Source organism: Anser brachyrhynchus, assembly GCF_964034855.1.
Source record: "Anser brachyrhynchus genome assembly, chromosome: 13".
In the NCBI taxonomy this organism is placed as follows: domain Eukaryota; kingdom Metazoa; phylum Chordata; class Aves; order Anseriformes; family Anatidae; genus Anser; species Anser brachyrhynchus.
The window spans coordinates 3,081,808-3,605,658 of NC_137708.1; the positions used below are offsets into that span (position 1 = coordinate 3,081,808).

At 37.7% G+C, this 523,851-nt stretch overlaps 2 protein-coding genes and 2 long non-coding RNA genes across 11 annotated transcripts; 2 read left to right on the forward strand and 2 right to left on the reverse strand.

The window, feature by feature from the left end:
- Nucleotides 1-24,165: 24,165 nt before the first annotated feature.
- CHM (CHM Rab escort protein) lies at nucleotides 24,166-87,491 on the reverse strand. The gene is made up of 15 exons (XM_080554406.1): nucleotides 87,337-87,491; nucleotides 75,136-75,202; nucleotides 67,392-67,464; nucleotides 66,136-66,260; nucleotides 62,345-62,720; nucleotides 61,032-61,148; nucleotides 60,245-60,365; nucleotides 58,469-58,694; nucleotides 45,825-45,902; nucleotides 40,816-40,920; nucleotides 39,890-39,953; nucleotides 38,674-38,770; nucleotides 34,761-34,859; nucleotides 31,277-31,443; nucleotides 24,166-26,288 (listed from the first exon to the last, which is right to left on the reverse strand). The coding sequence occupies exons 1-15, from the start codon at nucleotides 87,383-87,385 to the stop codon at nucleotides 26,085-26,087; spliced, it is 1,968 nt and encodes a 655-aa protein (XP_080410532.1). The 5' UTR covers nucleotides 87,386-87,491; the 3' UTR covers nucleotides 24,166-26,084.
- Nucleotides 87,492-90,968: 3,477 nt separating this feature from the next.
- LOC308177336 lies at nucleotides 90,969-105,487 on the reverse strand. The gene is made up of 3 exons (XR_013939016.1): nucleotides 105,168-105,487; nucleotides 100,027-100,117; nucleotides 90,969-93,751 (listed from the first exon to the last, which is right to left on the reverse strand). It is a non-coding gene; the product is annotated as an uncharacterized lncRNA (long non-coding RNA).
- A 283-nt stretch (nucleotides 105,488-105,770) lies between these two features.
- On the forward strand, nucleotides 105,771-395,341 carry DACH2 (dachshund family transcription factor 2). Of its 8 annotated transcripts, none has more exons than XM_080554408.1 (13): nucleotides 105,779-106,385; nucleotides 254,941-255,056; nucleotides 270,676-270,747; nucleotides 301,595-301,726; nucleotides 330,065-330,220; nucleotides 333,020-333,192; nucleotides 344,371-344,506; nucleotides 346,346-346,426; nucleotides 378,369-378,514; nucleotides 379,044-379,191; nucleotides 381,071-381,190; nucleotides 384,249-384,314; nucleotides 394,311-395,341. In XM_080554408.1, exons 1-13 carry the CDS (start codon nucleotides 105,868-105,870, stop codon nucleotides 394,346-394,348), a joined length of 1,902 nt encoding a protein of 633 aa, XP_080410534.1. In that variant the 5' UTR covers nucleotides 105,779-105,867; the 3' UTR covers nucleotides 394,349-395,341. The 8 variants fall into 8 exon arrangements, with proteins under 8 accessions (XP_080410537.1, XP_080410534.1, XP_080410533.1 ...); XM_080554407.1 differs by having other exon boundaries at nucleotides 105,780-106,385; nucleotides 381,071-381,214; XM_080554412.1 differs by lacking the exon at nucleotides 105,779-106,385 and adding an exon at nucleotides 137,765-142,247 and having other exon boundaries at nucleotides 381,071-381,214.
- Nucleotides 273,476-290,600, forward strand: LOC308177340. Its single transcript, XR_013939022.1, has 2 exons — nucleotides 273,476-273,786; nucleotides 275,834-290,600. It is a non-coding gene; the product is annotated as an uncharacterized lncRNA (long non-coding RNA).
- Nucleotides 395,342-523,851: the final 128,510 nt, after the last annotated feature.

Genomic DNA, 523,851 nt, shown 5'->3' on the forward strand with positions numbered 1-523,851 from the left:
GTGTCAAAGGAAGTTCTTCATCCTCTACCTACTGAAATACATCAAACTTATCGCTTGCAGGTCACACTTAATTATCATCACTAGTACACAATATTTAATAAAGCAAACACAGAAAATAATGTTATAATGTTATTATAATATTATATATTATATATATAATTATATATATATTACATATATATAATTATATATTATAACATAATATTATAATACCACTGAGTGGTATAGAACAGTGATAAACGTCACACGCTGTTTAATCTTATTTTACAAGGAGCTAAATGTTCTGCTGCTACATTTGTAGCTTACGTCACTGGCATTTGTGCCTTTTCTCATAATTCCTCCAAAAGCACCAGAGACCAAATCCCACTCGCAGGCATGGCAACATTTCAGTGTAGTGCTCTTAATGTAAAGAGTAGAAATCGTTCAAAGAAGAAACATAAGCAGCAGAATAATGCTGTGCCAGCAACCTTAATTTGACTTTCTTGCTTGTAGACACCATCAGTCCATGGTTAATTACGCAACCACGTAATTTACCCCTTATTTAGTGTGGAAGATTAAGAGTGCTCAGCACATGCAAATACTCGGTATTTCTCTTAATCTTTGTAGCTCTGTGTGCTACAATCTACTTTATTTACTCCGTCCAAAAACTGAGTATAGAACCATCCATTTTATTTGGAACTTATCGCTAAGTTTTCTTGCAAGTACTAACTACCTTACACATGCAGTTCTCCCAGAACATAAAATTACATTATAAATCCCGTTTTGACAAACTGAGACAGTGACGCACCCCAAAACACAATGAATTGCTGGAAAAGTGGAACTGGGAGCCATGTTTATGTTTGTCTCTTTACCAAGAGGAGCAAGTTTTCACAGCTCATACTAAGTTCACTGGCAGCCCTAAAAATCTAGGACCTCGACTTGGACTGCTCTTTTTCTAGGTGACAACGTGCCAAAATTTCATTTGAAATGTTTGCTGGGTACCCTTAGAGAAGTCCTTGACAAGGAGAGGACATGACTGACTTCTTTTACAGTCCTCCGGTTTGTTATTTTTATTTGGTTTGTTTAGTGCACTGGCCACTTCCAGTGTAAATAGAGAGCTGCCCTGACATGCAACAAGCTCACAGCATAAACCTCAGTCGGGCTCTGAAAGCTGGTTACCTGCACACAGACCGAAGAGGCCCTGTGCTACACGATTACTATAATCTTTACGTATCATGTATTAACAGAAGAAAAAATCCTTATGCAAACAGTTCCCAAGTAACCAACACTGAACTCTTTGACTCAGCTTTCTAATACATTGGATTACCTTTACTATTGTTTTTTAATTTAATAAAAAACCAAAAGTACAATTAAAGTCCTTTGAATAAAGCACCCTCATCAGGATTTGAATCTGAAAACACCAAGCTGAAGCCACCACCAATGCACATCACTGGCTCTGCTACACTGGAAGCAACAAAAGCTAACTTCAACGTATTTGTTCAGGTGCTAAAGGGGGATGCCTGAACAACCTCACGTTAAAGCACAGCCAAAGCCCAAGTTGTGGCATATTTTCTGCTACACGTAGGGTGTTCTGTGGATGGGGCATGTCCCATCCTCTTAAACATTACCAAGTTCACACAATGGACATGAGGCACTGATTAACAACTGCCTAACGAGTTCTGCACACTGCGGAACACAAACATTGCTTGATATATACAGCATTAACACGCTTAGTCGCATGTTACCATTTGCACTTGCCCCTGCTTTAGGTGTTTTAATCTTACTTTTGAGAAATGAGGACAGCCACAGCCAGGACAGTCCAGATCCATCTAGCACGTAGGGAGCCAGGAGACCGGCTGCTGGGGCCGTGCGAGAGGGCTCCCTCTGGGCAGCACTGCTGCTGCTGCTGCTGCTTCGCGCTCTCTCCTAGCTCCAGGGGTTAAAGTCAACAACTGGATTCTCTCTTTCTCCAAGAGGTGCTTGGAGAGGTGCTTTACCGCATGCTGCTATGCTGCCTGGCAGACCAACCGTGTGGAGAATGGCTGAGGAATTTTGCTATGCTATCAGGAGTACACTGAACAATGTGGGAGTGGCAGAAATTGTCTTTTAACAAAAAAGCAAGATGCATCTCCCTACATTTTTCTCACCAGAATGGCCTTCAGGTTAGGGCACAAAGGTAGATAAGAATAGCTCTTTCACATCGGAAAGCCCTGAAGATTACTATCAGCTTCCCTTATCTGCCAATAAATGCCTAATGGCATATTATCTCTCCCTGATACTGGAGATTCCTCTTCTTTGAAAAGCAACTATATCCACTCTTCCCTTACTTTACCTTTCTTTTGTACCTGGGCTAGTTTTTGAAAAACTACTTTTAGAACTGCCAGGCCAAGGAAAATATCTCAAAAATAATAAAGGGAAATCCAATGGCAGATAGTTTCTGTCATTTTTTAACATTTCCAAGACACAATTTATAAGCTCTCACTTAATGCCAGATGGGAAAGCACAGAAGATACTGTACCTCACTATTTGAAATGCTAAAAACAATGCCAAAACTTTTGTAAATTAAATGAATTCTGAATAGTAAAAAAAAAAAACAAAACAAACAAACAAAACCATTATAGATATTCAGGAAGTTTTTCCGTGATAACAGCTTAATCTACAGAGCCTGGTATGATATTTTCAAATAAAAATACAGTTCCCTGTTTCTTCGAATCAAAACCTTAAAAATTTATGCCAATAAATACGACTACAAAACAAAGAAACTCACTTTCAAAGAGTCTCTAGTTCAGGCATACAATCAAATGGGTAAAAATTACATCAAACAGAATTTTGATGTTTTTATTTTTCCTAAAGGACTTTCACGCTTATATTAACTAAATACAGTGCTTAATACATCCTCTTTTAATATGAATCCAGGACAATGTTTTGAACATCCTTTGTATGCAAGCGTTCATAATAATGTAGTATTTTCTAGCATTATATGTAGCGTATAAGGAACAGAAATGGTGAAACTTTGGGACCTTATTTCCACTCAAGGCAAGCTGAGTTTTCAGTTGTCATTTAATTTATGGAATGAGAGCTCACATTGCCTACAGGTAGGATGCAGAGAAATGTTTGCTTTGTGAAATCTAATAAAAAGAGTTTGGAATTATTTCTAAATGCTAATATTATGTAAAATTTGCATTTCTGCATATAAAACTCACTTTTTAATGTTATATTGCAATAAAATCAAGACACACATTGTGAACAAGACTTTCAGACCAATTAGGCATACAATTACATGTGCAGAAGGCATGCACAATTGTGCAGCTAATTTGCGCATGAAATTACTTTGATTGCACATACTAATTGGATAAATGTGTGTGCAAATGCCAGTAGTCATTTGTGCTAGCAATTATCCAGTGTGCATACATAGTCATGGCAACTGCATGCATAAATTAGATGCGCTCTTGCATACCTAACTGGCCTTGGTTTATAATCAGAAATCCTTTCTTCTTTTTTTTTTTTTCCCTTCTGTCAGGTCATTTGGATACAATATTTATGGGAATTTTATATTTATTTCTTATCCAGTTGAGACAAAACTATGAATATAGACAAGAAGATGAACAGAACAGAGTTCTTTTATAGAGACACAGCATCTGAAGTTTTCTCTTGATAAAAGAGAAGATGAGAAATATATAGCAGTATAAAACACAACAGGAACATGTTCAAATATATTTTCATGACACTAACCTGAGTAAGAATTAAAAAAAAAATATTTGTAGGTAATGATTTAAAAAATTAGTGTGAAAAATTTTCTGTACTCACATGGAGGTTTTAGGTAATTCTTCTAGACACAACTACCATGCTTGCACACTTAACAATTCAGTGTTCACAATCTTTAATGTGCAAAATTAAAAATATAATTATGCAAATTAGGAAGAAATTCTTCCATTTATAAGTGGTGGTTTGGAGTTAAAATACATATCCAGACATACATATACGTAGGAGCTCAAATCCCAAATGAATCCTTAAAAGAATCAGTTGTTCACATTATTTCTTTCAAATCTAAAGAGCTCTTTAAACATACATAGATAAATAGGAAAATGTATTTCAATAATAATCGACTTTACAAAAGAATCTAGTGGAGTTTTGAAATTCCATACGAAAAAGGTCCTATGTCCTTTAAATGTCCACAGTCCTTTAAATCCTTGGAAAATCCTAATCCAAATGGATAGTGAGCAGGATGAAGAAAAGTGTAAGGATGAAGTTGGGGTAAACCAAATATTATAAATCTGTAACAGCTTCCTCCCTCAGTAATTGTCTTCAGTTCTGGTCCCACTCTTTTCAAAACAAAACAAACAAAAAACATCCAAAACAAAACAAACAAAAAACATCCAAAACCAAACCAAACCAAAAGTATACAGAACAGACCAAAGGGCTCCAGAGAAGAGCAATAAAAATGATCAAAGATATGAAAAAAATCTAACAGGAGACTGAAAAACAGGATTTTTTCTTTAAAGTTGATATGAATAAGAGAAGGTAAAGAGATAAGATAGTAAATGTTTAAAGAAGGCAAGTTAACAGTTTCTATTTACTCTCCTAATAAAAGAACAAAGAGGCATAAAATTGCAGTTTGTATTCCTGTTTTTTTGTTTGTTTGTTTGTTTTTTAATAGTGGCTTTATCATTGCATATTTTCCCCTCCCTACTTCTAGCCAGTCTTCATTCTGTTTTCCAATTTTCACTGAAAATGCTCTGCCTAATACAAAATTATTTATTTATTTAACCTTCAAGGTAACCAGAAAACACCCTCTTTTGGAGTTGTCTTTAAGGTCAAAGAAGTTAGGGTCAGCTAGGCTAGTTTATAACCTGATATAACACATTTCCATCAAGACCTGTCAACAGTCCTTATGCCTGATACATGGCAGTTTCAAGACACAGATTGTGAGTTGACATACTCCATCTTTTTATAAACCACAGCTTTCAGCATCCCTTCATCCACTCACATGTACTTTAAAAAAGATGGAGATCTGAACCAAAACAAAGTTTTAATCTTCTGTAAAGATGTCACTAAATCTAAAGTTACGCTAAAAAATCACTCTAATGCTATAGTGACTAAAAAGCTTAAGAATCCCAAGAACACACACTGAGTTTTTGCTTACGTGGAAGACCACATACCTCTCATGAGAGAAAAGGCAACTTCAGAACAAATCCTTTCATTGCTTAGTTTAATACAGCAATAGTGGCAGTGTGCTTGAATCTACTGGAAAAGCATTGATCATAAGCAATTTGCCCAAAAATCATGTGGTCATAATCAGCACATCCACACAAAACATACTGTATTACTGTATACTAGTACAGATTGATAGTTAACAGATACTTACCATAATTATATATTGTGGTCTGTTTTTTTTCTTCCTTTTCCTGAATTAGTAGTTAAGAACACTGTAGCTGTCAAAAATTTGATAATAGAAAAAAACATACTGATTAGCTAGCTATCATTCTTAAAACTAAATATATTACTTATTACTACATCCTAAGAGCTTTGATCTAACACAGAAGGCTTAGCAAATGCCATTTGTAAACTAAGTGAAAACGTCTGAAAAAAAACAAAACAGAAAACTGTTAAGAAATGTAGAATCTGGGTCTACAATCAACATTCAAAGCAATAACATTCTTAGCACTCACCGATGAATGGAAAAAATGTATCTACACTGCTAAAAATTTTTTAAATTCTATTGTGAGCTTCAAAACGAAATGAAAGAACCAGAAAGAGCTTCAAACTGATCGTCTGTGTGCATCCTCCTGAGCAGACCCTCAAAATTGTTCCATTTCTCTGACCAATTAATAACCACTTCTCTTAAAAATCAATTGGAAAGAAAAGACAATAAATAATAATAATAAAAAAGAGACCCTCCGCGCCTAGAGATATTAACCTCTTTCACGCCTGATAATCCCTTGGCACATTGTTACGTTTTGTGCAATGAAGAATAACTAGAAATTGTTCTCTAAACATCTGTTCTGAACTGCTCATGATGTTACAGGTCTGCATTTCTTCTGCAAGTGCAGAATTCTGACCTATTCAGTCCACCCTTGTGAGGAACCTGCCCCATATTGCTGAGGATTTCACTGCCTTCTTGTGGCTTTCCCAATTTTTCAAAATGCTTTTGGAAGTAAGGGTATTTCTGAGCTGAGATGTATGTGAACTTCTTAACTAATAAGACCTTTCACTGAAAGGTGTCTGCCTTGCAGACAGTAACTGCCTTAAAAAAGGCAGAAGGGTGTTTTCCTTTTGTGTTTTCCATTTTCTCCTTATGAGTGACCCCTGGGCATGCATAGCAGCAGCACTGAAGTGACATTTTCAAAGAAATATCATAACCTTTGTCTTGACTGTTTAGAACTGAGTTACAATTGCCACCCTGAGCATTTTTTGAAGTTATTTTCACTCCCACATACAGTTTTACTTCGTTTTTTTTCCCTTAAGTTAAAAACTCTTTAATTTTATGGGATATGCATCTGTAGACAAAACTAGCTTCTTAAGATATCTAAATATCATGCGATTCTGTGGAGGTTACAACCTCCTTCTCGAGTTTTCTGGTCTGTAAAATGGGGATGATATCAGCCGTATTTATGAGGTTTGCAAGTGTGAATCATCCCACAGACGTGTGCTAACAACCATATTACAAAAATGCTACCAAAACTAACAAATTATGCTATGTATTAAGCTCCATAATGTTGAAAGGAGGTGGGAGAGGAGGTATTTGGATTTTGATAGCTTTTATATCATAATAGAGACGGAGGGATTGCAGTTTCAGAACTTGTTGATATGCATGGAACTTCCAGAAGCTCCTCTTCTTTCACTGCATTACATCTGTCATGGCTGCTCTCTTCTAGGACACAGAAAAATGATTCAGCAGAAATTGGAGTTCCTCATTTCTATGCTGCAAGGGCTCATATTCATTTTCAGGGCAGTTCACAGCTTCAGAAAGATAGTTATTGTTAGCATGGACCATTCCTGAAAACTGAGCTGCCCTGCTGAGGACACTCCATCACCAAAATCACAGTTGTCCTGCTCCTGTGTAAGTGATGCCCTGCTGGCCTCGCAGCCTATTAGATTGCTCCGACAAAATGTGTCCCACGTCACTTCGTGCTCCTGAACCCTGAATTTTGAGTTGTCTGCTGCCATCAAGTGTGAGACAATTCTCATCGTTTTCTCTCCAGATGGCAGTGTTCTCTACATACAGCGGAGACGTGGCTCTAAAATAGTCTGTTAAATTTCTACTCATAGAAAGTGTCTTTAAAAATGTTTAAAATTCTTATACTTTCACTTAACATATGTATTACAACTACCCAGGTTCTGCAGAAGTATGAAGGAAAAATTCAACTCTGACACTGATTAAGAAAACTAGTTTTGTTTGTTTGTTTTTGCAACAGATTTAATTTTAACGTTCCTTCCATAGCAATAACGTGAACTGGCACATGTAGTTAAAATAAATATCACAGATAGATCTTACGACTATTTACAGCTGGAGCTGCAGCAGTTTTACTGGAATTCTGAACTTTGAAGTGGTTGCACAGAAGAGGCAGACAAAGAGTCTTGGGTTCTTGCATTATATTTTGTTTTCGGTGAGAAAGACCAAAAGAGAGTATGGAGAGTTTGAACGCAAAATGGAGGAACTGTGACAGTGGCCAACTGCAATCTCTATCCCCCGTTGTTTCATATTCAGTGAACTTTTTATTTATTTCTCAGTTTTAGCCCTGAGCCATAATTTTGTATGTATCCAGCTTGAAGTCTGACTACATTTCTGCATTTGTATTTTTTTTCCTCTGGAAATATTACATTAAGTAAGTGGTATAAAATGACACAGTAGCCCTCAGAGCCAAAAGTCATAAAGTCATCTTCAGCAGTAGATATAAAAATTCTGAAAGTATTACAAGGCTTTTTTTTTCTTTTACATTGCAGTTTAGGCACAGCTTACTTCTTTAGGCAGCCTCAATGGAAAGAATAAAAGGAGAGACGAGAGCGATGTTTCAGTTTAGTTTCACTTCAGTGACCACTGTTTTTTTATCTAACAGAAAATCTCCTTCAATTCCATTCAGTTTCTTGCGCTCTTCTGTCCATATGCTATTTCCCACCAAGCAAAACAGTTTTGTAGATTGTTGTATAAGTTATATCATCACAGCAAACAGTTTGGGCATTTGCATTTCTACTCCTCAAATTTCTCTTGAGAGACTGCTCTCTTGAGGCACTGGTTTTGACCACTCATTTTCCAGGATATGTTTTCAATAATTTCATACATCAAAACACATTTCTGTAACCAGGACAATAATATTCAGAAGTTACCACATATTTTAAACTTCAAGGGCGGAAATTATCATTAAATGAGATATTTTGATTTTCCGTGTCATAGTCACAGAATTTCAGCCATTTATTCCAGCCATGTGTTAGGTACCTTTTATGTTCACATTGATGGAGACTGAATTGCCTTACTGGAGACTTTTTGAGAAAGAAAAGCCATCAGTTTCTCAGGTTGCTTCTTTAACAGTTTTGAATTATAAGTTTACTTTGCTACAAGTTCTAGCCCTTGCTATGTTTGCATTAAAGACAATTTAGTAAATAAATCTTGATCCAATGAAGCTACTTCTATACCAACAGTTATCCTGCTAAATTCTTTTGGAATAGCTTAGCAAGCCAGCCTCAAAGGCTCTAATTTGCAAGTGCATCTCTAGCCTGACTCATGTTTTAAGCTTCTCTCTACATTCTGTAAGTTCTTCAACACTGTTTACAATTTAAATACTGGAATATAATGAGAACGTACTACAGAATCAAAAATAAAAACATAATACCCTCGGCAGCACACAGTCATTTTTATGCAATTAGTTAAGATTTGGTATATCCTATTTTACATAGCATTTGCTGGGAATTTCTACTGAGCCACTTACCACTATTATCTTTAAAGCCTTTTCAAAGTCACTTCCTTCGTGGACATAGGTTATAACTACAGAATGGACACTATTTTCCCTGCTCTACAAGAATTCATTTGACTATGGCAGCATTACCATGTGTTTTATTATAATGGCTGATGCTTACCATTACAAGCTATATTACTATGCATAATGGCTCTGTCCTTGTCAATGCTTATTAAGTCATAATCATTTTGTCAGTGGCAAATGTTCTGAGTGGTAGTATAATATTTATGTTACATTATTGATAAGAATATTGAAGAGCATAATACTCTTCTACCCTGCCAGAAATGCTGCCTTTCAAAGACTATTTCCCATTGTTATCTTGTTTTTGAGGTCTCTTAACTGTTTTATATCCACGAGCACTGCTTATAATACTCTCATAATCCATGTGTACTATCCATAATACTCTGGTAATTTATTGTGTTCTAGCAAGGACAACAATTTTCCTCTAAAATCTGTATTTATTACATCTGTTCAAATACCTATTCAACATTAATCCCGAAGAATTATATAAATTTTAATCTAAAGATACTTGTCATCCATAAAATATTGCTGACTGTCAAAAGGAATGGAATGGAATTCCATATAAACTTTTGCTTTTCCATTTTTTGCCTGGGATTACTTGGGTTAAGCAACCTCAAAGTAGCTCCAAATCAATCATGAACTCTAGTATCAAACAAAAACTAGAAATTCAGTGTGGTAGAAAAAGATCAAATGAGCACTTGAAAAATATCTAATTTACAACAGATGGAACTGATAAAAATTGGAAGTAAAATGACTAACATTTATTTCTAATGTATATATATATTGAATTTCAAACAAGATTCAATAATGATGTATCATATTGAAGCTAAATTAGTATGTAAATAGCACTTAAGAGACGAGAAAGGCAACAATTAAAAAACTTGTCAGAAACTGCTGACAGGCCATATTATTTAAAATTAAGTATAAATAATTTTGCAAAAAAAATAGCAGAGTAAGATTTATAAGCATTTTAAGAGTAGAACAGGCTTCTTCAAAAAAAATCTACACATTTCAAGAAAAGCTCATTGGAAGCAAACGCTAAGCTTGTTCTAAACATAGAATTACATATAGACAAAATAGGTACTATAGATAAAATATAAATCGAATGACTGCAGCATTTGTATATGCTATTCAAATTAATATTAACAATCAAAAAAACTAAAAGAATTCTTCACTTTTAAAAATGTATCTTTCTTTTGACCAGCTTTCCTTTTTATATTAATCCTACTAAAATATTGCCACTTAAATGGCTGTGTGCGATGAAACAAACCCAGTGCACAGGCTGAGATATAGTATTTTCAGATAGATAAAAATAAGTAACGTATGAAATTTTGAGGATTTTGTGGTATTTTTCTTAAACATCTAAGTGTTCCTTTTCATTATCTGAATACTTACAAAATTGCTGCTGAAAACAGAGTTAGCTAAATTCTACCCAGATGACACTACGCATCCATGTATTTTCTCATTCTCTTTGATGAACACCGAGCAGACAACGCAGCCATCTGGTCAGGGAGAAAGAAATTGTGTAAAAATGAGATATGCGTGTGTAAATAAAAGATTGATGAATGAAGCCCTGAAAGCTGAGATGAAAGTAAAGCAGAACAGACAGGTAAATCATTCTGATACTTATGTTAGTGCTGAAATTATGTTCCTCCACCTTTTTTTTTTTTTTTTTCCCCTGCTGGCAGCAATGCAGGTGACAAAAACTACTTTCAATTTTGCTGCTGACAAGCGCTGGAGGTTAGCAAACTGTTTTAGTTCTACTGCTGAGAAAGCATGCTTTCATCACGAAGAAGTAAGGTAAAGTTTTGGTGTTTTAATTACTTGAGATGTATCCATATACTAGAGTGCTGATAGTTATTTAGCTATGAATCTCCAACTTCGTCACTACCAGAGGAATCTAGGATGGCTTACTGAAACTGAAGAAAGGTTTAAAAAAACATACTGTTTCCAAAGCTGTTCACTTTAACTCAGACACAAAGGGCTAAATACTTCTTTTTGCACAGTTTCAGAAATGTTTTTAAGCTAGATTCCTTCCTGGACAAGTCCATGAATTCCCTGTTTTTTAAGTATGTTTAAAATAATAATTTTAGCTGAAATACAATTGAAATAAATATCAAGCAACTCTTTACAGGAAAGGTCTACTTTTCTCATGACAATCAAATGATACACCAACCAACCTGGAAAACCCTACCTGATGTGACTCCTGTTCAATTTAGCAGGAGATAAACTAGACTCTAAAAAACACGGAACTAGACTCTAAAAAACATTGCCATCACGGAACTCAGTGTTTCCCAACCTTCCTTTTCATTATAATTACCCTGCAAGGTTGCTTCTAAATGGTAGATTTACATCTTGGCAATGAACAACAGTAGTATGCAATAAACCCACTATGGATCCCTTTTCACATAAATAAGCATTATCTGACCTTACTGAAAGTTTATTGAGTACATCTAGAACTACATCACTGTAAGGAGAAATAAATATTAACTACTCATCTAACATCTGAAATATCCGCTGCTTGCTTATTGGCGTATTGGGCATTATACAAATTTGAAGCCAACAGCTGTCTCAGTTCAGTAATCTCTGGCATAACTTTTATGAAACAGACTCGTTTTTATAGATCAGCAGTATCAGTCTTATTTCTTAGTTTATTAAATAACTCATACATCAGTTGATTTTTAGTTAAATTACGTGACCATGCAAATCAATATGTTCAGGAAGTTAGGCCTCTTTGATCAGCATGTTCAAGTTCTGTGGATATTGGCTCCCATATTGTTCAAGTTATGACAAATATATTTTAAATAATGACCTCAGCCAATCTTGTATCACCTACAAATTTAAAGACATAAATGTCTGCAAAAATGAAGGTACTCAGAACTTCAGAGCAGTAAAGTGACAGAATTCAGCCCTTCTGGCTCAAAAATCACAGGCCTCTGCCATTAGATCTGAAAGACGATTTCCAATAACTGTCAGCAGCAGCGCATCTGCTGCAACTGAACAGCTGAGTCATTCCAAAAAAGCAAGAATATATACTATGCATATCACTTCGTTTACCAGAATAGTTTTAGGGCTAAGTTTTCAAAGGCAGAAGTGAGCATTTGACATCAGCGTCTCCTCTGATTTAAGTCAGGCACCTATTTCTAAATTAGAACTTGGAAAAAATCTCGTATGTGTTTACATATTATATTACTGAGCCTAATATTGCTTAATATAGCTATACCAGCTATAAAAAACCAATAAAGCCTATTACTGACAATTGCATAGTATCGCTGTAAAATACACTATTACAGCAATGTCTTATGAAGAGATTTCAGTAAGGAGTACATGATTTTGCCATATTTCCTGACACAAAATTAATAAATGTTATTTTGCTAAAATCAGTCAGATATGCAAGTAGTCACATGTAAGAAGAGGTCTTAGCTAAAAACTCAGTTTCATCTATGCTCGTTATACATGCTCCAAACTATACACCACCAGTTAAAAAGGTGAACTTCAGAACAGGAAAACAGCATTTCTATCCATGTATCTATTCTAAATCTATTATGTACCGAATACAGTGTTACCCATTAACAACAAAAAAAGTTCTAAAAATTATATGTAATGTTGGCGAGAAGAATAAGCAATGTCCAGAACGACAGTGCTTACATGCTGAAGCCTGCATAATGCGATAGTGTTGAGAAGGCACTACGTGCATTCATGTATTGAATGCACACATTCAATAACACCACACCAAGAAGAGGGAGAAGACCTATCGCTGGTAATTTATTTAGTCCATAGGGCTGCTTAGTCATGACCTTGGCACTGAGGAGAATTCAGTGTCGATTGTAATCACTATGTATTTTCATTTTAAAGTTATTTTGAACAGTGAAGAAAGAGACAACAGAGAAAACATGTGGAAGCTTATTACTGAGTGAACTGATGCTATGTAACGCTGAAGAGCAGCTGTCATACGGTATCTTTTACTGACACATACAGCAGATAGCTGTGGATGACATTTAGCAGTGCATAAAATGCCAGAATCACAACAGAAAAATGACTTCCACAGATGTCAATCAGTTACTGCCTCTTCAAGTTTCTATTTTCGAGTTTTTAATGTACATTTTCATCTTACATTAGATATTTAGTGTAAGTATTGCTCTATAGCTGCAACATGCATGCTCCTTTCATGCTGCAAAGTGTCGACAGGAGACAAAAGCTCCCAAACAGTGACAAAAACATGTCTCTTCATGAGTAATTCTTTAAGCATTTAAGCACCAAAAAAAAAAAGATACCTTGAGAGTTCATTCAGATCTATGACAGAAAAAGAAATACCTGAGTATATACATGCAAGCCCTTGCTTATGATCGACAACAGGACCACTAACAGGCTTTACCTCATTTTTTCAGTAATTCACACTCCTATCACATGCTGCTTAAAGAACAGAACTGAAATTCCCAGAACCTTACTGCAGAAGAACGGTGTCCTTGTTCATACACTTGCCACACAACTTGGAGGAGTGGCTGTATTTCTCTCCTTGCCGCAGCTTTTCTGAAGTGTGAGAACAGCTTAGTATTTCCCCCCTAAAAATAATTAAACATTTGTGTAGAAGTAAACACTACAGCTGGTCATATTAAAAAAAATCACCAAACTTTCTACCTTGGAGAACGTTTACCATACTAGCTTCACACATGCTTCCATCTAGGCATTAACATCAATGGTAACAGAAAGCACTTGAATAAAACATACTAAAGACTTCTCCTTAACAGAGAAATGCTAGACCACCACACAAATTACTCTAGAAATAAAGGTATAGAGTAACTCATCTCTAATCTTAGCTTGAAGGAAAAAATGGGAGTGATGCTTTAATCTGGGGTCTGCCACATGAACCTTTCATGGCCTTAGGGAAATCAATTAACTTCAACTTGTTTTTGCCAGTTCTAAAACAGATAATAAAAATCACCCATTATATCAAGAGAAAGATCAGAAAAATGCTAAAGAGAGATAAGTAGTATAATTATCATTATTAATCTCACAGAATGAAAAGGGAATACTTCATGAACAAAAATGAAAGGAGTTATTTCCTTTGAGAAAAGAAGTCAAAGCACACCAGCAACAACGTGCAACACAGAATGCAACACAGGAGTATTTTTTTCCCATTAGACAGCACAATAAAAGTTACATTTAGTTTAGTTAATATATTGTATGCAGTCACATAATTGTGCTAAAACAGTTTAGTAATCTTGTAAGTCAGTTTTAGAAGGGTATTCAAAGCTCAGAATAACGCATGAAAGAAAAACAGAAAAAAGACAAATTGGATTACAGTGCTGTAATTACAGTAGAAAGAATGAAAACACCCAGAGCATGTAGGAATGGAAGGGTGTTGAAAGGAAGTTGTACAAAGCCTAAAAGAATTAAGTAGCTAACAGGGGTAAGAGGAGGAAAGCAATGCAAAACTACCCAGTCACTGTTGTTGACATTAATGAAGCACTCAAAAAGTGTGCCCAAAGAGCCAAACAAGACCCCACCTCCCTCCCAGTTGCCAGCACAACCCACCACCATCTGTATGGGCTAGAGTCTGTAAAACAGACAGCCACATGTAGACATGAAAGGCTATGGGTGGAAAATGAATAGCTGTAGTAAAAGGAATTCTACTTTGACTGTATTAAGTCTCAGTCGATGGTAGGACCTCCAAGACACCAGTTCTCTAATTCAATCTTTTGTGTCCCTCAGTCTCCCAGTTTGAGATCTCTTCATACAATTAGAGGTCATCCATACAACTAGAGGTCCTTGAAGTATATCCAAGGCTGGGAGGGGACATTTCTAAGAAGTGTGTAGGAATAGGGCAAGAAAAAGGCAAAGTAAAGATGTTTAAAGGAAGAGTGAATATATCAAGCTAAATTACACTGAAAAGATTGTAGCTAGACAATGCTTGAGCAAGAACAGAGGCTAATGGGATTAATTAATCCAGTATGTTGCCTTTCCTATTGGGATCTAGGATGGGAGTGCCTAAAGGCTGGAAGTGGTAGTATGGCTCAGCACTCTCTTTGCTCTTGGTCTGAATTCTGTGTTCAAACATACATTAAAAGCATACATGAATAATAAACTAAGGTGTCCTCTTCCCTTATTGGGATTTCTTTCCCTTTTGAATCAAAGAAAAGTAAAAAAAAAACCACAGCCAATATACATGAAAACACAGCAGCTTGTCAAGCCTTTTGCTTTTTTTTTTTTCCTCCCCCCCTCTTCCAGCAAAGGACTTCTCCCATCCTTTCTTTTGCTCACAGGCATATGAAAAATCTAACATGGCCACTATTAATAAGGCTTAGTTTTTGTTGAGTATATAGCAAGTTGTGAAGTGGTCAAGAAGCAAATGCAGTCTGGTTAGAACATGTAGAGAAAATAAACATTTTAATCCAATACTATGCATTAGTTCCAGATAAATGTGTTTTGATGATTTTGAGTTATTGCTTTCAAAACAAAACATGTTGTTGAAAAGACGCTGTAGAAAACACGCTTTACATTGAAAGGCTTTGCAAAACCATATAATCAGCAAAAACTGAGAAATTTGGCCTCTGTTTGCTTTCCTTCCGTTCCTCATAGTTATTACTGCCTCATTATACAGTCATTTGTACAATGTTTTGGCAGACATTTACTATTGCATAAATTAAAGTCACTGAATCTAGTTCTGCCTACAGGTCTTTATGAAAATACCAGCAACATTTTTATTTGAATGTCAAAGTTTGTCAACCATTAAACTGATTGATTTTTCATTATGCAATTCAATAGAAGAAGCAATCTCCAGTCTGTATGCAACATTACTCTGAGAAAAATATGCATCTTTGAAAAATCCTTCCTGCTTATTCTTTAAAAAAAAAAGTCTCTTCACAAAGGAACTACACTTTAAGGCTGGCTTCATACATTTTATTAATATACTAGCAACAGATATGATGCTGTAATTCAATTCGGTGAAAAAGAATGAATTCATCTGTAGTAATCCAAAAGTTCCAGTAAGCCTTCAGAAACCTTTCCATGTGGCTTTATAAGAGAAATATCTATCGATTTCAATAAGTTTAAGCCTTGCAGTGTGAGGCTACCGTAGCCTCCATAACAGCACCTAGACTCAATGCTGTAAAGAAAGCTCCTTCACAGAACGGTGCAGTATGAACTTTCCTGGAGGAATAGCACAACACTGAGGAGACTTAGTTTAGAAGTCTCTAGAAGTTTAGCCAACATCTTTCTCAGCTATTTAGTTTAGAGTTGCCTTTTCAAAATAACCAAGGACGACAGCCACAGAAGATTCTAGAAGAAACTCAAAACTTACCTCAGGTTCCTCCGAAACTCCACAAAATGCCTAGATTTTGTCCGGAGTTGCATTCAGTTTTCCCTGTGCAGATCTGGTCAGGGCTGGTTCACCACTCCCGCTCCCGAGGAGCTGAAAGCAGCAAGCACAGGCCGAACGCTGAGGCCTAACGGCTTGGTCCGCATGGCAGCCCGGCCCGCTACCCGTGGTCAGAGGAGAGGCCGCTGCGTAGCAACCGCAAAGCTCCGAGAGGTTCAGAAGAGCCACACAACCAAAAAGAGGCCTCCTCTAGCGCCATCCTGTGCTGCACTTCCCCACAGATTTTGTTTACGTTATATTCTCTCAAGATGGAAGCGACACGGTGAAGTGTAATCACGTAGGAAGAAGAGGGATTATCTCTCCCTTGGGAGTAACCGAGTATGTACAGGAGAGAGAGTATCCCTCACAAGGGCTACCCTCTGCCTCGCTGCCGAGCTGTGCCAGTCCAGGCCTCCTGCTGCTGGCACCACAACCCAGGCCAGTGAGGTGACAGGCCCCCGGCAGTGCTGGCCTCCACCTCCATCTGGTGAGCACCTGCCGTCAGCCTCACTGGGGACACACCGCAGCCTCCCCGCAAGTCCTCCATGCCCTTAAAGGATGAGCTATTTTACCACCTCCCACCAAGAACACCCTATGTATATGTAATGGAGGTAGGGAACCAGCAGTAGCAGCAGAACGTGCAGAAATGTATTTTCCCTAACTTCTATTGCTTCCGATTTATTACTCAAGTATTATTCATTGGCCTGGCATCATTAAACAACCTCCTTGATCATCTGTTTGACTCAAAGATTAAAGAGTGTAGAGCACACAATGAAAAGTTTAATTAAAACCGAGATGTTACAGAGTGTAGAAATAGAGTCCAACAGGAAAGCATAATTCAAGCTGTAAAATGGTGAATTAAATCCGAATGCACACGGTATGATCACTGTATGTATACACTGTATTTACAGGTTAAGCACGAAAGAACATCAGGTGAAAGACTATGCAAAATAGGGCCATAACATAATTTTTTTTAGGAGTTCCTTGAAGTATAATTTATTCAGAAATTTGTGCTTACTGATTTTTGTTAGTGGTATCCCATTGCTTTTATTTAAAAACCTTCCTAGAACAGGAGATCATTTACTCCAATTAGATACTATAAATGCGTAGAAATAGGCTGGATAAGAAGAAATCCATAGAATTCATTGTCCATACTAAAGAGATGACACGGGGTACAAAATTCAGCAAATATTTTGCACTTTGTAACCACATCCATATATGTGGTAAGAAACCGAAAAATGCTGTGTAATTATCTGGGTTATAAGCAGTACCATAGAATAAAATCAAGATAAAAAATTCTGATTCCTTAAAGTCAGTGTTTTAACACCAAATAGTCTTCAAGCAGGACAGTATTTCAAACTTCAGATCTCAGTTTGCTGAGATTACTGCTCAATTCAGACTATTTCTTTTCCTTTTTCAAAGGAAAGAATGAGTTAGGCTATACACAAAAATAAAAAAAAAATAAAATATATATGTTTAGCGTGTATAGCGGCATTTTTCAGATCCACTGGACTACTGACAACCAAACAAAGCTAATGTCAGGTTAGAGTAAATTTAATATTATTTCTCATTTAATAGCACAGTCAAAAGCACTTTAGTTCAAACAAATTATGGCTTTCATTATGTCTATAAATAGGCAACCTACTGAATTATCACATAGAATGTTAATGACATTAGCATTAAGTCCTAATTAAACAAAGAAACAATATGCATTACAATCTGCCAGCAAAATATGGGCAAGCAAAAGTATTTCAAAAAAGTATCACTTTACATTATTAATAGTAAATAAAGTTTGTGCTAATTGGTGAAATCTTATTTGTGAAACACAGATAATGTCACGCTGATGGCTAACAAAAAAAATCTGCTATTCCATCATTTAATAGTTATATTTTTCTATTGGAAAATCATTGCGTCTCTACTCAGTATTACTGATATCCATTTTTACAGTTACCATTAACACTGTTCCTTTTCCTTCTAAAAGGCATATATTACTTTTATATTTTACTGACCTCTCAAAAAGCTTCAGAAAATATCTGTCACCATTTTACATCTTTTTACTATGACATTAAAGGGAAATTACTCAACCAAGTTCATTCAAGAAACCAGTGCCAGAGCCAAGAAAAGAACCCATTTCCCTTGAATCCCAAGTTGGTACATTATTCACTGCTTGGTCCTACTCTTATTTGAGTATTGCTTTGTGCCCACTTTTACTTGTGCATGTGCATGAACTTTCTGACATCACTTTAGGGATGACACCGGAATAGACCATCTGAAGAGATCTGATGTCAATCAAGATTTTACATGTATACTCTATGCAGTGTGCATTTCAAGTGGTATCTTGGAAGAGCCAAAAATGTACTTAAAATATAAGTGAGAGGGCTATTAGCTTTTATTGGGCTTACATCTTCATTTTAGATTCAGACTGGGAGGCTGGAAAATAATCTAATGTCTCCTGATTTAAAACTTCTACAGAAAGAAAATGCAGGCATAAATGTACAAGTGTCACCAAAGCAAGTAATTTTACAAAGACTGCTTTAATAGTAGATTTTATTTTGTTTTTCATAATAGCATTTTATATCTTAAAAATATATGAAAGAAAATGAATATGCCATTTTTTAAATTAAGTTTTGTGTATTATTTCAGCATCCAAATATGGAGCAGGAAAAATACTTGCAACTTAAGCTGGAGTAATAATCATGTAGTAGATTATCTCTGAATAATCTAAAGATTAAAAATTATTCACTGAACGTACTTAGCTAGGGCTTACGCAAGTTTCTGAATAGGAAAAAAGACTGAATTTACTGGCTAATTTATTCACAACAAAGAACTCAACCATGACTAGCAGTGATTTTCACGCTACTGAGAAGTTCCCAGAGCAGAGAAATGTTTCGTTACATTGGTCTGACAGCTGGTCTCTCATCATGATTAAATGGCTTTCCCTTGGGTGAGCTCCAAAAATATGCTTGGGTTTGAAACAGAGCAGATTCAAAATTCCACACTGGCCATTAAAAAGTTTCTTACCAGCGTGGTCTAAAACATAGCACAGGGATGTTTTAATTAATTAATTAAGAGAGAAGAATCCTTTAAGCTATACTTTCCTAGATCTCAAGTTTCTAGGATGATGTTAGCCAGTAACAAAACACTTGCTCCTCAGCCTGGCCATTCAACTCAGAATACCAGCTTATCAGCAACCACCACATTGGTTTTGTGGCTTCTAACCTAGGCTTTGAAATATCAAAAAATTGCAGACAAGGATGTTATTATCCTGATGTTTTATCATTGTGCTGCTTTAGACTTGTTAACGTAACAGCCTCAGGATCAATACAACAATCACTTTCAATGGAGAACCATTTCTTGGTCCAGCTCTGTGCTTGAAGCAAAAAAAAAGGAATGAGATAAAGCTACCAATATTCAAATAGAGAATGATCTTCCTGAAGTTGGAGCAGCTAAAAAACAGCCATACAAGCTGAAGCCACATTTGTTAGCCACAAATGGTGATTGCTATCATGCAGTAACACCTCAGAAAAGAAGCAACTCTGTTTAAAAAGACAGATGGAGTGTCCACAGCCTTTGGCATGCCCCACTTACTGAAGTGTTAACTGTAAAGAATAGTGGAACAGCACTAAAGCTGCCTCCAGAGACCCAGATGTACTATCAGCTAGAGGGTATCGCTTCAGAAGGAAGTAGGAGATCCTGAAAATTTGTACCCAGAAACATGGATGTTCTGAGATTTCCTAAAAATCAGCATTATCCGTGCTAACAGCACAACTTGTTTGCAACACACCTCTTGTGGTAATCAAAAGATTAGACTGCCACTAAAAGTATTTAAAAATGTTTAAACATTTTAGAGTAAAAAACAAAAACAATCCAAAATCCCGACAGTTAATAGGAAAAACTAAATTCAGGTGAAGACAGTATACTACTGAATTCAATATATTTGCCAGATTAAAAAACAAACAAACAAACTTGCAACACTCTCAAAGAAGCTTTTCCCCAAAACTGAGAAGTTTTATGTAGATAAAACTGCCACTTGAGCAGCATTATATACATGGGGAGTCAGCCATTGTCTACCCAACCATTGTTTACTCAAATACATCTGGGGCTTGATATACATTCAGGTTGATACCTTTCATCTTTTTTGTCAATGTATGCAAGTAGTGTAAAATATATTGTCTGTTAGAATTGTGACAGGAGGAGTATTTTCTATTAAAGTCTCCTCTGATCAGAACTCCCATGCAGTCAACAAATGCATCTTCCTGATACTTCACTGTCAACTTTCTAAATCTCAAATGTCATTGAGATTTACAACATTCCTGCCTGGCTCCCCATCCAGACTTTGAAGAACCAGTCACTGCTATGAACAGAAACTGGCAGCCTGTAAATAAAAATAATGGTGGAATTGCTAATAAGCTCTATTTACACCAAAAGTAATTTTTTTGGTTGGCAAGTGGCTGACATGATGGATTCCACGTGGTTGACCACTTCCTACTACTTACCTCTGCAGCTCCGAGTATCCACCTACAGTAACTTTTGTCACATTAAAAAAGTTACACTTGAAATCATACACAACTAAGTTAAGGTTTCCGTCTGAGTATTGAAATAATCTTACTACTAAAGTGGGCTGCAATAAATGAACATTTAAGATAGGTGTCTCAAACTTGCAGTGTTACTTTTAAATCTTACCAAAGATGCTTCATGGTCCTACTTACCGGAGGAATGCAAGCAACTCCACCTCCGCTACCACTCTTCCAGATTTTTGACAGTTTGCGTAATAGCAAGTAATTCTAACTTTTGAACATTGCATAGCGGTTGATTTCTGCAAAGGTTTAAATGATAAGCTTTATGAGTTACTCACTTTGTCATAGTAGTGCTATATGTATATATACACACAAACACACAGTGATTATACTATTTGAAAAAAATCTGCTAAGAATTGTATGTACACACAAAAAAAATCAATTAAGTTTTAAGATGTGACTTCAGTAACTTGCTCCCTTACTTAGAAATTTAGCAACTGCTCTTATCATATAAGAATAGTATTCATAAATTCAAAACACGTATATTTTATGAACTTCAGCTGCCAGAACAGCCGATCTGGAATTAAACAAATAAACAGAAAGCCACAGAATCCTAAGGAAAAATAAAAAAGACCATCAACAGCAGATAGCCCACCAGAATCTGCAGAGTTTATTGATAATTAATGAGTGAATAGAACATTCATTATGGCAGAAAAGCCAGGAGAGATGTCTGAATTAATATTCAAAGCAATGGAGCAGTAGAGGGTAGTTCCGACATCAGAATTTGCTTTATAAGGTGATGAGCTGGAACTTTTCCTTAAGGGAGGTTTTATTCATTTTTCAAGGAAGTTGCTTTATGGTTACCACTGAGCAAAGTCTAATTTCCCTGTCACGCAAATTGATAAGACCTATTGTAAAGAAAGTAGATCCAAACGATCACAATATTGTGAAAAAGTTAACAAGGCTTTCATAGCGAAAAGCTATGCCTCAAAAATCCCCAACAGTTTTTGAGGAGTCTAATTTGATGGCTGAAGAATAGGCAGGCTATGGTGATGCTAGCCCTCCCTGGAACTTCCAACGTGATCCCTCAGAAACTCTTGAAAAACATCAAACCTAACCATCAGAGAAAAATGTAGCTACTATTGATTGACAGCTAGTAAAAAAAGATAGGATTTGTCTCAAATCTGTGTTGCTGAATATATTCAAGAATGATTTTAAGAAAAGGGATGAGAAAGTTTGCTGTTGCTAAAAAATTATGTCAGAGCGAAAACCTAAAATGTACTGCAGAGGCTTATACAGAAGACCTACAACAGTGACTGATCAACAAGATGCACAATAAAGGATAGACAAATATAACCACAAGTAGACAAAACATAATACTCTCAGTTGTACTGTAAACTCCTCAGTGCATGAGCTGGTATTACTCCATTTATACGGTATTCATGGCTACTTGTTGCCTCATTCCCAAAAGCACATGCAGTGCCACCCCCACCCACCCTTACACCCCCGGGGTACATCAACAGCAAATGGTGTAGAAATCTCAGAAATTGTGCAGAAATCTCAAACAGCAGAAAGGGAAAGTAAAAGTGCAAGACAGGTGATCTCAGAGCACAAAGGGTATGACAGTGCCCCCATGTTATCCTCCCCCTTCCACTACAACAATCCTCTTTTAGCTATTTCCATCTGTTCACCTCTCTCTTCTTTCTACCATGCGTGGAAAATGGGCAGTTCACATTTTCCCACTCGCAGCCTGGAAAAGTGTTGAGGACAGTCATTTTATCCTTTCATCAGCTGTGATTATAGATTTTAAGTGATCCAGTCTCTTATTGTGTGAAAACAGTATTTTAATACTGCCTACTTGTCATTAATCAATAGATTACTAGCAAATTGAACTTGAAATTAAGCTGTTGCAACTCACATTGCTGATGTACACAGATTTGGAGGGGAAAGAGAGGGGTGTAAAACAGAATGAAGGACAAAGCAAGAGGAACCATGCAACCTCCTGAGTACAAAAAAATGAAACCAGATGACACCAGACACCAATGATACCAGAGCTACATAAAGTGCTATAGGATTGTTACAGGAACGTGGACAAGATTAGCAAGTGTATGGAAAATATTAAATCACAATATTAAAATAAATAAATAAATAAATTCCAGAAGTCCTCTTCAGAGCATTTCAGTGAGCCATCAAAAGGCAAGCTGGCATGTGCCCCACTCTTCGCATTTCCACACAAGAGCTGATAGTGCCTCATTTCTGAATCAGCAAGTCTCACACGAAGATTTTTTTTTCCAGGGGTCAATTTTCCCATTGATGCAAGGAGGATTTACACATGCAAGTCCCATTAACATTAATAGGAGTTACCTACATAAATCCCCCTGCAATGATAGGAGAAAAGACCCCATAGCCTGCAAGGATCTAAGTTCTAATGATTACCTGTCAAATGGCCCTAAGCATCATCATCACTAGAAAAAGCAGACGTAGCAGCTTCATGGCTGAAAATACTTCCAAAGGAAGGGTAACTAATTGCAGTCATACAGATAAGGCAATGCAATACCAGAAGGGAAAGTGGCATAAAACTGTTTGAATATTAAGGGTTAATTCAATTAACCAAGTTAAAAAGAAAATACTCATTAAAAAAGGAATTCAAACATATCAAAGCACTCCTTCAAAAAAAAAGGTGTGAATATTGTATGAGCTCCAAGGTGCTTGAAGGATAATACAGCTACTTGTTTAAAAATTCAATTAACCTTATCTTTCTTTAACTTGATTTATTAATAATCCTACAGATAAATTGCCAGTTTTTAAAAAGTCATGTTATCTTTTGAATACATCCTGTATGACAAGCCTTAAAAACTACTTCAAATAAGCCTAACCCTCACTTTGTATGCTTAAATCATTTAAAGCAGGAACAAAATGCAGTTCAATGCATGATTTCCGTAAAATAAAAGATCAACAGTCTTATCTACTGCTATTGCAAGTAAGCTATTGGGTACTCAAGTACCATAGGAAAAGCATTTTATGTTTCCATTTGCCATATGAACAAGACATGAAAAACATTTTTTAAGCAATCAATGTAGTGTGAAGTCGTAGCCTACAACTTGTAGATTATTCTGTTTTATCTAAAATCACATTTGCAGGATTATCAAACGTTGCTTCATATGGACACGAAGCTTTACACAAACTACTTGCTATCTTATGTAAACATAATGTCACACATATTAAACTTCAATCCTATTACAGATGTCAGCATGCTGAAGGTGAAGAACAGAATTATCAGAAAGTCTCCGCTAACAAATGAACTGCTTTTCTTGATTAATTGAAAGAAAACACACAAAAATGCACTTGCAAGCAAACCTTTAATTTTCATTGATGATTTCCTTGTAAACATAGAAGATGAAAAATTCAACTATGATCCCCATTACTGAAAGACGAACAGGTACTATGTCCTCCGCTTAGTTCTTTTACAGATTTGCAGATGGTTAAATACAATTACCAGATACTCATGCTTTCCAATAGGCACGAAATTACTGCTAAATAAAGTCTGCTTAATACTATAAATATATGTAACTGCCCAACCACAAGCATCCACAAGTAACTGTTGTTTAATATTGGAAACATTTCAACGACATTTTTCTAAGGACTTTGGGATTATACACACAACGGTGCCTATCCAACAGACAAAGAATGTAAGCACCAATAAATTCATTTCTGAATTGCAAACTGGACAATGTATTATGATGCAAGACGAAATGAAGTTAACCGTATCGGTCATGCTGTAAAAAAATAAATAAATTAACCTTTATGGCACGAAGCCATTTTAAAGGCAGGAACATGCACTGCAAAACTGTACAGAAGTTTGGTTGTGTCAAGTCCAGACAGTGCTGAATATTCATAATTTTATGGCATTTTTATTTACATACAGTATTTAAGTACTGCTAGAACTGTAACTAAGTTCATGTACAAGTTTAAACTGGCTCATAAAAATTCACTGATCTCTATACTTAGACACACTGTTGATATGTTGGGTGTACATTTTAAGGTAAATCCTAAAGTAAATGCTAAATACTTTTCATCATCTAATTTGAAGAATTGTTCAGAAGAAATGCAAGTCTATCCTGGTCATTTACAACAGCGTTCTCATTTTGTAATTCTTCATACAAACTAAACTTATAAATAGTTCAATAAATTTTACTGTATAAATGTTTTATGATTACCATTACAAAACACATCATGTACACCTATCACTCTAGTTTTAATCCTATTAACTGGGATCAATATAAACCTTTGGAATTCTAAATTGAACCTTCTTCTCAGCATGGAAAACCTCAATCATCATCTAAACTTCTCAGACACCATACTTGCAAAAAAAATAATTATTGGCTTATTAGAGGTCCAATGTTGCAAAAAATCCAAGGAAATGTGACAACAGTTATGTTTAGTATATGATTTTTGGTTTTGTTAGGAAGTCTAGCATTAAGCTTAAACTGTGCTATTTTCCTGACTACAGTAAATTAAGCCACTGGTAAAAAATGTCTGATCACGCAACTGCTAAATCTTTCAAAAAAAAAAACAAAACAAAACCATAAAACATTCTGAATGTAAAACAGTTTCCTGTGAAGAACACCCATTGGATTATACTTCCTTCTAAATTATGGCATCAGCTTCAAAACCATACAAGATTTTTTTCACGATACAAATTAAATGATGTCTTTTGTATTCTAAAGCCATCCCAGAGCTGTTAATACTATTGCCTTTAGGTTACATTCCTAAAAAGCACTCTGAAGGACAGATGATGAAGTTTACATACAACTGTTTAATTAGCATAGACACAATGACTTTCAGTAGAAATGTCATACTTTGAAATAGGTGATGGTCTTCTGACTGGTAAGCAAAATTGCATGTTATTTACATTAGTTTTGACTTGCCTGTTTAAAAGATGTCATTCCAAGATGTAAACCAAAACCAAACTCTCTCACAAATGAGTCAATTTTAACATTTTAAATTCAAATGTTTTGTTCTATTATATTTATTTATTTTTAAGCTATAAATACCCCTGGATCTGGTGGACCTATGACTTTATTTAGAAATATCTTAGCTATGAATGAAACTATTTGAATAAGAAACATTATTCAAGCTAAGGAAATAAGGCAATCACAAATAGTAGTTATGGGCTTTTTAAATCTCTTTTTCTTATCCTTCCTCTCTAAAATTTTCGTTTCTTTCAACTGCCTTGTCTACAAAGAGAAGAGAGCCAATTCATTCTTCACTATGTTCTTTAACAGCAGTACTACCTCTGCTACTGCTTTCCTCAGGTGAGGGTTCAGGTTTTGTCTCTGGTGAATTACCGAGTCCAGACTCTTCTGATGCAATCTCATCTTCATCATAAATAATATCTTCTGGATTTGGCGGTGGTGGGCAAAATTCCTCTGTAGGAAACATTTCTTGGAAAATAGTTTCAGCCTATTAAGAAAAATAAACACAAAATAAACTTCACTTTGAAACGTAATACCTTACAGCAGTATTTCGTAGATATTTAAGATTAACATCTGTTCTTTCAGATCAATATTGATTTAATACTTTGGCCTTTTGTAAAAACATAGGAATTGCCATACCTTCTTGCAGTTCTCCAAAAAAATCTTTTCCACTACAAAAATATCTCTAGCTCCAGTCAAACATGAAGAGCTGTATGGGAAGGACCTTGCCATGTCAGGTAAGAGCCAGCTCCAGGTACCACACAAAGCGACCCGCTGCTGCCCAGAGCTGAGCCACTCAGCGTCACTGGTTGTGCCCCTGAGAGCAGATTTAGGAAAGGAAAAAAGCAGCTGTGTGCAGCAGCTGGAAGAGAGGAGCGAGAAGCAGCCCTGCAGCCCCCAGGGGCAGTGCAGCAGGAGGGCAGGAGGTGCTCCAGGCACGGAGCAGCAGTTCCCGAGGCCCGTGGTGGAGCTGGCTGTCCCCTGGGACCCCACACTGGAGCAGGGGCAGAGAGTGACCATGAAGGAGCAGCGGGGATGAAGCCTTATGGACCGACTGCAGACCCCAGGGGAGGTAGAAGAGGGTGGATGGGATAAAGGTGTTTTTAGTTTTGCTTTTAGTTCTCATAGCTTTAGTCTATTAGTGGTAGATTACATTACCTTCCCTTACACTGACTCTGTTTTGCCCATGACAGCAACTGGCGAGTGGTCTCCCCATCCTTATTTCAACCTATGAGCTTTTTTCATCAACTTTTCTCTCCCTGGTGCTGAGCTCCCTACTGGTGTTAAACCACCACAACATCCATAAAGGTTTTCTTTTCCAAGCCCCTAAGCTTCCACGGCAAATGGAGACACAGATCCTGGTTATGTTTTGGGTTTCTTCAGAGTGAGAGGAATATTGCCTCTCAATTTTGTCTATTTAGGAAACTTACGCCCTGAGGATGACCCATGATAAGAGCTCCCACGTAGGAAAGAATACAGTTCATCTTTATATTGATATTTTTACCAGACACTACACTGAAAAAGCTGACAGTAGGGTCAGTTAATGCCAACTGCAAAGGCTGATTACATGATGCGGATTCCTGGACAAGGGGGAATTGTTTTCAGATTAATACATCATTGAGCATGTACCAAACAGCTTTCTGTGATAAACCTCACTGCGCACCAGCAGTGGATTTGTATCACCTGCACATGGATGTAGGGCTCCATTATTAACTGCTCAAATGACCTTGTCTACTCTCGGTTCAATTTAATTTTTCACTCTGCTTCCTAAATTTCACTTTTCCTTACCCATTTAAAATCATTTTAAAACTATTTATATTAGTATATGAAGAAATATATATATATAAATCTATTATCTACTGCAAAAAGATGAGTCTGTAATTTCAAAACCCTGACTAATAAGTAAGTCTGGAGGACAAGGGGATGCAAATATCCTACAAAAGGTTTACAAGCTAAGTTTTTGAAGGTAAGAAAAAGACTTTTGATTTCAAGTTTGCGCTTGCCCTTGACATTCCAAAAACATACTTGAATTACTACATGTAATAGAATACGGATGAAGAAAAGTACCATATTTTGCACTAAACATATGAAAAAATAGAACAAACACTCCATGCTGCATTTCTGAACAATTTTTCAGCCTCCAATTAGGCAGTGACCAAAAACAGTCAAGTAATTATGAGGTTGAACGTGGAAAGAAATTCTCAGTATCTTATCTATGTAGGACATCATGACATTAATTATAATTGAACAATTTAATGGTATAGCATGCTTTCAGGCCTAACAATTTTTTAAGTTAACCTTACCCAGCTGAAGTCATGCAGAATAACCAATAATAATTTAACATCTCCTTCATTACAGCACATTGATATTTATTGTAATTAAGTTAGTAACTACTAAATATTGAAGCAACAATTTAAGTGTACCAGAGCTGTACCAAGTGTGTATGTTTGAATTAAGCATTAAGACATAAGCATGCAAAGCATTTGCAGTTAGATATTCTAATTTATAACTGTTAAACTACTTAAAGTTGAACAAAACTATGTTTTGTTGTTACTATGTTTTGATGGCACATAGAGTAATTGTATGGGCTTTTGTAGCAACATTTACAGAGAACACTACCAAACTAACAGAGCTTGGAAATACAGCATGCTTTAAAAAGTATGAAATCCTTCCAGATAAAGAAAAAAAAAAAAAGGAAACAGGTTAAAGCACAAATATTGGCATGACATCATAATGCTTTCTTATAAACATGAAGATGCCTCAAATCTGAAATAACTCAGGGAACATTGCATACTAATTCAGTACATGACAATTCATGTCAGGTTGTAGAGAGCAAAAAACAGAAAACTGGAAGCAATCTGGAAGAAATCTGTACGTACAGAATTTGAAGGAATCATAAACAGGACTTTACACTTGATTAAGCCTATCCTCAGGGCAAATAAATACAGACATTAAAATTTTAATCAATATTATACTAGAATTTAGAAAACTAAATTAAAATAAAACAAGAATTAAGTCATCTGTATACTGAGATAATCAGTTGTTAGGTTGTGATACCTCACCTTCTAAGTAACGTATCACCAATACAATCAAAGAGCATAACAGAGGAATTAGAAATACTAATGGTAATGAAAACATAAATCATAGGAATTATCACTAAAACAGTAAGCAGAATTGATTAGAGAACTTATATTCAATTTTCCAAGCAATCCCAAGAGTAATACACAGTTTTTTGTTTGTTTTTTTTTTTAGTTATTAATAGCTTTCTCATCCATGAATTTGTAATTATCTCACGTTTAGAGATTTTCACCCGTTGCTAGGAAGATAAAAGGGATTTGGGGGTAGAGGGCACACCAACTTACATTTGTTTTCTCCAATTGTCTGGAGAGTACCTGTACACTAATTGGGAAGGGTGTGTCCTAACTTTGAGTTCTGCTTTATTTTCAGCCCAGTCCTTATTTGGTCCTCACATACACTTCATGTTGGTTTTTTTCTTCATGACTTTTAATTATAAACATGTTTATACTAAATATTTTTCACTCTAAATAGTGACCATGTATTTCAAAATTTAAAACAGGTTAAAAAAAATGTAACTCCTACTCTTTCTGAAAACCACTGTCAGGCTCTTTCAATTGCTTCTCCTCTGAGATATGTCCAGTTAACATCTACCTCACTGACTGCCAACAGATTTCACATGAAGGCAAACTACAGTACTTAGATTGTGTACATACAGCTTGATCTATAATACCACTACTCACCCATTGGTAATAATAGGAGCTCTTAATGCAGAAAAAACAAAGCTGAATACTAGAAATGGTGGCTGTCTGAATTAGAAATAGGCTGTTTTAAAACAAATTTAAACAGCTTTTAACTTGCAGTGTTTCAAGTAACTGTTGAAAAAATCTCTTTAAAAAAAGAATTCATTTACAATTTAAAACTGCTACCATAATAATTGTCTTGCATTATTTTTTGTCTTGACAATCCTTTTGTCCTATCAGGAGGCAAATGGTTTCCTAGTAAAGGAAAACGAAGGGTACTATTAGCCCTTAATTACACTGTTCTGACCCTACAGTTCAGGCTATGTCAGCCTTTACATTTTAAACTCTTATTTTAAGAGGTTTATGACTTACTCATAAAAAATCTTGCAACTAGTTAGAAGATGGCATGCACATTCTCTGAAGAGGGCCATTAAAAAAACAGCTTTAAAAATGAGTAGTGCCAGTTAATCCTACAAAGGTGTAAAATTGTTCTCATACATTAGGTTTGAAAGTACCTTGACATCGCAGTGACTGCTGTGGTACATTTGCCTAAGAATTTATACCTTCCTTATCAAAGCACACCTTTGAATGGAAGAGCAAAGGAGAAGCATTCCTGTACTCTTCTTGTGTTGAACAAGTCATAAACTGCATATTCTCAAGATCTTGTTGTCTTCTGCTCAATAGTAGCGGGGAAGGCACAAACAGATATTTAATGTGCAGTTCCTTGACAATTTCTATGTAACTACCCTTGATGATCTGGTGTTCCTGAGTACTCTGTCTATTGCCAAGAGAGAAGGCAGCTACTTCAGCACTTCTCCATTTACTCTTTGACTAGGGAGCTTCTTCACTTGCTCTTTCAGAGCACTAGTACTGTGTCTCAAAGTGAGTACTGGTCTGTTATGCCTACTACCAGGCAAGTTGCAAGTAGGTCTCAGTTCAGGATTCCACTTAGCTGGAACTACATACATAGACACTGAGAACTTAAAGTCAAAACTGAATGTGATTTGGTGCCAAATACTACCTCAAGATGATGAGTTGAGTGAAATTCCCCTCAATGACATCAGAGACACAATTACGCCATAAATTTTTAATGCAGTGGTACTAAAGCAAAGGGAAGGTAAGCTTAACAGGTAGCTTAACAAGCGAGACTAGTAATTATGTTGTTTTTTTCCCCCCCTTTTTTTTTCTTCCAATACGTTTTGGGTTTGTGGCTGTCTCCTGCAGGTATTGCACTACTTTGACAATTTTTCCAAGATGAACTGTAGATGGGCTTTTCTGATCGACCTTTAATTTATACTGTTTCTCTACTAATTTATCTCTTCTTTAACCTTACAGACAAAAGACTACACATTTTGGGGAGTTATCTTCTGTACTTCTGAACTGACAGTTTTTCCTTTCTACAGTGTTAAAGGAACCATCCTCCCAACATCATCATTTTCAGGTACTGCTGCCTTATAAATGCCCTTTACCTTTTCAGACTAACCATCTACTACTCCTAATGTTACTACACTAACTGTCCTTTTCTGAAGTTTCTTCCATTCTCAATTCCACTGACATTCACTTTGCTTGTTAAGTAAGAATTTTGTGTGTCCAGCTGCGAAGCTTTATAGCTGTATTTGTATTGATTACCTACCATAAAGCAGAATAACCCAGAACAAAAGCATGGACTGTATTTAAAGCTGAAATTCTGCAACCAAAAAAAATTGGTCTGACTAACCTGTTTGACAGCACAGTCATTTCCTAAAGCAGAGTCTGGGCCAGAACAGACATACACATTTGAGGGTAAGCTGCTGTATGAATTTCTGTCGATTCCTGAAGAATCTCTCATGTTGAAGTATACTGCCCAGAGGACTCTGGGTTTTTCCAATTCTTCATTTTCAGTCTCTAGAAAGATTAAAAAAAAAAAGTGTTTCCCATAATCAATGTTTATATGTAATAAAATAAAAACATAATCTAGCATACTAGAAGTCAGTTTATTAACAGGAAATTACATTAATAAACATGTATTTTCAAATTATTTAATTAATTTTACTTTCCATTCTTTTCTGAGGCACTCTTTCATCATAATTCTGTTTTCCATAATTATGCAAACTCTACTTATTCTGTACATGGTATGCCACAGAAGAATGCCTTATCACATAAAGGAAGAGTACCAAGAAGCCTGGGTCTAAATTTAACCACTTTTCACTTTGTGTTATCTAGTTTACTCAGGAAAGACTCCATGTGTGTATGATGGGTTAAATAAGTCCTCCATGGGTTGAACCAACTCAGAACTGCATTCCATATGCAAAGACTTTTTTTTTCATGCGTACTTTTTCCTCCTCATTTAATAGTTTATCTTTGTATGGGAACTCCTTCCACAATGGACCTTTGTATGATTCAAAGGTTGGGCATCTTCAAGCCGATATAAGGAGACTCGACAAGGCTCATGCCTTAAATCAAAGGCATTGTTTAAGGAAAAAAAAAGTAATATCACCCCACTCTCCCTTACTAACTGTAGATAAAGAATTAGCTAAAATCAGAGGCATGCTATTTGAAGTAAGTAGTATGTAAAATCCCTATACTTTGGAAACACTTCTGAATGAAAATAATTGGTTAATTTACCTACACTTGTTGAGGTGTATTGTAACACAGTACAAGTCATTACAAACACAAAATGACCATTAGCTACACTGTGCTTGTTCATCATTTATATATTCTTGTAGTTACTTTGCACATTGATATAATCCCTCTCATATAGGCAAAGAAAAGCTCGGAAGACGAAGGTCACTTTTTAACAGTGCAGAATGCAATGGAAGAATACACAACATAGATTCTGAGCTTAATAGATACTATTTGTTTGGCATATTTGCCATCCCCTTTTTGGTATTTTAGCTCCTCTAAAATAAATGAAGCCTGTAAAAGACCTTGTGAGATTTACTTCTTTCCAAGGAAGAAACTACTAGGTAACGACATTCAAAACAGTATTTTAAAACAGTTGAATTAGAAAAAAAGAGATAAATCTATGCTATTTCTTCAGTATCTGTTTATAACTGTCAAATACTTTAAAAAAATAGGTGCTAACCATCTTGAACAATTTGAAATATAAATTAAATTCATCAGCCTGTGAAAGTCTGAGCCTTAATACAGGGCAAGATGCTCTTTAATATATTTAAAAGTTCACATTGCTCATAAAAGTTACTTCTTCCTCATTTAGGCAGGAAAATGAATGGAGTCCTCTTCTCCAGGTGACTTTGCCTCTTTGACCTGCCATGGCCCAGTGCTCACTTTATCTGGTGATTCATTTTCAATAACTCCAACAGTATTTGTTCTGACATTTTAATTAAAATACGACCACTACCTCATCCTGATGATAAAAAGGCCTATGTGTCAGGGAAAACTAGCTTTTCAGTGCCTCAGTGCACCTGAGGACCCCTATGATCACGGAGTTTCTACAGAAGAATTTCAGTCAGGTTCTAAACAATATATCATTTCAGAACTGGATCACTTTAAACATTAAGATTAATGCCATCTCCCCTCCCCCAATGACTAGAAGACGCTAAACTGCAAGCTAATCTTTTCTTCACCAACTGAGTCTTCAAAACACTTGGCACTGTGTTGAAAATTTAAGATATACTTTAAAGGTTAATGTTTGGAAATTAGCAGGCTTTAAATTAACAAATACAAGCATGAAAAGTGTTTGCAGCATTCCAATCTAATAATGTTTTCATTTGCAAAATGTTTTCTATTTTCTACTTGTAAACAACATATTCGTTTTGTAAAGACAAACTAATTAAAAAAATACTTTTTTAGGACATCAAAATAAAGCTTCCCTTTCCTGTAAGAAGAGAAGTTAAGAAAATGCATTTTATTTAATCTTTTACTTTCTATTTAAAGCAGTTTGCTGTCTAATAAAACAATAAGGTATTTGCTTTTTCATTAAAGGGTAGAAGAAAAAAATTAAAAAATGGGAAAAAACATAGGAAAACAAAATTGCGAGAAGCAGAAACCATCCTTTTATGAAACATTTTCTTGGTTACAGAGCCCTGAGAGGAAAAACAAAGACTGTGTACATAAAAGACTGCCTTTTTTTTTTTTTAACATGAGAAAATTCTACCTGAATACACAAAGTTAGGAGTGAAACTTAAGAGCAACTACTATAAGCAAACCGATTATGTTTTAAAATATATCCAAAACTTACTACTTTGTGTATATACAAACACTTCCACCAACAGCTGAGCATTGATTTCTCATAGTAGAACTACTGTTTACTGCATTTAAGTATAAGCACACTATTTAAAAAAATGCTTTGCCAGAGTTAGAATATAGCAGCAGCTTCAGTGTGCACATTATCTGTTATATGAGCATCTATCAAAAATACAATTAAATTCAAGATCTTGTGATTTAATTTCAAGTGTTTCTGTGAAACTAGCTCAAAGGAACTAGCTCAGGGACAACTGCTTTGTCAACAACAACTCTGTGAAACTGTCCATCTTGAGGTCCATGAAAGTAGCTGGCAAAGTTTCTTAAATGTAGGATCAAATAATTAATTACTGGAAACAACTGGAAATCTGTCTTCCCAGTAACACCACAGTGAACAAAGTCTTTACACTTCCACTGCTTAAAGCAGAATCCAGAGAATTTCAAAGCAGCAAGCAAGGAAGCACTTGAAGACAGAAAGGATGAGTAACAGCTTTAGAACAGGAGAAGGCAAATAAATTCTGCCTAATCTGGCAGCTGGAGGAAAAAAGCAGACCCCTAACTTTTGGGGTTTTGTGATTTAATTAACCCCTAACTTTTGTGGGTTTTTGTGAAGAAACCAGGATAATGTAAAAAAAAAAAAAAAAAAAAAGGGAAGGAAACAAGTGCACAAATACTTCATTTCTCTACTGAAAAACATGCCGAGGAGCAAATATGTTGCCATGTGCTAAAAAAGAGCTAAAATTTAAAAAGGTTCTAGACACTTAAATCTACAGTCCCTGTACACTGAAGTTAAACTACTGAAGAACACTTGAAGCATTAGATCATGAAATATAAGAAACCTGACATTTGCCTAATTGTGATCCCCCTCTGAACACAGATTCTTTCACTCTGAAAAGCTGTCTTCTAAGTAGCAGCTTACCCCATACATTCATCCAGGTGACGGATTCAGACGTTCAGTAACAGATACTTTAGATAAAATGGCAAGCTCTATTTTTTATATAAAATATATTTATTTTTACCTTTTCCTGTTTCAGTATTTAGATGGAATAACTTCTGTACAACAGGCTCTAAATCTTCCCTAGCAGTTTTAGTCGATGGACACGTTAAATGGACTAAATCTGTAAAAGAGAACACAAATTAACTACAATCACCAGTACGCAGATATACAGATGTCACTTAAAATTTTTTAAAAGGCACAGCAGGCTTTTAGAAGTCACTGCTCTTCATATAAATCACTTCCTTTAAAACAGATTAGGGCTGTATTATGGAAATACAGATATACACCATACATATATAGTTGTTAAGAACTTTATTGGTGAACCTTTGCACAAACTTAAAAAGGAACGAAATCTACAGGATTACACATTTTAAAACAGATACTACATTTCAGCTCTTGTCCACATATTTAAAATACTAACTCCTGTTCCAAAGAAATGTTGCCAAATTACTTCAAAACAAACAAAAAGCCAACAAAACACGAATCCCGTATGCTCTCATCCTCCACAAAACACACGAATTATATTAATTCCAACGGAATCTACTCATTCTTCTTCTGAGTTCTTGAGTACACGAGGGATCCATGTCCCAATAACTGTCTTTCACACATGAATCTCACAATTATCTCTCTCCTCCATATAAACTGGTAAGATGAAAGTATAATTTAACATCAGCAGTGCAGACAAAGAGAATATCATTCTATGAATAGATGCCTACTGATAGCAGGAAAAGCAGGAGCAGGAGTCTGGATGAACAAACATCAGTTAAGGATCTCTAGAAACCCCAAGAATATTCTTGAGTACATTCCATAATCCTTGACAGTCCAATAGTTCAACAACATAGTACACCCACAAATACCAGTTCTTTCATCAACACCCTCCAACAACAACTGAATTGGGACTGAGCAGAAATTTGGAATTTTGATTCCGTGCCTGCTTAGGCTACTCAAGCTTACTTCTCGGTGCACTATCTTTCTTCACTGAAGGAAAAAGTCTGAGCAAGACTTCCATTTCTTGTATTGTACTAAACAGTAAATAGGAGATGAAGTGAATAAACGCATATTTTAATTTACTTTTCAAGTGGGCTGGCACTTCGCTATTTCTCTCCAGCCATAAGGACAACAAAAAACATTGGGAACAGAGTCGTGTTTTGGTAAGCCAGACTGAATTTAAAGATAAGCACTGCTGAGCATCAGAGAACTGCTCTGTGATGGAAATTGTAACACACACAATCCCTTGCTACAACATAACAAAGAAGCTCTACAACGTTTTATTTCTCTACCTTTTTACAGGATAGCAGAAGAGTTTTGTGTTTAGGTAAGGGTGAATTTATGCTAGGTGGACAAGTAATAACTTGTAACTTGCAAAACTGATATTACATACTTGATTTCAAGTGGTGCTCTGTATACATAAAAAATCACAAGGCTCAGCAATCCCATATTGGAAAAGATGACATGAAAAGGTTTTGGACTGTAAGATACTTGTGGAACTGTGTAACTGATCAAAAATCAACTTACAGCATGGATTAATCAGTGTCACTAAAGTGAATTTTGTATTTGTGACGATTCACAATTTTGGTTAAATAACACAGATTTGATATTTGGATTTCTTGCTCATGTCTGAGTTTTCATGAAAATAAACTGCTGAACAGCTTCTTCATGGAGCACACTATTCCTTTATTTGTTCTGTTTTGCAAACTAGTGAAGTTGCTGACTCTTAGATAAGATGATCACTCAGTGTAGTTTGACCTCTTCTGTCCCGTTGGTCTCTCACAAGATAGAGCTCTGCTACATTATCCCACCTGAATTTACATCCGTTAATTCAGATATTCAAAAGACACATTTTAAAGTTTATAAACCCACCTAATTGTACTCATTTGCTACTGAACAATTACCTGGAAACTCATCAGTAGTGAAGTATCTGTCAGAGCATCATGATGTCGAGCCTATCTTTGTACAAATTCACGGACTCATTTGTTTTCATCACAATATATTTTTGATCAATTTCATAGCGAAGTACAGCTATGATGTTATTTCAAATGAATATGACATTTTCCTTTTCACTCTGAAACCCAGCTGCATTTGTTTCATTATTTCATTCACAAGTACACCAGAAATGTCTTGAATGATTTTTTTGGCCCCAGTTATGCTACAAAGTTTGACAAGGACTCCAAGAGGGTCAGAATTTTAACCCTTCCTGCTCTTCCTTTGGATTGTATGCTAACACACACAAAATCACCTTCAAACACTAATACTCATTTTTGAATTTAACCAAAATCAAACTTTGTATCTAAAAGGCGCATGTGCTAAAAAAAAACACAACAAAGGCAAATGAAAACAGGTGGCGATAATGAAACTCTCCCTGTATTGTTAACTAAATGTTTACAACTCCAAACACTGTAATACAACCTATTCTTTCCTCAAAAAAAAAAAAAAGAATCGCTATAAATCACTAAAGTTCACATGATTTACTTCCTATAAAATCTTTTTTATTACCTTTAAGGTTATGGCTATGAGTTACAGTCATCAGTATATATTTTGATTATATTTGATTTACTCAGGTATAACTGCATTAGTTACAGTGGTTGCCAACATTTGTCTTCAAGTAATTCTTCTAGCAAGAAGAACGATGAGTTTAGTTCATGATTTCATCATTACAGTCTCAATTTTTAGGGCAAGTGAAGGAGTTTGGTTCCACTCAACTGGCAATACAGATTATGTGCCTGTCATTTATGCAGTGTGATCAAAGCGCAGATGTATTTGTATACTTATCTTAAATAATTGTTTGAAAGAGAAATCAGTCAGGTTAAAACCTATTCACAGATAATGATGTAAAAATTTAAAAAATATATTTATATAAATTTATGAAATAGTGCCCTTTACTAAATAACAACTATTTCATTTATATACATGAAGACAAATTTCATTAAAGAATGTAATACATTTTTTATGAAACTGAAGGAAAATGGAGAAAATTAAGTAACACAAACTTAATTTTTCAGCATTACAAAAATTCTCATGAAACTAATAATTACATCTGTTTAGCATGAATCCTTTAGTTTCACATCCTGGCATATGCATTGTATAAACCCTTAAAAAAAGTAAACCTGCTATTTAAAGGACTAAATATTAACATTATGCTTTACGGCACTGAATTTCTTAATTGCAGATTTATCACTTTATCACAAGTAAGAAATATAACTTTGAGTGACTTAATCATTTAGTTCACTCTTCTTTCATATGCAAATACCTGAGTTCAGGCCTGGGTACCAGTAAAATAAATTGGTCATTATTACAATTTATTACTCTGTTGTTGTTGTTAAAAAGTGTTAGTCAGATGATGTCTAATTCTACTTATATTCCAGAGTGCCCCAGTCTTGTAATCTGAGTAACGGAAAGCAAAAAAAAAAATAGTTTGGAAAGAAAAATAAGTACCCCATATGACTATTTTGTTGCTTATCTCATCTATTTGAAGTTCACACAAAATACCAACAAAAGTCATAAAGCTCTGTACTTATAAAACTCTTAATGGAAATACTGGGAATGTCCCTTCAAAAAGGTCATTTCTTAGACAGAATTAGAAAATCCAATGCAGAATTAAACAATAATAAAGTTCTTAAGTGCATTTTTGTATCTTTTCCTCAAACAAATCATGATGCACTCCTTAGAGTACAAGACAGAGAGTGTAAGCTTAGACATAATCTTACCTCTGCCAAACCTTTCAGAAATTAAAAAGCCCCAAAACGTAGTGTACTTCAGGTACTTCAGCTAAGGTAATCCATTTTCAAACAAACTCTAAGGACATGTCATCAGTAAGATTCACGTGCTTTAAATTATTACTATTTTTAATGGAAAGATTTATTATTGTATAAGTGAAAATAAATATACTAGTCTAGTAGGAAGTAATACAGTTAAGAGAACATATATCCCATACTTACAAGTGTCCTTCATGCATGTCATAGTTGAGGAACACAACTCAATGACACAGACTGCTGGTTGTCCTAGATCCACTGGAGGCACTGTCAAAATGGAAACCTGCCAAGCAGAAAGAGAAGAGAAAATTCTGAATATCACACTAATTTTAAATGTAATGTCATCTATGCTGTATTAACGTACACTGAAATGTTACAAACTGCAACTCTAATATCCTATGAACTGCTTAATTAAAAATGGCTATGCACTGTACTGCAAGTAAAACACAGTATTAAGAATACCATAGGTAATTATTAGACCAATAGCCATATAGCACAGTTTGGAATATAAAAGATTTAGGATACCCAGACATATGTATACAAACATACACATTGATTTGTGGAAAGCTATTGAAAGATAAACCTATTAAGTTTAAAAATCTTTATGTTTTTGCAAAAATAAAAAGATTACCTAAGCCTCACACATATTTACCAATAAATTCATACCTAGGTATATGTATGGTCACAGAAACCTGTGTATGTGCTCAGTCACCTGCAAAAGTTTATCAATCCCATAAATATGTATTTCTGCAACATATATAAAAAGCTCTCGAGGAGCAGTTGTTATTCCCATATATACAACCCATGATGCATGTGTTTCTTTTACGAAACAGAAAACCCTGTTGGCAAGAGCATTGGTATGTGAGAATGAGAGTACTTTAATGCAAGACTACTAGTAACAAGATTTAGGAAGGACAGGCTTCTCGTCTGTATTCTTATTCTGTAGATAGTATTTAACCTGTAAAAATTAATGGAAGCACACAGGCAGTGTACTGAAAAAAAAACACAACACAGACCGCAGGCCTTAATTCTAAAGGGTATTAAAGATTGACAAAGCAGAAACATTTGAAGAAGGATCTGAATATGTATGAAAGGAATGTCAAGCTATAAAAGTGAATGTTATAAAACAAAAATGTTCGAACAAAGCTTAGACAAGAAACTGCGTTAATTACCATAGCATCAAACAACAGAGAAATCCAAGTCATTGAACTACAATAGAGTAAAATCACGAGCAGTTTTAGAGAAACTAATGAATTAAACAATTATCAGTAGAGATTGCTGACCAAAAAGCTTGATTCAAGCAGAAACCAATCCATAAACTAATTCATAACACTTAAACAACAGTTTAAATATCAATACATACAATTCATAAAGAAGTAAATGATACAAAATTGGTATATACCTGCTGCTCTGAATCTGTCTTTAGTACAGATTGATCTGTAATGAGCACTGCTCTGGAGATCTGCCTACAATTAAAAAATAAATAAAATTGTGGTATTGAAACATAAAAAATTGCAATTTGGATTCAGAGTTTTGGCAATTCCAAATTATGCATAATACTGTGGGAATGTTATTTAAGCATACAATCTTTATTAGTATGATTACTGGTGAGACATTTTGCCTGTTGATAAAGTAGGACCACATCTGGAACATTAATATACTATTTTAATTGACAAAAATAGATGAATTAATGAGTCAGTGCCATTATATAAAGCAGCATGAATATCCTTCCGATTTAAAAAATTATTTTATTTTATGAAGATTAGTAGCAGCATGTTAGAAGACTTTTTACGTTCCAAACAGCACAGGACATTTTGAACTAATGGGAAATATACTACAGTGGGGTTCGTGAATTCAAATCTCTACTCTTCCATGGCCTATAATTATTTCTGCATTGCACCTTTTACTATAGTTTTATTTTCATATCTGCAGTATTTTGAGGACAAAGGCACCATATGTCCAATGCTTTTGGCAACAACAACAAAAAACAGAGAAAACAAGGACTTTTTATTTTTCTCTATACCTGAACAAATTTAAAGAAAGAAGAGCAAAAGCACCTGCACCCTCTAAGCACTTTTTAACAAACGTGAAACCCCTAATGCACCTACTAGATTTTTTAAAAGGAAAAGGAAAATATGATTTAGACGAGCCTTTAAGGAAACATAAACATAGAAAATACATTATGCTCTCAAGTATATGCAAGGAAGACGAAAAACTATGCACAGAACTAAGCTATGCTGCAAAGATTAAGCAGGAAACAATCTCTTTAATTTGCACTGTGCTCTTTTGTTTTAAGAGACATAGTACGTTTACTGTTTTGCTACATACCTGTAACATACATTTCTGCATACGCTCTCTGAAAGGTAACTGTCTTCCACAATAAAATAGTTGGCACTTATTCTTTGTCCAAAATGATCAATAATTGCTTTGCATCTGTTAAAAAATTTGAACCAAACTAATAAACTCAGATATAAAGTAACAAAAGTATACACATTTTTCAATTTTGAGTTACACAGAACATCATTTATGCGGGTCAAATGATCTGTACACATTTATCATGTGAACCTCTAAATACACATCTGAAATTGATAAAGAAATCATATATTTATACATTCTACATGGTATATATGACATTTTTTACATACAATTTCACTAAACAATAATATTAGAACATTAATAAAGTAGCCGCTTTTTAAGGAAAACAAAACATGAGCTAGTAACACTGCTATTTGCTTGTATGTGAAAATGGCGTCAAGTTTCACAGTTCACAAAGCGTGGAAAAGTCATACTCATAATGATTTTGTAGGTGTTACCCTAACACGGTGTTATTCCTGCCCCCCACCCCAGCAACCTTTACCAAAGGCAAGTTTATTTTCCTAATAATTGACAAATAAAATGGTAAATTAATTTAAGAGATGTAAGAAAAGATCTGTGAGAAATGTTTGCATCAGACTTTCCCGGAGAACTTTTCTAAGCTTCTAAGATTGTATTATTTGTGGTTAAATATAACATTTATCTCTAAGTTACAAACAAAAAGGGTAACTGCTTTAAGAGCAGCACAAATGTTCTTAATAGATACTGTTTGATTGCATTGCAAATGTATTCAGTCATTTGCCTCAGACAACACTTGAAAAGTCAAAAACAACCACCCACCAAAAAAAGCCTCTCTGAATGTATGCAAGTCAAAATGATACGAGAATAATTATATGTTGTGACATTAGTATATAAATTTTCAAGAGACAAGTGTACATAAAACAGATTAACATTAATAAATGGTAGAGAAATGCCAACCATAGGAAACAAATTATTCAGAGAGCTTAAATTGAGAACAGGATACAAATTCCCCATTTTAATGGGGAATTGCATAGAGGTACTAACTAAAACCAGCCTCTACTGCTGATTCCTCTACGGATAACTGTATTCTTGTTATATTCATTACTCAAGGTTACACTGTGATTTGTAATCTGTTTAATTGTAGCTGTTTTACTCAAACCGAGAGTTGCAAACATTTTGAGAAAGCCCTGCAGGTTTAAATAGCACCTATTTTAATGAAAGTGTTTTACTATCTGAAGTGTAAGTAAAATATGTTCACTACAATTTCTTTCTTTATAACTTGTATCCATCTTCTAAGGGTCTTTAAGGCTTAATACTGATTTCTGAGACAATATTTTAAGATTTTTCTGTAACTTCTTCAGAAAATTTACTGTAAAAATCGAGTGAATTAGCTTTACCTAACATATGCTTGATATGTGAGTTACTGTGGTGTTTTTTTTAATTAAATACTTCTGAACCAGCATCTCAATTTTTTTTACACACATGCATACACATGCATGAGCAACATGTAAAACATCAGCAGGATGCCTAACGGAGATCCCTTAAAAGATTTAAATGTTTTATTGCAGCACAATTCCTGTATAAGTAATTATGTGACATGCAAGTTATGCCTTACAAATAAACAAGACTTTTGTAGCTTCAAGTTACTCATTAGCTTCTGTGCTCAGAAGGGTCTATACAACTACAGAAGATGAGAACGAAACGTAAGTAAGTAACAGCAGCCAGTCGTCACTAGCCTTAGCAGCGTTAGGATTTCACTGTTGCTTCTTCTAGTCAAAAATGAGAACTGAAGAAGGGTGCAGGCTATGCTTATGCAAAAATGTGAGAAGTTAATAACAAGTAAGGAGAGTTGTATAAAACTTCTAATGCCTGTTTCGTAGGAACCTGGATGCTACATAATACACCGACATTCAAATGCAGCAGGTAACTTGCAAAGCAGTAATTAAAAGTCTAATGGTACAAGTATTGTTTAACTGGAAACATGCCGTACTTTTTGCACACTTCAAATCGCATTCTGTTCAACATGTGTTTGTGTTTCTCTTGCAACTTTAAGAAGTTTTTTCTGAACGTTAACCTGATTTCTTTCTCAAGCACTCATTTGAATACTGCAAATAAACAAGGAAGTCAAGCCGCTACAGTTCATATCTAATTATAACCTTTCTTATTGTTTATGAAACAATTTCCCCTGCCACCCCCCTAAACATTATCGAAGGGGAAAGGTTGATTAAATGTCATGTTATATCACTCAAAGCCAGCAAAAGCAACTACACGCTTTTTATTTTCCTGCTAAGTGTTGTTTCCTCTCCTTTGTTCAGGAATAGCTATCGGGTCATACACTTGATAAGATTTTAAACAGAAAAAGAGATAATGCTTTTAATATCAGTCTCCACTTTACTTCAAAGGATGATGCTGAGAAAATTTCTTTCAAGTACTGCTTCCAAATATGGAAGACACTTATGCACTGACATTATCAGGTCTCTGTCATCTGATATGTGTTGGGACAATGAATCATACAGAACCCTCCATTGACCTTCTTTCAATGTGTCTAGATAAAAGGATGAAAATTAGAATCCATCTCCTTGCAGTGCCACGAGTTATAAATGTACTTTATAGGGCTCATTATCCAAACTAATGGACTAAGGGCGACATCCTTGAAATGGACTTACCAGCACTGACAAAGCCAGTATGCAATATTTCAAGACAGATATGTAAATGACTATGTGTTTGCTATATCTTTTTATTACAGACATATAAATTTCCATTTATCATACCTTTTCCATTTTTGAGACAGAATTATTTAATTGGAAATGTATTTAAAAAGTGATCAATATAAAATGTCTACCATTAGTATTAATGCAACCCATGTAATTTAAAATAATCTAAAATTTATCAGATAAAGTCAGATAAATGATGTACAATAAAAATGAGAAAATAACAAAAAAGAAAACAATAACCATGAATACATTCAATTTGCTTTTTCCTCAATCTAATCAATGTGATGTATTTTTTTATTTTCTAATGAAGCATCAGAGTTCTATCAAGAGTACAGGATGTTCTGCTTATGTATTAGAACACCAGACCTAATCTGATACGATACCTAAAAAAACAGAAATTTTCGAGTGACTTAATGAAACTTTAAAACAAGTATGTCTAAAAGTTTGCATACTTTCATGTTGAATTCCCTGAATATTACTTTCATGAACTTTAAAAACGGCTATGGCAACGTGATTAAAATAATTGGGTGGTTCAGGACAAAAAAATCTACTGCTCTCTCTATATACAATTACGTGTAGTAAAAAAAATAAAAAAGCAGTTCAACTAGTTATTGAATTGGTTCTTACTTCTCTTGAGCTGGACATAATGTCAGCCAAGTCTGGAAAAGAGCTGAAATGACCTATGGTAATATTTAGGGTTAAACCAAAACTCTAAATGAACAAGAAGAAGTTTGAGAAAAAAATCAAGACTGTATTTATATTTTTTCCCTACTTGTATTAAAGCACATATATTAAAGATACTAAAAAACTAACTGCATGAAGATACTGATGAAATTTGGAAGCCTATGGGAGATCTTTATAAAATAGTGATGAACATTGCATAATTTAACTATGTCTATTGTTCTGAGTTTAACCTTCTTGCGGTCAAGATAAGCTGTCTCAAACTACAGGGACAGCTGTGGTAACAACGAGATATGAATTTGCCTATTAACAACTACTATTAATGGCCTGTTGACTCAAAAGCTCAGTAACTCATGAATACCCTCATTAACAATCTGACAGATGATTTCTAGTAGGCAAAACACTGCAGCCTGAAGAGGAAACAGAGCTGGCACGAGAAGGGAATGCACAGTAAGGAAAGAGAGAACATGAAGAAAGAGAAAGAAGGGAAAGGAAATAGTGATGATCTTAGCAAGAGAAATGGTTAGTTTACTACGTAACACTAAGGAAGAGACTTTTCACAAGTAAACAGCAGTACTGCATTCTGGTGAGAGAAAATAGAAAATAAAGAGAAAATATCCCTTATGAATATCTGGATAAGAAAATACACTTAATTCAAAGAAACTTGGCTTTTGAGTGACATTTTTACTATGGTGAAAAGGATGTTTAAGACTTTTTTGAATGATTAGGAAAAAAAAAAGTTATATGATCCTGTTGCTGAAAATACTTTGTTTTAGCTACTAGTACCATGCTCTCAAAGAAACAAATATGCAGTGAAACTGGAAAGCAAACTAGTACACTGATCATTTAATTACTAATATTCCTAATAAAATGTTCCTACATATCTTATAGCTTATTTTCCAATATTTGCTGATGAATTTTTTCAATTACAGCTGGAAAAAAAAAAAGACTCCTAAGAGCTAAAGTCTGCAGGTAGAGTAAGTAGTAACTGATAAAATGTATGCAACAGAAACCATGACAAACTACAGAGGTATGAAAAAATTGCCACTATGGAAAAAACTATGGGTTGCCTTTTCCAACTTTACACCTGCCTACAGGCCTGATATTGTAAAAGAATTTATCCTAGGATAAGAGGGCAGCATAGTTTATGACAACAATCTACCTAAAAACTCATTAAAGTCTTTTCTCTTGGAGTGACATGCATTATCAGCAAAGATTAATCTGATGAGTCTTTAGGTGAGCTCCATTTTTAAAAATGCAATAACAGAGGGCTTTGTTGTCATCTGATGAAAATCAATTAGAGTAGGTAAGGCCACAAGGAAAACTAACATCACTCATCACCAGCCCCCCGGCAGCTGAAATGATTTGTCTTCCAAGCTTGGGTGATCAGGAGCTGTAGTAATATCACAGGGAAATTAATTTAGTTTCTATATTCTAGACCCACTTTCCTTGTTCTGGAGGACCTATACACAAATTACTTTTAATCAAGGTTGATGTGTTATTAATACTGAGGAGGATCTTTGAAGAATCATTTTTTTTTAAATTGACTTAACGCATTTTTCATCTGTATTTTGTATATAAACAGAAGGTTACTTATATTGCCCTTACCGTCCAGATTCTTTGTCCACTACAAGGCACTGCACAGAATGGCGAAGACAATAGATACCACCAAATACTGCACACATCCTAGAAACATAAAAAATAAAGGTTACACGTATCATGACTAATTGTAAGCAATGTGAGCACTTATGTTAAGGAAGGCAAAGTATTGTGCATACTGTACTACAACATTTTTAATGAAAAGCCTTAATCTCTGAATCAGACAATCAAAAAATAACCAAAATAAAGCATGTCTGTCATATAGTTTTGTAAAAGATTTGTTAACTTTTTTTTAATTAGCATTTATCATAGTCCTCTTAATTGTTACATTAGCTTGAACACGCCTGTTACCATCCTCAGTCATTCAGGATGGAAAAGCACTTATTGACTTAAGACAGGATATCTACTGAGCGTGCTACACTGCAGATGGTATAGAGTGAGAACGTAAGACCACACAACAACCAAACCAAACTTCTACTAGAATTTCAAGTGTGATCCAGAACTTATTTCTCTACTTCTATGAACTGTAGCGTGGGAACTTTACTGGCTATGAGCAGCTTAAATTTTAAGGGCGTTGAGAAGTACCCCAACAGAATAGGGTACCTCTGGTTGTCTTAGGGTGGCCTCTTGCAAGTAGCGATTCCTCTAAGTTCCACCTATATTAAGATACAGTTGCTTAAGATACTCTTTGTATGGAATAATGATAAAAAATATTCTAAAGAGAAAAAGAAACCTAAGAAAATTCAAAAGGTAAAATATACTAAGTTGTTTTCCACTTACAAAGAAGTCTCAACACTCAAAATAAAATAAATTACCAAAACATTAGACCAAAATTACAACTTATCTGTTTTTATACTATAAGGAGACACAGTTTAAATGAACTAAATTATGACAGCTAAATATGAGGAAGTTACTTTTGGATGTGTTTGTAACTTTTACAGAAAACAGCTTTTGTTAAGAGATTCTGTAACAATCTGGTCGTGCTTCTCTACTTTGCTCTGATGCATACATACAGTTGAGAATGACACTGCTGCAGCAAGGGTCAACAAATCAAACTCAGTATTGAACAGTGAACGGAAGAAATCTCTGTGGGATGAGTACGTTTTACGACACCACGTACCATGGCTGATCATAAGAAGCAATCTACTGCTCCACCGTACACGCACTCCTGCCTAAAACGCGGCATCTCCTCCGAGACAGCTGCCTTCAGCTCCCCTCCGCGTTTCACTGCTGACTGCCTGTAACTAAGCCAGTCTCTGTGCCAGAGACTGCCCCGCTAAATCGTACTTAGATTTCCCACTTTTTAAATGGTCAGCGAACCATTTTCTTCTTTCCATTTGCAGACAGTCTAGTTTGAGGGCACCTGCCTGAATCCTGGGCCCCCGTGTGAAGTCAGCCCCCTGCAAGAGTTAGTCACTTGCCAGGCTGTGCCCCCCCAGCCCCTGGGGCATCTCTGAACAAAACTCTTCACCAGAGGAACATCCCACAAACAAAGTGCAAAACCTCTCTCCTGTAAAACAGCACAGTTAAAGTTGGTCTGGTGAAGAGAAATCCCCTTATCCTAACTTCCTAAATCTGCTATAAACCAGGCTTAACCTCTGGGGATTACCTTTCTGTAGATTTTGTGACATAAATTAATTAACAACAAATAAAAGTTTTGTTTCCTCAAGTGATACCTACTATTTTTACTGAGCTCACTTAACATTAAAATGGCTGCAATATTACTAGCTTGAAAATGTTTTAATCCCAGCTCTTAAAAACTTTTAATATAAACTGACATTCTTGAAAATAGCACCAAGCAAGTATCAACAACCAAACTGCCTTTTGAAATGTATCTAAAAAGAAACTCTATGAACTTTTTGTAAGAGCACAATAATGCAGAGAAATTTGTGACCTTACAGAAACAGGATATATGTTAGGGATTCGCAAAGATAAAGCTTCATGATTAATTGTGAATTCAAGTTTGATGAATCAGGATAAACTTCCATCCTTTTTGTTCACGGTGCACTGTTTTCAGGGCATTGTTACTACAGAAATAAGACAAAACTCAGAGAATGAAGTTCTCTAGAACTCAGTATGGCAAAAGGTAAAACAGTAAGAACACTTAAAAACATTTTTCCAATTATTTTAAAAGAGAAATAATCTTTAACGTTTCCAGCCAGCATGAAAATTATCTAGTGGAACAAAGTAAAGAAAAAAAAAGGGGAGATCTACCCGATCCCTTACAATACAGTTTCAGGTTTGGACGGTCTGCACTGTCTGATTCATCTCGGGAATCTTGACCTGCTTTTTTCCCCCCAGTAGTTCATTCAGATCAATCAGCTATCACTGACCTCTTATATGCGGAACATAATCTGCATATTGTCATAAGCTGCACATCCTTTTCTCAGAGAGAACTGATGGGACAACCGTCAAATGCTATCAAGTGACATTTGACAATTATTCCTTTGCCCTACAAGTTAAACACAACCGTGCGCTTTTTGTGATACCTATTATTCAAAAGTAAACAGCCACTTAAAAGAAATCATGAACCAGTGCGTAGCACATTCAATGCAGTGACACGCTGTTCCATTTTGCCATACTGGAGAAGGATACCGTGAGTTTTCCAAGTTCCTGTTACTCAGCTAAGCTTTGGTGTGACCCAGCCATTTGATATTCAGCTCACAAGTGAATAGACAGAGCCCAAACTGGCAGGGAATAAAATTAGAAATGATACCTGCCATTTCATTAACAGAGTCTGCCTAGGTGTTGTATTTAAAAAAAGATTGTGTCCATAACACCCACAATACTGTAGTGCTGAAGAACATTTGTGCCTTCTTCACCCCTGACACCACATACAAGAACAGGAGGCAATAATATCACATGTGCAGCCTTCACAGATGATGCACTTGAAAGAAACGAAAATTTGCATGTTGCAAATCTGACTGCCTACAATGGAAGCCATACCGGCATTCAAAACTCACGTTAGATAGCTCAGAGACAGTTAATACCACAACACCTTTCAAACTGCATGAATGACGTGGCACGGCGAACAGCTGATGTGTTACCAACTCACAGCTCTTCTCAATTGTACTCTAAAGCACAGCAGCCTAAGGAAACGCCAACAGCATTACTAACTACGGGCCAAAGCAGAAGAGCCGGTACCCCAGACCACTTCTGCCCATGCAAAAGCAGGGAGAAGACGCCCCACATTGAATCATCCCACCTTTGGTTGTCTCAAGATTGCTGAACATGACACAAAGGTTAAACATCCACTGAATAATTATAACAGAGCCTTGAGAAACTGGCTTACTATCTCCAATGCTGCAATCAATGACTTTTAGGCTGATAAAGCATGTGTAAGGATCTTTCAAACCAACTCAGATGAATGTACTTCATGTGGCATGACATAAAAAATAGTAGTTAATACATCCGCAGTCAAGTTTTTCTTATTTATTTCTTATTTGTTGTTTGTTTTTTGATAAATGCACTTCATTTTTCCAGCAGCTTTGAAAGAATTTTGCTGCTTGGCTGCACAAAAATGTGACTTACTTATTTTCAAGAGTAGTCTGCTATCTGGTGGAGGAGGGCATGACCTGTTTTCACAGTAGGCCAGAAGAAAACTTTTATGTTTAAATGAAAATAGGAAGCAATTTTGATTGCATTGTGTTAAACAACTGTAAAGAGCCAAAATACCTACTAAAACAGACCAGCTTGAAAAATGACATGATTAGGAAGAACTTACCGAAATTATTTAAATACAGAAATTGAAATATTAAACTACAAAGCATCCCAATAATTTATGACAAAAGTAAAATCACTGTGCTAACATCACTTTCATACAACAGGCTATTCCATATAATGTGACTGCACTTCAAGTACAAGGCAACTCTTTGATACCATTAACCCTAAATGACAGACATTTAAACTGATATTACTAATTAACTGGCTACTGCCTACACCAATAATTCAAGTTTTGCTGAAAGATAGCAACAACACTGTACTCTACTTCAACTTTGCCCTGGTGACATCAAATCATATTACAACTAAATTAACAGTTGTGAAAATTTTTGGCCCGGTAGCCCTCCATCATGCGCAGCCTTTAAATGCCATTTCAGTTTCCATCAAGGCAGGAATCAGCAGTTGTAATTTTTAATACAGCTGTGAAACAATTGGACATATTAAAAGCGGATTTTTTGACAGCATATTCATGATGATTTATGAGTTTGTATATAATTTGATTATTCTATTAATTTTTCTGATTACTGATTCAGCTAATACAGTGAAGGTCACTTACAAAATAAATCTTCATTACATTTCACAGAAAGTAACTGCCTCCAACTAGTTGTTTTCTTTAATTAAACACTAATGTAACAAGAGAGAAAAATAGGCTTCAGGGCTGCTGCATCTGTTGCTACAGGAGGAGTTTACCACTTTGATGTAATGCTCTCCGATATTAATTGAACAAAAATAGAATGCCTCTCCACCTGACATCTTGATTTTCAACACAGATATCAAACACCCTTAACTTACAGACCACCATTAATTCATTCTGAAATTGCACAAAAGAACTGGAAAACCGTATCCCAAAGTATAGTTTCACACACGCAAAAATAGCTCTTAGTTCTAGTATATATCCTGCCTTCTGTTTTATAAAGGCATGGAGGGATTAATTGAGAAATAGTTGTGCCAACTGTGTAGACTTCTATATGAAAAAATATTTTCTTAATGATGAATACTGCATGAACAGTTTTGGAGAAAAATCAAAGAAAAACATGTGAAAGGCTGAATTAATAAATTGTCCTCTTTCAATTTATTTATTTGCATACACAGAGCAAGCAGTATCCTGGTTCTTAGGTGAAATTCTGTTTCCTGAAGGTCCCTAGAGAACTTCAGCATTTCCTACAATAATGTTTTATGTTCTAAAAACATTAATAGGTAGAATACAGACAAATCAAATAATTATAGTGACTGTAGTTCAAAAAACAGAATTCATTTTCCCAAAACAGAGTTCCCATAGAAAAAACAAGTCTCAGTATGTGCAGTGACCACCTGGCTTAAGATTTAAAAAAAAAAAAAACATGTAAAAAACATGTAAAAACCAGCACCAACGGAATACTGATGACAATCTCTGTCACCTAGAACTGTCCTGGCATTTAGAAAACTATTGGAAAATACATTAAAATAAATTTTTAGGCAAGCAAATGAAGGAAGTGTCAACTACTTAGATCTTTTCCTGGAGACTGTGTTCAGCATTCCTGTAAAGTTTTAAAAATGTCCAGATAGATTTTATAATTATCCTAGTTTATAATTGCAATTAACAAGATGACAGTTTTAAAACCATCAGAAAGTTTCTGCAGGAACCAGAATGCTACAGAGAAATATGTATTCAATAGTGTGAAGAGTTGTAGCATAACGTACAGTATTTGACAGTAAAATGGGTAACGATAAAAGCTGGTTTACTTGATTCTGCTTTAGAGCAGAAAACTCAAGGATGTGAGTAACTTATCCAATTATCACTTACCGAAAAGTACATCAAAACCTCTATGCACTTTTTCCATAGCTACACAATAGGTATAATTTAAGTTTATCTCACTGCCTGGCAAGGATTAGTGTTTATAGTTCATGATGTCTGAGTGGTCAAATCTGCACTGAAATGCAACTATTTCAAAAGTTTTAAAATTTGACTTCCTATTGTGTGATGCACAATTTTAGGGTTTGGCAAACCAACGTTGTTGCCAAAGCAAGATTCTCTTATAGAATCAAGCTCTCAATTCTGTTTACCCAAACATTCAACTATTTAACTAGCAAGTATCCTAGAAATTAAGTCCAAAGCACTGCAGCAATTTCTCAGAAATTAAAAGGAGAAAAAACAGGGGAAAAAAAAAGTTCAGTATTTTTTGTGCTTCTGTGATAGCAGTTAACTACAAATGCACCCTGAAGACCAATCTCTATGGCATGTAGAAGCGTGAGACCTGCCTGCCTGTAAGTTCTATCAAGCTTGTAAAAGAAGCCGTTCCTCACACAAAGTCCTTCATCTGCAATTATACAACAGTTCTGCCCTCCAAGAGGAGCTTGTGAGATCAGGACCAGAGGGCACAGACACAAAAATGAGCAACTGCAGAAACCAGTCACTGAGCATTAGGTCATCTATAAAATGCATTTATGTGCTCTCTGCCTCCAGAAAAGACATAAAAATTCTAGATATCTTAACCCGCAATGAAATTCAAAGAGTATTTTACTAATTCAGTAATGTTTTGGAGGTTACCTTTTCTCTGTCTTTTAGTTTAATGAAACTAATGCTAAACTACATTTACATTTACTACAGATTTGCAATAGAGAAAACATTCATGTTTTTTCCACAGCTCTGCTCGTAACTCTGTAATGCATGCAGATGTCTGAGTCCATATTCTTTAACATGAGCCATAATCTGCACTTACCCACATAAGCAGAGAGTAATTGGCTTGTTAGGAGACTACTGAGAGATAGTATCAAATAATGTATTAGATACACTTCCTTCATATCATTCTCTTTGTCTTAATTATCAAAGAAAATCAATACCAAAATAGCATCTCCATTAAAGCATTTGTATTTTGCACTTTGTGTTCCAAATAGGTTTGTAAAATGAAGAAAGACTTATCTGAGAGTGGACAACGTGAGTTATTTTTTATATATATATATAAAGTTACATTTGCTTTTCCCATACCACAGGGTATATTCCAACCCCCGTAATACAAACAATTTCTTGACTGAAAACTTTTCCATGCCTACTTAAGGATCTAAGACCCATACACTCCGTCAGCATTCTTATGGTTCAGAGTATTCCATGTAATACATCCTAATATTGGCTGGAGGTTTTTAGGAGGCATAAACTTTTGAAGACCACTATACTCCTAGTCAGTGGAACAGTAAGGATCAGAAAAAGGTTCATATTTGTAAATAATTTGCAACCAAACGTCTCACTGAGAAGATAAAATCTAAAATGGCAAGGTATTTTCCAAGTCTCATACACTTAGAACACATTTCCCAGCAAAGGTTATTTCCAAATTAGAAGTCTTTTCCTGTCAAATCCCGAGAAATAATGTGGGCAAGGACACAAAAGCATTCTATAGCTTTATTAACGACAATGCTCACTGATCTGTGAATAACCTGAAAAAAATGAAGATTATTGAGTTACTTTACCAATCCATCCATCCATCACTAGAGAACAGGTTTCAGTATGATGGATTATTGCACTTCCCTGATGTTTATCCCAAGAGTTTCTCCTTAGGGGGAAAAACAAACAACTGATCCTACAAACAATCATGCTAAACACACTTGTCCATTTTGCATTCAGCTACCAAGAAACTGAAGAGAAATATATCAAGTTTGCCTTTAAAAGACAAACCGCACAGAAAGTTTTATCATTTCATTGAAATGCATATAAAAACAATTAAGGAGAAAGCAGCACAGCAGCTACTCTTACTAGTTGTCATTTTAATCAAGACCAAATACTACTGGCAAGTTGTCAGTAATTTCAAAACAAATGTTCTGGTCCAAAGTAAGCGAATTATCTTAAGTGATAAGAGATACATAAATATGAAAATGATTTGTTTTAAAATTAAAAACTTCTCTCTCAGATACAGCTTGTATTTTTAAAATCAGCTGTGATTCTTTCATACTTCCATAGAATTGCAGTTTTCCTAAGACTCAAATATGTCACATCTCATTGTCAAAAGAAATAAACATTGTTTGATTTTTTCTTTAAGATGCCACATCATTTAATCAAAATACAGAAAAGTTACGCATATTGCTTACATGTAGAGACTTAATACCTATTTGTAGATTCGAATGTAAAGGATGTTATGCTGAACTTTTTATATATCAATTCTAAATGCATATTACATTCAGGTTTCTTAAGGTCTAGTCTTGATTCTAGAACACTAAAAGCTTCCTAGAGAATTTAACATGGACATAATTGGAAATATTAAGTACCTGGGACAACCTTCTAAACTTCAACATTTGTAGTAGTTAATAGCCCAAATATATGGGTAAAAACTGATCGCTCATTTTTGAAATACATACAGGAACCTTCCAAATCAATCACAGAATCCATCATATCTCAGCCTGGACTCTTAATCTTCTTGTAAATACAGGGATTGAAAGGGATGACCCATCTTAATCAGATATTTCCTCTATCACAAAATTACCACTGCCACTGGCTCTGACACAAAATGACTAATTTCAGCCAGAACCTGTTAACAACTACTTAAGGGTTGTATCACCCACCAAATGCATACACAATGTAAAAGTTCAAAGCCTATTTATAGGAAACGCAAGCCGTTAATTGAATACCCATACAAGCCAGTGAATCGCTGTAGCTCCTATGGCAAAGCAGCAGCAGACCACCTTTTACCATGACCACATCTGTCAATTCTTGGATGACTTCTAACAAAGAAAAATAAATACAGGATGCGTAACCCCTCCGAGCCTTTACGAGATGACAGATGGTGTACAAACAGACTCTAATTCCCTCTAAAACTTCAACTAGGTAAATAACTGAACTACTGCTTAGACAGTATTTCCATTTGGATGCTTGTATTTGCAAGTGTCCAGAAAAAAAGAATCTGAAAACAAATTGAAGAGAAATTAGACACCGACTTGCCCAGAATTTGGAGTGTTCACAAAGCAAGCCCTGATAAAAATAACAGAAGGGAGGTCACAGCCTGCAACTGACTTCTCAGCTAGCATTCACCCTATTCAAACAGCACTGGCCATGGATCAAGAGAATCACCACTGAAAACTTCCAGGAAAACTTCTTCTCAAACAACAACTGAAAATAAGATGCATATTTCACTGACAAGAAAAACAGAAGTCAACTATTTACAATATTTCTAAAGCAGCACTTCCAAACACTCCTCAAAACCGTTAAAATAAAATGCTTGCTTCTGAAAAACAGAAAAGTAGATAACCTAGTATTTGGCAAACTAACAAACAAAAATCTACAGTAAACTAAGCTGTCTTATTTCAGCCCTAGTTACAAGGGAAAAATTGTAAGTTGACAATTCTAAGATTTACCTCCTGTATCAGGAAATACTTGGGGCATTTCCTAATGTTTTCTAAAAGCAGGAAAAAAATACTAAAATTACTTTAAACAATCCAAATGTTGCATCAGTGAGGCTTTAGAGCTTACAATGATGCCTAACTCTAATTTTTCTTCAGAGACATTTTTCAGGAAAATGAAAGTTGTATTGCAGATTTGCAACAAACACGTTAGCAGTGAACTGCACAACACACTGATTTCTATAGCTGCCTTTCCTGTATTTCAGTGAAGCTTTGGTGTCCTATGCTTAGTGTACCAAATGGAAAGGTTTTTCCCCAAGAATAAGATGTTGTTTTATTTATTTTTACTAAGCATAACACTATTACCTCATTAGAAAAGAAAGAAGCTAAGTGTTTCACATCCGTAAGTTTGAACCAAAGGATGCTGCTCATATACAGGCTAAAAAAAGTTCTGCTGCTTATCAGCTTAGAATAACACGAGGCTTCCAACGACCTTCCTTGTACCACGAATCCAATTTATGGAGACAGAAATCTCACATCTGTACCTCGACATATTGGGAGGTACATTACAGTGATATAAAAGTTTAATTTTCTCTCCTAAACCATACCTGTTTAAACCAATAAAGAACTAACACCGCTTTTCCTCACTCAAGTGTCATCAGTAGTTATAAAATGTTGTACTGTTTATGCAGAATTCATTTGGAATGCAAGGATGTGACTTACAAATGTCTTTGACTCATTCACATAAATATGCATGTATGCCATTTATAACAGTAGCCTTGATGAGAACACACAGTGTAACTGGCTGCAAGAAACGCTTAAGAGGTTTACATTAAAACAGAATATAGAACGGTGGTTAGAAATCACAGAACAGGTGACACCTTACTCTGATAACCTGGTGATAAAAACTGTAGGGTATGATGTATAGGTTGTTGCATTACCACTTTACTATACAGTCTGAACAGGATTCCTCAGTTGTATCAAGACATAATGCCCAAGGCAGACCAGATAAAGTAATTGCAATTAATCTACAAAAATTGTGACTGCCTCTTAAACTGTTTGTTCGTTTACAGAAAAGACACTTTAAACTTCTCTATTTTTTACTGGAATGTTATGTAATACTTTTTTTTTTTTAAAAAAAAAACATAATTACTTCTTGTTTTGACAGAGTGGTTTGCTTCAACAATTTAAACACTCTCCTTATCGTACTCATAAGACTTAGTATTCAACAAAACCAACCAACTAAAACAAACCTAAAATGCACTTAGCAATGGGTATAACTAGGAAGTTCAATTCATATTCCTGTGATCACGGAAGCCTTCTGGTAAGAAAATTTTAAAAAATTCTAGACGCCATTATTGCTAACTCTTGAAATATATTGCTGTTATAGACAAGAAAATTGACAGTGCTGGCTATCAGACAAAATGAAGCCAAAGAGCTTTCCAGAATGCAAGAAAAACTATTTTGAAAAGAATCTACCTAGGAAGAAATGTAACTGAAATTCTAAAATTGTAGTTACTAAATTTAATTATTTTTTCAGGTATATGAAGGTCTAGTGAGACAGACTGCAAAACCTGTGCTTCTGTAGTATCTCTGATTATCTTTTGATTTATCAATCTGTTGGTCAGGTACTGGTATCTAGTGATGCATGAAGTCCTAAAAAACAGAAAAACATCCATAATGTCCATAAACACTAGTTCTGTTGCATGGCTATGTTCAGAGTCCTTACATGAGGAAAAAAATAAAAGATCTTTTTCACAAAATCTGAGTGCTTAATTACATAATCCCGCTTTAAAAAAAATCGCTATACAAATACAGTTTAAGTTACAGATGAAAGTCTATTGAAAAAAGCTACCAAATAACATTTCTATTCATTACAGTACAGAAGAATCCCTAATTACTCAGTGAACTAAAGGAACCATTAGGTAATTATACAGATAAATACTGAAACATCATATCGGACAGTTCTGCATGGCCTTCACTAGTTGCCGAGGCCAAGTAAAACCTTCCAAGATATGGCCAGCTGCTGGTGCCAACCACCTACTTTACAGACACCCTCCATGAAGTACAGTAACTATTCTAGAATACTTCTATCAACATAGAAATGCATCCATCCTATATACTGCAACATAGGCTCAAACCACTGAGGCCATTCTTCTAGCAGTAGCTTAAGTACTGTTATAAAGCAAGACACAATCTATCATGCAGACAAGTCAGGAAGATAACGTCCAACGGCATGCTATAAAACAGAATTTCTTAATTGCAGCACACATAGAAAAAGCAGAATTTGTCCATCAAAGAACAAAGTAGGGACTTTGCACTGATATTTAACTGAATGATATATGAATGCATCACTCACAGACAACAAAACGGCCTCACAGTGCAATACCAGTTTTTAAATAGAGCTAATGTTTACTTCAGACCTACAGGTTACTACATTAAAAACCCACATAGAGCAGATGGAAAGGCTGCTTGCCAGCAAATGAAAAGAAAAAAAAAAAGAACTCAGCCTTTTAAAAGCCAGCTGAACTGTTGGAAACAACGGAAAATTAGAACTACCCACTCTCTGCACATGTATTCTCGATGGCCCCCCAGAGCACCAGTCAACAACTCCCCTACAAGACCTATGACCCCCGCACACCTCTGGAGTCACACTGAAGAATACACATCATGCCCACAGTTCAAGTGAAGGGGCTGAAGTGGATGCTGTAGTAGAGAACATATGGCTGCTGTTTAAGATGTTGGAATGTAAAACTGCAGTATGGCGCAGTACGGCTCAGATGGCTCAGGGCTTTAGGATGTCTTATATGCTGTTCAAGTCACAGATGGAAGCTTGTGGTCTATAGGCACAGATCTATAAAATGATGCCAAGAGTAAGTGTATGATTTCACATCAGTTGACCTGAGTGGTTAAGTCTGTGATACGACAAGGGTGTCAGCATTGCATAGTTTTTTGCTTAGTAATAAACCGGACACATGGCACTACTTTGCTTCTTTCAGAAAAATCCAGTTCACTATTAAATACAAACCTATGAAAGGACAAAACACTTTCTAACATTAAATGCACTCTCAGCAGGAACTAGCAACACAAACTGGTAACATACCTCCCCTTTTAACTTCAGGAAGACTGAAAGACACATTTTCTCAACCTACCAATACGCACAGTCATCCTTTTGGACAGACACTGCTCCAAGTCTCCTCTGCCAGTTTTAAAAAGGGATAGCAATGTTTTAAATTATCCCATCCACTTCCTAGCACTTATTACCAAATGCAGCCATCACAACCACCACCCATTGCTACTTCTATTTGTAACAGAATGAAAATTGTTCCAAAGTATTAACATAGAATAAATTACAACACTTCTGCTTTTCTGAATGAAACTCTTCAAAATCTCGTTTCCTGGTCTCATCAGCTTGGTGCTCCACCATCCTATAAAAGATTTCTTTTTCTCCTAAAATGTGCACCTTTTTTTGAGAATTTTGTAGCCAATGAAAATATAAGGCAAATAAATAAAGCAAATAAAACCAACAAGAAATTGCTACTAGAATGATTTCTATTGAATGACCTCCATCAGCATTAGGTTACTGAGTACTTCCTGTTTTGAAGAAACGTACTAAAAACAGTAGTGCCTACCTGCAAAAGCACTGTGGAATCTCGCCTTGACCATATAGAGGAAACAAAAATGGTGTATTGCCATAGCGGCCAAGGCACTGAAGAAATTTTCTTGTTGCCTGAAGGCCTTCAAGAGTGCTGCAATCAGTCTCCGAAACCATTGCAATAGAATGAAGAATGAAGTGCTGCAAGCTAGGTGTTAACTTTCGTGTTCTTAAGAACTGAGCAAACGTACTGTTCTTGTAGTCTGAGAAAAAAAGTAAAATCAAGTAAAGGATATAGCATGCCACCTGCATTTTCTCATGTACTTATACTTAAAGAAAAAACTTTTTTATTTAAATACACAAAGATAAATCTCAAAAGCAAATGTGTTTTTCAACAAACATTGCTCAAAATGGATTATCAAAATTAATGGAATTTTAATTACTTCCATAAATGTAGTTTTCTCAGAAGACAGAAATACCACTCCATTCAAATATTTCAGAATAACACAAACCAACTGCATGAGACTCAAACCTTCTAGACAGCAACATCTAAATACGGCTTCCTCTGTTTATTACGTTACAATGATCTAAATCCAATTCTCATTTTTGAGATATACGAGAAGCTATGGACAAAACCCCACTGGTTTCCAAGAGCCTGAGGATGTTAAATTACTCAGATCTCCTGCAGTACACCCATTCAAGAAGAGTAGTGCTGAATCTATGCTGAGGTAGATATTATAGTGTACAGAGAAGTCATTCACATTTTTTTTTAATGAGAAAGGGCAATGTTTATTTCAAATATTTGAAATTGCCAATTTGCTCACAACAAACAAGTATAGATGACACACACAGCAGCCAGGGATGAGGAAGCACGTTTCCCCTTCAAATTAATACTATTGCTGACACATTTTTAAATTCAAAGAAATGCAGGTCCTTCAGGGAATATATAATACAAACATTGCATGTTACTTATACATCTCTGAAAACCTTCAGTAACTTTAATAAAACTTGATTTTTTTTTCAGTAAAAGACTCGCATTTAGGCAATAGCATTCTTCAATACCATTCAGAGTTCTGTTCTTAAGCTCTTTTCAATTATGTGAAAATTCACATGAGTCAGAAGCACTTCCATCAATGCTGTGCCTAGTGTTTATTATCAGGCCATGTATTGTGTTTAAGATTCAACCAGTTTTATTATAAATGTATTTTACTACCTATTGTACAGCAATGCAAAGCATAAAATGACAAGGTTTTTTTTAACTTTCTAAAAACGTTCTCAAGTTTTTATCATATTAATCTTCTTACATAACTCCAAATTATATCAAAAAAAGCTTTAAAAATATTATTTAACTATCATGAACTCTTCCTATTAAAAGTGTGCCTTTCAACGTATGTAATGATCTCAGCAGGAGCAATTTTAAAATTCTGAAGTCTTTACATTAGACTAACCTGACTCAAAATACTCCAAGTTACTTCTCAGGTTACTTTAAAGTGTAGGAACAAAATGTGTTTAACTATCTCTGGAAGTAAAATAAATTTAATGTCATTTAGGTACATGAGGTTGAAGAGGAAAATTGACTAACGGAAGGAAGGTGATAGACGCCCCCCTCTCTGCTTTGGATGAGGCTTAAATAGAAGAATTCAAATTGAATTGGTCTGGAATTTAACATTGATGGTCTGGAAAAGGTCAGAGTATACTCTGAAAATGAATCCATAAAAATAAACAAAGTGAAAATACAGGAGAGCTATCAATATCGTGCACAACCGAGTGAACTCAGAAGACAAGGGTGTTACAGCGTTCAGTGAAACCCTACCTTGAAATTCATCAGGGTGTTGTTCATAGTCCAAACAAAATGTCAAAAACTTCATCAGCATTCGCTTTTCCACCATAGTGAGCTGTCTGCTGTTGAAGACATCTGCTCTAGAACAGGGTACCTGGAAAACATTTTATTATTTCAGATATTGTCCATATTCTGGGTATGAAAAGCATGAAACAACACTGTAGCTAATTACCTTACAGATATTTTAAAGTCCTATCTTCTATTATAGTTATTTTCTTATATATTTATTTCCATTTTCTATTGTAACAACAAGAAAAGTTATCTGTTTTCCATAAAGATATTCTAAAATCTTTTTCCTCCTCTTTTCCTTTTAATTTCTCTTCAATTTCACTTGCATCTCCTCTTACTGCAGTTTTAATGAAAACAGCTTCCATTAATGAACTATGCCATATATCTCCTGTTGCCATTATCAGACCAATGATTTCTCTCCTCAGTAACAGAGAGACAAATCAAGTCTATGCCAGGTATTTGAAAATCTACTACCTGTGAATCTTTAAGAATTAACTGCTGAGTCAGACCATGGTTTAAGTATTTGATTAGACAACGATTCATGAGAATACTTTACTGAACAGCACATTTAAATTATTTTTTTTTAGTATTTAGATATAACATTTACAAACCCTTCTCATTCCAGGAATGAAATAAATATCAGACGATTTTTAATTAGTAGCTTGTTACGAAACTCTCATGAAAACAATTTCAAGCTTTTTGACTTTAAAAAGATGAGATTAAACACACACAGTATATTATTCTACGATACCTGTTCTACTTTTCCTTCTCGAAAAGCAAGAATTCTTGTAGCATTTTTAAACTCTGCGTATCTGCTAACGTTCGACTTAATCAGAAGGTCAATTAACAGACCTCGGGAGTAAAGCAGCTGCACAATGAACAAAAAAAAATATGGTGAGTAAAGAGAAAATGCTTACATCAAAAGAAAATAGTGACATCAACAGTACTCATTTGTAAGATATTTTCTGTAACTCTTCATAAGTACACACAGTAAAGTGAAATCTCAATAAAAGCATATAAAGATGTAATAGGTGCAAAAAAATATTAAATAAATTGAAGTGATCACACAAAGGCAGGCAGGAAAGCAGTCCATAGGAGAGAAGGGGAGAAGGTTTCAGCTTACTGCTCATTCGGTTTTAAGTCTGGGGATCGTAGCTTAAGAGAATCATCTTGGATGATTTTCTGAATTGTACACTATATATCCTTGATCACTGTACTTTACAACCATCACTTCCAAGTATCAGTAATGCACGTGGCCCTGCCTAAGTAAATCATCCCTGTCTGTTCCTTAAATTACCTGAAACAATCATGTTGCATTTTCTAAATGCAAATCACTCAAACCCTCAGTTAAGGTTTAATTTTATTCTATTGCTTCATAATATGTCTACCTTTACTTTCTATAAACTACAAATATATTATGAAAATACTGAAAGGACAGAAGTGTAACTATTAACAGAAGACATATGTCTGAATTTAAAAGCACTCTCAATCCATTGGAGATTAGTTTAAACACACTGCAAGTCTTGTGGCCCTGAATAACTGATCACACAGATCTGCAAGATCACACAGGAATTTAAGATAAAGTTTTACAGGAACACTCCCTAGGACACTAGCAGAAGGTCTGTGTCCAAGTGCCAGAGAGAGACCAATGCAAATTTTGCCAGAGAGCCAGGGGGGTGGGAAGAACTATTTTTCATTTTTAAAATATCAAACACCCCCATTTAGATTGATTTTCCTTTTTTTATTTTTTAATGGTAGCATTTAAAAAGAGCAGCTTTGTAGATACTACCTAAATGCTAAATTTCAGGAAATAGCTGCTTTTATGGATAGTTTTCTGACCTATGCTTTATAGTCTCTTTGGTCATAAACAAACACTGAAGAGCAACATATGAAATTGCTTCTCTTTGTTATCATAGTATACTAATGCTTGTTTACTTCTCCAGAGAATGTATTTTTTGCTTCAAATGTACTGTATCAGACCTCTTAAAAAAGTTGTGGTTTGTTTGTTTGTTTTAATTTCATCACATCAAGCAAAGCAAATGTACTCTGTCAGTAACTTCCTACCTTGGAAACTAAATCAATATTAAACCTTCTGCCTTCCCTAACAATTTGGGAATACATAATTTTCTTTGGTTCTTGGGCAGAAACTTCTGATGGCGCAGCTTCAGCTTTTCCCAAATCCGGAGCGGACTCGCCTGAAGACAGACTGTGAGAACTTTCATTCTCACAGTTTACTTCTGTGTCATTCCCTTCCGCTGTACTTGCTGGATCCACACTTGCAGCCTTTTCTGGTTCGCAGCTCTCAGCCCTTGCTACGGCACTCTCCAGCGGTGGGCACTCTTTGTCTGGGTCCTGAGCAACCCCCTCAGCACCAGAGGCTCCAAATACAGGCAGCTTTGGCAACGCACCGGCTTCTTCAACATCTTTGGCTGAATCCTGACTGATTAAAAACACAAGGGGAAAAAGGAGGGGGAAAAAAAAGTCTTTAAGAGTCTTTAAATCTTGTTTAAAGTTTTGAGTCTGTGCCAGGAATGGAAAGCTCAAGCCCTTCTTAAAAAGCATTAGTTGCTTTATCCTGGCCAAATGGGGTGTATCACACCCACTAAAGAATTCTGTTTCTTTGACTGAAAATCATTCAAGAGGAGTACTTTTACTGGGGAAAAACGCAAGAAAACACTTTTGTGTTCTTATTTAGCGAACTCAAAAGATTGAACGAGCTTAACATGAAAATCAAAAGCTCCACTGGTGATACACAGTACACATCTACATGAACAAAATAAATATATTTTTAAAAACAGAGTAATGCAACCTAAGTTCTTCCTAAGGATAAAAACCCTCTAAAATCAAAATGCAAAAAAGGCATTAAAGTCATTAAGCTTGGATATGTTAAAAATGAAACTCGCAGAAGAAAATACAAGTGCTTTATATAACTAAGACTACTTTCCATCTATTATTATAACAAGTCCTTAAGAGCAGCACGGAATTTTGAACTGAAGTTTACATTGAAATTTTGATTACTTTTTTCTGCTCTTATCTTGCATTCAGTTTAGCTGCTCAAATAACGGCCATATAGAACAAAGTTCCCTCACATGGCTATGTTATTATTTTGCATGTTACAAATTTGTTCATTGTTCTGATGAATTTGTAATATGCGTATGATGCAGGCAGGCAGTTAAAAGGAGGGAAATGACCACACAAGTGCTATCTAGTCCATTTCCTTTTCACAACACAATTCTTTAAAATTCCTCTTACAAAGCAGACCTGCACTTTTAATCATATCTACTCGTTTTATCTTGAACTTCAATGACATCTACCTTAGAAACTGGTACTTTTGAACTTAGAAGTTTAGTTTATACTACCAGCTGAGATGAATCAAATCAATGTCATTGTAAGTGAAAGGAGTTCAGCAATAATTTTACACTATCTTTTTATCTTTATACCACAAGCCATTAATGCACTGAATAAACAATTTAATCTTGGCTGAAAACTAATGAACTACGATTTTAAAGGTGACCTGCAAACGTACAGTACAAAATTTCAGTTACTATCAGGATGGTTAAAATTCACCAAACACCAAGGAATTATTCAGTACACATAAAAATGCTCCTTCACGTATCTGTAGACTTAGAGATGGAAGGAAGAGGCACAATTTCTGTTCAAGTCAAAAATAAAAATGGGAAGACAAATCCTCTCCTTTAGAAGTTCTTCCTTGCTTATCTCCTTTTGAACTCAGGGAGCTTGTATGGGCTGATGAAAGTAAGAGTCTGGTGCATCTCAGCTTGTGCAGAGCCACCAGGAAGTACGTATCTGTGAATGGGGTAAAATATTGCCCTGGGAAATACAGGAATGGATACAAGGAAGCACTAATGAAAGAAGTTTGTTTCTGTACATTGATTTTTTGTCTCCTTGCTTTATACTGCAAGCATTACATAACTATAAAATATAAAAGACAAATTACTTTGTCAAGTGTTTTTAAAAAGTAATCTCTATTAGAACTATAAATGAAGGTCAATTCAATTTTGGGGTTCTGTTTGGTTTTATTTACTTAATGTACTTATTTTTAAGAATTTTGGAATATGGTGTTAATAAAGATGTGTTAATGCAATAAGGAAGGATAGTATTTTTTATTCAACCCATCCTACAGTTTTCTATAACACAAAAATTCAGAGAAAATTCTATCTTCTCCCAAGTTCAATGTAACAGCATGTTTAAAATGTGACTAAACTGCATTGTTATTAAAAAAAAATCAAATTTGGATTCACAATATGTTGTCTTTTTAGTATTACTGAAAAGCAGTTTAACAAATGTTGTATTTACATATTTTAACTCTATTCAATTCCATCTTAATGAATACGTACATTTGTATGATTTGCATCTCTACGCATTTCATAATGAACGAGTAAAACCTGTATATAATCTAAATTCATGACATTCTTCCTATAGGAAGAAATAGCCCTGAATAATGTAAAAACTGTCTATAAAAATCACTCAAATTGAACTTTTGTACCAACAATTATTCTCCTAATTCAGAAAAAAATAATACATCTGCAGACAAATTGTTGTGTAAATTTAGAATATTATCTTCTACCATTCATCAATTAATGGTACTAACAAAGGAATATCTTAAAATGAATGTGTCTTATTAATGCCTTGTAACAGCAACCCCTTCAGATAGGTCAAATGAAAAATTGCCAACCAGCTGGTTAATTTATTCAGCACAGGTGTTCACTATTTATTTTTCAGCCATTTGCCTTTTTTCAATACAGCTTGTTGTAGACACAGTATTCTTTTCCTTTGATGGATGCACTTTGTTCTAAGGCCATTCATTTCAGATTTGCACTGTGTATATTATACTGCTACCCAGCTGTTTATACTTTCAAAATAAATGTTTAATGGTTACTTCATAGGAGTTATAAAAGTTAAGCAAAAACAACAGAATCTAGCCAGAATGTGTAGATTGTCAGAAACACAATAATTGACTCTCTTGGAAAGTTTTGTGTTATTTTGAAAACCTTTTTCTTTGTTAGGTTTATCTATCTACCCCCTGTGTCTTGGGGGGAGAGAGAGGGGGGTGTTTTCTTTTTGGTTTTGGTGATGATGAAGACAGACAGCATGGTACTGCCAGATTAAGTTAAAGGCTTAAAAGTAGATCCAGGACAAAATGGAAGACTTGAGTATAACGCTCAGTTCAACAAGCTGTGAAGTCTTAGGGCTAGGGAACTTACTTTTGAGCCAGCTATCAATCAATAGCACATCTTCTTAGAAAAATCATACGTAAAGTTAAGAGACTATGAAACGTAATCTAATATTGGCTCTGAACAGTATTTAATATATCAATATGATTACAATTACAATATTCAATTGATACAGCTTTAAAACAAGCATAACATTTTACCTGCTGTAAGGTTTAACAGCCATTACTGTGCAATAAAGAAGTCTGGAATATTCTGTACCTGTGACCTTCAGATTGCAAAACACTCATTTTTTGTTTGTTTATTTTAAACTGTGATGAATACAGAAATAAATATGTGTTTCTATATGAGTATGCGTCAGTGTTTCCTCCAGCTACCTATGATGTTAGCTAGAGGATTCAAGGTTAAACTTAAATATTTCTCCTAAAGAACCTTTGAGGAATTCTGCATAGCGTTGAGTTCAGTGCAAAACTCCAAAGATAAAAATAATGAATACGAAGTTCAGTTTTCAGTTGAGGCCCCCCCCCCGCAATTTCCCTTTACTATTACTATGGCTATGCACTACTCAACTACTCAAGGTGAAATGCTTAAAACCAAAAGCACAATATAATCATTTACTGGGGGTATACAAAATAATTTGTAGATTTTCTTATTTATACTTACTCGCCAAAACAGAAAGCTTCTACATGTTCAATAGTTTTATCCTTCTTGTTAAGAGAGAGAACTTCTTCATTCTCAAGGATCAGTTTTCTCCAGTCTTCACATTCATCACTGACATCTGACTTTTCCTTAGGAAAAACAATTATAAAATTACTTTTTGTACTGTCTGTCTGCTATTAATCTATATAAATCTTTGTATTCTCAAACAATCTGCTGTACCTTCGTATATGTTAAAAAAAATACATGAAGAATTGTTTTTACTGTTTTAATGCCCTTTCCTTACAGATTTTTGGAATTAAAATAGAGCTGGTTACTTTTATTATAGCACGCTAACATTTGTATTACATTACTAGCCCTAGTGATCTGAAAATAATGGTAAATGAAATGCAACTTTTAGTAGAGATTTGAACGTAAGTTTGAATACAATCTTATAAAAGACAGATCTGTTGCACCCAGGTTATTTCCAAATTTTGATACAAAACTCTTCGAATGGACACCATGTAAAAAAATTAATTTGCCTAAACAGGAATCTCTAAATCATATAACAGAAAACTGAGAATATTAAAGTTCTGAGACTGAGCAACTCCCCTGATTACGCCAGAAGGTAGCACCATGTAATCAGGCATGAGACTGAACTGAAAAAGCCCCTTCTTGTACAGACCAACAAGCTCATAATGCTTCAGTAAATAACGCAACTGGCCACTTGCTAATACAGTCTAAGTGCTCACTGCCTAAATAAATATCATCTTCAAAAGATTTCTAGTAGACTATATAATGAATTAGACAAACTTTGGTGATTGAAAAATACACTATCAAGATTCATCTCTTTGTCCTGCTTACAGAACATTTCAATGGAAGGATCCAGTAACTACCTTTCTTACAGTTAAGAAGAATCAGCTGAAAGCACAAAAGAAAAACAAGAGATGTTGAAACATCAGTGTAGGAAATTTGCAGAAGGTGCTCAGAAATGAATCAAAACTACAGTATAGTTGCTTCTACATAAATTCAAGAACCCCAAAAGTACAACTCAGCACTAGACTGTTTGGTCTCAGATGGCAATTTACCAGGTGTATCAGTCTTAGTGTACTAGGCCATATGGATGAGTTTTAACCAGGGAAGCTGGTAAGTAGAAACTTACTGGATTTGTAAAATTACCAAAGAGAAAGAACACTGTGATAATCTGTTTTATAATAAATTATGCAAACAACTGGGATTGAACATTAAAAAACATTAAAAGAAGTAATCTGAAAATTTTTTACCTGATTTTCTTTGATCCAGGACAATAATCCTGAAAAGCTAAAACTGGCCCAGTTTCCACCATAGTAATTTCTCCTGCAAAGAAAAAACAACAGTGAAAATTGACAGACAGAAAACACAGCTTTTTCAGATTTAAAGTAAACCAACCAAGTTTTGAGACATACAAAATATTTATGATGACAGATTTTACAGGTGCAGTGTACACAAGTTGGTATAATATCTCAAAATCCTTGATCAGATGTAAAATTTCCATTTTCATTCATTTCTGTTCATCTCTGACCAAATAAACTGTAGTCCAGTATCAGATTATTCAGATGGTAAATTAAATAATGCTGAGAAAAGCACACAGGATGCTGCAAGTAAAGAAAAATATAGATAATACTGCTTTTTTGGCCAACACTAACTCAAATATGTACATCGCTATAGTTATCTTTACTTACTGTGGAGTGAAACTAACTAGTCCGCCAGTTTCAATTTTGCCCTCAGAAAAGCCAGTTAAGGTTTTATACTCAACAGTTTCAAGCTCTTGTGGAACTTACCAGCTTTGACACAGGAACCCAGCCATACAGCTTCTGACTGAAGCTGATTTGAAAGCTAACACAATAGCACGGCATGCCACCTCTAAACTAGCAGTCGTCCCTGAGGTGGATAGGCAAAAAGGTTAAGTAAATTCATCTTGGGTGCAGACAGTAGAACCCACATCTCCCTTACCCATTATGTCAAGTAACAGAAAGTTCACTCTATTGTTTATCTACTATTTACAGAACAGATTACAATAGACTGTTAAGATTCCCTGGCAAAATCATCATTAAGCTGCATATACTGTAGGTGGAGCCAAAGGAACTGATTTGTAGAAAATGAACCTATCTCCTTGACTATTTTCAGTTTATATATATCACCTTCTGCCTTGAAAATATTGGTTTACCTGCTTTAAATCAAAGGAAATCAATAGTTCTGCTGTTAATCTGATAGTTTCTGCACTCCCTTTTAATTTTTTTTCTACCAGTATTTCTCTAAACATTGGCCGTCTGGATGAATTAACTTTTGTTACCACGCATATCAGATCTTAAATATTTAACAACTTAGGAAAAATTGCAATCGGAGCAACTGCATTTGATAAAATCAATAGTGTACCAAAACTGCCCTCCTGAATGGCCATCTAGTGTTACTGCATACGCTAAAAAGAAACATTTAGGAAGGAAGGTAGTTTTGTGTTTTACAGAATAACGCAGACTGGTAAACCCAACAAACTTAAAATCTTATCACAACCACCTCCATTTCTGGATTGTAGAAATACATACGATAAAAATGCAAACTTAAATTTGGGGTTGATTCTACTGTTTTTGACAAGGCTTATCTGTACCGACAAAGACTTCATTAGGAGCGTCAGCCCCTTTACAGCACCAGAGGGTGATGCTCTATACTATGTTGCTTACTTAGCATATGAAAGACAGATGTCTGCTAAACAATGCCTAATTGTTCCTGACTAGAAACTGACCTAAAAAAGTCTTTCAGCCACTGCAAGGCAATAGTGAAGAACATAAATAGGGCATCTTTTGAAAAGACAACAAAATGCAGCATTCACTGAATAAGGATGGCTTCAACTGTTTAAGGCCATGAACGGGGAGGACTCAGGGAGGACTCAGTCTGTACTTTATGGATACCCAAGTTGTTCATCCTGCGATTTGGTTATTCCAAGAACAACAGCTTCATCTGCAGATCTGTTACCAACCAGAAACTCTAATCATCTACAGAAATGAGTCCGTACTTACCTCTTTATGTGAATGATGTGGGCAAGGCTTAAGAAGTAGTTTTGTTTGGTATCATTTTGATTACAAAGTGACAAAGATTAAATGTATTACAAAATGCCTGATTCCGCCAGATTTCAGTCTGTGTAACAGCAACTTGCTGTTGCTTGCCCTGATAATCATCAGCTTTGTTTTAACTGTCAATAGCACAGGTCAATTTCTTCCTCCTTCTCAAAATTCCACTGAATAAGAAGTTCAATACCCATGTATTATCTGTCGCTTCCGGGACTTCCAAAAAACCCACAGCCACAAAGATTTACTTTTCAGGGAATCTGCTGCTTTAGTTCCAAGTTTCCTTGAATATGGAATACAATCTGGCTGTCAGAACAAGCAAGGCCATTGATCACAGAAACCGCACAAAACACCTGCCTAAAATTAGGACTGCGTTTCTTGAAACTATACCAATAAAAATTCAAGCATATTTAGAATTAAAACTTCCAGTAAGAGAAATTGATATGTTACTTTCATAGAAAGTTATGAAAGTTTGTTTGTGAGCTGCCAGACATCTTTGATGTAAACATTCCTCTGTTCATCAGGTGGATTTTCCTTTGAAACTGCTTTCCTTTTTAACCACCACTGATGTGAATCAATCTTTTCAACAAAGCACCACATAATTCTGTTCTGAAGCTCAATCAGTTCTGAGAAGATGGTATGGTCTTTCTCAAACGAAAAATGAATCACAGCTGTCCTTCCTCTCTTCTGGCATCTGAGCACCATTCCCAAGTTACGGTAACAACCTCCAATATTAATCTTCTCTGGAAGCATCAACTTTCAGATTTTTTTGCGTCAGAATTTTAATTATCTCACCCTACATTACATGATGAATCAGGATTGCTTAATTTTCCCATCTGAAAACACCACAGTAAGAAGGTAGACAAGGCATAATTATTGTGATAATGAGGAAAGTTTTTTTTGGAAAAGTTTTGAAGTAGAAAGAAAATAATTGACTTAGGGTTTTACAATTTGGACTCATTTGTAAACCGGCATTTTTGTTATAATTACCCAAAGATGGGCTAAAACAAGGAATTCTTTAAAGTAATAGTCACGATCAAAGCCTAATTAAAGCTAAAATATTGTCCCAACATCACTAAATATCTTCCTTCTCTTGCTACATTAGCTAACTACAAAGACAGATTTTCCTTTTCTTAGGGTTATAATTCAATTATCCTCTAGATAAGAACATGAAACATTGCAAGCACAATTCTGTGAAAACACATTTTGAAGAAATAACAATACAGTTAGAAAATATTTTCTTCTGTCAAGTTAGAGAATGCAAGTTTTCTTTATGTAGCATAAATCATTTCCTCAATGCTAGTTGTTCAAATCTCCTGTATCATATGGATTGCTCATATGGATTAAAATACTCGCCTTTTAGTTCAGATTTTTCAAATCAGGAATCTGTATTTTAGAGGTGATGTCAAAATTGCTTATGCTATTTTGCTAAGTTTTGGAAATGTAGCTGCAGTACCACTACAAAAAGCTTAATTCTCACTTCTCCTACATTAGTTTGTGATTTTTTTTTTCCTCAGTTATTAAGACCATTTTTTCTACAAATACTTTGAAAGCATTAGTAAATCCCTGCCTGGAACAGTGAAACTAAAAATTATTTCCATCTACTTAACATTCTTGGAATCTGAACCAAGAGAATACCTAACAGTACTTTTTGAAGACAGACTGCAATTTCAGAAACCCAGGACTTTCAAAAGCATGAATTACACAAGTAAAACATGAGTAAGAGCAGAAAAGGTATTTCATGGACTACTCCTGTAACGAAGACTGCCCCTCTGAATGCCATGTCCCTACAGCCATGGTGTAACAGTCAAAACTGGTGATGTCTGAAAAAAAGCTGCTGATGCCTCATGATTGCTCCCAAGAGCTGCCTCTATTTGTCTGTCCTGCATTCGATCTTTCAGAAAGGAGTCTCCTGCCATCAGAGTAGCTGTCTTTTGCACAGGAAGTTACTGCCACATCGATTTTAAGGATCTGAAAACAAAATGACCTCTGCTTCAAACCCATAAAGTTTCATGTGCTACCTATTAAGAACACAGATACTTACTTGAAATTTCCATTCCGCCATAGTAACTGCGTTTTGGAGCATGAAAAGTTTCCATGCATTTCAAGAGAAACAGTTAACCTAAACACAGCTTGAGATCCTCCAGCTCAACAAAAGGGGGATGATGGTAGCCACCGGTACTACGTTAATTACGTTACATCCTAAGGTAATGAAAATAGCAAGGGTAATCATCACAGACCACTTGAGACAATTTTACACTGTAGCACCTCTGCTATAATTTCACATCCTAAACAAATTTAACAACAGCTTTTCCAAAAAAAGGGTTAACCTGAATTAAGATTTTTTTTTTTTTACCTAGGTTTCCTTTTGGAAGTTAAATAATTCATCTTTTTTTCTTGGAAAAAAATGACTTGCTTTGAGAAGCAACCTTTTCCCTCTCTGCTTGCTGTGCTTATACAGCTATCTCACATTACAGAAGCTAAAGATCAAAAAGAAGGCTATATGAAGGCATGAGTTGTATTACATTATGTACTTTACAAGTTGTGAAAAAATGAGACAGCCATAGCATGAAGTGGAACATACTACACAGATGTAGTGATGTTTTTCAATGCTCAGATAAAACAATTTTGGACTCCAGGAACTTTTCAGTACTCCATATGCAAAGAGAGGTCAAAAGACAAGAGGTCACAAGATGCAGAAAGACAGGAGAAGTAGACAGAGCAAACTGAGCACAAGAGAGAAGTTAAAATCCTGCACCTTGACAGTCCTCCTTTGTCTTCCAGTTAAATTCTACATGGAAAGATAAGTCAGCAAAGAATGCCATACAGAGCAAGTTTACCATCTACAAATGTTACATTCTAGATGCTGAAAATCAAATACAAAATGTAGCTAAACGTGCTTCACCTCTAATCCCCCATCCTCCATAACCAAACCACTACACAGTTATATACGTATAGAAGAAAATAGGCAAAGGACCAAAATTAGAAAAGATAGCAAACCACGAGGAGAAAATCCTATGCATAGGAACAATTACTGTGGGAGGTACATTCACTTGAAATAACCAACTTTTAGTCTTGATCTGCCTTCCTTCAGCAACTTTGAGTTTAAAATAGGTGCCAATCTCCGCATTTTAAATTGCAAATTACTTCTCTAAATCACTTAATATCTATCCTTGAAATTTCACATGTCAACAGCTCATTAATATCTACGGTAAATGTAGCTCTCTAAAAAGAACCACAGATTTTACGTTTATTGAGACAGATAGCTGGCACAGAGAAATAGAGCTCCTTCAATTACTATTTGGCAGAAGCTAACTTTAGTTTAAAATCCGTCTACAGGAATTTATGGCAACACTGCAGTGAAGTGACTATTTTGAATAAGATTAGCTACTGTTGATGGCAATGCTTGGACACTGTTTATAAATCAAACTTAGAACTTAGTATTTTATAATAGGCCACTTCAAAACTATCTACCATAATCACCTATGCAGTATATTATGATAAACGCAAACAAGGCTGGAGATTAAAAGTAATAAAATGATCTATACAAGGTAACGAATGCAAGCAAACTGTAAACAAAGACTTTATTCATATATGTTTTCTAAACCTTGTACTTAACCTAACTCAGACCTTTGTAGAGAACATGAGATAGAAATTAATCCAAGTAGTATACCTAACACAAACAAGTATTTCAGTAACCCCAAATCTTATTTTCTTACAGTTTGAGAACAATTTAACCTGATGATCCTGCAAGACGGGAACAATGTAGTCTGCAATATTATAGAAAGTGATATTCTGAATATAAACAAGCTTTTTTTTGTTCATCAACTTTCAATTATACTGTTATCTCAGTTAAATGAAACCTGAAAATTTACCTAGAAATGATTTATTAAACTAGATATATAGTAGATAAAATTAAAATGTTGTAATTCAGATGAAGTCTTAGAAAGCTTGCCAGAGGTCCAGTTTTTCACTTGAAATTCAAATGGCATCAGTTGTGTTTTTTTTGTCTTTTTTTATTTTTCCAAGAGCACTAGCTTACTCAAACATGAAAAGCAAATGGCTCAAAATGCTTCCCTATTTATGGGAGGTTGTACAGTACAAAACTGTGCATTTTTTTGCCAAGATGTGGATTCTTGACCGTCATTAAGTGAGCAGATGCACCAACTACAGTGGCAACTACTCCTATGAGTGAAAACCACCTTTGTTAAGAACACCTTCTTCCGACCTAAAAAGCTCACGGCCTGCGTAAGAGTTGGACAATAACTCCACGGGAGAAAGGAATCAAATGTAGAAGCCTTCACTCCCATCATAAAAAGAAGAACATGTGTGAATATAAATGAACGTGTTTAAGTAATAAACAAACAGTAATAAACTAAATCTGTATTCCGCAGTTCTAATTGCCTGCTTCTGTGAGTTTTTTTGAAAGACTCTTCATCCTGGCTAAAAACATTCAGAGATAAAATAAGAAGTTCCAGTGGCTGACTATTACTACAGACTTCGATAAACAATTAATATGAAAATTGAAATAAAAGAACTGATTCATTTAACAAAAACAAAGTAGTCTACTGTTAATATATGCATTAAGCTTAACGTCCAAACAACCTTTGACATCTGCTTACTCTAAGCTAAGGTTTTTAACATTTTGATAAGTAATCTTAGAGCTAATTTCAAGAATTACAGTACCAAAATGTTCAAAACTAACATACGCTTATGTTGCATGTGATGTGTTTAGAATTACTTCTGTAAGATCTTCTTGACTTGCATCTAAGCATTCTTTTTGTTACTATGGCAGAACAGTGAAATGCTAGAAAATGCAACAGCTATGAGGTAGATGCATATTTTCCTTAAAATTATTACAATCCTGAGAGCTTTCTTTCAACTGAATCATTAATTACATTAAATATGGAGCATCGAGTACTGCCTTGCTGTGCATTATCCCATCGTGATGTAAAATACTAGCCCATTTCATAACTTTTTTCTTTACAGTTTTGGAGATTTTTCCCTACGATCTGAGTGTTTAGTCCAGGGATCCTGAAGACTCATTGTGCTGAGCTCTTAACCCAAACTCCTTCCTTTGGGTAAAAACTACTGACCCTGAAGTGCATCACCTGTCCTCACTCCAGTCCAAGACAGGAAGCCAGAGACTGTGGACAGATTAACAGCCAAGTGAGCAATTGCAAATTGGCATTTTATGCAACCAATATAGTGAGCTAACCTTACAAATTTTGAGCTTATGTATGAGTTGAAATCAGAAATAAATGTACAATAAATTCCTAGGTCCTTTCAAGGGCTGTAGGCAAAAGAGATTACAGAAGTTTAATCTTGAACCAATACGGTTTAGAGAAAATGGAGAGGAGAAGCTCTTGGTGTGAAACACAAGGAAAACTGAAAACATGTATACCATCCATAGGAAAAATCTCTAAACCTGGATGCTGGGTACGGAGGTGCATATTACAGGAAGTTTAGTGGAAAGTCTTGAGTTCTTTCAAGAATGACATAAAAATGGAACACTATGACAACCTTGTCATTTTTGGCTAACAACTAACAGTGAGAGCATCTGAGCTCACTTGCTGCTACCACCACCTCAAAGCTACCTGTCACTCTCTCTGCTGAAATCCAGCAGGAAGCTGCTAGAGAAGAAGTAACAGGCTTTTACTGGTTATTAATAGAGTTATGATTTTACAGTTAAATGTGTAAGACTTTTTTTCCACTTCAGGTCAAACTTTACCAGATTATCCACTTTGGTCGCATGCACAAATATTTACCACAGCTTATCTGAAGTTTAACATTATTATTTTATTTTTTAATAATTTTAACACCAAGTGAACACAAAATACAAGTCCTGAAGGACACACTGACCTAGACACAGATATACTTCTAACCAGTTTAACTCTTAAAAAGGGAAACTATTGGAGTAACTTACGAATCAACATGAAGAACTCTCTGGCCACTTCTGGCACATGCTGCTGCAATAATAGACTCAGGCAAACCTGAAACGACACATGCAATTTTTAGATCTTACTATGTTAAGATACATTAAAAAATGAGATAAAAGTATAAATTAGTCAGCAACAGGCAATTCAAAAATAATTTAGTGAGTCACTGAATTTGTTAATACTCTTATGCAACTAAAATAATGAACACTTGTGTGTTCATTAACATCTTGCCTATTAACATCACCCTACTGAATGCAAATTTTAATTTTTACTTTTTATTTTTAATAATAGTAGGCACATATCACTTACAAACACTACTACCTCGGAGTTAAAGCTTGTTACCAGTTTCATCTCTAGATGTCTCGTTGCCATAAGCAGATTGAGCACCTGCCAGCATAACGATACCTAAATTTTAATGTAATTGTGTCCCCTCTGATATGGACTTGTATTATCTGAGGGCATTTTGTGTACTTTTGTTCACTTCAAAGTGCATGACAACGCGATGACTATGTCATAACCCGTTAAAATAGTGTTTTTAAATTACTAAGCTTATGGTAGACGTTGCATGCCCCGGTTTGTTCCCCACTGGAGGGTGTGAGGGTATAAAGCTGCTATGAAGGCATTAAACAACTGTTTAATGTTTAAAGGTAGCTGGCATCCTGCACGGTGTTTTCTCCTCCGTACTGCCTGTTGGCAAACATACCTAGTGTGAACAGGTCTCAGAATTATACTTGCACTTTGTCCGAGATGGAACTGATTGGTTTGCTCCCTAAGAGAGAGCGCCAAGGAGCACACCCAAAATTCTGCATGCAGACCAAGACTTGAGTGTAAACAGAAAAGCTCAACTGACAGAGCAGGTGTATTTTCACTTCACATTTCAAAGGGGTAATGTTAGGGACAGAGTGTCAGATGGACATCCTTCAAGGGCTATTTCTATCTCTATCAAAGTCTCCCATGTCACGCAGTTATGCTCTAGAAAATCTGTTTTCACTATATTTAGAAAAGTAGTAAAATAAAGAAAATATCTAATGATATTTTTCCACTAGCAATGCCCACCTGGAATGACATGGTGTCGTGGTTAAACTGGGCATTTAATAAATACATGAGACTGTTTTCTAACTTCTATTCCCCTTCACTAGATATTTAGATGCAGTTAGATAACTTGGACTTATAACTAGATTCAAAGAAGTATAGCTCCCTATCTAAAACCTCTTTTTAAATGATCTATTGGCTGTTTAAACAGGTAATTCAGTAAAAGTGATTAACATTCTACAGGACTAGTGTTAGGAGACACTTACGGTACGTATTCAATTAAGGGAATGAGATTAAAAATAAGTGGAAGAAATGATCTGATTTACAGGGCAGCCCCCGAAGCAGCTGCACTAGTACAAGTGATGCGAGGCAGAACTGCAAGTGGGAACAGCAGGTGTGGCAGGGCACAAACAACTTTGGCTAGCTGCGTGCCGAACAACGTCTTGGCGAGAATTTCAGGCCTGCAGTCGTCTCTCTCTCCAGAAAAAAAAGACTAGTGCCTTCACCGAAGAATGAATGGTCAGCATGCTGCCAATCTGATGATTCATTTAAAATACACAATGCAGTGTGTTAACGGACCATTCTTACGGCTCTCTGGAGTAAGAAGCTGTTAGACTTAAGTGCAATGTACAATTTAACACCCTCACAGACAGGTTTAAACCACTGTAAATGGTTGAGCTAGTCTTTATTGATTCTAGAACCTGAAAAGTGGACTTAGACAGACGAGACCACAGTGTCACAAACTCTTCAAGCCAGCAAAGGCAATCAAGACCATCCAAATAAAAAGGTTCACGTCCCTACCCCTGATCTTTGGCCACTCCTGGCCCTCCTGCCATGTAAAGTAAATGGCTGGATTTCAACAGACCTGTGCCATGATGGCACTCTGTGCAGAAGTACCAATGCTTGCACCAACACCAAGAAGGAGGTTTAAGACAGGCAAGGCAAAGTTACCAGGAAAATGGCTATAATTTCCCTAAAATTTTCTATTTTTAACACTATTCTGATGGATTAAAAACAACAGAAAAAAAAACACTCTTTCTGAACTGATAAAACTGAAATAACAACAGTTTGCATTGCTGATCTTCCACACAAGTCTTCTCATGGAATTAAGCTCTGGAGGAAGAAAGAGGAACAAACAGGTGAGCTGCATCGGTTCCTGGGACATTCACTTTACAACGTAAAAGTCTGACAGGTAACAGCCACTTCAAAATGGTGGGATGCGGTTTTGCTACTTTGAACCAAGGCACTTGCAGTGACACATCACGAGCTGTTCCGACGGCCTCGTCTCAGAAGCAATACCTGCAGCATACGCTATTTCATACCTACGCCACTTTAGGAAGCCTGAAGCGCTAAACGCAACACCAAGATTTCGAAATCAGCACATTCAGATTACCACCTGTATCTTATATTTTGAACACGACATCCTTTGACAACACAGATTCACTTTACAAACTGAATATACAGATTAACCACGGAACTGAAGACACTTCCAGCATTACAAGCTACTCCCAATATAACCTGCATGGCACCAGGTGCTTATGCTACACTCTACTTAAACTGCACACGTCATTTCTGACAGGAGTACGAACAATAAGCCTACCTAACGTTTGGGTGAAGAGAACCTACATCAATAATTGAAGATACCTATGAAATGCCTTGATAACGAGTTTTTTAAATTAAGAATTCAGTATACAGACTATTCTGAACAAACAGACAAGAAGAAAACATTTAACTGTAGCACACGCTTCAGGACTGTCACAAGCCCCTTCATGCACAAAGCCGTACTACGGAAAAGCACCTCTACATTCAGCTGCCCTCCCAAAGCATTTCTACATAGATATAGATTACACGTTTCATTTCTCCCATCTATTAACTACCTGGAACAGAATCCACCACTAGTGTTTTGTTTGTAGCTTCTGAAAAGGTTTTCCTCCCCTCATTTGGGCACAGAGAATATTACTCAATGGAACTGAAAAACTTGTTTCTCCTTCCTTATTGATAAAAGCCACTGAGAAAGTGTTGTAAAACATCACCAAGTGCTGCCTGGCTGACCAGGACTGGAGTTATAGCTACTAGGGCATAACTGATTGCTTTAAGCTTGATCCAATTGATACTGTGTTGGAGGTCTGTTCTTCCATTAACCTTGGATGAAATTGTTCCCTGAATTAGCTTCCTTGCTCTTGAAAGCTGGCATCAATTTTCTTCACCAACACTTTGCTTCTAAGATACTGGGGCCTCCTGAGTACCCACTGGCAACAGAATGAGAAAGTATAGGAAAGGCAAAGCCCATGCATTTTAGCTTTTGGAGAGGCTCTTAGAACAATGTGATGGAGCAAGACACCATTTATTCTTAAGTGACAAAACCTCAGTAAACCAAAGAAGTTCAGACTGTGCCCTGGGCACCAGTTTCTGAATCCTATTCTCTAACAGAAATAAAGCTCCACAGAAATCAGGGAGCTCTGTCAAACGCAAGTTCCCACTACACGCGGTCAGGACTGTATGATGGTTACTTCACAAAAGCTCTTTCCCAGGAAGAAGGCTCTGGTAAACAGACCACTACAGCACAGTTACACGCAGCCCCTCTCTACTTAAGAAAAAATAACTACTCTTGGGAAAGCCCTCTCAGAGAAACGGCAGAGATTTGTTTCTTTACGGCACATGAAGCCGAACTGTCTTCGACAGGATGCTCATGGCTGAGCAAAATAGGCTCCGTTCAGATTATTCAGTAACGGAAAAAGAATTTTCTCATCTGGAAATGGTTTCCTGTTCTGCACTTTGATTCTCCAAGAACTTCAAGCTGAATTACATTCAAATTTTGAAATGCCCAAGCTACAGGGCAGAGCAAACTCCAAATTTCTTGTTCCCAGCTCGGTTTTAATGTAACAGTTTACTACAAGATTCAAGTGACTGCAGGAAGAAGGCTATATCCCTAGCAACAATTCTCAAGTTTCACTTATGCTTAGTGAGTAAGTAAAGCTGGGTATCTCTGAGCTGGTTTTCCTCATAGAAGACTACTTTTAACACCTCCTGCCATTCATCCCTCTTGGGGAACAGTCAGCTTCTGGTTTTGCTAGCTTAAGGGATGAAGGACATGGTGTTAAAACCTGTGTTGCTCATGATGTCTAATGTTTTTGAACAGATAGCTGAGTAATGATTTGCATCCAACAATTTGCATCAAAACGCAGCAAGATCTAAATGAGAACCTACATTTCCTTTTAGATTAAAAAAAAAAAAAGAAGATTGTACTGCATTCAAATCAGTAATCAAATTACTGGGTCAGAGAACTCTGCCCTCAGGTATAATTAATAGTAACCAGTACTTTCCTACCACGCTACTAGGCGTATTAGTTACTGTGAAACACAGCACACATTTCATTTTATTTTACCTGAAATGAAAAGGGCTACCACAAAACAATACTTTCTCAAATAAGGTTCCAAATCCCAGTAATTTTTAGCTTTCTGGTGGTATTAGCATGAAATAAGAAGTCTGAAGAGTAACTGCATGATCCAACGACAAGCAAGCAGCAACAGATCCAGACCTCAGTATTTGATACATAAACATCTGGCAGCATAAGAGGGACTTACCTGGAGGAATAAGGAGTCCACACAATTCTTCAGAGTATAAATGTTATATGCTGACTCAGATATTCTTCGTATTTCAGGCAGAATCAATACAGAAATAGCAGTGCTTGTTATCAAGATGCATAAAGACATTCTGTGCTTCCTGGCCGTTTCATATTTTAGAATGATTACACTTGAAATATTTGCATAAACAGTCCTGTGACTCATTTAATATTTGTTAAACAGTCCTGTGCTGCATTTTTCTCACCAGGAAAAACAGAGTTTTCCTTCCTGAAGGACAACTGCTTAGTATCAGTTGAAATCTAGATCATCATTTCTTAATGTCGTTGCCTTCCCTCTCCACTTACTCCCCCCCATTTCTCAGCTGCAGCACTAGGGAAGTTAGCCTCTCCAGCTTTCTCGAGGAAACAATATTTTAAGATTTCACGAAAAGCAGAACATTACATCTGCAGACAGATACAAAAATAAGTAAAAAATTAGGGATTTTACTCATCAGTGATCTCTGTGTCACTAGTGCGTTCTGACAGGTAGAACTCCATAGGTACCTCTCAACACCTATCCAGACAGCGATACCTTCACATGGGTCAGTGATGCTGCCTCACTGAAATACAGATGCAAAATCAAACCAAACCAACTTCTAAGCCTTCCTTGCACTGGTCTGAGCTGACTGCTGACTACACACTTGCCCTTCTGTGCTTGGACTTCTTCCATCTTTTTGGAAGGACACTGGGAAAAAAATGCAAGCAGCCAGAACTGCAACAAGCTGGCTCTGATTAACTGACAAGCACAGTAACACAGCTCACTTCGGCACGCATAACTGAAGTTGGTCCTACAAATTTTTCTGGTTCTCCAGGTATCTGCATGATGCACTGACAACTGCTGCATGAGATTGCAGGACTCTGTCAGAAGCAGTTGCAGCACCAGAATAAAGTAATCCAGAAAGCAGACAGTATAAACAGTAGGCTCATGACAAGCTTATGATGAAGAATAAAGTCCACTTTTCACAGCACTAGTTTTCACTGCCAGCTGTCTAACCACGATGTCAAGTATAACCTTTTTGGATACCTCAGAGGCAGATTAATCTCAATAAATCTTACAGATGTGGCTGTTGCAAGCTGACCTTGAAGCCTACATCCACTTGATTCCTGCAACCTCTGATCAAGATAGTCTCTATTACAAGTTTTTGGACCTTGTCTATGGAACAAACTCAGCTATACCTTCATTTTCATGAATGATATGTTTTGTAAGTAAATACAAAATAGAGAACTAGCTGCACATACAGTTATGGTATCAATTCTGTTTTTGACTTTGACACAGCAACATAAAAATTAGAAATGACTGCTGAACTAGAAAGCTCCTTTCTTCAGTTTTAAGAGCCAGTTGATTTTAAAAACTCTACAAAATAAACTGGAAGTAATAATTCACCTCTGTGTAATCAAAATCTAATTTTCAGGATTACACATTTGTCTCTTAGGATTAGCAGCTCTACATAACACTGCAGAGAAGCACTGTGTCTTCAAGTGACTTCAAATGGATAAATTCACTGCCCCAAGCAGTTTATAAACGGAACAGCTGCATATACGTGGAAGCATCTCAGTTCCGGAGTTTTTTATTGAAAACTTTTTTCCAGTCATCCAGCTGGTAAGCTTTTACAGAATTACACAAGCTTCCTTTTGAAAAGGTTTAAATGTTTAATTTGCTTCACTGTATCTACTAAATAAATCACAAGTGGCTTTTTCATAATATCAAACGTTGAAGGGAAATATATTCAAAATGCTGGGACAGAGACAATTTCAAAACAATCTTCTGGAGTCAGACAGCTGACCAACCGCAATAAATTCTGTTTGTATGTGAACTGCTAAGAGACAAGCGGCTGATTGTGAAGAAGCTCACTGAATTTTCATGCAATGTTTTAAATGGAACTTTTAAATTTTCTGGCAGAGTTAAGTTACTTACTGCATGTAACATTTTTTAAAGTTAAAGCTAGCCAACTGAAATTAATAATAGTTTTGATTAATTTTATTGTATGTCCATATTGCAGAATATCAGAAAATGGTTTTCCATCACAGCATATAGTAATGTCACAGAAATGACAGCCCACTAAGACAAATAAGCAATGATAACTGGTCAAGTAAGGAGCCTCAAGTAAAAAGTTTCTTATTCTACACCGTATCATGGGATGTCTAAGAAACACAATCAAGGTAATAGATTAAAAAACTACTATGCAATTTGGCAGACCAGTTTTTGAACTACAGGTGAAAACAGATTACTGCAAGGTGACAAACTGTCTACTTGAACGGAACAGCAGCTTTGTTTTTCACAATTAGAGGTTTACTTCCAATAGAAGGATAATTTTTGAAGAAATATCAAATCTGTGTACTTTGATACAAGCAATTATGATATAGATAAGCACATCAGGATATATACATACTCCCCTTAAATCAAATCTATTAAGAAAGAAGTAGAACAGTTCAGTTGGAAGGAGCCTCCCAAGATCCCTGAACCCAACAACAGCACCTCCTGGGATCGGCAAACGTGCTGAGGATGCGCCGCACTCCTGCCCTCAGATCTCTGATAAATGTCTTAGGCGGGACTGGCCCTAGGACCGAGGCCAGGGAGACGCGGCTGGCGCCCAGCTGCCGGCCAGCTGCACCGTCCGCTGCACCCCTCGGAGCCCTGCTGCTCATCGCCCAGCGCGCCGTGAGCCTGCTCATCTCCCAGCTGGACGTTTGGCCAGGAGGACGCTGCGAGGGGCAGTATCAAAGAACACAGGCGAAACCCCGAAGACTTGTGTCTTAAAGAAAAAAATAAAGTTGTATTAAATTGTAAGTAGATTTTATAGCAGACACTACAGCTGAGTCTAATCTTTAGTTTACAGCCAAAAGCAGTGGATTAAAAATACATATATAAAAAAGCACATACATTAAGAGATGAGCATAGTAAGACACATATTAAAACTTCTATTTTTATTCTAGTCTTCTAATACCTTCATCTTTCACTTCCTTTTCTACCTCCCTGCAGGAAGAAAGCCTACTCTCCTTGCTCTGTATACCGACACTTTTAAACTTCTCATAAAAAGCAACTTGAAAAGTGAAAAGTTTATTTTCCTAAATTAGCAATTCCATATAGTTACCTGTGTACCAACAAAGATTATTACAAAATGCTTTGGTTGGTTTTAAGGCAACCCCAGTGCACCAGTGCCTTGAAAAACCTAGGTTCTTGGACTGGAGAGTAGTCACAAAGCTGGTAATTTAACCAGGAGAATGATATTTGCTATTGGAGACAGAAAAAATGGTTCTCGATTACTTCTGATTCTTTTTGATTACTCATGATTCTTACTTTTCTAAGATCAGCAATATAATCTGAAAAATCTGAAAAAGTTACAGGCTGAAAAGGACAGTAAAATATTCACAAATTAATGAATTTTCTTACAAGAGCAGCAAGGGACGTTTCACAGTATCTGGGAAAGAATCCCATTTGAGATTTCAGTGGGAGTCCAAGCCTCTAAGAAGGCTGTCATAGCAGCTCTGCTCTACAAGAATATTCAGAATAGAAAGCATGCCAGAAAAAAAAAAATCAATTTTAGTCAGATTAAAAAAAGTCAGTAGGAAGATAAAGGTATGTTTAAAGAAAAAAAAAGAAGTGGAAATGAGAACACTATGCCAGTGTTCATTTTGTCTGACACTTACACGGACAGGTAACGACTTATTAGCAAACAATAATAATAAAACGGGCCTATTTCCTCCTCAGAAACATTAATATTACAAGGCTGTGCCACCGTATTAGTCCACAATGACCACGGGCATTAAAAACATCCATCTTCAGCTGGCTTTCCTTTTAGTTTCTGTTGCACAACTCTAAGTAGGTGCTGATGTGAAGTAAAGACTGTGTGCATATATAAAGTAAAATAACCAAATTACCAACCCAGAACGTGTTAGAAAACATTTTGGCCACATCCTAAAAATACCATGCATCCATAAAAGCATTAGCAATAATTCACTTTTCGAAAATTTTTTTTAAATCATTCTCCAGTGCTACCTTCATCACCCACATTGTAGTCTTTAGGTTAGTTTTCCATAATGTACTTTTAAAATTGTCTTAGTATCTGGAAGCGATTTTTCCTAACACTATACTTACATAAGATAAACATAAAGTACTTACACCACTCCCAGCATATCGAACAATAAATAATAGATTCTCCTGACAGGACTTTGATGACCTGGCAAAGCCCGAGTGCTTTCAGCCAAAATCATATGAAACCATAAATCACTCTTTATTTTATAGAATATTTCAAAATGGATTCCTGCTTTCTACCTTGAAAGTCATTTCATGTGTTATTTATAACCACTGAAAAGCAGAATGGAAAGAAAATTGCATAGAACTAGAAAATTTACTGTGACTGCTTTTATAAAGAATAACTCCTTTTTAGGAAAAAAAATTAGAATTACTGGCAAACTTGTGAATACACCTGCCTCTTAAAGAGTAATACCTTTTATTTTATAACTTCAGCAGCAGTTAATACAGGCCTCCTGTGGTATCAGAGACAAGTTTAAGAAGTTACGACTGAATATAATCCAATCAGCTGAAGAAATTCAAAGGTAAGGGTGACCCTGCATCCCCACCCATACCACTTAAATAAATATTTCAGTTACGGCTGTTTGCAGCAGCCATGTTGCAAATCTTAGCATTTACACTGATTTCTGGCATGATTTCGACAGTGCTCAATGTTCTGCCTATGAGTTTTCCTTTTTGACAATTGTTTAAACATAAAACCCCTGCCGCTGACTTCTAGAACTGTGTCATTCTCTCAAATGGATGTTTTTTTAACATACTTATCAAACAACTCGTGATATATCCTCCTCTGAGACATACCCTTACAATGCCTGCTCTAATGTAAAAGTTGGCCCCATAAAGGGCTGGCAGTAACGAACACGACTATTGCCCAGCCTGAAGTCCTCAAGCAAGCACTTAGAACATCAGCTGTCCAAAACTAGATGTTACAGACCTTCAGATAAATAAAAATCACTGAATATAAATTTCCAAAATACCAGAACTACTTTGAGGATTGATGATGCTGTATCTGCTTTGGCAGACAGTCACCCAGTGAAGCCATTTCTATTTGGTTTTTGGATAGCTTGAGCAGAATGCTATAATCATATAATCAGAAAATAGGGAAATTGGGATATAAGAGCCTTAATGAGGGGAAAAGAATTAAATGAAGTAAAAAAAAAAATCAACACTACAAAAAATGGGTGGGGGCAGAACAAAAGAAGTTCATAACAGTTTTAACTCTCGTGTTATCACGGAAAACCTCAAGATACGTGCCCGCCAGTTCATGCCATGTGATAATCTAATTTTCTTAAGAACTACGGATATAAGTTCCACCATAGGAATGAAATTTTGCTACTGAACCCACCAGGGTATTTCTGTACTACACATCCAGCTTGTTCTACAGTTGGCTGTGCAAGACAATGTTCTCTCTGAGTTAAAGAAAAGTAGTCTCTTCAATAAGTGAATTTGCTTTTACCATAGAAATATTGATAAAGTAATTGAACCTAAGCATTAAATGCACCACTGATGACAAAAATTCAGTGTGAGGTTCCTGGTTTCACTCCAAGGAAACAGTTAAATGACCCTGAAATAAAAACAAATTCAAATCCAATAATACCACTCAATCTAATTACTAAAATTAACAAACGCACGAATTATAAAACCAGACAAAGGCCACGCATGCAGAAAAGAATGCAATTACTACTGTGCACTTAACACCAGCATTACAGTTATTACAGTGTCACAATTAAATATCCACGTGTACACTCAGCACTGGCTAGAGCATTCAAAAAGAGAGCGCTGAGGACTTTAAGCTATTCCTTCAGAAGTCATTTCCTAGAAGATGAAAGTTCTACTTTGACTCACATCCCATATAGGTAATTTAATACAGACAATCGGCACTGCTGGACATCATTTACGTATGTCTTTAGTGAAAAGAAATGCCAAGAAAAGTCAAAATAATTCCTGAAATGTAAAATTCTGAAAATCTTCCTATTAGTTCTAGCAGTACTCCTACGGGTGGGCAAACGTCTGAAAAAGGCATCCTCTAACACAAATCCTCAGCAGCACCACCAAATACAGCAACACTTCCGAGGAATACTTCAGCTCAAAGGATTTTCTCCCCCAGCACCAAAGCTCTGATGCGACAAGGGATTCCCACAGCAGGGAAGATCGCACCGGATGGGCAGTGATGTGCTGCTCACGTGGTGCCGCGAAGCTCAGCCAGAAGTGACTCTGCTTCAGGTGAACGCTGAGAAGCACAGGGCTAGGAGCGCGTGATCCTGTCTGTCTGCGACGCGCTGGCAGCCGCGTGTCCCAGCAGCGGCCCGCTACCGCAGTGTCACGCAGCGTGACCACAACGGGGGACGTGAACGTCAGCACACGGCCACGGGTGCTGCTGCCGGAGCCACTCAGCCCACCTGCACCGCGCGGCCCCTCAGCACCAGGGCTGCCAGAGCGAACGGGACTACGCTCTACCTTGAACAAAAATTATTAAGTCTCCAGAAGAAAAGCGTGGCAGCGGGTTTTTACTTTTCCATAAGAATCATGAAGGATGAAATCTTATTTAGGTAAATTATAGTTTTATCAGATACACCACCTGCACTAGCTTGCTTAGTAGCTAGACGGCTTCTCCCACTATTACTACTCACCTTCTGGTTTCCTCAGTAGCTGGCATACCCAACGAACCCAACATCGATATCAATTTTATGAAGCTCTGAGTTTCCTTTAAATTCCTACATCATTACACAGATACCTTTTTCATGGCAATAAACACCAAAACACCATCCTAAATCACTGAAGATAGGCAATTTTCAGTATTTCACCCTTTTGGTTTGGCGTTTTAGCCACTTATTCTTTACTATTCTTGTCTTACACTCGTAACATTCACAAATCTGAACATACAGGAAAACACCAGGTTCGTTACTAAGGCTACTACTCCATAGAACAGGAGTAAGAACACAGAGGAGATCTCTTAATCTGCAATTATGATTTAAAAATTTATTTTGATGTTGTATTTTGACCGTAGTTACAATGTTGTGGAATGTTTCGGGGAGACGCAGAAGATGGCCATCACGACGCTCTGCAGCGGGGAATCTCGCACGGCGCACACAGGGCGTGTGCAGCTTCAGAGAGGTCACAGCCACGCCTGACAGGCGCCGTGAGGCAACCTTACGGTTTATTGGATATTGAGTAATACGCTTTAACGAGAAGTACCCAAAAAGAGGACGTTTGGGGTTATTTGCAGGCAAACGTAGGGATTAGAGAAAACTTTAGAGAACTTAGTCCTCGTGTAATGAGGCACGGCACAGAGCACAGCACATAGCCCACCTCGCCCCGCAACGCCCAGCTCAGCCCCTCAGAGCCGCTGTCAGCGCACGGAACCCCTGCCCCCAGGCCAGCAGGACGCCGCTCCCGGCAGGAGGGCGGCCGGCCCGGAGGGCGGCCGGCCCCGAGCGCACCCCCCCCCCCGGGCACCCCCCGCCTGCCCCTGCCCAGCCCGGCCCCGCCGCGCCCGGCCCGTACCGGTGCCCACCACCACCACGTCAAACTCTGCCGGCAGGTTGTCCGCCATCTTGGGAGCGGCACCGTCACGTGCCCGCCGCGGCGGGAAGCGGAGGCCGCCGCCAGCGGGGACTTCCGGCTGCGGCGCGCGGGGGCAGCCGGTGGCTGTAGTCCTGCCGGGGCTGGCAGGCCGTGTAACGCGGTGCGCGTGTGGCACCCGGCCCCGGGCGCTCCTTGTTAATTAACAGCCACGTTACACCTTGGGCAGTACCCTGGTCTCTGCTGCATTCGGAAACCTTTCCGTTTTCCTCAGCCCACCGATTAACATTAACTTTTTTCTTTCCCTCTGAGGCGTTCAGTGTTGCTTTCCCTCTTCCTTCCCCTTGGGAAGATAGGGAGATCAGGGCGAAGGGCACAGGAGTATTCTGTGACGCAGAACACCAAAAATAAAAAGACATACTTAAAAAACCCACATGTAGATGAACAATGTAAGCAGACTGACCTTGCATGGAATAGCTATGTCAGCCCGTTGGAAATTTCTAGAAAGTTTTAATTTTGCATTTAATGACTTCCATGGGTTTAAACTAATCTCTTATTATTATTCACTGTGTATGATCATATTCAAGTCTTAGCACCTTAAATCAATAATAACAATAAACCAGCTAGCAGCCTGTTAACACCTTATTACAAGCGCCTTGTTTGTGTAGGGAAAGAATAGGGAGAAGGGCATAAAGCGGCTAATGGAAACCAGAGCCCCCCGCCCCCTGTGGTACTGCCAGACGTACCCCACAGGACAGGGCAGAAAACATTCCAGCAGTACGTTTCAACAACACAAGAACAAATATATATACAAAATATATATACATACGGATTTAAACGTCGGTACCGGATTACAATGCTAAGAAATATATAACAGAGAAAATTAGTAGTTATGGATTCAGATGTGAAAGCAGTAAGATCAAAACTTACATTCCTTGTATTTATGCTTTCAACTGTCCCACACAAATGTTAAAAAAAAATCCATTTTGCAGCTTCTGTAGTCCAAGTCTGTTAACGGGGCTGCTACGTCTACCTTTTAACCTGTTACAAAAATATTTAGCCCCAGAACTCTTGCAGTGTTGTATCATCCCGACCTCGATGTCTGGAGTCGAAGAACAAAGCATCACTATATTGGTTAGTTCAGATAAGACAAATTCTGCTTTCACATCCTTTCCTTACTGAGAAGGAACACTCATGAAAATCTAATTTCATTGTGAAAACCTTTTTTTATTGTTTAGTGTAATTCTAGGACTGCACTAGAACTGAGTTATTTCACTGTCAATGTCTTACTGTTTCTCAAGCTCTTCAGTATTTATTCCACCACAATGCCGTTGTTTGGTTCTGTGAATTCCTGTTAGCTTCATTCATAAGATGCAATCAGTACGATCCTATTTCATGATGGCAATCATTATCCACTGGACCAGAAATTCTTCTTAGTACTATTTATTTGACAAAATAGATTATTCAGGATATTTAACTGCAAGGTTTGTAAGCCCACAAAACACAGCAATATTTTCCTGCGCCTTCCATTTTTAATATCAGCAAACGTAAAAGTAAAATATGTAAGTATGAATAATTTTTATGAGAATTTCACGGACCTTGAGAAAATGTCTTGCCATGTTTTTCTCTTTAGCTATTTAATTGCAATGTCATAGTAACAGAAAGCAGCATACCCAATTCTGCATGGATGAATAAGCACATTCAATAAAGAAGATTTAACAGAGTAAATCAAACACTGGATTAAACATTTTCTGCATAACAGACCACAAAATGGGCATTCATTTTACCAATAGATCCTCTACATTAGAAACAAATAGAAATGCACACCAACATAATTAAACTGCACATCCTGTGGTCTGGTTGCAGAATTTCCCTATATTTTATAAAACTAGGCCTCATCAATTAGTCACCAAACGCATTCAAGAATGCACACTGATCAGACTAAATTTATTTTTTAACCATTTGTATTAAATGTTTTTCTGTTGTATGAAATAATTCACAATCCTATACTGCTAAGTGATGATCAGTTTAAGATACCTCATTTAGTAGTTTTAAATATTTTTCCTGTAAGCAACTTTTCTTGCTTTGCTTTCAAGCAAAACGCCTACCTTATAAAAACCTGGATTTTTGCTTCCTAACTTTTATTTTGGATTTTCACTTACTCATAGAGCTACCTTACTTACTTCAAAGTCTGTGTAGTTAATACCTAACTTTACCAAAATGCTTTTTTGAAATACAGTAATCTTATCAAAAAACTCATAAACTATGAGTTTTTATTTTTCTAAATAGAAACATTGAGGCCCAAGGCCATAGAAAAAAAGCAAGAAGAATCAGTATTAGAACTATGGAGTTTGTAGCTGTCTCAAAATCTGTTCTAAGATCAAGTATTTCCTTCTCTAAAAGCAAAAAGCAGATACTTCACAGTATGATTATTTATTTATTTATTTTAATTACGTAGTGTTTTTATCTTGCAGTGACTTCACGTGTGAAATCTCACTCTTTATTTTATTATTCACTCGGTGGATATAGAATTTAATTCTCCTTGAGTACCAGTTTGAATAAGGAGCAGCAGCAGGATTGGGCCTATTCGCTGCTTGAAACATCTATTGAATAACCTGATTTATCCAACTAAATGGCTCATTAGTTCAGGCAGCAAGAAAATGTTTGTGTGTTGCTGAAGTTATGCATGGTTGTCATATAGAGTTTGCTGTTATGCAACTGTCAGTCACTCAAGCATGCACAAACTAGATTGTTCATTAACTACAGGAACAGCCACTCTACATTCAAGCATGTTTGGGAAAATATATTTGTTTACAAATTTCTTTTAAACTCTGATACACATTTCTTCTTCGTTACCACTATCTGAATTGTTCTTTGTCCGTAACACAGCTTGCAATGGTCTGTCTTTGCTCCTAATTATGCCCACAAAACACTTTATCTGTTTTATTCCTTACATTCTACAATAAGACACTGTTCTGATCATGCACTGTTCTAATTCACATTATAGATTTCAGACTTCAGACTTGCTAAATGATCATTTGACTATCAAATCCATGGAAGGACAGATAACTTGCCTTTGCTTTGTCACACTAAACTTCCTTAGGAAGAGATGCGCTATTCATAATTTCGGGAGTTGTAAGAGCAAATTGTACTCAATACTGTACTCCTTTTTCTTGGAATTATATAAATTGTTCAGCTCTGGGTGAACACTCTTGTATATGTTTAGCAAAGGGCACTGTATTGGGAATGTTATTCGGCACGTCAAAACTCTTCTATTTCCTTCTTTTTATTTTGTTTAATTAATCTAGAGGAGTTCTGGTGTGTAAAATAAACACTGAGAACAATAGTAACAATCTCATAATTTGTATCAACAGATTCTGCTCCTTAAATCTTACAGATAATGCAACTGAAAATGCAGATAGCTATTTAATGGTCTTATTTTAATCAGAGGTTTCTAAGGGTAATTTAGCCAGTCATCATACAGTCTGTTTCATTTTGTTGTCCTCATAACGATCTTGCAAGGCTGTCCATACTTCACAGATAGTACAGTGGTGTTAGCACGCTGGGCCTGATCTAATCTCCACTGCAGTCATATGAATCCTGTCATTTAACAGAATTGGGATTAGACCCTAAACTGCAAATTCTCATTCAGATGTAGATACCAAATTCCCATTGATATGAATTCCTTTGATACAGTAATCTTGGCCTTGGTAGGCCAGTGAACAAAATATGTATATATATACATATATAAATGAAACCCACCTTCTCAAACTAAGGAGCACTGAAATTAATTATTAAGTTTCCACTTTGATTACTAAAATAGGAGTAAATTATATTTTTTCAAAGATGGGAAAGGAGAATTAGATTTGCTCTACTTCTGTAAGCATGCAAAGCAACAAGTCTCTTTTGCCAATTCGTTAATTAACAACATTCTTCAAGAATTCTGTCAGTCTCTCATTGCAGTCAAAACATTCTTGTACAAACTGAGTACAGAGGAGAAAGAAACAGGATCATAGCTTTGATCAGTCTGCTTTGTCCAGCACAACTGGCAGAATATGCAAAAAAGGCTCCACTACAGCTTCATTAAGGATTTTGAAGGAGTCCTAAAACTACCAGTATGCAGGATAAAGGAGATGGTCTATGCAATGGCTGAAAAGTTCAGTTAATGTTTTTGCCACAGGTTATTCTTTCATGCCTGAAATAGCTGATGAACCTAGGATGGTGACTCACATGCTGCAGTTTTTACTGCTCGTCTCTTAGAGACACGGAGGAAACTTTCTTTAGGAATTGGAGATTAGTGAACTACTGGTAGTAGAATCAGACTGTATCTTGATTTACATTATCCTAAAAGCATGCTGTTAGTGCATTTATATGCGGTATGTGGTGTCAGTTCAGTTTTTGATTTGGTTAGATTACTTCTCTCAGTGCTCTTTAACAGTGACTAAAATCATTTGGTATGGCATGTGAATTAATATTACTGCTTCTCTTTTAGTGTTTATGGTTTGTTTGTTTTTTTAATCATTTAGGCATGTTTGTAAAACACCCTTTTACGTTCCTAATCTTCATTCTGCATCTTTTCTCTTGATAAAAAATATGTATTTTGTAGTACTACCAAGATAGAAACAGAATGGTGTAAACTATTATTGAAACTGAAATAATCTCAATATACTTAAGCAAAAGACTAAATTTTTTTTGTACGTGTCAATGAAAAAATAATCAGGAGTTTGTGACAGTGTTTTGGGTTTATACCGTGTAATTTGTTAAAGCAATGTATTCTTCTCCAGAAGTTTCCTGGTGAAATGTTGTTTAACATATGTAAGAGGTTGTTCAGACTACCTTGACAAGGTGGTGTTTCTGGCAGAAGTTTGCACATCACTTTTTAACCTTTTTATTTCGGACTTTACACTTTATATGGCTTACCAGTTCTTCCTATTCAAATGAATAAAAAAAAAATGCTACTTACCATCGTGTCATGATTCTGTAAATGTGTTCAACGTTATTAGAACTCCCAAGTTAAGACCGGTCAGTAAATGGCAAAATCAGTTTTCCTACACTGATGTCAAGATAATTTTGAAGTGTGGAATATCCACACTGCATATATAGGACTGTGCAGCAGGCAGTTCCTGCCTAGCGTTAGAGAAGAGGCTGATGTAAAAGCCAAAAATGTATTCTGGAAATACTGTGGATTTTTAATTAGGATTAAGCATCATGGCAGTTGAACCACAAAAGATGTAAGGAAACTGTCTAACCACAGCCACGTAAATCATATTGATTTATGTAGACATGAGTTGCAATTCTGTTTTCCTCACTTAAAACAGATTTCTCAATTGCCAAACGTGAAATAAGCCAAACCCTCTGTATTCTTCATCAAATGTGTAGGCTGTTAGATAGAAAAATCATCAACTTGGAAATGACTCCAGCAAAACTGGAAAAATGTGGTATCTTCGTATGAACAATCCCCTAATAAATTCAGAAACAGGTTTGCAGGAAGATTTTTTTTCATCTGCAGAAATAATGCAGATACTATAACATATATGTGCTTGAAACCAAAGAAAAAGCAGTACTGAAATTAAACCTAAGAAATGGTAGTTCCTCCGCCAACACATGACCACTTCTGCGACTGAAAAGTACATGGCTGTCCCCATATGGGAAGATGAGTCACAAGGACTTAAACTTAAAAGTTTTCACTCGGTTTATTGCAAGTTTTAAAGATTCTGGGCCTTGATCGAAAACTAGAAAAATTAGTGGTCAGCTTGAGAATGCAGTAGAGAGCTAGCAAGTTAAATGGAGGAAACCTGGAGAAAATCTGTGAAGAAGTTCCGTAAGGCTTCTTCACAGAAACTGCAGCAGAGGATTAAACCAACAGAGCCTGCCTGCCACTGAATAAACTTGAGGAGGATCCCTGACAAGTGTAAGGGATTTTTACGAAGTAAGCCATTTTTCTACAAGGGTAATTTGAAGAACTGTTTTTGACTAATGAAGGATAAATTAGAAGAGAAAGCAAACAATAGAAGTTAAATATATTCAAATGTACACAGTTGTTAACATACTTACTAACATATCTATGCTAGTAAGGAATTAAATTATAAACTCTTGTAGAAGATATGCATTTTATATATGTAACAAATTATGTTTTTACAGCTTCTTTACATATTCTAAGTGTTGACTTTGCATTTTTCAATCATTCTTTTAATAACTTCTGTTTCTTTTCATCTGCTGAAAATGACAACAAAATTCAGTATCAATAACATCGTAAATTGGTAAGAATTACTGTAATTATGCAATTATAAAACAGGATGTTACAAAGCAGAGTTTGGTGCTTTCCGTCCTAGCAACTCCACTGTTTGTATATTCCAGCTTCTAACATCTTGGTCAATCATGGTATTTCAGAAATAGCCTGTAAACAGCAGACAAAAAGAAACTGATTGGATATATAGTCCTACAAAGAATATATAAAGTGGTGCAATAAATCAAGAGTAGTAAATGCGTGTGTCTAGTGGTATTCAGTTACTGCCTTGTTTCATTTGCAATATTACTTGAAGCAGCTATTATTGCATAGTAAGAGGTTTTCAGACTTGTGTTCTCAGGGTTTAGGAAAAATGTGCCTTTTCCAGCACTCTGGAGACTGTAGCTCATTTGAAAAACTAACCTCTTTTCTCTGTAAATATTCCTGTTATTTATTAATTTCTTTTATTCATTTCTTTAGGCTTGCTGCCAATTTATGAATACGAACTCTTTAGCCATTAGGGCATACTTTTTACTTCCTTACAGTCAACACAAGTTTTATCATGCAAAGTTCAGCCTCTTACATCACGGTCTCTTCTAATTGATAAACAAAACAGAGATGAAATGTTTATTGCTTTGAACATGAGATAGGAGTAGTTATTTCACTGTATATATGTTTTTTAAAAGTGTGCACGCAAATAATGAAGAAAACATTAGTTGGTCTGGGAGATAACATGGCATATCACAAAAAAAAAAAGAGACAACAAAAAACCCTACAACCCACAGAGTGCCAAGCTCTAGTTCCTCATTTAAGGAGAATAAAAAAAGTAAAAGATCTTTGAGTATCTTTTTAAAACAGTATTCTTCTCCAGTCTTGAAAATCATAAATGGGACATGGCTGAAAAGAAAAGAGAGTATAAAACAAGACTTTAAGTTCTGAAACTGAAAAGGCTCCCTTAGGAAACTCGCCATAAATATTATCATATAATTAAAAGGGTTTAAAGTAGTCCATAAAGCTAAGTGAATTGATGTGTCTCATATGCAGTATTTTTACTTAGACTTCACCAGAGAAACCATAAACAAAAGACTATAAAGGCCTCAGATAAAATGAGCTCTTGCAGGCTTGGATTCTTGTTAAGACACACTTATCACTAAGGACTCAAACATGAAAACGTATCCAAGAGACACCTGCAAGTTAGGAATGAATAACAGAGAGGGACCAATTTGCTAGTAAAGCAAGCTATCAGTTGTATCAGTAAGTTAAAAAGATGAAGTAAACGATAACAACTATGAAATGATGAAAGCAGATGAATAAAAACGATGAAAATCAGTGTTTGAGGTTGAATTTGCCTCTGTTTAAATGTGTGGGGTCTGCTGGTGTTGCACTTAGGGCTCTGCAGTGAGAGCAGCGATTTGGTTCAGGCTTTACAGCTGCAGTGGTGAAAACTTCTTAACCTGAGGATAGATACGGCCAAGAGGAGCTGCCAGACCCTCCTACTCTATTCGCCCCTGAAAGAACATATATAAAGATAGCTGTCACTTGTAGGAAGGTGATTTGGGGAGAATTTTTGTAGTATTAAAAGGACTGTGACTAGAAAGAAAGCCATCAACTTCTACAGCCATCCGTCAGTCTTCTTTGTAAGAAAGAGGCGTGATCACCTCTTATTTTTAGTAAGTACATTTACTAAAGCCATGCACAGGAAATGCCTCCTTATAAAACATTTCCCCCACAACATTAGAATTAAATGGAGTTTTATAATTAAAAAATTCTGTTTGGGATTTTGAAGCCAGAGGGTAGAAATAGTGGTTCACTGATAAGAAATTTGAAATTAAGTTTTGCTCAGCTTGCCTCTGAGAGCAGATCTTTTTCTTTCAGAAATTTTAAACTGGTGCCAGACAACGCGTAGTGATGCTTTTGAGAATTCAGAAAGGACAGTTATGATTTAACATCCATTTTTCATTCATCCAAACACAGTATACGCTACTTAAATGCTAGCTTTTTTTGTGCAGAAATTAAGACATCCACACTGCACTTATTAAACTTTAATTAAGCTGTATGTGTCTAGGAAAAGAATGTTTATACTGTAAACATTATGTGGGTCACCAATATTAAAGTACTTAATGCCTTTTATTAGATGTTTGCATTTTAATTTGTCTTTAGGAGATGATGCAACTGAGTATTATAATATATTTGAAACCTGAATTTCAACACCATGACCACGATAAGCACGTTCTCCAGTTCATGCACATATATAGAGACAATGATAATGTGTAAAGCTAAAACAGGCGCAGTCAAATCTGGTTGTAGTCTGAGTAAAAAATTATACGTTGGAATGCAACAAATCATAATACATAGTACTAATTAGAAGCCCTTTTTTCTTTTTTTTGTTTCCTTTTTAGTTTTAGCATCATTTTTTGGGGGGTAAGATCTAGGCTTGGTGGTTGTCAGTCCTAGTGGATGGTTACATCATAGATCCATTCAATACGGTAGCAGTTCTTTGATAAGTTAATTTCCGCAATAGCAGAATTACTAATTGTTCCCCAACTTCTGACTATTCCTAGAAATATAACCATACCTCTCAGAGCAATTTTCTATCACAGACTCTCTAAGGGGAGGGAGACTTTGAGCCATTATACTTGTTTAATTCTGCTGTGCACCGAAAATGACTCAGAAACTCTAAAGCAGAACTAATGGGAACATGATGTTCACTCCCTGTTTTTGTACCTACTTAGCACCTTCTGAGTGGCGCTGCCTCCTCTGTTTGATTAAGTAAATAAAAGGAAAGAATAGGTCATATCTCTTCAGATTCTGAAGGTGCTAGATGAACATTAATTCTATACGGCTTATATAGACCCTTATATTGGCCCCTTAGTTAAGCCAGAAGAGTCAGATCCCCCCCCCAGATGAACGCTATGCAGTTGTAAATGTTGAGGCAGATTATTAGGAAGATTTGCAAGAGTAACTACTTAAAATGGTCACATTCATTTTAAAGAAAGGAAATATAATTGGTATTTGCATAGAAGAAAATGGATGAATTTAAATTTTAGTTGATTATAATTATTGTCATCATAATCATCATCATTATCTTTGTATGTCTAAATGACTGATTCAAAGAAGAATTTTAACACATTTCACATGTCAGTGCAATTCTTTTCTGTTTTGTGCTTTAGCGCTTAGGGTTTTTCATTTGCTTTTTTCAGTCTGAACTTTTCATGGAAGCTATTGTAATCTTTTTAAAAGGTGGAAAGATGTTTCAAAGGAAGTCAAATCAAGAAGTATTGCATATGTTCATTTAATTTTTCAATAAAATATAATCAAATTGTACAGAAAAAAAGGGTAAACCGATACTGTGTGATGGCACTTCAAAATGCTCCTAAGAGTTTCTGAACAGTAATATTCTACCTGAGCCTGGCCTGCTTGACCAGATATAGGATTTTAAATAGGGTTAGTTATGTGCAAATTAGTTAAGTGGTAGGGCATTCAGGCAAAGATACCATTCAAAAAGTTCATTAATAAATTGGAACTGCATGTAGATCTTGTGTTCCTAGAGATACACAAAGTTACTAATATTTTTTCCTATTTAAATTATGCACTTATTGATAGAGGTGGTATTTAATTATGTATTCCATGTTGTTGTTACTACAGTGAAAAGCATGTCTTCCACCAGTAGGCCTATATTGTGTGAGTTTATCAGTATTGACAATTATGAAGGGTTCAGATCAACAAAATGTGTAGATGGAAGCAGTTTCGTTCTTACTGAGTTTATATCACATCAAAACACAGAGGAGCAATCAAGACTACAAAGACCTTATACTGTGCGTAGTAATACAAATAAAAGTTTTGTAGTTGCTGTTTGCCTGGTAACTGAAATTGTAGTGAAAAGAATGCATTTCGCAACAGAGGATCATCACAGCTGATGTGACAGCTAGAATTCTTGATGCTTGGCATCTTTCATAAATGAGGACTTGGTTTTCCCATAATTTAAACTTTAGTGTTAATTCATTTTATTTGGTTCCTTCACTCTCCAAACTTTTAATGGAATCTATTATCAACATAAAGATAAAATAATTCTTCAGAACTAAAAATCACTTATCTCCCTACCACGAAGTAGAAGACCAACGATGTGTAGTTGGCTCCGTGTACATACATAAACTGGAAGCTAACGTTTTACTTTATGCTGTCCTGTAATGAGGCACAAAGTTTACAGTGGCAGATAACTCCATAATATCAGGAATTTAAGCTTCCCTTATACAGTTGTTTATGTACTGAGTACATCTTTCTTGGGAGGTCGTAAAAGGCTGTAGCTAAACAATAGAATTGGATGCAACATTAAATAACATACATTAATGTCCAGGGTGTACCATTATGTGTACGAAATACAGATGGGTTCTGCCCCTTGGTAGTCTGATGGCATTAGGGTACACTGCACACTGGTGTCCACTAGTGATTTGTACTCCTGTGGGTCCCGTGTGCCAGGCCAGATTTAAATCTATATCCTACATTTATATTTTATGAAAAAAGTTATTGAAATCCCAAGGTCTATATTAAAATATGCTCTATTCTATATCTATAGTCTTTGTGAAAAAATACGAAGAACTTGTCATTTAAAATAATAATAATATATAAAATAATAGTATGTTTAAACTAATGATGGGTATAATTTAATCAAATTACAGCACCTCTCTCTAGAAAAATTCTGCAGAAATTTATTTGTTTTACGGTCTTCCTGGGTGCAAGATACCCTAAAATTCATGACATGATAACACTTTTTATGAAAAAGTATGACCAAGAACTATCTCAAAGTGGCAAAAAGGTTTCAGGACCAGGCTCACTCCTGATGGAGCTTGAAAAATAGATCAGAATACTGAAGGAAAGACTTTTAAAAAATCTGTGGGAAATTAGGAGTCGCTAGTCCTACAGATGACTGGCCTTAATTTTGCTTTTTGCTCTGTACACACTATACTGTCTTCTACAGAGGTATTTAGGATTTGTGTTCTTCTAAAGAAGAAGCAGAAGGTAGAATGTCCTGGACTTTATCAACTACTAACAGTATTCCAAATGAGAGTATTCATAAATTTGTTAATTTGCATTCTAAATGGAATGTCTCTAACCTTCCTGAGCTTGTGTTTTAGGGATTGAAGGGTGAAAATGACATCTACCACCTCAACCAGTTTGGACCAGTTCCATTGATTTTAACTCAAAACTTGTTATCGATTTCAGTAAGAACTGGCAACATAGATTGAGGCTACTGCATGACTTTCAGAAGAAATGTAGTATTTATGAAGCCAGTAAACAGAAATTTTGTACAATGCAAAATGCCCATTGATGCCCATTTCCAGCAACAAGATTTCTATTAGTTTGAGAAGAGCAGAACTTTGAAATGTCTGGTAGTATGTGTGGTAAAAATACATACAGAAATACAGAAGCAGGCCCAAATTTTGAATACTAAAATCTTATCTATGTTATTAAGTATTTAAATCTTTATTATCTCTTTAAGTTTTAGACATTAAAAATATTGAAATAGCTATGTTTTTTTAAAATATGGTAATTTCTTAATGTTTACTCTCACGTTTATAAAATGTATGTAGTCTAGAGTGATGTAGATCAATTATCCCTGTATGTGTGAAATGCTGTAAAAAGATCAATGAGACCTGAACACAAGGAGGCATCTTAGGATAACAGCTGCAGATGCATGCATTCTCTGGGAAAAACAAAACAAATGAATACACACTGCTCACCTTTTATGTTTTGCCCTTCCCCTGCCCCCCAAAATCCCTGCCATTATTCTTTCCAACTGTTAAGTGCATGAAAAACCAAACCAAACCAAACCACCACAACAAATAAGGACAGGTAGCAGTCCATGTATCAGTACAGGCAAAGTACACTAAATGGTCACTCTTAGAGCTAAGACCAAATGAATGCTCTGCATTCGGTTTTGAAATTTGTTCTTGATGGGACTTAATGGTCGGAGTACACTTTCAACCAAATGCTGTATATTTAATGGCTCTATGGAAAACTGCAACTACATACCTTTACTAAGATGAGCTCAAGATAATTACTTACACAATAGTAATAATTCTGCCAATTGGATTTCCACAAAGTAGATTCAATAAAATACTAAAAATATTTATTCAATAAATCAATTACACTTCTGATCGAGTCTGGATAGCTATAAATTATTTTCTCATTGATGAAATTTTGTTTATGAAAACCTATTTTCATGGAAACAGCTCTTAAGATCTTTATTGGAAAGTACTTTGCTGTTGGGCAGAAGATATGAGAATTAATGAAATGTCCACAGAAGCCTTGTTAAGTTTATAATAATAATAATAATAACAATAATAATAATAATAATAATAATAATGTATTTTTTTAATTGTTGCTTGAGGTAGAATGCAATGTCCATGCTTAATAATGCCAAAAAAATGTAAAGAAAAATCAAATACCTTCTTATCCCACTAGATGGTGGTGCCTTCAGATTAGGGTTGCGATACTTGAACAGACGGTGCCGGAAAATTTTTGCTTTCTTTAGCTGACCTGCAAGTATAGAGAATGAGAGATGAGGTTAATCTTGTTCCTCTAGGGACATTAACAAGCATTCAGGTATAATGACTTACTAAATATATTTGAGTACGTATTATTGTGTTCATAGTACATTTTGTTTTAAAGTGTGTTTTAACTTCAGTATACATCTAATGGCATTAATTTTTCTCCCTGAAGAAGAAAAGGTGCAAACAATATTAAACTTTAATGATGATTGTATCTCACATAAAACAGCCTTATTATATTAAAGGTCCTGGCTTTGCAGTTTTACTGTCCTCTATCCTCAATCAAAAACAAAACCCAGATTAAAGTAGCGAATCATTAACAACTGAATCTTTTGTTTATTTCAGTTGAATTATCTTAAAGTACCACCCACGTTTTGATACAACAAACATACCACTCGCTCTCATGGAGAGCAGTATTTACACATCTTTTAGACAAAAAGTTACTGTCTAAGCATCAACGGGCACATCTCTTCCGTTATAAAAGTCAAGTACAATTTTAATGAATAGGAAGAGTAGATGGAATCTGGTCTGAGAGGGTATTTATGTGTTTTAATTTTCTTAAGTTCCTCTAGAAAATGGTCAAATTCTTCATGTGTCAAGTGAAGCTTGAACTGCTGAGTTCAGTGCAGACTGTGACCTGCAGTGCTCACCTCTAGGGCTGCGTCTGCTGAGGACTGTCCAAAAGAGCAGGCTCAAAATCACACCCAGCCATGGCGCAGAGAGCAAGCCTGCAGGTGCAGCCTCACCCACTGCTGAAACATTAATGTTGGAGCGTTCAGAGTATTAGATGTATAAATGTTGCCAGTGAGCTAGCTTGCTGGCAGCACACAGCAAGCCTAGGGTTTAGTGCGTACACAGCAACCCACGTGGACAAATTGCTGCACGCACATGGTGGCTCTAGATAGCACTCTCTCAAATTTGTATAAAGGTGGACAGTGATTTCTGATTTTGCTTTTGAGCTTCCTGTTGAAAGCAGTTCGTGAGACTTGCACTGAAAAGACTGAAATGATTCTTAATTGTTTTAATTTTCCTTAGGTATTATGTTGTGCATAGTATAAAATATGACATAGTAGTATAAAAAATTAAAAGCTGTTTCATGGATGAAGAACGTAGGGCAAGATAAGCCCTAGCATTAGGCTTTCCGACTGTTCTTTTTAAAGATGATGTAATGGTAAAGAAAAAATAAGGATGTCCATTACTATCTTGGAAAAGGCAGCGTTAATAAGAATCTCAGACCTATTCTGCAGCCTGTAACTGGTGTTACTTAGTGGATTTTACTTCACATCACCCTGCTTCTAGGTGATTACCCAACTGATAATACCTAGGGTCATTAAAAAAAATGTATTTTTTTCTGTATGTTTCTTTGCATTTATTCCCTTCCTCATATTCTACTCTGTTACTTTTCAGTTCTCATCTTTGCAGTAACTACTCAGTTTTCTATTTCCTCTGCAAATAACGTACATCAGCACGAGTAGTGTCAAAGTGCTGAGATATGCCAAATGAGTGTTTTTTCCAAGCAAAGACACGGACCCAAAAGCCCAGATGCTTCCACGTAAGAGCGTCCACTGCTGAAACAGGCTTAAGCTGTTACTCTTTAATGAGTACCTGGTAAGGGCATTCCTTTGCAAACGCAGAGGAGCAAGGCAGAAAAACGGATAACAGAAATGAACGTGGATGCTTGGTTATTCTATAAGGCGTTAATTATTTTGCATGTTGGAGCCTTCCCTGACTGCACCAGTGAGAGAAGAGCCACTCTTACCTTCTGTAACAAGGCAGGCAGGACTTCCTAAAAGCCCAGAGAAGCAAAATTCACTCCAATCATTGTTGCTCTCTGCCATTAGGGGGTTGAAATGCAGCATTTGCCAAGAGTGCAAGTTCCTTTATTTGATCTCTTTCAATTGTACCAGTATAACTGCCAATCACAGGAAATACCTCTAATAACTCTTCCTTTTACTTAATAAGGAATACCACATCTTTAAAACATTAGAAACAGATGTCACTGCATTACTTCACTGCTGATGTATGTAATAGAAATGACACACTAATTAATTTAATGCAGTATAAATGTACTGATTATTTATCATGGCTGACAATAAAATTATGAAAACATTCAATTACAATCAGTGGTAATTCATTATTTATTGATTCTGCATTATGCACGCATTAATACAATACATTTAATTATGTAAGAGAAGGGATCATTTTTCTATTGATACTTAAGACATTTAGACTCATCAGTTTCATTTAAAATCCTTGATGTTTAGGTGGGAAGTTTTAATCCACACTTCCAAAAAAAACTCGACTGAAATGTCAGAAATAAATTGAATACAAGTGCCAAGTACCAGTGCATCTAGAAAAATGTGGGTAATAAAAATGACATACTAATTTCAATCCCTTCATTTTTTTGTATCGGTGGCCTACGTTTGTTAATATAATCATGGTTACTCTTTCCCTTGAAAACCAAGGGCATTAAACACTAATCTAGCAAAACAAAACGCTTTCTCCTCCTTTTAAAACCTGTGCTCAGAATTAGCTACATCAGTCGCTTGCATGTTCATGATAGAAACTCAAAGACTGCCTTAGATCAGGCCCCGAGCAATTTTTTTTTGTTCAGGACTAAGAGAGTATCATCATCACTAGGGCTCCAGTCAGGCCGCAACTCTCAAAAACGGTGTTTCATTTCATTATGGTTTGGGAGAACTGTAAATAAATCTTTTTTTTTTTTTTTTTTGTCCTTCATTTTGGGTCCCCAGTTGCCTCTGACCCTCTTAAGTCTACATTCACATTTACGTCTCAGAAACCTCCAGGTATGAGGGGGAGATCCAAGATCTTTGCTAAAAACTATCATTTTCTTGATAATCTCACGCTGGACATGCCTCTATCAAGTCTGCAAAACTTCTTTATACAAAAAAAAGGGGGGAGGGAGAGAGAGAGGGAGAAAGAGAAATAGTGAGAAAGAGGAAGAGAAGGAGAGGGAAAACAAGAGAGAGATATCACCATTTATGTTAACCTAATAAATCTACAGAACTCATTTTTAAATTTTCCTGCCTCAGCTTTGGCTACAGCAAACTGAGATGCAAGACAAACATTACTACTGAGCCTTCCAGTCTTCTAGAAAGAAAATTATTATTTTTAGTTATTTCCTTATTATTTTACTTCAAAAACTGCCCTTTATTTTTCATCATTGTCTTCTAGTCAGTTGCATCACCCATCTCTTCACCTACAGGATCAGCGTGAGCCACTAGCCACATTTCTGCCAGCTGGCAACAAGTGATTTACAGAAAGCTGTTGACTGGCCCTATCTGGAAGGACTGGGGCTTTTCTCTCTTCTGTAGCGTCAGAAAAAAGAGCTCTTTAACATTTCAATCCAATGGGGCATATGTAATGATGATAAAAACAAAAGCAAACAAATAGAACCTTTGCTCGATATTTTGCCATATGTACATGGCCAATTTTTGCAGATAATATACAATACTTTAATATTTCTATGGCTGACGGTGTTAAAAAACTATTTTGCACACCAGTCTAAAATCAACAAAAATATTTAAACTTTAAAGAAATATTCTAAAATACTTATTTAAGCTATAGGGAGACGTACAATCGAATTGCATACTGCTGGACTCCATTCAAATAAACCATCTGGACACTTTATAAATGACAAGATATTACTGTATGATTGTTAGGCTTTAGTAACTTTGCCTTGTTCTGAAATAAAATTACAGCGAAATAAAAATATTCAATGATGTAGTTGATTTGTATATGCTTAGCTGAACTGGACAGCTGCCTGGTATTAATTCTCAAACCTTGAGCATTTTCTTAGTTTAAGAGCAGTTCTTCTCTCCATGGATAGTCACCTCTCAAGGGTACTGTTTTTACTACAGCCTTTATGATTTTATATTGCTTCATGCCACTCCAACTTGCTGGGTGCCGATGCGCAAGGCTTCCTCTGGCCTTGCAAAAATTCAGTCTTATTTAGAAATATGTTTAGCTTATGGAAGACATTAAAGTCAAAAAGGCAAAAGAATTCTCACAGTGGAATTTGATTGTCACATTAATCTCAAAAGTAAAAAATGTCTTCAAAAGGGCAAAGCCAATGAGAAATGCTTAAACCTGATTTATTAAATCTCCTAATGGCAATTATGCCCTGTAAATTAAGCCCCCAAAGTTTCTATTTAAGTCAGTTACTTGCTATTTCTATCATTTCTGGTACGTAAAAATCCCAGGTAAGTTCAGGGCTAAATCACACCAAACTTTTTGCCCAAGTAGATAGCCCCTGCCTCACAGAGCTTTCAGTCTAAGGTTCTGACCCTAGAAAGTTACGAAATCTGAGCATTCTCACTGAAAAGTATTCATTTTATGTGAAGTTTTTCATTTCACCCTAGGTTAGGTGAAAATTCTGCCTTAGTCTTGGCCAGCTAGACGAGGGGCCTAAAACGGGCAGAGGCCCTTCCTCGAATACACGCACCATCGATGGGGAGAAGACGAGGTTTCTCCAGAGAGCAGATCACTTAACAAATACAGCAACTTAGCAAGCAGTCATCTCCCTTCATCTAAAATGGGATTCCTCATAATGCAAAAACGTTAAGTTTTTGCACAAAGGGTTGCCTAAATGAGCAGGCACAACAAAAGGAGGGAGAAGATGGCACATACAAGCGTTGCCTGCTCCTGGAAATAGTCGCAGCGCTCCGCTGGCACCCACTTGTAAGCTGTGTTTCTACTTTCCTGCTTGCTTTGCTTACGGAATGCTTCAGGAGAAAGGAAAAAAAAAAGAGGGAGAAGTTGAAGGAGTAGGGAAGAAGGGAAGATGAAAAAAGAGTGAGAAAACGTGCAAAGGAGCAGGAAGCAAGGATGCTGGTACAAAGGACGAGCGGGAGGAGCGGTGTAACCTAGGTGCAGCGGGAAAAGCTGCCCAGCGCTGTGCCCTGCCCCGGCTGCCAGGTGTGTGTCAGGCGGAGCGCCCCGCTCTGACGCTTTTATGGGCACCCCCTGGGGCCGCTCGCTGCGGGCGGTGGGCGCCCGGCAGCCCCCCGCCGACTGACCTGCTGCGGGCCGGGCCCAGGGCCGGGCCGGGAGCCCTCAGGCGCTGGGTGCCGTTCGCACGGCGCGTCCGGGCCGGCCTCCCCCGGGCGGACCCGCAACGGGAACCGCGCCGCGCCTCGTCCCGCCGGCCCCGGCAGCGCCACGGAGCCCGCCCCCCGCCGCCACCGCCGCCGCCCCGCTCAGGGAGCCCGGGGACCACCTGCGGCGCCCCGCCTCGCCCTCCGCGTCCCCTCGGGGCCGCCCCTCCCGGCCCGGCCAAACTTTCCGAGCACCACCGAGGGCGAGCCGAGACTTTGCGGGAGCGGCGCGGGGCAGCGGCCGCCCCTCCCGGCACCCCCCCCCCCCCCCCGCGCGCTCCGTCCCCTCCTCACGCACCCGCCCGCGGCGCCGCCTCAGCCCCGGCCCCCTCCCCTCAGCTCCCGCCTCGCGCCCCCGGCCCAGGTGCAGCGGCCGGCGCTGCCCCGCCCGGGCCCGCCCCGCCCCGCCGGGCGGCAGCCACTCGCGGCGGCCGGGCCGGAGGCGAGCGGCGCGCATTGGCTGGGGGCCGCCGTCCGTCAGGCGCCCCGCCCGCCCCCCGGCGGCGCTGGGGAGGGTCCGGGCAGCGCGGCAGGCGGGCGGTGCGCGCGGCGCGGCTCGGGGCGGCTCGGAGCGGAGCGGTGCCGCCGGGGGCGCGGGGCTGCGGCGGGCGCCGGGCTGGCCATGGCGGTGTCCGCGCCGCCCGTCATCGCCGCCACTTCCAGCGGCGGCGCGGGGGGCTCGGGCGGCTTGTTCCGGGCGGACCCGCTGTACTCCAGCCCCGCGGAGTCCCCGCGCCTCACCAACAGCCTCGTCAACTCTTTCCTCGGCGGCGGCAGCGGAGGAGGAGGAGGAGGAGGAGGAGGAGGAGGCGGCGGCGGAGGGGCCGGGGCGGGCGGCGGCGGCGGCAACGAGTGTAAGATGGTCGACCTGCACGGGGTGAAGGTGGCCTCGTTCCTGGTGGAGGGGCAGGAGCTGATCTGCCTGCCGCAGGTCTTCGACCTCTTCCTGAAGCACCTGGTGGGGGGGCTGCACACGGTGTACACCAAGCTGAAGCGCCTGGATATATCGCCCGTGGTGTGCACGGTGGAGCAGGTCCGCATCCTGCGCGGGCTGGGCGCCATCCAGCCCGGCGTCAACCGCTGCAAGCTCATCACCAGGAAGGACTTCGAAACTTTGTACAACGACTGCACCAACGCCAGGTGAGCGCCGCGGGGCTGGGGGGCTGCGGCCGGCCCCGACCAAACTTTTCCCCTCGCGGTACCTCGGGCGCTCCCCCCCCCCCCCCCCCCGCCCCCTTTTTCTCCTCTTTACCCTCAAAGTTCCTCAGCCCGGTGCCCGTTACACCGCCGCAGTTTCCAGCTCCGGCTATGAGGGGGCCCGGCCGCCAGCTTCACGTCCCCCAGCACCCCCCCGGGCCCCCCGCAGCCCCCCGGGTCCCCCCGCCGCCGGGTGCCGCCGGGCTCCGGGCAGCGGCTCCGGGCCCGATCCCGGCCGCTCCCTCAGCGAGCTCCGAGCAGCGGCCGGGACAGCGACCCCGCTAATTAACCCTAATCAACGGGGGCGCCTCAGGGGTGCCCCCCTGCGCTCCCCTGTGCCCGTAACGCCTCCTGGTGCCGCGGTGGTGCCGCCGTGCCCCGCCGCGACACCCGCACCGCACCCGCCGCTGGGAGCCGGGACGGGGCCAGCCGCTGCCGGCCTCCCCGAGGGGCTCCCCGACATCCCAGAGCCGCTCCGAAACGCGTCCGGGACCTGCCTGGCGTGCAAGTTGGCCGGTAAAGAAGCGCACCGATAAATGTCTTTGACCAAAGTTTTTCCTCAGGGAAATAGGGGGACCCGATCTGGCGATGCAGCCTTCTGCTCCCTTACCGCCGGTGTTTAGAGATCAAGAAGTGCTGGAGCGTTAAGTGCTTAAAGCGTGTGTTTCACGACTTTTTTTGTTTTTTCCTTTGGCCAAGACTTCTGACCGCGCTAGGAAAAAGCAGAGAGCGGCTGAGAAGTGAGGCCGGGGAGCAGGAGCTGGTGCTGCGGTGGGGGCTCTGCGGAGCAGCCGCTGCCACCAGCACCTAGGCAGAGGCTGAAGATGTGGTGGGAGCGCTGCCGGGGGGGTCACACGGGGCAGAAGTCGGTCAGACGGGGCAGAAATGGGTCTGATCGCATTCAAAGCTCTCTGCTCAAGACAGACGTTCAACACATGCATGTAAGCACAAGCTCTTCGTGCCCAGTTATGAAAGCACTATTGATTTCTACCTGTTCAGGAGCAGCAGATCCCTTTACGTTTCCTCGAGTGCTTCTCGCTTATTAAAACATCGCTCTGCTTTTGCTTATATCTCTTGCAAATGCCCCTAATTAGAATGACCTACTGATACCAATGTGTTACTGCCTTCATGGTTTTAGATGTAATGTATGATAAATGTTATCAGCGCATACAAAACTTTTCTCAAGTATTGTAACTTAACAATGTTAATTGTATTCTACCATGCATAGCTCGTCATTTTATTTAAAGATTTTTTTTTTCTTTGAACAGCCCATATTTCATGGTAGAGAAAGTTGGATAAAAATAGCTTAATACATGTGATCCAATTCTCATTTGCTGTGAGCTGACCTGGGAACTACTGCGGCGTGTGGTACCGTACCTTACTAATAAAATGGGATGGGACTGTTAGCGACTGCGTATGCACTAGTTAGATTCTGGATCTGGGAAGTGAAGTATTGAAAAAAATGTTGTCTTTTAGAGAAAAACAACAACAACAACAAACCCTTAGATATGTGTTGTTCCACTGCATAACTCAAGAATTAATTTGAACTGAGAATATTGTGCATTGCTCTTGTAATCTCTGTTTTTGCTGCTAATTGATATGAGTGTATGTATAATTAGAACGCTGTAGAAGCGTGGTTTTAAACTCAAAAACTGTTGGAAAAAGCAATGAGAAACTTTGGCTATCATTTTGTATGTTAGCTGACTCTTAAGAATCACCATCTCTTACATTGGTGTACACTTTTAATTGTTTTTTAGTTGGAATGCAAACCATCAATTAATGTATAATTGAAAAAAGAGATTTTAGTTCTGCATAGTCTATTGGATTATTTTTTTAGCTGAGCTTGTCTGCAGAGCTCTTCAGAAATGCAGAGAAATAGGTGTAAGCCAAAGTTTCCGTATGTTTCGTGTTTGTAACGCTAGTTACCTGTGTCTGCCATCTTTGACCTTTGTATTTCGTAAACAGCATGCGTGTAATTTGCATCCACACGTAAACAAAATATTCCTAACTTTGATCATCATTAATGAGTGCCATGTAACCTAACTTGGGAGCAAGGTTTGTAAAATGAAACTAGCCATTCAGTTCACTGCAAGCACCATCTTCAAGTGCATGGTGAATACAACATGCTTCCAGGATTTAGTTACTAATTTGTAATATCTTGGAAATTTACATAAATTGAGGAACAAATGCTTAATTTTAGTAGTAAAGCATTAGGTTTACTTAAAGTAGAAGACCATAATCAAGCTTCATTTTAAAAACGAAACATAACTGTGGAGAGAACATGTCTGTGACAGTAAATATATCAGTCCTTAAATATCACAATGAGTAGGGTCATAACGTCTTCTGCAGGGCTTCTGTATTTGACGGCTGTTGTCTGCTGAAAAAGGCAACATCGGTCTGGTTTGTTCATTAATAGTAAGTAAAACAGTACACGAGAGAGAATACTTCCCAGAAAGCAGCATTTTAGTATATGGCTTATTTTTTGTTACGATTTACAGTGTCCAGGTCAGCTAATATTTTGAATTACTTTGACTTTTCACAAATAAGAAAAGGTTTTAGAAATGAAGTTAAGCAGGAAATGCAGGCATTTTATGAGATAATGAGGGTCTAGTTGTGTTGTCTATTAAAAGCTACCCAATAGTCAGCAGTACTCAGTCTTTTATAAGGAGAATGATGTCAAGATTATAATTAATGCAATCTAGTCATGTAGCACCACACAGAGCTCCTGTGTGTATTGATTTTTAAATGCGGACATCTGATTACATAAACTTCTTTGCCTAAGTAAATATTTAGCGTGCATTTGGACTCAGCCAAACTAGTGAATTTTGGAAGTAGTGGCATATTGAAATAAGAAATGATCAATTTCCCTTTCCTTTTTCTTCCTCTGAGGAGAGATTTACTTAAAGCATGCTCTTGAGAGTTAGCACCAGCATAGTGGATTCTGTAAAGAGAGGCAGAAGTGAATTTTTCCACTCTCTGAGTGAACTAATTATACTTTTAGAAAAACAGTCCAAGTTCTTTTTGGACATGTTGCACGTCTGCGCTTCTTCAAAAGTACTAAAATACTTGAACGTTCTCATCAGAAGCATATCTAATCTGGAGAAACCTTGATTAACGTTCCCTTCTCTTTTCATGGCAATAGAGCTTCCCATTTGAAGTGTAACATGCTTTTCCTCCAAGATGGAGTATTTGTATGTTTCCTGCATGTGTATATGCATAATACATATGTAATTTTCTACTGAGACTTGTACAACTGAAAAATACTGTGTTTTTGTAGCAAAGACAAAAAAGCCAAACAATTAGGTATTAATGATATTCTTGTTGCATATTCAAAAGGTCTTTGCAAGCATTTCTTCTCCTTTTTTTCTTTTCACCATTTCAACCTGCAGAACTCTTCACTGTCACTTCAAATCACACAATTCTACAAAGATAAAACAACATTTAAACTCATTTGCTTTGGGAGGGAAATTGAGCATTTGCACCCAATAAGCCTGATTGTGGAACTGCATGCAAATTGTGTTTTGATTTATCTCTTTTGCACTTTTTTCCATTTGAATTGATCTTGCATTAATTTTGCCAAGCGGCTCTGTGAGGCTGCAGATGTTGCCCTGTGTTTAATAAATCAATGAGACAGATCTGAATGAATCACTTCAGATGGATTCTCTGCTCGGTTTGATGTCTAGATGTTATTCTTAGCTTGTTATCATGACAGATGCATTAATGTTCCCATACACTGCCAGCAATGTCAAAGAGATTGAAGCTTTTAAAGTGGCGGTATCCCCTTTTCCCCCTTCTGTTAGAAGAGCTAAGTCGCCTTTAGGAATAGGGCAGAATATAAATTTAATCGTGACATTATTGTGGGGAAGATGCTAAACTTCGGGCAGTATTACAACACAAAGTCACGCAAATACAGACTCACGTAGAATGATTAATTATTCCAAAATAGTGGAGATCAATATTAAAATCTAAACATAGGTAGCTCCTTAATAGAGTAACCACTTTCTCGACATTAATATTTCATTGCAATAGGAATGATCCGAATAAATAATATAAGACTAGAACATGTTAAAAGTGTTACTATAAATAGAATATCGCTGTGTCCAAATTGATTACAGGCTGAAGCAAGGCTTTCTTTAACAAAACAAAAACACACCAAAAAACAAAAACCAAGAACTATTATACTTACTGTTTCTTGTAGACTTAAATGCATCTGGATTCAACATCTGTTAGATGCAAAATAGGAAAACCAGTTTATTGTGTTTCCAGTCTGACTTACCGTTTAGTGCCAGATATATTAGGAAAGTTGTTGGTCGCCATTAATTTCTGATCTGAATAGTCTGGTAGCCATTATCTTGGACAGAACCTGTGGAACGCAAATCATAAAAGAGGCTGGAATGTGTCTTTGTGGAAGGGTTTTAAATTCTGGAAAAGACTGCACAAAGTGTAAAGTACTCTGCCATGAATAATGAAGATCTATTTCCCAAGTAGGCTATGCACAGGTTTTATTGCCTTTTATTCTTCAGTGTTTATTAAAACACTTGCGGTCTTCCTTCCCTTTCTTTAGAAGGTAGAATAGTGCTTTGTGACTTGTTCCCATCAGTTTGTTAAACCTTACTTCTTAGTCTGATGCTTTATTTTTAAGACATTAAAAGTTATCAAGAACGTTGCTCGCCCTGATCTCTCCCCGGAACAGAAGAACTTTTGACTCGCTGTCATTAAGGCTTCTGAGAATAAAGTGGAGAAACTGGCTGTAACAGATCTAGATTTATGTTGGTATTCTTGCTCCAGTAGTTCCAGTTTGATAAAGGAAACAATATATGTAATAGAAATTCACAGTTTATTCAAATGAGTTTAAGCTGTAGCATTGTTATATTTGCCTTTCTTTCGCCAATATATCAATGTGTGGCAATAGCATTATACTTAGCGAGCTTCCAGAACTGGCCAGCCCTGTAGAGGGGAAATCGTTCTCACGCTGGGCTGCTGTTGGACACGCAGCCTGTTTGTGTCTGCGCGTTTGTTTTCGAGGCAGGCGAAAAGGAACTTTGGTAGAACCGAGGAGCGCTGCAGAGATCACGGAGTTAGAAAATCGTGGCTGGTTGTAGGGCAGCGGCCTTAGAGTGAGAAGCTCGTATCTTCCTACCTTAAATATTTTCTACAGGATTACCAAAGTGAGCATTCGGAGGTGGTTTATGAAATGGCATCTTGCTCTTGTCATTGATAGCAGACTAGAATTGCGTAAGAGCTGTTTGTCAGTATCAGCGTTAAAAAGCTCTTGAAATCCGGGCTGGAGAAACACCTTCTGACTGCGCTGAGGCCAACCTCCCTTTCCTACCAATAAAAGTTTGTCTGAACAAGGGCAAAGAACTTGGAAGTAGTTTAGGATATGTGCCCTTCTTATCAAAGGTGGGATGCTTTTGCCTAAAACCTGCATTTGTTTCTTTCCGTTTATTTGGTCTATTAAATACCAATGAAAGAAGTATGCAGATTTGGCATTTTTGCAGGCGCTATTTTTTTGGCCTAATCCTGTTCTTGGTGAACGTAGGATCTCTTATCTTTCCTCTGCACGTTCTAGAGACTGTAATTTTGAGTTTTCTGAAGTTATGAACAAAACCATCCAAATCCTTCATGTAAAATATCTATAAAAGAAAATAGATGCAAACTTCTAAAAGTTACATGATTATCTGTAATAAAGCCCTGTAAGTGTATGGAAATGCAGTATTTTAAGGGTATTAAAAATGTGAGCAACACAAATAGCAAAAAAGACAAGTAGTTAGGATACCGCAGCCTGTGATGTGTTCTTGGTGTAAGCTAAGGCAAGATGTGTGCTATGATTAAGCGTTTTACTGTGCACAGGTACGTTAGTTAGTAATAATTTGTAGTGATTTAGGTTTATCCTGCTTGATGCTAGCGCTGTCCCTTGGGGCTACATGCTTTTGACCTTTGTTGCCTCTTTGTAAAGCGTGGTATCCAAAGTGACTGTGTGATGGGGTTCGCCCTCCCTCCCCACTCTGCAGCCTGCAAGAAGCACCGATCCCTGTTAGTTTACGTACTTTGATATCTGCCCCGAAAGCTCTGATACCCAAATTCTCTAAAACTTAAATTTGTTTGTTTTCCTTTCTTTCTTTCTGGTAGCACAGCTATGTTGTTCGTGTGCACAGAGAAAGTTTATTGTCACTAACAAGTGTGGGGAGCTTATATTTCCTTGTCAGTACATCTTGACCTGCTAAGCCCATTTTGCTCATTAAAATATATTGTGTCAGAGCCTTTATTGACTTGGTTAAAAATACCACTTCCCCAAAAAGTAAGAACCCAAACAAATGAATAGCGCTTGCTTTATTCCCACGCGGTGTCTTAAACCAGATTGTTTAGCAGTGTATGTTGTTATGTGTATGTTCAGGTATAAAATGTTCAATTGCAATTGTGTCTGACGATCTTATCAAGCTTCTGGAAATTGATATCTGGTAACAGCATTTAACCTACATCTAGTCTATCTGCTATTTATGTGATGGGTTAAAAAGAAAAAGTAGTATCGATCTGTCGCTGGATTAAAGTTTGAAATCGGCAACAGCATGAGCACAAAAGGCTTTTTTTTATGATTTCTCAGCTTGCCATTGATCTACCAGTTTTATTGCATTCATTATTTATTAAAAGAATTTGCAAGCTAAACATAACGTTAAGCTAGTTTGCACACAGGGACTGCACTTAGGAAATTGAATGGAAATTGCATTAGAGATGAACATCTGTGCTATTTTTCCACTCGTGTGTTTATGGGTTTGTATAAAAGGTGTATTGGATTAACAGTTATAACCATTATAGCTTGCAGCAATATGTTAGAACCCTAAGCATTTAGTAGTTGTGTAGAAGGGAGATTATTTTTGCTTATACTAAAAAGTATGGTAATACCATCACAAACATTGCTTTTGTTAGGTTGTTCTTTATTAATGGGCTTTTTAGCTGTAACATATTTAAAAAAAAAAAAAAAAAGAAAAAACACCACCAACTTGAGGTATCTAGCTATAGTGTGGATGCAGTCTCTTATCAATGCTACATAAAGCTCCATTAGTATTGTCATTAATCGAAGGTTTCTGGTGACAGCGTTAGTTAAGGATAGCAGGACACATATTTTGCATATAAACATCAAAGTATTGAAATGAAACATAATTTTATAATATACAATAAGTATTGAAAAGATCTTTAATATATGTTCCTTCACATTTTCCTAGCAATTCAACTAATTTTCTGACCTTTAGCAGGTCCTTTCTGTGGTGTATTATATCAGTGAATCAGGTGAAAAATCTTAAATATTTAGAAATCTTTTTCCACTTCAGTTCGCAAGTTCAGCTGCCCTCAGCACTGTGTCTAGTTACATGTGACATATAAAGTGTAAGGTGGATCTAGAATTTTCTGGTCACCATCTATAATGCTGGTGGTCTGCCTCTTTTTGTTTGTGCTGTTTCTGTGAAATAGATTATTTTGATTAAATACCTGATGATTGAATAAGGAAAACAAAGGAAAAATTACTTAGGGGGCTTTGAGCGAAAAGCGTGTTTTTAGAATTAAGATGTTACCTATTTTATTTGGTCTAAAAGTATGTGCAGTCTAGTCTGTTTATGACTAGAAAGTACTGAAATATGTCACGCTTTGCATCATCAGTGCACTTTCCTTTCAGTTTTTCTATTCAAGACTCAACCTGATACACCTCACCAGCTTGCAGGACTGTTAAGGGTTTCCTGTGCGAAGAAAAAGAAATGTTCTTCATGCCAGAAGGTTGCACGTATTCTTTCAAATGCCACCTCTGCATTTTGCTGTCTCACAGGATGAATCCTGTTAATTCCTAAGAGTGTTTTGGACAGAGGTAGTTCTGGTTTCAGTTTAAACAAGCTTGATGCTCTTGATTCCCACTGTTTTGCACTCAGGGTTAGTAGTGGTCCTCGATACTGGTCCCAGCCTTAGGCCCTTCTCGTCGCAGTCCTCTTGTGATACCACGTTTCAACGGCCCTGTAAGCAGAGGTAGGAATTAGATTTTAATATGGGATCCATATAGCTAGTATATATACACCTTTCTGTATATATAGAATTTTTCAAAAATCAAGAGTGATTTCCAGGATTTGGAAGAGAGGCTTGGGAATACTTCAGAAACTTAGTTTTAATTCCATTTGCTGCAGACACGAACTAAATTTCCTACACATACTTGCATGGCTTTCTAAACGTCCTTAATTTTATGATACTTTCCACAGCCATATTAAGTGCATGAAATTCTCAGCATGTAATTTCATTTGGAATTCTGTCCGGTCTGTAGCAAAATAATATTTAGCTTAGGATGCCCTCGTGCCGCTTTCAGTCAGCAGCACATTGAGTCATTTCGTTCAGCTGCTTCAAAGCCTGTACGCAGACAGTGAAATTAAGGCAGAATGCTCTATTCGTAAAGTTAATCAAAATTATTTTGCAGCGTAACTCTAGAGAGTTCCAAAGCCGTTGTACGTAGCGGAGTCGTAGGGCTGTGGAGGTTGGCAGGGACCTCTTGAGATCTCGTCCAGCTCCTGTGCTCGAGCAGGGTCAGCTAGAGCGGGTTGTCCAGGTCAGGGCAGGTTCTGAGTATGTCCAAGGATGGAGACTGCACAGCCTTTCTGGGCAGCCGCTTTACAGAAATGAAATAATTGTGATGCGGAAGAAAGCCTTTTATTGGATTACATGGGAGTTGTTGAAGCTGGGCACGCACATCGCAGCAAGTCGCGGGGACGGTCCCTGACCGAGCGGCTCGTCACTCGAGCGGGCGGATACGGACGCGCTGCCGTTGTACCTGGCCTTGCGGGAGCAGAATGTGAGTTGTAACCTGCGAATCGTCCCGGTCACATTTAGATTGTGCTTGCTCTGTCTCAAAAATTATTTCCTGAAATCCTACGTGCGTGTGCTGATGAGTTGACTTGTCATATTCCCTGGTGCTGCCAAAGGAGGTGTTTTTTTTTTTTTTAATTTGCAATACAAAATTGGGATGGCAGTAATAAAACTCCTAGTGCAGATATTGTGCCAGTAGGGGGATTTAGTTACCTGAGTGTTACAGTAACCTAAGAGTTGCTAATTAAGAAGATCATGCTCGTTTAAAGAAAAACTGTTAAATGTACTTCTGAGCAGGACATTTAAAATGCTGCGTGCTATGTTTTTTCTTATGCATGTATCAGTTGTTTTTAGCTAGTGCAAGTTACACGTGATAGCTGATGGCCTGTTTTTATAACAGTTAATAAGAAAAGGTCCTGTGTCAGGGAAATGTTCTCCCAGTTGCTTTTTGCAAAGCTGATGAAGGAACCTGGCTCTGCTGCTGCGTGTCTCTGGAGCTGCCTCTTGTCCTCATACTTTGAACTTTGTCTTCTGCTGAAGGAAAGCAGTTCTCTCGAGATTCTGAGATAATACTGAAAAATAGAAGTAGGAAAAAATGCAGAGTTCTTTCCAATGAGATTTAAAATACGTATCTTAAAAAACAAACGCTCACAAAACCAGAAAAAGCTAGTTATGGTCAAAATGCTGGCAGTTAGCATGGATATTTTCCTGTTTTCTGAAACAAGACCTAAGGTAATGAGCTCAGATAACATTTTTTCTCTGTTGAATGAGCTTATTATTGAAATATGTCTTTGTAGCTATTTTTTGTAAGCTTGTGGGGCTTTATTTAGCCTTTGTATGCAGCACTTCATGCATCTGATACAGAAATACCTTGAGTTGAGCATGCTGTCATTAAGAAATCATTTTTACCAGCTGGGTGGTTGTTCTGACTGCTTTGCAGAGAACCAAGATACATAATAGAGTGATCTGTCAGTGTATTTGGTACTCTTCGTTGCGAGGCTTGCTAAATACGCCGCACTTCTTGCTCCCCTTCCGCATCGCACAGCTTTGTAGCCCAGCAGCGCGCCGTGCTCCTGGCTCTGGGCTCTACCTGGGCGGAAGGGGCGAGGCGTTGCTGCCTGCCTTCGCAGCCGTGGTGCATCTTTCAGAAGGAGGCCTCAGAAAAGATTTGGCTTTGTTCATCTGTGAAGGAAGATGAAGATAAGCCAAGCGTCCGAGTCCTTCTGCTCGCGTATTTTGAAGAAACTTTCTGTAAAAACGTTTTTCAGAAAGACACCTAGATTTTTATTTCATTAATTCATGATACTATGAAATCCACATTCTTGTTCCCTATTCCAAACTTAGGTTTTAATAAAACAGTTATGTAATCAGCCCTGTCAGGCATTAAAGCCAGGTAGGTTAGGGACTGATTGAACCAGCACTGCGTTTGATTTAAATAGTGCGTTGTATTAGGGTCTGAATGGTTTGTGCTTTTATATTTCATCTCCAAGTGTAGGTAGGATGAACCTTGTTGCATTGGCTTCTCCTAACCTACAGCATGTTTATCTTTTTCAGTGTAACTCCTTTTCTAATGTTTGTCAGCCAGACAAAAATACAAACCTTGTCTGTGCTGGTTGTCTCTACCTGTGTGCTACAAAAGGTAAGTGAATGCAGCCGGCCCTCCCAGTGCCCGGATGATCAATGCAGACATCTCTCAATTCCCTGAGATGAGTGGATGCTTTTAAAAGGAATCGTGGTTGTCTATAAGTTACTGTCATGCCACAGTTGGTAGTAATAGGTGCTCCACGTGTCTGCTTTCTAGGGAAAGAAAGGAAGGAGAAAAGGCCATCACACACCACATCTGATGCCCACTGACTTCTGGCTCACAGTGGAGTTGCCTCACAAAGTGCAAACTCTTACTAGGAGTTGGTTTCTGATTTACAGGGAGAAGAAAGAAGGCAGAGGGAGGCTGAGTTGGAAGCTCTGGGCTGCAGCCAGCATGCTTGAGGAATTCCGTCCTTTAGCACCTGCGCAGGCAGGCAGGGGGATCCAAGGCAGGCTGAAGCTGCTGTGCAGCGTGTGCAGCAGGCTGGTGTGGTCAGACCACGGTAGAATTCCTGCAAGAAATCTGATGATCTGTGCATTACATGCATAATAATACATTGGATTTATTGCTGCACGTATTCTGTGATGTATCGGTGGTTATTGAATTGTTTTTTTCAAGTTACCTGTGGCGAATGTTTCCGACTCGTGAACCTCTTTTTAACCTCTAAACATTACACTGGGAGGAGGGGGATGTTTTTTCATGCTGATGTTCATTCTTCTGCTTTCTGATGAACGGCTCTTTTCCAACATCTTATGCATACAGAGCAGCTTATCTGATGATGTCACGTTGTTTCCAAAATAATCCCCTTTGACCTGCTGTGCTATGAGAATTTGAGTGATGGCAAACAAATCAACCGACAATAAGGGGGCAAAGCACATTTTTAGTTAAATACTTAGGATGACTGTTTAGTTGTTACATGACTGTGAGCAAAATTGGAAACTTCATTTTTCTGCTGTTGATTTTCATAATGCCCTGTTGCCAAAGAAATGGTTTTAACCTGCCCTTTTGTCAGAGCAGATAGTTTTTGTTTTCAGTTCACCCTGTGGGTTGAAGTGATGCTGTTAAGAGTCTTAAAACATGGACAGTCAGTGGTGGGTGGGTATGTGGATAGCAAGACAAATCCATGGGAGATTTAACTGAATTCTTAACGCTTAAGTGCGAAGGAGTATGTTAGTATTTGGCTATAAGCTTTTCATGCAACAGGAGCGAGCAACTGTGAGACTGAGTGAACATGAAGGCTTTCCTCCTTATTTGAAGGGAGAGATTGCTATGCTCCTTTTGACTGCACTGCTGCTAAAATTCTGCAATGGAGCTGTTGCAGATCTAGAATCTTTCAATTGATTTCGGTGGATTTAAGATCAGGAGCATAAAAGGCAGTCAAAACTAAATGCATATCCATAAGCTAATCTCTAAGTCACTTTGGCCCACACCAGGAGAGTTCGTACACAAATTCTGAAGTACAATAATTAAATAATCCCTTAGTAATCAGTAATATCCCCGGCATATTTAGTAGATCTCATATTCAGATAATGTTAATTACTCTTTTAAGTCCCATACGCTCATACGGAAACGTAAAGTACTAGTGGAACCCCAAAACATTCAGGTAAAGAATTTCTGTGTTTTGGAGTTCTTCTGATGAAAGACACTACGTGGGCCAGAGGTAGTAAGGCTCAATAAATGTGTGATCGCGTTACTTGGTGAACTGCTGCCAAGATGAGGGGATTACTGATTATTGGGTGTTCATGCAAACCTCTATTGGAATTTCTGCTTTTCATGTTGTAGAAAGCGTGTGATGTTGGTGATTAATTTATTTTCCACAGAGTGGTTGCATTTTTGTGCTACTGAAGGGATTCCTCTTTAATTTTTCATTTCTAACAGTTTTCTTTAAACTTTCTAACACAAATTTCATAGCTAAAGTAGTTTTGGAAGTTTTGAACCCTGAAAGAATATTAAAAAATAGTGGTGGAAAGCAACTTTTAAATTTGCAAATTGCGGGCTGCACCACAGTCAAGAGATTTGCTTTCTTTGGAGGCAGTCTATTGACTGTTTTTACTGTGTGCCAGCTACTTGCAGATGATCTGCTGAACCAGGATAATTTATATAAATAGTGTGTTAGTTTTTGAGTATTTATTTTTCCTTCAGCAGAAGTAGGTATATCTTGAGCTACATGCAGGAAATTACCAATTTGAGTTTTTATGGCAAAATGGACTATCTTAATGAAATATGCCTACAATCGTTCCTTCACTACCTTAAATATTACCTGCAGTATGAAAATAATACTTGGAAAAGTTTTTGTAGGTTTGATGAGACTCAAACTCCATCATGAATGGTTCTTAATTTAAACAATGTTTTCTTTTCAGTTTATATATTTAATTTTTTAACTCAAACACAGCATCTCTGTACTACAGAAGTAATGGAGAGATGCTAAATTATATGCCAACAAATTACATTAATTTTAAGTCATGCATGTACTTGACTAATAGTGCACAATGCAAGAAATATGCAAAAGGTCTTTACGTTGTAATTAAGCATCGACAATGATGTTCAACATTTTTGTACACAAATTCCAAGTACTAGATAACAGATTACTACACTAATCTGGCATTTCTTTTTTTTTTTTTTTGTAGTTGGGGAAGAAAAAGCATTTATACAGCTTTCATGTACTGGTTGGTTACTATAAGCTTGTTCTCATGTGTAAGTTGAACGTTGCTGTTATTCATAGATCCTTAACTTGAGGTGTCAAATACCTAATGGAGATTGAGCATTATCATATTTTATTTTTAACCAAGGGAGGGACGTTTAATTCTAAGTGAAAGGAACTGCATGTAAAGGGTGGTGGGAAAAATAACTTACTCTGCATCTTAACAGTTAAAAAGCAGAAAATGGCATTATATGTACTTCTTAAGAACATGCATTTCATAATGTTTTCAGTATCATAGGCAGCATCCCGACTGTTTAGCAAACTCTTGATTTGTTCTTGCAAGTAGAATTTAGCAAAGTTTTGATTTTTGGTAGCGACTGGTTCAAGCTCCTGGACGTGTTCAGAACAGGTTTTTTTTTTCTATAACTGTTTACTTGAAAATTACTTTAGCAGATACGTTTTTTTGGAAATCAGATGTCTAAGAATCTTCAGTCTTCTTCAAATCTATCAATTCTGTGTTCAAAGCAGTAGCTATTTTACAAGATACAAGGGATTGTTCATTGCAGGTATTCACTAATATCCATGGAAAAACCTTAATCTTCTTAAGCTGAGACTGAAACATGAATGGTAAACCACCAAGTACCTGTATTTCTGAATACTGTACAAGCATAAATCGTGGTCAGTGATTTTCTGGGAGATCTTATGCATTTTCTGAACTCACATGGCAGTTGGTGGACCACTTATTACTCATTCGGTTTTTGGTGGAAAACTCGGCCTTGTATGTCATTTAGACTTTGTGACACATGTAGCCTCCCAGGGCCTAATGACTTGTCTGCAGATGGGCTGTTATTTATTACAGTCATGTAGAATAAAATTGATTGTCTTCTAAAATTAATTTTTCATTTGCCTCCAGCTCTGCTTTAATAGAGGACACACAGTTGCCTGTTTGCAGAAATACTGTTTAATCACATTAATATCTCAGCCCCCCAGGCCGGTGAAGATAATTGTACAAACGAACAGCAAAATCTGTATCTTTAACTTCTTTTTATGATTAAATTATGCAAATGACTTATCTCCTGCCCTTCCAAGCACTAATCATCTAATTAGGAATGATGTGTTAAAGGGATGGTTTTGAATCAGGGGAAGGGGAGAATGGAGGAAGCAGAAAATGGGACCTGACAATGAAACTGCTGAAGGTACTGTAGTTGCAGAAGAATAATCTGTGTATTTGTTCAAAAAGCAATAATAAAGGCTTGTTGTGCTATTTTTGGTCTTGGTTTAGCGATGTTTTTCTTACGAACATAATTCTATTGGCTCTTTGTTCCTCATAATTTTCCACATTATCTTTAAAATTCAATTATTAAGGCTCAAGAATTCAGTCGCTTGTTTAAACGAGAACGGGAAGAGAAAGTATCTGGCTTTTCAGTGTAGTTTTTGGGTGCAAAGAATGCAAGTTCTGACATTGCTTTCATTTTTTTGTCACAGACATAAATTACTGGTGGAATGTTTTCATAAACATGTTATGGATGGGGAGGCTGCATTTCTTTCTCTACCCTCCAGCAATATGATTGAATTTTCTTGATCAATTTACACTTGTCTTTGTGTTCGTCATTATCACCCCAAAATTCTTCACAGAAGGACAGATGAGAAAACCTTGCTGAAGATGTCTTAACATACAAATGTTCTTAATACAAATATTTTGGAAGTAATTTTAGTACATGCAGCTAAGTATTACCAGAATTATAGGGGACTCAGTGGGAAGTTGTTTATTTTTGGATTAGACGGTGGTGGGGTTCATTTGAAGCTTAACAGATAAATTGCCATGAGAGCTTCAAGCAAAACGGTTTTCCTCTTAGGGTAGGAGATTCTATGATACTGAAGGAGCAAATAATCCCAGACTTAGTTATTTTTTTTTTCCTTTAGATTTGCTGGATCCAGATATTTACCACCATAGAGATAACAATAGACGCCTTGTACTTATCTTGATCCCGTGTGAGAAATCAATGGAGAGAGTGGGGGACAAGCATCCAGCTGCCGTTCTTCATGCACTTGAATTTCCTAATGCTGATGGCTTTTTGCTGATGTGCTGTAGTATGGTAGGACTAATACGGAGGTCAGGACATCTTACATGGGCATCTACTGAGATAACTCATTGCAGCTGGTACAAAGTACCATCTCTGAATGCTAAGTTTGAGGTTTTAGCATCAGCAGGGAATCAAAAAAAAAAAGTGTCGTCAATAGTTTGAATTTACTGACTGTGACATACAGGCAAATTGGAGGAAGGTGGGTGTGCAATAAGGATTCAGATATCTTTTTAGTTTTTTTGTGTCCAGGCATGCTCAAGTCTTTATTCAGTTGCTCATTCAGATTTTCTTTTTTTTTAAATCTCTGTACTGGCCAATTTTCATTGAGCAATTACGTCTGGCAATAGACAGTAGATCTTGAACCATTTTATGATTTAAGTTGTTGATCTTGCAAGAATCTGGACAGGAAAGAATTAATCCTTGTAATTCTGTACCCTTCACAAAAGATAGATGCAGTAGTAGAGCTATCTCATGATTTTTCTTTGTATGTTTGTATTAAATCATTTAAGTACATTTCCTTGAGTTCTACCTCTTTGTGGGTTAATTATAAGGCTTACTTTAGAGCAGTTAATTCTCTCTGCTGAGATAGGCTATTAGATATTTCAGTCACTGTCATCTTTCATAACTCAATGACATACGGTAAGACCTTATTGAATTGTGAGGTCTCCCAGATGTGAGTTTTTTTTTTGGCCAATCTTGACCTATCTGTGTATTTCAAAACTGCTTACTGCCTGTGCATGGCATGTTTAGAAAAGTAGAGATGAATGTGTTTCAGCTATTAGAATTACAAATTGGTCCTATACTTAAGAAATTAAATAATTATACCTGTGTAAAAGGGAGGAAATGTGATACCTGCTCCCTTTTTTTTTTTTTTCCTCTATTTAATAGGAATTACATAGAATAACCCTAATTAAACTGTTTCAGTGCTGAAAAATGGGACACCTGCAGTTAGCATGCAGTTTGTGTGAGGGACGAACTTTGGGGGGGAGTGTCCATTGCATGGCACTTAGTTTCAGAGTTCTCATCTTGATTTTTTTTTTTTTTAAGTCTTAATTCTGTGGCAGTGGTTCTGAATGTTAATGAGAAGATGGGTCATCTTTCCCAAGGCAGTAGTTTTTAGGTGACTGTTCAGGGGAAGAAGGAAGCTGCAACACAAATTCACTAGCCTGGGAAATAGGTTTCTTTGTGCACTGTCTGTAGCTCCTTGAATGCTTTAATAGAACAACTGATAAAAATATTTTTCACTTGTCCTTGAGACTTGTGCACTTATAGTGCTATTCAATAGCTATTAATATTTTTCATACTAATGGAGTCCCAAATAGTAGCAGTTAGGTAGATAAAATAATCTTTTCAGTGGTTAAGGTAAAGGCTATTTCAGTATTAATCAAATTTGAGTTACATATTAAATTATTGCACAAAACACTAAGCCAGTATGAAGGTTCACTAATACGATTTTGAGAGAACACGTTGTCTGTGGTGAGTTCTGAGCCAATTGTGACGTTTATTTAGGAGCAATGAGAATTCTTGCAGGGGGTTGTCTTGAATAAGTTATTGATTTGTCTGCTAACTTCAGATTAGTTTAGAAATCCAAATGTGTTCCCTTCTGTGGTCGTCTTGTGGGTTGGGGTGATATCATATTTTTAAAGAAATACATAATTCTGTCATTGAAAGAGATTTTGGGCAAAGATTGAGAAACAGCAGAACATATAAATATTCATGTCTCAAGACCATTAATGTGAAAAAAGTGTGAAGTTTCTGGAATTGTCGATAGTATGGTACAAAACCATGTTCTTGATACTTCCTTTTATTCAGACAAATACCATTAGCAATTAGCTAATGTAACGGACCAATCCATCTTCACCCATATTGGTGAAACTCCAGTTTGATATACTGAAAGCAATATGTTCTCATGCTTCCTGTAGCAGTCTCGTGCATGCTGCTTTATCTCTTTTCAGAAGTTAACAGCAGATAAGGAGCGTGGAATGACATGTTAAGCACATTTGTGTGATCATATTAATACAGTTCTGTAGCTTTGAGTTTCTTAGTTTTCCAGAAATTGCTCAAGTTCTACTTTTTAATGACTCACATTAAAGATGTCAACTTGATTTACTGTGGACCTGTAGCTAGCTATGTGTGACTCAGTGTTGTTCAAGGCAGGAGATGGAATAGTTTTCAAATGCAGCCTTATGAAAATGTAATGGGAAGGTGGAGGGGAAAAAAACAACAGTGGGAACTTTGGAAGGATATGCGTGTTTTCTTTCAACTGTAGATGCTGTGTGTAGGTTACCCTTTGAGGTAGAGGTGTGTGTCTGTGTGTGTGTGTACATACATTAATTTAGCAGAAGATATATATCTCTTTTGGTCGTATTTTGTATGTTTTAAGAGTTGGGAGAAACAATCATCACAATAACCAGTGAAGCATAAGAAGGCAAAGGTAGAATTTCATAGCTGTATAGATATGCATGTTAATATGTTTCTAGGAATCATTCTGGTTTCTGCAACGCTTCATTAGACTTCGGTGTTCACAAGCCCTTGTTAGTAGCCATTCGGCATATTGTTTCAGAGCCACTTTCCTGTGATATCCCTTTGCCTATGTTCACATCACGCAGAATCCCCCTGCTTGCTGCTCTTTTTTGTTGTGTCCAGGGTAAGCTGCTGCCTTTCATGTTATGCTCCTTTCCTGCCTGTCCTCTCTATTGGTTTTGTTTCCTGACTTTGCTTCACAGACAGCACAGACCTCCCTGGTGGACTTCACAGATTTTTGTTGTATGATTTCATCCATGTTGTTCATTATGTTTTAGCAGGCATCGCCAGAAGCATCCACAGAGCTGTTTGTGTCGTCTTTTACGCCTGTTGCTAGGAGGACTAAAAATCTTGACGGTGCTTAGGGTTTTAAAAAACTTTAAAAATCAGTAGCTATCAAGCTGCATGATGGTTTATCTATTGTCCTGTTTGTATTTTTTTCTATTTCCTGTCCTGTGTCAGATGTTTAGGTTGTAAATTCTTTGTAGAAGGGAGTGTATTTTTTCTCTGTTATACTTTGTATGATTCAGCTGGGATCTGATCCGTGACTAGGGCTCTACAATTTTAATTTAATAGTACCTGTAGGAAGGAAGCTGTACTGTTAAATTTGCTGTTAATAAATTCATCAGCGCTGGTCTTTTTAAAGAAAAAGAGAAAAGGTGCAAGAAAGAGTAAGCAAAACAGTGATTTAATTCAAGTTCATTAGTACAAAATGTTCTTTATGCATGTTAATGTACATTTTATGTTAACATAATGGATCGGTAGTGGAGGAGCATCCAAGCAAGCTTAGCAATGGATCCGAACGTGACAGGAAGTGGGCAAAAGAAGTTCTTCATATGGAGGATTCCAAAAGCTCTTTGAAGAATTTGTGCAGTGTTTTATCTTTACCTTGTACAGATTAATGCTTGCTACATTAGGTTTCTTAGTGACGTACTATACTTCTCATGCCATATGTGTATTAGCCATATATAATGTAAAGCAGAGATTGGGAAGGTGGTATTTTTCAAGTGAAGGCGTTGGTCTGTTTCTAAATTGGTGCATTGTAATGGTTCTCTGCATGTACAGAAGTCGTTTGGTGTTGCTATTAATATCGCAGGAAATGAATAGCTAATTTTGGCAGCGGACAGTGATTGTTCAGGGGCAGTAGGGGGCTGCTTAAATCATATTCACCTTTATAGATCATGCTGGTACATGTGTCTTATTTAATCGGTTGCTAAACCTTCCAACCCTCTGCCAGTAAATAGGATGAAATAGTAATGGAGAACATCAATTTTAAATCAATTTAAATATACACAGACTGCCCGAGGGCTCTTCATGTACTTATTTTTATTAAGAAAATAGTGGTATCTGATGTATCACAACAGGATCTTGTCTCTTTGAGATCAGAGTTGTGTCCCTGTATCTTTAAGTCTGTATAGGCAGCTTGCCTGTTAAATTAGGCATCTGAATAGTTACCTAGTTAGCAAGGACCTCCGCTAATTATCTGCTTTAGCATTTTATAACATGGAGCAGACAAAAGCAAGTGATTGTTAGGAATTATTTGGAAAAGTATAGAGAACAAACAGAAAACATCGGCAAATGCTTGTGTAGATTCAAAGCACTCTTTTATCTTGAATATAGTGCAGTTCTGGTCTCCTTCCAGCTAGCTCCCAAAGGATACTGAAAAAAAAATCAGGAAAAACAGAAAAATGGTGAGGGTGGTGGGTAAAGAGCAGCTTCCATGTGCATGGCTCAGGGTGGCGTAAAGCTGTGTGAAATCACAAGGAGCATGGAAAAGGTGAACAGGGAGCTGTTGCTCATTGTTGCTGCTAATGCAAGAATTAGAAGACAGGTGAAGTTAACAGATGTTAAATTCAAAACAAACAGAAGCAGGTGGTTCTTCAAATACAGTAAACTTTCAGACTTTTTTTTTTTTACTGCTGGATGCTGTGAATGCTTGAATGTGCGTGGGTTTCAGAGGCTGGACAAGTTAGCACAACAAAAAAATCTATGAGAGGGTATTGTACACAGATACTGCTTCTGATCAAAAACTTCCAGTTACTCAGTGCAGGTAAGTGTCCCGAGGAGGTGTTACCAAACGCTTATCAAGTTCTTGTTCTTCTCAGGACATCTGCTGACAGCTGCCTTTAACTGAAAAGGAAGGGAGAGGGATGCATATTTGCTTCTTTAAGGAATCACGTCTTCTGGATTGCTTCTAGTTACTAATTGTGATGTATTTGTGAAAACTGTGGAGGGACTCGTGAAGAGGACTAGGAGGTTTAAACTAGGATAATTGTATTGAAATATTTAGCAAATTAGAAATAAAACTGCAAGAAAGTAGGAAGTTAGTTGACTGGGAAATTCTCTGAACACCTGAAGCCTGCAGAGAGAAGTGCATGGCGAGCGGTGCTTATGTACGCATATGTGGTCAGTTGCTCTTGATGGTACCAATCTAGCAGTCCACTGACGTTATTTTTAAAGTCTGTGAATAGTATTGCTTATTTCAAGAAGTCTGATTACATGTTAGTGTTGTGCTGAATGGAGGCCTAATTTGGCTGAAAGTCTTTGCAAACCGCCCTTGCTTCCAAATTGAAGAGACGCTGGCTGTTTGTGGTCATTGTAGATACCCAGCAGGTCATCCTCAGAAATGGCTGTGGCAGGATTAAAAACAGTCGTGGAAGAAAATAAGCTGAAGAAGTCATGTTCACCTACTAATTTGTTGGATGATAAATGCTATACTTAACAGCATGTGTAATCTTTCTTTTTCAGGCTTTTGGTTTATAAATAAAGTTGTAAGACTTTGATAAATAGATGTAGTTGTTAGCTCAGTAACTGGTAAATAACTGTTGTGTAAGTGAAATACACGATGCCAGCTCTTACGAGTTGCTTTCATTCCTGCATTTAATTTGCTTTCTCTTGTGTTTTATGTAACAGCACTTGCTAGCCACAGCCTCTGTTTGGCTTTAACAAGAGATCACGTTTTATTGAATGAAAATACTGTAAATTTTAAGATATATCACCTGTGATGTATCAGTTACCAATAGTAGGAATTAGGAATGCAATGCTGATGTTACCTCAAACAAGTAGTAGTAATACCAATTTTTTGAATAATGGGAAGGTTTTTTATCTCATCTTTTGATTTACGGAGACAGAGAAGCACCTGCTGGGCAGTTAGGGAGAACTGGAGTGCTGGGATGCCTTGTGAAGCTCTCCTGGGTTAGAAAACCTTACAGCTTTCTTAGTTCTGTTGGCAAAGGAAGGGGGATAGTGGTTAGGGATCATGGTTTCCTCCAGATTCTTCAGTCCTTGAGTGAATTATCAATTTTATTTGAACAGACATGATTACAGTTTAGCAGTGGCAAGGCAAATCAGGTGAATAAAAATAAAACTCATTTTTAGGTTCATAATGCATATGTGAATGATAAAAAGTGGGGAATGAAGAGAAAAAGCAAATTACTTTGGTGCTACAGTAAGGAAGAGTTTAAAAAGAGCATTGACAATTTGATCATTCTTTGTTCTTGCCAACACTGAAAAATTCCCCTTAATGGGAAAATACGTGTTTTTTAATCATTGAACTAAGGGTGATATATATATGATAAAAATTGTACATTTATCATGTATCTATATAATAATGTACACATGTAATAGTCTGGAAAGGTAATGCGTGTCTTCTCTAATGCAGTATTTTGGTGCCGGAGAGTTGCTCATAACCCAGTTTAGATTTAAAAAAATCAATTTTTATGAACGGACCATTTGTTCTATATGGTGACATACAAGCTTTAAAGGGAACTTTAAAAGGTTCTGCACTGAGCATTTGGAAATTAAATAAAACATCTAAACAGTGGTTTTGCATAACACTTTAAAAAATTTTCAGATCATTTATTTTCCTGTAGACAGTTGAAGGGAATGTCATCTTCTTTCTTTAGCTCCTTGGTGGACTTCCTGATCATGTATTCGTTACAAATAATACTTATTAGCACAGGGTTGCCATCATGATGGTGACTAATGAGGCAGTGTGTTTCCAAGGTCAGCGCTGGAAGAGGAGCCTGATCGCTCTCGTAGGCTGCCCGGGTGTTTGATCTCGCAAGTCAGGGAGCTTCAGCTCTGCACAGGGCTGCCGAACGCTGCCCTTAAAGGCTTCGCTTTGGGGTGCTCCAGCCACAGCTTGGGTGGATTGGACACACATGGACACAGCAGTAGCAGGAAAACTAATTCTTCAGAACTGGACCCGCAAAACCAGAACCAGAGTGGAAGCCACTTAACGTAGAGGGCAGGGCGTGCTGAAGACGGGGATGTCTGCAGAAATAAATAAATAAATAAATAAATAAATAAACAAACAAACAAACAGAAAGGGGAAGGACTTCAGTGCCTCAGAATGACACAAGTTCCTGGAGAAGGTGCTGGCATGGCCTTGTCTTCTGTGTTGTGTGCCTGACTCTCGAGGAACTCGGGCACGGAGGTATTGCCAGGGCTGTGCTGCCGGCAGGCTGTGACCTGTCAGGCATTTTTACTGGTGGAGAACGTGTCAAACTTTCTGTTCGAGTAAATATTGCTTTTTGTGGAATATGGAGTGATCCACTGTGCCAGAGATAAAGATGTAAATATTTGATGTAAAATACGTAGTTGGTGGAGCAAGGAGTACATTCCTGGACTCCTTTTCTTGTCGAGCAGCTGTCCTGTCCGTGTCAGGGCACAACAGCCTTGTGTCTGCTGCACAAGCACGTTCTGGATGCTGGGTCTTTGAACCCAGAATTCAGAAGACCTATGGGGTTGGGGTGCACAGGAGGCACCTATGGAGGCTCATCAACTTTGTGTCATTACGTTTGTCATCAACTCACACCTAATCAAGCATGAGCTAGTTTGATTCTTGGTTAGAAACCCGGTAAGAAGGTGCTGTGCCCTGCAGGAAAGAGCAATTTTTTGTTGGTTTGTTTGAATCGATGCGGAATCAATCTTGCTGAATACACTGGAATGCAGCTGATGGGAGTATCTGCTTTAAGGTTTGCAAAACTGAGGTTGCATTTGATTCTGGTAAGCAAAGAACTTTGTATACCTTAACAGAAGCCTGGTATGCGTAGGCAAAATGGCATAGCATGGATTGTTGCGTGATACAGGATTCTTTTTATTTATGTGTATAATATACATATATATGCAAACATACACGTATATGTGTCATACATGATATGAATTTAAGAAATTTATGAAAGATTTTTCATTAAGCCTAACAATTTTATTTGCATTTTGGTGACACTTAACATTTTAATAATTTCAGGATTTCCCTGAGATGTTAATCCTCACGCAGCACTATATGTTAAACTGCTGAAGCAGTTCAGGAGTTTCAGATGATATTTCTCAGGCACTTGACAAAAGGCGTGATCAGATATCTCCAGGTTCCTGTGAAATTCTGTTGGATATTCAGGCAGGATAGGTACTTCAGTTGCTAGTTTTGAAAACTTAAGCCTGGGTCACTTAAGGCCAAAGGAAAGTTTGTTGCATTCAAGAAACAAACTCTAGATGCATTTCTTTTTCATATGCTGAAAATATAGCTCCAACTTTGTAGAAATCTAAAGAATAGGAGCTTTGTGTTATTATGGGCTGAAGGTGAAAAGTACCTGTCATTTTCTCCAGATTCTGCCCCTTGTGTTTTCATGGTAACAGTAGCCTTAAATTTTACCGAAATAAATAAATTAAAAAGAAAAATATCTCTACTTTTCTGGAAATATGAAACTGTATCTTTTTTTTTTTCCTTTTTCAATCTCTGCTTTATCTAAGAACCTAAGTGTGAAGTATAGTAAATTAGTACATCCAGTCCCTAAATTTTCCTCCTGAATTAGTTGGTGTTTTTAAATATTTGGCTTCTTCATTATGAGCAAACTCAAATGGAATTAAAATAAAAAGCCAAACAAATTGAACTTGCCAAATCTACGGCTATGTAGAAATGGGATTTCACCTTGATTTTAAAGGAACAAATTAGCAATTAATTTATAGAATAGGTAGATATTTTTTTCTCAGAACATTCTGTTTTTATTGTTTGTAGTTCCGTGAATATCCCAATGTAATTTTGTGCTCTATAGATAATGTAGACTTCTAATGATTTTCAACCTAGAATTTGTATTTTCTTTTTTGTGGTGAGAAACAGAGAAATCGGCAACAGCCCTCTCATCATTTATGTATCATGACCCAGCGTCTCAGAGCCTTGGGCTATTATTTCAAAATCCAATATATTCAAACTTTGGCCTCAGAGAGCAGTAGGATCAGTACACAAGAACAATAGAGTGATAAATATAGATTTTTCATTAAGGAAAAGACTATATCCTGTCATGTTTGAATCAGTGTTCAAAAGAGGATCTGAGAATTCATAGCCTCCTATAGGCTTTAACTTTATTTTTGCTGCAAGAAAAGGACTTAACAGCCTTTTCATGTTACGGTGAGTGTGGCATCGCTGACACATAGAAATAAAATTTTAATATATGCTAAAGGAGAGATCCACTAACACTGTGACAGTAATTTAATGCAAGTCAATTTTGAGCCATGCATAATTAGAGGCGTGATGTGGAGCGCTGCTCATGCTTAAGGATGGCCTGCGTAAAGCGACAGGCCCAGCAGCGCTGCAGCTGGCCAGCTAGGGTAGGCTTCAGTCCTGGGAGCTGGATTGCCTTTCTTCACCGGCTTCTCTGCTACGCTACAAATTTTGTTTGGTGGTCAAATTATAGTTAGTATAATTCTCTTTGTTACAGCGCAGAAACTACAGGTTTACAGTACAAATGTTAAGCTACTGGATGGATAACATATGCTTTCAGGCATATGCTGTATAAATATGCTTTTCTACATGCAAGTGTGCCACCCTCACATGAGAAGGGGTATATCTGCTCAAACTCTAGAAACTGCTGAACTTCTCAGAGCCTTTTAATGCATGTTACATTCTGGGAAGCTCTTTCAGACTTTATAAATTGTTTTTCTTTTCATTTGAACAGATTTTCACTCAATTTGATTAAATAGAGCAGCTGTGATAGTGTACAAACAATCAGAATTTATATTGAAAAGTAATTTTTGTGCTCTTTGTTTCATTCTCAAGGAAACAGCCTAAGACTTGTGTGTTCTCCAGTAACCAAACAGTGAAAAGTTTGGTTTCTGCAGGAAAAGTGACGAAGCCTGTGTTTTTCACTGGGCGCAGATGCCCCAGTAACGGTAACTTATTCCATATGTTAATCTGCATGGATCTACGTAAACACACGCTTAACATTTGAATGAAAATAACACTGTTTGTTAGGAGGCTTCTGGTACGTGCTGAGTACATGGGCAGCGATTATATATTGCTGTTGTTTGGCTTTTGAAGTTTACCGGAGGAGACCGTGTTTGATTTTGTCGGGAGGTGCTGGAGGTGGAGTGATAAACTATGGGCTTTCTCTCCGAGCCCTGACAGGGAGATGCTTTATTCTGTATTGTTACCAATGCGAAAATAAAATTACGCAAATAGTATTATTTCAGAAGTTTTCTGCATGCTTTTAGCCATCAGGACTCCAAGTGGATATAGCTTTTCCACCTGCAATCAAATGTAATAAACCTTCTTCACTGCAGAAGTCAAATTCCTGGGGAAAAAAAAAAAAAAAAGTTGGAAGCTCACACTTACACCATAAAACCTTGTTTATTGCGACCATCAGTCTTCGAAGATATGCCCCACAATGGGGTTTGGTAAAGCCATTACAAGGTGCCGTATGAGTTCCATTTGCCTACAGTAAATAGAATGTCAGAAGTGTCAGGGGGAAATAAATATCGGGCTGGTTAAAAGGGAGCAGAGATGGCTCAAAGCATCATTGAGAGGATTGATTTATCTGGCGTGCTGTAATGACTGCAGATGTGGATCTGTTATTCTAGATGAGCAATGAATTTGATGAGCTGATAACACAGGGCCAGAGAGGCCTGGTTTTAATTACTGATGAGGAATTTATTTGTGAAGCACTGTGATTTACTGAGGGTTTGTTCTGTTATTGACAGGTGACCTTGGGGCTTTTCTCTTTTGATGAATAAAAAAAGCAGTATTTTTTTAAAGGAAAACTGTTTTATCAGTGTTATGAATACAGCGAGGTCATTTTAGATACAGTATTGTCTTTCAAACCATCTTTATATATAATTATTTTTGTAGCAGTTGTTAATTGCCTCTTTCATTGAGATTGCTGTGTGTGCTACACTTGCTACTTGAGAGTGACTAATTTTGGTGCAGAGATGCTAACAAGAATATGTTGAGTGGAACTTAAGGTAAAGAGCAGGAAGTCAAATCATCCAAGTATACGTTACTGGGTTGCTCAGCCTTCTGGCTGCATACCTGATACAGGATATATTACTACTACTCTTCTGGTTTTCCTTACAGACCACCAAGAGGGGCAAAAAATCTTAAAATAAAAATAAAATAAAATAAAAAACTTTCAGTTTTCTTGTTTACCAGTAAATTTATTGCCTTCAGTATTTTAAACAGTATCTGTCTCAGGATAATTTTTTACCAAGATGTACCTTTTTGTTGGGCAGAACGTTACTGATACACTTGTTATTTTTATACACTGTTTTAAAATTTATTCTGTAGAATAGACTTTTCTTTTTGAATTGTACATGCAGTAACATTCTAATGTTATTTTTTGTGCTTTTGCTCTAATTGCCGTACTGCAGTTGCAAGTTGCAGATACTAACATCAGGGTAAATCACAGCAGTTTCTGTCTAAACTGTGGCAGAACTAGTGCGTAAGTACTGTAGGTGTTTACTGGTTTTTAGGTACTGTTTACTCTTAAGTAAATTAAAAAAAAAAAAAGGCAAAACAACAAACACGCTAAATAGGAAACCACTCTGACCCAAAATTTTGTAGACGATGTTTCAGTGAATGCATACAATAACCTGACAGTGTGCCAGGGAGACGGAGGTGCTGAGTCAGGGAGGTAGAAGATTTTTTCTTTTGTGAGCATCACAACAAAAGTGGTGTTACCCAGAAATGGTTTTACTGTCAACAGTAGTTCATTTAATATGGAGAAAGTTGTTAACTTAATATTTGCATTCAGTGCAGTTTCTGGAAATGGCAGAACCGCAGAATGGCTGGGGTTGGAAGGGACTTCAGGAAACATCTGGTGCGGCCCCCTGGCAAGCAGGGTGCCCTGCGGCACGTGGCCCGGCGCTGTGACCGGGCGCTGCTGGGCCGTCTCCAGGGAAGGAGCCTCCGCAGCCCCGCTGGGCAGCCTGCTCAGTGCTCAGGAACCCTCACAGCAGAGAAGTTTTTCCTCGCGCAGTGCAGAGACTTACCTAGCCACATGCCGTCACTCATTTGACCCGCTGGCACCAAAGTCTGTTCAGACTGCGTAGGTGTTATTTTCGTGGAATGGAGGAAGGGATCCCTGGGCCGGCAGGAGAGGTGGTGGCAGATGGCCGTAACGTCCATTCTGACCCAGGGGGAAACTCTTTAGCAAATAAATGCCAATTATTCAGAACTTTATGAGATATGAGTAAGAAATGGGAAAATAGCTCTGCAGCATGCACTAATGGGCAGCTAATACTCGCTGGGCTTCCACAACTTCTGCGCTGCTAAGAATCTCCGAGTCTTGTAGTAAGAACCAGGAAGAGATTGCTAGGCAGTAAAGTAGGCTGGAATAAAGCATTATCAACCCTGAAAGTAATGAAACTGAGTCCAATAATAAGAGTTTGTTTTAAGGTTTCTGCTTTTTATGAAGTCCTTTTGTTTGCTTTTTAGTCTTTCTTGGACTTGATTGGATTTTGTTTGAACTTTGTGTATTAATTAAAGACACATTTGAAGTGGAGATGGAGGGAAGGTGAGGAGAACTGGGAAGAATCGTTATTCATTTTTTAAATGAAGACTGACATTTTGAGATACTGGGGAAAAAGAGAAGCAAAGATCATTTCACTAAATGCACAGCAAAACAAATGAACAAAAGCAAACCAAAAACCAACACCCCCCAAAGCCCTCAAAGCAAGCAACTCTCCCCCTGCCACCCTGTTCTCTAGTTTTGCTCTCTTTTCCTCCCATTGGTCCCTCACTTCTTCTTTTTTTTTTTTCTCCATGAAGGGGGAACAGTTAGCTATTCATGAATGACATATACCTTATTATAAAAACGCAGTGGTTAGCTCTAGGGATAGTATTTCAGTTAAATGGATTTGACAATTTTAGGTATACTCATGACTTAAATATCAAAATTAAGCAAGCTGCTGTTAATAAAAGTATTAAATAATGCTTTATTATTTCTATGCATTTACTGTTTTTAAGTATTTTTTATAAAACCAATGTGTTTTTAAAACTGTTACTTCAGCACCTGCAAAACTGAATATTTGTGTAAATAACAACCAAAAACCTGCCTTCACTTCCATTGCGGTCAGAGACTTCTTTGCGTATGGAAGCGTGCCAGCCTATTTTGCCAGTGCAAATGCCAGATTTCAGGTTTATGCAACAGCTTAAAGAGTGAACTTGGACAATAGGAGGGTCACAGCAGAAGCGTTGTTGTGCCTTGCCTTTTATTTGGGTAGTCTGTTCAATGGCAGAGGTTCATGCCTAATACGCTGGCATTAGCACAATCCAGTTAGGTTCTCAGTGAGTGCCAACACTTGTAGAAAGCTGTCGTTAGTGCTCTAACAGAGGATTAATAGACTGCGTTAATCGCAAACCTGCAGTGTTTGTGGTCCCATTTCAGTTTCCTGACATACCTTGCTCAACTTGGCATTTTAATATTATTACTGAATAAGGCTGGGTTGTATTTCTCTGTCCCTGTATCAGGTGTCTTCCAGCCTTTACGTGCAACGAACGGCTTCAGGCCTTGGGGAGCCTCGTAAAGCAGATGACGGTCTGCTTTTTTTATCTTCAGTTACAAGTACTGCCTCCGTTCAGAGGAAAGGGTTCTTCGCCAGGTGTAATGGCAGCGAGGAACTGCGGGGCAGCGTTTCACTGACAGATGCCCTGAAAGTAGCCGGAATTGCATCAATCTGCAGCGTAGTCGAGAGCTCACAAGGTGATCTTAAGGTTAGGTGAAGTGGTAGGTACAGGCTCAAGAGGCAGAGCCCCTAGTTAGCTGTAACATTTCTGTTATATTTCAGGTAGGGGACCTGCGCCTGCTGAAGTCGATTGATATTTGTTATTGATGGCAACAGGAGATAACTACATCCCACAATTTTGAGCAATTGCTATGCTATCTATAACTTATTTTTTTTAAAAGCACTTCTTGTGTAGCATCTTAATATGCAGAATAAATATAATGAAATTATCAGACTTGGAAGTTTTTACAGCTTCTGTGGGACTAGGCTGAACTAGGGAACAGTGCTCCAGAAGACACATGCCTTACTGCTGCTTTCCCTGAGTGCCGGTCCGTGTTTTGTGTCACTGGAAGTGGCAAGGATGGAAAGGACAAATAAGCTGTTGTATAGCAACTTTGCTTGTTGAGAACTTTTTTTTTTAATCTCTTCTTCTTATGGGTAATTAATGTAGTTTTTACTCTAGGGTTACAGTCTGCTTCTGAATTTCTTCTTGCTCTTACAGGCAGAGTTCTGCCGTAGCTGTGTGCATGAAAATAACTTATAACGTGGGCCTTGTAAATTAGCCAACGTTTTCCCTATTTCCACACACTCTTCTTTAAAAGCTGTTCTGCTCTGTCGATGCCTGTGTTCCAGAGCTGGTGCTTTCATCCCTGTGGGGCTGCTTTGCGATTAGCAGTTAATACTTCCAGCGTCATTGTCGGGATTTACCGGCATTGTCAGCATGGACCAAAACTTCCTGGCCACTCGATGGGGTGTGATGAGAAGCTGTCTTGCAAGAAGGAAGTACAAACTCGGATCCGGCTTGGAGTGGCTGTTTAATGACTGCTTTTTTGGGGGTGGTGGAGCTGAGATGGCCGCATGTTACTGCTTGCCACTGAAATTTCCTGGCAACCCTCTAACAGAGTGTGCTCTTCTGCGCACCTGGGTTTGACTTCTGATGAAGTAAACCCCACACGTTTTCTCCCACACAAAAAAAAAAATACTGTACGCTGAAGTGCTAAACTCCTCTTTTCTTTATAGGTTGACCTTTTTAGGTGTAGGTGTATGTATAGTGAGTTCTCTATTTGCTGGGTGGTGCAGAGACATGTTTTTATGTTAAATGCACATACTGGAATTGTGCTCTGCTGTTACTGTGTGACACCGTGCAGGATGTAGGAGCCACAATAGCGCGTCTGTGAGGCAGATAATCAAAATGACCGAGAATATTACTGTCTCAGTACCACCATCTTACTTGAAGAGAGTCTACAAATGGCCCTAAGGATTCTAGTAATTATGGTCATTATTTTTAAAATGTTTCTGGCTTCCTAATTGATTTGGACATGTATTCTATCGTATTTTATTAGATTATTTTTTTTTAATGTTTATATGCAATCATATATACTTAAAGCAATCTAGAGAAGAAAGTCTTTGCACTTTTTTGAATGTTTAATTCACAAATGCCTGGTGCAAGACAGGTAACCAACCTGTCTGTGTCTGAGCCAGTAACGTACAGCCATTGGAGTGAGCTATTGCATTTGTTGTAATTAATGTAGAAGACCCGAATAGAAATTGGGATGTATAAAGTGTGTTGAAACCAGTGATATTCAAGTGTATTTAATTGTTAACATCTGATGGATTGCATGGTGCTATTTAAATGTAAACAGCCAGGCTGGTTCAAGGGAGAGGTATTCCTGGTGATCCCTTAATCTGGGATGCAATGGTATTTTGATTTAACAGTTTTTGGAAAAATTGTACAAAAAATGGTAGTAAACAGTATTTTGTCCAGGTGAAAGAGAGGTGATGGTTTAGTTGGTTGGAATAAAAAGTACGGATCCTGCTTAATCGAGACACCTAATGATGTAGTGCAGAGCAGGGGGGCTGCAAGACGCAATGTGCATGAAAGGTGAAGAGTTGGTACTTAAATTGTCAGATGAAGGACTAAGTGTGCTTTTAAAAATGTATATAACAGTATTTCCTTAAAAAAAAATCTTAATTCATCTTGCAGTGTTAACTGTTTTATCATATGATGTTACAACAAGACGTTTTAATTCTGTCTGACAGTACCTGAAAGGTGCTGCGTGCTCTCAACATGCTCCCAGACAGACGAGCTGACCTGTCCTCCCAGTCGCACACAGAACTGGGTCTGATACGATGCTGGAGTTGCTGGTGGCATATTAAATTCACAGTTGTGCAGAACAGAGCAAGGGTGAGTTGTGTTGTTAATACAATAAAACTAGTCTGAAGTGTTTTGGTCCTGATTTCTGGAAACTTTTGTGAATGGTAGAATCAGAGAAGTATTAAAGCAGAATTGCTACTTTCTAGCAATGCCTGATGTCCCGTCATGTTTTATTGCCCTGTGGATCGCTGTTTTGTAAACTCGAGAATACTTTTCATTTGCACAGTTAATACAAAGAGATACATTCTGCTTACCTAAATTTTGTGTCAGTCAACACAATGTTAAATGTGAAAAATTTGATTGCAGTTTGTTCATCGTTGCAAGATGAGATTTTTATCGTCCAAAGGGAATGGTGGCCTTGCCAAGTGTAGGAAGAGGAGTGGGGCTGCAGCAGTGATATGTTTTTGATCTTAAACTAACAAGCAGTACATGTTTCTGTTTGCAGCTCCTGACTTTCTGTTTCTGACTTTCTGTTTGCAGCTCCTGCAACAGAACAAGTAATTATAGTATTGTATAGGCTGAATAGAGACAGTTCCATATAAAATAAATGAGTAACCACTGCTTGTGGAAATGGAATTTCATCAAATGTGTCTCTGTACAAAAAAAATGTGGCTCTGTACAAGTACTTGTGGTGTATTGGCACTCAGGTTGGAGCTCCCTTGTTGCTTCTGTTGAAGGGGAAGGTAAACTTTTTCTTGACTTCGATGTTCCCTAGTTCTCTTCTTCCTGTTTTACCTGTGCTGGCAGCATGGGGTGTCTGTTCTTACATGCCACAGAGATTTCGTTCACATACGTTCCACAGAGGCAGAGACCTGCGGTTAGTGGTTTCTCTTGATGCTGTATTGAATTTGTGTAGAAGGTACACCAGATGACTTCTACTTTCAAATGTCTTTGTATTTAGAACAAACAAGCAAGCTATGCCTTAGTGACACAAAATTAATGTTGAGGGACATAAAGAAACAATCTAGAGATGGTGGGTGCCTGTGTGCTTGCCATTGTGATCTGTCTTTTTCCTACACGAAGCTTGCATTTATTCATAGGTTTGTGTACATAGCTGACTTCATTTAAACTTACATGGATTCAGTGTGTGTAGTTTTTCATGCAATAGATTGTTCTATTGTCAAGCATCAGTAATGCCACTGTAGTGCAAGTCACAGCCTAGTGCGATATCCTAGGAATTCATATTTAATAAAATCCAAGTTCAAGTTCAGTTTGAAATTAATAATGTCAAAACTCTTAGGGAGGAGAAAAAATGTGGCAAGAAGCGCTGTAACTGAACACAAATGTGTGGCATGATTGGGTTAGAGGTTGTTTAATTCTGTTTATGGCATCTGTAAAAGATATGTACTTAAAAGACAAACAGAAGCAGGAATGTTTATTTAGTTTTGATAGATTTCTATCATTTTCTATCATATAAAAATGAGTTTGTATTGTGGCAGGATTTATTTATCAGTCTGTTTTACCAAGCATACCTCTAAAATTATATAGCTTCATGTGGTGTTCATTTACATAATTTAGAAGTGAATAGTAAAATATGCAATTTTGCAGAGCAGATCTTTAAAATACTCCGATTATTGGCATCACCAATAACAGCTCAGATGGGGTAAAGCAGCTCTGTTTATAGACACCCTCACACTCAACATAAGATTATGTTCCAAGTTTTTTGTCACTACATGAAAAGTCATTTTTGGCTTGTATCATTACTTTGAATTTCTTTTAAGTCTCCTTTTTTTTTCTTCACTCCTGTGGTATGATGAAACAAATACTGGTTGAATAGTTGAAGCTTGTTTTTGGAAGAAGAAAAAAAAAAAAAAGCCCAAATTTTGGAAGTGGTTTTCGATAGCATTCAGGACAAGAAGTCCCGGAAAGGCATTGCTTTGATGCACCACCGCGTGCTGGGGCAGGCAGGGCTCTCGGGGCCCAGCTCCTGGCCCTGCCCTGGGCACCCATAGGTGCCCCCTGAGGGCCAGGGGAGCCTCCTGTGCTCCGGTTTTGCCCAATGCCACTTCTGGCTCCGGGCACCACAGAACAGAGCCTGGCTCCATCCTTTTGCACCCTTCCTTTCAGGTGTTTGTAGGCATGAGTGAGAACTGCGGCCCAGCTCCGTTGGTGAGGCGCTGCCTCGGCCTTCCTGCTGTCCTCTCCTCTCCAGCTTGGCCTCGAGCTCGAGGAGGGAGCTCGGCCGGCTGCCGTGCTCCTGCTGTTAGCGCCCGAGCAGGTACTGGGAATTTGTGGAAGGAGCCGGGAGGCTTGAAGGTTTCACAACTTTCATCGCAAAGCCGTGTTGCTGTGGAAGAGTGGTGTTCGCTCTGTCGACAAGTGTGACACTTAACCAAGGAGTAAAAATAATACAAACCACACGGTATACCCACTGAGGAGGGAGGTGTCTGTGCAGACAGTTTGTTGACACTTTGTTGGAAAAGATTTCTCTAATCTGCTTGTTGGGTAGGATCAAATGAAAATAGATTTGAATTCCGCAGCGTTTTGAGCTCTCTGTTGCTGCAGTGCAGGGTTTGTCAGTCGCGGCACGGTTGTGGCACGTTCAGGGCCTAGGTGCGAGCAGACAGACTTCCAGCCCTGATGAATAAATGCAACTAGCTGGTTAGAAGAAGCAGAATCCAACATTTAAGCTCTTTTTGGAATGAATCTCTCTCTCATTTCACAGCTTTCCATGAATATGGTAAGCTGTAAGGTGCACAGGGCCTTTCAAATTTGAAAATAGTATGTCTTTTTTTCCTTTTTTTGGTTGTTTTGAAAACACGGATGCAGTGAAGACAAACTTGCCATTTTTTCGTGTGGTGTAGGCTGTTAGAACTGACACCCATGAAGGTTTATGTGAGCAAAACATAAAAACATGTCCATAAAATTGATGTGTTTTTTTTTTTTTCCCCATTTTGGGAGTTTGATGGGACGCAGGGCGGCTGAGCGCGTGGTGCTTCCCCATGGCTGGCAGGGACATGGCAGGGGGCACACCGGGCTGCTGCCAGCCCCCCGCAGCCCCTCACATCCCCGCGGTCCCGGCTCTCGATTTTGAGCCCCCCCAGCTCTGTGTGGATGTTTTGGAGTCCTTTGAATGTGAATGTGAAGCAGTTTGTCTGTCCTTTGCTGCGCAAGAATTCTCTTTTAAAAAACAAAGCTGTAGCTATGAAGTAGCCTATTTGTCCTAAAACTTATGAAAAGGAGGGGGAGGGAGTGCTGGGACCCATCTTTACAACAACAATCAGCCTTTGTAAGGTTTCATTCCAGGCTAATGGCTGGTGAAATTGTTCTGGGTAGTTAAAATGAAATGAAATGAATTAAAGAACATGAAGGAGAGCAAGCAGAATGGTTTATTGCTTTTCTTTGAAGGCACAATAGCTATACTCTGTCTCTTTTTGTTACTCATATCTGTGTGGCGGATATTTAAAGTCGGGGTTTTGAATAGCATGATGGCTAAATGAGGGCTATAAATCGAGGGCTATGGTGCAAAATCCTAGTGCCAGCAAGTACTAAAGCACAATACCAAAGAGGCTGGGGTCTAAAATTGTTTTAAACTGATGAATATGCAGACATAAAAACAGAAAACGTATACGTTCCCTACGAGAAAACCTCCAGAGAACGCTAATGATCAGGTTTTTCAAAACGGCAAACAAGTATTTTAAACACATCGACGCATCTGATTAATGCTGGGATGTTGCCGATATTTCCTCAAAGTCTGAAAATACATACTCCAGAATTGAAATGGGGTAAAAACCTGAAATGGTCAAATATTTTTATTAATGTTAAAATGTCGAGTTACTGGATAGTATTTTGTTTATGTACTTAAAAATTTAGCCAAAATAGAATTTATTTTATTTTATTTTTTGGAAATCTGTTAGCTTGCTGATAGCAGCACAAAAGTTTCCCAAAATGGGATAATGCAGCTTAAAAAGCACCTGGTTTGAGACTGTTGTTACACAGCTGAAAAAATAAAGTGTCATATCAGGTTGGGGTCACGTTTGTCTAAGAAAAACTAACAGGAGGATTTCTATTGTCAACACAGGAGATGAGCAGAACGATAAGGGCAAATTATACTCTCTGATCCACCCCTCTGTTATAGAAGTGACTAGAGATTAAAGCCTCAGCCAGGAATTTCATTACTCTTATACATTTTTCACAAAGGCAGCATTTGCAAAAATCCGGGTAAAGAAGGGTCAGATACTTCCATGAAAGAATGAGGTCATTTTGACTGTGTGCATGCATATACATACGTGTACTACTGTAAACATATTTAGAACCAAAAAAGATACATGATGCATCTTTAAAGTTAGTAACGTGCCTAGCTTTTCGATTACATAAAAATGGAAACGGGCGATTGCTAGTACTTAGTTAATGTTATGTGAAAGATCTGTATTGTGTTTTTGGAGGGGAGGCGGGGAAGCTAAAATATTAGCATAAGAATATAAACTAAATGGAAGAGAATTTAGAATATTATGAGTTAATAAAAAGTGAAAGATTTTTAAGAGTTGAAGAGTACAGAATTTGGTTGTTTTCCAAAGAAAAAAAAGTTTATTAGCAGTATTGGTTTTATTGCCACTCAGTTAAGCAAGGCCCAGAGTGCGGGAAGCTCGTTTGGGGGATTTTTTTAAAACAGTTCTTGGACATTTTCGTAGTTTTTTCCACAAGAGATTGGCAATGCTAGGTCCAGCTCTCTCCCTAGCTTTCCCTGACGAGGTGGTACGTCTCAGGCTCCTTGTTGGTCCTTATCTGTCCCAGAACAAAGTGTTGTGTCTCTGCTCCAAAGATGCTTCTCTACCTGCAGCTTTTGTACTTGCTGTGCCAGAGGCTGTAGAGGTGGCTGGATCTAGCTGTGCTGCGCCAGAACCGGCGGGGTGCCTCTGTGCTCCGCTTTGCCGTGCTCCTGCTTCGCTCCCTGTTTGCAGATGTGCCCGAGCCAGCTTCCACGGAGCCTGCTGGGGCTGGACTTCAACCCTAGAGCGGACGACACCAACCACCCTTGGCTGTTGAGGTAACTCAGCTGACTTTCAGTGTAGTGCTGGGTTTTCATTTTATTCACTTTTTTCTTATACTAAAAGCAGAAATCTTAATTGTAGCCTGAATGTTTTGTAAGCATGAAACTGTTGCACAACTTAAGAAAGAAAGAAGCATTCATATTAAGGAATTTCATCCGTCAGTTTTAGGAAATGAATTAATTCCTACCCTGTGACTTGCTATGAAATTGCAGTTCTGTGTTGCCCATCTATCATTCAAGAGCCTTGCTGCACTTGGCATTGTTTGTAGTTGTTTCCTTTCCTGATACGTTAATATGCAAGGTTTTATTTGCAAATGCTTTACCTTAAATAGGAAGTACCAGAATGTGAGAACCAAAATAGCAATTGGCTTTGTGTTTGGTTGATAAGAAGCCCACAGGCGTGCTTGCTACCATTGATGAATAGTAGCATTCATGTTTCCTACTTGGGAAGCTTTTTAAATGCCTAAAAATTGGTAGGTGACTGACATCTGCTTATGCAGACACCAAGACAAGCTTTTTATAGTCAAGCACTCAAAACTTTCAGCATAGAGTAGATGTGTGTCCATGCAAATGTTTATTACATTCCATCTAGAATGATCCCCCTTTTTTTTTTTAGCTGCCTCCTAGTATTACTTCCATAACGAGCATGTTACATTGGGATTGTGTTTACTTTAATAAAAATTTTCAGTGCTTCACTCTATATTTGTTCTTGGATAAGAATAGTTTGCAGGACATAATGTATGAGTGGCTCTATGCATAATAGCATCAAATTAATCAAAATGTAATGTGCTCTTTGCTTTTTCATAATGTTTTCCTTGCAGAAGTTTGTTGAGTTGGCTGCAAAACAGATTATTGGATTAAAATGTATATTTGTTCCCTTTAAAAAAAAAAAAAGCCTTATTCTTTAATAATAAAAAAAAAGTGGGGGGGAGAATCCCCTCTGATCTGACAGCACATGCAAACCCTCTTAAGATTACTTAGTTATGACAAGAATGCCGTACTAGACTATATGTTTAAGAGGCTTAACTATGGCTCTGGGGGCTGTGACAAATACTGAGTGGTGGTGCAAAGTGGAACAGTAGCTCCTGAGCCAGGTTTCTGGGCTTTCCAGCCTGATTCTCCCTGAGCGGTCAGCGTTGGGCCCTTTGGGCCAGACCGTTGCCTTCCAGTTGTCGTTGCAGCTGAAAGCCGTTGCTGGGGTTCTGCCTGTCTGGTGGTGGAGAGTGGAACCTTCGTGTTTGTGTGCTTTAAAAAAATAAAAAGGAATCAGACTTCTGTGGACCATCAGCAGCTAGTATTACGGTATACTACAGTTAGTGGTACCATTCTGTAGTGTAGCATTGTTCTGAAGCTGATACATTTATTTCCATTTAGTAAAGTTTTTTGGGGAAAAACGCAAGTAGTGCATGGCTTAAGGTGCCTACCTCGTCCTGTTTGTTTTCTTCTTATACTTTGGATACTCATGCAGTTATCCTTCATTCAGGCTTTTCTGCTGTTTTGTTGTTGAATTTGCACAGACAAGAGCAGTATTACCAAAATACCTTCTGATGTGGTTTTCTAGTTCCTCCATATTTTTTGTAGGAGCTTGGGAGCTGATAAGGACGACTGTGATGCACTGTTTTGCGTTAACATTTTAAGGCTATGGTTAATGTCACTGAGATTCTGTAATAACACAATGAATTCACAGTAATTTAACAAGGAATAAAGAACTTATAATATTGATCTTTCTGGGTTATTACATTTGCTTTTAAAGGTAAATGAAGCATTAACACCTGAGACGGCACCGTTGATCGTGACATTGTCACCGTAAAAGCCTAACGGCTGTCAGTTTACTTCAGAGTTGATATAAAGAGCAGCCTACCTTTAAATCAGGTGATTAACTTGCTTATCTGTGCCGAAGCAGGGAGAGCTTTCCACTGAGTTTCAACAGAGGGCAGATTCGCAAAGTTCTGCTTTGGCCACACAGTGGGAGTTTGCCTGTGATGACCTGAAATTCCTGATTGCTGGGGATTTCTGCAGTGGGTTTCCTATGATGAATATCCTGCTCTTTTCTAAGGTGTCATGTTGTGTTCAAAACCATTTTCAGAAAATACATTTGAAGTGCATAGGAATAGAAATAATTTTGGATTTTATATTTAGAAATCTTTTCGGTGTCATTTCTGTAGAAAGCTGACATGGAAATATCACAGGCTGCCACCGATCCCTTTTGTGAAGGACGAGATACCCTAATATCATCGTCGCTTTTTCAAGTTTAGCACGTTTAGGGAAAAAGTGTTGAGAAGATAAGTTCTGAAATAACACCTGTTTCCAGTGCTGTAAGAGGTGTGTCTGTGTGCATATAAATACTGTTTGCGGGTAGAAACCTTTGTTTTAGCTTAACTGTATCTTTCTAATTTGGAAATGATTGTTTCGACTTTGGTAGTAGGTTCCCATGCTTTCTTAATTGTTTTTCATGTTTTTTTAAATGTGGATTTCAACAAAAACAAGGATTTGCATGTTCATCCTATTTTTGATTGCTATGCTTTAAAAAAAAAAAATACAAAAAATTGTGAAAGCCTTTCCTGGCAATCAGATTTAAATTTGAAGTCTAAGAAGTTCTAGAAAACAGTTCTAAAGCAATTTCAAGGGAAGAGGTTAATACCAGGTTTGTGTGGTTTCTGTTCAGGAATGTGAATACCTGTGAGGTAGCGTATGATTCTCAAAGGCATCTCCCACTTAGGCTATCTTTCTTTTTTTTCTCCTGCTGTATTTGCCCCCCCCACCCCAACCCTCATTTTTTTTTGATAACTAAACATGTAATGAATTTAGGGAGTGCTGTCAGGGCAGGAAGTAAAGAGACCTGACATTTAATACTGGTGGCGGTATGTATTTTGTACAGAAGACCTTCAACTGAGATGCAAAAAGCAAACTAGATCAAGGGAAGAAATTAGCATGATGCACAATTTGAAGATGGCTAATGAACAGATCCGGGGGGAGGGGTGTGTGTGTGTTTTCCATCACAGAGGGGTGGGGGAGCGTGATTTTCCCTCATTTCTTAACCCCATTCCCAACTGCCTGTGGAGTCTTGAAGGTACCTGACAACCAGTAAGGCCGGGTGTTGATTTTTTTTAATATATTAACATAGTAAAGTCTAATAAACTAATAAAGGTCACATGATACAGCTTTTTTTTCTTTTAACCAGTTTAGCAGGATGCAATTAAGAGAGCTTATTCTAGTGGCTAATCAAAATCATAAACCAAAACGCAAAATAAAGGCAAAAGTATAAATTAGCGCTACTGAAAAGATGCTCCCAAACCAGCTGTGCTTACATACATCAAGTTTACATTATTAACTGCACCATTTCTCCAACCAGTATGTTGTCAGCACAGTGGAATGAAGCCTTCATCTCTACCCATTATTTCTTTTCATAAAAACTAAAATAACTTCATCATAAAATAAGATGGAAAATAAAGTCACAGAAGATGCGCTGTTGAAAATACGCAGTTTCATTCAAATGGATTTGTTCAAAAAATGGTGAAACTGCCTTTGGAGAGTTTGTTTAAGAGGAGCTGCAGAGCTGGCTAAGATAAAGATGAAAAATGCGTGTGCGAGACGGCGTGCTGTTAGCCCCCCTGTTGGGGCTGACAGATCAGTCCAGAAGTGGCATCAGGGCAGGGAGACATCAGCTTCAGTAATGGAGAGATGTCTGGTGGAAAGATTGCTCTATCACGGTGATGGGTTCCTCACGCGTTATAAATCTGAGATTGTTCTTTCCTGCCACAGAAATGAGCAGCTCTTTCTCCTTCCGAGAATGAAATGTCGGATAGAGAAAGGAACAGAAATGAAAACGAAAAGTGAGGAAAGTTATCTTTTTAACATAAATCTCTTGTGGAAACAGTATCAGACCCATTAGTGATTTGAAAAACAGCGCTATGCCAATCTTCTCCCTGCGTGGGGAAAGTAACAAGCCGTGTTACGGCATCTCCCCTCTCCCTTCCCGCGTGCATTTAATCTAGGTGCAGTAGCGATGGACTGCTCTAAATTTCTGCGCGGAAAGTGAGGTCCAAGGTGGTGACAGCTGAGGGAGCTGCCATCCATGCTGCAGTGAGAAGCTGGGAAGAGGAGATGTGTTTATTTCCCTAAGATCGCAATAAGGAATCGACCGCGTGTGGTTAGCCAGCGCTTCCTGCAGCTCTTGCTTGTCTGGCTTGATGTCCTTGGGAAATACAGGGGTGCCTATAGAAGCTAGGTGTGAATGTGAGAAAACTTTTTTTTTTTCTCTTTTTTTGCTGCCCTTTTTGCATCCTTTGTGTAGCTTGGTTTCATCTTGTGTTTGATGCGAGGAAGCTTTATAACAGGGCTTGCCTTGCATCCTTCTGAGTTTGCTCTAAATGCTCTGGTAGTCTTGAAAATAATGCTTACGGTTCTGTCTTCTGAGAGATGGTGACAAAACAGGTGAATTGCAAGGTTTTTTGCTAGTAAGCAAGTACTTTAGATCCTTCATAGTCCTAAATAAATAAAGATACAAAAACCCATAACTAATCTTGGCAAATTTATATGAGCTTTGATTAAGCTCAGGTAGTTTATCAGTATAAATTTCATAAAAGGAAACACAGAAATGTAGATGTAATTGTTCATCTAGCTTGCAGGGGAAATGCGAAACTTTTTTTTTTGTAAATATAATTCAAACCAGACAGAAAAGTGGATTGTTAGATATAATAAAATGTGGTTATCCATGGGTAGATCATGTTAAGATGATTGGATAGCTATGTTTGATAAAATTACTGGTTTTCTAGGCATAGGAAAGGCTGTGTTTCCTATCTGGACTTCTGTAGAGCGTGTAGAATGGGAAATTGCAGGAGGAGCTGGTAAAAAGGAGGAACTCGTGGAGGAAGTGTAAGGTGAGTTAAATGGCTTGGAGATATAAAATATAATTTGGTATGATCAGGCTTAAGGGAGGTTACCGATTGAGTTTTCAAGGATTGTTTGGTGGCTGATCTTCTTTAATATTTTTAATGATCACCTTGGCACAAAGACTGGGAGTGTGGTAATGCAATTTGCTGATGACAAATGTAGGAAGATACTGTCAATATATAGGAGACTTTAAAAAGACAGCGTGGTGATGTGAAGGGCTGGAGTAATAGAAATGGGATGAAAATCAGTAGATTGAGGCCAATAATTCACTTAACAGGAATGCTAAAGCTGAGACACTAGGCCACACGATACAGTTGAAAAAGAGAGGGACTACGCAAGACCCTGAGAGAGAGGTGGTACAGACAAGAGAGAGTGAATCCATTCCTGTTAAACTTGGGTAATTTAAGTTGTTCCAGGTAGGGTCTGGCAAACGTCCTGAACAAGAGCATTAATAGTTGTTTTTATAGGAAGTTCCACTCTAATTCTATCTAGATAATTCTCATTATCTAGAGTTACATTTGGCGTGGTTCTTTTCCCTTGTTACATTTTTTCATATTTTCAGGGAATAATTACACTGACGTGTATTGGTTCTGTGTTTTGCAGTTAAAATTTTTAATGGTTTGTACAACTTCTCTTGGTTGCACACCTATCCTTGATCAAATACACTTTGCAATTGTCTTTAAAAATAACTACTAAAAAAAAAGGCAAAAATAAAATGGACCAAAGGAAAACAAAATGGCAACAGCAAAAAAAACCCTGTAAGGCTCTATTTTTTTTGTGACTGGGAGTCTGTACACGTATTGTTTTCTTGCAGTATTCTATGTTCTAAATTATATGAAATCATTTGCTATGAAAATACATGAATATCTGTTTAATTTATTTAAAAAGAGTCGACTTGTGAAAGTCTCAATTCCACCAACGGTGGTGTTCTTCAAAACCATTGGAGTAGTCCGAAGAAGCTTTCTGTGTCCGAGCTGCCTGCGTGCTGTCCCTTCTGGCTGTTTTCTGGCCGCTTTTCCTTCTTAAATCCGTAGTGCATAGGCCACAGGCTGTTTATTTTTCTTCTCCGTGTGCCTGAAACTGTTAAAACTGGCAATAGCAGATGAGTAAGTGAATAAGAAATAGCGAATAGTAAATAGCAGTTTTCATATTTTCTCCCTTTAGACGACTGTTTTACAAGTGTTAATGTAACTTCAGAGATTTACAAACAGCTGGTGGTTGTTCAAACACTCGGGAAGGAAAGCAATGTTCTTGGGAAAGGAGATCTGGGCTGTTTTATGCGCGGCTGCCTGCCAGCCTCTGCCTCGCTGTACGCGATCAGCCTTCCTCTGCGCCGCGCCGTCCTCGCCAGCTTCGGGAGGTTTTCCTGTTCTTCCCCAAGTTTCCAGGTTAGTAATGAAGTGTTGTCCTCCCATAAAAATGTCATAATCCTCGAGTGATTTAAAGCGTTTCTGGATCCGAGATTGATGACACGGGGAGTAGGTTGCTGTAATACAGTTAAAGGCATCATGGTCTGGTTGCCAGACCAGGAGCGGAGGAGCCTCCGTCTCGCTGCTGGCCCCGTGAACGATTCCTGTCGTGACCTTGAACGAGCCACCCAGCTTCCGCGTGCCTCTCATGTGCGGGTTGTGAAATGGGTGTACCGATGCTCGTGGAGCTTCATCAGGAGCGGAGTGGGAAGTGCTGTGTACAAAATAAATTTGCCGTGAGGGGACAGCTGAAGTCTATAAATTCCGTATGAAGTAGAATTTATCTGCTTACCTGAGTTTGTCTATACTGGAAGCCTGGAAACAGAAGCGCATAAAATTGTGTGAGCTTTCTCATCAGTCTTGGCTATTACAGGATCTCACCCTTTTCCTGCCCCTGGAATTGGACACTCACTTCTCTTGCAGTATATGCTTTCCATTTTAATCCACTCAAATTTCCGTGGTGTATTTTTCAAATTCACAGCACTTGTTATGAAAGCAGGTTTGCCCAATAGGCCAGTTGCTGTTTTAAACTACATATTTATTATCTAATCAGTTTTACTTCGCTGTTCTAATTTTCAGCAAGGGTTCGTTTTTCTACTTACAAACCTGTCTTATGCTCCCATCCTGTATGGGAATTGTGTGTGTGGACTACCTCTGTTCACATGTTGAAGGTTTTAAATTTAAGAGGAAAAGCCAGGGCAGATGAAATACAGCCAATCATAGCTCTTAGGCAAGCAGAGCTTGCTTGGGTTTTGTTGATTCTTACGGAATTTGCTCTGTTCCAGCTCCTGAGGATTTTAAGAAAAAAGGTTTAATGTTGCAAGTTTCATGATAAGGTCCAGGTTTGGCAGCAACAGGTATTCCTGACGAGCATTACTGACCTTGTGCCATGCAATCAGTATGTCTTAACTGCCTGAACGTAAAATGTCTCCCTTCTGTTTTGTTCTTTGTTAGTACCTTATTGCCTGGTCTGTTGGAAGCTGCAAACACCCGCATGGGCATGTGCTTTCATATAGCACCTGTTTTGTTGCCTTTTAAATACGTGAACCTGCATAATAATTCCAAGTTTAGGACAAAATTAAACGTGGGGAAGATCTCTGTGCTGGTGCCAGCAGCTACGGAACTTCCGTGATCCTCCAATTAGGGATGCATTTTGTTTGTTGGAAAGGACTAGGAATGTGTAGGAATGAAATTAGATACAGTATTTTAAGACTTATATTCAATTTTTTTATGTATCAACTTAATCACAGAATTTAACCTAATATAAAATTATTTTCCTGGTCTATTGAAGGCTTTTGTCTAGACTGTAGGAAGATTTTATTACCATTTAACCTTACCTTTTGAGTCTTTTCTTCTGTGCGTTTTCTTTTAAAGGACATTAAAAGGAACATATCAGAATGAGAATGGACATGACATTCAGGTTTAAAAACGGAGTGTTTAATGGAATCATGAATAAATGGAAACAGATTTGTCTGTCAAAAATTAAATAGGAGTATTCTTTGATTAATATCAAAATCTAATCTAAAATAGTTTTAGCCATTTCATACAGGTGACATCTGTGCTTAAATATAATTTCCTCTCCCTGTTCTGGCATGACTGTTAATTACTTACTCAATGTAGTTCAACATTTAGTTAATAAATATGTCAAGCTTTTACCATGGTGTTCTTTTTGCAGAGTTGTGAATTTGCAATTAGTTTTAGATTTACTACATGGTGACAGACAGTGCTGTATAAATAGAGGTTAAACACACAATTTACATATTAATTTCATGATTCATTTATTCAATGATTTATGTGGATATAGATTGTATTTAATCTCTGCGCTGTAGTTGTTTCAGGCATGACGAACAGAATCACTGTACTGGCGGAGAAGTAATGATGTCTGTATCGAGCTACAGAAAGCGAAGAGGAAAAATGAGAGATTTTGAAACGCAATGATTCATTAACCTCAATAGTTTTTAAGAGGCTAGCGAAAAGCAATGATAGGTTTCGAAAGCACATATAGAGAGGCGCATGTACATGTGTACACATGCTTATACGCGTACGTGCTTTGTTGGATACTCCATCTTGGCTCTGGAATAATGCGTATTTTCTGTCATTAGATGACAGTTTGTGCCCGGTTGTGTTAACCTTGGCAGTCAGGAGACCAGTCACTGTCCCCTCATCCCAGGGATCTTACTGCACAGCTCCCACGATTGTCTGTTTCTCAGACGTGTGAACGTGTGCTTAACATTAAGTGTATGTCTATTGGCTTTTTCAAGTTGATGTATCTACTTCTTGTGGTCAGAACACTTGTTTGCATTTTCTCCGTTTATTTTACAGTGCAGCTCCAATATTTTGGTAATTATAAAAGGGAGTTTAAGGAATACCATGTTATCTGTAAAAAAAAAAAAAAATAATAATGTATTTCTCTTTTTTTGCCACATAACTTTTTGTCCCCTTTATTGACAGGAATACTGAAGTATTCATAGGTAAGATAAGAACTTCAGAAAACTCCCTGCACGCTGCCGTGTTACTTTGTTTTATAGCCGGCTATGACAGATGCGTGGATATAGGAATTGGTAGAGGAAGTACTTTGTAAATATAGTTAGGTTTGTAACTACTTAAGCTCACACACACATTTGATATTACAAATTACTAACCGAAAACATTAATATTAGTTAAATTTCCTTGCTTCCAGTTGTGTGAGAGTATAAAGCTTTCTGAAGTGAAGGTAATCTTTGACCTGATTTAGCAGGCTTTGGCCTTTAAGCAGATGATACAGTTTGAGCAGTGTTGAATTAAAATACAGTTCATTTTATTCAGTACGTACATAGACCCCAGATTCTTTTGCCACAGTTTTGTTTCAGGAGCTCTTAACCTGTTAGCTGGTGTAGCCAAAGAATGAAGGACTTGATTGTGGGGAGAAGAGGTGGCGGTGGCTGCACAGGAACGTTCTGCAGCAGGGCTTCAGAGCAACCGCTGAGAGGACACGGAGCTGAAGGCTGGATTTATTTTTATTCAGTCTGTTGCAGGTGGGACTTTGGGGATTGGAATTACAGGGACTACCCCCAAAAGCTGCTGTTTCTCCATGCCAGGTTTTAAAACAGGTTTGTTTTCTTGCTCCAGATTCTTTGGGGAGAAGTAGTTCCTTGCTTGGGGAAACCCTGTAGATGAACAGCATCTTACTATGGAAAAGATGATGATAGAAGCAAATAAACCAGGGTAGTTGAAAACAGGTTAAGAACCTGAAACAAAGGACATAATTACTCCTTTAATTCATTAAGTTAAACAGCATATTATTAGTCCCTTTTTGGAAAGATAAGGACCTTTTCCCTGGGATTGTTAGAGGTACATTCCGGGGCTCTTTGAGGGGTGCTGCAGCATCCTTGTCTCCCTTCCAGGTAAACTCAGGAGCCTGATGCTTCATTACATTGTTTGGGGAAGAATACTTTGATATTAAATGACTCAAAAGAGCCGCTGATTGGGTGAAAATAACGTGTGAATAATCCATTTATTTTAAGGTAGCTAGGCGAAGGAGAAATAACCACTGTCGGCCTGAAGGTTTTTAACTTGAAAATTTTGGCAGAGGCTGGTGGGGACGGGGACGCCGCATTTGCCTGCGAGGAGCTGTAGCAGCGCGAGCTGTCTCGGGTCACTGAGCAGTGCCGTCTAGGGTGTGCCCCTGGGGGGGGGATTCAAACAGAAACCTCGGATACCTTCTTTCCTTCGCATAGAAGTGGAATAAAGCAAAATGATCTGTTTTTCTGATGAAATGTTGAGGAAGCTACATGGGGACAGGTTGAAAACTTAAGACTTCTTCTCAGGTCCACACATTTTGTCACACTTCGGTTCTGGGTGTTCTGATGTCTGCAAGCACACACACTTTGGTATTATTTCCATTTCCTTTCTTCCTGGAAAGAGTTACAAAATCGCACCAATTGAATTAGCTATTTCTGCTTTTTAAATTGAGTTCCTGAAATATGTGCGTAGATGCACAGCGCTGGAACCTCACTTTCTAAGCCCCTTGAAAGTGTAATGCCCTGAGTAGCTGACTGCAGGGAGCAGGTGTCAAACAATATTTAAATGACATTCTCAACAAAATAAATATTGAGCTGCCCTGTCACTTTGGTGGGAGAATAATCTGCTCAAAAAAAATCCCATTCATTGTAAACTGCCTCTGACATTTGTTCTTCAGGAATTATTTGCAGTTTATCTTCTGAGCTAGAGCCTTTTATCAGCACAGCAGTTGAACTGCAGTGCAAAAAAAATGGTAATTGAGTATTTTATCAAACGCTTCCAACAAAACGGACTTTGCAAGTCGTAAATGAAGATTAAAACCATTGTTGGCAGGGATGAACAAATTGGAATGATTTATTATCTGAAACATCAATATGTCACTGCTCAGAAATAAAATAAAAAGAAACAAACAACTTCCCCTCTTCCCCCCAAAATATGCACGTAGTCTCAGCCAAGCGATGGAAGGTAAATACATGTTTTAATTATTTGTGCTAGAGAGGCTGTTTAAAAAAAAAAAAAGGCATCATCATAATGGCACAGCTGCTGTGGGACATTATGTGAGGAAAAGAGACAGTAATAAAAGAACTGTGTCAAAGGAAAGCAACTCTGAATGTGTACTTCAGCTCTCCTGATTACAGAAGGAAGATTAAATATTATAAATGAGGCAATTTGACAAAGTGGATTTACTACTTGGGTTTAACACCTAAAGAACCAGTGATTTTAAAAGAGACCTTATCTCAAATAGCTTTAAAAAATACGAGATTAAAATATATTGCAGAAGTGTCTGTCTTAAACTGTATAAATAATTGCATGGTCAAGAATAATTGAAGTGAGCCTGTGTTATGAGCTCTGGATCAGTTTCAAAGTATAAAACAGAGGCCATGAGGAGTCTGACAAGATGGTAGGGCTTAGGGATTTTATTTTCTCTAAGTGTCCATAGAAATGTGAGCTATATATGCAGTTTTAGGGACTTGTTAATCCTAGTTTAGCAAAAAATCACTTTCTTGGTACTGCAGTTGCTGTCTGTACAGTGAGCAGCCTGTCAGGTATCAGGAGGCACGGAGCGGTAAGCAGTGAGGCCGTATTCTTGTTCTTATTCTTCCCCTGAAAGCGCCTCGTGGAGACACCGCACCTCTCCCTGCCTGAGCACAGGCGCGAGGCTGCCGGCAGCTCCGGCAACGCAGAGCTCTTCCCTTGGGCTGGGGGCTGGCAGCTGCTGGGCACGTCGCGATGGGATGCCGCGATGGGATGCTCGGGAAGAAGCAGTTCAATGCCTGGCTCTGGGGACGGATGCTGCTTGTTCAGGAGCAACGCGAGCAGGTATGGGGAGCCTAGGCGTGCTCAGGGGAGATGGGATTTCCAGACATTTTCATACGCGCTTGAGCAATCCTGAATTTCTTACAGTTCGTAACCTCACGCGAACAGCGGCTTTGGGTTTGAGTATTTGCCATCTGACAAAGATCTGTCATCTGACCCAATTCAAGTCCAGTGCAAAACCGTTTCCAGATGTAAAGTTCTAGTCCCTAGCGAAAAGAATTGTAGCATTTCTAAGTGAGGCAGTTTCCAAGTTTTAACACTGAAAAATGTTCTTTGACAGAATTTGATTTTTCTTCCCCTAAATTCATATTTGGAAGTGAAACGAATTCCAACTGGTAGTGTTCCTAATTGGGCAGAATTATATAACTGATTGATCACACACATGCATGATCTTAATATGGCACTTCTAATTATGGAGAAAACCGTTCCTGGACTTACCATCCATTAGGAAGAAAGAATACATATGGGGCTTCTGAGATAGGTGCGTTTTTTTCTTGGCATTTAAATACCATAAAATTAGGGAAGGTTCTGTAAGTAGAATCTTAGAAATATGAGTTCAAAATGATTTCATCTGTATTTCTTAGGCAGGATCAAAGTGTTCTGCTTGAACTCTCTGTTTATAAAAATACCAAAATTACTGGGAAAATGGTTTTCTGGTAGTTTACTAGCCACTGTTGCCATTCAGGAATCAAAGTAATAATAAAGTTGAAATGTTCTGTGAATTGATGGATGTGGAGCCACTTTTTTCCTGCTCTCCATTCTCAGTGACTTTTTTTTTTTAATATTGAACACTTTTTAAAGGAAAAAAATAAGGAAGATGGATTAAAACAAAAGGCGGAAAGTTCTGTTCTGGGAACCGATTCCCCTTTGCAGATGTGTGTTTATTATTTGATCAAGAGACAAAACTTGTGTGCTAATAAATTTCTACACATCACAGAATGTTTTGCGTTGAATAAAGGAGGCAATTAAAACATTAAAACAAAAAGCAAAAAACACTCGCCAAAAACCAAAACAACATTCGAGTCAAACCTCCCTGGTCCTTTGCCTCTTCTGAGCAGCAGCGGTTGCAGTCTGTTTTCTACAGGCAGAAGGCAGCAAGGGAAATCAATCTCATTATGCCAGAGCAGAGAATGGTGTCAAAGACGACTTGATTGTCTGCTATCGTCTACCTTATACGTGAGGAAAAAGCGTGGGCTTGGTAGCATGAAGCTGGCTCTGACAAGGGGTCAGTCCTAGCCACTGGAGGAAACAGCCTGGCCGCCCTTGGGTTGATGCTGTGAAGTGCGAGGCTGTTCCTGAGAGAGCCCGATTCCTGAGACCACCCAAATGAACCGTTCTTCCTAGTCCTTGATGCCTGAGATGGCAAAATGAAGAGATTAAATCAAAAGCTTACTTGATGCTAGTAAATCTTGTTCCTAAGGGTTCATTAACAGTGTCAGATCTCATTGGCTTTTAGATGGATTTTTTACCACCCCTGGAAGAAGACGCACCGATTCTGTGTGAAGCCATACAGAAGCGCAGCTCTCTTTGGGGAAGCTTGCCCAAATTTTCTGTTTAAAGTGCTGGGCCCTGGTGAAAGGCCCAAGGTGCATCACGTCGTCTCTCATCTCAAACCGTCAGCTCCAGCGTAGTTTGCAAAGTCGGTTTCGGTGTGCCGGCTGCCATGCTTTGTGCTGTGCTGGTATTTTTAAGTGACTGACTAGCAGAGGATTAACTGAAAGAAATATTTGTCTAAAGTGAGAAAGCCTGAGAGTAATAAAACTTTTCTATAATTTTTTTTTCTTACAGTGCAAACGTTGTTTTTCATCTGTTATCAGAGTCTAGATTTGTTCTTTCTTGTATGTATTTGAGAAACAGACTCGTCTGTGTGGCATGGCATTTTTGCACCAATTTAACGAAATTTAGATGCAACTGTGCCCAATAAACTGCTTATATTGTTTTGTATTACTTATTTTATATTTGCTTTGGGGAAAAAAATACTGAAACTCTTTTTTTGAGTTTTTGTAGCATACCTGCAGAATCATGTTCTTCTCCTTAGAGGTGGAGTCTTGTGATTTCAGCGCCCGCGGTGGTGCGAGCTGGGGACGTGCGGCAGGTGGCTCGGTGCAGCCTTTTTCCTGAGGATAACCCATGGCACTCTGATTCCTTTCCTGAGGCTGACCCACGACTCCCAGGAGACACTGAAGGGACACCTCCAAACCAAATAGTTTATTCTCTTTTCAGTCCTCTCCCCTCCCTGAAAGTTTCTAGGTATAGCAATCAAGGATGAAGTACCTTAGTCTTCAGGTCTGTGGCACAGATGAAGTAGAAACACACAGATTAATTGGGGGCGCCAGTTCTGTATGGTTTCTGAATGCGATTTTCATTTGAAGTACTGCTTTTTTCTGCTTCTTTCCTGAGGCTAAACATATTCTGTATGCCAAAAACATGCTGTATCACTTATAAAAGAGCCAATTAATATTATTTCCCGGTAAGGATGTTCTTCTACCATGGTATGTCAGTGTAACCTTGACTTCTTAATTCTCCACCAGAGTCTACAGAAGATAATTTGTTCCATCTGCCTTTAAGAGTAGTATTTAGACTATATGTATTTTGATGGAGAAAAGTCCACTCTGTTTTTGACTATCTTCAAAAGTTTGTTTTGAAGTGATACAGCTATAGAGATTGATGTGAGATATACAGCCTGTTTCTTCTCCAAAAATTAAACGCCCTAGATTTTGTACAGTGCTCTGAATGTAGCCTCTGGTTACTGCTTTAACTGAGAAACTTAAGAGTTTTGATGAAGATTGATGCCTGTGTATCTGATTGTCTCCTCCTGGTCCTGGACTTGGAGCATACCATGTAGCTTATATACATTTATGTGTATACATACACAATAGCAATTTTAACTTTTAGTTTTGCAAGGCCACTTATAGGTCACTTCTGTTTTGCTTGTGCACGCTGCGTGTTGTTCCTGTGTGTAGGCACGGAGAGCTGTCTGCTACTGCAATTTTACCCCAGTCTGTAGGGATGCAGGATGCAGGTATGGAGTAGAGGAGGCGTACTCCACCCTGCGAAGCTTCAACCAGGATGAAGAGTAGGAGGGAACAGTTGGTAGAAAAAAGCGGAAAGATGGGTGTCCTGACCATTAAACTCGTAAGCGTTTAGAAGGAGAACAGGAGGCTTCTGAGTGGTAAATGTGTGTGTGTTGCGGTGGGGAATCCTACTGAAGGGTATAAAAGGGGGGGTTTACTGGGCTTCTGAGAGCAGAATGCACAGTTGAGGGGAGACAAAACAGTGAATAGCTTCACTGACATACCTGGCGTTTTACAGACAGCTAAGTGTGCGTAATTAATAATAGAATGAAATAGGAATAATTTCTGTATAAGGGAGGAGAGGGATGGTAGATGTCACATCTGTTATTTTTTTTCTTCTGTGCCTGTAAAAAATAAAAAAAATCTTAGCATGGTGTGATGGTAGGAGGACCAATTATAGCAGTGTCAAAGCGCAGTATAGAAAATACTGGTCATGAGGTTTTTTGCTTGACTTGCTGTGTGCAGGTCTAACATACGTCTGTTTACAGGCTGATCCTTTTTATAACTGCGAGCTGTTGCGTCTACTGTGTTGTTGCTTTTGAGTAAACCTCCAGCATCACATAAAGAGTTCTAGATGCCTTTCAGTATCTGCAGTAAAGGTGATCCCTGGGAATTGCTTGCTGAATAACTCCTCAGTATACTGCACATCATTTTTATTTGTCGTAGTAAGGGTGGAGAGGCTGTGTTCCATCTGTACAATGTTGGTTGGAAGCTTGTTTAAAACATTATGTTCCAGAGCCATTTGGAGTTCAACAGAGATAATATTCCATCTTCCCAATTAAAAAAAATTATCTCTAGTAACATAATATTAAGGTTGGAAAGTAAAGCTCTTAGTAACTGGGCAAATGCCAGATTTGGGAAACATGACCCTTTCTTTTCATACGCTAGTTATATAACTGCATTTTTAAATTATTTTTTGTAATGAAGCTGCTCATCTTGATTTGAGTTGTGTGTTTAGGGAAACAATGTCCATCAAAGTTGGTGTGTTTTAGAAGTGGCCTCAGTGTCTGCTGTGATGAGAGGGCAAGAGGGCTGTCTTTTAGGACCAGCCCTGAGGAACTGCCTTTCGTTTCCAGAGCATGTGCAGACAAACAGTATTCTGTGCAATTGCAGAATACCTTCGATGTAATCTCTTCCTGGAAAGACAACGTGTTCTTAGGAACGCTTCTCTCTAACTGGCAAGGAAGCGCCCGTCACTGTTTGATGTGCTCCCCATGCCTAGCTGCTCTGTAGCTCTTACTTGACACTAAAGGTAGGCAAATATCCCACCCATGCTCTAAGAACCCCCCTCCCCAAATCAGTAACATACGTTCAAATGAAAAAAAAGAACTTGTTTGAATCCGTTCACTGTTTGTTTTTGGAAAGTGATTTTGTGAATGAGTTTTTGAGCAGTATTAATTGAAATTTTCTTTCAAAAAAAATTCTAATTTCATTTGCAAAAGATGCTTGTTAAATTCAAATAATCACTTCGGGGCAATCGGTGTGTGTGAGTTATTCCAGTCCAAGGACAGAAACGGATTATAAATGCTTGTCTCTACCCATGGTTGGAGCTAGACCTCGGCAGAAATAATGAATTCTTTAGCAGCCATCCATACCTGATGCTGTGCTTCTGGTACGTCTTGAACAGGTCTGTGCTGCCTGAAGTTCAGTACTGCTACTTGCTTCCTGGTATTTGAAGACATTTCTTTAGCCAAAGACTTGCTGATTAAGGAACTTCTTGCATCATACCCTGTAAATTTCATATGTTGTAGCTGTTTCTACATAATAAACAGATCATACCGTGGGGTTAGAGCAGTTTGACAGGCCTGGATGCAGTGGTTAATCCTCTTCGTCACCTGCTTTGCTGGTCATAAACTTAGTGTAGCATAGTTGATATGTTTGTACAGGTTTAGTTATTATCTTGGAGAAATGAAAATGGGCAAAGCGTGACTTACTATCCCACCTATAGCTGTACCATCTATGCCACCAGTAATTACAGTATATATAATATACATATAATGTACAGTATATAGGGAGAACAGGATTATCAAATTAAGAATGCTTCAGGCATTCTGTGTATGGTATCAAAATATGTTATGCTGGCTGACTGTAAAATCGCTTTTGATATATTTAGCTCTTCCGAGTCAACATTTTTGCATCAAATTCTAATATAACTGCATCTGTAATAAAAGAAAAACAATTAAATTGTTTATGTACTTGTTTCTTCAATCAGCAGTTTTTTTCCCCTGGTCCCCAATGTCCCAGTGACCTTGAATTTTGAGTAACTAAATAACAGTACCCATTAAATTTTATTATCTTCCTCTGCTACCCAAGCTAAAATAAAGAACAGAACAGTACAGAGATGTTCTGCAGGCTAAATAGAAAAAGGTTGTTACTTCTAGAATTTTTAGGAGGGCTTCCTTGTTGTTCACCTTCTGATTCAAATTATACATGAAAGATGTGAAAATTACATGTTGGAAAAAAAAATGGGGCTTGTGACCTGGCTTAACAAATAAACGTTGGTCATCTTCTGGTAATGTGCTGAACGAGTCTAGGAAGTCAGTTTAATGTTTTCCAAATGTGGCATCAAGAAATAATTTTTGTCTCTTCTGAGAAAACTAATGTTCAAGAATTCTTTCCATAGCCTGAGTGTGAGTGATTTCCCTGCTGGAAGTAAAAGCTTAATTGATCAGATGCCTGTGGCTGTCCTCTTGTACCTCTCTCTTCTGGGACTGCCTGCAAAAGTCCTGGGTTAGCACTGGTTCTGTCCGTGTAAATTCTGAATAAGCTGGACAGAATCTGTCAGATTTGGTCTCCTTGTGCATCCAGGTCTGCTGAGCTCCGTGGCACACTGCTAAGTCAGTAATTGTAATGCTCACTCAGGAAGAGGTGACTTTGAAGTAGGTCTCCCCTGGCTATCTGGGAGATACCCTTCCGTAAAGCAGTACCCGTGTGCATCTCTTTCTGGATTTCAGAGTTGTGTGGTCTCCTGGAGGCAAGATTTATGGTTATGCTGTAGGGCAGAAGGTGTCCAGAAGTCTTGGCCCTCTTTGTACCAACCAGTGTTCAGACACGAGTGAGTAGTTCACTAAACAGGTTTAACACTGAGCTCTAGTTACCAAAAGCTGAAGAAGTTCTGTCCCTGTTTGAGTGTAGTTTTTCCCAAACCAGCAGGATTCATTTTAAAATATTGCAGTCTTAATCTAGTGGGCCTGATGAAAAAGAGTTAATATAGCAGTAAACGTTGTGAAACTTCATTTTAGTATGCAATATATAGATGAAATAAAACCCTGTGTGCCACGTTGAATTTCATTATGGAGGTGTAATTTTTTACTTTTTTTCCTTCTGTTTTTTAAGATAGGTTTTTATTGGCTGCCACGGGCAAGTGTACCTGCTTAGGGGGATCAGTAGGGGCAAGGCCTAAATAGTGAGAGGTAAGGTACCTTCCAAATCAATGTGGAAAAGAACTGGAAAATCTCGAGGTGCAGCAGGGAAGGCTCTGTGGGAGCAGTGTGGGAGCTGTCTCAGGGGGACCAGGGACGTTCAGCTGGGCTCTTCCTCGGGTGCCGCATTGGGGCTGCAGGTGCTAAGGCACAGGTCCTGGCAGACTGTCACAAGTTGGGTTACGAAAAGACTGAAAATTGCTGCTTTGTAGCATTTTTCTTTCCCTGTTGTAGCCTGACAGCTGCTGGGAGCAGATTAAAAATATCCCAAATTCCAAGTCTCTGAATTAGAGCAGGAGTTTGAGCGTGATTTGCTTCTCCCTCTTGAATAGCAAGACCTTATAGGATCATTTCTAAATTAGAATACTAATTCTGTTGATTCAGGCTTCACGTATTTGGGTCCCTAGACTTAAACCCTGCTAGTTCTTATTTCTGTTCTGCTCTGCAGGTGGTGTACATGTATGAGTACTGTGATCTCCGTGCTTTTATTTCTTTTTGCTTTTCTTTCATAACTTTTTTTCTCAGGTAAAAGGCCATAATACTGCAGTATTGCTGTAGGTCTCAAGGCAGTCTTTTGGACTGTATTTCTACTCAGCAGTGAAAAAAATGTCTTCTTTGTGCTTTTAATTTAACGTCCTTGTTTTCCATAGCTCATGTAGAATGTTAGTTTCTAGATGTAAACTGTGACTAGTACAAGGCTGCTTTAATTTTATACTTAATTTCATTAATTACAGAGGTATTTTCGGAAATTTCTTTCAGAATGTGTCAGCAGTACAGGGAAGATGAAATAAAGTCGTATTTTTAAAAAAGCCTTTTAGAAGATAGAAAATTCTAGACAGCATGGTGAAACCTGCAGTGAGGTTGGGAAAGCAACTGCAAGACATGGACGTGTTTAATTACTTTATGCATTTGGTGACTGATTCAAGTCACATTTGCACTAGAGAATAAGTTGCTATGTGTTAACAAGTATAGATGAGAGCCTGTTTTCTTCTTCAAATAGTTATCGGGTCTTTTGAAGTGAGAGGAGAAATCCAAAGGGAGGGCATGAGAATGACCCTGTGCCAGTAAGCAAACAAACTAATTGCTTGATAGCCGTGTTTTTGGGTCTTCCTTGAGCGCTGATGTCTCTGTCTGCTGCCGCTGGCTGGCATTGCGGTAATGCCCTGGGCACCCCAGAGAAGAGAAGAACCTCAAGAGACTGAGGGATGAGCATAGTGTACATAAAATCTATAGGGCTATCCTTGCTGTGATTTTTTTTTTAAAGATAATTCTTTTGTTAAAAGATTGTAAATAGCTCAGGTCAGGCATTTATGGAGAGTATGTATCAAAAAGCAGTTTGCAAACTGCAGTTTGATTTGAATTTGAAGCGTTTTATGTTACTGTTAAGAGAAGTCGCGGGTAGCCTGCAGAGAAGTCAGACAGCCATCTCAAAATCATGGGGTATATTTCTTGTGTGCGTATATGTGTATATATATAGATAGATGGATTAAAGTAATTCTTTTGGTGTATAACCTTACGGAGTACTGTCGCTTGAAGAATGCATGTGAAACTAAGCCACTGTGTTCCATGACCAAACCAGGATCCTCATCTCCATGGCAGCTTACTTCTGATGATCTTTCTCTTACTCCAGCCACCTCCCACTGTTGTGCTCTCTGTCTCGTGGCTTCTAGTTCTCTTGCTGCCTACGGTCCCGAGGCTAGGATAAGGCTCACCGCATGTGGGTGGCTGTCTTGCAAAACCTACATGTTTGAGGATGGGAATCTGAGATCCCTGAAACATCCTTCAGGAATCTGGAGAATGGGTAAGTTTGCAGCTGTCGATTCTTAGATACTACTGGGGGGATAGTGGGGAAGAGGAGGCTGTTTGGGGCCTCTGTGGACTTAAAACAGCTACTCATACAGTTTTAAATCAATGCTGTGAGGAGAAGCGCTTGGGTTTCCCCTGTGAACCTTAGTTAAAGAAGCTGCCTGTAGGGCGCATTGCCTTACTTTGACTGCTGTCAGGAGTTTTTGTTACCTGTTCCGAGAAACGGGCTCCACAAGTGGGTTTTACTTGGAGAAGACTTCGCAGCTGTCCCAGTCTAGCTGTTAGGGGTTCAGAGAGGAGGGGACCTGGGAGGCAGGTGGAGCCCAGCTGCCAGGCAGCGCTGCCCAGCTTGTCCACGGGAGGGGTGGGCAAGCTCGGTGCCGTGAGAGAGAGGGCTGCCTGGAAAGAGGTGCAGTGAAGGGTATATTAATTTTATCAGTACCTCTGATACCACAATATTTTCTATGAATGGCATTCATCCTGGCTGCTTCTTGAATTTCAAGTTTGAGTAAAAAACTTGTGTCAAATGCGAGGGAACAATTAACTGTGACGTTACATGAAACCGACCATTTTATTTCTCGAAGATTTCTATGCAGCAAAGAAGAAGAAAAGCACAAGAAATAAGGCAAAGACTCTGCTTTTGCAGTTGTGCAGAGCGAGTTAGAGACGTAGATGATTTCAATTTGTAAGGCTGTCAGTCAGACATTAAATTAATTACAAATAGGCGAAGATTTCACAATGAAATAAACAAGGTCTTTGACATAAATTATATCCTATCATTAAAATATTTGGAAATGTGTAATTATGGTATTTAGTAGTGTTATTCAAATTATAATTAATAGGAGCCTCAATAATATTACCTCTTCCTAAGTGACTTCACATTTTGAAATGCTTTCTTTTATCTTTATGTGCATTTTGGATTTAGATATCCTATTTAGGTATTTTTATACTCTTCCTTCAGGGATCATTATTCTAGTGCATCGTGTGCAGAAGTTTCAAGGTCAGCATTACTTGAACAGTTGTAATAGTCCCAACAGAAAGATAAATATATATTGACTAAGGCTGGAGCTTCAATTCTTTCTGTTGCTGAAGGTCAACAGCCCCTCTGAGGTGCTCTCCAACCTTCAAATGTCTATAGGTTAAATCACTGATGAATTACTGCACTTTCCTAAATGAAGGAAACATATTCTAGACAGAGGCAGCACATAGTATCATGCGTGTTGACTGATACAGTCTTGAATAACTGAGTAGAAACTGTTCTCAGACTTCATGGAAGTCAGTACAGAAGTGAATGTCTGAATTTGATGCATCAGACCTGTAACCGGGAGCAAAGCTCCCATTCTTTCTCATATGAAAATCCTGTCCCTTCATACTGGCTAGATTGAAACGCATTTATGATAAAATCATTCTCACTAACTTGAACTAATCGGTAGCAATCACCGAAAGCGTCAGTAGTTCTTTGATGGAGAGTATCTGTGAGGCTGCAGTGACAGTACTCGGTCTTAATATTCAAAGGCAAATTTCCTCAATATACTGCTCTTCCCGGCTTCCAGTCACAGGAGAATACACAAACGTGCCAGGCTGTAAACAATGCAGAATCTTCTTCACTAAAAATATTTTGAAGGCTGGAAGTAATCCCCTTACAGAACACTTCAAAACCCGCACAGTAGGGTATAGTGAAACTAAATGAGAGATTTGGCTTTGCAAATATTCCAGCATTGTTCCAGAGAATATGATCTGCAAAGGTCAGCTTGAGAGCACCAGAGGGGTAGAATAGAGAATCTCATGTTGTAGCTATGTATTTTACCTGATAGCCTTTTATATAGGCAAGCAGTGTAACATATCAGGATTTGGACTTCTCTGCAAGTTCAAGGGATTTTTAAATTATATTTTGATGTAGTACTCTTTTAAAACATTGTTTCAAAATTAAATGCTCTTAAAAACTTCATTTTGGAATGTCACGTGAGGCACATTATCCTGTAATTTTTACAGTATTTTAAAATTAAATTTGATAATTAGAATACATACACAGTGAAGTGCACTTACATAGAAGTTCAAATTAAAATGTTACCTTCCTGAAAATCTGTTTTAAAATGATTTCTGAAAACCTGTGTGGGATAACTCAGACAACTGCTGCAGTTTTAATATAGCCAGTATCAGGAGGATCAAATTGATGTTTATCTGGTCTAGAATCAATAGCTGTATACTATACGTATATTATATAGTATTCAACTTTTGGGGTCTTTTTTGATATCATTATAGTAAGCTTGCCTTTTTTTTTTTAATGCAAGTGGAAATGTTGTGTAAATGTATTGCCAGGTATAGACCGAACTAAGTCTTGTGGCCAAAATTTTGAAATTTAGTTAGAATGTTAGGCATACAATGGTTTTCTGAACATTTCCACAAATTGTTTGGTGACAGACTTTAATAGGAACTAGTGGTTTCATTGTTAAAGAATGTTAAGAGTTGTTGTGTTTGCCACAACAATGGACTCATTAAAAAATTGTGGTGACACTACCCTGAACTTCAAGCAGTGGCAGTCTGTAATGTCTTGGAACTCAGGTGTTTTTATTAATTAGTGTATGTGGTATTTCTGGCTCCAATCTTGTATAAAACTGTACGGGCGACTTAAACTCTGTAGGCTTCATTTTGCCTGCGCGTAAGGAAGTGCAGTAGCATCCTCCAAGTGGTGGTACATTTTAGCATAGGTAAGGTGAAATAAAGTTTATGCTTTTCTATTCAGACTTCCTGCCATATTTACATACATGAAGGTAGCTTTTAGGTTCCCGATGTCCATTTTCTAAACCTAAACTGAAATTTTAACAGCAAATTTACTGTTTTTTAGTGTATTGCAGAATTAATTGCATAATTTAGCTTTTGTGTTGCTTCAGTGGTTGAACGAAATACAGCACAAGACATCTCAACTTTATCTCAACCATAAAATTAGTCAGTCTGCTGATATAATCAGATACATTGCACTGGCTTTATTGTCTAGGGAAAAATAAACTTTTAACGTTCTTGTTGCTCCAGTCTACTTTTGATTTATGTTACTTTCCTATCTTACATCATTTCATTCTGATATGTTGTAAATTTCGAAAGTTCCTCTTTAACTTGTCAACATCATCTTCTCTCATTCTCTTTTGTCAAAGTTTTTCATTTTTTACACTAAGCTCTCAGCTACCATGTCACTATTTAATTAATAGCGAGACGATTGCAGCCGCAGTATTTGAGAAGTAACAAATTTCCATAGCTTTTTAACATCATATGTGTGAGAACAGGTACAGGTAAAGGTAAAACATTTTTAAAATTTGTATTTAGAAGCGTGGAACACATGTCAAGAAATCCAGTTGTCCCGGTGGCAGATGTTTTTCAATATGAAAACTTGAGTGAGCATAGCCGTTATCGTTATCTTCTTTTGAGGAGTTCAGTGGAATTGCATACACAGTATAAAGGAACCTCATTCCATATAAATGACTATAATACTTCGGGCAACATTTTTCTAGCTTCCTGGGTTTTTTTTTCCTAGTTTTCACTGGGCCATTTTAAAAATGTCCTCATTATCTAAATCCAGTATCTTGGGGTTCAGCACAGCAGTGTACAGGAAGGTGTATTGCTAAAATGAGGAAAATGGGAGAGGAGAGGAACATAAAAAGAATTGGCTATCAGCAAGTAAATTAACACAGCTTTCAAAATGCATGCATTTTGTTACCAGTGATAGTGTTATTTGCTTTCAGCCTTTTGTGTTTTTATTCTTTGAAATGAAAATCAGTTCACATACAAATACATTATGCTTTGAGTTTGGATCTTTTAATGAAACATGCGTACTGTGAAATCTATGAAAAAACTGAACATTGGTAACCGAACTCTTTTATGAGATTTGGATTGTAACATTATACCCGTAGGGGGAAATGGGGAAATACTGAAACCAGAGTGTATTAGCAGATGAGCACAACCTTCTGTTTGCCCTTGTTGACCATATGTTATTGTCTCAATGTCTGACTCACTGGATTCTTCCTGAAAGATTAAGCCACAGGCTCTGCAGTTTAAGTGACAATTATGTATGACTACTGAAAGATTCTTAAATGTTGCCCAGTCCCATTGAGTAATTCAGTATTAATTCTAGCACAAGCAGGTAAGAAGTTATGTGGCAACGAGCTCTGTTTGAGAGGTGCTTCAGATATACCACGTTTGCGGGACTTTTAGCTTGCCACAGAAAGTCCTTGTTTTGTTTTGTTTTCTTAGTGATAAGTTGCTCATTGTATTTCACTATTGATATAAATTTTTGCATTTCAAAGGACTTACGTTTTACTGAAATTTGAAGAATATATATATTTGAAGAATATGTTGTTACTGTCAGATTTGTTTTTGTAAAACCTGTTAGTTTGTCCTTTCGTTGTTGACCTTTAAAACAGACTTTCTGCGGATAACATCCCATTCAAAGAGACGTAAAAATGTCTGTTGGCCACCTGTAATCCTCCCTTTGGTTCCTTTGTCCTCCTAAGCTACAGCAAAGGTTGCCATGTTGGGGAAGGATGAAGTCAGATTGGTCTGTCCTATTGCAGATATTGTCCGTGGGAAGGCCGAGCTTTCAATGGCTGCTGTGGTCATCGTACTTCTGGCAGCTAACAGCTGCAACTGTTCATGGAGGATTGTCTGCAAAAGGTTGTTCCACCTTCTGTCTTTCAGAAAAAGCTCACCTTTGGTGATGAGGCAAGCGTTCCTGCTCTGTGTCTCGTCTCACTTCTCATCTTAGTATCTTTTGGGGATGGGTGTGTACTGATGCCCCTCCAGCCTCAGTTTTGCTGTATATTTGCCAGCTCAAAAAAAATCGTGTTTAAGATGTGTGGTTAGATAGATGGTAATTTAAATTGCATGTTCTTCTAAATCTGTTTTAAGGAGAGCTTCTGTTGAGTCTTCTGCTAGATTGTCCAAACTGGTCCCAGATGGGCCAGAAATGGACCCTTATGAATATCTGCTTAAACGTACTTTCCTGTGGGATCTCGTTACAGTTACCAGTATTGAATCTAAGCATTTTTGCTGTTTTACAAATAAAAAATGAACATGAACGGGGAAAAATGTAAAACCAAACCAATTTATTTTCTTTAGAGACCTAAATGCTAATAAAGAACAGCATAAACTCCTTTAATCAATCAAAGTTGTCATTTAAATGCACTAGCTTGGGCAGGGGATAATGCAATTTGGCAGAATTTTCACTGTCTTATAAGTACCAAATATAGATTAATATATAGTTCAAAACACTTTAATTTTTAAACTCTTGTCTTTCTTCTTCACTGCTGAAAAATTATTCTTGAAAAATAAAGAAACTGCCCTGTGGTCAAAGATAGTCTTAACTACCTGTCAATCAAAAGGAGAAGTTTGTTGAGACATTTAATTACAAGATAATGTAGTCATCAAAATCTCGTTGTGGTAACTGACAGCTCATTTTGGACTGAAAGCGTACAGCTACCTCCCCTGAGGTCAGAGATGTTCCGAGGTTAACGTAGTAATGACAAGTCCTTTATTATCACATTATGACATTGAAAAAAATTGCAATTATACTAATAAATTAATAACAGTAATAAAATGACAGTCATAATTGCATAATATACATGTTGTCAACGGCATTTTTGTTACATGGCTGGAATTCATATTTTATCTGCATATCTTACACTATATTAAATTTTCCCAATATAGCACACGCATGCAACGGCTTCTGAAATTTGTGAAAGCCTGAGCAGTTCAAGTAACTACTGTAAATGAGACTTTAAGACAAGACTTGTTTTTTACTTTTATAGATTAAAATAATAATAATAATAATGAAATTGAAGAATTTTGTACTTGAATATAGTTGTTAGGATTCATTTTTAGCCGTAGCCCTAAAGAAAATTTAATGTCTTTTATCAGATGTAGTATTGGATAAAAAAAGCTGAACGAATTAGTCATGAACTCAGAAATTGTTGCTCCTCAGTTCATAAAAAGAAACTTAAAACACACAAAGGTTTAGGCTTAAGGTGTACCCTGTAGATCAATGTGGAGAAGGGACAGCTCGTGGTACTGTTGTATTTCCCACTACCACACTGAGAATGGAGTTAAATGAATTGTCTCATTTTACTTAAGCGAACTTACAGAGCAGCCTCGGCTGATCTAAGACATTACCCCACAAACCAGTGCTGCTCCCCATATCCATCAGACAATAAATGTTCACTCCGACATAAATCGGGAACTTCACGGCATTTTTTTATTCAGATCTTCTCTAGAGCTTTGCCTTAGAGCTAGGGAAAGCACCTGTGGACAGGACCAGGGAAAGAGGATGGGATTGAGAAACTGCTAAATTTTTGATGCTGATACAAACCCACTATTTTCCAGTTCAGTATTTACCTGTACGTTTAGTTTGTGCCTTTAGTGGTGATAAAATTACCTCTGTAAGGATTGAGTCTCACCCGTGTGTCCACTGGCAGTGATAATGGCACCTTCCAGAGGTAATGCAGCTTTTTCTGGCATAATGCTGACATATCTCTGTCAGCTTAAAATTAATAAACGTCTCGTACACTTTCAAGCTGATTGTTGCAGTAGGGACAAGTTCACTTTGTCCTTTGCTTTTCTGAAAAGTTCATGGGAGCTGTTGGCTTGTTTGTTATTTTGTCCACGTTTTCATAACTGGTCGTGGCGACCAGCTGAACGCGGTGCTGCAGGCTGTAGGGATCTTCAGCTCTTCCAGACTACGGGGAAGAACATTGTCCTGACAATGGATTTGTTTCCAAGTGTTTTTAGCTCCAACTTCTGCTTTTTGTGGATGACGCTTTATGTAGCTTTGTGTCCAATCTCTTTCCTTATTTTATTTTTTTTCCAGCAGTGTGAAAACACCACCAGTTCTTATGACCTACAGTTGTTCTTTGATGGATGTGACTTGTGTCAGTTCTTCCTTCAGTTCTGCCCTCACCCTTAATTTCTTCTGCTGCTTGTCCAGGTTTGCTTTCTCCCCCAGGCCATAGCTTTATCAGTGCTGTTAGGGAGCTCTGCGCGAAGCACGTTTCATACCAAAGGACTGACAATCTTCTTTATGTGCTGGAGAATATTTTTTTTTCATGAGAGCCAGTCATGTTGCTGGCATTCCTAACTTCATGGGCACACAGTTTATTAAAAAGGAGCCTTGTTCAGCTTCCTCAGTCAAGCTGAGGAAGATGTAATCCATACCGTTAATGGTACAATAATTTCTTCCAGCCATAGACTAGGTAAATTAAACGGTTGGTCCTGGAAAGGTGAGCGATGCTGTAGATGCCGTGGTTCTTCGTTCAGCGGTGTTCTGCTCAGTGCTGCTGTGGATTGGTTCCTCCTGGACTGTGCAGGAACTTAAATTGGTAGGAAATAAGTTGTGCTGTTTAATGAAAGATTTTAATAGGATTCTGAGTTTTGTTCCTCAGTTTGGATAGAAAATATATTTTATATTCAGACTTTATGCAGAGAGAGATAAAAGATTTTCTGACATCTAGAGAGAGAGCATCTTTGGAAAGCAGAAGTAAGGCCAAGAAGGGACCAGGTTATTTACAAATACTGTTTGGAAACAGAAGGCATATATGTATTAGTGTAGTCCTTCGATATCAACACCTAAACTTGTGTGCATTGATGTCCAATGCTAATTGTTATTTGCTGCTAATGCAACTCCTTTTATCTCCAATTGTACCTTCATCTTTAATTTTGTAATGCGGATCTATGGTGACAGATCTAAAATTGTTCTGCCCTTTAGATTATTTTATGTTTCAGGCAGAACATAGATATATCTTTTCTCTTTGTACACTTGCATAAAACAAGTAAGTAAAAGCCTAGGGTACACTCCGTGTTGCCCTGTAATGCTGAGAGAAATCCAGAAATAATGCTTTTTCCTTTGGTTGGAGTTCCCTTTGGAACCTCCTTGGAAGGAAGTGGCAGAGGAGGTACCGGTGTCCCGTAACGGGACACGGAAATCTGCTCCTGTTCCTCGGAATCCAGGACTCCCTGGAAAGCCTACTGTAACTTGGGTGTGTTGGTTTTGTCTGTTGTTCACTTTTGTTTTAATTTATGTAACTTAACAAGGAAAGTACAAGCTGGGTTCTATCACGTAGAGAATTTTGATAATGTAGTTATCATGATTAACATATACAACATCAGATTACTAAAATGCTTAAGAAATTTGATCACATTTGGTGAACTTGCAGAGTTCAGCAGGAGGAGTACAGATCTTTTAAAATATCTTTACGGTACCAAAAATAAGTTTCTTCAAAATGTTCAACCCTTTCTTTAATATGTGGAGAGGCCAAAGCTTTGCAATGAAAGGCTTACATTTTATTAATATTTGAAAAATAACCAGCTTTTCCCTAATTCCACCATAAATTTAAGATGGAAGCAGATACCTAATGTTGAGAATTTTGATTTCAATTATTAATATTTTTGCAAGGATGTAAAATAACAGCTATATGATAATATTTTATCTTTACGGAAGCAGAAAACAACAGGATCTTATTATCATTATTTCAGGTAAAGATGTTATGCCAATGCCACTCCCAAGCTGTATGTAATAACAGAAAAGCTTTTGCAATGAACATGTAGCCTGTTTGAAAGTTAATTCTGCTCCAGACACAGAAATTTAGTTTGTTCCTTCCTGTTCTGTGTTTTGAGCAATCCGTTTTTTCGGTGGCATCTGTCCCGTGCTATTCCCTTTATGCCTTGTAAGCTGTGTCACCTCTTGGGTATGCTTAAGAAAGATCACCATCTGTGTGCTGGGAAGAAGTGGCTTGCACCTGAGTGTTAAGGGTTTGAGATTTTCCAATACTAAGCACAAATGCAGTGTGGCAGTAGCCAGGAAACAATGAATTGCTTAGTTTTTTTGTGTATTTGCAAGCAGTCTGTAAATAGTATGTAATACTTAAACAAAATTTTTCCTTAGTGTTTTTCTTTCTGAAAATTCTTTTACGATTTCTTTCCTTCTGAAGGGGGTAATATATTATGCCTGAAGAACAGAAATGACCCCCAGAGGATAGCCTTTACTGTGACAGAAAGTGTTTTGTTTGTAGGTGATTCTTGCTCTGTCCTTTGTAAAGAAAGTAGAGTCCAACAACTGGATTATAAAATTTGGTTGGGAATGAATTATTGACTGTCGTATAGAAAGGATGAAGGTGTTTTGGGTTTTGTACTCTACTTAAACACCTCTGGTCTCCCCTCAAACCAAACAAAAACCACAAAAACACAAACCCACCATCAAAAGTTGAAACAAGCAAACCCAGAAATGAGCCAAAACTTATACCCCCCATACTTGTTCTAATTAGGGCTGAGTGTTTTGCGGGGGAATTTTTCTGTTCATCTGATACGTAAGTTCTGTTTCTTTTAGCTGGGCACTTTCTCATGAATAGTCTTTCAGAGAAGAAAGAAATAGGACTTTTTTTTTAACAAAAACATTTTTTATTAGATAACATTATAGAAATTACAAGATTTAATGTGGAATAGTTGCATAAGTTGTAAGGAGTATGTTAGCTGATGAATCCCATAATATTTAGCTGAACAATTTATAAAATGATTATAATTTTAGGTCATATTCTAAGACTGCATTATTCAGTACACTAGACTAGATAATCATAATGGTTTCCCTTGGTCTTAATGTCTGTGGTCATGGGTGTTCAGCAGTACTCCTGTAGCTGGCCCTACAGACGAAGGCTTCCTTTAATTTGCGCTACTGGTGTCTGGTGCCTCCACATGTAGCTCAGCCTGGGGTCGGCGAGAAGCCCGTGTGCTGCGTGCAGTCTGCTACAGCAGGGGATGGTTTTGTCTGCCAGGGGGTCGTGGGTTGGAAAAGATAGCCATCCTGAAACGGGGATACAGAATTCCCCTGTAATAACAAAATCTGTGAAAACAGGCATCCGCCTGGAACAGAGAGATCCTGAACCTGAAATTTCATTAATAAGTGTTGTGGTTAATTGCTTACAGCCATATATAAAAACAAATAAATATTACAGTCCGATTCACCAGTGTATTCCAGTGTATTTTTGGTGTGTGTGGGTACGCACACAAGTACATATATACACACACACACTATATATAGTATATATAGTTTTAAACATCAGCTTTCCAGAGGTACCATGATTACACAAGGAAGGTGGCAGATTAAAAGGCTGCTGTTACTGAGTGCCTCCCCCAGTCAGCATCATCCCCATCTCACGCAGGGTGAGTCACAACTTGCACTTTCATCCAGATCCCTCTTTGTACAGGTCATTCAGCAACCAACTGAGTGGGTAGCGTCTTGTTCGCATTTAAAGTGTCTTTTATTTTTTTTAAGGAAGGTAATGTTTTGCTGCATTTACACAGAGGTATTACTGCAATTCTTCAATTTCACAAGAAAAGCAGTTAGCAGTTTAAAGCGACTCTGCAAGAAAGATTTAAGATAACTACTGTACTCAGAATGTTTTGTAAGAGAGCATGTCAAAGGCAGATAAACAGAAAACTTCACCCAAATTTCAATAAGCATATTTTTGTAAGCTCTGAAGAAATCAAAGGTCAGATGCATGTATAGGCCTTTAGTGATGTTTTTCCTCCCAGTTTTTTCCTGTACAATACAGCTTTTGAGGACTTTATGTGAGTGTGTTTTGATCTTAATTGTGGGATTAGCTTTCAGAAAATACATTTGACATGTTTTAAACACTTTTATTTCATACTGGAGCAAAATCAACCTATCTTGCTCAGAACTATTTCTCTATAAATGTACAGAGGACTTGCTGTATTGCTGCATATCTAAATCTACAGATACAAGAATTCCATAGCAGGGGAGAAATGGGATGTTTCTGTCCAAAGTTTTATCAGGCTTCTGAAGTCAGTGGGTGTTAAACTCTTAGTTCTCCTTGTCTTGAATTCAAATTTGTGCATGTATAATGTGGACCATGGAGTGTCCTTTTTTTTCTGTTCAAGATGGTGATGAAACCATTTATGATATAAGATCTTAATGATTTTGATTCATGACTTATATATGTGTGCGTGTTTTCTAACAGCAAACTTTCTCTGCTTTTGTTGAAAAAAAATAATTCTTATTTTAACTGTTGTCCTTGCATGTAAGCTTGTTCTTGTATCACCAACGCGCTTCTGTTCCTGCTGGTTGAAACCGCTGGGCTCCTGACATGGCTTGTGCTGTGTTCACATGAGCCAGCTTTAAATGAGGTGGAATTTTTCCTATGAGGTTTGTGGGGGAGGGAAGGGAAAAAACCTTTGACAAAATAAGTTTGAATTAAATCTGCTTCGTGCTGTTCTTTTACTATATTGCTTTCCATGGGGTGGGGGTGGGAGGTGGGGGGTGGAAGAAGGAAAAACAAACAGTTCTTATTGTAAAACCATTTTTCTGCTTGTTACTTACTTTATCCTTGCTACCTACATTCCTTTCCATCTGATCTTAATCTTCCAGGATCCACTTCTTCTTTTTTTTTTTGTTATTGTTTTATTATTTTGCTTGTTTCATTTCCCTTTTTTCCTTTCCTCTTTGATCTGGATAGTTCTTTATTTAGGGAACAAGTTTTGATTGTAGTGTGAAAAGTCTAGTCCTTGCAATGCACTGAAAGGATGTAGAACCCATCAGTGAGGACCGTGCAGATAATGGAGACATGCTTGGCTTCTGTGGCTGGTGAAATAAATACTGGTGAAATCGCACGTAAGCCAGAGAGAATAAAACTGAAAGCCTTAATTCCTGAATGCGAGGCTTAACACTTCGTGTTCCCTTTGCAGCTTTAGTTTTTAGAAATTTTGAGAGACCACAGTAAGAATTAAAACTCACATAAACATCTTTTTTCCCAGGGAAACAAAATAACTATCAAATAATCTGACTATCTTAATTTCTGGAAGGAGAAAGACATATTTAAAATAAAATAATCAAAAAGGCAGAATGTGAAACCACCATCCCCTTTGTTCCCCCAAAACAACACTGCTCCCACTTTTTTTTCCCAGACTTCTTGTTTCGTGATTGTGATGCAGTCTCCAGTCAGTTTTCATTTGAGTTAAAAAATGGGGATGTTTTATGGTTTTGCTTAGCTTTCAAGTCATTCCCCTCTAATTTCTGAACTGCAATTAGAAATAAACTTTTTTCTTGCCCCTACTTTTCTTTTTGCTTTCTAGGATAGCAATTAAGAAGAACTGGGTGAATAGGTTACCATTTTATCCAACTCTATTACTCTGACTGATGGAGCTATTAGATAAAGGCAAACTGTAATTCTTTATTACCTGCCTGGCTCATTTCTGCACTTTGCCCCGGAGAAGAGCTGCATAAAAGATCAGAGTGTTATTGAAAACTCCTGAGCAAATATTGAGCAACTTGCTGGGTTACTCGGGTAATGACAGAATTTCATGGAAAGGCGATGTGCCCGTGTGAGTGCTGTCCATTTATTTGGGTAAATATGCTGTGAGAAACTGCTAGCATGGCGTCGTCGAGATAAGATGGCTTTAGGAAAGAATAGCTGAGAACACTTTGTATATGAAATACGCTTATAATTAGTGGAATCATTAGCATGGACACCATGTACTTAAGTATTCACAAAGAAGTCTTTAAGCTAAGCAGTTAGCTTCACAATGAAGGAAAGAAACAAAATGAATTATATACAGCTGAATAAGCTTTTCAGAATCTCCAAGGAGGTGACTTGTCTGTTGATGGCCAGTGGGGGTCGAAGAGTGAAATAATTACTTAACAGCGTGTAAACAATGTGAGATGTGAAGTGTGCATTTTTTTCCTTTTCTTTTTCTTTTCCTTTTTTTTTTTTTCATTGAGAGAGTTTCTTGTTGCGATGGCTCCACTGGGACAAGCAGCAGAGAAATTTGATTAAATGGATGCCTGGGGTCATGACCCTGTCTAAACATGCTGCAGCTCTCAGCATTAATCAAAGAATGTTAAAAAAAAAAATTCTGACCTTGCTGCATATGAGTATTGGTGAGCTCTGAATGCAGTTGTGGATGGATAGAGGGCTGTGCGTGGCTCTGTGAGCGCCCGCTTACAAAGAAGAACAGAAGAGGAGGCAGGTTTCAAGGACAATGGCAACCCATCATGTTGTTTTAGTTCATGTTATGGGACTTTCATGTGATGATAGCCCATCAACAGCAGTGAAGTTTGGAGATCCCATTAGAATGCAGTTGGGAATGTAGCTTTTTATTATGAACTACTGCTGCTGCAGCCGAGTGCGTGGAAAATATTTATAGCTCAGCGATACATGTCAGACCCATGGGTTCAGAAATATTTTTGGCCGCCTCCTCTTACTTTAATGGATCTGAAAGTACAGGGGAAGCAACTCCTTTGTAGGAGTAGCCAGGGTTAGTATCATGCTTATTGTTGTAAGTGTGTATTCTTAGAGCTTGTAGTAGCAGGTTGAAAGGTCCCGATTTTTACTTAGAAATTATTTGGTAATAGAGGTAACAGTAAGTCAGAAGATGAGATCTGGCATCGAGTCCACAAGTGTCTGTGTGATTGTTTTTAATTTATTTATAGTATTTTGGGTTCCTACCTGAAAACTCTTGATCCATTTTATTTAGTTATGGGTACCAGCAATTGTCATTGGAGATGTGAATATTTTGGGAAGACATTTACCAAGTAAGTCGATTAAAAATCTAGGTTAGGGATAGATCCTTTTTCTATCTTTAAATTGGGGTATTGGAAGCAGTGTAATTGCAGTAGCCTTGACCTCCTGGCACACTGATTTCCCACCTGTTACCCTGCTGTAAGGGTGGGATACTGCTTATTTAAAATGAGTTTTACAATATTTCATTGAGGTTTTTGCTCCTATTAGATGATGTGAAAGACACTCCATAAGGAATGGTATTGTGCCTGATGTCATAGGCTGTGAATCAGAAACTTGTCCGTCATGAGTTTGCCCTTCTTTGGACAAGTATTTTGAGGGCACAGTCTAGTGCAGGTGTATCGAGGAATACAATGATGGAGTTGGCATCTGGAAAGTTAACTCCACTTAAAGGTCAAGGCACGTTGTTTGCTTTTCACAAGGTGTAGCAATTGCCATTTATTTTCCACTGCCCCCCATTTCCATTCTCTGCAAGGGCTTTTGTTGGATGCTCTTTCTTGTATGCTTGTAGTGGGAAACGGGGCGAAACAATCAAACCTTCTAAAGATATGGGAGGTTTAAACAGCTTCTATATAAATGAACAATTATTTTGTACTGCCATTCAATAAATTGTGAACGTTTAGACTAATTAAGAATAATAGAAGAGGATGTAGAAATAATTTGCATTTAATCCAAGTATGTTTTAAGATAAAATAAAATATTACCCTAGTATAGACCTTGATTTTTCAAGAAGGTGAGAGAACAAAGGAGATGATTAACTCCATGTTAGAGGAATTAGTTTGGTCTTTCTGTCTATTGTTCTCCCTAATGGTGTCACTATTATCAAATAATGGTGTTGCTATTATCAAAGAATCTTGAGCTCATTAATGGAAGCAGCACCAGTACATTTGTCTGTTGGATTCTGGTCAAAAACAAATTAACAAGTTAGAAATGAGTAAACTCTGAACAGTTGAACTGAAAGTATGTGTAGAGCATGTATGAAGAGAATATCTCAAAGTTTGCAAACGTCTGAAATAGCTTCATAGGGATAAGGAGGTAGTAGAGAGTATGCTCAGTGCTGCAGCAAGAACAGTAGATCAGTGCTGTGAACTGTAGAAGCATCCAGTGGAAACTTTATTTTAAAAATGTACTGATTCATTGTAGAATTCATCACAGAGCACAGACCTCTATTCAAATGTCACTGATTTTACTGGAAGTTTGCATGAAAGGCCTAGCAAGCCAGTTTTCAGCAGAGCTGTGCTGTGCCCATTGTTTTGGTAGAAAAGCTGCAGAAAGCAAGCCACATAACTTGAATTTCCATGTAAAAAAGTAATAATATATGAACCTTATGTTAAAAGATCATGCATGTACTGTCAGGCAGGCTGTCTCTTCTGAGACCTAGCAAGAATCTTCAGTTTTAGAAAGGTTTACAATTGCAGCGTGAATACTGATGATAAAACCAAAACGTGGTCCACTTATTGCTGACTTCAGCACGGCCTTGTCAAGTTGAGATCACTGACACAGGGATGACTGTTGCCACCCTTACTTTTCTCAGTCTTTGTAGTTTAAACTCCCACCTTCTTCAAATTCGTTCCCGAAGAACAAAATTAACGTTATTTTAGCTCCAGACCTTCTCACGGGCATAATTCCTCTTAGAAATTCACTAGTTCACTGATGGAAAGGAACTTAATATTTTAAAAATACACAGCTATGCTAGTGAGTTGTGGGTTTTATTTTGTTTGTTTGAGGTCGAACCATGGAGAACTTACATGTAGCAGAAGTGCAGTTTTTTACCGTGCTGCCTTGTAGAGTCGGGAAGGCCGTTCGGCTGTGGCATGGAGGTAGCATCAGCTGCACGTAACGATCGCCTGGGATGTGCCATCAGCCCTTCTGCAAGGACTGCTCTGTGGGCAGGCGAAGGAGCCTTTATGCTGTGGACATGAGCCGAAGGAAAATCAAGGTGAACATTGCTCAGAGGCTTTGTGCTAGTCCCAGTCCCTCCTGGAGAGTGTATTTTACTTGAGTTGCGTCTTCCATGTTTATGTGGGCAACTCCTACGCTGTCTTCTGTGCATCATACTCTTCCAAAACAAGCTGTCATGTCTTTGTTCCCCACTGAGGTAGAGCTAATGTTCTTGTGCTCAGGAAAGGGACAGAACCTCTTATGCTTCCCCCTTTTTACTATATGTTATCAGATCATTTATCTCTTCTGCAACTCGAGAGTCATGCTGAGCGCCCGTTACGAGAGCAGCAGGAGTTGTGACATAGGGTTGGACTGAATTCCTGGTAGTTTCACAATAGCTCCAAACAATTGTCAGCAGATGACAGAGTTCTGGCCTTTACTTGTCGAAGCTGAATTTGAGTCAGAAGGCAAAAGTTGCCACTGGGAGGCTTGGAGCTTTGAAAGAAAACCAATTGCTGCCATTGAAACTAGTCATAGCCAAGACTGAAGAACGGTGTATAAATCCTCTCTTAGGAAAAGAATTCATCCAACATCAGGTGGATTTAAAAGGTCCACCCAAATTTCTACCTCCTTGACCTTTTACACCCCTGTGAACTCATTGAAGAAATCTAAACAAGTTAAGAAAAAGAAAGGCAAGCTCTTTGGACTCAGCGTGCCATGATGGGCCTCAGTACTTGCTCTGTGACAAAGAAAAAGAGTTAAGGTTTAAAATACTTCTTTTAGACCAGTGTCATAACATTCATTGCATTTGTCAGATGCTCAGTTGTTGCATATAGTCACTTGAGGACTGTTATTATAGCACTTTTAGGGTAAATATTTCGTATTTGTAACTTTTTTTCTAACAAGTTTTAAGTTGTCGATAAAGATTCCCACTTTTTAGCTTTATCATATGCTATTTTTGGTCTCTCATTTTGGCTAGTATGTGCCATGTATTTCTGTAATTACCTGTATTTGTCCTTAAGAAATTACGCAGTAGGTGGTTGCTAGTGAACTTAAGGTGACAGAGGTCACTGAGTTCATGCCAAGCTATATTTTTTATAATTACAGTGGAGAAGAGTAGCCTTGTTCATCACAGAGCAGGTTATTCACATTTAAATTCCTTTCTGCCAATCTTTCTCAGAAGGAATTAAAAAATAAAAATAGAAATTATCGCACATCACTGTCCTTTTACCATTCACCCCTGACCATCCTAACGTGTTATGCCATAACCAACTGTTGCAAATTGCCTAGTTAGGAGAATTTTTTTCTAATACGGCATTTAATTTTAAAAATTCATTTTCAAAACATTTTAATTCACTTGAGAAGTAGCATTTTGTATTGTAAAACAACCTAAATGTACGAGTTTTAAATACCTTTATTTAGCTATGCTGAATAAAACTGATGTTGATAAAGTTGAAAATGCCTTTTTCTACCACAGAACAGATTTTGCACAAACACAACTACTCGCTTCTGTGTAATAAAAACAGAAGGGGAGAAGATGACTACGTTTATAGTTATGCACACACATTTAAGTATAAGTTGATAGGTTTTTTTAGTCAAATTAGTAATTTGAGTAGGAGGTAAATGGTTAAAACCAGTGCATTGATAAGTATGTGCTGTTCGTGCTAGCTTTGGAGAAAACACTGATCAGATTATATCACCTTTCAAAGACTAGTCTTGTGTATTCAGTGTTTTAGAACATAAAGCTTCGAAGGTTTACTGTAAATATATTTTTTCTGTAAAAGTTAACTAAATGTTTGTGAAGGTGTAATTAATACATCTGTAGGCTGCAGTCAGCAGCAAAACACCCCCAGCTAGCAGCAGTAGTGATGGTTTATCCACACTCCAGATACTTCGTGTGAACGCTTCCAGGAGCGAGAATGAATTTTTCTGCTGTGCCTCTGCAGTGCTTAATCTCTAATGAGTCTGCCAAGGAGCTGCTGGTCATGGCTGGGCTGCTTCTGATGGGCTGTTGTGTTCGCTCGGGGCTGGACTGACATCGCTGATGAGTTTTTCATTGGTCCTCAAACATCTGTCAGATGGCTTAAAAAAAATTACCACAGACCTGTACCTACAACGGAGGCTGACTTAAAATGATCGCATGATCTTTGCTCTTGCTTTTTGCTGCTTGGGTCAGTACTTTCTCCATTACCTTCTTAATTCATCTTATTCCTGAAACCCTGGCTCTGTGTGATGCTGTGTGTGATCTGTAAATCTGTAATACCATTAGAAGTTCAGCATGCAAGTGGCAGGCTTGTATTGTCTTGTTTGTTTTTGACATGGTGTTTCATGAGAAGAAAATAGGTGTCGAAAAGTAAATATGTATATAAACATAAAAGAAGATACAACAGAATATAATCTCTTTTTTATGTAAATTTTTATTGTGGACTGGTGAATGTTCTTAGGCGTACAAACGGCAAAACATTTTCAGCCTGAGAAGAGGATGGGAAGTTGCACATTGCGAATTTTGATTGTGATCTGTATAAATATCATAGTGTTAGGGAACGATTTTTGTGATCTCTGTACACATATTTAAATAAAGTCTGGAAACAGTGATTCAGTTGCCTTACAAGCCATGTGTTTATCCAGATATTAAAAGGAACTTTGTGAAAAACATACTTTTTAACAAAATATTTTGTTAAAAAGAGTTAAATTTATCCATCATTCTTACTAAAACAATTCTACAGTAAATATTTTAATTAAGTTTCTTAGGGAACACAATGGGCCATCTAGACTCAAGTCACATTGACAGCACTAAAAGGCATTGCTCGATTTATGAGAGCACTCTGTTTACCCAAGAATGTAGAAATTTCCCTTTCTAAATGGGACAGCCTTATCTTTATTATTCCAGTGCCTTTTAGTTTACAGTTCTGCTGTAAGCAATGTTTCAGGAGCTTATTTCAGGATTCCTAAATAAATGAACAGACAAAATTAATGCTCAGTGCTAGCAATCTACATTTTATATATTGTGTGATTGAAAGTAAGCCTTAGTGAGCAGCAGAAAAGAAAAACGGTGGTTGTACTTTGTTTGTACAGAATTTATATGATAACAACATAAACTGAGCTCCTGAAAATAAACATTGTTTACAAATCCAGGTGGTTTTCTATTTTTTCCTTTCTTTTTTCTTCTTTTTAAACACAAACTAAGCCACGATGACTATGAAATTCTAGTTCCAAGAACATCAAAGAAGCCATCCCTCTTCCTTTCAATCAGCTACATGTCGGAGTGGATGCAATTGTGTTTGTGTAATGCATGCAAGACCACTACCAACCTGCACATACTGTTGCTGGTTTTTAAAGGCTTGTCTGTCTCATGAATGGGAATAAAGCCAAATTTTATTTGCAAAAAGAAGCATTCCATTGCATAAACCAAATAGTATAATGCTAATTACCTTGTCTGCATCCGGATGTCCCCAGGAAGTATCACTTCCATGCATTAATACAGGCACAGGGTCTTTGTGTGCACAAGAAAACTTTTCAATATGTCGCGTCAATAGTAACTACAAAAACAGCTGATGTGAGATCAGGCACAGAGTGCTATTTACTTGCCTAGATAAAATTCTACAAAATACAACAGCTGATGGGGGTTAGAGCACTGTGTACTGTTTCCATCTTAAGATAAAAATCTGATAAAGAAAACAGCTGATGTAAGTTAAAACAGAGTGTACTATTTATATGCTAAAAATAACATTTGGAATGCTTTTGTGTTGAGTTATTTAGCTGTCTTGATCAGCAATTAATAATTTATTCCACCTTTCTTAGTCTCTTTCTTTTTATCAATGGATCTTCAATGGAAAAAAAAATGTGGCAAGTCAGTAAGATCCTGTGATTTGATGGACCTGAGTCTTTAAGTGATAGGGTCGTCTGTTTTAAGCATTCAGCAACTGCAATACCTCTGTAATCTGCAGCTGACATTTTACTTAACGTGCTTTTCTCAGTTCTTGTTTTCTTTACTTCTGCATGTGGCTGCTTCCCTCTGTGACCCCCTTCCTTCACCAAGTAACTGGTCATTCTCTGGGGGGACCCTTAAAAACGCCTGCTTGCTTCTGGAACCAAACCGATGGCTTCGGCTGGGTCAGGGACAGCCTCTGGCCGTGAGATACGGTGTTCAGCTAATGATTTATCTGCTAATAAATGATCTATTTATTGACTTCATTGTTTCTGTATACAAGGTAGTCAGGTTCCTGTGCAATGCAGTGACAAAAGTTATGGCTTCTGAAATTATTTTGAAATTGAACCAAATTCGTCAGAAAAATTAATCTGACTTTGGCTTTCTTGGAAATGTTTATTATCCTCTAGTTTTTTGCCTGAGGTCTTGACGTCTTACTGTAGAGACTTACCATTATTTTAAAGCTGATGAAAGGCCCAAACGTTCTCAACATCTAAACGCAGGGCCTGAAGTGCAGTTTGGAGAAAAAAAGTTAGTGATAACCATGTCGCTGGTCTTGGGAGATTAAGATGTAACATTAATTTATGCCTTTAGCTACATGGCACTTTCATATCATTACATACGGGAAGCTTTAACCTCAGTTTTTAGTGTACTCATCAATTTTGTGCATTTTCCTTACTTTTTAAGATGAATACCAATTCAAGAAAATCATGCAAACATTTCACATATTTGCCTAAGTCTGCTTTTTTGGCCTCAAAGTGCTTGTGCTGCTTAAATGCATTTTGAATTTTCCCAGGCTCTTGAAACAAGTGATGAATCAGCCAGTGCAAAAAACAAGGCGCACATTTAGGGCTCGTAACAGCCTCCTGCTCCATCCCCTTCATCCCCGGCACACAGACGCGCTCGCACGATCTCTCCCGTTGCAGCCTAACTTCAGATGTTTGTCTTTTTCTAATTAGATGCACGTAATCCATTCACCCGGTTTGTGAAGTTCTCCTTCCCTTGTCCTCACTGTCTTCAGCCAGACAATGAAAACAAAGATACAGTAGAACTCGTTTTCTCATTATTGATTTCACGCACCAGCTGGCAGCTGTTTTAGCTTGTTCATTTTTATAACCCTCTGGGCAACTTTTTAAAAGTACTTTTCTTTGACCATCTGCTAAATGCAATTGGTTTAATAATTAAAGACTTGCCATCCCTTTCCAGATAAATACAAATGCTGTTACTTGCAGCTGAGAGTTCAGCATTTTTGTTTTAAGCTTAGGTGGAATGTTTTTCTTCAGTGCTGGGAGTGATACAGTCGCTCCACAGATACGCTCGCAGCCCCTTGAAGGATCACATCTCCCGTGTTAATATTTAAAAAACAAACAAAATAAAACCTCCTTTCTGCTTGCTTAGGAGGAAGGGGGTTGAGTAAGCTCTGGCTGGTTTTGAGTCCAGAGAATTTCCAAGTCTTGTGTTCCAGTTCAGGAATAACTTCTTCCTTAAGTGCATAAACCCGGTATTTCACTCTGAGTCGTCTATCGAGCGATAAGGAACAGAAGCCATTGGAATTATGTTGCCAGTAGCTGTGCCTGTACTGATAATAGCAGCTTTCGCCCCCCCATCTGCCTGCCTCCTGGCTGGGGCTCGTGCGTGGAGGCTCCTCCGGGCAGTGCCAGCAGCAGGACCCCTGCTCCTCGCGGGCTAGAAACGCGTGGAAGCGACAAAAGCTACGTGAAGGTTTTGGTACATTTGGATTTTTTTTCTTCTTCTTCGATGAAGTGACAGTGGAACGTAGCACTAGTGTGCGGTATGTTAGAGTTGTTTCTAAAAAATAAGGAAAGCACATTATAAAAGTAAAAGCAAAACTAGTAGGACACTGATGTGAATTGGGTCCCCTGGAGCCCCTGGTTTTTCCATGTTGTGTGCTTTGTAGGCAGGATGTGTAAAAAAGATCCAACCTTAATTTGAACTTATCTTTGTGCTGTGATTAGATCTAAACTTTCCCATGATTCCTTTAAAAGGGGCTGCTGAAAAATCCTTCTGTTTACCAAACAGTTTACCACTTGTTTCATCTGTACCTCAAAGCTGACCTGTAGGATTAGTCTCTTGAGAGGTGAAAAAGGGTAATTCATATTTTATGTTCCTTTAATCTTGGAGTTCTTTAAAGACCTCGCTTTGCAGGAATCTGTGCATTTTATTTTGCCAAGGCATCATTTATTCACCAAACATTTTTTGCTGCAGAACTTAAATTTCAAAACAATTTTGTAATCATGTGGAAGAAGAAAGCCTAGCTGAATTTGTGAGGGTTTTTTGTACAATTGAATAAGACTCTTTCTTGCAGAATGAAAAAGGAAATAGTCATGTGTTTTCTTAATAAGATGAAAGATATCTGTGTTTGCTTTGAGATTTTTATGTTTGTTTATTTTAAAAGTATTCCCATCTTTAATATTTTTGTACTTTACAAACATAATCTTGTTCCAGACAGCTGTGATCTCTGGTCTCCTCTAATTCCTAAAGTAGACAAGAGCAAGTCAAATTTTCCAGAGTATCTGGCTAAATATCCCCTGAAATATAATTGAACTGAAACTGAATGCTTACAGTAAAAGTTCAGATTGGAGTGCAAAGTTTGCATGAGAAATTCCTTTCTTGAACTTAATCCTGTGGTGGTTTTCATATGAAGCATTCTCATCATAGATTTCATGGCTGCAGTATTTTTTTAGATTGCAACAAGTATGCACTAAGCTGTGTAAATCACGCTGTGCTTCGCATAGGTATTTTTGTTTCAAACAAACCTCGCTTTCTGCCACTTAATTTCTTGGGCTGGCTTTTCCTGGGACTGTTAATTACAAGCCTGTTGAACTATACAGAAATGCAAAATGGGCAGAGGAGATATATGTAATATCTTGCGTTTGTAGAGATTTCACAGTCAAGAAAATCAGTGACAGCTGAACAAAGCACACTTAGGTCAAAATGATATTTCTATTTAGTAGATTTGAATTATTCTTCCCTAAATGCCCTAAACCCCTTAAAATGTTTTGCAATACTTGGTGTAGTTTCTTTGAAGTGTCCTTTTCCTGTGCTAAGTTTAGTTATAAATGAACTGCAGACAGATGAATGGCTCGCAGGCCAAGGCAGGGGATTCGGTTCAGGATCAGGCCAGGAGCTGTGGTGCCGGCTCTCATGGGCGCAGCTCTGTCGTGGGTACAAATCCAGCCGAATCCTGCAGATCCTATGACAACTGCGGGAGCCCCTGCACTCGATATTATTTAAATTCAGTGAGAGCTCCTCAATCAAGTTATTGTGAAGAATATTTAGGAGCTATTGGGGAGCACGGAAGAAACTGCTCATCCGTTCGCCGTGCCTCTGCCACGCAGCCTCCCAGGGCATCCCTGGCACCGATGCCACGTGAAAGTGCTGCGGCGAGGAGGCTTCTTACGGGGCGTCTGCCCGCGGGCTGGTCCCGCGGCCCTCTGCTCGGCTCTGGGCACAGGAGTGGCAGGGACCCAAGTCCCAGCTGACACACGGCGCTTCTGTGCCACGGCTCTGCCTGTTCCTGCGTAACGGAGCCGTGCAGCGTGCCATGGGCCACAGGACAGGCATTGCGTTTTGTTTTCTTAAAGGGAAAAAAAAATCTATTGGTACAGGATTTTGGTGTAAGAAGATAACACGTTAAAATGTCTGCTTTTTGGTTCGGCATGAAGCAATCGATGCTGATCTGTGCAGATAACTAAATGCTTCCCTGCTCCTGGAATCTTTGTTAAAAAATTCAGAAGAAAACCACTTACACACAGCTCCCCTTAGCCCCATTGATCTTGCCCTGTGGAGACACAGCACCTTGCCCAGAGAGGGAAGTGCAAAAACCCCAAACAAGATTTGCAACACAGTGCTCCAGAGGTCTAAACAAGTGGATTTATTCTTTTTTTTTTTTTTTTGGGTAACATTTCACACCCATCTTTTTCTTCTGTATAGAAGGCAATTCTATAAAGGTTGCAGTCCAGGAACGAGTTCAGAGTCTGTACGGTTCTCATAAAAAGTGTTCCTGTGTCTGCAGTTCTCAGGATAAATACTCTTGTTTGTGCTAAGTAGTCACACCTCATAGGTACAAACTCTGAAAGCAAAAAAAAAAAAAAAAAAGTATTTCCTAAGCTTTTTAATTCTGTTTTGATTTTTTTCTCATGATCAACCTTACTCCGTTTTTATACTTCCGAGCCGCTTTTCTGGTTGTTGGGCTGTGGTACAGTGTTTATGACAGGCAGGTTTCTGCGGGATGTGGCTACAGACAGCTGTCTCCTTTTGAAAATGGACTTCTTGCTTTGAGGTATGGTTTGAAATGAATGTCGACACGTGTAAATTAATCCAGTTTGTCACACACATCGGAGTGTGGCAGTGAGTGGATTTTTTTCCCTTTTTTTTTCAGCCTTTCCCCTTATAATAAAAATATAGCCCGAGTTTTTCTTACTCTAGAGCCATAGTCATTATGTAATTACTTAATTGATCCCCTATGGGAAAGGCCTCACATCTCTGCTGTAGAACTCTACATCAGGGTTCAAAATCAAAATGTGAAAGGATTCATTCTTCACCAAAATGTGTATTTTCTGTCCCATGCCATTGATTGCTTTCAGATGGTGAACCGGAAAGGATTTATGTCCTACCACACTTCACGATAAAGACTGTCAGTAAAAACGGGGCCTGCCTGCAAAAATTAGTCTTGAATAATTCCTTTGCTTTTAAAAATTGCATACAGACTGCAACGAGTAAACCATGGAAAAGCTGTAAGCAAATATACTAAATGAAGAACTTGGTATAACTAGTTCATCTGGTTTTCTCTCTAGTCTAATAATAATGCTAATACATATAAAAGGAAGGTTTTATCTTATCTGTGACATGGAAGGAATTCAGCTCATTAAGTGATTGTCTGGAATAGGTTTAATTTGCCTGCTTTGTTCATGTCTTCATGTAGTGCAATATATCATGTGTCTGTTTGTTTTCATTCATATGGAATGACTGATGTCCTCACCTATATATAAAAAACAGTCAAACATTTTTTTGCAGATGTAATGAGCTGGATTTTTCAAAACCAAATCTCTTCTCTAGCTTGTGGCATTTGTACAAGCAGTTTTTGCTGATCTGGGTGAGACTTAATTGTTCAAATAATTCTTGTAGGACAGAAAGGGAAAATAAACACTTTGTACTTTAAAGTACAGGAGAAAACATAGATGGTCAGTGCTTCTATGCTATAATCTTTAATTACAGATATTGGAAAATAGTGCATTGAGATTTCCAGGGAATATTAACTTGTTTTTTATTGTTGTGCAAGTAAAATGTTAACTGCAATTAAAAGCGTATTTTTGAAGGAGAGTTGAACTCAAGCTAAGAACCCATTTCTCAAAGTAGTTTCATATAAAGGTATTGTGATCCTGGTGTGTGTGTCAGAAAACAAAGATGTATTTATCAGAATATGAAAAATGTTTTTTTTTTCTAAATACTGTAAATTCTAGCGTATTCAGACAGTTTTATGCAGTTGAGGTCAATTAATACAGTCTTAACTTCTGAAGACCCTTTGAAAAAAATCATGATGCAAACATTTCCGGAAAGAAATATAAATAAAACCTCTGATAATTGTTTTGAATGGAAAAAACAGCTTGTTTGTTTGTAGATCCATTGCCTAAGTTCAGTAAAACGAAACAAAACAGCAAACAAATGAAAGATCCTAAACAATTTTATAAATAATTTTCTTAGCGTGGTTGATGCTTTCAGTTGAGTGTAGAGCATAATGGTAAAGATGTCTAAATAGTCAATATTTGTCTATTTTATCTCCTTTGTAACCAGACAAAATAGTTTCCTGATGATTCTTTCTATTTGTTTGCAAGTTATGTCAAATACAGCAAGATTTATAGGTGCCATTAAAAATCCATATTGATTTCCCACAGTCAACTGGGACTTTACTTGAAAAGTCAATCCATAGTTGAACAAGCATCCAATGCATGTTCTAATTTCTATTACTAGTTTCAGTTTTTAAGCAGAAAGAAATTTTTGGAAAGGAAACCGTGGTAGGTTAGGAGCTGTAGCGTGTAGGGATGCCCGCTTGTCACTCGGTGCTGCAGCCGCATGTGCCATCCGCCCTGCAGCGTAACCCTGACAGCGATGCTCGAGGTTTCGGTGCTGGTTTATTTTGTTCGGACTTGGTCTTTGAGCTTTCCGAGTACACGCTTCTGTACAGCCTGACCCTGGGTACGGTTACATTTGGCACAGCGGTGACCTTGGCGCCAGGCAGCCGCTGGTGAGCCCAGGTCTCGGCCCTGAGGAGCTCCCAGGCTCGCGGTGCTGACTCGGAGCGGTAGCGCCCCGATCCCTCCTCTAATGGCTTGATCTGTGGGGTTGGAGGGGCAAGCAAGAGGTTGCGGAGCCAGAAGGGGAAAACATGAGGGAGGACGACAAAGCGAGGGTTTTGATGAGGCGAGGGGATGGCGCTGCAGGAGGGAGCCGCCAGGGAGGCGAGCCGGCAGGCTGCGTGGCGCTGCCCACTGGTGTCTTTCCTCAAAACGAGGTGGAAAAGGAGAGGGGAAGCAATGACAAGGATGGGGGTAGTGTTGTCTAACGATTCCCACTGTTCCATCCATGTCCTGTTGAGCTGGGATGGGTTAAGGCTGGACGTGGGCAGTGTGTATCACCTGCCCCCGGCCCCACAATCCTGCAGCTTCTCCTCATGCGTTCACCGCACCCTGGACCCGAGCCCAAGTACTTTGGCTTTTGTGTTGTTTCGTTAACAATTGCTTGCTTTTGTTCTGAGGAGAGATTTTCAGGGAGGAGGTAGCACTGTTCCACAGGTGGACCAGGGTGGTTATAATTAATTGATTATATGTTCTCCTTACACTTGCCTTTATGGACAGCTTATGGGATACCTACACTAATGGATTGTTCTGGTTGAATGTATATTAGTAATTAAAGAAAATAGATTTTTAAGAGGCAGAGATATATTTTATTTGAATCGGTCCCTTTCCCTGAATCAAGCAGTCTTCGCACAGAACTCTAATGGGTGACATTAGTCAAATGTGTGATGGATCAAATTGTGAACTGCGAGAGGTCTGGTAATGGTACACTGAAGAGAAGTCTTGGGGGGGGAACTGAGTAACGCGTGGAGAGGGTGCGTTCGTCGTGGGATGCTGACAAAACATCTGAGTGATGATGGCCATTAAATCTTTTGTCATGGCAAAGATAGGAAAAAAGAAAACAAGTTAAAGTGTGAACCATTGAGGAAAATTGCCATTTGACATGTAAACCTTTCTGCCTCTATGTATTCATTTTTATATTATGAAATGGGTTTGCATTTTAGAAGGAAATTTGATGTGCCTAGCAATTATAGGGAAAAAGGTGAATTTCAGTCTTTAGCTAATTAAACATGTTATTTATTTATTTTTTTATTTATTGTTTTCTGATCCATGAATTTGGTTTATGTTAGAAGAAACAAGCAGTTTTAACACTGCTTAGGAAAAAAAAAAAAACAACCCACAATATTCAGCAAGATGGGATTTATTGATTGATTCATTTATTTTTGAAAAAGACTCAGTATCCTAACATCTGTTTTGTCTTTTTGTGACCCTTTGTGCAAATGGATTTTAACTGGGCCTTCTTACAGCCTGGGACAGGGAAATAATTCCGAAATGCTCAGCAGTGCTTGTTTCCCGCAAAATGAAGGGTAAATAAGCTTGCTGAGTTTTTGGTTGGAAGAAGCCTTTGAACAAAGTTCAGACAGAAGAGATTTCATACAGTACAATTTCAGTGTTTATACAAATTTATCAATATCCAGTCCTTGCTGATGCATGTGTTGACAAACGATTGCATGTGTTTGTCTATCTAGACACAGATGTCTTTGTTTACTAAATTGTGAGTTTATAAATCAAATGCAAGATCTAGTCAAGCTCCTGCTACGGTGAGTGTTCACCTCAGAGGCTATCTTCCTTAGACTCAATCCTGTCAGGTTTTCCTTATTACGTCTACGTAGACCACAGAACTGCCTGCTTTCATCTTTAGGACTGTGAGCCCTGACCACAGAGGGCTCCCCCCGGCAGGAAAGAACTGGGATGGTGCGAAACCGGCCTTTCTGGAGGGGAGAATGGGGCAAAACAGCCTAGTTTGTACAACTCTAATCCTATATACAGCTGTATATAGGATTGTGTTAATTTGTTTTTCATAGAATGTCCCTTCCAGTTTAAATTTCAACTCAGTTCCAGGAAATATTTTAATTGAAGAATAACAAAAATATTGGACTAGAACAGACACAGGCAAGTGAATTTTTTGAACCATCAGATGTGCAGTTAATTGGATTTCAATGTGCTATCAGGTGTGAAGGGACCCCCTATAATTTTTTTATATGGTTAAAATGAATAATCCCCCCCTTTTTTTTTTTTAAAGGTATAGACAATGTCTTGAAGTTATACTTGACTCTTCATCATGCAAGTAAGAAAAATCTTTAAAAGCCTTTTAGAGAAACGCGCGAGCTGCAGGGAGAGGTTCTGTGCCGGGTGAAGCAGTGGGCCTTCCTCTCCTCAGCACCGCTGTGCCTGCACCTCGCCGTCATGTGTGGAGTTCAGTGGGGGGCATCTGGCTGTGTTGGTGACATGGCTATTAATTGCCTTTTTGGTTTTATGTGGAAGACTGGGGTTCTGGCTGAGGATGTAAGAGAGAACAGTTGTGATCTGTGAAAAGGCCAAACAAATCTCTTCCTGTTACTTTCTTGGTGTTCTTTGGCTTCCTTGAAGAAGTTGCTTTCAAGGAGGGCACAGTAGCCTGACAAATGCATCTGAGAATACTTAAAGTTGATTCTTAGAAGGTGGCTGGCAACGAATAATGTGAATTCAGGGTTTAAAAACTGAGTGAGAAATGATTTGAATAAGCATTGGACTTTGAAGTAGGCCGAAGCGGTGGCCCCGTGAGGCAGCTGAGGCTGTCAGAGTTGGTAGGGTTGGGGTGAGTGGCAGTGCTCGGAGGTTGATGGAAGGAACTCAAGTCCCACAGTCTACTTGTGGACAAGGTTTTAAAGGGAAAAAGGAGTGCAGGGCATGTTTTGAACATAATCTTCACCTGGAATGAGAAATACACTCATATTGTAAGAATAGCATTTTAAGTCATTACAGCTAGGAAAATACGTATAAGGAATCACAGAAATACTTCAGTAACAAAAAAATAAACAAACTGTGCCTAGACAGCGCAAGGCAGAATAGCAGCAAATACCACATAAAAGATAGCAGCAGTAAAAAGAAAGGACAGCAATTGAAATCTCCAGAAGGAAAGAAAGAATGGACAAGAAGTGTGCTGCATTTGAGTCACGAAATCGAATTTCTGAACCCTTCCTTCTCTGTCCCCAGACAGACTGCCACATTTTGCATTTCTGGACCACATGTTTGTAATTAGACATCAGTGCTTTGGTGGTGGTCTCTCCAAAACCTGGAGCCGAGGCAGTTTGCTGCTGTGTGGTGTGGAAGCATGTGCCATGGCTGCTTCTGTGGTATTTTCTATTTAGTCTCCAGTCTGACCACTTCTGTGGCATCTTGTATTCACCTGAAGAGCAGGAGGAATACTGCGACGAATGTTGAAGTCTCCTCTGACAAATGGCTTTTCATGAAAAGAACAGCTATAACTAACCAAGACAGGAAACCCAAGAGAAATTGGATTTAGGGTGTAATCTTTTAAACTCAAAACTGATGCCTGACAGTGCAGAGTAATGTGGTATCAGTAATGTCAGAATTTGAGCTGCTTGTGTACATTAGGCGATATTTAGTGGAATTAAATTACTTTTAGAAATTGGAAAGTTTTGATTACAGAGCTCCTTGACAAAAAGGGCATTTTCACTTAATTATGAGGAATATAAGTTGATTTAGTGCAAAATTAAAAGAGCATCTGAGAAATAAACCTCGCAATATGGTTAGTGAATCCAGCAGCTAATGACAAATGGTGACAGAAGCAGTCTTGGAAGGACCAGGAGTCACAGAATTGATAAAATTATTCAGAAAAGAAGAATGGGGGGAATATCAAACCTGGCTTTGCCCGTTGCCATGTTCCCTTGGCTTTATGCTAATTTAAACGTTTCAGGAGATGCTTAGTAAGAAATAGCCAAAGAGTATCGTGAAAGGTGTGCTCTTTATTTGTAGTGTGTGGATCTGTTTGTTCTGTTAGAATATTTGGTTACAACAGCTGCTCCGAGAGATAGAAATGCTTGTCCGATCCTACAGGTGAATATGGCAGTGAGCGTACAACATTCAGTGAAGTACGGTCTGAATTCGTTGTTGCAGGACATCGATGGGATTGGCATTTTGTAGCGGCTGGGTCCAGTATCACGTTTATAAGAAGATACCGAAGAAGAAACCGATAACGTTGAAACAAAGAAATGGTCTGTGGGGAGACATTTTGAAGTTGACGCAAAGGCCTGTCGGGGCAGCAGAGCGTCTCCACGAGCAACATTCTGTTGTTGTGTTAGGGGGAAATGAGGCAAATTACAATAAAAACTACATTTAGCCAAGAAAGAAATTGTGGCAAAATTGTCCAGATGGTTTATCTTAACCCTGACAGCAAAATATGTTAACCAGATTAGAAAATTAGACATCAGTGGTAGGGGAGGCACCACGCGCAGCAATGCTTCTGTGGCTCGCAAAGCCCTCGTGGGAGAAACGTTTTCTTAAATGGCAGACTTGGTGAGTCATTTGTTTTGAGATGGCCCAAACCCACGACCAGCACTGACCCTGTAGTATTAGTAATTAAATTATTACTGCATTAATGTGTTTGGACTAAACAACCCCAGCAACAGTCGTTCTCTGGGAAGGAATTGTTAGCTTTAGTATAAACCTTTGTCCTGTGGGGGAGTGGTGAGAGGGGGAGCACTGCTACAGATGCTTGCGTTGTGCAATAAGGCAACATTAAAGATGAGAAAGCTGAGCAGCCTTTGCAATGCTGATTCCTGTTTTAGAGGAAAAATCTTTTCATTAACTTTGAATTGCACAAAACGATATGCAGCATACGATTGGATAAACGTTGTCCTTTTGCTGTACTACTTGTTAAAGGTCTCGTAGCTTTGCAAAACTGACCCTACATTCTTCTGCCTGAGATCATGGGCGTTGAGTATCTGTGATACTGACCACAGCGGGACTCAGTTCTGTATGAATTCCTTAGGCTGTAAATTAATGCCTACATTTCTTTTAACAATTTTGAAGACCTACCAATTTAGCTCTAACTGAACTGAAATCAGAAGAAGAGAAAGGAAAGAAAGTTCAGTTCGGCTTAACAAATGTTTTTGTTCAGGTGATTTCTTTTATTCGGATTATATATAATGATTACCATCTAGTTTTCTGTTCTTCTACACAGCAATATGAAACATTTTAAAAAGTTTTGAAACTTTTAATATTTCATGCAGTTAGCTGTGTCTTCATTGAAACAGGGAAACACAATGCAGCTTTGCAGTAGTTGGTGTTTTTTTGTTGTTTTTGTTTTTTTGAGCAGTTGCATGATTGAATTCTTTAAATAAATAGTCAAATTTTAGTGGAGCAGCTGAATTTGATATATGTAACTTGAAAACAATTGCATGTGTAACTCATGCACGTTTATAAAGTTTGTGTTTTAGTGTAATCACCTCTGAAAGTGAACTTAAGATAGCTTTGAAACATCAAGCAGTGTGGTATTTCATGAGCAGTATTTATAGAGTAAGGCAAGACAGGCAAGCCTGCAAATTCTTCTGCAAATTTTTGTAGCAAAGAAGCAGCCCCCAAAAGAGCTGAAGTGATTTGGATGTATTTATAATTACAAACCTGTAGAGGCATCAGTGAAATCACTGAAAACAAGAATCGTAGAGGGGGAAAAATGGGAAGAAAGGTACATTAATAAGTAATGGAATAAGAATGCAAGGAATATATGTGAAGGTTAGGAAATCTCCTGACCTCACTTAGGATATTGTTTTTGTTCTGGTTACCATATTTTTAAAGATGTAACATTTGAAAAGGGGAATTTGATTGACCTTATGACTAAAGATAGGAACTCTGAAGAGAGGCTAAAATCATGAATTTCTATAACCTTTAAAGAGCAAAGGTTGAAAGGCATTTAATTGAAAAATATAAAATCTCCTGAATTATATATCAATATATAACTCTATTTCTTTTATATCAGAAATTATTATAAAAAGAGGACTATATGTCAGTGGAGCAAGTAACTGAGCAATTCTGTGCGCTTGCTTCTTTTGCCTTTCTCTATCAAGCACAAGGTCTAACAAGCACAAAACAAGCAGGTTCCCTGTTCACTTTTCCAGGTCAGCACTGTTCTGGTAATTTTAGCAATGTAAAAATGTGTTGATGAACGTGGGGGAACAAATCTGAAATTATTTTCCAATATTCAGACGATCTTACTGATTGTCACTGAGGAGTGTTGTGGGGGTTTTTCGGAGCGTGCCTTGGGTTATAGTCGTGTGGCCTTTTTGAAGTACGCACGCCCACGCCATGGGGACAGACCACACCAGTGCCAGGGGACGTGGAGGTACTGGGAGAGCCTGCAGGATGTGGCTGGGACCAGTTCCTTCGGCAGAGGGGGTTCCCTGCCAGCTGAATAACCGGGTCCTGCAGCGTGCCTCTCGGCTCCGGTGCCTCGCTCTGCACACCTCAGCTTTTGCCTGTGGAATTGTTATGAGGATGCCTGAGATTTTACTGCAGCTTCTGACATTTTGGCATGGCTGAGCAGCTTGGCTTTTACTTCATGCCTGGAAGTATTTGGGATTCACAGTGCGCAGGGTGCGCTGCTCAACCTGCTGGGCTGGCTGGCGTTGTACACGTGCTTTGTGACATCTCATTCTCCCCTTCTCCCAGAATTGGGTTAAATGTCTAAAATTTTCTAGATTTATAACTTCAAATCAGAGAAGACTTACGGATATTTAGTCTTTTTAAAGAAAGATTTCTGTTCTGTCAGTGTTAGGGACTGTTGGTCATGCTGCGTGCGGGTGTGCGCGTGGAAATGACGTGTCCCATCCTCAGCAGGTTTCTCAGAGCATGAGCAGAGCACTTCAGTCAGGTAAACCGTCTGCAGTGTGCAGCCAGGGTCCGAGGCCAGAACTTTTTAGCTTGGGTTTTGGCTCTTGCCTCTTCTGCTGCTCTTCTGATGGTACCCGTCTTGCTGTGTCTGACTGTTCAGATGGAATTTTCCTCCTGAAATAGCAGTGGCAAACGAGCCAGATCTGGCCAAAAGCTTTGCAGCGCTGTCTTAGCATAAAACTCATCTGGAATTACCAAAATATAGCATTCAATTTAAACTCATGTAAATAGGCTCTTAAAAAGAGATGATATGACTAGATGAGTCTTAAAATTACACTGTTCAAAAATATTTTGCCTAATTATATAATATTTTAGCTTTATTTAGTTACTGAAAATATGAACATAAAAAGACAGTCTGGTAAAATTCCAGATGCCTGATTTTTTAAAAACTAATATACTCAAGAAAATGAGATGCATTTATGGCCACACGTTTGACATATAAAGGTCTAGCTTGAGATTTTGAACTTACGTAAAAAGCATACTTTGTGATTTACCAAAAGAAACAGTCTTTGTGGTAAAATGCACAGGTGCAGGTCAGTCTGCATCCATCTATGGCAGATCGTCCAACAACCATGTTTTAAAATGCGTAGTAGAAACAAGAAACTGGTAAAAGGGAGATAAAAAGCAGCAGTATCTCTTACCCTTTGGTTTGGCAGGCTTTGCTCAGCCAGTGACACCAAAAAACCCACCTGAACCTGCTTAAGTTTGCTGTCAGCTTTTAGAAATGAAATCAATTTTCTAGGAAATGAAGAGCTCTAGTAGGTCACTTGATACTTCCCTTTATCTTTGATTAATACCGTATCTTGTAGTCTTGATCCATTAGAGTTTTGCCACTGACATCACTGTTTAGAGATAATTTAAACATTTACGTTTACGTTGTGCAGCTTTTAAGTGCAGGGCTAATGCAATCTAGCACTAATCAGGAGCTTTCTTACACGTCTCTTTCAGTGCGCCAGCACGTTATTTAAGAGGCCTACGCCAAGAACGTGAGGATGTTTTTCTTGTTTTGTATTTGTAAATAACTGCCATTTTGAGAAAGCTATCTGGTCACTTGAGCTGCTGTATCGATTGCATCATACTGTTGAATAGGATCCATGAGAATGGTGAAGGTCCCATTAGAAAATACATAGCTTGATTTATACTTGATGAGAGCTCCATTGATCACATTCACATACTGCAGCAATTATTGATGGAATCTATGATGAACAAGTCATTCTGGTAGTGATGAACATTGGCTTCTAGCAGACATTTGACACTGAACCATGAGATTCTTTGTTGTTACAGCACATCTGAGAAAATCATTAAGCTTTTTGAAGCCTTCGCAGGCTGGGTCTAAGAGTATTATTTGCATTAAGACTCATCAGATTCCTTTCAAGTCAATTTTGGCTTTCTTGTACGAGTACATAAACAACTTTTTGTTATCAGTAGCTGTGGCATATAACACCAATAGAAGCATAAATGTAGCTCACCTACTTAGAATGTATGTGTATTTCCTTCGTGGGCAGTAGTGAAGTATCCTCAAGGAAAAGGAGAACCCATCCAAGCTGGTTAAAATGAAGGCAGACAGCAGCAATTCTCAACAGAAGTGTTGGAAATATTTGCAGTTCTAAATTATTCTGGTTCCTGTATTGTTCTTGTGGAAAAGAAGATTGAAAATCAGAAGAGAAACTCTTTCTAGAGTTGCTTGAGCCAGACTTAAGTAACTAGTAAGAATGTGTACTGCCACAATAAAGGAAGTTTTCATGTATTTTTCAGTGACAAAGCACTGCATGTCAGAGTGTGTGAATTCTTAGAATGGAAGTAGGTTTGCAAGAACTGTAACAATTTTTAGAATGTGAAATGAAGAGAATTACCTGTTAAAATATGTAGAAAAGTCCGTAAACACCCTCCAGGACTGTGCAAACCACTGAAATGATTGTATAATATTCTTGTAAATGATACAGAGCTGCTTATAATTATTATATCCAGCCCATTTCATTTCACGGAGCATGGAAGGAAGAAGCTTATGCTTGGAATATTTGCAAGTTTGTTACTTCTGTCTGTGGTCCAAACTATTACCGTGCATACCTGGAGCTATGAAATCTGCTTCCAAGAGAAATAGGAAGAAGTTGTGACCACCCATAACCTATTTAAAGGCAAGACTAGTAAACTCAGCAATGCAGCAGCTAGAAACTTGTCCACCAGAGGAGTACACAGATACTTAAAGATCTGAATTGATTTGTGTAACAGCCTGAATAATGAATGTGGATTTTTATTTAGGTCCCCTGAGTGAACAGTGCTGTTCGATGCTGTCTCAATCACTGCAAACTCTTCCTTTTGGCCTTATTTATGATCTTTAAGTTATGTCTGTTAGATATAATTTCAGTCTCAGGAAGAATGGAAAAATGACATCTTAAGAATACAACACTTTTTGTTCTCTTCCGTAAAAGACATCCATAATTGCTGTAGCACTCTATGAAGGAGAATAGCTTGCAGATTTACTACTGTTTTACTATTTAGGTCTTCAGAGATATCCAACCCATTGTACTTTGGCCTGCAGGCTTACTGTCAATTCTCTTTTGCACTTGACTTTTTTTTTTAAGTGGTGTTATACATAATGAAATAGATATGTAAAAGTTAATACTCTTTCCAAGCAGAAATCTTTGCTATTTTGTTTGCAAAGTGCACTTAAAACTCTGTTACGCAAACAAACAGGATGGCACTTCACGAGCTGGGTAGCTGACCTGCAAAGCTCCTTGCTGAAGGATGTTGGAGGGCAAGGACGTAGAGCAGAGGTGCACAGGGACTTAGCAGGTAGCCCAGCCACAGCGGCTCAGGGAGCTTTGGGGCAGGAATCCTGCACATCATTGCCCACGTCTTATCCTTCCCTAGGCACCCGGCTGTGCCTGGTGCTGGGGACAAAATGGACGGTCTTGTGACCTGAATGTGTACAGCTGTTTTAGTGTTCTTAGTCCTGTTCAGATGTTTTGTAATAGTATTCAGAGTTCAGATGTGCGACTACACCTTCCGTTCTGTAACACTCAGCGCGGAAGGCTGATACCTTACACCTGTCACTCATTGTCCTGTTTATTCTGACTTCCAGCATAGACATGTATTTAATGTACGATTCAGGACCAGAAATTGGAAAGGCACAAAAGAGAGCTTAGCAGTCATAAAGACGGCAATTTACATCAGAAATAGATGAGGTTAAAAAAAAAAACTTAAAAGGAGTTATTCAAACCCACCAGACTTTCCCATTGCACCCAGTTGTGTTCAGCAGTGATTTCTGCTCAGCATCACTTTCATTAGGTAACCACCAGGGAAGTACTACGTGTAGAAGAATCAAATGGATGGAACTGACTCACACTTGTACTCGCGCAGATGCATTTGTAGAATGTAGTCCCTGAATAATTTAGAAACACTGTACAGAAGAGAAACAGTTCAGTATCACAACGTGCTGAGGAAGTTATCATTTTGTATAGTATTATATTAAGCTTGGAATACTTCAAAGTTTAAATATTTATCTGTTTTTCTATTTTCTGTCATTCTGGAACAGAAGTTCTTTGGAAAAAAAAAAAGTGAAAATATTACTGAAGTGCAGAAGATGGAGAAAAGAAATAAAATGTCCATTTTTCCTTCTACTACCTCTAAAATGTGCTCCCAAATTTTGTTTAAATGAGAATGCAGTGAAATATTTTCTGCTTTTGAAAAATGTATTACTTCAACTTAAAAAAAAAAAGTGGAAAAAATGTCTAACCCTGAGTTCTAAAAACATTTAAGACTGCTGTTTGCATTGCGATACTTATAGTCAGTCAATTCAGGGAGAATTCAGGGACTGTGTGCTTTGAAACACATAAAAATGGTATTTTGTATGCCTGCCATGGTGGACACTGAATTCATCTATAATAGCGTTATCTTTGTTTTTGTTACAAGTTTCTGCTGCTGAAGACTCGAATCTGCCCCTTCCACCCCCCAGATGTTTGGAATAACTGAAGTGCACCTCTCTGGGGGAGCTGCTTTGGTGAAGCGCGGTATCGGAACGAAATGCGCCGCAGTCTGCATGCGGGACTGCTGAGTGGCACAGGGAAACAGATCCCAGAGGGGTTTGGAGGAGGCGTCTCTTCACGTATGGTCACTTTGCATTGCAGTGAGCTAAAATACTCATGTTTTCTAGCAAGATAAAAGTTCTGGGTTTCTTTTTTTGTCATCTGAGTTAGTCCTCTGAGCACACGGCAGGTAGAGTGGTACTCTGTTCGAGTTTCCTGCACCAGGTGGCATGAGTTAGGGTGGGGTGTCACTTGGCAAAACAAACTCAATTCCGCTTTCCTACATTTCTTTCAATTTTTTGTAGCGAGCATGGAATCAAACAAGTCTTACATAAGGATCTCTTCAAGCACATGTGAAAAGGAAGTAAATCTAGTAATGATGCCAGCATGACTGTAATAAAATCAGTACGAAATTATTAGAAAATCGAGGAGTAAAAGTGGTGAATCTCCACGTTGTTTAGGGAAGGCTACATACAGAGGAAGGAGAAATCAAAAAGTGAGGTAAAAGGAATAGTGAGCTACTGGGTGGTGGTCTCAGGGTAACTGTACAGGGTGAAAAGGAATATCATTGGATTTAATGGGATTTGGACTTAGTTTGAAGCTTTTCAAAAAGTAGAAGGTCCTTGGAGTCCTATCAATTCCTAGGGAAATGTTCTTGGCATAGAAGGGTGGATTTTGAATAACTCTTATGATGAGGGAGCATTCCTACCGCTAGGGGGTTAATGTCGCAAAGAATGAATCTTTAAATTCGTTAAACCATTGGAAATAGAGATACTAAATACTAAACAAGCAGGGTTCTGTTACCTTACATAGAATTGGGCAGACAATGTAAAGAAATGCAGTCTTAGTAGGACTTGCTTGTTTTTCAGATGCTTCAAAGTTATGTCTGTTCAGCAATGCAGTGTGCATCAAGCACGCTGAAGCCTTTTAACACCTCTTAGTTAGACCTCTGTTGCAATACAGAGGAAGGCGGATGTTAGTGCGTGCTACCAGGATTGCATGTTAAAATGTCTGCCTTTCAAGTTACTTCTGCTGCCAAAGGAGGTAATATGCTTGAAGAACGTATTTTCAGAAAATACCTCATTACGCAGTTAAAGACAATGCTTTCTGTTGATATTTTTTTGTTATTGGTATGTGCCAGATAGAAAACATGCAGCGGGTAATGAGCAGATGTGCTGCAAACAGAACAGAGGGGCTCTGCCGGCCAGTCTCTGCGTCGCAGGGGTGCCCCGGTGAGTTGGGAACCCTCCGCAGAGAAGTTACAGGGGCTCCCTGCTCCTGGGACCAGCTCTGCCCTGACACCTGGGTGCCGTCGGGCGTCCCAAGGGCACCTCGGGCGGCTGCGTGCAGCGCGGTGGTGCCCGTGGCCAAGGACAGCCGAAGCGCGCGTGAGCGGCCTTGGCCGCAGCGTCCACCCGCGGACGTCCGAGGGGCAGGGGAGCAGCGCGATGAGCAGCAGCCTTGGGAAGCTCAGCGTTTGTCTCGTGGCGTCTGAGGAGAGAGCTGCCTATGGAGAGCTGCTGCTCGGCAGCGTGTGGGCGGGTGTATGGTGTGGAGGGTGTTGTTTTTTTTTTAAGACCGTTATCAGGTTGTTAGAGAAGGAACCATATCACAGCAGCGTTTGTCAAATTTTCCAAAACCAATCATTTTGATAGGGCACCAGTACATCAGTGTGAATCTTGTCAGTGAGAAGTGAGTGTTTTGCTTTGTCTTTTTCTGAAGGAATCTTTACCTGCTCCCCCTTCAGGTATTCACGCTTGTGCAGGGTGGGCGGTGGGGGATGACAACAGATTTGATTTTGGGGGAGAGATTTGGTGAATGAATCAAAAGCTTCCATGTGTTTTTCTATTTCAGCTTTATTTAGTAACAATTTTAATGATCATGTTTGGGAGTGCTTTGTTAATGGGTACAGAAAAAGTGCCATCGTCACATACACGGCTATCAAGTCTAAAAAGAGATTTCAAATATTTCTCATTCTAAATAGCCTCAGCAATGTTTTGGAAACTGAAATATGTAATGTCTAATATGTCTAATTCAACAGTGCGGCATTCTGCAAAGCAGGACGTTCTTTGCATGCTTAGCGTTGACAGTTTCTTTTCTAGTTTCTGTGCCATGAGATACGAGCATTGCTGACTTTCTGCCACACAAGCTCTCTCTTGCTGCCGTTTATTTTATCCTTTTTCCCAAATGGGAGGAGGACAGTTCATTGCTTCTAGATGCAGGACATCGCATTCCTAATTACTTATTTTTTTTAAAATTGCATTCCAGATGCTCACAGATGAGAGTTCTGTTATGTTATCAGGCGTATTTGTTAATAAGAAAGTAACTTAAGTAGTTAACATAACAGAAGTTGATTTGACCTGCTGATACACATTTATGCAGGATAAACAAAGCCTGTTATCTGAGATTTTATTTATAAGGATCTGCTCAAGTGATCCGAAATCCCCCCCTTGTTTGCCTGTCCTGCCCTAGACCTCAGCACATAATCTCACTGTACTGCTGCCCTTCTGACATCTGATTGCCCTTTCCATCAGCATCCATCCAAAAGCATATTTGTCTAAAAAGGAAACAATTAAATTCCAATCTCATACAAAAAACCTTTACTTTTTAAAGAAAACATACTAAAGAAGTCACAAAGTCGTACGTGACAGGGAACCCTCACTAAATCAGAACCATAAGTCATTAGACCAAATTCAGCTCCTGCCAAAGTAGACACCAAGTCACTGATCCCTATATTTTGCCTGTTTGTGTTAGTAATATTATATGCACTTCATTTTTATCTGTTTTTCTATTAAATCCTGTAGTAAGAATACATTATAAATATATATGACAAGTACCATTAATATGCACCATAAATAACAAGTATGATTTGTAAATTAATACTGAAATATTTCATCTATGGAATGATCTACTGGTTGTAACTAATTATATCAGTGGGCTAAAATGACAGAAGTCTTCAAAGACATCGGAAGACACTGGGAGCATCTCTTGCTCTGTTCCGGTGTCGTAATGGACACGCTCAACTCACCAGAGCTTTCTGTCAGTTCAGCCTGTGGGGTCGGCTGCCAGCCCTTCTGTTCAACCCACATTTCAAGCCTTGGGAGCCTTACGGACTTGGTACCAAACGGGGTTACCAGATGACGTGGAATTCTGCACTGCTGTGAACCAGCCGGTACCATCTCCTTCCCACTGCTTCCCCTCGCTCTGTCCGTGCCATCGGCTCCCAAGAGCAGAACTGCTGCTTTTCGTATTTGCACATCCTTTCCTGTCCGTAGATCTCCAAGCAGTCCCAGCTGGGAGACACCTTGTTTCTGTCACACCAGGCACTGTACTTTGATTTTGGCCTTAGTGACAGGATGTCTGCTTCTGGATCTTAAGTTTGAGCACTGCATTGATCTGCAAACAACTTTTAAAAAGCTGCAAATAATTCACAATGTATAATCTGTGGTATAATTGAGTTACGCTCTTTTAGTAGGTTTGACAGGGAAGCAGTCTCTGTGTCTTATCTTCAAAGCCCTCCATGAATTTACAAAAGGGAGCTTTGTCACCGGTTCCACTGTAACTTACTCCAAAAGCAGCCAGGTAAATGCACAACTTCGTGTTTTCAGTGAGATGCCAACCCCGCTCTGACTGTATGGCCATTCTGATAACGTCAGCAAAGAAGAAAGAGCCAAATTTGTACATCGTGCAAGTAGAGTGGGAAGCGGTGGAAAGAGATTATTTTTTAAACTTTAAGAAGAATGCAGGCTGAGTGGCCACTGATCAGATTATGGACTTTGTCTTGTATTCTTACCAAAACCAGTGAGTCTGCAGCGTAAAATCAGGAGCGAGCCTGGGGAGGGCTCTTTGGTCTTCCTGGCAATCCACTTTCTTAACAGTAGCGATTTAAAAGTTGGCATGGATAGATTTTACTCCTGTAGGATTTTTGGCAAAGACCTGTTTTTATCAGTGAACTTACGAACATAATTCCTACCTGAGAGAACTTGAAACAGTTCAGTTTTGTCATTAATTAAATTTCCCACAGCTCCTGTTTAAGATAGAAATGACTGAAATGACATTTCGGAGTGTCTGGTATGTCAGTGACATTTCCCTGGGTACCACTTCTGTGCCGGTGGAATTCCCAGAAATTATTACAGCCCCAGTATGGATGTGGCTAGCTAAATCCCAGCCCAACCTGCTTTTTCTTAGGCCTCCAAGTATAGGCTTGAATGCTTGTGTATTTACAGTGTTTGAACAATTTACGCAATTTTTAACTGCTAACAAGACTTTCTCTGTTTAGTTAATTTTATGATACTTACAAGAGGTTAACTGGTACGTTTCCAAACCCGTGTAGGTAATAGACTTGAAAGCTATTATCTGCTGATTGTAGGATTGCAACTTTTAAACTTAGGTAGTTTATCCAGTTTAAGGCTAAAAAGCGCACTAACTAGGCTAAGGAAGTAAGCGTTACTGAAGGGAGGCTGCCACTGTAACTGGTAGCTTCAGCAGCCTCAGCTTAGCTGGCCATGCCACGCGATGCATCGTTTTGCCCTTCAGCAGTGTTCTTTTCAAAATGTATATAGATTGAGAAATGCCTGTGTGTTGTTAGGGTAAAAGAGATTCAGTTGCACGTTTGTCTGCTTGACAGTTAAAAATCACACAGAAAAAAGAAAAGACTGTAAATGCTTTCCTATTTGATATTCAAAGCAAAAGCAAATTCAACTATGTGAATTAGACAAATTGGTCTTAACAATGAGGTTAATATTTTTTTCCCAGCTGCCTGAGTGACAGTTTAATGGAGATTTTATTATGTTATGTTAAGGATGGCGTTGAAATATATATTTCTTTGTTTGCATCTGTCACTTACAGATTTAATTAATAATCTGCTGGTTTCATACAGGTTTTTTTTAGTGCAGAATCAGTTCTTTTACTCCTTGCATATTTTTGACAGCTGAGTCCTTACTGGCAAAAGAAAGTTTGCAGTGTTCTGACTAACTGTCCCTACAAATAGAAGTGCATTTTGCTAGTACCTTCTAAAAACAATACTAAAATATTGGTGTAGTACATAAGCCTTTTACCACCCTTGAAAACCCAGCTTGAACCTTGAGCTAGTCATTTACATGATGTTTCCTTGGGATTACCTACATTCTTGTCCACTCTGACCTTGTAATTTTGCTCACAGTTGGAAATGTAATGCAGAGTGACTAAGATAATGTTGTTTACACAGACTTTAAGTGGAGTGACATTATAGTCAAGCAAGTGTCACATCACCCAAAGTGAAGGAAGACTTAATTACCATAATCCTGTGAATACTAAAATTCCTTAGCCATGTGTAGCATAATAATGTAATGTTCTGCATGTTACATTTAATAACGTGAAGGTACTATATTAACTCTCAGGGATCTTTTAGTTATTTTCAGCTGAAAACCAACAGATTTGGTTTGGGTCAGGAGAAACTCTGTGTCGATGTAGATCCTTGATGCATTATATTGCTAACAGTATACCATCTTCTTTTAAAAGTACGGCTTGACGGGCAAAAACCTAAAGTGACTGGACTGGCATCTCCGTGAACTCTAATGGATGTTCTGGACCAACGGTTTCTTCAGGTGATGAAAGCTAAAGTCCATGAAATAAGAGGAACGGTAGGGATGAGATGGTAATTAAAACATACAGTGTCATGGCAAACATACAGAAGTGTTAAATACTGCAGGACTTGAACAACTTTTTCTTTAAATAGTCAAGTGATCCTACCTTTTTGCCGATACTCGTTGCACCAGCCTTATGTGTTCAACCAGAATAAGAAGCAAGATCTTGAATGCGTATGTAATCATAGTAGGCAAATCATGAGCACTGATCATAATTATTTTCTGAAAACAGAATGATCTTTCTTAGTATAGATGGTTTTTATTTCAGTAGCACTTAGTAGTGCACAGTCCACTGCATGCCTTAAACACATTTGACCTAAGTATCACACAACTTAGCAGCTGAAAGAGTTCAGTTTAGGCAAAACCCAAGTACAGTCAGTAGCTATTTGCCTTTTACTACTTGGGAGTCCAGATTGTTCTCCAGCACCTGCCAGGCCACAGCCTTGTTGCCTGGGCTGTACGGTTTTATGGTCAATGGCCAACAATAATAGATAGACAATAATAGATGGATTCAAGAGCACAGATGAATAATTCGGTTTATTTTAGTATTGTTTGAAAGTTAAATTTTGAATTAGCATTTTAATGAGACTAGCAGATAGAATGGTCAGTTCTGTGGGAGATTATGTTCACTCACATAGGAACTGCTTTTTTGATAACTATTATTGTGTAGTTCACTTCTGCTTAATGTCTACAGTTTGATTTTTGGAGGACTGGAGAACAATGTAAGTATACAACAAACTAGGAAAAAGTTGGACATGAAAAGCTACCATGGACTGCTAGTGTATGATTGTGTACAAACAAGCAGCAGCACTGGAGTAAGGAGTCTAGAGTTCATGTTGGCTTGCACTGACATGAATGCTTGTGCTCTGACTTTCCCTTTACCATCACTTGTGTGTTACCTTGATGCAATTGCCTTTATTGGAATTGACTTTATTCGTAGAGAGGGGTTGGGCAAAGAGACTGTCTGTAAAGGTCTTTAGAAGTGGGTGTTAACATTAAGGATGCTCTGCAGAAAGAGGGTGCAACCTATCATTGAATGGCCTAAATAAACGTTTTGCTGTATTACAGCAGTCAGAGAAGGATGTTCCTTAAAAGGGAAGTGTTTCCTCAGGAATTAAGAGCCTAGAGGGAAGGTAGGCCAATACTCTACTGTAGTCTCCTGCATCTGTCCAGGAGGGCATCTGTTTCTGAAGCAGCAGCACATTGTGCTTCCTCCTTACTGACGCCCAGCCTGTCCTCCTTCTAAGCTGGCATGTGCTGTCCCATCAGTTTTATGCCCCTAATTGCTGTTTCTCCTGTTTCTCAGATTATGTTCGTAAAATTCAGTTGTGCTTAATGCTCTCTTTAGTATCCACTTAGGGTGCCAGGAGCTAAATAAAAGAAGACCAAACAAATGCAAATCACAGAGAATGTAGATTATACGTGAAAAAAAGTTCTGTTGTTGCTGATTTTTTTAAACAAATTTCTATTAGCAGGCATTGCCTTAGCTGTGTTATGGACACATTTATGCATACATGCACTCCTCCCGTTCCCCCCCCTGCACTGGCTCTTTTGTTAGAATATGATTTGTGGAACGGGACTATACGAAACACGACTAAACACTGTGGAAGGCAGAAGCAGAGTTTCATTAAAAACCACCTTGGCGTAAACTTCTATTCCAGCCCGTGCGCTGTTCAGCGAGTGTTCCTGATCGACGGCTGCTTGTGCGCAGATTAGTTTTCATGGCTTCGAGCTGACCATATTTCCCTTTGAAATAAGGGCACTGGAGCTTTAACCTTGACACTGCGGTAATGCAGAAATCCTGCTGCACAGCCACCGAGCTGGTGCGGGAAGGCTCGCAGCACCTGTGAGCACAGGCTGTTGGACTGGATTGGGGGCCCCTGGAGTGCAGAGGCTGCAGCTGCCGGGCTGAGCAGCAGTTGGAAGCGCTTCGTCGCTCCCTCTTGTGAAGTCCCCTGAGAGCCACTAAAGGGTTTTAACTTTCTTTGGATGTATAATTTTTGTTGATTAACAGGAGTTCTGGGAAGGAGCCCTTTTGTAAAACTGATGACAGGGAGGAGCTGCCTGGGGCAGAGGCTGTCAAATGATCTCCTTTGTGACTCTGATAGTACAAATATTACCAAGGAACCAAAAATCCCTTCCCTCTCCCTGAGCTCCCCAGGGGCGGCAGTGTTCAAACACAAAACCGTTCGTATTGCCAGAGAGGAATCTTACAGGTCGTGCCTTTTTTTGCCATTTCAAACGACAGAGGGTTTTGGAGTATGCACACTTACAATATTATTTGGAGCAGAAAGGTCAGAATATTCCCAATATTAGAATATAAAATCTCCGATCTCATAATTACTAACTGTCTTAAGTAGGCTCTGTTTCATAAATGTTTGAATAATAACTGAAAGCATTTTGGGTGCAACAAGTTTGGTTTCCCTTGTAAAGACTTCATTTTCTGTCCTGTATTGTTTTAGATTGCAGAGAGCGGAAAAGGTTTTTTTCAGGACATCTGCAGGTGCTTGTCAGGAAGATCTGAGGGAGCGGACAGGGTGGTGGCGCTTGGGATTTTGTAAATACTGTGTTGAAGCTCATGTGCATGCACTAGAAGTATGCACACATGGATGCGTACACGTATAGATGTGTGTATGTATATTTAAAGTTCAGTAGAAGGAAAATGATCAGATGTTATCCAAATTTTGCTTCAGAAGCTTGACTGGAAGTGCAGTGTCAAAGGCTTGGTGAGTGTCATCACTTACACCCATTTTGCAGGGGCCAGGCACAGTATTTTGTCTTCATGTCAGACAGTACAATATGAATTGTTATGCTATAGAACTGCATCAGATTTTCCATCATTTCCTTTCTATTCCCATTAAAAATAAATCCCACTCACTTAAAAAGCAATGTTTTTGAAAAAAAGGGGACATCCCTATGGGACGTGTATCGATCGTTGCGGGGCCTGCCTGTGGGGTGTGTGGGGCCTGCACGCGGGGCCTGTGGGGCCTGCACGGGGCCTGCGCACGGCAGTCAGGGTTCGCAGCCTTGAAAATTCCTGCAACCGCAAAACTAATTAGTGAAATTAAGTTGAAAATGCTGTAAACAAGTGAAGTTATTATTCATTCTGCACGGCACTACAAATGTGGGAGGACATGTTAAATGATAAATTAGGCATGAACTGCTTTAATCTGTAAGCTGAACATGCTAGCGAAGGGCCTGCATTTGTAATTAGTATTTCGGGCCACAGGAGAGTGGTGCCTCTTTTAAAACAGTGACAGGGAATTGATCAGTTTAGGTTGCCGTGGCAACCAGGAGCCCTCCATTGCTTTTGCCGCCATTCTCCTATTATGCCGTCCCCGTGTTTAGAAATATATTTATGAACTGTAAAGATAAACTACTCAATAATGCAAAAGAGGCTACGATGCTCAAATGCCAAAGTGACGGGGGCCAAGTGAATGCCTGACTACCCGATAACAAGCTTAAGTGTTCTATGGTTGTCATGACATTTCTTTTACAAAGCAAATGATGTCTGCAGAAAAAATCTTAAAATTAGCCGAAAATGCAAATCTCTTTATGAGGCTGTCACCTCCATAATAACAGACAATAATTGATGATTTATGAGATGCCACCATAGCAACCAACTCCTTCGGCACCCCTTGGCTTCTCTTATACAATAGACTTAGGCTCCTGTGAAAAAGTTTCCAACGTGAAGCTCAGGAGGTCTGTTAGCTTCCTACTCCATTTGGTCGTACTAAATGAATTTCACAAACATTGCAGAGATTTTTGCAGTCAGTGTACGAATTAAATGGTTGAAGTATCTTTTGTAAAAGCTATGTAAATCGTTGTTGAAATAGGGTGGTTTTGATCAAAACCTTTTAAAGAAACTGTGTAATTTTTATTCACTTCAAGTTGGATTGGAAGCTGTGACACAAATCTGGGCTGTTTAGCTGGCTTTTCAGAGTCCTTTGTGTAATACTTAGATTGAAAAATATTGCTTACATAAATCAACTCGTTTTTTGCATATTGGTATCTAAGTTAAACTGAATATCGTAGAATAAATGATGTTTCATTGGCTTGTAATTTCAGTGACTACAAAAAAAAAAAGCTTTTATTTATGATCATGTATATTTAGGTGCCTCATGGTTCAGTGTATCTGTGTTCTTCATGAGAAACTAATGCTTCTTAAAAAAATCTTCAAGTCTTTCAGATTACTTGCTTTTCTAACTGATACGGCCCTACTTACAAAGTCAATTTCAGGAGAATTGGGATGTGTGGTCTTGGTTGAAGGCCATGTAGTACTAGGTGGTGTCAAATTAATTTTTATCATTTATTTCATGTTCATATTATTTGTCCTTTTGCAGGGGAGTATAAGGCACGAAAACCCTCATGCTAAAGTTCTGCTAAATTTCATACTTAAAAAGCTCAATTTAGTGTTGAGGGAGGAAAACTTGTTTTTTGTTGTTGTTGTTGTTATAATTCCTTCCCCTCCCCTTTCATTATTAAATGGAGATTCCAAATATACCCTTTTTATTTCAGTCAATTTTTTAAAACACTGCAGTAGGAAAAAATCCACTGATTAGAAAAAAGATTCTTGAACTACTATGTTAAATTTCATCCTATATCCTGAGATTCTTACTCAGACAACAATTCCAAAAAAAGTAACAGGAACTTGTTTGAATTAAGAATTCATGATCTTTCCCATTCTTTTTTTACTTAGTCAAATATGACAATTAGAGCTGTCAGTTCCAGAACGAGATTTCTGGTAGAATGTTATCTTTGTCACCTTGCCTGGTATATAGAGAAAAAAGAATAAATAGATGGAAACCCATTATGTTGTTCCTGGTTACATCTAGGCATTGTGAACTTACCTGTTCACATTTTGATGTATTTTTCCAGTGTTTAGTGTAACTTGTTTCTTGTCATAGAACTTCTAATGAAATAGTTTTCATAGGAGTCTTTTAATTTTATTATTATGTATGTGAGAAAAAAAATGGCAATTTCAAGATGAAACAAGTGTGTTTTTTTTTTAATGGCTGTGTCTTCCTTGCAGCCTTACTTTTTACTTCAGAAGAACTTGCTCCAGTTCTTTCTCTGCCTTTGCTCCAAAACAACAAACAGAAAAATCCCAGTCACCACCCCATAACATCCACCTTTTTGTGAATAACCAGGTTTGAATACTGTAATGAAAATACAAAGAGTAAGAAGGCAGGTAATAAATGCTGTTGTTTGCTGAGCACAGTACAAAATGGTTATAATTTCTATTGCTGGATCCTTTATAATAAACATCAGACCTCTTTTATTTTATATGTTCTTTTCCCTTTTCGGTATTGATGTACTTTCAATATTGTTAGTATCTTTTGTGTTCCTCTGAATCTGGATGCTGTGCTGAAGGTGTTCTCATTAGCATTTTACAAGCTGTGTGTGTGTAACAAGTGTAGAAATTGCAGCAAAATTTTTTGCTGTGTATTGACCTGAAGTCCATTTGAAGTTGATAAATACCAGCTGTTCAAACAGAAAATTAAACAAAAGCAACTCAAAACTTACTCTGAAGTAAACAGGTGAACAGTATGTAAGACAAAGCAGTTCCCAAAGGCATTTTTAGTACATGGTCATTATTTAACTCCTGACTGAAAATAAACAATGCTGACAGTGTGTGTGTTGGGGGGCTATGATATATGAACAGTGTCAGTACTGTAGGCTGATAACCTATAGCTTGACATCCTTATCTATAAACTTTGACAGATACATCAGTTTGTTATTGTCACTTTATTAACTTGCTTCTATGATAGCAAAAGATAATCTTTCTCAAAGTCTAACAGAGCTAATACTTTACTACGTAAAACATTTGGAAAAGTGTCAACAAATCGTTTTCCCCCTCCAAAGGAAAATCCTTTACAGTTCATTACATATTGAGACAATATTTCACAATATGGAATGGAGTTGTTTGCATATCAGCAGCAGACAATAAAGTGTTTTGCTACATTAATTTATTTCTGCCAGACACATCTCAGCAGCCTATCTTAAAAAAAATAAAAAATGAAATAATATATTGCTAGGAAATGTAGTTGTGGCTCCTCAAACTGAACACTTGCTTGAAAAATTAATATTTTGGTCTTGTGATTTTTAATTGGAAAATAACAGCTGTTCCTAGTTGGAACTGTCTATTTTGTCTTCTGGTGGTTTACAACAGAGCTGTAATAAAAATTTCACAAGCCTTCTCGCTCACTCCATCCCACCCCTGCTATCCTGTTGATGCCATGGGGGTGAGTGAAGGGACAGAGCTTGAGCTGAGGCAGCATCAGAGAACGTACAAAAACAGTTCTGACTTTTTTTTAACGTCTCCTGATTTTACTTCAAAATGTTGGTATGAATTATACTACCAAATGAGCATTTTTTCATGTTCTCTGTAATAATTTTTTTAATATTTGAATCTGAAACTTTATCCAACATCTGTTGCATCTTATCTTGCCAGACTTCTTCCTTTTAGCTCCTTGCCCCATCTATCTTATGCTTACTGGCACATTTTACTTTGAAGACTGTATAGCTATGTGTGTTTTTCAGTGAAGGAGTTATGAAATGATCCTTTACGTGCTCAGACATTCACTTTGTAGTACATTCTGTGTACTTCACTGGGACTGTGCTGCTTTGGGGTGGTGATGACGGGCTGTGACATGACAGCAGGACTCCAGTTGCATAAAGCAACCTGCATTCTGGACTTGCAGAATTTTGGGGTGCTGGTGTTGTCTCAGTGGTGTTCTTTAAGCATTAACTGCGTGTATGTGTAATTACGTAGGGTTTTTAGAAATGTAAACAAAATCCACAGAACTTCTGTCTTCTGCAGCCAGTGTCACCCTTGAGGGTCATAGAGCTACTGGACTGCTCAGACCTCTACCGTGTGGACTGATGGAGTAACTGTAGCCAGAGCATGATGCAGTCTCCTCTAGGAGCAAGAATTGAATCAAGGTGTGCACCTTTGGCAGTGCTTTTCGTTGATAATGGCTGCAGCGGAAATACGAAGCTGTGCTTGTCTTCAGAGAGTACTTGAGCAAGTACTCAAGTTGGTTCAATGAGGTCTTACATTTTGCATTCATATAATTTTGATAAGAGATATAGCAACCAAGCCTGCCCAGGGTAAATTTCTGGAATATACAAATATTTATTGCTTGATCTTGTTATAATAGTAGCATTGTGTAGTATAACATTATTACTTCACAAGTGAAATAACTTGTGTTCCAAGTCAAAGACTAAGCTCTATGGATAAGAAAATATTAGCTATTATAAGTGTCCCTGTTTTTTAAAAGAATTCGTAGATATATCCTGAGATTTTTGGAGAAGATGCAGTATTAACTCAATTTTTAGGAAAATATATGTGACATCAGAGAAAAATCTTTCAACATGTCATTTTGTCTCTCATCTGTTTGTTATTTAAATAAAACTTATGTTTCTATTTTAGCCAAGTGTAAGTTTAGCATGGCCTGAAAATGTAAATCATTAGTTAAGAGACGCTCCTCGTGTCAGTGGCTGTAATGAAACACGACACAAACTCGTAATTCCATTTAAAACAAGTAGAATTATGTAGTATGGTAGTAACTGAGCAAAACGGGGTAAGAAGGAGTTTTTTTAAATGTCGTCATTGATACTGACATTACTGTGCATTGGAATCAGCAGAACTTTTTTGGTGTTTTCTGACAAAGACTCTTACTCCATATATATCTACTGCTGCATCAGTTCTTTCGCAGCTGCATTGCAGACATGCTGCCACACAATTTTTGGTATACCCTTGATGACTTTTACTACTTTATCACAGTGTCAGCTGCGTGACAGCAGCAGTGTTCCTGGATCAATATTATATTATGTCATTTTGGGCTGTGAAAGAGAGCTGTATAAAACTTCCAGATTTGTTTCTCTGGAAATGTAGAGCTGAGACTACGAACAGCCAGATAATAATCTGCAGTAGAAGTACTGAATGAAAATGAAAAAGGTGGATGAGAGATTTGTGTATAAGAAAATAAGAAGGTTGAGTCTTTGAGAAGCAAGGTAGGAAAAGGGAGTACTGCTTTTACATTTTCGATTATATCATAGCATCTAGAGATTTTTAGCACAATGTAGATAAGGTTGTCATACCTCTGAATCCACTGGATTTTGCTACATTTCCAGGTAGAGTTAGACTTTGCCCAGCTTGTTACTAGTGCAGGAAACAGGGTAATTGGACCAGCCCACATCAGTTAGTGGAACTCTCCTGACAGTCTGATTTAGGAACTACTTGTTTGTTCTGCTGTTTTCTTCCTCATCCAATTTCTTCTTAACAAGTGCAAGTGATAATATGAGAGGTGACTAAATGTGTTCACTAGAACACACCTCTTGAAAAACTTGATGTGCATGTGTACATACTAACTTGCTAATATGGTCACAAAGATTTTAAATTGGAGTTAGAGGGGGATAGGAAAAACTTGGAGGTTAATACAGATAGCTACAACTAGTCAAGCATTTACAAAACCAGAGGTATGAAGTGATTGTTCACGTGTTTAAAGCTGGTACAAGAAACAGGCTGGTGGATTGCTTCCAGATCACCCTAAAGGTGTACTCTAATCCAAGAAACAGGGAAGTAAATAAGAAAAAAATCTTGATATATGATCATGATTTATACCTGTTATTAAAGAGAGTTAATCAGATAATTCACACAGCTAGATTATTACTGTGAAGGATATTGCTTGTTCAGGAAGCAAAAGCAACTAAAAAGGAGAGATGTTGCCTTTCGAAACATGGCATGCACTTGCTCAGGGGTGCAGCCTGTACAGGGAGATAGCGCTGGAGATGATGACAGCCAGCTCGTGAAGGCCACTGGGGCAGGAGGGACCCATGTGTGTGGAGCTTTGTGTCACCATGTAGACTCACGGAAAGCACAGGACTTTGTGCTAATAGGAATTTTTCCCAATCCAGACATACAACCAGTATGGTCTGGAATGCCTGAAGCTTTTTTGTGTGTTGGATAGAGAAAGCTTTAAGGAGAAGTTCTAAACTTGGGTCTCATCAAGAAAGAAAAACTATTTAAGAATGTCCAAATTTAATGTAAGTGGAGTGAGAGAGGCTATGAAATGATAGTGTCAAGCCATCTGACAAGAAGCAAAACCAATAATATATAAAGAAAGTAGTGCTTTAAAAGAAAACATACTGATGTATTCAGGTTGGGAAGTAAGAACTCCACAGTAGTGGAATGGCACAATTTTCAAGAAATCTTTCAGTTGTTTTAGTTTAAAATAAATAAATAAATACAAAGAGGGCATAAATACAAACAATTCAATCACAGATGAAAGGTAGCAGCTGTAGGAAGAGGTCAGGTTTGCTGAATTAGCAATCTTGCCATGATGATCATGAGAGGCACCTTTCCGACTAGGGGGAGCAGTGAAGGCAGTTGGGTTAATCTAAACATTATAGAATAAGCATGTGGGGACAGTGTCAGAAAGGCCGAAGAAAAAAATGAGATGCAATTGGCAGATGCTTTCCAGAGTAGCAGGAAATTGGTCTACACATCCACCTTGGGAAGAGCAAAGAAAGGGTTGATGCCCTGCAATGCATGCAAAGGGAAAGGTTGCAACAGGTGGACAGGGACCTTACTTAGATTAGATGTTTTGAAATCAGCTGGCTCTGAGGACCTTGGTTTTAATGTAGGTAAATAATGGTGGATGAGATGTCTGTGTGATTAATGGCTAACTTTGAAAAGTCATGGGGGGATGAGTGAGGTATCAGAAGACTGGAAAGGAGGAAAGAGGTGGAATTGCTTGGAAATTGTAGACCAGTTGACTTCAGATCAACTAGAAAAATACTGTGACTAATAAATAAACTGCGAGTGCTCAGAAAATAACAGACAATGTGGATTTGTCAAGAGCAAATTATGTCAAACTAATCCGATTTCCTTATATAACAGAATAACAGTCCATACAGGACAAAGGTGGAGCAGTAGATGTCATGTGTCTTCATGTTAGGAAGATTTCTGGTTGTGTCTTAGGTACCATTATCATAAACCAGTGAGAAGAACATGGTCTAGATTAAACTAATACGGATAGATGCAAAACTGCTTTGAAAATTGTATTTGGAGAGTATTTATCAGTTCTTTTCAAAATCAAAAGCAAGAGAAAAACTGGGAACACAGCAGGTTGAAACTATAGTATTAATGTTATTATTTCATTATTTTCCGTTCCTTTACTCTCTGTAACGAAGAGGATATGATACTCTTTCATCACAGTTTATCTCCTTATGCCCCTTTTAACTCTGGTTGTCGGAATGGGGATTCATTCCTCTTGCCCTAAGGATGTAGGGTTCTCATGATTTCTCAAACTGTTCTTGAATTTGCTTTTACCAATGAGAGGGTTGAGAAAAGAGATGCACACACACACTGCTTTCCTCCTGACACTTCAGGCTTCACCATCCAGTACAAGGCAAGTTCAGGCTTTTTGTGTTAAAGAGAATCTCAGGAAAAACTGCGTTGTTTGTTCTTTCTGGAAGTTCTATTCAGAGAATACAGCTCAATCACATTGATAAAACAATGCATCCTTTAAGACCCTTTTAAAAAATTTCTCTGGACTAATTGTGTTGCAAAATACTCAAGAGGAGTCACTCCACTTAATAGAGATTTTTAATAACATAAAAAGACAATTTATTCTTGCCTTAATATGACGAGTTCTTATCTCTAGGGAGGACTAGCTATAGATTGAAGTTTAAGGGACTCTTTCTTTGCTAGGTCAGTTTTCATGAAAGCAACTGGGATGAGGAGGAATTTATCCCCATGAGTTTGATCCAGACGCACGTCAGTTGTAAAACCTGGGGAGACATCAGGTGTGCTTTCCTACTGGCGTGTCAGGAATGTTGCGTGCGGCTGCCTAACAGTAATTAATTCCAATTATTTGCATTCTAAAATTATGAATTCTAGCAGCCAAGTTACATTTTTCTGTATATGCCAAGTGTTACATTTCATAAATATTATTATTAGGACATAAATGAATATGAATCTGCAGTATGAAGGAGAGAGTAGTGGCAATAGTGGTTAAGACAGGATAGCATGCTGGGTTCGTATCCAAAAAATTACTGTTCGCAGAGATGTGATAAAAGCGTGTTGGCTTTGGAAAAGGAAAGCTACTTAAATTATAGCTCCTGGGTAAAACGTCTGGGCTTTTGCTTCTCATGGGCAATTGCTACCAGTTACTGCAGGATTAAGTTGTGACCTAAGGATTAGAATGCATGCGCAGAATTTGGGGTAAGTTGTGGACATTTATTTCCTGTCTTATTTTCCTCCCAATTATAGTTAATATTTTTAGCTTATATTGTGTTGCCCTGCCCAGGACAGTATCTTAGACTATTTCATTTTTTTTACACTAATTACATCCTGTGTTTAACGTATAGTCTGTAGAAAATGTAAAAAGAGGAGATACTCTTTTTTATTTTGCCATCTTATTCCAATGGCAGTTACAAAGGGATGGTGCTTGTTAACAAAAGAAAGGGTCTGATTTTAAGGGCTGCAAATCAATCTGTAGGATGGGATTTGAATCACTGTCAGTGGAAGGAAAGTGTGTTTATTATAACGAAAATCCCACGTGTTCATAATTGGCATAATTAGAGGCTATATGCACAATTTCCCTGTAGAGAAGAAAGATAATGATTTGGAAACCTTGTTTGTTAGGGGTTCTTGTTGTTGTTGTTGTTTTTTAATATACTTTTATTAAAAAGGAAAAGGAAATCTGGTATGTGCAGCAGCTTCTACTTTTACTCATGTGGGAACTTCAGATAAAATAGTGGCTTCCTTTACATGATTTGTACATCATTACAAATCATCATGTTGCAGTCTGTTTCACAAAGGCTTGTTGGAAATCGTGATGTTTTGTCAGGATGTATTTGGATAGCTTCTTGATACATATCCCAGAAATGAAGTTGGTGTGTGCTGGAAACTTGCACGCTTTTTTAATTTTGCCCAGAATACATATTCTAGATCTAATTTTCCATAGAGTTGTGTGCTTTCGCCAAAAGCTTCCAAATCTAAGAGAACATTAATTCCTCAATATCTAGAAAAAGAAAACCAGTACTTTCTGAAAAGCACACACTTGAGGAGTAACATGTATTTTATGCATTCTGAAGAGATAAATCTCAACTCCTGCTGCTCAGCCCTATGAGAATTTTAATTGTCTACATTTTTATATGTTGCTGCTGAAAACACTAAAAGCAAATCATGCCGTTTTGTTAAAATGTCGGTTACGGGCTTTTGTGTGAAATGCCCATTCTGTAGGCCACAGGTTATAGTGAGATCAGTAATAGGTAGCAGGCAGGCAGTGAAATGTTTCTGATATTCTCCAAATTCTTTTTGCAATGGTCAACTTCAGTAGAAGGTGATTCAGTAGGAACCGTAAACATTTCAATTTGCTCTCTCCAAATGGTAGTTTCTGTAATAAAAAGTGAATTTTAATGACCAGGGGAAACTCATTTGAAACAAAGAAAGCCGTCTGTTAGTTTTATTTTGATTGACAAGCGTGCCAGGGATAAACTGTTGGCTGACACCAGAACATGCCTCATCAGAGCAGTCTACAATGTCCCCAAAGTCAGCTGAAACGTTAAATAACATAGAGCATCAGGATCTTGGAACAGTTTGAGCGACAGGAAACAAACTGTTTTTTGTTTTTCATTCGGTTTGTTTGTAGGTACAAAAAGGAATCTGGTGAGTGTTTACATCTTCCCATGACATTTTGCACTAATACTGTTGCAAACAGATTACAGAGTAGAATATTAAATGAATACCACAAAAGGAACTCCTGGTTTTCAGTTTCCCCTAGTGCTGAATGACAGTAATCCTCTCTGACAAAAGAGGGTTATTGCCATTAGTTAATCCTGTTATGTAGTTCCCTCAACAGTCTGTAACACACGTTGATAAAGACTGGGAAAACCTAAAATGTCAAATTAAGAGACCACTCTGATCATCTTGACCATAAGGGCATAGCAGTAACGCATCAGCAGAGTATTTAACTTCTGGATCTAAACCGAAATGATGTTTTGGGGCTGAAAGATGCGCGCTGTTGCCGGAATTCCCCGCTGGCTGCTGTTTGCCTGCGGAAGGGGTGACTGCAGCCACCTTCTGTGCACGCGCTGGGGGTGCGGGAGAGCTCTCGCACATCGGGCTGGGAAGTTCGTTTCAGAGGCAGAGCCTCGACTCGCCCTGCTGCCCTCCGCTTGCAGCTAGGACTCCAGAGCCAGCTGAGTACCCGTACTGTTCATCATCTTCGTTACCATCATGAGGAGGAGGCGGCAGCTGCTTTTTTGAGCTCATACTGTCTGCCGCTTTGCAGCGGTACTTCCCAATAGAGTCGCTTCACTTGAGGATGGTTTAAAGCGTATCCACAGTGTCTGCTAAAATGGAGACAGAAGTTTTAGTTCCATCTGGTGAAGTTGAGGGTGTTCCTGCGTTTGTATTGTGTCTTTGTTGCGCTTCTTTAAAATTTGAGTGATTCGAGTGCTTTCCCTCTTTCAGAGCCTGTGATGATTTTTTTAACTGTTGCAAATCTGAGTGAAACACCAGCAAGAGAGTATGAACTCATTGTCAATGCAGGAGACACTCATTTCTCTTTATCTGCCTATGTATTTCAGTGCTTTTCTATGAGAAAATACTTATGGGAAGGTGGCAGGACAATCAAAAGCACTGGGCTCTCTTCTGATCTTTTCATATTCTTAACCATCAGTTCTTCTTTGATAGCTAATATTTTTCTAATTAATCTTCAATAGGCACAAGTTTGGCTTAACTAATTTTCACAGAAAAATTATTAAATTCTTACGCAGGATAGAATTTAATCCGAACGATTGCTTACTGTGTTAGATACCCAATCTAAACATTTATTTTCACAATATTTGTAAACATTTGGAATGATCATTTCAAAATGGAATGTGTCTTTGGATGCCAGGTGTTTGGAATAATTCAGGTAGGATCTCTTCGGGATACTCAGTAGGAATGGTTTCACAGAGCTGGTCTTTTTTCTTTCTTTTCTTTCTTATTTTGTTCGTTTTCTGAAGAGCACATGATGTGGTGAAAGGGAGGCAATTCTGTTGTAACAATCTAATCTATCAAACACAAGCTGATTTTTTTTCAGAATACAGGAATTACTTTAATCACTCTGTTTTTTCTTTAAATAAGCCTACACTGAAAATCTGTAGCTCAATGCTGCTGCTTGGAAAATGGCTAGCCATTTATTTCTAGTCATAACAATTGAAATCCAATATTTATTCATTTACCACTCAGTAATACATTTGACAGATGTGTTGAATAACTGAGTAAATTGCTGCCTTTAAACTCCTAGCCATTTTTTTGAGTTCACAATACCTAGAAACACCACTGATAATGTAGTAGCTGTAATATCTACAAATTAATGTTGTTGAGATGCGACTTATTACTGTGATTATTGCTGCAGGTTAGGATTTTTTTTTTTTAAATCACTGATTCAAATTCACCCTGAATAAGCTGTTACTGTGAGTAAAATCAGTTCAGTAAATGATGGGGCAGTCAGATCGCTAGCGTTCCCCTTACAAAGAGAGTTGGTTTGGGTGGTTTGTACCCGTCAGAGGTGTGAGCTGTGATTGATGTAAGCAGGCACCTCACAGCTCGTTCTCTGTATAAAGCTCTGAACACACATGGAGCATCTTCTGCTTGTTTCTTTTTTAAAAAGTAATTAATGAAGCCAAACATCAAGGTGCTGGTCCCCATAACGACTGCAGAGAGAAAATCAGAGTGTTCGTCTGAGGACCGTGCCGGTGATGGCAAGAAGCTGACACGCGGCCTGCGAGTCGGGTCCATCACCCAGCTTCAGGGGGTGACGGGGGGTCTGGTGGAGGGCGTAACGGGCTGAGGACACACAGCAGCAGAGAATGTTTGGTCACAGTGAGGTCAGCCTTGTGATGCTAGCAGAAGAATACAATTTTGTCTTCTTATTGTGAGGCAGATGTTAAAGATATCTACGGGAAAGGTCCCAGGAACACCGACAGTAAAGTCATAATGGTAACTGATGATTTTTTGGTTTATGTCTAGTCCAGCTGGATGCAGAAGTATTTTATATGGATGCTAATTATACCAAAATTGTAGGGAGGAGAAAAGCAGTATAGAAGAAAACCTTCCAAGTAACTGCGTTATATTTATGGAAATGATTCTCACAGGCTGGTGAGAGAGTGATTTGCTAGGGCTTGTTATTGAGTGCCTTCTAGCATTGCATCTCCATCTGCTTTCCTCTGGTCATAGATAATTTGTACTGAATCAAACGTGATTTTGTAATGCTATTTCTTGTGTAGAATCTTTCATTGCCTACATAATACTTGTTTTTCTTGAATTATTTGCCTAAGTAGTAGATCTGTCCACTATTCTTTGACCTTTTGTGTGAGACTTTTGAAGTAGGCTAACTACAGGGAGGTGACACAAGCTCTTGCAAAGGGAGGAGGCAAAAAATCTGACAGAGGTGTGGTGGCCCTGGTCATTAGGCACCTGACTCTAATTACAGTTAGGGTTTTTTTTTTTTTTTTTTTAATATGTATCCCTTACTGTCCTCTGTGTTACAAAAATGAGTGGTCTTTGGGAGATGAGTTTTTATCGTGCAGTTTTTCACTGGGAGTGTTGATTCATCACTTCAAGTTTTTCAGGACTAAACGGTAAAATGGAGAAAACCTTTCAATGTTCACTTCCTTGCTTGTGTTTTGTAGCAAGCCAAACTGCTGCAGAGTAGCAGACATAGCTGGCTTTGCAGATAACTGAAAGATGTAATAAATCATTTATTTTGTAACTAGATCAGTCAACGGTGGAAATTGGTGAACTGAGTTTTTTGATGTGTACAAACTTGGATTCTTCTGAGTGAGCTACATGTGATCAAGGCCCACCCCAACTGTGAAACCACTGTTGGCCACTCCCAGATACCAAATCGATACCAGACATTAAAGTCTGAAAATGTACCTGCATCTTAGCAGTCATGCTATAGGCGCCGTTTAGTGGGCTGTTTTGTTTTGACGTCAGTTGATTTACCTAAGAAGGGTGTTTAATGAAAGCGAGTTACTTGACTGCACCGACAGCCTGTGAACAAAGCTTGGTGTTGGTGACAGATGTAATAATGTTGAGCTGTAAGGTCATCAAAACCTTACTTGATGGTGTGTGATAGCAAGTGAAAGCGAAGTTGTGTTTGAGTGCAGCACTGTACAATGAACTGAAATCCTTCCCCAGTAGCTGTAGTTTTCTGGGCCAAAACAACTTCTGCTATAGGCGTACAATACCTCCCCGTGCTGTTTTTGCCACTTGAACAATGAACTTGATTGTGATTAGTAGCTGATCTAAAATTCATTGTTGTTTATTTTTTATGAAGTTCTTTGCTGTGCTCTCCTTGTGGCTGGTTGCCACATCCTTCACTATGTAGCTCAGATGAGAATCTGTTTTTTTCGTTCCTAAGGAAGTGGAGCAGGAACTGCTTCCCATCAGCTTCAGCGACTCAGCCAGCATTGCTCTGTCAGTAATAGAGGGTACTGAAATAAGGAGCTGAATAATTCCCCTTTATGGCAGCTTCCAGTGGGCCAAGGTGGGTAAAATGAAGTGCCTGGCATCCACAAACTGTGTTACGGTGCAGTGCAGGAATTGCAGGCATCTCATGGCAGAGATGAAGACAAGGGCATTGCAGAACTATTTCTTGGTATCTCTGCAAAGCCAGTGGCACAGTCCTGCATTGCTTTTTATGCTCAGTAACTAATTAGAAAGGAGTTATTTTTATTTCTCCAATGAAAACTCAAAAACTGTTTAAGTCTTTAAAACCGGGTTTCCTAAAAAAGATAATAGGAAATAGTGACATGAATACTTTTGTTTGTAGAGTACTGGGGGTTATGCACAGCATTCAAACAATCTCAACAGGGTACTATCATAAACATGGAGGCAGCTGTGTGTGTACTTGACTATGTCATGGTAAATGAATTAAAATGTACCAAATGTAGTTATATGACTTTGCCATTGTCCATATTTCTATCCTGAGACTATCAGTTTACCTTCAAAGAGGCATTGGACTGAAGTACAATTTTCTTTTTCGTAATCTGGAGGTCATCTTTGCTCAGATAATGAGTTAACATCAGTAGCTTCTGCATTGGCACAGACCGACATAACAGCCAAAATGGGACTGAGGTTCCCTGTTCCGCCAGGAAAGCTGCAGGTGATCTGTTCTCATAGTATTTTGTGGAAGCACAAGAGATGCAAATAAGTGAGCGCTGATGAAAGAGTACATTTTATTTTCTCACTTCATCTCCTGCCAGAAAAGCTTAATGGTATTTTAGACCTGATATTACACCTCAGAAAAGGGGTAATGCATCTTTAAAAGCTAAACTACATCTTCTTTACTTTTATCAAATTCTCTATAAATCTTTCATGACAGTTTATTTAACAAAGTGTCATTGAAACTGTATAGATGATTGATGTGACCCATGTAAGATCAACATGAAATGTTTGTAAATGTCAGCAAAATGTGACCATCTAGAAGCAAGTAAGGATGGTGTTACTGTGAAAGTGAAAAACAAACAGAAAATGTTTATCTTATTCTTTGCTTTTTGGGATGAAATTACAAATTCATAGAAGTATTATATGATTTTTCTTGGAGATCATGCCATGAAGCGGGGGAGGAGGATCAAGATTTGTCTTGACATACTATGTTTTTACCATTGGTTTCTTTCACACTGGAAAATAGTTTTTCCCCCACCTATTAAAAAAAAATCCCTACTTCATTTCTCAGAAGAATGTTATTAATTTGGATGAAAAAAGTAATAGAAAATTAACCAGAGTCTGGATAAACTGGCTTTATTCAAACAGCTCCATTCATCAGAAGAGCCGGAAAGAAGTTGAGGTTCCGTTGACCTGAAACTACTCTGAAGAATGCAAATTGTATGAAAACAAATCTGGTGGTATGTGTGCATTGTCACCAGAAGTTTCCTTAAGGTGTTAACTTGTTGACCTTATACCAATGCCACATTTCTCATTTTTATTTTTATAAATTTAATATAAAAGTATTTATGGGTAGATTCAACAGGAATCCTTCTGAGCAATGAATTTTTTGGGTCATGTTTTTGATACTCTTTTTTTGCCAGGATCCTGGGGGTCAAGGAAGCGTGTGACTTTTGGCATTTCTAGAGGCCTCCGAATGCCCTGGGGCCTTGCACAGTAGCTAGTGAGGCTCAGCAACCTTTAAGTGGTCATTGGTCATCCTGCACAAAATTGCAACCCTGTAGCATCATCATGCCCTGCATTTTTTAGCTCTTGGTGGTTTTGGTGGGTTTTTAGATACAAATAATGTCCTGGGTCCTTAGCAAGTTTACAACAAGAAAATTTTTGTTCATTATTTCATCCTTCAGAAGAAATATGGAGAACCTTTCTTTTAGTCTGTGGCCATGCATTTGCTGTGATAAATTCATGTTGTTTTAATGCTAGGTAAGTCGTCTGTTTTGCTTTAGAATAAGGAATCTAAGTTAAAGACCTGCTGATTCCTGGATAGCATTAAAAACATAGGGTGGCAGTAATCACCAGTAGTTTGGCTAGGCTTCTTCTCCACATATTTCAGAGTTCATCTGCATCATGCTTGAGCATGGAATAACTGGACCTCCTTGCCTGACAGTGATGAGAAATTTTTCGGCTAGTGAACCAGGTACTGCTTACATCAGCCATCAGATTTGCAGCAGACATCCACTTTTATATGTCCTTTATGGCAGATTTGATCAGCCACCAGAATTTGAAGGAAAAAACAAATATCACCAGTTGATTATGGGCATACATGTGTGTTCATGTACATGCGGTTCCCAGTTTGCTTCTCAACCCAGTTCAGTGCAAACCATCTGAGGTCTTAGGGCCCAGGCAGGGCCCTTCTTCATTCATAACCAACCAAAACAGCTGTAATCCTCGTGAACAATGCTGCTCAATGTGCTCCAAAGGAAGTTCGTGAGAGCTGGAGATAAAAACATTTTTGGTCAACAGCCAAGGAGAGTCTGAGCCCAAGCCTGACGGTTTTTATAGTGTTGCAAAACTTGCATCTTTGCCAAAACCTTCCCACAGTAACCGAAGACAAGGTACTACAGCTCACAAACATATTGTGAAAGAAAGAAAGAAGAAGAAAAAAAAAAAAAAGAATGTGAAGGTGAAAATATAATCTGCTCTGGTATCCACTTGGACAAAAGCCTTTACAAATTGCTGTAATGAGGTGATAAGATACTGTGGTAATAAAAATCTTGTAAATCAGACATGTTTGTATTGCTTTTAAATTAAACTAAGCAGACATCAAAGGAAGATGATTGAAAAATTTAATATCTAAAATGGGAGATAAAAATGAATCTGAAGGAGAGAAAAATCAAATACTCTATGCTAATGCATTTTCAGATGCTACAGGACAAACTAAGCCTAACACGGAAGCTGTAGTCAAATCAGCAAGTATTGATTGTGATCTGATCCATTCCTGGCCTTCTGTTGTTGTTGTTGTTGTTCCCTGTGAGCCCTTCAGCATTTTCAGAAAAAGTATGCAGATGCACTTACCATGTATTTTATGATGTAGGTATGCACTTAAACTGAAAACGTTGGAGACACGGTGTTAGCTATAGCGTACTGCGATGTAACTAATGACTCGGTGCTGTCACTGTCTGGTAAGGGGGGAAGCTCTGACATACGGAAGGCAATAACAAGACCGAAGGCAATAACAAGACCGTGCCGTTACGAAAAGCCCCAGTGTCAAGTAGCGTTGTTCAGGTAGCAGGAAGCACTCAGGTTACGCTGACATGCCTAATGACCGCAGTGCCCCATTTGGAAAAGTATTACTTCAGATGCGCTTAAATGATTGTAAGAGGTACTTAAGTGCTTCTGGAAGAAGCACTGAAAAGGTGGGGGCCATTATTTCCTTCTGCATACACGTGTGTGTGTGTGTCTGCATAAACACGAAGGGAAGGGAAGGAAGATTGCTGAAGTTCAAGTAAATATGGTTGTGTCAGGTATGTGATCAGTGAGCTGCAAGAAAAGCAGCCTTATTTATTTGTAAACTTCCTTCATTTCAAACTAACTTAGATTTCTGAGTAAATTTACTTTTTCATCATAATTAAATGGTAATCTAGCATGTGGTTATCGCCCTAAATACAGTAAGTCCTGAAGCTGGAAGTTAAGCAGAGAGTGTGAGTTCATGCTAGTATTTTTAACATGGCCTCACCATGCTACGGCTGTGTCCTTGCACGTGCAGAGTAGGGGTATTTCATGGGGTAAGGAATATGCAAATATTCACTTAATTGGCAGTTACAGTTTTCCGTGCTCTCACAGTATGGAGAAGGCTGAGCTGTTAATAGAAAAGCAAAGAAACTGAGGCCCGTAGGCCACAGATACAAACCAGTAGTTTTTCTGTTCATTCCTTGGTACTGCATTTACTAAGTATGAGAGCTGCACATGCCTGTAATATCTTCAGCTGCAGCTTCACGAATTTCTCTTAAAAATTCACTTCTGAAACAGCAAAACAGAAAACAGCTGAAACAAAAGCGTGCGCACAAAACCACTCCTACCTGTGTTCTGATATCAGGAACTTTGCATGTCTGCAAAACAAGGAAATTAGGGAAGCTGAAGTAGAGTCCAAACAGTTCTCTGCTTCCAGATGTCTTCAGGGTATGGATATGAGCATATGATGATATGTATATGATATGGATATGAGCATATATGATATATATGAGCAGAATGCTCACTTCCATGGCTCTTTGAACTTTCATTTAAAACATGGGTACAGAGATTTAAGAATGATTTTGCTACCTGGTCTTATATTTTATGTATGTATGTACAGACACACATGCTGTAATAGTAACTACCTCGGGCTTTTTTTTAGTTTTCTCTTAATAACCCTGCTTTTCGCTGCAGGCTCTATTTTGTCCTGATTACAATACCCCTTACCAAGAAAGCTCTGATGTTTTTTAGTGCAGCACATAGACATCGGACTTACATGGGGCAGAAAGTGGAATAATTAGAAAGGAGAAAAGAGCTATTGCAACTGTATGGCATCCGTGTAGTCAGGTTCAGTGAAAAATGCATATTCTTATTTGGACATTGTCTTTTATAAGCATTTGGTGCCCTGCTTGCCTTGTGTCTAGTTCACTGATTTCACTCTTTCTTGAATAATTTGGGTAAAAGATAAAGCCTACTACATATGACAGAAGCAGTATTTTTTGGTGTTTGGCCATTTCTACTACTAAGTTCCTACTACTAACAATGCAGAGAAATGGTGGGAGTTCATTTTTAGCATGCATGTGTGAACAATCCTGAAAGCTTAACCTTTCTTTAAGGGAAAAAGGGAATTTGATATCTAAAATCCCACCTGAGCAGTAGCTTCCTGTTGCATTTAGTTTCACTTAATTATAGAGAGCAGATAGTCAGTAATTCTTGGAAGATGATAAAGATTAATTTCTTTCGTTTTCTCAGCTAAAGGAATATGTAAAATAAATGGGTAGCTGTGAGTGTGAAGTTCTACTGCATCTTCTGATTACTTTGTATGTTATATCCGTTGCGTGCATTAAACATTACAAAAGTAGACATTGTTCTAAAGATTACTGCATAGGGTTTTTCTTCAGCAGAAAGGAATACTGATGGCTTGAACTGGCAGCCAGCCAACTCAAATTCTCAGTGGAAATCTATAGCTGGCTTTGGCTTTAGCCTTTAATTGAAAAACGAAAATTAAAATGTAAAATGTAATTTGTTTGAATGTAGAGAAAACTGAAATACGTACAAATGTACCTTTCTTGTTAGGCTTATACGGGTAGAACAACACGGTGCTTTCTACAAATAATCAGTGTTGCTATGAAAGAAACTCCATTTAGCGACAAGTTTGGACATCTTAGTTTGGAGGGTTACTTTGAAGGATGCCCGAGGGGTTGACCATTAGTAGCATATTTATTTTTTTTTTTCCTGAGAGAAATACTGAACGTGAAAAACAGCAAGGATTTTCATGACAGAAGCTCCAAGATGAGGTACTTCAGGAACCAGAGGAGCTGTCTTCTGCTCAGAAGTTATGGCTTGAACCATCTGTCTGTTAGAGCTATCAGAAGGAATATGTAGGTGTGGTTTAACATTGTTTAAATTTTAAAAACTTCAGCTTAATGTTCATATAGTAAAAGGCAAGATGCATTAAAGTATGGAAAGCTATTAATTTAGAACAGTTTTTATTTTCTGGTTTGAAGCCAGATGTTTGTTGGTGTCACCTTCCAATCTAATGACTGCGTAAATGGCTTTCTCCCCCCTCTTTTACACTCCCTAACTTCATGTGAAGAAAAATCAATTCCCAAAGGCCTGCAACACATGGGCGTAATTGATGAATGAGAAATATCAGTGGCATTTGCTCATACTGCAGCTTCTTAAAAGAATTTAAGACAAACAGGTATTGTTAAGATAGTCCGAGTGATGCTATTTTTAAAACATCAGATAAAACTGCCTGCTATTTAGCAACTCCGAATGGCAAGCAAAAGCACGGGTTATGTTCATTAGAGTTAGGAAAGACAGTGAATTCCCATAAAGTCATTATTTGTGGCTAGGAAGAAGGGAAGACATGAACATTTTGCGGGTTTCCTGCTGGTACTTCCAGTGGAAGTGAAATTCCGGGGCAGGCTGTAACGCTGGGTGCAGTGCTGGTGGGGCTGTGACGCTCCTCCTGGTTTCATCTTTACCCTCCTTTGAGAACTCTTGAGAACTTGAGGCTTTTTCAGCTCTTTCCTGTTCAGCTGCGTGCACGATTTACAGAATTTTGGTAGTTTGTGCACGATGAATGGAACTGTCAGCCAGCTTACCATGTGCACACACACAAAAGCCAGGGGATGCCAACTTTATAAACTATATCAAACTTTAATTAAAATAAACTAATTAGTTAGTAGCTACTGCAGGACAGATGTTCATGAGATTTTTTTGCAATAAACTGAACAACAGCAAGATAGGGAGGTTTTCAGGAGTGTCAATATTATTAATTCAATTAACGCATAAAGTCACGTAGCTTTTAATGCTGTTTTTGCCTCTAGTGTATTTGTAGCCTCTGTATATTGATCACCTTACGGATGCAATTTAGAATATATTTTGTCTTCTTCCGTGTATATTTATTTGTAAAACTAGGGAAATCTAATTCTATAATGTCAATATGTTAAAAAAAAAAAATATTTTTCCATTCCGCGTTCTTCAGTTTTTCCGCCAAGTGCAGCTGTTATGTAAGCCACGGAGCGGTATATGAATATCACATGGGAACTGAAGCTTTCTCGAGGGGTAGGGGAGGATGTCGTCGCGTACAGTGTGAGCGACTGCGCTGCTCATGTGTTGTGACAAGCCATCACGTAACAAGCACGGATAAATGCCCCGCCCCGCGTGAAACGCCATTATTATGTATTCTGTTTATAAAACACTGCTAAAGAAAAAGTGTCAGTCAATCAACGGCGCAGTGACATAACGCACTGAAATGGGTGGGCTGGCGACGATGCGCGGTGTGGGGCGCTGAACGCACCCGAGGAGTGGATGGGAGGAGGTCGCGTGGCGAAGGTGCTCCTCGCCCCCGGGTATGGCACGAGAGGGAGATTCTTGGTCGTGTGTGGAGCTCAACTAGTTGCTTTAAAACCGTTTGTTGTAGTGTGTATAACATCTCGTATTTTTTTTCCAGACTTTTCTCTTGCATTGTACCATACAAATATGTATTTTTTTTACTTTGCTGAGATGTTATCTTCATAATTTTGAATTGGAGTTGATGACCGATGTTGAAACAACTACTTTTCGTTCCCACCCAACAGCTTCACTAAAATGCAAGTTAAAAGAGAATAGAGTAGAGAGAGAAAGTTAAATCAAGGCTGTTGATAAGTGTGAACTTTTCCCAATCGGTTGTGGCGAGGTTACTTTCTTTGCATTTTGAGAAATAGCTCAAAACATAAGGTAGATGAAATTTGCTTTGCATTGTACCAGTGAATTTAATGCTTGTGAAGGATGCTGGAAGTACGGTGACGTGTTGTGTTACTGAAGGCAAGTTCATGAGTGGACAGCATCACTCCCCATGGTCGCCTCCATGCCTTTACCTGCTCAGCACAGGGGTTCAGAGCGGTGCTACAGCAGGGTCGCTTCTCGGCGGTCAGAAAGGGAGGCATCAAGGATCCTGCATTACCATCAGCTGCGGTATTTATCCTGTGCTCCATTAACTCATTTTACATCAACTATTCACAACTTATTGTTACGCATTTATATGTTCTGCAATTGCTATAATTGCTATATAGCAGCTAATAGCTAGATGGAAACAAATTGTTTAAAGCAATTGTATAAAACATTTGGCGGAAGAATGTAAATAATAGACCGGTTTTAATAACATATAGCATGACTGTAAGATGTGAGCTGTGTCTTGGTAACAAGACAGGGTAACAAGTGGTTATTGCATTAGCCTTTCACCTTTTGAGATTTGAATTTAAGACCCGGTTGAGGCTGCAGTTAATGAAGTGGAGTGGTTTCATGCATTTTACTTGCTGCAATTATGAGTGTTTGCTCTAAAAGGTCTCAGGCTGGGCTAGCAGATATATTGCAGGTCAGTGCTCAGTTGCTGGAGCTGCGTTGAGAGCCTTACAAAATGCCGCCTTCTCTTGTCAGTTTTGTCCTGTGGTGCATTTGTAATCTGCAAGTTAACAAAAACCAAACCAAACAAAAAACACAGCCAGAGGAGGGGTGTTAGGTTTTGCTGTTGCTCATACCTGAAGCCGCTGCCGGTGTGTGGGGTGTGCAGGGAGCTGGCAGCACGTGGCTGGCAGGGCGGCTCGGTGCAAAGACTGCGATTACAGAGAGCACGGCGATCCAAAACCGTGGCTGAACAGAATAAGTGCAGAATGGAGGTTTTATTCAAACTTCACCCACCATTATGACAAACCGTAAAGAAAATTAACCTAATTAAAAACGTGTATATTTAACCAGTTGCTTAAAAAGTCTTGCATGAATATGTTTCAGAGATTGTTTTCCAGGTCATAAGCTACCTTGTGTTGGCAGTTTTGGATGCTCAATGGTCGTGGATTAAGCACCCCCCCCCCCCCCCCCAAAAAAAAAAAAAGTATAAAACTGATTTAGAAGCAGGATATATAAGTCAGTAGTGGGTTTAATGGTTTTTTTGTTTGTTTGTTTTATTATAGTTTCTGAGACGTTGACTTGCATGCAGGTTGTCTTCTTGTGGCTTCTCAGAGGAGAATTCTGTTAAGGCTCTGATCGTCCCGTTTTTGTGTGACTGCAGATATATGAAGAAGGGAGCTGATCGTGGGCTGCGATGTATAGGCAGCCATAAGAAAGCAGCTGCAGGGGCGAGGGAGTGCAATTCGGAGAGGCCGGGCAGTGCCAGGCGCATGGCGGGGCACTTTGGTGTGCCAGCTGGGCTCCAGTGCTGGTGGCGGTGCGGGTGGACGCTGCTGGTAGATATAAGGCTGTTATAAATATATTCTTACTTAGATGGAAGCAGTAATGGTGCCTTTAAAACACAACGTTTAGGACATGCGTGCGAGCCAGGCTTAACTAAGAGTATATTAAAAAGCTGTCAAAAATACTGGGGAAACGTCCGAGTTCTGACCGTGCTGCTTTCTGAGGAAACCCAGGAGAGGGGCTCGGCTTCCCCTGCGGAACTGGCGACTTTCTGGCGTCTCTGCGAAACTTCCCTCCGTGCTGCGGAGGCCGTTGGCCCTCTGAGCTGCTGGCTTGAAGGCTGACCAAGGCGTCCGCCTTGAGCTGGCGCGCTGCGCTGGAAGGAAGGCGCCCTGCGAGAGCCGGCTGCTCGCAGGCGCGCCCGGGGCGGCGCGAGGGGGGCCCGGCCATATGGACGCGGCCTCCTCCCAGCTACCGGCGGGGCGCTGCTGGCAGCCCCGCGCCCGCGAAAGGCATCGCCTTCAAACATGAGTAATTGATGAATTGTGTGCAATATGCAAATGTGAATGCATAAATCTCCGGAATGACAGCTTAATTTATGTGAGCCTTTAAGAATGTGGGATTAGATTTTAATTAAATATCTTCAAAGGCACCCTGACTTATTCAGGTTTTTGGCTGCCGTGTCTATGAGAGTTGAGGAAGGGACGAAATCCAAAATTTAAGCATGTTATTTATTGTTTTTCTAATGAATCATTGTTGAACAAAAGCGATATATGTTGATGTGTATATTTTAGGGACTCGTAGATAAACATGGCTTTTACCAAATACAAGTGCCATTCGATTTGGCTGAGTTAAAATAATTAATGCAACTAATTCACTTGTTCCCTTCTGCTTAAAATGAGCAAGCGTCCAAGTGAAAGCCTGTGTAAATGCTTAGTTTAATATTTCAAATTCCAGAGGTACCTTAAACTGCTGAAAACAAGTATTTGCATTTTAAGTTACCTTTGCTGTATTGTTACCCCAGGCTTTTAGAGTTACCCTTACTTTTTAGGGCAGTTAGAGCCAAGTCCGTGGTGTGGCTGCCTCAGCAAGTTTGTGGCAGCTGCGGATTAGCTACGTAGACTGGGCACTTGGAGGTACTGGGGCATAAATAGCACATGCCTAAGGCGCTGGTCTTCGAAAGGACAGGTTATGCAGGCCTGGACCCAGCAAATGGCTTCGGCCAGTTGGTTGCTGAAGTTGCAGACAGGAGCAATTGAACTGATGTCAGCAGAAGTGCAGGTAGCTCTAGCTCAGCCTCTGTGTCCGTGTCGTCTTAAAGAAGCAAAACCGACGTGATGGGAAGAGGATGACAGAAGAGAGCAAGAGATTTTTGCAGGGAATTCAAATGTGTGGGAAAGTCATACTTAGACCTTAAAAGTGCCATTGACTTAAAATTCTTTTTAAAATCCTTTTTAAAAAGAGGCAATTAAGCTAAGCAAAATAACTACTCCCTCTACCTTGATCAACTGTCTAAAATGATAAAGCACAAAATGATGTTACCCCTTCATAAAGAGCTTTCATTTAAACAAGGAAAGCCATGGTAAATAACAAATGTCAGCATGAATTTGTAGAATCATGTCCTGAAACACTGCTCAAAACAGATGAAAATCTACGTACTTATGATTGACGTTTTGCTAAACTGTTTTAAAAATGTTTTGTTTTTCATGGTACTTCGATCCGTTTCTGAACTAAACATATTCATTAAAAATGTTCTTATCCACATTGTGCTACGAAGGCTCAGTAGCACTGTGGAAGGCAGGGTAGGGAAGGAAGGCAGAACATTTGATACACCTCAGACTTCCCTGCTGTGTGCTAGGGATGGTCAGTAGCGGTAATTAATGCAGGAAATGAAATTATGGTTCATCACAGCAGAGAAATTTCTTGTGCGCCCTTCCACTTTCCAGATTCAAACACAGCTTTTCTATATCTTGTCTGTAAACACACAAAAGGAAAAGTGTATAATTTGGAAATGAGATAAATACATATTTATTTTCTAAGTTACACTAAAAATATTTTTTTTTCAACAAGTGTGGTGCTCCTTAGGTACTCAAAATTCATCTAGCATTTCCAGTTTCTGAAATGTTCTCTGCGCACTACCCTCACCGCCCAGGTTGGATCCTTGCAATGAGACCAGAAGTTCCAGGTCTCTGTTTTGGGTCAGGAACTCTTTGAATTTGTCACCTGCATCACCTTCTGCGCAGGTCCCTGGTCTTGGTGCAGGGGCAGAGCCAAATTGTCTCTTTCTCCATCAGCTCCTGTGAGAGAGTTTTTTGGGGTAGCAAGAAGGTGCTGGTGCTCTTTCTGGCAAGAGCCAGGTAAAAGAAAGAGCAGGAGCTTTCTTGGGGGAGGTATTTTGAGGCAAATAGTTGTGGAATACTGATCAGTCAGCATAGGCGCTGGGTAGAAAGGCTAATGTGGAAAACTGAATTTTAGCCATGTATTATGCAGGGTTTTTGTTGGAAATAACCTTGGTTTTAGCTACACGACTTTAATCTTCACTCCTAGTGTAGTTCCAGTTTAAAATAGGTCACTTTCCTAAATTCTGCACAGCTCAGGCATGCTGTGTCTTTCGATTTTTGGCGCAAGTACTGAGCTGCAGCCTCTGGTCAGCTGTGTTCCTGCGCGCCTGTGTTCTGTGCGCGGCGGTTGGAGTGATGTTTTGTTATCAGTGTTAGAGCTTACTATCTGAAAGCGTTGGCTGTTGTGTAAACCATGATAACAGATGACAGAACGAATTTACAGTTGCTGTAATTGCAATATTTTTTAATGGCAACAAGTAAACAAAATCTCTCTCTATGGGGCTTCTGTAGTATTGAGACTTACGGACCAAGAATTTTTTGGAAGGGTTGTAGTGACTGCAAACAACAGTGAGAGAGATTTCTGAGGTTCGGTAAGGTTTCTGGTATCCAATAACGATATTTCCCTCTTTTAAGAAAAAACTTGCTGAAGAGAAATGTCACCCTAGTCAGGGATCAGAAGTGCACTTGGAAGGAGTTCAAGAGTTTGAGGAATACTTTCATCAGGTGGTGCAATGCCAAAGTTGAACCATTGTTTAAATTTTTGATTTTGGTAGGTGGGCCTTTGTCATAATTGTCACTCTTCTTTTGCAGCCTCTGTTGCGTCCTTCTGGGCCTCCTGTATTTCACAATATCTCCCTTACATGGTAGAATCTGGGGGGATTAGCTGAAGGCAAATTATTTTCTTTACATCATCAAATGTCTTACATTTGGACACTGTTGAATAATGTTAGTTAATTGGTTTATTATAGCATTATTTAATTATGTTGACCTGTTCCACTAGATTAATGTTTCCTGTAATTATGTCTGCATTTAAAACTCCATCTTTTAAAACTTCAGATACTAAAATTCTGATTAAAATGTCTGTATAGATAACAGTGTAGTACTGAATTCCATTTCTTTCTAGACATTTTTCTAAAAACAAAAATGTTGTTGTAGATCATGAGCTATTTTAAATCAGGAGATTGAAAAAGTCCAGAAAAAAATACCCCCAAAACACAGCAGGTGATATTGGTGGAAAATATAAATGTAAATATATATATATAATCTTTATCTTATATATATAAATAAAATTCAAATATAGAAAAGAGAAAAGGCCATTGCATTTTTTTTTCTGAACAGCTTTGTGTTGATTCTCTCATTTTTAATTTTGTCCAATGTCTTGGACAAAGTTTGGAAACTGTATAAGAGGATCGCTTCTTTATGAAGCTCTCGGTAACGTTGAATCCTGATAATTAATGGAAATTTTAGGCTCCTGTACAATATGATAGGTCAAAATATCTACTAAAAATGCAAATCTTAAAAATATATGGCAAAATTGTTTGGACTTGAATGTGCCCATCAGTCATCCATTGTGTGTTATTTGGCTGTAGAGGTTGAATTGATGTCCAGTTTCATTTTGCTTGTTTTATGTCATTCTCAGATGCCCTTGTCTTTCCTTTTCTGATATTTATATAGTATGTGGATAACGCTCATAATAAAGAGTGCAGGCACAAGTGCTTCTCTCTCCCAAAGACTTTCAGAAACGGAGGTCTAATATGTTTAACTGATTCAATCTCAGCATCAATTTATAAGGCAGTATGCATGTACTGCAGTTAGGTCTACTTGAATAATTTATGATGGTCCAAAGTTTAATTCCATTAAGAAACGCACACAAGGATAATCTTGGAGTTCTTACTTGGTGCACAGACCTGTAAAAAGAATTTCTGTGTCCTACTCCCAGGAGCTTTGAGGGTTACAGCATTGTATGGGGTCAGTCCTGTTCAAGTAAACGATAACAATTCTGTCAAACCGTAGAGAGCTGTGCTTTAGTGGGGATTAAGAGATAGCAGCATTTGGGATACGATGGAAGAGCTCTGTTTTCAAAGTGCGTGATCACAATCAAACTCTAATTGAACACTATTGACTAATTGAAAAGGTATGATTCGTACACTGTTGGAAAGCACTTATTGCTGTTACAAAGTTAAAGCATGCTGTAGGGAAGTAATATAATAACAAAAATGAAGTCCTCTCCACTTATTTAGGAAAGTGTGTGCTAAGAAATGAAACTAGGAAAAATTCTCAAGGCTTCATAATTTTTCTTCTTTGTTTTTCCTAGAAAACGTCTCTGTCCAATGACAATAAAAATCAATGGGTAAATAAACACGATGAGAACATGCTTACCAAGCACCAAACTTTGAGATTTTATGAAAAAAAAATGGGCTTACAATGAATTACTGAAAAAATGTTCTTGTACTTTTTCCCTTGAGATTACAACAGTGCAACCTAAGCAGAATTTCATCCTAGACAGATTTCATGTGATTTGAAAATAAATGGCTTCTGATGTATTTGAAAAAGAATCAGGTTGTGTACTTTACACTTCTTCTAATGTCAGTTAGTCACGGTAAAGTAATGCTTTAGAATGACTGTGCTCTTTTAAGTATCACTGGAAAATAACCTTTTCACTTAGCTAAGAAATTTATTCTGTTGTTAATATTTGCTTTAGGAAAAGCTGTACAATCAAAGCTAGGAAGCAGCAGTGAGCAATACTGAAGGAGAAATCGGCAAGTATTCTAGCATTGCTCTTCTCAGAACGTTCTGAGAAGGGAAACCAAATTTGTCATAACGTCGTTATAAAATAGTGTGTCCTGTGCAAAAATCCAGACCACACAAGTTTTAAAGCTAAAATACCTCTTCAGGTACTCTGAAATACTGGCCACAAGTACGGAGTGGTGAAATCTCCCCAAAGGCTGTTTTTTCAAAGCTGTGTGGTCAGGGCAGTGAAATCGTAGCCTCTTCATTTCACTTGCCCAGCTCAGCCCTAGAAGAGACCTGTGGGGATCTGGGACGTCCTCTGCCTTTATACCATTTCTGATTTAAAAGAAGTAAGTTGATCTTCAAAGTGCCACTGGACCAGTGCAAAAAGGAAAGTTGTGCATTTTTGCTGATATATTCCAAAACTGCTAAGTTTTATTCTTCTATTTTGAACGTTCTTTTCTTGTCTCCTATTTACCACATAGATAGAATACAGAAATGTAATTCTTAATCTGTCATTTTAAATCACCTCTTTCTTATGACTTAATCATTTTGATGGCTGCGTTTTCAATTCTCTCTAGCTTGGTAATCTTTCTTGTAATTAGGTTGTTTAGAAATACACATGCAGTTCCAGGTATAACCATACAGGAGCAGATGAGTTAGGGCAATTTCTTCCTTTTCTGACATGATGCTTCCAGGCACGCAGCCCAGCACAAAGTTGGATGTTTTCCTTGCTATATCACATCTGCCTAATTTGCAATCTCTTAAACGTCCCTCAGCTTATTACCATTACAGATGTTGCCTCTCTTTTGGAGAGCTACATTTTCATTAATTTTGCTTTTTTGAAAATAAAATTGAATCCATTTAAAGGTTTTTATTCATTCACATCTCTTTGAAAGCTTCTCTAATATTTCCATTTTCCTGTCAGTGACGTCTCTTCTGTGAGTTTTGTTTTTTTTTTAAGTTTTCTGCTTTCCATTTGGATTGTTTATGATAGTATTAGATTGAGTTAGAGCCAAATCAATTTATTGCTGAATCTTCAAGGTAGCTCCTCTCTGTATCATCGTTTACTCCATTTCAGTCCATGAGTGCTCACATCCATACTAATCTTTTATTAGAGCAAGACACTCTATTAGTTGTTTTTTCTTTTTAAATTATAGTCTAAATGTATTGAATCTTCTTTTTTCTCCCATACATCAATTAATTCTACAAGTCTGTCTTTGCAGAAAGATTTTATTCTGCTTAATGGCAATGCAACTGTGTGCTGTCAGCAGCCTGAGATCATTCTCTTCTTACTTTTTAACTGTTTATCGGAAGCAGAAGTTACTTCCTCAGGTTGGAAACTTCCTGGTGCTTAGACTGGGACACTAACAGAACAGATTTTCATGCTACCTTATCTGGATTCCTTTAGAAGTATATATATATATTTATGTATATATATTTCATTAAAAGCTATTCTTAAAATTAAGGAAAAAAAATTAATTGACCTGTGAACTAATTACATTGCTTTAACTAAAATATCCATTTATTTTATTATGAAATCATCAGTTAAAAAGACTAATTAGGGGAAAAAATCTTGCGGCTGTTGAGTTTTGCACTAAGGGGATAGATTTGTTTTTCTGTATCGTTGATGGGAATTGAAGTTGTCCCCTCATGATCTAAGTTGCAGCGCAGAGTGAATTTTTCTGTTCATAGTTGTTTGTCTGTTCGCAAGTCTCTGCAACACAGGCTTTAAAAGATGATCCAAACACCTCTTGACTAGCAACAATGCTTTCCAGCTTAGTTTTGTGAGGTCATACTGTCAGAAAATGCTAACTAAAAACCTGCGTTACTTTGGTGTCTGTAAGAGAATAAGTGGCAATTAAGTTTCTGGTGTTCCAGGCTCTGTTCTGATTGTTCCAGGCTCTGTTCTGATTCTGAAAGTTGCTGATACTACTTTTTCTAGTAACACAGAGGAAAGATAGCTATTGCTTATCTTCTGAAACTTACTAAAACAAACAAACAAACAAACAAAAACAAAAACCCAAAAACCTAACTCCTAAAACTCTTAAATTTCAAGGGAAGAAACATATATCTAAAATAATAGAAATCAGTAATAAAAAACACATGATTTAAACCATGTGAACGATAGCAGTCCAGGTGACCATCATCGTGGAATTAAGTTAAGCAGCTGAGTGTGTTGTCAAATTTGACAGTCTGTTATGTGATATTTGGTAATTGTCATGAGTTAATTATTCTTAAGCAGAGAATACTACTAGAAATACAACTACTTTAGAGTACTACAGCCTGGGTGTCCGATAATGCAGCTGGTTCATTTTCACATAGTGGAGACTTCTTAGCTAATTTTTCTACAGCTTTAAAAAATACCTTAGTGTTTTCTGGAATAAAGCTAGGTTGGAAATTCTGTCAGCCATTTATTCCAAGGCGATTACACCGATTTGAGAATGTCAACAATTACACAGAACTCACGTTTAATTAGTAAAAGGGAAGCACCTGTATTTTTAAAGGAAGAGACTCCAGGATTAGACTGTACAAATTTAAGTCGTAACAAAAGACAAAAATGAGCATATTATTCATCCTTGGGGAAAATCGGTCACTGGATGGGATCAGTTCACAGGAAAAAAATGCAACAAATAGTTATTTTTGCACATGGTATCTCCATGTTTTTGTACTGATGCGTATCAGTAATGATGTTTACAGCTCCTTTGTCTGTCCAGCAGCAAAATAAAAGAACTGAGAGCACTTAGGGTGGTTAGACAGACCCGTAAAACCCTCACTTTTATATCTCAAATTTTCCACTTGACACATCATTCCAGACTGAAAATGTGACTTTTTATTTTCTTTAAATCACTTTCTTTAAACAACCATCTGGTCGAGGCATTAAAATAGGCAATATTACTCTTACAGTTTTCTTAAGGACCTTTCTTTTGATGTTAATTACACATTTATAATTATATTCTTACAAAAAGATTTGGAAAGATTATTCTTGGTAACAGACCTAAGGTGAAAACCTGCTGTTTTAATGTGTAAATTATAATGTGTGCAGTTGCGAAGAGTGGTTTTGTGATTGCTCAGGTAAGCGCAAGAATCTAAAAGAGCTGTCAAAGAGTTTGCACTCTTAAGGGGCTAATGTTCATTTAAAGGCAACTCATAATATGCTGTGCCTGAAGGCTAAATGAGTAGTTTAATTTAAACACAATCGCTAACTTTGTAGAAGACAGATAAAGGAAACAATTGTTCCTCAAACAAAGTTAGCAAAATGCAAAAACCAGCCTCACTTTGATGCCTGTTTAAAATCATTAATTTTCCTGTAAGTTAATGTAAATCAAGGATTAAACAGAAACTGTTACCGTCTGACCTTATAAACTAAACTTCTGTGTGGCTCATCTATTTGAAGTCAAATCTATCCATACATCTAAACAGGAAACCGAATGAAAACATTTTTTCTTTCCATTTCCCATGTCCTGCAAACTTTTTCAAAAACTATTTCCTTTTTAAATTTAGTCTGCATACTTCTAAATCATTTTTTTTCCTCTGTAGTTTTGTAAACTTATCACCAGTTACTCTACGGAGTGCCGTAAGCGGGTGCCCCTTGGGCACTGCATTTTACCCTTCCGTAGATGTTTCTGATGGTACTTATCCTTGCAAGGGGGTTTAGGACTCTGGGACGGATCCAAGCTCGTGTTTGGTCTCCCAGACAGCGTGCAGGTATCAGAACCGCGATCAGGTGGACTTCGTGACTACTTTGTAAGTGGCAAACATTGGGGTTCAGGATTACAATTCCTACCTGCGGTTCAGGGTGATTTCCACCCTGTTGGGCTCGATTTATCTGTCTGTAATGACAACGATCTCTAGAAAATACTTGGAGCTCTACGGGTGAAATCACCATGTGTCAGATTATTACTATTATTTATCTGCTGCAAGGATAAGTTACATCACAGCTCTCCTGCGAATCACTTAGGTTTGAGGATTGCCGACAGCGTTCTGAGGCTTGTTTTCTCCCTCCGTCCTCCAATGTGCTTGTTCACTGACTGACATCTGGCGAACCACGTTTCATGCAAACCAGCGGGAGGTATGCAGGGCTCCTAAGCTGTGGGCAGCGGTGCTCGGTGTATGGCTGTACACGGCCGTTTTGGTTGCTTACCACTGTTCCTGTTCTCTGCTTGCATGGCTGTAGAAACAAAAAGAGGGGAAGTTGTAAATGGCTTTCGTTATCACCCACACACGATAATTTTGAGGTATGTGCCTGTGCAGTCCCAGCACGAAGGGTGCACCTGGATCTTTGACTGTCGTGGTACCAGCGCCACGTTGGCTGTGGAAAATGCAGTCCCACATCTGTGTCCACCTGACTTGAATGTATTTCTGAAGAATCCCATATCTGCTGTTTGGCAACGTAATTATTCCGTGAATCCTTTAGAAAAATGTCCCTGCCTAAAGGAACAGTGTATTCAATGTGAGAGATGTAGTGTGTTTTTTTCTTCAATAAACGGATGATGAAGTATGTAAAGCCCAATGCTTTTGGGAAGAACTCTCATGCATGAGCAGTAGTATGCAAGGTTTTTCTTAAAGACACGATGGTAAGGAAGATGCTAGGACAGCAAATTCCTGCCATTGACAAAGGAGGATCTATTACAGAATGTGGAGAGGAAAATGTAGAGCTTTTGGCGCCCTAATAGTTGGCACTTCATTGTATGCTTTTAGCAGGAAATTTGACAAATTGTGTCTTAATACAGGCTACAGGTTTCCTATTTTTTTTTCCGTAGTTCGCCAGATTTCAGTCAGTGAATAAGCACGTTGGAGGGTAGTGGGAGAAAACAAGCCTCAGAACGCTGGAACTGGCACTTGTCAAACATACAGCGTAGAAACAACATTTAGCACATGTCAGGCCCGTCACCTTTTGAAAAAAATGCCTTTTTTTTTTTTTTCAGTTGATTAAATAAAAGTTGTATTCATCTGCATCCCTGTTACCACATAAGATCTGTGCATAAGATCTCTGGGACTGGTCCTGTGGAAGAGGCTAACAAGCTTACTCTGCTTAGCGGGATAAATGATTGCAGTGCTAATGCATGATCCCACTTGCACTGAAAGAAAAAAAAAAAAGGGGGGATTCTTTTAATGATTTCAAGTGTAGCAAGATAGGGTTTAAATGATTTTGGCTCTGGACCAGATAATTTTGGTGATGTTAAAACACTGGCCACAGCAATGATTACAACATATGAATACAAAAGAAGCTTTATTTATGCTTTACTTTTTCTTTCATGTTTCCAATCATAAAAATAGATTTGTCTTATTAGAAAAGAAAAATTTTACTTGGTGTGCTCTGCATGCTGGGAGGCATTAAGTATTTCCTTTTTATTAGGGGAAATGTGTCACAAGCATTTAACTCAGATAAAAATAAATGAAGATAAAACTAATTTAATTTTAGAATATTTTTTTTTATTTGTTGAACAACTGTTGTTTTAAAATGGATAGCCTGCTGAGAAAGAAACAAAGCCACTTCAACAAAGCAGGAAATCAATAACCACAAGAAAGCCTAAAGAAAATTAATGCATACAGTGTGAGCAAGTGACATAGAATTTTTTTTTCCTGGTGTAAGAATGGTAATAATAGAAGGCACATGGAGTGGATGAAAAGCATGATAGAAATATACACGGAAAAGATGTGCTCCCTATTTCTATTTATAAATAATGACCTCTGTGTTACAGTATTTAAACTTTAAAGGGGCTAGATGGTGGTTTTCTTCCTGATTTCCCCACCCCCTAGTCCTAGGTAAATATTTATGCTTGCAAAATTTAGTAGGCTGGCAGCCATGGAAACGTATGTCTTTCATTTATCTCCAGGAAATCTGGTTACAAACACTCTTTTACTTGAATTCTTTCAGTCTTTTTCAACAGCTTTTTAAAAAAACATTTTTACTAAGGAACAGTGAATTGAGCAGATGATGTATGTTTGTTCTATTGAAGTCGGTGGCAAGACTATATTTGCCTGTAGTAGGAGTGGGACTGTACTAATACAGTCTCTTGCCATACAAACCAACACACATTTCATATTTTCTGTCTTCTTGAAGCCAAGCTAAATGCTGTTTGTTTGTGCTGAGGGAGGAGGAAGTGGATGCTAGTAGGTTAATGTAGTGCATGCTTTGGGGCAGAGACAAACTGCTCAGTCTGAAGGGAGATCGTTTTAAAAAATCAACAGCAGGTATGACTTCTGTGATAAACGACTGTATCTAATCTAGGAAATATTTTATTTCAGGAAATCCCTGAACCTGTGAATAACTTATGTGCCTTTTCAGTGCCCTGAACTTACTGTGGCTTTTCCTGTAGTTCGTTTCTTGCAGATTTGCTCATCATGTACGACAGCGCCTAGATGATTTCCGAAGGTGCATTTGCAGAATGACATTGTGTTTCTCTGTCAGTGGCAAAACAGCTGCAGCTGTGGTGAGAAGGGTCGTGGGTGTGGGTTACGTCTCTGGGGAGCCGTCAGTAGAAAAGCGGACAAGCTTTTGGTCACAAAAGTACTTCTTCAAGTCGCGTAGCCAAATCAGTGTTATTCAAAGCTAACTACGAGCTGAGAATAATTATTCTCACTCGGATTAGATATACATCTGTTAGACCACCTGGGAGAAAAAGTAAATGCTCCTGGTGGAGCGGAGGGAATGTTGGCAAAAGGGAAGGAGCGAGGCTGCAATGTCAGGGAGGGAGCGAGACCCGCAGCTTACACAGCACGGCGGGGGGAGGTCGGGCAGGAATCCCCTGTCACAAAACCAGTGACTTTACTAAATCCGTGTTTTTGGTGCCCAGCTGAGTTACAGATTCTGGCTGAAATGTGCTCCTTGCCATATAATGAACTCTGAGGCTGGCCTGACTCAGAATCGTAGGGTGCAGCATGGTTTTCACAATCATTTCAATCATCTGCTGTTATAAAGAGTTTTAATCAGGTAAAGTTTGTGTGTGTGTGTCTGTGTGTGTGCACGTGCACACATGCAAAATATGGCAAATTTCTAGCATTACTGCAGGGTAAGTCTTGCTTAACGTAATTGATATTACTATATTATTTTTTTTTTTGAGGTAACAGAGGAAATTCAGTGATAAAGCTGTTGTATATGAAGGTGTATATATGTATACTCCTCTCCTGCCTCTGCTCAGCCCCCTTTGCTGACCCACACGCTGTTACAGCAGCTGCAGTCCTGGTGGCATCTTCTTCGAGAAAGTTCCGAGCTTCTTCACTAGCCACGTGGCATTATTGAGATAAATGGTGCAAAAGAAGTTTACTAGCATATTATTTTAATCAGGGTTTTGGCAGTTTAAAAATCACCTTGGAGGGCAAGGTTCCTGACCTCTTTGGGGGAGTTTTTAACTTCAGGGGCTATTTTTCAGACTTCAGGCTCTGTTCCTAAACTTGTTCCTAAAGTCAGAACCTTTGAAGTCCAGAGACGTACTGAGATAATACCTACCAGTCACCATCATAGCATTTCTTAACTATCCTGTTACTGTTTTAAAAAGCTGCTCTTTTATTCTGCATTGTTCAGGCATTTACTTTGTAATAATTATATTAAGAACTTTTCCATCCAGAAAACAATCATTACAGGTACTTTCCTTAAATTAATTGCCACATTAAAATTTGAAAGGACAAATGAAGATCTTCTCTTTAGAGTTGTTTTTGGTTGGTTGGTCAGCGTATTTATTTGAGAATCACACGTTTGAATATCCGTAATACAAGCAGAGGCATTACTGTGTACCTTAGTGATAGTTTTTAAGTCACTTCCATGACATGTGATGTGAACATGGACTAGCTGCAGAATTTACTGTTAAACATTTCTAAAGATGTTATTTGTTTGGTCTAACTCCATGCATGTGGAGAAATTTTCTGTTGAGTGAGTTCTTCACAACAGGGGGAAAAGGCAAGCAGTACGTGGTGGCTGAAAAAGAACCTTGGTGATACAGCAATGACGGCCGATTTTTGGTAGTAGAAAAAGTCGTTGCATGATCGATTATTAGAAAAAATAATATTGCAGTGAATAATCTGTCACTTGAGGCCTTAAAATGAAAACTAGATGGCCCTCTGAAACTTACACTCTAGTTAGTCCTCAAAGTGAGAGCCTGAATCAGGATTGCACTCTCAGGAAGGACAGGGTTTATGATTTTAGCTCATAGGAGAGAAGTCCTTGTAAGTCTCTGAAAACAAAAAGAGAATCGTGGCTAAGAATTGTCTGGAAGATCTGAGAGGGGAATTACACTGGTGTGGGTCCTTGTTGCCACAGAGCTATCCACCAAAACGCCTTCTGCAGGCACGTGAAGGGGCACAAGGAGAGGTAGCCGGGTTCTGAGAACATCCCCACGAATTCACACAGTAGCAAGGATTGTCCTTCAGATGTGAGCAGGTACTTCTGTGTCTGGAGACCTCGCCAGGTGCCTGTACGTAGGAAGCTATGCATAGTTCTACCTTGAACTGAAGGAACGGCGTTTCGTGTGTGCAGATACAGAAGGAGCGCAGAACCCAGTGCGGCTGCATCCTGGGGTCAGCCTGGCAGCGCCTTCCCCCTGTGCTTTGAGGGTTTTATGGGCAGGCAGGGCTCGTGTGAGCAGGGCTGTTAAACGGGGCTCGGTATACTGGGCTGGTCCTGGTGGCATCTTATGGTAACAGGGAGATTATAAAGATAAATGTGAGTTTTGAAAATTGTGTTTCTGCCCCTTATGTATTTTCATGGTCCTAAAGGTTTGTGTTTTGTTGATTAAAAATACTTTTTCTTTTGTACATTTGCAGTAGAAATAGTAACCTTGTTTATCTCAGTAGCTAGCAAGTTAATTGAAGATGGCCACAAAATCTGGAAATGTGAAGCACTGTGGTACTTACCTATATTGCCTGTTTAATTTCACACTGTTCCAGGACCACCAGCTAACTAAAGGAGATTTTCCGTGTTGTAAAGGTTAACCTTCAGATGTTTCCTTCTGGATATAATCACAGAGGCTCGTTTCGATTGCTGTGAACAATTCTTCTTTTCAACATCGATATAGGTGCAAAGGGTGCTGTAGAGGACTGTTTCGATGTTCTTTCATTTGTTATTCTTTGAAAGATGAATTTCTATTTTCTAAGCCTAAAGTTTGAAGAGTCTTTGCAAAATTGTGAGCACACTGAACCTTGTAATGCAGAGATTAAAACAGTTAAAGGAAGAGTAGTTTCCCATTGCATCAGAGTTGAATTGCTATGAAAATATTGTACCGCTGCACTACAATATACCACTGTTATGGAATTAGCTATCATCTTATGTGGGTTATTTGTTACAGAGTGCTGTAAATATGTCAAGTGCTTCCTATTAGATTTTTGTCTATAGATAATGGGCTTAAACAGTCACATTTTTTACAAGCTTTATTGAATTGAATCTTAAGGAGATACAGCTCAGTGGAAAACAGCAGTATTTTGAAAACCTTTCTTTATAATGTTCCCCTAAATTGGCATTGAATTCAGATACAGGTCAAAAGTAAAACTTGTAAGGATCTGATATAATTCAGACATATATGACAAATCATGAGTGTTTGTAATAGATGATGATTCCTTGCTTTGAAAGTATCCTTGCAAATATTTGTAGAAGTATGTATGTAGAAACTATAATGTAGTGCTTGAAAAAATTGGTGCTAAATTAACTCAGATGAAAGCGGATTTATAGCTCCTGAGTGTAGCGGCATATCTTTGTACTGGGTCGGACTGTGCACCACGGTATATGTTCGGCTTCATCAGTGAAAGTGAGTTTCCTCTTGCCCTTTATCATTCACTTTTCACTTCAATATTTATTTATTTTTTAGTCTGTGAGGTAAATCCTGAATTTTTAATGCAGATAGTTTTCTCATTCAGGTATTTCCTTTGTAGGTGAGATTGGGACTGTTTGTTGTCACCGCGCAGTCCTCACACGTTGCTTACCCCAACAGACCGTTGGTGATTCAGTCCCGCAGTCCTGGTTTTGGGACCTGTGTCTTCAGGGAGCGATGGCTGGGCTGAGCGATGGCCTCAGCCGCGGGCAGAGCTTGCTGACGGCCCAGAAATCGGGCTGTCAGCTGGGGAAGGAAGCCCATCAGGCTCTGAACAGACACGCAGTGAATAGCGGCAGGTAGCAGAGGCCTGTGTGGTCCTGTCCGTTTGTCCGTATGCTGGAATTGAGGGTTACTGAAAGAGGATTGCTACGTTTTCTGTAGCTCTTTGAGGAAAGCAAGCCATTAAGGGCTTGGCCAGGTAAAACCTTTATTCTGTCCATGCCTTTGCTGACATAAAATGTGGGCTGGTTGGAGTGGAGCTGCGTTAGCTCCCATGCTGTCCTCAGTTCCTGCCTTGACATCCATGCACATCAGTGCTGGGCTTCCAACCTACAGCTGAAATAATTCTAAACACGTTTCTAAGGGGGCTTCCTCTTACAGAATGCAAATTGCATACTAATAATGCCTGTAATTTCCAGGGGTTCACAGCTTTCACTGGATTCAAAATACACTAGTATTAGCTGAGTAGCTAGGTTGAGGTTTGCAAAGCTCGTTATCATTATGTACTTGGCAATACCTATGAGGTATCTGGCACTTTCACATTTGGTTTAGCTGGACGTCTTGGGTGAGTATTGTTTTGAAAACACATCTGGAATTTAAATTTGTGGTTCTGGGTATATAGTTTGTGGCACGATTCCAGCATAGACAGGCTCTCTCCTGCTAGGCTTAGTCTAGGTAGAGAGGGCAACAGCAGCAGTAAAAAAAACACAGCAGCAGGAACTTTGTCCCACTGGATATGATTTCAAGTTGCTAAGTGAACTGTAGTTTGTCTGTGCACTGCATCTTGACTGATACAGTTACTAATTTAATGTATTTATATTAAATTAGTGTGTGTATACGTACATGTGCTGTAGTCATGCTTTCAATTTCGTTACTGACATACCCTTTAATTGAGCTGGTGTGGTTTGTTATAGGCCTTCCATCTTGTGTACAGCTGTGAATCACCACAGTTCTGAGATTTGGTGATTTATTCCCCGTTTTCGTGTAACAAGTTATTTGACAGGGAAAAATTAACAGCAGGAATGTTGAAGCACTTTTTATATCTTCAGGCACAGTCGTAAGTAATTCAGAAAGAGTTACTCAAAGTTTTAAATCTGAAAGAACCAAATATCCTTTTTGGCTTAAAACTTTGAAATGCCTGACTTAAGAAAAAGTTTAACTGCTTATTTCTGAAGTAAGAACTAATCACCTATTTTCTAATACAGCTGAAAAATAATAGCATTTGAATACTAGGAATTAAGATAAATGTTCTGACTGTAGACCTAAACAGAAGTTTTAAATAACGTAATCAGTAAATAACCAAAATGTCCTGTAGACCAGGGTGGGGATAAGACTTGGAATAGCTTTACAAAGAATATTATCAAGGTATTGACTCTTTCAGTCTTACATTTTTAGGAAAGTTCTCTAGCAGGGCTTTTAAATATATCTAGTTAGAAAGTTATAGGATGCTCATTTAAATTCTATATTTAAATGTAATACAGTTAAAAACAGGTAGTCCTGAATTTGTGATCTTTTCTTAAGTGGTACATAATAGACTACATTGAGATATTTGAAGAGACGATGATGTTTTGCAAAAAAGTAGTTCAACTAAAAATTAGATCAATTTATATTTCTCTATGCTCATCCAGTATTTTTCCAAATAGCTTTGTTGAGGATGTTTTTGTGGATCAGACCCATATTTGTTTTTTAAAATAAAATTGAAATCTTTTATTTATTCTGTACCTGAAGACCCCTTAAAGTTGTAGGCAAAGAAATGCCTGTCCTGTCTCATAGTGTAACTAAATTAAAAGCCAAAGATAAGTCGTAATGATAATTCTCATTCACATTTACTGCAGGAGGGGACTTCTGCTTTTGCACTTCTCAAAATAGTTGGTACTCAGTTACTTATTTATGGGAAATTTAGATGTCAACTCATTGGAGAATCTCAGCAGCAGTCAGCTGTGAAACTTAGGGGAGAAACAAACAAAAAACCAACAAACCAACACTCTTCAGTCTTTCGTGGCCCATTCTAGTAAAGAAAAGCTTAGAAGTGTGATTTTAGAAAATTAAGATTACAAAAGAAAAAAAGAAAAAAATGTGCAAAATGGAACTTAGAAAACATTAAAATTTTATTTGTTCTCATTGATTGCAAGGTCATGGTTCGTGAACATTTGGGGTTAGAAGTACTGTAACTAGGTCAAGTAAATGAAGTATAAAATAGCTTCACAGTTATACTTTCTGTCAGGTGAGTAGTCAACCCTTAAATTGTCTGTTCCATCACCTTTCTGTCTTTGACAAAGAAAAAATTTAATGAATCTTTATCAAGAAAATGTCAACACTGGTATTAATAATTGGAGATATATTTGGACTCACTTGTGGAAAATGCAGAGACCAAGAATTTGCTGTGGGCTAAAAAAGGCAGAATAAAGCACAACGCATCGCATCTCCTCTCCTGGGCAGGTGGCTTTCTCAGGCTTGTTAGGGAAGCCAGTGCTCCCAGGAGGTGCGAGGTGTAGCTTGGCATCTACTAAATAAGTATAAAGCCAGATTTTAGGTTTTGGAACAGAAGGTTTCTCTGCTCCCCAGAAGCACTTGAGGGAGGCACAGGGTAAAGGGACTTGGTTTGCCAGTCACCTGGCTTGTTTTCCAGGGGAACCAACTTGCTGCTGTTTGGTGTCTCACCTTAATTGCATGTATGTATCTGCCAAGCATAATACTGTCTGTAAGTCCTTTCCAAGTCGTAGAGCATCACAGACATGGAAATGCTGGGATGAGCAGCCTGCCCCCCCTGCACTCTGCCTTACCGTACCTTTCTGGCCTGGTGTGGAGGCAGTGCCCTGAGCTGTTTGTCACAGCCTGTGGGCGCCCGTCCCACATCTACAACTCACATTTTAAAACACCTTATTGCATAATATGACCTATTAACCAAGGCAGTTTGCTTCTCTTTTTGGAATTTTGGAAGCAAGTGTCGTTCCTTGGTTATGGCATGAGGTACATTTTGTTTTTGTCTCACTTGTGGTAAATAATTCAGAGGAATTTTCTGCATCTTTATAGATAATATTAATAACATTGGGTTTGTAGGGCTCTGTGTCAAGTGCATTGAACTTGACCATGCCATTTCTAACCAGTACATCCTACCTGACTCGTATTGACAGGAACTGACGAAGTTCAACCCAGTAAGCTGTTTATTATTATTATTATTATTATTATTATTATTATTATTATTATTAAACAGTGTCACTTGACTTTCTCTTATGCAAACTAAAAAAACATGCCTCTCATGAAAATGCGATTTAAAAAACAACCGTACTGAAAAACCATGCTGAGAAGATGTCTGCTGTGAGTTCAGATCAAACTGGAAGTATGGGGGCTGCTTTCAGTCTGCTTCTAGGGCTTCAGTAACTGTTTGTTTGATGAATATATATATATGCTTATTAATCTTAAAGAGAGCACCAAGGTGGCAGGGTTTTCAAGCACACTGGAGAACAGCATTAGGATGCAAAGTGATCTTGAGAAAATGTAAAGGTTCTCTTAAATGTTTCAGTTCAATAAGGACAAATGCACCCTAAAGAGGGTCAAGTTATACTGTTTTTAATTATAATTTGGGTATTAGCCACGTACCTGTGTTATCTGTATAATATGCTTAGGGAGTGAAGATCATGAAGGTAGAAACACTAATTTTATAAATTCCATCAGTATGTATGAAAACCTCACAATGGCGAAATATAACAAGTCCTCAAAAATCCGAAGTGTGTCTATGTCTGCTGAGCTGATAACAAAAAGTACCTTGCTCAAATGAAACAAAGGAGAACTAGGTTAGATGTCACCCCCCTTTCCCCCCACAAATCTGTCCTGATAGGAAGGCCGGCCTGAGCACTGGCGTGGATTGCCTAGGGATGTCGTGAAACCTCCAGCACCGAGTGTTTGCAGAGGCAGGCTAGACCAGCATTTGTCAGGAGTGATTTGAGTGTTCTTGATCCTGCCTTGGGGCAGAGGTAGAGAGAGCAGGTGACCTCCTGAGGCCTATTTCAGCTTTATGAGTGTTTGAGTGAACCCAGCAATGCTGACACCCCAAAGGCTGGTGCCACTTCTCTTGCATTTTGCTGTTGCCTCATAGTCTGTAGAGTCTGACTGATGGCTTCTGTCATATCCCAATGCTTCACAGCAATGTATAACTGCTGAATTGATGTATTTAGCAAAAAAAAAAAAAAAAAAGATATCCAGCTGGATGTGTGGTGGTTTAGTTTGTTTCTGCTGTGTTGTATTCTCCAGCATCCCTTCTTGGCAAGGGAATTGCCTCCAAGATTACTCAGATCTATGTTGGACTCTAAACTGTGATTTTTAGGAAGTACTCGATGATACTGTGCTACTTTACATTGTTAACGGTAAAGTTGATAAAAATGCAATATTCCACTTTAATCCCGTCTCTAAAAAATTCAGTGGCACAAAGGAATCTTTTTTTCTTTCTGTAACATGTAACACCAATTCGTGATGATATGAAACTCCCCAGTTTCCTTCTGTCTGCTGAAGGGAGAAAGGAGCGCGCTGAGCCCCTTGGGAGGTGAGTGGCGGCTCGCCTCGTGCCACCGTGGGCACTGTTTTGTGAGAGGACCAGGTTCTAGTTATCAGCTCGAACAACTTCATGTATGATTAATGTTAATTGCCCATTTTGCATGGATGACTTTTTTCCTCCTGCTGAATTGGCTCTTGTTGCCTTTGATGTGGCTGGCGATCCAATGTCCTGCAATGGTTAGACAAGTGATCAGTTTGCCAGCGCTGAGAGGAGACAGAATCAGGTTGCTGCGAGGTCAGAGTTTGCTTCTCCTCTTAAACACTGAAAGGTCAAGTAGAGTTTAACTACCATTGGCATCTTTGAAATGTTGTAATAAACGCCAAAGCAAGGAGATTATTTTTAATCCATGCTACAAGTAAAATCTTACGGTAATAAAAGGAAATAACTTAAACTCAAATTATCAAGAATGTTATGTTTATTGATAAAGACTTCAAAGAGTACCTTTCATGGTCTTTGAGGAAAGCAAAGTTGTAATTTGTGGTTCCTGTTTGAATTTCAGAAAAGCAACTAAAGTTGTTTGGGTTTTGGTTTACTTGTAAGCACTCGCACCAGTTACTGCCGCTATTATCGGGGCAATTTACACAATGCGTGATACAGTACTTCTGTATTTCTCCTTTAAACCTGATAAAATACGTTGCTATTGAAGAAATGTGTGATGAGAGCTTTCTAAGTCACAAGTGTAGCGTATTTTTATACCAAATAGCTCAAGTCTCACGAAATCAATAATTAATTTATTAACTGGATATCTTTTGAAAAAACAAAATCAGCAGTCCTTGCTGAACTGTGTACTGCCAATTCATAAATAGTTGATGACAAAAATGAAAAGTGTAATGGTAAAATTCAAATCTTAACGATCAAAGTATTGGGTACCTCATCTATCACAACTTGGAATAAATATATCACAGAATGTGTCATATCTCATTGACACTGCAAGACATAATGCTTTCCCTTGTTATCTAGCTAACTGCCAACTCTACAAAGTTTATAGGCTGCTAAGATAATGTGCTGGTGGTAATCCACTTCAGTTGCAGAAATATGAAGTACTGTTGAAATATATTTCTACTTGGTTTATTCTTTGCTCTCAAGAGGATAGGATACTATTTCAGTTCCTCTAAAGAAGCCCGGAGAATGAAAAGCAGAACATCAGGATAAATTATGCTAAATGGTGGACTAGACCCCAGAGGAAATCATGCTTCTGTGGTACAGTATTCCTCCATTTATCTTACAAATGTTACATCTAATGTTAATTTTGTAAAGGGAAAGCTTTCAAAGATTCATCTGATTCTTTTAATAATAGTTTTAATGTTATAGTGTTATTTGTCAAACTCATACCATCATAATTTAGTTTTTCAGTTGTGACAGACCATTCATACAGAAATATTTAGGGCTACTAATACATAACATTTTATTTCACAAAACACAAATAACCTAGTAATTAAACTCCAAAACTTAACAAATAATTGCCAGCAAGCAATTACCATTCAATTAAAGAGTAATTACATGGTTATTTGTGCCCTGTAAAATAAAGCATTACTGAAATCAGTAACGCAATCAATATTTTAGCAGAAACAGGATGCTGCAGTGATGGACCTTTCAACCTGTGCTGATTAAATTGTCATCCAAATAACAGTTTCCTAGTTAAATCACCACATGTTTATTTGTCTTGATTAATATGCAAATTCACTTCTGATTCTAGTAGATCTCCTCTATTTGGAAGCACAAAAGTAAAGTACTGTCATACATCAACAGTGATGTGCTCTATGTTTCCACTGATAAATTATATTTTACAAAGTGTTGATCAATTTGTGCATTTTAAAAATATAGTTGTCTATAATCAGAGTAAAATAGAGCTATGAGAGATGGAGCTGATCAGTAACTTTAAGAAAATCACAAAGATAACCTTATTCTGTGTTTTGGTACAAACTAAAAATCCTTGGGATGTTTAAGGTATATATAAACCTCTGAGAGGAAAACCAGTAACATTGGATCTCAACAGGCTTGGAAACTAAAGGAAGAAATAGACACTAATAAATGATTTCTCGCCATTTTACTTTATATATAGTTAACTGTCAAATATACTGGTTAAAATGTAATTTATTCTCTGACAAATTTCATTCCAAGCACAAATCAGAAATGAGCAATATTCAGATCATGTTGTCCCAGTAGTTCATTGTTCTCTTTCAGATTTAGTGCCTTTTTGGCAGGGGAGGGAGGATGACAAAAACTAAATAACCATAGCCTGAACACAGGTTAAAACCCCAAACTTCCAGTCATCTCTAGGGAAGTAATTGATGACACAAGGTTTTTTTTTTGTGGTGTTTTTATTTTTTTAGAGATAGTAGTAGAATTTTTATCAGTACAGACCTTGAGCTGGTCTAAATAGTCTTTAAGTTATAAAAAATAATATGATTACCAAATATGTTAATGGAAGATGGTATTCTCTTTTAGACTTCATGGTCTTGACTTGTGACCATAACTCTTCTACTTTAACACTAAAATATTTTTAAGTGATACCTATAAACTAGCAGTTTCTAACTGATCTTAATTGAGGATTAAGTCGTTTTCCATTCCTAAAGGCAAATCGGTGGCAAATGTAATATTTATGTAGGAATTTTAGAAATTGTTTGAAGCTTATCGTTCAGATTTTTGCTTCCTTTGTTATAAATGAGGAAAACTGCATTTCTTCACTATATATAGCTTTCTTGAATGAGATAAAGGAAAAAGTAAAGAAGAAACCACAATTTTATGTGAATGAGAGTCAGTCAGCTGTAAGTAGCACCCAGCCTTGAGGTCTTGGTTTAAAAGCTAGCCTTAAGTTAGAGACAGAGGATTTTGATTTTGTTCGAACAGGTTCAGCTGGGAACAATTAAGTTCAAATTATTATGTACACGACTGTAAATTTAAGATCAGAATTTGGCCCCGGCTAGTTGCTGTGTTATAGAAGTATTTACTAAAGGGGTGTGAGCAGGTTAGACGTAAGCATTTTGTTCAGAGCCTGTCAGAACGGCTCTGTCTTGTCGCAGCGGTGCTCGCCGTGCTGTGGGGCGTAGGCCGGATGGACGTGTGGTCGGGCAGGGCTCTGAAGGGCCTGGTCAGGCCTGGGCTGAACTTCTCTCTAGCTGTCCTCTAAAACCTTTTCAATTCTGGACAATGCATACAGTTCAGTACATAATCACAGGTTGGTGACTTTCACGTCTGCTTGTAGTGTGTGCCGGGAAAAATTTAAAGACCTGATGCGGTGAAGCTGCCGGCTCTGACGGTCTGCTCAGAGTCACGAGAGTCGTCGAAGGAAATGGCCGTCCGTACAACAGCATAACCGGGAGTGAAACTCCTTGTCTCCCCTCCTCTCCCTCTGAAAACCCAAATCTTAAATGAAGTGTTTCTTCGTCAATTCTTTTAAAACTGTTTGATTTTTAGATTTATTTTTTTAAAAAATTATTTTTTAGCTTAATATCAAGATGCGGAGGTTTCTGCAAAAGATTTGTTGGTGTTTGAGCTTGAGAAGGGAATGCTTTGTGGTTTTCTGGGTTGAGCTCTTCTCCTGGAGAAAGCTGCTAACTTCAGGTGTTTTACCTTTCTACTTTTTTGCAAATTCATTAAGTGCCAACTAAGCAGTTCCAGATGCATGTGTGCGCACAGTCTTCTGTAAATTGAAATTGTAACAATTCTTTTTTATTTAAAGGCTCTGTAGACAAGCCTAATAGTATCTGCTAGGCAATATTCTTAGGAAGTAAGTGAATGATTTCAGCAGGTGATTTTAATAGAGAACCCATATGTGCATCTAACTTCCCGTGAAACTCGTATACTCTTTATTTTAGGTTTACCTTGTTACAGCCTAGTGAGTCTGGGCTTCTGTAGGAGGCTATACTGCATAGCCATCATAGTATGATAAACAACTTAGCATAAAAAAGAAAAATGAAAAAAAGTACTGAATAAAATGAAATACAAAATGGACTAACTTGAAGATTAAAAAAAAAAAGGATGGAATAGTTTCATAGAGATAAAATAATAAACTGAAAAAATGATTTTGTGCTACTTTGATGTACAGTAAAACAAAATAACACTAGCACACTGTGTGAAAAATGAACAGGTTAATGGTACCTCTGTGTAGTGTTGCTGGAAGTTGTCTTCATTTAAACACAGAGTTTGTCTTACATTGATGGAGGGCTTTGCCACTGTGAGTTGATAGAGTGAGGTTTAACTGAAATTTCTTTGTGGACTTGAAGTCATTTTGGAAATGCTCTCTATTCAAACCTCATTCATTGTTGCAGCATAGTTATTTTATACAATGTTTCACTGTATTTTGTCAAATCCTCTATTATTCAACAAAGTAAAATTTGTTTTGATCAAAGAGAAGCTGCAATACTTTTACAAACACTAGGAGGCTGTTATTTTTATTACTTGGCTTGGGAAAGTTGATTCAAATGGTTCTTTGCTCCGTAAATCTGTATTATGATGGCAGCTGTACAGGATGATTTCATGTATGCATACTGATTTAAGGGACAAATGTGATAGCTGAAAATACATAAATGTAATGTGAATATAAAGATCTTTAACATTTTGGATTAAAAATCAGAATCATAATTCAGAAGATGGTCAAGGCATGCTGAGTTTTTGCTGCGTTGGGCTAACGTTCTTGGTTTAACCTTTCTGTAGTAATCAGAAACACAAGTCAATCCAAGAACATAAATAGTCAGGGTTGGGAAAGTTGACTGTTAAATTACTACTGCATCTTCAGAAATAGACTGTTGCCTGCCGTGATTCGGAAGGTGGAAATTATTATCATAAAGATGGTGTTGTATTGTAGGTTTCCACTCCTCATCTTTAAGCCGTGTAACTTTTCGGTCTTGGATAGTGCAGGTGCATGGCTTCAGAGCAGTTACTACTGTGACCCCTCTCCATTCATGACCTGTAAGAAGTGGGAAGCCCTGGATAATGGAAAAGCTTGGCCATTGTATGGATTGTAGAGGTGCCTGTAGGTATGCCTCCTTGAGGCCAGCCTGGACGGGCAGGCTGAGATGCCTGGTCAGCCCTGAGCTGGCCCATAGCAGTTGCTGGAAAGAGCGCGGCTATGTTCATGTGAGCCTGAGCTCATAAATTCTGGTGGACCCAATCTGAATAGCTCTGGTGTCCCTCTAGTCATTGCATCATTAATCTACAACCCCTATAAACCACAGTTTGTGAGATGAGTAATGCATCTAGTTGCATTTTCAAGACTTCACCAATGTGCATGTGAATTTCTTGAGCTCCATTTTGCAGGCAGGAATATTAAGAAACAAATGTTAATTACCAAAGCAGTGGCATGGTAGGACTAGAAATATGGATTGCTTTGTTTTTGGTGTTTTAGTGCTGGTAAAATAAATGTTTTCTAGTCGTTTGTGTGACTTTGAACCATTATTATGTAAACTATAGGTGGTTTTCAGCAGTTTACTGATAGTTCATTTGAAATCTGTACAGTTCTTGTTGTACACTTAATTGACTGGCTTATTTTTATTTTTTCCTAGGCAAGAATTTCTAATGTATTTTTGTGTATTGTTGATGTTCATATGTTATATAAATCAATACCATGCGTAGTAAGCAAATATTTCAAAAATAAAATGTGTTTTCATTTATCTTCTTATTTTATCAGCTCACGACCAGGAAGACCCCCCAAGCGTTCCCTAGGAGTTGCGATACAAGAAAATGCACGTCTTCTGCCCCATGGAGTTCCAGGCCTCTTATCACCAGGACTTATCTCTCCGACAGGTAATAAAATCCATCAGATGATCAGCCTCATCTCTTCATACTGCACAGCAGTTAAAATAAACTAATATTGATCTAACTGCCTTGTCCTTCAGGGCTTTTTCAAGCTTTACCAGAGGTTACATTATTGGATTTTTTGAGTGTTCATGAAAATTCTGTTTTGTTGCTGCAGTGACTGAAATCTAATGGATTTGTAATTTAGTCCTTTATTAATTGTAATTTCCTTACAGGAAATTCCATTAAATGTGTTATTTTAGTAAAAGAAAAAAACCTGAGAAAATGAACTATTGTCTCAGAGAGCCCCATAGCATGCATTTCTTCCTTTCAAATGCATGTGTATTTTAGTTCTCATGGGATATGAACAGCGTGGCTAATGTGTATTGTATTGTAACATCATTAATGTATGCTGGGAAGATAGCAAAATGCTTGTATGAATTGTAGAAGAAACATTCAAAAAGCAGATAAGTTCACATTGCCACAGTGGATTCTATTTTAATAATCTGCATTAAATATCTTAATATGAAAAATAGCAGAAAAACATGTGAAATAATAAGCAATCCCTGAACATAATTTAATGCATATTATTTTATTCCACTTCATTAATTTATTAGTAGAGTTTAAATTAAATCTTGTGCTATCTTGATGAGTGTTTTAATTTTTTATTAATTGATGTGTGCCAAAGACAAGTAAGTTTATTTTGGTAATAAAATCAATAGGATACAGCTGTATTAGCTGACTATATTCCTAAAAGTAATTATTTAAATATTCAAGAGGCTTAGCAATTTTAGGATTACTGTCGAAGTCCAGTCTAAATATATTGTATCTCCATAATAACCAAACTTAGTAAAGTATTTAGCAGAATACAAAGTCACAGAGCAACTTACTGGAAAAACAGAACTAAATAAGTGATTTTCAGGGGAGTAGTGATTCTGGTCTTGATCTTGCAGATTACTCTGCTTGCAAAGCCTGTTGCACTGGGACTAAGTGCCTCAGTGGGTCCCAACGTTCAGGAACGTAACAAAGCTGAGATCTTGAACTTCTCCAACAAATCCAAGCGTCATGAAGATTTCACAGTGAACCAATAGCTCTCATCACTGTGGAAGTAGAAATAAATATTCTTAAGCTGTATTAGTTAGTATAAATATAAAGCGTTTTACTACATTTAGATGCCACAGTCAAGCTAGTGCAACTTCACATACTGTAAATACGTGTAGCGGGGATTTAGAATTGTGTGTTTACTCTTGTGAGCAGTTAACAAATCAGGTTTTTAGTAGCTCTCATGTTCTTGGCCCAGGAAGTTCATGGATTTGGTATTGTGTTATTACCAACAGACAGGAAGGGACAAAAGCTGCCTTGTATTGATAATTTCTTGTCAGAAATCCAGAATATTGCGTATTACTTTTCCACCCTGTTTTTTTTGGTTTTTTTTTGCAAATAGGACATCAAATTATGCAGATTATTGCATTTCTTTAAATTGGGAAATATTTTTGATCTCAGTCCGTTGAATATGTATAGTAAAATAGAGTCATAGATGCATACAGTATCCCATATATTTTAAGTATCACAGCATTTGAGTAAAAAATGTTGAAATTGAATTTTTAGACTGTTTTATGTTGTTTGGAGTCTGAAGTGATGACTGGGATGTATCCCACCTCATTTAACTTGTGGAGGATTGTGTAAGGAGATTGGCCCCCGGGGGCTGCCCTTCAGCCGAGGCGCAGGGTGGCTGGCCGCCTTTCTGAGCTTGTGAGCCCTGTACGAAAACCTTCATGTGACTGAATGCCAAGAGTCGCAGACAATATGCCTCGAGCTGCTGGAAGGGAGTTTTGCGGGTAGCTTGTAGGCGGGAGAAAATGCTCGTTGCCACAGCATGACAGAGTTGTTGAGGGCCCAAATGAGATGGGTGCGTGTCACCAGCCTGTGACAAAGCAGCTCCACACCATTGGCTGTGTAGTCTCATCGCTCAGGAATCGGAGCTCCTGAGTTCTTGTTTTATCTTGTTCATGAAGAAAAAACAGTGTAATGAAAGTTGGGGTAAGCACTGGATAAGGAAAGGTGCCACAAGAGCCCCTTGTAAATTCATCTTAAGATGCTGCAAACTTGATGGAGCACCTGGGATATGAAGCTTCCATTAGCTTTATTTATATCTATTTACGCTTAATTACTGATTGCTTTGCTCTGGTTACCCCTCCTCTTTAGTCTTCTGACGATCAAGTGAAGGAGTTTGTGTCCATTCTTGCAGTTGGTTAGATGGAGGTCTCTTGAAGTTGCTGTTCTGGCCACAGAGCGCACCGACCTGTCTGTAGAGGGTATTACAGAGCGATGATTAGTAACTTCCTGCAGACCTGAGGGAGCCGTCTGTGTTACCACTCCTTGAAATGTGCTGTTATTTTCATCACCCATTTGGTTTGTGTCAGCTCAGTTTACATGGTCATTTTCACATAATAAACAGGTAGTTAAATTAGGCATACTGCATTTCCCAGCGCAGAGTGTAATTTTTTTTTTTTTTTTTTTTTACATCTTGGCAAAGTGGACTACAGCCACGTTTACCTATAAGTAATTTGTGAAGGAGCTGTAAGTGAAGTGTCTACATTTTAAAATATTTGCAGGTACCTTCCACCTTTGGGAAACGGGAATGTTTGACTTACGATGAGACTGGAGCAGCAGGGCGCTTAAAGCTGCTGTGATTGAGAAAGATGAGGCGCTGTGCCTGGGATGCGTGCCACCGGGAAGGGCTTGAGCAAACAGCACGATAACCATGCCCAAGAGCTGATATTTAAGTATTGCCCATTATGCATTAGTTTAGGAGAAAGTGTTCTGCTTCTTGTATTCTTGCAGGAAACATGGAAATCAGCGTGTTGCCCTTGCCTGCTGTGAGGGCAAAGGAAAGTCCCGTATGTCAGCGAGCGTCAGTCATCAAAGGCTCTGTTCTTCAAACAGTGCAGGGGGATGAAGTGGCGCTAACCAAAAAAACCACTTCATCTCCTATTAATGTACAAGACTTTGTCATCAGTGTATCTTAACAAGACAGTTGGGACTTACTTATGGAATAGATTTTTTGTAACGTTTAGGCTCTGAAGCAGCGGCATACAGTGTGGAGAGAAGCTGAAATCCTTTATGTGATTTAAACCCGTAGATTAGAAAACTTGATATGGAGTGAAGCTGAAAGAGCAGCTGGATCTTTTGATAGTTACACATGCTGACTTCCGCCCTCCTACCTGTGATCTAGCTCCACTCTGTTTTCAAGGTAGCGGAGAGGGTGGCTTATGGAGGAAATCATCATGCCTCTAGAAGGTGGTTACTCTGCCGTGCAGGGCACAAAGCCGCTTTCAGGGGCAGGGCAGGCCACTCTGACTGCCTTTGGGCTGGGCATCCCACAGCAGAGGCTGATGAGGCACTGTGGGCCAGGAAGATGGATGCGAGCCCTGTTAAAACACGTCTCTTGCCATTTTATCTTCCTGAGATTTGCTGTCCAGAGCTGCGTGGCCTGGCAGGCCTGATGTGCTGCACCAGCAGGCTGACCGCCATGAGCTTGGGGCTGGGGGCTGCGGGCACTCGGTGCCTGAGGTGGGCCGGAGCCTGGCCAGGCGTGTGTTAGGAAAGGAAACGAGGCATGTTCAGATACGTGCTCCACCCTGCTGGGGAGGAGACAGGCAGCTTCAGAAGTTTAAAGGTTAGACAGGTGTTGGCCCCCAGCTGGTGTGTGTCTGTCTGGTAGGGAAAACTTCCTGGCGTGTCCTGGGTGCGGGCGCTGTAGCTGGCACTGCCACGAGGGGGTGGGATGTCTGAGCCCCCCCAGCGCTAATTACCTCCTGATTAAACCCGCTGCTATCATCAGGTCCCCTCTGTTTTCTTGCAGTGCTCTGCCCAGGTGGCGGAAGCAAACCATCTCCATTTCCAAGTGTGTAAAATACACTGCTATTTTCATTATCAGCTGGATTAGATCAATCTCCCTTGAAGTGATCATTTTTTATTTCATAGGCATTTATTTCATAAGCAGACAGTTAAAATAGACATTATCTGTCTCACTAGCTGTTTGTCTAGTGTTTGTAAGAAAGTAATAATTAAAACATCGACTTGTTTGTATAGACATGAATAATTTTTCATGTGTAGTTTTGGCTTATTAATAGTTAAGAACTTGTGAACTGAAGAGTTTAATGTATTTAATATTTTAGTGAAATTAATATTTCAATAGATATACCAAATAATAGCATTGTGACTTAGGAAAAAAAGAAAAAAAGTGGACAAAAAAAGTGAAAAAAAGTAACTTAGAGGAGTATGGTAGCTTCATGTGTTACTTGAGTTCAGCAGTGCTATTGAGCAGTCACTTAGTCTTTCCATGGAACAGAGAGGATACAATAGTATTTGCTGTAGTCTTTAAGCATTTTTATTTGGTGTACCTGTTTCAGAGGAACGAGAGAGACTAGAGGCTTTCAACATCTTTGGTGTCCAGCTGCTCTTTATGGAGGTGGGCTTGTGGTCAGGCAGCACGGCCCCAGTGCCTGTGGGAACTCCCCAGTGCCATCGACTCCACGGATCTTCGCCTTGTTTCCCTCTGGAACTGGTGCTGCTCCGGTGCCCTCCAGGGTGTCCTGGCTGAGGACCTGTAAGAGGTGCCCTGGGTCCGAAGAGCGGGGCAGCGGGGCTGTCCCTTATGGAGGGGTGCAGCAGGGCTGGAGACGGCAAATCTGCTCCATGTGCAGCGTTGGCTCAGAGACCGGGGTTGCCAGAACCAGGTTCTGAAGGTTTCCGTGTTTGTACTGTACTGTGAAGCCTCCTTTTAAGAAAGAGTTATTTGAAGAATAAGCATTCATTCAGGGTCACTTTACAGAACATCTGATCGATTTTACTGCTTGGGGTGTTAGATGTAGGGCTGCTGTGGCTGGCAGCAGTCCTGGAACCTCTGAGAGCACGGAGCAGGTGATCCTAAGGTTAAAAGAACCCTTTCCTTTCTCAAAATGCTTAACTGAGCATTTTTGTATGTTTACATCCTATTTCTGTGGCTCATTTCACTGTTTATGGTTATCCTTTTTTTCTTCAGTTGTCATAGATGTCACTTTAAAGTTCCATTTATAATGAGAAACATATGTACAACTTTGTCATTGTTGGCATTACCTGGCTTGGTGGAAATTATTATTTTTAATCAAAGGCAGACATACTGATTAAGGATGCCGCAGCACTTCTCTGCCGATGGGGAACGTTAACAGTTTATAAATTGTTCTTGGTGACAATTCAGTAGTGAATTACTTTGATATATATGGCTAATAAATTAATATGATTAAGTTAATGAGTAGTACAAGTGTTGCCAAACTCCGCTCGTCAGGCTTTTAATGCTGCTCCACATTTGCAGCTCTAGCTTCCCCCTGTGGTGAGAGGATCAGTGCTACCTACGCACTGTCATTGTGATAAATGGCATATCCCACAGTGCCCTGCACTCCATCTGGTGTGTCCCCAAAATGAGAAATATTTTATACAAATCACACACTCAGAAGCTCAAAGGACTGTAGAAAGATCTATTTTTTCAAACAATAATAAAAATGCATATATCTCTTTAGCAACTCTTCATTTTTACTGTCGTAATGAATGCATATAGCTTTGGGAAATGAAAACTCATGTGAGTAACAGAGGAAAGTTATCCACTGCACAGTAAAGCTGACAAATAAGTTACATGCTCACTCTTTTATTTTATCATGAAATGTTCTTAGATAAAAAATGATGTTAGAACATCTATTTAACTGGATTTTAAAATTAAAGACCACGTATGCCGCATGATTGAGTACCACCCCGTCTCATGCTGGCAAATTTCTATGCTGAAGGGAGCATGAATTTGAGTGAATGACGGATGCAGGATCATATCATTGCTCCTTAAAATACAGCCATTCAGCAGAGTTCTGATAATCTGAAAAACTATACCTAGTGACCATGAGTCACTCGATTCCTCTTTCCTTCTCTCTTTTAATGTTATCTTTCTTTAGGGATCCATTTTTAGTGTCTACTTTATCTGTGTGGGACATTACATTTTTGACAAATGAATACTTAAATCTGTTGAGAATTTACTGAATGGTTAACCTTGTTGTAAATGTAATTTACACATAGCCTCAGCTACTAATTATTGTCCAAGAAGTGTGAAACTCAGTAATGTACTTTCATTTATAAGTGTTTGCAAAAAAATTTTTAAAAACTTGATCCTGCTGAGTTCCTACATCTTTTCAGATGACAAAGTTCAACCAAAATGTTCGCAGTGAGAGAATTAAGACTCTATTCTCTTGCCACTTAGGGCAGGTCTGCTCTGAATTTGTCTTGATTTGCCTATGGAAGGGAACCATTTGAAAAAGCTGACCTAAGTATCACATAGCTAACAGAATCAGTAAGTTTTCATCTCTCTGTTTTTATAATCTGTGACGTTCTTTCCCACCAGCTTTTTGTTAGCCTGGTGTCTGATGGCATTGAGGTCTGTAATGATCCTAATACGTCTGCCTCCCTCCATCACATCTATAACTGCCTTAAAAGCTATTTTAGCTTTTTTACATCATCACTAAGAAATGTCTTACAGTCAAATATGGTATTGGGAGGCATGAAAGATTTGTTTTCTTTAACACTCTCTGTTGTCCAGAGGACTGATTTGACAATAATAACACGACTATTGTTATTTTTTCTTAGGTTTTATTTTTCTATACAGTTGTATGATTATGTTGAACAAATGCATTCTGAAACATTTTCCTTTTGGTAGCTTTAACCAGTATCACAGCAAATGTATTTAAATGCCTTAAGAATGCTTGTGTAAGAATCCCAGACTGACTGCATATATTATACACTCTTACATTTTAATATAGGAAGCTGGTTTTCTTTTTCATTAGCAAAATTTGTATTGTCATTGAATAAGTTTTACATGAATGCCAGAGAATGGCTTATTGATTGAGCTGTTTATAAGGCTCCTCAATGCACTGTGGGTGATAATCCTCTGGTAGGCAAATCAAACATCTTCAGATTTGGGACTGTTACTTTGGGTGACATAAGGCCTCAGTCGTGATTCTTCATTTTAGAAGAAGTGTATTTTGTGCTAACAGCAGAACTCTAAATATTATGGAATACAATATCAGAGACAAGGAGCATGTAGATCCTTACTGATCCTCTGCTTTGCTTTAGATATATCCTCCAGTATTTCAGAAGGCCTGTTAAGCTCTGGATTCTTGCACATACTTACAGTTTTATTCCTTTGAGTTGAGAGGCAATGTCTACAAGAGGATGGAAACTAAAATTTATTTGTAGGATCCATTTAAAAAGATGCAGTTGTAACTAGATAGATGATGCATCTCTGGTTGCAGAAAAATGTTGATCCATCCATTTACAGTGCTAAAATGTGCTATGTTTACCTAAGTAATATTCTCTCAAAATGCAGCATTCAGATAGAAATTAGATTTGAGCAGGGCAGTTTACCATAGGGAAACTTCCTAAAGCTGGATTTTGGCAAAATTCTTGGTAAAACAACACTGTTGCAAGTTGTTCAGAAAAATGAGACAAGGAATAAATCTCACTGGATTGGAAAGTAAACATGTGCTATACTTAAATCTAAGTATTTCCGTCGTTATAATTTTGGTTAGGGATTAAGTAATTTCAATGTAATCTAGCAGCTGTAGTGCTTCAGTCCTTGTCATACAGACCTCTGGAGTCCTAAACAAGCAAAATACTTAAGTATGTTTTTAATATTAAGCACACAAGTAATCCCATTGATTTGGATTGGATTAGTTGTTTGCTTTAACAAGTGCCTAAATGTTTTGCTGCTTACTATGATATTCTGGAGATCACGTTCTATAAGGATTCTTCCACAAAACTGTGAATTCATTAAGTACCTGTATGTTAAACCAATATTCCCTTTTGATTGTCCTAGTGTTCTTCATCCTTCTATTGTCTTGTGTGGACTAGGGATCATGAAAAGAAGCAACATACAGTTTGAAAAAAAAGTTGGAAAAGAATTTAGCCAAGTGGTTGCTGACAGGTGATGTTAATTTGTTCTTTCCTGGCCACACTGAAGAGCTCAGAGTTAAGGGAGTGGCTGGCGCTCCGTGCCCAAGGTGATGGATGGAGGTCTTGTTTGTCTGAGGATGACGGTTTGCAAAGCACGACTTCTGGTTCTCCTTTCTCTTGGAAGTATTTATCCTGGTGCAAGGCAATGACAACCAAAAGTAGAAGTTTTTCGTTTGCTGATGATGATTTCTGGATTAGCCTTTGCATGGGTTTGCAGAGAGCAGAGCTCGGCATGCTGAAAGCAAGAGGGCAAATACGTTCAAACAAGGCCAAGTCTGCTGTGAGGCAATAAGAGGGGACTAGCTGGGTGTGCAAAGTAGGCATAAACTGCCCTGGTAATCTGGGGGAGAAGATTTTGGCATAACGTCTGTGTGTGTGCAGAAAACCGTGAGAAGCAAGCTTAGCAATGAAGGCCTTCACTGTCCCTCCTGGAGAGGCGGCTTGCATGGCTGCTCGCCGGGGAGCAGGCCTCGGCGACGCAGCGGCCGCACTGGGCCTTTCCGCCTGTGCGAGAAGAATGTGCTCGTCTTTCAGGCCCCCCCAACTAGTGTAGCATGAGGCCAAGTGCTCGCCACAAATTAGGGTTCGTGATGAAAAGAAAACAATGCTTACGGAGCATTTTGGGGAGGCACACTTTTTTATTAAGATAGCATAACTGAAATAGATTTCACTGTCTGATTGTTCTCAATGAGTGACTGGGTCCATATTAAGATTTCAGTGGAAATGTATTCATGTTGTATAAACTATTTTATCACAGTCAAAATTAATAGGTGTAAAGAAAAACAAGCTGTCATTGAGCCTAGTATTATACCCTGTCCTCTTGCTGAAGAGAGAGACCTCTTCAGTTCACAGAGAAGCATACTGGTAGCAACTGGAATTGCTGCTATCGTATGGTGCCTATTTTAAAGATAAATGTAGGACCATAGTTGTGGAGGATTCACTCTAGAATCTGAATTCATCTTAAAAATCCTTTGCAAAAGAAGAATAATTCCTAGAGCTACCAACCTCCTGTGACTTGAATATGAAAAGCTTTACTTCAGAAAGAGAAGTATTTTATATAATACATGCCTGAATGTAAATGACAGACATTTTATTAGGAAAGGAAAGCCTTTATTAAAATATAATGATCTACATTGTTTTTATGTAATCTAATGAATTACAGTAAGAGCCTGAGAAATGAGCTGGAAAAGGTAGAGTACTCTCCCATGAAAGCGAGCTATGATAACCTTTTTGTAATTCCTTAACATGTTGAAAGAGTATTTCTACACAGACTTATTAAATTAAGCAAGGTCACCTTTCATTTTATTAACAGATTGGGTTTGCCAGATCATGGACTTTGATTGTGAAAAATGTGGATGAACCATAGAGTAACATACGTCAAGTAGAAAATAAGTTGTAAAAATGTGAAATAATTTCAATACACCTTATATTTTTGTTTTTTTACTGGTGCTTAATTACTGTTTTCCACATTTGCATATTGATTGGATGTGTGTTAATAATAATAATATTTCTAAGTGGATTATCTCTCCTGACTGGTGGGATCTTGAGCTAATATTTGCATAAAGGGAAGAAAATATTCTTTTCCACAGTAATATAAAATACTGTTCTTTTGACATACAGTATGCAATCATTACTTTGAAAGGTTAGCTATAAATAATAACCAGTGAAACTGGTCATGTGCTTAAAGATGAGCACATATATTGCATTTACCAGTCTGACCCCCGTTCAGCAAGGCAGGAATAAAACTAACGTCATGTCACCCAAGTTTCTCATATGCCTTTCAAAATCTCTCTGTGTATGTTTTAGCCTTTATATAGATACATGAAAAGGAAAATTATATTTAAAAGGTGTTACATGAATTTAACACATTGCTGTAATTGTTTATAAATAATTTCATAGTCATGTCTAATTAAGACAGAAAATGTCATTTATATTTCCAGTCTCTAGGAATTACTTTTTTTTTTTTCCCCTGTATTTGCATCTGTCAAAAATAAGTTTTTTAAAAAAAAGGTAAGAGTAATGCATAAGTTTTTTGCTGGTATATGTAACAGAAATAAGAGAACATCCCATTAGCAGCCCCAAAATTTGAGTAAATAAAAGAGGTAATGGGGTAGATTATTTGCATATTGTATGTATGGTTTCAAATGAAAACACACTAACGTACAGATGCTGTTTAACCTCTCTATCATTAACAGCTCAGTAGTTCGGCGCACATACGCAGAAAAAGCTGTTCTTGCTACTCACGGCATGCAGGCGCGGTGCAGCAGAGTGCATTTGACTTGGCCCTGGCAGTCATAGAGCAGGTGACTTGATTACACTGAAATCAGGCAGAAAATGTCCTCTTCTGGCCACTCGAGTGAATCAGTCAAATTATCGAGTGGCAAAACTAATTCTATGCCTTGGGCCATCAGAGCTGCCACTTCCTATAAGTCAAGCCTTCACTTAGTGTGAAATTGTTTTTTATTTTATTCCCTTTCATTTATTATGCTTATTTCAGCTAATCCACTTAGTGAACGTGAGTTACCCAGCATACTAGAGCTCTTTCAGATGTGCAACCTTCTCATGCTTTAGTGGTGAAATACAAGGACTGCTCTCCTTTTAAGGAACTCCCAACCCTGTTATGACCCATACAGTTAAAAGGAATATTTCACTTTTTCAGATGAGACTCAAATGTGGAGAAGAGTTTAATGTGATGTAAAATTAACTAAAAATGCTTATAGCTGAGCTTTCTTTCATAATTCAGGTGGCTCATTTTTAAGAACTAGAAACATACACTATGAATTGTGGGCCATTTAGTATCATTTAATTTGAAGAAGCTTAACCGGACAATTCAAAAACATGGAATGTTGTTTACAGCATTACAATATTGCCTTAAATTCTGCAAGAAAGAAAGCTATGATCTGCTTCAAGTGCTCATACAGGTGATATACCCCAGGCACTACTTGTGTATGTAATTTTGTCCAAATGGCAATCTCTCATTTGACTGTGCCCTCTAGTACACAGCATTAACATCTTCCAATAAAAGAATAGCAAGACATATGGAGTCTTTTATTTCAAGCAAAGAAAAATCAAATAGAATAATGAGAATAAAAAGTAAAATGCCTGTGGTGATGCGCAGGGGAAGTTAGAGGGGAGTTCCTACGGCAGACTGTGTCAGAACAGAAAAACAGAAGTAACCAGAAGGCGTCTCCTGTAAAGCATCTAAATACAGGTTTCCTTTGTCCATAAGTTTAAAAATACATACATATATGCATATTTATATACAAACACATGTATAAAATGTGCTAAAACAAAGAGACATGGTTCAGCAGAAACCAGATACATTGTTTTAACTCATATTCATCCAGTGCTTTGAGCTGATGTATGTTTTGGGCAGATGAGGGGACTTGCAGGGTAGAAGGAAGTAAGCAGAGCCTCAAAAAGAAAAGTTGAAAGGATCATACTGTGATTAAGATGGATGCATTGCTGACAATGTCAGACCAACAGCTGCTAAATCTAGGAGACACTTGAAAGAGTCTCTCTATTTTGTTATATATGGAAGTCAATAGGTTATTTGGGCTAAGAACACCCTATTATTCAAATTTAGCTGACCCAGAAAGCCATGCCATCTTTCAATGGCAATTCAGAGGGCTTTGCCATTTAGATAGTGGTTTTGGTATTTCCTAGCACAAACGTGTTCTGTGTAGTCTCATATGACATATGGATATATTGATCTTTTTTTTTTTTCCTGAAATGTATTAACTTAGTCCGTATAAGGCTTCAGAAAGCTATTTTGTGCTTGCAGCTGGTTAGATTGTTGAACACTTGTCATCAGAATCTCCTTTTTAAACCTTAAAACCAAAATGGAAATGAACCAAAGTTGTTTTTGCCTTCCTGTTTTGGAGCTTCTTCATTACCATTTTTAGTTACAGGTAATATTTCTTCATAGTAGTTTATTAATCCTATATATTGTCTGAGTCCTAATCCTACTTAGAATTTGTATTCTTTGATGGAATGTCTTCAGTGTACATTGTGCATAGGAAAACATCCCGAGAATAGGTTTTTCTGCTCATTGATATGACCATGTCCTTCCTTTTCTGATGTGTCTCTCTTGATCTCCATTTTTCATTGCATCATATTACTCTGCCTTTCCTCTTTATTTTTTTGTCCTTGACTTTTATGTCTACACTACAATTTGTGTTGACCTTGAGGTTGCCCTCAATTAGCTGAGCCATTTCAGTAGCATGGCCCACACCAAAATCCTCTGCAACGTGCTTCTTATTTGAAAAGCAGAGCATCCTAGAAACTGTTCTGTGACCATTTTTCTTTTCCTTTCAAGTTAGTGTTTATTTCCAGGCAATAAAGAGAAGGAGTGATACAAAAGAGATAGAAATCAGAAGCAATAAATCATAGGAGCACTTCTGGTAGGTTTCCTGTGCTCATGCGTGCAGTGTCTGTGCCATCTGCAAAAAGAGGAGGATTAGGAAAGGTTTGGATGAGAGAGATAAATCTTATCCCTGAAAGTTCAACAAACCTCTCAGGATCCAAAAGATGGCTGCCAGGGATCAAGCACAGGAATTTGACAAATAATGGGCAGAGAGCAGGTTAGGCAGCCTTCGTGTTTGGCCTTAGATATGGCAGGTATTAGAGTTGCCGGACTTAGCACATTCAGGGTTTCTGACAGAAACCCCCAAACCCTGTTTGTGCGAGTTCTCCTACAGCTACGCATGGTTGCATGCCATACCCTGTGTATGGAAGGGCCGTGTTGGCCAGTTTTCCTTCAATGTCCCTGTTCTGCTTTGGAATTTATTCTATGGTCTGACTTCTGCACTGGCAACAGCAAACCTTGGTACCTAATGGCTAGGTGGGAAGTGTATTTGGCTTGTGGCCAGACGGAGGTGAGGACAGTTTGTGTTGTCGTCATAAAAGACATGGTCATAGAGCAACCATGGTCAAAATGTGTGTTTGTGTAGCAGCTCTCAAGGCTTTCTGTGCTGATACAATAAAAATAATAAGATAGAAGTGGTTTACTAGATAGTAAATTACTACTTAGTTTTAAGATTTGCTACCGGCGTATTTTTAAATGCTAAAGTGATTAGCCACTTTGTTAATAGATCTGCTAACTAGTTTTGGTAGTGAGCTAGTTTTGTTCGTTTTCCTGTTTTCCAGCCCAAGAAGGTCATACTGGTCTTTAAAAGAATGGGTGAACTGTGACACGTACTGTTATCACTCACATGCCACACATGCATTTTTGCTAGATGACAGTCAGTGATATAACTCCCATGCTTGTATCTTCTGCATCACCAAATTCTCCTTCTGTACCTCTCCTGTGAAATAACAAGTGGCAATTTTGCAGTGGATTTTGTGGGATGCCATTCAGTTGCAATCAATAGCTTGGTGAAATCATTTTTCACAAATATCAGCTAAGGCGCTACAGGCATCTCTTTCAGAATGTGCTCAGAAAAAAATAAAGTTGCTTCAGCCACATTTTTTTTTCCTGCAGCTGTATGCAGTTTTGATACTCGATTTCATAGAATCAAAGAGGTTGCTTTCTCATAAATCAATGGTCAAGACTGGTAGTCTGCAGTGGCTGATACTGGTGGCTGGACATGGACAGAGCGTGGAAGTGAAGGATGGAGCAGGGACTTGATGCATGTTCTGATTTTCCAGTCCACAGTATTTCCTCTTTTATATAGCATCATGTGAGAAGGGGACAGCTTGGCTATAGTAACAGTTTTAATCTAGATCTTTCGTATCCACTGATGGTTATCTGAAGGAAGGTTACGCTGATTAGTTTGTTTTCTAGTAGAGGGAGTGGAAATGACTGCACGTCTTCAAACAGGAGGACCTGCGGATGCATAAAAGTTTCCTTGTGTTACCACTGCCTCCAGCTACCATTTGTCTCTTACATGCACGTGGAAGTACATATGGGGTGTTTTTTCCCCTATATTTAGAGAATTCTTTTTTCCCTGTATAATTTCCTTCATTCTTTGTTGAGAATTTTATTTGTGAGAATTAGCTATATAGTGTATATATTAATCAGGTTAGTTTCTGCTTTCTCCTTTTGCTAGGAATGCGTTGCTTCTTCGTTTGAGTAATTATTTCTGATTTATAGCGAGTAATATCTATGAGCAAAAGGTCATATAAATATCTTCCCAAGCTTAGTCTTAATTTTGCTTAGTGAGTGAAGGAAGATAAAAGGCAACATCTTTCCCAGGGCTCTTAAACATTAGAACTTGAACCTAATTGAGGGATTTGACTTTGTTTGTTTGTTTGTTTAAATCATTTTAAGAATTTAGAGATGCTTAAGGCACCCCTAGTGGGACGTGCATGGTTCCTGGCATGAGAATAGGTCTGGGGGCTAACTCAGGGCCTTCTGGCATCCAGTCTCCATTGTACCATTTTGCTGCATGTGACGATTTACTTCTTACTTCCCCTCCTCTAAAATGATGCCAACAGTTGGCTTGTATCATGTGGGGAGCGAGGAGGTTGATCAGCCAAGATCTACGAATTATTTTGTTGATGGAAAATGTGTATACTTCAGTAAGGCCATGATTATTAGTCGTGTCTTTAAACAATCTTGCACTCAATTTCAGGGCATTCTGCCTGCATGAGAATAGTGAGAGCAGATTTTTATGTTGAAATTGTGGTGAACTATTGTAGATTAATTTTAATTACAGTCCATCAACATTTGCATTCTATTTGGGATGGCAGTTCCAGTAAGCTTTTTAAAAATGTGGTGGTACAAATGGAAAAGTTTTGGCAAATATTAAATGTAACAATGAAGACTTTTGTTCCTCATTAAACCATTTCTTGATGTTTCCCGATAGATTTTCATCTAAACACTTGCTAATCCCAGAGCTCTGACAGGCAAGGCCTGCTGAATTAGGCCAACCACTGCTACAAATAGCTACTGCACATGAAACAGTAATCATTGCTTTCCAGTCTATTATTAGATTAACTTCATAGGGATTGCTTTTTTCTCCTGTGAGTTGATGCATAAATGACATGCTTTACCCTCCAATAAATCTAACAGCAGAGTGGCTATGACATGATGTTCATACCCCTTAGTCCCATGACAGATTATTTTTGATTGCTGCAGAAGTTTACAGCAGCTTGAAACCATTAGAATTTAAAGGCATCATTGAAATTTTACAGCGTACCTGACTCAGACACAACAGGGCTAGTACTGAGCTAAGTTGGGAGGTATTGGCTCCGCGTTGCGGTGACTTGTCACAGGGAGTCTTAGTTACGCTGATTCCCAGCTGTCCTTCAGAGGAGGTGGATGCTCACACGCTGCAGGTGCTGCACCTTTGCTATCATACCTTGGAGAATGCAGGCTCCTGCAGATGATACTCCTGCGCTTCAAACTGCAACCTAGAGACAGTCGTAGCTGTTAAACGTGTGAAGACGATGTTATACGCAGACAGTGCTCGTACTTACGTGGAGGAACTTACAGAAGCCCTTTTGAACTTTTGTTGCTTGTTAACCTTTATTGGAACTCATACTGGTGATCACTTTCCTTCCATGTAGCAGTAAATAGAAGTTTGTACTGTTAGAAAGGATGAAATTAAGTGTTAATAACATACGTGCTTTTAATAGTGTTCTTTTTTTCCAGATGTAAGAACTTTGTTTTTTCCTGATGAAACCCAGATAAAGTTTGCAAAGCTCAAGACTCTTCAAATCCAAGGTGTTTACTACTATTTATATCTCATGTGAATGAATGTCTGTATTTGGTTCTGGCTTTAAACTGTGTTTATCCATTATTTCATGGAGGTGTGTAAATTTGCTGCTTTTAGATATATGGCAATCAACTGTAAAACTGCTGTCCGTGTTAGTAAGAAGATGCACTGATTCCCATTGATGTGTGTTTGTACATACCCAATAAGCATCACATCAAACTGGTCCCTGCAGGTTTCCATAAATCTCTCAGTAGATTTCTATTATATTCTATGCAGTTACTAAAAAAAACCCTTTATTTAAAAAATATTTTTTTTTTTTTTTATCTTTAGTGTCAGTTTTATATGCTAAACAAAGTGACTGAACCTGCTTATGTTCTTAACCTATGTCTGTAATAGATATGTCCAGCAGGTTCAGGTTGATGAATCTGGTATCAGGTAGAGAGCTAGCCTTAACACAGATCTACTGTAGCCTCATGGTATTTTTGTATCTGACTAATATACTTTGTAAATAATGGCATAATAGGGAATAAAATATGATAGCGTGAACGATATATATTATTGATAGCTAAATGCGATATTCTCCAAAGAAAGCTTTAAGATATTTGTTCTAATTATCTTTAAAACAAATAGAACAGAACAAAACACGTGTTTAATAGTTGCACAGATTGAGTCCCTTACCAAGCTGACTTTGGGAATTAGTTCTCAGTTTTGCATATAGTAGTCACAAACCAACTTTTCTGAGTACTCTTTAGCATAGCTGTCCTTTTCTGTTTAAGGGAGAAAACTGAACAAGAAGCAACAAACAGATTTTTTTGTGGAATGCTCAAGCTCCACATTTTTGTGTAGCAGTGTGCTTATGATACACTCTCTTCGGAAATAGGACTGATTTTATTAGTGTAAAATATTTATTCCTAAAGAGGTGAATTATAATTTAAAAAATACTGGAAAGGCATTTGGAATTTCTAAATACAAACTTTTCCTACAGAACCTTGAGCATTAAAAGCTTTGCTCATTAAGTCAGGGAAGAAAATTAATACCTTCTGTACCCAAGCACGTATTACATTTGGTCTTATTAGAACATGCTGCAATTCGATCTCGGGTATTCACAGCATTCTTTGAATAGGCTGTGAGTCTGAGCTCTGTGATACTGTTCATATGTGTATCTGAATACCTGACTCAAATACCTAACTTAAATTTGGTTGTGGTTGGTATACCCAGTGTTGTTACAGTAGTAGACAAGGCCAAGTGGTTTTTATGGTACTGGGCTTGCCTCTAATATGTGACCTCTTCTTTCTCTCCGTATGGGCATTTCTACTTACTTTGAGATCTTCAGTTTTCTAAATGATGATGAAATTATAATCAATTAGGGTCTGTGTTACAAAACCTTCTGTACATGAAATAAAAGGTGCTGACAATACCATATCATTTCAGAATTAGGCCATTCTTCTTCTAACCTGTAAGAGCCAAAAGTGAAGGGAACTGAGGATTAATCTGTTGTTTATATCCGTATGTAACCTTGCAACATATGGATTAGATCTTCTCTGCACCTGTAGTATAACATTTTCCTCATGCTACAGCGTAATACCTTAACTAAAACCATGGAAGCTTTCTAATGACTTCAAAGAAATCAAAAACCACATTCAGGTTGAAAGCATTTTATTGTTTGTAATTTTTAGCTTAGTGCATATTAAATGTAATAACTGATGAGTTTAGTAGAATAATCGCTATTACCATATGCAAGAAACATGCTTCATAAGTTATATAAGTCTTTAAGAACTGTTAACTTTTATAGAATTTGCTGCAACAAATCATTCTGGGAATATCTTATAGTTGTGTTTTCAATTGAGGTTCCAACATTTGGTTGAAGTCTATTCTGTACTTCTATCATCTCATAATTCCCTCCAGAGAAAAGAGAGAACAATCTTCATGTTGGGAGGGAGGATGAGGGAATGATAATTGAAACCATGTAATAAAAAGGTAATTTAGCAAAACTATTAGTTTTAGTTGTTGTTGTGGTGTTTGTTGTTGGTGGTTTTTGTTAGTTTTTTTTCTTTTTACTATTTTAAGCCCATTATTTTTAAAATTACTTCTGTATTAAAAAGGCTGTAAAACTACAGTGGATGTCAGCACATTACATCTTAATTCTCATTTTCCTTTGCATGAATAGTAAAATCTTTATAAATTGTGAACTAAAATTAATTGAATAAACTTCAGCTGAACATTTTAAGGTTTCTGTTCGAATTGAAAAAAGCATATTGTAGACTTTTAAAGTATCATTTAATGGTTTCCAACATTGACCACACCTCGAGTGCAGTACAGGAAGAAAGTGCTGATGGAGAAAAACAAAAACCAAGAACAAATGTTAATTAGTATCGTATGATTTATAGCTGTGTTTACAGCAGTAATACAGTTACTAACACCCAGATCTATTGCTAGATCATAGTTTTCCATCCAATAAAGAGCCATTATCAGCTACAACTTTTATCAGCCTGGACAGCCAGTGAGTTGCACCAGTTCAGCACGTAGGGCTACTTGGAGAAACAGATTACGGGCCTGGCCCAGGTAACATTTCTTGCTAGGTCACTTTTAGGCTGAATTGGTTTCTTGCCTGGTTCCTAGAACCGCCTCACGAACTGGGGCTTTGCATTACATTGGTAACGCAGGGAGCTCGGCGAACAGAGAAGGCGGTGGTGAGACCGGAGCAGGAGAACATGCTGCTGCTGCACAGGTGCTCCTAGCTTTAGGCAAATAACCTGTGGGTGGCTTGGTTGTGGTTTTGGCTTTTGGGTGAATTCTCTCCCACCTGTGTATTGTGACTTCAGTGTGCTGGTGAACTGTGACTGAATGCTCAACAGGAGTTGCCTTCCCCCTAGCCATCCTCCAGATTCTCCCCAGGGTTGTCTTCTGTGCGGTATCTTCATCAATAACTTGAATGATGCTCTAACGTCTGCTTCCAGCATCTGCAGATTGACAGCAACTGCGAACTTGGGAAGGGAGGTTCAGAATTCAAAATGATCGTGATAAATTGAAGAGGTGACTTGAGACTGGTAAGATGAAATTCAATAAAGGTAACTGTGGTGGCTAGGAAGGAGAAATGTGCATAAGTACAGACTGCAGTATACCTGGCCAGGAAACCAAAAGAGGAAAAAGAATCTATAGATTAAAATGGATTGCAAATGGAATTGGTTGCTTTTGTGGTGTTGGTTTTGTTGGGTTTTTTGTTGATTGTTTTTTCTAAACAGTTAGTTCTTACTCTGGGTGTATTAATAGTGTGTGTCTATGCTGGCCTGTGTGTTTCAAGGGAAGCCTGTGCTGTAATACTGGGTATAGATAGAGCTGAGCATCTTTTTTTTTTTTTTCTTTTTTCTTTTTTCAGTCCTTGAGCTAGAAGTGACATTTCCTTTAGTTTCTGAAGCAATACTGAGGCTTAAGTACTCTTTACCCTTTCTAGTGCATCTCTGTTGTTAATAGATGGCAAACTCTGAATATGCCTTTGTTTTTCTTAACTTCAGTTGAAAACCTCTACAGTGTAGCCATTTGGCCATAAATCAAAAAATAACCAAAGGGTGTTAATTAAAGGACATGCAATATCAAATATGGTATCTATGTGTCTCTAATTAAACTAATTGTTTCTAATGGAAGAAAAATGTTCTTTTAAAGTATTCATCATCTTATCTATAATTTCCATGAGTTTTATGATTTTCAGGAAATCTAACATCAACTTAAAAGCATAAATGACTATAGCAACAAATTTAGAAACTATCAGTAAATCCAGGATATTGTTATATAAACAATGTATTTCCTTATAAGTATATTAATATAAATAGAACAACTGCTTATAGCAAAAAAAAATATTATTAACAACTGAATTCTAAAGTACTAAAATTCATTAAAACTGATTCCTGACATTTCTGACTTGAAGACTAGGCCTCAGCAAGGCATAAAGTGCATTAGTGCCATTTCTCAAAGCGCTTAAAAGATTTCTAAAAACATAGGTAAAAGGTTTCCATTCACAGATCTAATGTTAAACTGAATTACAAGATAAAAAATCAGGAAATTCATATGGCAAATAGAATGATCTGAACTTTGAATTTACTTTATTCTGTAGATCAATAGAAATATATATTTAAAGCTACCAAGTAATTGGTGATCATGAAATCCTTTTGTATCAGCGTGTGATGCTTTAAGCAGCTTTTTGCTCAGTTACATTTTAAAGTGATGCTGAGACTTGTGAAACTGTTAAGTAGTTTACTGCATGTTTACATCTGTGAATTCCTGTCCATATCAGATGCCAAGGTAAACAGATACAAACCCTGTGAAGTGGAGTTTGCTCTCCTTTTGAGGGTTAGGTACTTTTTTTTTTGCAGCTGTCTTCACATTTCAATTGATCTCCATTAGGCTTTTGAAAACCAGTAACAATTGGGGTCATGGCACAAAGTAAGAAATTTTTGCTGCAGTGGTCAGTGTTTACAGGAAATGGTGAAACATGATGTCTAATCCTGTTAAGTATTATCATGTTCCCACCCCGTTTGACTTCGGGGGCATGTAAGAACCTCGTGGGCTCATGTCTTGATGACCCAGTCTCGAGGTTAAGTTGAAGAATATCCTGATTGTAAAGATCGGAATCTGTGTTGCCTAAAACTGGGAGGTCCACTTTTGTTTTCACATATGCTCTAAATTTTACAAGAAAATGTATATGCTTTGTAAGGGTTTGAAAAAAAAAAAAAAAGGTTGGCAACTCTTCCAATTTTTCTCCAACTCTTGGAATTTTTGGCTGAAATTAAGTTTAACTCTCCGTATTTGATTGTCTACATACCACTCTTTATATAAAGTCCAGAATCAAGAGCAGCTTCCATTACATGCTAGCAAGCACTATGAAAGGTTCACAGACCTGGAGCTTATGAGCTTGGTCGCAGTCTGTTTTCTCGGTGGGTCATTAGAAGTTAATGGGTGTATCTGCATGCAGTCCTCATTACTAACCGCCCTCCTATGGAGAGCAGTGGTCCCCTCTCTTGTCCCCAGGCTGAGTGGCTAGGGTCACTCTTTCATAACCCATTTCAGTCAAGTTAGTTTAACAGTTTAACATGTTTTTAGATAAGTTACAGAGCAACTGCAGAAGTACCACAACTGACACATCCAATGACAATGTCATACAGAAGTTGATACGTACCTGATGGGTATCAAGGTGGGTACTTCCCCAGCCAGAAACACTGAGGCTGGACATATAAGCTCTAAGTTTTAAAACCAGTCTGTACTCTCCAGTTTGGGTGTATATGAGTGCGGCTGTGTTGCTCTTGTTGCACTTGTGGGGTTGCATGTTTCCCGACAGTGGGTACCCAGTCCTGCTTGTGCTGCCCTTTGCTGTCTGGGACATCCCACAGGGCAAGTAGAACCTTCCAGCACTTTACAAACATCAGAAAACGGCAAACTACAGTAAATGAGCTGCCATAGATTCAGCCAATACATAACAAATTAAATGATCTGTAGCAATTTATTGTAGTGGATTAATTGTTTTGCATTTCTTTTTTAAAAAAAAAATCTTCTGATGACTTCGTGCTGTCTGGTAGGCTTGCCATTGACACAGCAGTCCCAGGGCTAGAAAATACAGTGTATTTAAGGCAAGTTTTGCCCTGTTAAAAGATCTAAACTGTACATGTTTTAAATCTGAAGAGTCAGAGACATGCTCAGCTAGGGTACGCAAAACTTACGGACATCTTTCTCTCATCCGTTCACACAGAGTGTAGCGCTCCATATGCCTAACTGCAAAAGGCATGGCGTGTTCTGTCTTCCCCGAACATGCTGTCCTTCCCTTTTCTAAGCATGCCGGTGGGTGGGTGGGCGAGCGTACAAGCATGCACGTCTGTGCTTGGGCGCGTGTGTAAGCACACGCAAGTCGCAGCAGCGTTGACATAGCTTTTCTATTTGCTATCACTTCTAAATGCTGGGATTACCTGGGCGATTGTTTTCTCAGAATGCCATAATGTAATCTCAAACCTAATACTCCAACAACCATGCACTAATTAAAACTGCAATTATATTTTTGCTCAAACAAAACGACTTAATAAACATTATCACAAACTGTTTACCCTTCCCAAAAACAATTTATGCTCACTAATACAATTTCCCATTAAAACTGCTGCCAGGTAAATTAAAAACTCTTGAAATAGTAAGTAAGTGGGAAATTAATTCAACAGTTTAATCTAGAGCTAATAACAGTTGCAAGCTCAGAAAAAGATTGCTACAGCGGGGAGTTAATTAACAGCTTATTCCCCATTTGATAAAAGTAATCCACTCTAATTCCAGTGTAATTTACCTCAATGTAATATAAAACCACAAGCTGCTTCTGGTGCTAGTAATTATTAGCCTTGTCCTGTAGCCACATTGACAATAAAAGTCAGCAGTATCTTAATAATAAGAGGCAGTCTGCTAAATGCCCACAATTAAAGATGTAACATGAAATCTTGAAACTGCAACAATCATGTATATTGCTAAACAGACTGGAGGTACAATTTCACTAGAAATAAGCACGTCTAATTGCTGCCCCCAGTTCTAAGAACCAGGTGTGCCTTTCATAAACCCAGGTTATTCCACTACAGAAAGTTCTGTCTAATAAATGCACTGGGGAGGATACAGGTTACAAACAGGTCTGCTTGTTTCAACTTCTAGTGAGCCTGTGTGGATTTGGTTTTATTATTTTCTCTGTCATGCAAATTCAATACAAAGTTTGGTACTCTTGACCTGAAATATCATACTGGCATCACAAATTCAGTGTGGCTTTTTTGACCTCAGCTATGTTGAAGTCTGTTTTCCTTTCTTTTCTCTTCGTGGGGTTAAAACCAAGGATCAGATTTTGTATATTCATACATGTATACGTACATATATACAAACATCCGTCTATATGAATATATGTAACATGTTTTATTATGCGTTTTCCCAATTGATCCCAGGAGAATACATTCTGATAATTATTTTGATTTGCTTGTGAGCAATCGTGACAGCCCACCACTAGGGAGCTCGCGCTGTATTTAAGTATTCCCACGTTCTTAGTTTGGTTTCTGAGTATCTGGTAGACTCCTTGGTCTGCCTGCATGATGTGCTCTTAGCATTTTTCCATTGTCACTGATTTAGGGATGTCATAGTAAGGATAAGTTGGTACACTGTAATCATAATTTACCTTAAGTGCAGGAAATTAAATGACCTACTTTATCATATAAATACTGGTACTTGAAATAAGAAATGTATGGCATTATTTTAACCCATTGGTTATTAACGAGGGGTGAGTGGTTTTGATTTTCTGCTATCGCCTAAAACATTTGTTTACAATATTGATGTATTTGAGAAGGTTCCTTCTGGGGCTTCGATGGGTTTCTCACAAATAAAACTTTTGCCTGCTGGGATGTGCTCCACTGGATAGCAATTGCAAACAACTACAACTGAGGTTATAATTGTGGAGATTTTTAATTATTCTAACCAGAGAAAGAAATAACTTCAAAGGCTAACATTGAAAATACAAAGGTTCGAGTACTGTGTGCTCACACCTTTGTAAATGTGTCAGAGTTGGTGACAAAAATGAAGACAGTGACCATAGCGATAGTTCAGCTACAGATACTGTATTCCTTCCCACATGTTCTTCAAGAAGCTGGAATTTCCTCGGCCTAGTGCAGAGGCAGATGGATGTTTAGAACTGAATTATGCTCTTAGAATGCATGAGATACGGTAGGGGACTCTGCATATTCGGCAGCATTCATGGGAGATCCACCTCAGACAAACTGAAAGCGAATAGAAACCAAGTATTTGAGGCCTCTGTGGGGAGCCTAGAGGGTGTATAAACTCCCATCCTAAAACTACTGTAATGCAATACATCTTTATTCATACTCTTTTTGTCAAAAATGTGCTTAATTACTATGAAGGTGATTAAGGCACTAAAACACCTGCCCTACGAAGATAGGCAGAGAGTGCTGGGACTCTTCAGCCTTGAGTAGCAAAGGTTCAAGTGGGCATCTCAGCCATGTGGGAAAATAGGCGGTGGGGGAGTAAAAAAGACAGCCAGGTTCCTCTTGGTGCTGCACAGTGAACTATGGGGGGTGTTGAAATACACAATCTTCAGAGATCCTTTCCAACCCTCTCTGTTTTCTGATACTTCATAATGCACTGGAATTTCTCCTTAATCTAGTGAAAATTTGTTGTTTTGAGGTTCTTCTTTCAGGCATTTTCCATCAAATAAGACAAGGTAAGAGCTGTTAACTGAATGAAATATGATGGCGAGGAGTAGACTGAATGTGTGAAATGATCATCTTTTATCTGTGAAAGCAGTAATATGGGCTCTTAAGAGAAACTGTTGGTCTCTGACTATAACTACGCTTAAGCTATGCTACCCAATCTCACTTCATTTATGTACATACGTGTATTTTGTCTATACACAAAATCCTTAGTATAAGTGAAGTGATCCTTAAAATTCTGTAGGTCAAGGATTGAAGTCCAATCTTTGCAGATGCTCAAACTAGCTAGACCTAGAAATGAATTAGCACACCTCATCAGCTGCTCATCCTTGCTCATGTGGGCCTCCGTGCTTTCATTGCAGTCACTGTTTCCGTGCTTATCTGAGCCATAGCAGAGGTGGGGCAGACTTTGAGCAATTCTAGTACAGCAGCTTGATCTGAATTAAGATTTCAGCTAGATTGTGTGGGGAATAATTCTGAAGGGCTGAGTACTGCTGGGCAGACTCAGGGTGTTGCCTTGTGTGTCTGACAGTGGAGAGCTGAAGGAGGAAGCAGGCTCCCAAGCCGTGGGTGCTGCCTGTTGTGCAGAGGTGGCCAAAAGCGTCGTGTGTCCACTTCAGAAATGCTGTAATGTGAAGGTTGATGGATTAAAATAAACGGACCCTAAAAGAGCTGTTGTGGTTGATAATCCTCCAGTAGTACCAGCTCTCCTTTTCACTAACTGCTGAATCAGGCAAGTTAGCGCAGGACGAGAAGTGCCCATAGGAATGTGTGAGGTGACGGTGTTAGCATGATTCTGATGCGTTGTAAGAGGAATCCTGTTCTGCATAGCCCTGACGTGCTTTGGCAAGAGCCCGAGAGGCAGCAGCCGCTCAGCAGGAGGGATCTGGTTTCCGCAGGCGGAGGAGCACAGGAGGTGCTCAGGGGCACGGCCCTGGGGATGAGTTTTGGGGCTGAGCGGGCAGCGGGGCTGGGCAGCGCTCCCGGGAGCACCGCTGGGTTGTGCAGGACTCGGCTCAACACCGTGGTGAGAGCATGTGCCGCGGCCGCGTCCTCCACACGGGTGCCTGAAGTGTGGAACAAGAGCCAAAGAACAAGCCTGTGTACAAAATACAAACATAACGCTTGTTGTTTGCCAGCTGTAGAGTGCAGTCAGTCTCAAGGTAAAGTAAAATAACCTCAAGGACACGGCTTAATTTCCATATGAGGCATGGTTAAGCTTGTTAATCGTCAGGGATAGATGTGAAAAAACACAGCTATCAGGGGCACAGGTTTTGACCAGCTCTTCTTGCCTGTTATAAATGAGCATTTCCAAAGACCAGATGCATTTGGCGATGACATAGACAACTAAAACCAATAAGATATTAGAGAATTTTTTCTTAAGTTCGAATTTCACCAAGATATTTAAAAAACAAACTAATAGCCTGCGTACACAATTTCTGAGCGCAAACAGTGTGTTTAACCCATGGTACACGGAAATGAAGTTATGCCATGTTCTGAAGAGGTCACCATTTTCAGTGGTCCTGACTCTTCCACGAGGAGTGCGCTCAGTGGGGTAATCGGCAGTGCAAGCAGCAGCTCGTGGCCCTGGAGTGCTCCTCGATTGCCTGCTTGAATAAATAGTAAGGTGTTGGAGCACCATCCTGAGAATCTGTGTAGGCCACTTCTGTAATCTGAGGTAGGAAACTTCACCATGCTATTCCTTTGTAAACCCACAGTTTCTAGCTGAACTAGAACAGTGTCACATCCAGTTAGCAACACGTCTTGTCCCATGCCCCAGGAAATAGTCCCAGTGGGTATTTATTTGCACTGTTATAAATTGACCATTTATCCCAGTTTATGTCAGACTTTCTGCCTATTGCTGCATATTCATGGCACTTCATCTGCATGTTCAAGTGCTCGCTGTTTTTCTTGTTGCCTTTTTCCCCTCCCTCCACCCTGAATTCAGTGAGCTGGTAGCAGATGTACTGAGAGCCCGGGAAAGTGAGGGTCCCCGACAGAGAGAATTAGATCAGTAATTTTTGTAGCAGGAGTGATGTGGAAGATAGCTGCAGACAGTGGGGGCAGGCGTTGGGATTGGCGGTGAGAGGGAGGATTTCAAAGCTCCAGGTTCAGGAGAGAACTAGGTGATGCTGTTCCTGATTTATATAGGATTTAGGCTCATGTTTACAGTCATATAACTTGTTAGCACATTTTTAGCAAGTCAGTTATGTTCTTCTTCCCAGTTTGTCTGGCCTTTCAGACAAGTTCTATTATGCTAATGTAATTAATATACATTCTAAAAAACAGGATAACAGCAGTTTATTTCAAGATTGTCTACTTTGCTTTTTTAGTTCTGTTTGCCATGCTGCCACTCAACACTTCACAGCTAATGCTAAAAGAGCCTTCTTTTCTGCAATTCTTTCTGGCACGGAAGGGCTTTCCTGTATCTCTCTGCCTCATTGACTCTCCATCTCATTTAAAAATCTTTGCTGAAAATACATCTTTTTCCCCTTGCATGACCCTCATAATTTTTATCTCTCTCTGCTGTTATTTTAGTATGTAATTTTACTTTTAAACTAGCTGATGGCCCTCCATTTGAGAAAGGGCAATCAATAAATTATGTGCTGATTGTGGATATTCTTCATCATATTTTGGTATTTCATTGTCCAGACTGTAACAGTTGATATATATTTTTGTTGTACTTTTTCACCTACTTTAGGGTATCATTATTCTTGGCTTTTAATAATTGAAAGAAAATTCAATCTTTTTCCACCAGGAAAGAGGGAGAATGAAGGAATGAATCTCCACCTGCTAAATATCATTTATATCGGTTAATGGCCTTGCTGAGGAAACACAAGCTTGAGTAAAGTTGATGTGGGTTGAGCAAAGACAGTGAATTGTTTTCTTGAATAATTTTTGGTTTATGTTACTAAATCATCAAGTAGCAGCTTCCAGAGATAGTAAACCTCTATGAAAAACTGGCCAGGAATTTCTGAAATACTTTTTTTTGGTGAAAATGGAAGCTTTTGGTGAGGGGAACTTATATGGCATCTTTAACAGGAGAGGTTTTTAAGTCCTACCTTGGTGCTTTTCCCAGGGTGTGAAGGAGTGTCTGCATCCTTTGGGATAACTTTAGGGTGCCTAGTATTCTAGTGTGCAGATGATGACTAAAATCTACAATTAACAGAAAATTTGTAGCAGTGAAATCTAGAGGAAAAATAAACTACCTACTGGAATGTGCTCATTCTGACAACACAAAGGTCTGGATATGTAGGTAGGTCTGAATATGTATGTATTATGTTTAAGCATAAATAATACCTTCCTTTAGCATAAATACTTATATTCTTGTAGTTTAGTTCTGTAATCTTGTTATGTGCTAATTAAAAAAAAAGACGGGACTGAGCAACTCTTGGCATTTTAGAAAGTTTTTCTGCATTGTTGTATTCTTTCTAACAGGTGATTAAAACATACATGGTGAGAAAAGTCTGTCTTACTGCTGTCTTACGTATTTTTTGGATTAATTTAATATTTAATGTCTGCTTATAGTAGATCCACCCACATAGGAGTTTCTTTTCCAGCATTCAGGAATGGTTGGTGCTGGTTGGTCTTCATGCTGTCGCTTGAGAACTAAATTGTAATATGTAAAAAAAGCAGGAACATATTCTTAGGTCATCTCAATGCATGAATCCAATCTCATAAAGATTTTTATTATGGTTTGAGGGATGAGATGTGCATCTTATTCATTTGCTCATACACATTCTAGCTGCTGACCCATTCATCAAATGCACAAGTCCAGGCCAACGGGAATGATCTCTCCAAGAAAGATAAAGAGCAGAAATTTCAAATGGAAGACATTCTTCTTTGTAGTGGCTCACCTCATCTGCCATCAGTTGGAATTGATATTAGCTAGCTTGTCATATGCCACTGTATCTAAGCAATACATACTATGAGAGTAGCTGGGGGAAAAAAAAAGGGAGGTGTGTGTAAATATAGCTTATAAAATAAAATCAGGGGAATTGTTTCATGTGTTGTTAAGGGAATGCTGAAATATTTTGTAGAAGCCTTTCAATTATTTCAATCTAGAAATTTTTGGGGGGTTGGGGTGGGGTGGGTGAATAGCGAGCAGTAACACATTATTGGCGATGGAATGTCATCAGGCAGCCAAAACCAAAGAGAGACCACCTTGCAATCTGAAAACACTGATTGCATTTCGTGCGAAGCCAGTAGCATAAATATGCTTATTTGTTTCTTAGTTTCGGTAAATGGCTTAATTAATGAATATCTCATTGGCTAATGCTATGCCTGCAGCATTACAAGTGAAAGTGTTAATGTTTGACCGTTAGAGCACCAAAAACTTTGAAGCTGACACTGAATTTTGTAAATATAAAACAGCAAGAACTAAATATGATATATTTTCAAGTTCCTGGAAAATTAAAAGATCAGCTTTTACAGCCATGAAAATTATTTACTAATCTTTATATATACTCACCAGTGGATTATATCATGAAACATGGCTATGTATTCAGGGTAGCTCTAATTGTGCCAGATGATTTGGTAAGAAATAATCAGTACCAGTCTGTTTTGGGCAGGAATCTTTTACATGGAGGACACCTTCTTCAAAGGTTACTTTCCTGGTTAAACAAAAATTACCGTATTAAAGATTGCTAAGTTGCATGAAAAGCTCTTTCTTAGAGTTAGTCCCTCTGGTGAAATTGCAATAAAATTTGGTAAGGAATTTCTCAGGAGTAAGCAATGCACTGCCTGTGCTGCAGATAACGTGCAGGAAGTATGCAGAATTCCTGAGCTCTGGTTCATTACGAATATTGTCTTAGTTACTAATTTCAAAATCCGTGACAGCCATTTTGTTTGTTGATTCCCTTCTTTTTAAGAACATTAACATGAGAAATACTGATAAAGCAACTTTCAGTTCTCTGTTTGAGAGTATGGGCAAGCAAGGAAAAAGAAATTGAACTGTTAAAACTACAACAGTGCTGCTCGCTCAAAATGTAGTTCTGGCTCCCCTGAAGTCTCTTCAAATTGGCGAAAGATATTGTTTGCAAAATCCTAAAAGTAAATAACCAAAATATTTATTTTAATGTGTATTTTTATTAAACTAGACAGCATTATTACTGCCATGGATTAAAGACCTGTAATGTGACTTTAATATTGTTATTAGATGTTAATGTCTTAGGATAGTGCTCTGAAGATGAAATAGTTCTCATTTACTTTTCACCATAATGAATACTAATGTGTCAGGGGACAGTAGGCATCTTTGCCTTCTGTTCAGTTTGGCCAAATAGGAAAGACGAGAACAGAAGACAACAATTAGTCATCTGTGAGTGAATGCAACTGGAAGTTGTGACTAAAGCCAATTGAAATCCAGTTGTACAGATCTCCCTCTCATTTTTCTGTTTTGACTAAATAAAATAAGAACAGACAGTAAGTTGTCCGGTTTCCAAGATTTCTGGTGAGAATTATTCATAATAGATTTGTTATTTCTACAGTGGTTTACAATACCATTTCATCTCGTTATTGGAGATGTTACGCTCATCATATTATGAGCTCTTCCACGAAGGGAAAAATAACTCACTGCCTGGAGAGAGTTTATTTTCTGCACTCACAATAAGACGCTAAATATTTTTGCTCAAAAACAAAAATATTTAATCTTCTGGGCAAAATTAATGTAATGCTATCTTCAGTAAATGTGGGAAGCTATCACAGGTATAATAGAACAAAATCTAGTTTTGTTACTCTGTGCATAGGAATATTTGTTTACCCAGGCTTAGAATTGCTCAGGGTCCCTCTTTTTCCTAGCTGGGAGCCTTGTCCACTCTTTGAATCCACAGCAGAATACCTTAAGTGCTATCTGTAGTAAATAATAATTTGGACATAAGTTAAAATAGTTAGAGTTAATATTTTTATTTATTTATAAGGGTTTGCTTGTGGCGGCAAAAGTTACATATGAACGTGGCATGGATGCTATTTCTTTCTCACTGTTTTGGCCTAAAGGGTCTCGCAGATGTCGGGTAGAAGAGCAACCTTCCTCCCTGGGGCTGGCCTGACTCTCAGTCCTACTTCCAGAGGCTTGGCAGCTCTAAAGCTACCAGTCAAATTCAGTGTCTGAAGAACTGGGAAAAGTTTGTGAATGCTGCTCTCGTCACACACACGTCATCATAATGCAGGCGTGTAGTTTATAGAGGTGTTCCTGCTAAGCACCTAAGAACAACGGTGAAATTCATTGGATGCACTTATTTTTCATCACCGCAGTTTTGAGTGCTGCTGAATATGGAATATCCTGAAAATCAAATTCAGTTTATATCTAGACGTGCGTATAGTGGCTGTGAGAGTGTATCTTGTCAGTGTTCTGGATTTCTTCCAGCAATAAATAAGCAAAATACAGCAGCGTATGATCCTCTAGTTCATACGTTATTTTGGAGGGAAGGGTTCTATTTTCATTGTGGAGAGAGTTAACATTTTATTTTACTGTTTTTGTCGATTACGTTACGTGGTGCAAATTACTCTTTTAAGAAGACCAGCATTTCATACGGAGCATTACAGCAGCACAGTAATTCTCTGTCTGCCCTCGCCCGTTAGTGCAAGGTGTGCGCACCCGCAGCGAGACTTGGGCTGAGGTTGGCACCCCGAGAGCCTTGGGCTGCCCACCTGGAGCGGGCGCTGCTGGCACGGCCTGGGTTCAGTTCTGTCGCACCTCTCTGTGCTGCTGTTTCTCTCTGGAAAATTTCCCTGGTTATAAAGAAAACAGAAGAAAATCTCGTGATCACTTTGGGGCTCTGGCTGTTACTTTTTACAAGGTAGAGTTATTGATGTCTCCATACCATATGGTGTGATCCCGCGATGCCTCTTGTACAATCTGATATATAAGCATATATCTCAATAGTTCAATATTCGTAATATAAATCTCTCTTTTGATATGTTCCAACAGATAAGGCTGGACCTTTTACATGGTTACCAAGGACAAAGTTAATCAGCTACTATTTTAGTTAATTTTTGCCTTATATTCTTGTGTATTTTACTTGGTAGAAATTCTTTTTTCATCCATAAATACACTCATGTTTTTTAAAATAGATAATGGTTTTTTTGCATAGAACCAGACACAGAGGATTGTGAAGAGTGTATTTGCTTTTTTCGTTATTTAAGAAGCAGGATGTTTTTGAAACTTGAGACCAACAGCACAACAGTTGGAACTCAAAACTGTAACTCCAAGTTACAGCTGGTAACTTTGTTTATCATACATCTGAAATATTTTTTGGTATTTAATTAAGTAGTGTAATTCCCCTATTTTTGTGGTCATTGAAGAAGTTACTTAATGGTCTTTTCCAACCTAAATGATTCTATGTTTTTGTATGTGTGCATGTAGTGCTTAGGGACATGGTTTAGTGGTGGACATGGTAGTGTTAGATGATGGTTGGACTTGATGACCGTAAGTGTCTTTTCCAACCTACATGATTCTAATTCTATATATTCCATTAAAAAGTCATCCTTTCTGAACCTGAGCTTTTCTCTTCAGAAATTCCAGTAACAACAAATCCCATACTTGAATCTGCAAGTAAACTATATATCTTCTTGAAATGTATAAAAAGTAAGATGTAGATTTTTGCTGCTGGACAGTAATATGGATGAGACCAAGAGCTACTGCAGTAATAGCTAAATCTGGTGTATAATTAATGTTAGAAATATCTGTATCCTTCAACAAAAACAAGTGCAACAGAATAGCAAGCGTCCAGCTCCTGAAACAAAGGAAATTATCTTTTGAGGTTCTGCAGGCTTCATGTTTTAAGACTAGAGAAGTGAAAACAGTCGTAGTTTCAAGAATAGTAAGTTTTCAATGCCTGAAGAAATGTAACTAAGAAGAGAACCAGGGAATAGATTCCACATTCTTAAACGTCTTTTCCAACCTAAATGGTGCTGTGATTTATTTATTTTTTTCTGATTACTAATCCTTCAATTGTAAGGCAGAGATTTTATGCATCACGTTTACAACAGTATAGATTAATACTGGCTTGCATTTGAAGTTGGGTAGAATATAAATGATTAAGCTCTGGTTTGGCTGAAGGTGCAAGTCTTTCTGACGAAACAAACAGAAACGACAGGCACTAAGAAACAAGAAAAGCTTTATTTTTGATGGATGCCAGGGTCTCGCAAGTATATTTAGTACATAAAGGGAGGTGCATACTTGTAATATTTGAGAACAACACAGTTAAAATATTGCTGGGTGCAGGTGTTCTGTACCTGGAAGTGTCAGATCCAAGTTTATTGGGTTTTCTAGTCTGCAGAGATCTTCAGTATCCAGGTGGGTTCAGCAAATCATATGTATTGCCTCAGCAGCAGAAATATCTTATGTAAAGTAATAAATAATATAAAAAGGAGTGACAAACCGTGTCCTTAAAAAAAAAAAAGGCTGTGATATTTTCACTTTTTAAGACATAAACAGTGTAAAGAAGGAATGAATTATTGCTCCATGTGGTTGAATTTGTGGCTAGAATTTGGAGAGCAAATGGCTGAGGCTTCTTGTGCCTTTTTGTTTTAAGTGTCCCTTGAAAAAGGTACTGCGATGAGTAGAGAAGTTCATGGGAAATCTCCTCTTCCTTCCCTGGGTAACTTTTTGGGTTTGTGGTCAGATACGTCTCTTTTAATGATGATAAATACCTGACTTTTTGTTTTCACAATTTCTCAGCTCTTCATAAGTTCTGTACCATTATTATAATGCAGTAATACAATATAATAATACGAAAGTGAGATCAGGAAGGCCTTCACTTGTGTATGATTTCTGTATCGTTCCTAAGGCCAGGTGCTTGTATGGTACAGATACAATATCTTCTGTTGTAGTATGTTTTATAATATAAATAATTAATTCTTATCAAAACTTAAAAAATGTAGTTTGAAGCTTGAGGCTGGTGCACTTCCTGTTATCACAGTTGTTTATCACAGGGATGAGCTGGCTGGGCTGATGAAACTCCTTTGTAAGTTTTGACTGTGTAGCCTGCTTAAGTGGTTTATAGGTTTTTGCACTGCTTCTAATGGCTAATGATAATTAATATTTTTTAACAATAGTAGTAATTTAAACATGCTGCTTTAATTAATGTTATCCCATCTTTTTCCTTAATTAACCAAGTTGTCATAAGCCTGGAAACATTACTACTGAGGAAATTGAAAGAAATAGTTTGTAGATTGTAATCCATTCCTCCCTTACTGCTATTCAGTTTCCAAATTTTGATGTCCACTGTACCTCTAGGAGGATTATAACTATGAAATAATTTGGTAAAATGGCCTGATATGGGGTCTTGGCTATGGATACAGGAATTTGGGTGGGTTTTTGTGTTGTTTTTTTGTTTTTTTTTTTTTAAATTCCAGTACCTTTCCTCAGTAGCCTGCACTTTCCCCTAAAATCTCTTGCTTTGAATACTGGAGGCCCTGACTTAACATCCCTGTTGGATAACAACTCTTAAATTCGTCTCGTTAGGGAAGTATAATCTTAAAATTGTTTATACGTATCTAGCATTAGCACCAATAAGTAGGTGTGACCTGACTTTGTTCCAGTAAGAAAGAAATCTAGCCAAATACTTAAGAAAGGAGAAGTTTTTCCAAATGTCGGTACATGTTAAAGTATTACTGAACTATTAAAACCTCAGGACTTCAACCAATTCATTTTAGTCATGATATTGCCTAAAGTTGAAGTATTTTATAAAAGCTAAACAATGCCAAATGCATTTGGCTGAGATCAAAAGCCAAATCTATTTGTTCTCTTTCATCTTCAGTGTTCCATTTCCTAGGAGTATGACCTTAGTCAAACATCTATTAAAGTTAGCTTTTGATCTTACTCCCTTTTTTAGAAAAAAGAAAAAAAGTCAATCTTTAAAATTTTCTTCCAGAGACAATCACACTATTGTGTTTTAATGTTCCAGTAGTGTGTGAGTAAATAGGATTCTCTGATGTATGTGATAGAACAGTGGTTAAATGGGACAATCATTTTTGTGTCAGAGACAAGAATCAAAAGGAAGCATTCTTCAGAAGCTGTTAACTGGAAAAATCCCCCCAGGTCAGTGGAAACATGTTAACTGGTCAGTGTGCTGCATTTTTTGGTCCTTTGATGAAAATGCCTTGTAATTTGATAACAGGTAGCTGTTCATTTGTAATACAATTTTCTCTTCACCAGTCAAAGCTGCCTACTGATTCATCAGCAAAAAGGTTGATTTTCTTCTCAGGTATGAGAAATTTAGTGGCTTTTTGAAAGAAGTAGGGACAAATAGGAGAGTGGATATTATATCCTATATTTCCTGAATAGAACTGTTAAGATGTTTTTGGTCATATATAAGTTTCTACAGATAAGGAACTCAGGAACTGTCTCCAGTTCACTTCTCCATGTAGGTGAAGTGAGTAGGTCTATCTTAAATATATACTGGTTCCTAAAACTATATGGAGGAATAAAATTACAGTTAAGATTTACATTTAACATAGTGAACTGACTTGACTAATGGTCATTTATTAATTCATCTACAATAACTGTCCTATTAAAGCTACTCTCATCAATATAGTGTCACAGGTTTTGAAATCTCAATTAAAGGATATTGTAGAAGAATACTGAAAACATTTATTTAAAAGCGGTATCTACAGAACAAACAAAATGTATCTTTTTATTAAACTATTTTCAAAGATATCACATATTAAACTTCTGAAACTAGAGTTAAATGCTTACTGGAAACACACTGGAATATTACCTAGGTATGTTTGTAATAATATATGATACTCAATTTCTCAATGTGGGAAAAAGCCTTAAGGTAGACTCTTAGCTCTAAAAACATAGCTGCAAAGAGCACAGTATTAATATCAATAAAAAGCTGAGGACTGCAAAGTATAGTAATTGTACAGGGAACAATTGCAAGGGGTGATATGTCAATTTACAGAAAAGGAAGATTAATAGATATGTGCAGTATTTTTCTGAATTGCTAAAAACAAAATTCAATACATCTTGGGCATAATTTATATTTAAGATATTTTAAATTTTAAAACAAATTTATTTAATTTGACTTATGACATCTGAGAATGTATTTTAAGATCTGACTGTACTTTGACTATTGAAATTGTTGAACAAAACTTAAGCTAAAATGGTTGATGCCATAGTTTTATAAGCAAAACTGCTGTACTGATGCAAACTCAGGAGTAAGACCACTAGAGTTTATCTGGAAAGATTTGCAAGGGCAAAGAGAATATTTGCATAATTTTAGATTACTAAGTGTTTCAGTTCACTGACTAGATTATTCCTCTCCTTCTTAAGCCTTCATTTGGCTCAGAGGCTGCAAGTTAATTCAGCTTGACCAATGAGTGGAGACATATCCTTTAAGATTTTGAAAATGGTGTAGTTCATCTTCTGTGTGTTAGTTTTATTCACAAACTGGAACAAGAAAATAAGCTTCCAGTCAGTTTCTCAACTTTGAAAAATGGTCTTTACCTTTCATAGCATAAGATAGAAATAGCTATTCTGGCGTAACTTCATAAACAAAGAAGATATTAGCCCATTGGGACTGAATTATTTGTCTCCTGTGTTATTTGTGTAAGTAAATGTGCCTGAATAAGCTTCAGCAAAACTATATTGGAAGAAGTTAAAACGGGAAGATCAGAACAATCAGAAGTAAAAAAGGAAAGGAAGTAAGTAAAGGTATAAAGGTACACACTCCTCTGTAGTCATGTTCCATACACTCTCTGGTTGTGTGATCAATAGTCATTAATTTATGCCCCAGGGGAAAATATTGCTCTTTGTGTTTCTTTACCTGTGGTGCAAACATAGCTAAATCTGGTTAGCTTCAGCCTGTGGGCTGCCTCCTATTTTTCCTTCGCAGTGCTAGAAATTCGCATATCCATCAACTATGTACAGAAGGTGCCCCAGCAGCGGCTGGGCTTTGACCTGAGGAAGTGTTGGGCAGCATTCGCTACCTGACGTGCCTGTTCTCGTCTCACAGAAATGTGCTGGAAAGTTGCATGAAAGCTTGTCCTTTCCCAACTATGGCGAATTGGATTGCTGTTGAAACACTGCTGAAATTGAAGTAAACAAATCTAAAATAGCTCATTTTCTTCTTAGGCAGGTTACTAGCCAAAATGTGTATGCCATGGCACACCACCAATGCAAACTCACCACAGAAGCCCGCTTACAATCATCACTGATAGGATGTGACATTGGTGACAAAAAATCCCTGCTGACTGCGTGAAGCGCTGAGTTGTAACTGTTTGGGATGGATGCTTTTGTCCACTCCCTGAATTAAAAAAATAAAAATAAATAGATAAATAAAGTCAGGCTTCGTTATGTCAAAACTGTATGGAGAAAGAGATGATAAATAGCAGGTGGAGTCTTCAGTCTACTCCGTGCTCCCTCATGTGTTACTTTATTTTACATCAAACAATTAATGGAAAATTTAGCTGGAAGAATTATGAATCATCCTTTCCCAGAAAGTTTCAGTAACATTTCTGCACTATGTTCTCTGTCGAATCAATAGTAATTGCGAATGTGGTAGATTCTACCTTAAAGCTGGAGAGCTGCTTGGAGCCTGGGTCACTAATTTCCTGAATTTTCACTGGATTCTTTTCCTTTCTTGCCAGAGACATTATTGCTTTACTAGTCTAGATACCATCCAAAACTATTTTTCACTGCGAAGAAGCTGTGGTATTTCAAATGATCATAAAGTGCTAACATTTCACTTTTATACAACAGCCAGACCTGGAAAGTGAGTATAAGTCTCAGAAGAATATTTCACATTTTTTTTAATTCTTAAGTGATGCTGCTTTTGAGCTTGTGTCTTTGAGGTGGAGCATGGGCTCCCTCTTCTCATCGCTTAGGTTAGTGCTTCAAATGAGCACAATATTTTTGTGTGTTTTATGAAATGGCTACAAAAGTCTCAGCCTTAAGTAAGAGCAGTGGTAGCTGCTTTACCATGGCGTTCCGTTCCTGCTCTGGCAGAGGTCTTGGAAAAATTGCTTATATGGAACAAATAATATGTAGGGGATGATTCTACAAAGTTAAGTGGAAGAACTGAGCGAAAATTTTGTAATATGAACTGGCACAAGTTGTCAGCCCAACTGATGGTCTGTATCCAGTGATTTTGGTGAGAAGAATCTAATGCTTGCAAGTAATGCCGCTGGTTTTAAGTTGATTGCAGATGGATTGCTGCAGCATTGGGGGATTGCGATTCCTATGAAGTAGACAGAGTTGTATCCTTGGTTGAATACTTTGTCTGTGGTTCCAATTTAAGCTAGTTTGAGTTTGATGAATATGAAGTGTCTTCCTTCCTGCCAGTGCCAACCATAGTAGAGAACAGTTCATTGTTGCAGTATTTTTACTGCTCATTTGCAAGCAAAGTTTCTGTGGTGGTGTTGCCATCTTAAGTAAACAGGGAGCTCACTGCTGCTGTTCGTAGCTTGGCCAGTGAAAATGTGAAATTAATAATTGCTTGGCTTTGGTTCAGTGCAAACATCTGAGGAGAGGTTGGAGTAACATTTCTCGTCTATAACACTTCTAGGAAGGGTTGCATAAGGGATCTGCGCAGTACAATCCTCAAAAGCCCTTAGTGTTGGTCAGGCTTGTCCAGCTGAAGTGAACAGTGGCAACCAGATGGAATATTTTAATAATCCAGTTTCTAACAGCAATTCCGAGAAGAAGGGACCTTGACGATATATTAAGGTTTCATCTGAAATACGATAGTACAATGAATTTAGGGAACTCAGTATTCACTTAAAATATCTAATTTTTTAATCATGATTCGAGACAGCTGGGACATAGATGAGCTGTGCCATCTGATTGAAAAAAATATATATTTGTATAGTATTTTCTAGTTGCAAGTAGGAAGTAGCTTGAAATCACTCACAAAGACATCCTTATTCTCAGAAGACTTTCCAACCCAATTAATTTTACAAACTCTAGAGATTTGTGCCAACTCCAGATAAGCTTTCAGACATTTTGGTACTTAACTGAAAGGACCTCCAAAAACTTTAGCAATTTCCTCATGATTATCGCTTATGGAGAAGTGCTTTAAACCCACAGAAATCGATTTAAGAGGAAAGGAATAAAGGTGGAGAAAAAAAATTAATAACAGCTAATTCTAATTTCAGGTGGCAGTGCGTGTACCATGGCAGACTTCAATGAGGATAGCAAAGTTAGAGAATGTGTAACTTCTGGTGAGCATGAGGGCTATTATGATGGAATTTATTTATGACTCTTTTAGGTTCTTGTGAACCCAAACGTATTCTAAAATGGATACCTGAGTCCTGCAATCAAAGGGAAATGCAGTGAGCTCTGAAGCCCACCAGAAGGTGGTCCTTAAGACCTGTTTGCGTACCCTGGAGCTTTCCACAGTTTTCCTGGAGTTTGTGCGTGAGCTGTCCACACTGTTGTGCAGTCTGAATTGTTTTGAATTTGAACCAAATAGATCCGACATTGCTCATCCAGCATCTTACAAGGTGACAGTGTACTGCAGTGTCCGGATGCCAGTGCATGCCACCATCTGTATTTCTCTTCATACCAGAAGAATTACTGAAGTTACTGGTGCCCTCCTGCTGTGCAGGTTGTAAGGCCTTTTTAATTTTTCGGGTGTTCATCTCAGGGAATTGTAATTTTTAGTCTATGGCAGCATTAAGAAAAGCATAAACTGATAGTTTCAGAATTTGGATGATTATGAGCATTAGTGTAATTTGTCTTATCCTGACTGAAATCTAAGTCCTAGTGCTTGGATTTGTCACTTCTTTTTATGTACGAAAACACAGTTTTTAAGTATACAGCATACATAATGAAAGAGTTTTCATTTTATGCTGAAAATTTTAAATGACATCACTAAAATTGCATTAACTATTCACAGAAGAGCATACAAATTATCTGTATAAAGTGATCATGATCTTTTCAACAATAATTCAACGGCTGATGTATCTGTCCCGTGTCTTTTTACTTGTTCTGAAACCTGTAGATCAAAGTGGGATGGTCAGTCAATCAAATATATAGAAGAAGGTAAAGGTCATAGTAGTGCAGCACACTAAAAGTATTACGCCTAACAGTCTTGACAAATCATTCTCATGGCATAGATTGTAAAAAAGAGCAGAAAATGTCACGAAATTAATCAATTCTCATGAGACACGCTGTTAGAATGAAGGAAAAAAATAATGTAGCCCTCCCAGTGCTCTTTGTAGATCTGATTTTTCTGTTTCCCTCCAATAAGGTAAGATGCAGTTTGGTTTGTCTTGAGGTACAAGCTACCTTTTGGGATACGAAGCCATCTGTAAAATATGTAGTATATACAGGTATTGCTGTGTATCAGCTTCAACATGAATGGTTGTGTTCATGTACATTTAGGCATTATGAACATTACCGCACATAACCATAATTTGGAATTAATGTTTGTATATATTTCAAACTGAGCCCCTTGGGTTTAGAAAAGATATCTGACAGGTCCGTGGTCATCACATGTTTCATATCCTTGATCATTATTAATATCTCAGGTAAGGAGAAGATGACACTGAAGATGTTCATGTTAAAAATGTTTCCCATCTTTTAGGTGGGTATCAGGGAGGAGAAGTTTTGTAAGGAGTTACAAAACACAGGTTGAAATTATGGTGAGAATGCTAAAGGACAGAGGCAGTGACTGATTTTGTGAGAAAATGAGTGATCTGGAATGAAAATTTTGAATGGATTGACACATGATTGGTACAGACCTGGGATGAAAGCATCTGGTGAGCAAACTGTATTTTAAAGTGAACACCCAAATCTGTAAATATCAGGACTGTTGAAAAACATGTGTGAAATTCAACAACCAGTTGGATTATTCCATAGAGTGGTAGGGGCATTTGGGTGTGTACAGGTTTTAATCTTGTTTATACTCACGAATTTATGCCTGAGGTTATATTTCAGAATTAAAATAAGGTGAGCAAGTGCATAGTGTTAATCAAAAATTACCAGGATTGCAAAATCAAGCCATCAAAAAATCAGAAACATTTGTACAACCCCTAACTCTGATCCCCTGAGCATTTGGCAAAGTCTTTAAATTACATTATCGCATACTACCTTTTACCCAGCATAACTGGTTAATGATAGAGAATCAATTGACCTGTCGGTGAAGCATGGCTGTTTGATAAAGAGAGCTGTTGGTAGGTCTGTCCCTACCTATCTCCTGCAGAAGTCGAAGCTCTGTAGGGAAGAGGCAAGGGCTGCACAAAGGCAAAGAATAAGGTCTCTCAAGTAAAACCTGTATAACAGTTCATTGCAGAAGCAAATTCACCGAGCCTGAATGTGAAAGATTAATTCCTGAAAAATATGCATAATATTTGCATCGTGGGTTGTTTGGTTTTTTTTCCTCTCAGTAAGGTTCTTTTGCCATAGCATAGTTTCTTTCTGCTCTGAAGAGGTGATGTTTAGAAATTAGGCCAGTCAAAAATCTTAACTGTTGTCTGGGATGTTTTGCTGAGGATGATCTTCAATATTCTCTGAAGTTTCATTAACTGAACGGGTTTAGAGTATTAGTCTTAATTTTCTTTTTCACTTGGAGCACATAACAGCATATTCTGTATAACTGATTTTAAATTTTGTACTCTAAAAATCATTTTTCCTGTCGTTTGTCATGGCTTTTTTGTTACAAAATAGGAGAGAGAAACATGTAAAAAATATTGTTGTAGCAGAACAACAGGCTTGCAGGTATCAGAATAGATGAGAGAAACTCAACTGCTGTAATATGTTTCTTGGCTGTTGACTACATTTCAGCTTGGCAATGTCAAATGGTTGTAGCGTGGATCTGGGTCTGGGCTCCAAAGTGTCCTCCCAGGGCCTAGGGTGAATAGTCACACAACTTAGCCCATGATAAAGCTTTGCACTACAGCGCTTACACTGAAATCCCATCCTGTGCCCGCAGTGGCCAATTACTCACTAAGTTCTTTCCTTACAGTCTCTCAAATGTTTCACATTGATGGATTATTATGACCTATCTGAAATGGTAGCCAGGATATCTTTGAACAGCTACTGAAAACAGAGCAGTGTGCTAGAGCTAAAACCTTCCTACAGTTTCTCGTTGAGTTGGTTTACAGAAACGGAAAAAATCTGCCATAAGAAGACTTGTGTGTTTGGACCTGACTCCAGTCTGCCCTAACACGGTGGTCATTTTGATGTTCTTATTCAAGGCAGGTTTAACAGCCATTTGTGTTAGTAGCTGCATTTTATCTCTTGCAGTCACTAACTAAGGATAATTAATTTCAGCTTTAGAGAAGCCTCTACTTTCTAATATGAATGTTCAAGTTAATTAGTACATTCTTGCAAGCATTTTGAAAATGTAAAGTACATTATATGTATTTATTAATTTTCCTATTGAAGAAAGTGGGAAAGAAAGCATATCCTTTTCAGTCTTCAAAGGCCTAATTTATTGGATGTTTCAAAATTGTTTTCACTGTTTGCAATATGGTATCTCACATTAACATTTCATACTACCAGATGTTTCATTATTCCTGTTTTAGCACATCATATTTGACCCATAGCAGCTTTGAATGCAAATAACAAACAAGCTGATGCACAATGCTTGACTGTTAGATGGAAATAATATGGCAATGCTAAACTGGTTTTCGTTTTTTCTTTTGGATATTATTAATTGCAGTGTGTTGACTGTTAATTTAATTAGATGTTTTGTTTTAATATAAGACCATTCTTCAGTTCATTGACTCACCGTTTCATTTAATTAATTGCAAACCTCAAGATTTGATTACTCATAGTTCTCCTTTAGTTAATTTACTTGTTCACAGTTTTGACAGAAAAGCTTTCAAACTAATATGAAGGAGGGGCACCGTCTAACTAATTAGGGAACTGAAAAATAGACTGAAAATCTTGTAGCTAGAGTACAAGATTAGCAGATACCCAGGGTCGTGTTAAAATGCTCAGAGTCCTTGTGTTTACCGCCAAAATCTAATTTTCAATGACTGGACGTAAGTTAAACATGGAGGATTCACTTACCAGAAGGATACCCTGGGTACATCAGTGCAGGAATGTAATTGAGTTTTGGTTTCTTATGTCTGCAGGAAGATGTTTGCTAATCAGTAAATTGTGCTGCTGACTCAGGGCATGAGACGCTGTCCCCTTGTCCCCCAGTGCTAGGAGCGTGGGCGAGATCAGCGCTGCCCTGCACCGGGAGGCGGGCTTCGGGGGAAGGCAAGGCTGCAAAAGACCTTGCAGCTGTGATCTTCAGGCCATGCAGGAAAAACGCGTTTTTGCTGGAATAATTACAAAGACTTCATGGAGGAATAAGCTTCAGTAGTCGTTGTGCCTGTGTATTTGAGTAAACAATTGCCCACTAGCTTTAATAGGATGCAGAGAAGGGATGGAGAACCCCCCGTGGTCTGCATGCCCTCTCAGTGCCCCAGGAAGGCTGTCTTCAGCGAGTCCGGCTCGGAATGCAATTGCAGTCTTCCTTCATTGCAGCCGGAGCATAAACTCTGCTGGTTTGCATGTCCTTGAAGGGTTATTTCAGGGCTAAATTCATGTGTTGTACTGCAGAGTTACGCAGACTTGTCAAAGGGAGAGTACAGCGTGTCCTGACAAAACCGAAATTACAGACTGAAGATTACTAATGGCAGTTGGTTGTTTTGCCATATGCACGATGCAGGTGTACCTGAGCGCACACCACCACAATCTGTTATGCAGTTGTAATCAAGATTCATATATAGAGAGCTGACCCAGAACGTGGCCCTGGGATGTCTGCGGCAGTGGTGATGGCGCTGAGATCCCCACCAGCTCCTCAAGGAGCCGCTGCCCTTCGGCCAAGGCAGCGGGCAGGCTGCGGGCCGCTGCTGGCAGGAGCAGCTCCAGCAGCCACGTGGTTGCTGGAAGTTTGAAAACAAATCATTGCAACTGCGGTGAGACTCGTGCTTTTTTTTTTATTTTTATTTTTTGTTAGCATTGTAGGAGCCGTATGTATTTGACAATAAGTGGTACACAGTTTATTTCCTGGGTGTTTAGTGATTGATCACAGCTGGGAGAAGACAGCTAAAGGAAGAGAAATTTCAAGCGTAAATGGAGAGAAAAAACTGAAATCTTTGAAGTATGTAATCCAGCATGTCAGTTTTCCTAGTGATCCTTTTTTTAAGGTGAAAGTAGAGGGATAGATGTATACATTGCAGCAGTTTCCAGGTCCATTTTTCAAAGTGAGGTACTCTAAGTGAGATTCTGCTGCTGATAATGATTCATCCAACAGGATGGAAATGGTTCTTCAGTTCTTTGTAGATCTTTAGATAAGTCGGTTGAAGAATAACCCTCTTTGCCACAGCTAGCTGGAGCTGAGTCAATTATAGAAAGGGGTTTTATTAATAGTTAAATTAAATAGTAGCTTCAGTAACGTTAGCCTCAGCAGTCGTCTTAATTGAAGATTATGCCAATGGGTGACTTGCTGTACGTTTTCTTCCATCCTTTCAGTCAGTAGTACACCCTTACTGCTGAAACCATTTGCTTTAGTCTCACTTTTATTAGCTTTCAGAAATGTTGAAGAATTAGTACAGTGCTTTTAGTGCCTCATACGGTAAGATTCTGGGGCTTTTACTATATCGCAATTCAAACACAAAATGACACAGACCGGGGAACAGTGAATGGTAACGTAAAGACTTTGCTGGTACCGAGCTGAGAGATAGTATTACCCGTATCTGCTTTAACGGCGTGCCCACCTGCTCAGGCTCTTCGGGCTGTCATGCCCTGCATTAGGACTGTGCTTTACTCTTTAAACTTCTAATGCTGAAGTAGAGTGACTTTGGTGTGGCAGATGGCACAGCGTAGATTTCTGAGACATCACTGTTTTTTGGCTTTTGTCCTTATGGCAGCTGTGTCTGGTTAGGGAGCTCAAAAATGCCTGACAATAATTACTTTTAATTTCTGCAGGCAGCATTGTGGTGATTTTGGGACTGTGTTCATTCCTTTCTGTTTGTTCCTCGCTACCCTTCCTGTCTTCATTATGCTTCTGATGCAACTGTTCAGAATATTTTTTTTTTTCTACAGGGCCCTGGATAATTTTTTTGCCATTTCTTTTCACTGGACACTGTATTATTAAAGGCCTGAAATCACTTTCTGTTCCCTGTTTATGTCCTTATGAATAGTTTCTGTATTCATTTCTGTATTTTAATTAAGTAGAGTTTTGTGACTTACAGTATCGAGAATCTGTATAAATACTGACCCAGATGAAAATATTTACTGGACTGTTGGTTCATCCATGTGAGTGGATATATATCACATATAAGTGATAAAATGTTATGATAAAAAAATCCATGTTCAGACTCTTTATTTTTGTAACCTTTAAAATAAATGTGAATTCTTTGCAAGTGGATTGAAAGTATAAAGTGAAAAGAAACCAGGCTGTGAGTGGGTATAAGTTCTGAAAATGCTTTGGTGATGGCTGTACCTCAAAACATGGAATTGGGATAAGTGCAGGTAGGCATGCAAATGGTGCAGGCTCCTGGAAATCCTGAAAATTGTAAATTCCTCAGAAGACTTGTAATGATACTTGTTTCTTGAACTTCCTGAAAATAATTCAAAAACCACTCAAAGATCCATCCCACTTCCTTTCACTAGAAAAAAGGTGGAAAAGCATATAGACTATTTCATCTTCTTCTGAAAGTGTCAACAGTTTTATCATTTAAGATGTATTATTTCTCTTATGGATTAAATGTAAGTGGTGTCCATCAGAGAATTTGTAAAAACAGACGTTTAAACATCAGGGTTTGATATTTGCCTGATAAGAAGCCTGTAGCATTTGCAAAAGAGCTTCAAAGGGTGTTCCAAAAAAATTATTTTTAAAGAAAAAAGGGAGTACTGTTCTGGTATGGCAATCCTCTGCACGAAGTGAGGGCTTAAATGATCTAAGAAAGGAAACTGTTGATGTTGTTTTCTGGACTCTGCTTTTGTATGTTTGTAGGTAGTGCATGTTAAAAATGAAATCAATATAATTTTGAATGTATCAGTGACAGAACAGTGAAACGAATGCATGGTTAGTGTAGGTGATACTTATCAGGTCTGGCACCAGTGCTTTTGGATTACAGGAGTGTACAACTGCAGGTTATTGTTGTGAATGTTGAGACTCTTAGTCGAGATGGAAGGAGGAGGACAGAAGGACTGGACGGCTTGTGTTACTTCCATCTCATAACCTATCATCTCCAACTTACTGATATTAATGAGGGATATCTTCACTGAAGTTTACAGGATTGCTGTAGCCGTGTATGATGATAATACATACACCTCCCCCCCATGCATGTGGAGTCTTTTGATTGCTTGCTCACTTAAGTCATATTAAAATAATGAGAACTTTTGTGAAGCCTATTATAGCAGCAGCACAGCTAATCTAAATGTCAAATTCGTAGTAGCTTTTAAAATAAAATATTTTCATTTATGGATGTGTGGCGGTAGAGGATATGAAAATTATTAGTTCACTTTAATCGGTATCTAATGTCTCAGCAATACTTTTCATAAATAGCAGATTATTAAATTCTGTTTTGATATATATGTTAGTGGGTAAATACAACATGCACTACCAACCAAAAAAATTATGGTTTTTGGTAAATGCAATTCAGTGTGTTTGTGGGCCTATCGCACAGTCAATTACAAGATAGCTGATATGAAGCATTTAGCTTCCTTTGTAGGAAATGAAAAAGCAAGACATTATTTACTGAGAGGAAGATAGTAAAACCTGTTTAATCCATAACTGAATGAATAAACAATTACACCTGTAGAGATCTTTTGGGGTTACATGTCTTTTTACCCTGTATTTTTCTGTGGGACAGATGATCTTCATATAAGAGATTTTCAGGGATATCTTGCCCAGACTAAAAGTAATTTGATGCTGTCTGGAAGAATATTTGATCTCTTAATTGACCAATTCAAAATGATGAAATTTGAAAAGTTTACTGTCATGAAATAAAGATATGGGAAGATCTAAATTAAATAACAAAAAAAAAGAAAAGAAAAACAATTACATGGTAATGGTGATGGTAGCCTGTAACCTGACTGTACTCCTTCTCTTTTACTGTTGGAAGTTAATTGGTTTTCAGTCACTTGAAAATCTCCCACCACTACCCCTATTAATTCTGTATACTTGTGATGGTGTTAATGGTCTCTTTAAGGTGGGATTGGGTTTGTTATTAACTATATTGTACTTTTGTAGCAGCATTTCCAGTGTCATATTTTCCAGTAGCAATAATGTTAATCTGAATCCAAAAACTTCAGATAAATATTTTTATATAGAATAGTACTACATTGTTTTTTTCCACATTAATTGGCTTCCAGCTGTTGAAATTAAGAAATACTGGTATCTTGCTAGTATACTTGGAAATTTTTAGCAGCTAAGTCAAACAGACAGTGATCAAAGTGACAAAGTGATCAAAGTGACAGGAAGTGATATTTAAAAGTATAATCAAAAGGAATAACATTAAATAAATATTTCTTTACACTATACATGTGAAAAAAGAAAGAGAAACACAAAAGAATTAGGGAAAAAATCTTTAGAGTGCTGTACTGGAATAACCCAAGTGACTTGAATATAATGTTCATGTATTGAAATTGTGACTTAATGAAAGGAACCGTCTTGTTCTTCATATTTTTCAGTGCTGCATTGTACCATTGGATACTGCATTTTATTTATTTTTATTGTTCCAGGACTGACAGCAGCTGCCATGGCAGAGGCTATGAAGTTACAGAAAATGAAACTAATGGCAATGAATAGCCTCCATGGAAGTGGAAGTCAAAATGGAACAGAATCAGAAAATGAAGAACTCAACTCTAATGCAGGTAAGTAATCCTGTGCACGTGAACTGTAGGGGAGGTCTAACCTGTTTTTATCCATTGGAAACAAAATCAAAATCTATCTCAAATGCTTGTGTTCTTTTATTTCGTAAACTTTCCTCTGCCAGTATCAAATCAAAATCACTGTTCCTATTCCTCCAATTTTCCTCCTAACAGCCATCTTCATTAGTTTTTTGGAATAATAGTGGCGAGAGATTGCTAGGTAAGGATACAGGCATTTTAAACCGTTCTCTAAATATATTTGTAGTAACAAAATGTTTCTCTTTTGGCAATAATATGTTGAGCCTAGTGTTTTCCTGTAAATTATGGAAAGTTTCCAAAATATCAGGTTGTTGGAGCTGAGTATGAGTCACCACAGTTCACTGGAGGAAGGTGAAGCAGGGAATGCTAAATTACGAGCTTTCTGGCTTTTCTGCATTTTGTTCTTTTCTTAAATGGATATTTGCAACTACAGCTATGAAGGAGTCATGATAAACATTTGTTATGGCCTACCTGGCTTGAGTGACCTTGGGAAGAAGGCACTGACGCTAAATACAAGTTCAGTCTATGCTGTTAGAAATATCAGCATGGACTTGAACTATGCTCCCTGAGGCCCAGCTCCGCAAGAGTAAGGTTAAAAGTTTAAGTCAGAAATGGATCCTTTGAAGAGGATATCTTCTTTGTTTACTCTAATGTCCTTTTCAGGTGAATAGAAGAGATCTTACTTGGATAGTGTAGAGAACCTCGAATAAGATAGAGCTGTTTTGTGTCAGGAAGCTGCTGGATACCTATTACAATAAGGGCAGGTTCAGCTGGACTTGCTCTTTTTGACACAAACAATCCTACAATACACTCTTGACGTTTTGGAAACTTGCACACATCCTTTGTTTTCATTACCGATTCAACAACAGAGGCATTGTCTGATCCCTCATTGCATTCAGATCTCCCATCGGCATTCACACATATCTGAAATCACACATGTGTCTCTAAAGACGAAGGCACTCGAACAGTTTGCTTGGTTGGATGGTGTATAGTGTATATGCATTGTACCATCAAAATGGTAATTTATTAGACCAATAAAGCAGCAGCTGGGAGGTCTTAGACTCATTTTCTAAAGGAATAACTTTGAATTCATGACAAATTATGCACAAAGCAGTCTTTCCAAAAGTGGTATTGCCTTTTGCTAATTTTGTGTACTCATCTGTATTGAAGAAATCTGGCTTCTAATTCATGCATTAAACCCTTCCCCAGCTTTCTATTATGTAGAATACGTATTTCTTATTCACCTCTCAGACCCTAATCAATTAGTGCATATTGAATTCAGAAAAATAACACTGAAAAAGCATATTTAGTTCTTATTACTCTTGTAGTTTGTGTATAGTTCAAAAGAAATTATGAAGTTTCACTGAATGCTAAGAATTATGACTGGAGATAGAATTCCTACCGAAAAGCAAGGAGGCTTCAAATGGAAAAGATGCAGAATTAGTATGAAGGTTTTTTAAAGTTGCTGTACAAAGCTCGCTAATTTCAATGTTCATGGTTTTTGGTGTGTTTTCTGTTACGGCAAAATTTGTTTTCTTATTATGGGGAGAGTCTGCAGTACAGTAATAATATTATTTTAGGTACATTGACAGGTTTTACGGGGAGTATCAGACCAGCCTTTCTAAAATACATCAAGAGCATGCATATTAAATTGAAGTTCTCTGCAGTTTAGCAATTCAATGAGTTACAGAACTGACTCAATACCAATTTAAATATTTGGAAAAATTCCCACTGACTTTAACTGAAGTTACATTGGGACCCAAGGATATAGATATGATATCAGTTACGTAGAGATCTTTTCCCAATTCCTTACCTTTTTCATTGCCTAATTCAGGAAAACTACCAAGAGCAGATTCTCTGGATCAAGTCCCAATATTGCTTGCAGGAGGAGAAATAAGTCCTTAACAAAAAGGACTACTGCTAATATACTTACTATTGTTTTCTTATTTTTTATTATCTGCAATACAGTAGGATCATTTTTGTGATGCTTAGTTTATCTTTTTCTGTGCAAGGTCTTTTTTTTTTTTTTAAAAAAAAGATTTACACTAAGCAGGTACAGTAGGACTTGTCAAAAAGGAAAACCATAAATAAATAAATGTAAAGCTTAACTAAATTAATCTTATTTCACTGTACAAAATAACTGAGGAATCATCAAATATTCACTGTAGAAACCCATTGGAGAATAGGGTGGGGCCTGAAGAGAGTCGCCATTCTGTTTAGAAGTTGATATACACTTCAAAACTTTGATTCATTGTGAAGAGAACAGCCTGGTAATTCTGCGTGCATGAAAGCTTTACCAAATGTTTGTTTTGCTCTATACTGTTACAGTTTAAATGACTATTAAAAACAAAATGGGAATGCAGAATGAGAAAGAAAATTGAATTTTGAAATTTTTGTTACTAAGAAGAGGGAAAAAGAAACAGAACAAAGGAGTCAGAAGCCTCATAAGTGAGGAAAACATTTTATTTTAGGAGAGAGACCTACAGTTTCTTTGATTTGAGGTTGTGTTTAATAGCTTCTGTAATGGCTGCAACATGACTCTGCATCTAGATTTCAGCATGAATAACAACCTGTTCGTGTTTCATTTAGCTCCAAATGAGAAATTCTGTCTTTTATTGTTTTAGGAAATTAGTCTGTGTACTGTTGCTCCTGGAACTTTATAATTAATCACTAAAGGTTATGGTTGTGGAGAGTTTGTGGGAAATAGATGTCTGAATGATTATAATTGTAGCTGTCAAATCAGAAATATAGTTATACAGAGCAGGAGACCTTTGCTTTGCTTTGATTTTTTTTTCTTTTTACTGTAACAAAGACTTGAAGGGTTGTGGGTTTACTTTAAAAAACAACTATAAAGATTTTTTTTAATTTATTTTTTTACCTCAGAGTTACACGTTGACTTCCTTTGGAGACAGTAAGATAAAGCAGCACTAAATATTTCACTTCAGGATGTGTGCCTACCTCTTCTATCCAACAGTCTGATAGATGAGTGGAATAGTCTGTTTTGCTAGTGTTTTGCTGTTTTTTTTTTTTTTTGATAAACAATGTAATTGTGTAGTAATAAGTACTGAAACTTCATTGACTGATATTTCAGAAGTATGTCATTGTATACAGGTCGTTAGTATAATCAAAAAGTGGTGAGAACTTCTTGTCATATTCATTTCAATCCCCATCTGCATCTCTTGAAGTCAGTATGAGATCATTTTGAGTGTGTCTTTAATAATGCCTAGAATGTCACTTGGCAGTTTCATTCTCTCTTTGTGTGCATATGATAGAAATTTTCTGTATCTGATAAAAGATTCTCTGTATCTGAAACCAGAATTCAAGCTATCAATTTAAAATCTGAACTCCTAACTCAGGATCACTGACTATAATCTTTCAGCTATTGTATTGTCCTCTAGCAGATACAGGTGTGGAACTGGATCTTAAAAGTGTTTCAGGAAGGGTGCAGCAAATGTGCCACATTTTTGCTTCTAGTCCAGCTGGTACGTTTTTGCCATCAGGTCCTACCTCCTTTTCTGATATTGCAGTAATCTTGGCAATAGCGGAGGTTTGTACTGTAAATAAGTGATTTAAAACAAAACAAACAAAAAAGCGCTGCAAGATACAACACAGAAAAAATGTACCTCCAAAATAATACATTTTACCTCGTTTTTTTATTTGAACTAATTTGTTAGTTCAGGGCTGTGAAGAACGTTGTTAGACATTTGAACATTAATGTCCTCCTTCCCCTCTCTCTTCAGAAGGGAGAGATTTTTTGCACCTTCCTACTCATCATATGAAGTGTTGAAACAAACTTCTCAGGCAGCTGAAGAAATCTCATGTTTAATCCGGCACCGTAGGTTCTGTGGCCCCGCAGTCCAGCTGATCTGTGGTAGCTGTTCCTCGTGGCACGGCGTCTCTCTCTGTGTAGAACCTGTGGAAGAAGGCTGAACTGAGAGAGCCCTGTAGCTGGGGACGTGAAGGTAGTCGGGTCTCTGGAAGATTTGAAGATGCCCTCTGAAATCTCAAATTCCCGGTGGCCACTCGTAATCCTGTTCCTCCTTTTTGGTTACTCCATGTGAGTCCTCAGAGGTGAGACCGTCTGCTGATGGCACTCAGTGCGCAGCTGGAGACTGCCTTGAGGCCGCGGGATTGCCATAGCTAAGGCAAGTCGTGCTGTGAAGCCTGCCTGATAATACATGCCAGAGTGGTGTGGCTTTCATATTTCTCTTTGGAAAATGAGTGAGATCAAGAGTCTGTAGCTGGCAGCTGAAGCCAGGTAGCTGATGTGTCTGCAGATTGCTCAAAGCCCAGCCACGCAATCAATTTTCTTGTTTTACAGAAATAAGATGAACAAAACAAAACCTGTCTGGTTGCACAGAAGTGTTTATAAAGATCATCTGTTTCATCGTCGTGCAGTACTAATATTAGGTGGAGTGGATTCTGGAAATGAGCACATAATTGCCTGGGGAAATTTGAAACTTATTTGAAATCAGAGCAGGGCTCTTTTTTTTCTTTCTTCCTTTTTTTTTTTTTTAATATCATGGTCACAGGTAATTTGTACAAGTGTGCGGTAGAACAGGAATGTGAAAGATAGATTTCAAAGTACAGTATTGGTGATATTACCTGAACATCCTTCAACACTGTGTTACCCAGCTGCATAAGCAAAGAAGGATCAGTGCAAAATAATCCGTGACAGTACGTGTTTGTACAAAACCTCAATGCAAAGAATAAAGCAGTTGTTTCCTTCTGTTGGCTTTTGGAGTTAACATGCATGATTTAATAAATGTGTTTTGCTTTCCCAAGAGAGATATCAAACAGTACTAAGTGTTTCAGCGGTATTTCCTTAGGAAGTCAAAATGTTATTCTGTATGTAGAGTGTTGTTGCTTAATTTTCAGACAAGGAGCTAAGTTAGGCAGGAAAGAAAGGAAAAACACCCTAGCTTTTGGCATATGAGGATCAGAGAAAAAACTCTTCATAGAAAAAAAAAAAAAGTGTTATCTTTTTATCCTTTTTCCCTTCAGTACCTGCCATGCAGTTTTCTCATAAATGCAAACATCCTTCACAATCTGTTTAAAAAACCACAAATACATCACTCAGAGGAATATTTAAGGAACCATCAGGAGGGAAAAAACTCATTGGTTTAATGGAATGCTGTCAAGGAAAATCAGCATCACAAACGACACAGGGGCAGAATTGATACTTTTGCACTGACATGTTAAAAGAAAATCCCATGCATTATTTAGAAAACCCAGAAATCTGTCAGCTGTATGATTGCCGAGTTAGCAGAAGCAGGAGGATGCTGCTCAAGTTGAAAAGAAACGCGTAGGCACAGATCCATATTGTAACCTTTCATGTTCTCCACCCACCATGAATACCCAGCTATTACACGGTCAGCATTTTTTTAGTTTTCCTCTTTTAAAATTTTCAAGTGCTTGAAAAGTCAAAAGAGGTAGGTCTTTTATTCTAAAAAGCAGGATGCCGAGGCTGTTATTTTATTGTAAGAGTAAAAATGACAAGACCAGAGAACAGATTTTTTAATCCTTGACTGCCGTGCACACTTCATAAAGTCATTTTTCCTGTTGTTAAAGCGAGTATCGTTTGTGTAACATGAGCAGAGAGCTATTGTTTCAAAGATGATCATTTTATTTAAAGAACACAAAACGTTCGTGCCATTTTAAAAATATAACCAGTCAAAACTACTATTAATATTTTTAGAATGGGATGAAAAGCTTGTCAAGCACACATTTCATTTTCTTTAATTGCCCTTTTGCCAGGAGGAGTATATACAGTTTTGAAATAAACAAGAGTTAATACATTTTGTTTTCTGTACCTTCTCATCGAAAAGCTATTCAACTCCAGCCGCAGCAGATATATTAAACCATTTCATCCTACAAATGGAGACATCCGTGCTATTTCTTTAGACACATCCCTGCTTTGTGTGAAGTGTGAGGATGCTTCCTTCTCGTGCTGGACATCGGGAATAGCATGTAGCGAACCGATAGGTCTGCCTAGCCCTGAGCAGCGAAGTGAGCCGCCAGTCCCTGGCCATTGATCACAAATGGGTCGAGCGCTGGGATGGGGAGGGTAGGTAGGAGAGGGGATGACATTTTTTGATGTGCCTTTTTCCTTAGGATGCGCGTGCGAATGGCTCGTGGCATGGCGTGTGTCGCTGCTGGGACAGGCTGGGAGATGGGCAGCGGCGCTCAGTGCCGTGCTGAGACAGCTCAGGAGCTTTCCCAAAGATCAGGAGGGAGCGCAAAGTACATCACGGCTCCTGTTCAGCTCGCCGTTTGGGGTTGTTTCTCTGGGGGATGCCGGAGGTTGCAGCAGGACCTCCACACTCACGCGAACACCTCGTGAAGCCCCTGAACGCAGCATTGCTTGCTCAGGGCTGGCTCTCGGCGTGTGGCAGGCTGACGCGTGGATGAGGCTTCTCTGTCTGATGAAGGCACATATGGCCCTGTAGGTGACTGGTTGTGGGGACGAGCTCTGCCTGAGAATGTTTGTCCTAAGGCCATAATATTTGAAGTAAAATTCACATATCAATGAAACCAGGTGGCTTTCAGGATGTTCTTCCACACAGTGGTTTGGAGATACAAGCTTCTTGGAAGTTTCCTGAACTCAAATGCAAGTAGTGTTTAAGAAGTTGTAGGCTTTCTTTTTCCAGTGAAAATGGAGTGAAGGAGCTCAGACGCTGACATAATACTGAGGGCTTGAGAAGCTTTACCAATTTGCTGCTTGTCAGAAAATGCCCGTGGCTGCTGACTGGTACAGAGCAATTAATTCCTAGCAGGAAATCTGCGTGGAACCTTCCTGGAGCCAGAGACTGATAACTCGGGAGGAAAAGCTAGTTGTGCTGTTTTCTGTTTTAAGATACAGCTTCTCAACATTAGCTGGGAAGTGATAACCTGTTTTCTGGGTTCAGTTGTACCTTGTTCGTATTTTGCTGTGTTCTATTCCATTTCTTCCTAATGGTGCTGCTTTCCTGAGCCCTCTTAGCTATCCTGAGCCCCCAGTCTCTGTATGTGAAGTCTGGAAAAAAGATGCACGTGTCTATTTCTTTGGCAAGTTTTTTTTTTTTGTGACCACTGGACAGGATTTCATACCAAGAATTTTAGGAGGCTTTAACGAACCACAGTTTCAGTGGAGTGCAAAAATTAATTTGTTTCTTGTTTGTAGACTGTTTTAAGGTCCTGTTTCAGACAGATTCTTAAGCAGTTACATATTGAATGCATATGAGTACTTTAACTGATTTTCAAAAGAGTATTCTTATCCATTTAAAAATAAATTTAAATACTTCATAATAGATATATAAATAATTCACACAAATGCCGATTCATCAGCTAATATTTTTATTTTTAGATTGACTGACACCCAACTCTGAGAAATGCGAAGTGATTCTGGCTGTAGTTTTAAAAATAATAAATACAACTTTGAGCAACTTTTGAAAATGACATTCTCTATGCTTTTCTGTGTAACTGATGCATCTTTTTCTTTGAGAGTATTTTTTTCAGATCTTTGATGGTTATTTTACACATGATAAAAGTAATTGATATTTTATATAAACTTTTAACCAAATCAGCTAATGTAAACCATCCTAAAGGTCACGCAAATTTCAGTGTTGTGTAGGCTTCGTTTTAGAAAAGTTCTTACTGAATGTCTAAGCTCTGGGTTGTGTGAATGCTTTTTGAGTGGGTAATTCTCAAGGGTATATTTTCCATAGATGCATTACAAATAGATGTTGCTAAATGGTTATGAATGGAGAATATATATACTTGTAAGCTTATATTTCAACAGTTAAACATATCACACAGTCTGCTTCCTCAGTATATTTTGGCTGTTATCTTATTTGAAGCCTAAGAACTGCTGTTCCTTTTATTCAGAGCATAAAGTACTTTTTTTTTTTTCTTCTATAAAGACAGAATGACTTACAATGGTTTTTAAGTTTTGCTGGAACAAACTTAATACAGAAATCAAGATTCATATCTATTCAAAAAGCTTCCTAACCCTAAGTAAAATACCTCTGGCTGCACACAGCGTAACCTCTCTAGATTCCTGCCATATCTGTGATCGGAACTAAGTGCAGCAAAAGATAAACTAATGACAAAATGCAAATGTTATGGCCAAACTGCATGGAACTGAGAGCTTTCACATGTCTGTCACCTTTCAGATCCTTTACAAATTTATAGTCTGAGAGTGCAGAGGTCTAAATCTTCAAAGCTTGAAAAACAGAGGTGCAGCATGAACTAATCTTCATTTTTTCCCCTATCTTCTTACAGCAGCACTAATGGAAATGTATTTTGTTTAATGACTCTGAAATCCTGTTTGTAATTAGATGTGGGAATTGGTCTTACTTTGTAACAGATGATACTGGAATAATAATATGAGAGATGCTACGCTGAGACCACTATCCTCCTAAATCTATATCATTTTTCATTTTATTGACAGGAAATGTGTTCCTGGAACAAAGAGATTGATTTTAAAGAGTGGAAAAATAATTTCTAGTAAAAACTCAAATGAAAACATTTTAGCATTACTTTAAGTATATCACAAGAGTGCATTAACCTTTTCACTTCATTTTTAATTTTGGTAAACAATCTTATTATAATTGTTGCTTTGTCACTGATACGATCTTTGAATTAATGCACCAAAAGGTAGAGAACTTTAATTAATGACAGGGTGCATACAATTAAAATGCATATCATATTTCAGAAGGATTATTCAAAATAATTAATTTTGTCTGTTAAAACACTTTTTCAGTCGCAAATGAAGTAATTAGGAGTGGGCACAGAACATGTGAGTGCAGGCTGAGCTCTCACACTCTCTCCAGAGCATTAGTCTTCTTCACTGGGTCTTGATGTCATAAATCATTTTGGCCACTCTAGAGTCAAGGCCACATCTTTTCCTTGGTTATAATTTTCACATTTGTTAGTAGTAGCGGGTATTCGTCGTTAATATCAACCTGCAGAAGGAAAGCAGGTTGCTCAAGTGGCTCTTGTTATGACAAGGTCTCATTTCTCTGCAAGGCAAAGGAGCTTCCACAGCACTGTGGGGAGCAATGCTTAACCAAGCAGATGTACCAAGTTTGGGACTTCCAGTAGAAATTTATATTGAGACCAATACAGAGCGGATGCACCGCACTTTAAAAGGAAAAAGCATTCCAGTTTAGACATTTTAGGAGGTCCCCGTGTGTGCCGAAGGACAGGCTGGCGTGAAGAGTTCATCCCGCCCGTCAGAAGCAGAGCTGCTCTCTCTGTGGGCAGGCTTAGGGTGGGGGGGCACCTTTCTGCTCTTGGTGCAGTGGGAAAAGGAAGGAAAAAGAAAAATGTGGTTCCAGATCTACCTCTCTAAAATGCCTCTCTGTAAATCATGGTTGGATAAAACTAAAACTGGCCCTGAGAGCAGGAACCATCAACTGGTGATCAGCTGAACTTGGGTAATTTTGGAGGCCAAAAAATGCTAAGTGTGCCTGTTTCTCCTCAGATTTTCTGTAGTGCTACCAAACAATAACAGTAAAGTACCGTATGTCAGATACAGCTTATTTTTTAATTTTACTGGGGAGTTGGAGGTCCTTGTATGTACTCTTTCAGTAAAATTTTGTCTATCATTTTGCACAATGTAACATACTTGTTTAAATGCTATGGTTTGTTAATATGCTTAATCAATGCATTTTAATTTCCAGTTTCAGTACGTAAGGATGCAAGGAATCCAGTATGTAAGGAATTACAGTATTATAGGAAAAGTAAATGTTGATGATAGTTACCCTTATTAATATTAGAGACTGAACTACAATCTCACATCAATGATATTTTAACAATAAAAAGTACTTTAATATTTTAATTACATTTTAAAGCCTGGAATATTCTTATTCTTGTTAAGGCATGTGTAAGTTAGGATGAAAACTGGGATATTACCTTTGATGCAGGCCACATGCTGAGAGTCCCCCAAAGGATGTCATTGATAGTGATGCAGCTGCCAACAGCAGGAGTCTCATGAATTACAATTTTAATCAGATTTAAAAAAAAAAAAATCCCCTAACATACATTCAATTTATGTTTGAGGTAAGAAATGGGATCATTTGGAATATTTTCTCACTCGAAAGAGTAGCATTAATCCAAAAACATTTTTTAAATTGTGTTTTTTTTTTTAGTTAAGGATTCAGCACTAGATTTTTGCAGAGTGCCCTGAACTGACATTTTTGCAGCTGAGATTCGTTAGCAGTTTTACTTGCAACAGTTGGTGCTGTTTAAATGTCTAGCTGATTTGTGAATTTGATGAGACAGAAGTCACAGTGGTCTCAAGTAATTCTGCCTTTACCCATAAAGTGAGAGGCATTCCTTAGTTCTGCAGTAGGGACTGTATGGGTGAACAGGACATACACAGATCAAAACCTTATTACTTTTTATGGAATACCTTGGCTATTTTAAATAGTTCTATTCGAGTTTTGTTTTCCTTTATTAAAGTCTTGATTCATAAGGAAGTTGGGATAATGCATTTATTTCTGTGATTTTAAAAGTAAGCATATGACAGTTTTGCATAATAGGTTATGCTTTCTGCTCCATATTCTGTTTAAAAAAAGGTGGAATCTAAAGCTGTGAGTGACATTTTGGTAGAATTTTAGCAAGTACAGACATTACCAAATTAAAAATAGATACAGGTGGGTAGTCCGTGTTTTTAGCTCTTTTAAGAAAAAAAATAAAATACAAACCGCCACAACAACAAAAAAACACATAAAAAACAAACAAAAACCACACCAACCCTCTCACTGTATACAATCAGCAAGAATTTATCAGATCACCCTAGTTACAATTATGGAAGACCAGCAATGTTTTGTCTGACCAAAAATAAATGTACTTTTGTCACCAGAGCATGTTAGCAATCTTTAACTTCTATGGCTGCAACATCTTTTTCTCAAATTAAATTCTTATTCTAAATTTCTTAAGAGCATAATCTATATTAATTAGATCACTGAAAAATATTAAAACCTGGTTCATTTAGTCATTGAGAAAAATAAAGTGTTGGTATTGCACACTTGAAACTACTCATTTGTTCATGATCTAAAGGGAAAATGCTATGGATTTTCACCATGTTACAAATGTTGTCTTAAGGTGTTTATTATCTTGGAGATGTGACCAGTATTACGTTATCTAGTAAGTAACTAGTATGTATTTTAAGATGGCCAGTTTGTTTATTGTGTTTTTCCAGACGTTTCATCTTCACGAGCACAGCAAGCATGCACCTAATGATTTTAGAATGGTTCTCTCTCTTCTAACTGCAATGCTTCTGAAGAGAGGAATAGCTAGGGCTTTCCCTGAACCGTTCCTGTAGCTGAAGAGGGGACCCTATGTAGGATTTCTGGGCTGTGGGACTAGGCTGTGGGGTAGGTTATGTTGTGGCATGCAGATCCAGCTCAGGTGGTAGGTGCAGCTTAGCTGTGGCAGGGTGAGTTCAGGATGGGCCGTTCCACCGTGCAGTGTGACGCCGCCCCTGGACCTGGTGTCTGTACTGCCGTTTGCGGTGTTCAATGCCGCAGGAAAACGGGACTTCCAGGCTTGTTTCCTTACACGCTTTCCCAACGAAGCAAGAGTTCTGCCAGCATCGTGTCTGACAGAGGTGGTTGTCCAGCTTTATTTTAGAAACTTCATAGGATTACCAATCGTGGCCGTTTTTCTAAATGCTCTTAAATACTCTACTAAATAGTCTTCCTTGTTACAGGCTCATCCTTGCTGCTTCTTGTCCTGTACACTGGAGGTATGGAGAACAGCTTTCTCCCTTGTATTATCACGTCTTCTATCTAGTGAAGACCATTAGTGAGCCTGCTGTCTGTCCTCCTCCCCTCCCTACATTAAACAACCTGCTCTTCTGAACGTGCCTCATCCTGATAATTTTCTAGGTCCCTGGTCAGTTCTCATCACACTCCTCTGGCTTAAAGTTAAAATAAATTTTAATAAAGATCCAGAGTGTTCGGTAGGTAGATTAATAATGCCATGCATGCTCATGGTATAGGCTCCATCTGCCCTTGAATGTGAAGTATTTCATTCAGCAGAGTTTGGTCATTTTATAGCTATAATGGCCGTTTCATGCTATAACGGTTGATTGAAGGTAGATTCTGAAGGTAAATTAAAAGTGATAGTTGAAACTATGAAAATCAACATTTCCTGTTTAGATCATGTGCATTTTTTGAGCTGTACAGAGCTATCTGCAATTAATAGTCTTTGTTGTATATCTTCTGTATTTACAGTATATTTGACAATAAAACCTTTTTTGACATTTAATCAGTGGCAGAGTTGTTCTGCTCTCATTATAAATTCATGAACTTCATCACCAAGACAAGACATAAATGTTGAGCTTGCCTTTAAGATCAGGCATGCATTGATATTTAAAACCTAGAAAACTGAAGGACTTGTTTTGTTGTGTCTGTTCTGTATCTGCACAATGTAAAAATGAGACTAGATTCCTTCTTTATAAGGAGATGCTCAGGCTACTGTAAGGATGGAAACAAAGATAATCTGTGGGACTTGTGAAACTTCCAGCATGTCTGTGTTTGATCTCTGTATTCAGTTACCAGGATCGTGGGACAGGACAGGCTGTATTTTGCCATTTGCCTGGAAGGCAGATAATATTAGTAAAACTGTGATTTATTTTCTCATATTTCAGATGGAAATTGGAAAGCTAGTAGGTAGAAGTGTCTGCAAGATAGACTGTTCTTATGGACGTATTTTCTGATTGGCTCTATCAAAGAATTTGATGTAAGGGAGATTTTGGCATTTCATCCTTGAGAAATATTCCCCCTCATTTGCTGCATGTCTTCTATTTTTATTCTTGATTTTGACAAAGTAGGTATTTTTTGGAAGTTGAATCCAACTTAATTCCACTTCTTTGTAAAATTCTAGGTCCAAGGAGAATAGTCCTTTAGAAATGCTAGAGTACCTAGCATAACTATTTTTTTTAAATTTATTTTTTATAAATACCGAATGTATCTGGATTTATACACTGTACATTAAACAACATTTCTATGTTAGAGATTGAACTTTAATAGAAAAATATTAAGTAAACAGAAGGGCATTTGGGACAAACTTGTAGGCATCTGATATTTAGAAAGATAATTTCTAAAGATCCTCAATGAATTTAAACTCTATGATTCTGTCTGTAGAAGAAATATTTGCATTGTTCTGTTGCTAGCGACTGATGCTCATTTTCTATCCAACTTACTAACAGCTCCTCATTCTTTGAAACTGCCTTGAATAATTACAGCCTAAACCCTGCCCCTGTACTACATGAATGCAAAATCCAAGTCATCAGATAGTTCCATCTTCAGTTTGGATTAAAAATATATTTTATTTATTAGATGCAGTTGTGGCACTGAAATAAATGGTTGGTGCAGTTACACAACATTTCACCTTCAAAATTTAATCATCTACAAATGCCATTTATTTTCCATCAGCTCCTTCCTTTTTAACATCATTCATTAAATCTTTTTTTTTTTTTCTTGCTGTTTGTTTATCTATTTTGAATGTAGATTCCAGGCATTTATTTACCCCTTGTCTTAATGTGTGGTGCGGTTGGTATAAAAGTATTTAAGTACTTTAAATACTTAATTATTAGTTTAAAAGTTGCATTTGAAATTGGAGAACCGTTCTTTTCTGATCCACTTTTTACAGATTTGTCCTGGAATTTTCACTGAAGCTGTTTGTTTTTTTGTTTTTTTTATATTGCAAGAAAATGCTTATCCTCGGTATCCTTCTATTTACAACACACATAGAAAATCCTCCTGTAGATGGGCGTTCCTCTAGCACACAGTAGAAGTTTTTGCAGCTGGTAAAAAGCTGTACATTTCCACTTGCCAGCAGAGGAGGGATACTGATGGAAGAAGATACCTTGGCAGAAAGTGTCTGTGTTTACTCTCTGCTTGACTGCAACGATTGAATAGCTCTGAGTCACAGCAGTATCGGAACAAGGCACTTTCCCTTTCTGCTGTTGAGCTTGTCCTTTGCTCCATCATCGAGAGCTGAGGCTCTGTAGTTTACATGAGTTTTTCTGATTCAGTGTTTGAATCAGTAAAGAGGGAACTTATGGGGATCAAGATTAATGACTTTTAAGTGTTACTGACAGTCAATAGACTATCTTTGCACATGCTAATATTTCCTCTTCTCTGTATGTTAGCAGTCGAATGTGTTCTGAATTCAGTGACTGAATTTGAAATTTTAATTGTATTTGTGGCAGTACACAAGGTATGTGACGGTTGCATGGACTAAATAGACGATTGCCTTACAGCTCCTCCATTTTTAGTTATCTTAATTGTACACATGCAATAACTTCTAATTCAATTAAGACTAGCAATATTCCACATTAGCCTGTCTGTTAAAATCCATGCAATATACTATAAAAAAGTCATTAGTTTGGTAATATCAATTTAACAAGTTTTAGCTCATTAACCTTGACACCAGTAGTGCTGGAGAGAGGATCCTTTTGATATTGTTGTTCTCAGCATTTAATACCAGGGAGCTCTGAAGATCTGTTGAAATCTGTGGCTTTTTTCCTCGATTATCAATTACAGCCGTGTGTTAGTTCTTTATGCAAACACTAGAGGAAGTCACAGATTCCATCTTTTCAAGTCACTTTTATAGACTGGAACAGCTGCTTTTACTCAGATTTTTATATATATATATATATATATATAAATATATAAATATATAAATATATTGTTATTTTTTTCCCAGTAAGAACTTTCTGTGGTTTTTAGGTGGTCCTTGAACAGCATTACCAGCCACTTCCTATGTGTCAATTTTCAGGTATATACAATTTCAACACCCATTTTTAAAAAGCTTACATGAAGAGCACCAATTAATATTTCTGATAACATTTTAGTAGGCTAAGATACTAATTGTATAAGTACTTTTCTGATACTTGTTCTTGCTTTCCAGTTTCATTTTTGAGAAATCACAGTTAATTTTATCATAATGCCGTTGTTTTAGAAATATTATATAATACTGCTGCAGAGTACCATTATGAAATAGGAAAATGAGCAATCACTTAAAAGTAGGGTAAAATAAAAATAAGTATAAATAACTGTAAAATAAAATAAATAACTCTAGCAGTTGAAAGAGATTTTTTTTTCTTTTCTATAGTTAAATTTTATGTGTCTGAGTTTTTAAATTGAGAAGAGGTAGAGCAGAATTCATATTTAGCCTTGTAATAAATCTATAACACTGAGGCATTTGAAAAACAGCAAGAGGGGATTCTATAAAAACACAAAGTATTTGCTCAGGAAGGGGTTCACTTAACCCTTGCAGTAACAGTGAGTCTTTCACGTGTGATGATTTTGGGAGAGGATGTTGATAGACAGATAATTAGCAGCCACCTCTGAGGAATAGCTACATGAACGGGAGGGAAGAGGGACATAAATGAATGTTTTAACATGGAAGTGGGAAAACAGAGTACAATGAACATGGAAAATAGAATATTACATTTTCAGCTCCTTCTCCTATTCATGACAGGATAATTTTTTTTTCTGTTTCTTTCTGTTTTACCACTTGCCTGTCCTTAGTTTCCTAGCTCGCTTGCTCAGAAGCTGCCTTTTGCTACCTTTTAGGTTATGGGCGTGTTACTGAAGGTGCCGTGTTTTCTGTATCCCGTAACCTACTGAAGTCAGGGAACAGTTCTGATCCTCGTTCTCCTTTTGCCTGTGCTTAGGTGTATCACTTTCCAGGTTTCGGTCTCCCCACTGTGTTGCAGCACCTGCCCTTTCTGAACCCCCCCCCCCCGGCCTTTCCCCTGCTGCCTGGCCGGGACGCGTGGCCCTCAGCCAGCGGCTGTTCCTCACGGGGCAGCGGGCGCCGCCGCCGGGGGTGAAGGACGAGGGGCACGCAAGGTGCAAAGAGATCAGGCAAGTCTTGCACCAGTTGTCTCAAGTGTGAAATAAAAGAAAACGCTGGATTGGGCGTTGTCGACTACAGCAGTGCTGACACGCGTCAGGGGCACCCACAGAGCCGCGTATTTTTGCTTTGTTTGAGAGCACTCAACCCTGTATGATCCCAGGAGATGAAGGCTGCCAACACGAGTGGCGGTAAGTGTGTACAGCTGTGGTGCAGGTGTGAGAAAGCAGAGCTGGAAAGAGCTGCTGCCGTCTCTCCGCCCTGGACAGGGGCATTTGTTCCCAGTGGAACGCCGAAGCTCTGCTCCATGTGACGTATGTAATGTGCGCACTGTACACGGTCAGTCACAAGATTAAAGATTAACTTGGAATACTTTGATAAAGTGTCAAGCCAGAAGATGAGCAGCAAATAATTTTGCTCATTTACAATGTTAATGAGAAGAGGGCTTCAGTAAAGGACTAAAGGTGTAAACTCTGCAATTAGAATATTGAAGACTAATTTAAAAAAATCACTATTCTGCACTATATGTTAAAAACTTTGGTTATAAAAAGGAACAGTTACCTCAGCCAAATTTTCAGCTTCTGTAAGACTAAATGTAGATTTAACTTAATTATAAACTACTTGTTATGTTCTCCTTTTCTGCTGGCATGTTTGCCACACAAAAAAGTGAACTATTTTTAGTCTTTTGTAGAAATCTAATCCAGAATGAAAAAGTACATCAGATAAGGCTAAACTGAAATTGCAGTTGACCTCTGGGTAGTGGGAAGGAGTGCAGTGTTGAGACTGAGAAAGGTTTTGCAGATATGAAAAAACAGGAGGAGACACTGTACTTTGCAGAAGTTCTAAAAGGGCCAAATTCAGCTTTGAAAATATGCCAAAGAACTGTGCTCTACAGTACAAAGGAACTATGTTAAAATTCGTGCTTCAAAACAAATCTATTACATTGTTGTTCTTTTAAAATATTTAACATTTTTCTTTTAAAATTCACCAAAATTCCTTCAATGTGCAGGATCTTGGCTGTGTCTTTATGTAAGGAGCATTGTTCAAGTAATCTCTAAAATAATTTTTAGAAGAGTTGAAGTCAATATGGATGTGGGAAAAAGTGCAATTTATATGAAGAGTCTTTCATCTAAGACCTAATTCTGTTAGAACCACTTATATATGAAAACAGAAAATTCATATGTGTCTTGTAGTTAGGGAAACAGGTCTGTAAGCCAAAACTGCCTCTAAATACTGGTCTTCTTTCTAAAGAGGATCTTACATGATTTTATTTGTCATTTATGAAGAACTATGTTAGAATCTTATGTGAAACAAAGTGGCATTTCTTGTGGCAAATGTATATTTTGTACTTTTTTATGTTAAACCATACAAGTGCATATTTTTAGATACGTATGTATATGTATGAATGGATCTCAGTATATTTGAAAGAACTAATTACATACTATGACAGATTTGTTCCTTCTAATTTGGAGCTTTGTAGTGTGACCATGTTCACACCTTTCAAGGTATTCAGGCTTGATTATTGGCTTTACCTGGATAATATAGCCTAGAAGTAAGGCTAATATCTGGGTAGCTGTCTTCCTATTATATTCATGACTACAAATCCATCAGTCTTCCAGTCTTTCATAGAATAAAATGTGTATTGTAGACATTTCACTTGAGGCATTTTCACCAGTATTTTTAAAAGGCAGCACATTAAAAAAATGGAGATCCAGCTGCAATATTTGGAGCTAGACTTTAAAGAATATGCATATCAGGGGAATCATGCTTTGGGGCTATTGTTTGGCCGATTAAATGGATAGATATTTACAGATTGAGATGCCAAATTTCAGTATCAAAGATGTTTCGAGCTGTGTAGTGATCAAGGCTCTCTGTGACACTGAGGAAGGTAGAAGCCTTCATCCTTCTGGTCAAAACCACAGTAACAGCAAAAGTGCTCAGTACTACTCCCAGTCGAAGAGCTGTGTTTTGAAGTAACAGGTACTGTGCCGTAGGTGTGCCGTTAGAGACTGCGTTCTCTTTAAAAAGCTCAACGGTGAATAGGACTTTTCTTTTAAACTGAAAACTGCCTTGAATCTCAGAAGTGAAAATCATATCTTCAAGCTTCCCAAACTAAAGAGCTCTGGGAAGAGTGTATTTGTCATTATGTTTAATTTGCACATACCTCACCAAAGAAAAGGCCAGGGGAGCTAGGCCGAGAACACAGCTGTACAGGCAGCTCAACTAATTGCCTCTCCATCCTCAACCTCATTTATCTTCATTTCTTCCCAATTATACCAAATTATCAATAGTCTCTGTTGCATCAGAGTCTTAATCCCCTTTATTCAGGCAGCATTAGATAGTGGCAGATGAATTCTTGGAGGGAGTCAGGGTAAACAGCCATGAAATGCCACCTCTGGCAGATGGCATTGCTCACAAGAAATGTGACAAAACATTTGGAATTTGTTACTAGGCATTGGTATGAGAAGGCAAGCTGTCAATATTTTTTTAAATGATAATCAAGGTGGTGCATACTTATATTATAAGCAGAAATGAATCCTGTCCAAAACCTCAAGCTTAGTTAAGTTCAGCTTGGCACTGTGCTATTATATATTGTTGCTAAAGCCTCTCACTTTTTCCTCTTAAGAAATATTTTCACTTTATCTAGTATTAATATCAGCATTTTAATGATGTTTGTGCTGATGATAGTTAATAGCTTTGTATACCTCAGAAAAATACTCATTTGAAGACCTAGAGTATCCCTTACACAGCAACAAATTTAGGATGTATTTTTGAATAGTTTTTTTGGCACAGTTGGTCATTTCTAGGGTTTTGATCCTGCTCCTTTGAGAAACTAATGCAAAGCTCTCACATATCATTGAGGAGAATTGCACTAGAGATTAGCTGAGAGCACCTAATAGCTAGGTTTGATGAATGAGAAGTCTGAAAATCAAAGATTGATTGAACATATAAGATGTCTATATGCTGTGGTAGGTATATATTCAGCTATTATTATAAGCAAAAACGAAAGTGAGTTCTTAAGGAAGCACAGCCTTGGCTATTAATGAAGTTCAAGATTTTTTTTGCTTGTTATTTATAGACTGACATTAAATGAAACACCATGGATTTCACTGCTGACCTTTTATGTGAATTAGGTTTACTTACAGGCTCTCCTGGTTTTGGCAGCAATGTAAATTTTTTGGAAGTCTGTAGTAAGTTAGTGCAAGGAATCAAATGCCAGATAGAAAAGAAATTGTGCATCTTCAGAACTAGTATATACCTTCCCAGTGTTCCCCATGCTGACACAACTGTTGAGGCTGTGCAAGAGCAAGTGTCTATACTTACTGATTCTTCATGGAAACAGGATTCTGGCAGTAAGTCTCACAGGAAAACTTCTACAGTCATCCGTCTTCAATACGAAATGTTGATCCCTTTTGCAACCTCCCATTCTCTAGTGAAATCTTCAATGTTGTTGAGTTCTGTGTAGACATTACGTTGGTAGGGGTTTGGAAAGTTGAACAAATATTTAAGTATGAAGTACAACAGACCGCATTTAATTCTTTAAAGCCATACTTTATATTACAGAGTTCCTCTAGCATTAGAATACTAATCTCCTACTGAAACGATTGTAAATACATAATTTGCTTATGTCATTACAAAGTAACTCAGCATATCACAATCGTTAACTTGAGTTGTTCATAAATGGTTGAAACTTCAATGATCTGATCTTGAACCATAGTACTGCTACCTGTGTGCTGTGGAGATCAAGATGTTCTCAAAGCCTCTAAAATCAAACCAAACTCTCCAGCTAGTTGCATTTACATTAAAAATACATAGTACATGTATCTCTGTGATTGTTTCAGTAAGTTTTCAAATATGCAAAAATATTAAGCAATTAAAAAAGCAACCCCAAAGTGCTTTGTTTGTGATGACTGAAGGTGTCAACGATTGTCATCACTGTAATATGAATCCTTGCTTGCTGGCTGCAGTTGAGTTTAGAGGAATGTATATTTTATTCTTTGTGGCAGCTAGCCCTACAAACTGTGTTCAAGATCTGAAAGTTAAGCTGTTTTATTTCTGGCTTGCGCATCATCGACAGTAATAAAAACACGACAGACCAAATTTGGCCGTATTTCCATCTGTGAAATACACGTGTTTCTGAAGACAGACTTTGGTCCTTCAGTAGGAAAGACTTCATTTTTTTCTTGATGGTCATAAACCAGAAGAGATACGTTCTAGTACAGTATCGTTACCTTTCTATAGAAAAATAAAAAGCAATAAAATGACTCCTGTATCACTGAAAATGTTAGCAATTATCATTCTGAATGCACAAGGATCATTTGTGCAAGAATGAACCATAATCCTGTGGTTACATTTCAAGGTAGTATTGAACATTTAAAGCTTGTCCTCTCTTGGGTTTGCCAACATCATGTCTGTTGAAATAATGATATGTGCAGATTTTTGGAAGCCCTCTTATATCAAAAGCATTTTTGGTAAGCTGTCAGAAGCCTCCCTGAGTCAACTTTCCAATAAGAATACAAGCGTATTATCTGGCCAGTAGCTCAAACATGCTGAGGTTCATGCAAAAAATGAGCAACAGAGAACAGAGGTCACTTACTAGCTCTGAGGAAGGAGTTTGCACACGCTTTTGACATTGATGTAGGTCCAAAAGAATATTTAGGTTTTAACTCTCAACTCCCTAATTCCAAGAATAAGACTACAAACCGTGTAGAAGTAACAGAATAAAAGCATTTATTGTTCATTATTGCATACGCTAGAAAAACTAGAAGACATCAGAGCAAGACAACAAATACCAGGTTACCCCCCTGTCCCAGTAACATGAGGTAGCTTGTCAGGAAGTGCATAGTCAAGCTATGGAACTCCTTGCTACAGGATACTACAGTTGATGCAGAAAATTGGCAGCAGTTTAATTAAGTGGAAGAAAAATCTAGTAAAGGTTATTAAATTTAAGGAAAGTACCTCTGTTTCAGGAAGCTCATAATGAACAAATTGATGGAGAATATTCTGGGAAATTGTCACTAGGCTTCTCTGTACTTAAATTCATTCAGTAAGTATTGCTTTTGGCTTTGTCAGAGACAAGGTATTAAGCTAGATGGACTGCAGCTGTTACTGTGTTTATATGCATTCTGATGCTCATTATTCCTTTATATTGTCCCTCCCTCCTGAAATACCATGACTGATTTCCATTTAGGAAGCCATAAGTATCTAACTATTGATGTAAAGTTTACAGGCTTATTATTGGTTTTCTTTCTTTCTTTGCTTTCTTTGTTGGTTTGCTTTGTTTGCTTGTTTTCCCTTCATTGTATTATCTCACAGTTAAATAGCAGGCAACAAAGAAGCGAAGACTTCATTCATTAATTATCAGGGATTTTGTCACATTCCTTCGTGGGCAAGAAGTGAATTGTTTTGATTGATATTTATGCATGACCAAATCAGCAAAAGAAATGAGACGAATGGGAACAGGTAGCTAACTTTGTGCTTTTGAATGTTAGCATATTTTTATGGAATTTAGTATGATAGTTTGTATCAAGACTTCTAAAAATATAATCTTCAGGTTGCTAAATCTAACTTTGATGGGATGCTTTTGTGGTGCATCAGCTGACACATTGAGATATGTTTGGTATTTCATGTTTAAATGAATATACTGCCATTTGGGAACTTTAAAAGTTGTTGCATTTACCACACTCTTCTTTTTCTTGGCTCATTTTAAAGGGAGGGAATTGATGGTCTGGGGGAGATGGTTAGGTCACTGAACACTGCATCTGTGCTTTTATCTTCTAAAAAAGTACCTTCATGGACTTAATTGAATTATTCTCTTTAAGTCAATTGCCACTAAATACTCTGATATTCTAAGTTATCTTTTGTATCCTTATGGCTGTGAAATAAACTTTGATTTTGCTGTCATTAAGACTTTTCAGAAAGTTTAGAAACCATATTCAAATTTCAGATGACTTCTTATTGTATAATTATCAACAGATTACTTCACCTAAGTTGTGACAGACATATTTTTTAAGTATGACTGACTGATGGACAGATTGGGAATTGCTGAATTAATGGGCACATTTCAAAGCTTTGGCAGGGCTAAGCAGTAATTACATCTGCTGAACCACTTGATAAGTTTTTGGAAGTAGACCAGTAAAGCCATCACTGGATTTCTTGAGTTTTAATATCTTACCCTACACAATTTCATGGCTTTCTTCTAGGGCATGATCCAGAAGTTGATACAGCCAAATACACACAGCTAAACAAATCAGTGCATTAAAGCTTAGAATGCACTGCAAATCTTTCCTTTAGATTTTCAGATGGATGCCATGCTTTTAGGGGCTGGTTTATCACCCAACATTCGAGGGTGATCGAAACAAACAAATCTCATTCCCTTTTGAAAATATGAAAATTTATTTGGGGGTAATAAGGGACGTCAGAAAGTGGACAGGCTTACGTAGTCTTCATGAGTAACATCTTCCACTGCCACTGTGAAGGACAGAATATAGGGCTAAATAGGTCATAATCCAGACCCAAAACAGTCTTACGTTTTTCTGACAGAAAAGTGACAGTTTATCAGGAATGTAGCGTAAATGGTACCTTCCTATCCTTAATCTAGGGAGATTCCCAGTTTATAAATTATGACTTCTCTTCATTTTCCATGTTCAGCGATCTGAATTCTGAAAGTTTTGATTCCTCCAAAAAGTCCAAATTTCAGTCTACTTTTGGAACAAATTAATTTTATCAGGCCAGTGTGTCTCTCTGTGTTGTTGCTGGTTTTTCTTTGTTTTGTTTTGTTTTTTAAGTATTATCTTTAGGGAATGAAATCTGAGTTTCACTCTACTTTGGCAAGTTAAATTTGCAGATGTTTTAGATAGATGAAGCTCTGTGGGACATCTCTTGATTCGTACTACTCAATTATTTATTGATCAATGAATCTAGCCAACAACTGACTGACATGTGGACTTCTAGTTTCGGTCATGATTATTCAAAAGGTTATTTTCAGGCAGGGAATACATAGTAGCTTGGTGCCATGATTTTTTTACTATTGGCAAAGTGAATTCCTAACTGGATAGAGTCTAAAAATGACACTTGTACTGGCATGTGATCTTCTGTTGGCAAATGAAAGTCTTATGTCTATAATGAAACTATTAGAGCTATCAGCTGTATTTTCCAACCTGGAGATTATTATATATTGTTGAGACATTTACAGGCTCTGCTGAGCCTCCAGTTGGTGTTGAGATCTGCTCTTCTATAGGGTGATGTTGAAAAACTCTTCTTCAACATAGTCTTCTCTTCCTCAGACATTCAAGTGGAGTCTGGAAACCATGGAAAGAGATCACAAAAAGTTTGCAGGCTGAAGGGTGTTCAGCTGAGGATATTCTTTGTAGGCCAAAAACTTGACTGTCTTTTCCAGTATCGAGGTGAGATTAGGATGTTGGTAAAATCAAATAGCCTGGGACATGTGAAAACCCTGGAGCTATGAGTATTGGCAAATAGGCCCATGTTAGTTTAGGGATACTGAGTTTCTAGATAAACCAAAAAATTTCAGAGGACTACTGTTTGTTGGACACTTACAAAATTAGTGGTGATAAACACTTTGAAATTATCAGTGCCAAAATAGCAATGCACTGAATATTACTTCTTTGCAGCTAATCTTATGTTTAATATGCCCAATAGCATGAAAAATGTGCTTAAAAATAGTTTTAGAATAAAATTGGACAGTGAAAATGGTATTGCTTTTAACAATTTGAGTTCAATTTTTCAGAAATGTATCACAACAAAAAATAAAATGACAGACATAGATTGAAACAGTGTGATTGTTCAATTCAAAGGTACCTCTGACAGAATGGATTTCATTTAGGTAGACCGTACAGTTTTAAGGCTGATAAAATGAATTTGAAACCAAATGAAAAGTAACTGTCACCAAATTGAACTTTGATTACTTTCTGGAGATCTTTCAATTCCTAAAGCTAAGACGCTAATTTAATTTTCACAAATATATCTTCTCACCCCACCACCCCCCAAAATTTAGTTTTTGCTTTGAAATGAGGAGGTTGATTACTAGAAAAGATATAGTTTAAATAGTTATTTTATAAAATTACTAAAATCAAAGAAGGGTGAGAAGCAGCATTTTCAGGAAAATGAAGCTGAGCTTATCACTTGCATTTCCTTCAACTAAACAAAATGAAACTGAAACAGAGGCTCTTTGCTTACAGATCTGTATGTGACTGCAAGTAACCATGCAGTGTCTGGTAGATCTGTCAGTACAGTGTATGGAATAAACAGTATCAGTGTGTATTGCTTAGGCCGGTTTCCCATATTTGTTTGTGTTATCTGTGATTTGAATCCCTATGCATCTGAACTCGTCTGCATTCCCTGTTGAGAGGGATTCGGGAACAGAGACGTAGAGAATTTGGCCACTGGGCTGTAAAATGATATTAAGGGGAATGCTTACCTCTTACCACATTTTAATTTTGAAGAGAATGGACTGGGATTTGTTGCATTAGTTTTATTTTTGCTTAGTTGAACATAAGTGCAATTCATGCACTGATAAGTAAGTTCTCTCAACGTGTTAAGACTGGTGAATAGCAGACTTGAGTTAGTAAATGTATTGTAAATAACTCTTTCTCTTACCAAATCCATTTAGTTTCTGTCTTTATCTGTACTCTGTGAAACTTGCTCTGTATTTCTTTATAGATGATTGTGCGCAATGTCAACAATCAGGCCTTTTCTTTTCTTTTTTTTTTTTCATCAATATTGAGCATTTAGCTGCAAATCTGAAAGAAGTAGTAAGAACCATGCATCAGATTTTCTGTGTGGCCTGAACTGGATGGTTGGAGCAGATCAGACCTTTTTTAGCTTCTTCTGACACTAGTCACTGCATTCTGCAATCTTTTAGGATGGCTGGACAGCCAATGCCTCTGCCTTTTTCTTTCCACTTTGGTGTAGCTATGTTTAAGGAAACTGCAGGCTCTGTGCTTGTTTCTGATAAGCGTCTGGAGCTCTGGAAGATGGAGGTTCTTGCCTCTCTTGCCCTTTTTTAATGCTGAGTACAATCTGTTCTGGGACAAGATCGACTAGAATGCAAACAAGATAAGGAAAAATTACCTTTTTGTCCTTTGGATTTATCTGTTGTAGAGAAGGTCATATGGGTAGTGGGTAATAGTGTTAAATGTAAAGCTTTTTGTAAAGTGTAGAAACGATGTATTGGCATTTATCAAATCAGCAGACTTCTGAGGGCTCAGTTAATGTTCTTGTGACACTTATGAATCACGTTACTAATACTTTTAAATGAAATATTCTTTCTCATTTAAAGTAAATAAAAGTTATGTTTCCTTTCAAACAAGAAGTAAAATAAGTCCCATTGGTGTTTTGTTTCTGTTTTTCCTTACTGTGCTGTATGTTTGCTTTCTTTCTCAAGTATTTTTCCGCTCTTGCTTCAGATACATCTGAAAGAAACTCCTTGAAGTCCATCTTTCTATATACAATAGTATGAGTCATTGTTTAACTTTAGGCTCCTTATTTGCTATATTAAAGAATGAGAACCTTCACTAGCCTAGTACGGACAAATAAATTACTATTTTTCCCAGTACAAATTTCTCGAAAGACCAAACCTTTTGAATATAATGATAGAAAAAAAAACCACAAACTTTTCTGACTTCCATAAATTTGTTACTCTATATTGTATGCATGGTTCATACCGTAAAGTTTAATTTTTAGTTTCATCTGTAAGGTCATCATTACCAAAGAGAGGATTTAGAATCAACACATGACATCTTTGCCTTTTTAATGGCAAGTATTTGGACAAAAAATGACTACGAACAAAAATCTGAAAAGTTGTGGCTAAATTTAAATTTCAGGTATTAAAGAGGATTTACTTTTTTATAGATAAATCAACTTCTAATAGTTATGGAAGCAGAATTCGAAAATATATATTGATGTCAAATACGTATTTGCTCATATAACATGCTGACATTGTCATTAAATAAGAAAATGTGTATGCTCAGAAAAGAGTAATTCTTTTTTTAATTGCTTGAAATTAAAAGGACAAAGTGTATTACCGAAGGTTCACATTTAACATGTTTGGTTTGTAATATGAATCTATTTCTAGCTTACAATTAACTTATATATATAATTTTTTCTTACTATATGAGAGTAGGTACTGCAGGGAAGGATGCAAGTTTTCTTTTAAAGCTGTTATCTTTAGCTACGCAAAGGGTAAAAATCTTTAGCTGTGGGTGAGTTGAGTTGAAAGCCCCTGTAGGAAACGAGTAGGACCCATGAGACCTGACTTCTCTTCCAGTTTCACCATTAATCTGCCAGGTAACCTGGAAGAAGTTGCTTCGCAGTTCTGCACCTCAGCTTGCCCACTCATAAGTAGGAGACAATTAATCATACTGACCATATAAAACACTTCACTATTGAACGGTTCTAGGTAAGAGGTAATTCGACGTAGTACTTCCGTTTTAAGTGACTTGCTACTGCATAGTATAATGGAGCCCTGATTAAGTGGTGGAGCTGTTATCTGTGTGGCGTACTGCATACTATAGAGTACGTTTCATTTGAGATGCACTTAAGGACATCATGCGCTCAGCAGTATTTTTCTTTCTTTGTCTAAGGAAAAGTGATACAGAACAAGAATACAGGAATGGTCTGTAGATATAAGTGTATTACAATTTATTCTTGTGTTGCTGGCACTGAATACAGGAGCAGATTTACAAGTGGAATTTGCGGGAAGAAAAGATATTATTGTCTCCATTGGTAAGGAAGACTGCTCTGGTGATTTGGAGTGTGTGACAGAACTTAAATTCAGTTTCCTGTTCCAGTGCAGGCTTCCTGTATTTCCTTAAGCAAGTCACTTTTCTTCACATTGCCCAGTGCAATTCTCTGTCTGTAAAATAGGAGTAATTGCACTTTAGGAGCACAGAACATACAGCTGAGGCCAGAAGTCTGGTAGTGCTCTGATACTACGGCTTCAGGTCCACAGAAGTATGGCGGGTGAGAAGCATGAGGCTTTGGAAAGACGAGGTAAATTCTTCCAAAAATAAGTAAATGAGCCAAGAGTTTTGACCATCTACGCCTGGGCTTGGAAGTGCTGGGAAAAAAAAAAGGGGGGATAAGGAAACTTTTAGATGAAGAGTGCAATTTTTTCTCTTCATTCAGAAGTCTCTAGCAAACTGTCTTGTGCGCAGTTTTCATGGCCACTGCCCTGATACGTGAAGTTAAATGTAAAAAATCAGTTTATAAGAAAAAAAATTATATTATGGTACTTGCTGTGTGTATTTTTTGAGGAAGAACACAGTATAAATGTTAAATTTTCCAAAAAGCATATGGAAAAAAATAAAATTTATCTGGTAAAATCAAATACTAATAATTTCCTCCTATATATATATATATATTAATTACAGCTTTAACCTGAGAAATACTTTACCAAAAAATAATACCTCTGGATCACAAGTCAAAGTGAACAACTTCTACACTGAATATCAGTCAAATGTTATTTAAAGAGCTGCAGTGTTGTATATTAAATAGCGAAAATGCTGACAAGGTCTTAACTGCAGTAGTGCTTCTAATTACCACACTATGCCATGTTATATTATATCACATAGCACAATTTACTGTATCTTTCTTTGTCAATTATTGCTCATCATTTTACAAATTACAGATCTTTTATGGGAAGTAATTCATACTTGGACATAGTGCTAAAATGATGAAGTGATTTCCTTTTTTCTCAATCATTGATCTTTCAAACTTTTGCATTTAGCAGTGTTAATCATGTTTATTAGTTAAGTGTTGTCGTAAAAAAATGTGGAATTTTTCTGTTACTTTCATCTTCAGTTAAAATGTTTCTTGCTGCCTGTTTGCTTTAATCATAGTAATCTATCACTTATTCTAATTGAAATTCTTCTTCGTAAAATCAAAACAAAGTCAATACTGCAGTTACATATTTTCATAACAATCAATAATCTAATTAAAAACATGGGCTATACCTGAGAAAGGATTGTACATAAAATAGCTTTTTACTTAGAAATGTTCGGCCTAAGTTTTAAGGTGATTTCTTTTGTGGACCAGGTTTGTATTTCAGAATTCACTCTCATAGTCTACTTAACTGCTGTTTAAAAGGAACGTGTTATTCATGTGTATAAATGTAATGCTAAAGAAAACTGCAATCTGTACAATTGTTGCAGAACACAGTAGCTTCAGACCAAACAGATATTCATTTTAGCTTTTTCTGTTTCCAGAGACTATTGTTGTGAAGGTAGGTGATGCTGAAAGTTTCTAAACATACCTTTTGTCTGATACATATTTCTTAATTTTTCTCTTTGTATTTGTGTGTGCTGTGTTTGTGCTAGCGGTGCATAGCTCTGCTGAAGACTATTAGTTTGTTGCTAACCAAGCAAAGTGTCTTTTTAAGAAAAGCGTATGCCACTTACGGTCCCTTTGCACCCTGTTTTGCAGGTGGGAGTGAATCCTCCTGGGATAAAGACAAGCTTCAGTCTCCCATTACAACAGGATCCCAGCACAGCATTGGTCATCCCACACTGTCGGGACAGTCGAGCCTTGGAAGCGCACACCCACTCAGTCCTCTCCAGCAGAATCACCTGCTTACCAACAGTATGTATCCTTGCCATTACGGGGAAAAAATTTTGAAAAAGGTACATAGAGCTCTGCTTGAAGGCCATGCTTGTACTCCTTCCCATCCTTCTGGAAGTTGGGGGAGTGGATGATCGAAGCACGTGGTACACAAGGGCCGGTCCTTCCGCTGTGTACTGCGCTTGTGCATCACGACCAAGCTGCCCACTGGATACAGCCACTCTCTTGAATAGCCACCCATTGCTGGATTAAGGAATATCAGTCCCAGTTAACAATGCCATGGCCTGGGCTGAAGGGAAAAAAATCATACTGTTGCTTAAAATTTTAGCTATATGAGTAAATCTCTTCCAGTTGAAAATTCTGACCACTGAATAAATATAAGAGGGCAAAGCATGGGTGAAAATGGCTAGGTAAAAGTGAGTAGAAGCAATTCTTCTGCCTGGTCATGCCTTGTACCTGACAGGTGTGGGCAAGGTCATCTCTTCAATGCAGCTATCCAAAGCAACTGGAACAAAATGACACAGTTAAAGTTTGGATTTGGAACTTAAACTTCACTTCAAATCCATCTCTTTTCCTTCCTCTGGGAGGGGGATAGGTGGGAAGCTTGGAGTTTCCCTCCTCCTTTACACCCAAAGGGGAGGTACTAGCAAGTTATTCAAAGAAATAGTCAGAAAGCAACAAAAATATATTTTAAGAAGTAGTTAGGAGTAATCTGAGAGTAATTCTGAAAGGTGGTGATGGATGAAGAATTAAAATCTTATTATTTATGAATCCTCGTTATTTGTTTAAATTCTTCATCCTCAAAGTTTTGAAAGTCGATTTTCCCTGTTAGTTTTAATGGTTGAATGGCATTTCTGGCTTTTTATGAAATTGTAGGAGCAGATGCTTCCTTGCTACCTACATAGTGCCACAGACTTGAAGAAATCCAGACTATTTAAATGGCTTCTACAATATATGTTTGCTTTGTTCATGGGAAGGTAGGAGCCTGAGCATTATGGGCATCTGGTTAAGTGTCAGTAATTAAGAATCACCAGGTTATAGGACTCATATTCACCATGGTTTATTCTTTCATTTTATATTCTTGCATAATTCAGTATCTGTACATGCTCTGCATCAGGGATATTGTGTTCTTTGCTGTTAAAGAAAACTTTCTAGTTATTTTCCAATAGATATTGTAGTAGGCACATGTCTATAGGCTATTAAAGGGTTTATTGAATGTCAGACATTATGTCCAATGATTTGCAAGTGTAAGATATATTTTCTTCATAGTCCTCTGAAATGTTTGACGGATTGTGTCTTAAAACTGGTGATGTGCTGTTAAATTCTGTTTGGAGTTTGCATTTAGTTTGCATGTCAATTGGACTTTAAGTAGACATACAACTCAATGTGGCCAGATGGTGTCTGGGAGTTTTGGAACTCTATAGAGTATGAGGAGAGATTATTGGGCTGTTAAGGGAGATATGCAGGGGAACAAAGGCTTATGGATGTAAGCAGTGAAGGGGATTGTCAGTATGGTTTAAAGTGAAAGGAGATATATGTGGGCATGGCTTATTACGTGTCATAATTAATATTGGCATGGATCATCTTATAAACAAAACACAGTGAATCATAAGACATCATAGTTGATCATGATTTGCTCAAGCTAAACAGATAGTGTGGGAATTCGAGTATAAACAATTCTGCCTTTTGTGGTAGTCACAGTGGTGTCTTTTTATTGCTATGGTCAAATTATACTGAAATAACAAGCTGTATCAGTCAATGATAGTTTTATTTTGTGTTCTGTCATACAGCAAAATGGTGACTAGCCCTCTGATTTAAAGTCATGAAGATAGAGGCAGAAGTTAAAATCTTTTAGAAATAAATAATGTGAATAGCACATGGTTATAACTAGTTACATGATTTTTATTTACTTCATGTACCTGAAGGGTTTTTTCTTTTTTTTTTGTGAGAATTTCTAATCAAAATTTCACTTAGAAAAATTATAAGACATTTTGTGTAGCAGAATGTGTCCTATTTTTTCTGGAAAAAGAATTTTGGATGCCCAAAGGTAGAGATCTTCAAGTGGTTCCTCTGAAGAACTCTTAAATACAAAAGAACCTGAAAGTTTTTCAGTGGATTGGTGTGTTGTATTGTAGCCATTACGAAATACAAGTAATATGCATGCTGGAATAGCTGGTAATGAAATATGAAAATCCAGTTCTTTTTAGCGGTAACATCACCTTTCTAGCAATGTCAAGGTCTGCAAATGCGTGCAAACACATTTCACACCTTCTTGATTTTTTTTATGTCCTTAATAGATGAAAATTTAAAGTGACTTTTTTGGAAATGAAAAACACTTGTAACATTTTTTTATCTCACCTTTTGAGCTCTCATCCCATATTCCAGTTGACAGACTTGTGTGGTAGTACAGTAGTGTTGTATAGTCCAATCCACAGCTTCCTATAGTCAAGCAATAGTCCTCATATAGAAGTCTCAGATTGCTGTGTAGGTAAACTAATAATAGTAAGAGAACTTGAGGGCTTTGTAGAGTATATTGTCAGATAAAATCATTAATGAATATTCTTCTGTTGTATTGGGAAAACATGCAAATATCTGCATGTTTTGTGGTTTTTGTTTTATTGCTATCAATAAAGACATCACTGAACTTCTGCACTGTTGTATATTAATTTTGTTATTCACTATATAACTTCAAAATTATTAACACATAATAGTAATGTGTTTGACGAGTCAATATCCTGTAGAATATAGACATTAATAAATAATGGGTAGGGTTATAAAATGAGGGACTGACACACATAACATGCCCTTGCTCTCTTTTAGGGATAGACCTGCCGTTTATGATGATGCCCCACCCTCTGCTACCCGTCAGCCTACCTCCTGCTTCGGTTGCAATGGCAATGAATCAGATGAACCACCTCAATACAATAGCTAATATGGCTGCAGCAGCCCAAATGCACAGTCCTCTTTCCAGGGCAGGGGCCTCTGTTATAAAGGTAAGAGTCATCTACGAGACTAGATTTTTGTTCCTTGCAAAAACATTTATAGCAAGTTTTTAAGGAAAATACCTAACAGGCAGTGAGCTTATACTGCATATGGCACACTTGGTCCTGATAGTACTTCTGTTTGAGGAAAGTACAGGCAAGAAGTTAAAGAAATAAGATGCTCTGCTTTATCTACAAATCTGTAATATAATTAAAAACAGATATTAGCACTCAATAGTGTTAGATTAGATCTAGTCTAGTTTAGATCTATAAAAACTTCTTATCATCAGTGTGTCTGCACAGTTGTTGACTAGGTGGGGGAAACATGGTATTTCTCATGTCTAGCTGCCAAGTAGTTAATGCAAGTCACCGAATTGTTAGAAATTAATTGAGGTTCCATTTGTTTCACTTAGTAACCTTTACTTTAAGTGTTCAGGAGACCTATTGAGGAAACGGTAACTTAAATATGGCAGTAAAATATTTATAGCAGCAAGTAGACTGCATAAGCTTTGATTATAATTTAAATGCTACCAGTATGTCAAAATGAAGATATGTATTTGTAAACAATACTAGTTTGTCCTAATATATACTACAGTTTTTGCAAGCAGTTTGATTTTAAGGAGGCTCTTCAGCAGGTCTTTGTTGATGTTACTCATTTGCAGCGATTTTTCCCCAGCACCTGCACTAGGGGATACGCAATATGTCCACAGCCAACAGTAGGTCTCACCAGCACCCTAGAGGGAATTATTTCCTCTACATGATGTAGAGGAAAATACACCAGTAGCTAATATGATAGGGGTAACGCATGCATCCACTGTGGTGTTACTCTCATCTGTCAAGTGATGCTGCATCTTTCTCTCATTTGTTCTGAGTGCTGAGACTGTAGATGAATTTTATTACAGTATGAGACTCCCTTTGTCCTTTCTTTCCTTTCATACAATCGTCTAGCTCTGAATGACTATCAATTAAGATGAAATCCTTGTACAAAATGAAATATGTAAAAGGATTTCTGTGGTTGTTATCCATCAGTAATATGACTTCTATTATATGACAACATTATTTAAGTTCATATTAGAAGTACAAAAAATAACTAGTTTTAGATAGACTGCAATTATGGCAACATGACGTTACTTAAAATGGGAAAAATGAATTGAATATACCGAGTGCGTATCTATTTCTATACTCTGATGACTAAAATACCACTTAGTCTGTTTTCTATAGGTGTGAGAATCAGCTGCTCTATAAAGGTTTTGAATGAAGTCATTATGCTTTTTATATCACATTTGCCATTTAGAAATAAGCTGTTCTACCAAAATATGCGTGATCAGCAAAGTTAACATTTAGTGCTCTAGAAAGAAATGTCATAACTATGAAACTTGATTTCCTCCTGACAGGAACACTATAAATTAGGCAGGCACAACGGCCAGGCTCACAAAACCTTCTTAGCCATCTATAATATGATCTGATGTGATTATTGCAGCACCCGCTAGCAGTGCTATTGCAATGGTTCTGACAGTGCCCCTGTTATAAATCCAGGCTTTCAGGGATTTACTGCTCATCTGAAAGTGCTTGCTCCATTTGAAACTTGGCTCAAATGGTTCTGAAGAATCTGCATAAATAAGGGTGTAGCATGGGATAAGGAGATGGGGGGGGGGAATACAGCATCGATGACTTTACCACCTTCTTTCTCCCTTTTTTTTTTCTTTTTTTTCCCCCCCCTCCCCCAGAGCTGTTCTTGAGCTGGATGAAGCCTGCAATCCAGTTACTGGACTAGGTATAAAATGGTTTGCCAGCCAGCAGAGAACTAGTCTGGGTTGGAACTTAGCAGAAGTATACTTGCTTCATTGTGTAGGCTAAAAAAAAAAGTAGTGAGTAAACGTAGTAGTTTGTCATCCAAAAGTGTTGGTCCTGAAACTCAGAAAAATCTACTCAGTGGCGATATTTTCAGGTCATCAGAACTGAAGTTTGGATGGGCCATACAAAATTTTTAACTGAAGCTTATAGAACAACTCAACTCCACAGAGCTATAGCTACATAATGTTTAGAATTTTATCTTATGGTATACCTGTAATGAACACAATATGATATTTATGTCATATTTAAATGGTAAAAACTAAAATAATTATGCAACAAATGAATACGACTATTAATATGCATTTGCAGCATACAGTTTGTCATTAAGGATCATGATGTGTGCCGAGAACACAAATTGAATAGAGTTCCGAAAACATGTCTGAGTCTTAACAGCTCATGTAAACTAAATTGGGTCTGAAGGAGTTGAGACCTTACAGCACATACGTGGATGGCAAATAAACAGAGAGCTGTCCCAGCAAGAATGACAATAGCTCTTCTCTTCGCTGACAGCACTTTGGAACTTCATAATCAGATCATACGACCACGCTGTGCCCATAGTGGAATGAGGCCTTGAGCTGGGGATATTTTCAGGCTGTGTATGATATCAGGAGCGTCATCAAGCTTAAAGTCTTTATTTATACAGATTAAGTCAGAAGGGGCATACATGACTAAAAAACATGCTAGCTGACACAATTTTAACCATAAAGTTGTGGGCAAGGAGAGGAAGATGCTGGATAGACCTGCACTGAGCAAGAGCTAACCTGTTACCTGGTAGATTTGGGGTGTCTGTGGGGGGAGAGTGAGGGGCAGGAGACTGGCAAGGAGAAAGCCTGGGGAAGAAGAGTCTATTAGTCTTGAGGGGACTGAAGTGGAAGCATGGTATGGATTTGACTTGTCTCGAAATAATTAGTCACTGCTTGGAGACATGCTGGCCTCCTCTCGCTGTGCCTGGGGCTCGAGGCAGACATTGGAAAAGGAGAAACCTTACTCTTTCTGATGTTAGCCAGGTCCCAGTTAGGAATAAATGGCACATTTGTTGAATGCATTTGGAAAACCCAAAGAAAAAAGTTAAAATGCAATTTAAATGCTTTGTTTCAGAGAACCCCAAAGCATTTTTTTTTACTCTGAAATCATTTCTTTCAGAATTTCACCTACATGTACTTTATAAACAAATCAAATCCCCCGAAAAAAAATGACATTTTGGGTGAAATGCAATGTTATGTTTTGCCCAGGAACTGAAATCTTTTATTTCACATCAACCCTACACGATTTCCATCTGAATTTTTTGGTCTACTGATAAGCAGAACAAAGCATTATTTCTATCGTGTGATCTACACATGCAGTAGAGATTTTTGAATCTCCTTTTCTTTGTGTTCTGTTCTTCTCCTGATTTTGTGGGATTCTTAAAGCATTTGTAAAGGACGTATATGACATGATTTTAAATTCCCTAAAGACAATACAGATGGGCTGTGTAATTATTGCTGAGAGGTGCTATTTTCTATGTGCTATACAACTTGCATTCATAAAATTTACCTGACAGCCTGAAAAATGTGGCCATCTCAGAATACTCTGAAACAATTCTTCTCAGTATAAAAGCATTTCTAGTTACAGAATTTATAACTTATTTAATTTCATATCTCTGTGCATTCAATTCATTCTGAAATGTTTGCAGAATATTACAAGATTTATAAAACAAAACTTTTGTAAAATTTATGATACTTTTCTCTATTAGATTTATTCTGTCCCGTTTCATAGCGTGTGTTCATTGTTGGCAGCGTATTGCTAAAATGGGTACTAGAATACATTAGGGGAGCGATGTGTGAGACAGCATAGTTTGCTTATTTCTTATAAGGCTAATTTTTATGACTATCTGTAGCAAAGAACTGTGTGTGCAGGTTTGTATCTTTTTATTCACTGACAGAGAAACTACTATGTTGGGAGATGTTCAGGCCCCTACAAATTGCATTAAATAGCCTTTTCGTCTCCCCTCCTATGAAGGGAGGCATGTTCCTCTCACTGTGATGCGAAGAATGCCTTGCTTGTTAACACTAGTTGCTAGTTTAAAGAATAATCAGTGAATACTTATTTTAAACTTGCAAGGGGAGGAAAAAAAAAAAAAAGAAAAACAGTAAAAACCAAGTATGTCTCTTTTTTTGCAAAGATCACAAGGGAATATTGTTACACCAAGCACATACTAGCTTTCAGTTCTGGCTCAGATCCTTTTAGTATTGGCTTAAACATTTGCATTTGTACTTAATAACTAATACAGCTGTAACATAGATTCTATAGAGCATTACCATCATTAGTCCTGGGAGTACCTTTCTTTCATTTGGTAGCAGCACTGGATGAAGCAATTCATGGGAGGGGTTCAAGTAGGAAGTTTCCACTGCAAGAGTCTGTCCAATTTTAGTCAGTATTATATTTTAAGATTTGAAGTAAAATGTGAAGGTAAAATCTTAATATACCAGTGAAGGTTGCCATAGCTTTCTCAGTGATTGCTAATTTAAGAAATGGTGAAGAAGGAAGCTCTTGTTTGGCTGTTTACCAATACCATCTGATTAGCTGTGGTTTTCTGTTTGGCTGAGCAGCTGGCAATTAATGAATTATAGGAAGTAGTCACAAGGTAATGGAATTAGCAAGTGAACATCTGGTATTAAAAATCAGTAAACAGAAGAGCTTTTATGATTTCTTAAATTTGGTGGGAAAACAAATGCCAGTTGACTATGACTGAAGAAACTATATGTACACAGTGAAAAAAATTGCATTTCAAATGGCAGAGTATATATTTTAAAGTGAACGACTTCCTGATACACTGCAAAAGATGAATGGGATCCAGCTGGCTTTCAGACATACATATCCTATCTTAGTTTTTAGACCAGCTGTTTCCGTTGTTCTTCTCCAATTCTTACAGCAGTTGGAGATGATATAACTAGCTCAGAAGACCAACAAGTTGACCATACTCTGCATGTGCCCATTTCCAGACTCCGATAACTCAGAAAATATACCTAACTACTGTTCTCATGCACAGAAACAGTAACTCTACCATCATATTTCTTGTGGTCTATCATATTTAATCTGTCCAACATCATCTCAGATTTAACACAGCTCTTGCTTACTGTGTCAAGATTATTCTTTTTCTTTGAAAAGCCTAAATACCAATTATGTGTTGTTTTTCAGCCTAATGCATTAGTTAGGGACAGTAAACACTATTAAAATTGTGTTTGATAATAGAATTCAATTAGTTTTAACTAAGGTCAAATGGAAAGAAATACTTAGTATTAACTAAAAATAAAAGGTAGCAATTCAGTTCTTTGCTAACCAAAATTTCTTTCTTTCTTTTTCTTCTTTCTTATTAAGAACAGACTTCAGCCACATAGATAGGAGCAGTGGTACTTGACAGGCACAAAGTCATGGTAGTTTTGGATAGGGGGTGAGGACATCTGCAGTCAGTCTGCTGGCTGACTGCTTTTGACTCCACAGTATAGACCTCTTCAGAGAAACGAGACACTCTGGTTTCTTGATTTTTTTAGTCTTGCATGTTCAGCTTAACAATGTGGTCCATTTTGAGAATCTCAGTGGTGATTTGGCAAGCGCTGTAAGATCAGGTGTGACACAATGCATTTTCCAGTGGGGAGCTAGTGAGCAAATTAATGTCAGAAAATTTATTCTACCAGCATGATAATCAGGTATGATTTTTTGTTACGAGAGTTGAAAACTCTAATCTAGACCTAAATACAGTAGAATCCCCATTTTTCCTTCCTCTCAGTTTCATTAGTGAGATCTGAATTCCAGCTCTCCTGCCACTGCAGAAGAAGCACCTCAATTAAATATGAAATATCAAGATAAATGTCTGAATAAAATATCCAGGACTCAGACAAACTTCCAAAACCTGCTTGTTAGCAGCGAAATGCCATTAAATCCTCTAGGAACTCATTAATAGATTAACATTTGGAACAGTAATTACAGCTACATTAGCACTAAGAATAAAGAAAAATAATGGAAAATCTAGTAGCATCATTCCTCTAAATTCTTGACACAAAATGAAGATCAATACCATAAAAAAATCAGAGGTAAGGAATTAAGGTCAAGATGATAATGTCAAAAATAGGTAAGCTGTTCATATATATTTCTAATAAAACTAGTGTGGATAAAACCGTTATGTAGTGTTTCATATTATTCGTGTGGAATACCACCTCACGGGGTTAGAAGAGGAATATTGAGGTGAAATCAAGGATGTATCTAGAAATTGGATGAGTGGATGACTTCAGTGCTGTTAACCTAAATCACAACTAAAATTAACAATGTCAGGCTTTGTAGCTACATTTTCTAAGCTAAAGCAAGACACTGTTCTTTAGTAAGACAGAAATATATTACCCTTCAAAAGGATTAAATACTGCAAAAGTCTTTTTTGAGAATTTATGGTACAGCTCTGTAAAGGGAAGAGAAAAGATAAGATGAAGTAGGTACTATAGTTAGATAAATAGGTGAGATCTTGAGAAATGTTTTCATTTTTCATAAAATTCTCACAATCTGTAAATTATATATATATAATTCATTACATTATAACATGGATTATGAATCTTGCAGATTTATAAAATATGAAGAAATTCAAATGGAGAAAATATTACTTTATTTAGGAATACTTCTCTATTACTGTAAGTGTACTTACTGCAGAACCAAGCTGCACTGCAGTGTGCCAGTGGGAACTGAGCTATTTCAAGAAGAAAAAAATAAAATATATGAAAAGTAACAAGGTTGTAAAATATATAAATGACAAATAAAATGAAGTCATCAATGTGTAAAAAATGTTAAGGTTTTAGATTTGCAATTTTCCTATTTAAATGCCCTCATTGATTTGTTACAAATACTGTTAACCCTGTGTTTGGAAAATGGTGAGGACATTATCACTTGTGTTCTCATTTGTAATAAAATAGATTAACTTGCTGTGAAATTTTAACTAGGCTGAGACACAACAGTAGCTACCTAATGAACCAGAGCACATTGCTGTTAAGTAGCTAAATAGATGCATACTGATTACAGGACTGAAAAATGGATCTGTTTACTTGCAAAAAAAGAGTCTGTTCATAGTGTTATTCATTATAGTAGAGGAAATTCTGCATTACATTTCCACACAAACATTTAGAAATAGTTTCTCTATCCACATGCAGTCTTACATGACGGTACTCTATCCTTATTTGTAGTACATAAAATATAGGGAAAATTTCAGCTCCTTTGTTATCTATAGGGAAAGGTACATCTTCCCTGTATATGTAAATTTTTGTAACCAGAAAGACATTAGATGACATAATCAAGTAATTCTCTTAGAAAATGATTCACTGTGTGATTAAGAATGACATTATTATTTGACACATTTATTTCTGCCTGAACATTTCAAACTAAGACCCTGAGTTTGAAGGCAAATTACTTGAAGAAGAGATTATTTTATAGCAAGAAACAATGGGAAGTACAGTTACCAGAAGGAGCTTGAATACTTTGCTTTTCCAAATCATCAGCTTTTGAATTACTCAAATAACTCCCATTTAAGGTGACATATATGTCTGTTTGTGTGATATCTAAGTGTTAATTCATCGTCATATTTGTTCATAGTTGTTGTGTGGTTTTTTTTTTTTTTTGCAGAACAGTTGGCATGTCCTCTCCTTGGCTATTCATTTTCTTCGTTGCAATAGACAATGAAGTTTACTTAAACTATGCACTCTTCTGTAAAATTAATCATTTCAAAATTGTATCTAATTGTAAATTGAGTACTCGTTGTGATAAAAAGGGAATAAGTAGTGCCAAAGAGAACTGTTAAAACTAAAATCCAGACAAATAGCATTACAGTCAGAGTGGTAGCCTGTTAGCTGTAACCTATTATTTACACAAAGCTATTATTTACACGAATGTAAAAGACAGTATATATAAGCTCAGGGTTGTACAGAATCATAGAATGGTTTGGGTTGGAAGGGACCTTAAAGACCACCCAGTTCCAACCCCCCTGCCATGGGCAGGGACACCTCCCACTGGTCCGGGCTGCCCAAGGCCCCAGCCAGCCTGGCCTTGAACACTTCCAGGGATGGGGCACCCACAGCTTCTCTGGGCAGTCTGCTCCAGTGCCTCACCACCCTCGTAGTAAAGAATTTCTGTCTAATGTTTAATCTAAATCTGCCCTCTTAGTTTAAAACCATTACCTATCGCTACACGCCCTGATAAAGCGTCCCTCCCCATCTTTCTTGTAGGCCCCTCTTAAGTATAGGAAGGCTGCTATAAGGTCTCCTGAGCCTTTTCTACTCTAGGCTGAACAACCCCAATTCCCTCACCACGTCATCGTAGGAGAGGTAATCCAGCCCTCTTGCTGTTTTTGTGACCCTCCTCTGGACTCACTCCAACAGCTACATGTCCTTTTACGCTCAGGGCCCTAGAGCTGAGGACAGCGTTCCAGGTAGCATCTCACAAGAGCAGAGGAGAGGCAGACAGTCACCCTCTTCAACCTACTGGCTGCACTTCTTTTGATGGACAGCCTTGGATATGGCTGGCTTTATGGGCTGCAAGCACCCGTTGCCATCTCACAATGAGATTTTCATCCACCAACACCCCCAAGTCCTCCCTGGGGCTGCTCTCAATCCACTCATCACCCAGCCTGTACTAGTGCTTGAGATTGCCCCCACCCAGATGCAGGACCTTGCACTTAGCCTTGCCAAACTTCATGACGTTTGCACAGGCCCACCTCTTAAGCCTGTCAAGATCCCTCTGGATGCCATTCCTTCCCTCCAGAGTGTCGACTGCACCACGCAGCTTGGTGTTGTCAGCAAACTTGCTGAGGATGCACTCAATACCACTGTCCGTGTCACCAACAACGACCTTAAATAGTATCAGTCTCAATACCGACTCCTGAGGACTCCTGACCACTTGTCACAGGTCTCCACCTGAACATCGAGCTGTCGACTGCAACTCTTTGAATGCAACCATCCAGCCAATTCCTAATCCACTGAGTGGTCCATCCATCAAATCCGTCTCTCCAATTTAGAGACAAGGAAGTTGTGTAGGACAGTGTCAAATGCCTGCACAAGACAAAGTAGATGACATCAGTTGCATATATATTATTATTCATATATATAGAAGAATATTTTTGGGGTGACCCTATAAATGTGGTTTACTAAACAGACCATCCCCAGAATGAGTCGCAACTCTTTTATTCTTCTGCTCATCTCAGCAACCTTTAAAATCAGTCTTTTGAGACCAAGAAGAAAACAATGGCCATTTGAAGATCAGTAGCTTAAACTTTTTTTTCCCCAGAATTTGAGAATTTCTTTAAAATCATTCATTTTTAAAAACTTGAAGATCTTCTGGCTCAACATAGTAGATTCATTTTTTAAAACTTACTAACCGTTTTTAATTATCATTAAAAAAATACTGCAATTAAAAGTCTTCCTGTAAGATTTATTAGTTATTGTGTGTTCATTAAATAACAGATAATTGAAGAATCCATTGAGGATTAACAGCTATGTAATAGATACACATCTGTTACATGATTTTGAGGCTCAGTTGTTATTTAATGTACAATAACTATCCTATTAAAGACACATTCGATGCTACGTTTTTGGCTGGTGTGATTGGAATAGACAAATACAACCCCTTGCTATTAGGAGGATCTGTTCTCATATTCCCTGTGCATCATTCTCAAATGAGTCTGTAAATATGAAGATGGGTGTGTTTTAGAGAGATGGCTTTAATGGGTAACAGGATATTCTTAAAATGTTGATCTTACTGCAAGTGTTATTAATGAATTTCTTAGATAGGTTATTAGCAGAAGCTATTATGCTAGCTATTTATAATGGACAAACTATTAGAATCTAGTGTTCTGTTCCTAAAGCTGTATTATTGATTTAGCATAGTCTAGCAAAAACTGCACTAAAAATTTGGATGCTGTTGAGCTTATTTTCAAAAACACGTGGAAAATTGCCACCAAGTAGGCAGAACACATACTTCTTAATGAAAAATCTTTTGAGAGTAGGTTAGAAAGGAAGAAAATTTGCAAGATTCCTTGGAGACAACTTCCCCAGATTACCCTGTAGTTGTGATTTTTAATGAGGTGGAGGCAGAGCATCTCCCTTTAAAAAAAAAAGGGGGGGGGGGGGGAGGAGGAATATTTCAGTCCTGTGTTTCCACAGGTTTCTACAGGGAACAGCTGACTGCCCTGGATGAGGAGATGAGGGCAACTGCAAAGATGCAGTTTCTGGACTTCTGTAAATTAAACATCTACTTGTTAGTGTCTCTCCAGTGGAACTATACCTTTAAGGACTTTATTGGCTGTAACAGAGGATTTAAAACATAGAGAAGAGGTTTTAAAATAAAAGTACGTAGAGCACCCCTGGCCATGATCTGCCCCTTTTAGAAAATTCTCATTTTTTTTGTTGGTCCTGGGAACAGGAATGAAGGGGACTAGAGTTTTGAATCAATTCAGAAGAATAATGCATGAGGAATCACTGGATTGGAAAGGATCTCAAGTGATCATATAATCAATCACATTTCTCAAGACAAGATGAATTATTGCTTGTCTAACCTGTTATTAAAGATTTTTCCTGGTGGAAAATCCATATCTCCATGCAATCTGCAAGTTTAGATACACAGATCTGAAGAATTTCATTTTGCTAAATTTTACAATTTCTTACCTCTTTTTTCTCCTTTCCCTAAAGTACTAGGTATATTTAAATTAGAAGTTAATCTCAGGGTTTTGTGTGCAAATATGCGCATAAGCATTTGCAAGCACAGTCTTATTTTTGTTAGCCAGTGATGCTTTCCATCCAAAAGTGAATTTGTCTTATCAGTACCACAACTTTTAAAATTGGTCTACATGCTACCCTGAGAAGACGATGTAATGTTTCAGGCACAGAAGTAGTTTTTCTTTTCTTACAAATTTGACGGTGTTTTGTGCCAGTTAGTCCAAATCTGAACTGTTTATTTGAAATGTAACTCATACATGCCGATTTTAATGTCTGTACATAAAAATTAGTTTATACAAACTGCATGTAAAAACATGCTTTATATTCCTATGTGTGAAAAAGTTAGAAAATAAAGATTTATCAAGGAAAAAAAAGGTGTTAAGTGCTGTGTCATGACACTAAGGATGAAAAACTGTGCCTAGATGCATTGCATGTAGGAGACTCCATTGCTTTTGAGTATGGAAGGCTGTACCGCCCTTTTGATGTGAATTCTGTGCACTGTTTATCTTGGAAAGACTATTTGCTATTGCTATTTTAGCCACTTTCATTTTCTGATTTAACTTCACTGATGCTCATTAATCACATTGCACAGACCTTGTCTTATTTCTGTTTCAAGGAAAGGATTCAAGACAGCCCTTCTCCAGCTCCGTCTCTAGAAGACAGTCAGCGGCCTGGGAGCCACGCTTCCTCCCATCAGAGCAGCAGCGTGTCCAGCTCACCCTCCCAGCTGGACAACACCCCAGACAGAATTGGTTAGTGCTTTGCAGCCTCACACCCCTTGACAACTACTGACCTTAAGAATTTTATCAGGTTTTTGAAGCAAATATTTATTTACTGGGAATCTCAGGAAAGACCTCGCTTTATTAAAAAAACAAAGGACCAACCAAACGCTCCCCCCCCAATAGCCAGAAAGTTCATTGCTACAGTTTGTTTAATTAGGTTCATCACTATGCAGAGACCAGCCCCTCAGACTCATTCTGTGCCTGTATCCGTCTATGCACAGAAGATACTGCCCCTTCTTTGGTATGACTGACTAAATCTTGTATGCTGGCATGAGAAAGTGCCTCTGAAAGCACCTGGAGTTGTAAAAGAACAAGAAATGTTTTAATGTGAATGCGTGTCAGAAAACTCTCAGATTATATAATGAGTTTTCCACTCCAAAAACCTCCTCTTGCCCAGATGTTTCCTCATTGCAATGAAGGTGAGACCTTTTGATTTTTTTGGGTCTCTCAACAACAGTTTTCACAGTCTGTGCATTATTGATCTTGTGTTTAAAATGCAGATTTGGATTGGAGGAAGTTTGGATCCTATTCTTGGTGCTTCCAGGAGGGATCTAGGGCAAGTCAGTTAACATCTTTTCATGTCAGTGTATGTCAACACTGTTGTCTTCACAGTGACTGCTGCCCATGCAGGCATTGCTAAGCTAGATTTAAACTGCAAAAACAGTGCAGCTCATGGAAGTCATTGTAGTCTTCTCTCCCATCAAATAACTACTCAGCTGCTTGCCGGGATTTGGGAATTTTGACTGTGGTCTATGATACAGCACCATTGCACTACATAGCACAGGTGGCAATACACAAAAACTAGTGAATAGAAACTGAGCTATTTTCCTTAACATCTGCATACCCAGGGCAAGGACTAGAAAGTAGATTCCCTTCAGCTTTCATACATTTAAAATAGGGCTAGAAATATACAGGACAAGAAATGTAACTTCCCTTAGCAACAATGACAAATGGGACTTTTTTACCTTATTGTAGCTTTTGAAAGCTACTGTAACTTGCTATATTAAAAGTAGCAGAACATACTGCAATCTTCTGAGCTCCAGAAATAGTGCTAAAAGTTTTTTTAAAGAAAGCTAGATTTTATGTTGAACCACACATTTCTCTGTATTGAAGTCTAATGCTTATTGTTATAGAGATATGTACATATACTTCATATGTATATGTGGCTTTTTTTACTCTTACAATTTTTGCAATTTTTTAAAAAGTCTCCTTACTGGAATGACTTTAAATTCTGTAATTGCAGAAAAGGAAATGTTTTAATCAAATAAGAACAAAAAAAATAAGCATCCTGAAATCATTAACTTAATGTCTCTTTGATTTTGAAAATTTTAAGTGGGGAAACTTTTAGCACCATGGAGTATGTTTTTTTTCAGTTCATCTGTGGGTTACTATCTCTGTATCTGTATTTCTTTATTAAGCTTGCTGCTTTATAGGTACTTGCTAACACCTAAATTCTTTGTTTTACTAAATGCATTTTTCCCCACAATTATTTCTGAGAAGTACTTTTCTAAATTGTTAATTTGAACATTTTATAAGAAATCAGATTCCTCACAGTAATAATTTTAGTTCCGTCCTGGTATCTTTCTTTAATCAACTTGAGCAAATTTGCTTTTGCTATATGTTTGGCTCTAACTGCTGAATTAGGAGATTTATGGACAGTGAAAATGGTCAGTTGCTTTAGAAATTACGCAGTATAAATAAATGCTAAAACATCAAACTATTGAGAAAAAGGTATAATTTAATATTTTCCTCTTTTCTGACATTTCTTTACTGACAGTGTTATATAGCTGTGCACTCTGATTTTTTTAGCTATGTTGACCAACAGCAGGGAAGGAGAACTCATTGATCAAGAAACTGGGACAAGCCTAAAAAAAATGCAAAAGGAGAAAGGTAAAATTAAACTGTTTTCCGTCTCAGGCATTTAATTGCACTTACATGTTGTATTCCTTTCTCTAGTATTCTGCATATGCAATGATATAATACCATAAATCTAAGAAAACTACATGCCTAATTGCAATGAATAACGTATCCGGTGAATTTAGATCACATTCTTCTTAGGAAGTGTTAACAATCATATCTTTGCTTCCCTCTATTTATACCATATGGGAGTAATACCTTGCTGGTCTTTTGACTCAATTATTTATGAAGTCCCTAGCAACTATTTGATTAGTCACACAGTGTTGTTTCTTTTCCTCCAGTGGATGTGTGTGCAGGCTGCTCTAACGCTGGTACATAGGTGAGGGAAATATTAGACATTTTTCACGTCTAATAATATTACATCAGCTCACAAATGAGAGGCAGCAAGGGAGGAGGTGAAACTTGACCTATAGAGTTTGTCCAGTAGGCAGGGAAGTGCCTTCCCTGCTCATTTCTCCTTGCAGTGATTGTTGGGAGCTGGTGAAAATGAGTATGTTGGTGTACGCAGGTAAGCCCTGGGGAGGTGTCACTGTCACAGACAGAGATGTGGCATCTGCAGCTGCATGTAGAAGAGGAAGAAGGCATTTTGTTTCCTTAGAAATACAAAAAAATAAATCAATCATATTAGTAGACAAAGCTTATTCTGACAGTACATACAGAGAGCACCATACAAACTGAGTGTCTGCAAAAACAAGATGACGTATAGCTGAAGAAATGAAAGAAAGCTGAAGGTAAGTGTGAAGTGAATACTAGAAAATACGCTTCAAAAGCATATACCAAAGAAGATACTAAGATTTTAAGGCAAAAGATGGGAAAAAAAAGTAAGAGAAGTGTCCGAAAGAGGAGACAACATAAGCTAAATGTAGTTATAAGTCTACTGAAAATAGGAATATTTTATCATAAATGAAATTGCAAACTGATTTTTATTTTGGCTGAGGGAATTTTAGATTATCTAATAAAATCAGACAAACTCAAATCCTTAGGCCTATGTAAATGATTGCACTCTCTGTGTTTATTTTCTGAGCAAACTTATATGCAATTTACTATAACTATAAGCAGTTGTATGAGCTACTCAAAAAAAAGAATTTGAAGGCTCCATGTGCACTGTGGTTCCAGAGTTCTAAAAAATTATTTGGGCGTATTCATGAAAAGGGTGACCATCTTATTGGGCATCTTATGACTGGATTATCATGGGACATATGCTGGAATTTTAAAAGCATCAACAGCATATATCCATCTACAGCGTATATCCAACAATTTCAAGCTGAGTTCACATTAAGCATTGAGGTAGACCTATATTTCATCTCCTTTAGGAGCCTCTGGTTTATAGGATGCAAGCACCCTGTAATGATGGACTGCGCCAGTAAGGCACAGTCAGTATTCTGCTTCTGAAAATCCCCAGCCTGTCAACCCATACAAGTTGTTATTATTCCTCTGTGGTTTTTATCAGTCCAAAATACATTCTTTGTTCCTAATAGTAGTAGTATTCTCGTCTGTATAATCATTTTGGGCTCTGTTGCCCCGCATATGTGTTGAACAATTTTCATTCTCAGATGTAGACAGTCACTGAAGAGTGTGATGTCTGCTGGGTTGCTCAGCAGAAAATATTCATATAATTTGAACACAGAACAAGCTTTGTTTTTCAAAACCTGCCATTACTTTTACTAAGGCAAAATATATTTACCATGGAAAAGATTTTCAAAGTTATTAAGAAGGAATGTAGTTAAAATAAAAGTATCAACATTTATTAAGTATGACAAGTAAGCGGTTTATACAACCATGGCAAACATATGTTTTCACATCTGCTTTGAGTAATATCATCATGATTTTAAAAATGATTTATAGCTCTGCAGGCCATAAAATGCCAGCTTTGCTGTAAGTTGGAAGTTTTCAAACAACAAAGAAATTATTGAAGGTGTATATTGAGCATGTTTTTGTTACGCACCTTGTTATATCTTTACATATCTGAGCACTTTGTAACAATTAAGATAGCAACAAATGAAAATGAATTAACTAAAATTTCACAGTAGTACTACTCATGTGAAAGTGTAGCATGAAGAGCAATAAAACTTAGTGTGTTGTAAGCAAATACTGTGACCTCAGGACACACAGTTTTGTTTTCCATCTCCCATTGAAAGTGATCTCAGCATCGTACCAAAATGTGCCAGTTTGTTCTCATCAAAGTAATTTCACGATAATCAGGGCAGAAGAGCATATAGCTTAATGGTTTTTCTAAAAAAAAAGACAGTTAATATGAAGTTATTCCAGTTATACTGAGCTGTTTGCATATGTTGAAGGGACAAAATTTACAGAATTAATGGCTGTCTCAGTGCAGAGGGGTTAGAGGCTGGTTACAGACCATACGTTTAAGCTTGTTGAAGGAGCAATGCCATTAAATCTCAATTACTCCACATCCTTTCATCATCTTTTTAGGAAGTACAGTCAGGCTCAATATTAGAAGACAATTAAATCAAACATCTTTATAGGTCAGCCGTTTTATATTTTATACAAAATATTTTATATTATTATATTCTGGGCAAACATCTTTAACCAGTATGGTGCACAAGCATTCTGCCTGTACATCGGTGTCAGGGTGCGAGTGAAAAACATATGAAAGGTAATGTGTACTTTACTTTAAAATTGCTAATGAAAGGAAACAGAGTTCGAAAATCCCCCACAAAACATAGCCCCAAACGTTCACAGAGACTTAAACACAAGTTCTTCCTGTTTGTGCTTACCTGCTATTTCTGTTTTTAAACACTAGCATTTTAGCTGCACAATTGCACAGTAACTAAAATTTTAAATTTGCCTGCTTCAGTAGTTATCATGGAAAAAAATCTCTATTGTATGGGAAAGGATTTTGTTAGACATAGGCTTTATGGAAATATACGAATGAGATCCTGTATTAGCCAGAAAAGTCTTCAGCCATACCTGCCAGTGGGATTTAATTGCAAGTACGATTATTGCACGTGACTGTATGGCAAAAAATATTTCAAACTCCTCATATAGGCTGGAATAATAAAAGACACTAGCATAACTCTTACCATAGTGGAAGTCAATGGGAGGGATTGTGATGTCTTCAATGGGAACAGAGTTTGGCCAGAGCCTGGTATTTTGAACAATAGCTCCCCCAGCTAATAACTGGTCATTATTCCAGACAGGAGTGGTATATACTGCCAGGCTGCGCGAGTGTTGTGCCTCCTGGGCCAGTGGCATGCCCTGACCCTGGTGAGATGCGGGCATATGCCAGCCCTGCCCCTCTGCTGTGAGTTTAGCAGGAGGCAAGCAGGACCTAAGGGCCCCCGGGGAACCAAGACATGCTTTAACGGGGCCTTTACATGGATGTCTGGGGAGCTGGAGCTGCACCCCACCTTAACTGAACCAGAGTAAAAATTGGTGGGAAAATTTCATAAGTGACTAGTTTCTTCAGACTTTGAAATAAATAATTGATAAATTATTTGTATTTGATAAATTGATAAATAAATAATTGAATTGAAATAAATAAATAAATGAAATATTCCAAGGTCACATCTTTTACATTAAGTTTATAGTGGTTGTTGTAAGTAAATAAATTTACTTCATTTTCAAAATCAATTTAACAATGCCATTTGTCTGGAGTAAAATACCTGTTTTGTAATTATCTTGGCATACGGACCAAGACAGTTTTTTACATTGATATATAATTTATTAATATGTCTTATTTATTAAATTTCTATGGCTTTAATATATTACTGTCTAGACACTATGGTGAGCCTAGGTAAATATGCTGAAATATGAAATTCTCTTTACTCAGAAGGCTTCGGACCAAATTTTTTTTTAGCAATTTGTATAAGCTCATGGCATAAAATGGATAAATAAGAACGAAATGAGACAGATACGTGGTATTTCGTAGAATCATAGAATGGCTTGGGTTGGAAGGGACCTTAAAGATCACCTAGTTCCAGCACCCCTGCCATAGGCAGGGACACCACCCACTAGATCAGGTTGCCCAGGGCCTCATCTAACCTGGTCTTGAAAGTTTGCTAAAGTTTGATCCTCTCCGAAGTCAGGATGTCTCTCCAGGTTAACCACTTCCACTTTTCCTTGAATGCTGTGAATTGAGTTTTCTATACGTCCATCTTATTGAGCTATAGCAGATTTGAAAGGCATAAAAGTGGAAGGGGGGGAAATTGCTGAATGGCACCTAGTGGCTTTTGGATTGGGCCCAGTAATCTTTTCCTTAGAGTTAATGCTCACATTAAAACTGACCCTTTGAATTCTCTGGTTCGTAATACCTCTGATGCAAAGTCATTAACCTGAAAACTGCAATTGATGACATTCTTAATCGACATGAGTTATTTAATAAGTTTGCCTTCAGTCCTCATTAAGAGCAGTAAGATACAAAAAATATGCATCCTGAAAGATTGCTGAGAGGTTTTCTTATGTTACAGAGATCCTAGAGATCTGTGGGAATGTACTGATGCAGGCTCAGCCTCCAGCTGCCTGTGCTCTGACCCTGCCATAGGTACCAAACCTGCTCCTGAGCAATTGTGTTTGTGCATTTGTGCGCACAAGTGTGTAACCGTGTGTACGTGTGGGGAAGGAATAGGTTCTTCTCAGCGTGAATTCATCCAGTAAGCAGTCTTAGACTGTCACCGCTTGAAATTTTGGCTTGCACAAACAGTACATGTTACTGAAAAACATGTCATTTCTAGCAAGGACAACAAAGACTGTGTGATCAAACACTTGTTCACTAGGAAACTGCTTAGAAGCCAGCAATTGCTGCTTTCAGTACAGGTTTCTCTTATAAAAAAAAGAAGATTTTGGCATGTTTCATGCATTTGATTTAAGCCAAAGTAAGTGATACAAACTGATACAAATTTAAATTAATAACAAAAATTACTGTTTATTGTGACAGATTTGCAATATTTGTGTCTGAGAATGAGCTTCAAGATACTCAAAGAAACTGCACTGTGTAAAAAATAGGTGTAATTTCTAAGGGTTACTGGTTGTGAGCTAAGTTTTAGAGTTTGCCATGTTACCCATAGAGATAAGTTGTATTTGGTTGAAGTACTGAGTGACGCAGTCACAGCCATGGTCCTGGCTCCAGAGCCTTTCTTTCAGTCAAGAACAGAAAGGACCCAAACCACTCTGGATTATGACAGCGATGCGTGCTCCTGCTGTCGGAGAGCAAACCCAGCCTTTATAGCACTGGCGGACTTCTGTTAGTAGCTTTTTTCACATTATCTGCTTTACGTTGGAAATGAAGCAGTATACCTGAAAGAGTGGACCACTACAGTAATAAGCAATCAATATAATAGGAGCCAGGTTAAGTTTCACAGAGACATCTTGGGAATAAATTTAGCACACTGAAGGCAGCTGTGAGATTGGCTGTTGGTGTTTTTAAGTATCTCATCAATGCTCCTTCGACACACCTGTGCCCAGTATTAGGCCAGCCTTTGTAGCTTCTGCTAGATGGACCAGACCTCTAGGAGTTTGAGACATCACTCTTATCTCGGTAACTGTATTTTGCCTGAATACCTGTTAAAAGTCAGCCCCTCAGTATCTCAGTCACGTTTGAAACTAGGAGTTGGATTCCTAAGTCATATCGGAATTTTGTTAATTTGTGACATGTTTGCAATACTTTGTCCTATCAATGAATATGTTAAAATACATAATTTTCCCCAAAAGTTTGATTGCGAGTACACAGACTCACTTATAATTTTATTTTTTTTTTAATCCGCTAGAAGTTTGAAATTCAAAGCAAGTGGGCATTAAGCTAAAAAGGCAGTGACTAAACCAATACAAGAATCCCCAGGCATGCTCCTTCAGTCATGCTGGACCATTGCATGTTGCTCAGAAAATACCAACTGATTTATTTTCTTCTTTTATTTTGTAGTCAGTGTGACAGTAGTTTCCAAGGCAGATTGTTCATCTAGTTTACAGAATATGACAGGATATACAAATAGTTTAATAAATAAAATTCTGCTTCCAGTTGTATTTTGAGATGTTCTAATCTATAAAACGTATAGTTTTGAATCTGTCTATTTTAACCATCACCTGGACTGCAATATTTTGATAGCTAGATCTGGCTTGTGTGAATTTGCTTACACATCCCATGGCTTATTTGCGTGAGGGCTGTCAGTGGAAGGATGTATGGCTGTAAGATTTTTAATGACAGTTCAGTGGAGTGCTTCTTCTGGTGTGGTTGAAGATGCCTTTTTGATGTAGGGTATGTTGGAGGAAGGAACATCCCTGGTGGCTGGCTGAGCTGGAGCAGAAAATGGAATGTGTGTGCGTACACATGTATTCACAGAGGTCAGAAAATACAGATTGCACAGAAAATAACATGTAAACTCTACACCTGTAACCTTTGGAGACATACAATTGCTGTCAATTAGGAGATTGGAGTGTATTTATTATTGTTCTGTTGTTTTTTGTTCATCTTAAAATCTAGAAATGGTTTGCAATGAAGGTGCCCTCCAGGCAAAAGCATGGCGAAATTCACATATTAGAGGAGGAGTCACTAGAATTGCTGTTTGACTTTTGACATTACTGTTACTTAGCCTAGGGCATTGCAGGCAGAAGAGATTTAGATGGAAAGGAGAACTGTGAAATTACTCTATAAAAAAGTGTATTTTCACTGATTTTTCTTTAAACTGGCATATTTTAAGGAAAGCGTAGTGTTGTTGCAAAATGAAAACACAAAAACAGTAATAAGAACAATAATAATAATCCCATAGTGCCTTAATTCCTTTATTTGTTTGTACAAAGCTTCTTGATACGAAAAAAAAAAAACAATATTCAAAAACTATTCAGTGAGTTAGTGAGAAGGTTTTATTGTTTCAGGAACTAATTAGTTACTAATCTCTCTATATACACACATTGAAATCTCAGCAGAAAAGAAGTTTGGTTATGGTCTTCTAGGTTATGGTCTTATTTATAATAAGAATTATCTCATATACTAGATAATTTTTCAGCACCCTATTTTAGGATTCGTATTTTGTAAGCGTCACCGCCTGTATAGCATATATTAAGTATAATACAAATCAGGCTGGAGTTTTAATTTTGCAGAACTAGCAGCTCATGTATCATCAATCCCGGAAAAAGCTGCAGTTTAATGGTCCCCAGTATCTGAAAAGCACAATTATCATTCTGTAATAGTCGTAGCTAAATTAACAGTGGCTTTTGTGTTTGTTTGTTTGTTTGTTCTTTTTTCAGCAGTGAGAGCTAACCTGTGTAGGTGTGTGGGCTAACAAATGTTGGTGATAGGTAACTGAAGTCTCAAGGTTAGACATCTGTATTTTTTCTAGATTTCTTCATGTCAGTGTTCTCTGCACGGGTAGCACACAGTGTCTCGTGCGCTGCAGGAGCGGCGACATAGCTGGGTTGGGGCCTTCTCTTTTGTATCCTGGTTGACTTGAGTGCAGTTGTGTTCTGATGCCCAAAGGTATAGGTGGAAGCTGTTGAGGAACTGGCTTCTTTTCTTCGTGACTCTACAAAACCATCTGTTCCCATTTCCTCATAAGAAAGTTTACAGCTTCAAGGACTGTCATTTATTCCCATATCTTCCTTCTCATCTGAAAAGGAAAAACTCATCCCTCTGTATACAGAACTATCCATCAAAATCTCATCTTAGTATACAGGGGTTTTATGCAGAGAGAATGAGAACTCAGAAAAACAATGCAGTTAGTTTCAAATACAGTATAGATAACTTGCTTTCTTAATAAAGTTTACAGATGGAAATAAAGATACAGAAAAATATACAAACAGATCATCAGGTTCATAACAGACTCTACAGCATCCTCCACGGGCTATTGCTGCTTTCCTTTTAAAAAAAATAAAGAAAGAAAAAGATTTAAGTGTCTCAAAGAAGGTGATCTGGGCATTTTATATCTCAGCCCTCAGAGAAGCAGGTTCATTGGTAGTGCCCACCGTGCACCATGTACCCTAAAGAAATTACCCCAAGCAAAAGAACTGCGGTAGTGCAGCCTGGCTGAGCACAGTGTGCTCTTGGAGGAAATAATACATCAGAAATTGGCTATGCCTCGGTGCGAGCCTGATTGCTAGTATGGCTAACCTGCTTCTAGCATGCAGACTATCTCACGTCTTTTTATATGACCCTGCATTGTATAATATTTACACATCTAGGCTGATAGGTAGCTGGAGCATAATTTAGAATGTTTGCATCACTAAAATGGGACTGTTATCTAAAAAGAAAGATTATAACAGAAGAAACCCAGAATGCAAAATAATAAATATTAAACCTTGTTTTCCAGGCTGTTGAATCAATTTATAGTAATATATAAGTGAGCAGGAAAGTAACAGCATCTGGTAGCAATAAATGTTTCCTTTCCTGAGTTACCAAATTAGTTATGGGAAGGTGATTAGAAATAAAATACAATGATTTCTGATAGCAATAGGTAACAGTGCACGGGCTTTGAGATAAGAACTTGACAAATGTGTAAAATAAATGCAAAACTGGTTTTGAAAAGGGGTGAGATTACCATTTTCTATGTTGTGTGCCAAGATTTGTGCGTTTCAAATGTTAGCAGTTGGCTTCTTTTCAAAACTGATAAATAATGATGTTTGTTGCGGAAACAATTATCCTAAAAATAATTTAAAAGGATTGTATCCCCTTTTTGTTTGCCTATAAAGACCACATTCAATTTATATATAGACAGAAAGAGCTCCACTTGCATCTATAAAACAGTTCTTAAATCAGTCTAAATTATTGATGTGCACAAAGAACTCTTTCCGCTTTTGTTTGAAGTTTTATTTCTGCGGCGTTGTGCTTTCTAATTGTACTTTCAACTACTATGACATCTGTTATAGTTGTTTCAAAAACTTTTCAATAGTTTTCTTTTTTAATGATAGACAGGCTTTTCAAAGACAAACTGTCTTCATTTTGAGCAAGAAAAATAATTAGTTGAAAAAAGATCACTAATTTGGCCGGGGAACTCACCATTTTACTTCTTCTTTTTGCAAGTGGCTGTTTTATATGATTCCAGCACCTACTCAACAGAAAGCTGGCCAAGAAGAATTCATCTCTGCAGCAACTCAGAAACCACAGAGCATCAGCATATGTCCTTTGCTTCCCCGAGGAAATCCAGGACTTTATTCTACCAAAAAGAGTACCGAGACAGTACTTCACAAACTGATAGTCTCTGTATGTCTAACAGATGGAAAACTGAGCTACTATTCCAAGCAGCTATGCCAAACAATATAGGAAAAAAGCTCAGCAATCAGAGATGAGATTAATTCTTAAAAGTCTGCTTAGAAATACTTTTTAATATCGCTAGTGATATGAATATTTGATGCAGCAGTAAATTCATTTCTAATGATGTAAGACATAACTGCAATCTTATTTCTGGTGTAGAAATACAGGAGATGTTTAAATTATCCCAAATTAGGAAAGCACAGTATATGGATATTTTCTTGTCTTTTTTACAAAAGAGAGTATTTTTCCCCTTAAGATAGAATAGGCTTTTAGCTTTGAAAAATTTAAGTCCAGGACTCTGGTCCAGTTACAGTACACCATGACTAACCTTTAAATTAGAAGTTGCCTAGAATTCATATAATAATTAATACAACGCTAGGAGATTTAATTGACCACAAGATTAAACTATTAAGGAAAAAATTTCATCCTAATTGAGAATTGAACCCCTACCCTCTATTCATTGAGTGTCTGCTCTGCCACTTGAGTTGTGAATTGGGGGTTAATTGACTGTCTAGAATCTCCCAAAGCGCAATTATTTCATATAATGGTGCTAACACAGACTGTAGTAAGGCGATTTTTAACGGCATCCTTTTTTCCCTTGGATTTAGAGAGATTTCAAGAGAACTGTAAGAAGAGATGCTGGATGTAGGGGAAGGAAGAAAGATGTAATCAAAAAAGGAGTTGGGGTTTCCTTTCAAGTGCCAATTGATAAAGATCAAAAACCAGAAAGAGGTCTTGATGTGGATTCACAGTTAGAATGAGACCTCACCAGTTTTTGGTTAATAGATTCCCTAATCCCTGTATCCTGTAGGTCACACTCAAATCCTAGCACTGTTGCACATTCCTCTTAAGATTCGACAGTACTCACCTGTGGTAAGATCTCACATTGTTCTGACTTGGGTTGTGGGTTTTGAACTCCACTGAACGCATCTTGGTTTCTTGGACTGATGATTAATTAGTTTTAGTCCATGAACCATGTTTTGCTCTCCAGTTTAAATATTTATGGCTACACTCCTGTGATGACAGTGTCGCACTCCATGGGACAGAAGACAGTGTAGAGGCAGGGATTTCCCCAGTGACACAAAATCACCTATTGCTCTCAGCCGTTTTAATCTTGGCAGCTGTGACACTGACGACATATTAGAGGATAAGAGGTGTGTCTGCAGTGCTTGGTTCAAGCACAAGTCCTGGATCAAAAGGGAGACTGTTGGAGGGTTACTAGTAGCTTAAGACAACCTGGAATATGCTTGGGCTGGACCAGCATTCATCTGCTGCAGCATGGGGGAGCTCTGAAAAAACCAGCACAACACTGACCCTTCCTCCTCCCACTGCACTTCGGGATTAGCACCACAGTTTGTTACTCCTATGCAATTAACGCATCCATATTTTGAAAAACTAGTGCTTCTGAGCCTGTGCATCAGAACCAAATGAGTATCTTAAATCTTACGTTGGTTTAAGCAGTGGCCGTAATGTATGGTATGAAATCTCTTCAGTTTTTTTTCCCTCTCTGTACTACTGTCTTATTGTATACACTTTTTATTCTCCCTGTCCCCTATTTGATTTTTTCAGTATGTAATTTTGCTGCATATTTAATTGACTTCTCTTTTTCAGCATTTGTGGAATATAAATTCATCGATGAAAATAAAATTTGTGGCAAAATTATTATTCCCAACTCAAGTTTTTATAAAGACTTAGGAATAACCTGTAAGTAATCTTAAATAAACTGCAATCAAAATCATAAAAAGAAGGGGCTAGGTATGCTTGCATTTTTTTACGTTTTGTATTTATTTGCCTACATGGTAATTAATAAAATTCATAGTAGATTTCTCTGCTTCATTAGTGCAAATTTGCAGAACTTTTCTAATTATTATTCTCCTTTGAAGAATAAGTAATAGAGATAACATCAAAACTTTATAACTAAATGAAGAGTTAGTTATGGATACAGTTAGGCAGTTTTATTTTTAAGTACATTCCATTTTTTTAAAGTGTTTTGATAAAAGTTCTGTCTCTATAAATACTCGAAGCAATTACTGTCAGTACAGGAGAAGAATTCAGGAGAAACATTTTTTGTGTGGAATTATTGAAGATAAAAGGAAATGCAGAAAAGTTTATGGCTTAAACTTTGCATTTTGAAATTGAATTGAAAATCTCATGGGAATGAAGGACTGACTGTGTAGGTAATTCGTGCTTAAAAATACGTAAAATCATTGTATGCTGAGCAAAGTCTGGCAAGTCTGGAAAGGAATAGTACCCCATAGCATTAAGGGTGCTCAGAAATAGAAACAATTTAAATATGTTTTTTAAACATATTCTTTAAATATAGTGCTATTTGAACACATTAACATCAAAGAGGGGATTTTGCAATGTTCCTGATAGTTCACTAGGCTTATAGTAGGCAACAAATCTTAGCCATATGTTGCTCCGGACTGGTATACGGAGGAAGGTTGTGCTTTGCAAGTGTAGGAGTCCCCAGAGAACAGAGATCACCCCAGCTCATCCAGTACCCCTTGTGCTTGCACGCGAGGTTGCAGAGATGCCACGCGCAGGTCAGCTAAGGTAGACAGGACTCGCTTCTACTATAGCTCCTTGTTGCAGGGTGATGCCTTGCATTCACAGTTTAACTTCTTTTTTGCATAAAAACATATGTGCGTTTTGCTTACTTTTGCATTCTGCTGAAATCCCGACCACCAACCAGTGTATGATCACAGGTCTGTAGGTTTCTACTAAACGAAGCGGAAAGCGGTGCAGCTGATCTCTCAGAAGGGCAAGAAGACACAAGCGTGAAAAGAGAGCTCAGACAGTGCCGGTGACTGCTACACGTGCATTGAGGCATTGTTATTTTTAAGGTGACTTGCAGATAAACACACACACTTTGTAACCTGCTTTATCAGCAAAGGAGACGTGTTTGTGCTACAGTAATATCAGTAACATAATCTCTTAGATTCTCTGGTTTTGCTGGAGGTGTGTTAAAAAGCTGAAAGTGTGGAGAGCTGGCATAGCACAGACTGTCTTCAGCTTGAGAAACAGTCTTTGAGACTAAAAAGGGTTTTCTTCTTGCTCGTAAAATAGATATGACAAATAGGAAAGAAAAAGGGATTTACAGTGTGATTCACATTCAAGTTAGGTTTTTTAGTCGCTCATTCTCATCTGGTCATTAAAATCCGAAAGTAAAGACAGAGGAAAGAAGTTCTGCTATTTCTAACATAAAAATAGGATTGAGTTTTCTGCAGTGTGAGGAAAGAGTTGTCCCAGGCCCCATGTTAACAGACTAGACTACAAAAAGCCACTGCCACCTGATAGGACAGTGCTGTGGTGAAGAAACAGCGTAAGAAAGAACAGCCTCCCCATTGCTTCTGCCTTTGGAATGAAAAACCTGGGCATGTTCACAGTATGAACTAAGTGACAAGAGCAGTATTTTACACTCTGAGTGTGATCTCTTTAGTGTTCTCACCTAGCTCAAACATTTCCCCTTTAAATATAATTCTATCCCACAGTTTTCTCCACCTGCTGTTTTCTAGGATTTGCACGTCCCCAGTCTACAAATACCATCATTCTTCAGTTACATTCTCTAGCCATGTTTTACACCGACAATTCAAGCTCCATCCAGCACCCAGCTTGCTTTCCTTCCTGCGTGCCTGCCTTATTCTTTCCTTCTTCTCTCTCTCTCTTTCTGTGTTTTGTTACAGAAAACAAAAAAATCCGTAATCTTGACGCAGAAATTTCCAAGGTCAGCAACCTGTTTGTCTGTTTTGTTTGGTTGGTTGGTTGTGTTTTTTTTAATAAGTACCATGTTTCAAGAAAAAAATTAACTTGTCTTTTTTTTTTAATTAATTAATACGACATCCCAAGGGAAAAAAAGATCACCGCTAATGACTTCCATGTAACCTAGATAAGTGTAATCAGCCTTCTGTGATGTCACTGCCTGCTCTTGGGTCAAAACAAAAATTTCAGGAGGCATCACATAACATGGCTATGTCAGAAACAGGAACTTTTGCTCTCAGTAATGTTGATTTTTTTCCAGTGTAGACCTGCAGATCCCAGGGCTGCTGTACATCCGATTGTTTCCATTCCTTGACTTGCTGTTTGTTGACCATTTTTAAAGCTGCACATTCAAGTCCAGCATGTAACCAAAGGTGGTGTATCATAACCGCTATTGAAGGATTTAGTCCTGGCCTTCCAAGCCACTCAGGGTAGATCCGTGCTGCCTCCTTTTGTCAGGTAGTTTATTCGTAATTGCAGTGGAAACTCATACCTGGTACAAAGCCCCCTGGTAAAGCCCGGTCAGCTCTAAGAGCAGAGGACACTGAATCCTTTGGGGAGAGCTTGACCCTGCCTCAAGGTTTCCTGTGTCATGGTGGAAACTGTGGATCAAATTTTCTTCTCATGGAAATTTGAAGTAATTGCTTGGAGTAAGTGGAAGCCCCTGTATTATTGCCCAGCGAGATCAGAAGCTGTACATTGTAGGTATTCAGCATTGCTCAAGGAGTACTTTAAATTATGTTGTAATTACCATCAATTCATTTCCCTTTGGAAACTTGCCTCTAGATGGACATGGTCTGGCAAGCTTCTCAGTCAGTTAACAAGCAAATAAAAATCCCAACAGCCCCTCCCCGTGCTGCCATAAAGAGGTCTGGGCTGAAAGTAACGCGGAGCTGTGGAAAGCAGTCGTTCTGCTTCGAGCATGCCCTTGCGTGCAGCATTAGCCTTCACCTTCCTTTCGCTGTTACTGGAGGAAGTAACTGATAGTGATCGACATGATTTCCTGGGCATAGTACATTCAGATTTTTATTATGATATTACCAGGACGTATGTTTGTGGAAAGAACAGATATATATATATATGTTTATCCTTAGAATATAAACTCTGGAGAAATGGTATATTACCTGCATGAAGCTGAAAATATGGAAAATATGGGTGACTTAGTGGTCGGGAACTGGGCTCAGCTTTGCTTACAAATCAGCTTGATGATGAGGCTGCAAAAGTTATATTTTCTCTGCTTTCACATAGTGAATTTATTAGCTTCTTGAAATTGATTTTGGATGCCTTTCATTTGCCATTGGGCTGAAGTCAAAAGCAAAACGATGATATACCACATTTTGCTCACTCATCTTTTTATTGCCCAACTATTGTTATTGAGTAAAAGACATTCAGCGTGTTTCCCAAAGGAGACAGAAAGCACATTTCATTTTCTTTTTAATTGATGGAAGTTTAACTGAGTGCAAGTCCTGCAATTCTCAACTTCAATATCCAGGTGGCAGTTACAGAGGGGTAGAGGGGACAGGGACTGGGATTCTGTTTAGATCAGGGCTGAGAGCAGAAGCCAGGAGGGCTGTCAAACTTTGTACTGTTTTATTTGCTTGGAAGGAATGGTGCAAAGTTAATATCGATGCAGCGCTATGAAAGTGTTCAAGTAGTTATCTCGGGGAAGGTAATGTGAACTCAGCAGTATCATTACTTTGATCTTTGGTTAAAGTCTTACAAAACTAGATTGCTGTTTGATTGACAACCTTGTCAGAGAGTGAATGAAGACTGACACTCTAATATTGAAAATGCAGCGTTTACAAAACTTAAAGCCCAAGTTTTCTCATGACACTGCTTCTTTTGTGGAAGAGTGAATTTCACATTTATTTTTAAATAAGTGTATACCTTGCTGCGTGCAGTTAACACGTATGATTTTAGACTGCTGGTTCACAAATACCCTAATATTTGATGCAGATGTTTTTATAGCAACAGCATTGTCATATTGTATTTGGAGAACTAGGAGTTACTGCTTGAAGGCTTGAGCACAGTGGTAGTTATCACAACTCAATACCAAATAATGAGTGATCTGACATGCAGGTGATCAATAGAGATGGCAGGCTGCAGTTTGATTTGGGTAGTCTCTCTGGCAGTTTCTGAGTGGGTCCACTACAGAGGAGAAAGGGCTTCTACTGTATAATGCCACCTCAAAAGGTTGTCTTCAGTTATTGCTTATCCTAGAATTGTCCCCTTAACACCTCCAAATAGACAGAAGCTATTAAAGGCAGAGCTGATCTCCAGGGTAGACTCTTTCTGCTTTCATGGTGCTAAACTGCTAGCCTTACCTTATTTCTTGGTAACCAGTCATCGCTGTTCTGTGTTTGAAATCCACCCTACCTTCTCAACCAGTTGGATTTTTCAAAGAGACCTGGGCAGCCGGCTCTAGGCGGCCCTCCTTGAGTAGGGGCTTGGACAAGATGACCTCCAGGTGTCCATTCCAACCTCAGCCATTCTGCGATGCTGATAATCTTCCGCATGATGTTCCGCTCTCCTGACATGGCCTTGTTGCAGTGACTTACCATCACGCTTGCCTTTCTGCTTTGGGAAATCTTGGGTCACGTTGTACAGTTGCTTCCAGCTGCTGCATTCAGCCTGCTGGCTAGCTCCAGAGCAGGTTCTTCTCTGACTCTCACCAGGGTGAAGCCCCAAGATGTCACCTACCAATACAGTGTCTATCAAACATTAGAATCTAAAATATGCTTCTCCACTCTTCCCTCAATTTCTTCTTTTCACTGGACAAAATAATGTATTTTGTTCAGCACTATGAAGAACCCTCACTTCCTATTTTGTGTGAAATGACATCAACTGCCATGATACAAGTAACGTTTAAGAATAAACCAAATTGTGGCTATTTTCACATCAAAATACCTTAAGCAAATAGATGTCTGTCCAAAATAATAATCCTACATCATCCAGAGGTGTTAGTTAAGAGACTCTATTTATATGATGCAGATTATAAATAGGCATTCAAAGGATTTTCACAGAAGGGGCTGATGAGCTGTGCTACAGGGCGTGGGAACTACTTAAATAGGCTTTACTGTCAAAGCCAGTGTTTTTTGAGGCTACATCATCAGTTTTTCCTGGCCTTCTGACTCTCCATTTACTTTACTGTTGCTGTATTCTGAATGCAGTTCTTTCTTTACCTCTGATATGTTTAGATTGTATATGTGTGTATATATATAACAGTAAGTATCTATAGAAATAAGCATGAACACTTGGAACATGATATATATGCAATACAATATCATATCTTTATATTCTAAAGTATCCTTTATGAAAGACTATTAATTAAAAAGCAAGATTAAAGCCACTTTAATCAGCAGTGCGGCTTTGCTGAATAAACCTTACATTCAGCCGTATTTCAAAGTGGACATATATAAATCACAAGAATTATTACCATTTCATCATTTGAAGTCTGCAAATGACTGATTTTGGAATGAAAAACGTATGTAGCTATGCTGATAATGCTAAATAAATTATTTTTAAAACCCACATTTATATATTTTTTATTGTGTGGAAAATGCATGTCCACAGGGGGAAAAAAATCATCTAAATTTTGCTGTAAAGATTTTTAAAATATATATATATTTTCCTTTTGGAAATTTCTACAGTCTGCTTCAATATTGCAACACATATGGTATGAAAATTGTACTTTCAAGACAATTACTATTTTTAAACAGTTTTCAAAATTGCCTCAAATAATAGCTTGTGTACAAAAACTGGTATGTTTTGTATTTTATAACAAGCAGCTTTACATTTTCTAAACTTTGACAAATTTCTTCCTGATTTTTTTTTAATGTAATAATAGGATTAGTTTGACTACCCCTAATTTTTCCTTCTCTTTTTATATAATGTATGTAGGCACTGGTGGTATATTGGGAATACTTCTGAGTCTTTCTAGTTCTGTCTTACTGCTTTCTTTAGTTCTTAGAAGCCTCTATGGACATACAGGTCATAGCTGTTGAAGATGTTCTTTTTTTTCTTTTTCTCCTTTCTCTCACCAAACATATGTGTGTATACATGGCCTATAACATAGATATTTATGTACCAATTCAGTTGCTATGATTTTGATAAAGCATTTCTGGCTCTTGTTGTGTTTTGATTAAAGATTTACAGTTCTCCTTTTGCCTCAAACCTCATTTTTAAAGGCCAAAAGAGAAAAGAAACCCCAAACCATAAACACGTTAAGTGAAATATCCATAGTGGCTTCAGTTAATGGTATTTCCTTAAAGCAGATAAGTTACTGAGCCCCCTTTTAAAACAGGAGTGTTAATTTACTGCTTCCTTTCATCTGTTGAAATAATTACTTTTCTTTTTTGCCTTCAGTAGTTTGTTCTGGTCATTAACATTTCTGTAAAATTAAGTTTGAAAGGTGCTTTTAATGTTCAGATAGACTGCAGTGCATGTTTGACTGTTAAAATCAACCTACTTAAGGCAGAACTAATGTTTAACACTCGCAGCCATTTGAAGTAGTTCACTGCCCAGTTTAATGGTGCTGCCAAGGGCAATGGTCACATTACTTGCTATTATATTTTGGGGGTTTGTTATGCCAGCAATAAAGACAATCCGTGATATTTCTGAAAACATTGGCTTAGATCTTAAAGACATCATTTTTCCACTAACAAGCTATAAACTTTAATTTCTTGGGGAATAGCGGACAAGAACCACCAAGCCCAGCTCTTGGCCACGTTCACCATTTAGGAGTGGTAGTTGCATGCTACGTTGTTAGTGTTGAATGACTTTTCTTGCAAGATTTGTTGAAAAAGACATCATCAAAGTGTACTAAACACAGTGATGGTCAACTGCACTGGAAGAAGTCATTTTATATAATGGTAATTGGATTTTTCATTTTGTACGGTATCGAGGCGGTTTTAAGACACCTACTCTGGCAGGTGAGAGTGAGCTGGGGCAGCTCAGCCTGGCCTCGTGGAAACTTGGTGCAGGAGGTGTGAGGAGCACGGCCCAGAGACAGTTCGGCTGCTGCATTGTGAGGTGTGGTCATAGACCAACTGTGGTAGCTTCTGTTTCATTGCGATTGCTGTGGATTTTCCTGGCTTAGTTGCAACAAAACCGGGTGTCTCTGTCATGCAGTATAAAAACGCTTCTCCAGCCTTGCGTTGAGAATAGCCCTTCCCAGTGGCTGAGTCCACTTCGGGGCAATCTAACTAACACTTCCTCAGTCTGTGTATTTTGGAACATAGGTCAAAGATCATTTATGGGAATCTTTGAGCAAATACTACAGGAAAAAAAAAATGTAACTAGTTCTTTATGTAGCGGAGTATATGGACACTTTGCTCGAGTCTTCAGGAAGTTTGATGGGAAAAGCCATGTATAGGATTGGACCCCAAGTAACAAACAACCAAATGAGGGAATGCACATCATTTCCGTTCCTTTCTGAGGTGATGAATGTGTAACAAAATGGCTGCTTTTTCTGCTTTGATGAGCAGGAGCAGACAGAATTTGGAAATAAAACAATACATCTTCTCAACCAGAAAAAATTATATATATTTACTAAATAGTAAGTAAAATTTTCCCCTTGGCTAGTCTATTGCAATTTTACAAGCTTCAACAATGCTGAATGGATGTTATTGAGAAGTGAATTTGGCTCATTCTTTTTATGCTTTTAATAAATACTCAAGGGAAAAGCGGTTGTTCAAGCAAAATGAAATACAAATAAACATAGAATTTATTCTCAGTAGGCATTCTGAAGAACATGGAGCTTGAGTTTTATTCCATTTTTTTTTCTGGTACTTGCAAGCAAAACTAAAATATTCATATAAGCTGTCAGTTCTCTAAAGTGAATTCATCCTTTTTAAAAAATAAAACTAAATATAAATTCAGTGGATAGAACAGAAACAATGTGAGACATAACAAATGACATTTCTGCCCCAAAGTACATCATTGTAATGGACCATGTTATTCTGGACTGTGGATATAAATGATTTTTTTTCTTTTCGCAGCGGTCTGTGACAATTCTTGAGACACAGTCATGCACAAAATGTCATTTGTAATTATAGCAGTTTGCCATTTTTATCTGCTCCATGCTTGTTTCTTGTTTGATTGATAATCCATGTCATGTTGATACTTAACAGAAGTTACCAGTTTTTATTACCTAAATTTCTGGACAAGGTTAGAATTTTTTGTTTGAAGGAAGAATTAAAAAAAAAAAAGTTGGTTACTTCCCAATGCATTCTTCACATGGAGTCCTAGGGAGTCACTCAGGACCCACAGAGAAATATAGTTAGTGGAATACACTTAATGGTATAAAGAAGAATTTAGTCTGTGGGCTTCATTTCTGACTGATCATTGCCCAAATTTTGAAATAGGCCTTCAGAAATGTATGACTCCCCAGGTAGTGTCCTGAGGAGAGTCAAGGCACCTCTTTGGGATCCGTAATTATTTAGATTGCCATTTACTTTTTTTATATATATATATATATTCTTACTTTGAAAAAAAAAATAGTTGCACAGTCTAATAGTTGTTGGTTTAAACAAATCATACAGATTTTTTTGCTTGTTCTAGACAGTATATCCTCCAACTTAGATACCTTTTGTCAAAAGCAATGCAGGTTCATTTTAAGTCAGTATTTATTATTAGAGAGTATAAATTCAGACACCACACATCATAAAAGCAAGAGCACATTTTATTGTTTGAGAATGACTGAACTGCAAAGGTTCCACAGTACCCAGACAGAGGTTGGCTCTTGAAAACCATATATTTTATTTGATTTCTTAGAAGGTATGTATGAAAATACCTTCCCAGGTAAGGTTCATGCTTCAATAATATTTTGATCCCGTTTGTTCTTCATTACCTTTATGTGGTTGCATAAATCACCCAGAAATAGCTTTATCACCTTGGGTTGCAATAACCTTTATGAAAACTTAGGTGCTCAAATGGCATGATACGACTATACAGCATCGATACCTTTCTGAATTTTACAAAACTAGCTGATTAAAGCTGATTTAAATACTACTTTCAGTCTAGAACTCTGCCCTTTTAATAATCAATTAAAACATTGTTTCATTGTGTTTATTCAGCACATAGAAAGCACTGCTTGACATGTATTAGACCTTATGTAGCAGTACACAGCTGTAGCCCATCCAGCATTTTCCAAATGAGTTTGCACAAGGAATAAAAGATTGCCATCTGAGCAACACTGGAGGGAGACAAGAGCAGACAAAAGGCAGTTAAGCGCTACAAAAAAAAAGAAAAGACCCTGTTGAGAGAGAAATTTCTGAGCAAATGCCTCAATTTCACAGGGAGATACTGTAGCAGGCAATGTACATTGATTTTAGCACATGAAGTACATTCCATTTGGGATTCATTAAGCTTCATTTTGTGCACTATCATAAATGGGTTTGTCAGCTACTCTCTCAAGTAATGCACAGTTTCAAAGCAAGGAGGTAGAATAAACCAAAGTGAAAATACAGTGTGCCCTGCAAAGGGCGTAAGCCAGTCTTAATAGAAAAATTCTCTGGTTACCCAAACCCATAAGTCACGACAGCAATAATCAAAACATAATCATTTTAAAAAGAGTTTATGCTTATAGACTTTTTGGTACAACTTAAAACATCGATAAGTTCATGCTCCCAGCTGACCTGGTAGAAATCCCACCGGAATGGCAGATGCACTAATGGAGTTCACAGCCTTTATTTCTGTCATTTTGAAAAAAAATATGCAGACTTCCATTTGATACGTTTTAGTTATTCTTTTTTTTTTTTTTAACTGAATATGGGCAAGGTACGTTTTGTTTCAGTCACAGTTGCTTTGTCAACTTACATATTTGCAGCAGGCGGTTGCCAAAGCAGTTATTTTCTCTCCCTTCCGTGTTTACTTGGGAGCCAGCTGCAGAGCTCGCCCTGGCACTTCACCGCCTCTCCAGGCTTCGGCTGCCAAATCCAGAGGCTGCAGAAAGTGGCATGCCCATGAGGCTGGGCTTTTCAGCAATCCAACCTAGTCCAAGGCTGGTTTGAAACCTGTTTGTGAATGAGTGAGAGGTGTAGAGTACTGGTTTTCTGCATAATTGGTTTGAGTTTGTATTGCGTTTTAGTTCGTATTTTGTTTTCAGTTAGGAAGCATGCAAGTCCAAGAGATTTATCCAAAAATCTGCGTCGTAGATTTGTATTTAGTTATGATAACACTAGTGGCATTTTTTTGTCTTAAAGTCGACTAGAACTTATAGTGATTTAAAAGCAGAAGATTTGTGAAGTTTCTGAAAATTTTCCTGGAGTGATTGGTTTGCAATCCCAAATCAATAAAAGAACAGTATTGTACATGCACATAGCTCTGCGAAAAAATATCTTCATTTGCTTGGTGCTCAGGTTTTTGTGCTTTGGCATGAATGGATGTTAGGATTTTATTGAAGAAATTAGCCTAAACATCGAGACTTTATTGCCAAACTTTGCTCTATGCCACATACCATAGCAGAGCATGACTTCATGCGTCTTGCTGTTTCAGGTGGATAGCAGAAGTGACCGCAGTCTTGGGCAGAGAGAATAGAGGGAAAAATGCTGGCCAGCTTCTGGGAACTGTACTCTTGGACTGTACTAGTAGCCTAGTAGAGGAAAGCATAGGACCCTGGATTTAGCTACTTGTAATTTAAATACTTTATTTAACACTTTGTTGTTGTTGTTGCAAGTGATGTTGTGTCTCGGCTATGTAACCGGGAGTTGCAGTAGCGAGGTGGTCACTGAATATGGTCTGTGAAGTGAACCTGCAGCGTGTGGCAGCACAGGTTTCGGCCTCCCCAGGAGCCACACTCAACACTCAGGGTGATCTGAAGGGAGGATACAGCAGATAAATGTCAGATAGCTGCTCCTTTCTGCAGAAAGTTTTCCACTTTCTTTGCTTTCCTCAGTATTTGATCTTTCAAAAGAGCTCAGGATAAGTGACAGCAGTAGACTTAACAGTTATTAGGTTGCAAAGTAGTGGATGAGGACTACGTGGTGGTTAGCTTACATTTATGCTGTGATCGTAGCTGCCATTTGGGTCAGAAAGAGTTTTCCCTTTTGATAGATTGGCTGTGTGCTAGGAAAACTTGTCTTTCCCCAGAGCATCATGTAATTATTTGGTGGCAAAGAGTTGTGCTACGTTGCTATGGACATGCAGCTCTCCACTCCGCGAGCTGCTGTAATCCTGATATATGTGACTCTAATCATTCTGTCACTAAGATGTAATATCGATACACCAGGACAACATTTCTATCAGAGGGCCTATTACTTGCCCTCTTAGTCGAAGAGGGGAGGACTGGGATAAGCCAAATTCTGACTGTTTCTTAGCCCGAGAGGGGCATTAGGTTCAGTTCTGTAACCTCCAATACCTGCAGGAGATACGGTGCTATCGAACCAGCAGCACTTCGGAGTGCTGCTGCACACCAGGGGCTGGCTGAACCCTCCAGGGGGAAAAGGGTGTCGGTCTCGTTCTGCGCAGGAGCCTGGTTTCTGCAGCAGGAGCTGGGCTGGCAGGCAGGGCCGTGCCACAGCTGGTCCTCTCCGCCTGTGCTGTGGGACTGAAGGATGTGTGCTGTGCAGCACGGGAGGTCTGAGGAGCTGGTGTGAGACTAAAGTTTTATTTGGAAGACTATGTAAGGACTGTGTCAGGAATTATACTGGTAACGGCCGTGGCACGGAAGTGCTACTCACCTATAGAATTAAAACAGTGAAAAGGTAAATTTAAAAAGGATGAATTTCTCACGTTTCTTGATAATCAGGCTTTATAAAATCAATGTGTAACTGAACTGAGTTGAAATGCTAGGATATATAAACAGCGTACTTCTCTGACAGCTGAAGAATACATAATTAATTCAAAAGGAACTTTAAGGTGTTCATCTTTCTATGTATATTTTCCTATTAAAGCAGTCATATTTCTCCAAGCAATCAGTTTTGAAAGTTGTCATAAATTTCTACAGAGCAAAAATAATGCTGGTGAACATCCCCTAACTGCAGTCGTAATTATTTCTGATTAAAAGTGCCTTGGCCTTACAGCACCAGGGAAATTAATAGGAGAAGGTTTCTACAAGTTTTAGAAGATGAGCAAAGACATACTCCCTCTTAAAATTATTTAAGCAGGTGCTGTGGGAAGCCATTGCTTTTATAAGGCTCTTCAGATGTTTACAGCAAAACATTTTTTCCCAGTGATTGAATTTTTCGAAGTACTAAAATACCATGGAGAAATATGTTTCCCACCAGTTTTATGGCTCCCTGGATGCATTCTATACAAACCTTGTATCTGCTTGGACACAAACACTCTATTGCAAAAAGATATCTTGCCATTTTAACAAGCTATACTGCTTTGAAAGGATACACTGCATCACCAGTGGGAATGTCAGTACCTTAAGAGTAATACTTCTTTAAGGGTACTATTTTATTAAAGCAGACCTCAGTAATTTGTTCCTGACTGTTATACACCCTTATTTTATTAAAGGTATTTTACATCTGTGGAGGAGATTACTACCACTCCTATTTTCTCCACTACTTGGCTTTAATGGATGGTGTGGAATATAATATTTATTAAGCCTAAGCAGGGGAGGACATAATAGCAGAATTGTCCTTTATAACCTATTTTATACAGCTGTAAAATAAACCTTAATAAAGCAGGAATAATTATCCAGAAATAGGAAATGGAGTACTCTGCCTGCTTCAAATATTTGAGGGATTTAACTGCTAGTTACACATGTACTTCAAGAAATTGAACTTAACAGTAATGATACTGATACTAAGTCGGTACTATTTTTAAACAAATTAAGAGAGATGACGTTATCTTGGGTGTCATAATTGCTATGTTAACATAAATCATATAATGCATAACTTTCTAATCTCTCTATAGTATTAACAGAAGACTTTACAAAAATATTTGTACTGATTAGCTTTGAGGTTTAGAGTTCTTTTGCCTGTGTTCAGATGGCACCCATGGCTGGCTCCCTGGCTTCCAGTCAGTTCTGGTGATCACTAAGCGCTGATGTTGAGGAATAACATCGCTCCTTATTGCACCATTCTGTGCACCTTTACATTTCCTTCTGGCCATTCAGGACCTACATTTACTGCCTGGACCCCAGAAGGCAACGAGTGTCTCGAATCCAGCCTGGTTTTGCCTTGGGTTAGGAACACAGACTTCTGGAAGGGAAGAACGCCATTTCAAGTGTGTCCTTTGCCATGTACCTCACATATGCACGGTTGACATGTGAATAGTTCCCTAGACCAGGAAGACAAGTTAAAAAGCCTTTCCTGGTGGCACATTTGCAGCTTAAGCAGGCAGGTGGAGCTTTTCAGGTGTGAAATGGGAATACAAGCAGAGCTGCCATCCTGGTGAAAATTTGGTCCCACTGATCACAGCTCCCTGGAAGCACTTACACGGTTGTGTGTGTTTTGTGAATAGGAAAAAATGGGATCTTGCTAATGAGATCTGTTTCAAATTATTTATTATACTACCAAATGCTGCAATAAAGGGAGTAGAAGATGAAAATTATTTAAAAGCACGTTGTATATTTTTATTACGAGTGGGACATGAAAGAGCGTGGCTGACTGCGGAGACACGGGCTGCCTTTCCTTTGGCTGGTCAGTAGGCTTGTCAGGGCTCTCGTGCAGTCCTGGCCGGCGGACATGCGCGGGGCCTGCTCGCGGGGCACACCTCGGCCTTCAGGCCCGCCGGTGTCGGCGGCCATCACGGGCAGCCGCCAGCCTGGCCTGCCCACCCTGCAGGCCGCACCAGCCGCGAGCTGCCGCCTGTCCAGAGGCCACATGGCTGCACTTTGTGGTGCTGGGATTGAGTTACCACGGCTCTCGGATGCACGCTCAAGCAGTTTATTAATGCGAGTGCCATGCCTCGCTGACCGTGGCTGTGTTTGGCCAGGAGCTGGCTGGCACGTGCTGCCTGTGGCCATGGCGCCGCGGGTGCGACTCTCCGCGAGCGGGTGTCCCCCTCTGCCTGCAGGGGACCGGTGCTCTCCGACCAGCTCAGGCTGCCCGGCCGGTGTGCTGGCCTTCAGCCTGTTCCTGACTATCCTCATCACACCCAGCCCATGTTTCCACACCGGCATTATGCAATAATTTTGTTAATTGCACTGCTTACTGGATAGATTTGTTTTTCTGTTTCTTGTGTGATTTTTCTTCTTGGTAGCAATCGTTGGAATCTGTCTCAGAGAGAAAGGGAAAGGTTTTGTACTAAGGACCTAATGTGGCTCTGTGAGAAATTGATTCCTGCCCAGATATTCCAGAAAGACTGGAAGAGCAGTTCCTGTCTAGCTCCTTCCTTCCTGATTTCTTCCTCCTGTTGTCCTATTTATTTATTTTATTTTCATAAATGAATATTGTGGAAATGATTAGGACTGAAGTTATTACATTAATTATCCAAACTGACATTTTTGCAGTGTGTGAAAGGACAGGGTGGTATGTAAAATAGATGCACTAAGAACACCTACAGTATGACAACAAGTAGCAGGGTAATTGCTGAAAATGAAGTCTTTTCTGCTATCCCTTCCCTTCAACATCTGTTGTTCCATATGGAGTCATAAATATTTGCAACAAAATAGTTGAAGAAATAATCTCAACATTAATAGGGAAAGAGCTGAATCCGCCAAGAAAATTGAAGAATCTTTTTTTTTTTTTTTCTTGGCAAGTTCCTCCTACCCATCCTCATCTGACAGTTTAAAATCTCAGTAGAGGAGTAGTCAGACTACAGTGATACTTAAAAATCACCATGAAAAAAACCTTTGTGAATATTAACAGGAGAGTTAGCTGAAAAAAAAAAAAAAAAATTCTTGATAATGGCCATGAGCAGGATTTTGTTTATGTTGTTTGTTGTTTCATTTTCTTCCTTTCTTCCATGTCACAATTTTGTTACTAGCCTTTTATTGAATAATTCACATTTTCACTTTTCTCTACTGTCAGTAGAAATAATGCTTCTTGCCCGTGTGAGGAATGACAAGTTACTATTACTAGCTGAAAGTTACTAGTTGCTTTAAATTGCCATATGGAAAATGCAGATTGACAGTAATTAAGCTTCTCCATAGATTTAGGAGATAAAGCACAGAGCAACCTCAAATGTTTTGGAATCCAGATTACCAAAACCTCCCCGAGGAACAGTTCATATCATAAAGCAGGTATAATAATAATACAGACAAACAATTAATTGTAAATAATTATTGCACAGATAAAATATAGTACTTTGGAAGGCTTTTAATACACTTATTGGTAGCATTAATTGTACTTACACTTTTTCATAATGAGCATAATTTAATCAATTGATATCAGTAGTATTTTTCCTAATCTGTATGTATTGAACTTCAGGCTGAAGTTATTTGCAATGAAACATTTTAGTTCTGATGTCTGCCCAGTGAATTACTGCACTCCTCTATATAATTTTTTAATGCTGCAAAATGCAAATCTCATCTAACTTAGGTCCTTTTTTTGTTCAGGTTGGAATTAATGAAATATTTTCAGGTGCTTTTACTGTCAGTGCCATGTGAACATCAGAGCATATTGTAAATATGTTGAAGTTATAAATAGGTATAATTTTCTGTCTTATTAATGAGAGTGCATTGATGAAAATGTCAAAGCTGTATAATTATGTGCCCCTTGTTAAAGAGTGCACAGATAAAGACAATTTTTAAACTCTTATTTCAGTGTTTCCTGCAGAAATTTTCATTTCTCTGCTTTTTGCTTCCTTCTCCTACTCAAACACTAAGTGCCTTCTTTATGACGTCCTTCAGGAAAACACACCCTCGTACTTCCTGAGAGCAGGTCTATAGAAAGGGTAGTCTATGCATTGCTTGCGCAGCTCACCTATTTTTCACTACAGTAATATTCAGTTTTTCCTAAGCCAGCACATTGCTTTAAATGTAACAGACATGCTCTACATTTTTCCCCTGTGTTGGAAACAATGAAGAGATTTTACAAAACACTTCAGGACAAAAATCAATTGATTTCAGATTGCATGGGTGAGAACCAGCTGGGAAGCAGATACTGTGAAGCGGAGGATAGTTGATGTTACTGTTTTGTTATAGTTTCCAAAAGCTTTTAGGGCAGCCTGGAAATGTATATATAATGATTAGATACTATTTTTAAAGTGAAGTTTCTTTATGGCAAAGCTCAGTAGTGAAACATGCTTGTGTGCTATCAAGTTGTATCAATCATTTGAAAATGAAGTAAAGTCTGATTTAAAGCTAGTGCAGTGGATTAATCAGATACTCCCCAGTTGCATTCATTGACCCTGTTCATTCAGGGACTGTAATTAAGAAAAACAGCAGTGACTTTAAATTTGGCACCTGAATCACAAGGTTAAAGCAGTAAATTTCTAAGTCTGGTTGGGGCCAGGTTAGAAGGAGGTATTTCTCCTCACTGATGAAGAGGAGTGCTCAACTCCTGGCAGAGAAGCAATGAGTGAGGGAGAGAAAGGCAGGCAGATGTTTATGGAGGATTTTCAGACACAAGACAGACAACCCTGTCCTTGCAGACCAACAGATATAAAATATTTGAAATAAACAGTGCTTCAGATTACAGGATTTACATACTTTTTGTAAAAGAAAAAACAAAACAAACAAAAACAACAGCAACAACAAAAGACTACTAGTTACTAGTTAAGCAAAACAAAAGTTGCCAAGGTTTAAAATTAAAATAAGAAATCTCACTTGTTTTGGAAAACTGCTTCTTCCTGTCAAAAATTAGGATCTGAGCCCTAATTCTGCCAAAATAGCCATTTTTTGTCACCACTGTCTGTGTGAATTAGAAATACAACTGGAAGTCAAGGGTTATCAGTTTGGATAATTTGGCAAATAATGCTATTTCAAATAAAAATATTCTATCTTAATTGCAAAGATGGGTAGGACATACAACTCAGCTGGTGTTGCAGGTGCTCTGTTTTATTTTATTAAAGGTCAAAACAGAGCATTAGAGCACCTAGGCTGTTCTTCTCTAACTGTGGACCATTAAATGTAATCCCCATCATTCAAATATGAAGCTTAAAGAATTATAATTATGATAAACCATTTTAGTCCCTAGCTTTCTAAATTGTATGCCATAGGCAGAGAACAGGAATGACCCCAGTGCCATCTATGTCCAAAACCGTATTATTAATGCTGGCTGAAGGTTTTCTAAGATCGAATGTCTTAGTTAGTAAGTAACAGATTAATAGCTATAAATTCTGTATGATTTTTTAATGCTTTTCTCTACATGTCACGTATTTATTTAATGCATTATAACTTATGTTGTATAAACTATTGGAGGTGAGGCTTACATGTAATGCCTCCAAACAGGTAAGTTTTGAAGTATATGTGAGTAAATAACGTGATAATCTAACTACTGCTAGGTAGTTTGTAAATTTTAGCTTTAATATTTCTAGCTTGTTTTGGGAGGGATGTGACGTGTCAAGTATACCAGGTATATGAATGATGGATTTAAAAGCATACCTTTTGAAAGAACATAAACCAGCTGGTAAACAAAATTGCCTGTTGGTTTGGGCTGTGCACTGTCATGCAGGGAGCAATTTGTGTTACTCATGTTCCCAGTGCTGCATTTAGTCCATAGCTTGATGCTTAATTTTCCAATCCAGATTTCTGCAACTTAGGCAGAAGATGGAAGATGAAATACTTTAGTATATTGCATTAACAACAAGAAACTTTCTAGCACCTTTCCACGTGCTTTCCTGGGATAATAATTCAATTCACTGTTAGTATTTACTCTGTATTTCTTTTCTCTGAAATACGCTTTTTGCTTTCGTCTATTCACCTGGATGCCAGCTAGAAATTAAAATAAAAAGACTGCCCTCTAAATGGATTCCTGAATGCTATTATAAAGCATGGCAGGTTTAACAAACAAGCTCAATAAAAGTAGTTCCCACTTTGTTCCAATAAATAGGAAGGTTGGTTGTGTCCTTGGTTAGATAGTATTTGTCCTAGCTTTATTTCTTGTTTATTCTGTTGTACTGTATGTGCGAGTGCTGCTTTTAGCATTTATATCTTTAATTTTCTTTAAAATCAAAATGCTGAAATCAACATCTTTTTTCTTCTTTTAAAGTGATGCATTTGAGACAATCTGCAAAAAATACTTCCAACGCATGCCATTTTTAATTGCTTTACCAATCAGGATTTCTTAAGCCTAGCTAATAAATTTCTGCCGAACTGTGCACTTACTCAGAATATGGACAAGATGTAGACACCATTCAAATGTGAAGACCTATTACAAGATTGAAATAGATTTCTAATGCATTTATCATTCATCTTTGCAGAGTGTGATTTCAATCAGAAAAAAAATGATGAATGGTTTGACAGTTTCCACCCATATACGCTAAAACATAATATGCTTCTTCTAGTTTTCAGCTATTACAGACTTTAACATGCAATGTGACCTTGGTCTGCAAAGCATGTTTGGTTAGCACAAAAACTTAATCATAAGAAGTCATAAGTAGAATCCTTCTTCTTTACTGCCCTTTTTCTGGGACTTGGAAATTTATTGCTTGTGGGACAGGTAGGATATGAACAATGGGCCAAATAGAGTCCAGGGTTATCTCATCTGTGTGAAAACTGCTGCTGAAAATCGATGTGACCTCTGCTACACTGTCATCCCAATTCCCACCCTCTGTGTCCTATTTGTCTTTTGGTAGAAGCTTAGATCTGTGTGCTGTCTCTATGTGTCTCTCTTGGGCCAGATTATCAAAATGAATCATTGCCTGCATACCTCTTATATTTCTATTTATTTTCCTGGTGTTGACTAGGTCTGATGAAATATGATTCTTTTTGCATTTGATCCTCACTGCAGCAAGCAGCACCTAATTTAGCTGTGTCTATCTCTTTAAAGAAGAGTAATACTATTTTGAAACTTCAATCTGCTGTACAGTAACATTACAAACCATAGACCATGCAACCTGTCTTCACAGTCAATAGTAATTTTCCTTTCAGCCAATTTAATGTTATTACTTTCATCTCCAAATAGGAGAGATTTCTAGAGATTTTAAAGCCGCTGTAGTCTTCTGTTATGCATACTTCATGTATTGCTTTCTTTTTCAAATGCCACTTCTGTTTAGTATTTTGTGACTTAGATATTATTTCTGTATAGCATCACATGCAACAACTAATCAGTTCATTTTAAAAACTCTGTCACTGATAGGAAATGCTTAAATGTGAGAAACAGTGTATCTGAATCAGCACAAATTCTGAGTCTGTTACCAGAGGGGTTTTTGTTCGTTTGTTTAAGAAATGGATCGTTTAAATTACACGAACGCAGCTCTAAAATGATAGCTATGAAGATGTGAAGAGGTTACTGGCTTTTGTTGTTATTAGTCCTGAAGAGTCATTATGAAGATGTTCCATTTAATGAACTCACACAGTGAAAACAAAATACTCCCTCAATAGGGATCTCAAAGAATACTTGAAATCTGCTAATGCTCCTGGCTTAGTTGTCAGTAGGTGTGTTTTAGAAACAGCAAAAAGCACTTGCTGCTCAATAGGTGCTCCTGGAGGTTGTTAAACTAGATAACAGTACTGCTGCAGAGACGCTGTGGTTTAATTTGTTGTGGTCAGATTCCTTGTGATTTATTTATTTATTTATTTATTTATTAATAAGAGAAGTGGGAGAAGCGAGGCCTTTTGGATACAGTGTGGTCCAATTGTAAATCCTGGAATTAATATGACCAAGACACTTGACAAATGAAACTATCAGGACTGTCTGTGTAGTTGCCATTAGAAAACACATGCATCATGAACTTATGGACAATATATTAGTTTCAAACTTTACTAAAAAGCAATTGCTGAGAAGCTATTCATGATTTCTGCAAGTGCCAAGGAGATTAGAGGAATGTATTATATATGGACTGGATTTCCCTAGAATATTACACCAATATTTTTAACATTTCAGAGAAAAACAAGTGTGCAGAGTTTGTCTTTAAAGCCTACTAGCAGATTTTAATTTTATGATTTTCAGCAATAAACTCGATTTTTAAAATGCATACTTGGAGAAGTAGTACACAAGGGGATCTGAGAGAAGGAGATATATCTATTATTATCCTAAAATATCATTAAATTGTCTATTCAGAAATGTGAGTTTGGTGATAGTACAGATTCATCACAGAATCTGAAAGATTTTCAAAAAATAATTACTAATATCATTGTTTATTTCTGTGTACACATTTCTATTGTCTGTGCACAGCTCGATCTATAGCAACTTGATCTAACTGAAACAACGAGCAGAGGGGAAGTTACCAGGCCCCAATTCTACAGTTTATAAGAGGTGCATCAATCTAGCTCTGTGCAGTAAATCGCAGGAGCAGGGCCCAGCGCCGGAGTGCCCTCTCCTCCCTGGCCGCTCCTGTGACCCCCCCACCACCCAGCCTTACACCCTCGGTAGAGATAACTCAGCAAAGCATTTTTGGCTACTGCCCGTGACTAGAAAGGCTGACCGTAGCAAGGCACTCGTTAAGAAAGCCTGTGCTGACACCTTACTGACAGCCTGGAGTTGGTGCTAGCTAAGCAGGAGGGGATGACTCAGTGGAGATTATTTACTGCTGAGTACGGGAAGGATAATGCTAAAGGGGTAAAGAGATGTGATACATTTCTTGATTAGAATTTTTTCAAGGTTATAGCAACAAAAAAATGCTCGTCGCAGAATAGCAAACATGATAGAATGAAGAAAAGTCGTTCAGGTTTAATGAACTGCGTAATACTGTTATAATTCTGTAGTATAATTCTGTAGAATTTGAGATACAATAGTCTATACTCTATTAGAGCTATGTTATAGTCTTCAGTATATTTATTATTGCTCTGAATTATTTTGCAAACTTGCCTTAGCGACAGCCATGGCTGCCCAAAGACTGAAACAATGTCAATTTTGCTAATATGCTTGTATTTTGACTTCCAGGGAAACAGTTTCTAGAAATGACATTTACCTATATTTCCAATGCTTTCTGATGTTGCTTTTAAACCTATCTTTACAGAAGAGGTCCAAATTGCCATTCCAATAATGAAACCAACCTTAGATAAAGTCCAACTGGCTGGACAGGCCTTGCCTCCTGGATTTCCTGCGCCATTTCTTTTTGCTGATGGTCTTTCATCAGTAGAAACACTATTAACCAACATTCAGGTAAATTGTTCTCTATAGGGCCAGGCTATGTCATGACAGATAAAATGTATTTCTTTTTCAGTCTCTTTAAAAAGTTCCAGAAACTATTTTGTATCTGCAATTCTAATTTCTTTTATTTAATGTAATGCTTAGGTTTTCACTGTCTGGCATTATTGATTATGAAAGAGTTTTATGCATTGTCTATTTGACTTAATAGTCGGCAATAATGGTCATATTAAAATTCACCAGTCTCATTATTCCTCCTTTGCTTCTCCCTGCAGTTGACCAAGGTCAGCAATGATATGGCACTTCATTTGTAATAAACTGTATCAGTAGGATGAATGTGCAAACGCTATACTGAATGATACCATGCCAGAAATTTGCTCTTATCTAACATTTAGCTACTTTAAATGCACAGTTGCATTCCAGGTCTATAGGTTCCTGATATTATTTTATTTTTCCTAGAGGAAGTAAAAGAAACAAATGGATGAATTTTGTCACTGCTGAAACAAAACGTTATTTTCAGCTCTTACATTTGCATGTGTTTTAGGGCCTTCTGAAAGTGGCTGTGGACAATGCCAGAGTCCAGGAAAAGCAGATACAGCAGGAAAAGAAAGAGTTAAAGATGGAGCTCTGTAGAGAGAGAGAACTAAGAGAGAGCTTGGAAAGGCAACTTACAGCTGAGCTGCAAAGCAGAGGTGAGTGAATGAAAAATGGAGTTTAGATATCTATTAAATGTATAACCCTTCGGCATTTCCAGCTGGAGCTATTGAGGACTCGGAGTTAACTGACATTCATACTTCAGTGTAATGCAGCAGTGGACTAGCACTGGTAATGAAAGATTTAAATTTAATAAAAACAGAATGAAGCACACTTTTCTGTAAGCAGACAGAACAGTGACTGAAGGATTATTTCCTGGAGGGCAACTGGCCACAGAGTGTTTTGGCTGGTTCTGTGGAGGAAGGCTGATTCAGTTTCATGGCTTTCACATGCGTTATTACCACTCCGCCTGTGTATTCCCAGCCTGATTTCTTCATTTGACAGCTTTAATTTCTTTTGTTTCCTGCTATTATCCTCCAAGCATTGAGGATCAGTCTTATTTTGAGAAAGATAATATGTCTCTAATTTGGGTATTTAGGTGATTTTTTTTGATCATCTTACCACTTACCTAGCCTACACTTCCTGAGTAATGGAGATTTCTGTAGTTTAGGTATTCGTCAACTAATTTTTCTTGTGGATAGCTTCAGTACAGCAAAATAGATGAAGTACAAGAAGTTGCCTACCCAAGTGCAAGATCTGAAACAAACAACCCTAGATAATTTCTTTTCCATCAGAAGAGTGAGATACAAAAGCACTCCCAATATGGGGCCTCCTAAGACAAAACCATGACTGTTTAGAAGCTTTTGATAATAATAGGCAATTAAATTGGTAAATCTAATTTTTCGCTGTGATATTGCAAAGCAGGCAGTCTTCTTTTTAAAATTCAAATCTTCATCTAAAGGAGAGAAATAGTTTTTTTATGCGCCAAAAGCTACTTCTAGATTACATCCATGAAATCAGAAAGATAAAGCTAGATAAGACCACAAACATAAGTGCCAAGTACTATCTGCCTGTGCATTTTGAATTGAAATTAGGTGTGGGGAACAGACCTGTCTACAGCACCAAGGCTCAGTAAGAGGTGACAAAGAAGGACACTTCTAAGTCAAATCGTGAAGGCTCAGTAAATACTATTGAAGTTGTTCAATCGCAGTGGGTGTTCAAAATCATTGCATCACCCCAGTGTAAGTGTAGATGAGACTGTTGTATTTCTATAAAACAAAACTTAATCTCGGTGTAGGCAGACAGCACACTATGTACCTCCTGAGTCACATTTAAGTCAACAAAAACCTTAAGTCATTCACAAACTTTGTTGGCTTCTGGCTCAAAGGAGAATTTCTCTAATAATCAATATCCTCAGAATTGTTTGTCTTTTAAGTCATCACCACATCCACATCTTCATTATTGTAGAAAGTCAGAGAGAGGCTTTTCCACATGGTTTACTCAATTTTTCAAAGTTATGTTTCCAGATCACATTCTGGCATTAATAATTTATTAAGCCTCTCAGAGATTGCCCATGCAATGGTATCCTTTTATTCCCCTGACTTGAGCACTCACAAATCCAGACAGATCTGTAAAAGTTGATGAGAATGCAGATGAACAAGTGGTCACAAAAAGTTATGTAAATGCTGTTGATTTTCCCAGAGTTCTTTCCATATTTTTTATTAATTTTTCTAACAAAATTGTTGATTTGAAATTCACATTTGTCTAATATACAGGAGAAGCAAACAAATAAAATGGATTGCAAAATATTGCAAGGGTAAATTTACCTATAATTTTAACAATATTTCGGAACAACGTTTGCCAGAGTGTATACACTAGCAGACTCTGAAATAGACTGTAAGTTAAGCATGGCATTCATGACGGAGCTCAAACTCTTTTTAGTCTGTTAGTTTTACCTACCTTTTCTAGTGCCATCACTTTTCCATTATGTATTAATTGTGCTTTAACAGCCATTCTTACAGTATATTTGCATTTCAGCAACAATTCAGAAACGCTTGAAGAAAGAAAAAAAGGCGAAGAGAAAATTGCAGGAAGCTTTGGAATTTGAATCAAAGAGAAGAGAACAAGTGGAACAGGCGCTTAAACAGGCCACATCAGGTGACGGTCTCAGGATGTTAAATGGTAATGTCTTAGTTGGCCTTTCACAGTTAACTTAAAATGATGTTTAATTAACTGAAAAGCTGCATAAAGCAAATTCCAGAATAAAATACACAATCATTTCCTGAAATAATTAAAAATCTATTTTGGACCATGTGCTTTGGGTCATGAATTAAAACAAGAAAAGTCCGCAACTAGAGAAACAGAGCAGTTTACACAGGCATGACAAGAAATGCTGAATATATTACCAGAGAAATCTGTTACAGTGCCAGCTAAGACAATGTGAGATTTGGTTCCTATAAGGTTCTCTGAACTCTTCTGTCCCAGCAGATTCAATTTTAGAACTGCTGAGCTTCATTTTAAAAGCTGTTTGGCTGAAGTTTCCTTAGCCTCAGGATCTATTAAGTTTGTTAAATATGTATCAGCTTTATGAGCTGACTAGGTTTTTGAATACTTCCCAAATAGTCCTAAAAAACAAAATCAAATCAGTTAATTTGATAAACAGGGTGATTATGTTCCAGGTAGTGGGAGGATTCACTTCTCCTGTTTAATGTGGTTCTGATCAAATTGTACAATGTTGGTTTGAATCTTTGAGAATGAACCTACCTGAGTTTTAAGTAATTTCAGGTTCTGCAGCAAAGGTTTAGTCTCTGCATGCTTATCCTGAAGTCTCTGCAGAGGCTCATAAATCAGTGTTACATTCAGTCTCTGCTGCTTTTGTGTGTCATGTAGTCTTCATGTTAACTTTGTGCTGCCTACTTCGGCTACTGCTAGCAACTGAGCCATAATAACATAAGCGGACCCTGAAAACTGCCAGAACTGCTGAGTGAAAATAATCAGTTTAACCTGTCCTTTGTTCTCGGTTGTGAGGGGCACCCAAGCTGTTTTTTAAAGCTAGGGCAAGCCTGTCTACATGAACTGCCATTGCAACACTCTGCAATGGACCATGAGTTGTGATTTATCTGCAGCACCTAAGAGATATAAACTCTTTAACTATGAGAGCAACATGTTTCAGAGGCATTCTCATCTGCTGGGTTTTATAGTCCAGCATATCACTGCAACCAGGAGCTGGCTGGTTTTTCTGATGTACTGACAGTGAGCGGTGGTGATTCAGGCATGGATATACAGCATGTAGTTGCGCCATGATAAGGGAAAGTCTCCCAAGGGAGAGTGAGCGGACATAGCCAGCAGAGACCTTTTCTACCACCCCTACTGGATCAGAAAAAAGCCCAGATCAGATCCCACAGGCATAGCCAGCACCCTGTGGTGAATGTCAGATGAAAACTAAAATACTCCTATCCAGTAGGGTCATTCACCCACATTCTGTCATTGCTGGGAAGCACCTGCCGATCGCACTACAGTTAGGAGTACTCAGCAGTTCTGGAAGCCACAAATTAAAGGGTACCAACACGCCAGCAATGTGATTAACAGATCTTTACATCTGCTATTGTGGGCCTGCCTGCTAACATTTTGATTTGCAGGCACGCTCAGGTAGTCATATATATGTTAGTGCCTGCAAGAAGCTGATATTTACATGCTAATCTGATTGCACATGCAAATCGGGTAGCTCATTAGCATCTTAATCCACAATTTAATTGCAGGTACAATTTTATGGCAACAAAATGTGAAGGGCTATTCTGAATATTTTTAATTTAACTCTGACGGTCTGTCTCATTTAACAGATGCTGTTATTAGTTACAGATGACTTTGTCATTTTACGTATATACGAATTATTCTCTAAAAGGTTTGAAAAGAGAGAACCTTTTGAGAGTAATAGCCCAGTGCCCTGAACTTTCCTTGCAAAAAAGAACCTGAATAAGGGGAACCCTATGTAATGAGTCACCTGTAATTTTATAAGAAAAAAATATATACATGGAAGTATTACTTATTTGCTTGTAAATATTTATAGGGCTAAATATACACATATCACATATTTCATATAAACATATATGACTAGATATACTAGTCATACTACTTAATAGTAAGTACTCTTACATGTACTTTCATCAGTTGCCCTGCTTTGACACAAGGGTTCGGTCAGGCTGCACAGTGACCAGCAAAATGTCATCTTTGCAATAGACACTGACAAGTCCAACAGAGCAACCTGAGAAGGCACCAGTACAGTTATTCTGTACTTGAGAATGTCAAGAACAGGCTTCTACACAGAAAAACTTTAAAACTGTACACACGTCTCCCTTTTCGTTTTTTTTCTTTTTTTTTTTTCCTTTCCTGCTGTAATTTCTAAGTGCTGTATTATAAGGGAAGCAGATGTTTCTCCAGGATTCGAGGTACCATGGATTCAAATCACATACCCTTCACGCTAATCCTTGTTGGCACAAGGTGGATAATGGCATCTGTTATCGTAACACCCTGGGGTGTTTGAGCCCTCAGCCCCACCCCAAAGGACTGTGCATACAGAGGTATTATCAAGACAAAATTAAATAGTTCAAAACCGCATGTCATTATGACACTTTCTCAACTTGTAAAAAACAGCACAGTCCATTTCGAAAGGCTCCTCTCAGAAATCTGGAAATGTTTCACAAAAATCACACGTAATTTTGCTTTGGGTGATGGAACATTCTTACAATATCCCGAGCTAAGTCTTTTAAATGAAATATTGCAACAGTCACTATCTATAACATACGCTCACACATACGCACATGCACACACGTGCTGACTGGTACTGGCTGTATTCTCTAATTCTCTACTTTGCAGGTATATGCCTGGGAAAGCCAATTTGGTTTAATATTATCACAGTTTAATTTCCACTTTTATTTTTCATATGTCAGATGCCCTCATTCTCCAAGAGAATTTTACAGACAGATTATCATGTGTTGATTATTATCTGATCATCAGACAAATGTGAAGCACATTAAAAATAATTCAATGTTTGCACATTTTGAAGACGATTTACTACTGAAAATTCTATGAAGACCAAATGTTTTATGCAAGGCCGTGCAACTTGGTGATCACCCTAGTTTGCTATAAATATTTTTCTAAAGATGCATGAGAGAAGGACAAAGGGGAATGCATTAATCTTTGGTGTCACATCTTTCAGATGCTGGAATCCCAGATATGGAAATAGAACACAACGGAACCCAACACGACAGTGCAGCAATGCAAGGTGCAGTATGTACCTCCTCCCATCATTACTTTTTGAGATCAGGAATTATATTTGTTTAAATAGAGATGTGGGAAACTCTCATATTTAGCTGTCAGATATATGGGCTTAGTCCAAAACTGATTTTACACAGGATAGCAAGACAAACTACTACTGCTACACAGGTAGCAAGACAAAAGTTCCAGAGGTCTTTAAATAAATCTTAAATATGCATTTAAATAAATGTGCACATACCAAAGGGAATTACAAGAATATCTGAGTTCTAGAGAATACTATCTTAGGTATTGCCAGAACCAGTACAGTTAGAGATAGAAACATAACTTCTACCATTTCTCAACTGTTAAAGGCTTGACTTTGCATACCTCTGGTACGCATCTGTCGTCCATCTGTCATCTATATAGGAAAGCATTCAAATATTTTTACTGTCTCTTTTTGTGATTTTTGGTTCATATGCTATGCATTACAAAGAAAGAGAGTTACAACTTCATTTTTATATATGCATATATATACATATATAATACATCTGTATATGTGTGTGTGTATGATTGGAGTTGTGCACTAAATATTGCAGTTTGAAATTTGTTTCTGCCTGAAATAGTCAAAATATTGGATAAGCACTTGGGATGTGTATTTAAATTTGAGAAGCAGATTATTCGTACCGTTTATAATTCTGCTTATGATATCTGCTGAGATAAGCACTCAGCGCTCTTCCAATGACATTCTGTGAGTCCAAGGTGCATCTGGACAGAATCTAGTGGAAAAAAAGGAAGTTAATTTCTGTATTTAACTGAAGAAAAAAAATACAGTTAGCTCAAATCTGACTTTCCATCAAAAATGAATGTAAACAGCTGTGGGGAGTGATGCATTGCAACTTCCAATAACCATTTACCTATTAGAAGAACTTTCTTAAACTTCCCGTAGTCTACTGATGAAAGAATGCCCTGTGATTTTATGATTTTTATTTCAGATTTTTTTTTAATCTTATCCCAACTATGTCATTCTTCAATTCTAAAAGGCTTTGGGTCACAAAGTTTTTGTTCGGGTTAAAAGCCTGAACCAAGGGAGACCTGGATATTCACTGGTTATATTCAGTATCGCTGAATTTGATACCCTTCTGTGAAAGCAGAATATGTCAATTCTTGTCTTCACCACAATAATGAATGACAGCACACATTGGCTTCTCTGACAATTTCAGTGTGGTAATCCTGTTCATATGTAAATGTGTGATGAGTTTATCCAGTTCTTTCACTAAGCACTCTCAGCTGATCAAAAAGATTTCTGAAGAACCCTCTGTAGAGCATGTTTAGGTTACAAAGTGTTTCTATTCTGTAGCAGCATCTCCTCCCTTTTTATTTCTGCTGATACTGTAGTATCTTTTTATTCTATTTTCCTTTGATTACAGTTTGTAAAACTTGTCAGCTACTCTTACACTGCGCTCTAACAATTTGAGCACACTCCCTCCATTGCCCCCTTCATTTGCTGCCTTTTGTTTTTTGGGCCCTGGGAGCAGGAAGGGTCAAAACACGTGTCCCTAATACAACACTGTTTCCAAGCATCCAAAATCTCTCTTGTGCACAGAAAAAAGCTTTAGCATCAATGCAGACCTTTCTTTTTCTGTTGTCAATAGCTCTGCTGGACAGAAATCTATCATTCACACAGTGCTTTTCCTTTGAAATTCAATTAGTTTCACTGCCAGTATCTCCTTAAGATGGCTTAAAGGAAAATTGCAAAAATACGGCACAGCCATCTTTCACAGTGATTAAGTCATATCATATTTTATGCTCATTTCTTAAAATGATTTTATTAACACAAGCTGTTCATTTACTGGGATTCTGATATGCATTATAAATCTCTTCCATTTAGTAGAGTCATTTTCTCTATGCTTTGTATATTAATTGAACTGAAATTTTGTGTTGACAAGACTAAAACTTTTTTGAACTTTACAGTCTAATAGTTCCATCCTCTATACACCTGATCTTCTAGTCCAGCATAGCTTAGCCTGAGAGAAGGTTTTTAGCTGAGAAAATAGATAAGTAATAGTTCCTGTAGTTACGAAGCCCCCTGCATAGCCGAGTGGTGTAGGAGAGGGTGATGCATGCACACAGATACCCTTCTGGTCTTGCTTCCATAACTCACTCTTGGGCAAGATAGTACATCAGCCATTTTATCAACCAATCTCCGTTTCACATAAAATAAACATACTGGGTGTCATTAAGTGCACCTTCAGATCAATGATTTTTGCAAATGACATTCAAGTACCATTCGAGTAGTGCATTTTTGCTGATAAAAGCAAATTAAATTAGCACAACTACAAGTGTGCTGATAAAAACTAAAACTGAACAGCAGCACCATTAGCTAACAAAGTAATATTTTCTCTTTACTGCTTTCTGCCATTTAGTTATTATCCTATTGGAAATCTAATTATAATCCTTTTACTCCCTAGTCAAACTTCACAGTTTTTGCAAGCTTAGCACTGACAAGTGATTTCATTACATTTGATTGCCCGCGCCCAGATTGACTTAACTTCACTCCGAGACCTAAAAGCCCTCTCAGTTTCTCAGATTCCCTGTTTGCACATTACAGCAACAGCTCCTTTAATTAATTAGCATGAACAGCAGTAACATGAACTGCTGAACAGAAAATAACATCATTTTATGATCGCAGGGAGACTTCTCCTTTTGCATGTTTATACCTTAGTTAACTTTTGTATTACTATATTTCATTGTTAGGGGATATTGGAACAATCAGCAAAGCAATGTTATCTTAAAATTTTAAAAAATAGATGCTACCATAATACTTGGTGATAACAATTCACAAAAAATAAAAGACTCTAAATTTCAAGAACGAGGCAACAGCATAGGCGTACAGACTTACCTGAGATGAAAACTCATTTCAGATGTAATGTCGTTCACTGTACATGCAATGGGAGAGTCAAATGGGGCTGCTGCTGCTTTTGTTTGTGAAATAACCTGGCAGAGATTTAGCACAGAAACTGTCAGTAACCATGAATAACTTCTTGTTTTTATCTGTTTGCCAAAGATGAAGGACTGTTGACATTTGGGACATATTTTATTTTTTCTTATTTAGAAAAATAGGCTATATTTTTTCAATATTCTGATATAACCTGCTTATTTTTAAATCCAGCCTACAATAAAAAAGAGGGGGGGGGAGGTGTAATGTTTTTTAAGAAGTTTAATTTCTTTGTTATTCTATCAAATTATACCTCCAGATGCTGCAATCCTCTGAAACCAACCATGCTAGGGAATTTCAGAGTAGTCCTCAATTGCAGGAGATAAATTCAACATCACAGAAATTACAGTGCTATTGTCCTGGTCTTCCTTTCACTGAAAAAAATGTTCAAGCACTTAGAGTTTAACATGAGAACAGACCAGAACCCTGTGATTAGAAACTCTGAGATTAAACTAAAGAGGCCTGATATATTCCCTGTGAGCAAGTCCTTCCTTCACTATCTTCTTCATTTGAGTCTCAGGTCTTTTCTTCGTTCTCCTGTCCAAACCATGCTGTCTCTAATGCATGTCCTACTCTGGCTGCTCTGACTTAGTAAACCTCTAGTAGCTGTCTTGTGCTGCGCCATTTTGCAGTGTTCTTAGAAAAAATCTTTTGACCTACCCCCACCTCCTGAAATAATTAACGTGCAACTAAGTAGACTCTCATATCTGTGATACGGCAATGCACTAGTGAAAGCTGTCTCATTAGCTGCTAACCAAAAGGCAGCTCATGAGATTACAGTACTCACTGACTACATAGCTCTCCTTCTGGTGTTCAGATGCAGGGCTTTAAAAATAATGGTGTCATTGATCTTGATCTCAGTGTTATTTGTGCTTTTGGTACAGAATATTTTTCTGAATCTGTCTCTGTAACCACACACAAAATGGAGGAAGCTGAGATTTTGTGATTTACTGAAAACGAAAGGTGAGGAAAGGTTCCCCCAGGAGACTCTTGAATGTGAAGGTCCATACCTTTCTATTCTTACAAAGGGCTCAAACATTTATTCAATAATTCAGTGTCAGTATTTCCTCAGCAGGAACCACTATGTTAACTCCCTTCCTACTCAAGCTGACAATGGCAATCCAGCATCTGCATAGTTAGTATTCAGTGAACATACTCTTGTCCTTGGCTATTGTTACTCACTGCAATTCCTATTTTCTGTACAAGTTTTTAGGTCTTTTAACATAGATGTGGAAATACTTGACAGAGTCAAAAGTGGATAGTCCTAAGCACAAAGTAAGTGGGGCAGAAAACCAGATGGCACACCTCTGTGAGCGTGTCACAGCGCAGCACCGGGCGCCCAGGCCTAGGCCTGGAAGTGCTCCCAGCGGCAGCAGCACATCAGCTCCACGTAGGACAGCAGAGAGCACGCCTGTGGCAAAGGGGCGATCAGAAAGAGTGAGAGATTAATAGAAAGAGAACAGAGCTTCATTCGTACTGCTGCTTACAGAAGCACTCGTTCCTGCTCTTCCATGAGTCTGGCAGGAACCATGCCCTGCTTAGTGTGCCATCTTTCCTCTTTCGCTGCTCAATTTGGAAAGTATTTACAGATAAATGGAAAAGTGTTGCTGGAGAACTAGCAAAGCAAGCAAAGAAGTCATTTTCACTCACTGTTGTTACTCTGCTGAATGACTAGCCCAAAAACATGAGAACCAGCCGCAGGCCTGGCCTTTTTTTTTTTGTGTGTGTGTGTGTGCGCGCGCGTTAGTGAAAGGATCCGTTTCTATGTTTTTTCTAACTGCTGTGGTCCTTATCCCACTATCGGGGGCCTGGATGCAGCCTCCTTCCAAGCTAGTCAACATGCTTTGCTAAGAGGTTTTGGGAAAGGCTTTTTTTGAGGGATTTCATCAATAATAGAGCCTAATACAAACTGTGTTCTCTGATACATTTTTTTTTTAATGACAGACTGATTCAAACTGAACAGCCCCATCTTTGTCTGTTAGATTTAGTGTTACAGTATTGTCTTTTCTTTATTTTGCCGCATCCAAAGCTTAGCCTGGCTCTAATCTAACCAAAATGGTGACCCCACTTAGGTAGCCTAGGAGGGGTGGAGAGATCAGCTTGTGTCCAATATACTTACGGTATCATCAAAGACTGGTTCAGCCCCTTGAGGAGAGTTGTGCAAAGCTTCTGGGAGCGTGTGGGTCTGGTACGTGGCTGCGCCCTTCCCTCCTGCTGCTCTACTGTCTGCATCTGAAGAAACACAACCACGTCTCAGTTCCACCTAACCTTTATTTTAGCAGCTCTCCCCACTCCTTCTTGGTCTAAATTGGCAAAGTGGGATTTTGAGTTTATTAGTTCATCTCTGCAACCCATATTCTCAGCAACACGTAGCGCTGGGTTTTGTTTCTTACGTAGCATGAATAATTTATAATTACTGATACAACACATTTATCCTTCTCTCATTATGGAGCAGACCGTGAATTTCCTTCATCCAATGACTTTTCCTCCAATTTGCAGTATGCTAAAATTATCTGAACAATCCTAAATTTTAGCTGTGTTGTTTAATCACAGCAAGCTGGCTACATCGCTGCTCCCCTTCCTGGCCTGGATTTCCACACCAACACTACCAGGCCACATTTCTTTACGCAAGTTGTGCGGGTACACATGGAAATTTTGTTTTGAAGTACTTTTATGGAAATACAGCTGAATTACTAACTTAACGATAATACAGACAATGCCTTACAAGCATTCAGAAAATTCAAAGATGAATGCAGATTGTCCTGAGAGCAAGGGGAAAAAATAATCTGAGAAGAGAACAAAGATGTGAATAAATAGGGAGACGGCAATTATTGCTTTGGATTTGTCCTGTTATATAGACATTAAAACCTTCACAGAAAGAGACAAATGTTGATATTGTTACTAAAAGAAAGTGCAAGAGATGCATGTACACTCTGGACTAACAACTCAGGGAAGACAACCTCATCCTGAGGGGAATTACAATTATTAACACAGGCTCTGGCGTACAGGGAGATGGTGAGATCTTTACTCGTGTTATACATTGTGAAGTGGAAAAAAATCCTTTCTAAATGTCTTGCTTATTAAGCCAGTCATGCATTTCACTGTAGGTTGTAAAGCAGTATAACATGCACAGGGGGCTCATAAGCATATTTTAGTGTTAGGGAATATCATTTATACAGTTTTTATATTGTCAATATTACCCCTAGAGAATGAGATTAGGCTTTAAACTACTGTAAATCTACACTTTTGCTCACCTTTGTATAATTTCATTTTTTAATAGAATGAAGCTCACATAAATGAATATTTGATTAAGGGATAAACCTAATAAAAGAATACATTTATTGCACACAGATTTATTCAAATCTTTGCTATATAATACAGTAAAATGCCATAAAATGGTATGTAGCATGCAGTCAGCTACAATGAGGAGATGGTGAATAATCTTCAAAAAGATGAATTTGACAACACCACATTGTCATTCATGTATAAGTGGTAGCACGGATGTTCCTAATACTTTAATTCCTCATTGGTGGTTGCTGCATGATGTTGTTACTGCTATAGAGTTAAGTTTATTGCACAGCAACAAAAATGTATTTTTATTTCCGGCAAATAGTTGAGAGCCTTATAAAAAGGGAAATATTTAACTATGTACTTTCTGTTTACTAATCATTAATATCTGTGTGGCTTGAGCACTGGCATTTGCCTTCTCTCTTACAACTGTTACAGATTGAACTTTCCTTAAGAAATAAAGGGAGTAGGAATGAAAAACTGAAACTTGTTCCAGAGTTTAAATAGTAACCCACAGTAACCTCAATGACCACTTCTTACCTTAGTTGGAGGAATAAGTTTAAAAATAAAATATTATAAAACATCAACAATTTATCTATCTATCTATCTATATGTATATATATATTAGAAAACATTTAACTTTGGTTTTAGCTAATTTTTAAGCTTCAGGTTTGGTATCATAAGCCAGGTAAACGATGTTACTCCAAATACTCCATAGCTTCTTTACAAATTCAAATCTCTCACTGTACCTTCGTCTTCGTCAGCAAGTACAAGTGAGATGCCAGACACGGCCGGGGCAGGAGGACTTTCCATCACTTGGGGCAGCAAGGGAGGTGCGTGCATGCATGCAGGAGAGAGAAAGAGACAAGGGGCCACGCCAGACAGCAGTAAACAAAACTGCTGTATGGGAGGTTCCTCGAGCTAATTGAACTATATGAACTATATATGAGCTAATTGAACCTGATGAACTCTAACTATTAAAGTGTATAAAGATCAATAACCAACAGGTGGTTTTGCTGATCCAGCCATCCAGCTGAGTATTGTATCAGCTGCTTCATATCTTCCCCTCCCTGTAAATGTTTGAGAAGAACTAGCTGAATCTGTATTAATTTCAGTCTCCAAATATACTGTATTTGGCAGAGATTAAATACTCAAAGTATTTGTAAATTATTGGAGGAAAGAATCACAAAGAGTTGTATTTTAAATCCTATCACTTTATGTATCATTTCACGTGGCTTAATAAAGATGTAGGGCTTTTTAACAATTGTGAGTTTGCTCCCTTAGATGAAAGATGATTTCATGGTTGTGAAACTTGTTTTTTTATTATAAAATAAAATATAAATATTATAATATATAATATTTTATATATTACAATATAAAATATTATAATATATAAATATCGTATATAAAATGTTTGTAGGCAGGAAAAGAGGCAGTTTCATCCTATCCTCCCTTACTGATCCCACTTCCAATAAATCCACTCTTACTTTGAATGTACGTGTGGACCCCTCCCCTCATCTTTGCAGAGGCTCCTTGTCACCAAAAGGAACAACGTAAATGTACACACAAGTGGTCTCTATCACCATCTTGCTTGTACAAACATCAAGCATCAAACACAGTAGTATAAAATGCAACTGATGCCTAGTGAACACTTAAATAGTGAGTTACGTACCTAATTTCTGCTGAGGTCCGTTGGTATTACATGCAGTGCTTCACTAAGCATGCCCCTAGATCCCATCCACTGTAGGTGGCTGGGCAAAAAGGCACTTTTGTGCATCTGGGTCCTGAGCCCAGACCCTCAAAGAGCGTAGACTTGCAGGCGGAAGATGCTCAGGGCCTGTAATGCTTTGGCTGCTTCTGTGCAGCATGCAGGACTGGTGTGTTACTGACTCACAGGAAAGCACACTCAGCAGAATTTCAGCCTTTGGATTGCCGATAGAGTATTTCTATGACTTTTTGAGGGCAAACATGTTGACCTGCAGATTTTGCCTGTGGCTACCTTATATTTTTTAGAAGTACAGCATTACTGTAGGCTAGATCACCCATAGCCTGCTATGGAAAAAATTGTGTGCAACTTCCTAATAACCAGAAGAAGAAAAACAAAACAAAAACACAACAATGTTCGATATTTGTATTTCTGCTTACCCCCCCCTCCCCAGGCTTTAATATTTGCAACAGTAAATCTTAAGACAATAATTTTAATCAGCCAAAGGCCTGAAACTAATTTTAGTCACTTCTTTGGAGGTTCCCAGGCTCCCAAACATTCCTTCGGAGATGTTCTGTCCCTGGCTCTTCCGATCTTTATTCTTGTTTACATCCAAAATACATATTAAATCATCTCTGTTTGGAGAGTCTGAGCCTCCTTAAAACCATGAAACATTCAATTACTAATTAGCTGTTTCCTGTTCCTAATGAAGTGAACATGTCGGATTTGGATTAAAATTCAGCTACTGCTCTCCTCTGTTTATGGTTCCAGATGTTTTTGTTTTATCGAGGAGGTTACTTTGACAGCTACTGCTAAATGATAAATCACTCATATTATAGCTGAAATGCATTTTGAAATTGAAATGTGGCAAACTTTGAGATTGCTCCAAGGATCAGTGTCAGTTAGCAGGTCAATACTTGTTCTTTCCTTATGAGTGTTCAGTATTGGCATATGTAAAACAGTAATGGGATAGATGTCAACATTATACAAAATGCTTCTCAATATTATCATTTTGCTATCATCTTCAAGATCAGCACTTGTGGGTTTAGCTGGGTGAATTCGTGATTCATTGTATAATGAACAAGAATATGGATTCTTGTTAGCTTTAGTTTCTGTGGGCATTTTAATATTTATTTTTTCTCTGGGCATAACATTTCTTAATGTGAAAAATCACAGTTGATGGGTAGTATAACGAGGAATATTTTGATAAAGGAAGTAAGTGGCTTTCTATTTATTTCCCTAAATAAAGAAAAATAATTTAAAAAGAAATGCATAAGTTTCTGAAGGAAAGAAGAGTTTTACAAAAAGCAGATATTGATTTACTTCTATTACATTTTTTAACACAGTGCAGTTTTATTTTAATGCACAGTTCTCTAGAAGGGGTTGCGCATGTAATGACGGCGTGCTGTAAAGCTGATGCCATGTTACTCTGTCTTACGGAGGCGTGTGATACAACGCAGCCTGCCCTCAGTTCAAAAACAAATGTCACAAAGGAGGGAAATGCAAATCAAAATACCTGCAGCCTCTGCTCGGCAACTGCCGGCTGGCTGGCACTGTTGGAAGCGGGTGGTTCGGGGCTGGGAGGCACCCAGGAGTGCCCCAGGGGCAGCTACTGAGCCACACACAAAGCAGGGATAAGGATGACATCAGTTCTTGGAAAACTACTGTCACACGACCCTTTAAATATTTATTGGTGCAAGAAACTACTGTAAGTTTAGCCCAGCTGAGTGCCTGTACCTGTGCCATCGGGACCGAAGTGCCAGTGCACTGAGACAGGCTCATTTGCTGGTGTAACACAAACCTCACTTACCGAGGCTTTGCAAGGCTTTGTCAGCAGGTGCCTGTTTCTCCAATGCAAAACGTCGTCGTAAACTCCGTTTATGTCACTTGTAGATCTGATAATTTGCCTTAAGAAAAACAAACAAACAAACAAAAACCTTCCACAAACAAATGAAGGAACCCCACCCAAGTTTCAAATAATTCTAAAATGTGTAACTCTGTAATTGACCTTTTTTCTTCTTTTTTTTTTCCTCCAGAAAACAGAACATACATCAAACCTACTATTATGTACTGAAGGAAACACCTATTGTTGAAAAATGTATAATGATCACTATTTGAAGACTATATAGTTCATGAAAAACGTCCCTTCCAACCTTTGATGCCTTCAGTACTGTGTGAAGAACAGGATTTGTAGCATGAAACTTGAAGGACAATTTCAAGCAATTTACTGTTGCTGCATCGAAAACTGCCGTATTGTCATTAAGAAATATTGAGACTTTTTACAAGCTTACCATACCAAACCAAGCCTGTTGCAACAGATCATTTTTAGGTCCCCGGAGATAGAAAGGAGTTTTAGTATTTTTAAGCACATACAGGAATTATTCCCCCCCCCCGGCCTCCCCAAAAAAAGAACTCTTTTTTGTTATTTTGTTTTTGTTTTTTCCTAAGGAGGTAGCTATTACTGTATAGCAATGGCACAATGATTTTAAGCCACAAAGGTCCTCACTGGCTGTACATCATACAAGTCCAGTTTATCACTGAAACTGTTCAACATGGAGCTGTTTCGATTGTGTTTATAAATTAAGCTTTGTTTACTGAAGCAGATACTCGATATATATTACGTTTTAAAAAGAAATGTGTGTACATTTTTTAAAAGAATGATGTAAAAATTGTCCTTTCATTAGATGACCAATTCAAAAGTGTGAGCTAAACCCTAATAGCTGACGTAATACGAGGATTATAATTGATGCTTTTTTTATGCTCAGTTCAGCTTGGCTTTTGGTCTTTTAAGATGAAAAAATGAATATGCAGTAGAGTGTTAGATAATGGAAACTTTTAAGTATGGTTTCTCTGTTGTACCATATTAAGTTAAAGTACACATTCTTTGTTAAAAATGTTCTTGCTAAAAATACAGTATTAAAATTTTTTTGTTTGACTTTGGAAATCTTTTAAGAATTTTTTTTTGACTGTGAATTCCCATAGTTATTGTACTAATGCAAAACAATATTTTGCACTATTAAAAATACTTGAAGAGATTACTTAATAAAGAGGGTGGGTTGGTATCAAACATTTTCCTAATTATTTTATGTTACAAATTCCAAACTTTGCAATTAACTGGAACATTCTATGATTCCTTTCTCAAAATAGGTGACTGAAAGTTGGTTTGAGTCAAGTGGAATTAAGTAATCACCTGGTCACTCTCTACTCTCATTCATGGGTCAAAGGCACAACACTTATAAACTCAAGTTTATATGTGCATGCTTATATTTATATGCACATACCCTGAATTAAATCACTATTGCTTAAAGCAAAACAAATGAACAAACACCTTTAAATAGATCTATGGGGAATGTATTTCCTATAAATATGCATGCTACTGTACATGTGTATACTGTTCAAAATTCTATTTTTATCACTATTTTTTTCTGTATGTCTCATTTAACAGACTTTACCTAACTTTAAAAGTGTACTTTCAAACCATTATATAATAATACAACAGAAAGAAAATAATCTGCTTTTTCCTTGCTAAAAGAAACCTTTTAGATTAACTAGGTATTAGTTAAAGAAAACATGCTGGTCTCCATTTTACAGGTGATCAAGCTAATTATCAGACTAGTTCACCACACCTCACAATGTACAAACATGGTTTATTCCCTGTTAGTTGTATTGCAAGCATTCTAATAACTGCATTAATCACACTGCCAGTGATTAAATGACCAAAAATTGAATGATATGAAGAAACAGTGCTGCGAACTGTGAGTGCTGCAGCACCTGAAATTAAATTCTATGATTACTTATTAATTTTAGTTTCTACTCCATCAGGATTCTCTGAGATGAGGGTTAGGCCCTATTTCGATATCTTATTTTTTTAAAAGGACTTAAAACAGTCCTTGGGATACTGCAATGTTTCTGATTGATTGACTGAATGAACACTGGTACTGCTCTGAGGAATTGCAGATTTTGAAGATAGCTCTTTGACAAGTTCCCACTATCTTGCATTTTTTTTAGAAAGATTTAATGTAATTAAATTTTTCAGTCTTTGAACTGTTAGCATTTTTCGCATTTTTCTTTAGTCTCCATAAAGGCAATTTTAGCATTTTTTTTCCCTGAGTGGCTGATCTACATTTCTTAAAGCTGCATTGATGCTGGGTTGATGATTTCATTGATTTCTAATTTGCCCTTCCCAGAATAGTTTTAAATGTCAAAGTACTGGCAAATGAGATTTAGGGAACTGATAAACTTCAGAGACTGAATCTCTTGTTAAGTCCTTATTAGGTAGCCCCTGGTAAATATTGACAAACCAAGACTCTGAGCTTTTTTACATTAAAAAAAAAGTGGAGATGATTGCAAAATTTCTTTCTTTCATTTTACTTCCTATCATCTTGGTAATACTCCCAGTGACGCCCTCCTGCACAGGGCCCTACCTGAGCCTTGCACTGACCCCAGGACTTCCACGTCGGTGTTTGGCCTGGCGCAGCCTGCCCAGGCTGTGGTTGCTGCTGTGAGGCTGCGTACAGCTGAGGAGCTGCTCCCAGCCTGCCATCAGGCCACGTCGAGCCCTCGTAAGCTGCAGCTCTGTAACGTCCTTTGCACCGGACACGCAGAGGTCTGGGGAACAGGACCGACACGGCACGTGTCTTCTTGTCCTTCATGTAGTGTAAAACGCCTCCGTGTAGGCTTTGGCTGGTTCCAGGCACTGCAACTGAGCACAAAAAGGGGATGCAAGAAGGAAATTGCTTTCATGTCCTATTTTCCAGGTCTCTCTTGTCATTAAAAGGTGGAATGAGATGGGGTTGTTCACTCTGACAAGATTGGGGGAGAATTAATTACCATTTATGTGTAGATATAAGCTGCAAAGAGCAGGAAAGTAACCGTTCCCTGTCTGGGGTGGTTCTGTGTCCAGTACAGGCCAGCGTGTGCAGTTTTCAGCACGCTGTTACCCACGTGCTCATTGCTGCATGGTGATACAGAACAGCAAACGCAGGCGATGTTCAGCTTAAATTTCTCATGGCCTTAATTTCACATCTGGCTGCAGTGAGCACCCTCCTTGCTCATCCTGTCTTTTAAGCAGTGGAACAAGCTGAGCGGGGCTGTTCAGGGGGAACCACGTCCTCCAGCCAGGGGCAGAGCATGCCCAGGGCAGCAGGGAATTCTGCCTTCACCCCTCCAGCTCGCTTTGAGCTGAGCAGCCCCTGCTGGCTACAGCCACTGACCTGGCAGCCCAAGGGGCATTGCCAAGAGAGACTCTGCAAATGCCTGAGGGGAGCCTGGGCCGTGGCCGTACCCATGCCCTTGGCGCTGTGGGCAGAGCAGGTGAGGCTGTGGGGCACAGGCCGGGGGACACCCAGCTGGCAGGGGGCTGCCCCCTGCATCCACAGCTGCCGCGGTTCCCTCCAAAGCAGCTCCTTGGTCGGGGATTGCCTCCGAGATGGCGGCGTGCCAAGGAAGGTGGTGGTAGCTGGGCACAAGGTGATCTGGGCTAAATGCAGGCAAGTTAATGGACGATGTATTTCAGCAATTTTATGAATCCTGTGTAATGCGGACTGCTATCGTAATAAACTAACGGAATCAATAGTGACCAATCTCAATTTAAAATCTGGATCTATAGTACTACACAGCGAGAACGCTCTCCGTTATAAATGCCTGGCAGTGCATTAAAAGCTGAATGCTGGCTTAAGTAATTGCTATCTACAAGTAAGTGGCCCATTAATATATTTATTTACAAAATATTTCTGGTAACATGACAAAATGTGGGCTAACCCAAATTGTTACACGTTTCCTTCATAGCCTCAGCCGAGCTCCACAACCGCTGCTGTGTGTCTGGGCTCTGGGCTCCACGGGCGTGCACCCAGTCCCGCTGGCCCCGGGCTGGAGCGCCGTTACCTCTGGCAGCAGTCCTGACCCCCGGGCTTCCTGCTGCTCTCCCACTGCTGCTTCCTGCCGCCGCACCGCAGCATCCTGCCCGTGCTCCTGTCCCCTGCTGCCACGGGGAGGCATGGAGAGGGAAAGGGATTTGCAGGGTGTTTTGCCATTTATTTTTTTAAAGCCAGGCCATGTGCTGTAATTATTTGTTATGTGCACCACAAATGTTTAGGGCCTTGTAAAAAATCACTGTTCAGAAAAATTTTGACATTAGTTCTGTCTGCAAATAAGGGCATCTTTGACTGTTGGAAGTTAGGACAAAAGGAGAGGAAAAACAAGTATTTTTTAAAATTCTGAATCTATAGATGACATGAATCGCTATACTTTTACGCTTGTACCTCAAAAAATCAATTGAAATGAACAAATTCAGTGTCAGCACAGCACAAACACTGCAACTGGTTCCCTTTGTATTGTATCATCCACTTCTGCTTCTTTTTGCCAGCTAACACTGTTCTTAATAGATCATCTTTTGCATGAAAATTGGAGTGTGGTAATATAAGGAAGGGAAAAAAATCTTATTGGAGCTCATTTTTTAAAATAAAGAAGTACTATTATTCTGAATTCCATTCAACAATACAGTAAGATTCTACTATATCTTCATTATGTGACTGTTGACATAATCCAAACTTATGAACATGAACACAGAACCATATATTAAAATGCTCTTATGATAACTGATACCAAATACCAAAAAAAAAAATAAAAATCTTTTAAGCACTTTAACTTTTTAGAAAGACATTTGGCGCTTTCTTTGAAAATACATGCACCAGTTGCACAAAAGTGACGCCAAAATACGTATTCACTGAGTAGTGGATCCCTTTCAGTATATAACAGCTCTTTGCTTTGGTTGTCTACAAGAGGGGCTAGTTGTGGGAAAAGGAAAAGTTTTTGCTGTCCCTGAAATAGAAATTGCTCTTCATGCTGTTTCAAAATTATAATGGACTTCACAGCTTGCTGGTGTGCTCTCTGTGATGAGTGTACCTGCCCAGCTAATTGCAGATCTTACCTCTAAGACAAATCCAGCTCTATGAAGAAACAATGTTTAAGGTCATTATCTTAAAATGTGAAATGTTAAAAAACAAGCTGGGTTGGATAAGGCCATGCATATGCCTGCTGGTCCCAATAATAGAGCAAACGCCCAATATTTGGGAATAACTTGGGTTGATCAGAGGGATGGTGGAGACAAAATACCTAGAGAAGTGGCAAGTTCATTTTGAGCTATACAAAACCAGCCAATCTCTAATTCTGCATTCTGTCCTCCAGCCAGCCTAACTGATGTACACATATTTAGTTTTCTTAAAGGTCTGAAATAAGACAATGTGTGGAAACTTAGTCATTTTGAATTGTTGGGTGAACACAAGGTTTCTTCCTAATGAAGTCTGCATTACAGTTCCTTCATAATAAATATCGTAAACACGGCACGTTGCTTGTTACGCATGCACCCATGCCATGGTATCACACGCACTGCCAGGGACTGAAGCACGCTGCCTACCCGGCATCGGGGGCTGCACACAGGCAGCCTGCAGAGCCCGCGCCGGTCTCATTGCAGCACCTGGCCTTGGCCTGAAACCTTGGTCTTAGGACTGAAAGGCCACAGGGCGAAAATCAACGTGCCCCCCACTCCCACCAAAGTGGCCAAATACAAAGGAAATCTTCTTTTTCTGTTGGTTTTTTTTTTTTTTTTCATGAAATGATGAGTTTGTTGAGAAGAAAGAATAAACAGAAACAAAGAATAAACTTTAACCTTGTTTCACTGTGTATGAGGAGGAAATACCTGTTTCATGTTTCCCCTGTTGATTCCTGCCATTAGTTGAAGTCTGTTTATTCCCAGAGCTGTGCTGCCATCAGTTGATGATGCTGGGGCACTTACAGAGAGGTTTTGGCAGGAAAAAATGTTTTATCATTCTTACTATTACAAAACACAATGTTTTTCTTAGTAGACCAGTCCAAAGCATTGCCATTTAAATTGCTGCATTGTCTCCCTTGATGTCAGATAGGGAAAAAAATCTAAAAGTAGGAAAACAGACAAAAAAAAAAAAAAAAAGAAAAGCTAGTAACTTATCTAAACTCCCGACTGTCCTGTTGTCCTGACTGGACTGTTTTTTTTGTTGTTTGTTTTGTTTTGTTTTTTTAATAGTTCTATAGAACCGATGAAGACAGGAATGGTAATCAGACATTTTTGGTGTCAGATCAGTACTTTGCATTTTATGTGATCATTTACACCTGTGCAAGTATTTGATAGCATTTGACAGCTGATTTATTAGCATTTGACACCCATATTACACATGTTGAAATGACTCTACAATGTGCAAAGCAGTGGAAAAATCACTGATTCCTTTCATAGCTTTTTCCTGGTAGTTTAATAACGAGATTACGTTCCAAAGGAACAAATGAATTCCTCACACCCTTACTGTACTTCTGTATTTCTTCTAATATTTATTATGTTCTGCTCACATTAATTTGAAAAAAAAAAAAAAGAAAAAAAAAAGAAAAGCAGTTGTGTTTAATTCACAGAGCTGATTCACAGACACTGGCTCTGAAACCAAATCAAAACCAGGCCATGCTCATAATATTGCAAGGAGTCACAGAAAAATGAGAAGTCTGCTATAGTGATGAGAAACACTGCAGGACTAAGACTCTTGATTTCTAACAGAGCTGGTAAGTAAATTGCATATTTTTGATTGTTAATAGTTTTTTAAATAAACAAATTTTCAACAAATGAAAGTTCTGTTTTAGCTGAAATTATCTGTGGCTTCTTCAAAGAAAACCTCCAAGAAACCCTAAAGCCTTGGTATCTCTCTTACACTGTTTTGGGATTAGGTAGAAATACACTCTGTTCAGAATCCACGTGAGAAAGGGATGGATCAGTTTAATACCTTCTGGAATGTGGTGGACTTCTCAGTTCTAGAATTATTAAAATAGTTGGGGGGGGGGGGGGGGGAGAGGTCAGCAATATCATGTATGAGCATAAAAAGTTAAAGGAGATCTATGTTTTTAAAAAGAATTTAAAACCCTTCCCTATCCCAGGAAATCAAGCCCAGAAAGAAAGATCATGAACACATTCAAAGGATGATAGTGTAAATGATGCTATACATTTGTCAACTATGCGATTATTTGAAATGTAATTGCCAATGCTGTGTTGACAGGATGTGATAGCTTAATGAAAATAACACCGTTTGCTCATCCGGTACCAGCCCAATCTCAAAAAGAAAAGCGTCTCAGATTTTGCACATCGCAGTGGCTTTTCCAGCTAAAATAATGTGGTAGCTAGTGTAGCATGAATAAGTTAAGTATCTGTGAAGTTCATGGACTGGTGAAGAGGGAGGGCCAATTTGCCAAGCTCTGAATTACTGACAGACTGAATGACCCATGTCTAGTCTTGTCACGTTACTTTACATTACACATCGTAACATAATCCAGCGGAACATAACCTGGGAAAAAAATTACTTCAGCACTAGATTGCAAGATTTTCAAGGTTACGAGTGTTTGATTGTCACGGGGCCCACATTTTTGAGATCAATTGTAGTGGCCTTTCGCTGGCACCTATTGATAAGGTGAAGAAAGCAGCTGCTAGCTTTACTGTCAATCAGAATTAAACTCTCCCATATTTACCAGTGTGCGTCTTTTGGTCTACAAAACCTACAGAGAAGTCAAAGCTCCTAACGCTCATCACAGCTGCCCCTTTCTGTGCCCACTATGCTGATTTCAGTTCCTCGCTCTGCTCAGCCCACCTACCCCATTTTCACAAATGGAAGTGCGAGTCGGGGGGAGAGAAACAGGCCCAAACAGCTATTTATACATCTGGTACCCAGTAAGAGTAGCAAGGGGAAAAGAGGTATTACTTGCTGAAGTCTCAGAGAAGGACTGTTTTCCAAGGACAGCAGTTTCAGTGGAGTGCACCTCGACACGTCAGGTTTTACAGCTATGATTTAGAAAGAGAGAAATGACCAGCAGTTACTACTGATGGGATCTAACTGCTTAAGCATTTTGAAAATTAAAGATTGAAAGATAATGAAGATAACATCAGCTGCTGCAAATGGGCTCTGGCTCTTTTGGGCTTAAGTTTTATTAGGAATTTGAACATGACATCCCTTCCTGATGTACACATCCCCAGCCCATTAATGTCAATGAGAGTTATGCTTACGTGGCAGAGAGAGCAGATCTTTAGTTGTGTACGTCCAGGGTCCATCTCACAGCCTCAGTGCCTGTGACTTGCTCAAATAATGACACGCTAACAAGGATTTACTTTGTGTGCTGTATTTCTGTAAAAGTAATCTTTTAAATGGCATAATGGATTAATATTTACTTAACAGCTTTTGCATTATTTATCACTTAACGTCTATCTTATAGTCTTATAAAATAGAAATATAGAAATATTTACTCAGTCCTCATGCACACAGTTTATTCTATCTAGACCTGTAGCCAGCTCTATTAATTGTGCTGGTTTTCAGCTAGATGCTGTAATTAGAAAAGGAAAGTGATTGTTGGTAAACTTAGTTACGTGATTTAAAAAAAAAAAAAAAAGTTTGCACTTACTCCTGTCCCCATTTTACTACACCCCCCCGGCTCCCACCCCCGGCTCCTCTGCCAGTTGTGGGGGGATAAGTGTATACGTGTGCATAACAACAAGATTATCTCAAGATCATTACTGTCCATTGACAGGGTCCTGTTGTAAAAACTTTTGATGAATAGTCAGCATCTAATTCCTGAGTAATAAAAAAAAATAAATAAAAAATAAAAAATCAACGAAGTTACTCGCAATCATTATTCCAAATGGAAAAATTAATTGTAAATAACTGGAAGTCAATTAAGGCTGGGTTCTGCCGGGTAATGCAAATCTTTTATAGTTTTGTTTCAGTTAACTGCCTCATTAATGATTTATAGATGTGTATACAGCTGTGGGAACCATAGCATTATCTAATGCACTCAGAGAATAATTACATATGAAAAGAACTACGCAGCTCAAGGGAAAAACTCAGAAATTACTTACTGCCTGAACTTCAACCATATTAAGATGCAAAGTATTTAGAAACAGACTGTGATGTTTTGTCTTAGTTTTGAGGTTTTATATTCCTTTTAAAAAGGGAAAATAATTCTTCCTAAAAAATATTTGTATACTTCAGTATTATACATTACGCAAAACATCAAGACTTCTCAAGCTGAGAATGTAAGCCATTTATTTATTATTTAAAAGCCTAAGTTATAAAACATTCCCATTCCCTTTGTGCATCTGTTATATAGGAGAAAAAGACATTTCTACAGTTAAACAATTCATGGGCATAAGCATACATCTCCCTGATTTACACAGAGCCAGAAGTGATTTTGGAAAGACTCCAGGAGTCATTTTCATGGATACACACATATCTTGGTAGTTGTTCTTTGGTGACACCATTGTTTGAGGTTACTTTTGTTTCTTTTTGTAAAATACTCTTTTCACTTCTGAGACTTACTTCACCTCCAATAGGGCACTAGATCTGAAGTTTGCACAATTTAGTGCTTATTTCTTATGAACTCTAACGCAGTGATAAGCTGCTGTTGGACTCTTGGAAGCACCACAGAGGATCCCTTGCTTTTAAGCCTCCTCTTTTTAATTAAATCTAAGGAGGTCAAGGTCTTCCCCACCAAGATCAGGCATTTCACAACCAGAACCTTCCCTGAAATTTTTCAAGCAGTTGGTTCTGTAAATTCCAGACCCTCAGCCCAAAGCTTCTGGCATTGCTATGAGCAAATTCTCTGTTGCACGGCTGTGGAAACAGGATGGAAAAGCAGAAAGCCCTCACCCTCAGTGCTCTGCCTCCAGAAAGCATCATTTATCTCCAGGACTGAAGGAAATCGCCATCCCATGCTTTTGGCCATAAAGTGAATCCAGGAAAATAAGGGCAACTGTGGTCAGCTCCTTTGAGAGAAAGAGGTCCATTTAATCATTAATGCCACAAAGAAAGTGACCAGAACATTAGTATTTGGCATTTAATACAAGAAATGAGCACCATCAAGTGAAAGTATCGGGTATCAGGGTAGAGCAATAGAAGGAAGCAATCCTTTCTGCTGTGGGACCTCTGATGGAGAGCTATTGATAGCCTGCATCCAATCAGAGTGATTCCACAAATTCAAGCAAGGAAAAAAAAAAAAAGGCAAAAGCTGTCTAGGGTGATTAAGCACACAGATACAGCCTTTGGCTTAAATGTCCTCATGGATTTCTAGGCTCAGACATACGTAGCCTTGATGCAGAGTTGATCCTACTTCTCTTTTGTCATATTCCAGGGGAGATGCCCTTTGGTTTCACCCGATATGGCGAGTCTTCTCTTCTGCCATCCCTATTTGTACGCATTATCTCAGTGCAACTATCATAGCTCTGTACATTAAGCTTTCATGAACAGTAGCTGGGAATCTTTATGGCCATTTCCTAATTGATATTGGAAAATACAGTTATGGAAAAAGAGTGTGGTAACATATTTGGCAAACGATCTTCTAAATAGCAAAATCATTTACTAATTGCTCTTGTTTAACTATGGTTTATCACACACTGCATTGTGAATTGAGAAGAGTTGAATATACCCTTAATTCTGGTTTTAATTTCATCAAAAGATTAAATAAAGGCACATCGCTATGATTTAATGTATGGGGGAAGGGCGGCAGAAAAGCCTTCCAGTCCAAATCTCCCAGCTATTCACCAAGCCTCTGTCAGATCTGAGTGTTTGATAAAGATGCTAGCTCAGAGACAAAAAGAATAATGAACATAAAATTTAAATCTTAGATCTTTTTCCCACCAGAGAAAAACAGGAACACTGAATAGAAACTGGAAGCAATGTTTTAGTGTGAATTGCTTTACCATCTGAAATTTACCTTAGAGACATTATTGCTATGCACAGTAACCCTGCTGCTCAGTACCTTTTTCTTTGCGCTGCCCCGTGGTCAAGTTTTGCAGACGAGATAAAAGAACAAGCTAAAAGCCACAAACACCGTGGTGGCAAAGGGGACATAAGAGGAATGCACGAGTCACACGAGACCCCATGGGCCTCCCCATCCCACCCACTGGCCAATGGAAGATGCACAGTTCACAAGATGACAAACTCGTTCTGTTTGCAGGCATAGCTTGCTCTCTCATCTGTTTTTTTTCCTAATCTGATCAGTTCTCACAACTGAAAAATTATGGCCAAATAAGCATTTATTTTGTTTCCACTGTACATTCTTCATGTGAAAGTTTTATAAATCAGACATGAAAGTCATTCACTTCAGTTTGAAATCTGATGTTGCAAAGGTTCAATCTGGGAAAAAATAAATAAACAAATTCTGATCCATTATATTTACTAACATTCCAATTATGCCTTTCCATTTTATACAATTCTGGGGAGGGGAAATGACACGTATTTATCGATGTGGTATTATGCTTTCTTCTGCCTCTATGCCTTTGGCAGTAAGTTCAGAAGATGAATGCCAAACAAAACCAGCTAATAACTCAAGAGCTATTATTCTGAGTTACAGACACCCTGAAGGAGAGCAGCCTCAGTGATCATTTCTCCTCCTGGATCAAATTTTTGAAGTGTTCTATTTGGATCAGTGTTTGCACAAGAAATGCTACCCCTCAGTTCTCACGATGTCTGCTGGCTGTCCAGTCCTTCCCGTGGGGTACAGAGCGTACAACAAATACGTGCAGTGAGGCCAACCTAAAGGGTTTTCAGAAATCCAAGCAGAGAAAGAAAATTCAGAGAAGGCAGTACTGTTACTGAAAATCTGTTTTTAAAAAAGGGCAGTGTCTTAGGCTCCGGCAGCTGTAATTGCCAGAAACAGGTGACATTCAAAGTCCACCCTTTCCACAGGACTGTTACTGTTTATGGGGAGGAGCCTGCAGATGCAGTTGCATTTCTGGTCTGCAATTTCAGATTATAAAAACTTCGGAAGCAGAAAATCAGTATGAATAAACTGCAAATAAATAAAAAGATAATGATAATATTGGGAGCGATGTGTAGAGGTGCTGGCAAAGAATAAAGAAATGGTGTAAACTGACTTGCCTAAAAGCTGATGAGGATGGGCAGCTGAATGAGGTTAAAATTAGGTGTAACTAATGGTAAATAAGTTATATGCACTATAAATTAACACAATAGTTTACCATTTCCTCCTCAGAATAGTTTTCACACATCAATATCCATCCATACACATTTTAAAAAATACTTTGTGAACCATAAATGTGATTTGGCTTTCAAGTTATGTTTTGTGCATTTTTTAAATTGACTACGAGTATGTGTGTGCATGAGAGACATTTCTCACCATTGCTCCATGGATTGCCATTGGAGTTTCTGAAGCCCAGAGTAATACTTGGAAATTCATAAACACCATGACCTCATTTGAAGAGCACCTAAAAATGCACTTACTTTTATTATTTAGCTGTACCCAATTTAACTTTATATGTGATAACTAATTTTGAAAACGATATATGCAGTTTCTTAGCCCTTTGGATGGTGAAAAAAGTGTTTTTTCATCCTTCCTAGAACTGCTACTCTTTCTCAATGCAGTAATACACAAACCAGTAGCACAGAGACAACACTAATAATGTGTCCTGTAACAATAATTCCACAGTCCTAATTTATGCTATAAATGCGATGCATATAGATTTTATAGTTAGTACTGATATAAAAAATACTGGTATAGCCTAAAATTTTAAGTGCATCAAGCTATAAAGCTATAACAGAAAGTACCTGGATAAAAAAAGATTTTAGGCAGCTGGTCAGACTTTGATGTTATTAATTGTAAAAAAAAAAAAAAAAAAGTACATCTGAGTTTTATTGGCAATTCTTTTCATATGGGCTCTAAAAGGGTCTGAAATATCACAACTGACAACTTTTCATAATGAATTACAATAATTTTGAAAAAAAAAAAAAGTAGTTAAATATTTGGCATTCTAGCAGTGAGCCCTGAATTTGTCTGACCTAAAGAAAGGACACACGTGTCAGGTCTGAGCTCTACCTTCCTCACCAGTGACCTTAGCCACTCTGGGATAATGAGACGTGTATGTATGCATATATAAAATATAGACGTGCGTGTGTCTTCAACAACCATCACATTGGTGCTCTACCTTGTTCCCATTTACAAATGGAGAAAAAGAGATTAAATAAGTGGCTTGTTCCATTTAACATACAAATCTGTGGAGGAATGTCCATTTCATCAATTCAGAATGAAGTACATCTCTTTGTCTACAGTCTTCCTAACTGATTAGTACGTACCTGACTAATGAAGGTGGAAGAAGTAAGATAACATAAAATTCACTGCTTTTAAGATCTCCACTGACTCAGTGTAAGCAAAACCATCACTCTGTAGTTGAGTAACTAAGGTTTTCACATAGGATGGCTCTACTGTTTCAATGCCAGTGAATCCATCGGTATTTTATTCAGTATTAACTGGAGCACAGTGTTCCGGTTTGTACTACATCCTCAGAACGCTCAGTTTGGCCTAACAATCTAGCATGCTTTCTGTTACAAAAGCTTTTGCATTGGATTTGCCCATGCACAATGTTTAATTTTAAACTTCAGTTTGTCAGCTGGGCACTTTGGTAATTAGCATGGTACTGCTAATACTCTGTGTAAAGCTGGACTAGGTTGACCACCTAAGGGAGCAATTTTTATCTATTTACAGCACTCTCCCAATCTCCCAATTACTTATGTTTAATAAAGAGATAGTATACTGGCTTTGGCCAGCAAAATAATCCAAATAGTTTAAATTCAAGAAGAGGGCATCTGACTTTGTGCCCTTGCTCCTTCATTTTGTGCAGGGCACAGCAGTGAGGGTGCCTGGCAGTGTCCCCATGCCCTGGTAGTCAATGACAGCAAGGAACAAGAGAAGTTAAGAATCCAAGCAGCTATCATTTTAGTGCTTCACTGGTAATGTTTTGCAAAATTAAGCTATTTTTTGTCCTACAGGATGTAGATGGAGCTCACATACATCCATTTATGGAATGGGAAAGGTGGAGTTTGTGTAGGATTTGATAGTTTCTGCCAAGGTAAAACATTACAGGGGCTTGAGTGCTAAAGCACGACTGTGCCTGTAGTCAAGCGTATCTGTCAGCCTTCCAGGGCCCAGAGACTAGAAGAAAAAAATGGATAAAGATATTTAAAAAAAAATCCCCTGGGACCATCTCCCATATTTAATAAGGAAAAGCACCTTCTGTGCAGCCAATAAAAGTTGAGCATCTCATGAAGATTTATACCATATTACACACTGAAATTCAATGTACAATGATACCCTTGTGTATGCTGTTGTCAGAATAATAATCTTTGTCTGTCTGATCAACTTATATTTTATGCCAACAACACAGCATTTAATATTACACAGTTTCAGAGGAACAAAATATATTTATTCATGCAACAATTTGCCCAGTAGCTTAAACAGACAAAGTGAAAAAAAAATAGCTTGGAGTTTTTGCATTAATTTATGATCCGCAATACATATTTCTACACAATTTCAGCAATTTTATGCTGCAATATAAACTATGATTCTTAATCTAGTTTGTGGAACTGTCTCACTATTTTATACTGTCATGAGGAATAATACAGATGGATATGACTGCTGAAGTTTGGTTTTGGCATTCTCCTGAAATGAGATTAAAAATACAAATGGTAATCAAATGTTTTTTTCTATATTTTGCATTATCATATCCTGTACTGTATTCTTAGGCGTTGTGTCTCAAAATATATAAAGAAACACTTATACAGACGATACACATAGACTCCCCCACAATCAAAGTACTCATTCCTACAAAGCAGTATCTCTTCAGTAAACAAGGTCTACCCACAACACAGGGCTTTTTCTAAATGATGCAATGCTCTGCCAGATGAGAACATATAAGCAATATAGAAAAGCTGTTCTACGTAGATCCATTAAATCTATTCCTCTAGCAGCCTGTGCAGAAAACTGAGAATTTGAATGATTTAGTATTAACTTATCAAAGGTATCTATGTATTACCTTACATCATTTTTATTTTATATGACAACATGTGACAAAATAGAAACCTGGGACAACCTCCCGCTCCCACCCCACCCCAAACAAGCTAATGAAAAGATTTTATGTGGAACTGGGAACAGAAATAAAAGAGGATAATTAGGAACGTATTTAGAGCAGTATCTATACCCCAAGATGCCAATTCATAAAACAGAACTGTACAAACACAATAGAAAACCATGCTACAATCTTTTGTCAATAGTATTTAAGCTTTCTTTTACACAAGAAGAGTAAAATTCTTGTGAGACTGTAATAAATTGGGTAGATTTCCAAACTGATGTGGACTTACCAAACCTTCAAATCCTCTGGTGAGGCTTCATTCATTTAAAGTGTTGCCTGATAATCAATTGGTGATTATTATTGAAACTTCTCCAAAATGAAGTATTTGTTGCGTAAAGACACAATTGAACTTGTTGCTTCCCCATAACAGAATGTGATATCAGTGCCTAAAGAAAGTGTCTGATTCTAAAACACGCGTGTGCATGTATACATCCACTCACACCCAAAGACACACACACACACGTTGCTAAGGCTTGGCTGCAGCTCCAACACATGGCAAACTCGGACATTTCTTGTAACCTCAGTACGCAGCTTAGGTCAACTAGTTTAGATATAAGAATTTATGCACCTAGTCCATTTATATGAAAAAACAAACAAACAAAAAACCTAATAACTTCATGTTTAAATATGGAAATAGATACCACATGATTGAAGCACATAGGAGATAAGCACACCTACACTATAACGGTAGAAAAAAGCTAAAGGAAGACACAGATTAAATCCTGCTTTGTGATTTATAGGAATTTGTTTGCATAGAGTACATTTGTAGTGCCTTGATCAGATTAACTATACTATATAAAAGCAAACCAATGCTTAGATCCTATGTTATGTTGTCCCATGAAAAAAAAAAAGAAACAAAAATCAGTAACAAATGAGTTGGTCCACAGTGCAGACATTCATGGATTCATAGTCTCAAACTACTCCAGAAAGGCAAGAAAAAGCAAAGGAAAATCAAAGCATCGGAAAGGTCAGCTTATCAAAGACCATGGACGTTACGCTGATTTCCCCCAGCTGAGGAGCTGGACAGTATCTTTATGCTGTTGAAGCTCAAACTTCGGAAATATATTCAGCGAATCATAGTCACTCTCTGAGAATTAAAAAAGTAGATTGTGTCCAGAGTCCAAAAATAGATGTGATCTATTTTTATTGGCAAAAGAAAAAATAGCCCCCTCCTCCCTTCACGAGAAATCTTCAAACCAGAACCACATGATACAAGTGGAACACTTCTCATCTGTGGAGGCTTTATTTGTAACTCAGTCAAGTGTACTTTTAAGATCTCTAAATGATGAAAAGCACACAAAATTAATTGCTGCTACAACACGAGTATGATTAATAGTACTGTATACAGGAAAGATTTGAAATTAAAATTTTAAAAGATTACAATTTTAATAAAGAATTTTAGATTCTTCATTGAGGAATAGATATCATCATTCAGTAACTTTGAATACCTAAATATGCTTTTGTTTAGTTGTAGCTTGACTAACCTGATGATCTTAAAAAATGCATATTTTTTTCCAAGAAGTCTACACATCTTGATGATCTATCAGAAAGATTTCATACACCCCTATGAGCTTCTAAATATGTCCTGTAACACAAATATCTACATACTGCAAATGTACTGCACTTGAACACTTGTGCTTGTCTAACCAGGCACATTAAATTGAGCTACACAGATATGTGTCATGTATTCCCCTTGGATGGTTCAAGTATGCTACAGCTACAGTAAAATATCACCTGCCACTATTGCTCCAAGGTCCCAGCCCTACTCCTATGGAAGTGGTACAAAATACTTCACGTTTAATAAAAATAATGAGAGCTTGCTATAGATAGGGAAGAGCCAAAGGTTGGTGTTTGTTTGTATTTAGACCTAGGCTTTTGGGTTCACATTAATTCTATTTATTCGACTGTTAATACATTTGTCACACATTTGAGGATGCTCAATCTTAAAACAGTAATATTTTGCAGCTGGTGAAACAGAAAACTCCTTTATACATCTGCAACTTAGATTGATATTCTGTAAATAAAGTTTTCCTGAGAGATTCCTGTGTCCACTGGGAAAAATTTGGAAGATACTCAAGCATACACTACAACGTTGCCAGCATTTCAAACCTCATACAGGCTCTTTTATAATTTAATAAATGTTTTTCTTTTCATAAAAAAATTGCTCATCCTAACAGTATATAATGAAAAATGAGTAAAATAATGCTTAGATTTTATATTTAATACAATAGAGCAGGCAAAAGCAACTATTTACAATATTTTTTTTCTTTTTATTTTCTTTTTTTTTCTATAAAACAAAACAGGTATCCCTGTTTCCTATTAATCTTTCTTGATATATTCTATTCAGGGTGGCCAGCAAACTGATAAGATCTTTCCTTCAGATTTCAGAATTACTGAATCTGGAAATAGTTCTCATTTATCTCATGTACTGCTGAGAAAACAATCTCAAATTGTTGGTTCTACTGATGAGACTTCCTTAGCAACACAAGGGCTTCAGAATTATTTTTCAAGCCTTGTCAATGCTTCCTGTGAGGTTTCCGTCATTGTCAACATTGAGCACTTTGCAGATGAGGGCGAAAAAAAAAAAAAAAACCACCACCCAGAAAGCTCTGATAAATTAATAGAGGATAAATTAATAGACTAAATGGAATTAATAGAAGCAGCGATAAATCTAATAGGGAAATTCCGTAACAATAGTCCAGTGACTAACATTTTACATTTACCAAGTCTTTTATCATTTAGATGAAGATCTATAGGGAAGGGCCTACGTCCCACAGGCATTAGAAAACTGAGCACTTGCACCTGTGCCCTTCTCCGCAGCACGATGCACAGCGGCAGAGGGCTATGCATTGAGGCTGCACCTTGGGAAGCAGTGCAGGAGCACCTCACGCACGCTTCACTTCCAACACCGTCACGTTGGCGCAGGCACCTGGGTGGATGCCGTCACGCGGGGCTGGGGCTCCCCGGGAGCAGGAGCATCGAGGCTGGCAGAGGTGTCTGCTCCACTGAATGCTAGCAGCTGGCACTTTCAGAGAGGGCTTTTCAGCCACATTCTCCCTCGGTATGTTATGTTTAGGCCACGGTTTAAACCTTTACTGTATTCGGTTTATATTGATTAAGTCTCAAGCGTGCAGCTAGTCCCTTGATGCTAGATTTCAATATTTGCTGATCAAGTTGGTAAAGTGTCAGCTGTGCAGGGCAAGTTCAGCTTTAGCTTTTAATGTAATTGGAATAGACTAGTTTAAAGCTACTTTATTTCAGGTACCTCCGGTCTCAGGTTGAATGCTTTCTGCTGTGAATATATTCTCCTTCCCTGATACAAACATTCACCCCCGTTCTCAAATTCACCAGCACTCATCTGACATTTCACACATTGCCAAATGTCTACTCAAACACTGAAAAAAAAATTCTGCTGAGTTCTAAACTAAGTGTTAGTGGATAGCTGAAAACTTGCACTAGCATGTCTATCTATGGCTGAGCAAAAGACACTGAACATTAACGCTTTACGGACTGCTAAAAGCTGTCTGCAAAGCGAACCAGTTAAATCCTGCAGCGATGCTCTGCTCTCCTCCTGGACGATCCCGCTCAGTGCGGGGAGCACGGTGTCCCCCAGCAGCAAGAGCAGAGCTGGCAAGCACCACACACTTGGTGGCACATGGGTAGCATTTATCTGGCAATTATAAATCATTAGCACACCCACATATTCTGTTTTGCTATTCATGATTGTAATTTCTTCATTTGAGGGAACAAAATGCACTCTAGAGGCAGTTTCAGACACCGAATGCCTCTTTTACCTGAGGCTGGGCTACCACGCTGCCACAGCCCTGTGCTGGGAAGCAGGCTCTGCCACCAGGAGCATGCTAGGCAATGGGGAACACCGCTCCTGTCCTAACTTTGAACACCTGGAGGCAAAGGAAAGGTTCCTCTGTGAGCCTGAGCCCCCCGATCCGTGGGAGTGAAGGGTGAGCGCAGGCCAGGTTTCCACCTTGCAGATCTCCTGCTGACGGTGCCTTCCTGCGCTGCCCCGGGCTGTGCCCCCTGCTTCGGGGGCAGAGCTGGGACTGCTTGGCTTCCTCAGGGAACTGCCCCAACTTCTTCTTTTTTTTTTTTTAAAAAAAAATTCCTCAGCATCTTTTAAAGCCATATTGTTCCTTTATCTGTTTCACAGAGTGACCATCACAGATGGCTTTGTTGTCCAAACTAAACTGGCTACGTACCGTATGCATGAAGCAGCAGTCACGAAGAAAAGGAATATACTACTGCTGCTTAAACCTTGCATAACTAACCACAACATTCTTAAACTATTTGCCTTCAACTTTAAATCTTCAACTACTACTTACCATCCTGCAGCCTAAGAATAGCTTCATAAACAGTTATGAATAGCTTAAGAACTCTTAATAAATAACTCTTAAGAATAGCTTCTTAAATTTCAACATAAGCTGAGTGCTCCTCTTTTGATCCATTCCACAGTGACTTCGGACAGACTATTTAAAGCCAAGGAGATTAAATCAGTAAGAAAAGAAAATGGCAGATAAGATTTCAAATGTCTAACACTAAAACATCTAGTGCACAAAAACACTGTTTGTATATAAGCTGGAAACACATGATATACTGTGAGGTTAAATAACAGTAATACAATTTGGTTTAAGATCTTTCTCTAATCAGCAGTAAAAGACAGTACAGCCTTCTCAGTGAAGAAAATGAAAAGTTGGTATTGTTTATATACATAAATATTAGTTGACAGAAATATCACTTAGTAGAGCAAATTCTCATTGCCTTCTTGCCCCATCTCATGCAAGGGTTTTCTGAGACCATTCTGAGCAGTCGGCACTCCTTTTAGATTCAAACCCAAGATTAAGAATTTCAGATGAATCTGTTCATGTGACAATAGAAACCTTTATTGCTTCCTGTACAGCCTCCTGCGATGCGATACAGGGGCGCACGCTTTCAGCAGCAGAGAAACACCAGCAGATGCTGAATTCTGCAATGCATGTCCTCAGCCAGGCTGGCCCAGTAGCACACCCAACTCGTCCTCCACTTTCTAGTCTGGGTTTAAATAAGATTTATGTTAGACTTAAAAGTTTGGCCTTAACTTCAGAATACTTGTTGGTTCGGGCCTGTGATGCCAAGAATATTGGTCAAAGCAGTAGATGTAATTGTCACCTCTGCTCTTCCAACAAAGTGGCAGTTTCTACTAAATAACTGAAAATTGGCTGCACTGAGCCAGGTCCAAGGGAACAAATGCCTCTAGGAACTGGAGACCACCACAGACTGCACCACAATAGTCCATGTCCTGAATCTAAAGCCCTGAAGAGATTTAACCAGGGTCTCAAAAACTGTAGAAGTATAAGCTGCATTTCAAATTATGAAAATATTTACCAGATAAAAAAATTATATGATGTGTACAGTAAGTGTTTTAGTACAGTAAGAGCTTTCAGGTGGTAGCAGTGAGATTGAGTTTGGGTCCATGCCACCTTGTAGTCACTTACATAATGATGAATGTAGCCTATTTGTTTTACAGTAAATATACAATAATCTGTTCACTATAATCAGCCTGATATGTATTTTGGAAGCTGGCTAGACAAAATAGTTCAGAGAGGCTAGTAGCCTTAGATTGTATAAGTCTGTGTTTTAAAAACTCAGTCCAAGATCCTCATCTGCTACAGGCTGAGTGGCAAACAAACAAACAAAAAATTTCTGACAGAGGTATATAATCACATGCTCTTGTAGGATATCAGCAGTCCCCATAAATGTCCTACAGCCACATGTATGAACGTCATATTATACTAAACACATTTAAAAAATGGTGTTATCAAAAGGAGACATACAGAACATATCCAGAAAGACAGAAACTCATTGTGAGTAGAGTCAGATAATTCAGTCCTCTTGGAAGAAAAGGAATATTGAAGAAAACAGGAAGAGTGAGGGTGAACAAATGAGTCTGTTAGTCTTCCATCCTCCTCCTAAATACTTAGTAAATGCTATTCAGTCGTTCGAATAGCTATGAACTGTGCTATTGCTGCTCCAAAGAGACAGACTCTTCCTCCCCAGAAGGAAAGTGTGGAATACAGAATATTATACTAGTCTAGTACATTCTTCAGACCATTAAAATATTTCATATATGAAATAAGTGTTTCAAGCAACAAAACAGCTAGCAGTTCCTGACATTAAGCAGGTTAGTTTGTTAGCTGACAACAGGAAAAATTAAATGCAAAAAAGTGAATGATATTCAGAAGGATTCTTCAGGAAAGATAAGAGACTATGTATTACAGATTTTAGCCTTTAAATATTTTGGTAATTTTTTATGTAAGTGATAACCCACACTACCATTATGTGTTATATCTGCATGAATTCAGATAAATGTTTTATATTGTTCCCTCCCGTTTTTCTGCCTTTAAAAAATGTGCAGCTATGATTTATGCTTTTGAGGGTGGCATAATAGAATTTGACATTTTCCAGCTGAGGTGTGGCCTAGTTCCAGCTCCATGCTTCATTACATTGTACTCCCTTTGAGAGGATGAGAAGAATAAAAATAGCCAGGTTGTTAAAAATGTAAAAAGGCATAAATGAATTCTCACCAGATGTCCTCTTCAATTGTCATTTTCATAAAATTATGGTTGTTAAACTTTTGCTTACCATAAAATACTAGAAATCAATACATGCTATGAAGGAGTGTATCTGGAGGGATTGTTCCCATCTCACTAACCTCTCTCTTCTTTTTTTTTTTTTTTTTGGATTCTCCCATAATTTCTTTGAAAGAGGGACTGTTCTTGTTTAAAATGGTACCAGACCTGAGTAGGAATGTGAAGAAAGCTGATAAAGACATCTCAGATAGTAGAAGTTTGGACATCGACACTCTAAATATTCACAGAGACATAAAAAAAAAAAAAAAAAAAAAAAAAAAAGGGATATTTGAACACAAGTTATTTCTTCCTTTTTCAAAACAGAATGAACTTGGAGGAATGCAGGTGTAAAAATGAAAAATGGCTCAACTCCCCACATGCCACTTGTCTGGATAACCCCCGCGCAGATGCGGCAGCCGGTGGCTAGCAGGCCATGGGGCCTGCACACTGCTAGGCCTGCTCTGCTCCATGGTGCCACCACTCCTCCTCAGGTCCCACATTCACGGGTCGGCTCAGAGGACTGCCTCCTTGCCCACACACTTCACTGCATGATCTGCGGCACTATATATAGTGGCATGTCATCACAGCGCACCTTTACATACCATAATACTACGCCTTTAACCAGAAGGAGGCTATAAGGGCTGTGAACAGGAAACACAATCTGTAACTTAAAGAAACTAAAGAGTTTATTAACTCTTAACCCACGGTCATTTTGACAAGGAGCAAATGAGAGTGCAAGCAACAAATAAAATGTTTTCTCCTTATCCTGCTGGGCAGATACAGGATATTTTTTATCTTAACATCACAGAAGCTGGTTTTAGCGCTGTATTTCTCTGCATTTCAAATGTACTGATGTTACATAATGTGTTTTCTTTTACAAAAGCAATGGAAATGCCTCACGGTTCAATTCATTCAAATCTGTTTTTCTGAATGCAGTACCAAATTATAATGTTTAGATATCAAACCTATTGTATGGCTGTTCTCTCACTGTAAGATAAATGTAAAATAACTGCTTGAAAAGAAAAGGGGGAAATTTGCCATGTGAATCTGTAAGGGCTCCTGCACATGCGCTGACTTGCTTGCTGAATGTCTTAGGAAGTTTGGGATGAAGATTTCTGGTGTCTGAAGAAAAAGTGTTGTTCTTTGGTCAGAAAAGTTGTTACAAACAAGATAGCCAAGAAGAAAGATTTGTCAGCTTGCCTCTGAAAAGCAAAAGGTTGAGTAGATTATTCAATATTTGTCAGACTTGAGGTGATTGACTGTCACTATGTAAGGAAGTAACTGGTATTGACAGCTTTATAAGATCAAAATTCAAAGACTGCAAGGACGTATATCTTCATCACACAGTACGTCGACCTTCTGTTTTAGGAACCCATTGGGCTCAACTGTGAAGAGCAGCAGGAGTGCAGACAATGGCATATGAGCACCAGAGGACAATCCCTGCTGTGTGGTTATATCCGTGTTCTCCAACCACACTGTCCAGCCCTGCCAAAATGCCTTAATGATGTGCTCAACAACTACTGGCAATATCTTATGTAATTCTCTGCTATGGTGAATTGACATATCAGCTTGTTCTGAACTAGTTTGGACATTGCACATGATACTGTATATGTGTATATAGACGTGCCCTCAAAAGAAAAAAAGCTTTTTTATCTCTGCATATCCTTATTCATCCTCAGTAAATATAAAACTCAATTATTCTGTCTCTTGTTTTAAAGCACACTATATGATACAGGGAGAATTACTAGTGTTACCCATTATGGTTAGATGCATCATGCATCTCCTTACCAAGGGTACAAAATAACTACTATTAAAATTGAAATTTTACACAAAATTTATCTACCTCAAATTTAACGTTTCTGAAAAAAAATCACTTACATTAGGACACATATTTACTAGATCAAGTCTAGCAAAACACAATACGTTGCAAATATTAAAAGCTTTACTGACGGTCCCTGAAAGTCTCTGAAAATGTATGAATAGTGATTTTTTTTTACTATTAAATTGTAAAATACTATTAAAGCCTGGAAGAAAAAAAAAAATATTTAAGTCTACTCATCAGAGGAATACTGCTAAGATTCAAATATTTGTCTGCTGTCTTTTACCTAGAAATTTGGAAATTTCAAATATATGGATGCTTGTATTTCTGGTTTAATATAGACTTCAGCATGAACTTCCTCTAAGCGTGAAGGTCAATGGAAAAATTCTGATCTTTCTGCTAACGTCATGAACTCTGTAAAATTAATAATTGTATACACTGATAAGCAATTTCTCTCTTCAGGATAACATGCTCAGAGATACAATCATTTGTTGGAATCTTACGAGATGATGCAAAAAAAATTGCAGGCTCATAAACGCATTCAAAATGCAAATACTAAGTCATAAGAATTTCCCTATCTTGTCAGTTCATATACTGGCAGTATACAGTATTATAGTGCTTGCTTTAGAAAGCAAGACAACTTATGTTACTTTATCATCACATTTCCAAGTCTCTTAATTAAAACTATATCTGTATTATCATCTAACCTCCATTTCAAGTCATTAGCATAACTAAAATGACCTCTAAGATTTTAAATATGATGTTGTAAGCAGTGATTTCAGGGACAAAATTTCTATGACTTTATAATTGTTTATCAGCTTAAAAGCAACAAATAATTAGTTGTTTAGTTCTGTCAAAAAAACCCTTAATTCCCTGAAGGTTTCTTTCCAACCAAAAAGGAAAACCACCTACTTGCTTTTAACTCATGAGAGCTTTCATTACAGGGACAAAGCAAAACATAAATGCAAAACAAAACGCATCCCACAAATCTTGCTTTGGGAAGTATTACTGAAAAATCATACTCTAAAAAGGGAATTAAAGATTTCCTGGGAATGGCAGAGACCTCAGTAAAGATATTATAATGTGGCATTTGATGTTCTAGAGGGATTTCAACAAGTTTTGCATGGTCAAATTCCATTAATAAGTTGGCTTTCTTCCAAGGCTGTGTGTGTCCCTCTCATCTGCCACGGTGCCCTAACTGTACGGAAACCTCACCTCACCTGCTCAGTCACATCTTAGCAATTTTAATTGCTTTTTCTTGCTCATTACAGTACCAAACAGGCTTAGAAAAATCCTAGTATCTTATAATGCAGATTATGTGGGTTATGAGTAGAACAGTAACAATTTGATGGTGGTGTAAGAGGATTACAGAGCATACCAGTGGGGAAATGCCATGTGGATGGATATTAGTGATGATGTGAGGGGGAATAAGAGAATCAATGGAACTGGGTTTTGCAAGTAACTATTCAGGGAGAACTACTATTGCAAGTACTGTCACTATAATGTTCCGTAATGGATGTGTTTTATTCTCAGGCTATGCTAACATTTGAATTATAAATACATTTTCACTGCTCCTTCCATTTTGCACAGTTTCTGTGCAAAGAGTATGTGCAGACTTAGATTATAGCACGCTCTGACCAAGTCTGACTCACAGTTTTTAGCAGATGACCTTTAATTAGTGGGAAGATATTCTATCCATATCATATTCGTTCACTTGTCTTACTGGGCATTTGATGGCTGCTGTGAAGCATAAAGGTTTTTTTTTTTGTCCTAATCCCTGTGATGTGACATGATTAATGAGATGAAATTCCCATTTGGAGTTTCCTACCAATCAATAGGCAGATGGGCAGTAGTGGATGTCGAACAACAAGACAGCAGGAGTTGCTTAAGCTCTTGCTACTTTCATACAGAAAAAAATATTTAGAGAGAGAATTTAAAGGAACAGATAGCATCTATTTTCCATATTTCTCTCCTTCAATAATAGTTCCTTTTTGTTTTTACTACACGTAACAAGGGAAAAATGCTATCTTACATATGCATACCATAGTAAGTTAAAATAAGTATGTTTGAAAATCTTATGGATATCACATGCTGAGAAAGGTGTACTGCGTTGGTATACTGCATCTGTATTGAAAAACCATTTGCAAAGCACTGAGCCTGATCTTCTTCACATCCATATGGACGTAAATAAGCAGATACATCAGAGAACCCAACAGAATTACAAAACAATAGAATAAAGCTAGTGTGAATAAAAATTGAGCCAGTGATTTATTATTTTTTTAAATACTTCAGAAAGAAATCAAATTCATTTTGCGTATCTTTAAAAATACACCCTTTTCCAGGAACTTCAGCATCCTATCCTTTAGCCCCATAGTCTCTGATACCTAACAAATGGCATGTAAAATGAAATAAGGGATTAATCTTCCATAGGTTATTCTCAACTGTAAAAATCTTGATTGTAGATTATAAAATCTGAAAAAGTCATACATGATTTTAAATTTTACTATTTTGCCTCTATGATTGTATTAAAGTATTCTCAAAATGAAACTGAACATTTTCAATTTGAATATCTTCTTACAAAAGAAATCAAAAGTCAAAAGAATTCTTATTAGCACAGTAATCAAAACTTCTACTGCACAAGAATGTCAGTGATTCAGATGTTAAAAATGGACAAAAAAAATCCAACACCCTGATTCTTCTTGTCAGTAAAAATCATTTATAAGTACAGATAACTTACTAAAACAATTTCTACTATACAATGTTACCTCTACATGTCTGAAGATTAAATGATTAGCCAAATACCTAAAGTGAAATGAAATGATAAACCGAAAAGCAAAGTTTGGCAGACAAGTGGATCTTTGCTAAGCAGATTAAACCTGAGGAAATAATGCAAGTTTCCAAACAGAAGTAGCAACAGGTTTCAGGAGACTTTTCCTTCCTAGTACTCATGTTGATGCTCATTTTCTTCTGTGCAACACTTTTCTGCTTCTGTTAAATAGGAGTATTGATATTTAGGTATTTTGTATGTGTAAATGATTTGTCTTCTGTTTTCTTCTCATTGCTTTGCATTCCCTCCCTTTCTCTCACAGACAAAGATGCACACAGAGTAAAATTCATAACACACGCCTCCTAATGAACAAACTCCCACCGAGCACCAAAGTGCTTAATGATGCTCGGCAGGCAGAGTTCTGCAGTTCCCCTATGTGAGCCAATGTATAATAACACCACAAGTTAAAATAATATTTAGGTTGAAAACAGAAGCACTGGAAATGTAAGACACACTAGATATAAAAGTTTTCCAGACTTTAACTCTGCTCCTTTGTGCTCATCCAGTGTCAAGGAAAAAAAAAAAAGGCACACCAGATAATACGTGATTAGGAAATTAAAATCTGTTTGCAAGACAGCCAAAATAGGTTAAGGCAAACTAGTTTAAATCAGACTTCAGTAGTTTGCAACCTGCTCTTTGTTTTAAAGAGATTTATTTAAGTAGTACTCACTATATATATTTATCTCATCTTTTTATAGACCAGATTCTGCAGTTAATGAGCTCTGTAGGTATAAACCTACCTGCAATGTAGCTTACAATTATAAAAAAAAAAAAAAAGGGGGGTTTTGAAGGGGTCCTTTTCAGGGGTTCTTAAATTAGAACTGGCAGTAAGAAAACTAGCTATCAGGGTCCAATTTAAAGTACTTTTCTAGGACTGCTTTTCAAACTTAGATTCATTTATCCTTGGAAAAATAAAGCAAGCAGACCATTAGGTAGGATGGTGGTAGGCCACAGCTCATTCCCATCTGCCGGAAGGTTGTGAAGGTTTAGCTGACATAGGTAACACTGCAGGTCCCCCTTACCTCCTCAGCCAACGGGGGTTTTCTCCCTTGTTTGGGAGAATCCCCACCTTCTTTGGTGGTGGTAGTTGGTGAATAGGCAAATGCTGGCACTGTCCTGGCTTTTCCTCAGATGCATATCTTTGGGTTCCCTCCACGTGAGGGATCCTGGAACAGGTGTGGTCTGAAATAAGCCATGTATTTAGGGTACAAGAAGGATTTACAGCCTGGTTTCCACCAGCAGTTGATGAAGCTCTGCATGGCCAGAGCACTGAGGGTACCCAAACCCTCACAACAATCACAGCTGGTGTTGAGCAACCAGCTGCAGTTTAGAGATGGGGATGCTTAATGGTTTGCTAATACCTTTGGGAAACTGTATAAGCCTGTGTGTTACTGTACAGACTTGCACTTTAAGTGAGGAGGAAGAATTTTAGGCATATTCCAACACAACATATTTGACCATAATGACCGAATAAACAAATGATTTTGAAAATGAAGTTCATAATTATCCTTTTGATAATTATACACACAAAAATATGTTTCTGTGTAATACATGGATTTGTTGAAAATGGAACTCCATTCTTATTTTGAAGAAGTGCTCTGGAAGTATGCAGAGCTGAAATGCCCAAGGTCGAATATTAATGACAGTGCCTCAGGTTAAGATGAATATTTATTGCAAACTTCTTTTGAGAAAAGGGTCTCAGCCATGTCTTCTGGATTATTTTTTTTTTTAACACAACGTAGCAGGAAAATACTAAATATTTTAAGTTATTTTGGTAGGTAATACAAGAAGATCACAGAAAGCCAATACTAGACATATATGGCTTTCAAGGACAAAACTGCAAAGTGGGCAACGATGTATGCCTAGCTTTTTTTCTTGTGGAGGTAAGGATATTTATTAATTATATATTACATACACCTGTAAAATTATTCTACTGAGATATATATATTTGTAAACTGCAAACAGAAGGAAGAGGGAAGAGGGAAGACAAACTGTTGTCCTCCACTTCATGGACACACCAGGTTAGGACTCTGTTAGTATAGTGTCTCTGCAGTGCACTCATTTTTTGCTATGAAGAAATATTTGGGAAGGATTCGCTTTTTTTTTTTTAAAAAAAAAGAAACAGAAGCTGGTTGCAAAACATTTATAAACTTAAACTTGCAGTATTATATGGAAAAATGAAGGTAGTCCTAAGCAGAACAAATGGGCAATTGCTCTTAACTTCTGAATCATTAACACTCATGCTGTGTGGAAGAAAGAATAAATAAGGTTTTGTTTTGAGGAAGCTACTTATGAGCTGGCAATTACAGCTACTGCCTCAGGCTCCCGAAGCAAAAAGCTTTCAAGTGCCAAATTCAGCTGAAGTTGTTGTATTAACACAGAGGGTAAGCAGAAGGTATTTCACAGACAGAAACAGGCTTGCTCTGCCCCTCTTCAGCTAGATGACTAAAAACCATCTGAATATTTTTAATGCAATACTTAACTGACTTAGTACAGCCTTTCAAAAGCCCTGGTACATTAGCTTGGGCCCAGTGTTACCACTGAGGTTCAGCACGCACTGACCGTGCTCACGCGGCTCTGCCTAGCTTGGGGCACAAGCAGGGCAAGACTGCGCCTGCCAGCAAAGTAATGGGTGGACACGCTGATAGCCCGAGCAAGCGTGGTACCAGCGCTTCTGCTTCCACTCACAGAGAGGTGCAGGAAGCCTATCTGCTCCACAAGGGTCACTTCTACCCAGGCACTTGTGACAGGAATAATTTAAGTATTTATGTCTTTCTCAGCTTTTTGGATCAGGCCTATCTTTATATCTCAGGGGTGCTGAAGTGCTTGTGGCATGTGCAGCACCAGAAAAAAATAAAAATTCTTTTAATGGTAGTTTCACCTTGTTGTGAAGAAACAACAGCTTGTCTGCTCTCACTGACTAGCCAAGACCACTTGGTGGTGGGTAAGATGAAGAGGAGGCTCTCTGTATTTCTCTACTGTGACATTTTAGGAGGAATTATCATTAGCTGTGTTAGAATTCACAAGAATTCAACTCTGTTCTTTTATATGTCTAAATAAAGCTACAGATATTCCCCAACTATAGCTTATTGTCTGATATTCCTTCTGTCAGATGGCTCTGAACCAAAGTCAACTGGCCACTGCTTTCACTGGGTTTCAGTCACCCAACCTGAATAATCAGGTAAACTAAGTAAAAGGGTTTACCTTCAACACTCATCAGTGAGCATTAAGGAAAAAAGTAAAAAGTTCCCCCACTACATTCTGGAAAAGATGTATTTATAAACAATGAGTTTATTAAGCATACATCACATTTGAGTAAACTTGGATTTTGCTTTTATTTTATAAGCCTGTTTAAAAAATATGTGAGTGTACCAGTCTTCGCCTACCTTGCTTTCATATGGACCCTGAATTAGAAGTCAAAAACAAAACAAACAAACAAACAAAACTGAAGAGAGAGCCTTACTGTATGTTTAGACATACAGATCTCTTAATTTCCAAGTGCATTGAGCATTCTTTGACTCCCTATAAAATCAAGACAAGATACTGATGACTAATGCTTTTAAAAATCAAATGTTCCTCAGGTGTTAAATAGATCAGTAAAGTAGTTGATGTGGAAGTTCCTTTAAATTCAAAAATGTATGTCCCTGTTCTGCTAAAAAAAGAAAATTTAAGATTTGTTTGTATTACTCTCTTCTTACTCAAATACAGAACGGTGTACTTGGGATATTTGTACTTCCCCTCCAAGTAGAGATTTGACTGGATGACATTGGAAACCCCCTTCTATGTGCTGTTTTTAAGATCTGAAGAACCAGCAAGCCTCTCAGCTATAACAAACAAACAAACAAACAAAAACAACAACAACAAAACCCACACTTCCTCAATTATTCCTTTAAAATACAAGTTAATACATTGGGTTTTATATTGCTCAACAACAACAACAGCCTCATCTGAAGAATTAGAAAAGAGCTAATTGCCCTATTTAGAATATCCACGACTTGGGAAAGAGGAAAATCTATAATGTATCAGAACCAGGCAACAACAAAAGTTGAAATTGTTCAAATCCAGCCAATTTCCCACCAGGCTTGCACACTCAGTGTTGCTAAGGCTCATTACAGTTTAGCATAAATGGAGGTCTAATTAACATAACAAACTGGTCCAAAAGAAAATCCCATCAACATACGTGAAAACAAACCTGATGTGTTTGAAATTCAGCCAACTACAAATTAATTCAACATAGATTACATATACGGGCAGAAAGAGACTCCAGCAGAGTAACTGGCATTGTACTGGTATATATGCCAGAAAGAATCCCTCTTACCCTGTACCCCTCCCACTCACTAAGATGAATTATATTTGTGCACCATATGTTCCCGCAAGAAACGAAGCGGTGGTCGACCTCTTATTCTCGATCACTGTGATTTATTTATAAATTAATTGTGTTATGTCTCTTCTCCCTTTCCAGGCCACTGACTCTAGGCCAAAGTCAGCTATACTGTGGTCTTGTGAAGGACTGAGGGATTTTACTGCTGGACCCCGGAGCTGTCAGTCATTTATAGCTGCTGATGGCCTTGCTATTAGCATCCAGGCTGGTGCCACTGCAGCACCATGAGAACATCAGTGTGGCAGCAAAGAAGGATGTAAAGATGCCTGAACCTTGTCCAAAATAAGATTAGCCTGAGAAAAGCACTGTATTGGTGTGGCTATATATTCCGGTAACCAAACTAGTCTTCCTGTGAGCATTGCTCTGTGCTATTGAGCTAAGAGCAGAGGTAAGAGAAGGTGTAAGAGCCAACAATGCATGTGATAGCCAGCTGTTTGAAGGATGTTCTGACATAATCCTGATGAAAGCCATTTTGTCTGCTGCTCCAAATTCACAATACCATATTAACTCTTGGGGTTTGTTTCTATGAAGTTTATGTGAAATAAAGCAAGGTGTGTATTCGGAGCACCAGCCATCCTACAGGATTGCTGCCCGGCAGTACTGTGACAAATGCTCTTACCACATAGTAAGTTCTCATACGAGCAATTAGTGTAGAAAATCCACTCAGGGACATCAACGGACATCCTTCTGCCATAGGCTTTCAGAAACATCATTTTAATTGCCAAGTACGACCAGGTACACTATACTCAACCATCTGAATCAGAGTATAGTGCAAGTACCCAAGCCATATCCTTTCAAACAAGCAACTTTGGAAATCCTGTTCCTACTTAGCCTGATGCCATGTGACTGAGCAGCAGTTTTCTATGGATAACCAGAGGAAGGGACATTTTTCTTCTCTTTTCTTTATTGCTATGGTCTCTAGATCTCAAATTATCTGAAATACTGCCTTAGTTAAGTTCATATTGCTCTGCCCTTCAGGTCATAGCTGATGCCATGGCCAGAATATCATCTAAAACACTGGCAGATGTTTGTTTGAGTGGACTTTTATAGGTCTGAAGCCTCATTAGTTGTTTTCATGACCTGAATACTAATTTAGCAGGGTGATTCTTAAGCTCTGTATCTGAACACTCAGGAAATTCTGATGAATTTCACTCTGTGGGTACTATTTAGTTATCGTCATTTAGAATAATATGGATTAATTTAATAAATACCTTTTATGCCAATAAAATTCTGCTTGAATACAGCAAATGATTAACAAAATCTCTACAATAAATCTAAGTATTTTAAATCAAGATGACCCAATAAAAAATAAATTGTTGGGTCAAGTGGCAAATGAAAGATATTCAAGATTGGTAACACCTCATTAAAAACCATTTCAGCTGCCCTAAGGCAAGATGTTAATACACAGTAATTGTCTACCCAGAGTGAATCTTTTTCCAGTTACATGAATAATGCAAAGTAACTATTTAAATATTCTTGTTTATATCTTTAACAGATTTGCTATAGCTTCAAAAGGAAACCAAGACTTTTTTAAAAATGTTTTATGCTACGATCACAACTTCACAAATAGGAGAAAAAAGGATAAAAACACTCACTTCGTCAAGTGCAAACTTCCCTTGCAAAAAAAAAAAAAAAAAAGATAAGAAAATAATTTAATTAGGATAGCTGTGAATCCCAAGGAATTAGTACTGCTGCTACATCTGCATTCATTTTGTTGCTGCTATAAAACAGTAAACAAATAATAGGACACCAGTAATAGTAATTTAAACAGTGTGAGTGATGTCTATCACTGCACCACATAAAATTACAAAATGTTTTCCAATTGTCTATGTAAAGTTTTGTGCGTGTTCAGCATTTTAACAAAGAATATCAGTAAGAAGGGGAACAAAAGTGGCTTTTAATGTAGGTTAGCTTAAATTCTGATAAATCTCAAGTACCCTCACCATCAGAAGACAATCGCCCTCTTCAATTTACCTGTGGAAAAAGAACACATGCAGCACTATCCTTAGCAATAAATAAATGATGTTAATATTGCTTTTGTTATTCTGTTACACAGAGCATTAATTCTGCCATTAAATATTGATTGGCTCTCTGTGTTCTAGTGTGCCAATCCCTATCCCAGGGAGCAAAAAAGCTCCAGAGCCTAAACCTGGAGTTTCCTGAGGGCACAAATACCAGTATAAAAACAATTTAGACCTACAAGAGGAAAGCTTCCACAGAAATTCTATAGCATTCTCTGTACCTACAATCTCATCCAATCATGTCCTTTGCTGGACTCTTTTAAAAAAAGTAACTTCCCAAGGTGAACTTGACTTGGTTGCATCAGGATGCCACAAAACCAAAAGAATGATTAAGAAGAAAAAGCAGCTGATTAATATATCAGCAAGAAAACTTCAGTAAGGATCCTACTGAACGGGAAGTGAGGTACCTAATAATGACAACATACGCATGCTCAAAAAGCTCTAGAATTTCTCAAATTAGAGACAGTGTGTAAAACTTGGGATATCTACAGTACATTACAGCATGTGATAATGTTTTCAATATATTGCATGCCTAGTATAGTTGTTATATGAAAAAATGAAAAGTATGAAACTATGATTTTCTTAATAAAGTGATGTTGTTTAGATTTAAGTGTATTTATTTTGATGAACTATGATAATTTTGTGATTCTCATGTTTTAAAAATTAGTGACGGAATTAAGCTGGCATCTGTAGAAAATGTAGTGACCATGCAGACAAAAGACTTAAGACACAACACTGAAATATAATCTCAGAGGTGCAATGAGATTCGAATTTGCAAGTACAGCAAAACAGATACAACACGATTAAGCTCAAACAGACAAGACTTAAACATTTATTTTTAAAGAGATATTCTGTGGAGCAAATGATGTGAGAGCTTTATCCTTCTTGAAACAGTATTTGGATCATATGTTTCTGACTTTGAACGGTTGGAAAAAGGAAGTTCGTATTTCTGCTCGGATTACTGTTTTGTAAACTATTATGCAAAATTTTAGAAATTCTGGAGTTCCTGACACCGTTTCCCAAAACTGATACCTCAGAAGATATTTTAAGAAAGTAGCTGTCTTGAAATGAACTTAGCGTTGAAATAGTTTACAGCTTGTGCCAAGAAAATTTGTACCTTGTTATCTAAACAAATTTCTCCAAAAACACTTAAAACACTTTTGGCTGCAGACACTTGATCAAGTATAATACAGTGTTTCATAATACTATTGTCATATGGGACAATTCCGTTAGGTTATTCATGCCTAGTAATTTGTCAATACTACTGTTTCTTGTTCCTCCACTTTACTGTAAGTAATTCAAAGACATAATATTTGTTTTGCAATCTAGAGTAAACATTCTGTTTTGGTGGAACAAGCATGTGTTACCACCGGATTGAGTTTTTCTGCCAGCAAGAGACATAGTGGTGACAAACAATAGTTCAAAGGTTTCTGAGCAAAGCAACCCCCTGCTCAGAATTAAGTACAATTTCCCACTCAATTCTGGTAGTCTGGCCTGAAATGTTCAAATTAATTAGCATACAAATATAATGTAAGTAAATTGCCTCAGTAAAGAACCTTTTAGGCTCAGGAAAGACAATTTCCTCTAGTAACAATATTATCCTATTGACTTGTGTGGGTCCTATAAGAATAACCTACACAGCACATGAATCCACAGTGTGGTATGTGAGGAGCTTAAATCTCTGTTGTGTTAGTTAACAAGCTGCTCTTTTAATCAGACTTAAGTTGTATATTTCTCTGCCTATATTCTGAATTTATGATTTAATTCAGTCAGGGTAGGAACAATAATGAGATAAAAACTTGAAGTTAGAGTAACAAGACTGATCAGATTCCACAAAAATGATGGATTAAGGATATTTCCACAAAAGATGGGCGAAGAACAAGGGAGAAATATGCAGCCAAAGAGGACTCCTGTCTCAACTTTAATGTGTTGTCTCTCCACCTTTTAATTTAATTTAGATAAGTCAGGACACTAATTTACCTAAGACAAATTTTTTGGCCTGTGCGCCACTAAAACTTCAATGGATAGAAAGGGACACCCCACGCTTCACTAGTAGATTCTTTGGTGTCATGAATCACGGTATCAATCTGAGTTTTAAGCTATTGCTTTCAAAACAGACAAACAATAAAATGCATTTTTATTTTTTATTGTAGAAAAGCCTTCACTACTCTTTACTGTGAGGGCCTTACTGGACTGCCACCTGTAAGGTTTCCAAGCAGAAGCTGAAAAGAACAGCAAGCTGCTACTGTTTCTTACAGTATATGAGTTTCTTTTGTATATGAGTGACATTTGTATGTCTAAATGATCAGACACATGAAAATGATTTTTCAGTCTTGAAAGCTTTCACCAAACTTCTGTTTCTAATACGCTTATGTTATACTATTAAAGCTTACTGGAACCTTTATCTTAAAAAACAAACAAACAAACAAAAACAGTACAAATCAGGGTCTTGTAAAGCACTTTCTTGACAATTATTGATTTGATTAAACTTCCTGCAAAATTTAATAAAATAAGATATTTTGCAGGACCCCGTTCAAAATTGATTTTTTTTTTTTCAAAATATAACATTTAATTTTCAGATTACTGTTACTTTTTATTACAAGTAATACCAATACAAACATGACCAAAGCTGTATTCTGGAAATTCTGTGACTGCTCAAACAGGCAATGCATACCTTAGTTATAGCACAGAAAACCAGCAGGGCTTGCACAGATTTTTCAAAATGTGGATATCTATGCTAGAAATAGATATCAGATGGGAACTGCACAGTCTGAAGCCCTCTGAAGAAATCGGGAGCATTTGTGCTTTCTTTCTTATTGATGTGCTTCAGCCTTGATCTGAAAGGTCTGTTTTTAGACAAGCAAGTATAGCTCATGCCTACCATACCCTTGGTCTACCCTGCTGAGAATACCAACAACAATGTCTCATCTCCATGTGATATTTAATCTAGACTGTAGGCCCCTCAGGGGCAGAGATCACATCTACTTGTCTGTAAAACCTAATGTGCACATATGGCAAAGAACAAATAGTAAAAAGGATCACAGGCAATATGTGATGCTAAGTTTTGTTTACCTTTCCAACATGAGAATATATTTAAGCCACAATTACTTTCCAGAAAACTTAAGCTTGAGAAAGCCTCTGCAGCCCTAAGTCAAACTTTCCACAAGGGTGATGAGACACCACTCAGTGCAGAAACTTGAAACTCCGTCATTGGCCTTTCTGAAGGAAAAATGTCCTGCTAATGGCTTTTGATGTTTAAGGCTAGTTAAGAAGACCGAATCCTTTGTTTTATCCTTATGTATGTCTGATCTGACAGCTGCTATCTGATTCAAGGAGAACTGGAGAAACTCCAAAAATGGCAACATGATTTAAAGTAAGGAATGACAGAAGTCTTCAGCTTTTCAAATTTTTTTTTTTTTCTATTTCTTTCCCCGGTCAAAAAGTAGCATACAGTAGCTGCACGCAGTCAGCAATACACTACGGAGAATTGCTAATCTGTGATTAGGGATCTGGAAGGAATGATGTTACTCAGCAGTGTGCTAATCACCTGACCACGGCAGTTAAAAAACTGTCCTCAACACAACCAAAACGTTCATTGCTAGCAGGCTATCACAGGGTGGGTTGGACTGTTCTGTTTCCAGCTGGAGGTTGTGCCAGAAAAAGCTAGTCTTGCATCTTAGGAGTAATTTAAACAAGCAGCCTGCTTTGGTCAACATGACAATAATCTGAAATAATGCAGGTGAAAAGCTAAAAATTGTCTTCCAAATGCAAGCACCCTCTGTTGAAAGCATAAAGTATGCACATGATCACTGGGTTAGAGCAGGGAGCCAGCTTTCTGCCAGAGCTGGCATAGAAGTAGAACACTATTTGGATTCAAAAACTATGTTAGATAGGACAACAACATTGTCTTTATGACTCATTTTTGTCAGACTGGATTCAAAACTTATACCAACAAATTTGACATTTCATACTGCTCTGCAGAAAGCAAGTAAAATGAGTCCATGTTTTAAAACAGCAGGGAAGCTTCCAGTGCTACAATTAACTGGTAACATATGCCACTGCTGCCAAGAGGATTTTTAATCTCTTTAAACATTAATGTAGCATTTTTGCTTCTGTCGCAATAAGGCAGCCATCTGTGTTTGAACCTGCTGGGAAACTAGGGATATGTTTACAGAGAGAGAAACAGAGAGAGGCAGAGAGGGAGGTAGACAGCCATGTTTCTAGACCCAGCATCAAAGTAACAACTCAAACCTTTTAAAAAGTATTATTAAGGAGTCATATAGCAGTAGGAAGATTGTTCAAATGCTCAAACTGCTCAATTTAATACTGTACAAAAAAAGTAACCCTCCAACTTAACACATATTCTCCTTATATAGCGTACTTGCTTTTCTGCATAACTGTGAGCAATTAATAAAGGATCTCATTAAAGACTGTTATTTCCAGGAGAAGCCTAGTTCCATGACTCTGAAACAAACATCTTATACAATATCAAGCAACAATAGAAAGGTAGAGTTCTGATAACCTTTTCAGCATTCGTCCCCAATTCTGCATTTCTGTAAGTACTGTATTCTAACATCAGGATTTATTTCAACAGAGTGTATCTTATAAAGTGAATTTAACTCTTATTAAATATGGGGCACTAAAAATTCTGTACCCAAAACCATGTCATGTACTCACCTCTGAAGTCGGAGGCTACTGTGATGAAATGTCACATCTTCTGCACTTCTTCCTATCTGAAGCTCACCAGACCTCCCTTTAGTTTTTCTTTCTACACCAGTACTAACGTATGGCCTGCCCTGGGCTTTAGCCTGGTTTCACAAACGCCACATGGTAATCCCATCTGCAGGTCCCTTCCCCTCCTTCACACCCTGAATGTTGAAGCCACTGGCCAATTTTAACTAAATATGAACTGTGTTTTAGTAAAATATATATTAGTAAATATAAATGTGTTTTAGTAGGGATTAATGTCTTCTGAGAAGCAAATAGAAAAACGCAAGGTCACAGTTACCCTCTACAAAGGTATAAAAGGGTACAGATTCACCTGCCTTGGAAAATATCAGCCCAGCTTTTTTTCAGTCTTCAGTCCTTGGGATGACAGCCTTTAAAATGTGAATCAGTCTCAGGAAAAGAACACAAGCATGGGATTTGGCACAAGTGGAGCACGCTTCACTCAAAACCATGTCTGGAAAAAACAACCATTGATCTCTCTTGCTTCTGGGGAAGATCCCAAAGCAGCTCACAGCTGCTCAGATGACTGCCCCTGGCTCTAGAGCCAATGTACCCTCAACAGCACAACCCAGCTGGATCGTACCAGGGCCAGCTACCCGACTGAGCAATGCATGGGACAAGCTGCCACAAAAATAACCAGTTACAATGGCATGAAAAACATCCCAAAGCAAGGATGAATTACTGGTAAAATTCTGGTTCTGACACAGATTACTACAGTCTTTCTCAATTCACACAGTTAATATTTTTAGTATGGTGGGCTAAATTGTTGAGTGCTGACTTCCAACGTCTTTTGATGAAGCTGCAGGTGCTCAGCAGTTTTAAAAACATAGCCACACAGATTAGGGCCCATTTGTTTTTCCTGGCTACAGCAATTCAGGTGGGAGATTTTATAGAACTTAAGTATGCTTTTTGCTGCTGGGTTATTGCTGGTTGCTGTGGATATATTGACTAATGGATGGAAAGGGGATACAGGAGTGGTCTATTGTGTTATTAAGAATCGTCAAGCAAGAGATAAACCCCCCTTTTATATGGATATGTGCATAGGTTAAAATACTTCAGCATGGATTTAGACTCAACTGTATAAATCCTGGAGTGGTATTTTTGGCTGCAGCTCCTAATTTAGTTTACATGTAAAATGGCAATAAATAGTAGTTACTTCTCACACAGACAATTAAGTACCTACAATTTAGAAAATACCAAGTAGTACACAGACCTCTAAAATCTGGGAAAAAAATCTCATACTGATTATTTTTGTGATTTACTACATCCTATATTATCTTATTACATCCCATAAACGACCTAATGAAAGAAGACCTATATGAAAAGAATGACTTCCTTTCTCATGAATATAATACTTGTTCATCTCTTTTTATTTAAAAATGGCCTATTAGGACATCCCTCTTAGGTTTCCTGAACTTGTAACTGGCATGCATTACTTTGGATCCTTAGTATCCGTTGAACTCAACCACTAAGAGATGTATGATGCTATGACAAACTGATTAAGTTCTGACTAAAATTGTGAGCTGCTTTAGTTTGAAATACTATATACATACACAAGTATTTAAAAGTTTCCTACATTTTTTGCCATTATATTTTAAAACATATTTTATTGTAAACCAATTCTCTAAAATCAAACCAAGGTAATCCCGACAGACAAAAATAATAGTAGCTGGACTAGTGAAAGAAGCTGAGAAGATGGATGGCAAAATTTCTGACAATGACAGTATTTATGAGCCAACTTCAAAGAAGCAGTGTAATTTATCGAGATGACTCATCACTGAATTTTTAAAACTATTTCATCTATCTGTTTTTTAATACATGTGGTTCCAGCCAGATTTTGGCTTTGAAATGACATGCATATGATTGCATTGGGCTTTGCTTTCTGCAAAAGATTTGAGATAAAGAACTTTTGTTCCAAAGCACAATTTTTATTTTTTATTTTTTCATAAACTCTTCAGAATACTAAGTTTCCACAATTTCTGGGTACAAAATCTTCCTGCACTGCTACTCAGTAGAAAAAACAGGATGCTGATCCTGCCCATGCTTTTGCATACACTCAGTTGCTAAACACATGAAGAGTTTGATTGAGCTATTTGTATGTCCAAAGCCAAATCTAAGTGTGTATTTTTCCACACATAAATGTGGAAGGGTACTCTACTGTTAGCTAACTTTTCAAAAATGCCATTACCAAATATTTAGTTCAATGCATACCGATGGGTGGTAGGTAACAACAAACTAATATTAAAGTTTTGTGATTGATTAAGGACCCCAAGAAAGACTTAGAGAAAAATATTGAAAATAAAAAGCCCAGCATGAAACATGAAATCAAAGGTGCTCTTGTGTATATATTATATACTGCAGTATTAACAATTTACAATTAATCGCCATTACCTAATGTTGATTTAAACAGAAAATCTGTATCTCTGTTTGTGAAACTGTACAATCAGTACAGTGATAATAACAAATAGTAAGCACACAGGCTATTAAATGGTCTCACCTCAAGTAAACCAGAAGAGGTACAGCTGCAATTAGAAATGCAACATAAATATAACTGAATGGGCCAACAGCTATTCTCATACTGATGTTTTTTTTGAAGATTTCCACTAAATAACTGCAGTGTATGTTATATATACATGTAATACACTCAAAAAAATAATCTATACTGTTCTTAACTGATCAAATAACACCAATATACTCCAGAAATTAGAACTGTAACTGAGATGCTACTCAGATTTTTGGAAGATTTAGATTAGTAAAGGGTAGTACAAACCTGTATCTAGAGGCTGACTATGAACTACTGAAATTTCTTGAATTTTTGACTGAGAATAACATTATTTTTAGTTATAAAAATTTCAATGAAGGTGCTTTACAATGAAGGTGCTTGCATAAGATTTTAACATTTCTGATCAAAATATAAGACAACAGTGCTACTACATGAGAACTGTTTAAGTGCAACTCCAGACTCAACCTCTTCTAAACTCACCAAACCTTCTGAACTTACCTTTAATTACAAGATGTTGGTAGTTTAAAATTTTAGCTGATGGAACAAAGGAGTTGATAGCACAAAAATGATAGCAGTAAAGAGGAAACGGAAGAAATGTTTCCCATGAGCTCTGAAGATAAAGCTAATTCCAAGTATAAAGACTCCAGAACCACAGAGGAACACGAGACAAAAATGAGAAGCAAAACTAGAGATACACTGGCAAGAAATATGAAGATGCACCCTGATTGGAAAGAGATTTTACTTTAAAAAAGAAAAAAAAAGATAAAAGCAGGATTTGTCAGACTTAATAAGTTAGATCACCCAACCAGATGTCTGTAGAACAATTACTTACTATGAAAGTAACGATTATAAGCAGTCTTACTATGCACAAAACAGACTTGTTTGACAAAAGAAATAATTAATGTGGACAAACTTCTCAAGTATTAGCTAGAAAATCTGGAATGAACAGTAGAAACTCAGTGCACTTGTCTTGAAAACCGGACTGCATAGCTGAGTACCCTAATCCATGTCAAGAAGCCAGAAGGTATACATATGAATTGAGATTACAGAAGCCTACATTGGATCTCTGTCCACTTAAGTTTTGGTAAACACTGCTTTCCAGAAACTACTGCGGTTGTTTCAAATATGAATATATACTTCTGATTGGAAGTTTATTAGTGCCATCATGCAAGAAACTTGTTAACTACTACAAATACTATTGCTCAAAATTATGTCATGACCAAACTCAAGTCTATTTTTCCTGTCATCAGCTCCTTACCATCATTGAAACTTCCCTTACACTCAAATCAAACTTATTTTCTCTCTCTCAATCAATTTCCATCCACAATAAAAATCAATTCTCAGTCACTTTGTCCTCCACAAAGTCAATTTTCCTCATGCTGACATACATATTCAAATATATCCCTCTGTAACTCAACACTACTTAGCACAGGCATCATCAGCATCAATTCAACCCACTATCAATTCCTCATGAATTTATTTGGTTTACCCACAGTTAAACAAAATTAATCCCCACCCACACTTGCTCGATCAATTTTCTCATCCTAAAATTAGTTTCCCCTCACTGGCCATCCTGATTAGCCCTCGATTGCACCAAAATGCATTTCAAGTCTGACATCTGCCCTTCAGAAGCTCTGGTCTCTCTTACTAGCAGGTCCCTTTCAAGTTTTTATTCCAATTTGCCTTTTCTTATTTTTTGCTCCCAACTAGTACAAGTCCTGGAATTTGTATTCCATACTCCCCCTTTTCTTTACGCCTCTGGCTGGGGTCTCTCACACCTTATTCGTTCCTAGTTCAGCCCTCCCTGGTGTTCATACATCTGCTCTTTTCCATTGTGGCTTCTTGACCCTCATTAAAAATCCACTAGTCCTCCTTTTCCCTGAAGCATCTAGTTTTGTTTCACAGGGTGTACACTTTACCGCTTTGATTCCAGTAAGTGGCTGAAGACTGGACTGAGGTTTCCTAAAGCATTAATGGCCTCTTCTTGGCATGCAGGAAGAATACAAATCAGTCCCTCTAAACGAAATAATTTCAGCAGCAGATCCTAGTAGCACTGTCACTCCTATACATGAGACTGCACAGTTCTGGCAAGCAGATCAAGAGTAGCTACGCTTCACTTCCAAGAAATTGCAGAAGGCCTACTACTACGGGTGACAATTTGGGAAAACATTTTCAGCTTTAGAAGACTTTCAAATATTCCCTGAAAACTCTTAAATGGCTTTCTTTTTTTTTTTTCAGTAGGAACATGATAGAATATGGTGGCTTAGAAAGAAAAATTTCAAATGTACATATTATGCGCCTGTAAAACAGTCTCTAAGAGACAGCAAATAACGTCTTTACAGATACTACATTTTTCATCACATACATTAGCAAAATCCCATTTCATTTTATTCTGTTTCAGATATGAAGAAAATATATAAAATGTCTTCACAGTGGTATCTTTTTTGTACTGATTATTACTACCTTGGTGAGTAATTTTGTAACTTAAGTGGTGACAAAATAAAATGAAAAGGATACATCATGGAGCTATATGGAGCTTGGACACATGGAGTTTGAAGCTTATTCATGTACAAGAAAGCACTTTATTTAGAACATTGGGATGTTCTTCATATCTGGGCATATCTTCCTGCCCCTGTCCCCCAACACTGATATAGTAGTTTCACCAACTTTAGTGAAATGTAAGTTCAAATACTTTATTGGATCAAGGAATTAATTCCACCTCTTCCTTTACTTCTATTTATTCATTTATTTTGCTCAAGGAGCTAGTACTTTCTTACATACTGATTTTTGAGATTTGAATTCATATTTCTCAGACGCATATCCCAGTTGGTTTAAATTGTCACAATTCCATTAGCTATCTTCTCTGAACATCTCAGACCCAATCCTTCCTTCTAAAAAATATTTGTAGGATGTCATTTTTTAAAATGTTTTACAGATGGACTCTGAAGAAAACCCACCCACACATCATATGTCTCTCACGGTGTTTTAATACCTTTTTGTGGATTTTCTTCCAGTCTTTTCTGATTATGTTTTGAAAATAATTATTCTGTAGCTCAAGAAGAAGGAAAAAATGAAATCATTAGCAAATATTCTAAATAATATCCAACCAAACTTCAGCATCATTCAACTTTTGAGTAAGACTTCAGCTGGACTTTGATAGATATGATAGAAAAGTACACGTAGGAAAAAAAAAAGGAGATCAATATTCAAGTTTTGGTGTGAAGTATTAGATGTCATATCTAGAATATCTAAAATAAATTACATGGTCTTATGACATTCACCTTGAACTTTATTTTAATGCATAATAGCGGAAGTCCAGCAACTACAGTGGCTTGACTGTGTTAACATGCTTGTAATGTGCTCGTGTAATGTGCCACAGATTTTTTTGAGAATTGCATAATGATACTTATCATGGAATTATACTTACATCTCAGTTACTTCCACAACCTTCATCTATTTGATATGTAACTTCAGAACACTTTGATCTTTGTAGCAGAATAAACAAAGGGCTGTGTTTAACCTTTATTTTTCCCCAAAAATAAAATGAACAGTAATTTAGTAGAAAGTAATTGTATTCATTAATGACTGTCTTTAGTTATTGCCTTTACCAGCATATTCAAAACTGTAATATTATATAAGTATTATGTTTCTAATTAAACTCACTGCAAAAAAGGAGAAATCTTTCAGCAATCATCGTAGGTAAAAACAACAAAACAAAACAATTATTTTGTTGGCGAAGAGTAAGTCATGGCTGACTGCTTTCCTGGAAACATAGCGTATGAAGGTTCCAGTTCCATCCTCTTTAGAAATGTATTAGTACCTATTGTTTTAGCACCAGGTGCACATGTTTGTCTACAAATTATTTTCCTTCTGAAGGCCAAAGAACAAAAGCCAAAACCCTCTAAACTGGAAAATAACCTCATCCAAACTCATATAGAGGAAATCCAACACTCTTAGCTATATCATTGCAAAAAAATGAAAACAATGCAAAGAAACTGCTCTATGTGCATTATAGTGAGAAAAAAAGACAATATTTACTCAAGAAAACTAACACAGCCTCACCGAGAGATTAACGGAAGAAATGTACTTTCCCTTCACAGCAAGCCGTATGAGTCTTATGAGCCATGCTGCCAGGGGGACACTCCCTTCTGACAGCAGGGCCACCGGGGAAAACAGCGAAGCTCAGCTTGATGCTGCAGCTGCCGGCACCAGAGGGGACGTTCTCCCTGCACTCATGAGAGCTGATGCAGCCCTGTGTGTTCGCAGCCCCTGTCTTTCACTCAAATAATAACTGGAAGTGAGGTATCTTCTGTCTTGTACAGCAACTTCTGAATATGTTACTCCTTTAATTTGACTTACATCCGGTCACCCATTTTCTTCTCCTGTACCAAGCCTGATGTCTTTGATTACAGTAACAGTTCGATCTGCTCATGTAGCAATAAGACAAAAAACGGAAGTTTATTTTATCCCTCATTCTATTACACCTTGCTGTACAGTCAGAACAATAAACTTGTTGTATGCAATGACTGCAAGCGTGCTCACAATGGAAACTTACATAATGCTTTCGTTTTGGTTTTGTCATTTTCTTTTTTTTCTTTTTTTTTTTCCCTCCAGTGATTTGGTTGAAAGATTGCACACCTGAAGTGTTGTACCAACGTCAAAAATATGAGATTCATAAGATGAAATAGACTAATGGAATGCCTCTAGAAAAAATGTTAATACTTTAAATTCTATGGGAAATTTTTGTAAGATCTTGCTCCTGCAATTCAAATTAAATAAATCCTTGCAAATTTTCTTGATTCTGTTGTAACGATGAGCATCAGATACAATGATCTGAAGCAATTTTGGAAAACATCACACACAAAATCTACAGAGATCTTCTTTCCCCTAAGTGTTTAATGTCAGAAGCTACAGAGAAATCCACTCAAGTATTGCCGGGGTAAAAAGAGGCTTTGGAAGTGAAAAGGTTTCACTTTCTTTTTCACAAATCCTGGTTCAGTTTATCACAAGTCATCCCCTCCCACCCCACTCCCCAGTCCGTATCTCCCATGAAGAGCCTCTGAGCTCCTTCTCCTTCCATGATGAAGCTCTTTGTCCCCAAGTCCCATCTGAATCTCTAAAAGGTAGTCTTAGGTAAGTCTCTGGGTAAAACACATGGATATTTACCCTGCCTGTGCTTTGAGCCACTGCTGGATTAATGTCGCAGATGAAGAAAAAGGTAATGAAAGTCACAGCAAATAGGCCCACAGTCAGGCGGTCATTTCCTCCAAAGATTCACTATGGGTTTCCATGAGTAAGAGAACCTTAGCTGGCGATAATAAGGGAAGTCCTTCTTCATTGGTATGTAAAACAGAAAATAACACAGGGAAATACTTATTGCCTTGCTAAGTGAAATGATTTTGTGAAAAAAAGATGAATGCAGAAAAAGGTAGGCTCAAAAAATGGCTGGTATTTGGTGGTTTTTGGGAGGAGGAAATAGGTGAGCAGAGGAATGCTGTAAACTCACCTGAGTGCTGAAGCAGAAAGAGTGACATGGAAGCCAAAGCAATTAAGCATGTGCAAACTGCTGAGAGCAGGGAGGGTGCAAATTAATCACCTGTATATTTTGACTTCCCAAATAATTCAGGAACGTGGGGAAGGGAAACCATCAGTCCTGGGGATGACAGAACAGCTAAGTGTCTAGGAACACAGGTGGGAGTAGAGGGGAGACAGAAACACCACTTTCTGCATTTAAAGAAGGGTTTATTCCCTGAAAAAGTAGCAGTGGAAGTAACAGTAGGTGAAAGGGAGAACCTGAGGAATAAGGTTGCGATGCCCAAATTTGATACAGGAGACAGTTCCCTTTTATCCTGCCCCTTAACTAGAGGAAGGCAGTAGCAGGCCACTCGTGCAGGGCACACCGCACAAGGTCCAGGCTGTGCCCAGCCACCCATGGCAGCGGCCCCTGGGCACCGGGGCGGAGGCCACAGAGACCGGCCATTCCCAGCACTTCTCCAGGGGCCACTGCTGTTTAATTCCAGAATGAGCTTCTGCTACAGTCATCAGCTCTACAGAGATACATATAAGCAAAGAACGTAGGTCTCAGAGAACGGAATTTCAGAAAATACTCAATGTGTTTGTATACCTGTACGACAACCTGCTCTAAAATATTTACTTTAGACTTAGGAAACAAATTCACATTTTCTTGATTAGGGATCGTAACCAGGCCAATATGTGTTATTCTCGACTGTTTTCAGTATTACATTTTTCTCTCTTAATATTTGTTTTCAGGTATGACTCTTGGCTTGATTTTCCTGAGCTCAAAAAAGTGTGGAAATTTCATATTCCATTCAGCTCTTTCTCATGAGATATGAAAAGAGTATTCATAGAAAGCAGTTGTATTTGGGTTTAACATTGTTAGCATTTCCTCTCATGAGGGATATTAAATAATTTCATGCACAACTGCTCAAAATATTTTTTAAACTTCTGTAAACATAAGATTGCCAAAATCTAACATATGTTATGTGGTATTTAATCCTCAAGAGGAACTGAAGGAACAAAACACTTCTGCTAAAGTAATTAATAAGCACCAATACAGATACCTAGAAGCTGTTCCATCAAAATGAATCATATCCTCCTGTAAGTCACACCCAATATTTAGCAGTCTAAAAAAGAAAATTCAATACAGAAGAATGCTGGCTAAAACGAGTGCTGAAATCTTATGTATCGAGATCAAATCACCAAAGCTGTGCTACCTTCTGGTGCTCCTGAATTAGGAAAAAATAGGGAAGTTATTTGTAGAAAATTAATTTTGCCTATGAGAAATCTGTTTTGGCACAGCATATGAATCCTGTGGGGACTGGCGATTAAGGTTAAAGTGTATGCTAATGAATTATTGAAAGTAAATTAAAAACCAGGAGAGTTCCCTAACTCCATTACATTTGTAAAGGTATTTTTAGTTGCCACTTAAGGAATTGACAGATAGGTCTTACTCTTCATTTTACTGCAATTTAGGGTAAACAAGATTCTCTGTTAAGTGAACTTGATTATAATACTTTGTAACTATTATAATACTTCATGTGTTTTGTCCCAATATTTATTAAACAAAAATCAAAACAATGATAGTGAACTCGCTGTATTAAGTGCAGACGATGTGCAAGACTTTTTTTTAATCAACACAGACTCCCCAGGGTGTAACACAAAGGCTCTAAGTTTCTGCCAGCTCGATGGAAAAGCTGCTGATCCCAGTTACTGGGCAGTGCTGTGTGGTGAGGGCTACAGGAAAATGCTTCCAGCTCAGGACCCACAGCCACAAACCTTCTCCTTCCAAGCCTTGCCCTTCAATGCACTTGATGGGATTTATATAAAAACATTTGTGACGATGCTGTTGGTGTTAGCTAAATTGTCCTCTTGCGTATTAGGCAGAACACTTGTCAAAGAAGAGACTGGATTCAATTTTCCTGTTAGCTTTGAAAATCACATCTGCTAGACTTGGGACACTATTCCCTGGCCACAAGGGAGCAAGGGAAAGGTATTTTCTACTCCCTATTTCAAGGTATAGCAGCATAGAGAAAATAACGTAAAATTCAATGAACTGGAGAAGGAAGAGGGAGAGACTGTATCTTAACCGATGGGGTATTTCATTGGATTCCCATTGCTATTTCTGAAATTGTAACTGCTTAACTGTTTTATGCTGCACTGAATGAATGCTTAATGTAAAAAACAAAATTCAGCTTCTGACGGTTTTAGAATCATGGACATCTCAGGTGGCGTCACAAGGATATAAACTCAAGCTCTTTTGGTTTTTCAATAATCTCTGTTGCTGGAGCTTCACTGCTTGCTCTAGGGCACAATTTAGTTCCCTCTAGAGATGTACTTTATTTATCTTTATTCTTAGTCAAAGAGGCTCTTGAATATCTTCATCACAAAGCAAAATAAAGCGGCCATGAAATTTTGGCTCATCAGTTGATGAGGTGTACATTAACCTAAGCTGCCTGTGATTAAGGAGGCTGAGATTTGACCAAGCTTAATTAAATAGACGGAAGAATTTACGAATCAGATTAAAGAAAAGAGAATGACGCTGAACTCTTTACTTAACACAGTATTTGTAAAACAGCTGTTTGTTCAACAGTTTGTTTTTTTTAATCTTCTATGTAGGATGTGGTTCTGCCAAGTATGGTTTTGAAGGTTTTAGAGACCAAAACACTTTTATATAGAGAAAAAGTGTGCAAGCTGCCTACTAGGCTCCCTTCATCTACCCCCAGAAATTTACCTTTTTACTGAAGGAGATTGTTATTAGGTTTTTCTTATTTTGAAGACAACCTGGCCCCTTCTCTCAGCACTAAGGTTTTTGGATCCACTGGTAGACTTCAATTTGACAAGCAATAGAGGCTTCAAACACACAAAGCTCAAGAACCAGGAAACGTGGCAGCTTGACAGAGGAAAACCACTGTCCCTACAGAAGGAAAGCTTGAGAGTTCAACGTTATAGTTTTGTTTGACCAACCAGCATATTTTTGCTGGCCAGGGAGCACACATCAACTGCTCATGCACTGCGGTGCCTTCTCCAGCCCACAGCTGGGGGCTGCCAGAGCCTGCTGGTACCACCGCTTGGGTTGGCAGGTGAAGGAGTATCACTGGGCACCAGGGAAACTCTGGAGCCAGGTCTTCTCTTTTGTTAAAGTAACGTGCACATAGGATACATTTGCAAGAAATAGGGATTCCTTGTTTCACAATGGATCTTTCCATGTTTTCATCACATAGGAATTATTTCTTTGTAACAAAGCTGAAGCAGAAACAGTCAAAAATCAGGTTCTGAAAGAAACTGCACTGACAGCTTCATAGGTTTCACAGCTCAGCAAACACTGGTGTGGAAAAGCTCTGTTAACATGGTCACATATTTGTGCTGAAAATAACCCTTAGTTGTGGACATACACATCAAGGCAGAGATGCAAAAAAAAATCAAAGTATTTTTCCACATAAATTCAGAACGACAAAATATCACCTACTAACGCAAAGTAGAATAAAGAGAACTAAATCTCATTTTGCTAGGTATTTAAGCTCAGTAACTGTCTAAATGAAAGGGCATTTTCACCCCCTGCTTTTAAGAAACCAAAATTTATAGCAGTATTGTAGGAGTCTTCAAGGTCAAAGGGTATATAGTCTGCTTGCTGCAATATAACCTGACATGATAAATCATGTACAAGCAACCAGCAGTGCTCCTATCATGAATTTGTAGAATGAGAAGAGAAAATTATTTTTACAAAATAGTCATTAAACGATATAGCAATTTTCATTTTTTATGTGTTCTGTTTTACTGCTTTGTTTTTCCTTCACAATAAACAATCCTTTTTTTTTTTTTATTAAAACAAAGAAGAAGAAGCCCTTTCTCTTTCTTATCTCCCCCCCAACAAACGTTGTGCCACAGAGAAAAGACTGTTAATAGAATAGTTTTAGAGAGAGTAGGTAAAAGCTTTCTTGAGGACTATACCAGTACCATATAAAAAGGATTTTTCATGAAGTATCAAATAGAAGTGACACATATTCAGCCTTTTTGTTGTTGTTGTTGTTATAAAAACACATGCATATAACATTCCTGAGGATGACAGAGGATCGGAGCATTCAGAAATACCTTAATCTGCTGCTTGCTCTATATGAATTTTACCTGAAGGAAGAAATAATTAGTGGACTGAGAAAAAAATATTGAAATTCTTTAGTCCTAAATCCTGAAAATATTTTAGGATGATTGAAAGCTGTAAAGAACCCAAATCTCCACAGAACTAACAACATAATACAGAAGCACCTGGAAGATATGATTTACAAAATACAGAAGATCCTAATACAGCCCTATGCCATGATCCTATGCCAGGGTGGGAGCTGAAGGGAATTTGAGTCTCCCGTATAAAGACTTTGGGCCTTTGATGCAAGCTTTAATGGACAGTATAGACTAATAAAAGTACAATAAATAATAATTAAAATAGGAAAAATATATTGAATCCACTGAATTCTTACAAATAAACCAAAACAGCTAAGCATCACCTTACACTCAGATAGGATAGGATGCAGATAATCGGAGTGAACTCCGTTACTTGCAGTACTTACTAAGTTTTAGTTGTGCTGCCAGAACTGGCTTTCAAGGTGCACTTACTTCTTTTCAAGAAGTAGCACTGCACACCTTGCAATGACCCATACAAAGGGGGTCTACACAGGCTGACTGTAATCCTTTGCTATGTGAGAGGAAGCATTTTCAAATTGAGAAAAAAAGGTGGCTTCTTCTAAGTTAAAAACACCTGGAAAAATTCTAAGACTCGGCACCAGAATGAACAGTCCATTAGCATTTTTTTCTCCCCCCCCCCATTATTTTAAATTTTCCAATGACATCATGTGAGCACTTTATACTTTCATACTGCAACGCCATACTCCACATTCTTGTTCATTTATAAACCAATACACTTTAAATTCCTCTTTATGATGATCCTGCAGTGGATTTTGATTACTTTTATCCATATTATTTGCTCAATGAAATGAAGGTAGATGGAGCTGGAAATAGTTATGAAGGTGGGAATGGGAACAAATCCCAAAGGATTAACCTGATCCATTCCCATTGTATGAAAATAGCTTTGCTACGGACTTTATTAAGAGGCTCTGAGCGTGAGGAGTGGGCTGCCTATTCGTCTTCTAGGGAAGTTTCTCTCCATTTACTTTTTTTACTTCACTTACTGTATGTATTTAAAGAGATTAAAAACTCTGTGCATCTAGAAAAAGATTAAAAAGCCTAATTCTAACTGTACTTGCTACATGTTGCAACTGATTGCATGTAATTGCTGAAACTCATATATATATGTATATAAATATATATAGATATATTAATATATTAATATATATTATTATAGAGTTTAATTCTAGTATTTGTTTCAGGAGTATGCTAATTATTACACAAGATCACTGATTCAGTTACAGAAAATAAGACATAAAAGGTTAACCCCCAGTCTAAGAAATATCTGCCATTCTTGTTTGGGCTATCACTGCTAATATCAATATTAGAAAAGGAAACAAAAACTTGACTAAAACAACCCTTCTCCTTTATTTAAGGAAAGTCCAGAGCGAAGTATTTATTAGCCAACTGTATACATTTTGCACCTTATTGTGCGTATATGCTAATGCAGAACACCTGGACCACATCGCCATCCGCCTTTCAAGTTGCAACATCAAATGTACTGCTGCTCCATTTGCTGGGTAAACTCTAGCAGGACATCAGATTATGGATGTTAAAAGCTCTGATTTTTACGCAAGAATCCTGGTAGTGGTACTTTTTAACTGAGAAACTATTTCAACTCATTTTATATGAGGAAGCTTGAAAACATTATCCCAGTGAGGGATATATAAATGGAAATTAGATGCTGCTTTCTGCCCAGAAAGCAAGCAACTATCAGCACCATTGGATGCTTGCTTTTTCTTTTCTTTTCAATTTTTTGGAACAAAAAGCCAGCTGGCATTATTTCAATTTCTTTTATTTTCTCAAGATTTAAAGAGCAAGTCAAACTCACAATTACCATACATCTAGATGGCAGTCAGTGTGCAATAGATAAATCTACCAGCATCAAAGATTAGCCTTTAACTTTCGAGAAGATATCCTGCTCATACCGCACTCATAATTTAATTTAAAATATATCATATGAAAATTAAATGCACCTCTCAAACCTGCTGTTATTCTTCATTCCATTTTTTTTTCCTCTGGATGTGATCACATTCATTACAGTAACTGTGGGCTGCCATTTGTAACTGCATATCTTTTGCATCCAGTGAACTAGAAATAGCTCAGATCTGTTAATCCTACTCAAAAGGTGCTTTTACTAAAACCAGAGGCTAACAAGGCACATTAAATATCATTTTGAGTTACTAAACACAGAATTCTGCGTAAACACAGGCTGCTATACTTCAAGCCAGGTTTACTATTTGTATGAATAGGCCTAATCCTGTCTTCGAGTTTGAATAATTTGGAAGGGAACTATGGCTCTGGTGGAGCCTATAAATGTTGGGGTGGAACTGTCCTACCCATCCTGACTCAGCCACATCGGTCCAAGGGTCCTGTGCCATGTGAAAACTGTGCAGGGACCGGCAGGGCCTCCAGCCACTACGCAGACATCGACCAGCTCAGATCTACACTCGGGTGGAAAAGAAGTCCCAACTTACGTCCTGACTTCTAAGCTCATGACTGTAGACAGCCCTTTCTCAAGGGCAGTAGCTCCAGCAGCGGTGCCTATAAATTTCACAGGAGCCAGGACTGGGTGCTTTATTGTTCCCAAACACTTAATATTCAGCAGCAACAGAGCAAACATTTAAGCCCTTCTGAAACAGAGTAACTACTCCATTCCACTGTTAAATTCTGCAGAACTAGTACTGCTGCCAACATTTTCATTTTGTGCTTTTCACTGGCACAGCATAACCCTCACCAAATGAATATATTTAATATACATGTCTAACATTTAAATATAATGTTAACAAATAAATATAGCTTGTTCAAGTAATTCAGAAGATAGTCTTAAAAAAAAACCTAACTGCTATTTTTTATCAAAATATAGCATAAAATAGACCTGTTTTTATTTCTACGCTTTATCCCCAAGCTAGATAGTTTAAGTTCAAAATGAAGAGCTGATTTTGTTAATGGGGAAGTGGCTTGGGAACTGGAACAAGAAGACTAAAATCTGAGCTGTGTAGCAGACGTCTTCAAAAGGTGTTTTCTATTGCTTATCCTCAAAACATGGATAGTAAAAGTATCCTAAATCAGAAAGGTCTGGCATTCCCAATAGTTAACATTTCAGCCAGCACGCCAGAGATGCCCACATATAAGTTTTTGAAATTTATGATGGGAACACACCATTAACAGCAACAGTAGCTGTTACGGAAGAGCTCTGCCTGGTATCTGAGATCACTGCAGCACCTCTGCAGTCTTTGAGTGGGCTGGAACTCTTACTTTGGGATTAGAAGGCCTTAGAAAAGTATGCTTTTAGTGATAAATGCAGGCCAACTATCAGTATGATTAAGACAATGGTTCATAAACACCAACTCTGCAATTGTACCTTTGCTGCTGGCCTTTAGACGTACCTCTCTATTGCAGATCTGTCTTGTACAAACCAAAACGTACATTGCTGTGCAAGCTGAGCTACCTTGGAAGTGCAATCTGGCTAAAGAGAAACTGTTGTTATACAATTACTAATAATGAAGAGAAATCCTAGAGAGAATTATAATGTTAATAGAGAGGTTTCCAAACCAGGGTTCAGCATGTACAAATCATAGTGGAAAAGCAGTACAAACTAACGTGACCAGATCTACAAAGGGATCTGGGGTTGCATCCCTTTACTTGAAGTAATTATGGGCAACTCTGGAAACTGCGATCTTGACAGAAAAATACACTGCTGCAAATTCTCAGCTTTTAAATGGTTTTGGTTAGTTGTTAACCAAATTAGTCTGCAGCTACTAATTTTCAAATGTAGCCATCTGATTTACAGAGTGACCACAGTGGTGGAAATCATAACCCTGGATTATAAGTATCCAGAGTCTTTGTTCAAAATGCAATTTACTAATGAAGAGAAAAACAAACAATCAAAACAAAAACAACAAACCAAACCAGAAAAAAAACTTTGGTGCTCATTGCTGCAAGTTTTTGTTGTTGTTGTTTTTGTTTTTTACATTTTAAACCTGTGCCTGTTCACCTGGGAAGAATTTTAATACAGACACATTTTAAACATTAACACCTACATAATAGCCTACAGAATGTACCTAATAAAGGCAGATTTACCACCGTATTTGATTAAACTGTATCTCCATCTGCAGAAGGTAATGGGATTCTTAAATTACTAGGGATAATTATAGCCCACAAGCCTTGTAGAGCCCGTGCATCAGTCCCTGTGCAATGAATGAGGCGGCAGCTCCAGCCCACCTAACTCTGTACCCTGAGCTGCACAATGAATGTGCCATGCCATCTCCAAGTGGGAAGCGAAACCCCACGAGACAGTTAAATACCACAATGTACCCGCCTTCCAAAGGCCTTATACGAAGACAGGTAAGGACCCTACGCTTGTGCTGACTCTCTCTGCAAGCAAACAACCCTCCTTACTATGGCCACTGAAACCCCTTTTTTGATATCTCATTTTCCAACTTCAGTTAAAACACAGAAGGAAGGAAGAGATTTGAGGACTTTGGAATGCCACTCTGCATGCTGTAGCAGTCTTCTAAAAAGGACAAAGTGAGAAAAAAGGGCCATAAAATGTTTTCTTCTTTGATAATGGGAGAAAATTGTCCAGTTTCCAATTCTCTTGTTGACTTTGCTGATAAGAAATCTGCTGTTAATGAAACCTTTGATGGTAATTAATTTAGTAGCAGAAAAGTGATTAATTGTCTTTTAATTTAATGCCAAAATTTACCCTTTTTGCTGGTATTTTATAAAAAAAAAAAGTCTGTTTCCCTTGAAAAGCCCCTAGGCAATCCTTTTAAAGTCTCCAGAAAATAAAGAGAGCAAAAGACAAAGATTTGGCAGGACACTAATATAAAAAAAAATTAAGATGTTTATGCCAAAAGATCTTGACAATAAATATCTATCAAATGTTTATTATTTTTAGAAATGCTGTGTTAACACACTATGGGAAAATTCTGTGGGGAATGAAGTGGCATTTATGCCTAGTTCCATAGCTGTTAAAGCTACAACACAAACTTTGATATATTTGGTTCCACATCACTTCTGAAACAAACCCAAGTATTACCCCTGTTTTAAAGATAAGTAAAACTAAAATATACAGGACTGGGGTCCGTCCCACCTGGTCCCAGAAATGTGAATGAAGCAGGTAAGTTAGAATCTCCTATCTGTTTATGGCCAACAGAGAAGACAAGTGCATCTGGACCACTTGTCCACCTCGTGCCAGCATCACCACGCAGCAGCGTCTTTCCGGCACTGCAGGTGAGCAGAGCAAGGGCCATCAAAGGGATTTTGGTCTGAGCTACACAAACCTGCTTACACTGGGACTAAGTCAACTCAGACTGTTATGTTTCACATTAGTTATATGCAGAAAACAAATTATCCAAAGAGAATTTGGTGCACATCTCTAGATAGACAAAATATATTCTGTTTTGTGGGGAAATTTCCAGAAATTATGTTTCTTCCAACCCAAGCTGATCAGCAACTTTGGCTTGCTTTGGAACATTTTAGAAAAATCACAAAATAAATCCATAAAAGATCCCTGAGCTTGCAAGCAAAGTTATAAGGAACATGACAAATTAATACATTAGAAATGTTAGTTGAGGTCTCAATATTTCATGTCAAGGATATAGAATAACTGGACTTCTAGTTTTAACAATTGTTTTATAAACTACTATCATTTGATGCTTAATCCCAGAATAGTAAAAAACAAAACAAAACTGAAAACGTTGCATAATAGCAAAAAAAGGAAGAAAAATGCACTTTTTTTTTTCTAGGCCATGTATTCTAGTAATATGATTGAGGAAACCTACAGCCATAACAGAAATTATGCAGAAAGGAAAAAATAAAATCCAGCAGATTTTATACACTTTACTCCTGTGTTCCCTAGCACTCACTAAATGATGTTCTGAGGCTGGTGAACGAGCTTGAAGTCTGAGGTACAACATGTAATGTCACTGCAGCGTACAGTGTGATTCCAGATCTATCACACAGGTGAACTGCTACTGAAGTGAATTCCTGATTTTTAGTCGAAATACTACTCAAAGGACACTTTAAGTTGCTTGAGAATCCTCACAAGTGTCCTGAAACCATGTCTATTTTCCAAAATTATTTCATTAATTTGGAAAAAGATGCTATCATCTAGTAGTTTTCATATAATACATTTTATTTAATATATATATAAAAAAGGGGGAATTACTATAACAACTACAGCATAATACAATTGTTTTTCTAACACACGGGCACATTAAAGGAGAAACACACTCCTCATAAGTCACATATGTGACTAGAGTAAACTTTCAGTTTTTCTCCAACAGATGGGATGGCTGAATTACAATAGAATCCTTTGTGTGAGAGAAACTACAATTTCTTCTTCAGTCCTTGTTTTATTTGCCTTAGTAATTGACGCTGACCTTTTGACAGCAAACTTTTTAGCCTTTAGAATTTCCTTACATTACGCTAGTAAAACTAATATTGCTCCTCATGCTATGCCATGCCCATAGAGAGAGAATATAAAGAGTAGAAAATGTAGCACATTTTTGATTAAATAAATGACCAATGAAATATGTTGACCATGAAACACAGCCTGACATACATTTCACTCACTTCTGAGTTATCTTAGATGTTTCACTGTCCTTGGTTCATGCTTGTGGACTGACCTTGTGCAACTTCATGAAGCCTGCTTACTCTCCTCTCTTTGTACTTCCCCAGAAGGTGGATGAGTGAGTCCAAATACAGTATGTCGCATTGCCATTTTTTTTTGTAACAGAAAAAGCAGTCGTGTTTTGCAAGCAAATTAACAACTGTAGCATGAAACGATTTTGTATTTGAGATCTCCTGTATTATTCACAACACTCACAAGTTGACATCAGATCAGCTTTAGCTAAAACTAAAACATTTCCACGTATGAGTTCTTTTCTTCATCTAAGTTTCCTGAGGACATTTAACAATTTTCCCCTCCAAGTAGAAATTATTCACTTAAAATATAAACAATCTAAATATACCGGTTTGCTCTTCTTAAGGTCTTTTTGTGACAAGCATTCAACATCCCTCTCCTCTCTGAAAATTCAATGAATATTCCAACTTTGTGCAAAACTGTCACAGAACTATAAACTGCTGGTGACTGTATAATCAGCCAGAGTGCCTGACGTCTAATTGCATGTAATGCAACATGCTACAGAAATGAAAGACGCCGACACAGCATCTCTGAAAAGGTGAATGTGCAAGACACTGTCGTGTCCACGATGGCATGATGTACTTCTTTCAAAGTATCAGATTAATACATTTAAAAACTGTAAGAGTTTTCAAGAACAGGCAACAGATGGAGATATAGCAAATAAGAGTTAAGTCACTATTAACTGTATATGTATTGAACCGATAAATTTACTTCTGGATAGAAATATAATTATCAGCATGTATTCAAGCCATGACAGTCAGGGACATAAGGATGCCCTTTGATAATGCCAACACAGATTACAGAAAACTACTGGGAGAACTACCACATAACTGAAAAAAGGCCCAAGGACACAATGGTTTTCCAAGTGATGCAAAAGCTGCAGCAGTTGATCAAATCTATCTCTAGTCTAGCTCAGAAAAAGCAAAGCAAAAACATATGAAACTTTTAAGTAGGAAAAATATAGTGAGAAATATAATATTAATCTGTATAAATTATAGTTACCAAAATAATAGAGGAAAACCAAGATAGAATTGCAACCTTGTGCACTCTGATCAAAATCATCCTTTTCTTTTAAAATCATATGCCTTTAAAATAATTAATTTTGAAAGTTTAAAAATAGCATTTGCACCTTTCCATTGTTATACCAGAAATGAATGTGAGCATCTTCTTACTCTGATGTGTCTTATATCATTCTCTTCTTTTGAGTGCAGCCTCCTCTGCTTGCAAACTATTTTGGTAGGAGTGACAAAGTGAAAGAATGGACAATTAAGCTAATCATTACTAAGGACCAGGTTTTAATTTGTATCAAAATCAACAGCAAAGTTTTTTTTTTTTTTCTTCAGATCATAAATACAGGTACAGACATTTAAAACTGGTAATACAATGATTACCAATGATAAATGCAAATATTCTGCTGCAATAAATTCTGAAAAATCCAGTGATAACACACTGAAAAAATAATATTATGACTCTGAAACAGCTGTAAGGAAAAATGATTTTCTTATCTGATTCAGTTAGGATTCAAGATCTTATGGCATTCCATCACCTTTACTAAACTTTTGGTTCTAAGAACATAGGAATTTATATTTAGACAGTAAGTTCTAAAACTTCACTATTTCAAATCCGGAGCTACCCATCAGTTTAATGCTGTGCAGAAGTTAGAATATCTCCAAGATCACAGGTGCCTTGGTTGTGCACATATTAGCCTTTTTTTTTTTTTTTTTTTTAAGAGCATTCTGCACAAGCAGGGGCTGCCAGATCATGTCTTTCAGTGTGTGATAGCTCTGCTGGAGCAGTCTTGGGACGCCACTGCACTGGTCTGTGTATCAGAGAAAAAAATGCTTCTAGTGTAATGCACTATCTGTGAATAATTCAGTCTGAAAGTTAAGCTAACAGACTTGTTGGATAGTAGTAAATCACTGTCAAACAATGAGAGACACATTGATGGTTATAACTCTTTTCTCTGTTGACACATCAATCTGTCTGTCTTCTGATTCCGAAAAGAGTCCATTACATTAATGTATTTCCACAGGCAAATTGAGAAATTTTGATTTTAATCTAATCAATCAGAAGAGTTATTTTTGTAAATATCTATTTTATCTTGTTTAAATTTCTTCTTAAACAAAATGAAATTTTGGTTTAAGAAATGAAATTTGTAGAGCTAATAAGAACTAGTGCAGCTAAATTATTATTAAGTAATATTACTCTGGAGAAGGTAAAATTGTATAAAATAAAAGTGTAGGTGCTACAAATGTTCCTCAAAAATAGAATGTTCTAATTCCTGGGAATACAGATTTTCCAGATACATCAGGTATTTTGAAAATTCAGAAGAGTCTACTGAATCAATGAAGCAGCCCCAGTAGATCCAGATGGAAATGAAAGTCATGGAAAACTGAGAGACAGTTTGAGCCCACTTCTGACAACAAACATGGCACGTTTCACACAGGACCTCTTTTTTTAAAAAGTTTACATCTACATGGTTGGAAGAATTTGGTTCTGATAACCACCAGAACATGTGATGTATCTGAATTAAATCTGCAATAAGGAAGGTTCTGCCAGGTTTTTGAAGAAGACAGATCAGAGCATGTTGCCCTGCTGCTTGGTGATGAGTAACCTTGCTCCTTGTAACCCCAAAATGCAGTCATGCTGATCTGGGAGTTATTTTATATCTTAAAGCCAAGCTTTCCTATACAAGATCTGTGGACAATCTCCTTAGCTGTACTTCTTTTATCATGAGAGAATTAAAAAAAAAAACAACACAAAACAAAAACAAAAAACAATTGTTCAAGACAGTCCTAGTCTTAAACGTTTTATAGAATTCAAGCTTTTACATCTTCTGAAAAGAGCAGAGAGTTTCATGATATTTCATCTTTAAAGTGGAGGTCTCCTCTAGTATGGACAAAATCAAACCTAAAACCACCTGAAATGAGGTTCTTATTTCTCAGAAATTTTACTCATGATCACTATGTTTTCAGGCTAATACTGCTCTCTGAAGATCACTTTAATGCCCAGTGAAGTGTAACTTGCTTCCTTTCTGGTCCAGAAATACAAAAATACTGTTCCTTAATTCAGTCCACAATGGCTAGGACATAAAAACTATCTTAATGAGACTAATATAATTGCTGTCAACTTTTTGAATATTTTATTCAAATATTTAATAAAATGTTTAAAATATTTTTATTTCAATGAAAAGCGTGGACACCCACAAATTAACAAGAGCATCCTGGGCTGCAGGACCACAACAGCAAGTATTTTGTTTTGATAGACTGGATCATAAAGGTACACCTTTGCCATTACTATCTCTGTACTTTAAGTGTGTCAAGGGAAGATGCATTAAATTCTACAGTGCCAAATACATCAAAATGAGAATTTCATACAGATATGATTCTCTAGGCTGTTTTCTTCTGAAGCATTATAAAGATATATATCTTCAAAAGAGATATATAAAGATATATACTTATATATACTTATACAGATATTTACTTATATATAAAGATATATACTTCAAAAAAAAAATCATTTTACAGAGTTTCTCTGTATGTCAATACTGTGTTGGCCCCTGCCCTAGAATTTTATACGCTTGTGGAAGACCGTGGTGAAAATATACAGTAAGTGCTCATGGAATAAAAAGGTACTACTGACTTTTATTGTTAGACTTGTCTTGGTATGAAAACGCTCACAAAATCCTGATAGGTGCACATGATTATTGGCAGATGAAATAATGTAAACTTTGAGGTTCAGGCAGGACAAGGAGGTTATATTTTCATAGCACTTAGCATAGTTTTAACTTATTTACCTCAACATATACTTTTGTCTTGTGTAAACAACGTTCCATTTTACCCTTCCACTTACTTTTAGGGATGTGTCTTATATCTGTATTTTAGATTACCACTGTGTACAAAATGCCTGACCTGGATCTTTAGGTCCCATTGCTTCCATGATACACAACTGAGACGGAGAATGAGTACTTTTTTCCTCTTTTAACCTAGAGATGACCTGCCACTGGAATCCAATTTCCTCTTTCATCATCATTACTCCATAAAAACACTAACAGCACTATGCCATGCAACACTTAAAACAGAACAAAAAAAACCACCACGGACCAGTAATTACATTGCTACTCAACAAACAGAATTTTCCCATACAGCTCAGAGGTGGACACAAACGTAACAAGTCACACGATGGAATTTTGGAGCATGTTCGGAGCAACACCAGCCCCACCCTGGCTTGCCCCTGCGAGGGGCCAGCTGGGGCATGCTGCCACCACAGAGAGCTTCCAGAAGCCTAAAACTCCTTGGTTAATGCTCACATTGGACAAGAAATTGAAACAGAACAGAAAGTCTTAGGAACTCTTAAACTTGTTTCAGCCCACTGCCTAAAATCCTCTAAAAAATTCTGGTTGCTCTCTCACATTTTAATTCTTCAGCCAGAATTATTATTATTATTATTATTTTTTTTTAACGTGTGCTGGAGCAGCTCCTAAGGACCGGGCACTGAGGAGGCTCCGTGTGCTGACAGACGGAAAACAGAACAGTCAGTGAGCTCTGATTCCAACTGCGACTACGAAAAACACAGACAGCGAGGGACACTTAAGGAAATACTAGGGCGGTATTAATCAGCATGACAGGCAACGAGCATAGCACATCAGCAGCTGTTTCCTTGAGAATGTTGAGGAGTTAACCCTGCGAGGTTTCGCATGCTGTGTATCCTGGTGGACGCATGGCCTTTCGGTCTTTTGCGCCAGCCATGGGGGATGTCGGAGGGAAACGGAAGGACTCTTCTTCAAAGGGAAACTACTAAAACCGACCAAAAATAATATGACCCCTGACATATAGTTCCGTAAATTTACAGACATGCTAAAAAAACTAAAATAGTTAATAGCGGTCAAGAGAGTGGATAGAGAAGACACTTCGTACTCCGTTAACTGAAATTGCTGCAAATCGAAAACAAAGTAAGTTGTTTCTTTTGCAGTATTTCCTAACAATTATTTGGGATTTTCCAAATCCCTGCAGGCTTACAGAGATCTCAAGAGAAGCACGAAATCATTGAATTAATTTTCAGATATGCTAAGCCTTCTAGCGCACATTAAATCAATGAGAAATAAGATGCACCACATCTCTACAATGCAGATTAGTTACCCAGGTCCCAAATAGAACTTTGAAATACCTGGGAGTAAGCATTTTAAAAATTAAAAATGTATTGATAATCAACATTTTGGTAAATTCAAAATTCTTTTGATAGAGATTTTCTTCAGGCAAAAAAAATACAATGTGATAGTTTAATATGAATACTACTGGAAAAGAAATATTGCACATGTAATTTTCAGATGTTTTTGCAAAAAATGCAGATGATCATATAAACCACAGTGAAATATCTTACTTCCTCAAAATACTAGGAATTTTTCAATTGAGAGGGAAAAATGGACTCCAAATGTAAATTCTTCTTATGCTTTAATTGATTTAAATTTAAACATCAGATTAACTCAAAACTTGTTTCAGAAGACTCTTGTATAGTGAAACAAAACAAATTTTAGTGTTTTAGTTTTGCAGATATGATTTAGCATTCAAAAAAGCACCTTTACAAACCAACTCATTCTGCTGCATTTTTTAACTTTTGTAAACAGATTGCAGAGAAGGAGCCAATGCAGATCTGGACATCTTGTATGTCATCAGGCACAGCTTTTGAGTTTTTTATTGCATAAGGGATGGATTTCTGACAACACATTTTAAAAATTGCTTCTTATCCAAAAAACGACAGGCAAGAAAATTACTCATGAAGAATAATATTTGTTCAGTAAGTGTAGTCCCCCCACGTCCTTTGCAACGGCTGAGTAAGTTGGCTATGCACGTGGAACACCATACGGATCGCAGGGGACAAATTCTACCCAAAACTGTACACCACAGTGTGTTTCCACAGCAGTTCATGGCTTCCACTCCAGCCCCAGGGCTTGCGAAGGAGCAGAGACATCTGAGCTGTCCGTAACTGGGGGCCTGTAACTACCAAATCTGTTTATATATGAATAAAGCCAGATCTTTTTGATAGCTATCACTGGACAATATACCCTTACGAAAACCTAACTAATTGTATTGATTTGATAGTTATGACAATTGTATGGATTGTGATAATTATATTGGTTTCAAAAAAAAAAGTTGTTAGTTCTTTCAACAACATTTATTACAGAACAATCATAAATGGGAGGGAAGGGTTTTTGTTTGTTTGTTTTGAATATCAACACTAGCTAAGGAGCTGGAAATGTTTGGTAGAACTGGTCAACATTCAATATGGCTATGAAGTATTTCAAGACTTGCTCTTACAGCATATTAAATATGTTACATTTATAAATGACCTGAAAGCACGAGTGAAGAAGCACCACTTCTATCAAAGAACTATTTTAGCTAGATCATTTCATCCCTCCTCTGTATAATAACATATTATTCAAACCCTTCAGCATTTCCAATTCTCTTCAAAACACAGGCAGTTTTTGTTAACTTTAACCAGCCACAGTCCGGTGAGAACACCCATTTTTTTCACGTATTCTCCTTTTCTATTTATTGGTCTTTGACCCTGCAGGGATCTACAGTCACAGTGAAGACGTCAGTCTGCAGCCATCTACTTTCCTTTAGCCTTCATCCACGCTGTCAGACACACAGCAATTCTCCCTACTGTTTTGAGAAAGAAGGAAAACTGCCAAACACACACACACTGTAACTCCCTTTCTTTAAATACTGCTAGTACTACTAACCACAACCTCTCAACTACTATTTTTCATTTAGAAACTGGCATATTACAGATAGTGTAATATGCTTCCAGAGAAGCATTCTGACTTCATCTTACCCATTTGCCTTTATATTGCCTTTAATCAATATAACAAATAAATTTATATCCAATGGCCAGAGACCTAATTCCTGGCAAACCAGAGGTTCTTTCTGATCTGATCTTTTCCATATTTCCTGGTTTTCCCTCTTGTTTTCTCCTTCCTTCATATCATCTTGCACTCTCTTGCATATTTGTTCTTTGTATTACCTTACACTGTTTCATTTTAACTAGAGATACAGAGTCGAAAATTTATCTTCTAGTTGAAAAATAAACACAATCTTTCAAATACAGTTATCTAGCAATCATATAAATAAAACCTGAGTCATACAGTTGGAAAAAAACAGTTTCAATTCATGTGCTATATCCATTATATCTATGCCAAACAGAAGAATAAACTGTACACGGAATGAACTTGTTGTTTTCCAACAAACGCTACTTAGCTGTAGCTCATAATATTAGCTGAGAAGATCAGGCCTATGAAATCTCAATTTTCCCAGTCCAAAGGGAATAGTGGAAAATAGTACACACACACAAAAATAATAAAAGCAGCCTGGTTTTACTTAAAACAAAAGTAACACTGTGTCAATGTCCTCTTCCAGTGATTGATGGAGTAATATGGAAGTACACGAAAATACCAGTTCTGCTGTCATTTAGAAAAACAAACTTATTGAATTCAAGCAAAGAAACAATTGTACAGATAAAAAAATACACTGACAAGGCAAGAACACAATGCAGTTCAGAAAAGTACGGAGAAGTACAGAGATAGCAGCAGTATTGTGTTAGCTGCCCGACTAATCAGGAACAAAGTGCTGACAGGCCCTAGTCTTGCAGTGGAAAAATGCAGAAGTCGAAGCTGAAAATCCCACAGGGCTTTTTAGGCCCTCCCTTTCATGATTGTCTTGTTGATAAAGATGTACAAGCTCCCATGAACTAGGGATGCATCTCAGGTCACGGCTTTCGCAGAGTGCAGATGAATCAAGGCAAGCAGAGGGCTGGCAGGGACGTGGCAGGCAGGCTGCAGGAGTTTAGGGACAGGCCCCAGGCCTGGTGGCCCCACCTCACAGTGTGTGCCCACCAGGTGCACTGCCCAGGGGCCTTCAGGGAGTAAGGCAGGGATCTTCAGCTTTTAGTAAAGCCACATGGATGAGACCATGAAGAAAGAAAAGAGAACTGTCTTCAATATTGTTAAAGACACCGAAATAACTACTGAAATTAATAATACAGATCTGATCTATAATTAAAACTCTCAGAGAATTTTCAACTTCACTCATACAAATTTGCCTTCTAATTTACGTAGCTCATTTATTAAAATGCATAACTTTGGTTCAGAACTCCAAAGGCTATGTAAACGGATGTGTGACTTCTTAAAAGCTGCTATTACAAACACCTGCATTAGTCACGGCCTGGTCAGGCATGAGCAAACCTAAACAATGGTTGTGGCTAAAGATGGCAATGGCTGATTTGGTAATCATGTGAACTCCTGTGTTCTTAGAAACCATTCATATGATTTAATATAGTTTTCCATAATTTTGTATGCTGTCACATTCTTAATTTGCTCCTGCCAGGTCAGGAGAGTGTTTCAGCTCCTTTCTGATTAACTTCACGGTTAATGTTTGCTTAAACTCCAAAATGAGTATGGAATGCTGCCAGACTACAAAGTCTTCCCATAGTACTACAATGTTCTTGAATAGGTTTGTTACTGCAAAGAAGAATATTTAACCTAGATGGGATAAAGTCTGTAAAGAACACAGCAGAATTATAAACTCAGAGAAGTCTCTGGAAGAGAAAGGCAACAGTCCACTAACTCTATTTGGCTTGAATGATAGTATGAGTTAGAAGAGAGTTATGAAGCAAAGCAGGCAAAATGGGAAGGAGATTCTATTTTGAACAAAGGCAGAGAAGATACCAACTGTGAGAGGCTGACAATGAAAAGGATCTTGTGCTGAGGACCCAGGTTGCCAGACTCCCAAGTTAGCTTAAAGGTCACCTCTGAAAGATAACATTTCAAAGGGCAAATATTATAAGGTCGCCCTCTCTGCTCCTACAGCTGAATTAAGCCTCCAAGAGCTTGACTTTGAAGGATAGCACTTTAGAGTTTTGCCTGAACTGGCCTCTTCCCTTGCATCATTTTTCTATGTTAGAAGACAACACTTTATATATTTGCTTCCAGATCAGCAATGCAAAGAGCAAGATTACATACAATGATAAAGAACATAGCATTTGTCATGATGGGTATCTAATACAGAATACCAGATCAAGAAAATTAGGTGGATGAGGCTTTTTTGTGAGATACAGGTAAAATCAGCAATAACAGGAATCTGCCAAAACAGGTCATCTAAAGTACTTAAATGTGTTGTAAAAGAAAAAATAAAGTACAAATTGGCCTGCAAATTCTAAGAAAGCATCAATGACAGCTGTTGCAACTAAAGATACATAGAAGAAATACTATTCCTGTTTGCAGAAAGAAACATGCTGAGAATGGGAGGACGTAAGGCAAGCTGGATGAGATGAGAAAGTTCAGAACCCCCAGAAAGAAAGGAATAAAGGTAGAAAAATAAAATCCATGGACTTTAAGCATGCAGATCAAATGATGAATTCACTAAATATGAGTTGGTCTCACATAGAAGAGAGGATGCAGAAAGTGGAAATGAGGTGAGATGGCTAAGGGACTGTGTAAAAGACTAACATATGGGATTAAATATGGAAGGACATGTTTAAAAAGAGATGCAAGTAGCAAGAAACATTGAGGTTATTAAAGAAAAAAAACAAGAAGTCATGCTGTAAGCACATTAGCAGTAGGAAAAGTGTTCAATAGTTCAGTATTCAATAGCATTATCAAGAAACAACATGAAAAATGCTAAGGTTTTCAACACGCGCATCCACCTTCAAACACCAATCAAATTATCAACAGGTGAAATCTCAGCCTAGAAGAGAAAAATAAGAGGTTGGAAAGTACTCAGTGAGCTAGAGATTTTCAAATTATTGGGACCTGATAATCTGCCAGCTGCTCAAATGCTCAGAGAAATCTCAGGACAATTAATGGTATATTAGTGGACTGAAAAAGGACAAAGTACTGAAAACCTAATAATCTACATGTATTGTCTAGAAAAGAACAGCAAATGGAAACTGGAGATGTCAAATTCATTCTGTGTTACATAATTAAAGACATTATTTGTAAATACTGGTAATAAGGAAGTAATTGTCAAGACCTTATTTGTAAATACTGGCAGTAAGGAAATAACAGTCAACCGACATTACTTTTTCAAAAATAAAGTGAAGCAAATACAGCAAATTTCAAATTATATAGTATTTATTTACTGCATATTTATTTCATGTGACATTTGCTTTTATTATGAGGTAGAAGTCCCCATTTAGGATTCTATCATATGATTTAGAATCATATGATTCTAAAAGCTCTTTAGCGTAAATTTAAGTGCAATTCTACATTGAAAAGTTATAGAAGAATGACATTAAACTGACAGAAATTTGTGCTCTTATTCCAAATTTTTCCAATTGTAAAGTTTCCTTTTGACATAGATATAATTCCAATATATTTCTAATTTTATTTTTACTACTGCCGTTTATAAATAAATAAATAAATAAATAAATAAATAAATAAATAAATAAATAAATAAATAAGCCAGAGAAAGATCCTGACAAAGCACAGAGCTTTCTGGTAAGCAAATCTGTATTAAGTGAGCAGACTTCATAAGTGATCAGGAGATCATTTAGTTTTCCTCATCCTTCACCCCCACCCCCAAGGGTCAAAACCCTTCTCGTCTCCAAATCCCCTCTGAATCTCCTGCCTACTTCCTATTTCCACTTTTCACACTTTGATCAGAAATTCTATTCTGCAGCTTTGATACTTCTTCCAATTCTTTTTCTATGGAAAAAAAAATAAATCTCTTAAACAGTTCTTGCCTTGCACTAACCACCTGGCTTCATGTTTGTCATCTTTCTATGCTAACAAGAAGTCGTCGTTTAGCCTGCAAAGACAGTGTGGGAAGATTTTTAATTCTCTTTTGAAATACCTAACACTCAACAATCTAAGCTTCAAGAAAATGATTCTGTGAAATATCATTTGGTTTTGATACAACATACCTCACATTGTACACTAACTCTGAATTGAAAATCAGTGTTTTAACGAAGACCCCTTCTCTGGAAGAGATAAACTGTAGACAAAATATCCTCCTTCTATATTTTCTTTCAAGTTTAGTCACTGATCCCTGAATATTTGTGTCCCCATCTTGGGATATAAATGTCTTTGTTATTAACCCTCAGATTTTCTGACCTTGCTACTTTTGTGAAGTAATAGCATAAGCTAGTAGAATTTTCTTTCAAATGAAATGTTTACTCCATAAACCTGCTATATTGCATTATATGTTTATGTTTATTGTTTTGAAATGATGTTATTTGTAAGTATAATTCTGTAATAAAAAGAAAACAAAGATTGATGCTGAACGAGAATGAAATTTCAGAACATGCTATAAAATTAATCTAATACTAGAAAATCATAAAAAAGTGCAATTACTCTATTTACAGGTAGAAAAGGAGAAACTACTGCATATATAAAAATAAGAATAAAAGCTTTATTTTTATAGTAGGAAGCTTATGAATATCAAAATGTTAGTGAAATCTTCCTACAAACAAAAAGGTTAATCTTAATCGTGCATCAATCTTGACCATAACATGGAGTTTATTTTAATGCTATAAAACAATTTTATTTTTTTTTAAACTCAGAAGTACCTTTGCATAATGAATGTTGTAGCTTTTACAGAAGTTGCCTGAGTCTTTTCTTATAAATCATACTGCAGTCAACCTCAGCTCCTCTTTGTTTTGCAAAGCTGATGCTCGTTCATGGTAACTTTTCTGGGGCCATTTTGAAAGTAGCAATTGATACCACAGACCCAGACACAGATAAAAGAAGCAGATTTAAAAATCTACCTGGTAAATATATATACGGCCTTTAGAAATATCAAAAGTGGATGCAAAAAAATACTTTGGTATAAGGATGGTTTAAATTGCAGAACATTACTTATAGAAGGCAGGTAGAAGGCATAAGCAACTACAAATACTGATTTATCATAGGCTACCTGCAAACATATCTAGGAAACCCTTGGGAAGCTCAAGGGCTAGAAATAAGTTGCTGAGCAGTGGAAAAAAATGTAAGAAATACAGTTCACAAGAAACATTTAACATTTACTGTTTTAGGCATACTTTTGGTTTGGAACATTTCCTTGTTAGAAGAACCACTTTGGGAAAGTTTTAAGGAAACATTTGTTGCAGTTTACTAGACAAGAAATAAAAACCATCTGTGATTTTACATCATTATCCTCAAAGGATGAAGAAAATGCCTCAATCAAGAAAAGAGACAAATCATTTATTTTGAAAAGATCTAAAAGCAAAGTGTCATGCCTGTACAAAGTTGACATCCGAGTCACATCCCTTCTCTGCTGAAATGTTCTTCCAAGGCATACAACAAAGAAAGATTAAGATAAAAACCAAACAATATATAGCTCTTCAAATTTACCCTGATGCCTACAATAAGTATAAGAGGAAAAAAAAATCTCTGTAGAAATTCTTATTTTTGCATACCAACGTATGAAATACCAACAAACTGGTAAAGCTAGCAAGATCATCCACCAAAGTCAAAGACTATATCTTTTTGGAATTTAATGTGCAAAAAGGTAAGAAAGAAACCTATTAAGTCAATGCAAAATGGAAAAAAGCCTGTAGAAAGAGCTACTCCCCAAACTATTGTAATTAAAAGCCTTGACATATCTATGAAAGAAGGGAATGGATAATCTTTATTATACTGTAAGCAAAGCAAATGGCAGATTGATATCCCTTGGCACACGAATACGCTACTAAATATTTGAAGACAAGCTGTGACTTCAAATATCACATCCAACTGCAACTTTAATTTTTTTTTTTTATTTTTTTTTCAGAAAAAGCAACTCATGCTGAGGAAGATATGGCTTATTTGAAACTTATTTACTGTCATAACAGATGGTGAAGACTAGAGAGAATATAAATGAAAAATATGGGGGCCCAATAAATGTCAAGGCTCCCAACTTGGTTTGTAAAATTAAGAGGAAAAAAAAAAAAAAGCTATATCTATGCAAGATACAAAAACTTATCAGAATAGATTAGCTTTTTAACATCTTGGAAATAACCATTTTTCTGCCCACACAATATGAGATTAAAAACTGAACTGATATTGCAGTCATGGCCATCCTGAAAAAGTTATACAGCATTATCTATACAGACTCGCAATAATTCAAAAACTGTTTTCAAGGCATTTATCCCCAAGCCTTTGGTGGGTCATGAGCATTTTATCAGCTACATCTAGGATGGTCAAGATTTCCTGGGAACCCACATGGCAGTGGGAACAGATCTGCAGGCAGTGTTTGTAACCCTGCACTTACAAGTTTCTAGTTTGGGGTTCTCATTCCTAAATAAAACAGAATTTTATAATAGCCAAATCTTCTGCAAAAGAGAATTACTCTTCTTTATGCTTAGCCCACTCTAACATTCACCTCGACCTACGTTGACTTCAGAGTGAGCTGAGGACCCTTAGGAGTCTCCAGAAGGCATCCTATAAATTGGGCCCCAGATCCTCTTCACAGAGGAGGATGCTTCCATGATGCATCCTTCCGTATTTTTTGAGGTACACAGGTGAAATAGGAACCACTGACCAGTGAACTGTGTCCTTATGAGGGGAAACTGCACTTGCATTATTACTGAAGCCATTATTACCTTGGCAATGCCTTTAATACAAAAATTGAAAACAAAATTAAGGCAGAACTAAGACAAAGTGAAAATGATACTCACAAAAATCTGAAATAAATTGTCAATGTAAGCTTACATAATGAAGCTGAGGATGAACATGTATACCTCATTAGAAAGTGGAGTTTTCATGGTTATACTGCGCAACATATTAACACTGTAACTCACATAAGAATATAAAGCCAGCAGCAAAATGAATAGACCTTATTCTATATTTAGCTTCTCTGTTGCTGTTTTATAACACTGAGATGACTGGAACAAACACGCCACTTTAATGCCGTATCTCATTCATTAAAATAGTTCACAGCTAATTTTATTTTAAATCTAGTAATGAATTTCAGAACATAGTAAGAAATGGAGCATTAGATAACCCATAGAGGTAAAAGAAAAAAAAAAAGCTTAAGTACACTTCATTTTAATATATTTTTCTTAATGAAAAACAAGAAAACATACACAAAGTATTTGAGTTTTTCATGCTGCTACCTTTTATGTTTTCTGTGCATTGTATTTGAATGCTGTCCTCTTGATTATATTCTCTCAAATACTTGTTTGAAGTAAGATACTTTATTTTAATAAGTGGAACAAAGCTTTGAATAGCTTGGTTCAAAAAACAGTTTTAAATGAAAGGAGCTGTTGCTAAGCACAGGGATCTTTGCCAAATACTTTTTAAATGGTTTATTGTGCCCTAGCAATCCTGAGATTAAAAACATCTCTTGAATTACAATGACACATCAAAAAATAAAATTAATGTGGGGGTTTTCATTACAAGAATTGAGCCTCTGTGTGTTATTCTTTCCATTAGATAAGAAAGAAACATACTGTGGTACATTGTTTTTGCTGTCAGAGAGAGCTTTTAGGCAAATATACAATATCACACTATATCCCTTGCGGATTCAATCATGTACTGTACAATTTCTTCTATTAATTTAACTTAATGCTGTGGATTGAAGGGATAGACCATATATTTTCACATATTTTTCTGTACTGGGTATGAGTTATTTTTAGACTCTTCATAAGTCTTCATCAAAATCAGAAGACCTCATTGCCTCATATGACTACAATATGCATGACAGTATTGCCTCACTCCGTAATAAACAGTTTATTTTTTCATAGCTCCCGCAATAGTTAAAAAACTCTTGTTTTCTCAAAGCTCTTATGTTACAACACTGTGGACCATATAGATCTCAGTGTCAATGAGAAGCTTGAACACAGAGAGCTAGACGCTTTAAAGAAAAACAAAAATCAATAGCATTTCCTACCTAATAAAGATGTCTACACCAGTATGCTTAAAAGTGTTGGCCTCGCAGTACACAAATTATGGTTTAGAATAGGGGAAAAGGGAAGTAGCAAAGACAACAGAGAAAACAGCTGCTAACTGATTTTAAACCAAACTTGAGCTCCACATCCTGAAATCCTGTTTTACTTTATATCTGACTGTGCTGCAAATACACAGCAAACAAAAAACACAGCTCCGTGTTCTCTTGAGCTGGATATGAAAGCAAGGGCATGCAGATTAGCAGGATTTTTCTTGCAAACACTTACTACTGCACTTCGCCCAACATTCCATAAGATACCGGGGAAAGATAACACATGTACCTTGCCAGATAACACACATGCGTTGGTACTCTGTGGTTTTAGCTTACAGATTTTATCTGTCCACACACACTTTACAGCTATTATTTCACAAGGACAAATCTGTAACTGTGGATTATGACAAATAAAAAACAAAAATTAAAACAAAACACATTATACATATTAAAACTGAGCAAAATCCAAACTAGGTAGATTAACAGATATAGAAACCTATAAGGATTGTAAAAGTGGCTCAAATTACATATGTCATGTTACTCACATATATAACACCTCACATTACTCAAGTAATAAATACAAACAAATCCAGTTCAAAAGAATCACAGTGAGACCTTGCCACTTTCTTATCTCACGTACTTTCATGGATTATCATTATAATGCCTTCCACCGTGACTCCTTTTAACAGAATTTGGATATACAGACAGAAAGCTTTCCCCCGCTGACCCCCCATCTTAAAAAAGGAAATATGTAGGGAAAAAAGGAACAATATGTGAAAAGGAAAACCAAGATCACCGTCTCATGTCGGCCATGGTTTTTTTGCCTCTCCAAGCTAGTACAACCACTCAAAAGGCAGTCTGCTGCCAGTACAACCAGCAGACAGAGAACTGTCTGCTGACATAGACAGTAATGCTAACATTACTGGAGGCCACTGGACCTGTGGGGAGGGGGAAGGATGGTGGGAAGAGAAGATCCAGTCCATCTATCTTCCACCGTTGTAGCATGCAGCAGCTTTTTACATTACGCTTAACTTAGAGTAATTTAAATTACAGCTAATTTACAGCAAAGCTATTAAACTTTTTCAAGAAAGGCTGAAGAACATGGCTTTGGGTCAAGAAGTGTAGAGACAGCACTTCCCAAGCAGTGCCTGGTGCTGAGCCTGCGGATGTGCCCAAGGTGCTGGCAGGAACTGGACATGGCCACAGGGGGACTCGAGAAAAAGGCCAGGCCTGGACTACAAGCACTACAGCGTGTGTGTAGCGTATCCTCAAAGCCAGCAGAGGAAAGGTGGCAATGGTAAAAGCAACATATAAGGTAAATGTGAGTTCAGCTACACGCACAAGTGAACTGAAATACTTGCATTAGCAGATCATGAATTAAACAACAAACATCCTTGAAGAAAAGGTATTGTGAATGACTGAAGTTTCACTGCATATTTTAAGCTATTCAGAATAATCTTCTACAAGTAAATTTGCCTATAGTTTAGTATGGTGGGTTGTCCTTTCCAAAAACAAGAATTTCACATTAATATTACTTCATCTAGCATTGCACAACCTACACAAAGGGTGACATGCATATGCATTTCTTTGTGTCTGAAAAGTGCAGAAGGTTTTTTCACCAAGGCCTACTCACAGGAGTGAACTTGTAATGCATGTCTTTAAATGCACATATTAAATATGCTATTAAAGATGCTGCATGTTGGTCAAGCTGAGGCATGCCTACACAAAGACGTATTTTTAAGATACTATACATTTTTACTGGGGATGCTCTATAATTTAAATTTCCTCCTTCAGGAGATCCCTGATTAAGCCACCGTTACAATTGCGGGCCATCAGGGTTTTGCCTTCTAGGTAAAATAGGTTCTGCCATCTAGGTTCTGCCTTCTGCTCAGAAAAATATTCCTAAAACAGCCACATTTGATTCCCTGCTCCGATAGGAAGCCAGAAATAAAACACTTTAAAAATGAATCAGATCCCTTCAGCCTTTGCTGAAGGAAGGCCATCACAGTTTATAGCACTGAAAAGGTGAAGAAGAAATATAAAAAAAGATGAAAACAATTACACACCTTTACATGCCTCTTTGGGAAATATATACTTTTCTGTTTTTCTTTGGTAATACTATATAGCTTCAGATTTCTAGAACACAAGGAGAACACACAGTCTCACATAAAACATTCCTCTACTAGGGAAGGCATTTATTGGTCTCAGAAGCCAGATATCACCAAAACCAAAACGCACCGTTATTTGCACAAAGATGGAACAAATTGTCATGACATTCTAACCTGCAAGAAGATGCACTCTTCACTAACAGTCAGTATCAAATAACACTCATTAAGAGAAGTAACTCATGGTAGGCTTTAGCATTGGAACTCACAGACTATGACAACTTCATTTATTCCTATTTAGTTCTGTGGGTTCTTGTTTACTCTGTATGAGACACATGCCATATAAAGTAAGTCTGAGCTAATCGCTTTCTCATTTCCTAAAAACCCTTAACTATGTTAACAATAAAGGCCTTGTTTTTCTGTAGTGATTTAAAAAGGAATTAACACAACTGAATAAGCAGTACTTTTCATAATCAAATTTCCAGTGTTCTCTAAAGCATGAGATTTTTTGTGTTTGAGTCTTCTTGTGACACAGATCAGACTGCAATTTTTCCAGCCATCAATATATGATACCTGAAGCTAATAAAAAAAAAAAAAGGGGGGGGGGGAGGGGGAGTTACAGTAAGTATTTTAAGTATTGAGAACAAATTATGAGAATGTTAAATAAATTAGAAAAAAAATAATCAAAGGTAGAATAAATGAGAAAAAGTGACTCTGTGCTGGTAATAGCTATCTTAGTAAGAACAAATTGTCCATCCCCTATTAGCTGCCCAAGATAAATACTTCCTTCTAAACCAAAGTATTGGGGAAAAATGTACAAAACTGGAAAAATATGGACTAATTACTGAGATCCCTTAATTATTAGGAAGAGATTTCTATACAAATTGTCCTTATTTCAGCCAGTGTTAGTTTTATTTTCTCTTCTCCATCAGTATGATAGTTTCTCACTAGGGTACTTGGCTTAGGGCTTTTTTTTTTTTTTTAATTAAGCCTCAGTTACAATAAACTCTTGCATAGATTGAAGCAAAATATTATATCAGCAGCTTGTAGATGATGTTATTTCAGCGAAGAAATGTCATAAGTTTAAAGTGTAATGTTTCTCTAACGACGGCTCCCATAGTAATTGAAGCAAGTACTGTAGAGCCCTTTTTCTTCTTTTGGCAATTGACATTTCGCAGTAAAAGTAAACACAGTTCGGGTGCTGGAACCTCCTTAAACCCTTTTGTAAACTGAATGCTGAAATTTCCAAATTAATAATAAATTGAGTTAGTTTTCAAAATACACGTTATTGTTTACTTAATCACACATTTGAGGTGAGGCAGCGAGGCAGAGGTGGGGCACGCAGGACCCCCTCCTGCAGGCAGTGTGTGGTTGATACAGCAAGCAGACAGCACCCCGCGCTTAAAAATAAATGGGTGTTCTTCTTAAGAGAAAAGAAATCACACCCATTCAAAATAACTAAAATTATTTTAAGTATTTCCCTTAGCCCACACTGCCTAGTGATGCAACAACTCCCCCCCATCAGCTTTTTGGTATGTCCTTCTTTCCTTGCTTTCCTTAGTGCCTTTCTGCACAATTTACATATCTCACTAACAAGACAGTTACTCATCTGCCTGTACATCTTGTATAAATCGTTCTGAATTTGGCTGCTTGACCTCGAGGTTTTCATGGCCCGCCACTCCCCTACAGCCCAGAAACCAGAGCGTGTGCTACCCCTCGGCTCCACGGCCTTTTCTTTTTTCCGGACCACTGGTTTATAAAATGAACAAAATTGGTGCTAATGCTGATCTCCTGTAGCACTCCACTAATCACTTGCCTTTCCCAAGCCACTACCCACTCACAAATACCTCTGTCTTTGATGTCGCAGAAGATAATTTATCTATTCACATACCTCACCTACTATAACGTACCAAAATTACAGACCTTGCAGATTATTCTTTTGTGTTTTGTTCTATCAACAGATTTCCTAAATGCTAGGAGAACTATGTCTATGGACCCAATTTACCTTGTTACTGCATAGTAATGATTTGTTAAACAATCACATTTTTGTGGCTGTCTTTACCTGTAATATTCCAGGTGCTTCCAGTGGGTCCTGGTATAAAAATAAATGGAATAGGGAAAAAAAATCTAAACATGATTAATCTGTGCACTAATTTACCATCAGAGCTCAGATAGTATCATGTCTCAACATTTCACTTACAGGGTAAATTTAAAAAACAAACAGCCAACATCTCTTACATCTAGACAGAAATGTGTGGGCATATGAATCTATGCATACTCACTTTTGTTTAGAAATCCACACTCTAACTGAACAAATTCCTCGAATCATTATATACATTTGCCTTAGCAGACCTTGTATCAGACAATTAAGTCTTGTTGTTGCAAAACAACCTATTTAGTGAACCAAGATGAGGATAAAGGAGATGATCTGTAAAGATAATGGTGTTTTCCTTGCTTACGTAAGGCTTACTTTTCAGAAGCTCACACTCATCATGCTTATACATCTTTCCCCACACTTGAAGATCTCCAACAAAAGACAGACTATTTCTCCTTCATCTCAGTAGCTAAGCCTCCATCATTCTCCCAGACTTGAGTTTATTTTCTGTGAAGCCTTCATGGTGCTTCCCTTTGTGTTTAGCTACATACGGGTTTGAAGAAGGAGGAGCAGATGAAGTACCCCATCTGCTCCTACACCTCCCGTCTCTCCTGTAGTGGCAGTGTCTCAAGGAGACAGAAAGACATGCGGTTACTCTCTGTGGCCCGCCCAACTTCCCCACAGCAGAAGAGGGCAAGAGACAGAGCACAGCTGGGAAGGATTCCCCAGCCGATTCTACTCACTGTAAAAGCCCATCAGGGATCAAAAAACACACGCATTCTGCACCACCTACCTTGCATTTATAGAATATTATTTTCCATGCCTGTGACCTGGCATAGGTCTTCAGGCAGTAACCAGACACGATTACTTATAGTAAGTATGCATAAGTGTATGCATATGTGTTCAGTAGTATCATAATTTGTATCTTTTACATCTTGGGTAACTATGAAAGTACACCTGCTCCTACAGCTCCCTCCTTAACGCGAGCTGTAAAGCAGTCAGTGAGACTGTGACACACAGCCTCATGGCGTAACAACCGTGAATCATGGATAGAAGTAAAGATTTCAAACAATGAGTGAAGAATGTTGATGGAAAGCTGTGCTCCTCCGAGCTGCTGACATCCTTTAGATATAAAGCAAAATAAAGTTTGGAGAAAAATAAAAGTTCTGTTTTATATTTACTCTCTGCTCACAAAAATTCCTTCTTTCTTTCCTTGACTAGTCAGAGACATAAAAATTCTATTACAACAAAAGAATTTGTTCCAGACCCCATCAAATGTCAGTGGCGTTCTGATAGCTAAGTGCCAACACAAGATAAAGATTAATAATAGTGGCAGCAACCTCCTTTCCCGAGACTTCTATAAAGAAAAGGGACAGAGAATACCAATGTAGCCACATACACACTTCTCAGCTGCTACCTTCTTGTTTGTGTTGATTCCAATGTAAACCCTATCGTGAATTGCTTGAATTATTGTCAAAATTCCTGCGGATTATAATGACACGGTAATACCACTTCAACCTTTTTCCCTCAGGAAAGAAAGAAAGAAAGAAAAAAACTGCGTTACAATGCAAAAATATTGTTTTGTATTCCACACCAGCAACACACATTTCTACAAACTCAGTGACTATATGGACATTCCTCTCTCATGCATAAAAAGATCCTTAACAGGCTGTCTTTACTCACAGGGCCTTTCAACAGGTATTCCTGCTTATGTCTGGTAGTGATATGTACTGTAAACGTGTACACCATCTTATTTTATATTAAAACAGAGACAGATTGTTTCATATAGTTGAAATAACTGATAACAGAAGGCACAGCCATGCTAATTTATGTTGATCAGGATCTGTGCACATTTTCAAATCTCTGAAGAAAGGAAACTCTTACTTAAGCTGTTATGTCTAAAGCCATCACAAAGCCCAATGGGAGAGAGCTGCACAAGAAAAAATACACCATAAAAATACTTAAATTCTTGTCAACTTCAAAATTGAAGCGAAGTTACACTAATTTCTACACTGAGATTGAAAAGCACCCCTGCATTTAGATCATGAATTAATGGATAGATTAAGATGCAATGGAAGAACTGATTTCAAATAAGCCAGAAACTCTTAAGCCAACTATGAGTTTGGGATAGAAAAGTACAAACATTCCACTTTAATTCCACTTGATAACAGGAATCTTTCTTACATTCACAAGTTCCCCCCCTCCTCTCCATCCGCTTATACCCTAAGCATTACTAATAAATAATTAACACTGTCCCTGGGCACCAGACTCGTACCACCAAGGTGTACATGTGAGCGGTTCCTGCACTGTGCTGGTATTACTGGTGGTAATTTCAAGCTCCACGAGAAACAAGACAACAAATCAATGTTTATCAAACATGAAAAAAGCAAAAAGAAGCAGAGTTAGTGATCAGCCTTCAAAAGTATATTAGAGACGGAGAGAATCACTAATAGTTATTTGGCAACACCAGGAAGCACAGGAAAATGCCCCCATGAAGAGCAGTGTCTGCTGTAGTACCAGCGGCAGCACCTGCGCTCTCTCTGACCTCCTCTGTCTGCGCTGGTAGGGGATTTCTGGGGCTAATCCTGGCAAGGCAGCAGCAGAGGCAGCTTGAAACTTAGTTCTCCACAAGGCTGGAACAATTAGGACAACGATAATGGCCAGAACTGGTTTTTATCACTTTAAGAGTAAATTACCACAGGGATCAGAAGTTAATAGGCAATTCAGCAGCGGATGCGTTTTGCTGTGGTTGTAGACACCCTGAGCTAGGCTTGGGAGGCAGTGCTTCATTCTTTAGTGCAAAATCACCTGTTTAGATAGCTAAATACAGTAAAGCATACAGGCAGATATCAATACCAAACAAATATGGAAGCTTGGGCTTTAGCTAGGGTGAACATATTCTCATCACCATCCACTTGTGTCACTTCCACAAAATACCAGTAAAGTACACGGGTTTGTTTTTTGATTTTAAAAATACTTTTACAGTGCTTAAGATGACATTTACTTTTTAAGTGCAGGGCTAAAGAATTCCTATCCATGCATGACTAAAGATTAAAAATTGCTGAGGATTCTTCCTCTCAGAAAATGATAGCTATTAGAAGCCAGATTTCCAAGTCAGTTATCAGGCCAAGTAAAACACTCATCTTGGCCTTAGTAAACGTGTTACGATAAAATCAAGAAGTCCTTCAGTACTTTTGAGTTTTCAAAACTATCAGGAAAAAATCTTATTTGCCTGGTTAAAAACCCAAACTAATGCCTGCATTTGTGAAGAAAATAGAATTGTCTTTTCCTTGCAGCATTTGATGGAGGCCATATGTATCACTGCTGCAGCATTGCCCTACCTTAGGAAACAAGGAGCAAAAGGGATTTTATTACATAGGTATTAAATTACAGTTTTAGTCTGTAATAATGAATGCAGAGATGCAGAACCTGTTACTCTTAAGGCATAAGCATCCTCTAGGGATTTTAAAAAGACATGAAGAATTCCTTGGCTTGCAGGGGTAAGCGCAGCCCTGGTCAGATGGGATGGCGTTGCATTGGGGGAGCACTATGCAAACGGGTCGCTGTGCTGACAACAAATGAGACAGCTTTCCTTTTCTTGGTGCCTCCCTGCTCTCTTATGTCCCCTGCTAGTAAATCCAGGGCTGACATGTTTAAAGTAACTCAGAGCAGAAGAACAAAAATCAGTAGTTTTTATGCTGCACAACACTTAAAGAAATCCCTAACCGACTTGGTATTTACAGGAGAGTGAATCGTTAAAACTTTCAGAATTACAAATAGAGCACCTTTCCATACGGTGCTACTTTTCAAGTAACTTTCCTGTAAATCCCAAACAACCCAAGACTGATTTGTTAGCAATGCCACTAACCCTGTCCGGCAGGTGCGCGTGCTCCTCACAGAACTGCCATCAAGGACAGATGGGACCGTTCAGGATCACGTACTGCAGCAGTTCACAAAACCTATGATCAGGCCTCAGGGAGCTTCATTTCATGACCTCAGATTTCCCCTTTTCCGAGAAGATTGCTTCTCTTCTGGGGCACCTAGACAGAAATTTCCCTGTACATACGTACTGTACTCCTTCAGCCATTCTGAATATCCCTCCCCACAGTTTCAAGTTTGCTCTGCATAAGCTTTGCACCTACAGACTTCTAGCAACAATAGTATGAAAATCAAAATTTCAGCCTCACCAGTAACAAGCTCCCATTTGCTGGACGTGGAGTGACCTCCCAAGTTAGCTCCCAGATCCAAATAGAGAGGCCTTTCCTTTGTTAGGAAACCTCTTGGGTTTTGCTATTCCAACACATGAACATTAATTAGATGCATTGTGTCTGGACAATATTATATCTGTGATTATTTAGCTTTTGAAAATATGACACCTTTTCAAGAAGGGCAGACTAAAATATGACTTTTTGCAATAATTCCAACTGTGTATTAGCTAACATTTACCGTACAGCAGGACGTCAGCTTTGAACACCACTATCATATTACGATGTAATGAATGGGAGAATGCACACAACTCACTCCTGAGGTTATTTCACTGCCATCTGAAGCGCGTATGGAGAGACAGGGCCCGCTCTAATTACAATATTGTAGTTTTGACTGACAGACAATATGTCTACAATCAACTCATTTGAAAGCCATGTGTTGCAACAGTTCCTTGTCCGACTCCAAAGTGCACAGAATCAAGACAAATCAATGCCTTGTTACTATACACTAATTCCAAAGGAAAAAAAAATATAAATCCTGGAAAACACATGTCTACAAAGAACAGCAACATGGGCCAAGAGATACCCCATTTTTTTGGTATCTTTTCCTAATTGTTAAAATCTATTGACTTCTAAGGCATAGCCAGAATATTAAAGAGTAATGCTTAAAAACATATATTCCCCAAACAAAACTGCTCGCTCCAAACTTCCTGAACTTCATGTTTGTTATTCTAAAGCAAAGTACATTTGAATATTAAAATTTGAAAAATTCCATTTTTGAGATCGCAAGAAAAACAACTTTGGTATTATTACACATATTTCTAATGCACACAAATATATAGCTGACACTGAAACAATGTTTTTAGTCTGACCTCACACAGGCCTGCGTAAGTATAATTATTATGCAGCATAATATGACAGAGATATCTGTCATTAGTAGAATTTCTGGAATTTTGAACATACATTTCAATAGCCTAAGTGGACCTAGCTTGGCAATTTAGCTGACCCTGGAAAAGAGTGCCTTATGTTCATCTTGTGCAATCTGTCCACTAACAGATGTACACCATTAAGATGTAAAGTGAGGTGGAGGAGGAGGGGAACAGCAGGAGAAGAGTCAGGCCATTTAGCAGAAGAGCCACGAGTTTCAGTAGGCCAGCGTGAAGGAAGCACAGTAACGTACGGATCACTCCAAACAGGTTTCATGTAAACCTGTGATAAACAAATTACTATTTTTAAAGCATTGCATTTACTTTATGTTAAATGATATGTAAACATTAAAAAAAAAATGTATCTGCACTGTGTTTATGGTGAGAGCACAAGATGGGAAGGGACTGCAATGAAATTTAGGCATTACAGGGGGTACCGCTGCTGCCGAAGGGCAGCAAATGCAGCCAGTTTACAAAGATCCCTTGGTGCGGGGGGAGCAGCCTTCCTCAGCATCACAGACCTGGCTCGCCAGGAAGCATGAAGCCTACCAGTGGCAAAGTTCTCGGATTAACGGGTTGTGTAGGTGCCACGTTCAGATGTTGGAGTTACTTCGCCATAGCAACAGACACAACCTGACATATTATAAACTCATCTTCCTTATTGCTGCAATAAATACACTCAAAGAGTTTTACCGGATTTAAGCCCTGTGTTGCCTACTGGTTTCTGTGAAATTTTCTCACCTGTGCTTATTCAGTTACTACCAGAAATGTGCAAAAGCAGACAAGACTTGCGATTAATTATTTTTGAAAATGTTGAAAGTGCCACTTACCAGGATTGTCGCAACATAAAAATATTCATCATATCTGCCCACACCAAATGTTGATATAAATTATTAATTTAAGGCAAATGTGACAATTAAGCAGATTTATTAGCCTTAATACATCATACAATTACTAAATGACTTCTTTTTAAAGCTCATCTTGCCTTCTCTCTGCAATTAACACTTCTTTTCTTTTAGGTCCTATATTTTATTTATCGATGCATATCATTTTGAGAATGAGTTATCCAAGTTAAATTTTGTAGCGACAGCACATAATTAGTGCACAAAGTACATACAGATACATTATTAGCATCACAATAGCAGTCTCAAGGAAAAAAGTCTCTTACAAACAGAGATTTCAGTAAATCATTAACAGACAAAAAAATGATTTCCATAACTGCTGCTAACACGCACCTTTACTTGTAGTCTCAGTATATGGACCAGTAATTAACTGAGGTTGGACTGCTCTCACCTGAAAGCTCTATCTTTTGCCTCATGGCTGATACCACAGATGGAAGAATAATGGCCACATTCGTATTTTCCTGCCTACCGTGTGACGTCTGCCCTGCAAATAACCCAACAGTAGTTTTCAGGATTGTCTGGTATCAAAATTATATGACTTTCATGTTTTTAGAGATACAGGAGCTAGTAATGTATGTGAAATATGGCTAGGAAATTTTAAAATCTACTTTTTAAAATAAAGAGATATAAAACATGTCTCATTGGACAAAACCAGTGTTTACCAGAAACACTGCCTATTCACTACATATTCCTTTGGGTGTTCTTTATAGAAACATATATATATATGCACACTTTTTTTTTTTTTTTTTTTTTGCCTTGCACATTACTTATTGCTCTGGGAGCTTTGATATTGTTTTCAGCTGAGCAAAAGGAAATGTCAGAGATAATTTTGATAAATGTGAGCTATCTCATACTTTCTGTTAACAAGTGCTTTGTGTGTCTAATAACATGCACCTGTGAAGCTGATTTTTCTTCCTCTTGCGACCTCAAAGAACTGAGCAGAGACTGTGCAGTAAAAAGAGACTATACCTACTGCTAGGTCAGGAGCATTGATGAAAAGACTTAATCAATGCAGAGATAAAATAAGGCCTTCTGACCCCCATCCCACCCCACCTGCTGTCCCTCACTTCGGCAGTGTGCTTCTTCTCAGTAATTTTCTTTGCTTGTCGTGGTTTGCCAGGTAAGTACAAACCTGGGCCCACAGGCGTTGTGCTGTGAGGAACATGCCAAGGCACAGCACTCGAGTGAGCGCATCTTGATAGCAGCTGCTAGTGATAGGTGCAAAACATTTAAATCAATATAAGCCCTTTAAACTGTACTTTTACCAGTTTTCAAAAGGAACGTACTCTCTTCAGAATAACTAAACTACTATGATAACCAATGCTTCCTTCTTCCTAACAGACCCTTACTAGGAAGTGACAAATTCTACAGCATATAATAAGCACGTGTAATAACCTGTTTGATATTTTGTGTGCTATAGTAATTTTACACTTTATTATTCCTTATAGCTAAATGCCTATATTTGTCTAAGTATGTATTTGCAAATCCAGAAAAATTCACTGTGGTTCCAATCCTCTTCGGTTTTCATCAAACATTTTTTACCATCAACTCACTACCTCATTTTTTCCCTATAAGCCATTGGTATTGTTTCCCCTTGGGTGAACTGTGGGGCTTTTAAAGTTTCCTGATACAGACTGTGAAAATTTCCTAGGTCTACCTTTTTGAAGATGATTAAGAAACCGCACGTTTTTTCTTGTTTTGCATATTTGGTTCTGGTTTGGTTCTGTTGTTCGGGGGTTAAAACATTAGAAAGGAATAACTATAACCTGATCTGGAGTCTAACAAAATGAGAATATAACAATTTATTTAAAAACTCATATTTTTATGCCTACCTTCATCACAAGTGAACAGCTTCAGAGTTTCTATTTTGAAAAGGTGTTTCTTTCTTTTCTTTCTTTCTTTTTTTTTTTTTTTTAATACTGTAAAGGCTGCTGTGAATCTAGGGAAGGAGTAATGAGTTTCTTTCAACCATTTGACAAATAAAAAAAAAATTGACTGTACACTGGCTAATATGAATTAAAAAAGAAAATTATAGTCAAACTGGTTTCCTGTAAAAGATTTTCTGAACTAGATCAGTAGAATCCCAACTGACAAAATATTTTTGCTTTAGACGAGACAACTTTCTCAGCTTTAAAGGAGTTCTTTAGAAAAGTTAAACATATTTGATATACATGTTCTCCCATACAGATCCTAATGTTAAAATACTTCCCAGATAAAAGAAATATATTCTGTACTATATTAATTTGCACAGACATAATGTTAGTCTATCAACCTAGGCAAAGATTCAATGCATCTGTGAAGCCTGACTGAATAGAAATCTGCTTTTTAAACCAAGTGGCTTGAAGTCAAACTTTATTTTTATTCAATGTCTGCTTCTGGAATCCTCTAAGCAAGATTGTTTTATTTCAGGAATGCTCATTTAGTCAATTATTTAGATTGAAAAGCCGTACAATGGGATATAGTCTGTGGGGATTTGTTATGTACAGATGGGTCATTTATTTATGAAATTTTTGAGCTCTGTTCCTGTTACAATATTGATGTTCTTCCCCTTTGCTCCTTCTTCTGATTTAAGTAAAATGATAGATATTGAATTGAATTAATTTACAGATTAGCCATTATAATGAAGTCTTATTTAATCATTAAGACAAGTCAAAAGAGGGGGAACGCACAGAAATCTGGCTGATGGAGTTTCTGGAGAAATATAGCTATTCAGCAGTCAAGAACAAAACTTCACTAAAGTCTCTTCCACATGTTGGCTTAAGCATTGTCTTCCTAGGTTACTTTTTCTTATGAAGGAAATGTCAGTGTCATCTGCATCACTCACTCTCCATCTCCCCCAAGCAGGTGACGCACAGTTTATAGCCTACCCTTACAGATGCATTTGATTTAGGTGCTGTAGTAAAGTGGAAGTGTCAAGGTGATTCATCTGTCTGCCACCGCTGACAGCTGTGTTACACAAAGTGCCCGTGTGGAGCACATTGATTGGGCTACAGAAGTGGGTATTCCAATATCAAAGGGAAAGGCTTTCTTTGTCATTACAAACGCAGCACTGGCTTTTGACCAGTGTAACAGAATGGCCTGCATGAATAGTTTGCTGCATATTCTGGATATGTTTCCAGGATTCTCGCCCTGTGACAGGGACCAACAGCAAACTTGCTTGAAAAAGAAATTGTGTTGCCATGACTAAATTAAAAGAGGGGAAGAAAATGTACTAACTTCTTAAAGAAAAATAAGAACACTTGAGCATTATACCCTTGATTTGTCACGTGTTAAAACAACATCCACTATTAGCTAAAAATGTTATTTATTTTTGCTACAAATCCTGCAAAAAAGCTATTTTTCTTCCAGTGTATTCCTGAAGTTCCTCAGCATTGTCCCATACTTTTATGGAAAATTATCACCCATTATCTATTTTGTGAATTGTCACCATTACTTTTACCAGATGACTACTTTTACAAGGTTCTCATATTAGTAAAACATTTCCTAGATACTGCCATTTTGCAATCTAATTCCTGTCTTTTCATCCATTCGTGAGAAATGAACCTTGCTGGCCAAGTTGAATGATAGGTATGTATACATATATGTAGTCTGAGGTGTCATTTGTAGAAGAATGAATTATTAGGAGAGTTAATGGGAGCACCCTATGATGATACAGTATCAACTAAAGCTATTTATCCATCATAATTCCTATCTTTATGGATTAAAAATAGTTGTATATTCAAAAGTAATCCGCCATTCAGTGCATCAGTTGTTGATGTGTCAGTAATTTATCTAAAATAGGCCATATTTTAATCACAATATCCCCAAAATATTGCAAGTTCATTTAATAGTGTGCTGTGTTTCAGGAAAACATGTTCCATTTCACAAAAAAAAAAAAAGTTACATTCAAACTCTTCTTGGTGCCCTTGCTATTCTGAAAAAGACAAGAGACTTTGAAATTCTGTTTCAGTCTTCTACCTGTAAAACCACACTTCCCTTACATAAGGTTATAACCAAAGAAGAAACATCAACCTCAAACTGTAGGACTTACTGTGAACCATGAAATCCTAATTACTGAGCTGTTTGCCAGGAGACAAAAGGCTGGCTGACAACGCAGTATACTAATGCAGTCTGATCAGTAGTGTAATATACTAGGAGCCATCAAATGATTTCAGAATACTCCTTCGGTTTTTAATTGAGAATTTTTTAAGTGAGAATCAGAAGCATTAAGATACTATCTAAAGTATCTGTTTTTTTCTTGACAAAGAAAACCTCCTAATACTGATGGAAAATGAGGGACAAGTGGACTGATGAAAGGACAAACCTCGCAGGACACAAGCAGGAAAGTACATGGCATAGGAAATGTTTAAGAATCTGCATGACTTTGGGAGCCAGGTCAAAAGTTTCCTCTGAATACCACACGACCTCGTGGCACATCACTAGAGCAGGCACCTAACATAGGTCTACTAAGGTAAAAGCATTTAGAGTATCTTATTACATCTCCACCATACTTGAAGAGTAATGATTAGCAAGTTCAGACAGTCCTTCTCTTCATATTTACCAGTTGTTCTACAACTTCAATCCAAAATACACCATGATTTCTTTTACCATTAAAAAAAAAAGTTTGTAAACAAAAAATATAGATGATGACTGGAAAGAAATATTTCCTACTGCTATATTATAACACCCTTTTGGTAGCAGCATGAAACCTTATAAATTGTGTGTTAGCTCTTTCAATGAACATTAGATTCCATTTAAGCAATTAGAATGCTTATATCATTAATCAGAATTTGCACCTTAATGCAAATAGCAATATATAATATGATGAAAAATTCTAATGCTAAGTTAGAAAAATAAGGCTGCCATTGCATTTCTAAAACAATGCTGATCAGGAACCTGGGCATGTGCCATGCTGTGGAAATTTGATGTTGGTGTAATCCTGCATCTGACACAGTCAGCTTCCAGCATGCCTGCATCTCCATCAGTTATCTCTTAAAGTGAGTTTACACAGAAGTGAAGCTATCAGGGACATCAGAGTCAGGTTTTGCTCTCCGGACACAACAAATGACTGTGGTACCAAGGTATCCACTTGCTAGGTACCAACTAGCAGGTAGGTACCTTTCACTAGTTGGCCCTGACCAACTGGTAGATTACACTGTACTATCATGCGCTAAGATCTCATGACTGGAGTGAGACAGAACTTGCCACGGTCAATTGAGGAACCCTAACAAGTTCATGGAGGAGAAATCCATTAAAGGTTATATATAAAAAAAAAAAAGGCAAATCTCTGAGTCATGAAGTCTTGGAGTGGCAAACTGCTGACAGGTGGGAAAACATTCTGGAGAAGTATCAGTCTGGGCTTGCTCATCTCATTATAAACATTGGCCTAATCTTAAGAAATGTCCTCTCATAACATGTCGTTCATTTGCCAATAACAAACCTGTTCTGAAATGAGAAAATGTTAAGGGAAATTGGAAATTTTAGTGATAAACAATGATAATGAGAAAGTTACTCTTAACTAAGAGACTCACCATCTCTGAATACTAACTTTGAAGGCAGATAAAAGGTATTTGTCCACTATTGTTAGTATTTTCACTGTGACTATTAGCCATCTTGCTGGCACTCCTCCTTGCGGTGGTTAGTTTTTTTCTGAGTGAACCCGAGCTTTTACATTAAGCACCCCTTTGTTGTTCTGGTCTTAAGGGGAAAAGCCTGGTGTTAGACCTCCAAAGATAAAGTATTTCCACAACTGCTTACAAAATAGTAGAAAAAAAAAATATATTTGTTCATATCCTCTTAAAAAATATTTTCCCTGTGCAAAACCGTTTAGCCCCAACGTTTCAGGAAAACAAGCATTTCTTAGTGAGAATCCTTCTGATTTGAATTCTTACATTCAAGGCATTCTTGGACTATATCCTCTGAAGAGGCTCAGTTTCTTAACTACTGCCTATCTTTTTTATATTAAATTGTATTTTACCTTTCATTTTTTAATTTTTATTTTTTTTTAAATGCATGAATATTCACCTATTTTGTAAGACTGGCTGTTTTTCTCTGGATGTCTTTTCCTTTACTGTTGGAGTTGTAACAATTCGTACACATATTTTTTATTTTATTCAATTTCTTACGTCCCTATAGCTTGGTTAATAAACTGTGGTTCAGAAATGAGAAATTCTAGTTTTCTCTTTTTTTAATGCAAGAAATCAAATCCAACATCTGGTGTACAGAAATAGCATGCATGTATATCTTTCATATTTTCAGTAAGGAAAGCTATTCTGATAACCATCCTTCACATAGTATGGCTGTTCAAGGAATTTAGGTAACTAAAAATCACTAAGAGAGTGAAAATATTGTATTTGTAAAAAAATAAAAAAAGTAACTGACTTCAGTTCAGAGTGATATATTTAGACTGAAAATATATTAAAATATTTCTGAAACACTTTTCTTTAACTTATAATCCAACAACATTTCCACTGTGCAATGTGCATTGCATTGAACTTTACTCAGAATCTTTTTACAAAGCACCTTTGATTCTAAGCCACAAATTGTCATTGAGACCAGGGAAAGAAATATAATTCGAAAAGACATTGTTAGAAGTGAAAAATTACATGACACTGTATTGATACAGTATTACTAAATTCACAATTTATTATGCATTTATTTAAAGTCTTAAGCATATTTAAATTTGGCCATAAAGTTTCAGCACAAATACACTGAAGTATTATTTCTCCATGATCAAAGTACATGAAGATAATGTTTCAGTAGGCTGATTATAAATGTTATGTATTAATTCTGTAATATTTTTATAGCGACAGCATTAGGCTTGTTTTATGGAAGATGCATTGCAACTTGGCATGTGAAATGGAGATTGCACAACACACACATACACACATGCATGAAAAGAAAATTAAACTGTGATGTCTTGTTCAAAAACACATTGCCACCCCAGATGTCTTACTACAAAATCCTCTGGCCAACAAAAATAATTTCAAATAAACCGCACACAGCTTATTTGCACAGAAATTAAAAACTGATCAGAATATTACTGAAAAATTCTACAAATGTTTTTCAAACTTCATTAGTCTAATACAGTTCAGTTCTTTAGTTTTGTTCCCCAATAGTTATATGCTTATCATAATACCGTATCATAAACCATACACAGTCACTTGGAATAAGTGTACTTCATCCTGTTCTCTAGTTTGTGGGTATTTTTATATTTACATTGTTGGAATGAGAAGCATGTCCCATATTCCTCATGAGGATCTAAGGGATGCTCATGCAGTTTTTTTTCACATTATCAACAGTAGTTAAAATGAGTAAATGATAGAGGAAATGCTTCGTCAAGCTATAGAAACATGAAAGAGGTAAAAAAAAATTCTTTCATGTCTGTTTTGCACATTAAAATACCTTTGTCTGTTTCAAATTTAAAGGCAAGTAATAGCCAATATATGCATTAAGTTCTCTCAGATACAAGGCAGTACTGACTATTGGAGACCATCCATATAGACTACTGGTACTTTTCTAAGCTGAGCACTTAGGGGCCTGAATCCCTTGGGTGACTCTGAAAATGTTACACATCATCACGTCAATGCCAAATCAAACTACTGCAAATGTATATTTCATACTGTTTGCACATATATTAGACCAATCCTTTTGAGGACAGAGATGTGTTTCCTTGGATCTCTGCACTTTGCTGCGTAAATCCTCAACATTCAGCAGCACCAAAAAACTGTTTCCTTTATTTCAAACTGATATCAGAGGGACAATTTTTGCTTTGATAAAAAAACAAAAAAGCTTTAGCCTTTAAACTTGAGACTGCATTAATTACAATAGTAAAAATTCCACTGAAGCAAAAGGTATTCTGCTTGTATACAGACTGAGTTGTAGTCAATAGAATATTTTTTACAAATCTGGAAGAACTTTAATGAGATGATACTGGTTAAAGTAAGTGACATTATTCTAGAATTAAAAAGTAGTAAATCTTCTGAAATTTCAGCATAAAAGAATCCACATTAAATGTCATTGAGAGGAACTCTTTGTTCAGTAATAGTTCAGTTAACTGAATGTTATAACCAAGACAGATTTTGCTTTTTTCTTAAATTATGAGAATTAGCTTTGTAAAAACACAGCTTTACTTTGATATAAGGTGCCCTTCTGAAACAGGCAATTGTGATTTAAGACTACAGTGTTGTAACTTCAAAATGAAGCTCCAACATCAATTTTTTTTTTTTTAAATAAATGAAACAACTAAATAGAGCATCTCAAATCATACTGCAGGGACATCTATACTCATCTCAAAGCATACTGCAGCATTATTCATAGGAAATATTAAACAAATATTCATTTTCAATGTTTAGTGTGCAAAAGTACATTTCATCCTAACTGGTTTTGCATCTGTGTAATAGCACAATTAATATGTTTTCCATGGATTACTTCATGGAAGATAACACTTTCAAGAAAAATTAAATATGGATATAACCTTCTGGCTCAAGATGTCCCTAAACTGCAGATTGCTAGAAGTGTCTCTGGGGAAAAAGGCAGGATGTCTGTGTGCTTGCTTTGCTCTTATTCAATATTTTCAGACGAGCTCTACAATCCGGTGCTATAGTGAAAGGCTGGTCTGAGAGCAAGGCAGTGGCTGTGGACACCAGTCACTTACCTTCTCACCAAGGTGACACTGGAACATTTCTGTGCAATAGTTTTGTTCTTGAGAAAGGGAAAGGACTGAGAATGGCCTTCAGTAAAGGGACACAGATGTTTGTGTTTATTGCACCACCTGAGCTAATTAAAATTCTTACCTTTTAAAAAAAGAAAAAAAGCTTCCCATGGGAATGAAAAGTGGCTTTAAAAAATTACAGATGGGATAATGAAAAAAGATTTTCAAAGCAAATTATTTGGTTTAGCATTTTTGAGGAAAACAAAATATTGTTACCCTGCTGTCCAATATTTAAGGTTTCTTTGTTTGGATTAGGACATAAGGAAATCGGTTCATTAGACAAGCTTATCAACTTTGTCTGAAGTTACATGCTAGCTTTGTAGCACCTTACATTGAGTAAGTTTTTTTTGCTTAGCATTTAAGAGAGAAAAAAATGAAGAAAGTATCCTATCCATCTTGAACACTTATGGGTGATAATCTTTGTCAGATTAACATTTCCATGATAGTACATGGTATTACTTTTGTACTAAAAAAAAGATGAAAATCTTATTAAGTATTTCACAGGTTTTACTGAGCTTTGCATTATGCAGAGGGATTTCTAAGTGGGACCTACAAGAAGATACTAGTCTCCCTTAAGAGATTTATACATACACATATTCATATTTTGGTTGGAGGTGAACCCACCCCACATTATTTATTAACTTATTTTATTTTCAAGGACTAAATTGTTTTCGTAGTGAAATAGTTAATGACTATAAATTGGAAAAAAAAAAAACAAAACACCCCCAAAACACTTATTTCAGTGAACTGCTCTTTAAACAATATTGTCAGACAAAAGCAGAAAAAAAAAGCTTTAATCTGAATTAGTTTTAGACTCAAATACTTTTGTTGAGATAAAAGATATCTCTTTGCAGATACGTTTCTGTGTTTTCCTAACAACTAACAAATATTTTCTAAAGGTCTGAGAATTTTCCATACCATCTTGATACAATTGAATAGAAGACCCATTTAGTCTAATGAGCATTAAGATTAAATCATTTACTAACAGATCAAAGGAGATTTTAATTATGTAAACGAGTTGTTCAGAAACACAAAATGTTCCATTAAGCTTCACAATTAATACATACAATATTTATGAGTTCAGACTTTTTTCCTTGTTAAAAATTGATTGTTACATCAAAAAAAGTTTCCCTAGATGCACTGATTGAAGGAAAAATATTTTAAGTCATAAAAGTAGCAGGCATGCAAAAGATTTTACGGCCTTTTGCTTTTCTTTCTCCTCTTCTTTTTTTTCCCTTTCTTTTTTTGTTGTTGTTGCTCTGAGCGTCTTGTCACCAGATGTTCATTATGTGTACAAAAATATTGAGTTCATATAAGTAAGTACTCACAGCATGGTCGTACCATACAGAATGCATGTCACTGGGATCTCTAAATGGAAATAGTGCAAAATAAAGCACTTCTAAAAAAATAATCTTAAAAGTTTCACTGCTTTCTATTTACTAGAATATAAAACAATGGAATAAATAACATGGTGCAAACTTGAAACTGAGCTTTGGTTCACTGCTGTGTATCCCTATTATTTTTTTTTTTTTTCAAACAATGCCTTTTTTTTTTTTAATGGAACAACCTTAAATGTAACAAAGCATAAAGCAACTACTCCAAACAAGGGTGTCATGCTGTTCCCATATTCAGACAGACATTACCTTTGAGTGGCACAAGAAAACCCTGACATGATATATCATTAAATCACTATATTATTTTTAACAGGCAAGATTAAAATAAATGCAAAGGAAAAAAATGATGGAAAGAATGCTGATAAAATATGCAAGTAGGATTAGTTATAGAGTAATTTATTTCTACTAGAAGTTCTACTTAGGAAAGCAAATCAACAGAATGGAAGTCTGCTGACACTAAATAATCCTGAAAAGCAGAGAACAGTTGTAGGAAAACTGATTACTACTTGAGAGGGAATAAAAATACATTCAAATTCTCAAGGCCTGCAGTATGCATTAGCAAAACTTTCTACAAGATTATTTTCTACAATTAAAAGAACCTAGAAAGTACATTAAAAAAAAAAAAAGATAATGGATCTAGTAGATACACTGGGGAAAAATTCCACCCTCAGTTACACAGTGTGCTCCAATAGAGTACGATAGATTACTGCAGTTTATGAAGATGCATCTGAGAACACAGACTGCTTTTAATGTTCATCAGAGTTAGCAGCTCGGTTATTAAGGCTACTCAGAGGCACTGACAAATGTGTAAATTTGTCCTGAATAGTAAATTGCTGATGCCTCTATGTTAGATTTACAAGGAAAAAAATATTTAAATATTTTCCGAAATCTGTACCATTGTGTCAGTGAAAAATTCCAACACCTTCAATATTCTGTCTTAGCAGAGCAGCTGAAGCTTTTTTTTTTTTTCCTCCATATATTAGGAACTCAGCATACTTTAGGTCTTTCACTCAATATCATGATCTTATGATTGATCTTATTTATTTTTGGTTTGTGTGCAACTTGAAGTTGATGCCAGAGTTCTTCTAATTATAACACAGTCAACATAATGACAGAAATCTTATGTCCTGGAACTCCATAAATAATTCAATGGAACTCAATAGTTTATATTCATTGCGATCCTAATATATCTGCAAACTTATGGTCATTTTTCAGGTATTTTCTATGATTTTACCTTTCTATTGAATTACAATTCTACCCCAAAACAGAGTAATTTGCAATGCTCCTATTGCTTTTGGATACAGATGGCTAGTGATAAAAAGTTGAATTCACTATCAATCTATTCACTGTCTATCAAAATAAGTGTGAACGTAAATTATCCCAATCACTTTCATGCATGGCATATGAGAAATGATAAATTTGAGTGTCTATTTTTCCTTTTGGTAGAAGAAAGGAACAACTGATAATACTTTCAGTAATTTCTCGTTACTTATTTTTCCATCCACAGTACTGTCATTTTTCAGTAAGCTCTCCTGTTCTCCAGTCTACACAGAAACAAACAAACTGTCACAACAGACAAAGCAGTAACTCTGCAGCACATTCTCCCTTTCCTCATAAAAGCAACGTAAGCCCTTTGGGTGGAGGTAATGGGGGAAATGCATGTTGTAGGGTGTTTATCACATAGAGCAAATTATCACTTGTGGATTCGTATCTCCTGTATACAGGTTCTTTTCAGGAGAAAGGAAAGTGCGCTGAAGCAGAAAGGATCTGTGCCATTAAGGCAGGTGATGCTATGGGCTGGGGTCGATCCAGCTGGTGAAGATTTTCTGAGTGTACTTCAGCCGACAGTATCCAAGACATGATCCCTTTCTGCACGCTTTGTGAAACTAGGCACGCGTTCATTATTCCATCGGTTTCATTTTGGTGGGCAGCATGTTACTCACAGACAAAATATGCATCTCCATCTATCTTTTGCCATATGCTCAACAATTATAAACACATTGAGTCTGGTTAAGTCAACGTAGTTAAGCATATAAGCTAGGTGGAAAAGGGTAGAAAAGGGGGAGGTTTTGAATCACTTTGGAAACATTTAAGAGATCCGAATTTCCTGCGTGTCTGGCAGACGTGAGAAAGCAGAAATGGGAAGGTTAGGTAGACGAGACTCTAACAGGCCTTTCAATTGCCTTAGGGCTGCCTAATGTACCAGAGAGACAGGACAAAATATGCCATCAGTGCTGCCTCATGGACTAGGTACGTCACCTTTGAAGTGCTGATGTTCAAAAACATGCCTTACACAGTGTTTTTCCAGTTCACAAAGAATTAAGAGGAAGCAGCTTGCAAAGTTCTTGTGAGTTTTTTTTTTTTTCGTATATATTTATAAAAGGTAGAAACAGTCTTTCTTTCAAAAGTATCACTTCATGTTTTTTGGGGACAGGTACATCATTTTTAGAGGTATATATTATCATCTAGCAACATCCACTGTAAATGTTAATGCAAAAAAGAGCACTGATAATATACACGTCGTGGTTATTTCTACAAAGTTATGTCTTTCTCAACCCAAAAAATCACCTGAGGACTTAAATGAAGCCAAATGCCTCTTTCAGAACTTATGAATAGCATTATTCAGAAATACGGAGAGCCTCAGGAAGAGATACCACCTGATAGCAAAAGGTGTAATGGTCTTTTCTTTCAATTCAAATACCTTCTCACGTTTCTGCAGGATGCTGCAGTAGCATGCCGGCTGTATGCAGGGTACTGCTGGCCTAGGAACACCGCCAGTCTCTTCGCATCCCACATTTGGTATATGGGGACTAAAACAATGGTACACTTCCTGGTACAGAAGCAAGTGTCTCTTTCAAGCACTCACAAAACCTGCCGACAGCCCCAAACTGAAACAAAGACTATCACAGCCATCTTTCTGACAGGCCCAAAATTAATTTCCTATTTTTAATATCTATCATTTACATATTCCAGTTAAGTGTCAGAAGAAGGAAGAGATCAGAGCAAGAAATACGATGATTGTGCCTCTCTCTTGCTGCCACTGCAAGATTATTTTCTGCAACACATTGTTTAGAGCTTTTCTGTCCACTCCTAAATGACTCCAAAAAAGGGCATCCTTCACTTTTATTGCAAAATGACTCCACAGTTCAGCAGCTGACAACCACAAAAAAAAAAGGTTTAATTTTTTCAAAAATTTAAGCCCATTAGTCCAGAAGAAATTTTGTGCCATCTCAGATGCTTGCTCTTTTTCTTTGTGAACATACTCTCCTTATATTATTAGCATATGTTATGTTATACAAACCATGTATTTGTTTTTAGTGCACTTCGTAATGAAACTTTGTTTTCTTCTTGGGGGAGCAAATACAATTAAGGGGATACGGAATTTAATAATATATAAAATATAAAAACAATGAACATATTCTTTAATTCAAGGTCCTTCTGTAACAAAGATACTATTAAAAATTAAAATATATCAAAAGAGAAAGCATACTGAGTCTCCATCTGAGGCAAATTTAAGCGTCCAGGCCTATCAATAACCCACGGACAGCAGCTCGAACATGAAAGAAAACCTTTTTTATGCACTGAAAGCCACCTTATATAGGGGGAAATAAAAGGAACATAGCTAGAGAGACAGGAAGAGGTAAGGCTACTGTGAGGTTTTCAAAAATTACAACTGTTCAAACAAATAGGAACTGAAAGGGAACTCCTTTGAAACCTGCCAGATCACTGAATGAAAGAAGTCTTCATCCAGTTTCTATGCTGTTACTTTCAGCAGGATTAACAGACGGAGTAATGAGAATGTTTTTATGTCATTTGCTGCTCCCTAGTGGAGATAAAACATAATTTCAGAGTTAAAATAAAAAATAAAAAAAAAAAAAACAATTGCTGGTAAATGTTGGGCTGTCTCTGTAAGTAAGGAAAACTGAGTTACTGAGGGGAAAACTTTCATTACAGCTTTATACACTGAAGAACAAAACTGAAAATCTAAGTATGGGAACATATATTTACTTATAACTATTTGGGTATTTAACTTTGCAACAGCTGACTGTTATATTAACTTATGACAGTTTAGAGTATTTAGACATTTAAAGTCATGATTTCACACGGAAAATCACCTTTCTACTTCATAGATCAAAACTTATGTTGCAAATTTACAGGTAGCATTATTTGCCTTTGCAACAGCAAAGAGCAATGCTTAATAAACTGATGTCAGGTGACAATAACGTAATACCCCAGTTATTTCTATTGCAAACTAACTCACATGTATTTGTGAAAATGTACTTTTTGACCCCTTTCTGTAATTGTGTGGTTTGTTATCTGATTCCACGATGCCTTATTTGCTTTGGATAACTCAGGAATTATATTGGAACTAAATAAACAGAGTGGCACAGATTGTTTTGCATGCAACCAGATGAAGTAAGAGCTGTATCCAGCTATCTGTTGATGCCCTTTTGCCAATTTATTAAGTCCCCCAGTTTTTTTTTGTTTTTGTTTTTGTTTTAAACCAAAAACTTCAAACCAGCAGGATCACAGACCAAATGAAATTGCTTCGTTTTGCACTTTTAGATAGCTCTGCTGTAGGATAATTAGAATTTCAAATAAATATTTTTAAACCTGTGACAGTCAGTCACCATGGAGGAAACTGCAACAATCTGGATATAACGGAGATTCAAAGAGCTGAGAGACTGCTTGTACTGTCTATTCAATTTTAAAACTGTCCGTCTGAAAACCTGAAGTATGAAGAAAAATTTTAAAATATGTTAATACATTTTCTTCTATTCAGGGAAAAAACACACAAAGAACTCAACACTGTGATGGGGCAGAGAGAAAGCTTACTTCATCTGCAAATGACAAAAAAAGCTGGGAGGTGCCTGGAAGTATACAGAAAGAGAAGTTTGGCATTTCAAATCCTGAAAAACTGTAAAGATTAACTGAGCGCTCTGCCCCCACCCCAACCCATGCAATTCAGTAAGATCTTACACCTAAGATTTGATGCCTAAATAGAAACAGTTCGGAAGACAAATACCAATCTGGGAACAAACTGATGGAACACCTGAAAGGAACATCCACAGGCAACAGATCACAAGCTGTGCATCAAAGTGCCACTCTTCCAAAAAAAAAAACCACAATTGCTGCATCTCTTCCTGTGGTGTATAAACAACAGCATGTCCTCACAACACATGAATTCTTCTTCTCTATTAGTACGGAAAAGACTTGAGCTGAAATACCATGTCCAGTTTAAGCACAAAGGAGAGCAAAGAGAATCCTCATACAATTTAGGCATTGGAGTCACAAAAAACGGTGGGAAAAGGATCAGGATAATTTATGCAGATGTCAGCTTCGTGACCGCTTTCTTCCTCTTTTCCTCCAGACCACAAAATTTCATTCAATCATTTGTTTACAGACTATTTTCCCTGCTGTTCTGTGAAGGTAACTTGAACTCTATAGCTGTGTAGGACACAGGACAGCACAACATGCATTCCCTATGATTTGTGGTTGATCCAGAGAGAGCAAAAAGATGTTTCATAGACTTGAGAGGTTTGCTTCGAATGTTCCACATACTTGGTAACATTCGCAGGTCTGGTTTGGAACATGTGTGCCCTGTGGAGGCCTCTCTGGATCCCTTTTTTGAAGCATACTGGTAATCTTGTTAGCTAATATCATTTTTTCCCCCTTAAGCAGAAAAAGTCTTTCAGTGACTCTGTGCATTAAAATTATTTTGAAACACTTAGAATTCCAATGCCTAGTCCATCCTATACATCAGACCACTGCAGAGTCAAACATCACTTTCTTGAATATAAATGAAAAGTTCATAATGAAATCAGTGAGAGTGATGCTTGCGTATCAAAAATGAGAATTTGGCTTCTGGTATACTGCTTCAGTTGATGAAATACACTTTAAAATCTAGACATTTAATAACCCTAAAAGCCTGCAGTACAAAATGAAAAATCACGTTGCAAATAGAAGAAACTTTTTTGCTTAACCTGCACAACTTTGTAAATGTGAATATTCCTGTACTAGGGTAGAGGCTTTCTGTTTGTTTGTTATTGTTCCTTCCATGAAATTGATTCCCTAATTTCCCTGAGTGCAGAGATGGACTTGTTTGCTTTCTCTAATCACTAAGAAAAAAAAAAAACAATAAATTATATACAACCTGAATGCGCTTACAATCTCTTCATGCAATTGGTACAGCATATGTTCGTTTCCAGCTAATTCTTCCATTAAAATCACATCAGCGTTGCCAAGTCACCTTATTCTCATATCATATCTTTCATATAGGTTTTCCTTTTGGCAGGGAAACCATGATGTCTCATTGTAGAATGGCAGCGTTGAATGCCTCTTGAACTGTGAGAAACCTTCTAGACTGTCACCACACACACTTACTTGCTATTGAGTTACACTTCGAGGGATGATTCTCAAGCATATTAAAACTGCCCTGTCTTAAATGGTATTTAGACCACTTGATTTTCTGATGTCTTCTAAGTTAAATGACCGAAAATTCACAAGGAAAAACTAACTTGAAAATTTTGGAACTGACTCTCAAGACTGCTCAGGCATTTATTTTAAGAGTATGGCACTTAAATAGGTGGTTGGCAGTCGAACTGCTAGAAGAGGGGGGGATTAGTCCTCTTCTAGTCCTACTCACAGTTATCTCTAATGTATTCACTATTTCCATTCTTCAAAGCTAATTTTAAAGTGTGCTGTACTGATCAAAAAAGTCATTAAGAATATCTGATAGGCAACAGTCAGTGTGAACTGTAAAATTCAGTCAAGAATTCCTCCACATGCTTTCTTTCAGTAAGGGCCAAGGGAATGGACAAGAATTAGCCTATTTTGTATTCTCCATTATTTTGCCCATATATTACTCACAAAAAGTAAGAAATATTTATTAAATATTTCTTTCTTGGACTCTTCAGCAATTTTTAGCAATTTTGCCCTGTACAGTCACAACAAATTCAATACCTTATTTAATAAAACATCCATTTTATTTATTGCCTTGTAGTTTGTTTTTCCTTGGCATTTTTAGTAATTACTATATGCTGGGCGGAGGAAGTGCACAAGCAACAAGCCAGGCTTACTGTGAACACAGGTAAGTAAAACTTATTCAAGAATTCAATTAAATAAAGCAAATCTGGGAAAAAATTAAGTTAGTCATGAAAAACAGAGAAGAAATTAAGAAACAAAACAAACAAAAAACTATACAGGAGGAAGAACATAGCTGTGCAAAACTTCATTAAAAAAAAAAATTACATTTGTCAGTATTAAAACTTTCTAAGTATTTTCCACATACAATTTTGATTTGAAAGATCAACAGTTAGCTGACAGAGAATGTTGCAGTCCTTCCCTTCCTGGAAGCAACCTACTAAATAAATGACACAAGCAGATGATTTTGATGACCTATGCCACATTTCAGCCTCCCAAAACCATGCCTGTATGCAATGAAGTTCTATTGACAGCATTTATATTACCTCTAATATTACCTACTGCTGTTATATTATCTGAGTTATTATTAATTACGAATTTGTTATATATCTATGTATTTACAAACAAATGAAAAAGCAGCAACACTGTTTTCACACCTCACTGTCAGACTTGCAATATCATGCCTTCCTCCTTTTCCCTAAAACAGTTATCATTCTTAGAAGTGACAGGCATTTTTCTGTTCGAGTCCACATAATAACAAAATATATAATATTTTGTGACCACCGACGAAATATCAATATTAAGCACAGAATTGTGTCAGTGGACCAAACAGTCCATCCTGGCTGGTAGAACTACCTGATGCCAGTCTGTAGTATTTCCTCTAACAGTGTTACCTATACTCCATTCAAAGCCAAGATAAAAATAAAGCAGACTGTTCCTTTTCTGCTCTCATCCCCTTCCTGGAGGGCAGAAAGGGTGACTTCCACGTGATTTCTGTGTATCAAGGTACTTCATGTAGAATTGCATGTTCCCTGTATTTCAAAGCTATTGCTTCCTGAATCAGTAGGTGATTTCTTAGTATTCAAAAAGATACAAATGCATCTCAAGGATAAAGATCACTTTATGGGAAGGACACAAAACAACAAAAGATCTATGTGGTATTCATACAGAAGGAAACTTAACTGTTAAGTGCTATCATTAAATCTTCATGTATTTTTGCAAAGCTAAGTGTTTAAAAAAAAAAAAAAGCTATCTTGAAAACCAGAAAACTATGTAACTCTTTTTGGAAATGAAGTGTACAGAAGCTGAACAATCTTTGCTGCTTGAACTACGAGTTGACAATAATAAAGGGCTGACTTCTCCTCCATTTTTGATCTAGCCACTAGACAGAACAAAGAGATGCACACAGTTATTGTGGGCTGCAGTCTGCACAAACCACAGATTCAGAACTGTCAGTTGGTGTCGTGTTTTTCTGCAATGATATTTTCTATAGCACGTATTATTTATATCTTACATACAAACAAACACTTTCTTTAATTGCTTTGTCCTTGCTTGAATAGTTTGTTTTTAAGCCCAATGCGTTAATGAAAAATGGAGGTTAAATTCTGAGTTTTGAACATAAATGTTTTCCTTTCAGTTCAGGATCTTATGAAATTAAGAATCAGTAGATATGCATTTACAATATATACGCTAATGTTAGTGTTATTTGCACCACAACATAATGGAAAATTTAAGATCAGCCTATACTGCCTCCTTACATAGGAGGCCATGGAAGTAGATATGAAGAAACATGCAGGTGAAAGGTATTTTTTATTGATTTATTTCTACAGTTTTACTAGTTGTTTCATTGGTGTATTAATTTTAATTTAAAAATATATATTTGTAGAGTGGTATAATTGAGTAGAATATGGTGGATTTTGTACTTTTACCAGTGATTTATCTCATGTGTAGTCATCAAAAGAATAGAAATGAACACTTCACAACAGAAAACTCATATTAGTTAAAGCTTAGTGGCATAACAAGCAATTCCCATTAGCAAATAAAACTGAGGAGCTGCTATATCTATAGTGAATATACCTTAAAAGGAATTATAAGCAACTGAGAATTGACAAGATTGCTCTAATGGAACGATAACAGCTATCGGGGGTAATAACCAACCAGAAAATAAGCAACTGAACTAATAGATCAATTAAACCTATAAGGAAATGTGTGGCCTCTGTCACAGTGATGTTGCAAGAGAGAGACTCTACAGAGAATCTTCCACAGTCAGGGGAAGAACTACATTTTTAAAAACACATGACTCTGAAATGCAAAGATAAAAAAATTGAGAAAGCAAGTATTTAACTATTTAAAGAGAAGTAGGAGTATTTTGTAGGAAGTATAAATTTCACTTTTGACCTACAGGGATTCAAAAGTCATGTTTATGGAAAAAAAGTTGTGTTTTTTTTTTTTCCCTCCTAACAAGTATTAAATATTCTATTAAAAAAAAAAAAAAAGATATGTTTGGACTAATGGGAACATTTGGTATCCTTAGTACCTTCACTAAAGAAGCCTACACCTACATGCCAACACTTGGTGTTAAGTAGCTGAACCAAACAGATCTACCAGTGTTTTATTTATTTTGTGTATTGCAAGCATATAGGCTGCAGTTTATCACAATGACGGCTAAATCTATCATCCTCTACCTGGAGCTATAATAGGAGTGCTCTCAAATCAACAAGTCTTTCCTTCAGAGTAACTGAACTGTAAATTGTCCTTGACCAGTCAGACAAACAAAAACAACCTTCCCTGTTAATCTGCTGAAGACAAACAGTTCACTGTCTTTCATCCTCAGAAGAAGGATGTCAGTGGCAATGGTGTTTTATATGTCACATCCTTCACACAATGCTATTCTGTTTTCTGGTTCAAAAGCTTAGTGAGATATTAAGAAATACAGGCATTTCGACCTCTAGAAAAGTAAATAGTCATTTTGTTTCTAGGAACATGGATTTTTTTTTTTTAATGAAAACGAGGTTTCCCATATATTTAGACTATATTACCAATATATATATATATTTTTCCTAGTAGGTTGAGAGAAATTACAATAACATGGGCATGCCAATGCAATCTTGTATCATACACAGGGATATTTTTGTTCCTGTATAGGATCAGGAAACTAATTTCGCAATATACAGTTACAGAATTATCTGGGATGACGCATACACATCACTGTTGTAACTTTACAGATCAGATATATTTCTAATGAAATTACTGGAAAACATTTTTATTTAGGCTATTTCATGTGTTCCATGCAGCAACAGAGAACAGATATTTTATATCTCCTCATCACTTTCTGTAACTGATTTTGTAAGGTATTTTACCAAAAAGCATTCCTGAAAGGCTCCATTAAAGAAATGCTGACACATTATGTTACAGTATGTTACAGTATCTTGGGTTCTATCAGTCACATTTCATTACTTTTACATAACATGGCTCTATTGATGCAACCTGATGTGACATGTCACACTGCAGTGTCAGCGACAAACTTTGACTAAAAAGTTTTTGTCCTCAAAACCACTATCTTTAGATGAAACACGTAAGAAATTACTAGACATATCCCTTAAAATTAAATTATTTATTTGTGGCAATAAACATGACTTTACCACCACGCATGTATGCTCGTACTGAAAATTTCCTGCTGTATTAGTGCATACTATGTGCAGTCAAAATTGGCAATAGTTAGAGTATTTTACAACTGGCACACATCTTTATTCAGAACATCCAGAGGTTCCTGGGTCAACAGCTTCCTATTTATTCAAATTTATATTGACTAGCTTCAGAAGGCAAAGCTGACAAAATGATTAATTAGACTTTATAACTCATTGGCAGCCTGCAGTTTAATAGAATTAGTAGAGCTTAAGTTCATCTTTAAATACCATGACGGTTTTAATTTTAAAAATGTCAAAATACATTTTTCAGTCAGTGCAAAATACAAGATGACTTACTCAAAAATTACAGAAAACCAAAAAAGACTAAATAGGCACCATGTTTAATATAGGATTTTTATGATGATTAAGAGAAGTGATTCACTTTTTAATTCACATTATGAAGCAGTATGCCTTGTACAGACAGTAAGTCGACTCTGAATACGAAGGCATTTGTTTACAGTGTGAGCATGTATGCATTTTTGTGATCCTTTAAAATTATTTAAACTTGACAATTTCACCAAAACACTGATGAAATCTAAATGGTGAGGGAGAAATTAATTAAATTAGTTGTAATGGTAGCATTTTGGTCCAATAAAACCAATCCATGTGATTTTACTAGCACAATCAGATCCCTTCAGTACTGAGTGCACTTCTATAGTAGCTGTAGTAGCCTCTTCCCACATACCGTCAGGTAAGCATGCAACTCATTCATTTTTATCATCTCAATTGGTACAAACTGTTCGGTGTAACTCAAACGGTAGCTAAATGTTCAGCTGGGGACACACTTGTTCATTCTTTCTGTGAGCCATTCTAACATCACACCAGCCTTTATTCCTCTTTAGGGAAATCTCTCTCTTTTACATCCTGACCTTTTCATATTCTTTCAAGAGCGAACATTTCGAGGTATAAGGCTGTAGAATTGGTGCAAACGTGAAAACTTCTCACAGATACTCTGGTCCTTACTTCTGTGCACTTTCTGAAGAGCTACAAAGATATCGCAAAAGTGACCTACAGACTTTTATATAACTTCATAGGTCCAAATATAGTAGATCATTCGACCTTCATGCTAAACCTAAGTGTTGAATTTATTATTAATTGGTTTTCATTCTCTATTTCCTCTTCTGTTTATTTTTGGGTTGTGAACAGAGCTTGGCTAAAGAACAGGCATATATGCATCATGGTCATCAATTGTTTCTAGTTCATGTGCTTTCTCAGAGCATGTGTGATTATGCTGGCATGTATGACAAACTTGCAAGTAGAGGATTTCATAGAAAAATATAAATATGAATTTAATATCAACCTCAGCATAAATTTTAAGCATATAACAGTACTAATCCACAGTACTGTTTTCAGAGACATCCTGGTTTACTATACACACATACAGGATTAAGAAAAAAAATTACAGCACATGCAGATCATTTAGGTTGACATTACATATTGAAGCCCACTTAATACTTGAAGTAATGATGTCTTAAAGGGAGATCCTGCTAGATAAATAACACAGTAAGTCTTATTTGGGCTGCATATCTATGTTAAAACTTCCTAGAATGCATGAACAATAACTCATTTTTTTTTTCAAATTATTTTGCAAATTGCAAATTATTATTATTTTTTTATTTTGTAAAAAGCTAAGAAAATGCTGTGACAGAAGACCAAACGCAATTGAAGCCACTGTCATTCAAAATGGAGAATAGAAGAATATGTTTTAGGGGATGAGTGAGTTGCATGAACAGGTATCATCCCTCTTCTCAAATCTGAATTGATAGCATATTCAATCCATGGAATTTAAAATCATCTGGGCTTTTAATACACCTGCTACAGAGAGGAAGATGCACCCAGATGTAATAAGATAGCAGTGATGTAGCCTTCCCAGTTGGGAATACTCAAAGTTTGTTACATAAATATGAATGACATGCTAGCCTTCTGTGCTGTTTGTTGTAACAAATAAGCAGAAGAAAGAGATCTGAAAATTTAAATTGATTCAGTAACGCTTGCAAACTGAATGGTCAGGGAAAGGACTGCTCTAGAGAAATGTTTTCCCTTGTCCAGAAATAAGCTGAGTAAGTATGTGATTTATTTTGTGAGAATTGATGAGCCAAGTTTCTTTCCTTTTAATTTTCTCTGCTTTCTTATATTTAGTAATTCTTAGTAGGAGTGCATTTTGAGTATAATTGCAGTTAGATTTATTCCACCCAAAAGGGAAACCATAATTGCCTAAGGTAGCACTGAAAAAAACAAATATGTCTTCCCCTAATTTTGAGCTGGTGAAGAAGGGAAGTTCAGTTTCAACGGGATGCATTGGACAGCACAGAAAAAATGCCTGAGCAATGCTGTAACTGCCAGAGGGACTTAACACCATGATGGCAGAAGCCCCCATCAGATACCAAAAGCAAACTGTACATAAAGATCTCCAGACTCCAAGAGGAAAAGGAGAGGATTAAGATGCCCACACTCTGCTTTTATTCATGTGATTAACAGACATTAGCGAAGTCAGGTTATGTCATCCAGCTCCAGAGATACAATGAGAGGAGGAGGTGGCAAACAGCAAGAACAGTCAGTTCATTCTAATGTGACAAAGTATGGCAAGACCACAGGAGAAAAGAGTGAGAAGAAGGATAAATAAAAAAGGATACTGAAGTTACTGTTAGACCATGACATTGAAAAGCCCCTATAACTACCTGAGAAGTACTAAAGAGATTGCTTTGTTCACAGAATTACAAAGTCTTGATGTATTTATACAAGCAGTGCAGCTGCTGCTCTTTACAATTCATTGAAGTCTACCTTCAATGACTGGGCATGTAGCTTAGGCACCCAGGCATAATGCATTAATACACCTGGCTAGATCACTAGTTATCAAAAATTTGACTTTTTTTTTTTCATTCTCTCTGGAAACTACTTAGAACAGAGAAACACTATTGAGCCAACACATTGTTTTTTTCATATGCTTATTCTAGACACTTTAAAATAAATTCATGGCTATTTATTTTTGATCCACATTTACAAGTTCTCAAATGGTTTAACAAAACATCTACAGAACACAGAAGGTGCTGAAGTTCTAGTTAGGCTTACTGATGTACAAAAATCAAAATCAAAGAGAAGCACTTTTAGCACCTGTCTCAATTACGTTTATCTGAAAATAGAGAATACCGCAATTTGTTTTTCTTTTTAATTTTTTGTTTAAAAATTTCAGGCAAAAGGAGAAAGTCCTTAAGACTACATGTACCATATATTTCCTTTTAGTCTTTTTTCTTTATTTTTAAATCGTGTGGTTTCTGCCTGACTTGATACCAAATTAAGTGTAAAAAAAATCAGTTTTTCATAGGAAGCTGATACTTCCCAAAATCTGCCTCTTAGTACAAATGACATTCTTGTCAGTTTTTGCAACAGTGAACAATGTCCAAGAAGACGTTCACAACACTCCAAGGCATACAACACAGTCTCTTTTTTTTTTAATAGGAAAGTGCCATTTTGATGGGCTGCAACACAGACCTCACTGTATTTCAAATACTTTGAATATAAAACAACAATACTCCCCCCTCCCCCCCCCAAAAAAAAACCCAACTCCTATACAGCCATAAACAATTAGACATCAAAGAGGCAGAAAAAAATAAAGATAGTGTAATGCATACATATATGCTAGAAATCCAGGGAACAAGGTACATATGTTCAGATCACAACGTCTAACTAGAAACTAGTTTCTAAGGTGGTAGTTGTATATGTCATGAGACATACATACATGTCATTATATGAAACAGCAGGATAGCTATTTCCAACAGAAACGTATACGTTAATTCTTGAGAATTATTACATTGCATTTCTGCACAATTAATACTCCTTTCAATTCTAAGAGCCAAAGTCCTCTCTAGATATCTAAAATATTAGGGAAAAGACCCATTTCGATACTCTGACAGAAACAAAACTGAAAGCCCATAGAGCTGGAGTTTCAGGGTTTTGTTTATGAGACAAGGTATTTTCTGCAAAGTTGATGAAATTCCCTACTCATTTCAGGAACCAGAAACCATATTCTACACAGACAGAATGGAGGATGTACAGCATTTGTGATGGCTCACTTATGGGGTAATAGAAAATGGCTAGGGTATCTACGTAGCCCTTTGTCTTATGGGTTCTCAGTAAGCAACAGTGACACACACAAGGAAGTGTGCTCCCGTGAGACGAAATTAGACCTAGCAGAAATTTGCACATTGGATTTTGATCATGAACCTAGTAAGTCAAGAGGGAGCAGGGGAAATAAAGGGGCATAGGCAAGCTGTGCCTGTTAGTAGTGAAATATTTGTGTATAGATTTTACAGAAAATGCCAATAGATAGGTCTTATGGTTCTTCAGGAAGAGGTAATTTTCCACTTAAATGCATATGCATATTAAATTGTGTAGTACTGTGCAAATGAAGAAGGCAATCTATGAGGAACTTAAAGTAAGCATACTGAAGGAGATTCAAAAGAGCCAATTCAGCATATATGGTATACATGACTGATCATAGAACGATAATGAATAACAATATCCCTTTGATGTTAATTAGTTGCACTTGATAAGGCAATGCTAAGTGGGTTTACTACATTCAAGTAAGAAAAATCAAAACCTCAATAAAGCTTTCAGAATGCTAAAACCAATAAGGATTTAAAAAGCAACAAAACATTATAACTCTGCCAAGAAATCCCTAATTCATTGGATTATCTAAACTCCAAAGTAAGGGAAAAGACTTAATAAAAAAGAAGAATCAGAAATAATGAATGTACCATTTTGCCAGAAATGCTTAGGGGTTTTTGTTGTTTTTTAAACTGTGGGGAAGCAAAGAACAAGTTTGTTGGCACTGAATTCAAACGATGGACTCAAAAGTAGACACAACATAAACTTCTCTAAATTTTAACAAAATATAGATGAATGTACTAATGACAGACAGGTCAGTAACATTTAAAAAGTGAATCTATGAACTTTTTCTTATGCTCTCTCAAGACTCTTTATTGGATCTTCTCCCACCTGAGGACATATTTCATATGACAAGAACTGCGTGAATTAGGCAAGGAGTAGCACTGGTTTCTTTCCTCTCTCCAGCAATTTTTAATTTTTTTTATTTTTAATTGTGTGACTAAACACATTTTTTTGTACTCACCCCAGGACTCTTGCAACAATCAGAACACATACTAGATAATGCCAAACTTATAAGTACCAATACAATATATGATTCTGTCCCTCCACATCAAATTGTGACATTATGCTTGTTGCTTGCTATTCAAACTTTGCTTTGCAGATAGTGTCATTAATTTATTCAAGTGCTTTCTATCAAAGTCATTACTATTGTAATTGCATGCTTCAAACAGGCTGCTTTTATATGATTTTCAAAAACCTGGTTAGATAAGAGGACGTTATGATTACCATTACTAAATAATAAGGTGAGACACAAAAAGGAATAGACACAAAAGATTTAGCTCATCTTGATTGCCTGGTTGGCCCAAGAGTTCAAATTTTTCTGTAATTCATACTGGAAGCTGTGTCTGAACAGACAGCAACTTAAAAAGATTTCAGTTGCAACTACTCAATAATAGCCCAGACGTTCAGGTATGAAACTGCACATCCAGAATGCAAGGAAAACACAAGGAGTTAATACTACTAAAAAAGACTGGAATAAATGACTGGTTGGAACCATACACGAACTGATATGCTTGAATGCCATTGCAGTGTCTACTTCAGTCATCTACTTACTTAGTTAAAATATTTTTCAAAAACCACAAACTCTTCAGCATGTATGGAAAACATACATGCAGCTAGAACTAATAATGGATATTACCTGACACTAAAAAATCTGCTGCATATTAAGGCTAAAATTTTACATCTGGTTAATGATATTAGTACCTAGAAGGTTGCTTTGGCCTATTTCCCATTAGGATGAACTTATATCCTCTTGTTCTCTTCCCTATTTATACCCTAAATCTTGAATACGTAGAATTTGTACGTATAATATAAATTTGCACAGATTAGCACTCATAAATCTAAGGAAGTGACAAAAGCCTCTTGCATAAAAGTCACACAGCACAGCACCCCAAAGCAGCTATAAAAAATTCTACTAATTTTCATGCTTTAGCTTAGTTGAGTAGACTACTGTGCCTACCAAAAAGTCTAAAATTTAGTTTACTTTTTACCTAGTAATAGCTAGTAATAACAGTAAACCACAGTTAGCATGCATTTTGAGAAATGAAGTAAAAATGAGTAACAACATTAATATTAATGTATTTTATAATCCACATAGTACTTCCCCAGATCCCAGTAGTGCATGAACAGCTTTACCCAGGAGATGCTCTTGGTCTAGCAACACACCATTCAATTCATAAACTTGCTCTCTGCTCTTGGATTTTGTTCCTTTTCTGTTTGTGTGCAGTCATGGCCAGCCAGATGTCAAAACGTTCAAAAGTGAGTAATTCTGCTTTCATGTATGATCTTTAAAATTCCTGCCCCCTTTTGAAACTCAGGATTTCATTCACACTTCAACACATCTTCCTGAGGAAAGGCCAAGTAGGGGACTCCGCTGACTTATCCCTTACATTTAATGCTCTTAGAAAACATCTTGCTGCTACAGCTTTTCTGCCTTGGCAATTCTATGGTACATCAAAACTATTATTAGTAGAGAAAGGGAAAAATACACATGCAGAAATTCAAAAGCAATGTAAGCACAAAGAAGCAAAAACATGCCATAAATATTCTAACTATGGTATTGCAAAAACATTTCTGGTTTTGCTTTAAATAAGAGCTCTAGGAGAACCAAACCACTAAACCATGATATCAACCTTGACATTATGGAAAAATGCCTTGAGTCTGGTTCATTTCATAGATATATATTAGAGGATAACAAAATTAAAATGATCTTGTATATAAATAAATATGAAACTTATTGAAGAAAATCATATGTGCCTACCGTGTTTAAATTAATTTCATATAGCTCATCATATCTGCAGCAATTATGTTTGCAGCATTCAGTGGCTTAAAAATAGGAAAGCAATCTTATGCGTTTCCTATTCTAAAAAGAGGGGATCATGCTTTGATTTAGATTCTTATCATCTGATAGCCTTAACTTCATCGCTATGTAAGAAGATGGAGGAAATGATTTATTGTTGACTGTCATTCTTTCTGGAGATGAATAATCTTCTTCCTCAGTATTAAAGTGGCTTTCAGGCAAATCAATCAACCATAGATCATGTCATAAGACTGTCTTCTGATGTTAATAAAGCATTCTGTAATAAGGAGTTTTTATGTGTTGTATTTATAGACACAGAAAAACTATAATATCCTGTTTAAAAAGGGACCGTCTTGCCTGTGATACTGTTTTAAACTTAAAACACATACATACATCGTTCTTATCTTAATTCTGCAATATATACTGTGTTCAAGAGAGCAACAGTGTGCAAAAATGTTTTCTCAAATAAAGTGATCAAGTTAGGATGACAATAGTCAACTGATGTTGCAGAGTATGAGTAATGGACATCATGTAAATTAATTACGGTATTTTACTTTGAAAATTAACATTACTACGTAACTGAAAGACCGCCTTAGGTTATAAGGCAAAAAAGACCAGTTAATGTGGAACATCTTATACAGTTGAGTCGTGCTTTAAAACTGCTTCTTCTTCAAATGTATATATCATAATGTGACAACATAATGAAATGTCAGAACTGAAGAACACACAACATTGTCATTTTTCCTACACTGCCTAGTCTGACTTTGGCACAAGCATAGGGTAATTTTCAGGTCAGGTATTCACAGAAGTGGGCAATTTAAATTATCTATGAATTCTTTCAAGTCACTGATAATTCATTACCTCCATATCTCCAATAATAAGGAAAAATGACATTTACTGCATAATTTAAATATTTAGAGGAGTGACTGAATAATGACTTAGGGTCATCAAATTTAGTTTTGTAATTGAACTAGAGAGTAAAGAATTTGAAGTACAATGAGAGAATTCTGGGAAACAGGGAAGGAATTCACTTTCTAAACCTAAAATTCTGACTTAAATTATATGCATGTGTCAAATGTTTAGACCTGCTAGCTGATCTTTGTTAATCTTAATGCTTTGGACATGACATTTTATTATCATTTCTTGAATAAAGGTTGGCTACTAAGGAACAGCTCAATAGCTCAAACAAACGATTCATCAGAACTTCCTAGGCAGCTGTCTGATCATCTCTGTTTAGTATTTGCAGTGGTGTGGATAGGGGTTTAAAGATCCAGCCATAGCATAGACATTTTCCTTTTTGGAACAGAGATGCCTCTGTATAAGGCAGGAACAATCCAGATCTAGAATGACTGACACCAGATAAAGCAGGTTAAGGTGTGACTATATTAGGATCCTAGTAGTACAAAACCAGAACTTTGAATGTCATACAGTGGAAAATCAGATACCTAAATGATTCAAAAATATTTGTGGGGACAGCGAAGTAGGCAAATAAAGTGATCTGAGTAGCTATGGCTTTTTTGCTCATAAGGAAGCAATTTCAATTTTGGTAGTTCAAAGATTAAGAGACTGCAGTGAACAAAATTGGTAGAGATGATGGACTGTTTAACAACTTGGTAGGATTCAGAGTGATTATGCCTCCATAATAAGCATCCTTATTGCTTACATTTAACCCGGTGTGCTGCAATTAATACAGACAGAGGGAAAAAAAGGTTAAAGACTTAAAATTTGCTTGTGTAAGCTAAATAATTGCTTGAATCCTTAGTGATTTCTAGGCAAGACTAAAGATTTTTGAGACAGTCAATAAAGTGCGACAAATCACTACTTTTTTTTAACTGCATCTAAATTTCTAGTTTCTGAACAATACAAAGCAGCAGTTCCTGCAGTACCTTTTACCTACCTAAAACAAATGAACATGGCAAAAACACCATGCAGCCCACCTTCTAAGAGTTATTAGAACTGATGATGCAAAACCACTATGTTAGCACAATGAGGCTTCCAAACCCTACAGACTAATTTTACTTTGAGGTTTTATTGCATTTTTCCGTTCTCTGCAAAACCTAATTTGGCTAAACATTTAATCACTATAATTTAGTTGAAATTAATGTTTGTTTGTTTTTAATCCTTGGTTCTTTGTTATTTTGTTTTTCCATTTTAATTCTAGAGATTGCAGTGAGATAGGATTTAGAGGCCTCCTATGTGTGAATTTGGGTTGAAGAAGCCAGTTAGATTAGTTATCTGGTTATACTGCTGAGTTATTTGCTATCGGATGGTGCTGAATTAGATTGCTAAAGTACAACCTTTACAATCTGTCACTTTTCCAGATCTTTTAAGTGCTGTTGATATCATCCTAGAAATTTCAATCACTAGAGTAGGAATAGCTTTGGAAATTATTGATGTCTATAATAAGGTAATATGTCACAGCAACAATGTCATTTTTGTATGGATTCCAGCCCGTGTAGATATTAAAGGAAATGAAATGGGAGATAAAGCAGTCAAAAAAGCTTTGCGAAATAATTCAGAAGTCATTGAGAACAGAGAATTTGGTCAGTCAACAAACAAAAAAGCAAAGCCAAACAACTAATTCTGGCAGCTGAAGGTTAAAGAAGGGTAAGTTAATTTCCAAAGGATATTCCACTTCTTTACCCATTTACCAAAAACCACAGAAACAGCAATATAATCATACCTAAGAACCAGAGTTCAGCAGTGTACAAGTTTTGTATACAATTTAAGAAATCCAATATTTGTACAAGTGGACATGTTCTCTTATTTGAATAATTGATATTAAATGCAAATACAGAAGATCTAAGAAGAATGAAAAATCATATAGTACCTTACAGACCAGAGTTACTGGAACTAAATCTGTCTACTAAGTCATACTTTGATATTTTTTCAACTCAAGTAAAATATTAATACCATACAGTTTGCAGTACATGCTTTCTTTAACTACATTATTATTGAATTTTACTTCAAATTACTGAAAATGCAGTAAATAAAAGGCTGACCAAAGTCCTGTCAACACAATGTTTAGGTGAAAGAACATCACCACTAAAACATAAATCAGAGCTGACTGTTCTCACCAAGTGTTGTACTTCACTTATAAAATGTATCCCCAGCCTCATACTGGGAAAGACTTCCCCCACATTTTTCTTTTAATTATTAACATTGCTATTCTTACAGTTTCATGTTTATATGGTAACAGAGAACTGTGTGTTTCCCAACAAGGTATTATCAAGGCACAGATTTTACATGAAATTAAATGGTAACTTTTCTGTGAATCCTACAAAATCCTGTTCCTTCTTCAGCCCTGCATCAGCCAGTTCCTGCCTTCCCTATTGCATGCTGCTGCATGCGTTACTGTATACAAAATCACCAAATGATCCAGGTAAAAAAAATGGGGTAGGGTAAAAACAGTCTGCATTTCACTGAAATACACATATATATTTTTGTACATGGGGGCTATTATTTCTAGTAGGGTTCATTTGATAATCCAGTCAACAATGTGCTACCATAAACAGTTGCTTAATGTAACGGAGAAAAGGGTGGCCCTCAGCTGCAAGCCTAGGAACCCCTTGAGGCAGCTGTGCCACAGAACAACGCACCTTAGGACTTAAGGATGTTAAATCTCATTTAGACAACCACCTGATATATGAAGATACAAAAAAAAAAACCACAAAACCAACACACAAAAAACCCCATCATCACCACCAAAAAAGACCAAACACGCAAAACACTGTTAAGAGTACAAAGGACTGAAATCTTGAATTTTGTTTAATCTAGTCAAAAAAGGGCTTCTCTGTAAATTACTGAGCTAATTATAAACTGATAGAGAAATAAATTATGAGAAAATTACCCATATCGAACCAATTCTTCATTAACAAAAACAGTTACAACATGATACCTAGAAATTCTTCAGTTTATTTTGCTCTATTAAATTCCTGTTATATACATGTGTGCATATGTTTGTGTATATAATAATTAATACCCTGCAAGTAAGAATGTTATGTGGTAGTGAATAAAACTCTAAAGATTAAGACAAACCAAATCACCCTACTTGCCTTGCAAAATTTCTATTTGACTTCACTCTAGGCTCGATCTTAAATTCTAGGTTCAGCTACAGAGAAATATTCAGCTATGTCTCACAAATGACTACCTATAGTCACCATAGCAGAAAGATAAATGGCAATCACGGCAGTTGCTCAAATCAAGACTACATTAAGCTCCTTACATGGCAAAATATATATTTTTTAAGAGGGAGAGACAGCATTTTTAGTTTACTGTGACCATGTATTTTAATTCCTCTACTTGTCTGAATAGCTGGTTAACCCAGAAAAATTACAAAAGAAGCCCTAAAGACAGTGAAACTATGAACAAACATTGTATATTGTTGAAACAAAATTCAACAATATACTACTGCAAGCCAATATGTAGATATTTACCTCCAGTAACAAATTATACATAAAGTATTAAGTTCTATGTAAAACTGTGTTTGTATGTATAAACATATATATAAAAATACCTCATACTTCATAAGTCATACATGTTGGACACCAAACAGGAGAACGTCCCCCCAGAAAAATGTAGCTGTCTTGTACACCATGAAGTTTGCAGAAATTTAATAATACTGGATAGCCTATTACATGTAGACTCAAATTTACACAGAATGTGTCAATGGTATTTTTACAGCAGTAATCATATATGCATTTCCAATATACTAATAATTATAGAAAGCAAGAAATAATAGAAGCTGCCCTGATACTCATACACTTCCTTTCCTTCTCTCTTACAGCGTTATTGTAATTTACCAGTTTAAAAGGTATACTCTTCATGAGCTTTACTCCTCTGCTTGTTTATAAAGGTTAAAAGCAGGACATTAAGCTCAGCTACAGATGACTGGGGAACATTGCAGTAACAGACAAAAAGAAAACAAAAATTGAACATCGATACCTAAAGATACACACCAAAAATCAATCCTCTTTCACTTAATCAAAATCAATACATATAGACACACACAGGAAGCTAAATTTATGCGCAACCCATATTTTTAGAAGTGAATATTGATATAATTTTCAATGTCTCGCATTTGTATGCCCACCCTGAAATATCTTAACTGGGCTTGGTTTCATGGAAATGATACTTTGAATTGCTGAGCACCTATCATTGAAGTCTACTTCAATGTCTACTATTCTGGTTTGGGTGTCATATTATCACACGGAGCACCACATCCCTACCTGAAAGGGACCCCTGCTAAAGACTTCATTCAGTCTTTAGCAGAACAACCTCTCCTACAAAGGCAGGCTGAGAGTGCTGGGGTTGTTCAGCCTGGTGAAGCGAAGGCCCTGGGAAGACCTTACAGTGCCTAAAGGGGGCTGCGGGAAAACTGGGGAGGGACTCTGTCCGGGGGTGTAGCAAATGGACAACAGCGAATGGTTTTAAACTAAAAGATGGTAAAGTTAGATTAGATATACAGTAAAAGAGATCTATTGACAAATGTGAAAACATGAGTCATAGCAGCCGGAGGTGCAGAGTATAGTATTGCGCAAATCAGCTTGTTAACATGTGTAGCTAAACAAGAGTTCAACCGTGAAATAAATAAATAAATAAATCCCCAACAGCTAAAGAAGAAAACTTGAAAAATATTTTACCACCCTCTAGTGGCACAATGTGAGATGGAGATGAACAGAAATAAGGTGTTTACGTGTATTTCTTTAGCTATCAATAAGAAATTCTTAAAAAACAAAAACACATTTATTTTGTATCCTGCTGAATCATACTAGGTTGCATAAGATACAACAAGAAGAGAAAACCACACTGACTTAATTCCTACAGCCACTAGTGTAAAATGCTTCTTACTATGAGTGTGAGCTTCTTAAGAGAACTGGATTGAGATAACCTCACTGTTCAATCCTGTTGAAGACTTTTTCATTTAATATTAACCAATGAAACATGCCAAAGTTTTAAACCCCACTTTGTACTGCACTGAATGCAATCTTTATATCTCACTTAAAGTGCAGCACAAAGTTCAGTCAAGCTTATATTCTAGCAGATTTATAAATTCCGCTGATTTCAAAACTCTCTAAAAAAATCTCAGAGCTTAGAAAATTAAAACATTTAAAAATAGAAAAGAACACATATATATGTCAAAATACAGAAAAAGTATATAGACATCTGAACCTCACTGTATGTCTGCCAATCTTTCTGTCCCATCCCTAGGTCAGGCAATGGACTCACAGTATGTCCACTACAGTATCAGCTTTTAGCATGAACTTGAGATATTTAAAAGCCTTTTTTTCCCCCTCTTTTTTTTTTTTTTAATTATTTTTATTTTAATAGCTGGGTGGATGGGAGCCTCAGAAACATCTTTTGATCTAACATGAAAGACTGAAAACACTGGACTATACTGATGTAAATTAACTGAACCAGTACACCTGACATCAAAGCATTTCCATCTACACTAACATTGTATTCTCATGCCAATTCTCAGTCAGAAGGTTCCAGGGAAAGGTCTTTCTAAATTGTTAATAATTGAAACACTGGCTGACCTTAGCAAATACTTTCCATAAATCACTGATACCACACTATTTTTCAGCTGACCTTTTACAATTTTTAAATGTGGCTACTCCAGCAGCTAAAATTCATCCATAACAATTCCTCATGAGAACTAGATCACTGCTAGGTAGCCATTCAGTCACCTAAAGTGCATCAGACAGTTTTGGGTATTGTCTAAAAATTAGAGTTATCCTTATATATCTAATCAAACAGAAGTAAAAGTAAAATAAAAAAATATACTATGCCCCTCCTAACATCCTCAAATGCATCAGTTCTTCACTAGAACAATGAATGTTCAGATACTATGGAGCTGGGGTGAAAACCTCCAGCAGTATGGATCTCGGAAAACACAGTATAGCGTGTTGTACAAGCACCTGCTGCAAAGCTACCCATGTCCCCTAAGGCCGCCTCCTGAAGAACCAGATCAGGTGTCTGAAAAATACACTGATGATGGCATTGAAATCTTCCAGAGTGCTAAACAATATGGGACAGTACAGACAATGTTTTTTGTGGTGCTACTGCAGTTTAGTGTAGGGACCAAGAAGAAAAATGCAGCTAGAGTTGAGCTGCCTTGGTGCTACTGATGTCCAGAAACACATATAACACATAGATATTTGAGATAGTCTTGCATAAAATCTGTTTGCCCTGCAGAGTTTATTAATTTGTAATTCAGCTGTGCAAAAACATCTATATCACTTTCAACCCAGGCTGTGAAATGGACAAGAAAACAAGTCTGCACTTCTCTGGGAAAGACCGTGTTTCCTTTCCTTGCAATGTTCCAATGCCCCTGCTTCAGGGGATATTCCACTACTGCTTTCCTTCTGTTGAGACATATGACTACAAACCTGCTTTTCACACAAGTGGATAAATGTTTCATCTCAATCACAGTAAACTATGTCTGTCAGCTGCTCATTTCCTCACAGTATTTCATTGTATATTTTGTATTAAATTGTATTTTTGCATGAAATTTTCTTGCTTTACAAAGTTTCAAAAAAAAAAAAACACAAAACACAAAAACAAAAAAAGCACCCTAAAACAAAATACATCTCTGAAAAAAAAAAACAAAACAAAAAAACAACAGGCAGAATCACACAGTTAATTCATCTGTATTGAGAAGCACATCAGTTATCAGGACATACCTGTAAATAGTTGACAAAGTCAGTTCTTCTGAGCCCGAGCTCTTTCTGTGAAGCTCTCTGGCCATGGCCGCTCTGGAACACAAAAGATGGTTTCTCATTCTGTGACTTTGTTATGCTCTGCTGCTCCTCCAGCAGCTCCTGCACTTTCAGGACTGGGCCTCTGCACCCTCACAGGTACCCTGCCATCGGTCCTGACTATTGCATTTCCTTATTTACAAACTATTTGTAACTCTTCCACTCATTCACTTCACCACTCTGCTCACCTACAGTGATCATTAGATAAATCTTAGATTTTTATGCCATACTTCCTTACCTTGTTAGTGTGCTCCTACTCTCCCTTTCTGGAAATTTCAGTCTTTTCTGAAATTTTCTTTCAAGGAAATTTAAATGGGTACAAGATTCTTCTGCCATATTTTTTTGCTCAATAAATTTGTCCTTGTGGAAATGACAACTATCAATTCTATCTGGCTAATACAGATGTGTTTGAGGAAAACTAAAATGTCACTATTTCCTGTTACAACAGCAGAAGATAAACATCAGCTCATTACAGATTACTTAAAGTTTGAGTCTAAACTTACTATGAATTACTTTCTAAATCTAAATGTCAATATTATACTTAGGCATATTGATTTAGACATATAAACCTATTTACCTTTCTGGGTCAGAGTTTGCGTTTGTTCTTTAAATAACTGGATACTCAAGCAAGGTAACAGTAGTAGCTTTGGATTATATAAAGAATTTGCCTCAAGTGTCCAGCTTCATTAGTAGGTGACAAAAGCCTGTTTTTTTCCCCTCGGTTTTTATGTCATGCAGCACATATGACATTTCAATACACACCCAACCATTTTTGTATTTTATATAATTCTTGAGTGTGAAATTAGACAAACTCTGAAACTCCAATTCAAAACAACACTTCAACGTGTGCTAACATCCTTGAAGATAAACAAGTTCTTCACTTTACTGGAGCTTCAGAGAGGCCCTCTCTATATTCATTTAGTTGGACAACTCTTTACATTGACAAACTCACAAAACAGAGTTCAGATTTCTTAGTTATCATTCTCTATGTACATACTGGTTTTGCAAATTCTTATGGGATGCCTCAGTCTTTAAAAAGACATTTTTTTGGTGTGCTTTTCCCCTCCCACCTCTCACCCTCCACCTGGTTCTTTTGATGCCTCTGCTACATGTTCTTGGCTGCAGAAATGACAATATTGGAAGTTTTCTTTGAAGCCTGAGAAAACTAAACCACTTTCCTGACGCCCCCTCCCCCCCCAGACAAAGCTCACTACTAAAAAGCAACCTTACCAAAAAAAGAACATTAGCAGCGGACATGAAGGATGAGAGAACAAACTTGAAAAAACACCAGTTAGTGAATATTTTCTATGGAATACAGATCCTCACCAGCAAGTCTCCTTGGCGGAGCTGTCTGCACCCAATATAACCTCACCTCCTCTGCTGTGCTTTGGAGGCTCACACCTGCCCCCGGCTGCTCTAACACCTGGCAGTGCTGAAGGAGCTACACCCTTCACTGTTGCTGGTGGTGGAATCACACATAACGCACTTCAGTGCTTCTGGAGGGAAAGACTGGGGAGACTGCACTGGAGTATCATGGTGTATTGGGTGGAGGTGCCCAGTTTCGGCAGCGGTGGGGCTGCAGGGACTCTCTGAGGTGCCGTCTGGGCCCGGGCCGCAGCGCTAGGCCCGGCGGCGACTGGAGTGTTGGAGCAGGGGCAAAACACTGCCCAGCAGTGAGAGGTGAGGGCAAAAGTGGGACAACAGCCAAGGCCAGAGAAGGAGGAGGGGAGGAAGTGCTGCAGGCCACTGAGCAGGGATTCCCCCTGCAGCCTGTGGGGAAGCAGGTGGATATTTCCTGACAGAGCCTGTGGAGAGCCCAACACGGGAGCAGGGCAAATGTGTGACGAGGAAACAGCAGGAGCAGAGAGGAGCTGGTACAGGCTGGCCCCAGCCCCCATTCCTCCTGTGCCACTTGCAGGAGAAGGAAGGCAGAGGAGGGGGAACAGTGTGACGTTGAACCTGGGAAAAGGGTGGGTAGAAGGGAAGGAGAGGAGGGTGGTTTAGTTTGTCTTTCCTTCTCACCAACCGACTCTGTCTTAATTAGCAATAAATTAATTTTCTCCAAGTTGAGCGTGTTTTGCCCATGATGGTAATTGGTAAGCATTCTCCCTGTCTATCTTGATCCACAATCTTTTTCTTATTCTCTCCCCGAGTGAGAGCATAGTGGGGTGGGGGCCTGGCAGCTGGCCAAGGCCAAGCCCACCCCGCTCAGCTAGGCTTCCTCCCAGGCTTCAGCACAACACTTGCAGCATCGCCCGCCCTCTGGCCCTTCTGTACACAGGTGTTAGCAGGAGATTGCTTCTGTGAAGCAGCTTCTCTCCATCTGGATTCTTCGGATCTTCAAAATGCCCACCTTCTTCAATAGCAGGTGCCAGTACTGAGTTTTCTACTTCTTATGAAGCATATAATCCGCATTTTCTGCCCCCTGTTCCCTTAAGCAGCCCGCTTGCAATAAGGGAAGCAGTAGATGGCAGTAAGCACATGACACCAGGCTGCTACTTCTCCCTAGCCCTGCCTTCTTGCTATTCCTGCAAATAGCCTAGGCAATGAGGGATAAGGACTTCATTTTCATCCCCAGTGCACTTGTTATGACATGCTGGAGGAACTGTTATTCCAGGCAGGTCTCCGTCAATATTTATTGTATATACCTTAGTATTTATTCTCCTTTTTTCTAGAAACAGCAAATGATGAGTAAAAAATCTGCATTTGAAGAAGTAATCTGTAACAGTTCAGGTATTTTAGTTTAGCTACCCCCACGCCCAGGGCAGCACTACCCAGCATAAGTGAGCAGTGCTGAGGAATCTCTCCACATACCCTGTCTTGCAAATGTCTCAAAGGAACATTTTAATCACTGTCAACTAGTTTTCATGATCAGCTCTGCGTGTGCACTCATAGGAGACTTAACAGAATGGCACGCAGCTTCTGCTATGCAAGTAATTGCTGCTTCGCTTTGATATGTTCCTGCCCTCCTAGAGAATTTGGGTACAAACAATATTAGATATTTAGATACATACACTTCAAACAGCAGGAGCTGAATACTTGTGATGGAGCTTAAACAAAGGGAGATTGGCACTTTCCTTCTGGAAGTTCTGAGGCAAAGTAGGTTTTGTTTCCTAAATATTAGAGTGTTTTGGATTTCTTTCCCAATCAGGAAGAAAATTACAGCCTACAAGTAGTAATTAGATTTTTCCCTAGATGTCTACTCAAATTTATTTTTGATGTTTAGGTTTACAACTGACTTCAAAGCATCTTTTCTGATTGAAATAATAACCAAATAAACAGTGAGCAGTAAAAGGTGCTGTTTTGGTTTCTGTTACATATTTATGGTACCAAATAAAGTGAGTAATCTCAGAGTTGAGTGTCTCCTAAATTGCAAAATAATACCTTGAAATATATGGTCTACAGTAACCAGCAGATTATTCACCGTGCTAGTGTGCATAGCTTTTCCAGGCTGGGTTGCAGAGTCCTCTTTTGCCATAAAGGTAAGAGGTCTGGAAATAGCAAAAACCTGATATTAGTGATCTAAACAGCTGAGGTATTAGAACATGCTGATCAGTATAATGGTAATCCCATCCAGCTTGAACCTTGTTTTGACCTTTAGTTTAAGAGGAAAAATAGAACAGAAGTACATAGAGGTGATGGTTTTCACCCAACAGAAATCTGCTGGGGTTGAGGGTGTGGAAGGAGAGGGTTTATTTTGCAGCTTATTTAGCCTACACGATGGTATCTAGATAACAAAATCTTCCAAACCACTGAAATAGCCCCTGTGCTCTTCTGCTGAATGAATACATTTTTGCTTTCACCTTTCTTGCAGTGTGAAGAGGTAACAAGTAGTTTTTAATTTGATGTTCTACAGGCAGTATTTTTACAGAAATCAAATGAAATCTGATAGTATAAAATACAATTGTAGTGCTGTCTGGAAGCACACTGAACAATATGGGAAGGAGTGCAGATGCTGAGATGCTATATAGCTTATTTAAAGTTCTTGGCTTTGTACGTCCTAATCTGGACTAGAGAAGGTAGTAACAATTGGGACAGTAAGGTCAGGAAGAATAAAGGGCAAACCTACGATGTTGTATCCTATATAACCTATAAAAAATAACAAGAAGAAGAAACATGGCCTATTAACAATCACGTGCCCTCACCTTCTAAATATTTCAGATAATCTACAAAAGAAAGAGAATCAACGGAAGAGCATACAGAACTCTTTCAAGACTTTTCAGCAAGAATGGCTGAACAGAAAGGCCTGATCCTGTTTTTAAGCAAAATCTGCAATACTGTTTTGGACTTGGTAGCAAGCAAACCTATAAGCAGATGGCTGCATTTATAGGAGCTGTAGGAAATGTCTGCTCACATGGACAAGGATTCCTGTTGAAACTGCTCTCAGTAGTGCTGGAAGAGATGAATATATTAATTGCTTAGAAATCAGCTTCACTGGTGATATTCCACACTCAAAACTTCATTGCTTTTCAGCAGACTAGAATGGAGTCGTGTCCTTGGACAAAACAAAGCCTAAGCATCCTGATGTGAAGGAACCGCTGCTTAAAAACCTCTGCCCTGGGCTGATGGCTTGTCTGACTGTGCTCCCAAGTTCTTATGAATGTGTTCACCGTGAGTACTCTCATCAGTGGAGGAGGATATAAATGTATATCTCTGATACACTCCTGACACACTCTACATCAAATCTCCCAAGAAGAGAATGATAGCTGGGGAGTGGGCATTTACTGAGAAAGTGACAGTCATTTTGACAAGTAAACTCTATAAAGTCACAGCTCCAGGACCCAGAGGTAAAGTCAGGCATTAGCTGTCTTGAATGCACACAGATCCACATGCTCCATCAGAGACTGGCAGATTTATAATGTAACGGGCTGTCATATTAAATGGAAGGTGATTAGAAGACCTGTGCAGGGGAAGATAAGTCTTTACAGAAGGAGAGCGTATGATTTGGCCTGATGAACTCTGTGGACTTGGCCACAACAGGACGTGATTTTTTAAAGTCTATATCACTTTTATTATTGGCCCAAAATGTATGAGAAACTGCAGTTAAGGCTCAATTTGCTTAGCTAAATTAAGAAAGCTTTTTTATTTGAATACTTATCACACACAATATGAAATTGCTACATGATTCATTCAGAATTCCACAATCCTATTTTTTAATAAAAGCAATTCTTCAAAGGTAACAGTTTTCATTATAAGGAGTTGCACTCAAACTCTTAGCATGGTAGTGAACAGTGGGAAACTTTTAAACATTTAAAGAAGTGAACAGAAATACATATGTGATCAAAATATTATTCATCTAATTATCTACGTATTTTTTCATTAGCATTTCAGTGGTTTTATATTTTATACAAATTCTGATCAAAGTCACCCAAAACTGAACGTAGGTCTTCAAAATCCCAGCCCAATACCAATATTCATATTTAGAACACACCTCTCATATTCACTAAAAAATAATATTGATAAACATTAAAATTGTATGCATTAATCTCGTAGATATCTTTGAAAGATTTATAGGCAATTAACTCAAAAATGGAGTTATGCTCTAAACAAAGTAAAGGACATTCCTTCACTCAGGCAAATTTAAGCATACAAATTTAAAAGAGAAGTATTATTCTTCTTGTCAAATTCTTCAAATATAGTACATCATACTGTATTTTATTCATCATAAAAATGTTAGAAAAAAAGAATAATCTTTTTTGTGCACATGTCCTTATAAAAGTGATTTCTAAAATCATATGGAGACAGGTGGATTCACTAATGTAATGAATTGTTATTTGCATCATCCTGAAAATACTCAAGATTACTAATGTTACACTTAACATTTCAAACATAAACCCCTAAACCTGTCCAATGAATTATGAAATGATCCAGCAGAGGGACCCCTTCAGTTAAAAATTAAAAGCCATCCATGAACCAACACTTGAATCAAAATCTGCAAGAATTTTATTTAGGCAGTTATAGATTGTGCCTAAACTAGTACAATCACACAAAGTGTAGGAATGTCTGATGCAAGACAGAGAAGCTTAAAACATAATTATAAATTCTCTCTTTGTGTTCCTAGATTTTCCAAAAAAAAAAAAAAAGATGTGTAAAGTTACTTTGCTATTTAATATATTACTCTTAAGAATCCCATTTAATTACATGTTTTGGGGGCTGACTGGTACCACCATTCCCAAGTTGCTAAATAACGTATGTCAGTATTACAGGTAAGAAAATCAGCTAGACAAATTTTATGTTACTAGCTGATGGTAAAGATCAAAAAATACCACTTACTTATTTAAACCATTGCCTGCCTTACAACTAAACACGACATCCATCAAAATTTGACCGTATGAAAACTATCTCCTTGAACTGAAGTAGCACAGAAGGAATGTCTGAATGTAAATAGCATCCTACAATGTTGCAGCTGAAGCGTGCTGATGACTGGTAGCAAAATACATACATTTAGAAGTACAGTTCTGCAGCAAAAACTTCCTAAATGTATTTTAATGTGACAGAAAATATTATTAGCGAATGTATCTTTTGCAAGTTGCCATGGCAGCTCACTCACTCAGGCTGTTGTATAAACGATTAATTTTTCACATTACAGCAACTCAGCATTTTATAACCTTCTGCTTGTTATTCTTCAACTCTGTGAACTCCCATAATATTATTTCTATCTATTCATAAGTGATAAAACCTTTGTAGCGAATGCTTATTCACCCTGCAACATGACAAAATCCCATCTTGAATAACATTCATTCTAAAAAGAAATTGTAAGCTATGAAATTCTTCTAGCACAAATTCAGAAACAAAAACAGCTTATTACACTGTTTGTTCTCAGTGCTCCTCAGTGTTCTAAGATTTATTACACATGAAATAGTACTTTACAACATGGGCCATAATCTAGCTACAGTATTACATCAAGACTGAAAATTAAATCGATTTCCACCCACTACAAATTTAAACAGGTTGTATTCCTTTGATATGTACTAGTAGCACACAGAGATGGTTTTGATACACAAAATGGCTGTGGGGAAAAGCATTTTGTTTTATAATCACAATCGCAGTTTTATGAATTAGGTTATTTACACCTAAAACAGTAGTCTGGAATCAGCTAAACCCTTGGCTTTAAGGATATGCCTCTTTCATTAACAGACAAAAATCACAGTCTAGCAAATTACTGTGATTAGGCAGGAGATTGACGGAAGATTTATCTTTGATCCTATTTATTAATGAAGATAGATAGAGACCTGTTTTTGTGAATATAACAGTGATATTATTAATAGAAGAAAGAAGGAAGCTGTTTCCCTGAATGCAACTTCATAACACTTTTACTGTACCCTTTGCCTGAAAATTCATCTTCCTCATCAGGCTGTCCTGCCTCTTCCTTCCTTGTCTCACTGTCAAATCTCTCCCATTCAACTAAGTTACCTTAATTACTCAAGTTCTTTCCTCTCCAAACAGTCTTTACACTTGCATGGTCTTGCTATGAATGAATGTCAGCATTAAGTGATTGTACTTTTTAAATTTTTAATCAGTTCTGATGGACATGTGAAAATTTACCTAGAGTTAAAAAATCATTTGGGAAAATAATTTTTTTTTAATTAAGTATGCCAAGATGATGGACAAGTTTATAAATGTATTAGAATAGTAACGTGGGAAATAACAGAAAACATTTTGCAGGTAATTATTTTATGGCAGGACAGCATTAGATAAGTTTTCATGATAAAATTTTCATTTTGTGTTTCAACAAGATAGCCAACTAAAGTTAAAAATAAATGCTCTTCTCTATCGATAAGCTATTTTGATCTCTGATTTTTACGTTCCTAATACTTTTTTGGGTTTTCCTTTTCCCAAGCACTAGTAGAAGGAAATGAAATCCAATTGCATCTACATCGAGGATATTTTTTTCTCCACTTAAGCAATGTGGTGATAACTATCACAATGAAGACAGATGGCAGATGCTAATTTCTACCCAACTGATATACAGTGAGTTTTTGATCACTGTGTATGGAGAGAGCTCAACAACTTGTAAGCTAGTTTGAAAGCCTCATTAGATGACCTGAATTTGCTGGGCAGAAAGCATATGGTCAGCAAAATTAGAAAGATTAGAAATATGTGATTAGTTTTCCTGTCTTCCCAAATCTGCCAGGTCTATTTGAGTAGTCCTGCAGAGGTTTCTTACCTCATACACATATACATGTAAGTAACTGTAAGCTTGAAGAACTCTAAATGTTATATATAGGAATATCTATTAACTACATGTATTAGAATCTCTACCCATGTTTCTACCTCTTGTCCGTTTACAGCACTTATTTAGTAACAGTAGTTAAATTCTTATCACCCTGGGATTACAGAAACTCCTCACAGTTCATATAAGAGCGTTACATTTCTGGAGACCACCATTAAAGAAAAGCAGAGGAAAATATAAATCCAGAACTATGGATCTAAAAAATATTTCTCATTTTTTAAAGCTTCTAGGCTGACTGAATTTCATTGCTGAACACTTCAGATTTTTCAGCAGCGTTCAGTTCTATGCCATAGAAAATGAATGCTACATCTCATTTACTAAAAACTGATCTCCCAATATATCAACATGCTCAAACACTGTATCAAATACTATGGTGGCTGTAGAACAGGTGTAACAAATTTACTTTCAAATGCACTTAAATATAGAATTCCTTTCTGCACATTTTCTCTGCTATAAAGCCGTCTCTACTATAAAGCATTTATGCTAGAACACTACTTTCTATCTCTCATCAGCAGGTGGCTTCCTTTCTCCTATGTTAAAATTTCAGGTATTTAAACAAAGGGCCTTTATGAACAATTAACATTTGCTTTAACTAGCAAATACAAAATTTAAAAATAAATTATTAATAGTGGGACAAAATTGGGGTACAAGAAGTATGAAATCTTTGAATTACAATGTCCTCACAACCTGAGAGTTTCATCTAAAATGCTGTTCCAACTCCTTTCACGTAGTTTACATAAAACACATTTATTGCTGTGAGATGGATAACAGTATATTCATACATTAGTAGAGAATCAAGACACAGTAATTTCCCCAGCCTACTCTGTACACCTTTTAATGGGATGATTTTGGTTATTGCATTGCAAGAAAAACATGGGCCAATTGGAGAGGATCTGAAGTATAGCAGAGAGACTGATTCGGGTGTTTGGGTCTGCAGGATCTCATATGCGAAGAAACTGCGGGTAAAAAAAAAGGCTGCAGGAACTGGGCTTACTCTAGACTAGAAAAGAGAAGATATGTTTCAGTCTCAAATACTTCCATTAAGAAAAAGGGAATAATCTACAAATACATAGTGGATGACCAAGAAATAATGATGAGAGCAAACTGGAAGGATCTGAGAACAAGTCAGACATCATCTATCAGGAATTACAGTATTTGATCCCTCTTCTTTGGTATCAAAGTACACTACCATTCAAAGTGCCCTTCGATCATATATATTTTTTAATCATTAAAAGGCACCTTTATGTAAACAACACAAGCATCACTGCATTCCCAGCTCAGTAAGAATTTAAAAGTAAATATATATGCATAAGTTTGCTTGGCAAAACAAAATTTTTTTGTGCTCTCCAGGTAATATTGCTCATAACTCAACTCAGTGAATAATACATATCCCAAACACTATGATAAGTAAACAGAAAGAAAGGAACAGGGAACTAGGAGACCATGAATTAGTCCACAGATCCAATAAATTCAAAATATTTAACTCTCTGCTTTCAAATCAAAATCAGGAAATCCTGATGAGCAATCTTATGGAAAGGATATCAATTTTCTTCTTTTATTCTTTCTTTCTTTTTTTTCCCCCGTCTATTTTACAGCTCTGGACATTCATATTTTACTACAATCTAGCTATAGGCTCCTATACAGCATCCTCTCATGTCTACATATTAGATCTTTTATTGATTGGACTGGCAGCACTAATGATTGCTAGAAGTATTCTTACTAGTTAAATAAGCCACAAGACAAAAACAATTATAGAAATGCTTCTTTCTCTTTGCAGGGTAAAAAATATTGTGAAAGCTCTAAAACAAAATCAAAAACTAACAACTGATGGCACAGGCAACAAAAAATAGGTAATTAACATTTAGATAACCATTTAGAGAACCTAAAAAGAATGATCATGAACATGCAGCATACATGCTGTGAAGAAGAGGGAACAGGAGCTCCATTATTGTTTTTACTTGTAATATCCAAGTTGGTGGGCATCTCCAAAATCAACATCCAAAAGAAGTTCAAGATATTAAAATAATAATAAAGAGAAAATAATGAACCACCAAGTAATTGAAATAATAGTGAACCATACTGCTCTTTTTTTTTAGTGTCAATCTGTATTGGCCCATAATGTTAAAGTTTGTGCAACAAATGTTATGGATAGTACACTGCCTTGAATCCAATGACAGATTTTTTGAAAGCTCAGCTGGAAAGATGAACTTGTGATAAATTATTTGCAATGGCATTACTTGATTTTTTTTTTTTTTAATTTCAGCAGCATTTATTTTTCCCCAAAGCAATTTCAACTATTGCCTTACATACCTTTTATTTAACTTAAAATCAATAAAGCAATGGGAATATATCCTCGGTATTCAAAAATGACATTTCTCCTTTGTTTTCAGAACACACAAACCAAACAAAAAATCAATACTTTATATTTCCACACTTTGATAAGAAGGGTAATAAAGCAACAGGCTTACAGTGCTGTATAATATTAATTACAGAGTTTTTCAAGAAAATTTGCTGAGATTTAAAATTAATTATTGGTAATCCAGCACTACAGTTCTTTATCATGTGCTACAACAGTTTTGGAGAACTTGTGCATCAGTATATAACCTAAAATACATTACACTAGGTGTAATTCTTTGTAACTTCTCCAATGAAGAATGTACTTATAAACCACATTTAAAAGATAAAACATTTTATATTTTTTTCTGTGGGAGAAAATGATGCTAGTTACATGATGAAATGCATTAATGATAAACGAATACTTCTGCAATATTCATAGAATCATATCTAACACTGAGAAGCATTCATCTGGAGTCAAATAGCGGTTGTTAGCGGGAGAGAAACTTAGGAAAAGAAGAAAGGTTATTGTGAAGGCATTAATTTTTTTTTTTTTTTTTTAGAAGAAAAACAACTTTCCAAGATAGACCTGTTTGGTGAATATTACAACACAATCAAGATCTACTTTAGAATTATTTATAAAGCGTGCTTTGATAAGAAACTTATACTACTAGAATTTTATGAATCAACTTAGAAGGCAACTTTTCATATATTGTCTTGAAAGGATTGCTTTAACATTTTCTTAACATAAATTTAATTCCAACATAAGTGTAACTCACTTGCCAATTTTATTTTCCCAATAAAACTCTGATGAATCATTAGCTGCCAATGAAATGTGCACATAAAAAAAATTAGATGCTGTAAAAGCAAAGTTATTAAACAGTGGGACTAAAAGGATAATAAGCCTAAACTGAAAATAGTTTTAGCAATATTGTTGAATGTTATTCTGTAAAATAAATGAAAGCCTTTATCAAACAACCTCCCTATTATTCATCTTAATGCATTCTCCTATGGTCTCCTGAAATAATAACTGTCTACAAATAGCACAACACAAATTACTCAGCATTATACTATGTGCTTTATCTTGATCCTCAGAGATCATTCTTACATTATAAAAAATAAGTGGTTACAGTTCCAGCTGTAATTCAATAATTTTTATTCCTTAGCTTTGCAACCACCTTGTGGGAAGTCTTTCTAACATTTCAAGGAAGTTCAAGATTTCTGGATATAATGCTTAGATATTTAAGAGTTAAGATATTTACTCATTTTACTTTTTTTTTTTTTTTTTTCTTTTTCCCCCATTTGCACAGGGTACTGTTGTACATTGCCATATGAACTCAGAGGTCAGGTACCTTTTCTTGGAGCATGTTATCATTTGATTCAAGGTCACTAACATTAACCTCAATTGTAAGTGTCTGGTGGATTCTTCATTCCTTTCCAGCGTGACATATGATTAAGAATTTTATTTTTAAGTTATTTACAGCAATTTTCATTCTTTCTCATCACTATTGGCTCTGGACATGGGGGGGGAGGCGGGGAAAGATAATCTTTCATGTTTACTAAAGCAGACCTCATAACAGGCCATGCTGATTTCCAGCAATTTTCTCTTGCAACATTCAGTTAACACAAGAAAGAGGCTATAGAACAAAGATGTAAAAAAGATACCTCATCCCGCTAGGCTTTTGGGTGCAATTTTAGGAAAACAAAACCAAAAACAATTATAAGTTCCAGTGAGCTTTTACAGCCTACTTCTGTGTCTGAAGATATTAACTTAAACCAAGGTATCTGGTTTAAGCTGGACCAATTTTTAGTTGCTTTAGCTTTTTTATATTAGCTTGTCCGAAAGCAGGAATGAAATTCAAAGCTGTATTTACCTTTCTTACGTGGCCATTTTAATCCAGAAGGCAACTAAATAAATAGATAAAAAAGTCAGAGGTACATACCACATTCTATCACGTGTCTATTAAAACCACCTCAGCTTCTGAAGAAAAAACAAATTGTGCTTTAAAGAGCATACCACTATTACAACCCTTAAATGAGAAGCAAGGGAAGTGCCATCATATTCTGATCTACTCATGAGTGCTAACACTAAACTCTACAGAGGTCAGATACTATTTAAGGAATCAAAACTATTTGGATAAATTTTTACATAACTGTATCCTGTTGGAACATGTTCCCAACCAAACTGGAAATATGGAATGAAAATTAAGTGGAATTTTCTTTCTC

Bases quoted from the DNA above. Each gene is read 5' to 3' on its own strand.
- CHM (XM_080554406.1), bottom strand. From the start codon at position 87,385: ATGGCGGACAACCTGCCGGCAGAGTTTGACGTGGTGGTGGTGGGCACC. The intron at 61,149-62,344 runs GTAGGAAGTTAC...TTCATTGTGCAG, and splicing joins ATATTGATTTAGTTTCCAAG to CTGCTTTACTCCCGAGGTCT. The intron at 40,921-45,824 runs GTAAGGGCAATA...ATTTTTTAACAG, and splicing joins GTGGACAAAGAATCTGGACG to ATGCAAAGCAATTATTGATC.
- DACH2 (XM_080554407.1), top strand. From the start codon at position 105,868: ATGGCGGTGTCCGCGCCGCCCGTCATCGCCGCCACTTCCAGCGGCGGC. The intron at 333,193-344,370 runs GTAAGAGTCATC...TTCTGTTTCAAG, and splicing joins CAGGGGCCTCTGTTATAAAG to GAAAGGATTCAAGACAGCCC. The intron at 346,427-378,368 runs GTAAAATTAAAC...CTATCTTTACAG, and splicing joins AAAAATGCAAAAGGAGAAAG to AAGAGGTCCAAATTGCCATT.